The 576,716-nt window shown below is 40.6% G+C and overlaps 10 protein-coding genes and 2 pseudogenes across 33 annotated transcripts; 5 read left to right on the top strand and 7 right to left on the bottom strand.

Moving 5' to 3' along the window:
- Window positions 1–38,128: 38,128 nt before the first annotated feature.
- On the bottom strand, window positions 38,129–45,735 carry ADCYAP1 (adenylate cyclase activating polypeptide 1). Of its 9 annotated transcripts, none has more exons than XM_081148652.1 (7): window positions 45,042–45,669; window positions 44,613–44,723; window positions 42,364–42,492; window positions 41,825–41,923; window positions 40,656–40,796; window positions 40,084–40,196; window positions 38,129–38,630 (listed from the first exon to the last, which is right to left on the bottom strand). In XM_081148652.1, exons 2-6 carry the CDS (start codon window positions 44,714–44,716, stop codon window positions 40,112–40,114), a joined length of 558 nt encoding a protein of 185 aa, XP_081004778.1. In that variant the 5' UTR covers window positions 44,717–44,723; window positions 45,042–45,669; the 3' UTR covers window positions 38,129–38,630; window positions 40,084–40,111. The 9 variants fall into 9 exon arrangements, with proteins under 9 accessions (XP_081004778.1, XP_081004781.1, XP_081004782.1 ...); XM_081148655.1 differs by lacking the exon at window positions 45,042–45,669 and adding an exon at window positions 44,929–45,024; XM_081148656.1 differs by lacking the exon at window positions 45,042–45,669 and adding an exon at window positions 44,929–45,001 and having other exon boundaries at window positions 38,130–39,030.
- A 34,016-nt stretch (window positions 45,736–79,751) lies between these two features.
- LOC308562516 (calmodulin pseudogene) lies at window positions 79,752–80,069 on the bottom strand (annotated as a pseudogene). The gene has a single exon. The product of its transcript is annotated as a calmodulin pseudogene (transcript).
- A 19,862-nt stretch (window positions 80,070–99,931) lies between these two features.
- LOC308562853 (zinc finger and SCAN domain-containing protein 4 pseudogene) lies at window positions 99,932–101,340 on the top strand (annotated as a pseudogene). The gene is made up of 2 exons: window positions 99,932–100,762; window positions 100,997–101,340. The product of its transcript is annotated as a zinc finger and SCAN domain-containing protein 4 pseudogene (transcript).
- Window positions 101,341–108,123: 6,783 nt separating this feature from the next.
- On the top strand, window positions 108,124–170,717 carry YES1 (YES proto-oncogene 1, Src family tyrosine kinase). Of its 2 annotated transcripts, none has more exons than XM_081150084.1 (12): window positions 108,124–108,187; window positions 148,632–148,904; window positions 152,368–152,467; window positions 155,134–155,232; window positions 156,695–156,798; window positions 156,906–157,055; window positions 158,669–158,824; window positions 158,987–159,166; window positions 163,719–163,795; window positions 164,798–164,951; window positions 166,584–166,715; window positions 167,777–170,717. In XM_081150084.1, the coding sequence occupies exons 2-12, from the start codon at window positions 148,640–148,642 to the stop codon at window positions 167,983–167,985; spliced, it is 1,626 nt and encodes a 541-aa protein (XP_081006210.1). In that variant the 5' UTR covers window positions 108,124–108,187; window positions 148,632–148,639; the 3' UTR covers window positions 167,986–170,717. The 2 variants fall into 2 exon arrangements, with proteins under 2 accessions (XP_081006210.1, XP_081006209.1); XM_081150083.1 differs by lacking the exon at window positions 108,124–108,187 and adding an exon at window positions 108,240–108,487.
- Window positions 170,718–180,532: 9,815 nt separating this feature from the next.
- Window positions 180,533–201,284, top strand: ENOSF1 (enolase superfamily member 1; the record flags this gene model as incomplete). The annotated part of the gene is given in 17 exon segments (XM_081149195.1): window positions 180,533–180,595; window positions 185,128–185,194; window positions 185,197–185,213; window positions 185,544–185,570; window positions 187,320–187,392; window positions 187,511–187,549; window positions 187,957–187,982; window positions 187,984–188,040; window positions 188,551–188,585; window positions 191,064–191,112; window positions 191,116–191,151; window positions 193,269–193,403; window positions 196,678–196,719; window positions 197,509–197,629; window positions 197,898–197,997; window positions 199,929–200,040; window positions 200,858–201,284. Coding segments are annotated over 17 exon segments (1,203 nt in total). The 3' UTR covers window positions 201,062–201,284.
- Window positions 201,285–201,904: 620 nt separating this feature from the next.
- On the bottom strand, window positions 201,905–211,565 carry TYMS (thymidylate synthetase). Of its 2 annotated transcripts, none has more exons than XM_081149196.1 (7): window positions 211,192–211,565; window positions 208,993–209,066; window positions 207,887–208,061; window positions 205,545–205,646; window positions 204,596–204,771; window positions 203,636–203,707; window positions 201,905–202,503 (listed from the first exon to the last, which is right to left on the bottom strand). In XM_081149196.1, exons 1-7 carry the CDS (start codon window positions 211,391–211,393, stop codon window positions 202,366–202,368), a joined length of 939 nt encoding a protein of 312 aa, XP_081005322.1. In that variant the 5' UTR covers window positions 211,394–211,565; the 3' UTR covers window positions 201,905–202,365. The 2 variants fall into 2 exon arrangements, with proteins under 2 accessions (XP_081005322.1, XP_081005323.1); XM_081149197.1 differs by lacking the exon at window positions 211,192–211,565 and adding an exon at window positions 209,659–210,463.
- A 6,740-nt stretch (window positions 211,566–218,305) lies between these two features.
- Window positions 218,306–236,773, bottom strand: CLUL1 (clusterin like 1). Its single transcript, XM_081149274.1, has 7 exons — window positions 236,207–236,773; window positions 234,861–235,009; window positions 230,543–230,710; window positions 227,541–227,973; window positions 222,616–222,753; window positions 220,214–220,389; window positions 218,306–218,556 (listed from the first exon to the last, which is right to left on the bottom strand). The coding sequence occupies exons 1-7, from the start codon at window positions 236,310–236,312 to the stop codon at window positions 218,368–218,370; spliced, it is 1,359 nt and encodes a 452-aa protein (XP_081005400.1). The 5' UTR covers window positions 236,313–236,773; the 3' UTR covers window positions 218,306–218,367.
- A 21,108-nt stretch (window positions 236,774–257,881) lies between these two features.
- Window positions 257,882–258,400, bottom strand: CETN1 (centrin 1; the record flags this gene model as incomplete). The annotated part of the gene is made up of 1 exon (XM_081148829.1): window positions 257,882–258,400. One exon carries the CDS (start codon window positions 258,398–258,400, stop codon window positions 257,882–257,884), a length of 519 nt encoding a protein of 172 aa, XP_081004955.1.
- A 44,437-nt stretch (window positions 258,401–302,837) lies between these two features.
- On the top strand, window positions 302,838–472,947 carry COLEC12 (collectin subfamily member 12). 2 transcript variants are annotated; one of them, XM_081150065.1, is made up of 10 exons: window positions 302,838–303,020; window positions 322,740–322,790; window positions 436,923–437,045; window positions 444,132–444,230; window positions 445,025–446,071; window positions 457,329–457,817; window positions 458,770–458,906; window positions 460,148–460,257; window positions 467,981–468,126; window positions 471,494–472,947. In XM_081150065.1, exons 1-10 carry the CDS (start codon window positions 303,014–303,016, stop codon window positions 471,511–471,513), a joined length of 2,229 nt encoding a protein of 742 aa, XP_081006191.1. In that variant the 5' UTR covers window positions 302,838–303,013; the 3' UTR covers window positions 471,514–472,947. The 2 variants fall into 2 exon arrangements, with proteins under 2 accessions (XP_081006191.1, XP_081006192.1); XM_081150066.1 differs by having other exon boundaries at window positions 302,852–303,020; window positions 457,329–457,445.
- On the bottom strand, window positions 459,468–503,169 carry LOC308563228 (uncharacterized protein). 11 transcript variants are annotated; one of them, XR_013999755.1, is made up of 6 exons: window positions 502,608–502,719; window positions 482,274–482,369; window positions 465,523–465,595; window positions 463,477–463,627; window positions 460,999–461,323; window positions 459,468–459,909 (listed from the first exon to the last, which is right to left on the bottom strand). XR_013999755.1 is itself a non-coding variant. In XM_081150081.1 (6 exons), the coding sequence occupies exons 3-6, from the start codon at window positions 465,526–465,528 to the stop codon at window positions 459,889–459,891; spliced, it is 414 nt and encodes a 137-aa protein (XP_081006207.1). In that variant the 5' UTR covers window positions 465,529–465,595; window positions 482,274–482,369; window positions 502,608–502,713; the 3' UTR covers window positions 459,468–459,888. The 11 variants fall into 11 exon arrangements, 8 of the variants coding, with proteins under 8 accessions (XP_081006207.1, XP_081006204.1, XP_081006205.1 ...); XM_081150081.1 differs by having other exon boundaries at window positions 460,999–461,234; window positions 502,608–502,713; XM_081150078.1 differs by having other exon boundaries at window positions 460,999–461,115; window positions 502,608–502,674.
- On the top strand, window positions 502,713–541,045 carry THOC1 (THO complex subunit 1). Its single transcript, XM_081150067.1, has 21 exons — window positions 502,713–502,819; window positions 504,771–504,844; window positions 504,938–504,998; window positions 506,423–506,489; window positions 506,936–507,054; window positions 507,503–507,551; window positions 507,954–508,049; window positions 515,825–515,907; window positions 518,033–518,106; window positions 524,175–524,283; window positions 525,520–525,651; window positions 528,032–528,132; window positions 529,576–529,642; window positions 529,841–529,891; window positions 529,979–530,049; window positions 530,415–530,510; window positions 531,019–531,084; window positions 534,115–534,198; window positions 537,614–537,761; window positions 538,518–538,593; window positions 538,959–541,045. Exons 1-21 carry the CDS (start codon window positions 502,766–502,768, stop codon window positions 539,252–539,254), a joined length of 1,974 nt encoding a protein of 657 aa, XP_081006193.1. The 5' UTR covers window positions 502,713–502,765; the 3' UTR covers window positions 539,255–541,045.
- Window positions 541,009–575,907, bottom strand: USP14 (ubiquitin specific peptidase 14). The gene is made up of 16 exons (XM_081150068.1): window positions 575,542–575,907; window positions 570,958–571,103; window positions 568,232–568,264; window positions 565,257–565,361; window positions 564,402–564,505; window positions 560,481–560,539; window positions 556,812–556,942; window positions 555,816–555,896; window positions 555,373–555,458; window positions 554,579–554,693; window positions 551,711–551,776; window positions 551,244–551,336; window positions 549,812–549,940; window positions 543,520–543,580; window positions 542,958–543,065; window positions 541,009–542,309 (listed from the first exon to the last, which is right to left on the bottom strand). Exons 1-16 carry the CDS (start codon window positions 575,555–575,557, stop codon window positions 542,158–542,160), a joined length of 1,485 nt encoding a protein of 494 aa, XP_081006194.1. The 5' UTR covers window positions 575,558–575,907; the 3' UTR covers window positions 541,009–542,157.
- Between the last annotated feature and the right edge of the window lie 809 nt (window positions 575,908–576,716).

Here is a 576,716-nt window from a genome sequence, read left to right as displayed (position 1 = left end):
AGAACAAGCAAAGAGTACTATCGATGGAATCTTCTCCACAACAGAAATGTTTGATCTAAGAGCTCTCCTGCCAGGATTCTGCATAACAAGCTAAAGGTACAACCTCCCCCAGGACGGAGGAGAAAGCACGTGGTGATATAATCCTAATGGGGAACCAAAGGGCTTAGTAGCACTCATCAATTTACAGTCATTTACTTCCTTTTCAAGGGCTACCACCAGGGCTCTTACGTAGTCATTTGCCCTAGGCCACAAAATAAAATACACATCTAAATCAGTTGAAATAATTTTAAATCTCTTAAAATAAATGAATATGCTTAAAAGAGATAATGATTATTAAATCAGAGTTATTGTTGTTATTCTCACTTTTGAATGGCTTGGAGGCTATCATTTAAGGAAAAGCTTCCTAATAGTTCCCAGTTCCTTACAGCCTCTTACACACACACTCAGTTATCTCCAGTCTCTGCCAGGACATTGCTATTCCTCTCAAAGAAAAAAAGAAAAACAAAAACAAAAAAACAACAAAGACTTTTGGATTTTTCCTTTTGCAACATTTTCATTTTTAACATTTAACCTCACCTCCTGGCGGATTTTGCCCAACAGAAATTCTTATTTTGATAAAGTCATTTCCGTCTTCTTTCCTAACATAATGACAGCCCCGCACATTACCCCTGAAGGTCTCATTTTCACAGCTAACCACTTGGTCTTCATCTCTAAACTTGGGCTCATTCTTGGCCAATTCTTTTACTATTCAAAGGGAATTTAGAGATCCATAGGCTAAGGTTTGAAGCTGGAATAATGTTCAGTTCCCCTATTATTTGTGCTCCCCTGCCTTTTGAGGCTTCCTGAGAACTAAAGTCTAGTCCCAGAATCACAGGTTAAGGATAAGCTCAGCTTTTGGCTCCTCTACCCTCCCAGATGCCACCCACTGTCTTCGTGTATTTACATCACCTGTCATCCACCACTTCTGTCCCTGTGCTCCGTCAGATCACCCAGATAACTTCCCATCACCAGCCGCCTGGCATGTCCCTCAAAGACGCGGGCACCCTGAATGCCACGTCTGTTCTCCAGTACCTTCCTCAGCCACCTGAGCAGTCAAAGTACTAAGTTACAAGCACTTAAGTATAAGCATCTAGAATGTTCAATTGTTCCAAAGACAATGAGAGTTTGGAAGGACCAGACTCTGAAAGTTTCACTAGCCAAACAGTAGACACCCACAGTGCCAAGTATAGAGAAGATGCTCAATACATCCATACTGAAAGAACAAGTGAGTGCCAGTCACTACACTAATACCTTCCACTCCAACCTCTGTCCCCTCCCTGTGAAACTGACCACCAGGTACCAATAAAGAAAAGCTGAATGATCAGCTTCTATGGGCTCACAGCACAGGCTCTGGATTCAGATTTCCTTGGTTCCATCCCACATCCATTACTTACTAGCTATATAATATTTAGAAAGCTACTTGGCCTTCCTATTTTCCATGTTCACATTGGTAAAATGGGGAGATAATTTCTTTCCTCATTAGGTTTCTGTAAGGATTAAATAAGATGATCCATATAATGCACTGAACAAGTACCTAAGCTAGAGCAGACAGGAGATAAAGCCCTTTCCCATCAGTTACATCCAAAAAGGGAAATAAGAAATCAAATAAAACACCAACCAGTGCCTGACAATGTCTGAGTAGACAGACTGTGCCTAACTGTTATATTTTTTCCTAACTTTTACTTTTACTCCTCATTTTCATCATATTTGCTAGTGCCAACCACCCAACACCAGGACAACCAGCAAGTCAACACTGCAGCATTTCTCAGTGATCGAGCGCACCCTGGCTGACTTCACAGGCCGCTCGAGTACTCCTCGATGTCCTGCCAAATGATGAAAGATGTGTTTCTGTACGAGGAACTATTAAAAATACAAGATTACTTTTGTTCTTGAATACACTTGAAGAACTCTTGCCCCAAGCTAGTCAGGATTTTAAGCCTTTATTCATTGACTGGCTGGAGTTTGTGCTGTGCTGGGTATTATCCTGCTGGGGTCCAGCATCTAAGGTGGAGTTCTCAGTTTCAAAGGAAGTTAGATTTATGGCCTTGATCTCTTTCAGAAAGAGAACGCCACCTTCTTCGGGGTCCTCTAACACCAATTTCACCTTGGTTGTTCCTCTAGAGGATTTGAAAAATCCTCTAAAACGTATAAAGCCATGCATTATATTTCTAAGGAATAGCAAAAGTCATCCAGCCAAAAGACTGGTTTTCAAAAATGTAGGCTCTGACCCATTAGTGAGAAGTAAAATTTTGTTGACCTCAAAGGGCTCGTTCTTAGTAAAATAGAACAGAGGAATGGAATGGAATGGAATGGAATGGAATGGAATGGAATGGAATGGAATGGAATGGAATGGAATGGAATGGAATGGAATGGAATGGAATGGCATGGCATGGCATGGAATGGAACGGAATAGACAATATCAGAATATGTCTCACATAATAAAGGTATTGTGTCATGTTTTAATTACATATATATGTATGTGTACTGGATCATATGTAAAAATATAATTTTTACTATGGATCAAGATGAAATATTTTTAATATCGCATGTCTAATAGAATGGCTGGATCAGTATTAACCCATTCTTTTGCACATATCAATAACATTTCAGTCTAGGGGGGCTGAATGTTAAAAAACCAAGACTGCAGTAAAATTTAGCTGCATGTCTAAAAGTTACTCAAACAACTGTAGAGAAAATTAAGTCAAGACTCGGCTTACATCAAACAGCTGGAAACTTAAGTAGTAGTTAGAGAATGTAGGCTTGACATCAGATTTCCAGGGCTCAAATCTTTGTCCCTCGCTGGCTATGTGATCATGAGTTGATTACTTAACCTCTCCAAGCCTAAGGTTCCTCATCTGTGACATGGAGATAAAAGAAGTTACTAGGAAACATAAAGGAATTGTTAAAACAGATTGGATTACACACCACTAAGCACGATGCCTGGCACAAAATAAGCTCTATTAGCTATTATATTTCCATTGAAACTGGTAGTTATTGTTGTTTATGACATGCAAAAATACATTGTTGTCTAAAAATCTTTATCTTAGAAGATAACACTGAGCACACCAAGAAGACCAAATAGCTATTTTCCGCATTAAACTACGCAGACTATTAAAACTCCTGGTGACTCAAAACACTGAATCTGCCTGAACAATCAGGAGTAGCCCAGGGCTCCGTTTTCAGCCAGCACTACCCAAACATCGGGTGTGGGTTTAGGGGTATGGGCTTAATACCATATTTTATTCTGTGCTGTAATGGCCAGTGTGGGTTCAAAAATAAACACAAATACGTTATCTAAGTGGTCACCTATAAGGAAAATTTTCCCTTTTAATCATTTTTTCATAAAATACCAAAAGGAATTTCAAAGAGCTTTCAATTCATTATTTCACACACCCTTAAAAAATCTTTAAAAGTTGACCTACAGCTATTTTTTTTCTTTTAAATAAATAAATGAGTTCTCTTACCTACATGCTTTAGCATTTTCAGGATTTTTTCTGCAGCTCAGCAAAAACACAGAGTGAAGGAGGGTGCGGAGCAGGCGGGGGCAGGGGAAGGTGTCTGGGCAGGTGGCAGAGCTGGGATGCAGAAACCTAAGTGTGCCTTTACATCGATAAGAACAGCATTTTCCTGCTCTGATTTTCTTCAATCTAGTCGCACTCAATGCTGTGTGCCACTTCATAGCAACAAGGACAAGTAATGCAGAACTCTCCTGCAGCTTTAGGGAGGGTGGAACATGGAAATCTCTTGTAAAGAGGGGGTTTCTACAAGCCCCAGATTGCTCAAGTGGTCCATCTGTGAAATTCGGGTGATTTAGATGTGGACCTTTTTACACCCCCATCTTCCTGCTGGACCATCTCCATTCTAGGCTGCAATGCCACTGGTCCTCAGGTTCTCTTAGTGGCAGGGCCACAAAGAGCCAGCTAATCACGTTCTTCAGGCTAGCACTGAGCGGAAGGTTAGCTTAACCATGTGAAAGAACAAATTTCTTACAGCAGTGATTCTATTTCTAGCTAGACGCCAGATTATAGAAATAAGGAGATGTGAAAAAGAAACCATGTGCCGAGCACTATAATAGGTGCTTATATACATTATCTCACCTAATCTTCATCCTAGCAAGTATATATGTTTATTCCCATTTTATAGGTGATGAAACTATAAATGTAAATGAGGCTAAGAGCAGCTAAGTAATTTGTGATTTTCTAACTATCTCCCATGCACAAACACACCCACAGATCAGGGTCTATGGTGACATCAATGGAGACTGGGTTCACATCCCAGCTCTGGGAAAATGTGCCCAAGAATAGTTTAGCACTAAGCAAAGTGAGGACAACAGAGGGTAGAACCAGACTTCTCTTGGGAGTCGTGTGACATAGGAGGAGACAGCCTGGGCATTCTTAGCAGACAGGAAGCCTCACTAGATTTTAGAGAAATAACACTGCAAATGACAGATCACATTTTAAAAATACTGTCAATTTGTCAGTGTCTCAGTAAACAACACTTTTATTTGAAATAACAGGCTGAAGATACCATAATATCTAGTTAATTTTTCTAATGCCAAATAATAGTATTACTATGTTCTAGCTATGTTTGTGCTAGAGAACAGTGCAATAGAATTTTAATGGAAAAAATTCTTTAAAGCCACATGAAACTTCCTCAGTGAAAAATGAATCCACTATATTCCCAAAGGAACACACAGGATGCAGACCATGGTTATTGTTTTAAGAAGAAGATAATCCATATTAATATGTTGTCTTAAGAATCCTTTTTTCAGTTAAATATTTGCCATAACTCAGGAAAATATTTGCATAACAGCATCGTTCAAAATCAAAACGCTTATACAACCCAATCGGAGATCATTTTCAAAGCCCTGCTCCTATCAGATGCTCTGGCAGATGAAGAAATTGCATAAAAAGCCTCTATTCTTTTTTTTTTTTTTAAGCCTCTATTCTTAATGGAAATCCATCTCTCCTTCATTCCTCACCTCTGGCTGATCATGACAAAAAGGAGCTTTCCCTAAAGAAATTGGGTTGAGTGGGAATGTGCAAAGGGAGACATAATGTGTATTCACCCCTCTGCCTGCTGCCAGCTCTTAGGATTTAGCTGGCTTTGGAATATGTATAAACTAGGGTGATTGCTAAATTATTCATTGAAGATTTATCTGACCTTTAAACTCAGTTACCCATGGTGGCCATGGGACACTTTAAAATAACAATAATAAAAACAAAATGTGCAATAACATAGATCTTTTTTTAAAGTGCTCTCTAGAAAAAGAAAAAAGCAGAGAAGAGTTTCTTAAAGTTAGTATCTAGGCCTTTAATTAAAAATTGTAGCAACGTTTCTTATACCCCAACACTTAGTTTTTAAATTAACAACTCAGTCTGCAAGAATCTCTTTCCTACCTGGGGCCAATAAGAAGTAGAATTTACCTATGAAGAATCAACACCTTCATTCAGGAGATAAAACATTGCAATTAGCCTCTGAAAAAGCCATCAAGGCCCCAGAAGTTGAATTATCTTTAAAAAAAAAAAAAAAAGGAAAGGAACAGAAAACACTCTACTATTTCTTTCCAATCCTAGCTTTTGTTTTTTGTTTGTTTAAGTGGAAGGGAACTTGGCAGGAATCTAATGTGACTTTCCAATTGTACAGATCATATAGTTGGGATTAAACAGATCTAATTGTACAGATCTGAGCCCCAGCAATGCTGTGACTTGGCTGACGTTATAGCCAGATAATCATATTAATCATATTCATTATTTTATTCAACAAATATTTATTGAGTCCCTAATATGCACTAAGCATTGTATTAAGGACCAAGTATAGTGACAGAACTGGCCTGGACACTGCCCCTGTGGCTCTCAGTGCCCATGAGGACCACAAGGGTGTGCACCTCCAGTGATGGTTCACTCCTGGCCCAAGGCCAGGCTCTGTCCAGGTTTGTACTTACCGGAAGCAAGAGGTTAAAAAACAAACAAAACAAAACAAAAAAACAGAGTATAGGGTTCCAGCAAGCTGAATGTACTCAACTTTAAAGTGTCCTTTATACGAAGATTATGTTCCTGGTTTTGTTCTGTTAAAATGCCCTTCCTTTTAATGAAATGATGGTGACAAAAGACAGAAGGGGCTCTTTTGTGTCCTCACTTAGAAAATTACTCTTTCTTTTTAAAAATTTACTGGTTTATGAAACCCAAGCCTAGGAGAGTGTGCTTCGTACAATATCCTCTCTCACAAGATTAGCAGATAAAGAAGTCTAGGAATGTCCCAAAAGCAAAAGCAGGAAGCCCTCAACTGGGGGGTCAGTTGGAGCGGGCAGGGTTGGCAGCTGTTTCTTACTACATCTGGAATTCCAGCTTCGAAAAGTGTGTTAATATAGTTAATAAAGTGTGTCCCCCGGCTCTGTGACTAACTGTTATTGAAACTAGAGGCTTGGGCTGCCAAGGCTGAGCCAAGAGAACTATTCTTTTATGAAATAAACTAATTAGTTAATATTTGTGGAGTGGTTGAAAGTGGTAAAGGGTTATGTTCATGCCACATACCATCAAGATTACAGAAATGTGATTAGAAAAGGAGGGGATGTCTGCGTAGAAAACATTTCCAGAAATCTCTAAGGGATTCATCATTAACCTAGACATAAGTGAGCAAGCCTCTTGTCATTTCCTGGGAGCATTTCCTCCTGAGCAAAAGGATCCAGAGCTGACAGAGTAGCTTCTCTTCCCTCTGAATCCAGAAACAGCAGTGGCCTTGTTCCTATTGGCCTTTCCAACTTCTCTTATCCCAATTCTGGGCCCTTCTGCCAAAGCAAGGGGAAGACTAGGAGCAATGAAAGGCCTCGGCTCTGAGCAGTGAAGCACAGCTCTTGTTCGTACTCTACTGAGAAAACCTGTCACAACTCTACAGTGCTCCCAGTGGGAAATTCTTATACCCAAAGTTGTGTTTTATAAAACTCCTAGAATCGTAACAATAGCCACCATTTATTGTTTACCGAGCGTCAGGCCTTAGTGCTTTCACACACCATGCTATTCCACTCCCACAGTTACCTTTACAAATAGGTAGCATTATTGTCAATTTCTAGTCAAAGAAATTGAGACCTAAGGAAAATAGGTAACTCGCCCAAGGTCACTGAGCACAGGATTTGAACCAACTCCAAAGCCGTGCTTTTAACCATGATTTTGTTCTGCCTTCCACAAAAGCCATAAAACTAAAGGAAAGCAGACAGGTTTCCTTTCCAATCAAAACTAAAATCTACTGCAATGGATGCCGTGTGATGCCGCCGAGGTGCCCATTTCCCTGGCTGCTAGGACTGAGGTCTGCTGGGAGCTTAAAGCTTTGTCCCTCACCCACAGTGGGGGATGCAACCAGCACACAGTGACAGGTTGATGATCCAAAAGATCATCAATTCGGGACAACTTTGAAAAGCCATCCCAGCTTCAGAGCACACCATGGGAACAGCTGAGGCCAATGCAGCAACTGCATCCCAGTTCACCTTCCCCTTTGTCCAGTCCTGTTTGTGTAATCCCTTGTGAGTGTTGCTAACCTTTGAAAAGACCATTGGCTGGTGTGTAGAAACTTGAATTTCGGGAAGAGTCCCACCATTCCCAGAACTGATAAGAGAGGCTTACTGTGCCTAAATTGTTTATACAAACAAAATGCTTTATGCTGAACACCTGCTTTCCTTCTGGAGTCTGCAATTTTGGTATGTGACAAGCAGAGGTTGCCTACATGACCCAATAAAAACCCTGGGTGCTGAGTCTCTAATGAGCTTCCCTGGCTGGCATTTTTCACATGTGTTGTCACAACTCATTACTGGGGGAATTAAGACATCCTGTGTGATTCCACTGCAGAGGACCCTGAAAAGCTTGCACCTGGTTTCCCCAGGACTCTGCCCCACCCAACTTTTCTCTTTGCTGATTCGGTTTTGTTTCCTTTCACTATGATAAATGTTAAACAAAAACCCTCATGGCTGAAAACCTATCTGGAAGAAGGTTTATTGAGCCTTATGCTAGTCAGAAAAGGACCAGGTCCTGGGGCATGCAGTCTGAACCACCAGCAGCATGGCTAGGTGGAAAAGACAAGCATGCCCACTGTCCTGGAGTTGATGGGCTCTTTTATACATTATGTTTGGGGGAAGAAATATGGAAGCTGTTTTGAAAGAATTTACACTTCCTACAGATAAGGGAGTTGGTGCAGGAAAAGTTGTAGCAGGGGCAATTCTAGAAAAGGTGCATAATCTGTAAGAAAGAAATATTTCCTGCTTTTGATTGGTTGTGGGGAACAGTCCTGAAAGTTCATGCATAAGCAGGATGTAGTGGTGTCTGGTGGTCACTACAGAAGTTGATTCAAAGCTCCAACATATATTCAGGAATGTGAGCAATCTATTGCTAGTCAGCCCACAGCTATTAAATGGTTAAACACTCTTGTCTATCTCTCTCACTTCCTGGCCAGCTGTAATTTAATTTAGAACATCTTGAAATCTTTTCTTGTCATAAATGATCACCATAAGTACTATGATACTGAGTCCTCTGCACCCTCCTAGTTAATCACTGAACCTGGGGGTCTTGGTGACCTCAACACAGATATTGTATCTCAGAGACAAATCTAATCAACTCCATCTGGGCCCAGATGTTAATAATTTTGCTTACACCAACAGAACTAGGGGAGCAGAGCAAGGCATGTGTGATTTGCCACTCACTGTATAAAGTAACAAAATGTTTCTAGCTTTATCAAGTCTACTGTTTGTTTGCCAATGCCTAGGATAAGACCTGACGTCCAAATTCTTTCTGGCCTCCAATGCATTCTTGTAGTAATTTTTTCAAACTGGCTCTGAGCTTTACAACTTTATCCCCTCCGGGTTCATAATGTACTCCACTTATTTTACCAATTTATGTTCACAACTCTACCCTTATCTCTGAATTACAGGTGGACAACTAAAACTCAGGACTATAGTTAAGATTATCCAGAGCCAGAAAGTAAATTCCAGATGGGCTGGAGTACTCCAAAGGCTCTCTCCTCTAAGTGGTTACACAACTCTTTAGTGTGTAAGTGTATGTGTATACATATTTCGCTTGCTATTTCTTCAGGGATCATTTTCACAGTCAGGGTTGCTATCTCAATAGCATCTTGTTCCAGACCCAATTCTCTAGAGTTCAAGATGTATCCAGCACAATCTGAGCTAATTGCCAGAGGGGAGCATAATGGTGTCATTTGATAAGGCAGCAATTAGTATATGGTAAAATAGGTTTTTAAATTAAAAATAAAACACCTCAAGCTCAGACAATGTAGCAGAATATCTAAATATCAGAGATGCCCTCAAACCTAGAATATGTTTACATATATCTACAGATGTATTTTAAAGACATCCACATGTTTATATATTCAACATCATCAGTAAAACCATTATTGAAGCAAGTCTGTGCTCGTAGTTTCAGCTTAACAAATACCTGGCAGCCTGGCTGGCGTGGCTTGGTGTTCGAGCGTCAGCCTATGAACCAGGAGGTCACAGTTCAGTTCCCGGTCAGGGCACATGCTGGGTTTCGGGCTCGATCCCCTGTAGGGGGCGTGCAGGAGGCAGCCGATCAATGACTCTTATCACTGATGTTTCTGTCTCTCTCCCTTTCCCTTCCTCTCTCTGAAATCAATAAAAAAACATTTTTAAAAATACCTGACAACTGAGAGGTTTATGCAGCTATAGACTTGAAAATACACAAAGCTATCAAAGAGACTAAAAATTCAAGGAGCTGAAAAGACTAATTATTACATATCCAAGTAACACTGTCATCATCTAGGCATAAAGGAAAATGCCATGTATTTGTTAAGAATTTACTAGGAAAACTGACATTTACGGAAAACCTCCTATATGCCTGAAAGTAGATTAAGTGCTGTGCATAAATCATTCCACTTATTCTCAATAAGAACTTTTCAAGGTAAATATTGCTACTGCCACTTGGCAAATGAGGAAACTGAGATTGAGAGGGGTTGAGTAACTTGCCCAAGAACACACAGCTATTAAGTGCCTCTTGAATAAAATACACAAATAAAGAAAGAAGGAAATTAACACAACTCCCACTGGAAGGAGCTCCAAAGGCTTCCCTACTATTTCTTTATAGTAAAATTGCATTTCATTATGCTGGCGGAAGGCATATTTCTAGCCTACTAGACCTGAAGATAAAACAGAATTGACACCCAATTTTACTTTAGCATGTAATCAAGTAAATCAAATTATATATTTAGAGTCCAGTAGGGGCTATTCCTTTCCTCCGAGCCTATCTTTTGGGGATAGTTATAGTTAGGTGGGAAAGTATAAGTTGGGGAGCATAAAGGGATGTAAGAATTACGGAGAATCTACTATTTGATGGAAAAATTGAAATAATAATAGTATAAGTTGTAATCATTATGACAAATGTTATTATTATTATTTAGCACTATTTTAAGCACTTTATATAAGGGGACTTATTTAATTCTCCTAACCATATGAAGATATTATGATCATACCATTTTACAAGTGAAGAAATTGAGACACAAAGAATTAAATAACCTGCCCAAGGTCACACTGAGCAAATGGAAGAACCAACATTTGCGCTCCAGAGTCTGTGCTTGTTTTTTTTCTTTAAATATTACAAATGTCCGTTTTTCTCCCCAATGACCCATTCCACCCTATCCCCTCCTCCTCCCCAGTCCCTCTCCCCACTATTATCCGTGTCCTTGGGTTGTGCATATATGCATATAAATTCTTTGGTTACAGAGTCTGTGCTTTTAACCACTAAGAACTACGAGGGATTCAGGTCCTTCGGGCTTTTCTTCTCACCCCCTCTCCAGCACAGCACAAGGGCTCTTAACGCGCTCCTCTCTTAAGTGATGGCCCAGCAAACATGTATTTAACAAACATTTGCTCTTCTATCTTCATGTGAATTGCCTTCTACCCTTCAAAGTCCCAAATCACAGCACACATACCCTTCTCCTTAGCTCCGCAATAAAATAGGAACCTTACTGTCCGATGTGTCCAGGAGCATCATATCCTTACGGCACCCCCACATGTACATATGTATTAAATTTGGTTTTATTTTCTCCTGTTCACTTGCCTCATGTTAATTTGATAATTGGCCCTGCCAGAAGAACATAGAAAGGTGGAAGGAAAGTTATTTTATGACCCCCACAGAAACCAGACACAAATGAGCTCATTCTGTGATTCTAGTTATTTAAAAAAAATTTAAAAAAAGACAGAATAGTCTATCTTGTTAGGAGTCAGATAGTGCTACCTTTGCAAAAAAGGTAGTGTGAGAAGGCCTCTGGGGCGTCGGTAATTTCTTCACCTTGGAACTGGCTAAATGAGTGTAAATACTTGGTGACAATTCACTGACTTGTACACTTATAATTTGTACACTTTTCCGCACATATGTCATGCCTCATTAAAAAGTTGTTTTAAAAAATGTACAGTGGTTCAAATGCGGTGCTTTCTCAAATTCATAAAGTAATTGCAAACTCTCCCTTTTACTTTGTGCTGCATCCGCCTGGGAAAGAGAGGAAAGGGAGGAAAGAGGGTGAACACTTGTTGAGCATTTACTATGTGCCAGGCACTTTGCAATGCAAGTTATATCTGTTGGTCAGCTCGAGCTGCTATGACAAAGTACCATACACTGGTGGGTTGCATGCAACAGAAATTTATTTCTCACAGTTCTAGAGGCTGGAAGTCCAATATCAGGGTGCCTTTATGGTAGGGGTCAGTGAGCCCTCTTCCAGGTTGCAGACTGCCAACCTCTCATTGTATCCTCACAAGGAAGAAAGAGGGGCAGAGAGCCTTCTAGGGTCATTTTCATAAGGACACTAATCCATTGAAGAGGGTTCCACCCTCACCAGTGGCCTAATTATCTCCCAAAGACACCACCTTCTGATACCGAGGCAGGAAAGTAGAGAACAAAGGTTTCAAGCTCTACCCCTCCCCTTTTCCACCTAGCTGGAAAATCACAGATGCAACCTTCACCGACCACCTATTCCCCCGCTTTCCCCTCTCCAATATCCTACAATTGAGAGGACCAAAAATAAAGAAATAGCTGTCTGGAGAGGAGAGACAAGGACGAGCCTCGTCGGCAGTCACTCCACCAGTGTCAGAAGCCAAAGACCACCCTATCCCCCCACCCCTTGCCCACGGTTAATAAAAACTTTCCATCCAGACCCCATCAAGGCGTTGCATTCTCCTAGTTCAGCTGCTCTCATTTCTCGAGTGCATACTATCGCTTTAATCAATTTACTGTGCTTTACTAAATCTTTCAGTAATGCTCTTGAATCCTTTCTTGGGTCATGACAATAACCTGGAGCACTGTATAAGGTTGAGGCCTCCCTTGGCCTTCCCCCGGTGCCCCACCCCCACCATGGCATCAATACCATCACATTGCTTAGGATTTCAACATATAAATTTAGGGGGACTCAAATACAGTCCATTACATATACCTCATCTCTATTCATATAACAAGGCTGTGAGATAGCAATGAGGAAGCTGAAGCTCAGCGAGTGTAAGAGACTCGCCTAAGTTCATACAGCAAGTAAGAGACGGATCCCAGCACTATAATGCTCCTTCCATTATGTCTCGTGAATCACTGAACTGGAGATTTACATAAAACTTTTAATCCTGAGGTCTTACGTAACAAAAATAGTTTAGAAAAGCTAGGAAATTATTTTCCTAAAGTTCAAAACCTTGGTCAAGGCAAAACATTTGCAGCAGTTCCTGGGAGTTACTCATTGAGAAGGAGCTACATGGAGGCACAAGGCCCATCTTGGCTCATCACATGATGTGCTTGAAGATAAAATCTATCTTTATGAACCATTCCCTCTATAAGACTTCAAATAACTCTCAGCATCTGAATGATCCTCTTCAACCATAAGAGAGTACATTAGCAACTGCTTTATACACACATGTAAGACTCAAACCCTGTCCTTGTTCATTCTAGGAAACCCATATAAATGGCAAAGAAAGACTCAATCAACAAAATAAAAAGGAAACCTACAGAATGGAAGAAAATGTTTGCAAACTACCTATCTGATAAGGGGTTAATATCCAAAACATGTAAGAAACTCATATAACTCAATAGCAAATAAATCAATCTAATTTAAAATGGGCAGAAGACCGCCCGGCCGGTCAGCAGTTGAGCGTCGACCTAGGATCCCGGCGATCAGGGTTCGATTCCCGGTCAGGGCACATGCCCGGGTTGCTGGCTCGATCAGTGACTCTCTCATCATTGATGTTTCTATCTCTCCCTCTCTCCCTCTCCTTTCCTCTCTCTGAAATCAATAAAGATATATTTAAAAAGTAAATAAATAAATAAAATAAATAAATAAAAATAAAATAAAATGGGAAGAAGACCTGAATAGATGTTTTTCCAAAAACTATGTACAAATGGCCAACAGGTATATGAAAAGATGCTCAACGTTAGTAATCATCAGAAAAATGCAAATCAAAACCACAGTGAGATATCATCTCACACCTGTCAGAATGGCTATTATCAAAAAACAAAATATAACAAGTGCTGGCAAGGATGTGGAGAAAGGGAACCCTTATACACTGTTGGTGGGATTGTAAATTGATGCAGCCGCTGTGGAAAACAGTATGGAGCATCCTCAAAAAATTGATAAAAGAATTACTATATATGATCCAGCAGTTCCACTTCTGGGTGTATGTCCAAAGGAAATAAAAATAGGATATCAAAAGATATCTGCACTCCCATGTACATTGTAGCATTAACCAAGATATAGAAACAACTTAGTAGTCCATTGATGAATGAATAGCTAAAAATGTGGTATATATAGATAAAGAAATGTTATTCAGCCTCGAGAAAGAAAGAAATCCTCCCATTTGTGTCAACACAGATGGACCTTGAGGGCATTATTTAAGTGAAATAAGCCAGTCAGGGAAAGACAAGTACTGTAGGATCTCATTTATATGTGGAATCTAAAATAGCTGAACTTAAATAAAGAGAGCAAAATAGTGGTTGCCTAAGGCTGAGGATTGGGAGAAATGGGGAGATGTTGGTCAAAGGGTACAGACTTACAGATATAAGTACTCAGGATCGAATGTGCAGCATGGTGACTACAGTTAAAATACTCAGCCATAAGAAAAGATGAAATACTGTCATTTTCGACAGCATGGATGGACCTTGAGAATATTATGCTAAGCAAAATAAGTCAGTCAGAAAAAGCTAAGAACCATACAATTTCATCCATATGTAGAATATAAAACTGATACTCATACATGCATACAACAGTATGGTGGTTACCAGAGGGAAGAGGAGTGGGGGGATTGTAAAGTGTAAAGGGGGCCAAATATATTGTGACAGAAGATGATTTGACTTTGGGTGATGGGAACACAATGCAATATGCAGATGATGTATCAGAAATGTACACTTGAAACCTATATAATCTTATTAACCAATGTCACCCCAATAACTTTAATTTAAAAAGAAAAGAATTTATTTTAAATAAAGAAGATACTGTATTATACGTTAGAAAGTTGCTAAGAGAATAGATCTTAGATGTTCTCACCACAAAAAAGATGGTAATTGCATGAGGTGATGAAGGTGTTAATTAACCCTATTGCAATCATTTCACAATACATATGTGTATCAAATCGTCAGGTTGTACTCCTTAAACCTTTTTTAATATATCTTTATTGATTTCAGAGAGAGGAAGGGAGCAGAAGAGAGAAACATCAATGATGAGCATCATTGATTGGCTGCCTCCTGCATGCCCCCTTCTAGGGATCGAGCCTGCAACTTGGGCATGTGCCCTGACATCAATCATGGGGATCATAAGTCAATGCTCAACCTCCGAGCCACACCACTGGGCTGTATACCTTAAACTTAAATGATGTTGTATGTCAATTATAATGTAATAAAGCTGGAAAATAAATAAATAAATAAATAAATAAATAAATAAATAATAAATTTATATATTAAACCACTGCAACTTACAGTCAGAAAAAGTTAAACACACACATACACACACTCAGTTGTCTGATCACTTCAGACAGTATATAACATTCTTCTATTTAATTCATATGCTTCCTCTACCAGGAATAAAAGAATTAAATGGACTTAAACCCTTTTAGAAAATTCAGTTTGAGACAAAATGAAATTTTTTCCTGCCCTCTTCCCTCCCTTTTTTCTACCTTCTCTCCCTCTATTCTCTCTCCCTTCTCCATGAAGTCATCCTGGTCCCTCCCAGGAGCCTCCTCTCAGGACCTTCCAAGGCCTGCTCTCTTCTCACCAAGAGGTCCCACATTCCCCTCTTCCTCCCACCAAACTCAGTGTGGCTGACTTCAGTGAGGTAATAGAAAGAAGGCAATAGGACTAGAAACATTCGTTCCAAGATCACTTTTCCAAGGTAGTCATATTTTAAAAGTAGAGCTATTTTCTAATCAAATTCCTACTAGATGAAATATGGATTTCAGCCTGTGTGCCCAAAAAAATTAAAGAATTCTAGTACTGTGAGGAAAGAGGGACACTATTATCACTTCTTGAAGATGGCTACTGCCCACAGTGCAAGGGGCATTGTGGTTTGGCTGCTCACATCTAGAAGATGCTGGAAGGATGACGGCTAAGACATGCTCCTTGATCCCCTGAGTGGTTTGATCATTGATTTTTTCCTTTATTTCTAGATTGACAAGATTTCAATAAATTATAGGCATATATTATGCAGGTAATATTTCAAATGTCACACAAAAACGCTGCCCAGAAACAGGTAAGTAAAGAGTGAAAGAATCCTAACTTAGCTAGAATATTCAGCCGTGTGTCTAAATGAGAGTCTGTTATTCAGTCTCCCAGCTCTTCTTTTTAAGACCACTCCTTGCTTTCCATTTCCATTGCTCCGTAGTTACATCTGCAACCACAAAGTAAAAAGAAAGCAGGAACTAGATTTATGGTCATTAGAACATCAGCAGTCTGGTGCCACTGTTAATAGAGGTCTAAACCTTGATGATCGAATCTCGGGCACAGTGTGGGATTACAATACCCAACCAACTTTCATTAAGCATCTATTAAGTATCAATTATTGAGATTCACCCTCAGAATTACTGCAGTATCCCAATTCTTTTATCACTGGAAGGAGATGCTGGCATTCACCTAAATGCCTCTGATCAGGCCACGATTACACACCCTCCTTTGGGCCTCGGCATCATGCGGCCTGGTCATGGAACAAATGAGGGTCAACCCATGTCCATATGTTTAGAACATAAATCCAAAACATAAGGTAAGTGAAGATGGGCAGGATAAGTGAACCATTAAAGATGGTTCACAGAGAAGAACCATTTTTAAGAGAAATACTTCTAAATTCCGTAATCCACATCTTTTAAGCAAGTGGGAATGGAGTAGTGGTGTTGGAAAAACGACAGCATATTATGAATCAAAAAGTATTTTCTGCACATGCCCGGGTTGCAGGCTCAATCCCCAGTCGGGGGCGTGCAGGAGGCAGCCAGTCAACGACGACTCTCTCATCACTGATGTTTCTATCTCTGTCCCTCTCCTTTCCTCTCTCTGAAATCAATAAATCAATATATTTTAAAATATATATATATTTTTTTTTCCCTAACCAAAGTGTTTCAAAAAACTCCTAGAGTTTTCCCTCTGAACCTGGATCTCCAATTTACTGCCTTTTGTCAATTGTTTACAAAATGCCGCTTCAATTAATTATTAATAGTATTAATAATTATTCTTCATTTAATTATTTATAGTATCTAGAGTGCCTAGTACAGTACCTGGCAAGTTTCTACTGAGTAGGCACTCGATGAATATTTTTACATGAATGAAGAACTGCTGAAATCTGTGACACATTTTAGTTAGCAAAAATACGAATGGTGTTTTTAATTAATTCAGCAACATATGGTACTGATTCTAAGTGTGTTCTATTAAACTATAAGCAAGCACTGAGACAGTGATACTACAAAGGTAATTCTGCTACTAGAATAGAATTATAGTAATGCATTACTAGATTTATTTGTTAAATACAGACTATTAATATGTCTTAATCAGCCCTTCATTAAGTTGCGTGGGAACTTTTAAATGTTTAAATTACCAGATTTCTCTTTCCTCAGCAGCAGTGAGGAAGTCCTTCCCTTAGGCCCAGGCAGGAGGGGTCTTATCCTGGATCCCCTCTATGGCACTTATCCATCTGCAACCTCCACCCGTGCCCATGGGGGACCCTGTAAGGCCAAAGGGACATAAGCACCCGGAGCACGCATCTCCTCTCCTAGACCACACTCTGAGCATAGGGCCTGCATGCATCGAAATCCAATAAGACATGAACAGGAGCTTGCAACAAGAAATTATGGGTTTATTAATTGAGGAAGTGGCTTCACACTTAGTCACCGGTGAGCTAATGCTCAAAGACCTGCCCTCCACCCTCCACCCCGTGGCTTCTAAGGGATGGGTTATAAGGGGATTAAGGAAGTTAGGGCGATGGTCAGAGTTGTGATCTCTACTGACTGGGGTAGCTGTTCCGTGCATCTGGTCCTGATGCAGCTTTGGCATCGATTCATCCGGTTTTGTCACTGTTCTGGGTCTGGAACTAAAAGGCCAACTGAGGCCTAAGTGTTATCTTCAGTTTGATTGAAAGTCTGTCTCTGTGATCAATAGACCCAAGGCTTTGTTCCTAAGATTATTTGTTGCAGACCAGAACCTCATTGACCTAAGGGCTTAATGACCAAGGGAATGGATGTACAAGGGAGAGGGTGGTGGGTGAGTCAGAGCGGGGGTAAGGCCAGTTTGAATTAAAAGGAAAGAAAAGAGAAAAGGTCGTATTAAAAAAATGAGGTTTCTGTGTGGTTACACCAGAGTTCCCAGGCCAAACAACCTCAAGCCTACTTCCAGAACCTGTGAAACACAGCCTCCCAGGGTCCCTCCAACAGAGGCTGGACCACACCTAGAGTGCTCACCCCTCAGCCTTGGGGTGGGGGGGTACACAGCAGGAAGGGAGGCCCACACAAGTGCTTGCAGGATAGAGCCAGGGATGGGGAGAGAGGGGCTGGCCTCAGGCAAGGACCAGGGCTTTTTTTTCCTGTGCCATCATATTCCAGCACAGACCACCAAGGAAGCCAAGAATTCTAAATTCAAAGCTGTCTTCCAAAATTACTGGAAAAACATACATCAGTATGTTGATTAAATTTGGAGGGTAGAATTGTGGGTGATTTTTTTCTATGTGTTTTATTATTATTTTTGCTTCAGTTTTCATGTCTATAAAATGGAGATAATGATGAGACCTGCCTCATCAAATTGTTATAAAGACTAAATGAGAGAATACATGTAAAGCTTTAATCTCACTACCTGACATAGAATAAATGCTCATTAAAATAATTGTGACTACAATTATTATTATGCACATGTATTAACTTTGTAACTAGGAACATGGGCAATAAATGTTATTTTTAAATCCTGTGGTATTTTGTGTGTTTAAAAAAAACAAACTGCCTTCCAAGTTGCCAGGAAGGTGTGTCAAGATGGAAAGTAACAACAGTTAGTGTTTAGTAGCTTGAAGTACAACTTTTCAGAATTTAAATGTGGTCTGTGAACCTCTATTTATTCTCATGCCCCTGGCTTTGCAAATGTTAAGAGTGCTTTCTTCAAATTCTTTTCTTGAACTTCAAGTATCCAAATACAATGAATACACTTAATGAAATATCACAAGTGAAAACCTGCCCATTTAAACCTTTGAGATTCTGTATGTTCTCAAACTTACCAACAGAGGTGCTTGGTCCAGATGAATAGGTCCTCTCGAGATGAACAACAAAGTTCATCTCTGGTGGTAATAATATTCACAAATAATAATAAAGTTTATTGAGCACTTAGCATATCCCAGTATAGCAGCAAGGAATTCACATAAAATATCCCAGTCAATGCTCAAAATTCTAAAGTAGGTACTAATATTATTTTATCTTACTGATGAGGAAACTAAGATGGAGAGAAGTTCTCTAACTTGTCCAAGTTTGCACAGCCAGAAAGGACAACATCCTGGGCCAGCTGGACTCAGCAGCCTGCAGAGTGCCCTCTCTCTGCCACTTACCCCACTGCCCCCAGAGTCATAATCCTCTCTCAGTTCATGTCTCCTCTCTTCCTTACATCCTCAACTTTGCCCCGCCAGGCCTCAGCCTCCAACCTCAGGCTTCTATTTATAATTACTTATTGGGTTGAACATAAAGATTATTTTGAGGGGCTGATGCCTTTCAACACACACACAGAAAACAAAAGATACTGTGGAGTTAGGGTACCCTGGAATCAGGAAGGCTATAGCTGCCCCATGAAGCAGTGAGGAACTAGAGCTGAGACATGCGGATTCCCAAGGGAGCGGTGGGAAATCAGAGCATGGGGCATGCACGGTGCACCCTGGTGCCAAGAGTGTGCTGTGAGTGAGCACCTGCTGCACCTTGAAAAGAAAGGGACAGAAAAGAACAGAAGTGGGAAAGCATAAGACATGAGCGTCAGGGCTGAAGCAGAGGAAAAGGGCATCCAAACTGAAGGAGAGTCTTGGGGTAGGGAGCACAGTGTGGGTCAGACAGAAAAATTAGTAAAATTCACTCTTCCTCACTAAACTCCAAACCAAATTCACTCTTGTTTCTTTGTTTGTTTAATTAAATGAAATCGATGTTGAAAACACTAGAACCTAACCTATGTATTTTTGAAATATAGAGGTGGGGAGGGAGTTATAAATTTCCTCAAAACTGATATGTGTTCGGGTTACAGTTTGTGAACCCAATAAAGAGGCAAAATATTCCCAGAAGCATGTCTTGAACATTAGCAAAGTCAGGGGCATGTCCCTGAACCTGAATTGATGCCCCCTGGGGACAGCCTGACCCCATGAAGGACCAACAGGTGCAGATGATAAAACCCAACTTTTCTGCACCCTGATAGGAGACAACATAAATGAGTTTTCCCCTTCGTAGGACTTTTTTTCAAACTACAGATGAAATTATTTGGAAAGGAGCAAGGGGACAAGAGGAGAACCTCTTTTCTCTCTACCTCCCTTTATATCTTTTCTTTCATATTCAAATGCTGCCTAAATATGCTTACTTTTGGGGAATAGATTGAGGCACAATTGTAAGATGTCCCCTCTACAGAGAGAGGTGAAAATGACATTTCCTGGTAAGTCCACATTTCAGTTCAATCTCACCCTTCTTCCTGTACAAAAGCATCTTGGGTACTCAAAAACTCTTACTTGCTCTTGTTTCTGTTACCACGACAACAGGCATCTGCTCTGAGTGGACTGGAAGGATAGAGAAACAAATATGTTTCAATCTACTTGAGAAATACTTTCCTGTTGATAGCACTATGCTTCCAGTGTTACTGGCTCCTAAGCATATTAAGTGGTTAATGAAAGTGCCTTCAGGAACCTGATTCTTTCCAGGATCTAAGCAAAAGGACTACACATTCAATACAATCCTTCTACCTGATAGAAGGCAGCAAGTAGGGCTCACAGGGAGCCCTCTGTCAACTCTCAACGGCAGCCAGGGCACACAAGGCCTGTGGTTCTGCATGGGCTCAGATATGTACACGGCCACAGTCAGGGCTTGTCAGAGACAAAGCCAAGAACCCTTAATAGAGCCTGAATCCCTGGTTATAACTCAAAAAGAAAATAACAAAGCTCCTTTCCCAGCCACCCTCACAGCTGTTGTATTTTGCACCAGATCCCATTTAATGCTTTTGAGTCCTGTTATATGCTAGTTCCTCTTAATTATTGGATCTAGTCATCTCAACATCTTTTGGAAGTAGGTGTAATTATCCCCACTTTTCACCAGAGGAAAAAAAAAACAATACTCAAAGAGGTTAAATGATGTGTCCAGGTTCACATAGCCATTAAGAAAAATCTAACATTCAATTCACTTAGGGAAAAAGAGGAGTCCACCATGGTTCAGGAAGTGGGGGATGCTGAGCAGGCCACTCATTGAGTCACAACCCACTAATCATCGTTGAACCAACAGCTTGGTCCTTGCTCCAGTGTAGCTTACACTGAGGCATTCAGACATGGACAAGTAAAAATACATATAATTACTAGTCATGATAAGTGTTAAGAAAATGGTGCCCTAAGAAAGAATTGTATTTTCATAAAAAAATTCTGCCCTCTGGAGCTCTCTTCTTTGCAAAGCAAAGTCAGAGCCTTGATCCACAGGCCTGAGATGACTTGCTGAGCTTTGCACAGTGACCAAGAACATGAACTTGCTCTCAGCCCAGCTCTGCTACGACCTAATTGTGTGACCTGGGACAAGCAACTTAAAATTCTGTGGGCCACATCAAATGCAGAAATACCTGTAAAGCATATAGCTGAACCTGGCGCATAATATAAATCTGAGTTTTCTCAACTATGCTAGTATTGTCATTTTTCTCCCACCTACACCCGAAAGTCTTCCCGGATGTTGCCTGCAATGGCAAGGAGAAGTGGTGGCCTCTAGAGATTATGGAACTAAAGCCATGGAGTGTCAGCTCAACTGGATGAAAATGTCTTCCTCCTCTGCCTACATGGACCCAGCTCCTTTCCCGAGCCTATTTTCTAGGGGGTGCTGTCAACGATGCACTCACCTCGAATCCCCTCACCATTTTCATGCTCACTGGCTCCCACTGCATATTCACTCCCAACTGCAAGTACCTGTGTCTCTCTTCTGGCTTCTGAATGAATGTTGAACAATGTATTATTCAGATCATCGGCTCCTCCCTTTTGTGCTCCAGCTGCCTAAACCTGAATTGATGCCCCCTGGGGACAGCCCAAACCCATGCATGAGCAACAGATGCCGAGGATAAAACCCTGCTTCTCTGCAACCTGATGGGAGACAACTCAAAGGCGTGCTCCCCTTCATAGGACTTTGCTTCCTACTATGCCCTCGCTTGGCCTCTTCCCTGTGCAAGTCATACTTCCAAACCCCCTACCAGGGGATGCTTCCTAATAAATAAATCTATTTCCAAGAATCCTCTTCTCAGAGCCTGCTCCTGGGGAACCAACCTAAGAGCCTAGAGTTAACTGGCCCAAGTACTTGCTTTAAATCCATGGTTAGAAATCAAACACTTGGATGAGAAACGTTTCCATCTTAGCAAGGCTTGGAACACAAGCTTTAGTATTCTCTGAGAATTTGAGAGAGTAGGATGGGCATTTTTCCATCATTATAAAAGATGGAAGCCTATTAGAGCTGAGAAGTGAAATCACAGTGACATATTTTGGAACAAGATGTACCTCCTAGGCAGCAATCACTCTTGAGTTAGAGTCATCAGACTTTCCATTGTTGCTTGTTCTCAAATAAAATATTTCCTAAACAAAATTCAGAATTGGCTTAACTTGGAATCACCTGGAGAGCTTTAAAAATGCTGATGTCTGGGTTCTCCCCAACCCTGATATTTTGATTAATTGGTCTAAATCACAGTCTGGGAATTATGACTTATAAAATTCAGTCAAGATCTCGAACCATTGCCCTACACCATGGTGCATGAGGCATGTGAAAAGGTGTGCAGGCCTCCCAGCTCTCAGACTTCTGAGTCCCTCCTCCCTGTTCCCCATGGTAATGCTTTTAACTACACTTTAGTTATGTCTCTCTCCCTGTATCACAATTACTTGTTTATATTTCTATCTTCCTCCCTTTATAATGGAGCTCCTTGGAGATAACTTATCTCCCTTACCGCCCTAGTACCTAACTGTTACTAAATGAAAGGTTTTTGAATGAATGTTGAAGAACGTTTTATTCAGATTATTGACTCCTCCCTTTTGGGCAAAAGAATTTCTTACTCTTCCCAGTTGACCTTCCATTTCCACCTCCATTTCCACCTAATTGCTGGAATTTAAAGGTAAAAAGCAACTTAGTAAAATTTCATACCATAAATTTCAAAACAACCAAACTAAGCCCAGACTATTTGAATTGCTTCCCAAAGTAGAGCCTAAAACAGAGAGCTGTAGTAAATGAACTAATTAAATAAGGAAAATTAGAATTTTGCCATTGCATTACAAGTTACTGGTTTTACCTAAATGAATTATTTTTTAAAAAACACACAAAAACAAAAACTGTGGAAGAGCAAAATAGCTTCATGGTAAAACTCTGAGACCTAGAAGATCCTAGCATCCCTTCTATTCTAAACTTAGCTCAGCCACTGGCCCACCATGTGAATGAGTCACTGCTCTTCCTTGAGTTAAATCATCCCTCTTATAAAACTTGTTAAAGAAAGACGTCACTGCAAATTAGATGTTGTAGCTAAGTTTAGCTATCCTTAGGACATAGATATTGTAACTTATGTGAGTTCAATCATTTTTGTTTCATGACTTATATTGGGGCAGGTGCTTGAATATGTGTTTTTATACATACTGTAGCTAAAGATATACCATCAGCATACACATAGATTATATATATTAATATATATGCAAATATCCACAGAAAGCACCTTGCACAGAAACATCCTGGAGCTATTTTAAGAGGCAGCATTATTTTACTGACAAATGCTCAGAATTTAGCTCTTCTGCTTGCCCCCAGCTTAATCTCTATGAATTAACTGTTCCCCTCAGAGAGACTGCATATGAGTATGTAGGTGTGTATATTGGAGGAAAGAGGAGGAAACCTGTCCTCCCCCACCCCTGGCTTCTCCTCAGATAGTGCAATTCATACTAAGCCACATGGCAGATGCTACATGGTATCATCTGGGGACTACTGGGGTCTCTCTTCCAGAAGAACTCCCCCACAGGCTTCTCAGGGAAGCCTGTGGTTCCAGTCATCACCAGCATTACCTTCATTTTTAAGAGCCTTCTTAAAGACATCATGCATTTTACCCGGATCAGGAGCCTGTGTTTCTGGCAAATGTTGCCCTTTTAAAATCTGAGTGATAAGAGATTATCTGATCAACCCACCACCACCCACTTATTGTCACTTCTTTGGGATTAGGTTACTGAAAGAATGAGGGAAAGGAAGGCTACATACAGAGAGACTTGAGAAGCCCTGAATCTTGCTTGGGAGGAGGAAATTAGAAACCTGGACAGTCCAGCAGCCCCATGAGGGTCTAAGCACAAGGGAACAAGTAGCAGAGAAGAGCACCAGGGACACCAGAAGCCAGGGAATTATGAGCAAAAGGCTAACTCTGGCCAGTGACCAAGACTGACCTCTGCTAGGGAATTTACAGTTTAAAGAGAACTCTCTCAGCTCATTTGAATCTCATACAATCGCAGTGAATTAGGTATTGTTATCTTCATCTTCATTTTTTAGAGGAAAAATATGAGATTCAGGAAAACTGAGTGGCTCACCCAAGGTCACTCAGCTAGTAAATGCAGACCTGGGCTACAAACCATTGTCATCAAAAAGCAGCAAGTCTTCTTGTTACACCTTTTTGCCTAAGTGTGTCAGGCCGTACAGTGGCTATGCCAAATGATTCTGTCCCTTCCAAAACACACAGATGTGGTTATGCTCCACTACTGGGCTTCCACTTACTGTGGCCAGAACTGACCCACGCTCCCAACAGTAGTCAACAGGCTGCTCATATCAGTACACACACCCTAAAACATGGGGCAAATAACTAAAAGAGAAACTTAAGAGGGAGGTAAATAATAAGATAGGTAAGGGAGCCTGGCCAGCGTGGCTCAGGGGTTGAGCATCTACCTATGATCCAGGAGATCAAGATTCATTCCCTGGTCAGGGCACATGCCAGTGGGGGGGGTGCAGGAGGCAGCTGATCAATGACTCTCATCATTGATGTTTCTATCTCTCTCCTTCTCCCTTCCTCTCTCTGAAATCAATAAAGACATATTTAAAAAAAAAAAAAAAAAAAAAAAGATAGGTAAAGGAGATATCCCAACCCCTGTAATCCAGGAGAGTATGATGTTAACACCATCTTGTGGGTGAAAGGAAGATCTGAGATCACAGAATGTAGGGTTCAGAAGAGGCCTCGAGGGTGTAGACCCACACCTCTACTATCAAACCCATTTGGTCATCTAGCCTGTCCATAAATGGTGAAGAAGAAACATTCTCCAATTTCCTTCAGAGACCCATTCCCACATCCAGTCATCCTTCTTATGGAAAAGGTACTCTTTTTTATCTAATTTAAATGTTTTCTATTCATTAGCTTCCTTAGGTCTGTTGAAGAAGAGATAATCAGTGTCATTTAAATAATATGTTTAATATTTTAAAGCCTACTAAACATCCTTTCAGTATTTCTTGCCTAGTAAAACAGCCTCATCTCCTTTGAGATCTCATAAGTCCTATTTTTCATGCCTTTAATCAATTCCATTGCTCATCTGTGGTCCCTTTCCAATTTTACCACATGCACCTTAAGATGTGAAGACCAAAACACAGTACCCTGGAGGCAATACTCTAAGGAGCAGACCAATAAAAGGCTAGTTTCCTAGGTTCTGAAAAAAGATCACACAATAAAACCCAGGGTCACGTTCATGCCCAAATATTACTAATAAATCACAGCACCACCTTGCTGATTCACTGAACATGCGCTCCGTTTGCTGTCACTCCCCTGGTGCCCTGCCCGCCCTCCTCAGCTGTATCCCTGTGGTCCATGTTGAATGATCCTGCAATAACCCTATCCTGACCCTTCCTGAGCAGCATCTCTAGAGAGGAAAGAGCCACAGCAGCTCACACATTTAAAATATAAGAGGAGCCACTTATTATCACAGATAACGGGAGAGCCACAAAATTTTAGAACAAAAGGAATGTTTAATCTAGCACCACAATGAGGAAAAAAGAATTCACAATATGCATAAGTGCTCAATGAAGTCTCTATAGGTACAAATACCCTGTATTTATACACTCAGGTCTGTGTTTATCACGGGAAGCATTATCATTCACCAGCTCACAGGTTTGATTAGCAAAGCAAGAGGAACTGAGAAAACCAGAAGTACCTGGAGCTTGTTAGAAAACGTACCGTGGCAGGGCCAGCAATCACTTCGCCGTTTTCTCTCATTTTCCCTTTCCACCTGCATATTAAACCAAGCTATTTGCTCCTCACAAAGGGAAACTGCTGCAACCTGAACTTCCCCATTTTTCTCCCTGAAGCAAAACAAGATTGTGTAAGTAAAAGCACCAGAAATGTTCTAATGGAGAATGCAAACTAAACCCCCAACAACTAAGACTTAGGCAAACAGAGAATACATTCCAGAATCAGCGGAGCCTGCCGATGTCGCCAGCAGCATTGCTAGCACATGAAACTCAACCCTTAGCTCTTAACAGAGACATCCTCACAGCTCACTGCCCCAGGGCTCTCTACCTGGAGGGGCAGAGGCCTTGCTGGCAAATATTTACTCAGCCTCAGAGCATCCTTTCCAGAGTGGTATTTTTCTTTACTCTACTAATGGAATGCAGCCCTTCAGAAGCCAATAAAGTAGTACCATGTGCCACTGACCCTCCCATAGCATCCAGCCTGGAGCCTAGGGCACCTCACATTCTTCTAGAATTAGTTTAGTTCTCCTAAATGTTAGCTTGTTGCCGGCATTGCCAGCTGGGTAACCTAAGGTGGTTATTTCAATAGAGAAGCGCCTGCAAAACCAGTAAAATTATTCTATTGTATTCATTTTACAGTTGAATCGTGTCTATTTCCAAAAGAATCTACAGTTATTTATTAGCAATACTTGACTGATTAAAACACAATTAATATAAAAGATATTTGTACTCCCATGTTCAGTGCAGCATTTTTCAAAATAGCCAAGAGGAGGAAGCTACCTAAATGTACACTGACAGATAAACACGTAAAGAAAATATGGTATAGCCCTAGCCGGTGTGGCTCGGTGATGAGAGCATCAGCCTGTGTACCAAAGGGTTGCAGGTTCAATTCCTGATCAAGGGCACGTGCCTGGGTTGCAGGTTTGATCCCCAGCCCCAGTCGGGGTCCATGCAGGAGGCAACCAATCGATGTATCTCCTCAGATCCATGTTTCTCTCTTTTTCTCTCTCCTTCTCCCTCTTTCCCTCCCTTCCACTCTCTCTGAAAAATCAATGGGGAAAAAATTCTCAAGTAGGGATTAACAAACAAAAAAAAAAGAAAAGAAAATGTGGACTATACATACAATGGAATATTATTCGGCCACAAAAAAAGGAAATCCTGTCACATGCTACAACAGAGATGAACCTTGAGGACATTATACTAAGTTAATAACACAGTCACAAAAGGTCAAATACTGTATGATTCCACTCACATGAGGTATCTAAAGCGGTCAAACTCACGGAAGCAGAGAGTAGAATGGGGGTTGCCAGGGGCTGGCAGAAGGGGCAAATGAAGAGTCTCTGTTCAGTGAGTATAAAGTTTCAGTCATGCAAGATGAAAAAGTTCTGAAGACCTGCTGTGCGGCCTTGTGCTTATAGTAAGCTGTACTGTACCGTACACTTAGAACGTGAGATCTACCCTAAAATTTTTGTCTTTTTTAACACGATAAGTCTATTCTCTCTCTGGCCAGTGTGGCTCAGTTGGTTGGACGATTCCAACACACTGAAGGGTTGCAGGTTTGATTCCCAGTCAGGGTGTGTACAGGAAGGCGACTGATTGGTCAATGATGTTTCTCTCTCTCTCTCTTCCCCCTTCCCCTCTCTCTAAAGTCAATAAGCGTGTCCTCGGGTAAGGATTAAAAAAAAAATCTATTCTCCTGTACTTGACTGTAAATGGCAAGCTGAATAAACAATAAAATTAATGTTCCTGTCAAAACACACATACACTAAAGATAGAGCATTTAAGGACAAATAAAGACAGTGTAAGGGGTAGGCTCTGGTCAACCCTGCTACACTCAGCATTCTTAGATCTAGAACCAGGGCCAGCTTCGTGGCCATACAAGCTGTATAGTCGCATTGAGCCTGAAGCTCAGAACAGGCCTGAACTTGATTTAATACTTTATTGTTGTTGTCTAGAAATTCTTAATAATTTTTAAGGGTCTTGCATTTTCATTTTGTGCTGGGTGCCACAAATTATGTAGCTAATTCTGTTTGTGCCTGTTCACAGACTAGTCATCCTTACATAGCTCATTCTATGTAACTACACATTGGTGGTGTCTGATCACTATTATATAATCTATGCAAAATGAGGCAAAGGTTGTAAAATAAGAAAATAAGCCAGCATATTAAACATAGGCAGCTTACTAAAAGCAGTTATTTTAACCATATAAAGTAGCTAAGCTAGGGGTTGGGGCATTTTAGTTTGAGATAAAAGAGATTTGGAAATCTCTTACTTTGGGCTTCCCTCTACCTGATTGGACCTACCCTTGGGCAGGCAAATTACCATTGCCACCCTCCCAAGCATATCTCCCCCCAGGAACTGGGGAGACCTGGGATGCCATGCTTATCAAACCTCCTTAAGCCTGATATCCTCCCATATCCTTTGCTAAAAATAAAAATAAAAAAAAATCCACTGTGCTTATGATAATAATGGGAACTTCTAGAATATGTAAGTTTCCAATTGCTCATTTTCACCAACCCTCAAGCTCGGTTCTGTGAAGAATTTCTTCAGGGTCATCTAAAGGAACCGAAAAAAAAAAGGTATTTTCAGAGACTTGAGTATCCTTGCAGCAATCAGGTGATTAAGTTGCCTATAGTTTTTAAATAACATGAATGAAAAACAAAACTAATTCTAAAGTCTAAATGACTTTAGTCTACACAGAGATAATTTATTAAAAATGACTAAAAATTAGTTATTTCAAGGTTTGATCAGACAAACCCTTACTCCATGAATTTGTTGACTTTTTCCCCTCCTCTTGTAGGATACTTTTCATAGTAATGTCAGGGGTATAAGCTACTCATCAAGATAGACTAATTGTTAACTTTAAACTGTTAAAAAAACAAACAAACAGTTCTCCCTTACTATGTCTCAAACAAATATCCCAGTAAGAGCAGACAGGATCCCCTCTCCACTGCTGATGATAATAGAAGGAAGCATGTACTGATTAGATTTATGGGAAACCTAGAGGACTTGCTTTGGCAGTTTCAATATCCTTTTTTACCAGCCTTTCCACCAGGATGTCTAGCAATCAGCAAATTGAACTGGTTCACATTTTTATTTCTTTTTCCTTCCCACTCTCTAATTGAAGCACAATAAATAATCAGAAGACGGAATCTGCAAGTGGGGTCATCAGCTCCTTACATAATTATAAAAGTTATATGAGCAAGATGTGCCCCCTGCAAAATCACAATCCCAAGAAAGCTTCCATCTAATTAATACTAAGAGCATCAATTATTTCCCCAGTTCACTGATGGACTGAGCATCTGGTTTCCACAGGCAAAAGAGTACATGACAGTAAAGAAGTCAGACTGCCTTTCTCTGATGATCCCTGTTTTCACTCATAGTGGAATAGCCAGAAGGAATCTTAAGAGGGGCTCATCCAAGAACATCTGCATCTACAAGTGAGATGGAAAATTCCCAACCACTCAAGAAAGTCTCATGTCAGTTGTTCAAATACCCTCTTTTTTCCCCACTTCTCATCAAAGTTTACATTTTAAAAGCACACAAGTCTATGCACAAAGTCAAATATTCTTGGGGCATTTGAGCAACACCAAGGAATTTGGGCTCTAAATTGGTGGCCTAGTCCTAGCTGATTTGGCTCAGTGATTAGAGCATCGGACTGCTGACTGAAGGGTCCTGGGTTGATTCTGGCCAAGGACACATACCTCCGTTACAGGCTTGATCCCCTGCCTGGTCCCTGGCCCTGGTCAGGGTGCGTACAGGAGGCAGCCAATCAATGTGTCTCTCTCACATCAATGTTTCTCTCTCTCTCTGCCCTTTCCACTCTCTGAAAAGCAATGGAAAAAATATCCTTGGGTAAGGATTAAAAAAATAAATAAATAATAAAAATAAATAAATTGGCAGCCTATCTTTTCTTAGAAAACAAATTCATTTGGTCAGTCTACAACTTTTAATGAATGCCCACTATATGCAAGTTCTATGTTACTGTTCCCATCTGTCACCTGAAAGCATAAGATTTATCACCTGCTTAGATCAGAAGAGAGTAAGAAAACAGAGAGAAGGAATCCTGCAGCACTCACTCAACCTCAGCACACAAACACTTTAGGTATTTTAAGAAGTAAGCTTTGACTCAGTCACTCAAAAGGTATTTGCTGCTGCCCAAATCCTTCCTACTATCTAACCAAAATCCTTCATGTTAAACTTTAAATTATTTTTTTTCTAGTATCTATGTGGAGAGTGATTGTTCACCAACTTCCATGGAATTAATCTCAATTCAACAAACAGTGATTGAATGCCCAATATATGCCAGAAACTACAGGCCTTAAGGATTGGAAGTTGAATAATTATGGCCCCTAGGTTCTAAACCTATTAACAAAAGCATATATACAACTAAATACTGAACTAGCAGTGTGAAGAAATTCAGCAGGAAAACAAAGAAAGAAGCTGATCCTTCCCTGAAAGATTAATGGCATTTCACCAGGCGGGGGTGGGGAGAGTGGGTTATAGGAGAGCATTCTAGAAAAAGGGAGCCACAAATAGAAGGTGATAGATGAGAAGAGAAAGGTATATTGGAGGGAAATTAGTAAAGACATGCTAAAGACTTTAGACTCCATCCAATGGGCCACAGGAATTCATAAAAATTCTTCAAGCCAGCCTGGGGAGGTAACATGACCAGAGAAGCAGAGGAGAATGACTAGGAGGGAATAACTAGAGCCAAAGTGTTAGGAAGCTACTGTAAAATCAGCAAACAACTATATAAATGTAGAGTGTTGCAGAAAATAGGATTAGAAAAACCGTAAGACTTAGTGGCCAATAAAATCAATAAAGAGGAAGAAAGGGAAGAATACTCCAAAGTATTTAAATTGGGTAGCATGGTGGATAGCAATGCCAAAAACAGAAAGAAAAAATGTGAATAATGATTTTATTTGGGAACACGCTGAGCTGAGGTGCTTGAGGGTCATGGACATCCAAGTGAATATGTTGACTGGACATTTGAACTCTGTCACAAGGACTGTAGATTGGGAGTCATCAGATCTTCATAGATGAAATCACACAAGGTAAAAGTATAGCCTTAGTAGAAAAAAGGGAAGTACAGAACTTGAGGCCTTCCACATTTAAAAGTGGAAAAGGAGCAATGTAAGTGATTGGAAAAGAAGCAGAAAAATAGGGGGGAAGAGGAAAATAGCAGAGTTGAGTACCTGGAACCAAGTGAAAAGAAAGTTTTAGGAATGAAGGAGATGCTATAAAGAGATACCATAGGATGGAGACTTGGAAGCTATTGGTTTTGGGAAATATGGCACAATTGCATAAAGTTTTAGAGGAAATACAGACAGCAAAGAATTTATGGGAATTTGAAGTGAAAAAACATGTGAAGGTAGAAGGAAAGAAACTGGGGAGGTTTTGTTTTGGTTTTGTTTTCAAAGTGGAAGGCAAAGTGAACAATGAAGTACAAGGGCAGGGTGGGCTGAGGGTCTTGAAGAGTGAAGGGAACAAGTTTAGGAAACAGAAAGAGCACTGATTACAAGTGCATTATTAGAAGTGAATGCATCTTAGAGCAACAGACATAGGTAATCACAAATTTTTACTAGAGCTGGATCCAAGATTTCCCCAGCAGCCCTCAGCAACCAGGAGAAAACACACGATCGGCTTGATCCAAATTTGATAAGCGTTAAGGTGAATGTGGCAAAAAGTGGTCATGAAATGAAAGCATTCAGGGGCCTAGGGGCATCACTAAACTGATCCAGAGCAAACAGTAAAGGTGGAAAGACGGGGTAGCCTGGAAAAATGGAAGACAGAACATCAGAATGAAACCCACCCCCCATTCTTCTAATAGTGTTCCCATTAAAGTGTTTTGTTTTGTTTTTATCAAAGATGAATTGTTAACTAATATGTAACCCATAGATAAACAGCATGTTTGTGTAAGAGTTTCAGGAACTAACTTCAAAGGAAGCTGGCTCCAGCAACTGGACGTTCTGGCTCCAGGAGACTTGCTGACTTTCAACCATAAAAACCAGACCTTCACTTAACCAGTCTTGAGATAATCATCAGAATAGACTGTGCTGACTTACACACAGAGACCTTTCAGCCCCCGCTCCCCATGATTCAGCTTTTCCTCTGCCTCCTAGCAAAAACCCCTGCCTGCCCTGAGATGTTAAGATGGTCTTTAGGACGGGAGTCAGCCGTTGTTTCAGGCTGCCAGCGCTTGAATAAACTGCCTTTCCTTACATCAGCACCTGTCTTTCAAGTATTGGCTTTTGAAGCAGCAGGCAGCCAAAGCAGACATCGGTATCAAGAGGACTGGAGTGAGTCTCTATTGAGTTTTGTCTCTTTTTTTTTTTAAAGATTTTTCAGAGCAATTTTAGGGTGTGTTTTTTTGTTTTGGTTTTTTTATTGATTTTTTTTTATTGAGAGGGAGGAAGGGAGAGAGAGATCGATTTTGTCATTCCACTTATTTATGCATTTGTTTGTTGATTCTTATATGTGCCCTGATTGTGGATCGAACCACAATCTTGGTATGTGGGGACAATGCTCTAACCAACTGAGCTATCTGGACAGGGCACAGCAGTTTTAGGTTTATAACTATTTAGAGGAATTTACAGAGATTTCCCATATACCTCCTACTACCACACATGCATAACCTCCCCCATTATCAACATCACTCACCAGAATGGTACTTTTTTTTTTTTTTACCAAGGATGAACCTACATTGATGCATCATAATCTCCCAAAGTTCATAGTTAACCTTAGGGTTCACGCTTGGTATTGTACAAGTTGGCCCTTGAAAAACAGGTTTGGCGGGCTGTGAGTGGTGTCGACCTGACATAGATGAAAATCCCATATAACTTTTGACTCTACAATCAACCCTTTGCATCCAGAGATTCAACCAACCACAGATCAAAAACCGTGTTTTAGTCCTCGGTTGGCAATTTAGGGTTGTGAAATTGCAGTTGGGAATGCAAAACAACTGTTTTCAGTCAGAGGTTAGTTGACTCTGTGAATGCAATTCCAGCCTATACAAAAGGCTGACTGGATTTATTGAAAAAAATCTACATATATGTGAACCCATGCAGTTCAAACCTGTGTTATTCAAGAGTCAAGTATATATGGGTTTGGACAAAAAGTATAATAATATATCCATTATTGTAATATAGAGTATTTTCATTGCCCTAAAAATCCCCTCCACTCTGCCTATTCAACCATTCCTTTTTCCCCTCCCCACTCCTGACAACCACTGATCTTTTCACTGTCCCCATAGTTTTGTCTTTTCCAGAATATCATACAATGGGAATCATACAGCGTATGGCTTTTTTGGATTGGCTTCTTCCACTTAGTGATATGCATTAAGTGTCCTCCATGGTTTTTCATGGCTTGATAGCTCATTTCTTTTTAATGCTGCCTAATATTCCATTGTCTGGATATATCACAGTTTATTTATCCATTCATATATTGAAGGACATGTTGGTTGCTCCCAAATTTTGGAAATTATAAATAAAACATCCGTGTGCAGGTTTTTGTGTCAATATAGGTTTTCAACTCCTTTGGATAAATTCCAAGGAGCCTGATTGCTTGATCTTATGGTAAGAGTATGCTTAGTTTTGCAACAACAACCAAACTGTCTTCCAGAGTGGCTCTTCGTTGAGTTTCATCACAAATTTCATTGGTGTAGGGAATAGCAAAAATTTTTTTTAAAAATTCAGAGCAGAGTAGTTAGTTCTAAGCCACTAGTGGTTCAAAGAAGTAGCATAGTTGATGGCAAAGATAGTCAAGGCTCCTCAAAGGATATTTCTTACCATAGTTAAAAGTAGTTACTAGGGCTCCCTTCTAGATGTTTTGTAATATTTAAATATTGAAATATTAAAATAAAATTTTAGTAGAGGATGTGAAGTCTTTGGAACGCTGGGGCACTGGAACTTGTAGCACTTCCTGTTCACTGGAACCTCTGCAAACCAGTCTTAACACTCCCTTCTGTGTTCTGAAGATACTAAACCAGCTTAAGTTGGGTTTTCCATTATTTGCAACACAGGTCCTAACTGATATAACAAACAACAAACACAAAAACTGGCTTAAGCAATAAAGGGGATGTATTAGCTTATTTAATAGGGAAGTCCAGCTGTAGTTCAGACTTCAGGGTTGGTTTGATTCAAGGGCCCAGTGATGTTGTCAAGAACATATTTCTTTCTGTTCATCCTGTCATCTCTTATGGTGTCAGTTCCACTGTGGGGCTGGCTTCTTATATGATGTATTACATTATACATTCAGAAGGAAAGAAAGAACTTCTTTCCCAGAAGCTTCCAGAAAAAAAAAAAAAACACCAAAAAAGTCTCTAATCCCACTATCTTAAAATGGGTCACATGTCAAGTCCTGAACTGTGGCCAGGGAGTGCAATTATCCTGATTAGTTATACCTAGAAGTGGAGTTAGTGTCTCATGAAAGCCATGTCCTGGCTGAGAGACATGTGCCCAAGAGAGCAAAAAATCAGGTTAACAAGAGAAGGGGAAATGTGCACAGGTACGCATCATACTGCCTATTTTCTTTTAGGTTTATAGGTAATATTCCTCCCTGAACTAGGGTTCTGTAATATATTTCAAAGATATAGCTAAGAAGAAAATAAACTTAGACCAGATGATATCACCTACATATAATGTTCCATTGTTGTTAAAAAACATTTTTCATTATATCCATTTTCCTGTCTATGAACTCACATTTCAACTTACATTTCTGTTGATGAGAGAAGTTTCGTCAGCAGCTGCAGATAACTGCTCTGTAAATTATCGCTTTAAGGGCAGTCCAGTTCCCAGTCTGCACCTCAAGAAAACCCTTTTCCTTTATTCTAGGAAAAGGTATTACTGTCTTGAAGCATGAGGTGAATTCTTTTCAGTTTGAAAATACAATCCTTCTTTATCAGAATGAAAAAATAAAGGCCTAGTGGCTGTTGCAGCCTTTTGCCTGTATGTGAATTTAAAGTTCATTTTATCTATGGCAGAAACACGCCTAATTAATTTGGCATTGTTTTCTATGTACCTTTTCTTGGAAGGAGATCTAGTTTCATACATGAACACCTAATTAGTAAGTTAATTTCACTCCCTATGTATGCTTTGTAGTTGTCCTATTAGAATTAGGGGGAAATGTCATAGTGAATTCTGCAATTCCTCTGGTTATTTCAATCACTCAAAAGAGATATTTATTATGTTCTCAGAAATGTGTTGCACATTAAGTGCAATGTATCATCTATGCCCTTCAGGAGGTTGTCTGGCTGGAGAGATGAGCCATACACTTTCAAAATAGTTAAGGACAGAGCAGAGCAGTGTAGAATTAAAGATCACAAGTAGTGTCCTGGCCAGAGTTGCTCAGTAGTTAGAGCATCCTCCTGTATACCAAAGAGTCTCGGGTTCAATTCCCAGTCGAGGGCATGTATCTGGGTTGCAGGTCCGATCCCCTCCCCTGGTCAGGGTTGGTGTGGGAGGCAACCAACCCATGTGCCTCTGTCACATCGATGTTTCTCTCTCCCCTTCCCCGATCCTTACCCCTCCCCCCTCCCTATCCTTTCCCCTCCTTTCCACTCTCTGTAGAATCAATGGGGTTGGGGGGGAGATCACAAGTAGCACTACAGAGAGTAAAGGTCACAGGAAAACAGTGTAAGGATGGTGGCGGGGAATGAAGATAAGGTCACTCTAGAAGGCTGAGGAGGATCCCTAGAAAAGGAGGGCTTGAGTTGGACCTTACAGAATGGTTAGGTTGGGTAGATAGGGAAAGGACATTCTGGGCATGTAAGAATTGTTGATGGACCAAAGATGAAAAGAAGCATTTGAGTTTCAAAGACTGAGAAGAACCTCTCCTCCTAAAGGAGGCGGATACATGTTGGAGAATAGTAGGCGGTAAGGCTGGCTACAAACTAGGTCAGATGCATGAAGAACTTTGAGCCCTGTGCCAGTGGAAGCTCCCCTTCAACATCTGATGAGAGGGTGATGATAAGAAAAAGCTCAAACTGCCTGGTTGAAGGGAGAATAGCCAAGGGCAGGCTGACCAGTTACAAACCAGGGTAGGAAGCCAGTGGTGAGACCATGGGCAGCAGCAAGAGGAACGAGCATCTTCCTTCTTCAAAGGGTTGCACTGGAAGAGGAGAACTCAGACTGGATCTTGGTTCCCAATCTTGTAACAGTGTGAGCAGTGGGGCTGAATTTAAGGTCACAGTGGGGCACCAAGTGAAATCATCTTGCAAACAGTTATGGGGGTGAGACACACTCAAGTCAAATTTGGATATAATGCATTTGGAAGTGGACTTCTGGATCTGAAGAATTACTGCCAGCTAGCTGCACAATTTCTCTCCATTATTTCAGTAGTTTCTCAGTCACCTGATTGAATTTTCTGGATGCTACTTATAGGATCACTCTCCTTCCAGGAGCTTCTTTAACAGACAGAGCCAACCAGAACATTTAAGCAAATAATGCTAACTATGGCCTTAGTGACCTAAAGGAAATATTGCAACTTTCAAAGAACCTGATATCCATCCAAGGAGAGTACGGCTCTTTGATGTATTTATTACTGTGTAAGTGTAGCATGACCTGTTACTTATTTAATATGGAAAAAACACCCAGTCCAAGCACACATATGTGCCTACATGTCACCAAATTCTAGATCTATGTGGTCTCAAACTTCAGTGCCTATTAATCTAGGAGTTTTATTTAAAATGCAGATCACTGTTTCTGCTAGAGCCCTGAAATATGCATCACTAACAAGTCCCCCAGGAAATATTTTGCAAAAAAAATATTCTTTGGAAAAGTACTACCTTAACTCCCAGGTGTTAAGCTCTCTCAGCCAGTGTGCCTCGCCCATCTTAGGTGTCCAATAAACTGTATTGAATCAATGTATTCTCAGTCCTTACAGCCTTAAGTCACATATTATAATTTCTTGGATACCTAAACATATCAAGCCTTCCAAGGAGAAGCCATCATTTGAGTTATCCCACATAAGAGACTAGCCAATTGCTATATACATGAACTTGACTTGAAGTCAGCCAAGTCTGGGGCTTAGCTCTACTTTCTGGACAAGTCATTAGCCTCAACCAAAACAATTATCTTTCTTCATTTTTCCCATTTACCACACTAGCACACTATATACAGTATGTCTCCATTAGGGGTGAGGAGGGGTGTTAAAAGATGACAAAAAACTCAGTATCTCATAAAACCCAATGTAAATATGAATTATAATGTATACATTTCTTCTAATTTACTACAAATGGGATCTCTAGATCATAAGTTCCTCCCTATATGATACCGGGCCTTAAATACTGAGCTAAGCTCTGAAGACAGTTTTTGAATCCTTGCTGGTATTTTTATTTTTGCTGGTCCTTTAGTACTATTGTGACATATTTATTGACTTATTAATTTACTGCATTAATTTAAAATAAAAATCTGGCAATTTAAATTAAATAATACGACATTATGTGACTTTCAATACAAATTTTTTTAACCCAGAAATCATCAAAGGCTTCAAAAGTATATTTTACCAGTGAGAAATTTATAAAAATTTCATATGAAGGCTTTGCTTTAAAGTCTGCTAAGATGAATTAATAAAACAAATAATTCACAAAGGACTTTTCATATTTCTCCTAGGCTTCAAAGTACATTTTCTTTTAAAGGTATTTAATTAACTCTTTGCTTATTCATGTTTTTTGTTCCTTCTTTCCAAAGCATTTTAATCAGAGATAGTTGTCTGTAGGTCTCTAAACATATTTTAAAACCTCCAAAACTGATTATGTAAATCATTTTTATACAGAATTTTATAGAGTCCAATTTAGTCTGCAGAGTGACTTGCAAGAAAACAATGTTGGATTGATATTTTATAAGCATAACTGATACCCATGATTTTACTCTCCCACCACTGGATATAACTTTCTTAAATACTGAACAATGTAATATAAACACTAGGGGATAGAAATTCATCTAAATTGTGCATCCTATAAATGTCCCAACATTTGTGCCCATTTATAAGCTTAATATCTTCTCAGGCATCTTCTCTGAGTAGCTACTTCATATTTTTAGTTGAATCCATAACCCATCAAGCAGATATTCAAGTACATTTATGAAAATACATAGATGCTTAGATAGATAGATATCCCAGACATGAAAATTCTTGTGGTGGGTAAAGAAAATATAATACTTTAAGAGATTTTAAAAGTAGTTATTTCCTGATGTCTTTTTTCTCCAAACATTAGACGAAGTTGCATTGTTTACAAAAATTTATTCATACAAATTTTACACACTTCATATAACAGTTATCAAAGTCCTAGTTATAGATATCATGTGTGTAATAATACTTGGTTATGATGTTTTTATAATCATTTGCACACAAAATAAGAGCTTTAAGACTAACATCTACCTAAATTATCACTATATCATAAGTCTGCTTAGTAAGGCTCTTGGCATTTCTAAAAAGTATACAAAAGATTAAACTGGATGATCACTGTAAATGCTTGCAACTAGCCACGGAAACACTAAATTAGACTTCATAAATGAAAGGTTAACTAGAGCCCTATTTCACCACTAACAGCTGACACAAATACAGAAAATTCTGCCCATTGTCCAAGAAACAAATAATTAAGACTAAAATGCAAGCCGATGTGTTGCAGCATTGTAGGGCCACTAAATAGCCATCTGTGATTCGTGGCGATTTAAAAGGCGAAGAAAGGCACTACAGCTGCAAACTGCGTCCCGGGTCACATTGCCTGAGGAGACAGCAGAATTAAAGAAAGATTGATCCCGTACACAGGACTCAGGCATAGATCGAATGCCTCTGTGCTTTCACTGTTTGCAATGTGATCTCCTGGCAGCATCCATCCCGCCTGGGAATGCAAATTCAATTCTGTTTTCTTTGATTTATGACTTCGTACTGATCAAATCCGTAAAGGAAAAGGAAAGGTCCTTTAAACTTTACAAGCTAATGTTTAATCTTTTCTTGTTCTTCTTTTTATTTTTTATTTTTTCAAAAGAATTTGTGCCTGAAATCTGGGAGTTTGTCTGGTTTGCGTGTTGTTGCTTGATCTGGTTGTTGGGTGAAGGTTCTTTTGTTTATAGAGATTATTCAGTATGTTCCAAAAATTGATAGGAAACAGACAGACATGCTTTCTGTAGCCAAGAAAGGATACAAAGGGAAGTTCTCAGGGTCTGTTGGAGCTTGCTTACCTTACTCTTGACCACAAATATAAGATAGTACTCATACATAAGATGAGGTTTAAATGATTTATCAGTTAGTAAAACTGAGCAACATGTGAACACTACACATTCTAATATGACAAAGGTTGGTTTTATGAAATAAATTTTACTAAGCAATAAGCCATAATGTAGAAAAATACATTTTTACCTACAAACTCAATAAACAAGAAACAAAAGGTTCATATTTAGTGCATCATTACTTAGTGATAACTACATAGGGTTTCCTAAACTTTACAATAAGTGCTTGCATCAAACAACAAAAAAGTAAGACACGTTCACAAGTTTAAGAGAAGTGAATGAAAATGGTAAACAGTACTTAAACAGTGCTAGAGGGTAGGGAGGCGGAGTCTTCAGAAAAACCACAAAAGAGAAGGGTGGCTCCTACAGAGCAGGGTTCAAAGGGGAGGATCCTGGCCATTTCACAAGATGAGAAGCGTGGACAGCACTGGAGAAAAACACATTGTACTTTGCATCCATTTCAAACACCCAGCACCCAGTCAGTCAGTCAGGCTGGGGACCTAAGGTGGGGACTCAGCTTACCCCCAGCATCCCAGAGCTGGGGCAGCCCCAAAACAGTCCCTCTCCAGGGTCCTCCTCCTACTGCCTTATGCTCTGCCTCTTCCAGTTTACCTGCATTTCTTTTACTTTGTTCCAATTGTCCTAACCTTGGGATATTGGGTTTCCTGGAAGTACAGAAAAGGGAGCTTCCTACCGAAGTCTCCCGTCTCTGTACAATCTCCCAACTCTTGCCCCAGGGAGTAGTGTGAATTCTGGGGAGAAGCACAATTTAGATAGAGCTGTTGTTTAGTCGGGAGAATTTCCTTCTGGGCTGAGAGTCTAAAGAGAGACAAATACACGTAAAAGTAGAATCAAAGAAAGCAGAAGTATTAGAATTGTCCCCCAGGGAGGGGGACAGTGCTTAGTTGAGTTGGGCTGGGATTGAAGCAGCCTGCCCCAGAGACTCACCGGGGGAGAATGTCATACAGCACTTCTCTCAAATTATTTCCTCAGAATCTCCCTGAAGCGGGGCGTCATTGTTTATGTACGGTAACAAATGATCAGTATTAAAATCTTCAGGCCTGTCGTGGATAAAAATACTATCCTTTTAATTCCAGTTTACAAAAATAGGAGTAATATTCAAAACAATGATTGTCTATTTTTCTATTTTATATAAATACATAAACAGCTCAGGTGAATTTCAATCCTTGTGCACATTTTTATGAACTGCTCTCTATTATACTTATATATATTCTTAAATATATATATTTATAATATATATCAATAATTGGTCCACAAAGTATATCTGTGCATTCTCTAGTGCTTTGTAAAAAGAAAAACAATATTATTATCAAAATATTCATTTAATGGCTTTACTTCATACATAAATACATGTTTGGATAGAACACACGAGCGATGACTTCCAGTTTGTTGGAAAAATGACTTTTCATTGCGTCAGGGTTGTATACACAAGGTAGCCGGTAACTCATCGCTACAAATACGCTATTCGGCGTCCTTTGTTTTTAACCCTTTGTTTATACCTTTTCCCTAGGACCGCAGCCAAGTATTTCCTGACAGCCATTTGTTTCCTGTAGCGGCTGTAGCTGTCGGTGAAGATCCCGTCCGAGTGGCGCTTGGAGAGCGGGTCTGAGTCATCCTTCGCGCCGCCGCCGCGAAAGCCACTGCAAGGACAAGGGTGGGAGGGGGGCGGGGCGGAGGCGCGGGCTCAGCGGCTGCGGGCGCAGGCGGGCCCACCCCACGCGGGAGCCCGGAGGGAAGGCCGGAGCTCGCACCGCCCCGCTCGGCCCCCTCTAGCTGGGAGGGCTGGAGGCAGAGCTGCGAGGGGAGCCTCTCGCTCCTGCCTCCCCACCGAGCCTTTCCTGGCGCCGCGTCCTGACGAAAGGGGCCCTGGCAGAGGCCGGGGCCAAGGGCACGCGATTTCAGCCTAACCTCTGTCCATCAGATAGGACCGTCCAGTCCGTGAGTTCGCGCTGAACCGTCCTAATAGAAAATAACGAAAGAGCCCTAACGGCCAGGCCGGCTGCTGCCGTGGGCTTCGCATCGATCGTGCCCCTGCTACCTAGTCAGACGCAAGCACTCTCCTTCGGCATGCTAAGTTGAAAAACGTGATAATAATACAAGTCGACAGACTGTAGGCAATATTTTTCATCACATGAATTATTCATTACGAAAAATGCAATCTGTTTCCCCACGGGCTTTATTAAAATACTGCCTGCTGCTGAGAGATGCTCCACGCAAGCCCGGTGCTCTGGGAAGGTCTAGCGCGAGCAAAAACTGTTTGTCCCCCTAAGTGTCCAAATTTGAAGGTTTGTTGGTTTCCATCTGAACTTACAAAAAAATAATTTTTTTAAGTCGAACTTAGAGGAAGTTCTGGCAAATCGTCCCGCGAAGCTTGAAGGTTTCTGAATAACGGAGGGGGCTATTTGGTTTCTCTTTTTTTCATTCAAAACGGATCAAAGTCCGCGGTTTTCCTGCCCTCTCCTTTTTCCTCTCGGATCCCCGAGCTCCCTCTCCAAATTTCAGGTACCAGAGTGGAATCTCCGCCCCGCGGACCCTGGGACCCCGCGGCGCAGGCTCGCCCGCAGCCCCACGTGCGCGCAGGACGCAGGAGCCGCCCCGCGCGCTCCAGGCCGACGCCCACCCCGGCGCGCGCGCGCCACCACGCGCCCGTCAGCTCGCCGACTCTTACCCCAGGCCGCTGGCCACGAGCTTCTGCAGAAATTTCTTGCGGGACAGCCGGTCCAGCACTTTGCGGTAGGCCTTGTCAAGGATCAGGTTCAAGACGTCTCTAAGGGGGAGGCGAAGTGCGCGCCCAGGGTCACCGTCTCCGTCCCCGCGGCTGCCCAGGCCCCCCGCAGGCGAGCCCGCAGCTCGGGGCTCCAGGGGTTAACGGGAAACCCCCAGAGGCCCAGACCCCGCGAATAACTCTCTTGGGAGTTTCCCTAGAGTGACCGCCAGGGACGGAAGTTCCTCCTGCCCTCCTGGGGAGCAGGTGTCTGGGCTCCCCACCGGCCGGCGCATCCCCTGGCCCCCTCCCCCCCACGACCACAGACCTTGCGGTCACCGCTCGGCCCTCCAGTCCCCACAGGCCGGCCCGCGACCAACTTTCTGTCGCCGTCGTGGGGACCAGGGAGAAGGCTGTCTGGAGGACTTTTATGAGAAAGAACCCACGGGGTGCGCAACACCCGGCCCCTCCCACAACCTCAGTCCCGGGCGCCGCGTCCGCACCTCATCTCCCTGGGGTGGCGGAGCGCGTCGGCCTCGCGGTACGCGGGGGCGGGGCTGTCCGTGCCCGGCGGCTCCGTGTAGTACTTTTGCAGCAGGTTTCCGTCTTCGTCGTACGCCTCCTCCTCCGACCTGCCAGGGTAGCGGGGGCAGAAGGCGTGGTCAGGACAGGTGCCTCCCCGGCTGTGCCGGGACCACCCCCCCCCCCCCAAAAAATGGGCTCCCTCTGATTTTTCTGCCTCCTAACGGTCTCCCACGGAGACCTGCCTCTTCTTCCCGGACAGGGGTCGGGGTAGACCTGGGGCGGAGGAAACTACATCCGAATGAAATTCCCACCCGCGAGGCGACTCTCCCAACCCTCGAGTCGCGGGTGAAGGGTCGGCGCCTCCGCGGGCACTGGGGAGCCCACGCGTCTCCGCGAAGGGTCGCCCCGCTGCCCGCCGGCTCCCGAGCCTCCCCGGACCGCAGCAGCGGGCGAGTGCGAGCGAGGTCCGAGGAGCCGGGCGCTGGCCCACGCGAAGGCCCGATGGACCGGCCGGGCGCAAAACACCGAGGGCGGGTGGATGCGGGTGCGCGGCGGCCAACTCCGGCAGCCGCCCCCACCCAGCCTCTGAGCCCAGGGGAGCCCTTTCCCGCACGGATGTAGGTCACGGAGAACCTCCGGCTTCTATTTTGGGCCGGAGAGGATCTGGCAGGAACACGAATAATAGATGTCTCTAAACTTAGTCGATTTGGCGGCGGCTGGTTCTGTGGCATCTCCGTGCCTTCCGTGCCTCTCGCCCGGGGAAATGGCTGGGGGTGAAAGTGGGGCTTTATTAAGTCCCCTAAAAAATTGTTCTCGCTAATCTGTTAGCGATGGCAAGGCGACGGGACCGCATCTCAACCTTGGGGATCAGGAAAATGGGCAGCAGTGGCCCGAGAGCCACAGAGAGCGCAGCGGCCGCGCAGTCGCCCTCGCCTCCCGCCTCTAACCTAGATACCGGACGGGGCGAGGTGGGTTAAAGCACAAAAACTCCTCGCTTTCGGCCGCTGGAGAGACTCGGAAATCGGCCGGGCACTTCGCTCTCTCTAGGAGGGGTTAAAGTCACACTTCGTTATTCCGCACTCCTTCCCTTCATCCCTGGAGAGCTAAGGGCAAAGCAAGCCCATCCTTGCGCCTGCCTCGTGCCCAGGCTTCCCCGGGCCACCCGCCTCTGCCCTGACCCGCTGGCCGAAGCCCCCGGGTCTCCCTGGCCACCTCCCCCCTCCCTGTGCCCAGATGTTGGAGGGTTAACACTACAGTCAGAACCCGTCTCTCGGGCCAAATCAATGGTCAGTGGCCCCTAAGGCACGGTTTTGGGGACCGGCTCGGAGAAACAGCTTTGCAGGCGCAAGTCGCGCTCCTCGCCGCCAGGAGACCGGTGCACGCGGGGCGCGGGCGCGGAGCTGCAACGCCGGGTTTCACTCACCCGCTGACCCGTGGGGCGCTCTGGGGCCGAGCCCCGGAACCCGACTGGTTAGAAGCCAGGCTTAAGAGAAAAGCCAGGCTTACTCCGCCCCAGGCGGGCAGGGCCGGCCACATACCGCCCGCCCGCCGGCTTTCCCCCGGCTGTGCCCGCCGCCGCTGCACCTGTTTCTCCCTCCCCCTCCCCCCAGGCTCCTTCTCGTCCTTCCTTCTCTCAAATCGCTTCTCCTCACCCTTTCCCGGCCAACACCCCCCTTCCTCATGGCAGCCTGGGGCTCAAAATGCAGTTGGAAAACGTATCACTTGAAAGAAAGCTCTTCCAGGAGAAAGAATTGGAATTGAGGTGAGCGAGACCCCTCCGCGACCGTGCGGAACAAGCGGTAACAAAGCAAAATCGCCGGGAGCTTCGCGCTCAGCCCCCACCCGGCTCCGGGCGCCCAGGTCCTCCTAACTCCGGCTGAGACCAGGGCGAAGAAGTCCAGCTCCGGGCCAGGCCCTGCCCCGCTCCCGCGGGCGGGGCTGGAGGTGGGTCGGCTGCTCCAGCCCCCGGGAGCGCGCTCCTTCCCCCGGCCCCTCGGCGGCCGCGGGCTGGGGGAGGGGCGCCAGCCGGAGCGGCGTCCGCCGGGCCCTGGAGCTCGGCCCGGGCCGGGGCGCGCGGCCCGCCCGACCCAGGCTGCCGGCGGCTGCGCCCCGGGGCGCGTGGGGCGACGGTCGTGGCGGGGACGGAGGCACTGCGGGAGGACGCCCGCGAGGAGGTTTCGAGGGGAGAGAAGCCCAGCCTCGGTTCGCCCGGGCAGCCAGCACCTACCTGAACCCAGGAAACGGGAGCCCGGTGGCGTCAGGTGAGCAGTACACGCTGCTGTGCATTATTATCCCGTAGACCAGCAGGGCCAGCCTGGCTCCGCTACACATGGTCGTTCTGTGCAGGACGGGAGAGAGGGCGCGCGGCCGTCAGAATGCCCCCGGCCTTCCGCCCTGCAACCCCCAGAACTCGGGGCGCTGGGGGAGGGGCGGAGCGACAGCCCGAGCTTGTCCCGCCGCTTCCTCTCCCTATACGGACTTAGAGATATAAATATATATATACATGTATACATACATACATACGTATATATATAGCGCCAGACCTGATGCGAAGGAAATCTAAGTGGGACCCTCATGCCGGCGAAAGCTCCGGCGGGGAAGTGAGCCGCCCGCGTCGGCGAGACGCCCTCCCCACCCCCTACCATTCAGTGCTTACCGCCGCCGGGAGAGGGTTTGCTGCCAAGTAGGACGGCGAGCTAAGGGTTCCTCCAAGTTTCCGCGCGGGAGTCACAGCCCCGCAGGCACCGCCGTCTGGCGTCGGGGTCCGAGGAGAAGCCGCAGGGACGCCCGGGGGCCGCGGGGGCAGCGGGGGGACTTGTTCGCCGCGGCCGGTGTTCTGTTCAAAAGTTTGGAGACGCGCAGAACTGGGAGGGCGCGTGACGCCGAGGGAAGGGGCGAGGAGAGGGGTGTAGGAGAAAGGCAGGAGAGGGGACGGGCCGCAGGGGGGTGGACAGAGTGGCCGAAGTCCACCGGGGAGAGAAGTGAGCGGTTAAGGGGGAAAGGGCAAGTCGAGGAAGGAGAGGAAGGCAAAGAAGGAGGCCGAGGCGAGGCCGGCGTCCGGGGAGCCGCCGGTCGGGCCGCCGCGCCAGCCGGCAGAGCCTTCCCCGCGCCGAGGTCCCTCCGGCGGTGTCTGAAGCTGCGGCTGCTTCTGCTAACCGCCGGTGGTTACGGAGGTGACCGGCCCTCTGCTCCTATTTATACATGCAGTGGGCAGAAATCTATCGGAATATGTTTTTAGAAGAGGCTTCTTTGTCAACATCTGCCTGCCTATGGCCTTTAAGTACAGAATATTTTGTTGCACTGTTGCGCTCATGAAATGACTTCCTCTTTTTTTTTTTCAGTCACGCAATGATCGGTATCAGAAAAAGACGTCAGCATCCTAGTCCCTCAAGGAACATATTAACTATTCTGTGCTGTCCTCTTGGATGATAAGATCCGAGTCATCCACTTCTCATAAACACCTTTCACGCACACTGTAATCCAATTTTTAAGAAGTCCGATTATTTTTTGGTTTTTCAATTTTAGCCATTTCTCGAAGATGGGCAGAGAATTCATAGAATTTAGAGCATGGTAAAAGTCATGTTTTTAATGATGTCCCTACTATTTCTCTTTACTATTTCTCTTTCATCAAGCCCCAGCAATCAAAGCTCTGGTCCCTGGAATTAAGCACCATCAAGCTCTCCTATTAATAAATTTAATTTAGATCTCCTAATTTCTTGCGTATGTTCTTTCACATAGACAATTAAATGTGGAAGTCGTTTTGTTTGTAAAGGGAAGTCTTGCAGGATTTTCAGTAAATTGCTAATGAGTCTGGCTGTCGTTGACAGTCTGGCCATGAGTAGATTGATTAGAGTAAAGCTGCATCCAGGGTATGGCTCTGAGTGCTGAACCTGTTTGGTCTCAGATGCTATAAACAGTGAAAATTGCCCCTGATTCAGTTTTTCACCACAGCCTCTAAATCTGAAGATTTGGCCGTGGTGCCATTAATTCATTGCCCAAGTATCCCACTGTTCAGAACAACCTCCCCCCCTTCCCTTGCAGTGTCCATAAATGTCCTTAAAGCTGAGAGCTGAGAATGGTGCAATCCTTCTAGATTTGGGTAAAGAGCAGGCTATGTCTCCCTTTAGTCCTGGCTTTTGGAGCTCTAAGTGACCTATTTGAACACTTTCACACTTTCTGTGGCTCTTACTGATTTGGAGAATTGAAACTCTGAGATTGTGCTTTCCTCAAAAATTCAAATTTTAAGAAATTTGGAGCGAGAAATGTTTCCCCCCTTTATTTACAACTTGAGTTGTAAACTGGGAAAGCATGAGGATTTCCAGCCCAAGTTCACTTGCTGAGGGTTTCTAACAGGAATCCCTCTGTTGGGAATGGTAAAAAATTTAAAAATAAATAAATAAATAAATAAATAAATAAATAAATAAATAAATAAATAAATAAATAAATAAATAAATAAATAAATAAATAATAAATAAATATAAATAATAAATAAATTTAACCAAAAATGAAATGAAGAGGAAAGCAATAAGGAAAGGCCACAACAGGGGAGACCTCAAAGTCCCTGGGTGATTTAAGATTTGTAAATTTCTACCCCAGTGAAAGAACTCGGGCCTATTTCTTTCAAAAAGGAAGTAGAGCCATCGATAACCATTAGCGTGTGCATGTTAATTATTTGGATCTTAAAAATTCTAGGAAATGGCAATCTAGTGGGAGTGTTTCCTGTTACTGCGGTTTGGCCCTAACCTTTAAGTGAGCTAGAGCAGCTCCGCATGCTTCGTCTAAGACAAAGCTTTATCGCTTGGGTTGGATGCCTGCCCCGCTCTCTTATTTGAGGTTTAATTCTTCCTCCGAGAAGACAAAGTTTTGCCCACTCCTTCCCGTTATCGGCCGGAAGCTGCCCACTGCCTCCTAGTCCATTCCTGGGGATGCCCCGCGCCGCCCGACGGCAGCCGAGCCTCCAACCCCGTCTCCGCGGGGATGGGTCGCTCTGCCTCCGCTGGTTTGTTGGCGGGTGTACACGCGCGTGTTCCGCGTGGGGCTCTGCCCCGGGAGCGAGCTCACACACGACGGGCGGGAGGTGAGCGCCGCGCGTGGCTGAGCCGAGACGTCTGTCTTTCCCACGCGCCCAAGGCTGTCAGGGCCTCTGGCTGTCCTGTCCTCGCCTTGCTTCGCGTCAGAGATGAACTGCATTAAAATTCTCTCTCTCCTCCCACGCGAGTTCGGAAATGAGTTCAATCTGTAGACATACTTGAAAATTTCCAAGACTCCTTGTACGAATTCACTACCCAACCTGAGTAAAGGGAGCCACCATGCGGGGAGTTTGCTGACTTCATGGTCCGTGGAAGCGGGAAACCCACAGACACCATTCGCTGGGTGGGGGAGACGCGCACCTGCGGGCGCCCCGGGCTGCGGCGCCCCGGCCGCGCCTCGGGCTCGCAGAGGCTGCGCCACCTCCGCTCTTCTCACCCGAGCTCCCTCAGTGCGGGGCCTCGGGGCGCACCCCGCCCGGGCCCCCAACCCGCTCGGTGAAGTGAAAAACTAAGCAGAGAATTTAATGAGATTTTTTTTGGTCATTGAACTCCAAAAACATGTAGCTTCGGAGACCCATTCATTTCTCAGCACAATCTGAAGACCCGCCCCCCCCGCCGCCCCCCAGCAGCCTGTTGGTGGGACTCAACCCCCCGACAGGACCGCGCCGACCGTTCGCGTCCCTGATGCCTCTGATTAGACGAGTTTGGGGCCAGTGGGCAAGGAAGCTCTCCTGCTCTGGAAAGTCCTGGCCGGGTTCCCAGGGCGGGGGAGGTGGGGGGCTGAGGGAGGGAACTAGACGCGGAGGGCCAGTGGGAGGCCGCGGGGTCTGGGGCCGCGCCCCGGCCTCGCCAAATCTCCAGGGCTGAGCGCGGGCCCTTTGACTTTCTATTCAGAGGAGGCGCTTACCGGGCCATCGAAGCCTCAGTGACTAAAGCTACCCCAAGTACGCCCTTTCTCCCCCCCTCCGGCCCCCCAAGGTGGGAGAGCTCTAACTGCCCCGAGGCAGGGCCCGGAAGCACCAGACCCTGCGCCAGCGCAGTGCCAGCCTTTTCATTACCAACGCAGGCGCCAGGCTGGCTCACCGGGAGGGTGGGGCTGGGGCTGGGGCTGGGACCTCCACTAGGGTGCCCTGAGCGCGGGAGAAGGGAGAGGGGAGAGTGAGACCAGATAAGTGGGAGGGGTGGGGGAAGGGGGGAGAGCCTCCCAGTTTTACCCTCTCCTTACCGGGGTTCCCTTCCAAAGGGATTTCTACATCCTACTAAGGTGACTACGGTTAGGAGGGAGAGGGAAACCTTTAGATCTATATGCGATTGAAAATGGCAAGGGGGAGAGAGGGAGAAGGCGAGGAAGGGACCAAGGAGTCAGAACTTCCTATTTATGGGTCAGGCAAAGGGCCTCGCCCACAGCCGCACCCCCTCCCCAGCCTTCCACGGAGGAAGGGCAATCCCCCGGCAGGAACGCTTCCTTCCAGGCCGTGGAGGCAGAGAATGGCACCTAAGTGGGATCCTGCGTCCAGTTAGAAGAGTGAGCGGGCCCACGGAACTCCCCAGCCTGGGAGGGTCCACCCATGTCCTCTGTAAGGCCAAGGGGCCTGTTGGAGGTGGCAGTCTCCCGCTAAGGAGTGACCCACCCAAACACTGCTTGGAAATACTTGTTGGAAATGATAAAGACCCTGAATTCCAAGCCCCTAATGTATCGACCCCTTTTTAGCCGGTTTGTCCTGAAGATGTGAAAACAACATTTGGTCGGAAGTGGTGAACGCTGGCTAAACGTCTAGCATTGTTTTGTTTTCTCTTGTCAAGCCTTTCGGATCAACATTTGATTTAAAAAACTCTTTAGCCCTTGAAAAAGTGGGTTTTTGTATTCAAACAGAAGAATGTGTCTAACATATTCACTGGGTGTTTGAACTTGCAGATGGCTCACAACCTTAGCGAATACCTGGCACAGACAGGAATCAGTTCCCTAGGATAAGGAGATTTCTACTACTTCCCTTCTGGCCTAGCTACCCATCCATCCTACACAGTTTCCATGCAGGCACTTTTTTTCTTTCTTTCTTTGGCTATGCAGCAGCTCTCCCCAATGCCTATACCTACACCTCCGCCACCACCATGTCCTACTCCAATACATAGAAAAGGTCATCCTATATGAGTATGCACACGGCATATTCATACATTCCCAGCATAAATAATACTGAACCAGGCTGGGAAAGTCTTATACTCTCCTATTAACTTCTCACTAGTGCGTAGCATGGCGTAGCATAAGAATCAGCTATGCTTTTTCAAGTTTGATGCCAAACAGCATCCTCTCATATGAGTGACAAAAGGAAACTGCAGCACTGTTTTCAATTTCACTCTAAACTTTTTCCCTTCTGATTCTTCCAGAAAATGTGATGACTAATGACTCACTTCATACTGATCACACCTGTAGGGAAACCCAAATGTTCTGCCTCAGAACATCATGACCGTCACTTACTACACTGCCTGCATCACGCCCTTCTGAACTCACTATGAAGTAAGGAGCTGATGAGCTTACCCACAATGTGTCATGACTTACTTCCCTGACCTTCAGAACTTAGTGTTTCATACACTCTAAAAACAACCAGCAACCGAAGCCTCCCCAAACCACACAAGCAAAAGCATCTCTCTCTAATTCAAGCACCGAATTGCATGTTCACAGGGTCAAGAGATTTTTGCCAGTTGTTTTATGACAAAGCAGACGCTCAAGAATCAAAAACTAGGATCTAACCTTTGCTGCAGGTTTGGGTGATTTCAACTACCTTACAAATATGGCTCTTCGAAGGCTGTGTTCCCTGAAATATTTTGGGAGCCAAAAGTATATACCCCAGTCTTCACTCTGCAGAATCTGTCAAATTCTCCCGAGATTTCCAGAACACTTAAAAGCCAAGTGGAAGAAAGTCTTTTCTCTAATTCACTCTAAATCCTCTGCTCATACGAGGCTTAAATGCAGGAAGAAAAGATTGGAGAGGATCCAGAAAACTCAATATCCTAAATGAGTTTTTGTGGCTTCTGAAAATGTTGGAAGAAAGATCTGTGTGTACAATAAAATAAGGTTTTAATATGTAAATCAAAAAAAGAAGGATATTGCTCTGTATAGCATTCCAGACCTCTGTCCTCTGGGTTCAGACTCAGTCTTATCATCTGTGAATACAAGTCTTTTTGTAACTATTTTGGTGCCTTTGTATTTTATTATCCTTATCACAAGCACATTGTGGTAATAATAATAACTGCAAATAGGCATGATTTTGAAAAAAGCTATCATCTGCTTGGAATACAATTATATTTGCCATAAGTTTACTATTTGAAAACTTCAATTATTATTTATTTACATTCTCTTAAATTCTTCCTTCCAGTGGGGCTGCATGATTTTGCTACTTCCCAGTTAATAACAGCAATCACAGCAGCAATAATAACTATTTACTAAACCTCTACTAGCTATATGCTTGACTAGGGTTATTTCCTTTACCCTCGAACTATCCTCTGCCTAGACACTATTAATATTCCATTTCACAGAGGAGAAATCGAGGCTCAAAGTCCTTAGGCATCTTACCCAAAGTCACATAGCTGCTACATTGTAATGCAGAGATTTGAATTCAAGTCCCAGTGATCCCAGGCAGTCTTAATAACCATAGTATATTATACTGGTGTATATATTTATTTTCTTTAGAGTTGTTATAAACACAAATTGCTAATTTAATATGAGCTCTAATCTGTGACTTGGCTCAACTCAGAAGAAAATAGGTTTATTTTCTTCTAATTTTCAAATTAAAAATTACGTGTAATGTAATAAGAATTAAATGCTATTAATACAGTAGAAACTGGTTAAGTTAGACTACAAACATATCACATACTTATGGGCTTTGTTTGATAAATAGATATGCTTCTAAAAATATGTGCATTCATAGTGCACACATTCTTATTTACATATATCAAATTGTTGAAAGGGTAAAAAAAAATTGCCATCCTAAGGCATTATTTAAAATGACTTCATACCTAAAACTGTAGCAAAAGTTTCAGTGATGTGCTTAAGTTAAAACGAAAAAACAAAAAAACAAACCTCATTATTTTCTAAGATCACCATTTAATAGTCATTATATCATCCTATTTTATTAAATCATCACGTAATTCAATACCAAAGAAACCATATGATTGCCAATGAGTCAAGACTTCTGTGAGTCAAAGAGATGATGTATATAAAACCATCGTATAAGCAATAGATTCTAGACCGGTATAAGGGAGGGGAGATTAGCGTTTCCTGAGCTCCTTCTTTGACATCAGTGGCAGGCCCTGTGTTAGCAAACAATGCCCATTAATACTCTTATTGCTCTGGGAGATAGATATGGTACTATTATTCCTATTTCTACTGATGGATAAGCTGAGACTCTTAAAGGTGAATTAACTTGCCTAAGACACACAACTAACAAATGACAGAGTCAGGTTTCAAACCCAGGACTGGCTATTTCCAAAGTTACTGTGCTTTTTCCTACCATTTGACCTCCTTGTTATTGCTGTATAATTACCCTTCTTATTAAAGGGAAAAGGAACACCAGCTTTCATAAAAGCACATGATTATTTAACAAAACATGAGGTTTTTTTCCCCAGTTTTATTGAAATATAATTGATATACAGTATAAATTTAAGGTGTACAGCGTAATGATTTGACTTACATGAATTATCAAACGATTACCACAAATTTAGTTAACACTCATCATCTCATTAAACACAGAAAAAAAAGGAGAAAAGTATTTTTTCCTTGTGATGAGAACTCTTAGGATCCACTCTCTTAACAATTTTCATATATACCATACAGCTGTGTTAACTATAGTCATGTTGTGTATTACATCCCTGGTGCTTATTTATTTTTTAACTGGAAGTTTGTGTTTTGACCAGCCTTACCCAATTTCCCCTCTTCCCAGCCCACCACTGGTGACCACAAATTAGATCTCTTTTTATGAGTTTGAAAACATGAGTTAAAGGCAATAATATGAACAATTCTTCTTGCTTTTTCTTGACATTTTTAAATAAGTGAAGGGGTTATATGTTAGCATAATTTTAAAGAACATTTTAAAAGCACTAAGTAATGAGTAAGACTGCACTCACAGGTATTTAAAATGTTATAAAGTTGCAGCAATTAAAACAGTGTGGTGCTGATGAAATAATAAATCAAAGGAATAAATATCAAGTATATAAATGTAAAGAAATAAACACTATTATGTAATTTCCAATGGACAGTGTAGAATAGTGGGATAACTGACTATCTATTTGGGGAAAAAACAAAAAATTAGATCAGTATTTTATACCCTACAACAACATCAAACATATTTGAGTGAATTAAAATTTTTAATGTAAAAGAAAATCACAAAAATACTAAAAGAATATATAAAGGATTTTAAGGTTGGAAAGGAAAATTTAAGACTAATGATTTAAAAGAAACCAAAAAAAAAAAAAAAAAAGACTAATAAATTGACTAAAGTATTTTTTAATTTCTCTGTATTAAAAGAAAATCCACAAATAACGTTAAATGACACATGAAAACTTGCGGGAAATGTTGCCCTCGTTAATGAAAAATAAAAATTCACATTTTCAAAATATAAAGAACACTTACAAATTCATAAAGAATAGACATCATACCTAAATGCAAAGTTGGTAAAGGACAATAGGCAATTCATAAAATTAGAAATAGGAGTGGCCAATAAATTTGCACAAAGATTTTTTTGTCCAAATGGATAATAAGTTGTCCTACTATGCTGTTTTTTCCATTGGAAATTGCATAATAGTGTTTATTTCCTCATATTTATGTATTTTGTATTTATTTTTTTGTTCTATACTATGTAGCATAAATGGTCATACAAATGCAAATTAAAATGTTGTGTTGTTTTAATTTACCAAGTTGGAATAATTGTTTTATATTCTACTATGTTGTATTGTCAAACATGCCAAGAAATGTGTGCTCTCAAGCACTGCTGGCAGGAGTGCAAATTGATCCAAGTTTTCCAGAGAGCAGTTTGTCAATTATGCATTAATTTGACCCACTGATTTTACTCCTATGAATTTATGCTGAAGAGATAAGCATGGATCTATCTAAAGATTAACTACAACCCCTATTCATTGATTATTATGAGGAACATCTGAAAACAACTATTAAATGACCCATAGTAGGGGACTGGTTAAATTTCTTTTAATATATCCCTACAGTGGAATATCATTTCTATTGTGGAATGATGAAATGAAATGATGCTGTAAAAGAAAAAAATCTTTCATGACATGAAAAGATGCTTCCAATATGTTGTTTAAAAGAGAGAAAACAGATTATAACCCCTCGCATACAACACAGTAACATTTTTGTAAAACCAAAACATTTATACATGTGCATCTGGACAGTATATATCAAAACATTAACACTGCCCATTGCCAGTGTTGAAACTATAAAGGAGATATGGATTCTTTTTTTAAAAAATATAATACATGACTTTTCTTATCACATTTCCAATAAATATGTACTTCTTCTTTGTTAACATTTATTTTGTCTTAAACCAAGCTAAGCATCTATATGACTCTCATCATGCTGACCTATGACCTTCACTTGGAAGGAAAGCTAAAGGCAAACCAGGACAGAAGAAAGAATAGAACTAAGGCCACCCACTCATGAAGCAAGTTTAGCAAAGGCAGGTGTCAGAAGAAACACAACAGGGGAGAGCCAAGCAACGCAGCCATCAAGAGTGGCCGGCTATTTCCGCCCTGGTCAGTGTGGCTCAGTTGGTTGTGTTTTGTCCCTTGCACCAAAAGGTTGCCAGTTCGATCCCCAGTCAGGGCACATGCCCAGGTTGCAGACTCAATCCCTGGTATGGGGCATGCAGGAGGCAGCCAATCATATGCATGTTTCTCTCTCTTTCTCCCTCTCCCAAAAAAAAATCATTTTTAAAAAATCTTTTTTTTTTTTTTAAAGAGTGGCTATTTCCAATGTATATATTGAGTCCTCTTATAAGTTGATACTGATAAGATTAACTGGATATGTTAAATCAAATATGTGCTGAATGAGATTGCACTATACCTTGGAAATATACTTTATCCTACATTATTCAGAGGTAGACATCTAACTTGTACTCCTTCTGGATCCTTTTTTGGGCTCCTTTTTGATCCAAGTCTGTTGTCACATTTTGTGGGACCAAGAAGGTCCAGACATGATTAGTGTCTCCTAACCCCCACCTCTCCTCCATGAAGTATATCCTTCCCATGCCAGGCCTTGAGGATCGTTGTTATCAGGGCTGGACAATATCTAGCAAGCAGGCTTGGTCAGGTGCCATGTTTGAGGCCATTAGAAAGAACTTCCAAGAGGTGGTATTATGGGTTGAATTGTGTCCTCCAAAAAACAGGTGTTGAGGTCCTAACCCCCAGTACCTTAGAATGTGACCTTATTTGTAAATAAGGTCTTTGCAAATATAGCCAAGTTAAGATGAGGTCATTGGGGTGGAACCTAATCTAACATAGCTGGTGTCCTTATAATAGGAGGAAATTGGGGCACAGATACAGATATGCACAAAGGGAATTTTATGTGAAGAAACAGGGGCGAGCACTATGTGAAGATTGGAGTGATACTGTCACAAGCCAAGAAATGTCTGGGGCTACCAGACACTGGGAGAGATAAGGAGGGCTCCTTCCCCTACAGGTTTCTGCAGAAGATGGCCCTACCAACACCGTGACTCAAGCTCCTAGCTCTAGAATTGTGAGACAATAAATTTCTGTTGTTGTTATGAGCCACTCAATTTATCAGCAGCCCTAGGAAACCAAAGGAGGTGGTATAATCGCCCTCTCCAAAAAAACAGGGCAGGTAATTCCCAAGGGATGCTGAGAAATACTGAAGAGCCCTGCTGCAAAGCTAATTATAAAGAATTGAGGATCGGCTTCTACCTGCATGTGCAGGCAAAACCTCTGCCTGTTTTATACATATACCCTTACCCACACCTTTTTATTTTGCTATCATTTTTCATCTTTAAATTGAGATCAAAGTCTGGTCTCCCTCACAGGATTACTGCAGAGCATTAATATCTTAAAGCATATTGGGAAGCACTTGGAAAGGGAAGGGAGTACATAAATATAGCGCAGAGCCAGGTAAAGTGACAGCCGTAATAAACACGCTGAACAGAAGTGGCTATGTGGCTAATAGAGTAAGGCAATTGTTAACTCCATCTAATGCTTTTTAAATGGCTTGCAATCTTATGATGCTTCACTAGTGTGTTAAAATAACACACTGCACCAGCTGATTGTGTGGTGTGCAGACAGAGTGATCTTGTAGAGCTGTCTGCATGGTTTACACACCCTGGGGCAACCGTGTGTGACGGCCATTCCCTAGAGGTCCACACAACAGACAACTCGTAAATAAGTCCGTCCTAGGAAGGCAAATGTTTCACTAAATAAATAAAATCTCTTTAGGAAAACTGCATGACTCAGAGTAATGGGCAGAGAACAAAAAAAGGAGGCCACAGGACCTTTTAGATGGAGCACCATGGTGCCTTGAGACATGGGGTCTGGATTCAGTGAAAGACAGCACTCTCTGACGTCAGCTCATTCTTTTATTCCAGATGTCTCTGCTATAAGGAAAAACACATGTTTTAGAGTGGGGAAAATTTCTTACCTGTTCTATTATACTATAGGAAAGTGGAGCAAACTTTTACATTTAGGAGCAAGTTCCCCACCTCGATATGTAAAGCAAACATCCCAACTCTTGAGCTAAAGGAACCCAGAATTATATAAAAAAGCTAAACATAGTAATACTACATACCACTGCACATAAAGATTTGAGGTCCACAGTGTAGCACTATATGACTGATACAGATTTTGGTACCAAGAGTGGTTCTAGAGGTTCTGATTAGAGACAGAGATGGAGCAAGAGAGATGTCAAGGGATGAGTTTACAAAACTGGGGAGGCTGGCAGTCCTTAAGTAAGCTGGTAGGCTGGGAACTCTCAGGCAAGAACTGTTGCTACTGTCTAGAGTCAGAATTTTTTCTTTCACGGGGAAACCAGCTTTATTCTTAAGGCCCATCAACTTACTGACTAAGGCCCACCCACATTACCAGCATAGTCTCCTTTACTTAAAGTCAACTAATTGTAGACATTAACCATATTTACAAAATATCTTCACAGAAAGACACTGTTTGAATAACTGGATACCATAGCCTAGCCAAGATGACACATAAAACTAACCATCACAATCTCCAATAGTGATTTCTGTTTCCATTATAATTAACAAATAACACAATCCCTTTGGTGATCCCACCATAACAAGACATCACAAGTTCTGTCTAAATTGTATTCTTTGTTCTCAGTCCTTCCAAAATCATGAAGAAACTATCATTTAAATTTAATTTACATTAATAGTATTTTTCATGGTTAAACACTACTTAAAGAGTCAACAGTTCCACACATAACAGCTCTACCGCTAGGGAAAAATCCTTAGTGGTTTGCAGATAATGTTTTGAAAACACTTATTTATAGCCAGGAATTGCCAGAAATAACGGTCAAATTAATAATTAAATAGAAAGCTTTTATTGTAAAATGAATAAAGCTAAAATAAATAGAAACTATCTGAAATTTTTCAGTATACAAATTTATAGAGCTTTTATTTAACTGAACGGTTATTACAATAATAACTAACAACCTGACATCTCCCAAGTCCCCTGGAGCTCCTGGCCTCTAAATCCGAGAAAGCTGATGGGGATAGCCTAGCAAGTCAGCCTGTGTGGGAGGAAATAAGAGAGAAAGCAATGAAAAACAATGAAAAACCATGGGGGCAGGTGGGAAATACTCTGATTTGTTCTGTATTATTACATAGAGGGGAATCGATTTTTATAGTCATAAACTCAAATATGCAAAACTATATTTTATTTTTCTATAATTTAATTTAATTTCTGCCCTGAGCTTCCATTACTGCCTAATAGCAGAAAGTTTAATCTAATAATTTCCAGGTAAACTCAGTCAAATCAATGATTACTCAATCACTCCGTGTTTTTAGTCAATTCAGGAATTTTTTCTACCAGTAAAATCCAGGGACCTCCTGTTCCATGTTTATCCAGGGACATAAGTGTCAGAGAACTTGTGGAAGTGCCTGTGCTTGAGTGGATGAGGTGTCTAGCTCTTGATGGTTCTGTCTTCCGTGGGTATCCGCAGTGATATAACTCATCTTGCTGGATCTTTAATGGTGGCATCTTTTCCAGCTGTGGGTTTCTCATTCAAATGGTTCCTGCAGCATCTGCTGACTCCTTCCTTCATTGTGATTTCCTTTTGTTCACAACTGGAGGCCACTTCTAACCCATCAGCCTTCTATCAGCCTATCCTACCCCTCTCGTGAGAGCATGGGAACTTTCTAATGCTCTGGGTCCACAGGTGACTCGTGGGGCAGCCTCAGGCACTCTCTGACCAGACTTGCCACTGCCAAATCATATTTTGGGAGGGGGCTTCTCTGCAAAGCTTGGATTTCTACCCAGGCCTACCTTGGGAAGGGAAGCACTCACACACCCTTAGCCTACCTGGAGAATAGTCATTCTGCATTAATTCTCAGACACACACACGTAGCCCAGGAGGGCAGGCAGAACATTAGGGCTGCTTTCACCAGAGATTAACTCTATTCTCAGCTATCACTGAAAACTTCTTTTTCCCACTAGTTCACCCTCTTGGTTGGGGCATTAGTATATGCACAGACCCTTGCCTCAGTATTCAGAGACTTTTCTTGCCAACCCATTTCACTGTAAGGGAAACCCTAAGAATATTTTTTATGAAGAGTCTTTTTATTTTGGCTGTATCACCCTTTGCCAAAAGTAACAAAGTTACACCGATATAAATAAGTTGAGAATTTTGGCAAAAAAGAAAAGAAAATGGAGGGAAACTTGATTTAGCCTTTCATGCCACTGTAATTGCAATATTCTAACAGAAAAACCACTGTTGTTCTACCTGGACCATGGTACATTAGTACTAAAGATTCCTTGTTTAGGAGTGTGTGATGGGTTTATATTTGAGCCCCAGGTCCATTAAATTCTCTCTTATTGGTCTTGGAGAAGTTATTTAACCTTTCTGAAACTCATTTCCTCATTCTCCATACCCATCTCTTGGAGTTATTGTGAGAGTGAAATGGGATAACAAGGGATCATGTTGATGCCCTAATCCAATTTAGGGAAAATATGAAAGTCCCAGTTGGTACAATCTAAACATAAACTATTGTATAAAAGCTAAATTTATTTGTAGATTAGATAGTGGTAAGATTTTCATGATAGGTGATTAACTATCCAGGATGATTTTGAAGATATTTTAATATCTAAGTATTTTTCCCCATTAACCCTTCCACCCTCCACCCACTCCCCACCCCAGGCCTTCACCACACTATTGTCTGTGTCCATGGGTCATGCATATGTGCACATAAATTCTTTGGTTAACCTCTCCCCCACTAACCCACCCACCCCCACCTCCCCTCAGTATGTTCCATGCTTCTATGTCACTGAATCTATTTTGTTCATCAGTTTATTATGTTCTTTAGATTCCACATGTGAGATTATGTGATATTTGTCTTTCTCTGCCTGGCTTATTTCACTTAGCATAATACTCTCCAGGTCCATCCATACTGCCCCAAAGGATAAGAGATCCTTCTTCTTTACAGCTGAATAGTATTCCATGGTGTAAATGTCCCACAGATTTTTTATCCACTCATCTTTTTATTTTTATTTTTTAATAAATGAGGGATTTTACTGGAAGAGGAGTGCAAAGCCTATGCATTGTATTGTATTGTATTGTATTGTATTGTATTGTATTGTATTGTATTGTATTGTTCTTTCTTCTCACAGAAGAGCGAATCACATTGAATATATTCTGGATTATCAAAAAGTTGGGTTCTAGAAGAGAATGTTAGAGCCAGAAGATGCTTTAGAAATCAGTCATCTTGCCCGGCTGGGCGTGGCTCAGTGGTTGAGCCTCGACCTAGGATCCAGGCGATCAGGGTTCGATTCACGCTCAGGGCACATGCCTTGGTTGCAGGCTAGGCAGTCGATCAATGACTCTCTCATCATTGATGTTTCTGTCTCTCTCTCTCCCTCTCCTTTCCTTTCTCTGAAATCAATAAAGATATATTTTTAAAAAAAAAAGAAAGAAAGAAATCCGTCATCTAGTCTGACCTCCTTATGTCATCCTTGAAGATACTAACCCAGGAAGATTAAATGATGGGACCAAGTTCATACAGCTACCCCATGGCAAAGGTGAGACTAGAACCAGCCTAGGCTTTCCCACTGTGTCTCATTGTCTCTTGAGTCATACACTGACTTGCCTGTCACTTCTAGGACTTTGAGTAAGACCACCTTCCTCTAGGTGGATGAAGAAGTCACACACTTATATGTATATTTTTCTCCAGATCTTCTTTCACATGGCTATGCCTAAGTCCTAAAAATTAAAGTTTTATAAATTCTATCCAACAAGGCAGCTTTCCACCTCTTCTTTCAGAGCTCTTTCAAGACCCTACAGCCAAACTGAAACCCCTTTCTGATAATCACCCCATACTCCAGCCTCCAACCTTTATCCCCCCACTCTATTTCTACCCTTTCAACTAGCTGACTTTAGCTAATAACATTCTCAGTTAGTCCTCACAAACTTTCAGTATTTATAGTCTAAATGTCCTCTCACCATAATTGCTTCTCCACATGTTTCATTAACCCTTAGAGATTTGCCTTGTTTTATCCCCTCAGCAGTTGAGCTAATGAGTGCTTATCCATGACAATTGAAGAGATGATGACATCCTGACACAGCTTACTTCACTCTTTTATCAAAACAACTTCATTTTTGCATATACAAGTGAATTTGAAATCATATCAAACCAATACTCAACAGAAGCTCTGGTCTACCTAGATTGTATGATAACATTGGGGAACTGAAAAGAGGTAGAATGGAGCTATGAAGGAAGACCGAATCCTGAAATGACACTGGAGATGAATTTCATTTCATGTATTCATCTAGAGCTGGCTTGGCAATCTCTAGAGATTCTGTTCGCTCCATGGTTTCTGTGGTTCCTTGGTGCTTTGTACTTATCCATTACCTAAACATACTAAACAAATATCCCATGTTTGAACTTTTGTGGTGATTTGTAGCACAACATTGGGGTTCAAGTGTTGGAAAATATCCCTGGTAATACTTTTACTCCTACTTGTTATGAAGAGAAAATATTACCTACAGACAAATTTAATACAATTGCTCTTCAGTTGTTTCTTTTGGGTCTAAAATAATTGGATATTTGTTTTTCTGTTTGAATGCCCAAATATGCAAATCATAAGATTTCTTTAAACTTTTTTGTAAGAGGATATATGTTTAAAGGGCAAATTTTCCATTGTAAGAACTGCTTACAGATGTCAAGGAAATGTTATGTAAATAATAGAAAATCTCTGACAACCTTGTCATATTTAAGATCAGGAACCATATCTCTACTCTACCACATAGTATTTTTTAATGTGTTTCACCAACCTTTCTGGTTCTTTCAGAATTACTACAGAGACCTTTTTCTACTGTAGAGACCTTCAGGTGTTCATTTGACATAACTGCATAAATTTATTGCCAATTTTTATACTGAATCTTTATAAAAAATATTTAATTAATGACAACAAAATAGTAAATCCTTAACTGTGCTAGCCAAAAATAAAACACCTCAGAACCCAACAGTTGGGTAAAATTTCACAATAGTCTATTTAGTCCATATTTATTACATCTAACCAATACAACACTTTGAACAAGACAGATGGTCATCTATTCAGTAAATAACCAGTCCAATGTCTAACTACCTAACCAAAAGAAGTTCTTCTTATGTCTACCTGCACTCTTCTGCAATGCAATTTAGATGTTAACTATCCAACTACCCAAAGTTAGCACAGACTTCACAGGTTGAGAGGGCAGTCCTCTACGAGACTCCCCTCACTTCAGACACCAGCCAGAAGCTTTAGAATTCCCAGGCCACCCCCAGTTCCGTTCAGCTTGTTAAAACTCTGGAGGTCCTCACTACTCCCTCCAGGTCTGATAATAGACTTGTAGGACTCAGGAAAGTGTTATATTTATGATTATGGTTTTATTATAAAGGGTGCAAATCAAAACCAGTCAAAAGGAGAAACCTGTAAGGTTAGATCTAGGAAGTTCACAAACATGGAACTTCCATTTCCTCTCCCTGTGGAATCAGGACATGTCCCCAACTGGGAAGTTCAACTTGGTGTTCAGAGCTTTTATTGGGGTTTCATTAAGTAGGCATGACTGATGGAGTTATTGGCCATGTGATTGAATTCAGTCTCCAGCCCCTCTCCCCTCCCTAAAGGTTGGGCTGATAATACCTGGCTCAAAGTTGCAGCCATCTAATCACGTAGTTAGTCTTTCCAGCATGGCCAGCCCATATCCTGAAACTAGGGGCTGGTCCAGTGAGTCACCTTCTTAGCATAGGTGTGGTCTGAGGGGCCTCCATAAATAATAGTCACTTCTATCACTGGGAAATACTAAGGAATGAAAATCTCCATTCCAGGAATCTAAGGGGAAAACCAAATAAATTCTTTTTTTTTTTTTTTTTGGTAAAACAAAAGCATTTTATGGTCATTTTCAAACAAGCACCAAAGCAGACAAAACAATATAATGTATGCACATGTACCCATCACCCAGATTCTTTATTATACTTACTGCAACTTAAGATAGATAAGTAGATAGAGACTCTTGAAATGTGTTTTATGAAACCCTTGGAGGTCACCTTGCCTTATTCCCTCTCGGTATGATTTTACCAGTGGAATTATTTCTAATTCATGGTCCCAAGGCAGGTGTTAGTCAGCAGTAAGTTATCAAATTACTTCTTATTAAAATTTTAAGAAAAGTGTCATTATTCCATCCTATGACTTTTATTTCTCGTTTGAACTATTCAGAAAACTTTGCAATAACTTGAAGGTAAAACCTCCCTTTTGACAATCATGTTTCTCCACCTCCACTCAGAACCAAAAAGAACTAGATTTTCTGATGTGATCCACACTCTTAGAAACAAATAAAAAGAGTTCATAACTTGACTAGTTGTAGAGAAAAATCATTAGTCTTAATAATAAATACTAGACAATTGTCCTGGCATTTATGATAAAGTCCTACCTGTATCATTCTAAATCGATCTGATTTTACAATACATTATAGGTGAGGACCCCACCAGTAGAGTTGATTAAAGAAAAAGTAGTCCTCTCAATTAGCATGTGTAGCTATCAAAGATGCACAATTGGACCAAGTGTGTCATGACCAATTTAAGGAGAACATATAGTGTTCATTTCTTTTACTATGATTTCTAAGGCAGAGATATCTCACTCAAGGTTCATGAACCAGCATCTATAGATGTGCTCTAGGGTTTCTGTTAAGCTCCTAAAGTGATATATATATATAGTGTTGTACATTTTATGGAGAGAGAATACACATTTTCATCAGATTCCCAAAATTTATGGCCATGACTCTTAAAAGCCCAAAAGAATGTGTTTTGTAAGGGAGCCCTTCTGTAGGAGCAGACTAGCCCTGAAACTACTCTCCTAAAGCCTCCAGAATTTATCACTCCTACCTTCACAGCCCAAGGGCCTGCCATTGGGTCTTTCCAACTCCTCCAGCCTTCTGGAAGCATTTCTTTTTCAAATCAGTTGGCTTGAGCCTCCATCCCACATGACGTTTGTTCACAGCCCTCCTCAGTATTTCTGAGAATTCTTAGTAGAAAGAACTTATATTTCTCCTGGTCGCCTCTTACTCTTATTTCCTACTCTATTCACTTTCTGTAGCAACATCTATAACATGGAAAGTTATAGATGCCATTTCCTTTATTTCACAAGTTACTATTAACATAGAACAGTTGCATATAACAGAATTTTACCGAAGGTTTAGAAAAATGGAGGACCATGTAGTAACTATGTTTATAGCTCCTTAAACTCAGCGCTTTAATATCTGCCCTACATGCATATGCTGGACATGCCTTTCCCTGGACAACCGGTTATCATGCTTGAGTTGCCTTGGCTTGACCTCCTGCCCCCGCCATCGCCCTGCCCTCTCGAGAGGAGCCCTCCTCTTGGACACATACTTTTCTAATGCAAACCGGCCAATAGAGTCCACACCCCCAGCCACCTTTTTCTAGGGCTCTATACTCTGCCATTATCCACCTGCCCTAATCCCCCCGGATAACTAGAGACAGCCCCTTTGTCCACGAGCCTGCTAAACTTATTCAAACTAGCAATCGAAGCTTGTTTACCCACCTTGACTGTTACGTCCTAGAAAAAAAAAACACACACAGTAGACTTTTGCCCACATCTCCTCCCCTTTCCTCTACTTCATGACCAACCCTGATGCTTCCTCATGTGGCTCCAGGTGACAGAACATATCCACTTTCCTTGGGAACTTGAGTAACAAACTATCTTTTCAATGGCAACCATTTGCTGTTGGCCTCACTATATCTCGAATGTTCTGTCAATACACTCTATTCCGGAACAGATGATAACAGGACACACAGAGCAAGAATCAACTTACCAGGTATGACTGAGCATCACTCTTCCCTAGCCACCCCCTTACAAGGAATTTCTTAGCAGCTATAGTTTCGTGGATTAATCTCCCACTGAGGCCATTGCTCCCCATGGCTTCTTTCCTTATCATCCCTGGGGCTCCCCACACCCTTCCTCTTTAGATGGCAGAGGAATTTAGGAATATTCCTCTTATTTTACCAGGCAAAACAGCTTTTTTTCCCTTTTTTCAATTTTCACCCGTTTAGGACTTCCACGAGCAAAGTATCCACTCAGACTTTTCCTAAAGGAAAGAGCTGCCTTCCTTTATGATAAATGTTGTCATTCCCTATAATATGGATATGGAGCAACAAGTTCATCTTTTAAAGCAAAATTTCTTCCTGTTAAATATTTATATAATAAATACAAAAGCAATCCAGGCAGAGAGGATCCCAAGCATACTGTCAATTTAAAATATTCACTAAAAGTTTAAAGTTTCTCATAAAAACATTATTCAAGTTTGCACCTGGTAACAGAAATTAATATACAAGAATTAACAGCTTTCCTTTGTACCAACAATAAGCAGTAGAAAATAAAATGGAAAATATTCCACTAAAAATAACCATAAAAATCATAAAAAACCTAAGAATAATCTTAACAAAAACAGGGAGGACCTATACTGATAAGCTCAAAACTCTACTGAGGCGTAGTTATTTCAACCTAAATAACAGAGAAGCAAGCCATAATACTTGGATGGAAAATCTAAATATTGCAACAATGCCCGGTCGGGCGTGGCTCCGCAGTTGAGCTTCGCCCTAGGATCCAGGCGATCAGGGTTTGATTCCCGGTCAGGGCACATGCCCGGGTTGCGGGCTCGATCCCCAGCAGGGGGCGTGCAGGAGGCAGCCAATCAATGACTCTCATCATTGATGTTTCTCTCTCTCTCTCCCCCTCTCCCTTCCTCTCTCTGAAATCAATAAAGATATATTTTAAAAAAACAAAACAACAAAACAAAAAAAATATTGCAACAAGCCCTGGCCAGGCCACTGTTCAAACTAGGACAGAAAAATCACTAGAGAAAGCCATGTGAAAGCAAGACCATGAGCTTTCAGAGAAATTAGTCAAAGGGCGGCATCTGTCCTCATTCCACCAACTGGTCCAGCCTCTCCCCCCAGTTGGCTCTCCAAGAGGTTGGTACTTGGTTAGCTAAGCCTCTGCAGGGACCACGTTCATGGAAAATTGCTCGCCTCTGCTTTTACATCACGATGTAATGCAAAAGATTTGTCATGTCCTTAACAGCCCTCATCAGTGTAGTTTTACATCTTTTTGTGTGATTGTTTAATTGATGTCTATCTCTAAAGCTAAACCATAAACAACTTACGGTCGCAGTCCACCGGCGCTTACACACCTTTGTATCCCCAGCACAGTGCCTGACACAGCCTCTCAACAGATGTTTTTTTAATGAGTGAGTGGATGAGTTGAGTGGGTGAGAGTGAAAAGCCAGCACACTCAGATTTGGACCGGTATCCCTTACTTTTCTAGCCTTAAAGGCTAAAATTAAATAAGGTGTGTTCCATGGTTGTTGCAGTAAATTCTCTCAGACTTTCTCCTCGGAGTTCTTGCTGGAGCTCCACACCTATGATCCGTGTAACTAAACTCAGTCTAATCTTTCATATGTAAAATAAGTGATTAGATGCCCTTTAACATTCTCCAATTCAATCTACACACCCTGAAAATTGTCCCCGGAAGAAGGGGCCACAATACATTCTGGTGGTGGGCATTGGAGGTGGCACTTAGACAGAGCCCAGGTTGTGGAGGGAGTACAGACACTAATAAAGAACAAGATCAAACGTCAATCAAACATCAAGCGTTCTGTTTGGGCAACGGGGGGGGGGCTGTTAGTTGTCAGACCCTATGTATCTCACACAAAGGATCATGCCTAAAATCAGATTACTCATCAACAAGAGGAGGGTTTTATAAATGGAATGTTTCAATTGCATCAAAACTGGCCTTGTGAAAAAACCTTTCTCTTCCCCGGGGGGCAGTCGGCTATGAGTGTAGCTGTGTCATCCCATGCCCTGTGGCATTTGTTCAGTGAACCATTGTCCTTCTCAAAAGATTGTTTTTCACCCAAACAAAAATAACTCTGAATCACTGGTTCTCTGAGTATTTTCCCTTTGTTCTGTTCACAGTATGAATGACAGATTTCCATGTGTTTATTTCTTTCATAAGCAAAAGTTGCCATTAACCTAAAATGCTCTGTATTGCAAATGCAAACTGTTGCTTCTCAATTTCAAATGTTGGGTAACTGTGCAGTTCTAATTAGGGGTTCATCATTCTCCTAAAGGAAGGATATGAGTAACAGGGAAAAATAAAAGAAATTTCACAGAGAATAGGAAAACTACTGATATTTAAAGGTTTTTTCATATGCAACTAAAAAAAATTCCCTTAGTTATTATTTCTATAGCTTTCTATAAGCATCTAGGATCAAGGCATTGAAAGAATTTTATGAATGTTTCCAGGTTTCATAAAGAAAAAATATTTAACACAGACACACAATGCTTTTTCCTGTTTCCTCTGTTAAAGGGTTATTTTTTCTATAAACATCCCTGTATAATCAAACCTAACATCTAGTTTTTTCTTGTGAGTTTGCTACAGATAGTAATTTTCATCTCTACTACTATATTCTCTCAGAAAATCTCTCCGTTCAGATCACTTAATATACATTCTTGTAATTGCTTGTCCAATTAATTGACCAGAAAAATGTAATCTCCTTGAAGGCAGAGTCCATTAGTTATTCCTTTAATAAATGAATAAATTATTTAAAAGAAAATTGATAAGTTAATTCAAAGGGAATATATATTACATATGCAAATCATATCATGTCCCTAAGAGAAAATTTTATATTTCTTTAATGTCAGATTTATGATTCAAAAATTCTAATGTAATTTTCATTTTTTCAGCTTCATTGAGATATTAATGATGTGTAAGTTTAAGGTGTACAAGGTGATGATCTGATGCATGTATATAGTTTCAAATGATTACTTCAGTAAGGTTAGTTAACACCTCCATCCATCCCCTCATATAATTACCTTTTTCGTATGTGTGGTGATAACCTTTAAGATCTCTCTTAACTTCCAAGTGTATAAGACAATATTATTAACCATTCTGGTAACCATCATTCTACTATCTATTCCTTTGAGTTTGGCTTTTTTATATTCCACATATGGGTGAGAACCTACAGTATTTGTCTTTCTCTGTTCTTCTAATGTAATTTTAAATGTAGCGAACAGAATGCCAGTGGTTTCCAAACATTTCAAAAGCAAAGATAAAGCACTAAGATAATATCCTAATGGACAATTCCATTATCTCTTTAACAAAATGTCAAAGTTTTCATTCTTTATCTCGGAATTCCAGAAGTGGACAAGACATGATCTTCTCTGACATTAAGCAAGAGCAGCATTTCAGATGCCCTCGCAGTAGTAAACTGGGACCAAATGGCTTTGTAACTGCTTAACATCAGATAATCACAGACTGTTAGAATTAGAAGGGACCTCAGTAGTCTCCAGTCTAAATCTTTCACATTGCAGTTGAGAACAGGCCCAGTAAATAGGTGACCTTCCAGCTCCTCTTCAGAACCTATGGCTCCTGCCACCTGATGCCACTCAAAACTCCTCAGTCACAGGAAAATTTTAATCACCCAATAGGAAACAATGTAAAAAATAAAATCTTACTTATAAATCTCAACAAATTCTGAATTTTGCCTTTAAGTTTCTTTCCAATTAAAAATATATATAAAAGCTATGATGGCCTTCAGACAAACAATGGTTTGTTGACTTAATGAATCCCGGCCTCAACAAAAGCTTAACAGAAAATTCGGTTACCAATGTATAACATATAAAGACCACCTCTGTGTGGGCCACCTTAATTGCTCCTGGATACAAACATCAGTGATCAAGTTCTCTGCACAGAAAGATTCCCAGCTGGCAATGTCCTGGCATTTGCGGTGCAGTACCGCCACCTAGTGGCCCTTGTGAAGACTTTCTCCCTACCAAAACCACAACCTTTGGCCTTTCCCAGTCGGCAATCCTGAAACTCCTTCTGTCTTACTACAGGACATCCTTTGATTCACAGATTGCAATCCATCTACCAAATAGGAATCATCTATCATGAAGCCAACTGAGACCAGAAAAAATTTATATTGGTGAGCAAGAACCTCAATCTTCATATCTTTCATTTTAAATAAATTTCTCAATTATTTAAGTTGGACTTTTTTTTCCAGCTGCTGCCTAAGTAAAGGAGGCAAAAAACTGAAATTGACAGCAACAATTTGAAGTGCACCACTTCACAAAAACCTTCAATGGGACAGAAAAGAGAACACAAAAATGAAATAGGAATATATAGCGTTTACGTATTTACCAAAGTTAGTACCTTGAACCACAAGGAAGCACTAGATTATCTCTAAAGACACAGTAATTTAAAAAATGAGAGCCTGGCCGGGCATGGCTCAGCGGTTGAGCATCGACCTACGATCCAGGAGATCTCAGTTCAATTCCTGGTCAGGGCACATGCCCGGGTTGAGGGCTCGATCCCCAGTCCCAGGCATGCAGGAGGCAGCCAATCGATGACTCTCTCATCACTGATGTTTCTATCTCTCTCCCTCTCCCTTCCCCTCTCTGAAGTCAATAAAGATATTAAATAAATAAATAAAATAAAAATTTAAAAAGAGAAAAAAATCAGAATTTTTCCAGGTTTACTTGGCTGTTAAGGGCATACTGATATTAAAATTGAGATCCCTTGCTCTTGGGCTGTCTATTTTCTTGGGTTCATATTTTTTGACGCAAAGCAAAATAACATTTTAACAAAGTGAATCCCCTTACCCTTAAGGACTGATTGTTCAGAGATCAAGCCTGAAGGAGCCTTCATTGGATGGTAGATCCCAAATCGACAGCCAAGCTTCTTTACTTTACACACTTTATCTTCTGGGTAGTGCCTGCATTCTATTCCAAATAAAAGAAGTTCACCATGCTCTAAGGGGTAATTTCCACGTGAGATAAAAACATGAAGGTAACTTGTAACAATCTTTTACTTGGTTAATGTAAGAGTGAATTTGGTCATTTCAGACAGAAAAATAATAGAACTGTTTGAGTTAGTACCTAGGGGAGTTCATTAATAAGAAAGAAATCCAGCGAGTGTTGTCTAGGTTTAAAAACCAAAACCCACGGGTGCAGACAAAGCTGCTGCAGTCAGGGCATCTCCTGCTTTCCCTGTGTAGATGTCTCCTTCTGACGATTGTTCATGATTATTTGAGCATGTCTACGTGACTCCTGTTAAAAGTCACCTGGGGTTTTCAGAAACTGGGAGATTATGAAACCATATCTGAATTGTACAAGAGAAGTTCTGAGAAGGTTTCTTACACACCCTGGGCTAATTCTTTATTTCTACATTTCGTGAAGGGACAGCGTGCTCCCTGAGAGCTGGGGCAGCCAATTCCCCAAGCTGCTGGTCCTTCCCCCACCTGGAGAGTGGAAGGTCAGAAACACAAAGCATTGCCTGAACTGCACCTTTCATTTCATGGTCACCAGCCAAGAAAAGGTGAAAACAATCTTAAGTAACTTGTTAGTGCCAAGGTTTCTAACGGAAGTGTGAACGACCAATTCTAGGGAAAATTTCTGCAGTTAAACAGAAGCTAAAGAGAACCAAACCAGAGGAGGAAAACAGCTGCCCAAAATAAAGGACCAGAGGAAGGGGTGTGATTTTTATCATGAGCTCCCTTTCACACTTTTCTTATTCACAAAATCAGTGGATAGTCCCAGCCTGTGGGGAACTGACTGGCCTCAGAGCTGCCTGCGGGCACAAAGGCCGCGTTTCTTTCATGTTCTCAGACTGAGACATTTGCTGCAGTTTCCACGGGAAGAAAAGGGGAAGGGAATTTTTTTTTATCTCAACAGACTTTCAAAAATAATAGCCTCTTTCTGGAAAGTTCCCCAACCTAGTTTACGAAAAAAGAACCGCCATAGAAGCAGGGAACGCCCTTTGATTGAAGAAATCACCAATTTCAGAATGAAAATTGGGAAACAGCCTCCATGTTATTTCTTCTCGAGTACACCCAAATATCACCGTCCTCAGGGCTCATCATTCTTTCCTCATTTTCATTCTTTTTTTCAATAATGACAGTTTGTGAGAATATACATTTTTCTTTCAAGTAGAACTCGATATGACTATTTTATTTTGAATTTCTCTATGTAGTGGGAGCATTTTTATTTTCCCTGGCACCATAGTGAAATGCCAGCCTTCCTTTTGTGGAGCAGCCTTGCTAGGAGACTCTGTTGAAGGACAAGAAGGGTGTAGAGAAGGGGAGGCCACCATGCACAGGGCCCAGAGCACATCCCACTTTTTATTATTCAAACGCGGTGGCCTGCGTGCTCTGGCTGTCGGGCCATTGCCATCTGTGCGCGGATCACCACTGGGAACGAAAAGCAAATCCAGCTTCGAGCAGTTGAATCTTTAGATGTTAAAAGACCTGTCTGGGGTCTCTTTTATATAACAAGCCAACGATCTTGGTTGCTAAGGATACCTTTTCACAACAAATGCGTAGAGTAGAGAGACCTTGACAAAAGATTAAGGATGCTGAATAGAATTTTACAATGAGGCTGCCTGTTATTGTCTCTCTCACACCTGAGTGTTATTGCTTTTAAATGGTATAAGGCGCTTTTTTTTTTTAATGTTTTTCTTGATTTTTTTAGAGAAAGAGAGAGGAAGGGAGAGGGAGAGATAGAAACATTGACGATGGGCTGCCTCCTGCACGCCCCCTGCTGCAGATCGAGCCTGCAAGCCCGGCATGTGCCCTGACCGGGAATCGAACCGGTGACCTCTTGGTTCATGGGTGGATGCTCGGCCCCTGAGCCACACCGCCCGGGTGATGGTATAAGGCTTTTAGACAGCATAACAAGCCCAGATTGTTGGAAAATAATTCCGGGATTCTAGGAATCTATTTCCCCTTCCCCCACCCCCTGCCTCTGGGAACCACAAATCTGTGGTTCTGAATGGAAGCTGGAGTTAGAAGATAAAAGGCTCCCCAAAGGAGCCAGGCAGGTGGGGAGCACAGCAGCCCTGAAATTCTATTTCACATCAGTATCAATGCCCCACGCAGATCTCTCCCCAGTGGGCTACACACAGGTTTCCTTTAGGTCCAATGGTACTTTTTATTAAAGCTGAGCAAACATTTCAAAAATGGGAAGATCTCAGACAAAATAGACCCCACATTTCCTACTTCTATTAAAAATGAGAAGATCCGAGAAGACATCCAAATGGCCAACAGCTACATGAAAAGATGCTCAGCATCACTGATCATCGGGAAATGCAGATCAAAACCACGATGAGATATCACATCACACCTGTTAGAACTGGTATTGCCAAAGACGGGGGAAAGGTGCTCAAAGGGTGTGGAGGAAGGGAACCCTGGGCACTGCTGGTGGTACAGTTACTATGGGAAACAGTATGGGGGTTCCTCAAAGAATTAAAATAGAGCTACCCTATGACGCAGCAATCCCTCTTCTGGGTATATATGCGAAAGAAACAAAATCATTATCTTGAAAAGACATACACACTCCCAAGTTTACTGCAGTATTATTTACAATAGCAAGCCATGAAGGCAACCTAAGTGGCCTTCCACAGGTGCATGGATAAGAAGTTGTGTATATACACAATGCAAAAATATTCAGCCATAAAAAGGAAGGAAATTCTGTCATCTGCAACAACATAGATGGACCTCGATAGCATTATACTAAATTAAATAAGTCAGACGGAGAGAGACAAATATAATATGATCACGCTTGTATGAGGAATCTTTAAAAAACAAAACAAAACAGAAAACAGATTGGTGGTTGCCAGAGGCAGTGGGAAAGGTGGGGGGAGAAATGGGTCAAGGTGGTTAAAAGATACAAACTTCCAAGCATAAGATAAATAAGTCCTGGGGTGTAAAATATAGCTTGGCAACTTTAATTAGCAATACTGTACTGAATATTTGAAAGCTGCTTAGACAGTAGATCTTAAAATTTCTCATCACAAGAAAAAAATGTGTTACTGTGTAAGGTGATTGATGTTAACTGAACTTATTGTGGCAATCAATTTACAACACATACGTATATCAAATCATTTTTAAAATGAGAAGATCTGGTAGCAATGAGCAGCAACCTGACCACTGTGGCTACCAAGAACTAGAACAAACTTAGCTTTCAAAGTTTTTCAACAAAGTCATTCCACCTGGGAGTATCCACATATGATTGTCATGTTGAGGTAAACGTTGTTTAAATTATGCTTAATTTCCCCAGAAATGGATCCTCTATGATTTGTCTTAAAGATGGAATGGTATTTTAAAACATTTTTTTTATTATTTATCTTTATTGTTGAAAGTATTACAGATGTCCTCTTACCCGTTTTTATTAAATTTATTGGGGTAACATTGGTTAATAGGATCATATAGGTTTCAAGTGTATATTACCATGATACATGATCTGTATATTGCATTGTGTGTCCACCACCCAAAGTCAAATCACCTTCTGCCACCAAATATTTGGCCCCTTTACCCCCGACCACCCCCGACCACCTTCTCCCTGATAACCACTGTACTGCAACTTCATTTTTAACACAAGCATTGAGTAACATTATTATATCACAGGATCCAATGTTGAACATGTTTTCTTTCTTCTAAAGTTTATTATGAACTTTATTTTTCATAAATTCCAGCAATTCATGGGTTCATGGTGGCCTAGGTACTTTTTTTTACTTATAGATACTTAGAATAAAAGATAGAACATAGGTTTATTATTTCATGTATACCATATAGATCATCCAAACTGGCTTCTAAGTTCTTAATTACACTAGTGCATGTTGTTTCATATTGAGAAATAATTTTTATAACCATTTTTTCATTTCCATAGTTAGGTCATTTATAAATTCTTAGCAGCATGGAACCAATTCAGTTCCTAAAAGTTTCCTGAGGTTTTATTCTAAATTGCTCCTTTCAGCCAAAACGTCTTTTAACAAATCATCCTGATAAGCTCTCTGGGCAAATATGGCAAGCATAGCATTTATTTCAGTCTCTCTTTTATAAAAAGGATAATTCTCTGTTATGAAAATAAAAGTGTTCCCACTTAACCCAGGATGGATAGGCCAGCCTCATCCTTACTACCACTACTTTACTCACAATATTAAACCTCCTTTTGAAAAATTGTGTTCATTACATTAATAAGTGAGAAAATGAATCACCAAAAAGTGTTAATCTAATTTATGGTATTACAAATACATTGAACATTCCCTGTGCCTCATGTGCATGAATCTTAAACACCAATATCAGCAAATTTTTCTTCTCTTAACTCAGTTCATATTTGAAGTAATAATCATGAGAACTCTATGGGTAACATGCTCAAAGTGCTTTCCCAAAAGAATACTGAAATTACTTTTCCCTTTTAAAATTCTCCAGTAATTTCTCTTCCTTCTTCCAGTCATCATTAAAAATAACTAATATAAATTTTTGTAAGATAACTCAGAAATCTAATTTTCCAAAGATCCTAAAGAGAATAAAAGCATATTCAACTTTGAATGAGGAAACCTAATAAAAAGTTATTCATCTGTGTAATTAATAGGCAGCCAAATGTCTGACACAAGCTGTGTCATCTGTTCAGCTGTCAGTCCCACCCAGAAAACAAGGCCCAGAGTTCCTCGGCTTTATCCAGACCATCCTGACTTCCCTGGGAGGTCCTTCCCAAATATTCTTTCTCCATTCTGTCCAATTCTGCACTTTCCCAAAGGGCCCAGACGATAACAGTTAAGAAAGTCTGATGAATTCCTCAATTTTAAATACAAATGTGCTTATGGAGTAGACAGAAAATTTGTTGTGGGTTAACCAGTGAGAAGAAATTTTTTATAAGGAGAATTCTACAATAGCCCCCAAGATTCTTGCTATACAGGCTCTGTACAATCTCCTCCACTTGAGTGTGGGTGTGACGTGTGACTACGATGGGATTATTCCTGTGGCTGTATCTCATCAAGTAGCAGAAGGCATTTTGAAGATGTGATTAAGGTCCCTCATCAGTTGGCTTTGAGTTCATCAAAAGGGAAACCATTTTAGGTGGCCCTGACCTAATCCTATGAGAACTCAAAAGTCTCTGGATCCTTCCTGAAAAAAATACAGAGGATGAGAGAGACTCTCCTACTGGCCTCACCGGGGCACACGGCCATTCTAGGGATAGGGCCATGTGGCAGGGCAGGCAGATGGCATCTAGAATATGAGAAGCGCCCCCAGTTGGCCAACAGCAAGAAAGTGAGAACCTCCATCCTAGAACTGTAAGGAGCTGAATTCTGCCAACAGTCAATGAGCTTAGGAGAGGTCCCCAGTCTCCAGAGGACATTGAAACCCTTGAAAAAACCTTGATTTCAGTCTTGTGAGACCTTAAGCAACTGATCCAGCAAAAACATGCCTGGACTCCTGTGTGATCATAGAAAATATATATGTTGGTCTCTGTCCTTGTTTTCTGGCACAGAGCTCCTAAAACCTTTGTGATTTTTTAAGTGATAAGAGCACTGGGAGTATATTTTGTTCTAGTATTTGGTTTTCCACCTCAGTTTCTGACACAGAGTTCCTTAAGCCTGTGTTTTATTTCTTTTAAATAACCTGTTTTTATCTGCATGGGCTTTGCAGTATTTCTTCCCTGTCCATGTTGAAAGTGTAAAATCACTGTGAACCAATGGCCATGACGGGGTGCTGTGTGTCTGTCAGGTGGTGTACACAGGTCCTCAGACCAGAGTGGAAGCAGTTCCTGTTCCTTCAGTTTTAGGCTCTCCTCGACCACAGGTCCTGGCGCCCTGAGAAGGTACACTTCCACAAAGGGACAAAGCAAGAGTTCCACTGAACCTAAACCTGTGACTGCCATTTGGGGCTTCCATGCTAGTGGATCAGAAAGCAGAGTTGAGCTACTATACTTGTGGGGGCAAGTGACCCAGATGTCATGGGGAAATAAAATTGCTGCTACCAAATAGAGACAGGGAAGAATATGTCTGGAACTTAAGGATTCATCAGGTCACCACTTGTCATTTTGTTCACTACTGAATCCCCAGTGCATTTATCAGTGCCGAGCACATAGTAGATGCTAATAATCTTTGTTGAACAAATAAATAAGTGAGCCCCAAATGAACCAAGCTCTGTCCTGTTTCTATCTGTGTCTGTTCTTTCCTCTGATTAGAATACCTTCTGCTCTCCCTTCAGGGAGTACTCACAAAGGTCCTATCTCAAATATTCAAGAATGGTACAGGTGAAAGTGCAGACATGAATTTAGGGAAAGATGCACAGCCACCCCAAGTGCCTCCTTTCCTCTCCAGGTCTGATTTTTCCTATGTGCCTTTTTTAACTTTCATTTAAAATTTTTCAAACATACAGGAAATAGAAATAGCACAATAAATAATCATATATCCACCACTTAAATACAACTGTTAACTTTTTACCATATCACATCACCAATAGGTATTTTTATTTAATTATATATCATTTTTAGTAGTGTAAGCCAACTCATTGCGTCTCACAATTAGTGAGCCGGCTGGGTGTTTCTCCTGCTGGCCTCGCTGAGCTCACTGTGTGGCTGCAGTCACCTACAAGGTCAACTGTGCGCCAGGTTCAAGATGGGCTCGCTCCCAGGCGCCACGGTTCGTGCTGGCTGATGCCCGGTGCCTCAGTTCCCCTCCACGCAGCCTCGGGGCAGATTTCTGTTGGGAGAAGGTGAAAGCTGGAAGGTCTTGAGGCCTAGGCTCACACAACACCACTTCTGCTACATTCTTTTTGAAATCAGTTTTATTGGGGTATAATTTACATACTACAAAATTTACTAATTTTAAGTGTACAACTCAATGATTTTTAGTAAATTTACAGAGTTGTGCAACTATCACCATAATCCAGTGTTAGAACATTTTTTTGCCCCAAAAAGATTCCTCATGACATTTGTAGTAAATCTCCATTTCTACCCCCAGCCCCTGACAACCATTAATCTGCTTACCATCTCTGCAGATTTGCTATTTCTGAACACTTCATGTCAATGGAATCATACAATAAGCAGTCTTCTGCATCTGCTTTTTTCACTTAGCATAATACTTTTATGTTCATCCATGTTGTAACATGTATCAGTAGTTTCTCCCTTTTTACTGCTGAGCGACATTCCGTTGTTCAGATAGATCACATTTTGTGTATCCGTTCACCAGCTGATGGACATTTGGATTGTTTCCTGTTTGGGGCCATCATGAATAATGCTGCTATAAACATTCACCTAGGAGTCCTTGGGTAGATACCTAGGAGTGGAATTGCTGGATCACACAGTAAATTTACATTTCACTTGTTAACTGTTTTCCGAAGTGGCTGCACTATGGTACATGCCCACCGTTAATGACTGCTGATCTAGTTTCTGTGCATCCTCCCCATTGACTCTACCTCCCCCATTATTTTCATGAAATTTAGTTTTATAAGAGGCCTGGCCAGCTGTATTTCACAATCTCCCACATCCTAAATCTGAGTTTGTTTCTTCATGATATTGTTTAACTTGTTTCTCTATCCACTATATTTCTAGGAACTGGAAGTAAGAGCTAACGATTTGATTACATTCAGGTTAATATTTTGGCAAGTGGTAATACGTACATCATATTGCATAGATCAGAAAGTATATAGTGTCTGATTGTCCTACTATTAGTAATTTTAAAAACTGATCAATGTGTTGGGGTGGTTGGTGAAAGTCAAAGCTATTCACTTTTTAAAGGTTTTTTGTTTGTTTTGTTTGTTTGCCCTTGGCAGTTAGCAAGTAATCATGGGGTAATTCTATGCCTATTTCCAAAAAAATTAAGTGGGAGGGGATGTTTTAGTTAACTTAAAAAATATTAAAACACAAGGTGACAATTAAAAAATTAAACGTAATATTTTAAAGAACAACATGTGTACTTAACATCTAAAATGAATTAAGCAGTCAAATTGAACACTCATTTGGCCATGAGCTTTCCTGTAGCCAAAACAATAAAGCAAAGAGGTTTAGTAAGAGTTCTCACTTCCAAATAGAAAAGGGCACATAAATTCTTTTGCAAAGGTAAACTGGCTCCAGCAGGAATTTCTCACAGGGGTGCGTATATAAATACACTGAACAATGTAGGATGAAAGCCCAGACATTGCTATACCTTGACTGAAGAAGCAGCCTTTTATATCTAAATAGAAAGACAAAGTCTTCCATCAAAATCCAATTATTTGAGACAGACACTTAATAGTGAGAAGGAAAAAGGGACATCTGTCATTTCTGCAAGCTTAATTAATTAGTAAAATGCTCTAGAAATTAGTAAAATGACAGGTTAGTCCAACAGTATTGTTTTGTTACTCTTATAAAGGTATTTCTAAGGGAACTATGAACACACACACACACACAGAGTCAAGAACATTATTTACTGATCACTTAATATGATAGAGTCAAATAACTTAGAAACATTAGAACAGATCAATATAATTCCCACAAATCTTTTACATTTTTCCTTTCTCTCTCTCTCCCTTATCAGATTTTGCAAGCAAACTTCTGGCAAATGCTGAATTGCAATCAAATCACACTGACAAATGACTAAAATGCCAGGCTTCTGTGTTGTTGAGGGGAGGAAAATACATATGTTTTAGATCTCAGACATGCAGATGGTACATTTGAAAGTGTTGGGAAATTTTAAGAATTTCATTTTTATTCTTGCCAAAGACAGAGCATATCCTACTTCCTCAGGGAAGCTACTAGAGCCATATTATTATTTCTCAAAAAACAGCTTTAGATCTACTCATAAACTAAAAAAGAAAAAAAAAAGTGCTTTGTGGATAAAACATGGAAGAAAATGCTTTGTCTTTTGAAATGTTTAAAGTGTCCTCTTTGCAATGGTGCAGTGAAGGCCTTGGCAAGGAGGGAGGAAATGGGGGAAAAGGGGGGACATCTGTAACATGTTCAACAATAAAGTTAAATTTTTAAAAATAAAATAAAGTGTCATCTTTAGAGTCCAGAAAACTATTTTAATTCCAACTCTAGTACCTACTAATTAAATAGCCCTGGTCAAGTTACTGTGTCAGAGTTTCTGCTTCCACATCATGACTGATACTCTCAGAGTTGTTTTGAATAAACAAAATAATGTAAATAAAGGGCTCAGCATAGTGTAAGCACTTCATAGGTGGCAGCTACTGCTGCTACGGAATGAGCTCAAGGTTCAGCCCCCACCCCCTAACTTGCACCCCCCCACCCCACCCCTGCTCTAGCCGCCCCACTTCAGCCCCTCTTCTCTGCAGCCCCTCCAGCTCCTTTGGGCCTGCTGACTGACAGAACACGCGCAGTGGGAAGAAACACAGAAGGAAAGGCCGTGGCTCTTCTTTGTTAATAAGCTGAACAAGCCCTTAACATAAATTCTGTTAAAAGTGGGGCTGGAAAGCCCTGGCCAGTAGGCGTCCTTTCCATACACCAAGTTGCGGGTTTAATCTCTGGTCAGGGCACATTCAAGAAGCAACCAATGAAAAATAAATAACTGAAACAACAAATCAATGCCTTCTCTCTCTCTGTCTCTGTCTCTCTGTCTCTCCCTCTCTCTCAAATTAAATAATTAAATAGATAAATAATAAATGGTGCTGAAGAAAACCTTAGTCCTGAAGGTAGAGTGGAGCTTCTGCCCGTTTCATCTCTAATTCCAATTCCAAGGGTAGATGGAACTATTGTTTCCCAAGAAAAAATGAAGCCAAACTGCATCCGGTAGTGCCAACAAAAAAGGGGCCATAGTCCCAACAAAAAAGGGGCCATAGTGCCAACAACCAAGGAGCGTGCAAGGGCCCGTCACCTCCTGCAGGCGGAGGCCCGCTCCTAGGAGACTCCTGCTTTGGCCTGTGGCTGGGGCAAGAACTTCTACAGTAGAAGTGAAATGAAAGGGGGGAATTTAGACACCATAACCTTGTCCATAGTAAAACCTGCCTCCGTGAATATTAGAAACTCACAACCAGACTAGTCACACGTCTTCTCAGGAGAGGGGGGAGAGGCTGCACTAGCGTGAAATTCCAGGTATCGGGGGGAAGGGCACCATCCTGGCAGTACCTTTGACCATTAAAGAATTTCTGATCGCCCCAAAGCTCCTGGGCTTTCAGTATATGTGTCCTAGTGGGTTTATCAGAATGATTTAGTGACCGAATGTGTTCAGTCTTTGGGGTGGGAATAATTAGTACTGTTCTTTTCAAGGTTGAAGCTTGTTTCACAAATACAAAAATTGTGGCAAGTTCCCTGTTCCTCAGGAAGGGTGCCAATGGCCATTTGCGGAGGGATGGTATTTGGTTGTGCTGGGATCCCATGCTTGCCAGGACATTTAGCATCTCTGGTCTCAAGATGCTAAATGCCAGTAATACCCCCATTTTCAATAGTGCAGCTTTTAAGTACATATCATTGACCGTCCATAGTCCAGCAGTTACAACACCACGTGCTGACAGTTCCTAAAGAAAACTAGTTTTAAGAAGGCATAACCCAGATGTTCCCTCATTTGACCAACTTTGTCTAAGTTTGGATGTGCAAAGGGCTTAGATGTATCCAGAGTAAGCCACATGCAACACGCTACTTGATCAACTTTCTAAAATAAGTTTTCAGGACAATGACCGTTGGATACGGGAGGAAAACGTGGAGGAATGAAGTCCTAATGACTATACATGCATATTTTTTTGATAGTAGGGGAAACCTTTTACAGATGTTACAAAGAAAAGGCACATAATCTTGTACAAGAAATTTAACAGATTCTGTGCACTGTCTTCACTTTGCTGTCCTCATTTGGACAAACTCTTCATAGTTTGCTTGGCCGTGACCATCAATATCTGCTTCCCTGATCACTTCATCAACCTCTTCACGTGTTAACCTCTCTCCAAGGTGTTGCCCTACGTGGCCATTGGGGTCCCTATCAGACACATGGAATGCTTCTCTCATTTCTTCTTCACTGTCTGTGTCTTTCATTTTTCTTGCCAGCATTGTCAGAAATTCCGAGAAATCAATTGTGCCATGACTGTCAGCAACCACTTCACTTATCAGATCCTGTAACTCTGCTTCTGTGGGATTCCACCCAAGACACCTCATGACAGTTCCCAATTCCTTTGTTGTTATAATTTTATCACCACCCTTGTCAAACAGTGAAAAAGCTTCTTTGAATTCTGCAGTCAGCTCTTCAGTCAGTCCGTCAGCCCCGCTGCAAGCGCTACTGGTCTCCATGCAACCTCTCTGCTCGTTCACTCCACTCAGACTCCAATCACTACCTCTCAGTCCCTTCACCTTTTTCACCCAGTCCCCCAAGCCCCCTCCCCTCTGTCAACTGTCAGTTTGTTCTCTGTCTCTATGAGTCTATTTCTATTTTGTTTATTTATTTTGTTCTTCAGATTCCACATATACGTGAAATCACATGGTGTTTGTCTTTCTCTGTCTGACTTATTTCATTTAGCATAATACCCTCTAGGTCCATCCCTGCTGTCGCAAAATGTATGATTTCATTCCTTTTTATGGCCCAGTAGTATTCCATTGTGTAAATGCACCAAAACTTTTTTATCCACTCATCTTGGGCTCTTGGGCTGTTTCCATATCTTAGCTATTGTAAATAATGCTGCAAGGAACATAGAGCTGCATATATTCTTTCAAATTAGTGTCTTGCATTTCTTTGGATATATTCCCAGAAGTAGAATCTCTGGGTAATAAGGCAATTCCACTTTTAATTCTTTGAGGAACCCAGAACACTTTTCAATGTTAAGGACTCATGGGTTATTTTCTAGGATAAGCCTGTTCTGCAGGGACACAACTCCCTTCCATTTATTGAATGAATATTTTATGAGAGTCTAATAAGTACCATTCACTGTATAGGCTCTGAACAATATAGACAAAGTCATGTCCATTCCCAGGTTGGGTGATATCTTGGGACAATTTTTTTTAAAGACAGCCCTTCTGGTGGGTAAGTAAAGGGTGACTAGATTTTAGAGCATCCATCCACCTCAGCTAGGCACCCATGTATTAATGTTCATGATGGCCCTGGACAAGCGAATTGACCTCCAGGGGCTTAGGATTCCTTAAAGAAAACCTAATGCAAGAAGGACTTTTATAGATAGGATGATCAGGAAAGTTTTCTGAGGAGATGGCAATTAAACCGAGACATGAAGTTCAAGAAGGAGCCAGCCGTGAAACAAGCCGTGGTAAGAGCACTGCGGTGAAACAGAGCGGCATGTGCAATGGCCTCGAAGCAGAAACGAGTTTGACATATTTGAAGAACAGAAAGTAGGTTGGTGTGGCTGGGGTGCTGTGAGCAAGCAGAAGAGCAGGGGGCACTGAGGCTGGGAGTGGCAGTGTCCCCCCCATAGGACTTGTGGCTTTGATAAGACTTTGACTATAGTCAACAACATTGTACACTTGAATTGGTTTTTAATCATCCATCCATTTATTCAGTCATCTATCCAATAAATATTTATTGAGCATCTACTATGTGCCAGGCACTGCAGTAGGTACTAGAAATACATACATATATATATATACATATATATATGTGTATATATATATATATATGGGGGGAAGACATTTCTCTTTTCCCCCCAATTTTATTGTATAATTGATGTATAAAATCAAAATTTTGTTGAGGGTAAGTCTCATGTTAAGTGTTCTTTCCACAATTTAAAAAAAAAAATACTTTGAACAAGTTGAGATTGAGGGTCCTGTGGGAAATGGATTTAGATGTGCCCATGGGGCAGTCATTTGTGTGGAGTGACAATGCACAAAGTGACTTCACATGTGTGAGCATGGAAATAGTCACCGAATCCCAGGTGGAAATGATGCCCCCTAGGGAAAGTAAGAGAGCTGTGGGCAGAGCCTTGGGCGTGTTCCACTCTGAGGCACATGATGAAGCAGCAGCACTGTAACAGCAGCGGTAAGAGCTTGACCTCTGAAGACAGGTGCCCCTGGGAGTGAATCTGTTACTCAGAGACTTATTAGACTCTCTCGGTTTTGGGTTCCTCACATAAAATGAGGATGTAAAACACCTACATCATAAGGTTGTTCTAAGGATTAAATGAGATAATGTGTGCAAACCATTACAGTGGCACTTAGTAAGGACTCAGTAAATGTCAAGTGCTCACACACACATCCCTAAGAAGGGAACTGAGAAGGAATTTCTCAAGTGGAAAGGGAAGAGTCTGGGAGAGGGGTGTCAGTTGAGGAGACAGTTAAAAGATGAAGGTAGTCAGTGGTGTTAAATGCCACAGAGAGGTTTTTGTGGAGTTGTTCCTTTTTAAGCTAAATTCTACATTTTGATATCTAGCACGGTAATTAACATTTGACCTTCTGACCTCCATTAATGTGATGTCATTAGAGATATCAGATCACCCCTTTGAGACATGCAATCAGTAGAGAGAATGATTACAGTGGTGCTCAGACAAGGAAATCACAACATGAGGGTCTGGTTGTTCCAGCATCATTACACTCAATAGGAAAGAGGGGCCCGAAAAGCACCCATTGAACCTGGAAGCGGTAACTTTGGAGGAGGAGTTTCAGTAGCATGATTGAGGTGGAAGCCTTATTACTATCATTTGAGGAATTATGAGATGTGGGAATGGAGATACAGAACATATCTACCCTGTTAGAGGGTTGGCTCAGACCAAAAGAGGGCACTCAAAACAGAAACCAAAGTGGAAAATAGGATTAAGTTTCCTTCTTTGTTTAAAAATGTAAAACACACATTCATTATATGCTCGAGAGGAAAAGTTGGAAATCTAAAAGAGACTGATAGTTGGTGTATAAGGTAAGAGGTTATAGGATGGAGGGTGCACACCTTTTGCTGTAAAATGAGAAGGAAATATGAATGAGCATAAATGTCATAAACTTTTAAGAATGGGAGTGGTGGAAAGCTTAAATTTCTCATGGTGTACTGTACTACATTTGCTCTGAGCAGTTAGATCTGAGATTGAGGGGCAAGAAGTTCAAGGGAAGGAGTATAAGGTTGACCTATAGAAATAGAAAAGTGGGTGGTTGGTTTGATTTCAGCCTATAATAAATTTTGGATACTATAGCCAAAATTAAATCCACAAATTTCTCTGTAGAGTCCCATAGACTGAGATGTCACCAGTTGAATTGCAGGCTCAACCCCAAGTAGGGGGTGTGCAGGAGACAGCCACTAGGTGTTTCTCTCTCATAGATGTTTCTCTCTCTCTCCCTCTCCCTTCCTCTCTCTGAAATCAATAAAGACATATTTTTAAAAAACTGGAGTCATGGCTCTCATTCCTTAAGGGTTCAAGGATTAGCACAACAATAGAAAAGCTTCCTCTGACTTCTGCTCTATTGTCATTTTATTGTATTTGCTTCCTGGCAGCCTTTTTGCAGACACCCTCTCTGCCCATGGATAGAAAATTCATAATCCAAGGCCATTCCCAGAAACTTCTGTTCCAATAACCTTCTGAATTGTACCTGGATCTCCAATATTACTAATCAGTCATATGAAAAAGTACTTTAGGAACAAAGAAGCTGTTGTGGCTCATTGTAGAATGACCCTGACTTTCTTTCAGCTCAAAAGTGCAGTGACATAAACAGCAGACACACAGAGCAATTTTACCGCTACACTGGGAAACTCGTGTGATAAGCCTGAATATGAAGATGGAGTCAGTCTCAAGGTCACTCTTTCAATAATAATAATAAAAAAATCTAAATGAACTAAGCAGATTCCAAGTCAGTTTTGGCTGATGTTATTGGCCTCTCTCCAGCAGGCTGAGTATGTTATAAATTATTCACATGTGTTGATGAGTTACTCTGGTTGCCATGATGAGATGCTGGCTACTGCTCCATGTTCAGCTCATCCTTAATTTATTCTAACAAAAGAGCACTCTCACACTGAATAGGGCCCCCTGTCCCTGGAGAGATTTTTCTGTATGTAAATAAAAGCCCGCCGAGGAAGCGGCCTGGGTCCCCGGGTCTTCAGTTTCGCGGAGCCTATTGACAGCACTATCCGTTTCCACCACCAGGTGGCGCGCGCAAACCCCCAAAGCCGCGGCGCTGCAGGGTCCCGGCGCTCACAGGCTGGGAGGCAGGGGGTTGGACCAGAAAAGACCTAGTGCCGCCCACTTGTTCCACAAATGAGAAAACTGAGACCCAAAGGAAACGGGCCACCCAGCTCGAACCCCAAGGCTGCTTTGGGTGGAGCAGGGTCAAAGCCCGTGTCTCCACCTTGTCGATCCCAAATTCATTCCACCAAGGGCAGTGCTTTTCAATCCAAAACAGACAAACAGGCAGACAACAGAAACACCTTTTATTTCCCAATGAAATTTTACAAATAACACATACTTCTTCCACAACGTCCACACCCCTCTCCCCCCAACCCTTCCTTGTGTAAACAAATGGAAATGGAGTCTCTCGGTTTGAAAGAATCGTCCCTTTTGCATCTTTGAAGAACCACCAGGCTCCTCAGAGGAGTTTGAAAGTGATTGATGGGGTGGAAGGAACTTTGAAGCGGATGCCCTGAAACGTGATCGTCCTACTGAATTTCTCTCTCAAACCATGCCTCTCTCTCCTGCTGCATTTCCCCTTCCTCAGGGCACTAGGCCTCCTGCACCTTCACCTTGCTGACGCCCTACCTTTGCCTCTTCCTGCTGCTGAATTCGGCCAAGGACCCCAGAACCCATCAGCAACCCCTTTCGCTCCAGTTGGCATCTGTTTCCATTGCCCTCAGAGGGGGCCCCATCCTGGCCTCCGTGACCGTTAGCAAACCTGAGTCCTTACTGCGTGCCAGGTGCTGGCTTAAGAACATTACCGCACTAACTCCCTTTAACTGTCACAACAGTCCTACGGAGCAGAAAATAGTATTTAAAGATCCCCATTGACAGATGAGAAATCTGAAGCATAAAGAGCACAGAGCCGGGAAACGGCAGAGCTGGAATTTGAGCCTCGGGGGTCTGGCCCCAAAGCTTGTGTTCTTAATCCCCAAAGCTGTGGCCTCTCCTGAGTGTGCCGGCAGCTTTGCTTAGAAAATTGCAGCTAGCGGGCAGGCCAGTCTCTCCGTTTGCATCCCTTCCATCTAATAATTTCTCTGCATCTCCACTCATCCTCAAATCCTTTCCCTTTCCACCCATAATTTCGATCCCGATTCTCCAGTGTCCCAAAGGACTTGCTCCACCAATTACTCTTCTTTATCCCTCTGCTGAAACTGCTCCATCAAAGCTGCTGATGAAAACTTGGTTGACAGACCCAGAGGCTGCCCCGGAGTCCTCTACCTCCCAGGCCTCTCCCGAGGCACTTTCTCCCTGCTGGCCTCTCCCCTGGCCTTCAGCCGGTGTTACCTCACAGGACACCATCCTCCTCTGGTCTTCTCCTTCCACAGCAGGTACTCACACTTGGGTTTTTCAATGCAGAAGTTTGACCCCTGCCTCAGACCACGTAACTCAGCATCTCACTCCGGGGCCCCGACATCTGTACTTTTTCAAAGCCCCCCGGGTGCTTTGGCTGCACAGCCAGGGTAAGAACCACTGCTCTTAATAAGCCAGGCACGGGAGGTGAGTCTGCATGATTCCACCCACGTGAGGCACCCAGATGGTGAAACCCATGGACATGGGAAGTAGAACAGGGGTTACCAGGGCCCATGCCGGCTCCATGCCATCGCTGTCTCCTTCACCTGACGTGTCTTTTCCCGCCTCCCTGCCTGCTTCATCGCCGCTCCTTCCTCAGGCCCCGCTCAGGGCTGGTGCTGGGCTAAGTAGGCATTGCATGCTCCCTCTCCCTCACCAGTCTCATTTGTTCTACAGCTGCAGCCCTTCCAGACATCGTTTTCAGTCTTAATCAACCGCCAGCCTTGGCAGTGTCCGTGACTTGTGAGTCAGATTATTTCCCACCAGCTATTCTCCATGAGACACCCTCTTTCCTCTGGCAGCTCAAACCCAACATGTCCAAAACTTGAGCTACCATTTTCTTTCTTTCTAGCCTGCCTTTTCTCCTGTGTTTTCTCTTTCAAAAACTAGCATCATCATGTATTGTGCATATCAAATACTTAGAAGGGTGCCTATAGCTATCGTTGTTATATGAAGGTTAATAATATTATTAGTGTCAGAATTATAATCACAGAAATATGGTAAAGACTTTTAGAAACATGGTAAAACTGGTGATGAAGTGCCTGCCACGGCACAGCATCTCCATATGTAAAATAACTTTAAAAAAATTTTTTTTTAATTGATTTCAGAGAGAGGAAGGGAGAGACAGAGAGAGATAGAAACATCAATGATGAGAGAAAGTCATTGATCGGCTGCCTCCTGCACGCCCCTGCTGGGGATGGAGCCTGAAACCTGGGCATGTGCCCCGATTGGGAATCGAAACATGATCTCCTGGATCATAGGTCAATGCTCAACTACTGAGCCATGCCAGCAGGACTTAAAATAACTTTTAAAAAATCATTCTCTTAGAATATCAACGTAGAAAAGGAAGATCTTAGTGATGTAACTGGAAGCCAAATACTGTAATTTATTATTCCCAGAGCACCACTAGGTACAGTGAAGAAAACTTTCCTTGAAAAGTGGAGCTTTGCCAGAAAGTGCAATGAGAAGTAGAAATAGTAAGATACTGTATATCAGATATAGACACTAAGAAGACACAGATGACCGGGGCTTCAACAACACGATGTCTCTCTAATCAAGATGTGCTATGGACTATAGAAGACTTTCAAAATATGTATTAAGATTAACTGACTAAACAAAGTAAGTGTAATATTGTCCCAAAGGTGAGCCAATATGAATAAATAAACAAAATGTGGTATGTACATACAATGGAATATTATTCAACCCCAAAAAGGAATGAAATTCGGGCACATGTTACAACATGGGTGAGCCTTGAAATCATTATGCTAAATGAAATTAGCCAGTCACAAAGGGACAAATGCTGTATGATTTCACCTCTATGAGGTACTTAAAGTAGTCACATTCATAGAGACAGAAAGTAGAATGGTGGTTCTCAGGGTCTAGGGGGAAGAATGAGAGTTAGATTTAACGGATAGAGTTTCAGTTCAGGAAGATAAAAAAATTTCACAGTAGGATAATGGCAATGATTGCAAAATGGTGTGAATGTGTTTAATGCCACGGAACTGCACGCTTACAAATGGTTAAGGTGGTAAATTTTATGTTATGTATGTTTTACCACAATAAAAAAAAAATTAAAATAAGATCCATTAAGCTCAATAGTTAATAGATAACTATAAAGTTTCCTTAAGTATATACAGGGTGGGGCAAAAGTAGCTTTACAATAGCAAAACACAGTTTATTTTTGTATTATTTATTGCCCCACCCTGTATTTCCCTACTAATAGATATAATTTATAAACTTTCATATATATGTGTAATATACTTCTCAAGGATGGAATATCAGTAAGGAGAACAGTTTAGGAAACAACTTTCAAGTATATCCCAATTAAAGTTGGAAAGAAATAATTAAAAATAAAACTATAATTTGCATCTAAGGAATAGAGGCAGGGAAAGGAGGACAGTTCTCTTACAAAACAGGGAAATAAGAGACACTTTACTTTAATACAAAAATCAATCAGCAGAAATTCTAATATACATATCTGTCCCTATACTTCTGCCATATACAAATGGGATATTTAATCTTCAGTGTCACATGGAAAAATGAAGAATTATGAATGTTAAAATTGCTATTATATTCTCTTTTTTATTGAATACTCTCCTAGTGGAAACCATTAAATCAAAAATATTACCCAAAATAATAAAGTTAGAATGTCCAATGTGTTCTTCCCTGGCTGCTCTTACAGAAGCTCTAGCAGAGGCAGTTAGTGCTCCCAGAACATCCATGTGCTTCTCCACATGCCCCAGGTTCCCTTGGCGGGGGGCACGTGACTAGTTCTGGCCAGTAGGAAGTAGCAGGGTGAAATGTGTCACCTCCTGGCTGAAGCAGTTAAAAGCCAGTGAGCCTCATCCGTCTTCCTATTTCCCTGTCCTGGTGGCTTTGGAGGTGAGAAGGTGATAGAGATCACAAGATACAGGAAGTCTAGATCCCCAAGACGTTGCTTGTACACAGGCCCAGCCAGCCTGCCCTGGACTTCCTGAGAAATGAAATTGCATTCCTTAAGCCACTGAGATTTGGGAGTGTATTTGTTACCATAACATAGCGACACATTTATACTGGCATACAGGGGGTAGCCTACAGATGACAAAGTGGGAATCATTATTAGCTTCCCCACTCATTGGAAGAGCGGTTTTTAACTCGAGTATTCTTCACTAAATACTAAGAACGCTAGAGGGCACGATTGTGCTGTGGGAAACCTTGGCCTATGTTGTAAATTCTTTGTAAATCTGTTAGCTGTATTTCAACATATGAGATCATTAAAATAAAAAGGAATTTACAATAATTTTAACACAAAGCCAGTAAATTCCAAAGACACATAAAGCATGTGTGTAAATTTACAAATATGAATACTTACATCATAAAACTAGCAGGAGTGTTCTCGGTGTAAGAGAGGAGTTTGTTTCCATCTGTATCTTTTTTCTTTCTTCAGATAGCCCTGTCTACTGGCAATGCAATCCTTACATATTCTAACCTGATCACTTGAGAAAGCTGAAGTTTCTAAGGTCGCATTATAAAAGGTGACCAGATGTTCCAAACATCAAGCTGTGACAGGAAGCTCCCCACCCATTGCAAATGTCCTGCTGAGTCCTGAGCAGACTTCCTTTTCCCGTTTCCTTTTTCCCCTCTCTCCAGTTTTTTTCTTCAAAGTCTATTCAAAAGCTGCTGCCAAAACTGTCTTCCTCTATTGTTGTTCTGATGACATCATTCCCTTCCCTAGCTGGCCCTTGTCTTATGGTCGAAGTCGGCCTGCCCTTCCTTGCACTGCCTCTGTGCCTGCCTCTGTGTCGTTCCCCCCTTATACCTGCTTGTCTCACCAATTGCTACACAGGATTGTCATTTTTGATGTCTCAGAATTGAGGTATCTATTCATCTGTACTTTGAACAAAGAGAGTATTCCCGTTTCTCTGTCCCAGATTTTCCCAGGTCTCTTCCTAACCAACTTCATTGCTCTAGAACATACTGAGCTCCTTCTACAAGCATGGTGTTGTTCTGGGTACTGTAAAGGGGGTTATGAAAGAAGTGAAAGGCGTCCTTAAACTCAAAATTACCAGGAAGCCATTCAAGTTGGGGCTTTGGGAAATCAACTGGAATTTACTCTTCTTCAGAGACTGAAGAAATAGGAGAAAATTATTCAATGATATTAAATAACTACACCGTCAGAGTGGCAGACTTGGCATAATTCTAATTATTTCATCATCTTATCAAAATGATAACTTCAATAAAAAAATATTTGAGGCTTAAATTGGTGTTAAGGATATAAATCCTACACCAACTTATGAAAATTATTATTTCCACTGCATACCACACTCCTTTAAAAATATTTTTTGAGTGAGTTTAAGACAATACAGTAAACAGTATCATATCAACAGGGAACATTTTTTATAGTACCACAGAAAAAGGCAGATGAGTTAAACCCAAGACTCTAACTTTAATATGAGAAAAGCTATCATCTAAGTATATGATATTACTTAGTGAACCAAACTTAAGAGCATAAAATTTGTTACTGTGGTTATAACCTCCCAGTATTGATGTGATATATATACAAAGTCCATTTTGCATTCTTATTAATGTAAAATTTTGAGATTTTAACATGGGATAAATACTGTTTAAGAATCATACGTATTGAAAAAAAATCACTACTTGACTGAAGACCTTGCTGATATTTTTTACTTAGGAGTTTGGAATTTAATCTAATTAGGTTTAACTTAGAAAGTGTACGAGTTAAAAGTTTCTAACTTAGTCATTAATTTGATGCTTGGCGCTTGGTGTACTAGTTTGAATCTCTCATTCCTCAGTTTCCTCCCCTGTAAAATGGGGATAGTGATATCTACTTACCCACTCTTCAAGACTGTTGTCAGAATCAGATGTGACAGTATACTCAAACAATTTGAAAAGTATAAAGTATTATCCAAAGTAATGCATTATTATCATTATATTTATGCCACTCAGATTTAAAGATGTTGTGAAGCAAATAAATTATACACTTTATTGATTGGATCAACTAAAAGTTCATGTCATCTTTAATTGTTTATGGAAACTGTTTGAGACTCACAGGCTTACATGACAACATAATTAACAAATATTAAGTAATGAAATGATCTGCCTCTGCTATTATAACTTCTCCAAATGTTTCATTTCAAATCAAGTTGATATTTGGGCATAAGAAAAAACTATTTATTCTCAAAATTTGTACAGTTTTAGGGTTACAGAATTCAAATACCCTAAGTTACATTTTTTTCCTGACACAATAGTAAGTATTCTTAAATTTTTTATCATGTGCTTACTATGAATCAGGCATTAAACTAGGAATGAAAAGTAGAAATATAAATAAAATGAAAGGCACCTGCCATGGATGAGTATTATTATTCTACTTGAGTGTTTAAAATTAAAAACATAATTTGATATTTTAAATGAATATTTATGTGATAGAGTCAAAGAAATAGTAGTGGCATGCCACATTTATTAAATTTTTATTAATATTCCTTATTAGATATGATAACCTGAACATAACCCAAAGTGAGAAGCAACAGGCATTTCTTGAGATTTAAAAAAAAAAAAAGAATAGCTATTCAAGAAGCACTGATGCACCAGAATCTCAAGTGTTCTGATTAGGAGTCAAAAGCAAGGGGTATTTATAAGAAAGGGAAGGGGAACAATTATATCATTAGAAGGAAGGCATTTTTATTGGTGCAGGTAAGTTAACATAGTGGCAATTCTAAACAATGTTTTTAATTTTCAGCCCCATAGTCATTAGTTCTGTAGTCATAATATCTGCTTTCCTGTTATCCTTTCAAAAACAGTTCTTTGGGACACAGTGTTGCTTTGGGCCCAGACCAAAGTTTATTTTGCCCCATTTTAACATTCCAAAGGTTAGAGACATAAGGTGTTCAAGTCAGTTCTTCTGGGATGGCAGCTTTGACTTCGTTGTAAAGTGGCTCCATTATATTATTTTTTTACAAATAGTAGCCAATTTTGATTCCCAATTTACAGATAAAGAAACTAACACTAAGAGAAAAAAATTGTCAGGCTCATACACCTGGTAGCTGGAAGTTGAACCGGAGCAGAGGTGTTCTTCACCACGGTGCTGCACTACCTCAACAAAAGGAACTTGTGTAAGTACCTGTTTAGAACTGGTGTATAGACCCCGAGTCTGTGAGGACGTTTCTGGATGAGATTAACACTTAAGTGAGTAGACTGAGTAAAGAAGCTTACCTTCCCTAATGGGGTGGGCCCCATTCAATCAGGTGAAGGCCTGAACAGAACGCAAAAGTTGACCCTCCCCCCAGGTAAAGAATTCCTCCTGCCTGACTTCCTTCCAACTGGGACACTGACTTTCTTCTGTCTTTGAACTAGAACTGAAACATTATTTCTTCCTGGTTTTCAGGTCTTCCAACTCAGACTGGAGCTACACCATTGGCCCTTCCAAGCTTCCAGTTCACTCACTCACCTGCAGATCTTGGGACTTGTCAGCCTCCATAATTGCATGAGCCAATTTCTTGTCATCAATCTCTCTCTCTCAGTCTCTCTCTTCCTCTCTCTCTCCACACACACACACACACACACACACACACACACACCCTGTTGATTCTGTCTCTCTGGAGAACGCTGACTAATGCAGACGCCTGAAGGCCCACCTAAGGAGGGTGGGAAATAATGGCTCTGTAATATTTTATAGTTCATGCCTGGTAGGGGAAAAACAGTGGTTTGTTCCAGTCATAACTCTAACATTTCCTAGTTGTTTGATCTTGAGTAATTCACTTAATGAGAGAATGAGACTCATTCATTCATTCAACAGATACTGATTCGGGCATTTGGGAGGTCTGGGGACCAGGAGATCTGCAACCCACTGTGAGTTCTTAGCTTGGCGCAGGAAATAATTCAAATACCAGCCAGCACAGAGTTTAAAGTGAAAGGGAGTTTATTAGTTGAAGCAGTGAGACAGAGAGTGGCTACTCCACAGACAGAGCAGCCCCTCCCTAGTGGGATTTACTTCTTTATTGAGGCTGATTTAATTGAGGGCTAGGTCATTCAATAAGGGGGAGGGATATTCAGGATTTTCTGGGAGAGGGGTAGAGACTTCTCCAAAGAGCTCAGCCTACCACGTTGTGTTCTTACATGGGCTTTCCTTTTCAGATCTTGGCAGAGGTGGAGTGTGTTGTTTCCTATGCAAATGTATTACAATGAGAGTATAATGAAGCTAGGGGTTGGATCAAGCTGGCCTTCGAGTTCTAAAGCATAAATCTTATTGGTTGCCGCCGATTGGCCACATACCCTACCTCAGCACAGTGTGAGGCACTAAAAATATCAGAGTAGATAAGATAAAGGCCTCACCCTTAAAAGCTCAGTAGTAGAATGAGAGCTGGAAGTATTAGAAAAATTCCTGTTCTCAAGAGTTGTAAATGTTGAATCATCAGGCACCTTTATCTCCTACTCTTTCCCGGCACAAACCCTCTACTTCTGGCATTGTTTAGCAGGCCTTCTTCAAGGATATTCTGGGCTCTGGAACTCCAAGTCATCACTTTCCCTTTGAGGAATGGCTTTATGAAATCGTCTTTCCCAGTTGTGTTCCACTAAGTCCCAGTTTTTAAATCCTCACCTGCAATCATGCTTTTATTGATTTTAGAGAGAGAGGGAGGAGAGAGAGGGAGAGAGAAACATCCATCGGTTGCCTCCAGAATGCACCCGGACCAGGGATCAAACCCACAACCTGGGTATGTGCCCCGACTAGGAGTCAAACACACGCCTTTCGGTGTGTGGGACTATGCTCCAACTGAGTCACAATGGCTAGGGCTACCCCACTTACTTTTCCAAGCTCTTTTCAACCACATCAGCCTACTAAGACCTCCCTTTAGTCTTAATTCCCAAAGATTTTACTTTCTATGCTCTTTATTAGCATGTACCAAAGATGAGCCCTTGTTCATCTTTACATCTAATATTCCAGCTGTTAAGCTTCTAAAAGTAGGATATATTCTTTTTTTCTGAGAATATTTTTTTCCATTGCTTTTCAGAGACAGTGTAAGGAAGAGAGAGGAAGACAGAAACATCGATGTGAGAGAGACACACCCATTGGTTGCTTCTTGCACACACACCCCGAGCCAGGGCCCGGATGGAGCCTGCAACCAAGGTAGGTACCCTTGACTGGAATTGAACCTGGGACCCTTCAGTCCACAGGCTGACACTCAAACCACTGAGCCAAACTGGCTAGGGCTGTAGGGTATATTCTTAAATATCTTTGTTTCACTCAGTACAGTAAACATTGCTTGAGTAACAGTATGATTTACTATTGTTGACTCAGTAAGAGAAACTGGAAAATCACTTCATTTTGTGGACCATGAGTAAATCAATCAGGAGGCTTCCCTAGAATTAAATGACAGTTTTATTCAAGGGTCTTAAGACTTGCAAGTCTGTCAATACTACCAAGTAACACTCAGAGTGTCCCAAAGAAAAAAGTTGAGAGTTCTTACAGTAAAAAGTATATTCTTGAGAAGAGTCAATCCTGCATTCTTAGCTTTTGGAATTGTAGTAGGCAGTTAGACAGACGAGCAGAGCAAGGACGATGGGACAGGTATGAAGGTCATTAGGACAGAAAGCCCTGGGTGCCTAGCAAAGGGCAATTGTAGGGTGGGACTTGCCCCCACAGTGACCTTTCCTTCCCTAGCATATCGCTGGTCATGGGGTTTGGACCCCCTGACCTTTCCTCCCTAGAGATAACATCTAGGCCTCAGTTGTATTTCAGCTCCAGGCCCAGAAAAGTGACAAAACCAGACAAGCCAGGCCAAGGCTGACCTCAGAACCAGCTGCATTGAATAATGACCCTGCCCTGGAGCCAACCCATTAATCAGTAGAGACCTAGACCCCGAAAGAACACACCTAGAAAGCTGATGAATATTCTACTAAGATTTTCCCCTGGGTCCTCCCTAAATTCTCCACCCATAAAACCCTTAGGACAGGACCCAGTGGGCATTCTCTCTCCCAGGAGCACCACCATGTCTCTCTCTTTCCCTTCCCCTTCCCCTTCCCCCCTACCCCCGGGCACATTACCATTAGCTTCCTCACTCCCAAGCTCCAAGGGCCCTTCTTTTACCTCTAAAATTTGTTTCCTAATCCCATTTTCCTAAGTCCATTTCTTCTACAAATTACTTCTTCTGCCTCTGATTTTATAAATAAATGTTCTCTTATAGTTTGAGTCTTGGCTTTGAATTCTTTCCTAGCCAGAACTCAAGTACCAAGGTTTCTGAACGCAGGTCTAGTCTGACCCCACCGTTTAACACCCATGCCTGCCGTGCCCACTGCCTACAGTGGAATGGCCTGAGATGCTGATCTTCCAGATGCCAGGGGCTCTGCATATGCGGACATCCTCTCTGAAGTTCTTCAGTGGGTTATCCGTAATATTTATAAATATCTCCAGGCATTAGTGCACAACTGGAAAGTTCAAAAGTTTAACTCCTCAGGCTAGTTAAGGTAAAATAAAATCTATTCTTATGTTTCAGCTCATTCTGATTTAAGTAATTTTGTTAGCTCAGCTATGGCACCTCCATTTTGTTTCTTCATTCTTTTTTCAGTTTAATTGTTCTGATTTTTCATAAACTACACAACAAAGAAAATATTTCATAATGGATATTTTGTATAAAATATTTTCAGTTTCCAAGTAGTAGACAAAGACCAAATAAGTTACAAATACAATAATTTGTTTATAATGTTATTATAAGAGAGATTGAGTATGCTACAGAGTTACAGTAACTATATTACAGAGTTACAGTAATCAAAACAGTGTGGTATTGGCATAAAAACAGACACATAAACCAATGGCTAGAATAGAGAGCTCAGAAACAAACTCACGCAGCCCTAGATAATTTTGCTCACTGGTTAGATCATCAGCCCACTGATTGGAGGGTCCTGGGTTCAGTTCTAGCCAAGGGCATGTACCTTGGTTGCAGGCTCAATCCCGGGCCTGGTCAGGACACGTGCGGGAGGCAATCAATCGATGTGTCTCTCTGATATCGATGTTTTTCTCTCTCTCTCTCTCTCTCCCTCTCTTCCATTCTCTCTGAAAAGCAATGGAAAAAATATCCTCAGGTGAGGATTAAAAAAGAAAAAAGGAAAAAAAAAGAAAGAAACTCATGCAAATACAATCTCCTAATATTTGAGCCAAGAATACTCAGTGGGGAAAAGATAGTTTTTTCAATAAATGGTGTTCGGAAAACTAGATATTTACATGCAGAAGAATGAAATTGGACTCCTATCTTACACCACTCAAAAGTTAACTTGCAGTGCAATTTATAATAGCTAAGATCTGGAAACAGCTAAAGTGCCCATCAGCAGATGAGTGGGTAAAAAATTGGGACATTTACACCATGGAGTCCTATGCAGCTGTAAAGAAGGATCTTATACCCTTTGGGACAGCATGGATGGCGTTAGGGGGATTTGCCAAGGGACAGACATATGAGGTTTGTTGAGAGTTAAAGACAGATTTATTGAAAACCACTTGGGTGCAGGTGGAGTGAGGCTCAATGGGCAGTCACCACCCCGAGGGGGCAGAGACTGTTTTTTATAGGGCTTAGTTGGACAGGAGGGGGCGTGGGGAGTGGGGATTGGGGAGCTGGGTAAGGAATCAATCTTGTTTTCTTCTTTCCGTGTTCTTTCTGTCGTTCCTGGAGTCAGGTACAGGTGTTCTCACTGGTCATTTGTGGTTTGGCAGGGGCTTGTGGTCACTTTGTGGTTGCTAAGTTCCCGCATCCACGTCGGTTGCCACGTTCCTGCGCTCCTGTGTCTATGTAGGTTTTCACGCTCCTGCTTCTGTGACTGCTTGTACCAAGGTTGGAGTTTTGGACTCGGGTTGCCAGGGACCTTATAGATGGACCCGGAGAGTATTATGCTAAGTGAAATAAACCAGGCAGAGAAAGACAAATATCACATGATCTCGCTTATATGTGGAATGTAAAGAACAAAATAAACTGGTGAACACAATAGATCCAGTGACATAGAAGCATGGAACGACTGAGGAATCTCAGGGGGAAGGGGGGTGGGGGGAGAGATTAATTAAAGGACTTATATGAATAAATGCATAACCCATGGACACAGACAATAGTGTGGTGAAGGCCTGGGCGGGGGTGGGCGCAGGGTGGAAAGGGTCAATGGGGGAAAAGGGGCACATCTGTAATTCTTTCAACAATAAAGATAAATTTTTTTAAAAAGTTAACTTGAAATGAATTAAAGACTTAAATGTAAGACCTGAAACCATAAAAGTCCTAGAGAAAAACATAGGGAAAAAGCCCTTTGACACTGGTCTTGGTGATGATTTCTGACTATGACACCAAGGCAAAGGCAACAAAAAGCAAAAAAAAAAAAAAAAAAGATGAAATCAAACTAAACATCTTCTGTACAACAAAACAGTCAAAAAAATGAAGCGGCGCCCCGCTGGGTGTGGCTCAGCGGTTGAGCATCGGCCTAGGATCCAGGCGATCGGGGTTCGATTCCCGGTCAAGGCACAGGCCCCGGCTGCGGGCTGCAGCAGATCAATGACTCTCTCATCATTGATGTTTCTATCTCTCTCTCTCCCTCTCTCTGAAATCAATAAAGATATATAAAAAAAAAAAAAAATGAAGCGGCAACCTATGGAACAGGAGACCATATGTCATGTAAGGGGTTAATATCCAAACTATAAAAAGAACTCATACAACTCAATAGCCAAATAGTAACAACTAGAATTATAATAATAATTTAATTTTAAAATAGGCAGAGGAAATGAAAAGATATATTTCCAAAGAAGATATACAGATGACAACAGGTACCTATAAAGATGCTCAACACCAGTAATAATCAGAGAAATGAAAACCAGAGCCCCAGCGAGACAGGGCCTCCCACCTATTGGAGTAACTGTCATCAAGAGGAGATAACGACGCTGGCAGTGCTGTGGAGAAAAGGAAACTCCTGCGCACTGTTAGGGGGAACGTAAGTTGGGGTAGCCATTGTGGACAACAGTACAGAGGCGCCTCAAAAAATTAAAAACAGAGCTATCATATGATCCAGCAATTTCACTGGGTCCATATCTGAAGGAAATGAAATTACTCCCTTGAAGGAGTATCTGTGCCTTCACAGTCATTGCATCATTACTCACAATGGTCAAAACACTGAAACTACCCAAGCGTCCACTCACAGATGAACGGATAAAGGAAATGTGATGCGCAAGTATAGACATAAAGTTTTCAACCATAACCAGAAGGAAATCCTGTCATTTGCAACAATATGGATGGACCTCGAGGGCATTATGCTAAGTGAAAAAAGTCAAGCAGAGAAAGCAATTACTGTATGATCTCCCTTATTATGGGAGATCTAAAAAAAAAAAAAAAAAAAGCCAAACTCAGAAATAGAGGATAGGATGGTGATAGCCGGAGGCTGGAGGGTGGGAAAAATGAGGAGATGTTAGTCACAGGGTACAAAGCTCCAGTCACAAGATGAATATGTTCTCGGGATCTACTATCCAGTGTAGTTAACGATAGTGTATTATATACTTGAAAGTAGCCAAGAGAGTGGATCTTAAATGTTCTCACTACATACACAAAAAAATTGCAATTATGTGAGGTGATGGGTTTGCTAACCTTATTGTGTTAATCATATCACAACATAAACATATATCAAATCACCTTTTGCCCGGCCGGGCATGGCTCAGCAGTTGAGCGTTGACCTAGGATCCAGGGGATTGGGGTTCGATTCCCGGTCAGGGCACATGCCCGGGTTGTGGGCTCAGTCCCCAGTCGGGGGCATGCAGGAGGCAGCCGATCAATGACGATTCTGTCATCACTGATGTTTCTATCTCTCCCTCTTTCTTCCTCTCTCTGAAATCAATAAAGATATATTTTTTAAAAATCACCTTTAACTTAGACAATGTTATATGTCAATTATCTCTCAATGAAGCTAGAAAGAAAAAGACTGCAGAGCTACATAAAGGCATAAAATGGTGTGACCAGAATTTTCGTTTAATCGAGTTATAATCTACATAACAAAAAATTCACCCTTTAACATGTACAATTGAGTGTCTTTTAGTATACTCACAAAGTCATGCAACTATGCCACTAATGAAAGAATCATTTCATCATCCTAAAAAGAAACCCAATACCTACTAGCAGTAGGATCAGAACGAATATTTATTCCCAAGCCAAAGGTCTTTCCACTTCAGAGTTTTATATGAATTTTCAATCTGATTATCTTAAGGTAAGTTTACTAAGTGTTTATATGTCCAAATGATCAAATACTTGCTAGGACTTTGCATAATTCCGTGCTGTTAACCATCCCAAGATTTTATACAAATTTCTGTATCCTTTGTTTTTTGATATCTACCAGATTCTTGAAGGTACACGGCAAACACTTAGGGACAGAGCTTATGTCCTCTAAACAGACTCAGGAAATATTCTGTTCTCTGATGTATAGCTCACATCTCAAAGGAAGTGACACTGGTAATTTTTACAGAGAATATGTGGGACTTTAGAGAAACGTTTAAAGAGGTTATTTATTCTGGAGCCTTTTACAAAAGGAAACTTTTTTTTCTATTTCAGGGTTTTCAAATAAAATTCACAACTAGACAATAGGTCCTTAAGAGACCTAAGGAGAGATCTAAGGAGAACCTAAACCTAACGAGAGAGTTCAAATACATTTTAAAAATTTGTCACCAGAGCATAAACCGAATTTCCCAGTCTGTAGTTTTCAAAACATCCATCTCCTGGTTTCTAGCTTTGTTTTGATTTGAACTTGTTGGAATTAATTTTATATCAAATGAACATGAGTGCCAAGTTTTTATTTTATGCCAAAGTTACCAGGTCTCCAAAAGAAAAATCTCTAAGGTTAGTCACATTTGGAGTATTGAAATAACATCCCCTAAAGTGTGAATCGTGTGTACACTCTGACACTTCAGTGAGTGGTTGTTGGTTCTTTAGGAAACATGGTTGCAAGTATTCATAAGGATGCAGGTCAATGCAAATTAATGACCAGAACTCAGGGTTCAAATCACTTCAAATGGTTGTAGACTAGTCAACCAATGAAAGAAATGAAAATGATGGTAATGACAATAAAGCTGAAAGATAATTTTTTAAGTGGCTAGTTCTGTTAAGCAAAACAAAACAGGAATAAACTGTAAACATTGATTATATTAGTCTCTAATTAAAATGTCCAAAAGAAAACCATATATGGGGTGGGGCAAAAGTAGGTTTTTAGTTGTTCATATGGAAAATAACACAATAACAAATAATAATACAAGAATAAACTCTGTTTCACATACTCACAACCGTAAACCTACTTTTGCCCAACGCTGTATTTTAACATTAATTTGGTAGGATATTAATTCCTTTTCCTCTGAAAAAAAAATTCCAATAAAATCTCTGAAAATCTATTAATATTGACATTCCTGGATTTTAATACCAAAAGAAAGTGTCCCTGCCATTAATTTCCAGTTCTTTAGTTAATAAAGTCATGAAATCCCTTTTAATACAACATAAAGTAAAATATACAGAATTTATAAGAAGATCATCTATAAATGTTTTATGAATGAATAAATAAGCTGATTCTAAAAATATTTAAAAACCATCAGATGAACCCAGTACAGATGACAGTCACACAGCAGCTCAGTGTCTGGCCCAGGATTACCCAGTTTGAAGTTCATTCTTCTCGAGGAGCTCACAGTCTTTTAAGTGTCCACCAGTATCAACAAAAGAGTTAAAGGATTGAATCCTGGAAGCTGAGTCTCTGAGGAATATTGTTTAGAATGGATTTAGACCTCAGAACCTCATTTCTGTCTGAACCATGCAGGGTGACTATGGATCAGGAAATACGGACTTTAAACCTAGCCAAAGACCTGCTCTACAAAAGGCGGGGATGGGGGGTGGGGAGCAGAACACTCAGCTCGGCTTATTTCAAAACAGCAATAACTCATGTGCAAGGCAGGGACTGCAAAGACGCTGTAAGTCATTCCACTCATGGCTGCAGCCAGAAAAACACAGCAAGGATGAAATTATTTTTCAAGTGGTCCTGAGCAGTTTGTGATCAACAGGCACTGCAGTGACAGGTCCATGTTGAAGGAGAAATGGGAGTCAAGTGGCAGAAACGTGGAGACATTCACGGAAGACTGAGCAGTGGCTGCTTGGAGCCCCTTGGCTCGGCCCACCTCGGCAGGCAGGGACGGGAGGGCCTCTTCTCTGAGAGCACGCCCTTAAGAGAAGTCGTCGTTCCTCTAACAAAACAGTTGTCAATAGGACCCCAACAGAGGCAAACGTGGGGCACCCTCCTGTACTCCCCAAGATGATCCTCTGCAAACGGGACAAGGGGGTGAAGATAAAGAAAATGGTGGCAACATTTCTCTGAAATTTACTGAAGTGAATGATGGAATTACTAGTCAAGGCAGTCAGACCCCTTCCCTCCTCATTACCCAGGGAGCGGCCTGAGGAGGGAGGTGCTTCTTTAGAGACTCGACTCAGATCCAGAAGAGCAAATCTAGGCCCCTCCAGGCCCCAGGAAGGGTCACTGAAAAGGACCCTCTTAGCAAGGTCTCCTTAGGAAGGTGGGGCCGGCATTTCTCCCCAGGCTGGACCACGTCACCCCGAGCCTGTTCCTACCCACCAGAGCAATGCGGGAAACTCCACATGTGGGGGACACCAAGAAAGAGTCCACGGAGCCCAAAAGTCATACCAATGTGAGAAGCGCCCCAAGATCCTTAGATGTTTTTTTTTCTTTTTTCTTTTCATTTATTGATATGAGAGAGAGAGAGAGAGAGAGAGAGGGAGGGAGAGAGAGAGGGAGGGAGAGAGAGGGAGAGAAAGAGACTTCTTGTTCCAATTATTTATGTTTTCATTGGTTGATTCTTGAATGTGCCCTGACCGGGGATTGAACCCTCAACCTTGGCATATCAGGATGATGCTCTAACTAACTGAGCTACCTAGCCAGAGTTTTAGGTATTTCTTTCAGCTAAAAGTCCATCAGGAAAAACAAACAAACACAATAATGAGAGGACATTTATTTGTGGCAAAGACTTCTTTCAGGCCTTAGACTTGCACATTCATCAGGAGATTCATGCGGGAGAGAAACCTTTCAGGTGCAGCCCATGTGTCAAGTCCTTCACCACAGAACCAACCTTCTAGCTCATGAGAGAATCATGAGAGAGAAGTCCTATGTGTTCCGTGTGCCAGAGACACTACCACCAGTCATCCACCTACCACCACCATCTGAGGGTGCACCAGAGGACTGCCTTCAGACGTGCTTCCTCCACACCAGAGGCTTCCTCGATGTAATGCATATAAATATGTCTGTATGTATAGCTCCATAGTATTTATTTAGAACATACTTTATAACTTCTGGATTATATTTTCCATTCATTGTCTCTCCCACTGAAATGTAAATTTAAGGAGGTTGGCAGGTCAGGGAATTTCTGTTTTATTCTCCAAAGTAACTCAGATGCCTGGAAAGTGGCTGACACATTTTAAATGACCAATAAAATTGTATCAAGCATCTTCTTAGAACTTTACACCATGGAATAATATGCAGCTGTAAAAAAGGATCCTTTAGCATGGTGGGACCTAGAGAGTATTATGCTAAGCGAAATAAGCCAGTCAGAGAAAGACAAGTATCACATTATCTCACTCATATGTGGAGTCTAATGAACAAAATAAACAGATGAACAAAATAGACCCAGAGACATAGAAACATGGAACAGACTGAGGGATCTCAGAAGGAAGGCAGGGGTGGTAGGTGGGGAGTGACCAGCCTAGGAACTTATATGCGTGTATGCATGACCCATGAACACAGACGGTAAGTGTGGTGAAGGCCTGAGGGGAGGGGTGCAGGGAGGAGGGGATCAATGGGGCAAAAAAAGGGGACATTTGATTTGTAATACTTAAAACAATAAAGATAAATTTAAAAAATAAAATAAAATGACCAATAAATATTTGCTGAATATTAATTAATTAATTAATTAATTAAACCACCTTACCCAGTGTTGGGTTATTAACTGTTTACTGAATCTAACCACTGATTTATAGTTACCATGGAAGGCTGAATTATGATTACCTGACTTAATCTTGATATTTTTTATTTGGCAATAACCTTGATATTTTTTATTTATGTTGTACATATGTATAGTCATTTCTCAGATATTTGGTTGTCTAAAGACCATGCTTTAGGGAAGGTGTCATTGAAAGACTGACTTGATAGATGACAAATTCTAATCCTCAGAGTGTTATATTTAATACTTGCTGTTTTTTCTGAATTGAATTCATTCTTTTTAGTCTAGTCTAGTTTCTGTAGAGTCAGTCGGAGCGCTGGGGAGTCTCCCCCATTGGCCAAGGTGGCACAGGGGGAGGTTCTTACACTGAGTGTGTCAAAAGCTAGAAAGGTGCATGGATAGGATTGGAGTGTGCCCAAAGTTAGAAAGATGAATGGACAGGGCCTAAGTGCTCCAAAAGCTAGAAAGATAAATGGACAGGATCCCAAAGGGCAAAAAGGTAACAAGACAATGGACTGAAAAAAAGCCCTCCTCTCCCTATCCCTATGAAAACCTCAGGCTTGGGCAGGAAGGGGGGATGGGATGGATGGTCTTTGAGACAGGAGTCCACCATTCTCCCAGGCTGCGCACCTCTTTCCTTTTGCACTAGCATCTGTCTCACAAGTTCGGCTTTTGTTGGGACAAGCAGCCAAACCTGCATTTTCGGTTACGGTCTCATACATCTTTTTAAGTTTGCTGCAACTCTTTTTCAGGAATATAGATTTTAAAATAAATAATTTTCTATAAATGTTTAGAATTTCACATTTCTGAATTATAGAGTCCTGATTATTAAGGTAATTTATTAATTTTAATTATTCCATAATTTGTACAAATAAATGCTGTTTTATATGACCATTGAAATAACATTTAAAAATAATTTCTTTTCTGTAATCACAATGACTTTTAGTACTTAACCTCTCCAAGCCTTGAGGAATTCAGTCTATAAACAGGGAGATAGTCCTACCAACCCCGGGATTATTATAAGGATTTACTAAATGATGTAGGTAAAGACCTGGGATGTGGTAAGGGCTCAAGAAAAGATAGTCATTGTTACTGTTATCAATTCTAGTTCTGTATTGCCAATCTCATTAATTCATTCAGATGACCTAAAACATTTCGTCAAAACATGGATCTTACGCTAAATATCTGTTGCTATGTTATTCCCTTAGAATGAAGTTAGGTAGCTATTTTAAGTAATCAAAAGACCTGTTCTCATACAAGTCAAAGAAACATAAATACACAGTGTTAAAGAATGAAATGTATTATGGTTTACACCACCTAATAAAATCTGGCCAGATTTTAATTTGCTTAGACACAAATGTGATCTATACCACTGAGTATTAAAAATAAAATAATGATCTATATAAAAATAATGATCTATACCACTGAAAATACAAAAAGGTCTAGCTTGAAAGAATAAAATGGGTTTTCAAAAGTATAGTTTTATCCTAAACACATATCTTTCAACCCCAGCCACAATGTTAGCTTGTAAAATATAATAAAAAGTCCTTTAATACCAACCGTTTATATTTCATGATCTGGCATCAGTTATCTTAAAAGATAAGAGCAGGACTGATTTATAGTTTCTTTTCTAAACCTTTGATGTAGGTAAACATTCTAACTTTAACTTCTTGCCTTCAAGCAAAGTTATGTTCTACTTTTCATAACCCAGTTGTAAAGATTTCCAGGAAGTAGCAATCTGGTAGCAATTTTAATGGTGTTTAAACTCAATGTCAGAGACACTGACGTATTATGACCATATATCAGTTTAATATATCAGAAAAGTGAAGGCCAAACGCTTGGCAATGGCTACAGGAATTGCAAATACGTGTCTTGGACAGAAATACAAAGCTATAGGGCAGAGATATCAAATGGGTTTCAACATATAAGACCAATTTTAGGTGTTTGCTGCCTGAATTGTTGTATTGAGAATTTTGAAGATTAAGTTAGTGCTCTGGGAGAAAGGGTGTGTGCTATGCTGTGATCTAAAAGCAATGACTACCCTGGGGAGGCAGGAGGTGTTAGGTAAGACAAGGGTCTCCAGGTATAGACAGTTCTTACTAAATGCTATTTTTGCTAAATGTTAAAATGTAGCACAGTGTTTTGCAGACGAGTCTGTAAACAGAATAAGCTTGACAGAAACTCAACAGGTTGAGTGTAGCCAACTGCAAAGAAAAAAATCAAAGTGTAATTAGCCAAATAGTATATGTAAGCAATGGCTAAACCTCCATTCTGACAGACATAGCTTTGGCTGTGAATCCCGTCTCCTTTACTCACTGCAAGTAAATAAAACATGTCTCGTTCTTGAATAGAACACCCCAAGCAGCAAACCCTTTGAATTCAGTAACAGGGGGACTGGCTTGCCAGCTCTTTTCTAGTTGTGGGGTCTTACATGTGGCTCAAGGCAACTGGAGTCTCAGCACAAGGGTCCTACCATCTCATATCCTTGCCTCTTGCTGTGCATGTTTCATTCTCTCTATGAAAACTGGTCCCCCATCCCGTATTTACCCCTACTCTGTGCACAAGGCAGGAGATGCTGCCCTCCCATCACCTGAGTTTACTGTCAGCAATACAAGTAAGAAGCAGGAACTATGGAGTAGTTCTCATCTGTAAAGAGATAGCCTCTACTAAATTCAAACTGAAAAAGAGAGAGTTCAGAGAACTGACAGGAAGGTTGGTGGAGCAGGCTCAGGCAGGAACCAAGGAAGGCGAAGCAGAGTCCAGGTTATGCCACAGGGATCAGCTGCTGAGACCCAGGACCACCAACACAGAACACTTGTGGCCTGCTGCTACTGACTCCCCTAGCCTGAACACTCACCTTCTGCCACTGGCCTCTCAACTCTACCCTACCACCATGAATAATCTGTGTCACTCCCTCAAATTTGAAGTTCCTGAAAGTAGCAGTACTCAGATCACAGGGCGACAATCCAGCTATTGCAGAGGATCAATTCTCAGAGAGGAACTTGGGTTATACAGACACCCTCAAAAGGTGTCCATTGCATGCTGTAGTCTGCTAGGCAGAGGGCATGTGAGAAGATGCCAAGCACCATCCAGCTTAGAAACTGCTGTCCCAGAACAGAGTAAGGAACCAAGTGGAGAGTTTGAAAGTTTGAATTGATGGCTAAGATACCTAGGAATAGGCAAATAGGTACCAAGAGGAGCTAGAACTGAAATCAAGGATTTGGCTAGATATAACAGGCCTGGGACCAAATTGAAGAACCAGAAGGAACTGAAGAGATGGCCCCAAAGTAGATTCCAATAGCAAAAACTAGACTTCCAAAAAATAGTCCTGGAGCTAGGGAGGCACACCAAGCACAGGTGGAATTCTAAGATTATAGACCAGATGGTCATGAAGTTAGAAACTAGAGTGCAACAAAGCAGAGAAAAAGATGGGCTGGAGTTGCTAAAGCTCATGTAAGATTGCCCTTTGTTACACGTACTCATTATAGGGTGTGTCCTCATACATCCAATGAATTGCCAGTTGAGGGGGAAGTAAAAACTTCAGTACACAAGCACCCGCCCTTGAGGCAATGGAGGCATCAGGAAATTCTGAAATTGATGGGTTACTGCTCCTCTCCACTAAGCCTGGCACAATGAGCCTAACATCTAAGGATGGATACTTCCTTTTGCCCGATCCTCCAAATCTTTGCTTAGCGGGGTCCTCACAATCTTCCTAACTGGGTTTACCAGCAGTTTTGGCGAGATGGAGAAGGCAAGGTTACAATGATGTAAATAACTTGAGACACTGAGTGGAGTGAGGCGATCCGGGCTTTGAGTGGTTAGCACAACTTGGGTGGAAGCATGTTGGGGGTGGCATGTGGTAGTGGGATGGTTATTAGGGAGCAAAGGCCAGAGCATCCCCCTGTGTAGGACTGCATGCAGGCTTTCTACCAGCAGAGAAAATCATCATCACAGCCTCAGTGATGAAAGCAGATTACTGACAACAGATAGGTTTATCCTAAACACAAACGTTTCCTGGCAAAATCATATGCTTCAGGATTAGAGCAAGCATACCCCAGCTAAACTCCAATTTTTAAAAACTTTCCAAGAATTTTAAGCATTAAAATGATGCTTTTCACTTTTGTACGAACAAAATATTTCATTCATTTTGTTTGAAGCTGTTCCCTGGCTTTTTCATCCAGCTGATTCTGTCAGGGATTCCAAGACTTAGGTCCCTTATCACTCTTTAACATGTACCCCCCAGACCTCTATGTTGTGTGGGACACATACAAATGTGCTGCTTTTGTCCATTTCATGAATGAGCAGATTTTCACTTAAAAGCAATTTCTATTCTCCCAAACTCAGAAAGACTTTAAAAGATTTTTCTCTAGTTTTGTTTTCTTTTGTGGTTTTGTGTGTGTGTGTGTGTGTTTTAAATATCCCTGGAAGTGAGCTATTGAGTCTAAGATTAAAAAGACTCCAGGTTATTTACAGACTGAAGATGGGGATTGCACAATGAATATTCCCAAAAAGAAACAAACAAAAAAAAGAAAGTAGGGAATGAGGTAATAAAAAGACTCAAAATGAGGGCGGAGAGAAGTTCATGATGAATTAATATAACCAATAAAATGTAGGAGAGATTTTGACACCCTCTCTCATCTTTAAAACTACATGCAGAACATCTACAAAGCCACTTCACCCCTTCAACTGGGGTAGACTAGGGTTAACTAGTATTTTAGAGTTGATTTTTTGAGGCTGAGGTCAAGAACAACAAAAATATTATCTCTATTTTATTTATTGGTTTAGAAAAAAACAGCCCAAGGAATTTATTTTCTAGGTTAAAAAAAAACACACAAACCCGAATATAAACCTACATAAAAATTTTAATGCCGCAACAGTCAATGGCAAATGAGGTTTTAGGAGCTAAATCAAATAAAGCACTGTTTCATGTTACGTGTACCTTTTTATTAATGTGAAAGCCTATGCCTACCTTTGGTTCGTTTAGTGGGCTGAAGAAAAAGAATTTCAAACCCTTCTATGCATTTCCTGAGTTTCTAGAATACCAGAATACGGACACATGATTGCACTATTTCTTATCTGTTGAAGATGATTGAATTTCGCTAAGAAAACCACAAAGGAAGCCAACGATCCCGCAGTACTAGTTCTGATAACCCCACGAAAGAGGAAATAGAAAGAGGAAGTTAATCTGAGAGTGACAGAGCAGAAGTGATTTCATCAGAAAAGCCTCAATATTCAGCCTATTCCGACCTTGACTAACCCTCATCTTTATCCCATTTCCTTCTGGATCCTCTCCCTTCTCCAGAGACTGGATACAGGCAAAAAGAAAAAAAAAGAAAAAAAAAAAGTCCTTGGATTCAGATGAGCAGGATTCTAGTTCTCCGGCCGCACTCCCAGGGCCCCAGCCTCAGTTTCCACAGCTGTCAAACAGGATAACACGTGCCCCGGTCCCCCCGGCCCCCCATTGGGATGTTGCCAAGACCGTGTGAAAATAAACTGCCCCAGGCTAAGCCAGAGCTACCATCACTGGGAGAGTCGCCAACAAAACTCGGCTCCGGCTCCCTCTGGAGACAACGCCGGTCCGACCTACAGTCAACAGGAAGCTCCTGGGTCGGGACAGGCTCGGAAGGCGGCCAGACGCGAGTGGCTTTGGACGGCGACCAGGCTGAGGATGAGGGTGTCAGCAACGCCCCCACAGCCCAGGGTTCACTATCAGCCGCCCAAGGTGCGGAAGCGCAGTGCTGAGAAGCAAACTGCCGACCCCAAAGCCTCAACCCTGTCCTCCCCCGCAAAAACAAACAAAGCCCTCCGCACTACAGAAAGCCGGGGGGAAGGAGAAAGGCGGGGGGGGATCTGCGCCCCCAGCTCCAGCGCCCGCGGCAGCCGAGTCTGCGGCCGCAGGGTCCCCGGGGGAGCGGCTCTGCGGCTCGGCTCTCCGGGTGCAGAAGAGGCTCCTCTGCTCGACCCCGCGCCGCCTTCGGAACCCGCCCGGGACCCCGCCGCCATGTTGGGTCGGGAATAAGCGACCCGGACTCGCCACCTAGGAGGACGGCGGCGGGGAGGCCGGCAGCCCGGGGCGGCGCGCGCCAGCGCCGGAAGGCTCCGGCCGGCGGAGCCCGGGCGCCGCGGCGCGAGTTCCGGTGAGCAGGCCGGTAGCGCGCGCAGGTAGCGGCAGCCCCGCCCCCGCGCGGAGGGGCGGGGCCAGGAGCGAGGGCGGGCGCGAGGCGGCCAGGAGGTGGAGAGTGAGGGCTAGGGGTGGGGAGCCCGGGAATTCCCTCCTACTGAAGTAACAAGTCTGGGGTCGACCGTGCCGTCGTCGCGGCCGCCGGGCGCCCGGGACGAGGGGGTGGAAGGAAGGAGAGGGCCCCGCGGGCCTCGCCTCCGCCCGCCGCGCCCGAGCCCCAGCAGCAGCAATCCATGTGAGCGCGACTGGAGAGCAGGTAAGGACCCGACGAGGCCCCGCGGGCGGAGGCGGTCGACCCCGGCCCGGCGCTGCTAGGCCCCGGCGCCCGCCCGCGCCCGGAGGCGCCGCCGCTCCCCGCCCCCGCCGCCTCGGAGTCGGGAAGTTGAGGAGAAACTTCTCCCCTCCCCCGAGCCGGCTCGTCGGGCGGGCGTGTCTCCTTCCCGGAGCTACCTGCTAGCCCCCTGACTCGGTCTCCGCCCAGTCCTGCCCTCCCCGGTCCCACCCAAGTCCCGCTTAAGGTCGGGGGAGCGTGGGGAACCCCCACCCCCAGCGCCCTTCAGGTCGGGTGGGCCACCGGGCGAGGCGGGGGCGAGGTTTACTTTGGCCGGCACCTCGGAGGAAGCGGCGAGGGTAGCGGCCCTTCTCTGCCCCGGGGATCGGGGGTCTGAGCGCTGACTTTCGCCGGCTGGCAGCTGTGCCGTTCGCGCGGACGAGGGTGTGTGTGTGTCGGGAGAGTGGGTGAGCCTCTCGCTTCACTTGGTTTGATTGAAAACCACAACATGTTAAAGTTTTCCTTTGTTATGTGTTGGGGGTTGGGAAATATGCCATTCAGCATCCACTTTTACAGGATTATGCCACTCCGTCTCCACTGTTCACGTGCTACAGAAAATTTTGTTTTAAAGTGTGTTTTTCTGCTTGATAATTGCTTCCAGCTTTTGCTTTATTGGGCATGGAGCAGCGTTGTTTTAAGAAGCTCTTCGAAAATCAAGTCCGATGTGGGGACTGCTTTAATTTTGTTTGTAGTGAGTGCGACACAGCATAGTTCGGATTTGGCTGAATTATTTTATGCGTAATTAATCGAAACAGGCTTGGAATAATACACTAACAATCTATAAATTATTAAAGAAGTGAAAAGTAGTGGAATCACAACTTTATGTTCATGCCGTTTATTGTGTATATATGTTCCACTGGCGTGTTTTCACATACAGTAGATGCTTTCACATGTGCGTATGTATATTTATAATATGTTTGTGCATTTTAACTGTAGGATTTCAGTGCTGAAGTTATCTTGATAATTCTAAATGTATTTAAACCATCTTGTTAAATTTCTAATGTTAAATTACACACTAAAGAAAATATTACTAAATGTATACACTTGATTATACATTTAAGGCAAGTATGTGGTAAATCTATTATCCTTTTTTTGATCCTTACCCGAGGACATATTTTCCATTGACTTTTTAGAGAGAGTGGAAGGGAGGAGGAAGGGAGAGGGAGAGAGAAAGAGAGAGACATCTACCTGAGAGAGACGTAGACACATCCATGGGTTGCCTCCTGCTAGAGGCCCACCAGGGCTGGGGATTGAACCTGCAACCCAGATACATGCCCTTGACCTGGAATCGACCCGCGACCCCTTGGTTCCAAGGTCGAGGCTCTGACCACTGAGCCAGACAGGCCAGGGCTAAATCAAATATCTTAACTAGCTGCAGTGCTTAGCACACAGTGGACAGGAAACATTTTGAATGGACAGGTAATGAAGGAGTGCCTTGTATTAGAAGCCAAGGATCTTGTATATATCATATATGATTTTCATATATTGTTCTGTAAGAAAGTTGTTTTTCATTAAACCATACATTTGTTTTGTTTTACTAATATACGAGACCCCTGCCATAGTTGACATTTAAGAAAAAGAAGTTTAATTATATTTTAACTTTTGGATATTAGCTAAACCTCAGTGGAGATTTTGAATGCTGGTTGGCAATTCATAGGGTCCTAAATTTGAAAACAAATAAAACAATTGCCTTTGAGCTGAATCTGAATACAAGACAGTTCATATCCATGTTTCCAGAATAAAAGGTAAAATGGCTCTTAAAATATGTACTCTGCTATAACCACCATAATGTTACATTAGCTTTAATTTTGCAGTATGTTTTTGCTGACTTCATAAACCACAAAATTGAATCCTTTCTGTTCAACCGAAAGTGAAATTACAGCTTTGACCTATCATCCTGGGATAGGTGGAATTTGTCTTATGGCTGACGTTTACAATTAATACATGGTTTAAGTTTTAGTTGTTTTTTTTAATTCAGGAAATTCTTAAGCTGCAAAATCAATGTCCATGCATCCTTGGTTCGTTCCCAGGTTTCATCACCAAAACCAACCAAACCAAACAAAAAAATCAGTGTCCATGCAAATAGATCTTCTTTGTGATATGTAATGTTAGAAAAAGAAATATTCTAAAAGAGTAGCAATGACCCAGGATAGGAGAAATATTACCAGCCCATGGTGTAAGACTTGTTTAAACAAAGTCTAATGTTGCATCTTTTTAGGCAGTAAGTAATTTATTAATGTGAGTAATTTTTCTTTATAAATGTATTTAACTCTCAACGTCGTGTTCAGTGTAGTCATCATTAATTAAGTTCCTGTTAGCATTATACTAAAAAGAAGCCTAATGTAAAAAAATTTAAAAGAGCAGTACTAAACTCTGTCTAGGAATACAAACTTGGGTGATAACTCTATATTTTTTAAAAACCTGCAAGGAAGTGATTTCTACAACAGTAAAGATATGAGGAGAGGGAGGAAGTTGTGATTGGGACTCAGCTTCTTAAGTGGTGGCAAAGTTCTTTTAACCTGGTGTGGTTGCAAGGTGTGTTGGTCTTAGCATAAATCATTAAGCCATACGTTTGTTCTCTGTGCTTTTCTCTATCTGTGTTGTAGTTTACATAAAACTTTTTTTTCTTTTTTAAAGAAGCCTGTGTGTAATGTACTACATATAAGGTACTTAAATAAATAATGTAATATTTGGTGACTGACTTTAGAATACTGCTTTCATTGTCCTTTGCAAAGAGGGTTAGACTTACTAAATAATTATCATATTCAGCTAGTGCATGCAACTACTTGGACATGTAAATAATATGTTAATATTTTGAAGGAAGACACCAGGTTTTTACTAACTTTAAATTCTCTTCAACTTTTATATTGTGACAATTAGGTAATCAAAATATGTTTATTAAAATAATGGGTACTGTTCGGTCATTAAATATAAAATACACTTTAGTTTACAAAAAGTTTATGTGACATGACAGTTAAAACTCAGAACTAACTATGGCATCAAGGTAAAGTCTTCACTTTTACCCATTTTCTGTTTTCTGGAACAGTAATTGTCTAGATCAGTTTTGATATTTTTAGTTTTGATATTCTTAAGGATGTCATGAAATTGTGAGCATAAAATATATTTTTGTTTACTTAAGTTAAATGAAGATGTGTCGTATAACACCTAAAGGAAGGGTATGTTTCGTTTCAAAAGAAAGCAAATTACAGTACGGCATTGGAGTTTTGAAAATGCTGAGAAACATTATATTATGCTACTTTTCTTGCTTTATATGAGGCTTATTTTAGTTGTTGGTAGCTTTTTAGTTGGCATTTTGTAATGAGTGGAAGAAGAGATCACATCTGTGCCAAATTCTTATATCGCAGGAACTTTCAGTCATGTTATAAAGGTGATGTTTGTGGTGCTAGCTTTGTTACATGAATATTTACAGGAAGTTTTAGTTAAGATCTTCCATTGTTCAGAACCCTACGTGGCTTAGGTCACCTTCAGTTAACATTTAAATAGGTCTATAATACAAATATAAGTTCCTCTAGCAAGGTACAAATGCCTTTCTTTAAAGGAAATAATCCATTCCTGTTAAAGTATCTTGGTATCTTATTGGTAGTGGGTATGGCAGTTTGTGTGTGTCTATGGCAGGGTATGTATTATCTCTTTTCTTCCTCTCAGCTGCTTCAGCGCCACAATTAGCCTGAGTATTGCTCAGCTGCAGCTGCTGGGTGATTATGAACCATCCAGCTCCTGTCTAAACTCAGAGGCAGATTTAGCAAAAGGAGCTATAGTAACAGCAGAGGGTGAGCGAGAAGAGCCGGTGCTGCTGCCAGTATAATTTTAACATGTCTGTGTGCCAAGGGATCATTGGCTGCAGCAGCACTACTACCGTTATCTTGGAACTAGCTGACTTGATGGCAACACATCCTGGTCTGGATTGGGTTTACCTGGTGTTACTTTTTAAGATCTTGAAGCTCACTCCAGGAAAGAGTAATTTCAGAGTACAGGATGGTGTACCGGTGAGGTACACCAGAACTGAGTTATAAGCCTCTGTGCCTGGGATAGCATTGCCCTTCAGTTTCCCTTGTTTGAGTGTATATATGAAGCATATATCGTATTTTTACTCCATTGCTGCTTTTAAGCTGTGTCTCTTAGAAGTGCTACTGCTACTACTGTTGTTTGGGGGTGGTAGGAGAGCTTATAAAGCAGGTTCTTTGGATTCCCCACTGAAATGGAAGACCTTCAAGAGATCTAGAACTAGCTACACATGACATATCCCCTGTAGCTGTCTGAATTTTGCAAGTAGGAACCCTAGATTCTTTTTCCTGTTCTTCCTTTATTCCTGGGGTATGAGAAGATGGGCATCAATAAACACAGATACAATAGCATCTAAATATGGCAAGCCCCCGACTGGAAGATGCAATTTTTGCTGCTTCTGAAATGTTGCTAAGTTTATAAACATGCCAAGAAAGAGCCATAGCATCCTGTCTTTTTTACCACTACTGCCGGAAAATCTATGAAGACAACTCATATTAATCCTGGCTTAGAAACTTGGTGGCTCCGGTTTTGGCTAATTTTGGATGGGGAATAGAGAATATTGGGAGAAGCAGCACTCATTCTTGTTTGTATAACCACAAGGAAGGAAAAGGCACAGAATACTACACTCATGAACATTAACAGGTGTACATTGTTATATTAGCACATACTTAGCAATACATTGGTATATTGACCCCCTTCTTTATGCTCCCACAAAACACCAATGTAAAAGCACATTTCTTTCCATGACTGATATACTTGATCTAGTGCTCACTTCATTGAGCACTATGGCAAGGAATTCTTTTATATGAATCTTTGAGAAGAGTCCCTAGTAGAATAAATACTTAATGAATTTTTAATTGTTTACAGGGATGTGGTTGGGCTATATGACTTTATATATACAGGCTTCCACACACAACACCTCTACTAAAATTTTCCAAAACTAGCTTGGTGCTTTTTTGTAAGCTAATGTTAAATTCTTTTTTTTCCCTTTTTTTTAACCCTCAAAGTTTTGTTCTAGAAAATGATTTTACAGAATTGTTTAAACACTTGCAAATTGAATTTAAAGGTTATTTTAATAAAGTTTATTTTGGAATGTTTTTACTATTTTAGTGACTATAGAAAGCCCAAGCTATGCAAAGAATATATATATCATAGATTTTTCTAAAATACATTTGATATCCTGTCATGTTACTAGTGGCAATCAATGTTATGACTTATGTTCATATCTTTCAAGAACCAAAAAAAAAGTTCTTTTTGATTTTCTTGACATAATGTGTGTAAAAGAATGCATAGTTTATAGAATATGTCTGCTGGTTATTGGTAGTAGGGGACAGAGACAGGAAAGGCCTGACTACTCAAACTTAAAGATTGTCTGATTTCAGCCTCCTAGCAGTATGTAAACTCTAGGTTTTCTTAACCTAATTATGGAGACTAGTCACTTAATTTTTTAATATAACTTTCAGATTTTTAGCGTAAGTAGAAATTGGGGTGGGTTGGAGAAAGTTGGCATTTAAAAATTTTATTTTATTTTATTGATTTTAGAGAGAGAGGGAGGGAGAGAAAGGGGGACATTGATTTGTTGTTCCACTTATTTATGCATTGGTTGATTCTTATATGTGCCCTGGCCAGGGATTGAACCTTCAACCTTAGTGTATCAGGACAATGCTAACCAACTGAGCTACCCAGCCAGGGCTAGTTGGCGCCTTTTGCTGCATAAACTAATACTATAATTGTTCCATGGGAAGTTTATGGATTTCTAAATTTTCTTTTGATGTAATTAGTATTTTACAGATAAGGATACTTTAAAAATAATAAGCATTGGAAAAGGAGCATAGAAGACAACTGTAGTGTAATAAGGAAAAGACTAAAAGGTATAAGATCTGTAATTTAGTTTCATTTCTGACAATGAAGAGTTATGTGGCCTTCATCAATTCAGTAAACTCGATAGGCCTCAGTTTCACCATTTGAAACAGGATGTAGTTGGGCCAGATGGTTTCTAGTATCTTTTCAGCCTTATATAAATGTGTGGTTGAAGTTTTTGTATTGATAAAAAAAATTTAAGAAAATTTTTAGAATCTAGAATTTGAAATAAAATTAGATAACAGGTAAGTAAAAGTTATAATGAAAACCTGACACAGACTTGGCTGTGGACTTTCTCAGGCAAATGTAGTGTTATTCCAGTGCAGTGTTATTCCATTTATTAAGTGGATATTTATTAAACATGTGGTGTGACAAACACTATGCTAGTTTTGATATTATGAAAATAATTGCAGCATGACGGCTGCATTTTAGGAATTCATAGTTGGACGGAACTATGATTATTAGGCTGTTATAAATTTTGTAGATTGGTAGATCTTTTTAGTGTGACAGTCCCTTGCAATACTTCTCTGGTTTTGTTTTGTTTTTTAATGTTTTGATTTTCTTTTAGAGAGAGAGGAAGGAAGAGGGATAGAGAGATGGAAACATCGATGAGAGATCGGCTGCCTCTTGCACATCCCCACACTGGAGATTGAGGCCGCAACCCAGGAATGTGTCCTGACCGGGATTCGAACTGGTGACCTCTTGGTTCCTGGGTTGACACTCAGCCACTGAGCTTCTGGCCAGCCACTTCTCTGGTTTTTTATATTAGTTGGTGATACCTCTGAAACTTTAATAAATCCCTTTGCACTAGATAGGTGTAACCTCAAGTAAATGGATTTAATTCTCTAGGCAGGAAGACTTGATCTTTTTTTAATTGATTTTTTAGAGAGAGAGAGAAAGGAAAAGAGCGAAACATTGATTTGTTGCTCCACCCATTTATACATTCATTGGTTGGTTTTTCTGTGCCCTGACCAGGGATCAAACCTTCAACCTTGGTGTATCTGGATGATGGTCCAACCAACTGAGCTACCCAGCCAGGGCAGGAAGGCTTGATTTGATGTTTTTCTAGATACAGTGGTACCTGGATTTGACGAACATTTCGGTTTTCGCATGCCGTAAACCTGGAAGTAAATGCTTTGGTTTTCCAACACGCCTCGGAAGTCGAACATGCCACACGGCTTCCTCTGAGGGGCAAGATCCTGAGGCCTAGCTGTCGGCTGTTGACCCCTCGGTTTCCGAACGTTTCAGAACTCGAACGGTCTTCCCGAATGGATTACATTTGAAAACCGAGGTACCAGTGTATTAGTTCATTACAGGTATTTGTGGCTCACATAACCAGGCTCCACAACACCTATATAGAAGTTTTACTATAAAAAGACACATTTGAAAGCAAGGCTTTTAAAAAATAATTTCATTAAAGCAGGTAGCTGAGATGTGATTTAACAGTAATTGTGACTATTTGGATGACAGCTTTGCCACATTGTATCAGGAAAATAGCTACATTAAAACTTTTATTTTTTTTAATTGACAAAAGGGCAGAGTAATTGTGGATATTTTTCTGTAACATATGTGGTTAATATTTAGAACAAAATAAGCATGAGCACTTGAAAATGATTAGCTTCTTTAAGATTTGCAAAATAATTTTGTAAACACAAACTAACTAAAATTATAAGTCGATTGTGTTCCCAAACTTTGTCAGTCATTTATTTGAAAATCAAAATCTTTTCCCAGAAAAAGTGTTTTCTGTAAGGTTAACCCTTTGGGTTAGATTTCCAGGCAGCTCATTAGCGTTTACTTATAAAAACCTAACAGGTATAACAGTGTTTCAGTGGTAAATGTGCTCTAATTGATTTTCAGGTTTTATTTTGTTTGTTTTTTAAAACCTGCTGAGCTCTTGAACAGATGAAATATTTGGCCTACTAAATAGATCCTGTGGTTATACAGTGGGTGATAGCCTTTCCAATCTCCATACCACCCCACCTTCCTAGCTCCTCACCCTAAAAACCACTCTGTTATGAGTTCCATATTGGGATACTAGAGCTCTCCCAGTGATGCCTTACTGTTAAGCTGAATTTAAGTACAGAAGCTTCCCTAGATTATCCCACCTGCTTGGTAGGCACTATGAAGCCTGCCTCTTACTCTAGAAAGCTTCAAAAGATTAGGAATGAGAAACAAAAATGAGGAAAGGAGAGGAGGGCTTGGGGGAAAAGAGGAAAGGACATAATGTGGAGTTTGTAATTTTTCCTTTTGTGTTCTTTTTTCTGTTTCTCACCCAATTCACTCCTTTTCTTAGGCATTGGTTAAGGAAGAAAGCCTGTTCTGTGACAGGTGCTGTGGTACACATTCATATGCATTATCAAGTTAACGTAAATCTTTGAAATGCCTTTTCAAAATACACAAAAATCGTGGATGAGGTAGGTATTTATTATATATGAAGAGACTGAGGATCAGAAAGTATATGTAATTTGCCAACATCATATGACTAAATGATTTGGTAGAACTGAATTTGATCTACGGTTAACTGACAGCAAACCTATGCCCTATAAGACAATTCCTTAGGAATCGGGAGCAGTGATGGAAGAGGGCATTTCTTATCTTTTTCCTTCTCCCTTATACTGTACATTTGTATTGGGGCTGAGAATTTTCTGCCACTTACACTTTCCTTTTTAGTGGAAGTAGCTTTCTGGTGCATATTTAATAGGTGCCAAAGTCAGATATTATATGAACTGAAAAAGATGGGTTATTACACTAACTGAACTGTAGCTGATGCTTTCCTTTTGTAGGTTTGGGTTTGTAATGGAAAATTGATATACTAATTCCAAAGCATTCTTTATCTTTTTATAAAGTAAGATGTTAATCCTAGATTAACAGAGACAGTGTTCAGATGTATTTCCCATCAGGTTTCTTTTTTGGTCCAAATTTAATTCGTCAAAAGAATAAAGGAGCATGCAAAATATGGATTATTACACTAAACTGTAGCAAATGCTGTCCTTTTGTAAGTTTGGGTTTGTAAAGTGTATATATAGTCTCTTTGTATATAGTCAACTCCCCAAACCCCTTCTCAGATCTGAGTCTTGTGACTCAAAGGCTGACTCAAACTTCTACTGTACAATATTGTTTTAATTTCTACTAATTACATCATTTATTCCTAGATGAGTTAGTAGAAATAGATGGAAGGTTTGCATTGGCTAAATGGTCCTCAGTCACATTTTAGATACATGCTGCAAGAAGAGAGCACATTTTCTAATTTGCCCTGTCAGTGGGATGGAATTTCCTACACCTTGGTACAGACTCACCAGCCTTCACTTCCTTCTGGAGGAAACAGTAGGATTCTTCCGTACTGGCGTGTTCCTATAAATCTTATTGTTACATGAAATTCTCACTCTCTGGATGAAGAGCCTCACCTAAGGCTCCAAATGGAAATTTTGTTTGCTACTCTTGTCACTCTGTGACATTCTATTACAGTGATTTCCTTCACCACCTTAGAAGCTTTTTCTTCTTGGCTTCCTTTTATTTTTTTTTCAGTTGTATCTAAGAATGTACCCATTGTCCTCTCTAATAAGCTGGAACATTGTTTTCTAGCGGGGATATTAGCTTGATTTTGTAGCGTTGTTATCCCACATGGAATGTCTACAGTATAATTCCTTTACACATCACTCCAGCAGTTCTTCATTGCTCATGTTTATTGAGTCTTTAAAAGGGTTGGCAGATACTTTTAAAACTGTGGTGCAAAGTCTAAATGATGGGAGTGGCGACTGCTTGAATGTAGATTCCATGAGAGCAGAGATCTTTGTTTTGGTTGTGGAAGTTACTCCAAGCACCTAGGATCGTAACACATAGTAGGCACTTGTTAAATATAGCAAAATGCAACAGTCTGTTGGTAGTGTTTGCCTACCACGGGCATGAAAGAAAGGAATGTCAACATATAGCTAGCTCCTCACTAAAAATTCATGCAGTAACCACAGGTGCTTTTTTTTATTCAAGACTCCTTGGAGTGGAAGGCCTAGTGCTAAACTAGTGACATTAACACTCAGAATGAATTTACGTAAACTTTCTACTTTAATGTGATAGAGATTCTGAGGTTTGATTGTCAGTGACTTGTAAATGTTAGAGAGCAGTAAGAAAAGTATGTACTTTCAGTAAGAGGAGTCCTTTTTTTATGTATTATTCTCTAAATATATTTCTAGCAACCATGCTTCTTAAAAACTCTGGCACACATCAGTTCTCCTTACATTGCTTTGCGGTAACAAGTCATATGAATATATGTTTGTAAGTAGAGCTGGGAAATAGTACTTGACCGGGCAGCTGCCTTCCAGTGACAACCATAGAAGGGGACGAAGACTTTGTTGGAAAAGTAGCTGTGTCTGCCAAAAAAGGGGAGAGGAAGTAACCTAATAGTTAAACAATTCAGACATCTATATGGAAATATACTATTTGGTTGTATAAATGTGGTTAGACTATTTATTTGAACGGTGTGGACATAGATGGTATCTTTTGAATTTATGGCAACAATATGTGTATATAAGCAAACCAGATATGATGGAAAATGTCAGATATCCCAACATCTTCTGAAAGTTATTTTTTTATAAGCATATATCTGGAAAAATTTAATTTCATGTTTTAAGCAGTAAAGGAAGCTATAGAGATATTTGCTATTTTACATAAGTAGACATTTCTCCAAAGAAGACATACAAATGGCCAACAAACACATGAAAAGATGTTCAACATCATTAATCATCAGGGAAATGTAAATCAAAACCACAATGAGATACCACCTTACACTTGTTAGAATGGCTGTTATCAAAAAGACAAGAAATAAACTTAAGTGCTGGTGAGGATGTGGAGTAAAGGGGACTGTCATACATTGTTGGTAAGATTATAAATTGGTGCAGCTACTATGGAAAACAGTATGGAGGTTCCTCAAAAAAATTTAAAATAGAACTATACAGCCCAGCAATTGCACTTCTGGGTATTTATCCATGGAAATAATAAATGCTAATTCAAAAAGATATATGCCCCCCCCAATGTTCATCGCAGCATTATTTACAATAGCCAAGATATGAAAGCAACCTAGGTGTCCATTGACAGATGAATGGGTTAAGAAGATGTGGTATATGCATATACAATGGAATATTATTCAGCCATAAGAAAGAATGAAACTTTGTCGTTTGTGACAATGTGGATATATTTAGAGGGTATTATGCTAAGTGAAATAACTCAGACAGAAAAGGACAAATGCTGTGTGTGGTTTTACTTATATGTGGAATCTGAAGGACAAAGCAAACAAGCAAAACAAAACAAACAGATTAATAGAAACAGAACAAACTGATGGTTGCCAGAGAGGAGGGGTTTGGGGGGATTGGGCAAAAAAGGTGAAGGGGATTAAGAGGTTCAAATTTCCAGTTATAAAATAAGTCACAGGGATGTAATATACAGTATAGGGAATACAGTCAATAATGTAGTAATAACTTTGTACGGTGACAGAATGTTATTAGACTTGTGATCACTTTGTAAAGTGTATAGATGTTGAAGTACTCTCTTGTATACCTGAAACTAATCTAATATTGTATGTCAACTATAATTTTAAAGAGAACACCACCAACAACAAAATATTTGCTATTTTGAACTTAATTAGGATGAATAGAAAAGGGGAGATAGTGATATGTAAATTCTAGAAAGAACATTTACAGATAAGGACCTTGTTTTCTTGGGTTTATATTAAAACGTAGCAAGAAAGGGAATTCTGGATTTTAAGGAGTTGTATGTCCTAGACTTTAGGAAACATATTAGAAAACTGGTAAGAATCTAATGGCTTAAAACTGGTAAGATTCTAATTGACAGTATGCCACCTAAAGAAATAAAAAGCCTAAAAATGCCTTAGAACTTTTTGTTACGAAAAGCTTGGGAAGCCCTCTTTAGGGGAGGAGGCTAGGGTAGAATGGGGATTGTAGTATCGGTATTTACATAGCACTTTTAGTGATTGAGAAGACAGTAATTGGCCATATGAAAGAATTTGGTGGGGGTAGTGGCAGGTGGAAATTATGATGGCACTAAAGCTCCCCCTTCCATCTCATCTCACACCTCCCTTTCCAACCACACTTCCACATGCCCTTAGCTATTCCTACTGGGGCTTAGTTTTTGGTTTTTACTTTTTGTTTGTTTGTTTTTTGTTAATGAATAGAACTTAAGTCAGAAGGAGAAATACGTAGTAAGGGTCAAGTAGAAAAGAGCGTCAAAAACCTCTTTGGATATTGTCAGAGGATGAGTAGGATCTTTAGAATGATTGATGCTTAGAAGTAGGAAAACTAATGATAACGTAGATGATTCTGAGAGATAAATTCACATCTAGAAGAAAGAAGCCACAGATCCACAGCTTAGGAAAGTTGAAATAATAATTAATGGGGAACACGTAGCATGTCTTCTTTTTATCTCCTAACTTCTATACAAGAGGATGTTCTTTAAGTTAAAAGACCCCTAAAAAGGAATAAGAAAGTAGATAATAGGTAGTAAGAGGGTATCTAGCTTTCACTGATTTTAAACTTCTGGGCCTAGAAGAATTCTATCTAAAGGTTCTGGAAGACATAGCTGCTATTCCTGGGCCCCACCAATAATAGAGAAATCATGGAGACAGGTAGACATCTCAAAAAAAGAAAATTGATTAAATGATGCCTTAGAACAGTGATTTTCAATGGGTGTGTCACTAGAATTTTTAAAACATGCACTACCTGACTGTTTAGTCAGGGGCACTGACCTCTTTTCCCTTAGATTGTCAAATAAAAATGACAACAGCCAACACAATAGCTGTACAGTGTGAATGAATCAAAATTACACCTATTTTTTGTCAGATTGGCAAAAAATATCTTTTATTTTTGGTGTGCTGCAGAATTTTAGTATGTGTGTGCCATGAGATGAAAAAGGTTGAAAATCACTGCCTATGAAGATGAATTTTAATAAATGCAGACACTGAAAGTTGCCTTTGATCTCCCATCTATATGTCATGTGAAAATTAATACCCTGTTAATTTTAAAATGCTTTTAACCAAGATTTGTTTACAATTAAATTAACAAGTTATTTTTGTTATTAATTTACTGTTATTTTTAACAGATTTTAACCAATAAGCCATATGTTGGAAAAACACTGTAGTAATTTTGCTGATGTAAATAAATATTACATATCTACAACTATATCTACATATTTAAATCCAAGAGTTACTGCTCCTAAACAATGTTCTGGTAATGATTAGCACGTGATCCCTCAGCATCTTGAGGTAATTGGTTCTTTTGTCCAGTGACAAGACTTTCTGCAGCAGTTTTAAGGCGCTTCGGGGGAAGTGCCCACAGGCGCTCAGCCGTGCCCTAGCTGTGTGCTTTTGTTTACTTGCAGTGACTGGTAAATGCAGGCATTTACTAGATCTATTCAGTATAAATCTAAAATCATAGTAATACATATAGAAAACTTTTCTGTGAAATTAGACTTTTCATACATAATTTTAATTACACAAACGAGTCTACCTACTTTATTGTATAACGGCCTTTTGGCTTTAACAGACACCCCCCTCACCTGAATTAGTCCGTTATATCAAGGTTTTACTGTATAGCATATATTCTGTTGTCAATACTCAGTAAAAGATAAACAACATGAGAAAATTCTCTGAAGTCAGAAGTAATTTATGCATGTATATAGGTAACTTGCTTCATGGAATTTTAAATATCTATTTTCCAGATAGATGCTATTATAAATTGTGGGCCTTAATGTGACAAAGATTGATATAATTGACTTCAACAAACTTTTTTTCTACATTTGGTTTTGAGTAAGCAAACTGCTAATAGTGCTGTAACATTCTGTCTGGTAAGAGCACAAAATAGTGTCAGGATTACAAAATTCTTAACCTGTTGAATTTTAATACAATTTTCCACAATATTTGTGGCTCCACTCCTTTACATGATAAACCTTAATAAAGTTTGTTCTTTTAATTTTTAATAAGACTTAAAAAATTTTTACTTATGTATACATAGTTATTATATATGTGTTTTAAAAAATTATTTTAGGATTGAAATAATATAGGACAGAAATAAGGAACAGTTCAGAAGTATTATACCAAGATTCTGGCTTTAATTCTTAGGACATGCTAAGGAACTAGAGACTAAGTCTATGTAAGTCTCCTCGTAATATGAAGGTAGAAAGAAAGAAAGAAAACATCACCTTTGATTAAAAACATTATCTTCTGTTAATATAGCTTCATTGGACTAGAATAAAATCATTCACACAATTTCCACATTAATTTTTTTACTCCAAAAAACCAAAACAGGCAAATTCATATTTTTCAGAGATTCATATTATAAATGGAATGAAATCCTTCAGAACATATATCTTGTAGAACCTACTTGATTTTATGATATAGATACGGTCCTTGCAACTCAACCATATAAAAATTTGATATGTACCAAATCTGATAAATTTTTATTTATTTGAGTGTTTATAAGGTTCCTACCTTTTTCTAAGTGGAACTATAGCAGTTAATAAGTAGTGGTAATGCATAAAACTGATAGTACCAATTTTTGTTGCCACCCTAAGTTGATAAGATGGCGTCAGAATGGTCAATATGCATTTTGCCATTATTATATAGCTGCTGTTTTCTTGTCACTTACCTTATATGGACATTTTAAGACTAGAGCAATTGTTGAAATCATAAGCATTATCAAGTCTTCACAGTTTAAAGGAGATGTAGATAACTAGTAAATTAATCTGATGTGTTAATTTACTATGGATTAAATTTATTTTTATTTTTATTTTTTAAATATATCTTTATTGATTTCAGAGAGAGGAAGGGAGAGGGAGAGAGAGAGATAGAAACATCAGTGATGAGAGAGTTGTCATTGATCGGCTGCCTCCTGCATGCCCCCAACTGGGGATCGAGCCCGCAACCCAGGCATGTGCCCTGACCGGGAATCGAACTGCTATCTCCTGGATCCTAGGTCCATGTTCAATGGCTGAGCCACGCCCAGCCGGGCTTACTTTGTCTTTTAAAAAATTTTTTAATTGATTTTAGAGATGGGGAGAGAGAGAAACATCAGTGTGAGAGAGAAACATCGATTGGTTGCTTCCTGCATGCACCCTGCCTGGGATTGAACCCAAAACCTGGGTATGTGCCCTGACCAAGACGGAACAACGCTTCAACCAACTGAGCCACACCAGCCAGGGCTACTTAGACTTTTTTTAAATGAAGATATTATTGAGATTATTTTCCTGATTTTGAAAGAACTACATGTTCATTTTAGGAAACTTGGAATAGATAGTAAAGCTATATAGAAGAAAATAAAATCACCTACAGTACTACCAATTCTGATAACCATTGTCAGTATTAACTTGTATAGAGTAGTCATTGTATTTTTTCTGATTTTTTTCTTCCTTCCACATGTTGAGGCATCAGTCACCCCAGATGGTGCATCAGTTGGAAGGGTTATAATAACATGCTTCTTGGCCTTCCACACTTGTGTGTATTTTTTCTTTTTTTTACTGAATTTATTGGGGTGACATGGATTAATAAAATTGTATAGGTTTCAAGGGTACAGTTCTGTAATATATCATCTGGATATTGTATTGTGTGTTCACCACTCCAAGCTACCACCATTTATTCCCCCCCCCTTACCCTCTCCTTATTTTTACTTAGTTTTTTATTTCCACTCAGTTCAGTTCAAGAAACCAGATTTATACATTACTTTGTTGACTAATATTTATCTTTTGGGTCAGCTCCTAAACATTGATGGGTAAGAGGATTCATAATTCAATTCTTTAATTCAACCTTTTAAAAAAAATTAAATCTACTCTAAGCTTTTTAGGAGATAAAAAGGAAACTGTCCTCTCCTGCTTATCAGTTAAATATAATACTTTAGATAACCTGAGATAAATATTATATTGGAAATTTAAAATTCAATGACAGATCAAGAGAAGAGAGAAATGCACCTTTGGGAAAGGCTTGGTGAGGGTGGTATTTGATTACAATTTGAAGAACAAATAAAATGGGCATTCCAGAGTAGCTGATAATATGAACAAAGACATGGAGAAGGCAAGATGCTTTCTGGTTGTAGCCAGTAGGTGTGTGTGGAGCATAGGAGTAAGGGGTGAGTCATATACTTAAAAGTGGTGGCTCTCAAACTTCACTGTGGCTGCTCATCACCTGAGATGTCTGTTAACATATAGGTCCTTAAGTTCTACCTCCAGAAATTCTAATTCCATAAACTTGGACTGAGAACCCAGGTACCTTCATTTTAAATAAATACCTCAGGCTATTAGAGAGACGTATTTCTATAACTTGAAGCTTTAAAGTTGTTCAGTTTGACACAGTGGTAAACCAATGGAGCTCTGAAGTCTTAACTGCCTCACTCGTATGACCTTAGACGAGTTAACCCTCTGTATCAATCAGGTCTTGCTTCTGTAAGTGAGGAAAGTAACAGTAGTTGCTTTTCAGAGTATTTTGAAAATTAAATGAGATTGTCCATTTAAGTGCTAAACAAAGTGGCTATCCCATTCTAACTCTTCAGTAAGTGTTACCTGTTGGTTTTGTAGTTATCATTGTCATATAATGAAAAGAAGTGTAATTTTACTAGTTTATAATTCAGCTCATTAGTTATTTTATCCTACATGCTTAATTAGACTACTACTTGGTGTATTACCGTGTGTTTAGTTACTTTTTTTGTTTGTTAATCCTCACCCTAGGGTATTTTTTCCTTTTTTTTTTTTTTTTAAGAGAAAGTGGAAGGGAGGGAAGGGGGGGCGGAGAGAGAGACAGAGAGACATCAATGTGAGACAGATGCATCAATTGGTTGCCTCCCCTCACAGGCCCCAACCAGGGCTGGAGATCAAACCTGCAACCCAGGTGTGTACCCTTGACCAGGAATCAAACCCGTGACCCTTTGGTGTGCAGGTTGATGCTGTAACCACCGAGCCACACTGGCAAGGGTTTTAGGTACTTCTTTTACTCATTTATTCATCAGAAGTTTTGAGATGTAGTGAATGTGCATAATATTAGATATATAAAATAAGAGTGTCATAACTACTAGTTCTCATTTGCTCACATTATTGATTTTTGTTTTAGTAATCAGTAACTAAATATATGGTTAGCAAATTCAGTACTTTTCTATTTGGGGCAAAAAAATATATAACAATTTATTTGAATGAATTTTAATTCACTTAAAAATGCAAAAGTGGTATAGAAATTGTCAGGGGCTTTATTAATTTTTTTTTTAAATCCTCACTCAAGAATATTTTTTCCATTGCTCTTCAGAGAGAGTGGAAGGGAGAGAGAAAGAGAGAGAAACATCAATGTGAGAGAGATGAGGGCTGGGGATCGAGCCTGCAACCGAGGTATGTGCCCTTGGCCGGAAGTGAACCCGGGACCCTTCAGTACACAGGCTGATGCTCTGCCACTGAGCCAAACTGGCTAGGGCTTAATTTATTAAAGATATAATTTTAAAATAGAACAAAAAGCTATACTTTTCCCCGGCCGGGCGTGGCTCAACCATTGAGCATCGACCTAGGATCCAGGAGATCAAGGTTCAATTCCTGGTCAGGGCACACGCCCAGGTTGCAGGCTCGATCCCCCAGTAGGGGGCATGCAGAAGGCAGCCGATCAAATGACTCTCTCATCATTGATGATTCTATCTCTCTCTCTCCCTCTCCCTTCCTCTCTCTCAAATCAATAAAGATATATATATATTTAAAAGCTATACTTTTGAAAACATTTAAAATACATTTTAGACATTTTTTTCTTTAAAAATTTATTATTAGTGGGGAATTTGACAGTATGTAAATCATAATTTTCAGAAAGCAAACTTTGACTTCACTTAAAGAAATCTTTTATATCAAAATATTCATATATAGTCAGTTCTCATTGTTTGTGGTAGTTATGTTAGCAAGTCACTATGAACACAGAATTAGTGAATACCGAACGATCACTCCTTGAGAAAATACAAGGTCAGGTTCCTGTGAGCCTCTGTATGTAACAGTTTCATCAGTTGACCAATACATAATGTTGTTTATTTGTGCTTCTGTTTAAAGACACCTTATTTAATACATTGTTGATTAAGTAACACTGAACTCACAAATAGCACTATAACTCATGTCTGAATTAAGCTTATCTAACATATTTTCTCTAAGACACACCACGGCATTCTTGGTGTAGGAACACTAGACAGTATTTCAGCACTAACACCTGGGGACCATTTGAAACAGTAATATCACCAACAAAAAGCACAAAAATGCAAAAGAAAAAAAAATGATATTAGATAGATTGTGGGAAGGACACTGGTTTAGAGTATGAGAGCCTTGTTTGACTTGAGCTGGGAATGTGGATCTAGCAACTCAGATTTTTCACAGCTTTGTACAAATGACCATAAAAGTGCCATGAGCCTTGATTTGTGGGCGGGGGGAGGGGGGGTGGTTTACAAATAAATCTTAGTAAGCATGCTGATTTGCAAATACGGAATCATGATGATGATGATTTATTAATGATCTGATATAGTGAATGTTGCAGAATATCCTCTGGGCTAACTATAAAAAGAACATGGTGCATATGAAGATCTCAGATTCAGTATGCAAGGAGCATAGCATGCAAGAAGATGAATGGAAAGAGACGAGCCAAGAGAGGAAAATTAAGTAAATCATGCAGGGCCTTCTATTTCATATTAAAGAGTTTAGTTTTCATATTGGGAGCAAGAGGGAGCTGGGACATTGAAAGCTCCTAATCAGATCTTTTAAAAAACACAAACACTCTTCACACTACAGCCAGAAAAGACTGGAGAAACTGTAACACTGGAGGCATAGAGATCAGTTACGAAAGCCTTTTCAATAATCCAGACAATAAATGATTAGTAGTCAAGAGAAGTAGTAATTAGTTGAGTGAAGTGGAAGAATTTTGGAATTACAGGGTAGTATGATCAGGTCTTGGTGACTGACTGGATATATGGGGCATGGGAGAGGGATGAGTTCAGAATGACTCTCAGGTTCCTGACTAAGGCAGCAAGGTGGATAGGAACACTGTATTTACCGTCCACTGAGACCTGGATGACAGAGAAGGCAGAGTGGATTTTGGTAGGAGAGATGGCATGTCCCTTTTTGGACATGGTAAATTTGAGGTTCCTAGAAGGTGTTCCAGTGGATGACCAGTAGATAGCTGTACCAGCTAAAAGAGCTCCCTGTAGTGACAAAATAGAACACTCATCATCAACCTTTTATGTTTCTGGAAGAGAATGCCTGTGGTTATCTAATAAGATGAGATTTTAAAAGGTCTGAGAGACTTTTCCCATCAATTGGAAAAGTAAAATCAAGCTCTTTTCCAACAAATTGCTATAAAGTATTGCTTGTCTTTGCCATTTTATTGTGTAATTGCCATTCTGTAGGCTTTTATTTTTAGAAGACAAACAGGCCTGTTTAAAGGCAAAATTGGTATCTCATATATCCTTTTTTTTTTTTTAAAGGAGAACCAAGATTTATTATTATTATTTCTTTTAATATATCTTTATTGATTTCAGAGAGAGGAAAGGAGAGGGAGAGAGAGAGATAGAAACATCAATGATGAGAGAATCATTGATCGGCTGCAACCCGCAACCCGGGCATGTGCCCTGACCAGGAATCAAACCCCGATCGCCTGGATCCCAGGTCGACGCTCAACCACTGAGCCATGCCTGGCCGGGCTCATATATCTTTTTACATAGTAGATATCCAGGGAGTTATATTAACACTGATTTTAAATGAATCGAAAACTAAGAAAATTGGATAATAAACATTTAAGTACCTAGGTATGTCAAAACCATAGCTTTTTTTTTATTATAACAGGATAAAATTTTTTTTTAAACATTTTTTTTTTAATTTAATTTAATTTAATTTTATATCTTTATTGCTTTCAGAGAGAGGAAAGGAGAGGGAGAGAGAGAGATAGAAACATCAATGATGAGAGAGTCATTGATCAAGCCCAGAACCCGGGCATGTGCCCTGGCCAGGAATCGAACCCTGATCGCCTGGATCCCAGGTCGACGCTCAACCGCTGAGCCACGCCTGGCCGGGCCAAAATTTTCTTAATCAAAGTTAAAAATTAAAATAAAGACAGCCCGGCCGGGCGTGGCTCAGCGGTTCATTGTCGACCTAGGCTCCAGGCGATCAGGGTTCAGTTCCCAGTCAGGGCACATGCCTGGGTTGTGGGCTCGATCCCCAGTTGGGGGCATGCAGGAGGCAGCCAATAGATGTCTCTCTCATCATTGATGTTTCTATCTCTCTCCCTCTCCTTTCCTCTCTCTGAAATCAATAAAGATATATTTAAAATAAAATAAAGACACCTTTTAACATACTTGAAATAAAAAATTTGAAGCATGCATTTTAAAACTTTGTATTAAACTCTAACAAAATTGAAATAAACTATTTATTTCATGTAGTAATATAACATCTTACTTGAGAAAGGATATTAGCAAAATAAGCTCAAAAGGAGAGTGCTTTAAAAGAGTTCATAACTTTTGTACATCTAAAATTTTTTCAAAACTACGTTTTTTATAACGGAAAAGGTTTTAAACACATATGTATAAGTTACAATTAAATTCTTGGCTACCAATAAAAACTTACTTAAAAATTTTTTTTCTTATTCCTATTATTAGAAATATTAGCTTAAGTACAAGAGATCAGGATACAACTTCTGCTAATTCCTGAGAAAAGGCTAGTGGTTTAACAGAATACATTACCTGCACCAAGGGGTATCAAAAGTCAGAAAGGTTCCTAGTCTCCGAGCACTGTAACAGATTAAACTGATTTACTCCTTGCCTTCCTTCCCTAAACTCGTCTCCAGCCGTGCTCTCGATCCTGTGACTTATTAGGTTTTTGAAACACACTTGATTATTCCTTGTTTGTTGCTCCTATTGCCAAAAGCTCCCTCTCTCTAGATATTCTGCATTAATTTCATGTTTAGAGTTGTGCATTTGATTTATATAACAATTAAACTTTTAAATCTATTGACTAAAACTTACATTGAAACTCAAGATATTGAGCAAAAGTATGATGGAAATAAAGTAAATACCACAGGAATTTGGGAAAAATCAAAGCTTTGGGTCAGTTTTATAAATTGATATTTCTAAAAATGTGTGTATCTTATTTCTTCCACTCTTTAGTCTTAAAGACATTAAAAAAAAAAACACAGAAGGGATATATGCATTATTATAGAAATAGTTGCATGGTATGTTTTTAAGGTTTAAAACTCCAACTAAAGAAGAATCCATACAGTGTCAGAGGAGCATTTAATTGACATAAGGACTTGAAAGTATATCTGATTGTTTACTGTCATTTGCAAGTCAAAACCCTTGATAAAGGAAAGTAGGTAAGGTGTGAAAAATGTAAGAGGATAAAAAATCTTAAGTAGGTATAAAATCAGTTTATTTTTTCAAGAGTTGACTGTAGAGGAAATGATGCTTAATACAAGTGCCTTTCTACAAACAGTTTTTAATAATTGCCTGTAGTGGCTAAAGATAATTAACTTTTACCTGAGATCTTCATAATTGACCTGTTCTACGTTGAATTTAATAATTTCCTTAAAATCTTGGGCTTTATGTAATTTGTGATTTTTTTTTTTACTATAATTTTTTAAAAAAATATATTTTTTTATTGAATTCAGAGAGAGAAAAGAAGAGGTAGAGAGAGAGAGAGATAGAAACATCAATGATGAGAGAGCCATTGATTGGCTGCCTTCTGCACACCCCCTGCTGGGGATCAAGCCCGAAACCATGTGCCCTGGCAGGGAGTCGAACTTCGGTCTCCCAGATCCTAGGTCCGATGCTCAACCGCTGAGCCACGCCCAGCCAGGCAATTTTTTTTTTTTTTACTATAATTCTAACAATAAGTTTTAAGTGTTCTTTACAATTTTTCACATATTTACATTAGGTCCTTCGTATGGCTGATCCTATGCCAGATTCCATTGAAGAAATTATGAGGAACCAGCAGGAATTTAGAATGAGTTGGCTTGCTTTTCTTTTAGGGTCAATTGTTTGTATATCTAATATGCCAAAAAAAAAAAAAAACCCCACCAGGGAAAAAGATGGTAGAAAATTACTATCAGTGAGCTCTACAAGCTCAGTTTTCCATTGCTCACATTTTCTGTTCTCCTTTGACTCTTGGAAAATTAAGTTCTTTGTTTGCTTTTATAAGACAAAGTGCACGCCCTTTAGTAGTCTGCTGTTTCCTCCTCTCTGCTCTGTTTTCTATTCCTTCATGGCTCTGCCTGTCCTTTGTGCTTTATGCTAAAAGGGGATTTAAAACTGAAAGTTAGAGAAAAAATCATTGGCTGCATTTATGGCCTGTAGAGCACTTGACCTGTGGAGAGTGATCATTTTGTATCTTAGGAAATTAAATCTGTAAATTTATTTCTCTAGAATTTTTTAAAGATTTAAAACTTAGTTGTAAATTGGAGCCATTTGGGCAAAATGCCAAACTCTAGAGCCTTTTCTCTCCTGCTGGATACAGCATATAAAGTCATAATTAGTTAGCTTGCTAGAATTAGTTCATAGAAATAATGTACATTTAAATGTTTTTTAAGAGTTCAGAGTATATTTAATCATCTGAGAATTTTTTTTATCTCTGTTACTACTGTTAAGGCAACATGGTCAGGGTGGAGAGTTGCAGGGTGTTGTTTTCAGTTAGATTTCTGTTGTAGGTGGAGCAGTGAAGTCCACTGCCAGTAATGTTATCATGTTGTAACATTTTCTGAAGGCTAATATTTAGTAACTTATCAAAGAACAGAAAATGTTATTATATGCAAGGCTTCCCTAAAGGCTGTATGGGAATAGTGTGGCATAGAACTCAGAAAACCAAGCTCCTTAGTTGTGCTCACTTTTTACTGTCATCTCTTTGAGCAAGTGACTGAACCTCTCCAGGCTTTAGGTTCTTTATTAAATATAATATGTAGAGATGACCTCTGTTCTTTTCCTTCTGATAAATTAAGATTATTATGGAGTCAAATATTAAAGCACTTTGGAAATAAAGCACTATCAAAATGTAAAATATTTTTGAAGCAAATTACCTTTAACACGCTTTACGTTGTAAAATGCTATCAGCTAATGATTGAGCCAGATGCATTTAAAAAATTATTTCAAATTTGTCCCAGATTTACTAGTTATACTGTTACAAAGTATCCTATACTGATAACATCATGGGAAATTCTAATATGACTACGTGATAGAAAGTTGAAAAACTTTTGATTTACGGTATTGATAACTTAAGAAATGGTTAGAATATCTGCAAGTAGTTCTTGAACTCTTGCTATGCTTGGCCCTTTGGGGAAAAACAAATGTTAGGCAGGTTGTTGGAAAGAATTAGAATGAAGTTACAATTCAGTGATTTAGTCTTTCAACAAAAATTATATAAATGCCCGTGTATCTAAAACAGTTAGTGTTAAGTAGAAGGGATTATAAGATCCTTGTGACATAGGCTCTGTTCCCTGTTGCTATCTATGTATTCTGGCCTCATCTTTTCCCCCTCTTATTTTTTCATGTTGTATTTGAATACTGAACTACTTAGGGTTTAAAAGCCCACTCTGTTTTCTCTTGTCTGGGCTTTTGAACATCCTCTTATTTCTGCTTAAAAGACAATCTTGGTAGGTAAATGAGGTACTTCCCACAGCCACATCGAAATTACAACTAAATTACAGAACAGCTATCATTCAGAATTGTCTGAAATCTGGCTGAACGAAAGTCCTACAACTAGGGAATTAAATAAGAAGCCACATCGAGATGGGTAGGAGGGGTAGGGAGACAACAGGCTGGTCCCAAACCCACATTTGGCAGATAAAAATTGGGAGGAATATCTTGGCTGCAGAGGTCCCCCATGAAGAGTGAAGGGTCTCAGCCCCATACCAAGCCCCCCAGCCCAGGGTTCCACTGCCAGGAAGAGAAGTCCCCATAACTTCTGGCTGTAGAAACTGGCGGGGGTTGAGGCTAAGTGAGACAGAGTGCTGCTGGAGTCCCAGACAGTTCCTCTTAAAGGGCCCATGCACAGACTTACTCAGACTCACTCTCTCTGAACTCCAGTGCTCGGGCAGCAGCTTGAAGGGTGCCAGAGACATACGGGAAGAAACGGAATTATCCATCATCAGAGTGAGAACTTGGAGGAGCAGCTTTCTTCCAGACAGAGATGTTGGCCGAGGCCATTTCTCCTTTTCTGAGCCCTTCCCCCACAGAGCTTTGAGGCAGGCTCCATATCTTAGCCTCCATCAACCTGGCTTACAATGTTTGCCCCACCCTGGTGATTCCCTGAGGCCCTGTCTACCCAACTTTTGGGCCCACCCACGCTGTTTCCAGTGGCTTTTCCACATGAATAGTCTGTCTTGGCTCATGCCTCAGATTTTCCTAAAATCTCTCAAACAAGCAGCATCTGTCCCCAGACCTGGCACTGGCAGGAGCTGGCCTTGGTTCCCAGTTTGGCCTCACCTGGGCACCTTGAAGCCCAGTACAAGTAGCAGCCATCTGCAGATCACTTTGTAGCTCATACCAGGTGTTCCTGGCAGAACACAGGTGGTGGCTGACCTTGGCCTGTACCTCCCAGGAGGCCCCAGAGTCAGCACACCCAGTGGACAGCTTCAGACCATGTTGAAGCACCACCCAACCACCTCCACAAGTGACATACTTAGGGACCAGATTCAGCAGGCAGCAGAATCCCACTAAAGTAGGTCTTGCACTGTGGGGTGGGCCCCTGCACTGCTGACCCACCGTGGTGGTCAGTGGTCGTAGCCAGTCCTTGAAGCTAATTGGCCTTAGGGGTAAGTCCCTCCCATTGATGTGCCAACAGCAATTAAGGCTCAATTACCAGAGGAAGGTGTACACAGCTCACATATGTGGTTCACTTCAAGTGCCCAGGTTGTATGATTGGTGAGGCTGTGCCACTGGACCCTACAGAACAACTACATTAGGCCACTCTACCAAGCCTGGGAGATGTAGCAGCTCTACCTAATACCTAGAAACAAACACAGGGAGGCCGTCAAAGTGAGGAGACAAAGAAATGTGTCCCAAATAGAAGAACAGGACAAAACTCCAGAAAAAGAACTAAACAAAAGGGAGACAAGCCATCTACTAGATGCAGAGTTCAAAACACTGGTTATAAGGATGTTCAGTGAACTTAGTGAGAACCTCAACAGTATAAAAAAGGACAGTCAGAAGTAAGGATACAATAAGGGAAATGAATATTTTGTAGGGAATCAGCAGAATAGATGAAGCTGAGAATCAAATCAGCAATTTGGAGTATATAAGGAAGCAAAAAAACACCCAGTCAGAACAGGAAAAAAGAATCCAAAAATATGAAGATAATGTAAGGAGCCTCTGGGACAACTTCAGGCATACCAACATTTGTATCATGGGGGTCCTGAAAGAAGAGCAAGAAATTGAAAACCTATTTGAAAAAAATGACAGAAAACGTCCCTAACATGGTGAAGGAAATAGACATAGAAGTTGAGGGAGAACAAAGTCCCAAAAAAGATGAACCCAAAGAGGCCCACACTAAGGCATATCATAATTAAAATGAAAAGGTTAAAGACAGAGAGAATCTTAAAAGCAGCAAGAAAAAAGCAGTTAGTTACCTATCAGGGGAGCTACCCTGAGACTGTGAGCTGATTTCTCAACAGAAACTTTGCAGGCCAGAAGTAACAGGCAAGAAATATTCAAAGTGAAGAAAAGCAAGAACCTACAACTAAGATTACTCTACCCAGCAAAGCTATCGTTTAGAATCAAAGGACATATAAAGAGCTTCCCAGACAAGAAAAATCTAGAGGAATTCTTCACCGCCAAGTCAGTGTTAATGTGAAATGTTAATCTTTAACAGCAAGGGGGAAAAAGATTAAAAATATGAACAATAAAATGGCAACAAATACATATCTATCAACAGTTGAATCTAAAATAAATAAATAAATGAACAAGCAGAACAGAAATAAACTTACAGATACGGAGAACATTTTGACAGTTGCCAGATGGGAGGTTGGGGATGTGGGTGAAAAAGGTGAAGGGATTAATAAGCACAAAATGATTGTTACAGAATAGTCATGGGGATGTAAAGTACAGCATAGAGAATATAGTCAATAATATTCTAATAGCTATGTATGGTGTCAGATGGGTGCAAGACTTATCAATATGAACAGTGGCTTCTGCCAACACCTCTGTGTGGGAGAAAGCTGCTCCCCCAAGTTATGTCTAATCACTGGGTATACACCTGAAACTAATATAATAATGTATGTCAAATGTAATTGAAAAATAAAAAATCATTCAAAACAAAACAAAAAATCTCTGATACAGATCTTGTAACATAGAAACCCACACCTGAAACCTATATGTTCATATTAACCATTGTCATCCCAGTAGACTTAATAAAGTGTTATAAAAAAATTCTCTGCCCTCTGATTTGTATAGTTAATGTCTAATTCGCATTTTTGTCTTCCTCAACCCCAAATCTGTCTTTGGAAGATTAGCAGGTAATAGGGAAAGTAAGTTGGTGAGCAAGGAGTTGGGATTTTTTTCTGTAGGTAGCTGGAAGCTGTTGAAAGATTTATCTTGGAGAGTGTTATAGACAGAGTTCTACTTTATAAAGATTGTTAGGCAGTCGACATGTTAGAATCTCCTTGGATTGGATTAGAGGTTGAGAATCACTATATTGGCAGATTATGAGGCAGAGTTGTAGAAATGGAGATGATTAGGGTCTGAAGAAAAACACATCAAACATTCATTTTAAAAATATTTCTTGGTGCTTATTATGTTCCAAGCTCTGTTCTAGGTTCTGTGAATACAGGAGTGAAGGGGATAAAAATCCTACTACTCTGATATTTATAAAGTATGGGGAGAGTGCCTTATAGAATCATTAGGAAAAACACACACAACTTTCTGAAAAGTGAATGTGTCTTCAACATTTTACAAAAGAGAATGGCCAATAACATATGTAAAAGTGCTTACTTCATTAATAATTATGAACATAAAATTAAAATCACAATGAGGAAACAGCCACACATTGACCAGAACCAATAAATTTAAAAGATTGAAAATGCCAAGTATTGGTGAAGATGGGAAACAGTGGTAACTCTCATATTCTGCTGATGGAAATATAAACTGCACAGTCTCCCTAGAAAACTCTTTAGCTATGTATACTGTATGAGCCAGCGATCAATAGCAAGGTACGTTTCCAGTGGAATGATTGCTGGCAGTAGTATGTGTCTTGATCTGGGTGGTGAGTACAGTGGTATTCATTGAGCTGTACATTTGTTTTGTTTACTTTTCTGCCTATATGTTACACTTTAATAAAATTGAAAAATAAAATTTGCCCATTCTTACATTCTGCAAAAGAGAGCCATCATTATCATCAAAGTCATCACCATCATTGCAAACATTAGTGATTAGTATATGTCAGGCACCGTTTTAGAGGCATTACATATATTAACACATTTAACCTTCATAACTCTTGAGTTTTACTTTTATTACCATTACACAGTTGAGGAAACGGGACAAAAAAGTTAAGTAAGCCAAGAAAAGCTCACACAACTAAGTGGTAGACTCAGACTGAATGCAGACATTGTCTCTAAAATCTGTGTTCTTAACCTCTATTCTGTACATCTAATAAATGAATAACAAAAATAGTCTGTGCTCTCAACCCATATGTTTTATATAGTGATAAATGTATCAAGAAAAATAAAGCAGATTAAACGGGAATAGGCAGTGCTCTAGGAATGTGATATGCTGCTTTATATAGGGTGGTGAGAGAAAATCTCATTGAGAAGGTGATAGCGCAAAAACCTAAAGAAGCTGTGGGAATGAGCCATGCAGGTATCCGGCAGAAGAGCTTTCCAGGCAGAGAAAAGAAGGTGCAGTGGCCTGAGATGTGAGCATGCTTGGCCTGTCTGAAGGTTAGTAAGAAGGCCATGTGGCAGAAGTGGGGCAAGTAAGAACACAGTAGTAGGAGATGAGGTTAGAGAAGTAATGATTGCCACATACTAGGATCTTGAAGGCCATTGTAAGAACTGTGGCTTTTTTACTGTAGGCACAATGGAAAATCCTTGGGCAGATTATGGCAAAGGAGTGATATGAAGTGATTTCATCTTTTAGAAGGATAACTCTGATACTTTGAGGAGCCTATAAGGGGGTGCAAAGGCAGGAACAGGGAGACCACTTAGGCTAATTGCAGTAATTCAGTATTATTGAATTAGTGAGAGATGATGTGGCTTAGACCAGGGTAGCAGTGGAGGTGGAGAGTTTTCAGATTCTGGATATATGTTGAAAATAGAGCCAAGGGATTTGCTGAGGAAATGGATGTAGGATGTGAAATAAAGAGTCATAATAAGGATGACTTCAGTGTTTTCTGCCTGACCAACTGGAAGAATGGCATTAGCATTTACTGAGATGGGAAAGGTTGCAGGAGCTGGTTTGGGGAGAAAGATTAGTAATCTTGGAAATGTTAAATTTGAGATGCTATTAGACATCCAAGTGGGGATATTGAGTAGATGTTTTTAAAACTAATCTGGAGTTTAAATGAGAAGACCAGAAGTCCTTAAAAATATAAATTTGGTAATCATCAATGTATGAATGATATTTAAAAATATAAGAGTGTGTGATATCACCAATGGAATGAGATAGAGAAGTGCTTCCTACAGCACTCTGTGTTTTGATGTCAGGGAGGTGAGGAGGAACCAGCAAAAGAGACTAAGGGAGAAAACTAAGAGTGTGTGTGTCCTAGAAACCAGGTGGAGAAAACATTTTAAGGAAAGGGGCATGATGATTCCTATTTCAAATGTGGCTAACAGGTCAAGTAAGATGAGGGCTGAAAATTGACTATTGGATTTAGCAATGTGGAATTAATTGGGGATTATAATGGGCACTGCTGATGTAGTGGAAACAGGGAAGCAAGGCGAGAAATCAAGAAAATTCAAATTATATTTTAAGCAAATATAAGAAATAAAAGAAAGTTGGAATAAATTTTTCTTTTTTTTTTTTTTTTAAACATATCTTTATTGATTTCAGAGAGAGGAAAGGAGGGGGAGAGAGAGAGATAGAAACATCGATGAGAGAGTCATTGATCGGCTGCCTAGCCCGCAACCCTGGCATGTGCCCTGACCGGGAATCGAACCTGCTATCTCCTGGATCCTAGGTCAATGCTCAATAGCTGAACCACAACTGGCCGGGCCCTGACAATATTAAATACCTGGTAGTGTTTCTCTTTCTTGTTGCTACCTTATTAATCCTTTATTTCCTACAGGATTTTGAAAGAAAAGCAAACATAATAGTCGAGGTTTTCTTTTCTCTGAATTTTGTTTTTCAGTTATAGTTTACATTCAGTATTGTGTTTGTATTAGTTTCAGGTTTACAGCTGAGTGGTTAGGCAATCATGTACTTTACAGGTGTTCCCCCAGATATTTCCAGTACCCACTTGACACACACATACTTATGAACAATATTATTGACTGTAATGGTCCAGGTTTTCAAGTATAATAATTTACACTCTCTTGGGGGGTGACAAGACAGCCATGTAAGAAATAGGAAAGGGGCCATTTTATTTCTTGCTTCTGAGAACTTGCCTGATAGCAAAGCTCTGTTGATATTTTTAATTCCACTTTACCTTCTCTTGCTCATTATCCAGGGAAGATGATAAAGTAGTTCAGGCGTGTTGACGGATCAAGGGTAAAACCTTGCATGTGCCCTGCCCCAGAGTTGAACCAGGAATCAAACTGGTGACCTTTCAGTGCACAGGATGGCACTCAACCAACTGAGCCACACCAGCCAGGGCTGTTGCTTTTACTCTTGTTCATGCCAGTGCAAACTCTGAAAAAGGCAAATCAGACAGTGGCTGTGGGAGATTGAGGGAACCTGAATTTGACCCACAAATAAGTCAAAATTATAAGTAAGTAGAAGTTATGAGGATGAGGAAGTACTTGGTTAAAGCATCAGGAGTACTGAAATAGAGATACTGAATCCACGTTACGGTAGGAGAGCAATAAGCTCCTAACAGTAAAGCAATACCTGCATTCAAACTTAATCACCAACGTTTAGGGATTAATTCGTATGATCAGATTATTCTGTAGTTTCTGATTTTTTTTATTCTCGCCTTTTCTTTATTACCAGTTTTATCTTTAGAATAAAATTTCTCGAGTCCACAAGAGCCTAACCAACATTAAGCTGAGTATAAATTTTAGACTTACCAAACAGGTACATAGAGAAATGATACTTAATTTAGTTTTTATTTATTTTTATTCCTATTTGCCCCACACCCCTCCCCTTTGGCAACCATCAGCTTGTTCTCTATATCTATAGGTCTGTCTTCTGTTTTGTTTTGTTTATTCATTTTTTTTAATTTGTCAATTACAGTTGGCATTCAGAATTATTTTATATTAGTTTCAGGTATATACCACAGTGGTTAGACATTTATATAATTTACAACACATGGTTCCCTTGATAAGTCTGGTACCCACCTGGCACCATGCGTAGTTATTACAGTATTATTGACTATATTTCCTATTCTATACTTTAAATCTCTGTGACTATATTGTAACTACCAATTTGTACTTCTTAATACCTTTACCTTTTTTACCCAGTCCCCCAGCCTCCCTCCCATCTGGCAACCATCAGCCTGTCTCTGTGTCTGTGAGTCTGTTTCTGTTTTTTTGTTCATTTATTTTGTTCTTTAGATTACACATATAAGTGAAATCATATATTTGTCTCTGTCTGACTTATTTCATATAGCGTAATACCCTATAGGTCCATTCATGTTGTCGTAAATGCTAAGATTTCACTTCGTTATAATGGCCCAGTGATATTCCATTGTGTATATATACCACATCATCTTTACCCAGTTGTCTGTTGATGGGAACTTTGGCTGCTTCCATATTTGAGCTAATATAAATAACGCTGCAGTGAACATAGAGGGTGTGTATATCTTTTTGACATGGTGTTTTGGATTTCTTCAGATAAATACCCAGGAGTAGAATTGTTGGGTCATAAACTAGTTCTATTTTTAATTTTTTGAGGAGCTGTCATACTATTTTTCATAGTTTCTGTACCAATTTGCAGTCTCATCAACATTACACAAGGGTTCCCTTTTATCTACATCTTCACCAATGTATGTTTTTTTGTTTTATTGATGTTAGCCATTTTCACAGGTGTGAGGTGAAATATCATTGTGGTTTTAATTTGCGTTTCTGTGCTGATTAATGATGTTGAGCATCTTTCCATCTGTTTATTGGCCATCTCTATGTCCTCTTTGGAGAATTGTCTGTTCTGGTCCTTTGCTCATTAATTGGATTGTTTGTTTTTTCGGTGTTGAGTTTTATAAGTTCTTTATAAATTTTGGACATTAACCTCTTATCAGATGTATGTATGTATGTATGTATGTATGTATGTATGTATTTGCATTCAGTGGGCTATCTTTTCATTTTGTTGCTGGTTTCTTTTGCTGTGCAAAAACTTTAGTTTGATGTACTCCCATTTGTTCATTTTTTTTCTTGTGTCTCTTGATTGAGGAGATATATCAGAAAAAATACTGCTATGAGAAATGTCTGAGGTTTTACTGCCTATGTTTTCTTCTAGAATTTTTATGGTTTTAAGCCTAACATTTAAGTCTTTAATCTGTTTTGAGTTTTCTTTTATGTATACGGTAAGAAGGTGGTCTAGTTTCAACTTTTTTTGCACCTATCTGTCCAATAATCCCAACACCATTTATTGAATAAACTATCTTTACCCCATTGTATGATTTTTTTCTTCTTTGTTAAATATTGACTATAAAGGCATAGGTTTATTTCTGGGCTCTCCTATTTCATTGATCTGTATGTCTGTTTTTATGCCTGTCTCATGCTGTTTTGATTATTATGGCCTTGTAGTATAGTTTGATATCAGGTAGCGTGATTCCTCCAACTTTATTCTTCTTTCTCAATATTGCTCTTGCTCTTCAGGGTCTTTTGTGGTTCCATATAAACTTTTGGAATATTTGTTGTAATTCTGTGAAATACGCCATTGGTATCTTGATGGGAATTGTGTTGAATCTATAGATTGCTTTCAGTAGTGTGGACATTTTAATGATGCTAATTCTTCCTATCTATGAGCATGCTATATGCTTCCACTGTTTGTACCTTCTTCAGTTTTTTTCTTCAGTGTCTTACAATTTTCCGAGTACAGGTCTTTTACATCCTTGGTTAAATTTATTCCTAGGTATTTTATTCTCTTTGAAGCAATTGTGAATGGGATTTTTTTCTTAGTTTCTCTTTCTGATACGTCATTATTGGTGTATAAAAATGCAACTAGTTTGTGGATATTTATTTTGTATCCTGCCACTTTACTGAATTCATTTATCAGTTCTAATAGTTTTTTTGTGAAATCTTTAGGGTTTTCTATATATAGTATCATGTCATCTGAGAATAATGACAGTTTTACTTCTTCCTTTCCAATTTGGTTGCTTTTTATATCTTCTTGTGTGATTGCTGTGGCTACAACTTCCAGTACTGTGTTGAATAAGAGTGGTGAAAGTGGACATCCCCATCTTGTTCCTAATCTTAAGGGAAACACTTTTAGTTTTTGCCCATTGAGTTTGATGTTGGCTCTGGGTTTGACATTTATAGCCTTTATTATATTGAGGTATGTTCCCTCTATTCTCACTTGGCTGAGAGTTTTTATCATAAATGGGTGCTTTTATCAAATGCTTTTTCTGCATCTATTGATATGATCGTATAGTTTTTATCCTTCATTTTGTTTATGTGGTGTATCACATTTATTGATTTGCAGATATTGTATCAATCTTGCATCCCCAGAATAAATCCCACTTGATCATGGTGTATGATCTTTTTTTTTTAACCCTCACCCGAGGATATTTTTTCCATTGATTTTTAGAAGAGTGGAACTTGTGTGACTTTTTCTTTCACCAGGTTAGGGAAGTTTTCAGTCAATATTTCTTCAAATAGGCTCTTAATTCCTTGCCTCTCTCTCTCCTCCTTCTGGTACCCCTTTGATGTAGTTGTTGTTACACTTCATGTTGTCCCAAAGTTCCCTCAAACTATACTCATTTTTAAAATTCTTTTTTCTTTTTGCTGCTCTGATTGGGTGTTTTTTCTACCTTGTCTTCTAAATCACTGATTCGATACTCTGCTTCATCCAACCCAGTTTATTCTTTCCAGTGTATTTTTTATTTCAGACATTGTATTCATTTGTGACTGTTTTTAATAGTTTCTGTGTCCTTTATCATGCTGTTGAACATCCTTATAACCCTTACTTTGAACTCTATATCTGATAAATTGCTTGCCTCCATTTCATTTAGCTCTTTTTCTGGAGATTTGTCCTGTTCTTCATTTGGGACCTGTTTCTTTGCCCATTTTGGCTGCCTCTGTGTGTTTCTATGTAGTAGATGGATCTGCTATGATTCCTAGTCTTTGTGCAGTGACTTATGTAGGTGTCCTGCAGGGTCCAATGGTGCAGTCTCCTTTGTCATCTGAGCTGGGTGCTCCAGGAATGTCCTTTATGTCAGTTATGATTGCTGTTGGCCCATTCATGCATGGTAATGACCCTCGAGCTGGCTGACTGTGAGTCTCAACCCCAAACATGGTGTGGGAGCTGCTGTGCAGGTGCTGACCACAAAAAGCAGAATTCTCCTCAGCAAGGTTTGGTGACTGCCAATATCTCCCTTTGGATATGCCGCTTGTGAAGCTTATTGGATCCTGCTCTGATATTATCTGAAGCTGGCCATGGGGTGTGTTGATTCTGGGCATCTTGGGAGGGACTCTGGTGCGTGCCAATGTAAGACTCTGCCTATGACTGGCCCTTGCAACCTGTTTGGAGCTACAAGTGAGCCATAGTTTATGGCTACCTCTACTGAGCCTGGGTGTGCATGGGAAGAATCAAGCTGTCCACAAAGGCCAGCTTTTATCAGCAGCGAGTTCTGGGGGCAGGTCAGTAAAAGTCCCAAGGCACCCCAAGATCTGCCTCTGCCTGCGTCTACCTGCCAGCCGCCTGTTAGAATCAGTCACTGAAAGAGCCTCTGGCTATACTCCTTAGCAGGGCTTAAGCTCCACAGTGTGTGGCTATTGCTTTCCCCCAGGCTGATGTAGCATGGAGGAGAGTGCTCCACCCAAGAAAGTGGCATCTGTGGTGGGAGAGGGACTCAGCACAGGGATCTTGGTGGCTGTCCCTTCAGTTCCCCAGAGCCACAAACCCTAACTCTCCTCACATGACTCTAGTTCTCTCCACCCTCCCCCTGCCAGAGGCCAGGGTGAGTGGCTGCAAACCAAACTTTGAGCATTGGCCCTTTGAGAGGGTACCTGGGTCTCTAGTTGATTCCTGTCTTTCCCAGCAGACAGAAACCCGCTGTTTTCAAACCCAGATGATATGCAGCACCTCTTCCCTGCTCCCCAGTGTTCTGGGGAACCTGGCTCTGGATTTGGACTTCACGCTTCTCAGGGGGAACCTATGCATGAGATATCCCTCCTGAACCTTAGACACTGCCCGTGGGAGCAGGGCCAGCCATTTTTGCATCTCCTTCCTTCCTACCAGTCTCAATGTGGGTTCTTCTGTAAATCCTTGGTTATAAGGCTTCCACTAGTCTACAGTTGGTTATTCAGAATGATCATTCTCTAATTTAGTTGTAATTCCAATTTGGTCCTTGGAGGAGGTGAGCGTATCTTCCACCTATTCTGCCACCATCTTGGATCTGATTGATAAAAGGTAAATGTTTCCAGCTTATGAAGATGATTCATTCTAAAAATTCTCCATATTTTCATGGCCTGTCATTAATTTATTATTCAAGTAAATGTGGTCTAGTTTTTATCTTCAGAACGCTAAGAAATGGCCTTGCCAAAATTACCACTGAGCTCCTGATTACTGGTCAGCTGGCTTTTTATTTTTTTATTGACTTTAAGGAGAGGAAAGAAGAGAGAGAGAGAAACATTGATCTGAGAGAAGCAGTGATCAGTTGCCTCTTGTATGCACCCTGACTGGGGATCGAACCCACAGCCTGAGTATGTGCCTGGCTGGGAATTGAACCTACCACCTCTCAGTGCACGGGACAATGCTTTAACCAACAGCCTCACCAGCCAGGGCTCAGCTTGCTTTTCAAAATCAGTTTAAATGCCACTTGACTTTGTTTTAGTATTCAGTATTATTAGCCATTTTCCTCCTGAAAGTCTCTCTTTATTCTTGCTATACTATTCTAAAAATGTATTGTTATAAAATACTTCTAACAAACAAACAAAAGAATTATGTCATTACCCAAATTTAACACATTAATATTTTTGTCTATTCGCTTTATGTTTTTTGTGTGTGTTTTTTAAGAAAAGATGCCACAGCCTGGCCGGGCGTGGCTCAGTGGTTAAGCGTCGACCTAGGATCCAGGCGATCAGGGTTCGATTCCCGGTCAGGGCACATGCCTGGGTTGTGGGCTGCAGCCGATCAATGATTCTCTCATCACTGATGTTTCTGTCTCTCTCTCTCCCTCTCTTTTCCTCTCTCTGAAATCAATAAAGATATATTTAAAAAAAAGAAAAGAAAAGATGCCACAGATACAGTTGGTCCTCTTCCCCAACCCATTCCACTGTCTTTAAATTGATGATTATCTTTTCCAGCCATGTTTTTATATTTACAAAACTCCCAACTCAAATTGCTATGTCCTAATTTCTTTGCCTGTCTATTCTTTATATGTAGGTTTGTCCTACAGGTTCACACACCTCTGAATCTGTACCTTGGGTGAGTTTTATTATCTACAAAAGATGTGGGTAAGCTGTGAAAATATTTTTGTTAAATCTTCCTCTGGTTTGTACCTTTTTTGAGCTTTAGACTTATTATCAGTGCCTTAGTGGACTTCTCAACAAGATGCCCCATGGGCATCTAAAACTACCATCTGAAACTGAACTCATTGGTCCAGAAAAACCTGTTTCTCTCTCTTCCTCAGTTATGGTGTTTCTTCCCTTTCACTTCAAACTAGAAACTTTGGGGTTATCTTGCCCTTAACATACACAGTAACTATTTTTAAAGTTTTCAATAAAATGCTGAGGAGTGCTCTAGCCGGTTTGGCTCAGTGGTTAGAGCACTGGCCTGCAGACTGAAGGGTCCCAGGTTCGATTTGGGCCAAGGGCGTCTACCTTGGTTGCAGGCTCGATCCCTGGCCCTGGTCGGGACACGTGCGGGGGGCAACCAGTCAGTGTGTCTCTCTCACATCGATGTTTCTCTCTCCCTCCCCCTTCCACACTCTCTGAAAAGCAATGCAAAACTATCCGTTGGTGAGGATTAAAAAAAAAGACTGAAGAGTGATTAAATACTTTTTATTCTTCATATCTGTTCTACCCATATCCAACTGATCATCTAAACTTGGTTATTCTACTTATTATATACTTCTCATTTCCTCCTTATCTTTGGCCCCACAGTGTTCCTACTTTTTTCCTTTCCCACATAGGTCATTGCGGTAGTTTTATAACTTAACTGCTACCATTATTTCTTTTTTCCCAGTATATAATTTATACTTCTGCCATAGTTATTCTAAAGCTTGTATCTTATGCTATTTACCTTTAAAAAAAATCTTAACTGCCCAGTGCTATCTGGATGAGTTCTAAAAGTTATTGCACAGCAAACAATCCTCTTGATGTGGAAATTGTCCTCTCCCTGTAGCCTTTGTCCCACCATTCTCAAAAACACCCCCTTATACTCCTGTCACAGAGAAATTTTCTGTTCCCCCAAACAGCATGCTTTTTTAAGTATCTGAGAGCCATTCTGCATACTTTTCATTCTTCCTGGAATATCCTATTTCCTCTTCCCTAAATCTCCATGTTTTCAAGACCTAGCTAAGATGCCACTTTTTTTGCAAAATTTCTTTCCCAAGCACTCAAGGCAGGGCCAGTAACTTCTGTTGTATTCCCATGGTGTTCTGTGCATACCTCCATTTTGGCTTTTTTTACTCTAGCATTTTCCACATTTTGCAATACTGTATTTGTTTCCTATACTTATTTCTAACCTTATTTAAAGAAAAGGAATCATTTCTTGTGATCCCACTCCCTTTATAGTGCCTAATAAATGTATGTTATTTTGTGTGTGTGTGTGTGTGTTGTGTGTGTGTGTGTGTGTGTGTGTGTGTGTAGTAGATTGGAACTTTCCCATATAAATGTCTTAAATGAGGTTACATTTCTAAGACAATCCATTAAAATCTATTTAACTCACTGCACCTGAAGTTTACTTTAAAATGTAAATTACGTTCTACATTTATAAAATGTTTTTAAAGGACATAGGCAACAGTGATGGCTTCTGTGTGTTGATATTGGGGTGCTAGTGAAACTGGACTGAAAATGATGGCCTATCCTGGAGCTATTAGAAAGGGTAAGTGGGTGGATGTGGAAAGTTAGACTAAAAACTCTAGATTAGGGAAAAGAGGCTAGAGGACAGAGTAAGAGTAGTAATGGAAAACTGATAGGGTCAGAAAAAAAGAAGTGTGACTTATGAAGGAAGAGAAGTTAGGAATGATGTCTTGCAGAGAGAAAGGCCTAAGCAAGGATCCTGAGTGGACAAAAAGGTGAAAAGGAGGAGGGAATGGAAATGTGGGTTGGGTGAATAATTATAGTAACCTCTGTTATAAATTGATGTATTTTAGTTCTGTTATCAAAAAATACTGGTTTTCATAATTTTTTCCTCCATACAATTGCTATTCTTTCAAAGGCTAATTTATGTAATTGTTGGTAATGTTCTATTAATAATTAGACTTTGCATATAGGTAATTTTGAAAATTCTTTGTATGGGCTTTTAAACATTTTTACACTTAACATGTTTTATAGATACATATTGATTGTTGTTTAAAATTCACCCTTCAAACTTTGAGTATTGAGTCAAAAGTTGTCAATCTGGTACCTTAATTTTAAAGTCTGCATTTATTAGAAAACTTTGAAGGTTGGCCATATCTTCATATGCTAACTGGCTTTTTGTATTTCATTTGTGAATTGCCTCTTGATAGGCTTTCCTATTTTTCTGAGGAGTTATCTTTTTTTTTATGTGTAAGAAGAGTTGTCTATATTAAGAATGTCAACCAGTTTTCATATATATATGTATATACATATACATATATGTGTTTGTGTGTGTGTTGAGAGAACAAGTAAGAGCATGAGAAAGTACAAAGATAGTTGCCCTGTTTCTCATATCTTTAGCTTTGCTTAAGAGTGTTTGTGTCTCCCTGCCCCCCGCCAGCTTCCCACACAGAAGTTAAATAATTATATGTCTATTAAATAGTCTTTTTTCCCTAAGGTTTCTACTTTTACATTATGCTTTAATAGACTTTTCCAATATAGGTTATTAAATGAATTACTTTTTGTTTCTAATAACATTTATAGAAGCATTTCCCTTTATATGTTTAGCTTATAATTCTCTCATAGTGTTTTCAGTAGATATTTAGATTTCCAGTGCCAGTCATGTTTCAATGCTGTGCTTAACTTTCACATCCTCAGAATATACCCATTAAGTTAGTGAGCTAAAAACCTTCCAACTCAGATTCTGAGACTGTTTCTACTTTAATATTTATAGCTACCTTTTAAATTAATGTTGTACAGCTGAGGTTGTCTTTCAGAATTTAGGAGGCAGTCATCACTCACCTACTTCGTTTTGAATGCCATATAAGAAAAATTGTAAAATAAGAATGACTTTTAAAAGTGAGTTAATGAAATCTCCACTAGTGCCTCTTCAGAAAGTAAAAAAAAATGCAAATTTTGTGATATGAGTAAACCTACTACTATATGCATGTCACGTTGGTAGGCTGTATAGTGTGTAAGAGATGAGTAATTCTTTTAAGAAATGTATTGCCAGTAACTTGGGGGCAGGGTAGTATTAGGCCACAGCCCAAAGAAAAAGAAATAAGGTGAGAGTTCATACAAAAATCTTCCCACACCCTGGCCAATGTGGTTCAGTTGGTTGGAGCATCATCCTGTACAATGAGGGTGGTGGTTTCAATTGTCAGGGCATGTACTCAGGTTGTAGATTCAATCCCCAGTCTGGGCAAGTATGGGAAGCAGCCAGTTGATGTCTTTCTGTCTCTGTCTCTCTCAAATCAATTTTTTAAAAAATCTTCCCAAAAGTACATTATATTTTACCAATTATGGGAGAGCTTAAGTGGAAAAGTAACATTTGTGATGCTCATCAAAGAATGGATAAATTTTAGCAGGTAGAGATGTGAGGAGAGTATTATGGACAGAGGAGGCACTTTTAGGATGGAAAAATGCACAAAAATGGGAAAACACAGGACATAAGTATTGGGAAAATATGATTTTTTTTCTTGTGTGCATAAGTATGAGGAAAAAATAGGAGATGAAGTTGGAAGGATAGATTGAGGTCAAATTTGGTAAGCATTGGGGCAGCGTCTATCGATAAAGAAGGGGAAAGATGTGGATATAAACTGTTCTATATGGTAGCCACTAGCTGCATACAGCTATTGAGCACTTGAAATGTTCCTGTTCCAAATTGAGGTGTACTGCAAGTTTAAAATACATACCAGATTCTAAGATTTAGTCCAAAAAAAAGAAAAAAAATCTCATTAAAAATGTGTATATTGATATGCTGAAATAATTATATTTTAGATGTATTGGATTAAATAAAACATTAAAATTAATTTTACCTGTTTCTTTTTACTTTTTTTAACGTGGCTCCTAGAAAATTTTAAATTGTGGCTCAGATTATATTTCTATTACATACTTGTATAAGTAGAAGGAGTATAACCAGTATTTGTAGTACCTATTATGTGCCAGCTATTATCTAGAACTTTTGTGATAAACTTGAGTTAATCCTCAGGAAACCTTATGAAGTAGGTGATACTGTTATCCTTCTTTTTCAAGTAACTGAAGTCCAGGTTGTTTAAGCAACATACCTAAATCACTCCGCTAGTAAGTAGAAAGCCAGGATTCAAACTTAGGTCTCTCTGGCTTCAGAGCCCATGATTTTCCTTATACACTGTGGCATGTTTTCATTGGACCATTAAAAGTGGTTGAGCTGGAGAATGACATAATTGGAATGATGCTTTAGCAGATGAGAAGAGACTTCATTTTCATTTGTCTGGGTTTTATTTTTGTGGTTTTTTTAATGTTACTTTTTGCAGGAGAAAAATGCCTTGTTTAAAGTTAACTTTTGAATTGCATTTTTTTAAAGTATCCTTTATGTTATGTTAACTGCTTCTCAAAGTATTTACCTTATTACTTTTGTAGATTTTATAATGGGCTGCATTAAAAGTAAAGAGAACAAAAGTCCAGCAATTAAATATAGAACAGAAAACACTCCAGAACCTGTCAGTACAAGTGCAAGCCATTATGGAGCAGAACACACTGCGGCAACACCATCATCTTCTGCAAAGGGAACATCTGTTAATTTTAGCAGTCTTTCCATGACACCATTTGGAGGATCCTCGGGGGTGACACCTTTTGGAGGAGCATCTTCTTCATTCTCAGTGGTGCCAAGTTCATATCCTGCTGGTTTAACAGGTGAGATTTAAATGGACAATTCTGTTGTAAGTTTGAGAATGTGACCTTGGGCAATACATGCATAAGGTTTGCCTGCTGTAAGAAAAATAACTTACTGGGAGACTTGTTAAATATGTGAAAATTAAAGTCTAACATAAAAATTAAAGTTTTATTGTTTATATGGATGTCTTTCTGGGAGATCTGGAAATAATCTGATAGTGATTATGTACTGTGTTATACCATTAAGAATTTCATTAATTCATTTTTCAAATAATTATTGGGTGCCTACTGTGTGGCTGTCACTGGGGATATAAAGATTTAAAACATAATGTAAAGTACAGCATAGGGAATATAGTCATAATTATGTATGATGTCAGATGCATATTAGACTTAACTTCGTGAGGTATATAAATGTCTAATCACTATGTTGTACACTTAAACTAATGTACTATTATATGTCAACTATAATTGAGAAATAAATTTAAAAAAACATACCTCTCAAGAATGTTGTAATTTGTCAGGATTGTAAAGTGCCATCTACTATTAGTAATTACTTAATAAATGTTAATTAAGTGGCAAATTGGTGATGATAATACAGTTTTTCTATTAGGTACTAGTGATTTAAAAGAGAGAAATTCTGAGGCTCAGAGTTTAAATGATTTTCTTTTTTTAAAAAAAAATATATCTTTATTGATTTCAGAGAGAGGAAAGGAGAGGGAGAGAGACAGATAGAAACATCAATGATGAGAGAGTCATTGATCAGCTCCAGCCCGCAGCCTGGGCATGTGCCCTGACCGGGAATCAAACTCTGATCTCCTGGATTCTCCGTCGATGCTCAACCACTGAGTCACTCCCGGCCGGGCTAAGTGATTTTCTTTAGAGTCACAAATAATAAGCAGGAGAGCCCAGATTTCATGTCCTATTCCAGAACTCCATTTATTGTTTATTATTTATATCATAATACCCCTTCAGAGAACAGCAAAAAGATTTGACAATCTCTAATGGAGCCAGAAATGCTCTAAAAAAAGTAGTCAGAAACTTTAAAAAGAGAGGGAGCTCTTTTATGAAGGGTCCCATATTAGGATTCGTTTTCCCTTGAGTAACAAAACACAGCTGGCTTAAAAGGTAGGATGAGCTCCTGGATTCCTTGATTCAGCGGTTCCTTGATGTCATCAGCAACTCACATTTCTTTGATCTCTCCCCTGCAGTCCTTGGAGTGTCCATTTTATCTTTAGACTTTTGACAAAAACAGTTGCTAACATCAAATTGAGTAACATGTGTCCTTACTAACAACCAATGGGGACAAAAGAGGACTCTCTTCTACAAGCTTGGACTACATAAATTTGTTCCTTCAGTCTGCTTGCTTCTGGACCAATAATAGGCGCCAGATACTAATTCTGTTAGACTGTTCATGTGGGGAGTTATGGACCTCAAAAAGTCAGTTACAGTCTAATTCCAACCCCCTAACTCTAAATACTTCAGTAATAGATGGCCATGATGATATTTCTCGTCATCAGCAAAAATTTAAATTATCTTCAGGATTATATGTTTGGGAAAGATAGTAATTCAAAATGATTACCTAAAGTAGTTTATTTATGTGAGATAGTTTGTTCATCGATATTAATTTATTAATAAATACGGAGTGTCTGTGTGAGTAGAGAGAGTTGTAAGCGAGAGAAAGCAGTTCTCAAATGCTATGAAAGAACTAACCAGAACATTGGTGAAGGCCTTTTAGATGATCAAGGAAAGGCATCTTGAGAAGAAATTAGTTGAGCTGAGTTTTAATTAATGAGAATGACCTAAACATATGCAGAACTGGGAAAAGAACTTTCTGGGAGAGAGGATAGCAAATGCAAAATTTAGGAAGTGCATGTGGACTTGGCAGTTTTTGAGGAATAGTAAGGAGGCCCCTATGGACAGAGGGTAGAATTGTATGATTTGGGATTAAAGAGTCAGGATTACGCAGGACCTCATAAATGGGTAAGAAGTTTGGGTTTTGTTCAAAGCTAGAAAGAAGCTCTTGAAGACATTTCAGTTAAGGATTTTCATGATTAAATTTCCTTTTTAAAAAATATATATGTATTTTTTTAAAATGATTTCAGAGAGAGGAAAGGAGAGGGGGAGAGATAGAAACATCAATGATGTGAGAGTCATTGATTGGCTGCCTAGCCCGCAACGCGGGCATGTGCCCTGACCGGGAATTGAACCTCGATCACCTGGATCCTAGGTCGATGCTCAACCTCTGAGCCACGCCCGGCCAGGCTAAATTTCTTTTTTAAAGAAACTCATTCTGGTGGCTATGCGGTTGGGCATCGATCTAGGATCCAGGAGATTGGGGTTTGATTCCCAGTCGGGGCCTAGCCCAGGTTGTGGGCTCAGTCCCCAGTGGGGGCCATGCAGGAGGCAGCCAATCAATGAATCTCTCATCATTGATGTTTCTATGTATCTGTTTACCTCTCCCTTCCTCTCTCTGAAATCAATAAAGATATATTTTTAAAAAACAGAAAAAGAAACTCATTCTGGCAACTTTGTGGAGAATGGATGTAGGGAAGCAGATACAAAAATGGGGTAGGAGGCTACTACTATCAATAGTCCCAGAAGAGAGATAACAGGGACTTAGATTAGGGTGGCAGCAGTAGAAATGGAAAAGAAAGTATATATTTTAGAGGTAGAACTGACAGTCTGGTAATGGGCTTGTCTTGAGTACCTGATTGGTTAGTAATGCCTTTTGCTTAGGTAGGAAAGACTCGGGTAACAGGTTAGAGGAGAAAAATCAACACCTTTGTTTTATAACTAATAAGTTTTCAATGCTTGTTAGACATTTAGATAGAGATGTCAAAAAAGGTAGTAATGTATGATTGGAAGCCAGATAAATGAGATAATCTGTTTTATTCTTTTGTTTGCAGATAATAGTTTGGCTGTTTAAGTGTGCTAATCTCTTAAGCATCTGCACACAATGCTATATATGACGTTATTTTTCGAATTTATAATTCATATCAGCCATACCATTTAATTGCTAAGGAAAACATGCCATTTTTATATTTGAATGTTAAATATAATAAATTATCTTACTAAACCCTAGTTATTACTGTTAAAGATTAGTTTTAAGGATCAAAATGTTCATTCATTGTTTTTAAGAAATTTAGACAATCAATACCAGTAGTTTATAGTACTTGTTAATACTTTTTCAAAGAAGTGATTTAAACTTTGTCTTTTAAGCCAGAGATGTTGCTACTATGAATCAAAATTAAATTTGTTTCTCTGGGTCTGTAGAATTTTAGAATTTGTAGAGTATAATTACTTTCATAGAAGGTCTTAAGAGAGCATCTTAATAATTCGAAAAAGCCTGCTTCCCAAATCTCTAAATTTTAAAAATAGATTCTGGAGACCAGGAAAAAACTTTGCTTAAGCATTTTTGCTGGCAGTGGCTTTTTCTCTTCTGTCAATTTATCTATATAATTTACCTTGTCTTTTCCTCCAATAGGTGGTGTTACTATATTTGTGGCCTTATACGATTATGAAGCTCGAACTACAGAAGACCTTTCATTTAAGAAGGGTGAAAGATTTCAAATAATTAACAATACGTAAGTGTTGTGAATGAGAAATATTGACAGGAAACTAGTCTTTACATTGAAACCACTGAACTAGTTGATGATTCAGAGATGAGAGTGGTGGGGTGTGGGTCTGCCCATCCGGTTGGACAATGCATTTGTTTTCTTTAGACACGTGGCAGAATACTACTGATGTAGCCAGAAGTTATTACTTCTACAAATTGTGCTGCTGTGGTTCTGCCATAAACAGTAGAGATTTAAGAATGAAGAGTGAGGGAGTATATATAAGTAAGTACATTACTTTAAAAAAATCTTTATAAAGAGAATTATATATTCCTATTTGTCTAAGTACTAGATGATTTAAAGATCTTATCTGTTTCTCTTTAAAAAAAAAAAAGGAAAAGGGCCAGGTACGGAACCCCTGCAATCCCAAACTGACCAAATTAAGTTGCCTTTTTCTTATGTGACTCTTAAACTTTTTGTCATTTAGTGGCCCACCATAGAAAATCCAGTGCTAGTTATGGAAAATAGATTCCATAATTTCATTAGTAAGCATAACAGCCACTTTGTAACTTCTTAAAATATATACTTATGGTCTTTTTGCTTCTAGTCATGTTTCCTTCCATCCTTATTCCTTTTTGCTACCAGTTGTTATTCCAGAACATAAAATATGTTCATGTCTCTCTGCTTTAAAATATTTTAATAGCTACCAGTTGCCATCAAGATAAAAGAAAAATTACAATATTAGGCATTATTCGTTGAGCTTCTTCCTCACCCCACTGCCTAACCATGTTGAATTCCTTGCAGTTACCTGAATATACTGTAGTTTCTCACCTTCTCCATGCCTTCACATGATTCCCCCCCCCCCCGGAATGTGATTTCTTGTATCCATTTTTTCCACCTTTATCTGGCCAACCCAGCTCATCCTTCAAAATGTGTATTCCTGTGTCCTTTCTCAAGGAAGCCGTTCCTGACATTCTTCCTCCTTCCTGGCCCAGTCCCTGCCTCCTGCTGGATTAAGTGTCTTTCTTACACGGTCACATAGCATCCTATGCAAACCTCAATCATAGCTACCATTGCAATTTTGAATTATAAGTTATCACTTGCTTAGCATTCTTTTAGAGCAGTGGTTGTCAACCTGCAGCAAAATCACCCAGGGCACATTTGGCAACGTCTGGAGACATTTTTGTTGTTACATTCAGGTTGCTGCTACTACTGTCAACTAGTGGGTAGAGGCCAGGGATATTGCACAGCATCCTGGCATTCTGCAATGCACAGGATGTGCCCCCACAGCAAAGAATTATCTAGCCCAAAGTGTCAATATTGCTGAGGTTGAGAAATTCTACTTTAGACTGAGTTTCTTGAGGGTAAGGATTATCTTTTTACTCCTGTTTTCAGCACACTCTATTATAAAGTCTGTCACTTAAAAGGTATTCAGTAAATATTTGAATGAATCAATGAGTGGTCAGCAGGATCAAATACAAAGTTTTCAGTTTGTTTATCTGAAAATACTTACAATACTGGGAAACTACAAACCAAGTATATGAATTTATAAATATTTGAATTGCCAAAGGATTTTCCATTTTAGTTTCTAGAAAGCAATTGCACCTCAAGCATTTATAAAATTTCAATTTAGATAAAATGTTTTCAGTTCTTCTCTGGTAAAGCAAAACATGCATTTAATTTTTAGTAATGGAAACCATATATGTGTCTTCCTCATTAGAGACTGATAATATTTGCTCCTTTCACATTAATTTTGGAAAAGTCAAGGCTTATGTATTGCAAATTACATATAGTTCTTGTGTTCTGAATTGCTTTTAGTCTTATTTGGATATTTATGGATAATATTTTTGTATACTAAGAATTAAATTTTTTGTTGTTATTGCCCATTAATAATATTTTGGCTATAGGAGTTCTAGGGTATCCTAATATTTTTTTCCTAAAATGATTAAAAAGGAAGATCATAATTTTATACACTGTTTAAAAGAAATAAAAAAGAATGAGCTATTAATGCATGATGTAATATAGATGAACCTTGAAAAGATTTTGCTGCATGAAAGAAACCAGTCAAAAAGACCACATATTATATGATTGCATTTATGTGAAAAGCCCACAATAGATATATCCATAGAAACAAAGCAGATCAGTGGTTGGCATTGGTGGGGGTGTGAGAAAAGGGGGACAGGGAATGACTCTTAACTGGTATGGGGTTTCTTTTGGGGGTAATCAGAATGTTCTAAAATTGATTGTGGTATGGTTGCACAACTCTGTGAATATATTAAAACCCATTAAATTGTACATCTCAAATGGGGGAAATTTTATGGTATGCAAATTATATCTCAATAAAGTATTTTTAGAAATTTAATCAAAACTGAGTAATTTGAAAGATTTACCTTCTAAATTGTTTTATTCGGTATAGTTTATTTTCTTAGGTTGAAAGAGTTATGTAAAAAGGTGATCTTTAACTAAAAGTATAATATTTTCTGTTTTGGTTTGGAGCAGAAACGTAATTGTGCTTTTTCTTAGCTTTATTCCCTTAATTCATATAACCTATTTTTAAATATTATTCTTTGAGTTGATTCTTGATCAAATGAAGGCATAAATTAAAAAATGTATCCTTCAGATACAAGACAACACTGCAGTAGATCTGTTTTAAGTAGTAGCCTACCTTGTAGTAACTGTTGTTTTATGTGTTGCAGGGAAGGAGACTGGTGGGAAGCAAGATCAATTGCTACAGGAAAGAATGGCTATATCCCTAGCAATTACGTAGCCCCTGCAGATTCCATTCAGGCAGAAGAGTATGGCTCTACTTCATATTTTATTAATTGTTTTGATTTTAAAAATGTTTTAATGCATATTCTACTTTGCCACAACTTTACACACACACAATTACATATCAGTCTTAATACAGCTAATGTATCATATTAATAGGGGATGTTACTTAAAAATTAATAATTAATGCCATAGTACTTGCTTAGAGTAAGATTATAAATGAATCTGTATTAATAATACTGCATTGTTATGCCTTTATCTTTTCACTTAAAAATTATATTAACCTTTTTTTTGTATTATGAGCATTCTTTCACTTTAAAAATTTACCCTCAGTTGGTAGTATTATTGACTTAGGGGTGGGCGGGGAGAGATTAACCAAAGAATTTATATGCGTATATGCTTAACCTATGGACACAGACCATAGTGTGGTGAAGGCCTGGGGCAGGGGCTGGTTGCAGGGTAGAAGCGGTGAATGGGAGGAAAAAGGGGGCATCTGTAATATTTTAAACAATAAAGATAAATTAAAAAAACTGTTGACTTAGGCGCTTGCTCCTTGTTATGTAGGAGAATATCCTTGTCTTTTAGAAAGAACACAGTGAAGGATTTAGGGTAATGATTCAACATGTTTGCAACTTACTCTCAGTAAGTTCAGAAAAAAATGTGCACACACAGGGAAAGAGAACATACAAAGCAGAATGGTAGCAGTTGGGAAGCCTGGTGGAGGATTTATGGGAGTTCTTTCTACCATTCTTGCAACTTTTAAAAAGTTCACCTTCAATGATATTACTTTTAGGACAAACCAAGTTTATCTGGCATCCATAAATGCTGCTTCATTTTTATATCACAACACTTAACACAGTGCCTTGCACATAGTAGGTATTGTATCAGTGTTTGTTTGCTTTTATTAATATGTAATTTGTCTCCATAACTCTGTTCTGCTTTGGCACTTGTTACTTTGTTTTGTTCTTTTGTCTTTTTCTTCACTATTCTGAGATCTTCCAGGGCAGAGACTATCATTTTTAATCACAAAACTATATTCAATTAAACCTACACTAATTTAGAGTTCCTAATTTGGATGTGATACACTTGCATTTACTGAATACAAATGATCACATGGTTGCCAGAGAAACACTTTTATTCTTCTTACTATATAGTCTTAGTATTTCCACCTATCACTGCTTGAAAGGCTCTTTCTGCCATTGTGTCTTTCCTTCTCCATTTACTGTTCCTGTGATTACCAGGCTGAGTTTAAGAGACATGTTGAATAGTCAGTACATGGAAATGCTGTGAACAGTATATTCTGAGAATAATATTTGTAATAGTTCTATTTAATAGTAAAGGTCTTTTATTGTGTTTTACTATATTTTTAAGCTGTGTTCTATAGCTGGTTTTTGTCACCCACCCTATCTCATTCCATTCTTATTAACACATATGTATAATTTTTCTTACCCTTACACCATTCTAACTTGGAACACTATTTTTTTCCAGATGGTATTTTGGCAAAATGGGGAGAAAAGATGCTGAAAGATTACTTCTGAATCCTGGGAATCAACGAGGTATTTTCTTAGTAAGAGAGAGTGAAACTACTAAAGGTATGAATATTGTTATTTTAATATAAGTATAAAAATCTTTTTAGGCAGTATTTTGAGAAAGATATAGTAAAAGCTTTCATTTCTTTCATTTCTCCCTGCCCCACCAGGTGCTTATTCCCTCTCTATTCGTGATTGGGATGAAGTAAAGGGTGACAATGTGAAACACTACAAAATTAGGAAACTTGACAATGGTGGATACTATATCACAACTAGAGCACAATTTGATACCCTGCAGAAATTGGTTAAACACTACACAGGTATGTAATATTTTAAAGGTGAAAATTATTTCTTCATGTTGTATTTTATGAGGACAGGATCTGTATCTTCACGTCCCTTAAGGTTTGGCATGCCACTTTACACATAGTATGTGCTCACTGGATGTCTGCTGTATTCTAGTTTTAAAATGAGGAACAGGTTATACTTATCACCTGAATTGGGTTCTTTGATGATGTACAAAAATCAGATTATGATTCTTTGAGTTTATATCTTACTGGTATAGTGTTTACATTGGAGTTCCATTTCATGACAGCTAAATACAAAAATAGATTGTGACGATAAATAAAAAGGCAAAAACAAATACTTTATTTAGAGACACTTACTAAAGAAGTAAAGCATCCCTGGCCAGTGTGGCTCAATTGGATGAGTGTTATCCCGTGCTTCCAGAGGTTACTGTTTTAATTCCTGGTCAGAGCACATGCCTGGGTTGCTGGCTCAGTCCCTAGTAGGGATTGCGCGGGAGGCAGTTGATTGATGTTCCTCTATCTTCCTCTCCCTTCCTCTCTGTAAAACCAATAAAAACATATTATTCTTAAAAAAGAAGGTAAAGCTAAAAACTTATATAAAAAGCTGTATCAGATGTCCCTTTGGTTTACCTTCCTCTTCATGAGCTGGACTACATAAGACTTCCCGAAAGTATAAACGCATTGAGATTTATTTATTAAATAAAATAAATCCAGTGAAGATGCATTTTTCTTTTCCTGGAAAATTAACCTATAGCATTCTTCAGTTTTTCAAGGACCTTAGAAAGGTATTTAATATTAAGGTCTTCTGTCAAAAGTTTTCATTGTCAGTTTGATACTTGAATGCATCTGAAAGTTTAAGTGATTAATACTAGGGGAGGGGAAGTTTCCATGGTAATTTTTTCTTCAGTAACAACTGTAAACTGAGTCTATCAAGTCAACCTCCAGTGTTGACATTAATCAAACATGTTGCCAAGCAGTGGCATCGGTTGTAATTGTACTTGTTAGCGTATGGGTTTGCATGGTTACTTGTTGAGAATGGGAGGGAACATGCTTTATTTACAATAAGAAAGTCACAAGTCAAGCCATTATGAATTGAAATACCCTGTTTTTGTGCCTCCCTTATTTAAAAATCAGTTTCCTAAAAGAAGTTTTTCCTTGATTTTTGGTGTGCCTCTTATATTTGTGGTTATTAGAAATAACAATTAATGGTAGCATTCTTTTTGGAAAAATAAAGCAGAGTAGTCGAAAGCAGAGCTTTGGAGGCAGCCATACCCTGGGTTTGAATGCTATTTCCATCACTTACTAACTGAGTGACTTTGAGAAAGTTGCTGAATTTTCCAAGACTCATTTATATGAGATCCCTGTAAGGTGATGGATGAGCGCAATAGCTGGGACACAAGTTCATTAAATAATAACTTTTTAAATGTAATTAACAAAATGTTTCATTTCTTGTGTGTTTTACTTTTTACATACAATTCCCTTTTTGTGTTTGTGCTTTTATTTAAAAACTGATGAACATTATATTTTTATTTGCTATAATTTAAACTTTTTAAAACATTTGATACACTACATGTACCTTAATTTTTGTAAGTAACTCATTTTACAGTATAATTTCTTCATTTATTTAGAACATGCTGATGGCTTATGCCATAAGTTAACAACTGTATGTCCAACTGTGAAACCCCAGACTCAAGGTCTAGCAAAAGATGCTTGGGAAATCCCTCGAGAATCTTTGCGACTAGAAGTTAAACTAGGACAAGGATGTTTTGGTGAAGTATGGATGGGTAAGAAGCCTGAACTTTTGTGTTTTTTTGGCCATTGTTTAGCCATAGATCAAAATACCACAATTTATGATATGTTGAAATATCTGAGGTAACTTGCTCATTGAAGTTTGCTATGAATTTTTTTCAAACATAGATAAAATAGTACAAGTGTTGTTTCTCTAGGAACATGGAATGGAACCACAAAAGTAGCAATCAAAACACTAAAACCAGGTACAATGATGCCAGAAGCTTTTCTTCAGGAGGCTCAGATAATGAAAAAATTACGACATGATAAACTTGTTCCGCTATATGCTGTTGTTTCTGAAGAGCCAATTTACATTGTTACTGAATTTATGTCAAAAGGTATGTGTATATTAGTATCTCTTAGGATATTCATGTTAATAACTTTTTAAAAACAAGTCTTCAATTTTTTATGCATACAAATTTTTATTGTATAGTGTTTTCTAGTTTAAGATTTTTATGTAGACATTTGAAAAGAAAAAATCTGACATTTGTGTATGTAATTATTAGCTCTGGTTATTCCAAAGGATAGTACAAAGTTTAAAAGGAAAATACACAGGCTGAATTTATTTTAGAAGTAAATAGTCCTTTATTCCATGTTACCAAAGGAACTGGAATAGCTAGGAAAGTGAAAAAGAAAGTATTTGTAAAAGTTGAATTTAAAAATAATTCAGTCAGAAAGATATTTATCTTTGGTACTAAAGCAAAGAAATTAGGTAAAGTTAAAGAAATTAATTTTTTTCATTTTAATATAAACATAATCTTCATACCCAAGACTTTTAGAAAATTGCTTTTTTTACTACTGTCAACTGAAATGTCTCCATTTTCCCAAACCCTAAACCCCAAGGTGGGATCTTTAGTTACAGAGTTGGTTAGGGCCAGGATAAAGGCAAGGGAAAGTTGTTGCTCTTCCCTCTTTTTCCCTTTGCCTAATGTGCTGTAGAAGAAGAACCAGTCACAAAATAAGCTAATAGGCTTGCTTTTTACCCTTTTGAATTTTATCTATATTTTTTTACTCTTTAACAAGTCACTCATCCATATTAACACTGATTATTTTGTCATCCCTCTCCAGTAGTCCATCCTGGCCAGCAATATAGTTCCATCTAGTGGTGACAGGGTCAACTATAAGCTACATGTTTGCTATAGGAAATGTTCCCCCCTTAAAAGGGATAGAAAAACCAAAAGGTTAAAATAACTGACATAGTCTACTAAGTGATAGCCAAAACATACCTAAAGCCCCAAAGCACATGGCATTTTTTGGAAGGAAGCTCTCCTGCAAACTACTGCCAAATATCCCATTTCAGAGTGCATTAGATGAACTAGAAAGGGAAGGAAAAAAAGAGACAACAAAGAGGAAGTTTAAATCAAGATATTGATAGCAAGAATATAATGGAGGTAAAGCTAATGGTCCATTAGCTTTGTATATTGATTTCAAGAATTATTTAATTGGGGAGAGCATGGTAGAAGTCTGTGTATTAGGTTTCTGGGTTAGGATTATTTCTAGATGGGAGATTTAGAATGTAAGATCACAACTGTCCCTTTTAGTTTTTAAAACTCTAATTCCCTATCTTGCTATTCCGGTACTTAGCAGTTGGCCCTCTATAATACATCCTAACTCATGCCTCAAGTGCTCCCACAGAATCCACTTTTCTGGCCAGATGGGACTTCTTGCTGCTGCTTGTTTCCATGAGTTTGTTCATGTTATTTCCTTCACCTGGAATTTGGTTTCCTTATCTCTTGACCAGTCCATCAACTGTACTTCCTTCAGAATGTACTTAAATCAGGTGTTAGAAGCCTTCCACTAATATTCCAATGTGCTGTGATCATTATATCCTCTGAAATCTTTACAGTCAGACTACTCTAGAAATTAATAACCAAAAAGTATTGAATGCTTCTGATATATAAGACACTCTGCTGTTTATTATAAGGTTTCAAAGAAATAAAGATACCCAAATAATTTAGATTCAATTTAAAGAGAAAAGACCTAAACCTCTGAAGAGTTAATTTTCAGCATAAAAGTAAATAACAGTTTACTATAAACAAGCAAAGCTACAGGCCAAAGCATAATGAATTTCAGTAAGTATAATAGAAATTGAGGAAGAGATTACATAGTCTGGAATAAATTGAGAAAAATTTAGTAGAAAAGACAAATCTTGACCTACCTTTTATGGTTATGAAGGATATGGATGTGTAAAGGGCAGAGCTAAGAGGATTTGAGGAAATGAGAATCAGAACCATAGCTAGTGAAAAGTATAGAAGTAGTAGAAGAAGCTAGTTGGAAGTAAGGCTAGAGGGGTATATGAGACAAGCTTAAGGATTGCTTTGAATTGATTTCACTGTTACTGAGTACTTACTCACTGGTCATGAATGAGCTTCATAGGTCCATGAACTTCCTCTGAAGTTATTATGTATCAATTTTTGCATATTTATCTATGTTTTCTGGACAGAGTTCATAGTTTTCATCAGATTCTCAAAATAACTTATGAACCAGAAAAGGTTAAGGACCACTTTTAAGATCCAAAACATTCTATGATAAAGGATATAAAAAACATTTGAAGGAGGTCGGGTATTTTTGTGATTAGTTAAAGATCAGAGAAGAATTGTCAAAATAATACAAATTCCAATCCTGGATTTCTGTGCTCTGCAGCTTTTGCACTATTTTAGCACTTATCTATTGTTACACTGAAGGATGTTTTACTTAGTGGATTGATCAAAGAACTGTATCTTCTGCTGCTTTCTGTACACTCTGTGTTCTGACTCTTTCCTTTTTCAGTCTCATTCTCACCTTTGGGCCCTGTGCTCTTGCATAGCAAGGACTGTTTTCAGTCTCCTGAACCTACTGTGCTGTTCTATGTGTTACAGACTTTGTACTTGTTATTCCCTCTTGGAATTCCTTTGCCTCCATTCTTCTTTTATTATTATTATTATTATTATTATTATTATTATTTTAAATATATCTATTGATTTCAGAGAGAGGAAAGGAGAGGGAGAGAGAGAGATAGAAACATCAATGATGAGAGAGTTATTGATCGACTGTCTCCTACACACCCCTGACTTGGGATCGAGCCTGCAACCCGGGGATGTGCCCTGACCAGGAATCGAACCGTGATCTCCTGGATCCTAGCTCGACTCTCAACCGCTGAGCCACGCCCAGCCAGGCTCCATTCTTCTTTTAAGATGCATCTTCTCTGTGAAGCACTTTCTGACTTGTCTGTAGAATTAACTATATCCATTGTGTCTCCAGTGTAGTATTTATAACATTTATAACTCATATACAGCATTTATTTGTTTGTGTATATTTTATAGATCTATATACTGTACTTTCATACTAGATCAAGATCTTTTCAAGGGCAGAGACCACGACTTATTTATCATTATATCCTCTATACCCTTTTGCAGTGCCTCACATGTACTAGACTCTTGGTAAATAATTTGAATGGGTAGATAAATGGACAAACACAGTAACATGTTCTCCTTATAGTAAGTAGACAGACTAGACGAAATATAGATATTCTTTGATTTTGGTTCTTTATAAATCAGACTAAGTCAGGATTTCCCTTTTTTTTTTAATCCTGTCACATAGAAAGGGCCTTGTCTTGTTTAATTTTGCTTTCATTTTGAAATACTTTTAAACTTATAGAAGAGTTGCAAAAATAATACAAAGAATTCCTGTTTATATTTCAGCCAGATTTGTCAATTATTAACTAGATATATCATCAATATATAAAATATAAAATTTTCTTCTGAACCATTTGAGAGTACTTTGCAGACATTATGTTCCCTTTACTTCTAAGTATGTCAGTGTTTTTCTCCTACAGACAAGAACATTGTCTTGCATAACCACGGTATAATGATAAAATTCAGGAACTATAACACGGATACAATTCTATTATCTCATACCAGTCTATATTCTCATTTCACCAGTCATCCCAATGGTGTCCTTAATTACAGCAATTTTTCCCCTATCCATTGTCCAGTCCATGGTCAGGAATTTCTTTTAGTTGTAATTTTTTTTTTTTGGTTTCTTAATCTGGAGCAGTATCTCATCCTTTCTTGTCTTTTATAACATTTTTTTAAAAAATACATCTTTATTGATTTCAGAGAGGAGGAAGGGAGAGGGAGAGAGAGATAGAAACATCAATGATGAGAGAGTCACTGATTGGCTTCCTCCTGCAGGCCCCAAACTGGGGATTGAGCCTGCAACCCAGGCATATGCCCTGACCGGGAATCGAACCGCCATTTACTGGATCCTAGGCTGATGCTCAACCGCTGAGCCACGTCCGGCCAGGCAACATTGTTATTTTTTAAGAGAATGGTACCATTGTTTTGTGAAATGTGTATTAATTTGGGCTTATCTGATATTTTCTCCTGATTAAATTAAGGTACATGGTAAATTTGTAACCAGTAATAAAGGAATAACAGCTAGACTTTTCCTTTCTAGCCTTTGTCTCTGCTGTTATTCGTAATACTTTGCTGTTCCATATCTTATGAAATTGAGAGTAGTTGGACTAACACTTCCATGTCAACTCAGCCACCTAGATGTAGTTTTAAGTACCCCAAGATATTCCTAGTTGCCTGAGTTCTTGATTCAGATTGACTTAAAAATATATAAGTATCTATACTACTTTTTCAATCAAAATCGGAACTGTTGATCTTGATCAAAGCAAGGAAGGAGTGCCTATAATCTAATGAGGTTATTGCATTTTCCCTTTCTTCACATGTTATCAAGAGAAGTTTATAAAATTTCAGTTTAGAGACCTCTTCTAGAGTCTTAAAGATAGTTATTCAGAAATCCTAAGCTGCAAAAAAATGTTAAAGAATGAAATGCTGAAGTTTTGTATTGTGATGTGATTTGTTTGCTTATTTTCCATGAATGTTTTGCTGTCTCTTATAGGTAGCTTATTAGATTTCCTGAAGGAGGGAGATGGAAAGTATTTGAAGCTCCCACAATTGGTTGATATGGCTGCTCAGGTACTTGTATATCTATAATGTATCATCAATTTGATTTGAAAGTGTGCATAAAAATGTAAAATAATTTTAGAGTACTATTGTTTTTATAATGAAATCATGGAATTTTAGAACTGGAAGAGATAATCCAGTCTGATTTTCCTTGTTCTAGATAATGTAGTTATAGATAACGTAGTATCTGAAGACCAGAGGTATCTAAAATTCAGGTAGCATTAGACGAGGTATATAATACCCTTACACTTCTGTCCTGAATCATATGGCCTTTCAGAAATAATGCATCCACAAATATAAAATCTGTGTGTATTTTTTAATCCTCACCCAAAGATGTGGGTTTTTTTTATTGATTTGAGAGAGAGAGAAACATTGATATGAGAGAGAAACATTAACGGTTGCCTCCCATACGCGCCCCAACCGGAGATCAAACACGAAACCTTTTGGTGTATGGGACAATGCTCCAACCAGTTGAGTCACTCGGCCAGGGCTATATGTGTTTATATTTTAACAGATAAATTTTAAGACAGTGAATGATTGCTTTTCCAAAGGAAATAGTACTTTTGGAAATCTCAAGTATATGATGAAGCTTAGAGAGACTTTATAGTAAGAAACTGTCTTATGAGACTGTAGGATATGCCAAGCTTAATCCACACTCCTGAGTTCCAGGCTCATAGACATTCTACAATGGAGGTTGGCAAACTGTTTTTGTAAAGGGCCATATAAATGTTTTAGGCTTTGTGGGCCACAGACATCTCTTGTTTCTCCTTCCCTTCCTCCTCTCCTGTCCTCCTTCCCTTTCCCTCCTCTCCCACTCCTGATTCTCCCTCCCTATCTTCCTTCTTCTCAATTATAGTGTTTTCTATTTTTCCTGTTATCTGAAAGATTATGCCCTATTACCATCATCTCCTTTCTAGATACATGATTTTTCAGTGATCCGACTTAACATTAACCAAAATTGTTTTGTCCCTTCTTCACTTTGTGTCATGTGTCTTTTTTTTTCTTCTTTCCAAGATTGCCGATGGCATGGCATATATTGAAAGAATGAACTATATTCACCGAGATCTTCGGGCTGCTAATATTCTTGTAGGGGAAAATCTTGTTTGCAAAATAGCAGATTTTGGCTTAGCAAGGTTAATTGAAGACAATGAATATACCGCAAGACAAGGTAAAATCGTTGTTACTAAATTTGTTTGTTAATCCTCACCCAAGGATATTTTTTTCCATTGAGTTTTAGAAGATTGGAAGGGAGGGAGGGAGGGAGGGATGGGGGGGAGAGAAACATTCATGTGAGCCCGGCCAGTGTGGCTCAGCGGTTGAGCATCAACCTATGAACCAAGAGGTCACGGTTTGATTCCTGGTCAGGGCACATGTCTGGGTTGCGGGCTAGATCCCCAGTAGGGGGCGTGCAGGAGGCAGCCGATCAGTGACTCACTCTCATCATTCATGTTTCTATCTCTCTCTCCCTCTCCCCTTTTCCCTCTCCCTTTCTCTCTCTGAAATCAATAAAGATATTTTTAAAAATAGAAATAAATAATTTTTTTAAAAATCCACGTGAGAGATACATCGATTGGTTGCCTCCAGCATGAGCCCCGACCAGGGCTGGGGATTGAACCTGCAACCCAGGTATGTGCCCTTGACTGGGAATCAAACCCGTGACCCTTTGGTGCCTGGGCTGGCACTCTAACCATTGAGCCACACCAGCCAGGGCATTTGGCCCCTTTCTGATAAAACCTTTTGTGATTGTACTAGTGTAAATTGATCTTCTGTTTGAACATCTAAAGAATTATCTTACAACACTATATCATACATATAGAAATAACCGGAAGTATGTAAGACACCTGTAGTGACCACTGTAAGTATATAAGCTGCACAAAGGCTATGTTTTTCTCTCTCATAACAATTATCATAATGCCTTGTGCATAAAAAGCATACAGTAAGTATTTGAATACATTAATATAGGCTTTTAAGAATGATAGTACAAAAAAATTTTCCAGAGAGATACCATAAAATGAAAAAGAGCTTATGGTAGAAAACCAGTAGACATTAGAACCCAACAGAATATGCCTTCTTCAGCCAATGGCTAGCTATAGCTACTTAGGTGATAGACTTACTTAAAAGTTACAGGTCCTATAATACATATGTTCTTGTTTAATCTTCATCTGAGGATGTGTTTTCATTGATTCCAGAGAGAGGAAGGTAGAGGGAGGGAAAGAAAGAGAGGGAAAGAAATGTGAGAGAGAAACATCAGTCAACTGCCTCCCATACGCAAACCCTCTACCTGGATATGTGCCCTGACCGGAAATCGAACCCATGACCTTTCAGTGTATGGGACGATGTTCCAACCAACTGAGCCACACTGATCAGGGCTATAATACACATTTTGTTGTTGTTGTTTAATTTATCTTTATTGTTGAAAATATTACAGATGTCCCCCTTTTCCCCTCATTGACCCCCCTCCATCCCACTCCTGCCCCTCCCTAGGCCTTCACCGAACTATTGTCTGTCCATGGGTTATGCATATAAGTTCTTTGGTTAATTCCACCTCACCCCCCACCAGCGGTCTGTTGCAATGTCTTTGGATCCACTTTGTCTGTCAGTTTATTTTGTTCATTACATTCCACGTTTTAAATTTATAAAAAAAAGTTTCCCATGTATCTTTCACTTTTTGAAGAATTTAACACTGATGACATACACAGTAAGGATATTGACAGAAAATTTGCCTACCTTATGCCATTATTTACACAAATAGATTTTTTAAAAACAATTTACTTAAGCAAGATTGTCAATATTGTTTTAGGTGCAAAATTTCCAATCAAATGGACAGCTCCTGAGGCTGCACTATATGGTCGATTTACAATAAAGTCTGATGTGTGGTCATTTGGAATCCTACAGACAGAATTGGTAACAAAGGGCAGAGTGCCATATCCAGGTAAGCTTGCATTTTTTTAGCTCTTGCTTATCCCATTAGTGACTTCAGTTGGAGTTTATAGGACCAGAAATGTAAGGGCAAAGGCCTTTTCTTCTCTTCTTTTGTCTCGTTCTCTTTTCTTCCCTCCCTCCCTTCCTCTTTTTATTTTGGCATTGGATGGACAGCAACCTGTGAGAGTCACAATCCTTGAGAACAGGGCAAGCACATGAGGTGTGCCCCTTACCTCAGCTTTCCCCTTAGGGCATTTTCGGAAAGGGCCACTTATCTCTGCTGTTCTCTCAGGTAATAAACATACCTTAAATATTCTGGGTCATCTTGCCCATACCCACAACCCCCCTCTCCCAAGGCCTCGCTTACAAGTTGTGGTAACACAGGGTGAGCTGTGGATGCAGGTAGGGGGACTATAAAGCAATACCAGAAGGGAACTGTGTAATAACTTGAAGAAAGTCAAACAGGTAATATTAGATGAGGAAACTGTTTCAGGAAAGTGACTTGATATAAAGCTACATAGTGAGTATATTTGGCAAAACCAGGATTAGAATGCTTTCTTCTGAATTTCTATCTGGAAGTTCTTTTAAACACTATCTTGCCACTCACTGTTCCTCATTAGCCCAAGTTTGATAATTAATAGCTTAATATCAAAACCTCAAAGTAGCACCCTAAATTTTCATTAATCAATTGGGGGTTGGCTTTTGAAGACCTTAGTGTTGAAAATAAGGTTTTAGGTGAAATGAAGAAAATTAGACATTCTAAAACAGTCTAGCATTTTCTAAGCTCTTCTTGATATACTTTGACATTGAAAATTTATTTCTTTGTTAAAATAATCATTTCAGTAAGTAAACTCACTATACTTTGAATCAGTTTGGGGCTGAGGATTTGTTCTGTCCTTTCCCCTTAGTTTCATTGAGAAATGATTGACATACAGCACTATATAAATTTAAGGCATACAGCATAATGGTTTGATCCGCATTTATATTATGAAATGATTAACACAGTAGGTTCATTGTATGCTAGTGGTGTTTGGCGTCATTGGTTTTTAATGTTTGGACCTTGTGTGTTAGGAATGGTGAACCGGGAAGTGCTGGAGCAGGTGGAGCGAGGATATAGGATGCCTTGCCCTCAGGGCTGTCCAGAATCCCTCCATGAATTGATGAATCTTTGCTGGAAGAAGGACCCTGATGAAAGACCAACATTTGAGTATATCCAGTCCTTCCTGGAAGACTACTTCACTGCTACCGAGCCACAGTACCAGCCAGGAGAAAATTTATAATCCAAGTAGCCTATTTTATATGTGCAAACCTGCCAGAATGTAAAGAACTTACGTAGACTTCCTCACTTACATACAGGAACCAAAAGAAGAAAATCTTCTTCACCCTGCATGTTTTCATGGTAAACTGGAATTCCAGATATGGTTGCACAAAACCACTTTTTTTTGTTCCAAGCGTTAAACTCTGAAGTACCAATGATGAATTTTCCACCTTATTTCAGGGTCCAAAGAAAGTACAGCTAAAATATTGATGACAGTGTGAGTAATAGCATGACAATGAAAAGCAACAAGGCTACTATTCATAAGTCACTTCCTTTTATTCCCCAAATTCAGAATTGTTAAGAGAAAATTATTTATCATTATAGACAAAATGTGGGAGATATGAACAGTTATACCGTAATAAAATAAAAAATCAAGGAACTTCATGGGACCAAATGATTCCATTCCATTTTTTAAATTGCTTGCATTTATTATTCTCAAAAGTTTTTTCTAAGTTGAAGTTAATATGCAGTTTTAATATATGCTTCCCTTGCATGGAAAGGAGCAAGGTTTTTAGAAGCAAAAAGGAATATAAACAACATCTAGAACTTGGTTAAATGTTAGATGACAGCAATGGGATTTGAAAGTATAGTGCACTATGCTAATATTCAAACTCATAGAACTGGAAAGTAGAACTTTCTCACTTTAATCATTTTCTGAAAAGCTCAGTTTAGAATAATGAAGTTAACTAGGAGGTGAGTTAATCTTATGTAAGGTTGCATTGATTTTTTTTAAGTCAATATATAATTGAAATTGTACAATCCAAGAGGAAATCCTTTAATCTTTAGAATAGCATGATAAAAGTCCCAGCATTTAAATAGGTATTGTGAGATATTGCTAAATATGTACTTTTGGTGATGGGTGCCGCAAATGTAAAATATCACTAGATCAGGGACTTGAATGCACTTTTGCTCTTATTACATATAGACTAACAGGAAATGTATTTAAAAGAAATATGAGAAAAGAAAAATGTGAAAGTTTTACAGAGAGAGGGATGGAATGTTATGTTTAATGTTGATTTATGGAGTGGCAAAATGGCTTTGCTGGCACTCAAAGCTTCTCACTTATCTATTTTTTGAGATTTTAAGTTAAAGGTATGACTGTAAGACAAATCTGACCACAAACACTAAATGACTGTTATAGCCTCAAAAATAACTAGGTTAAGGCTTCCCACTAATTCCAATGATAGTTTTTCTGCAAAACATTTTTAAAACTCCAGTTTTCAAATCCGTGTTTAAATATACATTCACTTTTAAAATATACCTAATGGTGATGAATTTTTTCCTTTTTAGAATTTAGTTGACTTAGAATGGAAAACTTATTTAGAATAATAAGACTGATTTTTATGACTAATTCAGAAATTCCAAAATATGAATTTGCACAGCAGCATTACTGGCTTAAGGATCTAGCAAAGGAACTGAATCTGACGAAATAAAAGTTTGGTATTTATGTTTTAAAATACTCTTTTATAGTCACACTCTAAATAAAGCAATATACTAGGTCCCATATTTTAGGACTATAATTTTTAACTACCATCACTTACCCGATCATTAAATTTAGCATTCTGTGCCATGATATCTATGTGGAAATTCAAAGCATTTTAAAATGTGATAGGTGAACTTCATGCAAGCTGGCAACAGTTCTGGTACTAAAAATTGTGGTGGTTTCTTATGTTTACGTAACCTGCTTAGTATTGAATCCCTCTTTCAAGAGGATCTTCCTGTGAAGACTGCCGTCATCTTTTACCTTTAATGGCTGCAATCTGTGACATCAGATTTTTAAAGGGCTTCATGTGAACTATGGTATAATTTTTCTAACATTTAAAAAAGGATAACAAAATTATATGTTTATGTACTAATTCTGTTCAGAAAAATAAGCCAGGAAAAGTTGATGGTATTCATTTGGTTTTAACTGAATGGAGCTGTTCCTTATAATATCAGTTGTATAGTAAGGAAATAACACTAACTTAATGTGTATTTGGTTTAAATGGTTATCTATTTTTAATTGCCAAGAAAAATAAACAGCTTTGTACATTTGAAGGTTTTTTTCCAACACCTTTCATCTTCAATATCTTAATGTGGAACTTAACCTTTACCAAAAAAAAAAAAAAAAGAGTTAGTAAAAACAACCTAGCACAAACACTTTTTAAAATGAATAATGGTAGCCTAAAACTTAATATTTTTATAAAGTATTATAATACTGTTTTGTGGATAATTGAAATAAAAATTCTCATTGAATGTACCCGTTTATCTTTTTTGCCACTATTCATACTTTCTCATCAGATTTTTTAAATTGGTATTTAATGCAAAGTATATTCTGAATTTGTTCTTCCATTAGAAAAAAAAGTGTTCCGTTATATCTCTTGAGCAGAGTTAAATCAGTTCTTTATTAAGTTCAGAACATTATTGAGCTCATTTTATGTGGTTAATTTTCCATGTCAGGCGAGTGACATCATTTTTACAAGTTTTTTTTTTAAAGTTATACCAGCAACTACAGGTAATGTATTGTACAGAGAAACCTAAATGATTTGAGTTAAGCTATTCATAGAGAATCTGTGTTGAAGGATATAAAATAAAATAACCACTTTTGATCATAAAGGGTTTAATTTTCTAAAAATGAAAAATACATGAGCCTATTTCTGTGTGTATTTTAACTTCTATAAGTATAATGAAAATAAAGTTATACTAAATTATGAATGGACAATCAAAAGCATGTTATTTTCAATAAGATATTAGTATTACCTTTTACTATTATTTACTAAAATTATTAGCTTTGTTTTTCCCTAATGGTTTCAGAAGAGTAACATTTAATTAAACATGTAATTTAGTAAACATTTATTAAATATTTTTTACAGTATAGTAATACTGTCTCAATATTTCCCCACTTTGCTAGTTGCCTTTTAATTTTGCATGTAACTTTTTTGACATTTCAGTTGTACATTTGAATGTTGTCAAGTCTCCTTTTTTATGCATAAAAAGTCCTTTGCATTCGAAGATTAAATACTCATGTTAAATTTTACGCTTTTCTCTTTTTACATTTTTCTTTAATTCATTTGGAAGTTATTTGGGTATAAAATGTGACTTAAGGGTCTAGCATGATTTTTCCCCCCACATATAGTTAATTTTTCCAATACCACTTACTGGTTAATTCATTCCCATCCACAGTTTTGGGTTCTTTCCTTTATTTGTGCATCTATCTCCACACATCTATTTTGTCCAATTTGCCATTCTTCCAACAACACAGCACTTTTTAATTACTAATCACTTGGGTAATGCATTTTAATAATTAAGAAGCAAGTTGCCTTTGATATTCCTTTTTCTTTAAAAATCTTGTTATTCCCGCAGATTCTTGAAGTTTAGACTTTATTTTTCATATTTCCAAAAATATCAAGTGAGATTTTGGTTAGGATTGAATGCATTTTACTTATAAATTAAGTTGGTAAGAATTAACATTTTTCAAATCAGCCTCTCTATCCAATTTATGCAAATCTTCATTTACACCTCCAAGGCTTTTCTCTTTGGAGTTGGAAGATGAGCCTTATCTCTTTTCTGATGATACTGTTATTGGTGGGGTGCCCTTTGTGTCCCCACCTGTTGCTGGTGGAAGTGGAGCTCTTGGGGTGCCAGAGGAATGAGAGTTTCCTCAGGCCCCCACAGGAGGATGAGGTATCATGGAAAGCTTTATTGATAGGGTAGTATTAAGGGAGTTCCCCTTCAAGGCCCCATCTCCATCTTGCTGTGGAAAAAGTCCCATTTTGTCTTCAGCAGAGCTAGAGTCAAAGCCATTGCCCAGTGTTTCTGCTCCAGGTTAAGGCCCAGTCCAGTCCAGGATCTGGCTAGGTTAGCTTGTGTTACCAGAGGCAGTCCATTGTGTGTGGGGTCCACATGGCCATGGGCCATGTGACTGCTTCTAGGGCCACATGGAGCAAGCGAGAAACAGGAGTGCAAGCAGTTAAGAGAATTATTTGGGGGATTTTACCCTTCCAAGATTTTGCCTGCTTATGGTGGCTCCTCCTAACTAATTTTCCTTTTTCCCAGGTTAGACTTACAGGCAAGCACCTTCCCTACCTCACCCCGGCTTCACTGTGCATGCGTCCATCTTCCCCTTTGTTGTACCCCTTCCGCCAGTGATTTGCAGGTAATGAATTGGTGGTTCCCTGGGGAATGTGAAGCTTTGCAGCTTCCTCATAAAGCTGCCCAGATGACCATGCTTATGATGACTGGCCTTCCTTTTGCTTTCTTCCTATTACTAATATTAATAGCTAGCTAGTTACTATGGTAACAGCACTGCTCTAAAGATGCCATCTCAGTGCTCCTGGAGACCAAGTCCCCACTTTGTTGCTAAAGAAACCAACATGCCTCTAGAGATGAGGAAGAGTGTGTGCCCCAATAAATAGCACTTATTTCCTTAAAATCAACTCCTCCCCTATCCTTCCTCCAGTTTTTCCTTTGTTTAAATGACACCAAGTTGAGTTTCTGTCACCACAACCAGAGTCCTAATTAGCACTCAAATTGTCAATACCAGAAGGAATACTTCTGATTAAAATAAGCAGCACACACTGTTATCCTTTTGCTCCCCCCCCCCCCAATCCATACTCTGCTGGAAGGCCGACCAGTACTTGCCTGTGAGTTCCCTGCCCTCTGGATTTCCATTAGGTTAACCCAATGAGAAGCCCTAGCATAAAAACAGACGAACCTGAAAAGGAGATCATGGCATTTATCCCCCAAGTTCCCTCCCTGTGAGGTTGAGCTGTCCTTTACCCAAAGGTTCCTTTCAGTGTGGCTTCCTCTCTCCTTTTGGGTCTGATAACAGCTCTCAGCCCTTATCTCTTCTGTCTTAAGGATGCTTCTACTCACTGGTTACTGCATTAATTCTTGTGGCTTCCCTATCCTGCCAGCCCCTTTGTAAATATCTGATTTATCTTAACTTGAGTGTGCCATCTGTGTCCAGTTGGGACCCTGACTGATATTTGTCATACTTCCTACCAATAGCTGTATCAGTAGAAAATAGGAAACTTACATCATTACATCAAAGTGACAGTTTGTACAGAACAGTACAATTTTTGGTGTATCAACATACTGTTACCGGAGAATTGCACGGATGGAGTTTCTCCGTCGCTAGTGGGAGTGAGTTTCTTGGGGCACTGCTGAAATAAGCATTTCTGAAGGCCCCCATCGGGGGATGAGATGTGGTGAAAACCTTTGTTTTCGTGGAGTTATATCCCTCAGTTTCTAAAGTCCCATTTCCCTTAAACCAGTCCTGGAAATTATGCAGCTGTGGATAGAGCAAAGCCAGTGTAGTTTCCTTTCCATGGTGGAGTTAAGTCCGGCATAGCATCAGGCTAATCACGGTCCATTAGTCCATTGTGTGGGGGGTCCACATGGCTGTGGGCCATGTGGGCGAGTGCAGAGCATGAGAACAAACCCCCTGCAACAAGAGTCCCAAGACAGCAAGAGAGAGGAATTTCTTTGTTTAGGAGGTGAAATAGCAAATCTTCCTGTGCTTGCAGTGTCCATGCCTATTCTGGCCAAGGGCTTGTTCCCAGGCGTGATTGACAAGCAGTCACCTTCCCACATCACCCAGACCTTACTGGGCATGGGTCTATTGTCCATTCCCTTCCCCCAGGATCTTCGGGGAACAGAGCTGGAGCGTGTTAAACCAGCTTCCTGGCAAAGCTGTACAAATGGCATGCCTATATACATGCCTATATACATGGCCTTCCCCTTGTCCTTCCGTTAGTTAATAACTGGGTTATTTATAACAATATCAATACAATATTGTATTGAATGTCAGATTATTATAAAAAATCATTCACTGTGGAGAGAACAGCAAATTTTAAGAATATTCAAAACTCCAGTTTCAAAACTGGAATTTTAAACTTTTTCAATTAAATTTCTATTTTCCAAGAATTGGTTAACCACATGTGGTAAAAATCCTTTAAACAGAATGATCATTTGTAACACCCAAATTCAAAAATTTAATAAACCACCCAGTTCATGAATTGGATTTTTAAAAAAGGATAGGAATGAGGGGGGTGGGAGTGCTGAGCTAAGAAAAAGAGGAAATGGAAATATCCAGAAAATTAGTAAAATAATGGCAGCTAAGTTGTGTGAAAATTTTCTAGTAGCAGGAATGGCCCACAGACCTTTAAGAAACATGTCTGATACTCAATTGTAAGATGCTTGCTCAGCTCTCTGTTACCACCAGCCTTTCTTCAAATCTGCTACACACAGGCTTGTGTCAGTGGCATTTAGGGCGGTAAAGGGATTAGGGTAATGTCCAGAAGGGTTGACAAGATACAAAAAGAAAATGGTGGATTTCACTCATAACAGTTGGAATGCAGTGAGGAGATAACTCAAATACAGAAATTGAATTGGTAAAAGGAAGAAAAAGAGTCTTCCAGAGATACTGGGAGGGACCCCAGACTTCCCACATACAAGAGGCAGGGATTCAGTCAAGCTTCGCTGACATCTTAAAGGTCAAGTTAACATGAGCAAGCTGGAGGACTTGGAGAATACCAAGTGAAAAATTGCCTCCAGCCTAAGTGGTAATAGGGATGAATGAAATAAAAAGCAAAACTTCGCAGTTGACCAAAAGGATTGACAGTGATCCTAATAGGAAACTGAATTATTTAAAGTGGTGTGTCCCTTCAAGGTTATCAAATTCCTACTCACAATTGCACTATTTTCAAGGAAAGCCTTTAGTCTCCTAAAACATTGAGAGAATATAATGTAGAATTAGCAAACCGCATGCTTTTATGTCTCCTATCCCAATGCCCCTGAAAGAATCAAAAGATCTGGGTTGTTGATTTGTCTGTTTGTTTTTGTAATCTTTACCATTGCTAGAAAGTTAGAAAGTGGCATCAATCTAACAGAAATTCCTAGACGAAACCCAGTCCAAAACAAATACAAAAGAGAGTTCTTGGAGAGTTTTTAGTGCAATTTCAGAGAATTCAAACTCAAGTACAAAGAAAAGGAGGGAAGCCACATTTTTGTTTATGTGTTATTTACATACAATAAAGTTCATTAAGTGAACAATTAGATGAGTTTTGACAGATGTATACAGTCGTGAAACTACTACCAAAATCATGATGTACGACTAACGAGAAAAAATTCTGTGATGTCCTAAATTATATTTCAGTAGGCAGGAGGTTGTGAGGAAGAGACAAGGGAAGTTAATCAGCTAGTAGCCATGGGCTGAAGCCAACAAGAGATTGCCCACATTCCTGAAATGTATGTTGAAACTTTGAATTAATTTGCAGGCAACTATTTCAGCAATTATCTAGAAAGAACAGCTGGCCGTCAGATGCCACTGCATCCTTATGCATGAACTTCCTGAACTTGCCCACAACCACTCCAGCAGCAAGTACTTCTTCCTTACAGACTTTACACATCCCAGAACTTCCCCTAATCACCTTCTCCCCACCTTATCTATAGCTAATATAATTTTTTTCGAAACAACTTACATCCCCCCCTCCCCCAATTCATTGTATGAAAGAGCCCTGTTAACCCCAGGATGGTCGACATGTTTGTCTTCATCTAGCCCTGCTGCTGGTTTAGACTGCATGCCCCAAGACCTGCTCGCTTCTCTGGCTAGCATATGGCTCAATAAACCTTTCCTTTCAGGGCAACCTTTCGGTCTCAAAGGTTTTTATTTAACAGAACTATTAGACATGAGCAGAGCAAGGATGTTGGGCCAGGTACAGGAACTCACCAGGGCAGAAAGCCCCAGATACCTAGCAAGGGGCAAAACTGGGAAAACAACCACCTTGTCCCCCTGGTAACCTATTCTCCCCTAGCATGTCCTGGTGTTTCTTCCCTAAAGATAACATCTAGGCCTCAGATGTATTTCAGCTCCAGGCCTAGAAAAGTAGCAAAACCAGATAAGTGATGCCATGGCTGCCTCAGGACCAGCTACATTGACTAAAGATCCCCTGCCCTGGAACCAACCAATCAGTGGAGACCAAGACCCTGAAAAAGCACACCTGGAAAGCTGATGAATATTCTATTGAGACCCTCCCCTGAGACCCTCCCCTAAGATTTCCACCTGCAAGAAAGAGATAAATATGCTCAGGACAAAGGACCCAGTGCTCACTTTCCATTGAGGGAGGACGCCAGTGCCATCTCCCCGCTGCTTCCCTCCGAGGGGACCACACGGGACTTGCAACCAGGGGAGCAGTAGGCAGTGACAATTCATCCCAGGCTTACCCCCGAACCTGTCCATCCATGTCATGGCAAGTGGCAAGGTTGTATTCCTTTTTATGGCTGAGTAATATTCCATTGTAGATATGTACCACAACTTCATTCATCCATCAATGGACACTTCGGTTGTTTCTGTATCTTGGCTATTGTAAATAATGCTACAGTGAACATTGGGGTGCATATGTCTTTTCAAATTAGTGTTATTTTCTTCTGATAAATACCCAGAAGTAGAATTGCTGGATCATATGGTAGTTTTATTTTAATTTTGAAGAGGAACCTCCATACTGTTTTCAGTAGTGGCTGCACCAATTTACATTCCCACAAACAGTGACAAGGGTTCCCTTTTCTCCACATCCTCACCAACACTTGTGGGTGGTTGTTTTTTGTCTTTTTGAAAATAGACATTCTGACAGGTATAAGGTGATATCTCATTGTGATTCTGATTTGCATTTCCCTGATGCTTAGGGATGTTAAACCCTTTCCTCTCATTCCTGTGTATATCAGTACTCACTCAAAGATTAGGAGAGATCCTTCTGTTCTCTACTCACAAACTATAGCCCCATTGAACTTCTCTAATATATATAAACATTAAAATATTTGTCTCCTCAACTCAGCAAAACTGCTGGGCTCTGTTTGGATCCCCCCCTTTTGTTTGTTTGTTAATCCTCACTTGAGGATATTTTTCCCATTGATTTTTAGAATGAAGGGAGGGATAGAGAGAGAGAGAAACGTCGATGTGAGACAGACACATTGATTGGTTGCCTCCCTCGACCGGGCTGGGGATCGAACCTGCAACCCAGGTTCGTGCCCTTGACTGGGAATCAAACCTGACCCTTCGGTGCTTGGGCTGACACTCCAGCCACCGAGCCACACAGGCCAGGGCCTGGCTACCCCTTTTGAAGAGCACAGCCTTAGCCACAGTCGCAGTTGCCTGTTGCCTCACTCCTTTGCTTCCTAGTGCCTGCCCAGCTTCTGTAGGCATTTGAGTTGAGACCATTTCAGCCTTCAACCAAAGGAATTCATCCAACAGGATTATCATATCCATCCCGGAGCAGCGGAGGTGACCCGGGTGTCCCTAAAAATATCCTTGCCATACCCACAGGAGCATATATTCATAGAATAATACAACTTCTATAGCATTATTTCCTATTTCATTTAATCTTCAAAGCATTCCCCAGAGGCTGGAACTGAAAGGCCACGTGTAAGGCAAAGAATCAGTGAACCCTCTAAGATGGTATAAAAACTTAAGAGTGTGTGCAAACTTGGGGTGGGGGGCGTGGGTGGGCAGAAGGGACTGGGGAAGAGTGTCCATGCCTTTCACCATGTTCTCAGGGGGTCCTTTAGCTCTGAAAGTAAGAGCCCTGCAATCCAGAGGACAGAGCCCAGGGTCTGCCGCCAGGACACTTTGCCACATAGTTGTGTGGCCTCCAGCAAGTCATTTAAGTCACTTAATCTCTGAATCCGCATTTCTTCACCAAAAAATGAAAATGACCTACCCACCTTGCAGGGTTGGACAGATAAAGGGCAATGTATTTAAACCACTTTGCATTAGCAGGAGTGTAATAAATGATGGCCCGCCCCTTAATGTACCAGGTGGCAAACCGAGGCTGCAGTCACTTACAGACGCCTAGCATTCTGCAGCCCACGGTTCCCCGGCTGCGCCCACCGCGACCTGCGGACTCGGGAGGGGGGTCCCGCCAAATTCACTTGCACTGCCCCGCCCCCGCCAGCTCAGCCAATCGGCGCCCGCCGCGCGCTCTGTCCCCTCCCCGCTCTTCCGCTGCGCACGCGGGGTCCCGGGGACGCCGCGGCTCCGGGCGCGTGGCAGGGTCTCCGCTCGGTCCGCCAGGCCGCCGGGGCCACGGCTCGGACGCGACGGTAAGCGCTGGCCGACCGCTGGGAGCCCTCCCGCCTCGCCGCGCCCGGGCCCGCTTAGGCGCGGGGGGACCCCCGCAAGTCCCCGGGAGGCTCCTAACTTTGCAAGAGTTTTGTAAAAGGGAAGCCGGGGATCAAAGTAAACAGAAACTTTCCACCCTCCTGGGGTTTTTCTTTTTCTCTTTGCTGGCGTTTAGTATTTCCTGGTTTTACATTTATGATGAACATTGTGCTGGAAGTGGTAGAATGCGTAAGAAGCAACAAAACGCTAGAGTACAGCGCCGCTGCTGCTTCCCTGAGAGCGTGGCGGGCTCTTGGTGACGGAGCCCAGGCGCCGGGCGTCCGGTGGCGGCCCTGCCTGGGCCACTGCCCTGTGTGGCCTGGGAAGGCCCTAACCTCGCTGGGCCTCTCGCCCATCTGCGAAATAAGAGAGTCACCGTCTGGCTGAAAGCTTCAAGTCACTCTCAGCCCATCCCCTCCTTTGACCCTCACAGAAGGCTTCAGTGAAGGGTTTCTTTTTTCCATTACTTCCTCTCCACATAGGCCAGAAACTTTCACGGGTCTTTCATTCTTGGAGTCTCCCTCTGAGGCTTATGTCCCAACTTTCCTCCCAGGAACCCAATGGCTAGGCCAAACCAGGGTGGTCGTCAACCCTTAGACTCCAGTCTTTCCCTTTTCTGTCCCTTCACTGTTTGCACCTGACCTAAGATACTCTTTCCTCCCAGATCCTTCATGCCCCCTCCCACTGCTGCAAAGCTCGCTGTCCTCCACCGCCCAGCTCAGATTCTGCTTTCATCATAACGCTCTTCTGGCTTCCAGTGCATTCAGCTAATAGTGCTCCCCGCCTGGCTTTCGTCATTCACATCTCTCCCAGAGACGTACCATTCTCTGCCTTGTAGCAGAGTTTCTGTAACCTTGGCTTCTAAACCAGAACTTCCTCAAGGGCAGAAATGTCTGTGCCCCCCAGCAACCTGCACAATCTCTGGTCTGCAGCTGGTGCTCAGAAACACATGACACCAGATGCCCTCCACCGGGCCTCTACATGCCAACCGCAGGCCTCCTGTCCACCACATGCACCTCCTCTCCCTCCCTGAACATGGGGATTTAAATTCCACCTCTTTAAACTCAGTTTCCTCATCTGTAAGATAGGGATGATAGCACCTACTTTATGATATTGTTGTGAGAATTAAATTAAATCATGTAAAGCTCTTAGGGTAGTGTGCCTAGAATAATAAATATTATATAAAAACAACAACAATAGTAATAAGTTGTCATATCCCAATGCAAAATTCTTTAATAACTGCATCCTACATTCCTTATTAACACATTCAGATCTTCTGCCTGGCTTTTGGGGGCCTCCATTATCTGCCGCAATAGCACCCATCCCATCTTGTCTCCATTCACTGGCAAACCAGTGCCCTCACGGGCCTTTTACTTCTCTGTCTCACACGACCTCTGAGCTTCCTATTGCTCCCTTCCCTGCATGCCTTCAGCTGTTCCTTGGCCTATCCAAATGTCTTGGTCCCCTGCTTCCTCTTTGCTCTTCTTCCTTCAGCACCTTCGGTACTTCTACCCGACCACTCATCAGCACATGACCTTGTACCGTCTTAGCAGTTGTTCTCACCTGGTGCTTGTGTGTTAGCTTTTTCTCCTCACTGTATGAGAAATTTCTAGATATAGATTTGTGGTTTTTTTACTTCTGCATTCCCCTTATCGACAAGTAGTGTCGAGTTACATAATCGTTGGTTAGTAAATGCTTATTATCCAAATACTTTGTGATGGAAAGTTTTAAAAAAAGAACAGAATACAAAATGGGTTAATTTGTCTTGAAGTTTTATTTGTTTAATTTTTTTCTTTTTTTTTCTTGAAGCTTTTAATTCTTCATTTTTCCTCAGTGATCTCCTCTAAATTTATGCTGTTGCCTTTTCAGCCCTGCTCTAAATGGCTGCAATGAAGAGAAATCCAATATTATGTGGGAACTCTCTAAAATCTTGGCTTGTGCAGTTTGAAGCTGCTTGTGAATGTAGCTCTGTTCAAAGAGCTGACCGATAGCTGTGGGTGAAGCTCCTGGGTTTAACATTGAGCTGACTCCTGGGTTCAACATTGAGCTGATGTTAAACTCCTGGGTTTAACATCAAAGGAGACACAACTGCAAACTGGCGTTAAAAATGTACACATTGCACTTGTTAAAATAATTTGACTCCTCCAGGAGAACATCCCTTTTGTCCATTCAGAGCGCCTACATTTTCTTTGGGGTACATCCAGGGTTCCATCAGGTCAGAGCTTTCCGTACATATCTCCCATTGCATTTTCTATTTGTGGTAATGTCATTGTCAGGTGTCAGATTTCTCATGTGTGTGTGGTGTGGGTAGGGGGCATTTTCCGTGCAGCACAGGACCCTGACTACTCGGCTGCCTAGGTCCTCTTAGAGACTGATGCGGAAGATGGAGTCAAAGAATCTGGAATTACTTTCACTCTGGGAAAAGGCACTGAAGTTGTTGAGCTGAACACTCTCTTAAGGTTCCATAATGCTTAATGTCACTTAGATTCCAGTTCTTACCTTCTTTTTCTTTGTATTTATTGTGCAAAGTGAGTAAAAACAATCTTTCACCGTTTATTTATTCCATTGGGAGAAATGAAAAGGTGTCAGAATTTGGCCCCTCCCCTTGTAGTCATGGGGATTCAAGGATCTCATTCCATTGCTCTGCAGAGCTTTGGGGACCTGAACTAGGCGAGTGACTGAGGGACCTGAGAGGGTAAGTGTGCACTCACATAGCAAGGCTTATTGTGATGTGCGCAGTGAGTCTGCTGACTTTTCAAAATACTTCACACTCACTGAGTTGGTTTCAAATTCATTGCTCTTCATGCCGAAAAGGCCTTTGGCCCTGCCCAACTTCAGAGCTCTCCTCTGGGAAGAGCAGACTGTGTAGGATACGCATTGAGCCATGAGTTAGTCTTTCTTTTCTCAGAGCTGGACCAGAGCTCAGGGGTAACCTGGAGCTCCTCATTTTCCAGAGATAAGGAAATTGAGGCCCAAGCAGGTGCTCAACTAGTCACACAAATGCCCCTGATTTTCTAAAGCACTTTCTCTCCTGAACATTTAAATACAAATTATTGGTGTGTGTTTTTCAATGCATAATTCATGCACAGGGTACAAAATTAAAGAAGCACAAAAAAATGACCTTTGCTAGATCAATTTCAATGGATTATTGGGACTGAAGCCAAATTATGACCTGCTGAAGAGTCAGGGCCTGGGAAGGAAGGATGCAGATTCTCTAACTGGTGGTGCTTCTCCTGTGGATATTTGTGCTGTCAGGTCTCTTAGCTGTAGAATCAGTCTTGCCCCAGTAAGAGATTTTAATATTGTTGAGCAGATAAAAGGGGAAAGAGAGAGAAAGAGAGAGAGAGAGAGAACGAGAGTGCCAAGGGAAACTTTCTTAAATTTTAAGTGAATACCACCAAGGTGGCCGCTGTTGCAGCTTTCCATAGGCTGGCATTCTGTCACTCCATCAGCCAGTCCTTCTACAAACTTCTCTTGAGTGCTCCTGTGTATCAAGAACTTTCCCAGGCACTGGAGATAAGAATTTTAAAAAGAGGGAGAAAAGAGACAGAGATCTACATTTAAGGAGAAGGAATGTACAAACTTCTCAGGGTGGCACACATGAAAGAAGTAACAGTGCAGTGTGAGAAGAACTAATTTTTAAAGTGGGTACATGTTACATGGAGAGAGTGTTGATTCATTTCCAAGAGGGTCAGGGATGGCTTAGGAGCAGAGGTGAAGCTTTGAGATGAGTCCCGAAGGGTGACCAGGAATTCACCAGGCAGAAGGGGGTGACTCAGCAGTAATTCTGTCTCCCTCTTCATTAAGTCAACGGTGTACTGGTCACGTTTTCCCCATGCAGTGACCGTTGACCATGACAGGTTTGTGAGCTGTGTTTTAGCTTCTCCTGTGACTTTACTTGTCTCTGGTCTAGTTGAGACTTTATGAAGCTGCTTTCTCCATAACTGCACACTATACGGGCGGCCCCCAAAGGTTGCATAAAACTCAGCAAGGTTACAAAATATGTAATGGGACAGGCCATTGTAACCACTCTCTGTTAACAGCCAAGACTTTGACCTTGGCTGACACACACGGTGGAGGGACCCTGGGCACATTGTATATTCCCGACACAGATTTGAGGCTCTTCTGGGCCGATGGCTGCGTTCAGCACTTTAGGGCCTTCACCATCCCTCCCCTCCTCCTTTCCCATCCCTCCCGGCTGTCTGATAGACATCTCAGGCAGGGGTAAATCAATTTCCATCTCTTTATGACTTTACTAAGTGGCTCTTTTGTGGTGATGTTGTTAGCTTCTGCCTTTTTCAGACCACAACATGACAGAATCCATTTTAACTTTAACCTTGCTACATAAATCAGGTGACTCACTGCAGTCTCGCTGAATGTTACAGGGCATTCACATTAAAGATGGAAAAAAATCCCATTAGCTCATCACTTTTTTCCTGCAGCCTTTATCAGATTACTTACCTAATCATTCTTTTATGATCCCCCCAAAAAGAGAAAGAAAATAGTCTTTCCTCATTACCATGAAGAGAGTGCTTGTGTGCGTGTGTGCGTGTGTGCGTGTGCGTGTGCGTGTGTGTGTTTGTGGAGAGAGGGAAAGAGAGAGAGGAAGCAGACTTTCTCTCCACACTGGAATCAGACCACCGCAACCCAAATTTCTATTGAATGCACCAAACTTAGTTAACTTCTTGCCGTGGCCTCAGTTTGAGCAAGGAAAATCCACATTCTATGTATAGATCAGTGATTTTCAACCAGTGCGTTGCAAGAATTTTTAAAACATGCAATACCTGACTTCTTTTCCCTTAGATTGTCAAATAAAAAAATGACAACAGCCAACACAACAATAGCTGTCCAGTGTCAATGAATCAAAGTTATATCCATTTTGGGGGGTCCAGATCAGCAAAATATATATTTTGGTGTGCCGCAGAATTTTAGTAATTAGTTTACATGTGCCATGAGATGAAAAAGGTTGACAATTGCTGCTATAGATGAAAATACTAGTGTTGCTTCTGCATCTCTTAAAGCTGTAAAAGATGAGATCAGCCTTAACTTTAGTTAAATGCATTTGCTCTTGTGACACAAACCAGAGCCGTGTCAGTCAGTGATTTCTAGTGACCATCTCATCAGTGAGACGAAGGTTTGATGTAGGTCCTGGTAAACCTCTCTCTGAGTTGCCGACATACCTACCGATGGCTTTAATCCAAGAGCACCAACCACCAAGGACTGAAGGATTCTGTCTTCTCACAACTCTAGGGTGTGAATATCTGAAGTATAATGATTCTGTATCCCATTAACAAAAGCGCTAGAGAGCACAGGATGGTTGGTTCAGCCCTAAATGCTCCATAGGAGAGCAAGTACAATATCGTCTGAGAGCTATTCCACCCAGAGGCCACGCATGTTCTAAGAGCATGTTTCAAATACTTTCATATCCTTCTCCCAGGGTATGATTCATAGTAAAACTGCACCTCAACAACTATCCTATTAAATGACCTGAGAATTTTAATATTGAAGCAATGGCAACACCAAACAATAAGTTCATCAAAATTTTTCCTAATAAATTAATTGCTTTGGGGATACGTTGAGGATTTCATTATTTTGCCCATTTATACATAGATGAAGTGTTTTATAGACTGAACAAAGGATAGAAGGAGTGGAAATTCCCATTCAATTTGTTAATTTACTTACTTTTCATCTGAAATAACAAAATAAAGCCTTTTTAAGTAAAACGCCAAAAATAATGGATGGTAATGCTGACCTAAATTAAGTTTAACCTTCAAATTACTCACGAAAAATGTCTATAAGTAAGTTCAATAGTAAGCAACTTAATGCTTATGACTAACGTTTTCATGGACTTTAACATTGTACATGTATTAGACTAACTGCAAAGTCATTTTATTTCATCTTTAATAGTGTATTATGTTGTGAATTCAAGATATTTTCTTGATAATAATGTAAAGGCATTTAAAAAAAATTCTGTAAGTTAGTCTTCCTATTCCTTTGGAACAATGAACTAACAAGGTTTGGTTTTGAATCTGACTATCTGAACACTTTACAAAGTGAACAAGAAAATAATTTGGGAACACTATTTAAATTTTCAGATCTACAGTCTATTTTTTCACATGGCAACCAATCAAATGTGTTTTCTCCACTCAGAAATTAAGGTCAGGATACAGATTAACAGCTGTTCGACTTGTGTGATATTACTGTGCTAACCACAGAAGCCATATGTGTGGCAATTTTTAAAAACATATACCTTTTGTATTTAAAATTATTTTCATAAAATGCCGACATCGGTTTGTTTGCGGTGCTTGCATGTCTTAGTTTGTTGATTTCATGCCAAAACATACACGAGAATTGCACCCGCTTTTACAGTTGTCTGTGCCGTGGATGCCCTGGCCCACCGTGTGCTTAACAGAGACCCTGGGGACACTGCCAGTGACTTCAGAGGCTTCTACAGGCAGCTCCCAAGTGACAGGCAGCTCAGGTGGGTGAGGGGGCTATTGTGTAAAATGCTTCTATAAATAGTGTAACTAATATATTATAAATATATGTATTATATTTTATAAACATGTAATATACAGGGTAGGCAAAAGTATGTTGACAGTTATGAGTACGTGAAACAGTTTATTGCATTATTATTTATTGTATTATTTTCCATTATGAACAATTGTAAACCTACTTTTGCCCCACTCTGTGTGTGTATGTAGACATACATATATACATACATACACACACACACACACACACACAGAGAGAGAGAGAGGGAAGAAATACACATACAGGAGATGTTTTGCACTATTCATGCAACTCTTCTGTAGATTAGTCACTATTAAAAAAATTTAAAAACTTAGCATTTTAAGTGAGTTTCCAGTGCTCATTGCTCTTTTAATTCTTGAAATGTGACCGTGGTCAGGGGACCTAAATATCTTTTCCATTTCTAAGGCGTGCTGGTGTGTTTTGCTTCCTAACCAGATCGGTCCTGAGAAAAGTGTTGCGCATCTGGCCGTGGCGGCCGTTCTCAGTGCTGTGTGGGACCTGTGGCGAAGCGGGAGGGACAGGTGAGTCACTGAGGAGCACTTCTTTGGAGCAACACGGCAGGTACAGAGGAGTAAATACTTCCTCTGCAAGCAGCCTGAAAGGCCAATCCACAGCAGGCCCCAAAGGAAACAGGCAATTGTTTGATCATATTTCTCCCTTAGAGATGTTGGCAGCAGTGAGGAGATGATGGTGGAAGTAGTTAAAAGGGCTGAGGAAGAAGGGGGGAAGCAAAGGTGAGGGGTTAGGAGGCAGCATTAGAAACCGATGGGCAGGGGGGTGATAGGGGGAGTTTGCATTTACTTTCATACTTGACACATATATTTTACAAATCTTTTCTTTTTTTCTTCTAGCCTCTGTGGAAGTTACTTGTTGACATGGTAAGTAAATTCTTTCACATTATAATTGTTTCTGTAAATGAAATGGATTACTTGCCTTTTGATAATCAGTAAATATACTCAGGACTGTCAGTGGATCACTGCAGTGATGATAAAGCATAAAACCAGTAAAATCTGATATTTCAGTAACAGCAGTGCCCCCTGCAGGCAGGGTGGCCCCATGGGAAGCACCAAGTTAGGTTCCCCCTCCCCCACATGGTGTTTTCACATGTAATACAAATTCTTGGGATGATCATAACTTCTCTGGGAACCTGATAGAGTTGGTTCAAAGACCCAATGAGAAAAGTGCTTTACAAACCCTGAAGAGCAAGATATTATTAAGATATTATTCAGTCACTTTGACTTCAAAAGAAAGTGACAGTTGAGATGGTTGTGTCTCTGCTGTATGATTCCAGCAGGGCAGGAGACAAATACTGAATTAGAAAGACACACACCTCTCTCTCCATTCTCCTCCACCTGTTTATAGTGGGGATGAGCATCTTCAGCACCAGACAGACCTGGCTTTGAATCCGGGCTCTACTACTTACTGGCTGGGTGACCTTGGGCATGTCAGTTAACTTCTCTGACCATCAGCTATCCTGGGGTGATGCCTCAGATGGTCGCTAAAATTCTAGTGGTGAACAAATGAAGGCCTTGTTATTATTTGGCATCACAATTGAGGAGAAAAGAGAACACCATGGCCTTGAAGACTGTTGGGCCAGCGGACGTCCCTTCTCTGGAGGAAAGTAAATACAGGAAGATATCACACCATCTTGCTGACATAGTGGTGGGTGGCATGGGGGCACCCTCTGAAGGGGAAGGACCTGGGCCTCTTGAGCCACCTTCAGGCTCAAGGTTAGGGATACAGGAGGAGGCCCCTAAAACTGAATGACCTTAGATGCCTGAAATCTTACCTGTGGACGTCTCATTCTTTTGGATCCTGCTCCTTGTTTCCCTGCTAGAACTCTTAAAAGAAGCAGAATCTCAGCATTGAAAGAGCTTTTATGATTTTTCACGGTTATAGTGGAGTATTATTGGTCACAGTCAAACCTGAGTGGGGAAGCTACCAATTGCTTCCCAAGCGACTGTTAGTTGGGGTGGCAGGAGGTCACAGCCAGAGCCCTAGCTGAATGTCTGCCTCCCAGTGTGGCCAGAGCCCTGAGCGGCCAGAGCCCTGAGCCTGGGCAGGAAGGAGTGGGGAGAGGAAGTCAGCATGCTGGGCGCTCGCACGGTTAATCCACTCTGTGCCTGTCAGTGAAGTGAACTGTCCCTATTTGACAGGAGAGAAAATTGCCCAAGGTTATGCTGCTCATAAATGGTGGGCACAAGGTGGACCCTGAGCGGCCTGCCTCTTTCCTCTCCCTGTAAGCTGCCCCAGTTGCACAGTCAGCCCTGAAGTGAAGAGCAGTGATGTATAGAGTGACATGTGCTCACCTATCCATTTAATGTGTGCTGAGTGCTTGCCTCACACCCTGTCCTCTTTCCAGAAGCCTGGAATGGGACACCTAGGTTTCGAGGGAAAGGAGAGATGAAGAGGGAGTGAGGGGTCCTTTGGAGTGTGAGGGCCTAAGGACTTCATCAGGAGGCGGCCGTGACCCTCTGGAGGACTCTACACCAAGGGATGATGGAATCAAACATAACACAAATCCCAAAGGCCCTTTCCCAGAAAGCATACGTCCCATGTAAGCAGATTCTTAGAAACACAATCCACTTGTGAATTGATTCGGGCTTTCCCCCCCGCCACGCTGCCAGGATCCCAGGACACCGCTATCCTGCATTGATTTCAGGTACATCACCGACATCCTGACTGAGGAGGAAGCCTACGGTGAGTCATAGTCTAGTGATAGAACTGGAAGCTTTCTGGCACTTGCTGATGTGTAAGCAACATAGCTTGTGCAACAATTGTTTTCTGAGAGAGTGACCATGCCTTTTATTTTTACCAGAAATACTACAGAAAGGTCAAGTTGGTAAAAAAGAAAGAAGTGGGTTGTGGGGAAATTTCTTATATTATTTTTGTTATCATTGTTTACTTTTGAGTGCTCCTCTCCTTTGGGGGTTCATATTGTCCTCCCAAATGCCTCGTGCCCAGCAGCCAGGTCCTGCACAGCCAGTTGAGTCTGGATGAAGAAACCTCCCGAGTGTGACTGTGCAGGAAGGCCCTTGGCTACTGGGCCATCCTAGAGAGTATCCTGGCACCCCCTAGTTCCCCCACCTACCCACCCCATTTGACATCTTCAGAATGTGCATGATCCTGAATGTGACTTGGGACCGGACTAAGGGCTGGTGCAGAATCAGAAAGAGATCCTCTGGGGGAAGCATCTTAGCTACAGGCAATCTAATCCTGAAGGTCTCTGGAAAGAGCAAAGTGTTGACAAGTGTGTTTCCACAGAAGAGCAAATGCTAACGCATGGCTACCCCCTCCTACACCATGCTGTGTGCCTCACTGGGGTCTTCAGACAACACACTGAAGCAGGTAGGCATTGCAACCTGGTTTGATGGGCAGGTTTTATATTCCTGGCTTTCTGGAAGAATGTGTAGTGCCCACAGCACAGTGGCTGGCACATGGTGCGCAGTCATCGTATGGCTGACTTATTACTCTTTCCCATCAGACTCTGTTCTTCTGCAACTGAGAGAGAGAGAAACTAGATTACATTTCTTACTCTTACATCCATTAGTTCTGTGGATGCCACAGAATATCATAGCTTTAAAAAGAGGAATATAAATGCTCCATCCCCCCTCCAGGAGTGTTGTGACAGATAAAGAAATGGTTGCCATAGAGACGAGGAAAGAAGTCACCCTACAAGTACAAAGATTTATGCTTGTTGGCTAAGCTGTTTCTGCTCTGAATTTAAACAACACATGGCTGTTCTGGTTCTTGCTACAACCACAGCATCTGTGAAACCAGATCAGAAATGACTGAGGTGCTCATTAGACCAAGAGAGCCTGTTCGTATATGGTGATGGCTGTGCTCCTCTCCCCGAAGCTCCGCACTGAGGCACTGAAGGGCGGCTGGACCAGGTAACTTATTTGTGGGATAATGAACTTGACTTTTCCACTTGCAGCATGAGAGGCTCGGCAATGGAAAGGGGCCAGGATCAAAAGGCACTAAGAGGGACAGGATTCTTCTAGGAGCAGTCTGGTGTCTAGAGATAAGTAAGAGATGTTTCAGCCTAGGCCAGGCTCTCTTTCCAAAGATAAGACATAAGTCTTAATTAGAATCATAGAACATCAGAGTTAAAAGAAACCTTGGAGATCACTGGTTTTAAGCACCAAGCAGTGTAAGCAGAGTCTTAGAAATTCACTAGAGCCCGGCCAGCCGTGGCTCAGCGGTTGAGCGTCAACCTAGGATCCAGGCGATCAGGGTTCGATTCCCAGTCAGGGCACATGCCCCGGTTGCGGGCTCAATCAATGACTCTCTCATCATTGATGTTTCTATCTCTCTCTCTCTCTCTCCCTTCCTCTCTCTGAAATCAATAAAGATATATTTTTAAAAAAAGAAAGAAATTCACTAGAAATCCACTCTTTACTAGCAGTAACAAGCACTGATTCAGCTTTTACTTGAAAACCTCCAGAAGCAACGAGCTTAATTTTATAAGGCACTTTTGCATGGTTGGAGGGCTTCAAGTGTTAGAAAGAGCTTCAGTGTCCTGAGCCCTTTGTTTCCATATAACTTCCAGTCACTGGTCCCAAATCTCCACAGAGTTCCCAAAAGCCAGGCCTCTGAGACAGCCCTTCTCTTCCCCGGGCCGTGTCCTCTCCCGACTAGCCATCTACACTTATCTCCTGTCTCCCTCCTGCGTGGTTATGGAGCCCTGAGCATCCTAGGGTCTTCCTCTGGCTGAACTGGTGGTCAGTGGCCATGGATCCTGACACAGTGCAGGACATAGGAGGGCCATCATCTCTTGATCTAGTCACTGTGAGTCTGTCAGTCCAGCTTAAGGAGGCTCATTTGCTGGGATAAGTCACTAGGCTTTACATAACTCTCTGTCAGTCTGACTGCTTGGCCTCTTGCTGCTCAAACTGTGGTTTGTGGAGCTGGTGCACCAGCACCCCCAGGAGCTGGTCAGGAATGCAGACTCCCAGGCCTCTCCGCAGACCTGCTATGTCAGAATCTTCATTTTAACAAGACCCTTGGGTGAAGTGTATGTTTGAGAGGGCTGAATTCTTGTGAACGCCTCAGCTGAATACAGGGTGCGGGAGTGAGAACTTGAAGGAGCCAGCATGATGTAGTGGAAAAAGGCTTAGAGATGTGATGGATTTGAAATCAAATCGCCTGCAGGTACTTTCTGTGCGATCATGGGAATGTTGCTCAGCCTCCCTGAGCCTCATGTTCTCCCTGTAAATAGGCAATAATATTAACTTGTGGTTCTCCTCAAAGTTGCTGTATCTGAAAAAGATCAGCACAGTCAGGATTGATAGCAGGTGCTCAATAAATGCTGGCACGTTCTCTCTCTGCTCATATCCAGGAAAGGCTGGAGCAGTCGTAGCCGGTGAGTCAGAGAAGGCTGAGGACAGATTGCATAGATCTCCCATCCCAGGAAGCCCGCGCCTAGAAGCTGGCCCTCCCACCTGGGATAGAAAGTGTTTAGTGCTGAGGGGAGGGAAGGGGAGAGGAAAGCAGCAGATGCCTGAGTGTGTGTTGTTCTGCTAGCGGCCTTTTGCCATGGGAAGTAGAGGGAGGACCTCAGGTTCTGTCCGGAGCACTGGCCTGGATGTTGAGTGTGCAGGGTGCAGAGGCTGGTGAGCAAGGGAGAGGATGCCGGCCTTCCCTGTGGTGGTGGCACCTTTTCCACAGGGCAGTGTCACACTCAGGCCGACCATGCCTCCCCTGACAGACGAAACAACAGCTTCAGCAGTCATGGGGGACAGTGTGGGGCCCAGGTCCGGAGAGTAGTTGGGTGTCAAAACAGATTAAGGGGGCTCCTGAAGTGACCAGATGTGATATGAAGGAGACCTCTGCTGCTCCCTGATTATGTGACTAAGTCACTTCAATCCCCAAACCTCAGGCCCCTGCACCACAGGGTCGACCTCTCACTGAGTTGATCTAGGACGAAGCCCCCTTGTAAGGGACCAGCAGATAGGATATTTTATCAACCGTACTCTTTCCATTTGGGATGTGACAGGATGGCTCACTCAGTTCCCCTTCCCAGTCCCCCACTCTCCTCTTCAAGTCTGTGGCTTTTATGTTCTTAATTCTCTTTCATGGCACAGCAGATACTCAGTTAATGTTATTAAAGATCTAACTGCCCTCTCAAGTTCCTTAACTTTAGGTCAGCAGGTAAATGATGGTCATTGATTGCCCTGACAGTGAGTAAAGAGATACTATTCGCAGGGTTATTTTCAAGCGATTTGTCTGAAGATTGATTGGGAAAGAGCAAGAAGTTACTAGAGAATGTGACCTGTGAATTATTGACAGAGGTGATTGTGTCCAGATAAAATCCAGGTATCTTTGCTAAGTCAGGGGACATAAACTCTCAAACCAAATTGATTTTACAGGTTTAAGGTGAAAGTTGGTGCTGATCTCCAGGATGACAGCCGCCGATGCTGACTCATCAGAAACATGATTGGACCTGAGAAGACTGTGGTAAATATCCTCTCCTACCACTGAGAAATTAGCAGCCTTACAGGAAGCCTTTGTCCAGGCCGAACTGCAACTCATTTCAAGTGAGGGTGAAAAAGCATTGGGAATTTTAACACTGAATGCCAGAGGAAATACAGCTTTGTGGTCTTGTTTCTGTAGGTGAACTCTTTAAAAAAAACAACAACTGAGGAGGCTGATAGTAAAAAATTTTCTTATTGTGCAGAACTAGTTAAGATCAGGATTAGGGACAGTTCCTTCTTGCTCATATGAATGCACCTGAGCAAACAGGGCTCCCATTGGTGCTCAGTGTGTCAGTCATTTAATCTCCCTTCTTAACAAGTCTGATCAACACCTAGCTCATCAGGTGAGCGCGTCTCAGGGAGCCACTGTTGAAGAAATGCTGGAACTTTGACTGAAATAAATGAAAGGACCACTATTCCTAACTGTGTAGTTTTAAAAACATTTTTTTTATTATGTGTAAAACATTTTCATAAGAGGAAGTCACAATAAGATGTTTTTATGAAGATTTAGAAACTTGTTTTCTAAGTTAAAATAGAAGTTTGGAGTCCTTGACCTAGGATCAGATGTCCCATTATTTATAAAAGAATTAGTGTTACTTTTGTCTTATGAGGTCATCTTCATCCAAATTATTTATAGTTATTGATTCTGTGTGTGCTGTCATCTGGTTCTCATAGTGTTCCATCAGGGCACTCTGACCACATGGCACATTCCACTAGAGCAGCGATTTTTAACCAGTGTGCTGCAAAAACCTTTAAAACTTGCAATACTTGACTACTGAGTCAGAGAACTGACTTCTTTTCCCTTAGATTGTCAAATAAAAAAGTGACAACAGGCAACACAACAAGATCCATTCCATGTGAATGTCCTGTCTCTAACCATAAACATATAGGTCATATAATAAAGTTGCATCTTCTTGGTTAATTCTTGGTACCAGAAATCCTTTTATATAAGTATAGGCACCTCATTTTTTAAAAAGTCACTTTGGAGCAGAAAGGGTAAATAATTACTCCTATTATTTTTTCTGTAAATCAATCAAAATTATACCTATTTTTTGTCAGATTGCCAAAAGATGTACTATATTTTTTGGTGTGCCACAGAATTTTAGTAATTAGTTTATGTGTGCCGTGAGGTGAAAATGGTTGAAAAACGTTGTACTAGAAATAGCTGTCTCTGTGTCTCTCTTCTCGAAGCTTGATAATGTCGGGGATGGAGGAGCTCTTTGCTAGTTTCTGCATACCCAGCACCTGACTTCCAGGCAGGATCTCTGCACACGGAGAGCTAGGGCCTTGGAGTAAGACGTCTAGACTTGAACTCACCGTTTACTTGATTTATTATCTGTGGGCAAGGTACTTAACTTCTCTGCATGTCAGTTTTCTTATCTGTAAAATGGGTTAATATGAACTGCCTCGTAGAGTTATTATAAACATTAAATGGGACAAAATGCTTAGTTGCATAGGTGCCACATTAACAGTGGAGTTCGGGTTATTTATTATTGTGCCAGACACCTAGTAGGCAACAGTTACTAAATGACCATTGAACACACTCAGTATTGGCTGTGTATGATTCAGAATGTGATAAAACGGTTTCTACAAACAATGAACATTGCAATGTAAATGTATTCTGGTGGCATCTAAATGCAGATCAGGTCAGAGCTCCAGGGCCAGTGAGCACTTGTCATGGGCCCAGCCCAGGGCACTGCTGGACATCTCCTCCAGAGACAGTACAGTAAGTTCTCAGTTAATGTTGTTGATAGGTTCTGTGACTTTAAGTGAAACGATGTATCACAAAACCAATTTTACGTTAGGCTAATTGATATAAACAAAAGTTAAATTCCTACAGAATCTCATCAACATTATAACACATTGATGTTATTCGAGGACTTGTAGTATCTAGAGCCAAAATTCTGGTCTCTGTGGCTGCTCTTTAGCTCCTTTTGTTATGGTTGCGTGCTGGTCCTCCAAGAAAAAATGTCAGGCTCCCCAGGGGAGCCTTGCTCAGCAGTTGGTGGCACTGAGTGACAACGTTTCCTCCCCAGGAGCCACAGCCTCGTAGCAAGGTCAGCCTCAGCAGACCTCACCTCGAAGGGTCTCTCCTTACAGATGATGGATGCCAACCAGCACTGGGATGTGCCCGAGGCCGTGGAGTGGATGTCCAAGCTGGCTGAGTTTAAGCCACTGTGGATTGAGGAACCAGCCTCCCCGGATGACATTCTGGGGCACACCACCATCTCTAAGGTAGAGAAATTGCAGCTGCTGGTATCTTGTCACTGCCATATATTTTTTGTTTGGTTTTCCAGAGTGGTTGCAACAGATCCTAAAATTCCTTTGCCTGTTCTCTTTTACTTTTCCTGATGAAGTAGCTGCAATAATTGTAACTTGTAACAAGTACTGGAATTGCAGCCCTGACATCCTTTTGTTTACTTCAGTTTATCCACTGCCCTTTATTTCTGTTTATTTTAGAGAAAGTAAATGGCTAAAAACTGAAAGGCTACCAACCATCCTGTTGATGTAAATAGACATGGTTCTCATGCTTTGTAAATATAGAAATCTGACATATTAAAATATTTTACCCAGAATAAAACAAAATATGTAGATTCCTCTAGATGACTCAAAAAAAGAGGCTTGCTTAGCTATGTCAAGGTCAGGCCTCCCCAAGAGAAGGCTGTTTCCTTCGCACCAGGGCTCCTTTTCCGAAAATCCACCCTAATTAGGGGCCAGCCTTTCAGGTTTAGGAAGAACCTGATTTGTCAGAACACCTGAGAAACATCCCATCTCTCAGGGAAAGTTTCCTATTAGCCCAGCTTACAGCAATGATTAATTAGCCAGCTGGTTAATTCAGAAGGAAAACTGACTTGTGGGAGCTCTCGATTTTGGTGTCCTCTGACCAGAGCAAGCTCCGTGAGTAGCCCTGTTCAACCAAAGGCTGCAGGATGAGTGAGGAATCTGGCAGGATTTGGTTATGGGATTGAAATATGTGGCAACGTCAGACCAAGATGGCCCAACACATCCATCTTTGCAGTGCAGATTTCCTGCTTCTGGCCCCAGGCAGCGCTTGTACCCGCTTGGCCCACACATGCCTCGGACCCCTTTTATGTTTTCATCTGATAACCTTTCCCACCTCACTGTGCCATCGGGTTAGTGTGTTCATTTGGCTTAGAGGCCAGTCCCGCCTGCCTAGGCTCCTCGTAACAGTTTTCTCTCCTTAAGATGACTTCTCATTGCTTTACTCTCCCCCTTTATGCGTTGCTCTTAAAATTTCCCCTCTGAGGACAGTCTTAGTCCCACGTTCCAGGGAGAACACCTCATTATGTATCTGCACGAAGTCACAGGTCCTACTGGGGTGTGGGGTCCACTTCTCTCAGTAAGTCAACATATGATCTCCATATGTCAGACACTCTATAAAAGCCTGTGCCTGAGGAATGCCCTCCACTTTCCCCGCTTGACAGCCTGGCTGGAGAGACAAAAATAAGATCCATGAAACAGACGGGTGGAACCCGGGGCGGGGGCCCTGAGTGCCGAGGACAGTAGAAAGAAGGCCACAGAAGGGAGACGTGGCTGTGGGCTGGGCGGCAGGAGCCAGCCTCGTGGAGCTAAGACAGCTGGCTGTAAGGAAAGCTGCACTGCAGCTGAGGGGCACCCGAGCAGGAGCCATAGGGGGCCCACAGCCTTTGATTTAAACACAGCAGAAACCCTCTGAGGAATCGTCCCAAAATGAGAACCTGGTGAGGGTTCATGGGTGATTAAGACTTTTTGTCTTGGGGTTCTTGCGGCGTAGCCGTGTCCTAGTGGCTGCCAACTTGTCCAAACAGCGACCAGAACCTCTGCCACCTGGAGAATCTCCTCGGAAGCTCTTCTGGGCTTCTGCCCTCCGAGGTTTTGTTCACATGGGGGAGGCCATCCCCTCAGGAGGCATCTGAAGAAGGGGGGCAAGAGGAACCAAGGCAGGGGGGTGCTGAGAGAGCCAGCACAGTGGGGCCGTGGGGGGCTCAATGGAATGAGGGTACAGGGTGGGGCTGTGGGGAAGGCAGGCACGTGGGGCCAGGTTATGGGGTCTGCCTGCTCAGAAGATGCAGCTGAACACAGTGAGGCCCCGTGGGTTCTTGAATGAGAGAATGGGAATAAAGATGATTTGACTGGCAGCAACGTGTAGGTGGCACGGGTATAGGAGAGGTGAGGAGTGGGCAGGAGAAAAGGGGAGGCGGGGCTAGGGGCTAGGAGGCTTTTGCATTAAGCGGGGTAGAGGGCAGCTAGAATAGGGCAGATTCAGGAAATATTTAAAGGAGGAAATAAAATTTGGTCCCTATTCAGAGTCAGAAACATATATGCTTTAAAGATGGTAGAATGAAGAAGTTAAATGGCTTTTCCCTGCTACCATGGCTCTTCCCTGCCCATCCCCGTTTTCTTTTGAGATGTAGAGCCAAGCCTACTTAAATCAGGAGTTTCAGGAACTGTAAGCTGTGCTAGATGGCACCTCAGTGACCAGCCTCTCTAATTTCTGACCAGCAGGTAGTCTGTGACTCGCCCAAGTCCCCACATCTGTTAGAGGCAGGCCGGGTAGTGGAACTGGGGATGCCTGGCTACTAAAGTAAGGAATTTCTGCAGGGAAGTCAGCATATCTAGTGATTCAGATGCCTCCTCTGGCTCTGGAGTCAGCCGAGATTCCCAACCCTGGCTCCACAACTTTGTAAGCTTTGTGATCCAGGATGGTCACTCAACCTATGTGCCTTTTCTTATGCGTGAAATGGGGATCATGATGGCTCCCATCCCAGGGGGTTCTGATGAGGAATCTTTTGGTTTTGGTTTTGCACAAGGCCGGGTAGTAAGAGCCCAGAAAGTGTTAGCCATTAGCGTCATTGATACTGTTCCCTAAACAATGGAAGGGCCAAGCCAGGAAGAAACCAAAGATGCCTGAGGGGAGTGTGCGGCTCTGCAGTCCCAGTGGGGGCTAGAGCCCAGGTGGTGGGGAGTGAGGTAGCTTCAGGGGGAAGAGCACAAAGAGTAGCCTGGCCAGAAGATTCCAGCACCTCCCCAGCTGAGCCCAACCTGTAAAGTAGAATCTGTGGGCACCCACTGAGCTTGAAGTGCCAGGCTTCTAGAATAACTACTGAAAGGGGCTCATCAGGGAGACAATAAGATGGGAATAAAGGGAGTGATGACCTATAAGAAGGAGTCAGCCAGAGGCTGAACCCCTCAAGGCTGTGACGAGCTGAGCTGAGCGCCTGTGTCTTCTCCCAGTTCCACACCACTGCCCGGGGCCCCAGACAGAGTTCAGAGCGTAGCCAGGATGGGAGCTAATGGCAGCACGTGGGCAAGCAATCCCCCCCCCCCCTGCAGACACACGCAGCCCCTCCCACGTGCACACATTTCCCCTTGACTGCCTTGTGCCATTCCACAGCAGTCAGCTCTGAATAGTTAAACATCCAACAGTTAAATAGCTCTAAACTTCTAAACATGAATTTTCAGTTCAATACCTTAGGAAAATAACACTAGGTTGCCTTATATTTTATAGGCATTGGTCCCATTAGGAATTGGCGTTGCTGTGGGAGAACAGGTAAGTGACGTCTCTCTGGGGTCACACTGGCCACCTAATGAGGATGTCGTCCTATGTTAGGCTACATCACTTGTATTTTGAGCGGGAAAATCTTCACAATCTTAGAAACTGGGTTATTTTACAGCACTCCATTAGAGTCAAGAGTCAGATATAGTCAAGAGTTTCTGGATTGTTCTCTGAACTCATATGACTAAGGTTATTTATCTTTTTCAAAGTGTCTAATGGAAATTTATAAGGCAGCAATTTAAACTTGCAACTGCAAGGGCGGAAGATGCACTGTGTGGTCTAAGAAAGCCAGCTTCCAAATTGAGTAAACATGACTGCGTTCCCGCGCTGTGCTTACAAACGCGGCACACGCGCCTGCCAAAACCTGCGGCGCCGGCCCACGAGCAGGCGGGGAGAGGGAACAGATTCTCCGTCTCCCCGCAAAAGGAGCAATGCTGCTCTGCCGTGCTTCTGTCTGGCTGCCTGTCCCATCTGCTCGTCACCGTCACCGCGTTTCATCCTGATGCCTCATTTCGCTGTGACAGTTATTCCTTAAGAGATGGCGAGCGGTGTGACTTTACGTGACTCACACTGTTCCACCTGCAGATTTGTAAAGAAGTGAGTGGGAGGCCCCCTCCTGGACTCTCAGGGCTTGCCTCCCGCCAAGGGGGAGCAAAGAACAAATACAGACCAGGCTTCCCGAAGGTCACTGATGAGTGACTTGGAATTGCGTGTTGCCAGGTTTGCAGATCCTGAAGGCCAAGGCTGACTCTTCTGCTAGTTTTATTGTAATTCTATTTCCAGTGCCACGATAGAGTGATATTAAAACTGCAGGCGAAAGCTGTGCAGTTTCTCATTGACAGCTGCAGGCTGGGAAGTGTCACTGAGAACCTCTCAGTGCTGCTGACGGCCAAAAGGTTTGAAAGTAAGGGCGCAGCAGCCTGCAGACCGAACCTCCATTTCCCTGCCCACGAGACACCTGCGGCTCCCTCCATAGTTTGCCATTTTGATTTTTTTCTGACTCTTTTAGGCTTAATCAGGGAATCTTTGATGATTTTCATCCTGGAATTTTATCCCTAAACATTAACGAATGATTTAATCACTTTCAGGCAATAAGAAAATCCGCAGGTTCTCCCCTCTCCCCTCTCTCTGCCCTACTCTTGGCATTCAGCAGAAATCTGCCTTCACTTTAGGTCCTGTTTGCCCGCATGCTGGTGGAGTTGGCCTCTGTGACCTGGTACAGCACCTGATTCTATTTGACTTCATATCAGTCTCTGCAAGCCTTACAGACAGGTGAGTGATGTGGCATTACTTCCATAGTGCCCCTCAGTCCAGGCCAGATCTTTTAACCCTGCTCTGGTGACCAGAGGCACTAAGAACCCTGTCCATGGGCACATCCTGTGGCTCAAAGGCCAGGTTGGTTTTGCTTCCACTTTTCCATATGGGGCAGTAACAAGGAGACCCAGCAGTGGATAGTCATTTTTCTTCCAGGGGAGTGGGTTCTTGGTAGTCGAATCACTTTATTTTGTAAGTACATGGAGGTGGGGGTGAAGGTGTTTCCAACCCGGTGGAAACCAGAACTCCTTCCTCAACCAGCACCTGTTTCTGACTTTCTAAAGCCCCACTTCATCATATGTATATTCTCTGCTCTGTCCAACCCCCTCTTCCTAACACTGGAGTCCTTCCTGATCTGGTTACATCATTACTGTTTCAGTCCATCTAATTTCTGAACATGCCCCAGGTGAGCTTTAAATTAAGACAGTTTCCATCTAGTCATCTGCACACATACAGATTTATTATGCTATCGTTCGTCCTGGGATTATCGCAGGAAGATCACCAGAAGTATATAGGGAAAGCATAAAAACATGCATGGGAAAGGTAAACGCCAAATTCAGGATTGTGAGAGAGAAATGAGACCTGTAAACGTATATAGGGACTTCAATTATAAATACTGATTCCTTTCTTAAGCTGGGTAGTGAGTAGGCACATGCTGCCTTTTAATATGTCTGAAGTATTTTTTTTTTTTCAGACTTGTATTTCTTTTTATTAAGGAATATTTAGGAAGTGTTAATATTTATGTTTTTATATTACCTTCTAATTAATAACTGTCCAGAAAGCACTCCATGTATAGTATTGGAAATATACTAGAACTACTGGACAGTCTGTGACTTCTGTGTATTGAATTTTAATCAGGATTCTTAGGGAGAGAAAGCGTATAGAGTTACCTAATCTCGCTCTCCCTCTCTGAAGTATTTTAAACTATAAAAGATAAAAATTCCTAGGATATTCTGCTTTTGCCCCTCTCATTTCAGTTCCTGAAGGAAGGACCAAGGGGGCTCCAACCAATCTTGGAAGGTTTTGCAGGCCTTGAGGTCTGAGAAAAAGTGGGTCAGCCCTGAGCCACTGTGCATTGTGACCACGCAGGAGTGGGTGAAAGTGCCTCATGACACTCTCCTGAACGCGACCTCACTGCTCAGGAATGTCACTGTGCAAGTAGAAAGCCACCAAACAGACACTGTGTGCCGTCTCCTCTCACTACCTCTGCTTTGTAATTCTCTGTGGAACACTGTCCTCTGTTCATTCAAGGCCCAACTCTCTCCAAAGTGCTGGTTCTTCATGTGTTCTTTGTAGATTATAGGAAGCAAACAGTGTCGTCGATGACTTAGTATTTCTGTCCACTGAAAGCATGAGGCCCTCTCGCCAGTTCCTTTGTGCATCCCCCGCACAGGGTATTGCCTCTCCCTCACAGCAGCTGTCCATTAGTCAGTGACTAAAGTTAAGCAGCAGCTAGGCCACTTGCCCCAGGTCACAAAACTAGAAAGTGGCTGACTCCAAATTTGAACTGATTGGTCTGATCCTAAAACCTGTGCTCTTCTAAATCATGTGTATAGCTGGAAGGGGCCCCATTTAGTGATTTTAACCTATTCATTAATTTTTGGCTAACGGCACCCAAATAATCCCAGATCCTTCTGGAGCCTAAATTGAGTCCTTTTGGGGTGGCAAAACCTTTAGTTAAGAGACATTGGTTCATTTCATCTGAGCCTCCACATTGCTTTGTTTTATAGATGAGAACTGGAGGCACAGAGGTTGAGAGAATAATGGTTCTCAGCCAAGCCTTGACCAAGTCCTCCCTTTCTTCATGTGGCACTGCCCCTCCAGCAGTTGCCACCAAGTGAATTATCTAACTTAAGGCATTAATACCCGACCTGATTCCTTCCTCCTAGGATGTACAACTATGTCGACCACCTGCACAAACATTTCAAGTATCCTGTTATCAAGAATGCCTTCTGCCCGGCCGGGCGTGGCTCAGCGGTTGAGCATCGACCTACGATCCAGGTGATCGGGGTTTGATTCCCCGTCAGGGCATGTGCCCAGGTTGCCGGCTCGATCCCCAGTTGGGGGCGTGCAGGAGGCGGCCGATCAATGACTCTCTCATCATTGATGTTTCTATCTCTCTCTCTCCCTCTCCCTTCCTCTCTGTGAAATCAATAAAGATATATTTTAAAAATATATAATTTTAAAAAAAGAAAAAAAAGAATGCCTCCTACGGTGAGCTTGGGCAGGAAGACCTCCATGAGCAGGCCACTACTATACTGGTTCTCATGAGCTAGGACCTAGAGCACAAAGCTTTGACTCCTTAGAGATTATTTTCACATCTAGAAACAAATGGCTGTTTAATTAGCATCAAATTCCCAAGGCCTGCGGGTCAGGGTTTGGGGGTAACATTGCCCCTGACAAGGCCTCTCTAATGCCAGCTTTTCCTCACCAGCTGAGACTTTAACATGTGCACTCCTTGTGAAAAAACAAAACAAAAACAAACCTGGCACCAACTAGCAGGTTAGTCAACTGACAAGTTTTTACCGCCAATTGTGTTATCTGGGCCATTTTTCCTTAACATGTTTGAGATCAGGCTTCATTTTCAGAGGTTGAGTTATCAGAGAGTTGATTAGTTCACTAATCCTGTGTGCCAATAGTGTGTCCCTCTTCTCCATTGCAAACAACCAGAAAATTTATTTTTAAAATACTAATTCAGTTGCTTCTGGCTTAGACTTAAGAGCATTTTTAGGGTCCGAAGAAATACATAAAATAAATGTTTTTTGTTCTAGGTAGTTATTAACACTGCTCCTTTTTTTTTTTTTTTTTGGTCTGATAGGAAGCTGGATATTCCACGGAAATGAAGGAGGAATCTGTAAAGAAACACCAATATCCAGATGGTGAAGTCTGGAAGAAACTCCTTGCTGCTCAAGGGAATCAAGTGTTTAGCCCTCACCCATTTCTTTTTCAAGTGAAAAGGCTTAAAATTTCTTGGGTATGGTTTTACAAAAATAGGGGAGAAAAAAAATCATCCTACCAATGAAAACAAATTCAGCACAGTCACATTAACCTCAGGAATCAGCTCAGTAATTATTGTTAAATTGTTTTAGCAAATAAACATACTCGCCTACTTAATCCTTAAATAAATTTAACTATCTCAAAGTATAAGATGTTCTTATAAGATTTCTATCAAGTGCTGGTACCCAGACATTAAACTGTACTTTGAAAATAAGCAGCATGTTGCATAATTTGTTGGAACAATTCCTTATTCTATTTAACATTTGTCACAAATTAGCAGAATAAAAATAGTTCTGCAGCACTGTGGAGTATCTGGTATGCAACAAACATAAAAAGATTCCACTGATTAGCCCTGAAGTGGTTTAGCATCTTTCCCAGCTTAGCCTAAGCATATTACAGAATTCACACTGTACTGAAACTACGGGTGAAATGATGTTTCATAGACTTTTTTAATAACCCTAAATAATTTTTTAAAAAATGTTTTTATTGATTTTTTTAGAGAAAGAAGGAGAGGGAGAGAAACATTGATGTGAGAAATACTGATCAATTGCCTCCTGCACCCACCCCAATGGGGATGGAACCTGCAACCTGGGTATGTGCCCTGACCAGAAACAAACTGGTAACCTTTTGGTCCACAGGATGATGCCCAACTGAACCACAATAGCCAGGGCTATCCTAAATAATTTTAATAATAAAATACAGCTAGAATTAGATAAATCATAGACAAATGGAAAAATAGTTTAGTCAGCATTTCTAACACCGGCAGCATCCAAACAAGAATATAGCATGTTTAAGAGGGTTCAGTTCATCTATTTTAGGCAGGAACTATGCAGAATGGCAACAGAGATTTAAAGACAAAAGACCCAGATGAATGCAGAACACTTTATTATGAAAATATATAAAACAAATAAAGCCTTAAATGTTCATACCACACCAACTACACATCATCATGACTAATGTTATTCCACTTGCTGCAATGTGAGGGAATAGCTTATAATTCTTGAAATTATTGATCTTTATACAAACGTGGGATTGAAATGCACGTACATGTTTTTGCTAAGAGTAAATACATTTTTACTCTCCTCACCTGATTCATAATCTCAGCATTTTCATACATCCTCACTCAGTTAAGGCCTTTTATTACTAAGAGAACCAGTAAAGTAATATTTGTCAGTGGCAACAGCATTAAGTTAGTGAATAATAATAGGTTACTAACTGATTTTTTACCTAGTTCCTTCTTCCTTTTGAGCACGAAGAACTTCAACCTAAACATCCAGCCCCACCCTTAAAGATTGACAGTATCCTTTAAACAACTCCTTTAAAAGCAGTCTAAACAGCCATTTCCATTTTAATAGTTGGATGAGGATTGTACCCTTCAATCTGAAAGTCTTCAGCCTTGAAGTCATCAATTGTCTCAACTTTTCGAAGGATTTTGAGCTTCGGGAAAGGCCTTGGTTCTCGCTGAAGCTAAAAACATAAGACCATTATTTTGCTATATCTGTACTACTTTAATTCTGCTCCCCATGTCCCTTCCTGAAACAAGTACACAGTATTTTATCAACAAGCATTATTTTCCAGGGCTGTAATACTATAGATACCTGTCCCCTTGTTATGCAATCCTGTTGGAGCGCAGCAGTGTCTCCACACGCGGAGAGTGGAGGGTATTTTGTGGAATCATTCAGTGTAAGGAACCTGGTGGCTCACCAAGGGTAAGTTCTTATGACTGATTGTTCCAGGTAAATTTATTAAGGACGGGACACAGTTTCTTACTTTTGTATCTGTAACTCACAGTAGGCACTCAGAATGGTTACGTGAGTCCCACAATCCCCATTCCAACCATCCCTGGCAGAAAGCGCAAGGACAGATGACATCTGTTGACAATTAACAGAAAGGGATGCCAGCCAGGATTCCTGGGGCTATGAGGATGTGACACGGGTCATGACCTCACATTATTCAGTTGCGCATGACAGGGGCAGTCAGCCAGAGAGAAGCACCTGGTTAAGCCTTGAAGTCACCCTCTAAGTCAAAGCAGACAAGTTTCCTCAAAGGAGAAACTTCCAAAACCTGAATCTAATTTGGAAGGGCCTAAAAGGTTTTTGGTTTGAAATTTTTATTCTTGGGGCTCATTATGCACAGACACTCTTATATTTTTATTGCCATTTCAAATTGTTTGTTGGCTGCTATAATTTATGGACTTGAACAGATTTTTGAAAGTTCAGACATAAGTACTGTATTTAGCATAAACTTAAGGGAAAACATTTGCATTTAACTTCTTCAAGTAAAAATACAAGTTGAAATGCTACCTCTGGGAAGGTCCCAAATTCCCTGGTCTGAATGTTGCTCTTCCTCTCTGATACTGGTACGTAGCCCCCAAAGCACCTGTCACATTAGGTGCCTATGGTTGCTGAGGCATGTGTCTGCCTTGTCTCCGGCCACCTGCCCACGACCTGTCCCTAAACTGAAGCCCTGCAGTTGGAAGAGGTCACCTTCCCTCTGTCACAGCACTGAGAAGAATGCCTATTACAGGAGGGATGTTCTATAAATCAACCTTTTATCAAGAAAAGGGACCAATCTTCAAAGTGCAAGATAGGATTCTTACCTGCATTTTCAACGGCTCAACATGATTCAAGTAAACGTGTGCATCTCCCAAAGTGTGTACAAAGTCACCTGGCTGAATTGAACAGCAGGAAACAAAACAGTATTTTAGTTTTAACCTTTAAAAGACAGCATTTAAAAGACAGCATCATACAAACTCCATATATTTTCCAGGATCAACTGTACAAATAATGGTTTCTTTCCTTTTGCCTGTAAAAAAGAATGTATATGCTTAGGTTAATCCCTCTGCAACAAATCATTTAAAAACACATTATGTAGAGTATGCAGACATCTCAAAGCTTTTCAGAAAATAAAGAATTTAGCCTGGCCAGCATGGCTCAGCGGTTGAGCACCGGCCTAGGATCCAGGAGATCTCGGTTCAATTCCCAGTCAGGGCACATGCCCGGGTTGTGGGTTTGATCCCTGGCAAGGGGCTTGCAGGAGGCAGCTGATCAATGACTCTCATTATTGATGTTTCTATCTCTCTCCCCCTCTCCCTTCTTCTTTCTGAAATTAATAAAAATATATTTTAAAAAAAAGAAAATAAAGAATTTAACCACTATGCTTTTAAGAAGTTAATTCATAAAAGTTATCTTGTAGTATAAACAACCTATATAAACCTGTTCCTACAGACCACAAGACCACAAGGACAGGCAAGTACCATGGAAAGTTACAAAGTGAGCCAATTCACTTCTTTTTATATTTTTGGTGTTTTTTTTCCATTCTTTTCCTTTTGTTTTTTTCCTATTTTTTTTTTAATTTTGCTTTTTCTTGTTTTTCGTTTAAGGAAAAAATTTTGCTCTAGTTCATTTTCTTTTGTCTTCTTTCACATTGTTTTTTTATTTTTTAAGTTCACATTTGAAGCCAGTTCATGTCTTATTTAAAATTAACCAGAATTCTGTGCAATTAGTTTTTTTTATGTTACAGAATCTAAGAGTTCAAGCGTTCCTTCCCGAGAGCCCACCTTCAGGCCGGTGATGTGTGCGATCATGTAGGTGAGCAGGGAGTAGCTGGCGATGTTGAAGGGCACGCCTAGTCCCATGTCTGCTGACCTCTGGTACAGCTGGCAGGACAGCTCGCCATTCACCACATAGAACTGGCAAAGGGCATGGCATGGAGGTAGGGCCATGAAAGGAAGATCTGAGGGGCCACACAGAGGAAAATAAGGAGGGGTGATGGCTTTAAACACAGCTATAGACAAAGTAAAACAGGAGCAAACACAAGCCAACTCATAAGATGGAGGTCATGAGAAAGAACCATTGGGCCACAGTGACCCCCACAACCCACACCTTCCCTTCATGGCAAAAGCAGGCCATTCCAATCCCCGGGATGGCACAAACTCTAGAGACCTGTCCACTAACAGGAGCCTTTGGTGATGAATGCTTACAACTGAAGCAAGGCTCCATCGTAGCTGAAATCAACTACTCGTGCTACGTTCACAGGAAGAATGCGGCCACTTGCAGGGGCCACAGGAAACTAGTGTCTCAGGCACACCCTCCTGTATTCCAAGTCTCTATTCTAAATGTAAATATTCCACTGTGTCTTTATTACACCTTGAAGTTTAATTTTTAATACTGCTGATAAAAATGTTATTAAGATCAAAGTGGAAGGGACCTGAACTTCATCTGCCCCAATTTAAAATGTTAAAATCTTACATGCATTTTTATAGGCAATTTAAAACACTTTCTGGAGTAAAAAGAAGTATAAATATACAAATTAAGGTGATCTGGGTCCAATCCCATCCTCTGATGGTGAAAATGGGGCCAAGTGTGACTTGCCCAGGGTCTCCCAAGTGACCATGGGGCTGAGGGCAGTTCCCAGGGCCCACTGCCCACTGGAGGCCCCTCCACATTTCTTCCCTTTGTGCTAATCATACAGTTAGGACATGAGAGGATGACTGAGATGCTTTCAACCTTTTGGATTCCAAGCACACAGGACGATTCTTCTATCATCAGGGTTGGTTTTGATCGTGTCAATCACCTTTTGCAGTTGGTCTACTCCTTGACCTGAATAATCTGTAGAATTATCAAAAAGAAAAGATGTGCACACGTTAATCACGGCATCTTGTGATGGCCTTACAGGTCATCTGTCACACTGTCCTTCCACATCCCCACTAGGCTCATGGTTACAGGTTATCCAATGCACTCTAAACTTCTCAGATTTCGTTGGGTTATGTTGAGTTCAATGCCTGGTCTGGGCTTCTAGGTCTGTCCTCTGGAGCCATAACCAAGTCTATTTCCTTTTCTATGTAAAAGCCCTTTAAATATTTGGTTGGTCATGATGTCACCTCCTCCCCTTCCTCAATTTCAAGTTACTTCCAGTGGTCTCCAAAGGTCTTAAGTCTCTATACCCACCAACTATTCTTGTCACGCTTCAGTGACATGATCTAGTTTATCCATGTCCACAGAAAGTACAAGGTCTTAGAATATAAAATTCCATACACGTTAACAACTAACAGAGGACTGTGGATCCCTTTCTATGACCTTGACAGTATTCTTCCAACACTTCCACCTAAAATTACAATTTGACAGGTAAACGCCTATTCATCTGTAAATATCAGGAAATCTCTAAATTATTCTACCACTTTGTACTTTTCTCCGCTTCTGGTCTCTGGACTTTAATTCCTTGCTTTCATTCTGAAATGGAACTGGAAGCTGAGAAGTACAAAATTTCACATTCTCCTCTAGTTAAGCTTCCACTTATTGGTGTCATACTATGTTTTAGTCCAGTAGCTCTTAATCTTTTTGGAGGAGAGCCTTGTCACAATCAGTTCCAAAAAAGGTAGTGTCAAAGATTTTAAAACAGATGAACTGTGATGGGACAGTTCTGCATCTTGATTGTGGTGGTGGTTACATACATCTACACACACACTAAAATTGCATAGACACATGTGCTAATGAATACATGTAAAACTGGAGAAATCTGGTAAGCTCTGCGGATTTTGCTGAGGTCAATTTATACAAGATGTTACCTTTGGGGGAAGATGGGTAAAGGATACAAGAACCTCTCTGTACTTGACCCTATAATTGTTTAAAGATTAAAATTTAAAAATAAACAAAAAAGTAAAAAATTTAAAATAAATAAATAAATAAACAAAAAAGAACAAACACTCCTATTGAAGTCCAACAGCTGAGCATTCACACAACTTTAAACTAAGGACGTGATTTTACTTGGCCTCTTAAGCAAGAATAAATAATTGAACACCAGGCAGGATTTAAGGCATGATTAAGGCAGGGGAGTAGCCTCACATCCTGAGGATATCCCAGGACAGAGGTTGTATACTAACAACCAACAGACCATTTACTACAGAAATAGTTTGGCCCACAAAGCACTTTTTAAAAAATTGTGGTAAAGTTTACATAACATTAAATTTACCATTTTAACCATCTTTAAGCTTGCAATCGGCAGCATTAAGTACATTCCAAATGCTGTACAACCACCACCAGCATCCATCTCCAGATCTTCTCATCTTCCTAAACTCTACACATATTAAACAGTACCTCCCCACTCCCCCTCTCTGGCCACCACTCTCTCTCTGAATTTTATTCCAGGTCTGCACAGCACTTTTATTGTCAGAAGAATTCTGACAATATCAGGCCCACATTTCTCTAGATGAGATATGACTGTCCCCTGTAGATGAGACTCATGCCCTCCAGGTGGCGGGTCTCTGCCCAGCCAGCAAACTGTTACTTCCTGTACGCACCATGTACACGCACACAGGGACACATCAGTTTTTATAACCTTTGACTTAAGGGTAAGTGAGACAGACGGGCAAAGGATCAGGGCTGGACTCAGCAAGTGGTGCCACCAAGTGACAGAGGACGGTGGATATCCAGGAACAAGATGTTTCATCTTCCTCCACCCAGCAGGATGAGGACAGAGTGGCCAGGAAATGAGTTGTAACATCGGTGTCACCTACAGTGAAGGGTGGCTTGGTCTTGAAAAGAAAAGGGAGATCAAAGCCTCAGCAAGGTAAGCTCTGATGAACTTCCACTCCCCAACACAAAGATCAACTGTGTCACTATTTGCTAGTGAAACAAGGTATGGAAAGTGCCAAGCACCCAGTAACGCTAATCACTGAGTGTGATCTGACCTCCATGAGGTGTAGTTGCGGCTCCTGAACCTGAAACAGCCTCTCACAAGGTTAAAGTTATGCATTAGCTCCCCAAACACTGGCTTCGTATCCCCCACACTTCACTTGAAACCACAGAGCTATGACGGTACTCAGGAATCTGAGGCAGCACTGTCCCCTCACCTGAATCCATATCTTTGTATTCTGCCCCAAAATGCCTCCACTGAAAGCCATAAACTGGGCCTAAGTCTCCTTCTTTTCTGTTAGAGAATCCCAGGCCATCCAGGAATTCACGGGACCCATTGGCGTCCCAGATTTTCACTCCCTTGGACGACAGTTCTTTAGCATTTGTGGATCCCTGGAAGAGAGAGGAGAGCAGAGCAGGTAAATGCAGTCACCCAGGAGCCTTCGGAGCCATCGGGGTTCATCTCACCAAGCAGGGGACAGGCACTCAACACATCCCTGCACAGCCTGTCCTATCTTTAAGTAGGTTGATCCCAGCCCAAACTTTGGAGGGACTCCAAGTCAGTCAGATCCTTTTTCTGGAATCACCCTCTCAAATCTTTTTTCCTGTTCCCCTCAACTAAATTTTCTAGACTGAACACCTCCAAGTCCTTTAACTATTCTCACCCTATCTTCAACAAATGTGTTCTGTGTCCAAGTGTGATACCAAGAATGAATTTAATGCCTCACATGCAATCTGTTGGGAGTACCTTAGATCTGGTATATAGAATATCTGTACTGATTGGCCTAATCAGCACTAGCTTTTCTAACAAATGGATCTGTCACATACATGTGCCACTATCAAGTTATGTTTACCCCAACCTATACTTGCAGTTAAGGTATTGTTGGTTTTTGTTTCTGCCAAGTACAAGTCTTATGTTTATTTCTCTTATATTTTGTCTTATTAGATTTGGCCCTTGTCATCCTAACCTGTATCCTGATGTGTGTCCAGGTCAAGGACAGAACCCTATTGGCCTCTGGCATCTTCAGGTATGATGTGCCATAATGATTACAAGCAAGTCTATGGTGCCACACAACCTGGGCTCTGTGCCTGTCCTCTAACTTCCCCGTTGTTTTTTTTTTAAATATATCTTTATTGATTTCAGAGAGAGGAAAGGAGATGGGGAGAGAGAGCTAGAAACATCAATGATGAGAGAGTAATTGATCAGCTGCAGCCCACAACCCAGGCATGTGCCCTGACCGGGAATCGAACCCTGATCGCCTGGATCCTAGGTCGATGCTTAACAGCTGAGCCATGCCCGGCCGGGCTAACTTCCCTTCTTTACCTTGATAAACCACAGCAACTCCTCCAAAACACCCTTCCAGAATACACGTTTGGTTGTCAGCAGAGGAAATTCATCTGAAAAACAGTTTGTCTTATAACTTCAAGATGGGAACACAGCACATGCCATCCAACTGCCTCTAAGAAAGAAAACTGCCCCAGGACATCAGGCCCTGGAATGACTTGGAAAAGTGTGACTCCTGGCAAGTGGGCACCCGGGATCAGGGTGGAGCTCCCAAGCTGCAGTGCAAGTCAGTGACACAATTCAGATTGAGACTACCCTCCTAGCCCTGCATCCACCAGACACAGGAGTTCCACACAGTGAGATGAGGCAGGGGCAAGGGTAGGGACCAGGCAGGGATGCCTGTGGGACAGGGAAAGAGCAACCAACCACTACCATTAGTGAGACTCCTTTACAGAAGTGTGACTACAACCGGACAAAGCCTGAAAGCTTCCAGGGCTTTTCCACAATTATCCTGCCAAGGAAAGCTTGCTCAGGACCCAGGGATAATAGATATCACACTGACCAAAACTGAAGAATTGTTTTTAAAGATTTGCAAAGCAAATCAACCTCTGTTTTAAGTGTACCAAAAATAGTTAACTGTTTGCCCTGGCTGGTGTTGCTCGGTGGTTAGAGCACTGGGTTCGATTTCCAGTCAAGGGCACGTACCTGGGTTGCAGGTTGATCTCTGGCCCCCATCACTGTGTGTGTGGGAGGCAACCAATCGATCACACCGATGTTTCTCTCTCTCTCTCCCTCCCTCCTTCTCTCCCTTCCACTCTCTATAAATCAATGGGAAAAAATATATCCCCGGGCGAGGATTGACAATGAAAAAATAGTAACTGTTGAAACACTTTATACACATGATCCTATTTAATCTTCAAAACAACCCTCTTTAAGGCAGCTTTATAATCTCCATTTTACAGGCACCAGGAGGGAATACAGAAGTTTGCATCAAGAAACAGAAAAATAAAAATGTAAAAGCTTCTCTATTCTAGTTGTATGGTTGATATTCCTGTAACAAGGATAAAATTTTCAAGCATTATTGCCTGAACATTATTTCTTCCATTTCAAGTACATGGGAAGCTGAAGACCAGAGAGGTTAAGTAACTTGCCCACGGTGCAAGAGGAGCTGGAGTAAAAACTAGATCTTTGCCATAGTGTAGAGAAGGCCAGGGTATGTGTGTGGGGGGGGCAGGTGCAGGGTGGAGGGAATCAATGTGGGAGGGGACATCTGTAATCCTTCCAACAATAAAGATTAAAAAAACTAGTCTGTGCCTCACTGGAGGCCATTGCTCCTGGAGCTGCAGGAAGGTGGATCCCTTTGCTCAACAAAAGCAAAGCCGTGCAAGGCAGATCAGATATTTTCCACGCAGGGGGGTATTTCCCAGTTTGTAGAATGGGTGCGGGGTGCAGAGTTTCACATGTAACCACAGGGAATCTGCTTTACTAATAGTGGGTCTTCCCCTCCAAACCGCCCTCCACCCCAGTGTCAAGGATGTGTTGTGCCCACCCCGACCCCACCCCTTTGTCTCCTGAAAGCCTGACCCTAGCAACCCCCAAGAGACACTTTCCCAGGAGCCCCCCCGTTTTAAAGGAAAAGACGAACAGGAACTTCTACTCGGCCCATCGAGTTCGTTTCAAGGTTTAAGAGGAAAGAAAACTGGTTCGTGGGACTGGGGGTGAAAAGCTGTCGGGAGCCGCAAGTTTCCGCCCGTGCCCGTCAGTTCACTGGCTTCCAGCCGTTGTCGCCCCGCCCACGAAATATTGGCTCCCATTTTGAAAAACGTAGCGAAGCGGGAGGCCAGCGCGGGGCGGGGCGGGGCGGGGGACACCCGGGGGACCGTGCCAAGCCGCTGGTCGGGCGCGGTCCCACGCTAGCTCGGGGCAAACACGACTGGGTCGTGCGCGCACTGGGGGAGACGACATAACGAGGGGTTCGGAGCGCAGGCCGCGGAGCCAGAAGCGCCCCCGTGGTTTCACTCCCCAGCTCAGTCACCCCTGTCCCTGGGACCCGACGCGGATCTGCCCTCTGTCCAGGCCTCAGTTTCGGCGCCTGCAAAGCGAGACCAAGGACACCTCTCCCGTCCCAGGGGCTGAGGCCAGGACTAGAGGAAGCCCGCGGGCCGCGCCTGGCCGGAGCGCCCCCGCAGCGGAAGCTCCAAGCCCACGCCGGCGCCCGCCCCCGGCGCGCCCCGTCACCTCTCAGGCTGTAGCGCGCCTGCATGCCGAACACCGACAGGGTGCCGGTGCCGGTGCGGTCGTCCTTACGGAAGCCACAGCGGAGGATGTGTCGGATCTGCCCCAGGTACTGCTGCTCCCCGTGGGGCCGCGGCTCGGCGCTCAGCTCCTGCGCGGCGGGCGGCGGAGGAAGGAGCTGCAGGTTGGAGTCGGTGGCAGGCATGGTGCAGACGCGGCTGCGATCACCAGGGCAAGGGTGGGCAAGGCTGCACACCTCTTCCGCGCGCCTTTTTTCCCCGCCACCATCGCCGGCTCCGCCTCTTCCTTCTGGTGGACCCCGGGCCCGCCTGGCGCCGGAGGGCTGTCGCTCCTCCGTGCGCCCCTCCGTGCGCCCCCCGTGCGCCCTCCGTGCGTCCCCCGTGCGCCCCTCCGTGCGCCCCTCCGTGCGTCCCCCGTGCGCCTGGAGCCGCGGGCGCGCAGCGGGGACGCACGAGCCGGGGAGGAAAGCGCGCGGGCCTCCCGGGTGGGTCGCATTTAGCCCATTTTACAAGTTAAGAACGTTAGTCCTGGAAAGCAATCCTAAAGCCTGTATCTTGGTCCATTGGCTGCGAAAGGCCTCTCTAGTTGGAAAGTTTCGGGGTCGACCGCTTCATTCACTGGTCAAGGGGAGCTTGGAGCCTTCTCCCCGTAGTGGTAAAATGTACAAGCAAATCCTTGTTATTTGAGCTGTTTTCTTACATGTGAGGGGGGATGCTAACAGGTGATTTCCATTTCCATTTCTCCCCATCCTCACTGAAGGCCGGCAGCTGGAGCAAGTGGCATAAGGCAGCTTTTTAACATGACAAGCAGACATTTTCAAGTTTTTAATACCAAAAATTTCAGTTTCAGTGAAATGTTTATAATATAAACACTGGTGGCTGGGAACTATTTGATAATGAGTTTTAAATGTACTAATACATGTATTGTACACACAACAAGCAGTCTTTTGACTCAACAAGTGTTTATTGAGCACATAGTAGATGCTCAGTAATTTGTTGCTACGTCTGGGGTTATGAAGAGTAAGGTTTGGGCTCTCTCTGAAACATATTAGACTCTATTTCATCATGAATATTGATTTTATTCATGCCATTCAATAAAGTCAATGGTTTTTGGGGGGGGGGTTGTAATTTCAAGTTTATTGTCTGTGCAAGTGTTACTGGACCTTGAATTCCAGGTTCTGGAGTCTCAATGTCATAGAAATGAGCACTGAACTCAGTACAAGATCAAGCAGATAGAGTTTATTGAAAAGAGCTTGTGCACAAGGAAGTCCCCCAGAAAAAAGGTTGAGCTTCGCCAGGGGCCCTTGTGGATGACTAATACAGGGGCCTTTGGTGGGTGTAGGGCCTAGGAATGAGGAGGAGGTCAGTGGGCCCATGATCGTCCTTGGGCAGCTGCTGATCTTCCGGTAGTCACGAGATGTTTTCTATGGTCAGTGGACCTCCCAAAAGGCCTGTAAATAATGCTTGCGTAAACATTCTGGTTATCATTTAATTGACAGCACAACTATTTTGCAGAACATGATGTTAAGAAATGTTATATTCTTTCCTTTGAGGATGTGGTTAGGTTAATTTTCACTACGGAATTTTATTGGAAGCAAGGAGTCATAGTCAGGCCTCTGAGATGGAGCTCTTTGGCCAAAATGGAGTCCAGAGAGTGTTACCCCCATACTGGCTCACAAGTTTCTGGATTCTTTCTGCTAAAGTGCACCTCTCAAATTCAAGGTTAACATTTTTGTAACAGGAAAACAGATTCAGGGAGGAGGAAATATCTTTCATCTGCAGCTGTGACTGATCTGTTCAGCAAAAACAATGCTGCAAGCCTTTATGTGGCACAAAGCCTATACAACATAGACCAAATCACAAAGACAATTTACAAAATACCTGCCACTTAGGTTAATTGGAGAGGAAAAAAGAAAAAACCTAAGAATAGTTCATAAACCTCATAGTTGGAAAACCCATGTTTTGCTGTTTGGTTGTAAGAGTGCTCACAAAGGCAACAGGGTTACAGGACAGCAGATATTTTCAATCTACTTAACCCATCACAACACTAGGTTGCCCTTTCCTAGGTCAATGTAGATGCATTCTACCCCTCCCCTGGCACAGTCTCCAACCCACCCACATAATAGTTTTAAAAAGTCACCTGTATCTCCTTTGGGAATGATGGCCCTCCTGTGTTGTGTTGTGCTGTTTGGATAAGGTGAGTGGCAGTGGGGTGTCTCCAGGTGTGTAGGCATTCTTTTTAATGGTCATTTGGGAAGAGACATGCTTGGCACTTTCTCTATATAAGCAGGTCTCCCCTTTATGTCTGAGGAGTACACTTTCAGTTTCCACCTGGGACTGGATGTCTCTCGTTCAAAAACTGTTCACCTGAATAAAGTTTCTCCTTTTACTGCACCTCAGATTGGGGGCTCCTGTTGGCAGTGAATTGGTGGCAGTGACCTTTTGTTGGCATGACCTTTATTCAGTGAGTCTTTTAAGTGTGCCTTTCACGATGACCATGTAAATAGCCAATCAACAAATGCCTATTGAATGCTGTGGATGTGCAAGACATTCTGTTACAGTCTATAACTGTTGATTCCAGCACTGGCAGCTGTGATAATTTGGAATATGGAAATAAAACACTTCTGCAAGCCAATCAGGGAAGTCAAGCCCTCAGGAAGCTAGATTACTTGATGAGAATTCCAAAAGAGGGTTCTAGAAGTATATTTCACCCTATAAAATTAGAACTCATGTTTTAGCAAGCTACCTACGTGCAGCTAGGACACCTAACAAATATTTACATGATTGGAAATGACTGGGTAGTTGTTTTCCCCCATCTTTCTAGTTATTTTCCTTAGTATTTTTCTCTCTCACTGTTGGCAGGTTTGAGACTCTGATGCGCTGATCTAATCCGAACACTGGCAAATCCTATAAAATTAGAACTCATGTTTTAGCAAGCTACCTGCGTGCAGCTAGGACACCTAACAAATATTTACATGATTGGAAATGACTGGGTAGTTGTTTTCCCCCATCTTTCTAGTTATTTTCCTTAGTATTTTTCTCTCTCACTGTTGGCAGGTTTGAGACTCTGATGCGCTGATCTAATCCGAACACTGGCAAATCTTATCCGCTATATTAAATAAAATGCACAAAAAAGAAATTCAGTTAGTAAGCAAACTTGGAAAAATGTTCATGCTCTCCAATAATAAAAAACATACAAGTTATAACAGTAAGATAAATTTTTTTATTTATTAGTAAAGTTTTTAAAATTGAAATGCTAGTTAGGATATGAGAAACTGATACTTCAGACATTACTGCTATCAGATTTGGCAGTATATATATATATATATATATATATATATATATATATATATATATCAAGAAAAAGAAAATGTTAACCTTTAAATAATTCCATTTCTTGGACTTTATCTAAGAAAAATCAGCAGAAAAAGGTGAATAAGAAAAAATAGTAAGATGATAATAGTGGTTTTGTTAAAATGGTGAAATTATAGATAATTTTTATCTTCTAAATTTTTGGAATTTGTGATGTTTTTACTTTTAGAATTTAAAAACTATAAATTAAAAAGAAAGCTTAAGACTGCCTTTGTGAAAGATCACCTTGTGAGAGTTATTGGTAAATAATATGCTCAGTATCTCAATTTCTCAGTATCTTATTTTCCATCGTCATTGCACAACATCACAAAATTTGTGAACAGATTATTTTATTGAAAATATTTTTATTTGGATATAAATACATAGTCCATACCTATTTGAGCACTAGCACATTGTTTCTTCTCAAAAACCTATACTGTGGTCTATAGAGTTTGAGCCTCAGGAAGGTTGTCTGGCTTCCCCTTTGATTCTCTGAGTGAGACAATATTCTTCCATTTCTTTTAGCTGAGCTGGTCTTCGTTACTACAGCTACAGAAAGAACCCAAACTCATCTAGGCGGGAGGTTCCTAGACATAGACGAAGGCCCCTACTGGGTGAGATGGGCTTAATAGGACTTCTCAATATCTTTAGTACTGAAACTCTCCACTCCTTCTTGCCCTATTTGCTCACACTTTCCTCTTTTTTGGAATATTTTCTGTAATGTTCTCCCCCCTCCACATTTTTATTATTACATATATATATATATATATATATATATATATATATATAAAATTTTGTTTAAAGAAGGGAGAAGGAAGGGTGACAGGGAGGGAGGGAAGGAAAAGAGCAAAGGAGAGGAGACAGAAGGCCAGTGGGAAAGGAAGAGAGAAAAGGAAATATATCCAATTGAGAAGTTTCTCCCCTTCTGGAAAGTGAATAGAGTTTCTCCCCTCAACTTTGAGAAGCCCCCACCCCCGGGCACTCACGGAATGCTTTGCATTACTGGTCCCTGCATGTGTCTGTTACAACCCTACACCCCTCGCTGGATAGAAAGTTCATTTGGGGAAGGATGTTGTTGAATTCATTATTTTCCCCTCACAGTGCCTGTGTCCTGTGTCTTCCCTTACTGGATGCTAAAAAGATACTGATTGGTTGACTGATATACATTGGAAAAATTGTTTAAAATTCAGAGGTAACGGTGGAGGTGTGGCCTGCAGTTACAGGCCAGGTACAGAAGGTCACCAGGGTGGAAAACCCCAGGTGACTAGCAAGGGGCAAAACTGGGAAAACGAGGACCTCGTCCCTGGAGTAACCTTTTCTCCCCAAGAATATTGCTAGGCATGCAGGTTAGGCCCCCTTAGAGGGGGAACAAACAAAGGGGCCGAAGAATAGCCCTTAAGCACTAAGCCCCCAGGTCAATGAGGTTCTGACCGTCATCAAGTACATCTAGGCCTCAGTTGTGTTTCAGCTCTAGGCCCAGAAGTGCAGCAAAACCAGACAAGAGACACCTTGGCTGACCTCAGGACCAGCTGCATAGACTAATGACCCCCTGCCCTGGTGCCCACTAATCAGTGGAGCCCACGACCATGAAAGGACACACCTGGAAAGCTGATGAATATTCTGTTGGGATCCTCCCTTGAGACCTCCAGATAAATATCCTCAAGACCAGAACCCAGCACACTCTCCCTCCTGGAAGCATACCAGCATCTTTCCCAATCCCCCCCTCCGCCCCCCCAGGGGTTACCTTTACCCTTCTCTCTCCCAAGCTCCAATGCCCTTCTTTTGTCTCTGTAACTTGTTTCCTGAGCCAATTTCTTCTACCACTCACTTCTTCTACCTCAGTGACTTTCTAAATAAACTTTCTCTTATAGTTTGTCTTGGCTCTGAAGTCTTTCCTAGCCAGAACTCAAGTACTGGTGTTGCTGAACCAAGGTCCTGTCACCCCACCAGTCTAGCGCCTGGTGCCGTTCTCACTGCAGCCAACAGAGTCAGCAAATCCAGGAATATCTAGCTTAATTATACATTGATGGTGACCTACTAACAAGGTCCCTTATGAAAAATAACTGAGAATTAAAATTTAATTATTCTTTAAGTTTGGTCATATTACCAAAGGAGAGTATTATATACAGTTTTAATTGTGCCACAAATTTAGAAGATATTTAGCCATAACCTACTTAACCATTCTCTTGTTTTTAGACATTCAGATTGTTTTCAGTATTTTACTATCTTAAATAATTTTGCAAATATAGACCTTGGGGTGGGGGAGACTTTTAATCCTTACCTGAAGATATGTTGGGTTTTTTTTAAATTGATTTGAGAGGGGAAGGGGAAGAGAGAGAGACATTGATGTGAGAGAAAAGCATCGATTCGTTGCCTCCTCTAGGGATCAAACCTGCAACCTAGGCATGTGCCCCGACCAGGAATCAAACCCACGACCTTTTGGTATATGGGACGATGATTAGGAGTGATTTTAAAAGTGGAATTATTGTTTCAAAAAGAAATTTTATGGTTCTTGACATGCATGATCATGTAGCTTTTTTTTCTTTTTTCATTTTATTATTGTTTAAAATATTACAGATGTCCCTTTTTCTCCCCAATGACCCGCTCCACCCCGTCCCATCCCCCTCCCCAGTCCCTCTCCCCACCATTGTCCATGTCCTTGGGTTGTGCATATATGCATATAAATTCTTTGGTTACTCTCTCCCCTCCCCCCACCCGCCTTCCTCCATCCCTCTGACATTCATCAGTCTCATCCATGCTTCCATGTCATTGAATCCATTCTGTTCATCAGTTTATTAAGTTCTTTAGATTCCACGTATAAGCGGGATCATGTGATGTTTGTCTTTCTCTGCATGGCTTATTTCACTTAGCATAATATTCTCTAGGTCCATCCATACTGTCCCAAAGGGTATGAGCTGCTGCTTCTTTACAGCTGCCTAGTATTCCATGGTGTAAATGCCCCACAGCTTTTTTATCCACTCATCTGCTGATGTTGTACTTGGGCTGTTTCCAGATCTTAGCTATTATAAACTGTGCTGCTATGAACATCGGGGTACATATATCCTTTCTGATGAATGTTTCAGGATTCTTAGGATACATTCCTAGGAGTGGAATCACTGGGTCGAACGGCAGCTCCATTTTTAATTTTTTGAGGAACCTCCATACTGTTTTCCATAGTGGCTGCCCCAGTCTGCATTCCCACCAGCAGTGCACTAGGGCTCCCCTTTCTCCACACCCTCGCCAGCACATGTCGTTGGTTGATTTGTTGATGGAGCCATTCTGACAGGTGTGAAGTGATACCTCATTGTGGTTTTAATGTGCATCTCTCTGATGATTAGCGACATCGAGCATTTTCTCATGTGTCTCTTGGCCAACCGTATGTCCTCTTTGGAGAAGTGTCTATTTAAGTCCTTTGCCCATTTCTTAATTGGGTTGTTTGTCTTCCTCTTGCTGAGTGCTATGAGTTCTTTGTACACTTTGGAAATTAGCCCCTTATCAGATTCATCCTTGGCAAATATGTTTTCCCAAACTGTGGAATCATGTAGCTTTTTAAAAAGGCAAAACCAGTTTATATTTCTACCAATAATATATAAGAATTCCCATTTCATCACATTCCTATCAGAATTCAGTATTTTTTCTAATTTGCAAATTTGATAGGCAAAAATGCTACTTTGTCTTAGTTTTCCTGTATTTGATTATTAATGAGGTCGAACATATTTTCCAGGTATTGTAAAACTAGTTTCTTATTTTTTTCCTTTTATGAGTCATCTGTGTCTGTCAACAAAGCATTCCTACTTAGGCACTCTGCTTACCAACTTTTAAAATGTTCCTTAAAATGCTGCACAGCTTTTTCCAGCATGTAGCTAACGAAGTCAGGACTCTCAGAGCCCTCTTCAGGAGGAATTGGGAGTGTGAACTCGGGGGGAGGCAGAATGCTTACGTCTGTCCTCGTTTCATCTTGTTTGGAAGCATTTCCTTGGTGAACACCTGGAACTACCTGAGAAGGATTGGACAGTGAAAGATCACTAAATCCCAGTGCACATTCGGGGTTAATTTAATGCCACATTAGTCTTGAAGAATAAAAATTTAAGAGAAGATTTAGCAGTGCATTCAATCTTCAAGACAAAACTTTTTTCTCATTAAAAGTCCATATTTGTGAGGATGATTAAATATATTGAATTACTTTGCCCTCCTAGGGTATAATCTAATGGAGTGATAGAATCACAGAGTAAACAGGGATTGAACAGTGGCTTTCACAACCTTTTGACTGTGTTCTACGGTAACAAAAACATTTTACATCATGACCCAAAGCGTGCATATGTATGCACACATAAACTCACGTAATGGAAATGAAAATTCCATGACATATGCATATGACATTAAATGTAATGAACTCTAATATATTCTCTTGTAGTCTATTCTGTTTGTTGTTGTTGTTTTAATGTGCTGTTTGTGACTTTCTAAACTTATTTGTTAAACCACACATGAGCCATAACCTTGCAGTTTGAAAGAGGGTGAAACACTAGATTACAGAAAGTTGATAGGCCAGAATCCCTGGAAGGAGAGCCTGAGACTCTAACTCAAGTGATTTATTAAGGGTGCCTTCAGGTGAAACTTTTAAGGGGATGAGGCAAGCGAGATTGAGAAGAGGGAGAGGCCAGTTGAGGGTGTGGCCTCAGGTGACCTCTAGCCTCAGCCTGATCCTGCAGGGAGCTCTGGAGCATAAGCAGCCCGAAGGACAAAGCTTTGGAGAAGGTTGCAGCGCTGAGCAGTTAGCAGCAGCACCAGCTGGAGATGATAGCTCGATCCCCAGGGATTGGGAGAGGCCACCAATGTTACATGCCCAAAATACTGCATCTTCAACTGCTCTGTCCAGTGGTTTTCGTATCCAAGCCTTCTAGGAACCCTGTCAATACTGACCTCATCAGGAATCGCTGGCCTGGCTCATTTGTTTATTAATGTAACGTGTGGTGAGGCGGGAGTTCAGGAAAGAAATTCAGTCACTGTTATATGTTATACAAAAGGAGTTATTGATTGAATGTGAGAAACATGGCGTAAATCCATGGCAAAATGTTTTTATGTGAAGGTTAGTATGTAAATATGTTTAATTTCCAAAGTGAGTCAGAAGCTTACTGTGTCAAAAACTAATAAGAGCTATGATTTTCACTGTTCTTGCTTTGTATAAGGAACCCATACTAATTGCTTTACAAATATACATTTTAAAGTAGCTATTATTAGTCCCATTTAACAGGGAGAAAAACTGAGGCCTAGGGAGGTTGAGGAACTTTCCCAAACTTACTCAGCTGGCAAGTTTCACAGTTAGCTTTTGAACTCAAACTGCTTAACCCAAAAGTCTTCTTTCTTAAAGTCTATATTGGCCAAGTTTCTTCAGGTTACCTGTATCAGTTATAGCACCATAGCTCTAAGCAGAATTAGCCATCTCTAGATTAGAAAGTATTTTATGTTTTAAATTGGTTTTCTTTATAGTTTTTTGTTTTCTAAAAACCATGCACTACATTATATCAAGTCAGCCTGAATACAATCACAATGGAAACATGAATATCCTCCTATAGCTCTTTTCAAATACATAAATTAACAGAAAAATCACTCTATGCACATGGAATCTCTGTATCTGTTCTTGGGTCCCCCATTACCTTTGCCAGCTCAGTCACCCAGCCAAACTCCTCTCTCATCTTCTCCATCAGATATGTAGTGTCCTCCAAATGATGCTGAGTCACCTGCAGAATCTGGACGTACTGCTGATCGGATATGTTGACCAGTTTACGGGCCTCACCTACTTTAGTGTGTAGTTCAGGTACGTCGGGACAGTCTAGCCAAGAAGAAAGCAACATGGTAAAGGGACAGGCCCATGAAATTGGCAGTTGGGCGATGTGGTTAGTTTAAATCCTAGCCCTTTCGCTTTCTATTCCAACCTTTTGACCTCAAGTGAGTTGTCAACAGAGTAAAATGGTGGGAATGAAATAATGTAAAGTGCCTGATCACATGGCGCACGTTACAGATTTAACAAATGTTACTCTCCCTTTCCTTCTTTCTGTGCTGTCTGAAGGTCATTAGGGCTACTTACTGATGTTCTATCAGGACACATGGGGGAACGCACTTTCCTGCCACCTTGAAGTCGAGCACAGCCTTCTTCAAAGTGGTGTGTCTCACTTCTGGAGGAAGCCTCTGAGGACAGTTCGGGACTCACTGCGCTCCCTTCCCTCTGGCAGTGGAACGAGCTTTGCTCCGTGTGGTGGAGGCCATCACCCTGAGTGAGGACGTGTGTAGCGGAGCCCTCGCTCAAGCTCTAACTGACACGCTGCAGAGTGAGAAATAAACCTTTGTGTTTGCAAGCCACTAGGATTCTCCAGTGCTGTTGTTATTGCCCAGCAGCTCACCTGAACTGTAACAGGGTTATAGGAACTTACATAGGTGTGCTGATGAACGGCTTAATATTGCGTCAAGATCATCTATAGACTGTGGAGGTGCCTTTGTGTTAGGCATTTATGTGTTACCTTTGCAGCAGTCAGTTTACATTGATTGCCCTTATACTGTGTTACCTGCTGTACTGTGTCTGATGCATTATCTGTATATACTGATGTTTATACTGTATCATCTAATTTCTTCTGTATTATCTCTCACTTTTATTAAGAAATGATTGACATATGTCACTGTATAAGTTTAAGGTGAACAGCCTGATGGTTTGATTTATATATATTGTGAAATGATTCCTGCATTAGGTTTATTTAATATCCATCATCTCACATAGATACAATATAAAGAAAAGAAAATTCTCCTTGGGCTGAGAAATCTTAGAATCTACTCTTAACAACATTCATATAGACCAGTCATTGTGCTGTGCATTACATCCCACTGCTTATTTAGGGTATACTCCGGAGTTTGTGCCTTTTGACTACCTTCCTCCAATCCCCCCCTCTTAGGACAATCAGTGAGAGATTATTCATTAAAGCTTCTAACCGGGTGAAAGGAAGTTAATGAGATGCTCGAGCGGGACTATTTGTGTAAGTGATTAGTAGATTCGTGTATATTTTTCTCTTATGAAAACTTCTGTTTCTGTGTGCAACCTCACAACTGTGATTTAAAAAACAAGCACTTGAATAATGGGCATCATTAGTACTTCAGGCATTTTATTTAATCCTCAAAACACCGGTAGGAAGTAACTATATTAATCCCATTTTCCAAACGACGAAGCGCAGATGCAGCATCACCCAGATAGCAACTGAGCACAAACAAGACCTTCCTGGCTCTAACAATAAGGCCCAGTTTCCAGGCAGCCTCCTACTCCAAGCCCTTAGCCAGGCTTTTTTGCATTTCCTTCCATCGGGGCTTTGGTGAGGTTAAGAAGCAGAAGCGCCGGAATCAAAAGCAGCTCTTCTCGGCTTTTGGAAGAAATTCTGCGTTCAGGCCCTAGCACGTGGGAGCAGCAACTTACTTACCGGAAGTGACGGGAAGGGAGGGAAGGGAGAGGGACCGGGGTGGGCGCCCGGTGGAGGAAGGATTTCTCTCCTGGGGATGGAACAAAGGCTGTGGTCAGATCTGGGAGGGCAAAGCCTGCTTGGGGCTTTCGAGGAGCAGCCACTTTCCATTTTTTAAATACCAGTTAGTAATGAACCCACCAACTGGAAAAAGTTCATGCCACTTCTAAAAAGAAAAGAAATTCACTTGACTAAAAATTTGCTTACTTGAGGGGAAGACTGCCTTCGTTGGTGGGTTTTTTTCTTTGCGGCAAGAAGGAAGGAGTTGTCCCAATTTGTTCAGAGTTCTCTTTTGCACACGTTTGTGTGTGTTTGGTCTTCAACCATAAAAGCTTTCACAGGAACAAGGAGGGAATTTTAAATGGGGAAAAAGTTATTTTACCTACTTTTGAATAATAACAGTTTATAAACTACACTGAGCACCTCCAGCTGGAAATGAGCTTGCTAAAGAAGTGCTTGAAGGGAAGCAAATAAATCCACAACATTTGTAGAAGTCAGATTTTTTTTTTACCTCTGACCAGAATACTATTGAAACCCTGAGAAAAATATTAATCATTTACCTTCCCGTAGGTAATCCTGACACTTCTGGCATCTTGCGTGAAACTGGTAACATTCTGACAAATTCTGGCCTAGTTCTCCACACAGTCCTCTGCCCTGCATAGGCATTGTCTTTGAACTCAGGCTTCCAAGGTCAGCATCTGCAGGTGACACAGCATTTTATACATCAGTGTCATTAGAGTCTGCACTTTAAGGGAGTGGATACGATGCCATTTCTTTTTCTTACCCATGTTTTCAAAATCTTCCTGTATTTAATCATAGGAATGCATATTGGTGCAAACATATGCTGAGACAATTTGACATTTATTGAAAGTTGCATATATCCTTTACTTCAGTAATCTCATTACTATTATTATTACTCTTCATTACTCCCTTTGCCCTACCCCCAGAAAGAGTTTTATTTTCTGGAAGGAATCATGAGGATTATTAATGGTAACTATCTTTCAGAGGGAGACATGATGGGGTAGGAGAGGGCAGCTTTCATTAATTTTGTTCCCTTCTATATATGAATTATTTTAAATTTAGTGTGTCTTATTTTTATCATGATTATTTCTGATGACAATAGGGTTAACTAAATAGGGGGTTGTAAACCACTTTTCTCTTTAAATTTGTATTAAAAATTCTAATAATTATTTAACTTTTTAAAGCTATAACTGGGAAATACATTGAAGTTTCAAAGATATTAAAATGTCTGTTTCTGAAACTAAGTGGTAGATTTACTTTATTACTATTTTTTTGCATTTTATATATATAGTGTTATGAACAGTGAGTTGAAGATTTAGGAAACCATCTAAAGCAGATCAACTTTTGAGAAAACTTTTCTGGAAGAATTAATTATTCATATAAAAATGATGATGTAATAGAGAAGTCTGCCCAACAGAACACTGACAGTTCCCAACTGAATGTTTTACATTAGAAAAATTTATTGCTAATTTATAACCTGATAATTTTCTGTTATATTTAATCCTCAACATTTAAAAATGAAACATTTCATTTTGAGATAAATTGTTCAGTCCATTGCTTAACCTGCAAGGCATTCGTTAGATCATACGGTGTGTAAGCCAACCGTCTCCTTCGCTGGCTAGAAAGTCACTTCCTCCCGGCTCCCAGCTCCCGGCTCTAGATTTAGTGGCCTCACATCTTGCCCGCCCCTCCCCCAGGACCTCTCTGAGGAGGTCCCCCACAGGCACTGTGTACTTTCTTATCTTCTCTGTTAGACTCTGACCCTCTTGAGAGAAGGGATTTGGTCTTTCATTTTAATCTTTTTGTTCTTCCATACTTCTGTCATTTCACTTATGATATGGTAATATAATTGTCCACTGATCTGTCTGTTTTCTTTTCTCTGGACTGAGTTCCTAAAAGTCAGGGACTATGTCATAATCATTGTCTTATTTCCAGCATCTGGATTAATACCTGATATATACATCAGGGATGGCAGACCTCAGGTCCCTGTGACACCTAGTCCTCATTCTGTACCCACAGCAGCAACCCATCACCTCACTTCAGCCATGCCGTGACAGAGCCTCAGGACCCTTCTAGGCAACTACTTCTGTCCAGCGCCATCTCTGATAGAAATCATCTACTATCCTACCTGCCTCTGCTTTCCCCCACAAGGGAAAATTGTCAGCAAACACTCTCCAAGGTAGGATTGGAACCCAGATCTCCCAGCGCCCAGCACCGTGTCAAGCTTCGTTACAACATCAGTTTTATTGACCAGAAAAATCTCATCTCTTCTATCCAGAGATTTATAAGACAAGTGAGAGTAATTGAAAAAGCTGTTTTATTCTCTTTCAACACATTCAGAAATTGAGGCCTTGAAAGACCAAAGTAGAAAAGAAATTCTTCTGTATGGAGACTGAAATGAAACAACACTCAATAAAATAAAATAAAGCATTAAACAAAATATTTCATGTGCTTATTATGGCCTCTCTCCTTTTAATAGTATACATTATTCAATTTTAGCTATTTTTGTAGTTTTGGCTTTTAGGATGATTATGATAAATAAAGCCGTACATGAAGGTTGCCAGATACACGGTACTCAGTAAATGTTGGCCATTGTACTTAATAGGAGCTATGTAATAGTTTCCTGTTACTATTGTAACAAATTACCACAAATTTAGTGGCTCGAAGCAACCTGTTACAGTTCTGTAGGTCAGAAGCCTGAAATGGGCCTCACTGGGCTATACTTGAGGTGTTGGCAAGGCTGTTCCTTCCTAGAGACGCGAGGAGAGTCAGGTGCGTGCCTTTCCAGTTTCTGGGGGCCGCCTGCGTCATTCCTTGGCGTATAGCCTGTTCCTCTGTCTTCAAAGCCAGCCAAGCAGGGCCAAGTCCTTCTCAGGCTGCATCTCTACTGATTCTCCTCGGCCTCCTTTTCCCACTTTCAAGAACCCTTGGGGCCCCTTGGGTAATCCAGAATAATCTCTCTATTTTAAGGTCAGCTGATCAGCAACTCCAGTCCATCTGCAGCCTTCCTTTCCCCTTGCCGTGTAACCTGTTACAGTCACAGGCCGTAGGGATCGGTGGGACAGGGACATCTCTGGGAAGCTGTTACTCTGCCGACCACAAGGAGCAAAGTTCAAAATGTCTTCTCATTAGATGAATTTTTCTAGGGGCAATAGGTTTACTTTTCTCTCACCATCTGCCCAGAAAAGTGATGGAAACCGCATGTAAATGCCCTCTAGCCCCTGCCCGCCTGTTTTTGATAAAGACGCCCGTGTGTTCATCTGGGAAGAGAACGTCTCCTCTGTTGAGCTTGCTGCGTACTGTCCGGTTGGGGGAGGGGCACTGGAGAAAGAAGAGCGGAAAGGTGCAACGCAGGCTCTTTTTGTTTGCTATTTTGGTTTTGGTTTTACTTTTTGCATTTATAGGGGACCCTGGATCTCCAAGTTATCACCGAGGTGAAGGTGGTAGGAGGGGCGGGGGGCGGGACCGTGAGCCAGCTGAGAGTAGGGGCTGGTCCCACAGTGTGAATGGAGAGGAACCTCTGGCAGACTGGCGGGCACCCACATTCTGACTTGCTGGGCGGGGGAGGAGTTGCAGTGGTTGGGAAATTGTTTAGGGTTCAACTGTAGGAGTTACTAGTCCTCCTGTGCACATTTGAATGTAGCAACTCATGTGTCAGATTGCTACACAATGTAAAATATAGGCCAGGAGAGGGGCATAGTTTTGCTTTAATGAACATGTTCTTTATTGGAATATTATTCCAAGACAATTGATATCTATTTAAAAAGTCAGGCAAAAATTATCCAGTATCACCTCCGCATTGATATATTTACTCTACTGTCCTCAGGCTTTTCCTGAATATTTGGTGAACTTGGAATCTTAGAATGGTATACCAGACACAACACCTGACTTACCAGAAAAGTCCACCAGCCCCTGAAATAGAGCCTAACAACAATTCCAGTAACTGGCTGTTCTGCTCACGGAACAATGGGACCGGAAGGATGTAATGCTTTTTTCCTGGCTTCGGTTTCTGACAGTGTGAGGTAAGCCCCTCCTGTGTAAAGGCCTGTTATGCAATGTCATGGCAGTTTTCAGAATTTGATTCAAATGTTGCCAACTACAGCTGACATCATTAGAAAATAGTCAGCTGTAAGGAGGCCTTTTTCCCCCCACATACAAAAATCTGTATGTAATTAATATGTACAACTTGATGAGTTTGGAAATAAGTATACATCCATGCAATCATCCTCACAATCTATGCCATAAAACTATCCGTAACCTTCAAAAATGTCCTCCTGCCCTCTTATTTATTATTACTGTTGTTATTATTACTAGTGCTAAGAACTCTTAATATAAGATCTACCCTCTCGGGAATTTTTTTTTAGTATCCAATAGAGTGTTGTTAACTATGAGCACTATGCAATGCAATAGATCTCTAGGACTTATTCATCTTACATAACTGAAACTTTGTCCCCTTGGACTAACACCTCCCCATTTCCCATTCCCTTCTGCACCTGGCAACCACCATTTCACTCTCTATGAGTTTGACTAGTTTAGATTCTTCATATGAGTGAGAGCATGTAGTATCCTCCTGTGTTTGGCTTAGTTCACTGAGCATAATGTCCTCCAGGTTCATCCATGTTGTCACAAATGACAGGATTTTAGAAGGAGCCCATTTTATTTTTCATGTCAGAGGGGAGCAGCCTTTTACTTGGCCTAGTGGTCAATAGGAAACAAGTCCAAGGAAACGCAGATCCTACAGTTGGCCCACACGGCCACTCTCATTTCTGACATGCCATGTTCCAGCCACTCTACTGGAATCAAAAGAAGTTTTCTACTTCTGCCTTGATACACCAAGTAGAATTGCCTTTCCAACATGAAACACTGAGACATGGGTATAAGCGATATTAGTAGAAGGCAATTCTTACCTTTTATAGAAATCCCTATTTCTGTAGTTATGGGTTTGTCTATGAGCATTTTCGTGGTTTTGTGCATACGTGTTATGACTTAAGGAATTACAATAGTGATGCAGAGGAGGCCGTGACAGGCACTGAATGTGACCTGGTTTTACATGGCACTAAGCTGCTTCCCAAACTGGGAGTTGAGGAGCCTAGGCTGATTTTAAAGAAACTCCATGATGTTCCAGCAGAATAGAGCTGAGCATCTACATGAGTTTTAATGAAGGAGGAAATCTTTTTTTTTTTCCCTCCAAAAGTTCTCACCCTTACTAGCATGTGTTTTTTTCCCCAGCTTTAATACTTTGCTTTAGTGACAGAAGAGCCCCCCAGAGCTCTCGACGATGATGAAGAGGTATGGTGTCTGGCAGACTTCAGAGCTTCTAAGCGCCTCTGAAACTTTGATTCTCCAGAAATCGCCACTCTCAGAAACATTGTACGATGACTTAAAAATGTCTACCGTCCCCAAAGCCAAATAAAACTTGACTTTAGTAGGGACATCTAAGTAAAAATAACGCTTTAATACTTGCCTTGGTGTTGTTCTGGTGAGTCTTCCATTGCATTCAGCATCTCAGTGATTGCTGTGCTGACACTTTGATAAATGGAGAGACTGAAATTACAAAACAGCTGGAAGAAGCTGGGAATGTCCCAGTTCCGCACAAGATCTGCCTCTTTTGTTGGCTCTTTGAAAAAAGATGGAAAAAAGTAAGGCTCGATTACGTCTGTATCTGACATGAAATATGACTGAAAAGCCTGGTCAAATTCCTGCTGCATCTGTCTGAAGATGTTAACACTCCTGTTAAAGAGAAATCTCACGTCCACGGTCAGTTGGCTGAACACATGCTCTAGCTGGGTCACCTGTGCATCTTCCTCCGTGGCCTTTTCACCGACAGGGAGGTCTTTTTCATTATCTTCATGGAAAGGAAACAGAAATTGATATATCTTCCTAAAAAACTGTTCAATCTGTGGGGGTGGGGGGACAGAAATGGAATAAAAACTTATTTTCTTTCTGGACTATTTTTTATTGTAAATTTTAAAGTAAACTTACAGTAGTCGTTCCAAATCAAGAACAATTCTGGGCAAACTAGGAAAAGGTAATTCGATGTAAGATAATGGCTTTGACTTTGACTGTGGAAGTAGGATCTGAAATTCCTTTTGGTTTATGTTTGCCTATCAAAGGCCTAAAAAGGCCAAGTTTTCAATATCGTTGACCTGCCACAGGCTGATGTACTGGTGGTGGTTGGCCTGTCATGGTCCAAAGGGCACGGTGTAAATTGCCTGAAAACTCTAAAGAAGGCCTCTTAGTCTCTGAGCTCTCTTTTTGCCCTGCAGTGGAATATCATTAGTGTCTTTATGTTCTCCTCTTTCTCATCTCATTAAAATATTCACACTGAACTATAGATGCCTAATACAGCTAAATCGGTTACTTGGGATGGTTACTCATTTGCAGTGATCAAAGCCCTTCTTGGCTGAGTGAAAGGAATGAAGCTCTAATTATAGAATTCCCTACTCACTGGGAGAAGATTTTCCAGCAGTCACACTGTGTTCTACTTTATCTATGTGACACCTAAGTTTGTGCCAGAGCATAGCTGCCCTTATATGATAGTGATATAGCTACGCTGCGTGTTGTGGAACACATCAACTACTGAACATCCCTGCTGTAGCACCCCAGTGCTGTTCAAAGAATTCTCCAGAAATTCTTTTTTTTTAATATAATTTTTTTTTTAAATCCTCACCTGAGGATATTTTTTTCCATTGCTTTTCAGAGAGAGTGGAAGTGGGGTAGAGAGAGAGGGAAACAGACAGATAGATGCTGACCGGGGCAGGGGATTGAGGACCAGGCCGAGGATTGAGCCTGCAACTGAGGTACTTGCCCTAGGCCGGAATCAAACCCAGGACCCTTCAATCCGTGGGCTGACACTCTAACCCCTGAGCCAAACCGGCTAAGGCTCTCCAGAAATTCTTAGAGGACTCATGCCTTTCTCAAAAAGTAATATGAGTGATCGTCTGCCTCTCCCTCTGCCAGTTTCTGGTTGCCTGAGTCCATTTACAAAAACAGAACTTTAAAGCACCAAGAAATTTTCACAAGGCCACACAAGTGGCACAGATAGGAATGGTCCCCAAACCTCCTGACTTCCAGCCAGTGCTTATTCCACCATATTCTGCTGTATTAGAGAGTGGCAATAAAAATAAAGCAGATGCAATTAACAGTGGAGGCAAATTAACTTGGCATATGAATCATCCTAAGGGTGCTCCCTCTATAATTGGGTAAGGTACTGCCAAGCCAGGAGCACACTCTAATTAGTGCGTGCTCTATTATGGAGAGGGAGATTTCACTCCATTTCATATTCAGCTCCCTTCTTGAAGGGGAAGGGAAATTCAGGCCAATAGAGTAGGAGACTTTTGTGGGGCAGAGCTCATCCTATTCAGGTCACCTCCCTCTGTGATTCCCTCTGCCCAGAAGATAGCCAAAGGGGACAAAAAAGAAAACACACCAGTCTTATAAGACATGCACAGATAGGCCTAAAGGGGGCGTGAGTCTGTGTGTGTACACATGCACGTGCATGCTGCCATAGAGGGCCAGCCCACTGAAGGAGAGATTCAGGAGGCAGAGAGTGTCTTCAAATGTTTGGCCTCCAGGGAAAAAAATGAAGACAGGTTGAAGTCAGAGATTATAATACTATTATTCAGAATGCAATGCAGTAAACATTTATTGGATAGCTATAATGCTTTAATGAAGATAAATGACATATGGTCCCTGCTTTTAAAGAGCTTACACTCTAGTGGGAATGTGTTCACAAATAATAAATACAAGGCAGAAAGCGTCAGGGTTTTTATAGGAGACATTAATACAGTGTCATTAAAGAGAGGGACAAATACTGAATGGCTATTCTAACTTATAGATCGTATATACCAGGAGAATCATATATAAGCATGAATGTTAAATTCTAGATTGCAAAAGGCCAATATCAGATCGGGCATCTCTATTCTAAATATTAATATCAATTTTTAAAATATGGGTTTTTAAAATTGCTTTTGGAGAGAGAGGAAGGGAAAGGGAGTGACAGATAGAAACACTGATGAGAGAGAAACATCAACATCGATCGGCTGTCTCCTGTATGCCCCCCATCGGGCATCCAGCCCAACACCCGGCATGTGCCCCAACCGGGAATTGAATGGGTGACCTCCTGGTGCATGGGTGGACACTCAACCACTGAGCAACACTGTCCAAGCAATATAAATTAATTTTTAAAAAGTAAGCTGAAGTAGGTACCTTTAAAACTTTGAAATCCTGCCCAGCTGGGCGTGGCTCAGCGGTTGAGCGTCCACCTAGGATCCAGGTTATCGGTGTTCAATTCCCGGTCAGGGCACATGCCCGGGTTGTGGGCTTGATCAATGACTCTCTCATCATTGATGTTTCTATCTCTCTCTCTCACCCTCTCCTTTCCTATCTCTGAAATCAATAAACATATATTTTTTAAAAAAACAAACAAAAAAACCTTTGAAATCCTAAGTTCTGTTATTCCCTTACCATATTTTCCATAGAGGACCCACTAGGTTGGCAGGTTGTATAAAATCTCATGCAGTCACTTTCCAGGCAAAACTTGCATTCGTCCCAGGAATCTGTAAAAGACTCCTGGCATAGCCTTTCTTCCTCTTCCAGATGTTCTTGAACTTCATTCATAAGTTTTATAGCCTCCTAATTTAAAAGTAGAAGCAAACATTCCATTTGCATTTCATGATTCTATATATACCTTAGTTGATTTCACTCTTTAAAAATATGCATATTCTAAACTACATCTTCATTCCTCCTTCAGGCCCCTAGCAGCTGACCCATCTACCCCAAAGAAAGCTTTCTCTTTGATTAAGAAAAGAGCACTGATTGATTCCTATGGAAGACCGTGAAAATTGTGTCCATCTGCTCATTTAGTCATTCACTAAGTATTTACTGAGTGCTTGCCATGGGACAGACATTTTGGATGTGGGTGAACCAACAATGAAGACACAGCCCCTACTCTGGGGACCGACTGTAAATAACCTGTTTACTTGTCTGTCTGCACATCTAACCCTTGAGGGATGTAGAAAGTAGTTTTAAGGTTTAAGAAACTGACACATTAATTTATTTCAGTTATGCTGCCTTTGATTTGTGTATGTTTTAACATTGCAAGAAAGTGCAGTTCTTGTATATCAAGTCAAAGCTTCCTGTTGATAATTCGGATGGACGAGATGCTTGCACCCTGCGCAGCTTCAGTCTTATTGTCCATATTCCACGCGCTCCCCCTTGTGGTGACTTGCTGTACTTGGCCAGGGCCCACTGGGTGGTAAGGAGCCCTGCAGAAGTGCCACTGTCCCTAAGAACCTCAGCCCTGTCCCCTGAGCTCCTCTCAGGCTGGCACTCCTGCCTAGACCCCTGGCCTCCCTGCCGGTGAGGATTCTGAAGACAGGCTCCCTCCAGGCCCGAGATGTAGTTCAGGGGATTTATGGGATACAATGGACCCACCCATGAGAAGATAGCCTTGGAGCTAATGGCCACTCCCGTCAGTGAGAACTACACAAGAAAGCAGTTTCTGTACTTAAAACCAATCTGGTGTGTGTCTTCACCTAGTGAAAAAAATATATAATTCACTCTTTTCTGGCATAATAAGCCCAAAGAAACACCTGGGCGCTGACGGACGATTTCTGCATCTCCTTTGCTGGGCTCGCATTGTTCGTCTGCCCTCGTGGCAGAATCCTGAGGCTAGGCCAGGTGGCATTTGCTGTCCCACGTAAGAAAACTGGCAGGGTCCCAGCCTACTAAATGTACCTTGTGGCCCAGGATTTTCTTGTCTCCTTGGGCTTTGCAGAACAGTTCTGGGACCCCACATCTTCTCAAGAAGGGCTGCCTCACCTTGGCAGGCAACAACATATTACCCAGATTTTCTCAAGTCCCAGTTTTAAATATTCTGTTCTTTGTCATCATAAACTTAGATCCCAACATTTCCAATTCCAAACTACACTCACTGTGTACCCTTGGGCAAATAGGAATAAAAATAGGATCTACCTCTTAAGGTTTTGTATTAAGTGAAATAAGCAAGCAAGGCATCTAGCAAGTTATTTGTAGTATTTCCCGAGTTTCTGCCACTCACCTCGGAGAGCATAACAGAAACCAACACCAAGTCCCAGGTCCCAGGCCCCAGGTTTTGGTAGTGAAATGTGGCCATGGAGGGTGTAGATCTCTGGTTTAGGGATGCCCTGCCCATTCCTTCCATTTCCCCCTAAATGTCTCACCCATGGGCAGAGTCCATATCAATTCCTGGAGAGTACAGCTTATCAAAGTCCCACATAAACCTGGAGTGGGGCAAATTAAGCTACTCTAGGGTTTTCCAGTTTAGTAAGTTTTGGGTGCTCTCACTAAATATTACTAGGAAGGGACCGAAGAGGGTGGCACAGTCACGCTGGATCCACTGAGGATGGGTGGTGCTCCATACTGGGAGACCAGGAGCACCAACCCCAAATTTGCCAATTCATAGTTTGTCTAAAGTATCCCTTATTCGAGGCTTAAAGTGATTTTAGCAAAACTTTGGGTTAAAGAGGTTTTTCTTTTTAAAAATTAACTTTTTGAGTGTCCAGATCTTAAGAGTGTGATTTAGTGAATTTTTATACAATAAGTAAGATTGTAAGAAAAATTAAAATTCTATGAGCCTTAGGATTCTTTAAAGCCAGAACTGAAACCAGTGCTTGCTTCACCCACCCCTCAGTGGAGCATTCTTTCCATAGTACTACACCCTTGGCCTGCAGAAAGTCACTGGGTCCCACAGGCAAAGCACCCCCTGACCTTCTCCCAGGTCATTCATGACAGTGTTGGGTTAACCTGTTAATTAACATCGAGAGCCTCAGTTTCCTTATCTGTAAGTGAAAGTAATGGTTTACCCAGGTGTTGGAAGGATTGCATGTGATAATGTTTTATAAACGGCCTGTACATGATATCTGGGTCATTAGTCCCGGTGGCCAGGCTCACAAGCCCACCAGGGAAGAACAGAGTTCGAGAGGCTTCCACATTTTCCTGAGGAGGAGTTATTTTTAATTTCCTAAAAATCTTTCGGTTGCTGCCAAAAGGAAGGAGTGCTTTCAGCTGTTGGCCAAGCAATCTCCTTTCCGTGCTAGGGACCCTGCAGGATGTGGGGGGTGTAGGTGTGGCCAAAACATCAATCAGTGTGGTGACAGGCTACCCAGGGCTCTGCGGTCAGCCTGTCACACAGCCCTGCTCCAGTGGCTCACCGGACGCCTGGAGGCCACAGCGCTCGCGAGTGAAGGGAATTCCAGCAGCTGTCTGAAACTCGGTAGTCTCTAACTTTATAGGGGTAGGGAGGAAATATTAGAACTCCTATTTGTATTTTTGAATTTAAAAATTGACTCTGTGGAGGGCCTAGAGTTTCAGTTTTGCAAGATGGAGAGAATTCTGGAGATTGGCTGCCCAGCCATGTGGGCGTACTGAACACTACGGAATGGTACACTAAAAAGTAATTAAGATGGTGAATTTTATATTATGTGTATTTGATCACAATTTTAAAATTAATTAAAACAAATTTAAAAAGTAATTTACTCTCAATGTTAAAATTTAAAATATTTTCCAAGTTCTGTTTGTTAAAGTTTTGATTTCCTCTTCGATTCAAGGGTAATATTGGAAAATAATTTTTAAAAAGTTTTAAATTGTTTTGAGTGTTATGTTAATAATGCTACTAAACTATGAGCCATACAATGTCAATGATTTAGAAATGTATTGAGGTTTATAATTGTAATATATGAACAATTTTTGTCATCTTCCATGGACATTTGAATTTTTGGGTATGCTCTGTTGGTAAGATGCATGGTTTGAACCACAGCTGTCAGGTAAAGGTATTCGAATTAAAAAAACAGTTAGGTTGATACTATTTCTTGTACACTGGCACTCTATTGTGCTGCATATGTCAGACCATTGCGTGAGGCCAAAGAGATGTGGGGACCCTGGGGAAGAGGGGCCCCCACATTCCAGACGCACGGACACTGGCTTCCTCTCTCTCTGTTCACTTGCAGCCAATAGCAATGAATTGTGCTTCAGACTCAGTTAAATGATGGTTTTTATTGTCTAGTTTTAACTAAACTAGCTTTCACTAAATGGACAGGGGGGTAAAAAAAATAACACAAAACCCCAGCAGATTATGAATAATTTCAACTCCAAAAGACAAAAAGCAAATGGCAGTGCTGACCCTGCTCCATTCTGAGCTCTTTATTGGCCAGGTGTCAGAGTGAAAATACGATGATCTAATCAGATCTAACACACAGGTTGAAATATTTCACAATATCTAGATTATTTAAAATATGGACTTACATCTACCCTAGCTAACCACAAGCCTCATCCAAAGTGTATTTTGTGCCTTGAGCTACTAGTGGTAGTAATTCATGTTTTTACTTTATAAGTAAATGAATATGCATATGTTTAGGAGTGAATGCTAACAAATATTTTAGCAATAGGGATAGGAGATCAAAAAAACTTTGCAGGCCACTGATCTAGCCAAAAACTCCCTGAACACTTCTGACTCAATATCCTAACTCAGAAGGAACTAAGGATAAAGCATTTTTAAGAAAGCAGCATTCCCAAACAGAGATGAATCCCCAAAATCCCTGGGTTCGGAGCCCAGCAAGGGCCTGTTCTACAAGAAATATGTTCTTTAAAGAAATTTAAAATTTCCTTCAAACTTTTCCTTCAATGAGGGCTGATCTCCAAAAAATATGTTACTAGGGAAAATAAATAATTCATCCATTGCCTTTATAAGTGCAATATTTATGGTTTAGATACATTTAAGAACAGACATTATTTTCAAATACTGTACCTGTTTATCGTCTCTGCATTTCTTCAGGGTTTTCATTAGATGGGTATGTTCCTCCTCTCTCCTTTCCATCATGATTTTCATCTGCTTCATGCCAATCAAAGCCTTCTTCACCTCTACATCAACATCGAGGTCCCCAGCCTCGGAAACACCTACAAGATTCGTAGTAGTTTTTTCCTTTGAGATCTGATCAGATTACCATGTACCTGTATCTGCATCAAAATACAATGAATTCACCAGTAGTTTTTTCGTGTCTCCTAAATAGAGGCTTAACTGTTCTTTTCTAGCGCCAAGCTGTAAGCAGATCCTAATGAATTAGCTGTCAGCTGCCTCACGGATAACACCTTCTGTTCCTTACTCTGAGCTCCCAGGCAAGTCCGAGTTCATTTAACCTCATTCTTGCCATTTTCCTCGGGGCCTGTTTTCATTTATCCATTTTTTTTTCTTTCACTTAAAGCTCAAGTGTGTTTGTATTATAGAAATTTTCGAATTTCCTTCACAATTTATGTTACATACCCAACTGGGAACCTCAAACCCAGTGAACAATTTCCTTTTCTCTCAGCTTCAATTAACTTCCCAGGAGGCATCAAACCTAGAGAGTATCTCGCATAATGCAAGAGCCTTTAATGACCTACCACGCATCTCTTTTTTTTTTTATTTATTTTTATTGCTGAAAGTATTACAGATGCCCCCCCCCCCAGGCATCTCTTACACACCTGTAATAGCCTCTTAGTGAGTATAAAATTCATTGCCATTCTCTCCACAATAGCTAATGTGGCTTTCTAAGGAGTTTATTCTTGCCTCTGAATTCAACTATAGACCTCTCCACCCCCAAAGCAACATTTTAACTTACTTATTTTTCTAAGTGTTAAGCACCCAAAGCATATATTATCAAGCAAAGGTCAGAAGTTAATGAGCCCAGACCAACCAGATTCAATGTCATTATAACCCATTCTCTCACTATCTCAAGAATAACTGCACAGATTACTCTAATTGTTTAAATTTTTCAGATGCTAGAAAAGAATTTCGCTGTTCATTAAAACTGTGCTTAGAGGACACCAAACATCTGGACGATACCAAGAAATGCAGTAAAAATTTGGCAAGTTTTATCTGTGTGATAGCAAACATCTGGATCTAGGAATGTTCTCAGATACTAAATTGGAATTTTCTATTTTTATCCAGATGTTTGGCTTCACGTCTACACGGTTTAAGTGCCTAGAGAACCTCTCACCGGGAATCTAGAGGGCTGTGATGAATGCGCTATCTCCCCGCTGCACATCACTGTAAGTGCCAGCGGGACACGCAAACATGCGAACAGGACGTGGCACAGATAAAGAAACTAAACATACCCTTCAGGTTTCCGTGGATAGCAGTTTCAGCCTTCCAAGTAGGTGCACAGTGACAACCTTTCAACCACAGCAGATACACAATAAACACCAAGAGTGGCAGCTTCATGTTCCCGCTGTTGCTGCAAAGGAAAAATAAACCTGCATCAAATGCCTGCCATTCGGTTAGTTTCTGTTGGCATCAGTTGAAAACACATGGTGACTGAAAGCATTTTTCTGTCAATTTTTCTTTACGACTTTAGACAATTCATAGGCCTGAGACATAGGAAACCTGGAAAATAAATAAGAATAATAAAAAAGACAATCCAAGTCTCTAGTTTGTTTACATTCTTTATGATAGTTAAATAAGGTAATCATCTGAAGTACCTGAAATTTAAGGTAATGGATAGATAGTAGGGCTCACAGCCCCATAGAATCCAAATTTCATTTTATTTCCATGTCAACAGTAAACATCCCCAAACACAAAATTAGTAAAAATATATCAAAGGGATTTTCCTCCCTCCAATGCTGAATCCTCAAGTGAGTTTTCATGTAGATGGTTAAATATTTTTTTAATTTTTTTTCATGGAAGAAAAGTAGACTCACACATTTTCTCATACTTATAAAACCTATCAATATATATCAATAGTTTACAGTTAAATGTTTTTCTTCTCAGATCATGACTTTCCTTTTAGATTTAATTTTATATACATTAATTATAAACATTTAAAATGCAAATGTTTAAAACTTCACAAAGAAACCTTAAATAAATTAAAACAACTGTATGTTTTAATAAAGTTAAATCTATAAAATGTTAGATTATCTTAACTCGTCCTAAGGAGATATTTGTTTGCTTTCTGTATATTTGCTATTTTGGAAAAACACACACAAACCCTTCCATTATGTAATCAACATTTGGAATTTTAATCAACATTTGGAATGTCTATTTAATATAATAATAAAATAACATCAGTACTAGTAATTACAAAGTTATCACATTTTACATACATCTGCATCTATTACTCGAGCTAACTTTTCTATTATGACCCTATTTAGCAAATGAAACTTTTAAATATATTTACCACTAACTTTGCAGTATCTCTCCAGTAAGGTTACTGCCAGCTCCTGGAAGGACCGTCACTCTTCTCTTATTTAATTTTCATCGGTGTCAGGGATTTAGCCTTGTTCTATTAATTTGATGACACAGTTCTTAATCCTATTAACCTAACAGTTTGAGATTAAGAGTGGTTTAAAATTTGGTAAGATTTAGAAAGAAACGCTAGAGGGCGGGCTGTGCACATGATCAGGAACAATGACCTTGAGTTACTTTATTTTACACAAATGTTTTGATAGGACTCATTAAAGCCTTAAAAATATTTTTTAATTTGAAATTTATGATATGTATATTTCTATGAAGACAAATTTAGTTTATTAGAAGCATAAGCAACGTGAAAGAGAGTATGTAAACTCTTAGATAAGACACTTTGAAGATTATTTAAAAAGTTGTTTGGCATTTTTCGACTATATGCAAACACACTTTTAACTAGATAAAGTGATAAAATTTAGCACATAAAAGTGCAACAGATAAGTATTTAGGGCTCACAACAATGTGGTAATTGATTAGCTGAGCTGATAATGTGGCCCCTTAGTACTTCATTTAAAAACAACTTAGTTGTTAATCATCACAACCAGGTATAGGGTCTACAGCCATGGGTCTCTCGCTGCTGAAATCTGAAGATTGTCTTGGGCCTGCCCCCTTTGAAGGTTTTCAGGGATTAGCCAATCCACACTTATTATGTGCTCAGTACCTCCTAAGCGGGTGAGATTCACATTTCTGAACTGGTCTGCCTGCTTCTCTGGGGCCCTCAGAAGCTGGTCCTTATGTTTGAGCAGCCTGTAGTCTGGAGTTTATGTCCGCTCCACTTGGGCGCTGGGATGGGCAGTTACAGGACACACTCCAAGCCCAGCTCACACCCTATTTCAGCTGTCTTGATTACCCACTAAGTCTCTGTTTTAGTTGGAAGCCTCTTGACACTGTTAGAAAACAGATCAGCTCATAGCAAAACATGAACTATTATTTTAAGTAGTCTATTGTCAGTTTTGAGCAACTACAATTCACACCTATAAACAGATGTGTCCTGTCCTGAGAGGTGGCCCGATGACCAATGGAGGAAGCAGCGCTGTAGGCATTTTTCTCAGGAAGGGAGAACACTGTTCTGAAAAAGCCAGTCAGGAAATTATCCAGCGCTACTCTGACCCTGAGAACTCCTGCTCAGTAGTTTCCCCGTGTCCAAGTTCGGGCCAGTTTGAGGTCATTCATGGCAGGCATCTGCACACCCTTTTTCAAATTTTGTTGAAAATGGGACCAGTTATTTAGGCAGTTCAGCGGCCTATCCTCTGTGGCAGGCAGACTTGTTCTGCAATCCATGCTCCCCCTTTGAGTGTAATTTCTGAGAACAGAACTTCATTGCTAACTGGTACTAATTGCTTTTTAAAATATCTTGAAGCTTCCAAAGAGAAATAATTTCTTCCCCTAGTTATTTCATCTGTTTTCACAGCTGCCATTTTGTTCTTAAGATTAAGCAATACTTCATACAAATCCAGTTACTTTCACAATTATGACATCATTACGTTCAAGGTTTAAGTGGATTATAAAATATTATAAATATCTAGTTGGTAACTAAGGCAATCTAGAAGCAAGGTCATGTGGTAACAACCGAGAAATAGAGGAGTCAGACAGATGGACCTCAAAGTGTCAGGCTAAGCTGCAAGGTTCAGGCTTGATCAGAGTTTCTCAGGTGTATGGCATAATGGACTTGCTAATAAGTCACCCCTGATTAGGTCTGCACCTCCCTACCCTTTGCCACAGGCCCAACCTCTGGGCTTCGCACTGGGACACTTCCTTGGCAGAGAGCAGACCGGGAAGCTTGGACCATTCGTGCTGTTTCTTACTTGGAGCCTAACTCCAGCTCACAGTGACACAGTGTCAGTGGTCCCCTGAAACTGGGCAGCCTGGGAACCCTGCATGTGCCTTGTAGACAAGCTGGGATTTGCCGTCTTGCACCAGTAAGGTTGGAAAGGGAAGGGAAGAGAGTGAATCTCAAAAGAATTCTCCACAATAAATGAGAATCCAAAGGATTTTCCCAGGAGTCGAATAACTTACTACTGCTTGGGAGGGTGAAAGGAGTGTTATTGTGTGACTGCAATAACACACAAAAATGAAGGAGGGAACACATAAGAGAAGTAAAGTAAAAGACAAAAGTTTAAAGATTCAAATAAGTTAGTTATGTAGATTTTAATAGTAATTAATTTCACTACATCTATTTCCTCCCTCCCTCCCTCCCTCCCTCCCTCCCTCCCTCCCTCCCTCCCTCCCTCCCTCCCTCCCTCCCTTCCTTCCTTTTTCTCATTCAGCCATTTATTTAAAAACTTAAAGGACATGATTCCTATTAAAAGCAAAATTTTAGAAGTGGAGTGTCAATTCTCTTATAAAAATTGTTCTCTTTGCAAGCAAAAGTTGTCTAACTCACTGACAGAAAGAGGGCCAATGGTGAAATATGAAGATCGCTGATTTAAGAGACCAGGTTCCATCAAAATCCCTGCCATGCTGTGCACTCTGGTACTTGTGTTCTCACCTAAAAATGAGAAATAACTGGAAGAAATAATCTCAGCTGTTACTCCCAGCTCTGAAGTTCTGTGGTTATCATTTGCTTAATTCTCACCAAGCTGCATCCTGGTTTGAGTGTAATAAATGAATCTAATCGATCTGTAAAATAACACGTTACAGCTATCCTACCTCTTGTATAGAGTTGCTGAACAAATCAATATAGTTACAACAAATGAAAGTGTTTTACTAAGCCACAGAGCACGATGTAATTGGAAGGTAGATCAGCACCTCTTTTAAAAATTCAGACTAAACTAAGATTATTATTATAGGCTCATATAACAGAGGCAGCAAAAGTGAACATCAAATCCAGACCTCAAAATCTTTCATGAAAAAGATGAAGCTTCAATACAATATGAGGAAGTTATATCCCACCTAACCTCATCATGAAATCAGAATTTATCTGTACAGACAAGCATCACATAAATTTAATTATTGATCACAATGCATATAAATAGCAAATAAGTTCTAAAATTTCCATGACACCCAACACACTACCTCTCTTGCTTCCAATAGCTTATTCAGCAAATGCATGTTGGGCACCTGTTATGCTCCACACACTGAGGATAAGGCAGGAACAGGACAGGCTCTCTGCTCCCTGGGGGCTCTTGTTGCATTCCAGTGGAGGAAAGTAATTTGGAAGGAGAGGTACCATTTTGGAAGGTTGGGAAGGTCATGCAGTATAGCGGGGTTAAGGAATTAACCATTTTTTTAAAAGTGAGATGGGATAATTGTGAAGGATTTTCCAAAGGGCAATGACATGATCTGACTGGTTTTGAAAGGCCGCTGTGTGAACAACGGATTATAGGACAGTAAGGCAGGAGGGACCCTGTTTTTACCACCGGAACAGGGTGAGATGTGGTCAGATTGGGGGTTTCTTTTGGAAGCAAGACTGAACTGTGAAGTAAAGAGCAGAATTAAGGATGACTGCTAGGTTTTCGCCTGAGCTACAGGCAGATGGTGATGATATTTTCCAAGATGAGAAAGGCTAGGGCACGTTGCCCTCACTCACGCCCCCACGGACTCCCCGCCCAGTGCAGCCTGGGTTTCACTCTCACTGCCAAGGGGATTTTTTGTTGCTAAAGGCATCAAGGAGCTACTAGATCCGAAATCCACGGCTTACATTTAATCCCCTCTCTCACTTGACCTCCATGTGGCATTTGGCACAGTTGACCAGCGACTGTCCTTAAAGGCAGCTAGTCTTTTGGTATTGATGAGGCCATTCTCTCGGGGTTCTCCTGCCACCTCTCAGGCTGCACCTTTTATTTGTAGCAGGACAGGTTGCCTTCCCTTCACCCATTTAGTTCCAACCCATTCTCACTGGGGTTCTCAATCCTCTAAATCTCCTTTGTCTTATCCGGCCCAAAGCCTCTGCTGGAAGAGGGACTTTTAGGACAATAACAAACTACAAATATGCCTTAAGAGTCCATCTGCACTGCTAACCAGGAGGTTTATCCTGTAGGTGCTCCACTCTGAGGAGGGTGATGGTGCAGGTAGGTGGGAAGAGATCACCGAGGTGAGCTGAGACAGGACCCTGGAGAACTGAAGAGGAAAGTGTGAGGAAGATCGAGGAGAAGGGAACAAGCCATGAGACTTGGACTCAGCACCAACTGGAAGGTGATCTGAGGAGAGACGGCAAGGAGCCTCTGGGTTCCAGGCACATTTCTGATTAGCTACCGGTAAGAATGGGCTGAGCGTGTTTGCCCACCCATCTTGCTGCAGGCCCTGATGGCTGGGCCATATGTTCATTTCTTTAACAGTATTTGCTGAGGGCCTGCTATGTGCCAGGCACTTACCAGATAGTGGACAGCTGCTCAGTCCTTGTCATGATCTTTCTTCCCCTGCCCCACCCTCAGATGTTTATATTCTCTAGGGTTTTGTTCTTGGGGACAATGCCAAGGCACCCTCTTTGGGTGATGTGACACATAGCCACCCTCTACTGGCTGTCTCTCTGACCGCATGGCCCACAGGGACTTCATTCAACAGTTCCTAATCCAGCTTTTTCTCCTCAAGCTCACCCTGCCATGGTCTCCCTGTCACAAGATCCAGGCTTTTGGGAATCATCCCAGACCTTGCTCTTTCAATCCAGTGGCCAACCCAAGCAGACTGCCAAACGATGTATTATATCTGGGTCCGTGGAATGTAAAGGCCCATGAGAGTTAATGGGTTTAGAAATGCTGAGCTTTGTTATTGAGCAAGCTAAAGCATGGAGAAATTGGTAGGCCGTAAGAGCAAACAACATCATTAAAAATAAAGTTTTTCTTTAAATTCTGGCTACATTATTATGACCCTGGCAAATGTCTTAATTTGGCTCTTGATCTCCATGACAACAGGATGGGAAAAATACCATAAATATTTGATGATAACTGTAGCCTATCCCAGTGACCCACAGAGGAATAAATCATTCTACCAATTGTACAGTAACATTTTAGTCTCACTTTCTGATCCATATTGGTTAAGTAGAAGCAATTCCAGAATATATCACTTGACTTGCTGAGTTTATCTAAGCAAATCAGACTTTCTATATGGAAAAAGTGTACTGACTCTACAAATTTTTGGAATAAGAGACAACACACCTAGAATATTATAATGGGAAAAGAAATTATGCACATATCTTATAGATAGGTCAAGTGCCCTTACAAAAGCTCTTTGGCTCATTGATGAATTGTTATCTGAAAGTAGGTAAGAGATTTGTCAGGATCAGTGAAGGCAGAGCAGTGCCATGCTCCGTAAAACTGATGTTGGGCCACTTGTTAGCCAAAAAGTCACAGAAGTGTCATTTAAAAAATATCGTAATTGTAAATTAATATGAATATTAAAGGTGAAAGTGAATAGTTTTAAAAATGATGTGTCTATGTTAAAAAACCCCAAAACGAAAACCTCCTTGATCACCAACATCAGATAATACCTAATAGGTTTTTGGACCACCTGTTTTGGCCTATGTGTCTGTCAGGGTCCTGGAATAAAACAGAATTAATCTCATATGATTGAGATGAAGAGGCTCTAAGGACAGGTACTTACCAGCTACAGCAGAAATCCTTTACCACTATAAGGCTGAAGGGGCAAGGGGAGGTGACAGTGGTTCTGGAGCCCCATGACAACTGAGGTGGGAGAGTGGCTGCCTGGGGTGAGTGGTGGGGACCCGCAGGGATCCAGTGTGCAAGGGACCTGGTGATGCCAACAGCAGAACTCAACCTTCTTGAGGGGACCATTTCTCTTTCATCCTTGCAGCCCCAGAACCTAGCTCAGGACTTGGCCCAGAGTAATTATTCAATAATTTTTTGTGGATGTGAACTACAATGTTAGGCCATATACTATATTTAACTTAACATTTGTAGAAAGATAGGCAGGAAGGCAAACAAGCTGTTTACTATCTTTGGCCCTTTTTTATTCACTTTCACACAATTTTAAAAATACATTTCTTGATATCATATATAACTCCGATGAGAACAGTACAACTAGGCAGAATCCACTGTAAAGGTTAATTTGGGTCATCTTGCTTTGCTGAGTTCGGTCTCATAGCTCCAAAGGCAATATGAACCTGAAAACAGCGGGTCCATCTAAGGCTCTCAGCATAAGATACAAAGCATGAGAACCACAAAATATTTTCATTATATTTTTTAAAAATATCTTTATTGATTTCAGAGAGAGGAATGGGGAGGGTGAGAGAGAGATAGAAACATCAATGATGAGAGAGTCATTGATCGGCTGCCTCCTGCATGCCCCCCACTGGGGATCGAGCCCACAACACAGGCATGTGCCCTGACCGGGAATCGAACCACAATCTCCTGCATCACAGGTCGATGCCCAACCACTGAGCCACGGCAGGCAGGCCAAAATACTTCCATTCTTGACACTTGTCTACCAATTGTACAATATCATCTCTAGATCCTGGCACCCAGAAGGCAATGTATAATAGCTCGTTGACTGTCTAGAGTCAGGCAAGCCAGGTAGATTTCTGAGGCATGAAGTAATCCAGGTACTCTATCTAATGACACAGATGAGGTTGACCAATTGTCCTACTTTGCCTGGCATTGTCCTGGTTTTAGCACTGGAAGTCCTTCAGCCTGAGAAACCCTCAGTCCCAGGTAAACAGTTGGTTACTTTACAACATACCTCATGATATAGCTTCATTAAGAGGTATTATTTGAAGATGATTGAGTTATTATAGCTTTTTGACAGTTATCTTGAATTTTGTAAAATTTAGAATATATCTAATTGGAAACTGGTAACTTCACTGTTTAAACAGTTAAGAAATCCTAAGAAAAACCCTTTACTGTCAGCGTTCTCTTAACCCCAATCCTTATAAAACAATTCAATCTAATTAATTCCTCAGGTGTAAAATCAAAATGTACTCTATATCTATCGAAATAACCTTTTCTTTCCACTGATTTCTCCAGGTTTCTAGATACTTTATATTTCCACACACTTTGCCAGCCATCTCCTCTGCAAACTGCAAGTCCCTTCTTCTAATATTCTACGAGAGAAGTATGCACACACATTGCTGTCCCCGTGGCCATTTCTAATCTTTGTAGAGTAGTCCCTCACCTCTTAGCCACAGTTTTGCTTTCCAAGATTTCAGTTACCTGCAGTCAACTATAGTCCAAATATATTAAATGAAAAATTCCAGAAATAAACAATTTATAAGTTCTAAATCGTGTGTGATTCTGAGCAGCGTGATGAAATCTCGCTTCATCCTGCCCATGACGGGAATCATTCCTTTGTCCAGAGTCTCCATGCTGTGTGCACTCCCGCAACTGTTAGACACTTAGTGGCTGCCATCTGGGTTATCAGATCAACTGTCACAGTATCGAGTAACCTTTATTTTACTTAATAATGGCTCCAAAGCACAAGAGTAGTGATGCTGGCAATTCAGATATGCCAAAGAGAAGCTGTAAAGTGCTTTAAGTGAAAAGGTGAAAGTTCTTGATTTAATAAGGAAAGAAAAAAATCGTACGCTGAGGTTGCTAACATCTACGGTAAAAAGGATTCTTCTATCCATGAAATTGCAAAGGGAAAAAAAGGAATCCATGCTAGTTTTGCTGTCATACCTCAAACTGCAAAAGTTATGGCCACAGTGCATGGTAAATGCTTAGTCAAGATGGAAAAGGCATCAAATTTGTGGGCAGAAGACATGAACAGAAAACGTGTTTCAACTGACAGCACTGAGTTGTGCCAGAAAGCATTGCGCCTATAGGAAGACTTCAGCAGAGATGCCCTGAAAAGAGTGACACCAAGATATCTACTGCAAGTTCAGGAATAGGTTTGGACCAAAAAATAGAAAAATTACCAGAAAAGCTATGTCTGCCACATTTCAGCAGAGTTGAAAAAACTGATTAAGGAGAAAGGATACCATCCAAAGCAAGTCTTCAATTACGATGCAACCAGGCTCAAGATGCCCAGTAGAACTTACATTCATAAAAGCGCGAAGGAGGCACCAGGGCATAAAACATGGAAGGAGTATTAACTCTGGTACTATGTGGCAATGCTACAGGGTATGATAAAGCCAGGAACCCAGGCGCTGTCAAAGCAAAAGCAAAAATTATCGGCCCAGGTTCTGGCAACATAGTCAGAAAGCGTGGGTGACAGCCATCTCTTTATGGAATGCATTACAAGGAGAAGGGCAAGTAGAATAGTAAGACATCTTGAGAGAGAGGCCACACTCACATACTTTGTTGTTGTTGTTAATCCTTACTCAAGGATATTTTTTCCATTGATATTTAGAGACAATGGAAAAAAGAGAGGGAGGAAGGGAGGGGGAGAGAGAGAGAAACATCGATGTGAGAGACACATTGATTGGTTGCCTCCTGCGAGCACGGAGACTGGGACTGGTGGTCCAACCTGCAACCCAGGTACGTGCCCTTAACCAGGAATCGAACCTGAGACCCTTAGTGTTCGGGCCAATGCCCTAACCACTGAACCACGCTGGCCAGGGCCACATAACTTTCATTACAGTATATTGTTATGATTGTTCTACTTTATTGGTTATTGTTAATCTTTTACTGTGCTTAATTTATAAATTAAACTTTATCATAGGTAGGTATGTATAGGAAAAACCATAGCATATATAGATAGGGTTCAGGTATCCACTGAGGATCTTGGAATGTATTCCCCATGGATAAGTGAGGACTACTGTACATGCTAAGTGAGAAAATGGTTGAGAACAATTTAAGACCGTTTGCAGCAAGTCTTTCTCTGCAAACTTTTGGCTGAACTATAGAAACTTGATATGCAATAAAAATGCCTGGTTCTTGAACCAGATAAACTTTTTTTATTAGTGAGAAGCATCATATAGATACTGATTTATGTGTCCTTTGTGTAAGTACAGGAAATATTTATCCAGTACATAATATTTATAATTTACGAGAGATTTTAGAAAAAAAAAATTGGCAAATGGATTGCTTTGAATCTTGGTAGGAAACGCTAATGCTACTGAAGCAAATTTTTTAAAAAAATCCAACTGCTGAGTATAGTAACAACATGCAAGTGATAATAGGCCAAACAACAGTTTGAATATAAGAAAAATGGATAAACCAGTCACCAAAAGGAAGATTTGCCTGTGTGATATAATATTAATAGAAATAATTTAATTAATACTTATAATCAAAATTGTTAATTTCTTTAATTTTTTTTTAAAATTTCAATTACCTTCAACATACAATAAAGATTAGACATTTATATAACTTATGAAGTTATCACTCCCACAAGTCTGGTACCCTCTGACACCATACATAATTATTACAATATTATTGACTATATTCCCTACGCTGTAGTTTACATCTCTGTGACTGTTTTTGTAACTGGCAACTTGTCATCTTAATCCCTTCCCATTTTTCACCCTTCCCCCTCCCCCCTCCCATCTGGCAACCATCAATTTGTTCTCTATATCTATGAGAAATCATTCTTAATTTCTATGATTATGGCAGTCATTGACATTTTTGGTGTTAAAAATAAATCATTTAAATAATTTGAAATACCAACTATTTTTAAAGTTTTAAAAAATTTACCTAAGCATCTTACGTCAACATCACCTGAGAAAACTACAAATAATGAGAGCAACCTTTACTGAGCATCTTATATCATGCCAGGCACCCTGTTAGACATTTTACATAGAATCTCACTGAATCTTTTCAACCCTGTGATACAAGTATTACCAGCCTCATTTTATAGATAAATAAAACGAGGGTCAGAGAAGTTAAGTAATTTGCTCAATGTCACAAAACATTTCTTTTCTTTATTGAAGAGAACTAGAGTTCTTTCTAACCCAGGTCTCTTTGTTCTTTCCACTATATCACACAATTGCCTTAAAAAAACACACACCAAAATTACTTAAAGACATGTAAAAATATTATTCTGGTAACTGTATTATTTTGCTTCTCTATATAAATTTGTTATATTTTGCTAATTAAGAGTGAGGTTAAATAAGAAACCTTATATAGCGTCATAAGATCCATAATGATGCTTTTTGTGTGTTGTAGAGATCTTTGCACTGTTAGTACTTGCTGAACGGTACTTGCTAATGTTACTCGTTTTGCTAATTTGGTCCTATATTTCAGTTTCTGAAAAAGTTTCCAAAAGCTGTTAAAAGGAAACAATGGGCATATTTTTAAAGTTTAGTAAATCAAAACAACATGGGCACATGCTAAAGATTAATTTGGGATCATTTACATACATGGCACCCTAAAAAAAAGAAGGTGCTTTTTTCTAAGTGTAGAAAAGGAATGCAACCTATTTCTTGCAAGGGCATATGAGTGGATCTCATATCCTCACACATGGCTTTGTTTTCAAATTCTTGAAAGTGCAGAAATTCTTTTAATTTAAAGGTGAGGCCATGGAAAATCTGGAACAGCTGTAGAAAACCGTAGAGGAACGCAGTGCCACAGCCACTTTTTCAGTTTGCGACACCACCCCAGGGAGATCTGACCCTCTGCTCACCGCTGTTCTAAATTTTCAAAGAGAGGCACCCCGTCCCTGTTGCTACAAACGAGATGCTTCCATGAAATTAATTGTCTCATTAGTTGATCCTGCCTAAAAGATGTTCAGGGTAGAGCGGAACTCGGGCAACTCTTCAGACTCAGGCGAGCCTCCAGGCTGCCCAAGGAGGAAGGCTCAGAGAGGGTCTAAACTCAGCTCACTGGATAGCATGACTTGGGACACAGCCGTGTCTCAACAGGCTATCTGAGGGGCCTGGCAGGACGTACCACCAGGACTTTCTTCAAGGTCACGCCAAGTTTAAGTGATTTTTTTACTATCCCACATTCCAACGTGTCCGTCTCTATCGATTCATTTCCCCTGGTAGTTCATCATTCTATATTTATGGCATTTTTATTAGGTAACAACATCTCATCTCTTCTCAGTAATTGTGCTGCTGCGTATTTTTGGAAACTTCCACCGGTCACTGTCAGGCACCGAGGGTTTCATCAGTGTTGAGGAAGGAGTTTGAAAATCCTGTTCTCAAATGAGCCAGGTTTTAAAAAATTGTCTTGTTAGGATTTCTGTTTTCAACGTCCAGAGACCAGTTCCAGGGGGAGAGAAGCAGGTAACAGAGCACTGCGTTGTCCACTGGGAAGCCCTGAGCGGCGAAAGCAGGCTCACCTCGAGTAACCAGCTTGATCTCGCCCTGAACAGCGGACGCGGCTCCTTGTTCCACCAGCATCAGTTTCATCAACACCAGGGCCCATCGGGGCTGTGGACTGATGAATTTAGCAAGTGGGGCTAAGAACACCGGGAGCTACCCCAGCACTGATACTTGCATCAGAGTGGTTCTTTTCACGCCATTTGTTTATTTGTTTATTGACTGCCAGTGGTTTCATAGGCCACTGCGCCTACCTCTTCCTCCTGGCTGTTTTGATAAAGAGACGTTTGGAAGGGCCCTGGAGGTCCCCTGAGTCTCGCTGGCAGCCGCTAAGGCAGCCGCCAGTGTTTCCAAGGTCCCCAGCAGGAAAGGGGCGCGTGCGGGGCGGGCGGGGTGGGGGTCGCTGTATCCGCGGTGGAGAGGCCGCGCGCCCGCGGAGCCCGCCCCGCGCGCCCCGGAGCCGCTGTCTCCGGCGTCCTCCCCCGAGGGCCCGCCTCCCTCGCCGGGTCCTCGCGCGCGCTCGCGTGCTGCCCCCTGCAGGCGCCGGCGCACCCACTGGAAACAGACCCCTCAGCGCGGCGCGTGACCCGCACCCGAGGCGGGAAACCCGACGGGCTGTCCGGCGCCTGCGGGGAGCCGGCGGGTCCAGGTCTGCAGGGGGCCGCGGGCATCCGGCTCCGGCTGAGAGCGGATTATTCCCAAGAAGGAACGCGGCCCTCCTGTGGCAAAACATCCAGTTTTCTAAAAGAAGCGAGAAATATTGACTCCCGCGTGAAATTCCCGGCTTTTCGCGTTCGGCAACCTAAGGCAGTGGAAACGGGAGAAACAAACGGAAAGCCGGGCGGTGGGAGGCCGCGCGGAGCACAGACACTCCGCGTGCAAATGAGAAAGGAGCGCCCCCGGGGGGCGGAGGGCGCGGGGAGCCAGTGCCCGTGCGCCCCGGAGCGCGCACTGGGGAGGAGAGGGGGCATCTGTGATATATGGAACAAAAATAATAAGATAAATAAAATGCACGCCTGAGCAGCTGCTCCCCGTGACGGCCGCCGGGATGCACGAGCGAGTCCCGGCTGCGTTTCGGCCTCCGCGCGCTCGCTGGCCGGCTGCGCGCTCCCGCAGGGACGCCCCGCGCGGCGGCGGGAGGCAGGGCGCCGCGGGTCTGCGCGGCGCGTGCTGCCCGGGCCTGGGGCTCACAAACCCTGCTGATGGAAGAGGCCGCGAAGAGCGCGGAAAAGCCAACACGCGCGGCGAGTCTACCCTTGCTACCGGGCCCGACGCTTAAAAATATTCCCGGCCTCCCGTCCCAAACCTCCTCGCAGTCCTGGACGGTGAGCACTGGAGCAGAAGGCAAGTTTTAGACCGTATTTTTCACTTTATATGCGAGAAGGATTTACTTATTTACTTTTATCTTTTTTGAGGTATGCTTCATGTACTTTTAAAAAAGCTTACCTTTACTGGTCTGCTATGCGTCAGATCACTTTATATAAGTTATTTCTAATTCTGCCCTGGCAGGGTGGCTAAGTTGGGTGGAATGTCGTCCTGTACACCAAAAGGTTGCGGGTTCAATTCCCAGTCAGGGCGCATACCTAAGTTGCGGGTTTGATTCCCTGGTTGGGGCATGTGCAGGAGGCAACCTGTTGATGTTTCTCCCCCCCCTTCCTCTCTCTCTCAAATCAATAAAAAATATATCCTCGAGCCTGGCTGGTGTGGCTCAGTGGTTGAGCGTTCACCCAGGAACCAAGAGGTCACGGGTTTAATTCCCAGTAGGGACATGCCAGGGTTGTGGGCTCCATCCCCAGTAGGGGGCGTGCAGGAGGCAACCGATCAATGGTCCTCTCTCATCATTGATGTTTCTATCCCTCTCCCTTCCCCTCTCTCTAAAATCAATAAAAACATATTATATATATCCTCATGTGAAGAGTAAAAAAATTATTTCTAATTCTGACAACATACTGACTAGGTAATATAATTCCCCTTATTTTTCAGATAAAGATTCTAAGGCTTGGAGAAGTAACTTCCCCCCCCACACCAGCTAGAAAATGGCTCTATGCTGGGCTTCAAACCTAAGTCCGTCTCACTAGGAAGCTGCTGCTGCCCTAAGATGATATGATGACTCTGTTACTTCTACCTGAGATGGCAAAGCTTTGTCTTTTCTCCCTAATACATGGAAATATCCTATTTGGTGCTTTCTTCCCCCTTTTTATTTCTGAGTAAATGCAAGAACAGTTCTTTTACAAGGCAAAGGATGCATCTGTGCCGTTGTAACTTTGAAAATAACACCACCAGATGTACATATCCCAATGAGTGTTGTTCCTTCATAACACTCAGTTGCCTTGGTGATTAGAGACTTCTTCCAACAGTGCTCACTGAAAGGTTGTCCGTCATTACCTTCCCGGTGCTTCTCTTTTGGAGGTGACTTCATAAGCCATTCAAAGAAATTAGGCTCATTATTTCAGTGGCATTTACTGTTTGAAACCTCGAATGATAATATCCAGCTTTTCCAGCCACTCTATTCATAAGCGTTGAGGCTATTAAACCCACTCTCAACAAAATTAGATTTGCCTCCTGAAGAATATGCTGGAGGTTTTTAGATTGTCTACAAAAAAGGAGTTCCAAAAATATTCTGAGTCCGGAAGCACCATTGGTTAAGTATGTGACCTTTGAAGGGGACACATGTATTGTACTGGGGAGGCCCTGACAAGTTGATTAAACTAAATAAAGAGTTAGGGGGTGGATAGTGTTTAATTTTGAGTCTAGACTCAAGAGACAAAGAGATTGGTTTCAAATCTTCCCTTTACCACTTACTAGCTATGTAGCCAATGCACAAATTACTTAATCTGGCCATGCATCAGTTTTCTCCTTTATAAAATAAAAATAATAATCGAATATGTAGAAGCTCCTAGAACAGTGGGTGGTATGGAGTAAGTGCTATTTAAGTGTTGGCTATGCATTAAAATCACACATATCACAACCCATATGAAAATAGAGAAGCCTGGTATGGCATCCCAACATCAAAAGCCTGAAATACATGTGGCATCTTGGAAAAATATTCACCCAGCCCATACCCAAGCACAGTTATGACAGGAACATAATCCTTAGGCCACGCAGTTCATCGCTGGGCAGGTCTGGTTGTTGAAAAGTGTTCCTGATGCTGAACTGAAATCTCTTTCCCTTATTACCCCTCTCACTGAAACCCCTCGGAGCCCTATGGAACAAGTCCTATTACTATGGAGGTCATATGACTCCAGAGTATTTTCTTTTCAGGAGAAATAGCCTTAGTTCTTTTAAACCATTTGTCTTAGGGTGTGGATTTGTATCCCCTCACCCTACGTATCTCCATTTTGGTTTCTCTGGTTCCTTTTAGGATGTAATACCCAGAAGTGAGCACAGTTCCCCAAATCGTAGGAACAAGTCTCCATCCTCATTCCGTGAATTTTGCTTTTAGGATGTAGCTGGGAGCACATTTATTTTCATTCTAGGTTAGGTCTTTTTTTTGACAGCACACTGAACACTCCTTAAAGCTCCAAAAGAAAAGAACTGTTAACCCAGATTCCTATATCCAATGAAGATATCCTTCAGGACTGAAGGGGGAAATTAAGTCACTCTCAAAGGGGGGGAAAAAAAAAATGAAGAAAATTTGTTAATAGTATATCTACACTAAAAAAAAAAAAAAAAAAAATCCAGGTAGGGAGGTTCTCAAACAAAGAAGGAACCATGGAGCATCAAGAACAAACAAAGACTATGGTAAACAAAAATATGAGTAAATAAAATAAGCTTTCCTTCTTTTCTGAGTTTTATAAATTTTTGATGACTAAAGCAAGAATTATAACACTGATCTGATTCTAAATGTACGTAGAAGAAATACTCAAGACAATTTTATGTAAATGGGATAAAGTAAAGAGATGTAAAGGAAGAAAAGGTTTCTAACGTCACTTGAACTTGTAAAATGATGACACCAGTACACTGTAATGAGTTATGAATACATAATACAACACCTAAAACAACCATTAAAAAAGCTACACAAAAAATATACTTTAAAACACTATAGATAAAGTGGAATGATAAAAATGTTCATGTAGCCCAGCTGGCGTGGCTCAGCGGTTGAGAGAGATCATGGTCCAGGAGATCATGGTTCGATTCCTGGTCAGGGCACATGCCTGGGTTGTGGGCTTGATCCCTGGTAGGGGGTGTGCAGGAGGCAGCCAATCAATGACTCTCTCATCATTGATGTTTCCATCTTTCTCTTTCCCTCTCCCTTCCTCTCTCTGAAATCAATAAAGATATGTTTTAAAAAAAAAAAGTTCATATAGCTAATATGAAAACTGGAAAAAGAAAACAGATACAAAAAAGGAGAGAACAAAGAAAAAACAAAAAATAAAATAGTGGATTTATGCTTTTATATATCAATATTTATATTAAATACAAATGGTCTAAATACACTAAAGACAGATATTGACAGAGTGGACTCCAAACATGACCAACTACATGCTGTCTATGAGAGATTCGATGTGACTGTAACAATATAAGCAAGTTGAAAGTGAAAGGATGGAAAATGATGTATCATGCAAACATTAATCAAAGGAAGCAGAAGTGCTATATTTATATCAGATAATATAGACTCAGAGCAAATAAAATGACCAGAGACCAAGAGAAATGTTATAGAATAATAAAAGGGTCACTCCATGAAGACACAGCAATCCTACATGTCTATGCAACGAACAACAGAACTGCAGAATATGTGAGGCAAAAACTAATAGAACTGAAATGAGAAAATTTGCATAGACAAATCCACACTTATAATCTGAGACTTCAGCATCTCTCAACAATTGACAGAATAACTTGACAAAAATCATCAGGGTTATAGGAAAAACTCAGCATCACCAACAACCAAAAAAATCTAATCATTTAAATAATAGATATGCTAAGGGTGTTAAAGGAAAAGGTGGATAATATGAAAGAACAGATGTGTATGTAAGTGGAGAGATGTAAACTCTAGGAAAGAATCTAGAGGAAATGCTATAATAAAAAACACTGGAACAGAATTGATGGATGCCTTTGATGGGCTCATTCATAGACTGGGCATAGCCAAAGAAACAATCAATGAGCTTGAAGATATGCCAATAGAAATTTCCAAAACTGAAATGTAAAGAGAGAGAAAAATGACAAATATAAAACAGAATTGTGGAAAATTTACAAAAGGTATAACATGCACACAGGGGAATATCAGAAGGGAAAGAAAGGAACAGAATATTAAAAGTAATAATGGCTGAGAATTTTCCAAAATTAATGACAGACACAAGTCACAGATCCAGGAAGCTCAGACAACACCAAAAACCTACATGTTATTATATTCAAACTGCAGAAAAGTCAAAGACAAAGAGAAATTCCTGAAAGAAGCCAGAGTGGGGGGAAAACACCTTACTTGTAGAGAAACAAGGATAAGAATCACACTGACTTCTCTTGCAGAAACCATGCAAACAACAAGAAAGTGGAGTGAAATACTTAAAGTGTTGAAAGAAAAAAAACTGACATAGATTTCTGGATTCAGTGAAAGTATCCTTCAGCATTTGAAGAGAAATAAAGACTTTCTCAGATTAGCAAGATTTGAGGCAATCAGTACACATGCCACCAGTATACCTGTCTTGTAAGAAAGAAATTCTTCAAGAGAGAAGGAAAATAATTTAGGTCAGAAACTCAGAGCCACATAAAGAAAAGAAGAGTATTAAAGAAAGAATAAATAAAGCTAGAATACAAATTTTTATTTTTCTTATTCTTAATTGATCTAACAGGTAATAATTTATTGAGAATAATAATAGCAACAATGTATTTAGTGACTATAGCTTATGGATAAGTGAAATGTTATAAGGGAAGTAAGAAATGATTTGGGAATAAAGCACTATGTGGGAAGCAGTATAATGTTATTTGAAAGTAGTCTTGAATTAGTTGTATATGTATATTGCAAAGTCTAGGGCAATAACTAAAAAATTTTTAGTAAGTATAATTGATATGCTGGGAGAGAAGAGAAAATGGAATTATATAAAATTCTCAAAATCAGAGAAGGCAGAAAAATAATAGAAGAAATAACAAGAGCAATGAAGAGAAAACAGTAATGATATGGCAGATATTAATCCAACTATTATCAATAATTACTTCAAAAGTGAGTGGTCTAAATATACCAATTAAAAGACAGAGACTGACAGCATGGATAGAAAAACAATACCCAACTATATGTTGTCTATAATAAAACCCACTTTAAATATAAAGACACAGATGGGTTAATAGTAAAAGAACACAGAAAGATAAACCATGCTAACACTACAAAAGAAAGTTGATGTAGTTATGTTCATTTCGGACCAGGCAGACTTCAGAGCAAGGAAAATTATCAGGGATAAAGAGAGGTATTACATAATGATAAAAGGGTCAATTCTCCAAAAAAAAATATAGTCCTAATGTGTATGAACCTAAACACAACTTCAAAATACATGAGGCAGAAACTGATACGACTGCAAGGAAAAATAGATGAATTTACTATTATAGTTGGAGACTTCAACACCCCTCTATCAGAAACAGACAGATCCAGCAGACAAAAAATCAGCAAGGACATAGAGAACTCAATAGCTCCAGCAATCTACTGGATATAACTGACATCTATTATACTTTATCTGACAGCAGTGGATTACACATTCTTCTCAAGCTCATGCAGAGCATTCACCAAGATAGACTAGATTATGGGCCTTAACTCACACCTTAACACACTTAAAAGATCTCATATAAAATATATTCTCAGACCACAGGGAATTAAATTAGAAAAGATAACAGAAGAATAGCTGGAAAATTGCAAATATTTGAGATTAAACAATATACTTCTAAATAGCTCACAGGTCAAAGGAGTCTCAAGAAAAATTAAAACATATTTGGAACTAACTAAAAATGCAAACACAACCTATCAAAATGTAAGGGATACAACAAAAGCAGTGCTTAGAAGAAACTTTATAGTATTAAATGCATATAGTAGAAAAGAAGAAAGATCTAAAATAAATAATGTAATCTGCCACCTTAGAAAACTAGGAAAAGGAGTGATATATCTGGGATCAGACACAAGCATGGCCAGTGGGTCCAAGTAAGTTGCATGAAGAGGAGGTCCCCAGTGTCATCCACCAAGTTGCACCAGAGTTTCTCCCTCAGCTCATACATAGGACCACATGTGGATAGTGGGTCCCATATGAGCAGCTATTGGAGGAGTGAAAAAGCTGAACTTGATTCAAGGATAGGTCAGCTTGGTATATAATGGACTACAGAGGTGGACCAGAGAGAGAGCAGTGAAAAGGGAAATCTTTCCAGTGCGCAGAATTTCTGGTAGTGCACTTGGTTATCCACTTTGTGTGGAAAGAGTAGTGGCCTGGGATTAGAATATGTGTGGACTCACAGAGTGGTGACCAACCAGCTGGCTGATTGTTCAGGACCATAGAAAAGGAAATATCGAGGATAAAAAGGCCTGCAGAAAAGGCACATAGATGAATTTATGGCAGTGGGTAGGAAGTGTAATTTATCTTTGTAATTTATATTAACACCTATCAGAGAGTGTCTTTCACAGAAGAGACATCAAATGACCAAGAAGACAGAATGTCTTGGCCAGTTGACGTCTGTCTGCCTCTGCCATTGGCCACCCCAGTGGCACAATAAGCACATAAATAAGTAGTCAGTGTGGCAGAGCTGGAGGCTATGCATGGGCCCAACAGCTTAGGCTCCCAGTCACTAGGATGATACAGCTACTGCTGCTGCCAAATACAGAAAAGCTCTGTCATCCAAGGAGATGAACAAGTCTCTTGGTGTCAAGTAGTCCAACTGGATTCCTTCTATTTTGGAAAGACAAATGACTCACCTTGGACTTGACACATATTTTGGTCATAGGTTTGCTTTTCCTGCTTGCCGAGCATCAGCCAGTACCCATATCTGAGTATTTACTCTACTGACAGAGGATCCCATATAATATTGGAGCAAGAGACCCAGTTTACAGGAAAGGAGATACAGCACTGGGCATATGGTCACAAAATCTACTAGTCCTATAACATGCAGGAGTTTTCAACCCAATGAAGCAATGGAAAATTCTCCTAAAGATGCCTCCGAGGGGGCAGCTTGGGAGTGTTGGGAGTGTTGACAGCCCAGGTTCCTGATTTTCACTTCTGTGCTCTGATGGACCAGTCCAGTCCAGTCCTGCCCGGTTGGCTGAGGCTGACCCTTTCTCTTAGTTTCTGCAAACTTTCTTTGTGGTATTTCTACCTTGATCCATATGTATATTTTTGGGCCAAAACTGGTCAACAGGATGCCAGAGACTCTCTGCTTCCCAGAATGCCATACTCCCCTTGCCCTCAGATCAGGCCCTTCACACTGATGCTTGCCCAAGTTGCCCCTAAATTCTCTACAACTGCACCTGAGTTCACAGTAAAACCTTGAACCTGAACTGTTAGCATTTGCAGCTTGAGTGAATTACCTGCCAGGTGCCAGCCACCTCAGCAAACTCCTTTCTCACAGTGAATGTCCACATACCCATCACTTCAGCTAGTCCTGTCAGCTAGGGACAAATTAGTCCCTGCTAATGAGAATTCAGTCCAGAGTACCAGTTCCCTGATTAGACCCACCACCCTCTGAAGGGTAAAATTGCTGGCAAAGCTGACAAATTTTCCAGAATTTCAGCATTTATCTTAATGGGACTTTAAAAATTTAATTTAGGCTTAGTCGTGACAAAAATATCTTGCCTTTTTAATAGTTTTGTTGTGCATTATAAAAAATTAGTCTAGGCCTCCATCTTAACATACATGGGGTGTCCCCCCCCAAATGTATAACACACTTTGAATAATTATAAAGGCAGTGTTGCTTGAAATACATTTTATTTTCAAAATGGAGCTATTAAAGTATGTATACATTTTTGGGGAAATCTTGCATATATATAATCCTCCCATAATATATTATTTAAAATTTTCCCTAACTTCAGATTTATAGATATTCAAAAAGGTAGGTATCTTTTTTCAAAGCAAGAAAGGCTTAATTATTAACAGAAAACAAATAGTATTAACAGGTACACAGACAGCAGTGAAATATTTTCCTGGGATTATAACATAGAGAGTTATTTATATGCCAGACAATCTGACATCAACTATATACCAAAGAGGGAAAACTACCCAGTGTAAAGAACCAAGGTGCCCTATCTAATAATTAGCAGGTAGGTAAGGGTTTGGAATAGCAGTAATTAACCGACTACAGTACTCCGGGCCTGCTCTTGAGAATTAAAGGACACAACTCACATTAAAAACATCTTTAAAATTCTATACTGGAGCCAAAGATTTGGAAATAGAAGCATCTGGACAAGTTGGGGGTGAGAGGAGAAGGGCTGTCCTCTCACCCAGGGTTTCGCCAGCAGAAGCGGGAGCCCCCGAGCCGCCCACACGGGGGGGGGCCTGCCGCTCTAATACAGGTTGGTCTTTTGCATGATCCGCAGAAACTCCTCCTCGTTGACCTCGCCGTCGCCGTCGCGGTCCGCCTCGTCGATCATCTCCTGCAGCTCCTCGTCGTTGAGGTTTTCCCCCAGCTCGGTGGCCACGCGCTTCAGGTTTTTGAAGGAGATCTTGCCGGTTTCATCGTCGTCGAAGAGCCTGAAAGCCTTGAGAATTTCTTCCTTGGTGTCCTTCTCGGCCATCTTCTGAGTCATCACGGCCAAGAAGTCGTTGAAGCTGATCTTGCCGGTGCCTTCCTTGTCCACCTCGGAGATCATCTTCTTCATCTCGTCCTTCCTGGGCTCGAAGCCCAGCGCCCGCATGGCCACCTTCAGCTCCTTCACGTCGATGGTGCCGCTGCCGTCGGCGTCGAAGAGGTCGAAGGCCTCGCGCACCTCCTGCTTCTGCCCTTCAGTGAGCTCAGGCTTAGGACTCGTCTTTCTTTTCTGGCTGGTAGAGGCCACGCTCGGCCTCTTAAAGCTGGAGGCCATCCTCCGGCGGCGGTTACCTTTCCAACGGTGCGGGGGTCGCGGCGCTCGCGCCAGGGCGCCCCCTCCTGGAGCGGGCGCGGGTCTCCCTCGGCGGTCCCCGCCCCTGCCCTGGAGCTCTCCCAGGGAGGCCCAGGGAGGCGAGCCTCCCAGGCGGCGAGGTCTTATTCCTTACCGCCCGCAGCTCCCCGAGAGGTTACCCCGTTTCCAGGAGCCGGGACCTGCTCTGGCAAGGGGGCCGCCTGTAGCCACAGTTGCTTTCCGTAGCGCGCTGGCGCTGGCCAGGCTTTCCAGGCCATGTGTCAGAATACGCAGAACCAGGTTTACAGGGTTACTTAGAGGTTCTTCCTCTCTCCTTTTCCATACTAATTAAAAAAAAACAAAAAAACCCCAAAGCCCTCTTGGTCTGAGGTTACTCGAGGGTAAATTTAGGATAATCAAGATTGGGGTTGATCCCTTGGCATTAAATGTGGGGAAGAAGGAGAAGAGAATATTAAAAGTCACACCATGTGTTCAAATTGACATAAATGGAAAACAGATAAAATGGAAAAAAGTTATGTATAAAATGTATAGAAGTTTGTCTCCTGACATTACACTCAACAATAATAAAAACGTCACTAGCGTATTTGGCATACACTGGGATATGAAATGTAATATCCAAATGTATGATTTACTTTCAGTGTTTCAATTTTATATACTCAGTATAATTGCACTCGAATAACAGTCATAATTTCATTCACTAGGCTTTTGATTTGGAGAGAGGAAGGTTGGAATACTGCATTCTGGTATTTTGGCATTTAAAAAAAACCAAAACTCTAACAGCACGTTACTCTCACTGTTCATCATCCAATCAGGCCGTGCTGAGATCCACACTCTGATTGCCCTGCTTTGGCAGTGGACAGGGACAGATGATGCAGAGCATTTTGGACTCGAAATTGTCTCCTGAGAATGGAGAGGCAAGAGGAAAACGGAAGCTTTTCAGATGAAGGGAAAGGAAAAAAGTAAGCCCATAAAGAAAATAAAGAATTGCTCTATATTTTATTAAATTTTTTTAAAAAACAGTTTTGAAAAAAGGAAGCCAGCATTTTTCGCATTATTAAAAAAAAAAAATCTCAATTTATCACTTCTCAATCAGTTACAAGAGAGGGCATTTTCAAGGGTTTTTGTTGTTTTTGTTTTGTTTTTTTAACAGTTTTTGCATTCCCAGCATCTGGAAGAGTGCTTGTCATATAGTAGGCAAATTTACAAATATTTTTGAATACATGAATGACAATTAATGTTGGTCTAAACTACTTCTGAATTGTCAAAATAAAACAAACAAAACCCCAAAAAGATTTAATTATGTTAGGAGTATTTTACAAATTTTGTGGTTTTATTTTAAATTACATGACATGTTCAATTAGCTAGATCTCACTACCTGCCCTAGTTCATATGTGACATAATGGACAGAGGGCCTGGGCACAGAGTTTCTAAAAGTCAAGGAAACTTACTTGGGACCTCCCCACCCAAGCACTTGTCACAGAGTGTTAATGCAAAGTGGACTTGGGCAAGTAGATACTCTAGCTGCCAATCTTCCAAACACTGCAAATTTTGCGGCTTTCTTCACCAGGCTGAAAAACTTGGGATCTTATCCCAAGCCCATGCTTTATTATCTCCATGCCCTTGAGAAAGTCATTTAACCTCCCAGGCTCAGTTGAAGCTTCTGCAAAGTAGGCGTAATAATACGGCTTCCCAATACGACTCCTGTGCATGTGCAAGGACCTACTCCAGGGGCAGTTCTCTAGTGAGGTCATAAAGGGTTGGGAAACTGTTAGTTGAAGCTGAATTCCTCCTAGACATTGTTCATTTCTTTTGACACTGCTCCTCTGCCCAAATTCAAGCCAAGCTATGCTGTGTTGGGAAAAGCTGAAGGACAGAGGCTGCCTTATACAAAGCTACATTTGGGCCAAGCTATGAGCTCAAAGCACAATGGTTGCCATAGTTTCCAGATGTGTGCAATCAACAGTCACAACTAAGGGCCACCAAGAGCTCTCTTCATAGAAAACAGGGCCCTCAGAGTGAGCTCTTGGTGGGAAGTTACTTTATGTTAATAATCTGTAATCTGATTTAAAAAGGAAGGAAAATTTACATTGATTATGTGCCTAGCATTGAACTTGCTCCTCACATTTGCTGTCCTTTTTAATCCTTGCCATCTTTTCCCATTTTGCAGATGAAAAAAAAAGAGGCCCAGGAGAGGTTTGTAACATAGCCAAAGGTACACAGCCAGTAAATTGTGGCTCTGGGATTTAAACGCTGGCCTGTCTGAGTCCAATGCTGAGGCTTTGTTTACACAACGCTGCCTTCTCCAAAAGTTGATACTATTTCCAAAATGTAATATAGCTGGGAAGATATGATACTGATTTTCTTCCCTAAACCTAAAAATAAATAAATATCTTGTCTAGAAATGTTTAACAAGATTTTGTGGGATCTTTGACAGGGTCCCTTTCTGGGGCAATTCACTGAGAGAAAGAACAATATGTTTGGTATTTACATTCATTCTTCTTTAAATCTGCTTCACTTCATTCCTTGCTTTCAGCTCTATGTATAAGTTTAGTGAGAAGCAGTCTAGGCAAAGTTTAATTGGCATAAGTGAGAGTCTGCATAGTGCTGTGAAAATCAGTTTCATTGCTTTAATCATTAATGTCACTTTTCAAGTTCTAATAAGACTGACATAAAGTAAATGAGATGTCCTGGAAAATCGATGGATATGAACAATTTTGTTTTGTCTTGTTTTTGCACTTAAAATTCTTTGTACAAGAATGTCCTAGGTAATATGCTAAATCGGTAGTTGATTATCTGAGAGGGGGAAAAGAGATGGTTGTTTAAATCTGGTCACGGAAGCTTAACAGCTGGAAGGGGGGGAAAAGAGGTGCTGGAATTTCACCACAGGGTCTGGGGTCAGCTGAGACCAAGAGAAAGGACCCATGCAGCTCGCTTATTCTAATTATTTGGTTTTCCATTCGACTTGCATGGCATGAAAAAGGTGAGCCTCGGGAGCCTTTTAAAATTTAAGTTGCACTCAGCAAATTCAGCAAATTCCAGGTACCACCCAAGGCAGAAAACATGCATAATAAAGTTTCTTTATTGCTACCTATTTACTTTCCGACACATGTAGAACAGAGAAAATACAAATGCTTGACACTTCTACTAAGCAGGACAACTGTGCCAGGGTAGTGGAGGGGTGACCCCCAAACCAACAATAACAAAACTAAACTATATATTCTTGAATATGTGGAGCCATTTACAAGAAATAGACTGAGCAGCAAGAGTTTTACAATCCCGGTGGTCTCTGAATGAGATTATGAAGTTCAGTACAGTGACTCAGCCCAGGACTTTTTGGCAAGCCTGGGAACAGACATAAGTGTCCAGCCAAGGGCTACATAATTTCTCATTCCATGAACCCCAGAAATAAAGAAATACTCCTCTCAGATATAAAAGCAGACTGTGTTTTAGAAAAGAACTTACCAGAATCTCACTCTGCTTCCCAAACTTTCACCCAAATACTCCTAATAGGAAAGGAGATGTAAAACACTCCCTTGGGACTCAGAGAAACATTTGGAAAAAGCCTCTACCAGCATGAAATGTCTTTATAATCCTGTGTTTTATTTTTTAAAAATGAGTCGTTCTGCTCCATAGCACATTTGCTGGTTTTATTATGGTTTTGAATGACTGACCATTGAGCAAATTTTATTCCCTCCCCCAAAATGCACTGTGCATATGTTGTGACTTTAAATGTACCCTGAGGACATGGCCAGGGGCTAGTAGAACCTTATATGCTTTAGCAAACTCGGATGTGGGATCTAATGTGGAGCTTGAAGTGAAAAAAAATAAAGATCAGTGATGTTCTCCTCCCCACCCAACCAAGTTCCACTCCACTTATACATCATTTGGATTTGGCAGTCAAAGAAGAGGGAGGAAGGACCTGTGAGGAACAGAGAAAGGAAGACGAATGGATCTCCAGAGCATTTTGAACCTAAGAGGTGGAGTAAAAAGAAATGCATCCCACAAAAGAATGACTGCTCGCTCTTCCCAGAGCCCAAATCAGCCCAACTTAAGCATTGCTTTGATGGAAACAAGCTGAGAAAAGACACCATCTCTGTTGATACAAACTCAAAGCAGAACCTCACAGGATTTATGACCCAGCAGTTTGCCACCCTGTAAGAAATCTGCAGAGGGCCCACCAAGTGCAGGCATGCAACAGAAAATGCAGAACCAAGAGGCCTGGGAGTGGCTTACTCGGATTTCTAAAATATCTCAGAGACTAAGCTATTGGTTTACTCTTTGATTCACCTTATTTCATTCTCCAAGACACTTCAGCTTCCAAAGCTGACTATTCTGTTAGCTGAGGAAAGTTTTCCGCTCACTGAAGGTGGAAAGGTCAAAAACTCACAGGGGTGTTAGTAAAACAGAATGAGCCAAGTAAACTGCATGTTAAGGGTGTATTTAAGGATTAGCAGAAACCTGGAGAGTTTGTGCCCTTTTAAAATACATTGAAATTCAAATTAAAAAACAAAACAAACACAATAAATGTGCAGGCCCAAGAAAACAGGTCTTGTGGAAAACAGGTCAGGCAGAACTTGACCTATGGGCTTCATGTTTTTCCTTCAGCCCTGTGTTGGCCACTTCTTCTGCTGGGGTTCAAGTAGTAAGGATTCTTCTGAGAGAAAATGACAGAGCCAGAGGGAAAATTGAGTTCTAGTCCAAAGTCCTTTCATGCCTAGTTCCTTTAGCACCGCATAAATATCTTATTGAAGGATAGATCATGCTATAGGAACAGCCCATGGGGGTAAGTGAACTCCTGCAGATACAGCAGTTAATTTATTTGGTTTGCTCCCCTGAACCAGCCTGGAAGGAGAGGAACCCACTCTGCTCACCATGTCTCTGTGTCTTTTTCACCAGCACCCCTTTGAGCTTAGGGAACCCCTGTGCTTGGCAGTGAGGATACAGTCTTGGAGGCTACATTTGAGGTCCTGTGCATGGCACAGCGAGGGATCCAAATAGCTGGGGACTGTGACCTTCTCCCACATATGCCACAACAGCCCAGTTTTTAGAAGTCTACTCCACAACTCACTGGGAATTGGGGAAACCAAATGAAAGTGACGGTAACGTATGCCTTTTATGGAGAGGACTTGCATTAACAAAAAATTCTGAGAAGTACATTTCAAATAAAAATCAGTTCCAAGACTGCAATGTACATTTAAAAATAAGCTCCTGAACTAAATTATAGTTCTACTGCATTTCAAAGTTTAGCAGTTGTGTCAGCAAACAAAATATCAAAAGAAACCAATAGGTCACGTTAGTCTCCTCTGAAGCGGCAACTAGAAATCCCTTCCTCAATGAGTAATCTTATTACAGCTCCCTCCTGCTCAGCCTCCAAATAAGAAGGGGGTGCAATTAGGGCAGGAGGAGCTGATACCTCCCGCATCCTTTCCAACTGGCAACTGACTGTCCCCATTGAGGCTTTTCATTTAGATGTTAGTTTAACATCTTCTGAAACTCAGTGGGTTCAGCACCCGGAATTGCCAGCCTTCCTATTTTCCATCATGTTCTGCATTTGCTATTCTGCATCTACAAAGTCCTTTCCAAATTCCTTTGGTTTCTGGATCATCCTTATCTGAAATCCATGTTCTTTTGTTTTTGTTTTTTTTTCCTTTGGCACCAGTCAGGATTCCTTTTGCCTTGAAAGCTGCGCATGAGACAAACCTTAGAATGGGAAACTGGGTCATTTCTTGTGGTATTGTTTTTAATTACACCCCATACAAAGTGTTGGCCTGCCAGGGTGATTTCAGGCCCCACTGCATTGGTGTGAGCCCATAGTTTGTTAATTTTAAGGCTCCCCACATCCTCTAAGGACAGATTTCATACAGGCGCTTTGAAAAATAATATTTTAAGGATAACTGATGGGAATGAGGTAAGGGGAGAAAGAGGAAACAAGTGAGCTCTAAGACATAAACTCACACTTCAAACTCATCTGCCAGCTTCAGTTGAAAAAGGCAGGAGGCTGTTTACGTCACCACAGACCTGTCTCTGTGAACTTATCAAAACTGTATTTAGTGAAGCCTAAGGAAGTGATAGACAGTATATAGCCTCTGTTTCTGCTTTAAAACTGAACATCCTAACTTCCCAACACAGTCGAATTTAATTTAATTTTTTTTTTAATTTGTCTTTATTGTTGAAAGTATTATAGAGGTCCTTTTATCCCCCCCACTTCCCCCCTCCAGCCCCACCTCCTGCCCCCATGCCTTCACACGGACTGTGGACACAGTCGAATTTTAGAAACTAAAGCATAAACAATATATTTTATGCTTACATATTATTTTAAATAAAGGAAAGGATGCCTTAGGAGTCCTGATTCATTAAGAATTAATCTAGAATATACAAGAACAGTAGATTTGAATTTAGTATGAGGGCACTCCAGAAATTCAAGGCTAGGATTAACACCTAGATAAGTGGAATAAGACTAAGCATTTTCAGGAATTATACTCATTATCTGGGTGAAAAGCAGCTGTGGGGGTTCAGAATAAGTCTCCCCAAAAGGTGCCACTCTGGCGTGCGGATAATTTCTGTCTGTAATAATCTGACCTTCCCTCTTACTCCCTAAAAGAATGTAAGACAGAGGACCTGCTCTGGGAAGGGAGATATCGTCATAGATAACTATGGCTTAATCTGAAACCGTTAGGGCAGGCAAGAAGGAACATAGCAGAGCCCATTTGATCAAAGTCCTCGCTGTGGCCCAGCTTTTCAAGATGGCCCAGCAAACATTTATTTGCTAAACATTAACGTTTTTCATCCCCCTGTAAGTTCGCCTTACTTCCTTGAAGTCCTGGACCCCTGCCTCCCCCTTCTTGGTCCAGAATGACACAGATACCTCCTTTTGCCTTACTGTCTTTGGAATTTTCATGCTTATGTGAATTTTCTGTACTTACATATTAAAACTTGATTTTCCCCCCTGTTCATCTGCCTATGTCATTTTAATAACGATACCATCCAGAAGAACTAAGAGGAAAAGGGGCAAGTTTCCCCATCCCCAACACAGCTCACCGTTTTCCCTCTGACTGTGGTCATCCCGCCTCTGCCAGGGTCTATGGCAGCCCAGCGAGGAGAAGCTGTAGATATTGCAGCTATACAAAACATTTTAATCTGAGATGAGTTGTCTAGTTATGTCGGTGGTATGAAAATAGATAGGTTTGTGGCCATATGACCCATATGCACAGAGCACCAGTGTGATGAGACCTTGAGAGTGGGCCCCGAGCCTTTGAACGTCAGCCCCACCCACTACTCAGGCAAGCTAAGCCTCAAATTCCTGTACAGTGGGGTGGAAAAGCAATTTTAGCTCATAGGATTGCAGTGACTTTTAATGAGATAATCCATGTAAAGTGTTTAATACTGCACCTGGCCCTCCAGAAATGCTCAGTAAATTTAATTCTTTATGGTTTACAAAGCACTTCCGTAAACACATATTATCTGTTGCACATCTCAAAAAGCCTACAATGTATGTTTCATTATTACCATTTTATCAGTGAAGCAACAGGAGGTCAGACACTCAGCCATTTTTCTATTCACACAGCAAAAGGCAGGGCAGAGCAATGACTCAACCCATCTTCTTTTTTTATATATATAATATATTTTTATTAATTTCAGAAAGAGGAAGGGAGAGTGAGGGAGAGATAGAAACATCAATGATGAGAGAGTCATTGATCGGCTGCCTCCTGCAAGCCCCCTGCAAGCCCCCTGCAAGCCCCCTGCTTGGGATGGAGCAGCATCCCGGGCACTTGTCCTGACAGGAATTGAACCTCAATCTCCTGGATCCTAGGTAGATGCTCAACCTCTGAGCCATGCTGGCGGGGCATCAACCCATCGTCTGATCTCCACTCCCTGATGGTCCCCCCCTTTTAAACATAAAGCAGGGGAACTTATTTTAGACCTCTTAATCTCAGAGAATATAAAAGTTTAAAGCTTTATTTAATTAGATTTAGCTTAATAGGTAAAGCCTGGGCTTTTGAGCCAAATCAACCTGGGTTCAAATCCCAGCTCTGGCACTTGCAGGTTGTGCAACTTCGGTCAAGTTGCCCCACTTCTCTGTTCCTATCTCCTCTTTCATGATGGGGCACAATCTTCCTGTTAGCCACTATATGCATTTTGAAGGAGCGTCCTATTAAGGCTCTGGCAAGTTAGTCACATATTAGCTATTAGCTATAAAGTCTAATTATTTCACTAGTGTATTTTATATATAGGCTATTGAAATTCTCCTTAAGAATTTGTGTGATACATTGATATGAAAAAATCATACTTGTATTAAAGTACTATCTTTGCCTTGCTTAAGCTTAAAATACACTTTTCCAATGCCAGAATATGTATATTTAATAAAGTATTTAGAGGGGCTGTGTTTCAGTGGCAATACCACCCAGTTAATTCAATAATTCAGTACCAAATTGCTGGACCTTTCTTTGGTGTCATGGACTGAGCCACATGGTGGTGTGATTTTCAAAGTGATTGTCATGTAGACCATGGCTGTCAACTGTTTCCTGACACCTAAAATTTTTATTCACCACCTGAACAAATCTCTTCAGTTTGATGTTTCCAAAGTTGTAATTATTAGACTTACCTTTTATTAGTTTTTAAAAACAGTTGGTTAAATAAAAGAGATTTATTTTTCTCTCTTGTACAGTCCAAACTCACCTGGCTACTCAGATAGTCCCAGGGTACCAAGCTCCTTTGATATTATTGCTCCAGTCCTCCTCGGCCGTTTGCTCTTGTGATGTGGTCTGAGACAGCTCCCTACTACAGGCATCTTAGCCAGCAGGAAGGGAGATGTATCATGTCGCTCATAAGTACCACTTCAAATCCTCTCAGCCCTACCTAACCACTTCTATGATGCCCAGAGTCCTGCAGGTTTTGCCAGTTTGTACAGCTGCAACGTGGTAGTACCTCACCTTGGCCCAGGCTCCAAGCTTCTCACTTTCTCTTGTGGGGCTTCTTGGACATCACAAGTACAACCCAATAGTGTAGGAGAGTTTTGACCAATGACTTTGACCAGTGGCAGATGAATATCAATGAATATTCCCCCCTCATGCCTCCCGTTCAGAAAATCCTATGAAATTGAGCACCAGTCACCTATAATAGTGGCCAACTCAGTAACTCATTCTTGCATTGGTTTTCCTTCCTTCCTTGTGACGCTCTTCCATGCCACCCTCACTCCAGCTCCCTGGAATCACTTTCCAAACAAACACACAGTCAAGCTTTAGCTTCAGATTCTACTCCCAGGGGAGCCCAAGCTGAGAGTGGAGAGCAGACAAGAGTTCCATGAACCAGAAGTTGTCCACATCCCTTCTGCTCACACTCCATTAACCACATATAGCTGCAAGGGAGGCTGAGAAGTGAATTCTTTATTCTGGGTGGCCAAACTCCCAGTTAAAAAATTTATTACTGTGGATGTAGTCTCTGCACATGATTCATGTGCATAGTCCTCTTAGTTACACAAATGCAAGTTTGCACAAATATAATATGGATAGACCGGAGGTTATGACCACTGAACTAAGAGACCTCAGTTTTTGTCCACATTCTTTAACTTATTTTCTGTGTGAACCTAGGCAAGTTGCTTACATCTTCTGCACCTAAATTTCCTCATTTGTACAATGGCGATAGTAATAATTCCTTTCTCTGGGTGGTTGTGAGAAAAATGAGATTGCAGACAGGAAAGCACTGTAAAACATAAAAGATGTAAATATAGGTTAGATTTGGTTGCTGTATAAATGTAAGCAATATGGCAGTGACAGAATATTTCATTTTGTTCTGTTACTATATTACCAGACAGATATACCTACCTATGATGTAATCCAGTTCACCCCATAGGTGGATGAATTCACCCAGCCACCATCCTAGGAAACAGTCATCAGTGTCAGGTAAACATTTGCTGCTTAAAAGGTTGTGCTGAAGTGTGTTCTCGCAGATAATCTCTTTTGATTTCATCATTATTTCTTTCTCTTCCAAAGTTCATCTACTTCTGGAATTTATCCTTTTAAAAATAATTATAAAGAGAAGAAAGAAGTGGGAAAAGTTACTCATGATTCTTGTTATATGAGCCTGGGGGACAAAACTGCATTCTCTCTCCCCATCAATAACCTAAACTTTCAAACATGTAGGGATAGTTAAGGATTCCTTCTGGACTATTTTAAGGAGCAAATTTATTAGTTCTATAGCATCTCATAATCCTGAGGTATTTAGGAAAACTACATTCTTTGGATTCTGAAACCCTGGCTGTTTCCTTGAGCTACTTCAAACAACGCAGCTTGTGCTGACAGGGCACTCTGTGGGCCAGCAGTGTTGTTGAATTGTAAGTAAATAATCTTGAAACAAATCTGTGGTTGACACACTGTCATATTATGTTTACTGCTCCAGAGGAGGGATTTATTCTGAGGATATTGAAAAATTCCATTGCTGTTTGGGGGAAGTGACAATCGGGATCACCCATAAATTAAAGTGACTGCCCTCTGTACCATAGACATGGTCCAAACATTGCACATGCACTAAAATGTCATATGCGAAATAGAACAGTGCTGGATAAAAATATATAACGTTACTAAATAAAAACAGATACTGTGGATCTGACAGATGTTTAAATTGCCAAGTTTGGCTTCAGCTAGCGTTGTACTTCTCCCAGGATTAATAAACATGGGAGTCCTGAAGTAGAGCAGAAAAGTAACTTCAGTGCAACTGCATTCTGCTTTGTTTTAGCGTAGATTTCATGATGTAATTTAGGTTGCTTTTTAAAAGTGGTTTACTATTTAATGAGCCAGATTTTTTTTTTTTTGGTAAGAAGAGCATTAATATTGTAACTTTCTAAACAACGGTACCTTCTTTGCCATCTCCATCTCCCCCACGCCTGCTTCACTCAGGAGTTGGCCTGGCTTTGCAGATGGTGGGTGTTGCTGAGAGAGGTTTTTTATGAAATAAAGACAAACACTCAGGTGAGGTAGCATCCTTTATTTCAGCAGAAACTTCTCTAGGCTAACTCATCTAATCACAGCAACATGGCCCTGGCCAGCGTGCCTCAGTGGTTAGAGCATCAGCCTGCACACTGAAGGGTCTCAGCTTCAATTCAGGTCAAGGCATGTACCTGGGTTTCAGGTTTGCTCCGAGCCCTGGGCTGGTGCAGGAGGCAACCAGTCAATGTGTTTCTCTCACATTGATCTTTCTCTCTCTCCCCCCTTCCCTCCCTCCCTTACACTCTCTCTGAAAAAGCAATGAAGAAAATATCTTCAGGTGGGGATTAACAAAAAAAAATAAAAATAAATCATATCAGCATGTAATTACAGAAAATCAAGAACAAAACTAAGATTAAACTACAATATCCCCTTGTGTACATAACAGCTTTCTTCTGATGCCTTCTACAATCTTTTAAGTAGGAAGCATGTTCTTTATTTGTGATGATTTTCCTATGCATGATGATGGCATAGAGATATGAAGAAAAAGTTCTTCCACAATTGTGTGACTCTCAGCAGAGGGACCGTTCAGCAGGGTGGAATGAGCCAGAGTGCTGCAAATAATCACCGCACTGAGGATGAGGCTATCAACAGTGAGGGAAGGGCTCACCTCGGCCTGCGGGTCTGGGAGGGACTCCTGGAGGAGGCCCCTCTCCAGCCCATCAGACAGGGTGATTGTGAATCATCTAGGAGGACAGAAGAGCAGCAAACTTGCAGGTAGAGGGAATAACAGGTACAAAGGAGTAGAAGCAAGAAAGTGAACACCAAGTCCGAGCTGCCAGCGGCCTGTCTGGTTGAATATAAAAGGTGAGAGGTGGGGCGTTGTGGTGGGGAGTTGGATATGGCCTGGGTCCTGCTGGATACTCATGTGAGGAAGGCACTAAAGTTGCAGGCACAAGCCTTGGAATTCCTGGGAAGTTAGAGTCATGCAGTGGGGTGGTCTGTTGGAGAGGTGGGTTTCCTGGTTATAGACCACCCAGGTCAGGTGGCTGATGGCTGGTGGAGCGCACCAGGATTACCACAGTGCCCTATTTGTGTGCCAGCCTAAAAGCTCAGGTCCACTGCAGGACCATGAAGGCCCTCAACAGCAGCAGGAGAGGGGCAAGGCCTCATTTCCTACACGCACATCTTATGTATGCGCATTTATCTTCACTAGATAATGCAAAATAATTTTCTAAAAGAGTGTATCATTTTATATCCTTACTAGCTCTTTACAATAGTTCCTACCAACATTATGTCTTGTCTGACTTTTAAATTTTTGTCCTTTGGTAGATTTAATGTTTTTCCCTGATTAATAATGACAGTAAGCATCTTCTTATATGATTATGGGCCATTGTGTTTTCTCTTCTTTGAATACTTGTGTTTTTACATATTATTATTATTTTTTGGTCTTTTTCTTGATGATTCATAGGAATTCTTTACATATTTTGGGTACTGAAGCTTTGTTGGTATATAGAATGTCTGCAAAGAAGGCTGCCAGCAGTTTCTCCCATCCCTGCAGGCACACCCTACCTTCATCAAGAGCTGGGGTCTACTTATCTTCCGATTGGATCGGAGCTGACCCCGTGTCTTGCCTTAATCAGAAGAATACAGCAGCAGTGATGTCAGGTGACCTTGGGCTTAGGCCTTCTAGAGACCTTGCTGCTTCCATTTCCCCCTCTTGGGAGCCAGCTGCCATGTGAAAAATCCTATTCTTCTGGAGAGGGGGCCACGTGGAGAGAGAGGCCCTACAAGAGACTGTGGAGGGAAAGAGGCCCAGGCAAGCCTCAGCCATTCCAACCACCTCAATTCATACGCTATACATATGAGGGAAGTTGTCTTGGAAGTTCCAGCCCCAGCCAAGCTCCCAGCTGGATGCACGTGTGACTTCAGCTGATGCCTCTGGAAGCAGAAGAACTGCCCATCTGAGCTCCGCCCAAATTCCTGACCCGCAGAGTCATGGGCAATAAAATAATTGTTTCCAGCCAGCAAGTTTTGGAGTAGCTTATTACACAATAGATAATAGAAACAATTTATTGTTTTTGTTTCTAAAAACCTTTCCCCAGTTCCTGGTTTTTTAAACTCTCTTTATAATATCCTTTGATTATCAAAAGTTTTAACTTATACTATAGTTGAGTTTTTCAACATTTTCTTTTATTGTTTGTGCTTTTTATGTCTCCTTTGAGAAATTGGTTCCTACTTTAAGTTATTATTTTCTACTAAAAGTTCTAAAGTTCTATCTTTCACATTTAAGTTCCTTAATCTATGTTGAATGGGGTAAAGTAGGGGTTCACTTTCATTTTTATCCCTTATTGATAACTGTTTTAGCATCATCAATTGAATGGGTTTATCAGTTTCCCGTGTATGACGGTCTGTGGCTGACCCCTTGATTTTATTTTGTCTGTTGTTACACCAGTGTCTCACTGTTTTAATTACTATAGCTTTATAATAAGTCTTGATCTCTGATAGGGAAAATTCCTTTCATTTTTCATGCATGTATTAGCTGTATTCTTTTCTTTTTTTTTAAACATGGACACATTTTTACTGCACTTAATCTGGTTATTGAAAATAAATCCTTTCTTTTCTTTGCTCTTTCATTTATTTATTAATTTATTCATCCAGTAACAGTTTATTGAATTCATTGCTCCTTCCGTTGGCTATGCTCTTGTCCATTTGGTCCTATAAATTTTAGTATCATCTTGTTAAATTCCATAATAAATCCTCTTTGGGATTTTGATTGGATTTTCATTGACTCCATAAATCATTTGGGAGGGGGGATTAGTCTTTAAATATTGAGTCTTTTTTATCTATAACATCTTATTTCTTCATTTTAAAAAGTATTATTTAATGTATTTTTTAAGTTGTATGGTTTTTCACATGTAAGTCTTCCACATCTTTTGTTGGACTTATTCCTAGGTCTCTTATACTTTTGTGCTAATGGTACTTTTTGCTTTTATTTGAATATTCTATTAGTAGCTGGCTTAGTATATTGATTTAGTGTTTGGGAATCTTGCAAATCTTATTTTAATTCTAATAATGTATAAATTACTTCAGATCTTTGTATGTAGACAATGATGTCATCTCTGAATGAGAGCTTTATTTTTTCCTTTCTAATCCTCATGGTTTAAAAAAAAAAAAAAAGTGTAATGTGTTGGCTAGGACCTTCAAGTGTTGCTAAGGAGAAGTCTTATCTTTTATTTTAATGTTTCATGATTGATTATCATGTTTTCCTCTGTATGTGTGAGTGTGTATGTGTTTAGATACCATAATCAGATTAAAGATGTTGGTATTTCTAGTTGGTTAGGTATTTGTTTTATAATTCTGATTGGTAATTGAATTTCTGGAATTCCTTTTCTGCATATTCTAAGAAAATGTGTTTTCTCCTTTTAAACTGAGTTTTAATATTACCTGACTTTTTAATATTGAGCTAACCTTACATTCTTAGAATACACTTAACTTGATCAAATTATATTTTTCATACATTACTGGATACACTTTGCTAATATTTTGTTTAGGATTTTTGCATCTATGTTCATGAGTGAGATTAGCCAATATACTCTTTCTTTCTTCTATTGTCCTGGTCAAGTTTTGATACTAAGGTTAAGCTAGCATCATAATATGAGTTTGGGATTAGTCCCTTTTTTCTATAACCTGAAAATATTGTAAAGCTTGGAATTTTTCAATCCTTGAATGTTCAGTAGAACTCAACAGTAAAACAATAGGTCTGGTATTTTCTTTAAGGAAAGATTTTGAATTATTTCAGTTCCTTTTATGAACTTAATTTCTTTAATAACTAATTTTATTATTCAATTTCTTTAGTGTATATAGGACTATTATGTTTCTATTTCTTCTTGAGCCAATTTTGATCATTAAAATTTTTCTTGTAATTTGCATAGTTCACCTATGATTTTGAAATTTATTGACACAAAATTGTACCTAATATTATTATATAGTATTTTAAATCTCTTCTGCAACTATAGTTATGTCTCCTTTTCTATTCCAAACATTATTTATGAGTGCCTTATCTTTATTTTTTAGTCACTCTTCCCAGAGATTTAATGTTCATTTTAATCTTTTCTAAAGACCAATTTTGGTTTGTTGTTCTCTTTAGTATAGTTCCCCCCCCCCCATTAATTTCTGCTATCTTTATTACTTTCTTCCTTCCACTTTTTTTCCTCTGCAACTTTTTTTTTTTAAAATATATCTTTATTGATTTCAGAGAGAGGAAAGGAGAGGGAGAGAGAGACAGAAACATCAATGATGAGTCATTGATTGGCTGCCTCCTGTACGCCCCCTACTGGGAGTCAAGCCTGCAACCTGGGCATATGCCCTGATCAGGATTCGAACCGCGATCTCCTGGATCCTAGGTCGATGCTCAACAGCTGAACCATGCCAGCTGGGCTGCAACTCCTTTTTAACTTTTTAAGCAGCATGCTTAGTTCACAAATTTTCAGCCTTCGTTCTTTATTACTATAAGCATTTAAGGCTAAAAATTTAATCTATACCCCTTTAGAATATTTTAGTGCTTAATAATTAATAGTATTAATATTTTAAATAGTTATTAATGTTAAACAATATTTGCTTTCACTTTACTGAGACATTAAATACACTTCATCATATTTAATTTTTTTTAATAGCTTATGATACAACTACTTGAAAATCTGGTTCTAAGTTCAGCTCATTTCTATACTTGATTTAAATGACATTTGAAGCTGAAAAAGATACTTCATAAAAATATATAAATACAAAAATGAATGATGCGTATTGCTAGATGCACTTAGAAATGATGATGTTTTTGTTTGTTTTGTCTTGTTTCACTTTGCTTTAGTTCCAAGCACCAGTTATGCAAGAGTTTTGTTAATATTTGGTTAGAAAATTTCCATCTTTCCTGATCTAAGAATGTTGCCTTTTTATACTTTTGACAAATGGTTCAAAAACCATTGACATTCTTTATTTGGAAGAGTTAAGAAATAATCTTTTCCCCAAGTCTAAGTAGGCAGATAAAAGAGTTCTAAGAGGTGAAACACATTTTTTAGACATAATAATGGAAAGATTTCTAAACATAGTCTGCAGAGACTATCTCATGTTATTTTTTGTCTTTGACATAAAACATTTTACTAAGTTTCAGTTCAGCTGAAGCCTCTTGCTACCTTATGATATTTTATTAAATTTAATCTTAATCTTAATTTTTTATGTCAAAGATCTAGATAGTGGATCATTTAAAAATATGTATTTTTATTTATTATTATTATATATTTCAAACACACAGGCAGGTAAAAAAAAATTGAGAAGATGAATATCCACCAGCTCTTTATTTTTGACCCAGGTGGTTACATCCCTAAGTAACCAAGCATTTTTTTTTTGGTCACTGCAATGAAGGGCACATGTAATAGGCACTTGACAGGTAATAGATGGTTGGGTGACTGCAGGAAGGAAGGAAGGAAGGGAGGGAGGAAGGGAGGAAGGTCCTAATTGTTTGGCTTCTTCTATAGACTGTGATCTGAAGGGAGTGTTCACTTCTTATCTCTGTATCCCAAGTACCTAGCATAATGCCTGCACATAGTAGGTGCTAAATATTTTTTTGGAAAGAAAGGAAGAAAGGAAATGAAGGAAAAGGAGAAGAGTAGAGGGGAAGAATTGTGCATGTTCTTATCTGGATGTCTCAGTTAAAAGGAAGGCTTAGCCCTGGCCAGTTTGCTCAGTGGTTAGAGCATCAGCCCACGGACTGAAGGGTCCTGGGTTTGATTCCGGCCAAGGGCATGGACCTCGGTTTGCAGGCTCACCCCCAGCCTGGCAGGGGCGCCTGAGGGAGGCAGCCAATCCATGTGTCTCTCTCACATGGACGCTTCTCTCTCGGGCTCTCTTCCCCTGCCACTCTCTGAAAAGCAATGTAAAAAAATATCCTCGGGTAAGGAGAAAAAATAAAAATTAAATTAAATTAAAAAAGGAATGCTTAGTAGGTTTGGCCAGTTGAACTTTGACCTTATTTAAAGCCTTTTCAGAGCTTATTTTTAATGAGAGCAGTCAAAAAAGATTCCCAGGGTAGCAATTACCTCCCTATATGTGAAAACGTTTTCCCAAGGGATAGAGGAACCAGTGAGTTTTATTTTCATAGAGTCTCAAGGCTACTCCTGATTGCCTATGGATTGGAAAATATTTGTCTTTGATGTTATTCTTTTACTGTCTTTTAAAAGATAAAAAGCCAGCAGAGGTTGGTGGCTGGGTTTTGCTCCTCCCACCTCAACCCGGGAAGCCTGTGGTGGGAGAGATGCTGCAGTAGAACCACCAGCCATTCAGGAGTGAGGGTGGGAGAAGCCGAGCAATAAGGGGCTCCCCCTTGGCGCCCAGTTTCCGTGGGGTGCGGCCTCGCACCACCCTTCACCTCGGCCAGGCCGGTGAATCAGGGCCTCTGATGGAGTTTCATGGTTGCCTGCAGGGAGACCCTGTAATACTTTTAGGAACCAACCCACCGTGAACCCTTGCTGTGAAAGTATTCAAATAATTAAAAACATTCCTTTATCAAAGGAGTCTCCTTCTGACAGTGGAATCCATAACTTCAGCAGCTTTTCTTTTCAAAACACTTAGATGAAAGACATGGCTGTGTTTTACACAGCACCGACAACTTTTTTTTTTTTTTTAATGAGGCCAAATATTGTTCAAAACCTTACGTGATGAGAATCTTAATAATCATAGATTGGGGCACCCAGCTTCTTATTGGGATAAGACGTAAAGTAAAGTCTTTCTCCAAGAGGAAGGAATGGTATAACTGTGCTCCATAGGAGATGTTTGTAGTTTTTGTTTGGAGCTTGACGAGCTGTTTTTGTTTACACAGGAAGTCCCTGGGCAGGAAGTCTCAGCAGCAGATTTGGGGCTCAAATCTCAGAAGATCAGGGAGAAGGGAAACAGAAGTGCCCGAGTGTGCACGCACGTCTTATTCACTGTGGAGGAAGCACAAACAGCCTTGGGAGGCCCTAAGATTTAAGACGGGACACATCTGGAGGGTGTCACATCCAAAAAGAGGATGTGACGAAGCTCAAGGGGGGGAAATACCACCCTCTGAGCACCTTTTTTTTTTCTTTTTTAATCACAACCATTACAACAGCAATAGGTTCTAAGACAGAGGCTATTGAAATTCACCCAGACAGGCCCAGATGGTCTGAAGGTCTCTCAGAATGGAAGGGCCCTGCTGTGGGTTCAGAGATGTTACTGGTGAGATTAACATGCTTCTGCAGATAGCAGAAAGAGGGGGCGCCATCCCTGTAATGTTTTGCCCCTGGACTGTGACCCGCAGTGAAAACTGGATGCTATGGAGAAGGAATGTTGTAGTGGCAACAGAAAGAGCTGGTCATCAGAGAACTTGGAAAAGGAAGCTTCTGTTTAGCACACCGAGGAGTTCTGGTCTGTGTGGCAAGTTGTTCCTGCAGCGGAGCAGAATATCCAGCTAGATGAAGACCTCACTCTGCGTTATCACCCTCCACCCTCCAAACAAACTTACAAAGAAAGGCGGCCCCTGGTCAGTGGGGCACCGTCCATGGCAAACACATCTGCTATCACAATTGAGAGATGAGTTTGTGGTTCATAAATCAATTTTCTCAAGTTTGGCTACTGGAGACATTCATTTCCCAGGCTCCAACATTCCTGAATGAACTGATTAGAGCAAGGTTTTGAACCAAAAGATAAAATCTGAGGCCCAGCCTCCAGGCCTCAGTGACCTCATGACCTCAGCTGCTAAGACCCCTAACAGTGCCAGGCACAGCTATGATTCCAGCCACCTCCAGTGCCCAGGAAGGACTAAGGGACCATATTTTAAAGCCAGATAGATTATTCAGTTCAAATCAGTTTTCTACTTTGCATCTTTTCTAACCTTGGGGTTCAGTATTCAGCATTGGTACCAGCATCATCAGCATTGGTACCAGTATTCAGCGTCATCTGTTAGTATGATGTACCACTCACTTTATTGGGCACTTTACTGTTTATAAAGCCTTTCACATTCACGACTGTATTTGGCCAACACAACCCCAAAAGTAGGTAGTATCATTATACCCATTTCATGGGTGAGAAAAACGAGGCTCAGAGAAGCAAGGTAACTTGGTCATGATCACTCAGCTAGTGGACAGTAGAACCAGAACCTGAAACCAGACATTCTGGTTTGATTTCTATTATGATATGTTGCATATATCCTTAAACCACTGATAGACAAACCTGTTAGACAGACATGAGCAGAGCAAGGACAATGGGCCGGGTACAGAACTCACCAGGGCAGGAAGCCCCAGATGCCTAGCAAGGGGCGAAATTGGGAAAACAAGAACCTTGTTCCCAGGGTGATCTATCTTCCCCTAGCATATTGCTGGTCATGTGGTTTAGGTCCCCTGAGCGTTTCCTCCCTAAAGATAACATCTAGGCCTCAGTTGTATTTCAGCTCCAGGCAAGCAGACAAGTAGCTCCGTGGCTGCCTCAGGACCAGATACATTGACTAATGACCTCCTGCCCTCACACCAACCAATCAGTGGAGACCATGACCCTGAAAGAGCACACCTGGAAAGCTGATGAATATTCTATTGAGACCCTCCCTGAGACCTCCCCTCAGATTCCCACCTGCAAACAAGAGATAAATATGCTCAGGGCTCAGGACAAAGGACCCACCAGGGGAATATGCCAGTGCCTTCTCCTTCTCCCTTTTTCCCTCCGAGGGGACCCCATGAGACTTGCAACCAGGGGAGCAATGGGCAGCAACAGCTCATCCCAGGCTTATACCCCCTGAACCTGTCTCCAAGGCCCCCTTCTCTCTCTGACTTCTCAGGGAGCCAAAGCAGCCCAGCCTAGGTTTTCCAGTTGCTTCTTTTATGCTCTTCCTTGTTTCACTGTCCCAAGTATATTTTACTGCCATTATGGTCCCAATACCCATTGACTCAGTGCTGAGTAGTCCTTCCTTCTGGATATCCCCATCTCCCACTTCCTTTTCCTTAAATAAATTCAATTTTTCTTTATCCACCATCTGAGATGGCTATTTAGCCTGCCCACACACCACAGACTTTAACCTTTCAAAACCTTTTTTAGCTTCATATTTCTGTGAAAATATTTGAATATATACTTCAAATATATATATGCTATCTCATGTAGAAATTATAAAATGTATGACAATATTAATATATTAAGTACATTATAGAACATACAAAAACACATTTCTTAGAATAAAAATTGAAATAAATGATGTTTTTTAAAAGAATTTATTTTATTTCTTAATTAAGCAAAAAATGAATTTTGTTCTAACTCTATTAATAATGTTAATTTGTAGGGAGCTGTGATAATCAAAGCTTCAGTATTTATAAAAATCTTGGTTTAATACTTAGTGATATATTTGTTTTCAAGTCTGGCCCTCAAGTCAATATATTTTGACACTCTAAAAATAAACTCTTTATTTTGGAATAATTTTAGATTTACAAAATTTGTTTAGATAGTACAGAGTTTTGTATACCCTTCCCCCATTCCCCTACTAACATCTTACATTATTGTGATACATTTGTCAAAACTTAGAAACTGACATGGATGTGTTACTGTTTAGTAAACTCCAGACTTATTTAGAATTCACCACTTTGATGTTATCTTTTTGCTGCAGGATCCAATCCAGGGTCCCACATCGCATTCAGTTGTGTCTCCAGTCTCCTCTGGTCTGTGACAGTTTCTCAGTCTTTTCTTACTTTTCATGACCTTGACAGCCTCCAGAAGTGTCAGCCAAGTAGCCTGTAGAATGGCCCCTCAGTCTGTGTTTGTCTGATGCCTTTCTCATGATTAGACTGGAGTGATTTTGGGGGGGAACAAATACTCTAAAGGTAAATTGCCCTTCTCATTATGTCAACCCCGGCAGATAATTTTTGCTTTTATTTTGACAGCGCCTGGGTTCCTTGCTCTGTACACTACCCCTGGCTTTATCATATGCCCTGTAGCATTGCCACATAGTACCAGAGTTAATACTCCTTCCATGTTTTATGCCCTGGTCCCTTCTTTGCACTTTTATGGATATAAGTTTTACTGGGCATCTTGAGCCTGGTTCTTTTAAATCCCTGGTTGTAGGACTTCCATTCAGCTAGATTTCAGGCATGTCTGAATGATGGTTGTTCTGCAGTTTAGTTATAATCTTGATGTCTTAACAATTCTTTTAAATACTTTTCCCCAAGACAATCAGTGGTATGGAAGATTTTCTTGGTCACTTTCCATTTCAGTACAATTTCATTTTTATAAAGTCAATCTGAATAAAGACACTTTTAAAACCTTGAAGTATATAGAAAGTGAACATAAAATGAGGGCCCCATTTTTTCTTAGTAACAGAGTGTGTGTGAATCTAACAAACTGTTGGAATACATGTTCCAGTGGCAGTTTATATTAAATATTAGGAAATATTAATTTTTCTTATTTTTAAAACAGAATTTAATATAGTCAGAGAGCTTTTTTTTTTTTTCTTCTCACACACGAAAAGACTGCTAAGAGAATAGGGGTGGGTGATGGCCCGAGTCCTTTTGGTTTGCCTGTCCTGCCCTCTCCACCTTGAGCAGTTGTCACTAAAGGCAGTGGGGAATGGGGAGATGGGCCCCAGGCCTCCCTCCCCTGAGTGTTCTGCTGACCTCCCAGTTGGCACTACAACCAGTCCCATTAATCACTCAGGTCCCGTTAACCCTTTAGAATCCCAAATCCTCAGCCCAAAACAGCTTGTTGAGAGTTTGTCTATTTTCTTAAATTTCCCAGGAGCAATTATAGCAGAAGGCTCTGAGTTCCTGGGGCATCTGTCAGGATTTACAGTAGGAATTTGTTCAGTGAAATTGCCCCTGAGATTGGTGTTTCCTGTCAGTGTTGATAAGCGTTCAAAAATGGCTAGAAGTTTTTGATTAATTTATGTAAGTAGAAAAGCTCCTGCTGGCACCTAGGTATAGGATCTTGGCTGTCTATATATGTGACAAAAGAGTGACAAGCCTTCTTATAGCAATAAGCCCATGCAGAAAACTGCGCAGTCAGGATGTCGACTACTTATACGTGTACTGCTATGTATATGTGTTCAACTAAATTTTAGAATCTGAGCAGGCTTGGAATTATTCTATTGTCCTGCATCTAGACCTGCTTATGCTTCGTGTGAAAGGACAGCCGGTTTTAGACAGTTTAGTATAAGCACACTTATTTAAGCTGTCAGACAATCCATGGATTTTCCTCAAACTCTTGGTGCTTTTCTTATTATAGGTCTGCCAGGGCACATATCAACATCCTCCCCCTCCCACCCCCCCGGAACAACGCTGACACTCTTCTGGCTGAAAACAATAAATTTTCTCATTTTGACTTACTTGGTTGGCAGATCCACTGCATCTACCTGCCAATTCAAATAAGAAAGAGAAAAGGGGGCACATGGAAAGGAGAAGGGGAGAAGAACTGTTTTCTAGTTAATCAAGATATGCTTATCAACACTTCAGATTTTACCCCTAAAATAGCACCGTACTCCACAAACTGACATTTGGGGCTCCAACCAAGTATGTAAGCCTTTCTATAACAGCAAAGAAAAAGATGCTGATGTAAAAGAAAGTGCAAAATACGTTGAGATCTTAATTATTGCTCTCTACTATGAATGCGCTCCTGTGGATTAAATACTACACTGATTCACGAAAATCTATTTTCAAAGCTGTTATTACTTACGTGGAGATAATTTTCCCATGTGTTTTCTGATAAACGTCACGTTTGGTAATACAAGGGAGATATCTCGAGCACAGGCACTTCCGTTTCATACACCTAGCCCTGGACACATGATACACGCAAGCAGCAAGGTAGAGGCCGGATCCTTCAGGCTCCGGAATAAGGCACAATTTGGGGAAGGAGGGAACATGGGGGTGGGACTTAAAAGAAAGGATAGTGGAAGGAGGGCATTAAAGGCTGAAGAAATGGTTTGGGCAGCCTGAGGGGAACAGGCAAAGAGGTACAGAAGGTTGAGAACAACTCCCATGTCTGTCCGGGCTGCCTGGAACGTGCGGTGTATAAAAGAGCCTGAGAAGGACCCTTGGAACCAGAGTCCAGCTGCCCTTCATTGCAGATTTTTGAGTAAGGGAGTGAAATGTATTTCTACGGTTAGGACAAAGGGTCCTAGTATTACGGCTCCTCTGAGGCTAAGGAGAGAAGACCAGTCTGACATGAAGAACCTCAGGGAACTATACTGGTTTTGTGGAGTTAGGCAGAGGTAAGGCAACCTTCCAAGTTTAACTCTGAGAAGTGCGTTTTGACAGGGCATCGTATAGAATGTCATCTTATTTTCTAAAGTACATTTTATGATCTGCTCTCAGTTTATCTTCTCATCATCGTGAAAAGTCATAGCATTATCGAAAGAAATCAGAGAGGCAAGCCTGTCAGCATGGCCCTTCCCCCAGTTAGGAGGCGCTTGTCTTTGTAGGTGTTATTGAGTAACGATGAATTCTTGGGGACACTTGTTTTCCCATTTTCACTACCTGATCATTGCCAAATCCAGTTTGAAACCAGGTACCCCTAACATCTTGGCACCAATGCCGATGCTTGGATCCATACCTGTTTCCCCCAATTTCAGCTCTAGTAGATCAGAACCCAAGCAAAATTGCATAAATATGCCATATTGAATAGGGAAATATGAAAGCAACAGCATTCTAAGACAAAATTGATCATGCATCAACACCTGCTAGCTCTATCTGCTGATTGTCTGGACATTGTGGCATCTTCTCAAGTCCATTCCCCCTGCTCTTGGTAACCATTCCAATTTTATTTCAATAGCCACCCAAACACAGGAGTGTGCTTTAGAAGAAAAGATTATACCCTTGCACTGAAGAAATGAGTGTGCTGCTCATCGTATCACATCATCTCAGTCCCTGGCCATCACTCCTGATCAGGGGTTGTCACACAGGCCTATTTTGGGTAATAGAAAGTGAAGTAAGTTTTGCTCGGGTCTTCAGAAGGCATTCCTGGAAAAATTAGATAGCAGCAATGATGGGAAAGCCAGGAGGAAACCGAACTTTATGGGAAAAGATAGTTTTAGATACGATGATTTTTTTATTCATTCAACAAAAATTGCATGACCATCGTGTACTGGGAGTCATGTTTCTGCCTTTACTACACAGAGCAGCCGGAACCTGACACATAAGTAGATCATGGCAATTCCAAGTGGTGAGGGAAATTCACCACGATGTGCACAGTGTATTGTGAGAGGCCCATGATTGAAGGGATCGGGAAGGTTTCTGCCACTAGAATGAGCCTGAAAGTGGGGGTGGGTGGGAAGAACAGAATGGGCACTGCAGGTATGTGGGGCTACATGAGACGATGCATGAGGTACTCACCTGAGGCATCAGGAGTTCAGATGCTGAGAAGCAGACTCTTAGCTGAGCCTTCCTCTGCAGGCACTTGTAAGTGATCATCCTTGATGATGTTACCAATGTAACTATCTCTAGACGAATAATTCAGACCTTCAAAATCACATGCTTCTCTCCTCTAGGGGAGAGAGAGTTGTAGGTGGGGGGGGAAACAGTTCCTACTGTGTGTCAAAAAGTGTTAGATGATTTACATATTTTGTCTCATTTAATAATCGTAACAATCCCCATTATAAAAAAGATGCATTTGAGATTCTGAGAGGTTAAATCACTTTCCTAAGGTCACACAGCTAGCAAGTGGTGGGTCAGGGATCCGAAGCTAGGTCGTTCTGGCTTCAAAGCTCAACTCTACACTTAGTTTTGTTTGTGGAGAATCAGCTTGAAACCTCAGTTTGAATGAAACCACTTGGTATTAATTATAAGAAGGAGAAATTGGCAAATGCTATTTTAAATGCTTTGAACAATTCTCTGGAGAGCACATTTAATACCCAAAGGCAAAGCAAAAATGTATATTAATAAGAACACAACCATTCAAAAGGCAATTGTTCACCATCAGTTCCAAAAAGAATAAAATGAGGGGAGTTCAATTTCCCCAATTTTTCATGCCAAGTGCTCAGCTCCAAGTTTCCCTCACTGCTCTTTCTCCACCTCTTCTCCTTACACGTTACACATCCACGTTATACGTTACAGCTTCATTCCGCAAGATGTAAGCGGTATTTATAGGAAATGCCGATCACTGCCAACAAGCGAGTACTCACATTAAACACGATTTAAAACAACCTTCTCTCCAGTTGTTTATAATAACCTCTTGGAAGTTTGAAATTAAAATCTGTATCCCATCCAGCCTTTTTCCCGCCTCGTATGTTACACAAAGCCAAGAACTTACCCTTGAACATACTTCATCTCCCTGGCCCACCATCCTGACATGCTCTGTAGCTAATTATCTCAATCCCTAAATATTAGTCCTTTCTCTTGTCTTCTCTGGTTTCCTGGACATGATTCACCCTCCCTGGGTATTTCATTGTTTATGTCAATGAACAAACTCTTTGTTCCTTGGACAGACTCTTTTCTCTTTCCCTGCCCTATTTTCCCTCGACACCTTTTCAGCAAAATGTGCATAGAATCTCTCTTCTTTTACAAGAAGAGATGCAAAAGTTGAGAGATTATAACCTCCTCATGAAAGAGACAAAGTCGTGGAGACCGAGAGACATGACGAGATTCACCTCAATTCCCACAACCAGAAAGAAGCTGAATGAAATCAAGAAGGTAGGGCCTTGGATCCTAGTTCAAGGCCCATTCACCACCCTGCACCACCCACCACTGATTCACATCCAACCACCTGTCAATTTGGTATCAGAATATGTCTGCCCAAAGCAGGGGGTATGCTCCGTTTTCATTTTTCAAGCGACACATAGCATAGTGGAGGCCCGTGGTGGTTTGTGTCATGGCCCAAACGCTGCATGCTCCTTGCTCTGCGACAAGGGCTTCTAAACCAAGCTATCTTCCCAGAGCTGTCCTTGCAGAGCTGTTCACCAGTGTGTGCCATCGCTCTTCCCAGGACAATTTGAAGGGACAACGTTTTAGCCTAAACATTTCAGAGAAAGAACTGTAAAGGCACTGTTTGTGAGGGTGGGTGGGCTGGGTGGGACTTCTAAGGCAGGGCCCAGAATTGCTCCTCTATGGGAACATTTTACTGTGGAGAATCTGGGAGGGATGTGGCAAAAAAAAGAAAGAAAAAAAAAGTATTGTTTTATTCCAGTTGCCTTAAGATTCTCTGAGACTATTGCTATTCTAATTAACACAGCAAACTACTCAGGAAAAGGAACCATAAGAAGCAGGCTTTTCTTTAACGTGACACTACACAAAGCTACCTTCATGGCACTTTGGGGCATTTATGTCCTGACTTCTGCCCTGTGTGGATATAGTCTCTAATGGGCCTTTTAAAGCCTGAAATACTTATATGTACTGGGAAAGAGAGGGTGAGCTTATTGGCAACCAAGGAAGTGGCATTGGTGTAGAAGGAAAAGCCCCAGCATCTGTATTTGGTAGAACAGGCTGGCTTCATGGGCTTGCAGATGGTGCTTGATTTAATGCTTTGCTGTCACTGTCTTGAAATTCTTAATAACTTTTAAAACACGACTCACATTTTATTAGACCCTGCAAATCATGTAGCTAGCCCTTTTGATGCCCCTCCCTCACCCCGTTAACATCCAAGTATAATTCCTTCTCTACGCTAGACTGAACTTGCCTATCAAATTGTGTATTGATCATCATTAGATCACAATTTTTCCCTCCCTTATCAATATTTTATTAGTGCTCAGAACTTTACTACAAAGAAAAGCTACATGGGTGCTTTTAATCTTGTTTTTAAGCTTTTCTTAGCTCTAAGAGTCTATGATTCTAATTTTCTTCTTGATTGCTTGCTAATTAATTTGTAACCAGTTTATTTAAACAACTTCTCGACATTACTTTCAGAAAGCCTCAGAGATGGGTTTCTTTCACTATAAATGAAAACAAAAGTGTCATATAGGATTGCTTCAGAATACAAGATTGTTCAAAACTTTTTTCTAAAAGATGAGTAAAAACCATACAAATTTTATTCTAAGAATTAGGTTCAGGCAATAGTCATGGATAAAAGAATATTGGGAACAGAATAGATAAATTATCTATTATTAATAATGTCCAATTAGTACCTTGTCATTTAATATTTATTAATATTGGCATTAATTACATTTAATTTTAACAGTGTTTAGTAACAAGGAACTGGGTAACTAGTAACTAACATCGTGAGTGGATTCGATGCAAAACAAAGGACAAAGGTCGAAAAGCAAGGCAACACAAAAATTAAGATGCTCCTATGCCATCCCCCCCTAACCTCAAATTCAGTCTCTTCTACTGCAGGAAAGAAACTGAGTTGCCTTCCTTTCCCATAACCTTGGGTTCTTTCCTCATTTTTGGAAAGTACAGTGGCTCTAAGCATTCACTTTAGGTCAAATGTGCTCAGGCCCTTAGCAAATGTGTACAGTGAACTTTTAGGCACAAATCACCGAGTAGGTGCCACACGGGCAGAGAAGGGATCAACTTCATTCTTGCCTTCAAAAAGCTCATTCTCTAGGTGAGAAGACTGATACATACACTAACACTTCATGCCACTGGACTGTGAGTTTTGACCAAGATGTGGGTATTTTACATCATCTTAGCCTAGCACGTGTCTAGCACAATGCATAGTATATCTGTGTGCAATAAATATTTCATAACTGCCTCACTGGCTGAATGAGTGAGTGACTACTCATCAGGTTCTCTTTTTTTTATAAATACCAATTCTTTTTATATTTTAGCAACCAAACCACTGAACACCATTCAGCAAAAACGTACTGGTTTGTGTGTCAGGCTACATCATCCTGACCTTCTATATTCTAACTTTTAAATATTGTCTTCAAATAGGAAAGGCTTAATAACAAATGACTTAGATTTTTTTAAAGTTAGATTTTGATGATTCTTTTAGTTAGTAACATGAAAAATCAGAGACAACCTTAATTCAACAACCCAGATTGGTTAGACAAAATATTGTGCATACATAAAGTAAAATTCTGTGCAGCTATTATAAATCCTGTTACAAAAATGTATTTGTGAACATGGAAACTATTCATGATATAACACTAAGTGAAAAAAAACAAGCTAAAACATAGGCCTCCAAACATAGGCCTCCAAATAGTATCATTTGAGTGTCACACGATTATGGATCTACAGGGAGGGGCCTAAAGGTGGGTTCTCTGGGCCCGACACTAGGAACAGTTGGCTCTGACTTGTATTTTTCATGTATTTATTATTGTTCCTGCCCTAGAATGTACCTGTACTCCTTCTATCCTCTGATAAAACAGATGAGGCCTTAAATCTAGAGTATTACATTTAAGAGAAGACTTTGAGTGAATGTATCCGGGTTGGCCATGGTGCTTACCAGGAAGCACCTTCTGAGCAAATAAAATTTCCCCCAATCATTATATAGTACTAATATCACACTTAAGAGCTTATCATTAGAACCTGATAATTTCTGTTAAATATATACATATATAAACTGGTATATGCAAAATTGACTCTAAGATACAAGTGTGAGGGGGCGTAGGAAAACAATATGGAAAGCTGATGGTTTAAGACTCCAGAGTTCAAGCCCCACCTCTGCCAGGTGACCCAATGTAGGATACTTTAGCTTTGTTGTTTGTATAAATAATAATAGAGGTTATAACTAGCTACCTGGTTTAATTCCTAGGCTGATTTCCATATGGGAAAGTGCTTTTCAAAGTGCAGAACTTTATGTCTAAAGTGTTACTGTAATCAGATGATAGCAAGGAACATATGGGTGTTGGAGACTTGGGCTTTAATTCTTGCTCTAGTTGTATAAAAACAGGAGACAGCATTTAAGCTCCCAAGGCTTGTTGACTCATAGTAAAAAGCAGAGTTTGCCCAGGTCCTTTTAAAGACACTTCCAACGTGAAAATTCTATTATGTTAGGAAATAACCTTTATTTTTACTCTTGTTTTTAGTTTTTCTCATATAATTAAAGACAGAGTCTTGAATTTGACTTTATGGGCTATATGTGAGAGAAAGTGTGTCTCAGTGGGAGGGGGTGTTGGGGAGCATGAGGCAGAAAAAGAGGAGAGTATGGGGGGAAGGGGAGAGGAAATTGAAAAGGGGAAGAGTGATGATACAACAGAATCATAGATTGGAAAAAAAGACCACCCAGAATTGGAGACCCTTGATTACATGTTCTGAGGAGACAAGGAATCCCACATATCCAGTGGATATTGATGCCTTGACAAGCTCTGCTCTGGCTGTGGGTGAATCCTCAGATTACCTCCCCTACCCTCAGCTCTACCAAGAGCTTTTTCTGCCATGCCAAGACCTGATTTTGGTGTGGTCTTTGCTTTTTCAACTTGAGGGGAAAAAATGACTTGTATCTATTTTAGATACAGTGGCTTTGATGAGTGAAGAACTTGTTGGGCATAATTACAGACAAATCCACATTGAACTATGAACAATTTTCTACTGAAATAGATTTCTCTGTACTGTTCCTAATTAAAATTCTGTCTTCTGGGATTTAGCTTCAAAGTTTGTATTTTCTCCTTGTGGATGCCGGAAACATCGTGTTATGATTAGTATCTGGACAGTAAGAGACCTGATGCATCTAGCTGGGTCCTCACAGGCAATGGACAGCAGGACATCGGAGACGGCACTATTTGGTTAGGGAGTTCAGACAAACCAGTGCATTTAGGCAAATGCACTTATTTTTTGGCCTGAATTATTCTGGATGGTTAACTCAGTACTTTATTTCATCCTGCCTTTCTAGTCACATGTTCCAAGAAGAAAAATAAAGTGCCAAAGTGAAATTCACAAAACATGTTACTGTATAAGGGCCTTTTTAAGTTTGACAATGGAGAGAGCTAGAGATCCTGAAAGAATAGCTTCCAGGACCCCAGAATATAGGGGTTAAAGAGGACTCTTACTTTACGAACTAGGAAGTACAGAAGGGATGAGTGACTTACAGCCCTCAACTCACTCAAGGTGGGGCCAACAAGAGTCATGATCCCTAGTCCATTCATTTTTTTTCTACCATATCACAAGGCCTGTTGAGTTAAAAAGAATTTTGAACTTGAAACATAACATGTCAAAAGTAATGTTATAGAGAGACATCATCAGGCATACTTGACTGGCATCTAAACAGCCCTTGTTGTGAAATTTGAAGAAATAAGAGCAAAAAGAGATCATCTAAAAGATATGTTTCAGGAGAATGCAACTTTTAAGCACAGGCTGCTTATAATTTCTCTCTAAAGGGATATCTATTGGAAAGACTGCAAAATTGAGTGGCTAACAGCATGAACTCCAGAGTCAGACCAATGGGATTTGAGTTCCGATCCTTTGTAGTGCTACCTTTGGACAAGTTTCCTAAGCCCTCAAGTCTCAGTGTCTACATCTATATAATGAGGTGAATCATAGTATCTACTTCACAGGGCTGTTTTGAAGATAAAATGAAAGTAAATACATGTGAAGTGCTTAACATAGTGTCTGATACATTACCCATGCCTAATAGATATTCACTATTACTATAATTCTAGTTATTTATTTATATAGTGATCAAATTCTTTCATTTACTTCACAAATATTTTTTTGAGCTTCTCTGTGCCAGGCAGAGGATAAGAGATTGCACATGATGCAGTGTTTATCTTTAAAAATAGAAACAGCTCATTACAAGTCAGTGAAAAGACTTGAGTTGGAGCCCCAAGGAGAAGTACTTGGCTCGTTCTGGGAGGGTTTAAGGATATCTTTCCAGGAAAAGATGAGGTCTAAATAAATAGCAGTTAGCTAGTTAAAGGTGGTAGGATGGGAGGTGGTAAGGGGAGTGGATTGGAAAATGGTGGAAAGGGGTCAGAGCTGGAGGGTGACAAGTAAGTGTGAAGACTGTAGGCTGGGCTAAGTACTGAGCCCATCTGCTTTTTTGATGGTGCGTTCAATAATGTATTTTGAAAAATTACAGCTTCAAGGAATTATGTTTAATAGTTTTAGTAAATGTGCAGATTAAAGCAGTTGCCAGGTTAAAAATGTGTCCTGTAAGTGATGCATTCCTATTTTCAACTGACCATGTGGTTCAAGAGTGACCTAGGGAGAACAATAAAAATGAAGTACAAAAATAAAAGGGTGATCCACAGAGAAGCGCAATTGGTTCATTTCAAGTATCAAAGCTATACCAAGAAAAATAAGTGTTCACCAAAAAGAGAGAGAGAAGTGAAGAGGTAGGGGAGAAAAGAAGGAAGGAAGGAAGGAAGGAAGGAAGGAAGGAAGGAAGGAAGGAAGGAAGGAAGGAAGGGAGGGAGGGAGGGAGAGAGGGAGGGAGGGAGGGAGGGAGGGAGGAAAAAGAGAAAAGAAAAGAAAAAAGAAAGAAAAGGAAAAGAAAAGAAAAGAAAAGAAAAGAAAAGAAAAGAAAAGAAAAGAAAAGAAAAGAAAAGAAAAGAAAAGAAAAGAAAAGAAAGGAAAAAGGTACCTTGGTTGCAGGCTTGATCCCACACCATGTGCAGAAGGCAGCCAATCCCTGTGTCTCTCTCACATCAATGTTTCTCTCTCTCTCTCTCTCTCTCTTCCTCCCTCTCTCTCTCTCCCTTCCACTCTCTCTGAAAAGCAATGGAAAAAATATCCTCAGGTGAGGATTTAACAACAACAACAAAAAATGGCTGGCACTTATCAAGAGCTCACTATGTTGTAAACACTTTACAGATATCATCTCATTTAATCTTCACAACAGTTCTGTAAGGGAGATATATTTGCCCAATTTTACACTTGAAGAATATGAGATTCAGAGAGGTTGAGCAGCTTGCCCAGTGCCACTCAGCTGATCAAGGGCATAACTGGGATTCAGATTCAAGTGTGCATGACTCTAAGGCTCATGCTGTGACCCCTGGCTAGTGATGCCGAGTAGCTCCCTTCCACTAAGGTGGCTGACGTTTGATGCATGTGTAATTTATTGTTTTATACAGCTATTTTATTCAAGTAACAACTTTGTTGAAGATAGCCAACAGGATATCGAGACACTAGTAGTTGTACCTGAATCATTTTGAATGTACCACCCCAAAATTTATACTTATAAGTGCTCAGCAAACACACAAAACACCTCTGTGTGCTGCAAACAAACAAATAACTCAAGTTGCCATAATGGAAGATCCAGAAACTGCATAAATAATTGCCAAAGAGGATTTCAACTAAATGAATCTCCATTATTTTAAGGAGGTAAGAAAATAAGATTATTTACACATTCTTGAGGTAGTCCTGCTTGGTGTGTTCCTTAAGAACTAATGCAATTTCACTTTATCAAGAAGAGTATAAAATACTGTTAAAGTGGCTGAAAAAACATTTCAAATGATTTTAGCAGCAACAAAGTTTACTAGTTTATAAAAAAATATGAATAAGAAAAAAGAGAGAGGAAGGGCTGTTTGTGCTCAAAAAAATTCAGAAAAATTTCCAGACTTAAACACATTTCAGTGAGAAAAATCTCCCTCTCTCTCTAACATACACACACACACACACACACACACACACACACACACATTCTTTGAAACATTCTCATATTTTTGGATATGAGTTAAAGTTGGAAATAATGTACATTTAGGGAAAATTACATGACTATCCTCTAGTGATCTTGTAGTTTTATAGCCAGCAGAACTAAAATTGTATTCAAGGTTAAAGGTAAAAGCCAGCAGAATTTAAACTTTATTTTTAGAAGAAACTCAGTGAACATATAAAGACCAATAAAACACTCCTAATGAGCACTGGAGTTTTCTATATCACAGAGTATTCACCGTCAAGAATCAAACAGATCTCAACCACCTTTGAGAGCAATGGAGGGAAAACAGTCAAAACTACCCATTCTGGCAGTTCACACCAGCTGCCTGGAATTCTCCAGTTCTCCTCATTTCCCCTGCTCAGCAAGGAAACTGGAGCACTGCTGTCTATGGTCACTGCACCTGCTTCCAAAAAACCCCCACATGAGTCCTGCCTCTCAGACAATGTAGACAGATGTAAAAGCAAACACTCCAAAGTCAGACAGCCATGAGTTTGAGTTTAAAAAAAACTGAGTTGTGGTTCTGACTCTAATAACCTGTGACCTTGAATAAGCTACTTAACTTCTCAGAGTCTCAATTTTTTCATCTGTAAAATAGGACTAAAAGCCCTGGCCAGTGTGGCTCAGTTGGTTGAGAGTCCCATGCACCAAGAGGTCACTGGTGTGGGCTCAATCCCCAGTAGGGAGTGTGCAGAAGGCAGCTAATAGATGTTTCTCTCTCCCCCCATCTCCCCTCCTCTCTCTCTCTCTCAAAAAAAAAAATCATAAAAACATATTTTAAATGAGAATAATAATCATAATCATACAAAGCCATCAGCAGATTGTTTGCTTAATTATGTGATCAATTAACGTTAGATAGCCATCCTATTTCTAGAAGGTAAGAACCTAGAAGGGTGTATGTTTTTTATTTTCCATACTTAACAGAGTGTTTTGCCCAGAGAAGCGGCTGAGTGCAGGTTAACCAAATGAATTCTGGCCGTAACTGCAGATGCTGTTTAGGTTGGATCTGAGTTTGGGAAAGAAAGGGGTGGTGAAGGCCAGTTTGTCCTCACTGGCCTACCTTATCAATGGGTTGGGGTTTGCTTTTTCCATGGAAGATGCCTCATTTCCTTGCTATGGATTTGCTCTGTGGTTGCTTAGCACTTCTCCGGCTCACGACTACTAAACCTTGTGTTCTCCATCAACGCTTACATGTGGTATTTTTCTTGCTTATTTAATTTCTTCTTCCCTGCCATTCCCCAAATAGTAAGATCCCTTAGGGCAGAACTCACTCCGTCTTGTCACTATGTGTGTTTCATTTCTAATAGATGCTGAATTAATGGCAAATTTTGGTGGAGCATGAGTGACTTCAACCAAACTTTCAGTTTGTTCAGATTTCATGCTATTTACAGGTGCTTGAAATCTCCAATATGAACCTGAAAAGTCTGGGGCAGCCAAACCAGGGAGAGATTGAAATGAAATTTCTGATTTCTAAAATAGTTCAACTGCACCACATTAGCTAAGGTCTCCATTGGTTAGGTTTTAAAATCTTTAAAACAATAATATAAAATCTAAAAAACTGCAAGTAAAAGATTCCCATTGGAATCAAACTATAATCAGGTACTTTAAATAAAAATATAAATACTACATTAAAGTATTAAAAGTAATTATGTACAATACATACTTGAAGTAAGGTACTTTTTACCTGATAGTCTTCTTTTACCTTTTGTTTTTAGTCTGAAACAACAGCAACAAAACAAAAACCCAGAATAAACTAGAAACATTTATTAAAGCAACCATCAATTATACTGCCATTATATTTTCAGGCCTCAAACATTTAAAGATTTACTGATGTTATCTATAAATAGTAATTTATGTGTGAACTATAGTTAAAATACACATTCAAGGCATAACAATGGCAGAACGTTGAACCTGAAAGAACTCTCACAGGTCATCCAGTCTGACTCCTTTATTTATCAATGAGAAAACAGAAGACCTAATATAAAAAGGATTTACCTGCATTTAATTTTAAAAAAATCAACAAGCATTCTTCGGGTGCATACTCTATGTCACATTTGGTGTTAGATAAAGAAAAATAAAATGTTATCTGCTCTAAGGAGGTTACAGCCTAGTTGGGAAAACAAATGTATGCAAACAATGGCCAGTTAGAGGCAAAGAGGTACACTCCACATACCATGAGGCCAGAGTAAAGGTGTGAGCATGTGATTCTATTCTGGGAAGTGAAGAATCTACACAGGCAACAAATAAGATCACCTCTCAGAACAAGAATTCATTCCAGATGAAATTAAATGAATGGGATCGTCTTTTTAAAAGCATCTTAAACTAAGGATCTTAGGATGTTCACAAAACTAAATGAAGGAATCAGAGCTATACTAACAGTATGAGCTATTATAACAAAAACAGAGAGAAATGAAAATGGGTAAATATGAAGAAGAAAATTAGAAATCTTGAAACTGAACAATGTATTCATTAAAATTTGTAAAATTCACTAGAAGAGGCAAACTCTAGATGGACACAAGAAACTAAAGATAGTAGTGAGGAATTCACCCAGAATCCAATGCAGAGAGACAAAAATATAAATAATATGAAAAAACACTTAGAGTCCGGCCGGTGTTGCTCAACGGTTGAGAATCAACCTAAAATCCGGGAGAAGGAGCTTGGATTCCCTGTCGGGACACATGCAAGGGCTGCGGGCTGCATCCCCAGTAGGGGGCGTGCAGGAGGCGGTGGGTCGATGATTCTCTCATCATTGATGTTTCTATCTCTCTCTCTCCCGCTCTCTGAAATCAATAAAGACATATTTAAAAAATAAATAAACTTAAAAAAACACCACTTAGAAATATGCAGATATAGAGACTTCAATATAAATGAGTAGATATTCCAAAAGAACAAATTTGATAGAATTTGACAGAAAGCAATATTCAAAGAGGTAAATGGCTGAGAATTTTCCAAAAGAGAATTTTCCAAAAGACATGAGTTCTTACTTTGAAAGTACACTGCTGGTACCAAGCAGATAAATACAAATAATTTTGTCCCTAAACACTCTATAACTGAAACCACAGTATCTCAAGGACAAAGAGAAAACCTTAAGAACCTCTCAGAAAATGCAGAGCAAAGGCGGAGAAGTAACAATTAGACTGATATCAAACTTCTTTTCTGCAACAATATATGTCAGAAGCTAAATTGTTGAGAGATAATATACTACATAGCAACTTAAAATTCTATACCTTGATAAGTGGAGACAGCAAACATGTGGCCTTTTGCTTCTATAGTGGGAAGAAGCCTTTGCCCTTCCTTCAACACTCGTGTGGTGCGAAATTATCCCAATGTAGTAGGAAATACATAAATATAGTGGGTACTAGGCGCCCCCCAAAGAATAGCAAATATCTACCACCATCCTTAACTTCATCAATGGCAAAAAATAAGAAAATTACAGATCAGTTAGTATTCAACTCACAAGGATGGAAAAACAACAGAGTTAAATCAAAGAAAGGAAAGAAGAAAATAATAAAAGTAAGAGCAGAACAGAGAAAGAAAACAAAATAAAAAGACATAGATGAGCAACGCCAAAGCTATTTCTCTGAAATAGGCAAACTTCTAGCAGGTGGAAGGTACAAATAATACCAGGAACAGGAAGAGATATAAATTCAGAGATGAGATTTTAAAAAATCATAAGCGACTGCTATGAACTTCATGCCAGTCCATTTGAAATTCTACATGAAAGGGAAAGGTTTTGAAATGTCTATTAAGCAATTGGATGTTTGTGTCTTGAGCTTAAAAAAGCACAGGTAGAAAACGGAGGCCATCAGAACCAGACAGGTTGTTAAAGCCTCGGAAGCAGAATTGGTGGCAGAATCCTTAGGAGCATCATTATTTTGAAACAAGGCAGATGAGTGCGAGGAGTCTAAATGAAGGCCAAGAGTAAAGAGCGGTGGAGTTAGTGGGGAACCTGATGACACCTATCGGGGGGAGGAGAGAGGTTGAAGAAGTTGAGTGATCTACAGGAGAGAAGTGAGATGAAATCAAGGAGTGCAAAGTACCCATTGGATTTAGCACTTTGAATGGCTGGAATGACCTTTGTCATAGCAGGGCCAGCGCCACTTTATGGCCCCAGACCTGTAGCTGATGCTTAAAGAGGAAACAGGTCCTAGACACTGCAAGTGCAGAGGACTCAGGAGCTTGGCTCTGATGAAGAGCTAGGAAGTAAAAGAGGAATCCACAAAGAGAGAGAGAGGAGAGCGAGAGAAGCAATCATAATAGATGGGGGCGGGGTGACAGTGGGGAGAGGTGGGGCTTGAGAACAGGTGGGAGGGTAGCCCTGACCCGCAGATAAGATAGCTCGCCCTTCCCCAGCCAGGGGAAGTGGGGAGGCCAGGTGCTGAGACAGATAAGCCGCAGGGCACAGGAACAGGCGAGCGTGCAGGAACTTGGAGGGATTCCTGCCAGATAACCTCTGTTTTTCTGTAGAAGAGGAGATAAGGTCATCTGCTGAGGGGAAGAGGGTGGGTGTCAAGCTGGGTCCTTGAGAAAAAGGTCAGAAGTAGCTGCTAGGAAAAAAATGTATAGGGAAATGGGCTGCCCAGAGCATATACAATGTTCTTGAGGGACTTGTTAGGTCCCAGCAGAGCTACATGATCTGTGCTGGGCCCAAGACCTTGGTTTCTCACTTGTGGGCATTTCCTTACAGCACATTAAAATATAGGATTCTAATATTTTGTAAAGTCTTCATTAGCCATACTTTCTTCATAGAAGAGATTAAATAGAATTTAGTTATATAATTCAGTCTCAAGTTTTTCATTCAGCCAAACAGCAATTATTAGAAAATCATATTCAGTTTCAGACGTGCTTGTTTTGAATACATTCAACAGTAAGCGTAATGGAAACATACTCTTTTTTTTTTTTAAATATATCTTTATTGATTTCAGAGAGAGGAAAGGAGAGGGAGAGAGAGAGACAGAAACATCAATGATGAGAGAGTCATTGATCGAGCCCGCAACCTGGGCATGTGCCCTGACCGGGAATGGAACCCTGACCGCCTGGATCCCAGGTTGACACTCAACCACTGAAGCCACGCCCGGCCGGGTGGAAACTTAGTCTTGATTGTCTTGGGCTTTAAAAGTTGTGGAACTTTTCCTGTGCTTTAGCTTTCATTATATGGGATATACTAAATATTTTAATTGTGTGTGATTGGAAATCCACGACTTTTAAAATTTATAGAGCCCATCAACTTAATGGGCCATGTGAGAATTCACTACAGCATAGGAGCAATCCACAAAAGAACACCTTTTAAATTCATCCAAAAGTCTTTGAAAATAAAAGATCTTATTTAATAAAGTATTCGAAGTTCTGGTGCTCTTTATTTTATTTATTTAGTTTTGAATCCTCATTTGATGATATGTTTATTGATTTTAGAGAGAGGAAGGGAGAGAAACATTGATTAGTTGCCTCCTATATATGCCCCCGACTGGAAATTGAACCCACAACCTTTTTGGTGTATGGCACGATGCTCCAACCAGCTGAGCCACCCAGCCTGGTGCTCTTTACTTATAAGTAAATGTTTTAGGATATTGATGTACACTATTCTTATGTGCTAAGAAAGCACATTCAAGGTAAAGAAAAATTTAAGCTCAAGAATAATGTATTGCCTCAAAGAAAGATATAACTAACTAAAGTGGAAAGAATTACTGGATCTTAACCCTGAATAAAAATGTAGTGTAAGTTATTTATAGGACTCAAAAACTCCAGTGAAAATGGCTAGTTATTTATAAGATGTAGGGAGTAAAATTAAATTCTGCCAGTCTTGAAAGACTATAATATCAACAGATAATACCACAGAGAAATAAAACTGTACCATGAAACCTCACCAATCTTGATCCACTTATTTGGAATTTGTAACAATTTTGACAAAAGTTTAACAGCAGTTTACCTTTTCACCATTATTAATCAAATTGTAGTATAAACAACATTTATAAAGTTAATGTTTAAATTACTTTAGAGAACAAATTATGTTCAAGCACCATACTTAGTAACAATGTACATGTGAATTACAAACATTTTAATCTATCCTTAAAGTAGTTCTTTTTAGGATATCTACGATTTTTGTTCTTCTTTGCTTTTAAAAATAAAACCGTCTCCTTAAATTAATTTTACTACTCTTCCTTACCCAGCCAAATTGTTATATCATATAAAATAATTGAAAAAATTATTTTATCTATGTTCAATTTTGTCTTCTATTTTACTTTACAAAGCAAAATGCAAGATAATAAATTAACTAATGAGGAGGAAAATTAGTGCAATTTACTGAGGGACAGGTGATGCGTGAGATATTTTAAACTATTATATCTAACCTCTCCCAAAATATTGTGAGATAGATATTTTTGCCCTGATTCCTCAGGTGAGAAATTGATACTCAAAGTTATGTGATTTTTCTGAAGTCTCAAGTATTTTCTGAACCTGAAAAATAAGATAATGGTATCAAAGGCTAAGCATAGCGTCTAGACCATAGAAAACAATAAATGTTGGCTATGGCTATTGTTATTACTATAAAGAGGCTCATTTTAAAGGTAGGTGAGAATTGATGGACAGATAAAACAGCTCCTCTACCTTTCGGATCAGTTTCAATTGCATTTGAATATTCGTTCATTTATTCATTCAACAAACATTTACTGAATGCTTACTTTGTACCAGGAATACCAGCGTGAAACATGGACAGAGAGATACCTCTGAGGTAGTCCAATATTTTTAAAAGTGATCAGCCACAAATAAATATATATGTCTGAATTTCCAGCTTTCACAGTGATCAGCTACAAATACATACATAAAATATATGTATAATATACAAAAAAATATATTTGTAGCTGATTACTGATTTGTATATATATTTATATACATACATGTATATTGGTAGCTGATCACTGTGAAAGTTGAGAATTCAGATATATTTTGGATAGAGATATAATATGTGTGTGTATCTCTATCCAAAATACGTCTGAATTTCCAACATTCACATTTTCTATGTGTTTATTCTCTACTCAGATAGTATTTACATGCATTTCCTATTAGAGCTTTTGAGCTGAAAAAGACCTTGGAAATGATCTAGTCTAAAAACCTTTCATTTTACAGCGAGAATACTTAGGTCTAGTGATGTTAGAGGCTGGCCCTAAATCAGACAGGTACCTAGTAACAGAGTCAAATTCTACTGATCACCAGACTGTGGCTTTGCTCACATCCACACACTTCATTTCCATCAGAACACATGAATGAAAAAGACCAAGTGAAAGATGGACAGATAAAACAGTTCCTCTATCTTACACCAAAGTAAATCTCTCTCATCTGTGTTACTGCAAGAGACACACATTGAGGGCAAAAATAAAGTATAACAACATTTTTAATACAGGTCACTAGTGTGAAATGTTCAGATGTAATACATCTGAAGCCCAACAGGAAGACAGTTGTGGACATTTTGGAGTTGGAACAGAATGACTGGTCATCTTCCCAGGTTATGATCACAAAATTTTGGCTTACCCATCGACTTGCCCAGGTCCCCAAGCTGAGACCCACGGGCCACATTGACATTTTTCTTGGCCCTTGCCTTTTCACTGAACTTAAGAAGAGGCTCTAGAAATAGTCCTGAGGCTGATGGCCTTGTAGTGGGTGAAGGGAAAGCAGAGTTTGGCACCCCAAAATAGGCCTTTGGGGATATTGATTAGTTTAAGCTGGTTATTTTTAAGAAAAGACTCAGGAAAAGACTTTGACCTTCCCCATAACTGCCTAAAAGGAATTTAGGAGGTCCTGTTCCCAGAAGGGAGCTATCATCATAGATAACTATAGAGTAATATGAAGTAGTGTGTGATAGACAGGGAGGAACCTAGCAAGGCCCATTTGATTAAAGTTCTCTCTGTCCCACTGTTCAAGATGTCCCAGAAAACATTAATTTACCAAACATTTGCTCTTCTATCTCCTTGTGACTTGCCTTCCTGCCCTTTGAAATTCCAAACCACAATTTCCACCCCCCACCCCCTCTTAGCCCAAGAAGGCAACTAAGCCTTAACTGCCCAATTTGTCGTCAGGTCTCCTGTTCTTATGGAACCCCTGCATGTACATATGTATTAAATTTTGGTCATTTTCTCCTGCTAATCTGTCTCATACCGATTTGATTTTTAGTCCAGCCAGAAAAACTTAGAAAGGTAGGAGGGAAATTTATTTTTTCTCCCCCACATGGGCTAGAGGAAAAATTTCAGACTGATGCTCTGAATTATGAAATATTAACTATTAAATAAAATACTGACTTTTTGGATAAACAAGGAAAGCAGCTCTCAATCAGGGACCTCTTTCAAAAAGTTTGCTTAAAAACTGAAGAAATAGAAACATTAACATGACCTATAAGCTTTTAAAGACCTAAAAGCTATACCTTTATCCCCCCCAAAAACAAACTTTTCATGCACATCTCAAGCATAATTACAGCTCAGAGAATGGAGACATAGCACCTGGTGTCCACTACAAAACCATTAGTCTCGTTATGGAATCATCACATTTTAGTGGACTTGCTCAACAGCAATGGCTACTCTGGCAAACCAGGTTTATTCTTTGTCAAGTGTGGAAGAGAATATGAAGTGACTCAGATGACCAAGCTGTAGAAGCCAATATCCTTCTCAAAAAACAAGCTCACTCTCCTGACATACCCAAAGGTCTGGGTTTCAGAGCGTGGGCATCACCTGTGGATGGCTAGCCTGAGGGAGCGTTCTATGCATTTGCATTCCCTGCTCTGCATTTAGGCACTGCCTCCCATTGTTAACCCTTTCCATTTATTCAGTCTTTCATTGAGTGTTAATTGCTAGGAGCTGTGCTTACAAAGACGGCCCCTTTCTTAAGAAGCTCATAGTCTCCTATGATAATTTCCAAGTTCAGTGAGCAAAAAAATCAGCTGAGGAAGTATCCCTGGCCTCTCCCTGAAAGATTCTGACTCAGACCTCTGAGGCAAAGCCCAACAATCTTCATGTTCTGGAGACACCCATGAGTGATTCTAATATAAAGGGCTCTCAGACCTCCTTGTTCTGTTGTAGGCGGTGGAACGGCACCAGGTGTTAGTGGGGGGTGGGGGGGGATCAGACCGGACCTGGGTTCAGCAACCTCGGTGCTTGGGTTCTGGCTAGGAAAGAATTCAGAGCCAGGTCCCAAACTATAAGAGAACATTTATTTTATTAATCACACAGGTAGAGTAAGTAATTTCTAGAAGACATGGGCTTAGGTAACAAGTCATAAAGGCAAAGGAAGGGCCCTTGGAGCTTGAGAGTGAGGATGCTAATGCTAAGGTGCCTGAGGGCAGGCGTATGGGGGTGGAAGGAAAGGAGGGAAGGGGGAGGGAATGGGAGAGGGAAAGGCACAGGTGTGGTCCCAGGAGGGAGAGCGCTCTGGGTCCTCAGTCCTAGGGGGTTTTTTGTGTTTTTTTTAAAATGTATCTTTAAAAAGATGTACATTTCAGAGAGAGGAAGGGAGAGGGAGAGAGAAACATCAATAATGAGAGAGTCATTGATCCCCTGCCTCCTGCAGTCCCCCCCCCCACTAGGGATGGAGGTCACAACCGGGCATGTACCCTGAGCAGGAATTGAACCTCAGTCTCCTGGATCATAGGTCGATGCTCAACCGCTGAGCCACACCAGCTGGGCACCATTCTAATTATTTTTACGTGTCCAGTTCAGTGGCATTAAGTACCTTCACATTTATTGTGCAAACACCACTGCCATCCAGAACTCTCCTCATCTTGCAAACATGAAATTCGGTACCCATTAAACACTCACTCCCCATTCTCTCCTCGCCTCAGCCCCTGGCAACCATCACTGTACTGTCTATCTTTACAAATTTGACTACTCTAGGTAACTCAAATAAGTGGAATCATACAGTATTGGTCTTTTTGTGATTGGCTTATTTCACTACGAATAATGCCTTCAAGGTCTCTCTATGTTGTAGCATGTGTCAGAATTCCTTTTTTAAGGCTAAACAATATTGCATTGTTAGTATATATAATATTTTGTTTATTCAACCATCCATGGATGGACCCTTGGTTGTTTTCACCTTTTAGCTATTGTGAATAATGATGCTATGAACATGGGTATACAAACATCTATTCAAGTCCCTGTTTTGATTATTTTGGGCATATATCCAGAAGCAGTATTGCTGGATCCTATGGTAAGCCTATGTTTAATTTTTGGAGAAACCACCCTACTGTTTTCCATAGTGGCTGCATCATTTTGCATTTCTAACCAGCAATGCACAAAGGTTCTAATTTCTTCACATCTTCGCCAACGCTTGTTATTTTCTGTGGTTTAAATTTTTTAAAATTTTTTATTAAAAAAATATATTTTTATTGATTTCAGAGAGAGGAAGGGAGAGGGAGAGAGAGACAGAAACATCAATGAGAATCACTGATTGGCTGCCTCTGCACGCCCCCTACTGGGGATGGAGCTGCAACCACAGCATGTGCCCTGACCGGGAATCCAACCTGACCAAAGTTTTCCAATTTTTTTTAATAGTCATTCTAGTGGGTGTGAAGTGGTATCTCATTGTAGTTTCGATTTGCATTTCTCTAATGATTAGTGATGTTGAGCATTTTCTATATGCTTATTGGCCATTTGTGTATCCTCTTCGGAGAAAGGAAGCTGATGGACCTATTCCATCCCAATATTGGTTAGTAAGCTCTGGGCTGAGAATCCATATCCTGGGCTCCCTTCAGGAATTCTGCAAGGCAAAGCAGGTATCTTGGTCAAAGCTGGAGCAAGTCCCCAGAATAACCTTTAGGGACTCTGTAGTTTCATCAATTGCTAAAGTGAAAGAAAAAAAAGTGCCAGTTTTTGTATTTTTCTTTGCCAGTCATGTACAAGTTTTCCCTCAATGTTTAAAAAAGAGAGCTTCTGGAATGGACAGTCTGTGAAATATTTTAGTTGTATTCATTTCTGGGCACTGCCTTTTACTAGAGCAAAGAGTTCTCTGTTTAGAAATGAATCAATGGGTTGGTTACACTGCATTACCAAGTCCTCAGGAGAGGAAACCTGTAAAACTGTACCCATTGCAAAGTCAGAATTGTAGTGCTTTTGATGAGCTTAGTAGTACGTGGTAATCTTTCATTTATTTCATAGTTGTTGAAGAAAGTGCCTCTGCACGTCGCTCCTCACAGCTCCACTCCCCACTTAGTTTATGTTTTAAAGCAATGTGTCTGCATAGGGGGTTTCTAAAAGGGAAGGTAACACAGTGGGGCAACGTGGTGGGCCACAAGGAAAGGAATTTAGTATGAAGCCCGTCCCCCTTTCATAGTAAAACAGGGTCGACGTGATCACACAGTGGGTGTCAGGGTGAATTTTTCAACCAAGGGGAGTGTGGTGCATTTTTGGTCTCTGCCTCTCTCCTGGAAGGTCCCAAAGTTGTAATTCTGCTCGAAGTTTTGCAGGCACAGCGTTTAATGGAGACTTCGGATTGAGCGGCCGCTCTCCCTGGGTGACAGTGAGCACGCTCCCTAGCTGCCCCGTTTTCTGGGGGCAAAGCGCACTCGCAAACTTTGAACCCCGGAGGACGTTCCTCCCCAGTTTAACCCTCTATGCCCCAGAGCCTTTTGGGGAAGGGACAACCACCCCCTGCCACCCCCGCGCCAGTGCTGCTCCCCAGCTCTCTCCCTGCACCCTCTAGGTAGCTCGGGGTCTAGAAATAAGCTCAGAAGCAGCACCGACGCGCACACCCAGGGGGAACACTAGACCGCCCAGGAGCCTTCGTTCCGCCGCTGGTGCAAAGGGAAAAGAGCTGCGGAGAGCGAGGGCGAGGAAAGGCGCTGCGAGCAAGTGACGGGGCAGGGACGGCCGCCGGGACGAGGGCGGGGCGGGCGCAGGAGGGCGCGAGAGGGGCGCGGGCGCGGCGGCCGGCGCGCCCCGGCGGGCCAGGGGGAGGGGCGCTGGCGGGCGCGGCGCCTCCCGCCCCGGGTGAGCGGCGCGCGCGGCAGCCCCGCGGCACAGAGCGCGGAGCAGGGAGCGCGGGCGGCGGAGAGGGAGGGCTGGGGCGCAGGCGGCGGACGCGCGGCGCGGCTGCCATGGGCGCGCAGTGACCGCTGCTCAGCGCGAACTTCCCTGGCGGCGCGGAGCTCCCAAGCTGGCAGTGCGTCCCCTCCGTCACCATGAAAGGTAGGGCGGTGGCGGCGAAGAGGCCGGGCGGGCTTCGGGGCGCGCAGGAAGGGGTGAAGGTGCGTCCCTGTGCGAACTTTCTCGGGGTGGGGGGGGGCGGGGAGGAGCGAGCGCCGGTTTCGTGGGTGCACACTTGGGGCGTTTCGGCCTCCGGGGTTGGGATTTGGAAGCGTTCAAGTACTCCCCTTCCCATCGTGTCTCTGCGAATTAGTTTGAAGCCCTAAGTCGTTGTTTATGGATTCCAGTTTCCAACTTTTTAATTGAAAAAAGATGCCGAGGAGAGTGGGAGCATCATCACTGCCTGGAGCCTGCTTTCCGCTCTGCGGAGCTTCCCACTCTCCGGCGCCCGTTTTCCTCCCGGAGCTGCCGTCTCTCCATCCTCGAAGTCGCTGTGCGGCGGGCCGGGTGTTTTCTCCGTGACTCGGGGATGTGCTCGGTGCGCCCTCCCCACATCTGGCAGTGATTAGGTGCCCGCGGAGTTCAGCTGGCTCGGGAAGTACGTTTGGCATCTTTCCCCATCGGACCCGCTGATTGGAAAATCACTGCCCTCGGTCCCGCGTCCCTCCATGTGCCCACTTGTGGAGTTGGTGTGCCCACGTGTGTTCAGGGGTGACCAAACCACCCGTTCATCGTCCCCTGGGCGGTGTCCCCTGCAGGCCGGTTTAGGGAAGTGTCAGATGTGATGGACCTTTAAACGGAATCACGGGGGGGAGGGCTTTGCAGGGCAGCCTTCAGTTTAGTAGAAAGATTTGTAGGCAGGACCCTGATTTCTATGTGAGATAAATAATTACAGCGGAGCCATCAAAGAGAATCGTTTGGGGCCAGGCCGGCGTGGTTGTATGCACAGGACGCGGGTTCCTGGTTCCGTGCTGGGATCACACGTCTCTGCCCCGGCGTGGGCCCGACTGGTGCCAGGGGCGGGTGCGAAACGCCGTCCGACCGAGTGGCCGCGCCACGCGAAAGCTTTGACTTGCCGGGGTTGCCGTCTGCGGGAGGCGCCCCGTGAGCCCCACACGCTCCAAAAGTAACTTTTGGTTCGAAGTTTCTCTGAAAGACAGTTCTTGCTAAACACCCCATAGCGATCTGTTACCTCCCCTGCGGAGGCGTTACGTCTCCACATTAGGAGACCCCGGAAAGGATGGGGGTGGCCGGGGGAGAGGGGGTAAAGAGTGGGGGAGACTGAACACCGGGTAACGAGTGGCTCCCGGGAGATGAAAAACAAAAGATATGATACAACTCTCTGGCTAGAGAATTTCAAAACGCAGTGTGTGTTCCCCCTCACTCTCCATCTGTTTCACTTCTCCCATTTACATTTTAGGAAACACACAGTTTCCTCAGCTAGCACTGATTAAAGGAGCCTTCCAGAAAGGAAAGAGTACACATGACTGAAAGTTACTCTGGGGCTCAGTTACCCTCTTTTAGCCAGTGGTTAGTCTTCTCATTGCTGGTCCCTGAAGCCAGGAGTTTTTGAACTCTTGGAAAGATAAACCAGCCACTCATTCCATCAACTCCCATGTGGACTCCTAAACCCTGAAGATCCTGTTATGCTTTTGACTGGGCAAATGACTTTTTGCTCTTTGAATACTTTTCAGTGTACTTTCAAATCTGCAATAGAAAACACCTAAACATTCTAAACATATTTTTTTGTGAGATTTATACTGCATTCTGGATCAGCTTGAGACCCTCTGGAGAAGGCTCATTGTTTACCCCCTGTGGTCTGGGCAGGGCCTAGGAGGCCCAACTTACTGGCTGCCCCAGTGGGGGAGGGGGATCAGGAACTGGTGAATCCCTAGGTAGACTTGTCACTTTGAAACCCTCTTTTAAAATTAAGCGTTCTGGCCCAATGATCCAGGAGATCTCGGTTTGATTCGCAGTCAGGTCAGGGCATATGCCTGGATTGCAGGCTGGATCCCCAGCAGGGGGTGTGCAGGAAGGAGTCAGCCAATCAATGACTCTCTCTCACCATTGATGTTTCTCTCTCTCCCTCTCCCTTCCAGTCTCTGAAATCAATAAAAAAAAAAAAAAATATTTAAAAAAATTAAATTTTCTCTAAGAGTTTTGCTTACCAACTATTGCCATATAGTTTACATTCATCTATTTGTTGAGATGGGGAGTAGAGGGGACTGTAATAGTTTAGTACCTACTTAAGTGCCCTCTACAAACACTCTTTCAACCAATCCTCTCAACAACCCTATGAGGTAGGTATTTTAACTCCTACATTTTAGATGTGGAAACTGAGTCTAGAAGAAATAGGAACTGGCAATGAGAAGGATGGTAGTAGGCACCTAAAGACAAGCTTTGCCAATTTCCCTGTAATGTTTGGAAAGACCTAGGACACCAGATGTGATAACCTCTGGTGTAGACTAGAAGAGAATCTCAGAAAACTAAACAGCCAAGTAACCCGAAGTTGGTGCAGTAGCCAGGAAGGAAGGGGTGGAGACAAGAAATTGGACACAAGCCTCTGAAGCCAAGGGCAGAGTGCCTTTCTATCCAAAAGGGAAAGCCACCTTTACCAAGTGAAATTATTTTGACAGTTTGCCATAGGTAAACAACCAAAAAATTTCCTTGGGTTTGTGATTAATGTCCCCTAGCTATTTAATTCATTATGTTTCAGAAAGGTAGTGTTTCCCTAGACCTTGATTTTCCTAAATGATAAATGTCAATGACAAGTCTTGCAAATTCTTTTTTTAATTTTAAGTATATCTTTATTGATTTCAGAGAGAGGAAGGGAGAGGGAGAGAGAGATAGAAACATCAGTGATGAGAGAGTCATTGTTCGGCTGCCTCCTGCCCGCCCCCAACTGGGGATCGAGCCCGCCACCCCAGCATGTGCCCTGACCTGGAATCGAACCCCGATCGCCTGGATCCGAGGTCGACGCTCAACCGCTGAGCCACGCCCTGCCGGGCTGACTTTCTAATTCTGATGTTTAGACCTTAGACATAACCCAGCCTTCTGGAATGTAATTCCGTATCTGCTGTGAGCCATAGTGCCACCTATCTGTTGCATTCAACAAGTATGTGTCTCTTCTATTTCCTTCATCCCTGGAGTCACAAGTACCAAAATAATGACATCATTATATATTTTCCAAAAGAAAATTACTTACCCGGTTGCTGCAATACTTGAAGTCTTCCAAACTGATTAAAACATGTAGTTGGTTTTAATTTACTTCCAATTTCATTTTCAATTAGCTGTACTGCACCATAAATCTCATAGTTTTGGATAAATATTCACATATTTTATGAAGGAATCGGATTCCTCTAGAATTAGGTGTGTCATTACTAAAACACATTTTTGGTTCTGAAAGTTGGGAATATTGCTGAGTTTCAATGTAGCAGCACTTGTTGCCTAAGAGACAGCTGAAAACAACCACCAGCACACTGGACCACAGAGGTCCAAGCCACTGTCATAATTTAACACAGGGAGGAGGTTGGTGCTATCAAAACACAGTGTTCAGCTGCTTATTTTTGTGCTTTTTATATAAAAATTTCTGAAATACTGTTTGGCAGTAATACTTTTTAAATGCACTAATAAGCAGTAGACTTCTACTTCCTGTTGTCTTTCTGGACTCAATAGTCTCCTTGCTTAAAAAGAAATTTTTTTTGAAATTACAGTTTATGTTCAGTATTATTTTGTATTAGTTTCATGTGTACAGAATAATGGTTAAACAATCAAAAACTTTACAAAGTGATCCCCTCAATATTTCCAATACCGACCTGGCACCACACTTAGTTATTACAATATTATTGACTATATTCCCTATGCTGTACTTTACATCCCCAAGACGATTCTGTAACTACCAATTAGTACTTCTTAATCCCATCACCTTTTCACCCAGTCCCCTAACCTCCCTCCCTTCCCAGTGTCTCTTTAAGATTTCTTGTCCTTAATTGGGATAGGCAAACAAATGTGTAAGGGCTGACTACATTTAACATGGAAAGATTCATGTTTTCTGAAGGGCAATGAAAACAAAATGAGGCCTTTTCCCCTTCACTGATTGGAAATTGGGGCTGCCCTTCCTCTGGATGTCAAATTTACAATCTAATTATACTTTTGACTTTTCATTAGTTTGGGGATGCTTGACATTCTTAATCTGAAGTTTAATTATTGCTAAGTATAGATTCTTTTCTGTGGTCTCCTATGCAGTTTCTCGAGATTGTTCCCATGCCCCCCTTCACCATGTGGCTCATCCACTGATAATGGTGTGAATGGGGAAAGCTGGCAGATGATCGCTTTCAAGCTATATCATAACTAGGTGTCAAATTTTCTGATTTATGCTTATTCTCATTAAAATATTATTTCAGCCCTAGCCAGTTTGGCTCAGTGGTTAGAGCGCTGGCCTGCAGGTTCAAGGGTCCTGGGTTCGATTCCAGCCAAGGGCACGTGCCTCGGTTACAGGCTTGATCCCCGACTGCGGAAGGCAACCAATCTGATGTGTCTCTCTCACATCGATGTTTCTCTCTCTCTCCCCCCCTTCTACTCTCTCTGAAAAGCAATGGGGAAAAAATATCCTCAGGTGAGGATTAAAATAAATTAACTAATTAAAGCACTGAAGGTGAAATTATTAAAAAGAAATTATTTCAGAACAGTTGATGCAACTACTACCAAAGTAAGTTAAATGGCCCCTGAGTATTAGTTTTCAGTTGGGAAAATAGACATTTAAGTTTTGTGATAGAAAAAGTATGTTTTGCCTTGGGTCAACCCAGCATGTGGGTAATCTCTCAGGGTGGCAAATCTGACACACAGGGCTCCCCATGGTGGGAAGAAGGGGTGGAGCTCCAGGAGAGGAAGCCCAGAGTGGTAGCAGAGCCCAGCCTTCCTGCTGGCAATATATGGCGAGGATGCTTGGAGCTTCGGCTGGCGAATCAGAGTGAAAATAATCAGGCAGTTTGGGGGTGGAGTGCAGCATTCTTGGTCTTTGAAGTAATCATCCGTGAAGAGCATCTACCCCCACCGTGGGGTTGGCTCCACCAGGCTGGTCCTGCCCGTTCTGTCTTTTTTTTAAATCCTCACCTGAGGATATGTTTATTGATTTTAGAGAGGAAGGGGGAGAAAGAGAGAGAAACATCAATGTGAGAGAGAAACATCTATCGGTTGCCTCCTGTACACGCCCTGACTGGGGATTGAACCTATAGCCTAGGTATCTGCCCTGTCCGGGAATCGAACCTGCAACCTTTTTGGTGTACAGGACAATGCTCCAACCAATTGAGCCACCTGGCCAAAGCTGCCTTTTCTGTCTTTTTACTATTCTGCCACTCCAAAGGCACAGCCTCTCTCAACTTCTGTAGTTCTTGTCTATGGCCTTTGAGGCAGAGAACAGGGTCATGTGTTGGAAGGTAAAGCCAGGGATGAGGTTGATCTGTGTCGTGGTTTGTGCCTACAAACAACTTTTTAGGTATCACTGATGGACCACTTACTATCTGCACTTATTTTTCCCTTTAATAATAGCTAACATTATTGAGTACTTGCCATGCCAGGCTTTATTTCCTCTGTTTTACAGATAGGAAAACTTAGGTTCAGAGAGGTTGAGTTACCTGTCTCAGGGCACCCAGCTAGTCAGTAAGGAAATTGGTATTCACTCTCAGCCTGAGTCCAGAATCCACGTTACACCTCTAGCCTAGCCACACCCTAATAATTCACTCAATCAACACATCAGTAAGTATCTGCTGTGTGCCACACTCTCCTAGATACTGAATGAGCAAGATAAGAAGCTCCTACTGTCTGGACCCAGACCTATAATAACCTGGCATCAAAGTCTGAAGAAATTGATGTGCTCTTCCAACAGTCACTAAAGGAGACTCTCTAGATGGGAGCTCTTGCAAAGATAAAGCAGATTCCAGGGTTGCTGCTGGCTGTAGTGTTCATCTTCTGGGAGGCTTTGCTTACGGCTGACTGAATGAATGGGGATGGCCCACTGAAGCCATCAGCTCTAAAAACAGCCCCTGCAGGACCCTTGCTGACAGGTTTACAGTGAGACAAGAAACATTGTCAGAAGTGCCATTTTCAAGAACAGACTATAACCACCAGTAGGTGATCTGTAAAATAAAATAAAGTAAAATAAAATAATAAATAAAATAATAAATATAATAAAATAATAAACATCTTAAATAAGGGATAGGGAGGTAGAGACATTCTTGACAGACAGTATTTCTTTACTGCTGACAACAGTTTTTAAGCACAACCACCATTCAAACCTTGAGGGAGGTAACTTTTTATTAAGCAGTTATTTGATTTCTTTAAGAGAGTGATATTTGCAGAGCCCAAACCAATATAGTACCTTGAAAAGGTCTTGCCAATTGCTTAAGGGACCCTCGTAATTATATAGCAGTGAAAGCCAAAAGCAGAAACTAGTAATCCCAAATTAAGATTCCAAAGAGATCCTAGGAGCTCTTTTTAACCCCTGAATTTACCATAAATATTCAATCAACACTGTTAAAAATATAAAAGAAATATGTTTTTCAACATGGGAGATTTAAAAATTTAATAAATTTATTGGACTTGGATATATTAAATATGACTCCCTGTGCTTCCTGAGTGGCTTGGGAGTATAACTCAATATCACATGAAGTCATATTCAGTAGCCTGAGAAATTGGACTTTTGACTTTCTGTGTGAAAAGTTAACTTTCGTTGGTTCTGTGGAAGTAGCCAAACTTCTCTGGGCCTCAGTCACTTCCTTGTGACATAGAAATGTTAGGGAACTAGTTGATATTAATATAACAATTTATTAGTCCAACTTTGTAGTTGAAAATGTTACTTTAAAATATAACCATTTCATAAAATGTAATTATATGTACTGATCCCAGAAGTTGAATCTGATTATTTTAGTGTGATGGCAAGAAGTGTGGACTCTGAAACCAGAGGGCCTGGTGGCCACATGTAAATTACTTAACCACGGGGGTGGGAGGTGGGGAGCAGTGTCCTCATCTGTCAAATGGAAGATAATGGCATGTACCAGATAGAGTTGTTTTGAGGATTAAATAGGTTAGTGGAGGTCAATTGTTTAGAATGGTATCTAGCACTTAATGAGAACTCAAGACGTTTTAGTTGTTGTAATACTGTTATTATAACCTGCTGCTTCCTTCAGGCAGTAATATAATTGCCAATTATGAACCATTTATGGTAAGTTAACCAAGTGATATAGTTTATACCATGAAGGCAAAAGTTCAGTTTTGAAAGAAAGTAATTTTCAAAGTACAAATGTGCTAAAACTGACCTCAGGGATAGGAGGGAGCTGTGCTCTTCGTGGGGAACAGAGTTAACTTGGTCCGTCTCCAGCTGCCATCGCTGGTGTTATTGTCATTTTTGTAATATAGTCAAAAGTCAGCCCTACTGAAAATGCAGGGGCCCTATTTATAGTGAGGTATATAATTCTAGTGAAATGGAACAATTTTCTCATTTGTTCTGATAGTGGTATAAAATTGGTAAATATATATAGATACATTTAATATATCTAGGAGCATTAATTTTCCAGGAGCACTATTATTCAGGTGCCTACTAATAATGACATAATATTTTTAAAGGTTTTATCTCATGTCCAGTGTCCAGTTTTATCCAGTCAGGATATGACATCAAGGGATTAAAACACAAAACAAATTTGTCTCTGAATAAGTATTAGGACAGATTTATGTATATGTATTTTTAACCCCTTGACATCATGTCTATTTAGTTGGTAGTGTGAATTTTCCATTAAGCTGTCACATTTCTATTTTATTTATCAGTTACAATTGGACCACCAAGCCCTAACTAGCTTTTATTTATTTTTTATCTAGTATATTATTTAAATATTTTCAAATGTACAGTATGTGTATAGCCTCTGTCCTGAAGGAGCTTGTAGGCTGCTAGGCAGGATAAGATTTATACATCAACAACTGGAATCCAAAGTAAAGGTCAAATGTGTCCCATCTGAGGTTCAGACAAGTGTGGCTGGACGAACCAGGAGGAGAGGGCAACCTGGCTAAAGATGGGAATATTTTCATTTGGAGGGAAGATTTGAGCAGATTCATTAACTTGAACTGTATTTCATATTTCAGGTTACATTACTTTAATAGTAATTTAATAGTCATTAAAGAGGCAAATGGTGCATCAGATGCACACGGAAACGGTCAAGTATGACATTTCAGCATGAGAAATGAGAGAAAATGCAATTCAAAGTTTTCTCAAACTTTGTCTCCTAAGCTCTATTTTGGTCCATCATTTGTAATGAATTACAGTATATTGCTTTGGCATATTTGTTTGGATAAACTAAATGTAAAGTTAAGTGATTTCAAAACAAAACAGATGTGTAAGTTTTGTGTGTGTGTTTTTAAACAAAGACCAACTTATTTTTTCTGTGCCTCCAGAGAAATGGATGGCATTAGTTTTTCTTGCCAAATGACCCACATATTTGAGCCCCTTCCAGAGCCCTCATAACACGTGGGGTGGGTATTTAAGTCCTCCCCGTGACTCTCTTGTTATTAACTGACCGACATGATTGGAGGAGAAGGCCCTTCATTGAAGAAAAGGAGGCACATCGCTTCCCCTGTAGTTAAGCATGAGTGATGGATGTGGGGGTCATGGTTTTGAGTGTCATATTTGTTTCTTTTTAAGTTGTTGAAGTTGGCTGCTTGGGGGGAAATCTGGTTTAGCCCTATTGTCAATTTAGGAGTAAAAGTAACAAAAATTATCCTCAATTTTGATGGACTGTAACAGAAGGAAAAAAGTAATATATCTCTCTTTGTCCTAAAAGCAAGAATCTACTATTTTTACAAGCATTGGAATGATAAATTGTGCCAAAATATGTAGTCATTTTATGTCTTTTTAATTTTGACTTAGGAAAAAAACACCTATATCATTGAACCAAAAAGTAATCCTATTGCAAAACATGAAACTCAGAAAGAAGCTGAGTAATCAAAATAAGTCTGGTATAATATTTGGAATAATTTACAAGTATTTAAATTGCTATAAATTCCTTTTTCCATTTGGGGTGGGGTAGGGGGAAGACCTGGAGCTGTTGAATGGAAGACAGATCTAAGTTCCCTATCAAAAATATCCTGAACCTCAGATATTTTATTACATGCACTGAGCACATTCACTGGCAGAATACTTAACTGTGGCCCAGAGATGCCAGTGGGGCAGCATGAGATTTTATATTTGAAAAGCTGTAAAATCAGGTCAGGCATTATCAATACTGCTTTTAGGGTTAAATCAAGGTTGAAGTATGTCTGTCTTCCGTTTCTGCAGCCCCAAATACATTGAGATAAGTTTTCTTCAATATTAAATAGATATTTCAGTGTCAATTAGTTATGGCCCAAATTGAACCCTACATATTTTTCTTCCCTGCTGTTGCCCTTCCCCAAATGCTAATTTCAGACTGGAGCTTTGTGTCTTTTGAAACTAGATGACTACAGTAGTCCCTACGCAAACCTGAAGCTATCCTGTATTTCATGAACATTCAAGCCCTGGGATATATATTTTGGACCTTAAAGCACAGTAGCTGCTATCACTACCTCTGCCCCCTTAGTTCAGATAAACCCCCTCATATTTATAGTCAGTATATGTCAGATGCTTTCCGTTTACCAGTTTACTTTTCCCTCCCAAGAATGTGTGATAAGAATTATTGGTCCCACCTTATAGGAGACTGAGAGGCAGATGTGAGCTTATGTTTTCCGTACAAGGTAGAGCCAGTCTTCAAACCCAGGTCTTTCAATTCCAAAGCCCAAGCTTTATCATTACTTCAGCCTCTGGCCTTAGGAGGAAAGTCCTCCAAAATAGCACAGCAGCATCTAAAGCGATACCTGAAATGCTTAGCAACCTGTGGACACAGTTCCCACAGACAACCACCCGAAAGCGATTCAGTGGGGCACTGGCCAAGGGAGGGTGGCTGTAGACTCGGGGGTCCAGATTGCACTGGGCATTTGGCCCCAGGGGTGCCAGGGGCACCTTCTCACCCACAGGCCTGCCACAGTAGGTAGTCGTGGTGGGGACACACGGGGGCAGCTTGTAGGAATGCCCACAGCAGAGGATGTTCACTGGTTGGTTGGAAGCAATTATATATTTGAACAGTGGATGGGACCATACTGCTTTGTTTTGTTCTAAGTGACGACTATACAAGAGCTGGACCTGCATCAAGGCAGAAGCAGTTACAGAGTGGCTGAGCGATTTGCTCACATGGATGGCAGTACTGAGCTCAGCTTAGAAGAGAAGTCTAAATTCCGTCTAACTTCTGTCCAGGGTCCTTCAGCCTAGCTCCTGAAAACGTCTGAACCTGTTCCATTCAGTTCAGCATTTGTTGGAACCTGCTTTGTGCCCCGTATTTAAGGCTGCATGTCCCGACTTTTTATTCTGTTGCCTCAGGTTGAAATCTGCACACTGGCTGGCCCTTGGGAGAGCGGGGAACCTTTTCTGGTCATCAGCATGTATTTGAACTGGGTGCTTTTCTTTGTCTACCTGACTTTATCTTCCATTCTCATTCCCTTATTTTGTTTGCTTTACTTTATTTTTTATCAAAGTTAGAGATGCACATAGTTTAAAGAGTCAAACAATATCACAGATTTATTATGAAAAAACATCAGTTTCCTGCCCATCCCACCATCATTTCAACATTTTCCATTCCCCAGAGACAGTCTCTTGAGAACATTTTTAGCCTTTTTTTTGGCATTTACTTTTCTTCCCGTTAAATACTGATGCCTAATAAACTATCCCCAAACCCTGTGGCTTGAAACGATAGCTGTTTATTTTTCCATGATTTTGTGATTGGGGTCAGGCTGGGTAAGACAGCTAGATGGCCTCTGCTTCCTAGGTGTTGGCTGTGCTGGACAGCCTCGCTCTCGTGGCTGGAGCAACAGCGGAGTGGGCAGATGGCTGAGGCTCCCTAGTCTTTCCTTCCTTTAATAGCTCTTCACCCTCCAGGGATCCCCTTTCCAGATGGCCTCTAGTCCAGCAGGATAGTCTAGCATGGCTGCCTGCCAAGGGGGTGAAAACAGAAGCTGAAAGGCCACTAAGGCGTAGGCTCCAAGGCCACCCACTTCTGGAACATTCTGTCAGCCCAAGCAAGTCACAGGGCCCTTCAAGATTGAAGAGGAGTGGAAATGGACTTGCAGGGAGAGGGATGGAAAGAATTGTTGGTAGCCCTTTATGCTGGCAGCCCTTTATGCAGACGTTCGCTCATGACCCATATTGTGACATGCTTATAGTACTCTCCCATATTATTATTGTTTTGGCTTTAGACATTATATATTGACTTCCCTTTAGAGCAGATGAGAATTCAGTCCTTTCACCTTCCATGTTACAACCCTCATGGACACCTGTTGCCCTCCCTCCATCGTCCCAATATAGTTGTGTCACAATCTTGATTAGATCAATATTTAGTGTTTGCATTATTACAATGGTGTAAATGCTATTCACAGCTGACTCATATTTCTTGTGTAACTTTGCTTCTCCTGGAGTTAATAATGCTCTTATTTTGTTTGTTTAGCTTCCTATGTATGTGTACATTATAATTCATCCCCAAACTCTCATTCACTTTCCTAAATCTCTGCGCAATGTGTTCAGACATATTCTCTCATTTTCATCTTCTTGAAGAAATCTTTCCTGGAGCCTTCTGACCTACTCAGAATTAGGGCTAAGGTTAGGATAGAGTGTACACATGTCCACACACATATCTTTCTGGGTTTGTTCCTATTTTAATGGAATGCATTCTCCAACAGCTTCCTGAAAACAATGTGCATGAGAGGTATATTTTTAAATAATCTATAAGTCTGAAAAGGTCTTTCTGTTACCTACTCATTTAATTGAGAGATTTCTATGTTGGCCTTGGAATTTTGAAAACACTGATCTATTTTCGTTTATCTCCAATTTGCTGTTGAGAAGCGTGAAGTCATTCTTTTTATTTATTTATTTTTATTCTTGTAATTTTTTTGTCTGGAAGCTTTTAGACTTCAGTATTGTGAAACATTACAATGATGTGCCTTGGAGTAGACCTCTTTCCTTTCTTTGTGCTGGAAGGGGATGGGCCTTTTCATTCTGGAGACTCATGTCCTTCTATACTGGAAGATGTTCAGTTATTCCAGCAATGGTTTTCTCCCTCTGTTTTTTTTCCTGTTACTTAAATATAGGACTCCCCTGAGTTGATTCTCTAATTTTTAATCCTGAGAGAGAGAAACATTGATTGGTTGCCTCCCACACATGCCCCAACCAGGGCAGGAGGAATAAAACTGCAACCCAGGTATATGTCCTTGACCAGGATTGGAACCCGAGACCCTGGTCCACAGGCCACTGCTCTAACCACTGAGCAATGCTGGCCAGGGCTCTATTCTTTTTTTAAAAATATGTTTTTATTGATTTCAGAGAGAGGAAAGGAGAGGGAAAGAGAGATAGAAACATCAATGATGAGAGTCATTGATCAGCTGCCTGCTGGGGATCAAGCCTGCAAGCTGGGCATGTGCCCTGATTGGGAATCGAACCGTGATCTTTTGGATCATAGGTTGATGCTCAACTGCTGAGCCATGCTGGCCGGGCTCCATTCATTTTTAATTGCTGAATAATATTTTATTGTATGGATATACCACAATTTATCCATTCATTAGTTCATGAGCATTTAGATTGTTTCCACGTTTTTTTAATGTCTTTTTTAATTTTTTAAAATTTTTGTTCAAAATATTACAGATGTCCCTTTTTCTCCCCATGTTTCTATTTTTTTACAATTATGAATAATGCTGCTATAAATATTCATGTACAAGTTGGTGTGGACACATGTTTTCATTTCTCTTGGATGTATACCCATGAGTGGAATTTCTGGGTCATATGGTATCTCTGTTTAACCTTTTTGAGGAACTGCCAGACTGTTTTCCAAAGTGGCTACACCATTTTGCATTCCCACAAACAATGTTTGAGGGTTCTAATTTTTCATATCTTCACCAACACTTATTATCTTTTTTATTATAGGCAATTCCTTCTTAAATATATGTTCAACCAGTCCATCTATTTTGGCCTCACTTTTATTCTTCTTTCAGAGTTACTTGGGTCCCAAATTCCTAAGCCTTTTCAGAATTCTGTGGTATAAATCATTGCTTCTTAGCTTTCTCCGTTGCTAGCCAGGGGATCAGTTTCTTGGATCTCTGTGGTCAGTCACCATCACCGTGTGGAGGGGCCCACAGGCTGGGTTTCAGTCTTGGCCTGGCTACTCACAAGCTGCAAGACCTTGGGTCATATTATATCCCTTCTCTGAGCCTCAGTTTTCTCATCTGTAAAACAGAGAAACATAACCAATGGGAAGTACCTGACATTCAGTAGTTGTTGACTAAATATTAGTTCTCTTATCTTACTCAAACATGATGGACATTCAAAAAGAGAAAGAGTTCATCTCTTTCCATCAAGAATTCTTCAGTTAACACCTGGAGGGAAACCAGAAGGCAGTGTAGGTAACTGCTGTACCCACCGCCTCCCGCAACCACATCAAAATTACAACTAAAATACAAAACCGCCATCACTCAGAATCTCCTGAGATCTGGCTGAACAGAAGCACTACAACCAGGGAACTGAAGGAGCATCGAGACCGGTAGGGGGGGCGGAAACGCGGGCGGATCGGGGCTGAATTGTGGAGTTGCGGGAGGGACATCTCAGGATGGAGGTTTCCTGGAGGAGTGAGGGGTCCCAGCCCCACATCAGGCCCCCAGCCCAGGGCTCCAGGGCCGAGAAGAGATGTCCCCACAACTCCGGGCTGTGAAACCAGTGGGGACTGTCGCTGAGGGTTGTGGAGGCTGCGGGAGCCCAGGCAGCTCCTCTTAAAGGGCCCACACACGGACTCACTCAGACGTGCTCCCTCTGAGCCCAGCACCGGGCAGCAGCTTGAAAGGACCTGGGACACTCGGGGAGGAACTAACCTGCCGGAAATTGGGCCGAGAGGGGGAGGGGCAGCTTTCTCCCAGGCAGAAGGGCTGGCAGAGGCCATGGCTCCTTTGGCCAGTCCTCCCCGCACACAGCCGGCAGGCAGGCGCCATATTTAAATTTCCTGCACCTGACTCCCACCTTTGGCCCCACCCTGTGATTCCCGGAGGCCCCGCCCCTTCCCACCTGCAAGCTCATCCAGGCCTTTTCCAGTGGCTTTTCTATGCAAGTGCCTCTCGAGCCTCATGCTTAGGACTTTCCTAAAATCTCTCAAACAAGCAGCAGCATGCCCCATAGGGCTTGATAAGTGGCCCCAGGCCTGGCACTAATAGCAGCCTGCATTGGTTCATAGCTTGGCCTCTCCTGGACAGCTCCAAGCCCAGCACAAGTAGCAGCCAACTACAGTTTGCTGTGTAGCTCATGCTGGGTGGCTCTGGGCAAGGCACTGACAGAGACTGACTTTGCACCTCCTGGGAGGCCCCAGAGACAGTGCACCTGGTGGGCAGACTCGACCATGCCGGATTACAACCCTACCACATCCACAGGTGACACACTCAAGGGGCGCACTTGGTGAATACCAAAGCTCCACTAAAGTAAATCCTGCTCCATAGGGGTGTCTCCAGCACAGCAGCTCTCTGGCCGTAGCTGCAGCTGGTCCTCACAGCTGATTGGCTGCGGGGGGGGGGGGGGGTCAGTTCCTCCCAGTGACGCCAACAGCAAACAAGGCTCAACTACAACAGGACAGTGCACACAGCCCACACAGGGGAGCACCTAGAAGGCCCAGCTCGGGTGACTGGGGAGGCTGGGCCACTGGACCCTACAGAACACCTACTACACAAAGCCACTCTACAAATTCCAGGAGACATAGCAACTCTACCTAATACATAGAAACAAACACCTGGAAGCAGCCAAAATGTGGAGGCAAAGAAACATGTCACAAAGTAAAGAATAGAAGAAATCTCTAGAAGAGGAACTAAATGAAATAGATCCAAGCAAGCTAACAGATATAGAATTTTGTTTATAAGGATGCTAGAGCATATTATTGCAAAAACAACTGAGAAAATCGATAACATAATAAAGTACCAATTTGAAATGAAGGCTACAGGAACTGAAATGAAGAATAATTTACAGGGACTCAACAGTAGAGTAGAGGACGCTGAGAATCAAATCAGCAGTTTGGAACATAAGGAAACAAAAAACACCCAACCAGAAGAGCAAAGAGAAAAAAAAAATCCAGAAATATGAAGATAGTATAAGGAGCCTCTGGGACAACTTCAAGAGGCCTAATATTCGTATTATTGGGGTAACAGAAGGAGAAAAAAGAGAGCAAGAAATTGAAAACCCATTTGAAAAAATAATGACAGAAAACTTCCCCTACCTTGGGAAAGAAATAGACTTACAAGTCCAGCAAGCACAGAGGGTCCCAAAGAAGAGGAACCCAAAGAGGCCCACAGCAAGACATATCATAATTAAAATGCCAAAGGTTAAAGAAAAAGAGAGAATCTTAAAAGCCCCAAGAGAAAAGCAGTTAGTTACCTACAAGGGAGCCCCCATACGACTGTCAGCTGATTTCTCAACAGAAACTTTGCAGGCCAGAAGGGAGTGGCGAGAAATATGCAAAGTGATGAAAAACATGGAACTACAACCAAGATTGCTCTACCCAGCAAAGCTATCATTTAAAACTGAAGGTCAGATAAAGAGCTTTACAGATAAGAAAAAGCTAAAGGAGTTCACCACCAGACCAGCACTACAGGAAAAGCTGAAGTGTCTTCTTTAAGAAGAAGCTAATGAACAAAAGAATCTGACGAACTAAATAGATCCAGAGACATTGACACATGCAACCGACGATCATATTTCAGAGGAAAGAGGGAAGGGGGTGGAGGGTGGGAAGAGATTAACCAAAGAAGTTATATGCATATATGCATAACCCATGGACACAGTCAATAACGGGATGAAGGCCTGGGGAGGGGGTGGGAGCGAAGTGGAGGGGGTCAATTGGGGGGAAAAATGGGACACCTGTAATACTTTCAACAATAAAGATAAATTAAAAAAAAATTCCTCAGTGGGAGAGATAGACTCGTGCATAATTCTAATCTGCTTAATTTTCAACAACTATTGAGTGTCTATAATGTCCCGTTATACTAGTTGTTGAGGGTTCCTGTGGTTCAAATGGCTAGCCATCTGGTGGAGTCAAAGCCAGAACTGGAATATAAGGCAAACAGTTAAGTGCTGTCACACTGATAGAAAGGAAGTGGAGGGGAAGGAGAGGTAATTTCTAACCATAGGGATATCGCATGGCGTGGTCCACAGATTGATTAGAACATTTTAATATGTATGACTCTCAACTCTCTAAGTCCTCTAAACTAAACTTCACTTGAACTCAGGCTACTCTGAAAAAGCAATGCTCAAAGAATAAATCAGCAACAGAATTCCACTCAACATTCTCTATCACAAAACCTGGTGGATGTGGCTTTGTGCCAGTTACCAAGGAAAGTAAAAAATAAAATAAAAATCACATTTTGAAATGGGCAAGCAAAAGACATTGTAGTTCATATGTATTAAATTGAAAATGCTGAAGTTCAGCTGTGGAAGCCAAGAAAGTCCGTGCTTGTAGATATAACTCAAATTTAACACATTTTGTTATTTAATATCTGAAGGTTTCCTCTTCCCTGCAGACAAACTGCTGTCAGAGCAGGGATCAAGTTCTGGCCCTTGCAGATCTTGGAGGCCTTAAATCTTAACCCAATCCTTGCTCATGTAGGAGTGTAGCAGTTATGTGGCAGAGACAGTGTCAGAGACATTTTGGAAACTGACAAGTTGCTAAAATGACTGCATATTCTCTAAGGACTGAATATCCTTATTTGAGTATATCACCTTTGCAGGCCCCTGATTCTATAAAGTCAACCTGGGACACATTTACTTGGGTCCACACAGTATGAAGAAAAGGTTTCGAGAACAAAAAATAACATTGCTCCTAACGTCAGGTTATTTGTCTCCCTTAAACCTGTTAGTCAGCCATTGTGAGCCCTGTCATTGCTTTTGGCCTTCTAAAATGTCCAGGTGTTAGGAACACCTGACCTCTCATTCTCCCTCCTGTGGCTCCTGTAGCCTGATGTGGGTTCTCCGCACAGTCACAGGCCCCATCGGCTCTTGCCGCTTCCTCATTCTCAGTTCCCTAAGTACCCAACTCCATCACCAGCCTGACCTGGATGTTTATCAGCTGAACAGCTGGGAAAACTTGGCAGCAGGGCTCTGGGGTACACCTATGCTAATGAACTGTTATCCTAAGCGTTAGCTGCCCAACTCTACAGCTTCTAAGGATATTAAAAAGGATTCTAAGGCCAGTATTTGAAAGCATTGAATACAACAAAGTTAAACAAGTTTGTTTTCTCTCTCTCTTAGCACTTCTCAGAGTCTCTAGTAGTTCAAAATCCATTATGAATTTCTAAGAAAGGGATAGAGTATGCAGTGTTTCCCAAATTCTTTTTTTCAGTCCAAAGAAAAAAATTAAGAATGACTGAGTTAAGACACTTTTCCATGAGACCTTCCCAATAATCCCAGTCAGACATTATTTGTGATGCTTTTACCCCTTATGTCTCGTAAAATTTTCTGTGTAGCTTTAGAGTTGGATGAGATAGAAATTTGTATTCTTTTAGCAGCTGCTGTAAGAATTCCTGATTCTTTTTGGATGAAGTTTAAGACAAGAAGCAGAAGATCCTCCTTGCATTCTATTAGGGGGTCGCCTTAAGGCCTTTGTTTTCTTGAACCCCCTAATGAGTTTGGGCATGTTAATTTGGAAGGCAGAGCTGGAATGCTTTAATAACAAAAATATGAGACATTTGAAGTTCCCAGGGAAATTTCAGGAAGGAGAGAGGAGTCAGTCAGACTAAATTCTTCATGGGAGAAAGATCAGAGAGGAAAAAGGAAACAAACAAACAAACAAGCAAACTAATGGTGGGCCTGCTGAAAAGAAGCTTTCTGGGAGAACAGAAATGTCTAATGGGAAATTTTAAGCTGTTTTTATTGGGAATGCAGCATAAACTGCTCTTTTGTTCCCACTGTGATGCCTCCTTGGCCCACACCGGTGGCGTGTGAGTAGGTTCCTTTGCAGACTGGGCACAGCGGTGGATGGGCTGGAGCTGGCAGGGGAAGCTGACGTCTGGGTGGCATCGTTACTTATGTTCGTGTCTCATCAACTCCCCTAGACTGTAAGCAGTGATTGAATGAATGAATGAATGAATGAGTAAATGCATCGCTTTTTAAGCAGAAGCAGCAGGTGAGGATTTCTACTTAACTGGGACTAGACCCAGCCGCTCAGCCATTAATAGGATAGAATTACTTAGTAAAGTAGGGGATTAAATTGGTATTTGTTGAACTAACTCATTTCTGAGTCAGTGAGAAAGGTGCTGTTCTCTTGGTTGGAAGCATGCTCTTCCACGTAGAAAGAACTAGAGCTTTAATCTTTAACATCAGAAGACTACTTTAATTATGAACACCTGGCCTTCTAGATTCCAAACAACATCTCTGCTCTGTTCTATGGATAAGGAACCAATGGTAAAACACAAAGATATCACACGTCTCCATTCTCTGTTAGAAGGTAATTGCTCCCTTACATGTGTTTCCATAGCATTTTATAACAAACTAGGGTTCTGAGGTTCACCACATTGTATTACAGATATCATACATCTTTGGTTTCTCCATAACACTTCAAGGTTCAGATGTAGCCAGGTCCTGTGTCCTCTTGGGGGGCTGAAAAGATGACCACAGAGGCTTTATTTTCTCGCTACTTGCCTCTCTTCCTTGAAAGCCTGTTGGTATCTTGATGGAAGGGACCATGCTTCACTCACTTCTGAAGCCCCACTGCCTTGCAGTCTCTGGGCCATAGCAAGTGCCAATCAATGCTTTCAAACTGAATGGCATGTGGGGAGAAAGCTGGGTGCTGGTGCAGTAATGGTGACCAACTCAAGAATAATTCGTTAGGGTTCCCTGGAACGGCCTGGTCTTGACACCTTTACTTGTCATCAAAAATGTCCTTTAATTGCACAATTAATTGCCAGAACCCACATCTGGTAGAACTGTGAAATGAGATATTCTATATTGATGTGAGAAGGAATCGCATCGTGTTCACATGAGAAAGGAGATTTAGGCTTCTTTGGTAGAAAGCTTGGCTGACATAACCTCTCTTGTTTCCACAGTGGCTCTAAATTTAGGAATTTCCACAGCAAGTTTGTCTTTTGAAATGCATTTACTGGGAAACCATTTGTCAGTCCCAGTTATCCACTGGGAGGAGAGTGGGGAAGGATTTGGTTGTCATTTCAGGAGTCATGCTGGGCTCCTGAGATGCCACAGTTGGTGGAAGAGATGACCACAGAGCCCAACATCTGAAAGGGAGGGCTGTGGACTCAGTCATGTGCAGATCATTTAACTCTTTGGATAGTTAATTACTTATTCATTCGACAAACTTTATTAAGCCCCTGCTCTGTGATAGGCACCATTTTAAGAAAGGGAATTCATTCTTGAAGCAAGACAGAAAAAGTTTCTGCTTACAGGACTCATGATGACACACACATAAATGAGGATATCAGGTGGTGTGACAGGGAATGGCTGGGCGGTGGTTTGGAAAGGCATCTCAAAAGTGTCATTGTTTAGTTGAGACCTGAATTAGAAGGAGTCACATAAAGAACAGGAGGAAGACCCTGCGGCCTTTCTCAGAAAGTGTGGTGTGTTCCAGGAACAGAAGGAAAGCCACTGTGATGAAGGGGAGGTGCAGCAGGTGGAGATCGCAAGTTGAGTCCTGCACTGACCCTGAACTTCTGGGCCTCACCAGGGTTAACACTGTGTCTTTTCTTCTCTTGCAGACGACTTTGCAGAGGAGGAGGAGATGCAATCCTTCGGTTACAAGAGGTTTGGTGAGTTCCAACAAAGCTCTTTCCTTCTCCGTGCTCAATCTGGGTTACAGTAACAAGACCTTTGGCGGACCTTAAACACACATGGACGTGTGTGGCTCTGAGGCCCAATCTTGGTTGGAAATTGAGTTTCTGTAAACAGGTGGATGATTTCTCACAATGCTGATGGCAGTGGAGCAGGAGTTGTGCTCAAGCACAGGATGCTTATGGGGTTTGCTGGGTACAAACTAGATGGTGTAATAGGCAAAACATGGTGGGAAAGATAAACCTATGACAAGACAGGGGCAAAAATACCTGGAATGTCTCTGTTTTTATATTTAGAAAACATCTTTCCTTTTTCCTCAGGCCCCATGCTTATAACTCAGTCAATGCTAGTAGACAGTGAGAAGACTTTTTCTAGAAGCCCAGCTAGACACAAGTGCTCTGTGGTAGGCTGGATAATGAATGGCTCCAAAAAATGTCTACACCCTGATCCCTAGAACCTGAATGTAACCTTGTATGGCAACAAGTGCTTTGCAGATGTGATAAAGTTAAAGAACTTGAGATGCAGAGATTATCCTGGGTCATCTGGGTGGGCTCTAAATGCAATCACAAGTGTCCTTATAAGAGAGATGGAGAAGGAGATTTGACACCTGGAGGAGAAGGCAGTATGATGGTGAAAGCAGGCACTGGAGTGATATACTCTGAAGGTGGAGGATGGTGCCATATGCCAAGAAACACGGGTGGCCACTAGAAACTGAAAAGGGCAAGGAAATGGATTTCCTGTTCAGAGCCTCTGGAGAGAGCACAGTCCTGCCAACATCTTCATTTCGGCCAACGGAAGCTGATTTCAGCCTTGTGGCCTCTAAAATTGTAAGAGAAAAAATTTGTGTTGTTTTCAGCACCACATTTGTGGTAATCTGTTGAAGCAGCTATGGCGAGCTAATGCCCTCTCCTCTGCCTCCTGATCGGCTGCACACGGGCCCTTCTCTCTTTGACCACGCTTCTCACGCTCGGCAGTTTGGCTTTGCACTGCCAGTGAACATTACTGCAGAGTTCCAGAGGTGGTTCAAGGGAACTGAGGTTTTCCGCCCAGCTTGTTTCTGTGCTTTGGCCCGAGGAAATGAAAAAGGGTAAAGGAGAAAAGAATGAGAGAGAGAGAGAGAGAGTGTGTGTGTGTGTGTGTGTGTGTGTGTGAGAGAGAGAGAGAGAGAGAGAGAGAGAAAGAGAGAGAGAGAATGACAGAGAATATGAAAGAGAATGAATCTACTTCCTGGCTGGCCCAGCCGGGCGAGGCTCAGCGGTTGAGCACTGACCTAGGATCCAGGAGATCGCGGTTCGATTCCTGGTCAGGGCACATGCCCGGGTTGCGGGCTTGATCCCTTGTAGGAGGCCTGCAGGAGGCAGCTAATCAATGACTCTCATCATTCATGTTTCTATCTCTCTCTCTCCCTCTCCCTTCCTCTCTCTGAAATCAATGAAGATATATATACTTTTTAAAAAAAACAAAAAACATCCTGGCTGCACTTTGGTTAAAGTTGACAACCCCCAGCTGCTCTGGCTTCCTCATTCTTTAGCATTTTTCCTTCTGGACATACACTTCTGTGTATCTTCGTGGGGAAAAATAGGGCTTTGAAATGGGAGTGCAGTGGTGCCAAGCCCGTAGCTCCTCCATTCATGTGCTGGCAGAGTGGCTTGTGTTCAGTTCTTCTTCCCTTCCTCCATAATACTGTCCCGTATCTACACAATTACATATTTCTGGATGAGTACCCTGTGTTCTGCTTTCTGATGGTGGGTTCACTGATGGTGGTAGCAGGAGTGAAAATGAAATCAAGAATTATAGTGCAAAGGAAAACAAAACAAAAATGAAAGGCAGAAATAAAGAGGAAGATCAGACTTGTCAAAATAAGGCAAAATAAATGTTGACATGCCTACATATTTTGGAAATCAGTAGATTTCAGATCTGCAGTTGGAAATCAGTAGAAGTATGAAGAACCGAGAGAAAAAAAATTTGCTTTAAAAAGAGTGACCTTTAGAGAAATGTTATTTAAAATTTGATGACTATGTAACTAGCTAGATGGGTGGGGATTTGGTGGAAAACAACCACCACGAAAAATAGTAAGTTGCTGAAAGGATTTAATGTGTTGTGGTTAGATTATGTGTGGAGATCATGAACTGATGACTCAGAGGAAATGTGATAATAATTTACAAATACTGGACAGCACAAACGGAGGAGTGAAGAGAATGATACCAAGTGACACAAGTAGGAAAAAGGGATGAAATTAAAATGGGAAACTTTGGAATAGGCTGTGAAAGAGACGTTCTGATGTTAAAAATTCTTAGATTCAGCTTTTAGGCAAAATGATGGATATTCAGCTCAGGAGTCGAGTAGAATTTTGGAGATGGAAGAGCCTTTGAGATGATTTAAATCAGCCTTTAATTTTACAGATAAGGAAGGTGAGGCCCAGATTAAGTTCTTCTTGAGCAAGTTAGCTGGAGCTGGGTGGGGTTGGAGTAGTTTTGGGGAAGGGTCCAGCAGTGAGGTTGAAGTGACCTCTCAACCTCTGTGTCCTAGAAGGGTCCCTATAGTTCCAGAACTCTTAACATGGGCTGAACATTCCAACCTGGCCCCACCAGGGAGGCCTCATCACTTTTGCAGGACCTAGGACACTGGACTTGGTTTTATAGAAGATAAGTGGGCTTTCAGTTCCTAAGAAGTGGGCAGAGCTGGTCATTGAAAGCAACAGAACCGAAGAGCCCATTCCTTCAGGTATTAAAGAAGGACAGAGTTAGGCGGGGGGGGGGGGGGGGGGGGGGGGCGGGGGGAGGCATTCAGGGACTGGACAGCCCTGTAGGCCCTGCTCCTACTCACTCTGTGACTTGAAACCAGTCACTTCAACTCTGTGGGCCTCAGATCCTGCATCTGCCCAGGTAGGTAAGTCTACCTCACAGGCCTTTGGTGAGACTAAGAGAGATACCAGATGGACAAGTACTTTGAAGGCGCAGCACTATAAAAAGAAAGGTGGCATGATCACTCTCCTGAGAGTCAGGGCTGTCATTACTCTGCACATGTTGGTACAGCTACTGCTGAACATCGGAGTGTGACAGGCCTGACACCTCATTCCTGAAGACATGTAAAGGTGTGATTTACCTCCGAATGTGGGAATATTCTTTGCTTTTATTTTTGCAATAGTAGACTGGATAACATAGAGGGTTTAGTTATTGTCTCATTTCCAGCATGTCTTATTTATGCAAATACGATGATGACAACCTGAATTTAGGCTCCAGATGAGCCAGAGGTTAATTATCCACAGGACAAAGGGGCCATTGTTTTAGCAAATTGTTACCTGGTGGCTTGTTTTCAGTTATTTATATATAGTTATTCAGAAACATTTGCTAGGTAAAGTCAAGGCTGTTTACATAATATTGTGCTTTTGCCCTGGCCAGTTGGCTCAATTGGTTGGAGCATCTTCCCATACACCAAAAGGATGTGGGTTCGTTTCCCAGTCAGGGCACATACCTAGGTTGCAGGGTCGATCTCCGGTCAAGGTGTGTATGGGAGGCAAGTGATGGATATTTCTCTCTCACATCGATGTTTCTCTCTCTCTCTCCCTCTAAAATCAATAAAATAATAATAATAATGTGATTTTTCAAATTCAATACAATATTACAATGAAGAGCAAAATGGGTGGTCTTTTCCAGTGATCTAGTATGGTGTGGTATTATTTTAGGACAGTCATCCCTTGCCTATTCCAGGATTCATTATTGCACTTTGGTCTCAGCCAGGTCTCTTTTTCTTCAGCTTTTTTGTATGTCATGCTTGTTAACCCCTTTCCCAAAGTTCTGGGCATGTGTCTGAAGAAGAGATAGAGTTAAATCTGATGGGTTTGCCATTTATTTTCTTCTCTGACCAATGCTTTGATGAGGGGAGATTTTGAAAGGTTAATGAAGTGAGCATTTTCAACATTTAATCAGGCTCTGAGGGTCAGCGTTTCTGGCCTCAGTATGCAGAGCTAATTAATTTGGGATGTAGCTATAGTTACAGTGTGGCTGAGTTCATCCTCCGGAACATGAGTTGCCAGTATATTAATTTTTATTTTCTATAGATAGAATATTATATATACTACAATGATATCCTTCTGCTTATTTCCCACTTACTGTTTTCTTCAAAAATAGCACACATAGCTCTGGAAGCCTTTATTGTTATAGTTAGCAGGAGGAGAAAGAGAATTAGTCCATATTCTAAGGGATAAATATACATTTATAAAATTGGAATTTGCGATAAATTGATACATGTCTTCTGAAACCTTCTGATTAGTCCTATGATTACCCTGAATGCATTCAAATTAAAAAATTTTGTTTTTTCATGAAAGTGATAGGGAATAGGAGGTAAGAAAATGACATTTCAGTTCCAAGGGATAAGTGCATCAGCATTCCACAGGAGAAGGGGAGAAGTGTGGGAAGAGGGGTGAGTTCCAGACCCTACCCTTTAACCCACGTGGAAGTGATTATAACAAATCCAGCTCACATTTTTTGTTGTTGTTGTTTAAAATATATCTTTATTGATTTCAGAGAGAGGAAGGGAGAGGGAGAGAGAGAGAGAAACATCAATGATGAGAGAGTCACTGATCGGCTGCCTCCTGCACATCCCCCACTGGGGATCAAGCCACAACCTAGACATGTGCCCTGACCAGGAATCAAAGCTCGATCTTCTGGATCATAGGTCAGTGCTCAACCGCTGAACCACACTAGCCAGGCCAGCTCACATTTGTGTGTGTCACTTTTATCTTCCCAAAGGACTTACAAATGTTTTCTTCCTTCACAACAACTGCATGAGGCCAGCAGGCCAGGTGTCATCTTTCCCACTCGATGGCTGCTTTTCATCTTTTCTGGGGACAATGGGGTGCAGTGGTGGGCAGTGGTTAAGTGAGTGGACGCTGGAACCTGGTGTGTGTTTTGGATCTGAGTTCCAATACTCACCAAGTCTGTGCCTTGGGTACATTGTTGTTTAAAATTGTAAAGTCTCAGTTTCCTCACTTGTAAAATCTGGGTCATAATAGGCCTACTCCATGGGGATGTTGAGGAATTAAGTGTGATCCTGGGTTAGCACAGTGCCTGACACATGTGAACATCCCCTAAGTGTTGCCCATTATTCCGATATTAGGTTCTTTCTTCTTCAACTATTTGGTCCTGCTGCTTGAACATGGTGTCTAGGATTTAGTAGGTCCCTGAAACCTTTTGGTTTTCAGCAGCCTCGTGGATTCACACCCCCTGCTTTATTGCTGAGAACTGAGAGAGGCAAGAAGGCCTGGGGACAGTGGCTGTCTGCCCCAGCCCCATGGCAGGCAGTGTTGGGTATAATGACTTGCACCACTCTGAATGTCGTGGGCCCTCCCTCTGGAGTCTGCTTGCCCCTTTCTGTGCTGAGGGGGTGGGGGCAGACCGCATTTGTTTCACTGGTTGCATTGGGGTCTCTTGTGCTATCTTTGGAAAATAATAGGGTGTCCAGAGTTGGAATGACTGAGGAGCAGGAGATACATGGTTCCACAGGTCAGATTTAAGGGTCGACAGTGAGCAACTGGGGCAGCTGGAAACATTTGTTGTTTGTGTTTGGCAAAGTTGCTTCCTTGGGTCTCAGCTATAGGCAGTATTTATAGCTATGAGAGAAAAAAAATCTGAAAAATTGCAAACTGTGGAACAGCAACAAAAAGTAAAAGGAAGCATTCTCTATGGAGTAGAATTTGTCTTTTGTAAAAACTAAGTGGAAAAGTTGTAAGAGAAATACCGAAAAATTATTTAGGGGTTACAGCCAAAAATAGGGGTTTCCAATGCCTTTTCCTAAGTGAGTCCTTGAATAGTTTTGTTTACTCACAACTTCACAGACTTCCCTGAACCAATAGTCTTAAATAAGCTGGGCTTTTTCTTTTCCCTTGGATAATAATTTCAGATGAGTAAGAATATGTTTTAACAGTTTAACCTGCACAATGTTGGGCATGTGGAAGCAGCCTGAGAAATCTGTATTGAGTAGAGCTCAGCCCTGTTCCAGAACTCCCCCTCCCACCCCAGTCCCAACACACACACACTCCTTACCTTCCATTCTCCCAAACCCATCCTCCAAACCAGTGACTAAAGTAAAATCATTGAACTGTTTCTTGCCAAAAGGTTCAGAGGAACTGGATGTCTAACAGTGTAGAGAACCACTTGGGCTTCTGAAAAGTAGCAGCACCAAGATGCCTAGCCAAATAGCCAGAGAGAAAGGCTCTTTGTGAGGCACATGATGAGTTTCTGCTTTCAGTGCAGAGAGGACTGAAGAGTTTACCAAGAGGATGCTGAACTGTCTTTGGGAAGCTGCTCAAGATAAACACTTTGATGCCTCGACTTGTGGTTGTTTGGGCTTGGGGACCAGGCTGCCTGTCTCTCCTCTCCTGGGACCCTTCCCAGAAGGCTGGCTTCATCTCTGGGTTTGGAGAAGGCGCCGCTTTGAAGTTATCCACCTCCAACTACAAAGGAGGGCTGCACACATTCCTCTCACCACAGCCCTTCAAGACTGACACCAGCAGAGTTCACCCCTTTCTCTGATAAGAATGCCTGGAATTTCCATCATTTCCTGTAGGGAATGACTAAATAAGCTCAGCATGAGACTGTCCTTTCAGCAGCACCTTTTCCAAACATCTCTGGATGGAAGGGGTATAACATCAGGCAGAGGACTGACCCAGGGCAGAGAGATAAGTTAGAGGCAGGGAATGAGAGTCTGACTTGGTCCAACTGGATTTCTATGAAACGTCCAAAGCCATTTGCATCATTTCGTGAGAGGGTTTTGTTTATGTTGCTTTGCAAATCCTAATGGAATTGATATTTCTGATTGTATAAGAATGTCCTGTCAAATAGCATGCAGAGAAGTAGATGCAAAAGAGATTCTTAGGGAGAATCACCTCTCAGGGGCTTTGCAGAAAAGCTCATCTGGCCCTTCTACCCTCTGCTTCCAGTCAAGCAGGCAGGATTCCTGAGATCTGAGGAGAGTTCTCTGGCCATCACTTTCTTTTTAAATAACTTGAGGAATAACTAATTTTTATCATTATAAATGCTAAAGTGATATTTACAACCTCCCTTGACAACAGTGTTTGTTTAGGTTTCATTCCCCCCCCCCATCAAGAATGTCTTGCTGGCCCAGCCGGTGTGGCTCAGTGGTTGAGCATCGACCCATGATCCAGGAGATCACACTTTGATTCCGGGTCAGGGCACTTGCCTGGGTTTTGGGCTCAATCCCCAGTAGGGGACGTGCAGGAGGTAGCCGATCAATGACTCTCTCATCATTGATGTTTCTCCCTCTCTGAAATCAATAAAAACATATTATTTAAAAAAAGTCTCACTGGTTAGGTCAGATGCTCCCTACCTAGTCTTTCTTGCTCATCAGTAAAAATTTGTTCAACACCACATTCCCATGTGATTATGATTTTTAAAAAAATCATTTTCATATGGAAGAAACCATTAAGCATCTTTTCTGTCCCAGAAATCCTTTGAGATGAGAATTACCTGCAGTTTGCAAGGGGAGGGCCTGAAGCTGACCAGGCCAAGTGGCATGGCCAACATTTGATTCGACATCACTTCAGTCCCCATTGTTCTTTCCACTCTACCCATGACTGAGGGACACACAGATATGTCCTTCCTCAAAGCACCTCAAATTTTTGATGGGAAAATTAATGACTGTGTTTGTGGACTAACTCACCAGTTGCTTATACATGCATGGTCTTATATTTCATTATTTTAAAATATGTATAGTTTTTCTGAAAAGCAATAAAAAAATATCCCTGGGGAGGATTAGAATATGTATAGGTTGAATACTTGAGCCCTGAATTTTCAACCATTTCAAATATAACCCCCACCCCCACCCCTTCCTTCCATGGTTTTCATTCACTTATAATTCCTGGTAAGAGTGTGGGGAAGGAGCAGAAGGGCAGTAATTTGTTTTTCCTACAATTGGGTTAAAGCGGAATGTGGTGTGTTTTTATTTTTTGGAAAAATTAAAGAAAAACAATCTCAGCCATTTTCTTCCTACGACATCATGAAGACATTAGGTTGTTTCCAGTGTTTGGTTGCTGGGGGCAGGGTGGGAAAGAGTTATTCCTTTTTCTAGCAACTTAAAGCAGATGACCTTGGAAACTTTCCTTGAAAGATCTGAGCCTTTCATTTGGAGGCCCCTGGGAATGGGGAAGATGTCCTAGAGCCGTGGGCTTTGAGGGAAGACCAGGGACCTCAGCACAGTCCTGAACTAGAGTCTCTTCTTCTCTCTCACCTTGCCTGCTGGTGCCCTTGATGTTCAGAATGGTGGCTGGTTAGGAAGCAAGGCTTTAGAACTGGGCAGTCCTCGTTCACATGCCGGCGTAGCCCTTTACCAGCAAGGTATCCAATGTCTCTAAGCCTCACTTTGCTCATCTATGAAATGGGAATGGCAAGAATACCATCTTTACGGGGTTCATGGGTTATAAAACCTATAAATAATATATATGAGGGGCCAGGTATATAGTAGGTCTGCACTAAACTGTGGCTGTCGTTAAACTGCTGACTACTCTTGCTCTTCTCTTCCCTTCCCCAGGCCTCAGCATCCTGTCCTTTGTGAAGCCCACTAGGCCTCATGCTCTCTGATCCTTCCCACCCGCTATCCTACCTTCATCAGAATCTTACTGCCCTCACTCCTGTATTCTCTGTCCTGCATCCAGGCCATAATTTGCTCAGGGAATATCCAAGGAGTCTTTTTTCCTGCAGGGTCTTTCCTAAGGAAGGTAGCACATACTGGGGGCTCAGAGCAGCTTTCGTGGAGAAGTGGTATAGCATCCTCATGGCTAAGAGAATGTGCGCTGGAGCTGGGCTGCCTGGGTTCAGCTTCCAGCTTTGCCACTTACTGGCAAGATAGCCTTAAACCTCTGGGTGCCTCAGTGTCCTCACCTAAAGGATGAGGTAATTACCTACCTATATGGATGGAGTGAGAACTGAATGAGTTCATACTTAGAGCAGTTCCTTGTACATAAAAAGAACCAAATAAATGTATGCATTATGAAACGTGACATAAGTGGTCACAAGGTGGCTACAGAAGTTCCAGGTGTGTGAAAGACATTCTTTGTTTTAGTGTCTTTTTGGGAGTAAGAAACTTTCCCAGAAGGCCTTCAGTATACTTTACCTCACCTGTCACTGGCCAACATTGAGCCACAGTCTTTGCTTAAATCAGTTATGGACAAAGGGAATGGGCTGGCTCTGGTTGGCTTGGGCTAGTTGTTTGGGGTAGAATACATGGTGAGGAATTAAGCACCCTGATGACTATTATTATATATAATTTAATATCCCTAATATATCATATAATATTATAAGTATATATTATATATAACATTATAAAATATAATATATTTATAAGTTAATGTTAAATTAGACAGTGATCATTAATTATTAAATAACAATATAATTTAATTATAATCAGATCTATTATATTTATAATTTGTTCCACTTATAAAATTATCATGTTTTATATAACACATTGAAAAATTCAGTTTATTTACACAATAATTACAAGTTTACATTTAAATGATTTGTAATTTTGTTACAAATGGAGCTATAAGGTATTGAACTCTCAAGAACCCTGAGTGCTTAGTTTTTGACAGTTTATAAAAAGAGAAAACTGCAAAAATAAGAAATCAGTATGATAGTGAAGGGAATGAGTAAATGAATGAACAGAAGTTATTTTGCTTTCTTGGAACTTAGTATTCTCAATAGTGTTAAGCAGATTTGAAGAAACAACTTTTTTCAGAAGAGGAATTTAGAAAAAAGTGGAGAAAGTCCCAAATCCTAGTAAATACAACTCTTGCTACAGGAAATATTGCAAAATTGGCCTCCTGTTCTGAGTCATAACTATGAAGACTTTCTGCTTCTTGGGAATTTTGTTTTATCTTTTATAAGTTTTTGGAAACTGAAATTGGGCCCTGATTAAAGCAAGCCTCTCTTTTTATCCACTGGGGCAGTATTTGGGGGGGGGGGGGGTGCATGAATATTTCCACATAGGTCGGTTTCCTCCACGCACTGCAGAAGGTGAAGGCCTTTAGACTTGCCAGGAAAGCAGGAGAATGGAACTAGAAGTCTGCCAGAGTCCTGTCAGAAATCCAGACTGCATTCTTATTCTAAATGCCTAAAGATGCCTCCTATTCTCTAATATATGAAATAACCTTTGCAACACATCCTTCTTGTTCTGTGAATCAGGAAAATGCTTAAAATCGTTGCTGATGTTTTAGAGTTTGAGTCTTCAATCTCAGCTCAAGCATTCAAAGAAGTATCAGTGAGAGAGAGTCATACGCTTCCCCTTTGGGTTTTATTTTATTTTGTACTTGTATGAGAAAGTCCTCATGATATCTCATATTTAGTACTTCACCAGGGCCATTTGATAAGGAATATCCTGATGTCATGACTGCTCTACCTCACATGTTGCATAGCAGTCTTACTGTTGAATCGCTTTTGGAAATAATTGAGGGGAAATAGGAACACTTATTCTGATCGGGATGCACTGACTGCCTTCCATGTGCCGTGAACTGGGGTACGAAGATGGATAAAACAAGATCCCTGCTCTTGACTATTTTATTGATTATCCTTTTTATTTTCTAATTCATTTTTTAAAAATTTCTCAGAAAACAAAAGGTATAAAAATCCTTATGAAAACAGAAATTTTCTCCTAAAAATGTCCATACTAGGAATAGCTAAGTTCTTAAGCCTTGTCAAAGGCTTCCCCAGAAGTGTCATAAAGTGTACGTAGAGCAGAGGGCTTCCATTTTGGGGTTGGAAGTGATATGAAATAGGGTGTCAGAGTCCATGTAGATTCTGCAGGTGGGAGTGGGGAAGTAGAGTGAAAGAGATGGGGGGCCGGGGGAAGTCCACTGGCCCAGGGAAAAGGTGAATGAAGCATTAATGGGAATTTAGGGAAGAGATTCAAGCAAGGAACACCAACCTCACTTTGTGAGATTTGTTGAGAAATTGAAGCAAACATGGCTCATGGGAAAATGTCAGTCTTAGTCAATTCGGTATGAAAATGACGTGACAGTTATTAACCATCCATAATGTGTTGGGCATCATGCACAATAAAGAAGGGAGGTGTGGCCTTTTGCCTTTGGGAATTTCAAATTTAATGAGAAGCAGACGGAGTATTCCAACAGCGGTGCATTTGCATAAAAGAAAAATATCAACCAACCCTACAAATTGCTTTCCCTCCCACCCGCAGAATTTCAAAAGGCACAATAGAGGGCACCACATGCCAGATGGAATGCGAGCCGCCTCGTTCTGTCTCCAGTGGCATTGTTAAGTTCAGCATTGGCAAAACTTCAATGGTTTTGGATAAGGCTGAGACTCTCCTTTGCACCCTGCTCTCCCTGTCTGTGTGAATGAAGAGGGCAGAGACGCAGTCCCTTTCCTTGGCCCCACAGAAGAGGTTCAGGACGAGGTGTGAGAATCTGTTTGATATAAGCCCGTGGAAGAGGGTTGGAAGGTAATTTCCTTCTCCATATGCTGCATACAGCATCAACCACAGCTGTTATTAAACTGCAGCCATCTGATTCTGCTCTACTTATTAACAGCAGCGATGTTCATTTCAAACACAATTCAGAAAGTGTGTAATAAAGTAATTTGGTTCAGAAGCCTTCACTCTTTGTTCCACTTTTGATCGAACAAAATGCACCTCCTGTAAATAGTGAAGCCTGTGAGTGAGGCTCTCAAGGGCAGCCCGAGTGCCCTTAAACACGTGCATTGCACCACCAAGCCTTCATTGGCTGGTCGTGGAAGGAGGGATAAGAGTGCCTGTTAGAGGGGCACTGTGAGGATGAATTAACGTAAGTGAAGTGCTGAGCACAATGCCTGGCACTTACAAGTACTCCATAAATGCTCATCATTAATCAAGAGAAAAAGAGGAAGAAAGAGAACTATTTTTTTAAATTGAGTTCAGTATTTCATTTGAGCTCTTTCCCTCCATCTTTAACTATATAGACACAAACACATATCTGTGTGTGTGAATACTCTGTATGTGTGGGCATACCTGTGCATTTGAAGAGGTCTGAATTGGAAGCGTGAAGATCAGAGGTGTAGTCTTTCTTTTGCTACATACTTACTAATTAGCAATGTTAAATGATATAAACTCTGTGAGTCTCAACACAGCTCTTCTGCAAAATAAAGGGGCTGGAATAGATGATTTCAGGGACATCTTTAGGCCATGCCGTGTTACGGGTTTGCATCTATAATGTGATCCAAGGTTCTATTCTGCTACTACATTCAGTTTATATATATATATATATTTATATATTTACTTTCTCTTACCTGAACAATTCAGAATAAATATTTTAGTACCTTCATTCCAGACATACTTTCCAGGTATCTGATACAAAGTTTAGCTGCAAAAATTGGCAGAATAGAAAACTCATCCCAGTTTTGTTCAAGATATTAGTGATCTCATGGTTATTGGTTTTCATTTTGTTCTGTTCCTTCTTTCATGTAACTTTAGGGGTATTGAAGCATTTTCTAGGCTTAATGTGTTTTGAACTCTCTTTATTCTAGATTTCTACACTCAAATATGGAAGATTTTATTCCCTCCACACTTTATAAAATCAGTGGGCAATTATTCAAATACGTGGGTCTGTAAATGAAATAAAAAGCATAATGTTTCCATTAATAATCCCAAGAAAATTTGGCAGTTTCTCTCAGTTCAGTGATCTGTTTATATTTATCAGATTATGAAATTTTCCTTTGTGCTTCTCTTGTTGATGCAGGACATATTGAATGAAAACAAATCTACTAGCTATCAGCAAAGGAAAAAATCACTTTAGCCGCACCCCTTATTCAGAAGAAGGCTCATTGGGGGCTGTGATTTTCTCACCCTGAGTTATTTGCCAAGTATTAGAATCTACAAAAAATAAAATAAAATAATAAAAGAGTAGCCAGTGGTCTGTGTCTTAGGGCTTTTTTCCTTCCTCCAAGATTGTGGTTATGCAAAGTGGGAACACTTTTAAAAAGCTTGTGAGCTTGTCCTAGTCCCAGCTGGGAAATTATTAGGTGAACTCCCTCCCTCCCTTTTTGTAAATAGTTAGCCTCACTTTGAAAATTGTGAATGAGACAGCAATAGAACGAAGGGAAGACCAAAGGAAGAGTATTATTATTATTTTTCATATTTATAAATGCAAACACCCAGAAAAGATGGATTGTGGTCAATTGAAAGTGTATTTTTATTTCCTTGCTGAGCACTTGGGTGGATTTAGGTACTCCCACAGTTGGAGAGAGCTGAAAATTTCGAGTTCCTGGGGTGCTAAAGGAAGGAAGAAGAAAGAGAAGAAATAGGGGAGGGAAAGGGAGAGAAGACAAGAGGTAGCAGAAAGTTTCGCAGGCTTTGGGGTTGGGAGTATGAGGCAATCGAATTTCGTTTTCTGGGGACAGGGGTTACAGGAAGAAGGCATGTGCAAATGCTTGCATCTTTGTAACAACTCACTTTTTAAAAATATTTTCCCTGCCATGGTGTAAGTTCAATGCGGACAGAGATAGTGTCTGTTTTGTTCACCATTGTACCTAGGACAGTTCCTCGGCTCAACAAATATTTGAGAAAGAACAATGTGTTTTGTGTGCTTCTACTATGCATTGTCCTTGGGGTGTTTCCTTAAATCGTACCAAAGCTCAGGACCTGGTAGGCCTCTCCCCGAAGGCGCCTGTGTTCGGTTAAAGAGCTCTCTGAAGTTGAATTCAGGGAAGGCAGGGGACCAGGTTCCAAATCAAACAGTTAATCAAAGCACAGACTGGAATCCAGGAAAAGTAAAAAAGGCAGGGGGTAGTCCTGAGAAGGAGGAAGATAAACCGGAGCCAACGTTGGGGAGGGGGCAGTCCAGTATTCTCTGGGATCCTTAGAGGGAGAGGGCTGAGGGAACCAAGGAGCTGCTCTGAAGCACCGGAAAATCTCCAGCTAAGGTAGGGCCAGGTGTCTGCCTGCTTCTTCAGAAAGACACTGGGAAGGTTTTTTCTGCTTCAGCTGAATTTACCTTATTTTGTGCTTAATTAAAATAATAGGGCTCCTGTGATGTGCAGATACACTGGGGAAGTTTTAGGAAGGATGGTGGTTACTAGTAGTCACCTGCACTTCAAGGTGATCTATTTAACCAGAGTGCCCCGCTCCTGAGATCTAGCTGCTGTCAGTGACGGTGTTTTTAAGAGATTTGTCTTTCAGAGATATGAAAGGTTGCAGGAACTTTGGATCTAAGGTTCCTGAGATTGGGGAAGAAACGTTTCTAGATGTGGGCCAGGAGCTCAGATGGGAGAGTGTGAAACACAAACTTTCCATAATTATCAGTTTTGTTTAGGTCTGTTTCTGTCTCCCCTCTTCCCAGAAAGCAGGTAGGAAGGAGGGAGCTGGCTTCAAAGGGCTAGAGGGAGAATGTGGATCTCAGGGGAAACTGCCTTTAAATGTAGCCCCCCCCCCCCCCCCCCAGTAACAGGAGTCTCCAGAATCCTACTTTGCAAAGCCAGAGGCTGGATGGGTTCCCCTGGGCTAAGCCCCTTCCCCCCACACCTGCTGGGAAGAAGGACTTCTCAACCACCTTCTGTGGCTAGAGTTAACTTTCGCTAGGAATAAAATGTGAGTTCTTAAAATTTGTGTGAGTCTTGGGCCTTAGATGAGAGCTCATTGAGTAAAACACAACAGTATCTGTTCCGTACCTGTTATATCGTGCCCCTCTGCTACCTGGGATTGGACCATGGCACCGGTATTTATGGTTCTCACAGGTCTGGTGGGGGAGGAGAGAAATCAACATAACCATACTGTAGTTTAAAAGATACTTGAAGGGAAATAGAGGGAAATAGAGGACCAGATCCTGAAGTTAATTCTGCAGAGGGGAGGGACCTGTGATCAGAGAAAACAATAGAGAAGGATGATTGCTTAAGGGAGAGCCATTAAAATGAAGAGTCCCCCGCAGTCAGCAGGAGAGAGCCAGCGGGCAGGAAAGGAAGGGAAGACGGAGCCATAGGTGAGGAGCATGAAGTACCTGTCTTCCTGGGGAAACAGGCTGAGGTCTGTACCTGGGAGGAAAACGCATGCACACCCACAAGGGAGGTGACACCCCAGCTCTGGGTTCCAATATCCAGGGGTAGTCATTAAATGCTGTGTCCGTTAGGCACCTAATATGTGCTGGGTGCTGTAGAGGATTCAGAATAGTAACTCTGGTCCTTACTGTCAGGATGTTACAACCAAGTGAAAATGACAGAAGTTACTCATGTGAAACAACAGCAGACAATGGACGTCAGTAAAGATCTGTGGTGAAGACAAGAAGGAATCTGGGGGGGAAAAAGGGAAACCATTGCAGTGGTCTGGGGCTCTGGGTGAGGAGAGGTAGAAAAAGCTCAGAGTGCATGGGAGGTGTGGGGAGCTAAGGCCTCAGAGAGGGAACCAGAAACCCTTCCAACCTGGAGCTGGGGGTTTACGTTAAGTAGTGGGGGGTGAGGCCAGGTTAGGAAGCTGAAAGCTAGACCAAAGAATTTAGACGTGATGGGATTAAAATAACCGGTCTTTGAAAGTGTTTTAACAGAGCAGTCTGTGGGGCAGCAGCCGTATTGAGAGCACCTTATGTGGGGGCACAGAACAGTATTATAGAGAAAGTAGAAGTTAGGGAACAGGAGGAGAGAGCTGTAGCTGTCACAGTGAATAAGCCGATAATGGACTTGTGACAACGGGAATGAAGTGAGAGAGATACTGTAATCTGTGACTCCAAGATGTCTCTGACTCTTACTGGGGTCACTGATAGCATCTGCCTCTGAGATGCAAAGGTCAGCGAGGGAAGCAGCAGAGCCACAGCCCGGCCCCTGACAGTTCCAGGCACCGCCAGGAGGAATCCAGGCGCAGGCAGTGTTTACGATGCTTGCCGCCAACTTTAATTGCATTGAGACTATTAGGCAACTAATTATTTTTCTGTGTGTGTGCTTAATTACTTTCTTAATTTTAATAGATCTTTTGGTGGTTGGTTATTGCCAGATGTCTTACGTGCCACCATGTATATAGTGAGGTACAAAAAATAAGCACTTTTTACTAAGAGGTTGTCACTTCACGGGTGTGACAGTGTGGCGCTGGAAACATTTTTGACTTGGTGGAAAATAAAACAACAACAAACCAAGCCTAAAACAAAACATTGTAAAAGAAGTATGAACCAAAAAAGTGGATGAGGATGATATCCTGCCAAGGGAAAGCGAGTTGCTTTCTGGAAGAGCCGATGCTGAAAGCCAGCTCTGAAGCTCATTTGGGGAACCGGGGAGGAGGAAGTGGTGAGCAGAGCAGTGGGGCTGCAGGAGCAAGAGAGGCTCTCAGTTTGAGCCTGTGCTTCTGCAGACCCTGCCGCCCTCTCCCCAGACCAACCCGCTACCACCCATCCTCCTGAAAGCACAGCTATGGAAAGAGCTGGCTCTTCCACTGTTTGGGGGAGGGCTTAAATCTGAGATATTGCACTTTACTTTTCTTAATAAACTGGCTGGGGAGGAATTAACTTGGGGCTGATCTACTCTGCCTTTTTCAAATAGAAGAAAAATACAGGCTTCAACATTTCAACCATTGTTTGTTTATATCGGTTGAGTACTTGTATATTCATGTATATGTGGTCACATGCTCAGTCTCATATGTTCATTGGCTAAAATGTGTGTGGCATGCAGGGGCCTCACATGCCAGGCAGCACTCCTCTGTTATTTTTTTTAATAACAGCTTTATCGAGGTATAATTCACATATCATACAATTCACCGATTTAAAATATACAATTTGATTAGTTTTAGTGTGTTCAGAGTTGTGCAGCCATCACCACAATTGATTTTAGGATATTTTCACCGCCCAAGAAAGAAACCTTGTATCCCGTAGCCGTCACTCTCTCTTTTTCCCTCCTGCTCCCACTCCCCACCCCCCTCAGCAGTCACTAAGTTGACTTATGTGTCTATGGATTTCCTTGTCCTGGACATTGCATATAAATGGAATCATATAATATGTAGTCTTTTGTACCTGGCTTGTTTCACTTAGCGTAATGCCCTCAAGGTTCATCCATGTTGCCGTGTGTGTCAATACTTCATTCCTTTTTATTGCCAAACAATATTACATTGTATGGATAGACCACATTTTATTTATCTATTCATCAACTGATAGGCATTTGGGTTGTTTCTACTTTTTGGCTATTATGCATAATGCTGCTGTGAATGTTTATATACCAGTGTTTGTGTGGATGTATATAGGGGGTCCCCCCAAAAATGTATGCACACATTAACAGCTGATAACTCAATTTTCACTCCTTCCCAGGTTTAACTGATTTGAAATAATGGGCGAAGACAGACTAAGCTTTGAACAAAGAAAATTTATCCTAAAGTGCCACTGAACTTTTTTTTATGGGGATACCTAAAAGATAAAGTTTATGGTACAAAACCAGCAACAGTCAACAAATTGAGGGTGCACAAATACTGAATGAAATGATTTTTGATGTTTGTGATTTCATTGCTTCATGTTATCAGCAGTGCCTGGACCAAAACGGTCATCAGTTTAAAAACAGGCATTGACCAAAAAAATTATTAATTTCTGTAGATTCTTTTAAATTTTGAATATGAACTATATGTTAATATTAGTTAATAAACCAATATAGTTAATAAACACTGACTTTATAATCATTCAAAGTGTGTGTACATTTTTTGGGGACATGCTGTATTTTCACTGCTGTATTTTCACATGCTGAGTTTTCACTGGCTTGGAGTTGCTAGTCATGAGGCAACTCCCTGTTTAAGCTTCTGTGGTATTGCCAGACTATATTCCAAAGTCTGCACCTCTCCTTCATTATTGAGTATCCCTGTTTCCTTTATTCTAAAAGGGAAAAAATCAGCTTGAATTATTTTGCTATTATCATACAAGGGTGATGTGTATTAACTAAAAAGGAATAGTATTGAAATGACCTGAGAGTGTTTTTAGATATGTTGTCGTTTATTTACATCTCGATATCTATACATTTCACTTCACTTCAGTGCTACCATGTGGAAAAGAAGTCCTGGTTAACATTTCTGTTCTCCCCTTTTCCCTGAATTCCCAATTAAGTCAGTGAGTGTGTAGGGCAATGCTACACCTGAGCTTGCCAGTGCGGCAGCTTCCACCTCTATGTGGCTTCTGAGCCCTTGACCATGTGGCTAGTTCAGACTGAGATAAGCTAGAAGTCTAAACTCCACCCAAATCTGGAAGACATAATATGAAAAAAAGACTGTAAAATATCTCCTAATAATTTTTATATTGGTTGCATGTTGAGATGACAGTATTTGGGGCCTATTGGGTTAAATAAAATATACTGTTAAAAACAACTTCTTGTTTTTAATGTGGCTGCTAGAAAATTTAAAATTTATATATGTGGCTTATATTTCTATTGGACAGTGCTGTTATATACTGTCTTCAAGGGTTGTTTTTTGAACTACTGGGAAAGAAAACAATTTAAATATCCTTTGGGTAAACTCAGATGATTATTAGAAAATATTTTTATAACTGAAAAAAGACACCTTATTGAGAACAGTGAGTCAAGTGAATGCCAATCAACTTTCAGTAGTAGGGCTTTGACTGGCCAACTAATCCATAGTCCTTCAAAGTTAATTCATCACCTACCCAGCAAAATAAGACAAAGCCTTAACAGAAACATGACTGCAAAGACATTAAAGCAAAGCTCAGTGATAATTGGGTACAGTTCCTTCACTGACCCTCCCAGTAATGGGCTGGCCTGAGACAATGCCCCTCTCTGCTGTGTAAGCAGGAGAGTGGTCAGCGAACACTGCAGACTGAAAAAGAAAAGACGATGGGACATTTGTAGCAAACTACCTGGGAGATGTTGGGGAAGGTTAGTCACTGGGTTGTCCTTCAACTCATATGTGAATACCATTTAATCATAAATAGAGAGAGGTGGCCCTGGACATCTCGCCTGCCCTTTACGTTGAAGGTCAATGTTCAGATTACCAGGAAAGCTAGGTTGAAGGCATAACGTATTTGGCAAGCCTCTTTTGTAAAACACACATTATATGCTGGTGTTTTTCATCTCAAATATCTGGAAATAAGGTTACCACTAGTGGTTTCATGATTCAAAACAGAACAGACCTGTATTTTGGCAGCATCCCCAGGTAACATAATTTAGCTTGACTCTGGACCTTAAGAAAGATAAATTCCTGAATTCCACTCCAATGGGAAGAAAACTTCTTTCCCTTTGGCTGAGGCTTTCGCTGATGCATAAGATGAAATTTGGGGCAACAGTGGGGGGGGGGCGGGATTCAAAAGGTGAGACAAAGTCCATAAAACCTTAGGGCATGTAGCGAATAAAGAATCCTCCTCTCTCTTGTGGCCCATCCCAAGTGACCATGGAAGAAGAAGAATAAAAATAAGTAGGAGACAGCCAGGATTTTATTCTCGGACGACAGCGGAGGGACTCCACATGTGTTTAAATGACATCTCCTGTCAAAAGCATTTCCACTGTTTTACGGATATTGCTTACTTCAGCTCACTGCCAAATCAAAATAGCCGAGTCTAGTTTCTTCTTTCTCCTGACGAGTTCTTAAGTGAAAGAGTCGGCAGGCTAATCAGTCATCACTCATCACTTGTCCATTTTAAAGGAAGAACCTCAGGGCAGTGCTTCTGGGAAATACTGAGAGGTCATTATGGTTTACTGAACAACAGGATAATTAAGAGAGGACAATCCAACAAGCCGATTCGTGAGTTGAACACATGTTTTGTTGGATTTCCAGGTTGATTTCAGGGCCAACCTTACAAGAAATGATTCTCTTCTGAGAAGGTCCTCACATCATTTTTTCCTTCTATACCCTCCTACCTCGTGGCTGAGAAACGTGGGAGAGTCCGGGAATTGTATCCTGGCCCTTGCTCCACTTCCACCATGAAGCTTCCAGAAGGTGGAGAAAGGAGTAGACAAACTCCAGCACATAGAGGACACTTGCTGCCCTGGGTGCTCAGACAAAGCTGGTCTGGGGTTTCCTGGCCTGGAACTGACAGTAGCAGAGTTTTAAGGTAGACAGATTGATCTTAAACACCCTTCATGTCTCCACTCAGGTTTTACATACTGTGCCCCATCTGTCTCTTCCAGGCATCCAAGCCCCTTAACCCCTTTAAGCTCTCCTAGTGAGAAAAGCTGTTTGATTTATGATTTCACTTATAAATTCACTCAGCACATATGTACCAGGCACTGTGCCTGCTCCCTCTTCCAGGTGATCGTTCCTTCAAAAGTAGAACTTTGAGAAAGGGTGCTGCTAGTGACGTTCTAGACTTAATGCAGAGTGACAGAGTCAGTTTTGTTGGCATCCTTCAAATCTCAAGATAGGAAGGATTTTTCTGCCCATACCTGAGAGCCATCCTGTACCTAATAAATCCAAGTTCCTCATTAGAGTAGGGGTGACCCAACGCTATCCACCAGCCATGTAGGTGGCAAGTAAGAACTCTCTGAGTACCCATTGTGCAAAGTGAGAACTTCAGGTGCAGTGGTGCAGCAGAGAGGAAACTGGGAGAAATGGACTCATCTGGAAAAGACAAGTCTTGGGGAGTTGATCATATGGGAAGAGAATCCTGGATCATAACTTCTGCTGGGCAGGAATTTAGATGGAAAAGGTCCAAAATAAGAAAGGGCATTTTAACAGGTGGAACTGTCCAACAGTGGTCCAGGCTGCCCCATAAGTGGGTTATCATCAGCTCCTAGGTCCTGAACTGCCACCCATTCATGGAAGTGAGGGCCTGCCTTCAAAAAGTCAGTCTGCACAGTCAAGGAATGGGTGGTGCCTGTGGCTACAAGAGAGGCCCAGCCTGGATACTTCCCCTCCAGTCTCCTTCCCCGGCCCACACTCACATCTTCTCAGTTGTTTGGATAAATCTGCAAGCTCAGGTGGAGACAAGAGAATTGCTCTAAATTACTAGACATCTGTGTCCATTCAAACAGAAGACTTGATTCAGTAGCAGTTAAAATGATCATTGCTTTCTTAACATGAAAAATAAAAAATATGTCCTCAGGGGGATATTTCAAGGATAAGTTGGGAAACCGATGATAGGGTTTTGGGCCCTGACAAGGTCATCTGAGAGCTTTCTTAAAAATTATTCATTTTATAGCTAAGGAAACTTAGAACAGTAAAATAACTGGAAATGGGACCCCCCACAAAAAGATCACAAGTGGGCTCAACATTTTTCTCCTCTTTTGACTCTTGGGCTTGATGTTTATCTGACACCCATAGTCGTCCTCTTGTCTGAACTCTCTTCTGGCAGGGTCCAGTTGGTCCCTTCACCACAGAGAGAATGCGGTGCCTCTGGCAAACCACATATTTATGTAGCCTTAGACGTATTTACGTAACTCTGTCAGAAGAACTTTGAAAGATAAATGTCCAATTCTGCAAACTTTACTGTAACTTTTGAGAAACAGCCTATATCCTGCCAGTAAGATATGCCATCCCCTTAATCATAAGCTCTTCTAAACAGTCAAGGATTCCATGTTTGTTGGCAGGGATGTTTCAAAATGCTGAATGAGGAAGGCTTGTTTTCATTCTACTCCACTTGTGCTGAGAACAGCAAAAAGTAGGAAACAGCTGAGAAAGCCCACAACTGTAGGCACCAGCAAGGTCTTTGTGGAAGAGCCCAGTTGACTTCATTTGCACCTTATTTTAAGTAAACAAACACCCGGCTTTGCAGGCATCCATTTCCCCACAGCAAACGCCACCAAAGGATTTTACGGATTCTCACAGTTGCCCCAACTTAATTTCAGAGATGAGGACCTCTAAGCAACATCATTTTAGTCAGCGTTCTGAATGTGTATGCCTCAATTAAATACTGTATTCGGCTCTGTCAGTGTGAGCATGTGACATGGACATTCTTCAAGGCAGGGTTTAAAACATCTGCAGCCTAGAAATCAGCAGAGTTCCCCTGGGGGGGTGTTAAATCCAGAGTGTGCTGATCTGTTTCCTGTCTTTGTTATGATTTCTTCACTGTAACTGAATATCCGTTGGCGCTGCAGTGACTGGGTACTCTGGTGCAGCTGTGTCAGCAGGCCAAGGACTGTTGGCTTAGGGGGCTCCGTTTGCGTTTACACAGCTAGCTTCCATAATCCCAGTCAGGCCTATTAATTTACAGGCTAAGCCACTCCTTGTCTGCAGATCAGCGGGCCTCTGTGCAGTCCATGCTGTTAAATATAATCTAATTAAGGCTCATTAAGAGGAAGAGCAGTCACCTAGTTGCTCTGATCCTTGCCAAGAGAGCTCTCGAGGATACTAGCAAACCACCATCCTAACAAAATGCCCATGGAAACGCTGCTGAAAGCCGTGAAATATTTAAGAAGTTAGAGGCGTTTCCAGGCTCATCCTGGGAGAAGCAGAATGACTAACCACTTGGCTGGAGAGAGGGGAGCTGCAGTCTTGGGTTGAGCAGCATGTGGGCACGCCTGCGTTGTTCTTCTCTGCCACCTGCATTTTATTTTTACTTTCTGCTGGAAAGCTGATCTGGCCGTCCCAGCAGCCTTTGATCCTCATGTGTGATCTCTCCAGAAGCAAAATAGTGAGCGGCCGAGGGGTGACCACTGCCCACAGCCCACAGCTCAATCCGAATCTGCTCTTTGTTGGAAGAGAAAATGTGCCTTTTGGAAATCTTGAAGATTACATAGTTTATTCTCAAAACACTACATAAGCCGCCAGTGGGTTTCCAGGAAGCTGTGAGAGCATTTAGCCTGGAGTGGGTTTGTGACCTTCTTGAGCTGAGGTGTGGGAAGGCTCCAGTGAAGTGTGGAGAACAGATCATTGGTAACTCAGAAGTCATTCTGCTGTTTCCGGCACTGAAGGGAGAGCCCGGGCAATATTGAGTATTTCTCCAGAGGGGATTTTTGGGCAGCTTTCTCCTTGTGCAAAGCTGTGTTATGGGCCTGGCTTATGAGCACAAGTTGCTCACCATTGGTTCAAACTCCCTAGTGCTTTTTGGCACTCTTAAACCAGCAAGGGGTTTGTGTTTTGTCTGACGGATGTAGAACTAAGCCGTGTGCACTATAGAAATCAATAACGCTTTATTTCATTAAGACTTGAACACAATATAACACAATGTTGTAGTTCTGCATAGAGAATTAGAACTGAGCACAGCTGCAGTGTGCCTACTGGTTTTTAATTCTGTCATGCCCACCTCTATGAGACGGGGTAAAGGTGAAAATCAGATGGTTTTCCTGAGGTCTGTGGCTAGTTCAATTCAGAAAAGTAGTAAAATGCTCCATATAATGTATTGCAAGTCCCCTCTTAACCCAGTCAGCCTTCAGCCACGTGCTTTGTAATCCCACCTGAGGGCTGACATATGGTCTCATTTCACACCCTGCTCAGTGTGCCTTAGACACTTAAGTATTGTGTCATTTAAAATAGGCTGCACTATTTTTATAACATTATAGCATCACAGCGCCTTTCATTTCTACTTATCTTCCGTTGTAGCTACCACACAATCATGGAATGGGAACCAATGATTTTCAACATTGTTTCTGCCTGGCTCATAGCACCATCTTAAGGATGTGTGGTCTGTGATCATAAAAGGTGGCCCCGCTGGTGGGAGAGGGAGGATGCTTGGTCACCAGTAAGATCAGGAACATTAGTGGTCTTCAAGTATGATTCTAGTCAACATGTATCCTTCATCTCTTTGAAAATAAAAATCAAAATTCTGATTATAGGAAGCCCATTCTGGCCTACCTCAATGGCTTAACATCCACTTTTGTTTTAGGCTCTGGGAATACAGTGGAGAACAAGATAAAAATGACCTGTCCTCAGGCAGGTGGGGGAGATAGATAATAAACTAAAAACATTCAAATAGTAATAGGTACTATGGAGAAAAACCAGGACAGGGGACTAGGGAGTGATGGAAGTGCATGGCTGTTTTAGATAGGATGGTTAGGAAATGTGTCTGGGACAAGGGGACTTTGGAACAGAGACAGGAATAAAGTGATGGATGCTGTGATTTGGGGGAAATATTATAGCCTGAGGGTATGATAAGTAAAAAGTCCCTGAGTTGGAAACAGCCTGGAGTTTTCTAGGAACAGGACTAAGCCCAGTGTTACTAGAATAGAGTGCAGGGGAAATGGAGAAAATGAGATCAGGAATGGAAGGGGCTAGAACATGTTCAGACCTGGGGTCCATGAGGAGGCCTTTGGAGTCTACGGAAAGCCTTTGTAGGGTTCAGGTAGAGAAGGAGCATGCCCTGGCTGACATCTCACGGTGACTCCTCTATGGGAAGGTGATTATGGGGTATGGAGGGTGGGGAGGCAAGTGTGGAAGCAGGGGACCTGTAGGAGGCTGTGTCAGTGGACTAGGTGGGAGGCGATGGTGTCTTTGGCTGGAATGGTAGCCCTGGAGGTGATGAGAAGTAATGGGAGTTGGGGTGTGTGTTAGAGGCAGAGCTGACTGGGCCTGCTGACGTGGGTGTGAGGGAAACAGTAAGTATCAAGGATGTTTAAGTCTTTGGTCTAAACGTCTTGGTGAACAGTGGGTACATTTATTGACATTGGGAAACCTTCGGGGGGAGCATATTTGGAATCTTGTATTAAACATGTCAATTTTTAGATGCTTATTGTACATCCAGGGGGATATAGTTTGCCTGAGTCAGTGGGGAGGCTGTGACTGCAGGTAAAAATTGGGAGCCTTCAGCATAAAGCCAAGTGATAAGACGCAATTATGTAAGAGTGTAGTGTAGACGGAGAAGATGAAGGCTAAGGACTGAACCCTGGAGATTGTTTAGAGGTTGAGAAGCTGACGAAGAAATAAGCATTCTATTGTACAAAGTTCAGCACTGACAGTCCTCATACATACCCATTTCCTCACTACCAGCAGACAGCTCTGTGCTCTTCCGGTGTGCCAGCGGGCAGGGGAGACAGGGCCTGGTAATTCCCCTCCTCCTCCTTCCTGATCTTTCCCTGTTCTCCCTCCCCCTTCCTTTTCCTTCCCCCTCCTCTTTCCCAAATTCTAGAGCTCCCCAACCTGGCCAGGAGTGGATCTTGTTCTAATGTCTCCTAGCACATTCCTGCTTTTGCTGATCTCTAGGTCAAGTGACTTGATCATATGACAGTAATTCAGAATTCCTGCTTGCTCCATTCCCTGTCACTTCTTAGTAAGGGAAGTTGGACTGGTTGGGGGTGGGGTAGGAGAAAAATAAACCACCAAACCCCAGAAACCTCTTTGTTGTTCAAAAGTTCTTTATCAGAAGATGGAATTGGCAGAGTATAATAAAAAAGAATTCTAGTTTCCTGCTGGTTTTCAGGATGATGTCTTTTGCTTACATTCTTTCAACTTGTTGAATATTAATTTCAAATTCCCATGGGTTGGGACTTCTGACATTGCGTCCCCGCGTGGCTCTGTTTGGTAGGATACAGGCGGCATCCTTACCTCCCTCTGCAGCAGCCCCATTCTCTGGTTGGAAGTGTGAGTTGCTAAAGCCCTTAGGAGCTCGTGTGGCAGGAGGAATAGATGTAAAGTTCAGTAGAAGAGAAACCCAAGGCAAAAAAAGATATTAGCAGAACACAGTAATTTAAAAAACAAGCAAATCTGCAAGTCAGTCCTGGCGATCCAATCTTTGGGTCCTGGCTTGGGTTGGGGAAATTTTGGGTTTTGTCAGGGGTGATATCAGCTGGTCCTCTGTACTCCCACAGAATTCTGCCAGAGCCCAACACTTGGAAACGCAAGGTTTCCTCCAAGATTCTTAAGAAATGCTCTTTGATGGTGGTGGTTGTGAGGAGGAGGAGCATGCTGAACAGAAGCAGTAACCAAAGCTTTAAAGGAATAAAAAATGATAATGATGATGATAATGACCACCACTTAGTGAGCGCTTACGTATACCAGGTACTGTGCTATACTTTACCTGCCTATCTCAACAAACCCTTACTATGGTTCATTAAAGGATGAACTAAAGGGAGGGATCCGATTTTATTGATGGGGAAGCTGAGGTTGTATAAATTGCCCAGCGTTACAGGCTAGTAGGTGGGAGAAATTTGAAACCGAGTCTGTCTGATTTACCCACGCTCCTAAGTTAAATCATATATATTAGAAATAATAGTGTGCAATTCAAGTTTATTTTTTCTAACAGTCTCTGTGAGTATTGATGCCAGTGAAATTTGTTCACTCCGCAGTATTTAACGGTAGACCATGCATAGTGGGGGCAGTCAAAGATATGCAACTTTATTCTTTTTCTCAAGCAACGTACAATGTAGGTGAGAGAAGACATAATCTTAAAAAATAAAATACAGCCCGGCTGGGCGTGGCTTAATGGTGGAACGTCAGCCTAGGATCCAGGAGATCGTGGTTTGATTCCCGGTCAGGGCACATGCCCTGGTTGAGGGCTCAGTCCCCAGTTGGGGGCATGCAGGAGGCAGCTGATCAATGACTCTCTCATCATTGATGTTTCTATCTCTCTCTCTCCCTCTCCCTCTCCCTTCCTCTCTCTAGGATCAATAAAGATACATATTTTTTAAAAATAAAATAAAATAAAATAAATAAAATACAGAAGAGTGTAAGGCAGTATGTAATGAAGTGCCTAATCAGAGATATAGACAGATATTAGAGATGCTCCAGGGAGAGAGTAAGACACTGTGTTGCCAAGGTCAAGGTGATATCTTTCTTCTATAATATAACTATCTTTTAAACTAATGGTGTATAAAACATTATCTTAAGTAACATTTAAGATGTACCCTCTACTATAATGAAAACTTTGTTGGTAAAATCCCATTCTCAGAAATATCCTTATAACATTTGTTTTAATAGGGAATGTATTTCTAAATCCCATGGAAGACCTCAAATGATATTGTTTTGCTGTTGTGTATATAATGCAATTTCTTGACTGAGTTCAATGGTTAACATTTGCTAAGTCAATGTCTTCTACATGACAAGCTCTGTGTGAGGCTAATGGGATTCCAACATGAATGAGAAGCAGTTCCTGTAGTTCAGGAGCTCGGAAGATAGGAGCACATATATGAGAAGGACAAGACTGGATGGTGGGAGACCAGTGAGGAGTCCATTGTAATAACCCAGAGAATGAGGGCCTACACTCTTAACCTAAAGACTTTAGCTGGAGAAAGGGAAAGATGCTGTTAAGATCAATAAGTACTAAGGAAGTAAAATAAACAGGGTTGAATGTTGATGGAGTTCAGAGGAAAGCAAAGCATCAAAGGTAACTCCCAAACTTCTGACTGGATCATTGGTGGTGGTTTCACCAGCTCACAACTTTTTTTTGGAGGGTGGGGAATTATGTTAGATACATGTTGAATTTTGAGGTACTTGTTATGGGTTGATTATGTTACATACATGTTGAATTTGAGGTCCTTGTTATGGGTTGAATTGTGTCCCCCCAAAAGATGTTGAATTCTTAACCCCCAGTACCCGTGGATATGATCTTATTTGGAAATAAGATCTTTGCAGATGATCACATTAAGTGAGGTTATTAGGGTGGGCCCTAATCTAATATATGAATGTTGTCCTTATAAAGAGGGGAAATTTGGACACACAGAGAGAACGTCAGGTGAAGATGAAGGCAGAGATTGGGGTGATGCATCAGAAGCCAAGGAATATCAAAGATGGCCAGAAAAACACAGAAGCCAGGGGATGCAAGGAGGATATTCTCTATTGCAGCCTGCTGAAGGAACCAGCCTTGCAGACACTTTGACCGTGGACTTCTGGCTTCCAGAACTGTGAGAGAATAAGTTTCTGTTGCTGAAGTTACTCAGGGTTTGGTACTTTGTTACAGCAGCAGCCCTGCTAATACAGATTTTAGTACCCAGAAGTGTGGTGTGCAGTAACCAATACCTAAAAATGTGGCAGTTGCTTTGGAACTGGGTAATGGGTAGAGGCTGGAGAAGTTTGGAGGTACATGCTAGAGAACACCTAGATTGCCTTGAGAAGACTGTTGGTAGAAATGTGGACATTAAAGGTGATCTTGGTGAGAGCTCAGAAAAAAGGAGAGAGCAGTAGAGAAAGCTCTAAGAGAGAATGCGTTTATCATGGGCAGAATGTTGCTAGACATATGAATGCTAAAGGCCGTTCTGATGAGGTCTCAGACAGAGATGAGGAACATGGTATTTGAACTGGTGGAAAGGCGATCCTTGTAATGAAGTGGCAGAATTGGCTGATTGTGTTTTGTTGAATGGAAAGTAGAACTTGTAAGTGATGAACTTGGATATTTAGCTGATGAAATTTCTAAGAAAATGTTGAAAGAATAGCCTAGTTTCTCTTTGCTGCTTACAGTCAAATGTAAGAGGACAGAAATAAATTGAAGAAATAATTGTTATGCAAAAAAGAAACAGAACTTGAAGATTTGGGAAATTCTCAGCCTATCTCTATTGCAAGAAAAGAGAAACTGTATTCTGGAGAGAACCCCAAGGGTGTGGCTGAACTGCTATTTGCCAAGCACAGGCCTGGGGACAGGGCTACCTCCTCAATTCCAGAAGTCTTGGCCACTGCCCTGGGCTCAGGAAGTGGGCTGTCATCCTAGTCGGCCTGGAAGACAGAACATCAAGCCAAAGATGATCCTTCCCAAGCCTTAAAATCTAATGGAATTTGCCCTGCTTGTTTTCTGATTTGCTGGGACACATAGTCCTCCCCCTACCCCCTGATTACTCCCTTTAGATACAGTATACCTAGATTTCAATTAGGTATTTAAAAAACCTTTTAAACTCATTAAAAATGGGATTTGTACTTGTATAATATGGAAACAGAATTTGTTAAAAAAGTTTCTTCCCACAAATTTCTTTTGATTATTTTTATTTATTTAATTGTTGTAATTTATGCTTATTTTTTGGCCACTAACAACCTAATTGGCCTCACAGACATCTCAGTTTATTCAAAGTTCACCAGTAGTTGAATATTATCTGCCATTTGGATTCCACAGGAATTTGGACAATAATTGTGAAGTTTTGGGCAGGGGGATGGGGGTTGTTTGGCTGACCATATATTATGAAAAACATAATTATATTTCAAGTTAATTTGGTTTTACATAGCAGAGTCTGCATGTAAGCATTCATTCACCACATACCCACTGAGGGTTTTAGGAAGTCAGTTTGTTTACACTGTATCTTAAGTCAAGGGTCCTGTTTTTACACAAGGTTATATGACAGGTTATACTATAGCATTGTTCTGCCAATGCAAAGATTACAGGATCAGGCCCTTTGTGAGCACTCATTTGCCAAACAAAGTCAGTGGTGTTTTATCTAGACAACCCCAAGCTCCTCAATTCATTTTGGAAACACCATTGTGTTTATCCCATGATGATGATAAAGTAATTCACAAAAAGAGAAGCAAGGCATTGATATAGAGAGGCCAGAGAAAGACAAACTCTGTGGCCACTGCTTGGGTATTTGGAAGTGGCAGAGTTAGTGTTTTCAGTAACAGCAGTGCTGCATTCCACATTGAATTTTTTATTTTTTTATTTTGTATTTTTAAAAATTTATTTTTATTGTTGAAAGTATTACAGATTTCCCCCTTTTTTCCCCCATTGATCCCTTCAACCCCGCATCCACCTCACCCTTAGGCCTTCCCCATTCTATTGTCTGTGTCCATGGGTTATGCATTTATGCATATAAATTCTTTGGTTAATCTCCCCCCACCCCTCCCCCACCCGCTCTGAGATTCCTCAGTCTGTTCTATGCTTCCACGTCTCTGGATCTATTTTGTTCATCACTTTATTTTGTTCATTATATTCCACATATGAGTGAGATCATGTGATACTTGTCTTTCTCTAACTGGCTTATTTCGCTTAGCATAAAACTCTCCAGTTCCATCTATGCTGTCCCAAAGAGTAAGAGGTCTTCTTTTTGATAGCTGCGTAGTATCCCATGGTGTAAATGTACCACAACTTTTTTATCCACTCATCTACTGATGGGCACTCGGGCTGTTTCCAGATCTTAGCTATTGTAAATTATGCTGCTATGAACATAGGGGTGCATAAGTTCTTTCTGATTGGTGTTTTGGGTTTCTTAGGATATGTTCCTAGAAGTGGGATCGCTAGGTGAAATGGCAGTTCCAGATTTACTTTTTTGAGGCAACTCCAAACTGTTTTCCATAGTGGCTGCACCAGTCTGCATCCCACCAGCAGTATGCTAGGGTTCCCTTTTTTCCACATCCTTTCCAGCTTTGAGCTCTTTAGATACATATTTTCATGCGCATTATTTCTAAAAGTCAGATTCTCCCTGCTACAGCCCCCCGCCCCCCCCCCCCCACCAAATTACAGTTTATCTTGACTACTGGCTATTTTTGAAAAGAGTTCTAAAAATACTTGATAATTATCAATAATGAAGGTTGGAGTTTTCCTTCCTACATGACTACATTATTGATATCTTTTGCTAGAGGGGGAAAAAGTGATCTGTAGCTTTATAGTTAGTAAAAATCAGAGAGGACAGGACCTGCATTTACAGTTTTACCTGTATGTTTACTGTATATTAGTAAAAGATGCAAACACTGGAAGCTGATTCTTTGTACTGTTGTCAGGTGTATGTGGAGGGGTGAATTTCACAAAAGAAGAGACTGGGCTGAGCCCCTTCCACTTTTGACAGCTGCTTATGAAAAGCAGTATACCAGATTTTCAGCATGCGGAGGTTATGGTCTGCTATTTTTCCTGGAGTGCCTCTATGGTGGGTGGATCTGGTCTGGCGAAGTCATCAAATTCTATTCAAGAAGCCAGACCGGGTGGCCTCCATTCAGCACGCCAGGCAAGAACTGTCAGTGAATTTCCAGAATGGTAGGTTACTCGGCTCTGCTTCTACCTCCATGAGAAATGGAGAAGGTTCATGCTGCCCCAGGGGAAGTTGAAGGAATATCCGATTGCTTTATGATGAGGTCAGATACTGCTCCAAGACAAGGTCTCACCCCATGTTTGAAGGTGCCACAGATACAAGTGTCTCTTAGATGGTACAACCATGACAGACCCTGAATTATGTGTAGAACAAGAATATTTACTAAAAGATACCCTTTGTGTTGGTTAACAAAGGCTCCAGCCAAGGAGAAAACCTGAATGCATATGTCTTCTGCTCAGAGTGAACAGTTTTTCATAGGGAGGGAGTCAATATGCGACTTATGACTTAAAGGCCATGTAATGCCCAGGAGAATCTCACTCTCTTCAATCACATGAGCCAGAGGAACCATAAATAATCAGCATTTTGAACATAGGAATATAAACCAGTGCAAATGATCAAGAATAACTATGAAGGTAAATTTTCAAAGACTGACAGCTGTCAGAGGGGAAGGGAGTTGGGGGGCTGGATGAAAGAAGGTGAAAGGATTAAGCAAAAAGAACCCCCATATGTATATATGACACATAGACGCAGACAACAGTGTGGTGATAGCCAAAGGGAAAGGTGGGGGGGGGTAGGTGGAGGTGGGCAAAGGGGGAGGGAATGGGAATGGAAAGAGACTTTGCTTGGGGTGATGGGCGCACGATGCAGTGTGCAGATGGTGTTTTATTGAATTGTACACTCGAAACCTGTATGGTTTTGTGAACCAATGTCACCCCAATGAATTCAATTTTTAAAAAAGGTAAAAAAATAACTATGAAGATAAACTTTGAGAATGAATGCATAATTTTTTCAGAAGCTTGTTGATGTGCTTATGTGCCCTAGGGCACTTATATTCTGAAGATAAATAAGTAAAATAATTCAGAATTATTAGGGAGACATCAAAGAATATGTGAATGAAATAAATGCTGTTTTGATTGTTTTTAGGGTTGCTCAGTAACACAAATGAGTGGCTGACAATGTTGCAGCATATATTAAGATCAACTGGACTTGCTCTAAGAAGACAGAATAATTTGCAATGAACAGTAAATAGTTTCTGCAAATAGTGCTAAAATTTTGAAAAGTTTGGAAGTTTTTGGAAAAGAGGTGAATGTTTTACTTTTTGCATTTGACATTTTAATTTTTTTCACAAAACTTGTTTACATAGATAAAAAAATAAATGTCAGAACATTCTGGCAGTTCCTCAAAAGGTTGAGCATAGAATTTTCATATGACCCAGCAATCAGTATGAAATGAAAATGTGTCCACATAAAACTTGCACATGAAATGTCCATAGCAGCATTATTCATAATAGCCAAAAAAGTGGAAACAGCCCACATGTTATCAATTGATGAAACAGAGAAGTAAAATGTAATATAATCATAAAAAAGAATATTATTCAGGTATAGAAAGAAAGTACTGGTGCATGCTTCAAGAGGGATGAACCTTGAAAGCATGCTAAATGGAAGAAACCAAACACAAAATGATTCTATTTATACAAAATGTCAGAACAGGCAAATCTATAGATACAGAAAGTAGATGTGGTTGCTAGGTGCTGGGAGGTACAGCAGCTAGAGGACTGCTAAGGGGTATTTGGTTTCTTTCTGGGGTGGTGAAAATGTTCTCAAACTGATTATAGTGATGGTTGCACCACTGTGATTACACTAAAAACCATTGACTTGAACACTTTAAATGAGTGAATTGTATGGTATGTGAATATATCTCCATAAAGCTGTGCTGTTAAAAAAGATAACTGTCAGCCCATCCCCATCAGAATTTTCATAAATGTGAATAATTGGCATTCAGATGAATAATATTGTACAATACCATGCAGGTAGCATCTGCAAGTTAAAAGGAACACGGTTGAGAAATGGTAGCTATCACCCAGGAGAGACCGATAATGTTTTTTCCAGGGCGCTCTGGAATCCGCACTAAATGGAACCTGCTGGCGCATGCTTTGCGCCACATTGAAGAACAAGTGCGTGTTATTGCGCTCTCTGGCATGCCTGTCACCCTGCTCGCCACGTGAAAATTATTGCCCTGCTCATGTCTGATTGCTTTATTATACGTTCATCTCCGAGTGCAAACATCACGTGGGAAAACCATTTCCAACTGGAAGAAACAAACTGTGAATGTTGTCAGAAGAGGGCAATGAGTCAGATTTGGCCTCCCTTTTAAAATAGTATGTAAGAACAAAGATCTTAATAAACAAAAGCAGCTTAAACTGACACCGTGAAAACAAAACATAACAAATCTAGGAGGAGGCGTTTTCCTAGACGTGGAGAAGCCATGCACGACCCCCTTTGTCAAATCGTGCACGCCACTCAGAGAACTGCCGTCACCGTGGGTTTGAGACCCAGGGATGTGATTTCAGGATATTGCTTCTGACAACCTAAATTTCTTGCTTAAGGTAATGTGGAAATATTATGTGTCAATCTCATTTATATAGAGATAAGTATTTTTTCAAATAAAAGTTGTTTCTGCATTGGGGAAAGATCGTTTTCTTGTCTTTCATGCCTATGCTTCTATTTTAACCTTTCTTTCCCCTTTGGACCCCATTCCCCACTCCCCCTTCCCAAAAACAAAACAAAAAACAAAAATATTGCTCCAACGAAAGTTCATCTCAAAAATAAATTAATGCATATCAAAACTGCTTCTTACGTGCTACACGAAATGTAAATATGGCCTTAGATTTTCTATCTGCATGGCTCTATTAACCATACAGATGGTATATTATTTTAGGTTTGGCTTCAATTATGTCAGCACATTCACCTGCCACAGCTTTTACACTGCGCCAGACCCTGGCTCTAGATTCTAGACTCTACCCCAGTGATCTCCAAAGTGCGATATAAACATGTTTGCTTGGATTATATCTGAAAAAGTGAAAGACATTTCAGATGTAATACTTTTTAACATATGGATAAACATGATGTGTATACATAATTTAGAAATAAAATACATATACTGAAGGATACTTGTTTATGACTTTTTTTCTGATAAGGGTATGATTTGATGAGCACTCTCCTTTTTACTTTAAAAAGAAATTTTTTTTCCTATTGTTGACAGCATTAAAGATGTCCCCCTTACCCCGGTTGCCCCCCTCCACCCAGCCCCTACTCCACCCCAGGCCTTCACCACACTATTGTCTGTGGACGACTGTCGTTTTTTCTTTGTCTTTTCTTTCCCATCATAGCCCTTATCCTTGTGCTCGAGCTCCATGATTCATTTTTACTGGCTCCCCTTCCCCTCGCCCTGCATCATTAGGCCGAGAGAATACAGGCACATATCTGGAGCCAAGGATACCTTAGGGTTCACAAACAAACACACATTCCCATGAAAACCTGCAAGGACGGCCACAACTTCCAGAGCCAACTGCTCTTAACCACTATTTCAATAGAAGGCCCAAGAGAATATTTGAACAAAAAGCTAGAGTGGTTTCACTTTACTAACCAAAAGACGTGAAAATGAGATACAAGGTAATTGAGTTTCTTTTGGTTTGACCTTTGGTTTCTTTCAGCCAGGAGAAAATTGATGTATCCATTTTTCCGGATTTGAGATTTTAATCAATAATTTAACTTCAATCTGAAGATACCCAAAGTCAGTTATATACTCATCAAGTTACATATATGTTTTAGGTGCTGTGGGGGAAAAAAATCAGAATGGTATTTGTTCTTCAAGGGCTTACAGGTCAGTGATGAGAACTCATTAAAAAAAGAGCTTACAAAGCAGTTGGGATGAGCATATGCATATGCGGAATATATAAAACACTTATACATGCAGGAGTGGGCAAAAGTAGGCTTACAGCTGTGAGTACATGGAACACAGGGTATATTCTTGTATTATTATTTATTGATATTACAACTATAAACTGACTTTTGCCCACCCCTGCACACACACACACACACACACACACACAGAAAATTACTGAACAATCAGGATTGTATATGAGACAACCTTGATTCATCAGTAAAAAGAGATGACTCTTCTGCTAGCAGGTAAGGACAAAATAAACTCTTTCAGTGACTTGCAGCTGTCAGAGAGATGGCTCCAGGATTGTGTAGAGGAGCTGGTAGTAAAGGTCCTAGGAGCTTGGAGAGAGCAGTGGTCCCCCTGGGCTGGAGGGCTCAGGAAAGTGTCATAAGCAAGATGGAACTTGAACTCACTTAGGAGAAGCAGTATATGAAGAGCAAAGGACAGGAACGCACAAACAGGAACTGAGCCTTCCTTACCGAAGGAGGCTGAGTGTGGATCTGTGCTCAGCACTGGCGTAGGTTTTCTCACTCAGAGCTTCTTCCAGGCCTAGTTATTTGCCCAAGGTCACGCCTATCCATTCTGTCAGGATCCCATCCGTGGTGAGGACAGGGGAGTTGTTGGACATCAGCCTAGATCAGCCTGGATGCTGTCACATAATGAAGGCGTACTACAACCTCTGTTTTAAGAGCATTAGCTCTGTTGCAGTTGATAAAATGGATTCCTGATTCAAATCTTTTGCTTTTGTTTAGTCTGTTTTGTTTTGAAAGAGAGGAAAGATTCAAAACAGGAATACTTGTGAGATGATCTATTGCTATTACTACCCAGGTTGAGGTAAGCAGGGAGAGGTGATGATAAGATTTCCAAGTAGAAGTATCAACCAAGAGTCGGACTCATCCATAAGGAATTCAGGAGAGAAGTCAGGACTGAAGATAAAGACTCAGATGCCTTTTGCATAGACATCATAATTAAATACATGAATTTATAACCCATCTCGGATGGAAATATGCGGAGATAGAAAACCAGAGAGCCACAGTGTGACTACAGAGGAAAGAAATTGGCAGCCTGCGTTTCACTTTGTCATCTCTTCTTCCCTTTCTGTCTCAGCCTCTGACTTACTCCACAGAGATACCCAGCACTGAAGAATACATTGGCACACAGGCTCAGAATCCCTTTTCATTCCCCAATGATGGCCATCAGAAGCAATATTTTTTTAGTAGATTGTAGAACTTCATTTTAAGAGAGTGACGTGGTAGAAGAAATTAGAATGCTAATGCTGGAAGAGACTTTAGACATTTAACCACTACTCATCGTTCAGGACTCTATTTAAGCATTACATTTCTCTGCCGCTTTACCCCTTTTCCCCCACCTCCAGCAGATTTGGGTGCCTCCTTTTTGGTGATCCAGTATCACTCATCCCATCCTTTTATCATGGCCTTCATTGTATCCCGTTATAACATTTGTTTTACTTGTCTGTTCTGTAGACTCTGTACAACTTGAGGGGAGAGATTTTGGTCTCATTTTTCTTCATCTTCAGTCCCTGACACAGAGTAGATGTTTAGTAAATGTTTGTTAACTAATTGTTCTTTCAAACCCCTAATGCATTTTATTTTTCTTACAAACCTGGGTAAGGAACATCCCTAGTTTTCAAACCTATTGACTAAAATTGCTCTTCTGACTCTGATATGGTTTTTTAGAGCATCTGACCAATTACATTAGACCAAGAGATATTGTTGGACATTTTCCTGTTAAATTGGGTACAGCTACAACTATATAAAGAAAAATATTCTTATTATTTGTACCAAAGTGAGTTTTTTAAAAATTTGCTTTGTTAACCCTCACCCAAGGATATTTTTCCATTTATTTTATTTTACTTTATTTTATTATTTTATTTTATTTTTTTTAGAGAGAGAGTAGAAGGAAGGAAGGGATGGAGAGAGAGAAAGAGAGATGGAGAGGGAGAGGGAGAGAGAAACATTGATGCGAGAGAGAAACATTGATTGGTCGCCTCCTACACGCACCCCAACCAGGGCTGGGGATCGAACCTGCAACGCAGGTACATGCTTTTGACCAGAAATGGAACCAGGGACCCTTTGGTGCACAGGCCAATGCTCTAACCACTGTGCAACACCGGTCAGGGCCCAAAGTGAGTTTTTATCAGGGCACATTCACTGGCAAAAGGAAAATAAAAACATGAGGCAGAGTAGACACCACTTTGGTTGGTATAAGCATATGGACAGTGTCCTCCTATGTCCGTTCCAAGGAATGTCCTAAGCTACAGTGTGTACCCTGCAGGGGGCAAAGACTGTGTCTCCTTTGCTCACTATTATATATACAGAGTCATGTAGTATGACAAACACTTCCAAATGAGCACTGAATGATTAGTGTTTCCCAAAGTGTGTTCCTTCAAAATAGTCTCTGAAGGTGGTCCTTGAAAAAGTGCCCCTCTTATCATGTCAGTGCAGAAAAGGCTGCATAGCCTTCTATGGAGACGTATAGCACACGTTGCACATCAAAGTGTGTGTAGCGTTTTAAAGTGAAGCTCCACCGTAAAGAGCCTGTTTAACTTGGTCTAATCCAGCATTTCCCAGAATCATATGAAATTGTGAGCAGTTTAACCTTTCCAAAACTCAGGTACCTGATATGTACAATGGTGATGGTAAAGTCTATGGTATGTAACTCAAAGAAATGTTGGAAAGATCCAATGCATTAACATATGTGAAAATGCTTTTATGTAAAACTCTATTCAAATGATGGTATTACTAGTTTCCTAATTATTATGAGGAACCGCATGTGCTGTTCTCCAAATAGATGAATTTGTTGTATGTGATTTATATCTCAGTTAAGACAGATAGGTAGATGATAGATAAAATTGGAGAAGTGGAGAAAAAAAGAACTTATGCTTGTGGAGACCATGAGATTTAGAAAATTTGAATTGTGGCTATTAGAGTATGATTCTCTCTTCTCTGTGTTCTAGGTTTTCCCTCCCTTACTAGCCTTGATATCTCTTTCCACTCATTTGCTTATTTATTTACTCATTCATTTATTCAACAAGTGCTTGTTAAGTGTTGAAGATGCTGTGCCATTTTGACTAGTATATGAATGGTGAATATGAAAAAGACAAAAAGTCTCTGAAGTTCATGGTTTTGAGGAAGAGGCACACATGGAAACAAAGAATTATAACAGTGAAGGATGTTCTATTGTTGGAGTATGTGTAAAGGATGCTGGGGTGAGAGTTAATTTCTGAGAGTAAGGGAACTGTCAGAGGATGGTAGAGAAGTTTGAGTTGGGTCTTGGAAAAGTTTCCCAGATAGACAAGGCATGTTAAGGGCAGCCAGTTCCTATCCAAAATTATTATTCCTGCCTCCTTTATTATTCCTTCTTGCCAGTTACTCCTTAACTTGCCATAATTGTGGCTACTTCCCCTAACTTCACTCCTGTTCTTTTTTCTTCTGTGGCTGTTCAAAGAGATCCAATGAAAGTTTGTAGATGTGGGGTGATTGGGACTTCATGGAATGAGAACCTTTTTTTAAAAAAATATATTTTTATTGATTTCAGAGAGAAAGGAAGGGAGAGGGACAGAGAGAGAAACATCAATGATGAGAGAGTCATTGATCGGCTGCCTCCTGCATGTCCCCTACTGGGGATCGAGCCCGCAACCCGGGCATGTGCCCTGACCAGGAATCGAACCTGGATCCTAGGTCAATGCTCAACTGCTGAGCCACGCCCGGCTGGCCTGGAATGAGAACTTTTGATTTTCCATTGCATCTCCTTTTTTTCATAAAGTGCAGCTAAAATTGATATATAAATGTCTAAAGTATTGAAAGTAAAATGACAAATGCTCACTTAAGATTTTAATATGTTGCCTGGGTGGGCGTGGCTCAGCGGTTGAGCGTCGACCTAGGATCCAGGTGACTGGGGTTCAATTCCCGGCCAGGGCACATGCCCGGGTTGTGGGCTCGATCAATGACTCTGTCATCATTGATGTTTCTGTCTCTCTCTCTCTCCCTCTCCTTTCCTCTCTCTGAAATCAATAAAGTTATATTAAAGAAAAAAAATTTTTAATATGTTTAAACATATTAAATAATAACAAATAATAAATAGTTGACCAAAATGCAGAGTATATTAAAATTTGGGATGAATTTTAGCTCCATGATATAGTATCACTTTGTATTTAAGGCTAAGCTATCAAATTAGAAAAGTTAGGAAAAGTAAATTATTAATTCATCTATCAGCCCCGGTTGTAATAGCATGAGGTTTACGCTGGCACTCCAACTTTACAACATCTGAAACCACTCATGAACACTTTTTTATATCCAATAGTATCTCTATGACCAAATTAATTCCTCTTTTACATTTATTTAAGAATATGGCTTTTATATTACAATCTAGCACATATGTCATCTTATCCTTTTTATAATTGTTTTAAACGTTAAACTCAAAATATATCCAAGAGTTCAAAGCTAAAGTATAATTGACTATATACATGTAACATATGTATGCAGAGTGTATTTCTTCAGAAATATGTGTACTATGGGATGACAGCTCAAGCTTTAAATTCTGATTTCCTTAGTCTATTTTATTAGTCGCCAGAGAAATATTAGGGATTTTTTAAAAACCCAATTTGTATCTCTAACAGTCGGTTAGATGAGTTAATAAATGCAAAAGATCTTAGAAAAGTGTCTGGCATCTGGTAAGGGCTCAGTAAATGCAAGCTATTGTCATTACTATTATTTTTCCAAAGACTTTTCTTTTAACTCAAATACTGTCACATGAAGTATCACCATCTGGGTTGACTCAAGCCACTTATCCAAATCAGAATAAAACTTTCAGCCCTGGAGTCATTTCCTGTCCTTTCTAATTGTACTTTGGAATATACCAAAGAGAGATAACTCAACCAGCTATCAACCGAGCAAATGATTGCAAGTTCCTCATTCCATGTGTGCGTATACATATACCACCATCGCAATGAAAACCAACTTGGGAGTATGAGAGAAAAGAGACTATGGAAACAGACTTGAAAAAAGAATCCAGTTTAAGTGGAGAGTCATGGGACAGGTCAAAATGGGCAGGGAAAAGAATTTTAGAGAAATGAAAATGCTGTGCAGGTGGCCACCCTGAAGCTAATTTAACTTGGGTCATCACTGATCTCTTCCAGCTGTGAACATGTGCATTGTAGCCCAGTGGCCCAGATGTTCTTCCCTGGTCTTTATATTGCATGGCACAATAAATTGAAACAGGATTAGAATTTAGTTCTAGGCCTTTCACAGTCCTATCATCAATATTTAATGGAGCTGTTCTCTGAAAATATAGTCCTGATAAGAGAGGCCCTGGTTTGGGCCAAGACCGCCTTCCATACCCTGTAATTTCTCCACAGTGACTGCTGTCTCCCTTCTCCCACTGCCTCCTCACCCCCATCTCCAATTTTATTCTCCTCAGAGAATTGCTTCTCATTCTAGAAGCTCCTAGGTGATTTCAAGTTGTGGTTATTTCAAGTTGTGAACTAGAAATCTCTGAAAAACACAAATGTTGTTTTGCTTACCTTTTTATGGCAAAATTAATTAACTGACAGATATTTATTGAGTAATGTGGTAGGCATTTCAACATTGGTGACTCTGTCAGCCATTTGAAGGATATAAATAAAATATAAAACAACCTTGGCCTCAAGAAACTTGCAGTCAGATTGTGGAGGAAAGGTGAACACATGTAAGAGCATCAGCAAACAGTACAAAATTCTTCCATAGCTGTTTAGAGGAAAACAACTTGCCTCCTTGTAATATCTACCCCTGGTTATAACTTTTTGTTCAGGTGACTCCCTGATAGTCTAAAAGTTAGGACTGAAAATCCCAGCTGAACACAGAGGAGACCTATGTAAATGTCTAGAACAAAACTATATTTATAGTGTAGGATCCCAAATCTTGTAAATCACTCTTTTTTCCTTTATTACCTGTAACATAAACATATCTAGTTGAGAAAGACCCCTTTCTCTAGCTAGTCCTTGGCAGAACAGAATTATAATCACTAAGTAGAGCTCATTCATGCAGTCAAGTAACTTAACCAAGAAGCAATGTTCCGACAAAGAGCTGATAGCTAGCTGGAGGTTACTTGTTTTGTAGCAATAGTCTGGATGGCATACTATACACATTAGTCATGGATTCTGACTTAAATTCCCTCCAGAGATAACACAGACACATAGAAGACCAAAGGGGAAAGGTGAACAGTTATTAAGAATATCTGACTTCCAGAAACCCAGTCAGAGTCTTTTGCAGACATTTGCTGTAAGTAGCAAATGAAGAGTCTAGATTTAAGTCCAAATTTCTGTTGTGTGTTATCAGAAATAAGAGTGCAAAGTTCCAGGAAGTTCTTCAGGCTGACCTATCAAAATAATAGTCATTATATTTCAACATTTTTTGCATTTTGAAAACAAATGAGTTTCTTCAACTTATGTTTAGAAGGTTACTCAAAATATGGAATGTCCAGATTTTGGATAGTCAGAAGGATTTTTTTAAGTAGACAAAATTCCTTATATATAATTTATACATATAAAATAAATGAATTTAACTTATCATCCTTTCTCTAATTAGAAGTTCAATGCAATTTCATTTTAGTGAGCATTAATAGAGTGTTCATTAGATGTGAGAGTGTGTGCCAGCTGCTAAAATCTTTTAGAAGCTCAGAATCCAGCTAGAGAAGTATAAGTAAAGAGAATGATAATATCAGGAATAAATGCTAAGCCAGCATCAAAAAGCTGCTAGTTAAATCAAAACTACAATGAGATAGCATCTCACACCTGTTAGAATGGCTATTATTCACAAGACAAGTAATAACAAGTGTTGGAGAGGTTGTGGGAAAAAAAGGAACCTTCATTCACTGCTGGTGGGAATGTAAACAGGTACAGCCAGTATGGAAAACAGTATGGAGAATCAAAAAATTAAGAATAGAGTTACCATATGACCCAGAAACTCCTCTACTGGGTATCTACCCCCCAAAATTGAAAACATTTATTCACGAAGACCATATTTATTCATATGCACCACTATGTTCATGGCGGCATTATTCATGGTGGCCAAGACATGGAAACAACCAAAGTGTCCTTCAGTATATACAACGGAATACCACTCAGTCATAAGAAAAAATGAAATACTGCCATTTGCAAAAGCATTGATGGATATTGAGAATATCATGCTAAGCTAAATGAGTCAGACAGAAAAAGTTAAGAACCATATGATTTCACTTATATGTGGGATGCAAAACTGAAAGCAACAAATAAACAAAGAAGACAAACAAAAACTCATAGACACAGACAACAGTCTGATGGTTACCAGGGGGAAACAGGGGAGTAGTAAAGGTTAAAGGGGGTCAAATACATGGTAACAGATGATGATTTGACTTTGGGTGGTGGGCACATAATGCAATATGAAGATCATGTATCATAGAAATGCACACTTGAAACCTATATAATCTTATTAACCAATGTCACCCCAATAAATTTAATAAAGAGAAAAAAGCCGCTAGTCAAGATTGGGAAAGTCAATGAGACAATAGGCAATGAGGGGACTGACATTCCAAGCTGAGCAAATTATATGAGCATTGGCCTTGGAGGAACCAGATAGGGCACTTCTTCTAGGAATGGCAAATGGTTTGGCTCATCTGGGGGATGTCTAGATGGCTAATTTGAGAGATGAAGCAGGAAAAGATGGCTTAGGCCAAATCAATAGGGAGCATTGGGGATGATGTTTGCATTAAAAGACATCTGAAGGAGTCTGTAGGGAAAAGGTAGCCACTGTGTGATTGTGGGGGAGAGTGATCTTTGGATAGATACCTCTGTTGGCAATATGAGTAGGGAAGTGATTAGAAAGAGGAGGTGTCTGAAATAGGAATTCGAATTTGACAACACATTGCATCATACTTGGCAGGAGATGGTGGCAGCTTGAGTTGATCAGGGCAGTGACCAAGACCTGCCTCATGGTAGATGGCCAAAAGAGGCCTTGTGGAGGAAGAATGGGCCATGTGTGGCTGCTCAGATATATAGAAACATGGGTGATAGAAACACAGACAGCAAGCCAGATCTAAGTCATAGTTGATTATAGAGGTTTGTCATGAAAATACTGTGTACTGCATTTATATTTCTGGATCAGTATTACCCATTATTGGCTCATATTTTTTTAAATGTCTGCAGTTTTAAATGTTGGATATGTTCTTTGTTTCTTGCATTTTCTGATTCATGGATCGAGGCTCAACCAGCAAGTCACGCCGGCCAGGCAATGTTTCTTGCATTTTCAAGTGATACTTTGAACCACTTTTCAGCTTTTGGCCTATTTCACAGTAGTTTATTATCAGTAGAAAACATATATTCTAATAATTTCTATTCTTTTTCCCCAGCCAATGAGTATAGCTTAATAATTTATGGATAATATTTCAGTAGTGCTCTATTATTAGTAATAATAACGATGGCCTCATATTTGTGTAATGACTCCTCCTGGGGTGTGAGTTTGATTTTTGTAGTAGACTTTGCAGGGTACTTAGCCCTCCTCTTCTCCTTTTTCCCTCTCTCTCTTAATTATGTCTAGAAGATTATCAGCTGTCACAAGCAAATCTCTTCTTCAGCATTTTAGTAAGCAGGATAGACCCAGATTCAGGATGTGGTGATCAGACCATGCCGTAAAGTCTTTTGTTGTCTTCTGTAAATGGTGACTCCTAGAGCTGATTGGCTTCTGGGCTGAGCAAAAACTTGATTTCAGGGCCTCCTGGGGATGCCAGAATCTTCTAGAAAGCCAGTTGTTTAGTTACTACAGGAGTCTCAGAGGAGAAACTGGCAGAAGTCCTCAAATAGCCTTCAGATCATATTAAGCGTCTTGGGCCCAGATCAGTCCTGCCTTAAATGAAGCCCCAAGCATCCTTGGTTGGGTAGGAAACCAAAGGACAGCCTTTCTAAAATGCTGAATTTCCAAGTGCAAGGAAGAAGGTGCTCTTCCTTGGAATTGAATGTTGAATTAAAAAATGATCTGCGTGCAGTCAGCTCTGCTGTCATGCAACAAACAGCCTTCCTAAAAACCACCACACTGCAAAATCATGCGATGAAAACCACAGGCTTATGGGAAAAGGGGCACAAAATTCGAAAACAGTAACATATGTTTAGAAAGATAAGGTCTTAAAAAACACAGTTTTACAGCACAGTTTTACACGTGCTAAATGGTTAAGCAATATATAAATCCTACAATAAACATGGCACTTTACCTTGAAAAGTTTACTTAAGGAGGGAGGCACTGGAAGGGTTGCAACTTGTGAGTTTTTGTGACGGGATGGAAGGAAGCTTATATCTGAAAGCAGATGGGAAGTTCTAAAACCAGAGTAGATGGGTGTGGCTCACAGCACACAGTGAACTGAGGTAGCTGGTTGATGTCTAGAGTGTGTGTGTGTGTGTGTGTGTTGTGTATTCCAGCGTGACTCAGTTCAGATGGATGAAGTTTTTTGCATTCACTGTTTGTTACGGAAGAAATGGTGTATAAGCAAAAAGTGAGATTCATGTTATGCTCAAATTGTTCCCTAATATATCAAATAGGTTGAAAAGAACTTATATTTTCAAAATAAGCAATATAGCAGAACTGACTGTCATCTTACCATTTATTTATTTAACCCTCTATTTTTTTGTTTAAGGGCATTGAGACCCAGGCTAAATGAAGCTTGTTGCCAGGATAGTAGCTGAGCTGAGCGTGGATTCCTGGACACCAGTCTCCTTTTAATTTTTTTCTCACCCGAGGATATTTTTTCCATTGCTTTTCAGAGAGTGGAAGGAAATGAGAGAGAAACACCAATGTGAGAGAGACACATTGATTGGTTGCCTGCCACACGCACCCCGAATGGGGCCGGGGATCGAGCCTGCAACCAAGGTACATGCCCTTGGCCAGAACTGAACCCGAGACCCTTCAGTCCACGGGCCGATGCTCTAACCGCTGAGCCAAACCGCCCAGGACACCAGTCTCCTTTTGCAGTAGGAATATCCATCATACTCTGTTGCCTCTTTCACTATATTTTATAAATCCCTCCTATTATTATTGTTATTGCTGATAATATTATTTTAGTACTTAATTTAAAAAAGCTTTTTTGATTGATTTGAGAGAAGCATCGATTTGTTGTTCCACTTATTTATGCATTCATTGATTGTTCCTTGTATGTGCCCTGACCAGGGATTGAACCTGCAGCCTTGGCATATCGGGATAATGCTCTAACCAACTGAGCTATCCTGTAGGGCTGAGTACTTAATTGTTTTAATGTAGATTTCAGAACTAGCTCTTTAATGTAGATGCCAGCATTTAACATAGTATCTGGAACTGAATAAGTGTTTGTTAGTAACTGAATGAATAAATTAATGAGGTTAGTGAATATACATAATCAAGTCCAGGTTCGCATGGATCCAGTTCCAGATATGAGTGTAGAAGGACACATAGAAAAGATATGTATTTAATATTACCCTTTCCTGATGCTCCTCAGGTCTTTTTGGGTTGGTTTGGATTTTAGTAAAATGATTATGAGCATGGGCTTGTGACAGACCACAGGCAAGTTATCTAACCTTATATAATTCTGGTATCTCATTGGGTTTTTGTAAGAATTAGATGCCACTGTATGTATGTATGTGTATATATATATGTATGTATGTGTACATATATATATATCTATATCCCCTTAGCACAGTGTCTGGCATATGGCAATGGTTCAATAAATGTTAGTACATCATCGTCACCATCCCTATGACCACCATCATCATCACCACCACCACTACTGCTGTTGCTGCCTTTTCCAACATACCCCTCTGTGTATTGGAACCACAGACCAGTGAATGTGAGAGGAGCCCTGGTATTTCCCCTGAGTTCTGGCTCAGTTTTCGTAACTACTTATTGGACACATCCACCAAAATATGTGATAAGACTTCAAACTCAACTTGTCCAAAATCAAACTCATTGTCTTTCTCACAATGTGCTCCTCCTCCTGAATCCCCACTGTCATCAGCTCCATTATTATTTACCCAAGCTGCAAACCTCAGTTGTTCTTTACTTTGCTCTCTCCTTCTTCTTTCACATTCCATGGGTCATTTATTTATTCAACTGTGATTTTTATTGAGAGCCAACTATGTGCCAGGTACTCTCCAAAGTGCTTCAAGAAATAAACAGACCTGGCTGGGTGGCTCAGTAGATTGGAGCGCTGTCCCATACACCAAAAGGTTGAGGTTTTGATTCCCGGTCAGGGCACATACCTAGGTTGTGGGTTCAACACCTGGTTGGGCATGTACATATACCGATGGATATTTCTCTCTCACATTAATGATCTCTCTCTCTCTCTCTCTCTCTCTCTCTCTCTCTCTCTCTCTCTCTCTCTCATCAATAAAACATATCCTCGGGCAAGGATTAAAAAAAGAAGAAATAAACATTAAATAAGACATGATCCTTGTCCTGAATAATCTTCAGTATATTATCTTCAGTGTATTATAAGACAGATGCAAACTGTGAAGTGAGTGATCCAAATCTCAAATCAGTAGGCCAGTCACACTAACATATGTTGGTCAGCTATAAGAGGCCATATGGTATGGCCGTAGTTCCTATTTGATTCCACTCACTTAAATTCAAAGTGGACGGCTATTTACATGCACAAAGTTGATGAAGGTTATAATCAAGGAGTTGTTGTATATTTAAAAAAATTTGGCCCCTTGGGTTAACAAAATGTATTTGTCTGGGAAACTAGTTTTATTACTCATTGTATTCTTCATGTTGGGTTCTAAAAATGTTCTTTCACATGATAATGACTTTACAGTAAAAGTGTTTCTGCTTTTTTAAAATAGTCCTTCAGTTGGACTATGTGTGTATGATGATTTTTTGTAGTGCTGTAAAGGTAGGTTGAAATAATTTAAAATTGACTTTTCAGTTAAAAATTCTACTTTTTATATGTTAGCTTGAATTTATAAATTTAGCTTAGTCCATTTATATTTATATTCTTAAATGTTTGTGCAAATAAAACCTTAGAGATTTTTCATTCACTTAAGTTTCAAATTTACCATATAAGAGAGAGCTCTTTTCCGAAATATACTATTAATAATGAATTAGAATAAATAAAATTTTAATTTAAATAAATTCATAATTAATTATAATAAATAAATTTATAGTTAATAAAGTAGGAAAGAGCACTGGAAAATATTATTTTTCAAAATAGAGATAGTCAGTCCTAGCAATGTGGCTCAGTTGGTTGAGTGTCATCCCATGCACCAGAAGGTCACCGGTTCAATTCCCAGTCAGGGCACATGCCCCAGTTTTGGGCTCAAACCCCAGTAGGGGGCATGCAGGAGGGAGCTGATTGATGTTTCTCTTTCACATTGATGTTTTTCTCTCTCTCACTCTCCCTCTCTCTCTAAAAAAAATCAATTAAAACAATAGAGATAATTAATGGGCAAAGTTATCTTTGTGCAGAATCTGCAGTTCTCCAAAGAATTTATTTATTCTTTCACCAAATATTTATTGAGCAACTTCCATGTGCCAGGCCCTGTTCTAGAAGCTGGGGATGCAGCAGTGAGCAAAAAAGAGTGCTACACTGAGTCAGTTTACATTCTATTGGGAGAGACAGAAAATAGAGGAATAAACAATAAACCTGTAATGTCAGGCAATCATAAGAAATTTGAACTAAAGTTAGGGCAATAAGGATTAGAGAGGAACGTGTACTAGATTAGATAGACGAGGTGGTGGGGAATCTCACATAGATTGTACAGCTTCTGCCTTCTTGGTTCTTCATTGAGATGTCATTAATTCACATAGGCCTGGAATTAGACATTCAAATCCACATCTACCATCATGCAGTCTCACCTTCCCTTACACTCTGGTACATATTCTTTGCTGGTTGGTGTTGGTAATGAATTACATGATGAAATAGCTTGCCTTGTTTATCATCAAATCAGCCAAGTATAGAAATGGTCTAGTATGGTACACATTGTTCTAACAATAGTTTAAATACTTTGACATCTGCATCATGACAATGGGGAAGGCAAAATGCTTTTGCTAAGAAAACACACACAAACACATACAGAGCATATGGTTAACTAACAGCATCTTGACATGAGCAAATTTTTAGTCTCAAATTCTGTGGCTTCACAGTCTCAGAGGGATTTTCCTCCTTACTGTTTAGGAAAAATTACTCCCCACTGCATTTTAAAGAATTAAAACTTTCACTTGTATGTTGAGAATATTCACTCTGGCCTCTTAAAAAAATTATGATTACCTCCAAAAAGGGAGCTTTAATGACCTTTTACATTTTTAAAGTAAAGCTTTCCATCTGGTTAAAAAATATCTTTTAAAAAAATGCTTTATTGTGTTTGTGTTCCCTAGTAATAAATGTTACATTCATTCCTTAGAGAATCTGCTCTAGGGCGAGTTCATTTTGGCCTGATGTAACCTAATCCAAAGGGAGAAAATCATTAAGTTAATGAAATCTTAATGGAAAGCCATTATATTGTATTTGGTGTCTTTATTATTCTCTCAAATTATATTTTAAGTTTCAAAAAAGATACATTTTTTTAGTTATTTAATTAAATGCAATGCTTCATTTGGGGAATAATACTTTATTTAAAGTCATTTTTTAAAATGACTTCCATCAGATGTGTTTACACATACGTGCATGGGTTTATTTCTTGGCTCTCTATTCTGTTCCATTGATCTGTGTGTCTGTTTTTATGCCAGTACCATACTGATTTGATTACTATAGCTTTGTAATATAGTTTGAAATCAGGAAGTATAATGCCTTCAGTTTTGCTCTTCTTTTGCAAGAGCTTTGGTTATTCGGGGACATCTGTGATTTCATATATATTTTAGGATTCTTCATTCTATTTTTATGAAAAATGCCATTGGAATTTTGGTAGGGATTGCACTGAATCTGTAGATTGTTTTGGGTAGTACTAACATTTTAACAATATTAATTCTTCTGATCCATGAACATGGAATATCTTTCCATTGTCAATTTCTTTCATCAACATCTTATAGTTCCCAGGTCTTTCACCTCCTTGATTAAATTTATTCCTAAGTATTGTATTCTTTTTGGTGCTATTGTAAGTGAGATTGTTTTCTTAATTTCTTTCTGCTAGTTCATTATTAGTGGATAGAAATACAACAGATATTTGCATATTGATTTGTATCCTGCAACTTTACTGAATGCTTATTAGTTTTAACAGTTTTTTGGTGGAGTCTTTAGGGTTTTCTTTAAATAATATGTCATCTACAAATACAGAAAATTTTACTCTTTCCAATTTGGTTGCCTTTTTAAAAAGTTCTTTTAGTTTCATCTGTCTTCTCCCACCACCCTATCTCACTGTAAAATGTAAATAAATTATATAGGAGCAAAGACTTTCTCTGTTTTAATCCAGTGCATAGAACAAGGCATAACCCATGGTAAACATTCAATTTATATTTGTTGGAAAAATCTCTTTAAGTAGGATCTCCAGGGTGGCAAATAGCAGTGTGTGTTGAATTGCATGTTTTTCAAAGATGATAGTTAAACACCAAAGACAGCTTTTCAAGGGGAAGAGAATGCCTCTCAAAGGCAGCCAGAGAAGAGAGTGGAATCCGGGGAGCATGTCTCACGGGACCATGAGCACTGGGGGGCAGGCTTTCAGGGGTTTTCCTCCTCTGGAATAATGCTGAGTATATGGTAGATGCCCAATAAATGTTGGTTGCATTAGTTATTTAACTAGTTAATGGGCTTTTAGTAATTTTAATTCAGTACACTTTTTTAAAAAATCCTCACCCCAGGATATTTTTTCCATTGCTTTTCAGAAAGAGTGGAAGGGAGAGAGAGGGAGAGAGAGAGAGACGTTGATGTGAGAGAGACACACTGACTGGTTGCCTCCTGCACACACCCGACCAGGGCTGGGGACTGAGCCTGCAACCTAGGTATGTGCCCTTGGTCAGACAGAGTCGAACCCAGGACCCTTCAGTCCCCAGGCCGATGCTCGACCACTGAGCCAAACCAGCCAAGGCTAATTCAGTACAATTTTGAGGACTAGGTATGAGCTGTGCGAGTCACTGGAGAGACACAAAGATGAGTAAGACAAAGTCTCCTCTGGGAATTAATAATTACATAGATACGCTTGGCATCCTTTTAGTCCCAGCCATAGAGTTTCACTTTTCTTCCAAGAAGGCTGCTCAGGGATCCTTTGACGAATCCTCTAAAAGGCTGGGCCTGAGAAAACAGGACAGCCCTGCCCAGCTGGGCAAGATGTAGAACACTTCCACCTACATGTAGTGCATTCTTGCTTCTTTACTGGTTTTAAAATGGGATCCTCCCCATCACCACCACCACCACTGCCCTTCAAGGCCCAGGTTTAATGACAAGGGGCAGGGACCCGTATGTGATGCTTACCTGTCTCATGCACATTGTCTTCGTTAGCATGTGGGCACAGCCGAATTTGTCCTAGTCACCCTTCTGTCCTCCCAGTCTTCCTCACTTTACAGACAAGAACCAGAAAGGTTAAGTGCCTAGGGCCACACTGCTTGTCAGTTGCTGAGCCAGGGCAGGAATGCACATCTGGGGCCAGTGCTGTTTTCAGAACACCACCTTCCCTTGCCTTGCACTGTGTGGGAGACAGAAAATATCAAGTGCACCCCAAATTGTCTCTCAGTGAGATGTTGATCAACATCAGAAACAAGAATGATTGGAACATCACAGGGCGTAAACTGCAGGCTGCCATCCACAGCTGCTAGAGAGGGGCTCACATGTCCACCTCTGTCAGGGACCTTGCTGCCCTAGTGAATTATTTAGTTCCAGATAGTACAGACCCCAAGAAAAAATCAGTAGCAATGGCCTCAGAGAGAAGCAAGAGAGAAGTGTTCTTTTCCTTGCAGACTGTGGGAACTTGAGCAAGTTATTTAAACTTTCTGAAATCTCTGTCTTCTCATCTAGAAAATGGAGATAATTAGAGTGTCTACCTTATCGTTGTGAGAATTAAATGTATGAAAAGCCTTTAGTCAAGGCTTATAGTTAAGTGCCCCAAAAATGTTAGCTGTTGTTAAAGGATTATTATTTAAAAAGGTAAAATCATGACTGTCATACAAATATCAAATGAACACGTGTCAAAGATTTATTTAACTCATTAATTAATGAAAGAATCAGTAAGCTGTTACAGCCATTTCAAAGAGAATCCAAAGGGCAGGCATATTCATAGGAAATCAGGAATGATGACTGAATTGGCTTAGTAGATGCAAAACTGGCTCCTTCTACAGGGAGGAGATAATCAATTGCACTTCCAGTGGACAAAATTCATTTGCATTTCTATGGGCAAGAATCATTTACATTGCTCTCATATCCACAAATTACAAGTTGCAAAGTAGTTCAAAGATCATAAAACTGCAAGAACTCATAGAATCAGATAACCTTGAACAGGTGTGCTAGGCAACAACTTGTTTTTCATTGATAACTCCCATTAATCATTCTGATCCATTTCAAAAAAATTTCACAATTATTTCCTACACAGTTTTTATTATTGATAATTCCTTATTTGCATCTAGGAATGTTTTGAGGAATAAAATAATGCGTATGATAAATTGCTATCTGAGCTATGATATATTTTGCAGATAGTAGATATAATATAAAAGAGAGAGGTTAGGCCTTTGTGTCCTACCTCTGATGCTTTCTATGTGACCTTGAACTAGTCACTTAACACTTTTTTGCATCCATTTTCTTAGCTGTAAACCTGTGTATTTAAAATTCACTGCACAAGGTTATTGTGAGAATTAGATGAGGTGTTATATAGGTAAGTACTTGGGAAAAGAAAAAATGCTATACCAAGATGAGATATAATTATATTATTGCTCTCGGCTTAGATTTTGGTTCATTTTTCTTTAAGAAGAAATCATAGAACAGGATAGAGTGGTGAGTTCTTTAACTCACCAGGTCCTTATTACTCCAAGTTGTAAATCACATAGAGAAGTCTTTAACTGAGTAACAGTGATTTATGGTATTACTGTTAATCCAAAAGCACTTCCTCAATATTCACCCACATGTCCTGATGGCTCTGGGGAGAAGTAAGTGGTGTCAGGAATGGTAATGTTGATGACCCGGGGGCCATGTGTCCCTAATTAAACCTGTAAGGACTGTATTTTACTCTCCTCAATCTCATCCCCCAGTGCTGTCATCCCATGGTCTCCCTCCAGTTATCACGTAAAAAGAGACTCATTTAACCAGCCTATGGAGACTCTAAGGAATTTGCAGGAATTGGGAAGGAAAGTCTTTGGCCCAGCACACTCCTTTCCTGGCCCAGTTCTGGGTTTTGTAATTGAGAAGGGATAAGGAGGGTTTGGAGTGAGTCCAGGACATGACACGGAAAGCACTGGAGGCGATGAAGGAGCCCTGCGTGGGAGGGGCTGGGGCCGCTGCTCTGGAAATGAGAAAGCAGGGGCATGGCTCTAAGTATGGACAGATGCTTCCACAGAGGCCTGATTCCCCCCACGGCTGGTACAGGAGAAAGTAACTTCAGCGACAGCTCAAGGATCATGGTTATGGACACTGACGAGCTTTCTGCCTAAGGTGGTGAATATTACCACACATTGATGAAGGTTGCACCAAGTTCTTCTCTAGAGATTTTGAAGAACACGAAAGGTCTCTCTTAATCTGAAATATTACAGATTTTTCCACTCAGTTGGCAGAGGCCTGATTCTGATTTGAAGAAGGAAAAAAAATTGAGACGAGAGAACTACCGCTTGATTGCCCTGCCTTGTTTGTTACGAGTAAGGGCGCTTGAGTAACTGAGCCGGCCTCCCTGTTCACTTCCTCTCCTTCCCTGTGCCCTGTGAGGGGACCCCAACATACATACCCTGCTTATCTGTGACAGCATTTGCTATGCTGTCTGCTAGTTGGTGGTCGATTTACTGCCTCTCCTTAGACCGAGCTTCTCAAAGACAGAGCCCTGGTTTTCATCTCCGTGTCCCCAGCCCCTAGCACAAGACCTGACACACAGTAGGGCTCAACAGGTATATGTTGAATGAGTACATTGACGAATGACTCCTTCACAGGCTGAGGTCAGGTCAACAGAAACCTCAATGCCAGAGACACTGACAGGAACCCCATTTAAAAGCAGGGTGAGCAGGCCAAACTATGGGTTTGAGCGCTGTTGAACAGTTCACCATAAAATAGTAAAGGAAGCCTGAGCCCAAATTTCAGCATTCATAGTGAAACTATTTTCAGCTTTCTCAGAGACAGCATCTGTAAATAATCAGGCAGAAGCCTTTTATAAAACAACATAGAAAAACCTCAAAGACTATTCTAAGGCTGCAACATTTAAACAAGATTTTTAACCCATGGGAAGGCCAAGATCAACATGGAGCTTCCTGCACATAAAAGCCTGGAATTTCATAGCAGTGTGGGGGCAAAAGCTATGATCGCATTTCCCCCTTTCTGAATTATATACTGCTTAATGTTAATTTGAGCAGAGGGCCGGGATGGAGACGGGCCTGTGGGTTACGTAAGTCTTGCTACAACCTTCATTCCTTCTGTAATACAGTATCCATGGTGACACTGGTGAGGGGGAGTCACCAGGCTGGCTGGACTGATGGAAGGCAAAAGGTCACTTGTAGGTCATGCCATGATTTAAGTATTCAGTGTAATTTACAACTGGGCTTTCACTCTACATAGAAAAATGATCAGGGACATTTGTCGTATAATTTTTCTCTCACCAGAAGATGCTGTTCTTAAAACTGAGTTAGTGGCAGCTGTAAAAGCCCATCTGTAGCACATTCCAAAGTCACTTTCTTTTTCTTCCCAAATTGGAAAACGGAGCAAGAGAATGTCTTCTACTAATATGAGTGGGAAAGGATGGTGTTAATGCTTGTGATCAAGTGAACTCCTCAGCTCTCTCAACCTGCATAATGACCTCCTGGGGAGGAGAGACTGGCCTCTAGATCACTTCTTCCCCTGCTCCTGAACCAGGGGCCACATCAGCACATTCTGATGAGCCAACCTCAATTATAAACAAGTGAAAAACAGAATGCTCCCAGACTATTCTTACATCAGGCCGGCCCTGTGTGTGTGTGGCCAGTATGCTGTGAAAGCTGCCCAAAGCTTCTCAAGTTACTTGAGAAGTCACTTGAACCTTCTTAAGGTTCTCTTGGGGAGACATGCACTGATACTGAGTTGCCTGGGAAGGCTAGTATTTGAAATGATTATTATAGCACCTGATAGTTTATACAACTAAAAAAACTGTTTATAACCAAGAGGATTTTAGAAGTTATTTTCTAAAATAGAAAAATTTCATTTGGAAAAATAGCACATATGCTTATTTTAATCCTGTGTATTTTGGACTCGAGGGTAAGGCTGCATCTTCATTTTTGTACTCCTAGTTAGCACAGTGTCTGGAAGATGGTCTAAGCCCAATAAATATTATTTGAATGAATGAGAAGAATATTTACAAAGCAAAAGCCTCTGGGATGGCTGGCTGTGAGTGCAGCAGTGGTGTCCTGTTTCTGCAAACTCTCATAAATTTGTATAAACAAAAAGATCAGAGTGAGAATTTAAAAAGAACATTTAGTATAATTTTCAATAATTTATACTTCTTAACCTCATGAGTTCCCTATCTAGAATAGTACATGAACACCCCCCAACATCTCCAAGTGTACATGCTTAGAATATAATGCATAGGCTGCATGTGTATATGTGCGCACATATATATGCATTTTTGTTTTTTTAAAGCTATGGGAAATATGGATTATTAACAGTAGTTCTTTTTAGAGAGGGAAGTAAAATTGGAATAGAAAAGGAACTTTCACATTTACCTTATGTATTTCTCATTTTTTGAAACTTTCTTACAGCGAGTATGCATTGTAGATCTCTAGTTCTTAACACATTGCCTGGCACTTAGTGAGCATTAAGTCAATGTTAAACACATAAGTGAATCAGTCAATAGAGTGACATAAAAATTATACTCAAACATTTGGCTTTGAGAGAGTTAGAAGTGGGATGCTGATAAGGAAATTGAAGATTTAGGAAAAAGAGAATATCATCTGGGTCTGTCCCTAGAAGAGCCCATCAGAAATAAAGGAGTAGCTTTGGGTTGCTATTGCCAAACTGCATATTTCTCATTTTTAAAAACAAAACTGTACCAAATTAGCTGCCTAACTGCCATTGGCAAATAACATAGTCCTAATTGTAGGTGTTCCTGTGGGTTTGTCTATTGCTTGAAAAAAGGCCAATGGCCCGGCAAAAAGGCTACTAACCCTGGTGACCTGCTCACCTGACAGGGCTGGACAGGCATATGGGCTGAAAGGCCTTTGTACTCACAGCTGTATTCAGGCACCTGGTTTGCTAGATCATCTGAAGAACTAATGAGACCATTCTGGGAAAGAGACAGCAGTCTGATGGTTCAACCACCAGTCAATTGCCTGGGTTGACCAGATAGACATTTCCTGTAGCTTAGTGTCCAAAAATTGACATCATGAGGGAGAACTCTAACCTCAATCCAGCTGGTATGACCCAAATGCATGAAGCCCTTTCTTGGCCCCTTATTTAGGATTTGAGTTGGCAATATTTAAAAATGCTTGAATGGCAGCTTGGAGTCTATTAGAAGAAGCCAGTAGAAAGATCCCAATGGCCAGAATGTCCACCAGTAGGCAGTCATAGGAATAACTTCAGTATTTTGATCAAGTGAAGAAAGTGCCACTCAGCTTCAGTCTGGGTGGCAGAGTCCTTTTAAATGTGGCCACAGCAGAGACTTTCTGTGCATTACTCATGCTGTGAAGTAGGTGATTTAAGCCACTGACTTCCTAAATTAAAGGCACCAAAAGGCAGACATGTAATTCTTTTAATTACACCTCCAAATTTCTCCTACATTCCATTGAGTCATTCGTGTTTGCCTCCTGCTTTATCAGCCTACGAGCAGGAGACGAACAGAAGATCTGTAAAGGGGCGAAAGACCTCAGTTCTTTTGTTTTCACTCTAGCCTTGCAGGTTTAGAAGACAGGAAATCTGACTTCTGCTCATGGTAGAGGTAAAGCATTTCAAGATAGAAGTGAGTCAAACCTTTGTAAATTTTTTACCATCCGTTTTCTACTATCATGGGTGATTAATAAACCATATTTGGTTTATATCACCAGGCAAGAAGGTTGAATCTCATCTTGTATTTTCATTAAAGTATATGCTTATCACCTTAATTAATGTAGTTTTCCTAACTCAGCAGTAGAGACAGGCTTTCTTTTTAGAAGCTATGTAGCCCTTTACAATTTAAAAGCTGTTTATGCTTTATAAAACTACACAACCATTTAGATATTTTACTTATAAGAACTAATTGAAGTGGGTACTTAAAAGGCCACACAACTTTCCTTCTGCTAGACTATATGAGAAACTGAATTTTGTCATTAAGTAGCTGAGATTCTCTTTTCCTGCCCTTCCTCGCCTCTTTTCCTTTATAAGGAAGATGACATCATTTATCTTCCCTTCACAGTACAGGTTTCTGGGTTGGTTTTCTAACCATGATGGGAGACACTCTGACCCCTCTGCACTTCCAAACCAGGCCTCCAGACATGAGTGCACCAGTTAGGAAGTTGCTAGCTCTCGGAGCAGAGAAAGCCCTTTCCCTAATTTCATGGTCATCGTTGTTAAACCGGCCTCACCTCACCCACCCCAAATCCCCACCAGCTACTCTTGATTTCAGCTAAGTCTTTAAACATATAACTCTTTGAATGATATTCTAAGAATGTCCATGTTGGATATGGTATGGTAAAATAATGCCACAGCCTTTATTGGGATTCCTGCAGGGAAAGGCTAGGCAGGACAGAATAGTTTAGGATTGATTAGTTTGAATACTTTCAGAGGGCTTTGAGCTATAGAGGTGATCTCTAGTTGCCTGGTACCTGGTCCTGGGATGATAAAGGTAAAGAAATATTGCCTCCTGGAGTGTAAGGGCCAGATAGAGGAGGTCAGTCCTGGGATGATAAAGGCAAAGAAATATTGCCTCCTGGAGTGTAAGGGCCAGATAGAGGAGGTTTGCTCTGGATTGGTTAGTTTGCATATTAAAGGCATGCTCCCAGCAGAACCCTGTGCTATCTAAGAATTGGCTAGTCTCAGGGGGGGCAGTCTCTCCAGCTAGAAAGGTTTTTTTAAGATGTCAAAACATCATAATATACAGAATATTAAAATTATATACAATACAAATGAGTTTAACATATTTGTTTGTCTGAATCTTTTTAAATTACCTCTTTTGGAGTTGCACAATTATTTGCCAAACGTGTTCTAGAAGTAATTTGTCTTTAGTGGTCAACATGATTTTGAATGGATCATACAGTATTTATACAATCTTTAAGTTATCATCTAACAATGAGTTTAACCTTGACCTTGGGGGAAATCTAGACTCTCTTTCCCTCACCCCAAAACTTTTTGAGGTCCTTTATTAGACTTTTTGAGGTCTTTTAGACTTTTTCTGTTGTATTTCTGCATAAGAGATTTAGCCTACATAGATTTTGTTGCTTTACAAAATTAACGAAGTTTTTCCCTATTTCATTGTACTTGGAAATACTGAGAATCATTTCAGTTTGCCATAAGACATCCCTGAGCAGCTAGCCATAGGAAAATGTTTTCCTGTTCTAAGACTGAAAGCAACTTTTGAACTGAAATTTTATTTCAGTGACACATTCTTATAAATTGCCATAAAATATTTTCTCATTTTATGTTTGGGTGATTTTCCAGTTATTTATTGCTGTGAAACCAACCACTCTAAAATGTAGGGGCTTAAAGCAATTTATTTTTCTTATAGCTCTGAACCTGTGGGTCAAGGATTCGGACAGTAAGTACAGCAGGTACAGCTCACCTCTTCACTACCATGGTGACAGGGTGACAGGAGTGTCTGAGAACTAGAAGACCCTGGGGGTAGATAGGCAACTCTCTCTCCTATGGTCTCTCCAAACGACCAGCTTGGGCTTCTTCACAGACTGGCAGCCTCAGGGTAGTCAGACTTCTTACATGGTGGCACAGGGTTCCAAGAACAAGTCATCAAGAGTCAGGAGGTAGAAGCTGATAGTCTCTTAAGACTTAGCTTGGAAGTTGACATGGCTTCCTTTCTGCCATATTCTATTGATAATGTTTTCAGAGACACCCTTGCCCTGACCCTGCAGATTCAAGGGAAGGGACTATAGACTTTACCTTTCAATGGGAGGAATGCAGAGAATCTGTGGTCATCTTTAATCTACCGCAGATGATAAGTCAGTAATCCTTGGAATTTAGCATATCTACAAAAAGGAGATTATTTTTATCTCACTCTGCACCTTCCTTAAAAAAAGGTAGATATTCAACTGAAGTTCATTTCAGAGTTCTTTTGATATAAAGGTTGTTGATGACAAACTTTTAATGGAAAAATTTTGACCTCAAACTCAAATTATGACTCCATGGTCATCTAAAATATATACATATGTGCATGAGGATATTCAAATGTATATCCCTACATTTATTGGATATTTTTCCAAAGAATTTTAGGATACATGCATCCCTTGCTTTATTGGATTTCACCTTGTTATGCTTTACAAATGTTGCGATTTTTATAAATTGAAGGCATGACCCTCCACCAACAGAGATTACGACTGGCTTTATTGCAATACTCTCATTATTGCAGTGCTGTGGAACCAAATCCTCCATATCTCTGGGTTATGCCTGTATATTATCTGATCCCTACATCAAGTCTTGGATATTATTATCTTTGTTTTGTCATAAGAAGCTGAGGCTCTGAATGGTTAAGTGTCCCAGATTGCATGACTACTAATGGTGGCAGAGGTCAGACCAAAATTAGATTAGCTGTATATTTTCACCGATGGCCTCCATGAATTCCTTAATATAAGGTAGAGTAAGTCAAAGACCATGATAAAGACTTTTAATAAATATCACCATTTGGGATGTTTATCTCCTAAAATAAAGAAAAGGCCCTTTTCTTCAGGCAAATACTTGATGTTTGTGTGGCTCTTTTACTTACAAGGTATTTTCACACCTATTACTTACTTTGTTCCACATGCTGATTTCATGAGAGAGAGGTATTGTTAATAGCACTGTTTTTCAGATGGGAAAACAGAAGTACGGAGAAGTTAAGTTGCTTAAGGATCACATGGTTAACTGGTATTGCTGGTGCCCAAGCCCAGAACTTAAAACTCTGAACCCAGTGATTCTTGCTGTCTGACACCCCCCCCCCATTTCTTCACCCCCAGCCCCTAGTTTCTTGGCCGTTGAAGGCTCAGAACAGCATATATAGGGTGGAGCCATCCTCTTCAGGGACAAAAATGGGAGGCCTCAGAAGACTAAATAAGCCAGAGTGGTTAGAGAAAAGAAAAGATCAGGACAGTGCCGCCGGCATCATTAGAGGAAATGGGCAACTCTAATTGCAGGCAGTTTAGCTCTGTCTCCAGGGAGAACTAATATACTGTTATGATTTCTCCTGATGCATGTGAAATCAGTTGCTACAGCAATGACCAGTGTTTCTTGGAACTTGCTGACAGCGACAGGCCTTAGAAATGACATTTCTCCTTTTTTAATCATGCTTCTGATGCTGATAGTGATGAACTTGGCTCCAGCATTTCAGCACCTCTACCATGTTTGTTTTCCATCATCATTTCTTCCTGGCCAGAAGGTAGGCAGGAGAGGTCTCTGCTCACGTCACTAGATAGACTTGTTGACAGCGGTCTTGGGAACATGGCTGATCTGTGGCCGTGTTCTGGGGAAGGGGAGCCAGGCTGATAGTGAGGCGGACAGGCAGGAGTTTGGAACCTGGATTTAAACCTATATTAGTGAATATTTGGGTAGATGGATATCTCACATCTATAGATGTCACAAAAAGACCAGGAAAAATTATTTGGAGTTTTGTTCAAGCTGAAGCCACGTTAAGGAATGCTTCCATTTTCCCATTTAGATGTAAGCAGTGTTTCTGAATGTTGGCTGTAGCTACAGGACACGTTTCCTAGCTCCACATTCCTTTCCCACAGCCACGCTGGCCCCCTTTCTCGTCTCAAGCTCCTTCTTGCATTAGAACCTTTGCTCTAGTTACTCTCTGTCCCCAGTGTTCTTGGTGTGACTGACTCCTTGTCACTCAGATCTTCATTTAATAATCCCCTCCTGACTTCCTTGAGGACCCGAACTAAAAGCAGCCACTTTGATTCTTTGCACAGTCCTGATCACTGCCTGATATTGTCATGTTAATTTAGTTGTTTAGTGTATGTTTCCTCTTCACCCCTTTATGCCCATCTCAGAGGTAGGTTCGCAGGGGTAGGGACCTTGTCTGGGTCGGGCACTATTACAACCCTTAGAACAACGCCTGGCCTAGGTGCTTAACAAATATATGTAAAATTAATGAACCATTCCTAGTTACTGCCATTCTTTAAATCTGGCATGCTTTCCCACACAGCCATGCCCTTGCACGTGCTGGACCCTCTGCCTGGAATGCCTTTCCCCCCCACCCCCATTTGCTTGCCAAACTTCTTGCGCTGCCCAGAATACATGGCAAGACTGGTCTTCTAACTTTAATAAATTTAAAAACCAACAACTTTTAAGTACAGAGACTTATCAGACCTCAGTATCCTTTAGAGCTGGTGCTTCCCCACGAACCCTCTAAGAGAAGCACATAAACAGTGTACCTGTCTTGTGAGGGAGCACAGTTGGGCCTGGAAGAGTCTCGGAGCCTCATCGTGTGGATGGAAACTTGAACTTACCTCCCTGCTCATAGTGGAAGAGATTGCTCACTGGAGAGGAGGCACAGAAGCCACTTTCAGTAAGTGGTGGAATTTTTCTATAATAACAAGACAGCCTAAATGTTGAGAGAACAATTAGGCAGACCTGTAACTCGTAGATGGCATGGCAGTGACTCTCCTATTACATCCCTTCTGACCTGACTTATCTTTCTTTTCTTTCTTCCACATCCGATAATCTCATAGAACCCAGTTCTGTTTAATGTTTCAACCACCTACAATAGTCAGTATGTAATGAGTATTTCACTAGATGTTCCTGGCTGGTCTTTGCTGTTTTCAGTTTGCTCTTGCTTTTTGATGGAACAATTCCCAAACTGAAATTTTTGTGGTTCAACACACGTAACATGTCAGGTTTGAATTTTGATCTGTTGGGCCTTTGGGTTTCTTTAAATATTAAGAAAATAGAAACTGGAGAATCCAGACAAAGAGGTTTAAAAGTCATCTTTCCATCCCACAAATAGTTCACCCCCATCTGCTAGCATGATGATAACTCATTTGAGGGCAGTAAAAATCAGTAGTCTGACCAGGAACTAGTGCTATTGATTATCATTTCTCATTTATTTTTCTTCAGTCCAACTTATTTTAAGCCTAACATATTCGACACCACAGTATTGAGTAACTGAAGAAAGACAGACATGACTTGCATTGTAATTAGGTTCATATGTCACTGTGACAGGCAACTGAATAAACCTCATGTTATTGCACATTTAGTCAGAAAAGCTGTACATTTATTCCATTCCTCTTAGCTCCCCAAGAGCCAACCCCTTTTCCCTGGTGACACAAAGCTTCTTACCAGTGCCTTATAGGAGCTTCTAGATGTCTAAATCCAGGAGCGTTTACGTTTCAAAGAACTCACCAGATAAGACAGCCCCAATGTACGTGCAGGACAAGACAGGCAACTTTTACAAATAAGTCACTTCCATGGTATCTGTTGTAGGGGATACAAAGATTAGTATGAGACAGTCCTACAAATAATTTTAATTCAGTTAGCCACAAAAAATAAGAGCATGTTGTACAAATGTTTAGTGGTGCAGAGAAGGTCTGGAGCAGGGGTGGTAGAGTTAGGCTTAACTTTGAGTCTAGAAAGTGGAATTCACACCGGGAATTGTAATGATTTAGCTACTCTCTCATCTCTAGGTCAATATCAGAATATCACAACTAGACGAGGAAAAGGCAACAGTACCTGAAGATAGGAAATCTAGGTAGGAGCAAGCCCTCGCTCTGCATTCTCTAGTTTTCTGACTTTGGGTTTGTCGTTTAGCATTCTTGAGCCTTAGGTGCCTTGTCCATAAAATGGAGATGGCAGTAATTCCCATGTCACACAGAACTGTTGCTATGATCAAGTGAAATAATGAGATATAAGTATTAATAGACTGTAAAGCTTCATGCTAATGTCTATTGCCCTCACCTTGTCTCTACAATATGTGTAATTCTAGAGAACTTATCGTAAGTAATCACTTCATTCCAAGACTGCACAAATGCATTTGAATTCAACCTTTGAAAGTTAAGTTTACTCTCTCATCTTTGTGACAGTAGCTTTATCCGGTGCAAAGCAGTGAAATAACCCAAGTGAAATATTCTGTGCTCAGATAAGGAAATAGTTCCTGCATTCCCTCCTAGGGAGCTATATAGGTTAGTGTATCTGTTTGCTGTGGCCTGCAGGCTGCGAGTCTGGGACCAAGACTGGAGATCAGAGTCCCAGGCCCCAAGTCTGTTCTTGGGCAAGTCACTCCACTTCTAGCTAGGCAATTCCCAAGTTCAGGTTAAGAAATAAAAGAAGTTGATAATTAAGCTCTTCTATCTTTAAAAGTTTGTGTTCCCATAAGAGTTTGGTTTCTGTTTTCTTGTTTTGTTTTGCTTACATTCTTTTACCAGTTTGAAAGTCACCTCTGAAGCATTAATTTTTTAAATTAAAATTTGTTTTGAAATCATTGTACGTTCACATGCAGTTGTGAGACATAATACAGAGTGATCCTGTGTGCCCTTTACCCAGTTCTCCCCAATGGTAGCATCTTGCAGAACTATAGTACAATGTCGCCACTAGGATATTGGCATTGATAGAGTCAAGATACAAAAACATGTTCATTATCACAAGGTTCCTGCATGTTTCCCTTGTATAGATAGCATCACTAATTTCCCTCCCCTCCATCTTCTCCTTAATCCCTGGCAACCACTCATCTCTTGCCCATTTCTATCATTTTGTCATTTAAGAATGTTATACAAATGAAATTATAACATGTGTAACCTTTCGTGGTTGTCTTTTCCCCCTACTGAATAAAATTGCCTGGAGCTTCATTAAGATTGTTGCATGTATCAGTACTTCATCCCTTCTCATTGGTGAGTAGTATTCCATGGGATGGATATACCACAATTTGTTTCACCATTCATCCATTAAAAGGCATCTGGGTTGTTTCCAGTTTGGGGCTATTATGAATAAAGCTACTGTAAACATTTGTATACAGATTTTTGTGTGCACATACATTTTCCTTTCTCTGGGATTAAATGCCCAGGACTGCGATTGCTGGGGTATATAATAGTTGTATGTTTAGTTGTTTAAGAAACTGCCAAACTATTTTCCAGAGAGGCTGTCCCATTTTACACTCCCACCAGCAATGTATAAGTGATCTAGTTTCTCCATATCTTCACCAGCATTTAGTGGTGTTACTATTTTTTTATCTTAGCTATTCTGATAGGTGTATAGTGGTTTTAAGTTATATTGCTCTAATGGTTGATGATGTTAGATATCTTTTCATTTGCTTATTTGCCATCTGTCTGTCTTCTTGGGTGACATGTCTCTTCATGTCTTTTGCCCATGTTCTAATCAGATCACTTGCTTTTTTGCTGTTGAGTTTTTGAAAGTTCTTTGTATATATTCTCATCACATGGTCTCACTTAATATGTGGAATCTAAAGAACAAAATAAACTGATGAACAAAATAGATCCACTGACACAAAAGCATGGAACAGACTGACGAATCTCAGAGGGAAGGCGGGGGTTGCGGGGGTGGAGGGGGGAGAGATTAACCAAAGAATTTATATGTATAAATGCATAACCCATGGACACAGACAATACTGTTCCTGACATTCCATGGTTTCTTTCTTTTCTCTTTTCTTTAATGTTTAGAGAACTTCCTTTAGTTTTTCTGTCAGAGTAGGTGTGCTAGTTACATCTTCCCTTAGTTTTCCTTCTTCTGAGAATGTCTTCATTTACCCCTTCATTCCTGAAGGATATTTTTGCTAGGTATAAGATTCTGGGTTACCAGTTGTTTTCTTTCAGCACTTGGAAAATATATTTCCATTTCCACATTTTCTGATGTGAAAGCCACTGTTGTTTGAATTGTTTTTCCCCATTAGGTAAAATGTTGTTCCTCTCTTGCTGCCTTCAAGGTGTTTTCTTTGGCTTTAGTTTTCAGAAGTTTAATTATGATATGTCTTGGCATGGATTTCTTTGGCTTTACCCTGCTTGGGGTTCATTCAGCTTCTCAATCTGTAGGTTTATGTCTTGCCAAATCTGGGAAGTTTTCACAGCCATTGTTTCATCAAATACTTTCCCAGCCCCTCCTTCTTTCTCTTCTATTTTCAGAATTCTGATGACATAAATGTTAGATTTTTTGTTTTGGTTCCATTTTCTTTTTTAAGCTATTTTCTTTCTGCTGTACAGATTGGGTAATTTACACTATTCTGTCTTCCAGTTCACTGATTATTTTCTCTGTTCCCCCCATTTTGCTGCTGAGTCCTTCCAATGAGCTTTTTATTTAGGTCATGGTATTTTTTTTAGTTCTAAATTTCCATTTGGTTCTTCTTTAGGTCATGTATTTCTTTGCTGAGACTTTCTATTTCTTTTCTGAGGTTTTCTAATTTTTTCTCACTCATTTGAAACATATTCATAATTTCTCATTGGAGCAATTTATCATTTTAAAATCCTTGTCAGATAATCCTAAATTCTCTGACATTACAGCATTAATACTTATTGATTATTGTTTTTCATTGAGTTTTGAGATACTTCTGTGTCTTGGTATGACAAGTGATTTCGATTAAAACTGTGATATTTTCATATTATTTTATGGGATTCCAGATAGTATTGAAACCTGTTCTAAGCTGCTTGCTCTGACAGGACTTTGGCAAAGGAGGGAAGGGCACTGCTTCATTACTGCTTAGGTGGAGGCAGAAGTCCAGATCCCCCACTTGGCCTCTACTGACACTTGAGAGGAGTCATTATGGCTCAATATCATCATGCTCATTATTAAGCATCACTGCTGGGCAGGGCTGCAAGTTCCAGCTCTCCACCTGGTCTCCTTTAACACCACAGTGGGGTTGGCCTTGTTATTGCTAGATTGTGGTGAAAGTCCTGACTCTCCACTAGGCGTTCTCTGACACCACCCCAGTAGGAGTGTTGAGTCACCTCATTACAGCTTTATGAGGGTAGACCTCTAGGCTCTCCACCTGGGCTTTGCTGGCATGGGCGGAAGTAGGTTCACAAATCTTTTGTGTGGTGTTTGGCTAGAGCACAGCATTTACTATTTAAAAGTTGACTATATTGTTAGGCTGTACCTTTCCTTGAGAGAGAGCATGCTTTAGCGGGGAGTTTTCAATCTGTGCCCTTTTGTCTGTACCCAGGTTGCTGGCTTCTTCAACTCTAAGTATGGGATATATGAGACAAAAAGAAATAAGAACAACTCACCACTGTGTTGTCCCATGGGCCCTGAGATCTCTAGCTAGTCTGCATTCTTATCCTCACCTTTCAGAGTCTTATTTTTGTTCTATATCCAATGTCCAGGGTTTTAGTTATACTTAGCAGAAGAAATGGGGCAAGTGTGTCCACTTCATCTTCCTGGAGATGGAAGTCCTGGAGCTTTAATTTTAATCAGCTTGGTTTCCCAAGCTCAATATTTTATGAACATGAGGCACCACTTAAACCAGGACACCAAACCACCTGCAGGAAACATTTGTTTCTAGGATTTATGTAAGAGGAAAAGTGTCTACCATGTGCTTGGCACTTTATGCATAATTTCACCTAATCCTCAGAATAACATTACAGAGAGGGTGTTATTAACCCTGATTTACAGAGGTGAGAACTGAAGTTCAGAGAAATTAAGTAACTTGTTCCAGATCACACAGCTTAGTAATTGGTAGGGCCAGATTTGAAGCCAGTTGTGCCCACATTTTATTCCTACCACATGCCTCAGTCATCTTGTGAGCTCAGTTAGCACAGAGATGATCTTTCCTGCTTCTTTGGCATGTTCATAACTAGGAAATCCCATGCCACCCCAAATCAATTTAGTGTCAGACAAAATTTATTCATATTTTTCTAGTTATATGTAGAAATGTAGTTATAACTACATAAAGAGGAGTCCTATACTTACAGTAGGAAATTAATAAATACCTATAGGAGTAAATTAGTGAATGAGCCCAGAATGTTAACATATTCAGTATTCCTGTATAAAGTCTGCCTATAATATAGTAGACTGATTCCATAAGTGAATAAATACATTTACTTATGATATGAAATCATAAGTAAAGGCAACTCATTGGTGCTCTTTGTAAGAACACTTGCATTTTGGAGGAAGGAGATATTTCTTTTAGAGCCTAAACATTTATCTGCAGGCATAATGTCCAGATAATATTCTTTCAGTTGTGAAAAACACTGATCCATTTAAGATTAATAAGCTGATAATAATTGTGGACCACATCCTTTTCTTTTTTTTTTTTTTACTTTTTAAATTTATCTTTATTGTTGAGAGTATTACAGGTATACCATTTTCCCCAGCAACTGACCCCTCCACTTCGCTCCCACCCCCTCCCCAGGCCTTCACCCTGTTATTGACTGTGTCCATGGGTTATGCATATATGCATATAACTTCTTTGGTTAATCTCTTCCCACCCTCCACCCCCCTTCCCTCTTTCCTCTGAAATATGATCGTCGGTTGCATGTGTCAATGTCTCTGGATCTATTTAGTTCATCAGATTCTTTTGTTCATTAGCTTCTTCTTAAAGAGGATCCTTCAACTTTTCCTGTAGTGCTGGTCTGGTGGTGATGAACTCCTTTAGCTTTTTCCTATCTGTGAAGCTCTTTATCTGACCTTCAATTCTAAATGATAGCTTTGATGGGTAGAGCAATCTTAGTTGTAGTTCCATGTTTTTCATCACTTGGAATATTTCTTGCCACTCCCTTCTGGCCTGCAAAGTTTCTGTTGAGAAATCAGCTGACAGTCGTATGGGTGCTCCCTTGTAGGTAACTAACTGCTTTTCTCTTGGGGCTTTTAAGATTCTCTCTTTGTCTTTAACCTTTGGCATTTTAATTATGATGTGTCTTGCTGTGGGCCTCTTTGGGTTCCTCTTCTTTGGGACCCTCTGTGCTTGCTGGACTTGTAAGTCTATTTCTTTCCCCAGGTAGGGGAAGTTTTCTGTAATTATTTTTTCAAATAGGTTTTCAGTTCCTTGGTCTCCTTCTGCCTCTTCTGGCACCCCAATGATATGAACGTTGGGCCTTTTGAAGTTGTCCCAGAGGCTCCTTATACTATTTTCATATTTCTGGATTCTTTTTTCTTTTTGCTCTTCTGGTTGGGTGTTTTTTGTTTCCTCATGTTCCAAATTGCTGATTTGATTCTCAGCGTCCTCTACTCTACTGTTGATTCCATATAAATTATTCCTCATTTCAGTTCCTGTAGCCTTCATTTCAAATTGGTACTTTATTATGTTATCAATTTTCTCAGTTATTTCCCTAACCATCTGTTTAAACATCCTTATAACCAAAATTCTGAACTCTGTATCTGTTAGCTTGCTTGGATCTATTTCATTTAGTTCCTCTTCTAGAGATTTCTCCTGTTCTTTCCTTTGTGACATGTTTCTTTGCCTCCACATTTTGGCTGCTTCCAGGTGTTTGTTTCTGTGTATTAGGTAGAGCTGCTATGTCTCCTGGAATATGTAGAGTGGCTTTGTGTAGTAGGTGTCTTGTAGGGTCCAGTGGCTCAGCCTCCCCTGTCACCTGAGCTGGGCCTTCCAGGTGCTCCCCTGTGTGGCCTGTGTGCACTGTCCTGTTGTAGTTGAGCCTTGGTTGCTGTTGGTGTCCCTGGGAGGAATTGACCCCCAGGCCAATCAGCTGTGAGGACCAGCTGCAACTATAGCCAAAGAGCTGCTGTGCTGGAGACACCCCTATGGAGCAGGATTTACTTCAGTGGGTCTTTGGTGTTCACCAAGTGCGCCCCTTGAGTGTGTCACTCGTGGATGTGGTAGGGTTGTAATCCAGCGTGGTTGAGTCTGACCACCAGGTGCACTGTCTCTGGGGCCTCCCAGGAGGTGTAAAGTCAGCCTCTGCCAGTGCCCTGCCCAGGGCCACCCAGCATGAGCTACGCAGCAAACCATAGTTGGCTGCTACTTGTGCTGGGTTTTGTGTTGTCCAAGAGAGGCCATGCTATCAGCCAATGCAGCTGCCGCTAGTGCCAGGCCTGGGGCCGCTTATCAAGCTGTATGGGGCCTGCTGCTGCTTGTTTGAGAGATTTTAGGAAAGTCCTAAGCATGAGGCTCGAGAGGCCACTTGCAGAGAAAAGCCCCTGGAAATGGCCTGGATGAGCTGCAGGTGGGGAGGGGCGGGGCCTCCGGGAATCACGGGGCGGGGCCAAAGGTGTGAGTCAGGTGCTGGCGATTCAAACATGGCACCTGCCTGCTGGCTGTGTGCGGGAGGACTCGCCAAAGGAGCCATGGCCTCTGCCGGCCCTTCTGCCTGGGAGGAAGCCGCCCCTCCACCTCTCGCCCGGATCTCAGGCAGGTTAGTTCCTCCCCGAGTGTCCCGGGTCCTTTCAGGCTGCTGCCCGGCGCTGGGCTCAGAGGGAGCGTCCGAGTGAGTCCGTGCCGGGCCCTTTAGAGGAGCTGCTGGGGCTCCCGCAGCCTCGCGACCCTCGGCCACAGTCCCCGCTGGTTTCACAGCCCGGAGTTGTGGGGACGTCTCTTCCGGACCTGGAGCCCTGGGCTGGGGGCCTGCTGTGGGGCTGGGACCCCTCACTCTTCCGGGAAACCTCCACCACCAAGATTCCCTCCCGGGTTTCACCCGCGGCACCAGGTGTGGGCCCGCAGCCGCGTCTCTGCGATTCGGCCCCGATCCGTCCGCGTCTCCGCCCCTCCTACCGTCTCGGTGCTTCTTCAGGTCCCTGGTTGTGGGGCTTCTGTTCAGCCAGATTTCAGGAGGCCCTGAGTGATGGTGGTTCTGTATTTTAGTTGTAATTTTGATGTGGTTGCGGGAGGCGGCGGGTGCAGCTGTTACCTACGCCCCCATCTTGTTTTTCCTCTCCACAGCATTTCTTGAGTCAGGCATTTCAACCCCTATTTTAGTGTGAAATAAGTTGTGGCAAAATTATTTCTTAAGGATCTCTATACACATAAATGAGTTTAGACCTATTTACTGTCTCTGAAATTCAGCTTAACCTTAAATCTCTTTCCTTCTTCCCTTTTACTTTCCCCATTTTTTCTTTTTATTGTTATCTGACAATACTTGAATTCCTTGGAGAGTTTCAACTTTAAGACAGCTTTGAATAATTCACATTTAATCCTGCATTCACTCCTTTCCATGTTCAAAATCTGACAGCTTTTTTTCTGTTCATGAACTACATGAATTTTTGGTATAAGATAGTGATTGGAAAGAAAGATGGCTAAAGGAAGTTCCATATGAGATGTATTATTTATTGAAAACATACATAGGGTTATATGTATAATGAGAATGTTTCTGATTCTCAAATTTTAATACTACTTGACTCCTTCAGAGTTTGGAGAAGAGACTGACATTTGCTGGTATCCCATCAGCGGTGCTGCACTGTACTGACCTTTTAATAATGTCTCCGTGATCATTATTCCGAATTTACCAATTAAAGAACGGGGGTTCTGAGAAGTTAAATAACTATGTGACAGAGTTGGGACTAAACTGAAGATCCTCATGCCTGTGCTCTTTCTAGAACATTTAACCCGCACCATGGTGAAAAGCCCTCAAACTGAAAACCAAAGAAATTGGCTTCACCTCTTGCGTTCTGAGGAAGGCTTATTAAAAATTCATTTCCTAGGTTAGCACCAGCAACTGACTCCTTCTATTCATCATTATTTGTCTGGACATCTGGACATTTATTGTATTCTTTCCTTCTAGTCCAGAGCTTCCCAGTTCTAACTACACATCAGAATCACCTGGGGAGCTTTTAAAAAATAAGTCAGGCTCCACCCCACAAAGATTCTGTTAATTGGCCTGGGATGGGGCCCAGGCAGCTATTTTTAAAGTCCCCAGCTGATTCGGCTGTGCAGCCAAGATTGATACATTGCAGTCTCATCGCTTCCTCTAATCTCTAATATCATTCTCTATGATTGTTAATTTTATGTGTCAGTTTGATTGGGCCATGGGGTCCCCAGACATTTGGTCAAACTTTATTCTTGGTGCTTTTGTGCGGGTGTTTCTGGATGAGATTAACATGTAAATCAGTAGACAGATTAAAGCAGATTGTCCTCCCTAATGTGGGTGGGTCTCCTAGAATTCATTGAAGACCTACATAGGACAAGAAGGCTGACCCTCCCTCAAGTAAGGCCTTCCTGCTCCTGCCTGTTTTAGCTGGGACTTTGGTCTTTTCCTGCCTGGAGACTTAACTGAAACATTGGCTCTCCTTGGATCTCAAGCCTGCTGACTTTTGGACTAAAACTAAACTTTTGGCTCTTCTGGGTCTCCAGCTTTCCAACTGCAGGTCTTGGGGCTCCTTAGTCTCCAAAATTGTGTGAGCCAATTCCTATACATCCTATTGGTTCTGTTTCTCTGGAGATCTCTAATATACTCCCTTTTAAATTAAGACTTCTAGAGACCATTTCTATCTTTGACATTTTTCATATTTTATGTCCCTAGACACATCATAAGGAAAGCTCTTTTGAAAGGGAGTCTGGATGGACATCTCTCTCAGATTGCACCTCAACATTAATGCAGGGTAGATGTGGCTCAACCACAAGGGCTCGCATTCCTGCCTCTAAGCTTCCCTCAGCCAGCTCGGGCCTGACTCTTGACCTTTATACCTGCGCCCATCCTGCAGAAGCAGCCGTGAGATCAAGGAACACACTACCTTGTTACCAAGCCATAGCCCTTACTGAAGTGGTCCTGTCACAGAAAGAGCAGCCTAGGGAGTAAAGGCTCCTTAATATTAAGTGCCCACTGGTAACTCACATTGTCCAGTCATCCCTCATGGTGGTCTGGGGTCTATCTGCTCAGGGTGCTGGCCAGATGGCCAAAGCTAAACTTGAGGTCTAGAGTGAGAGACAAGAGAAAGATGAACCAACGAGAGGTGCAAGCCAGTCCTAGAGAGCACTAAGGACCAGGCCAGTGTCCCATTCCAGTCTAAGGGGCGAGCAGAGAGCCAGAGAAGAGGGCAAAGCCAAAGGGTCAGAGGCCCAACCGAGGTAGCCAGAAGAGAGGGAGCAAAAGGGAGATGGAAAAATAAACCAGAAGTCCCCATTGTTGCATATCTGTGAATCATTTGTATTGGCGACCAACCATATGGTCATGAATGGATCAGCCTGGTTGAAAGGCCTGTGTAGGGGTGGCTAATTTTTCATTCAATTTATACAGCCCTATCCTTAGTCCCATTTTAATATGTGGCTCCATCCTGTCTTTTGAATATTTTGTTTTATTTGGTCACATAAGTTCATGACTTGGTCAAAAAAACCTCGGTTTACAACACCATAATCCAGTTCCCCATAAATTTCTATCACACTAGTAATATCTTTAAACATATGAAATGGTACTTTGGGATTCGGTATGGTTAGAGTAAATTTTAGTTCATTTTAGTGTCTTGTAAATAGCAGGCAAAGGAATAATATTTCTGTTTCATCATTTCTTGCTACATTTTTTCTAAATTTGAAAAACAATTGCTAATAAACAAACAAAGCCACAGGAATTATTCCCATTCAAGAGAATAAACAGATTTTGTGGGATCAAAAGAAGTCAGCAAAGTTCATCTAGCAGAGCCTTCGTCACTGTATTACCCTGATACACCGGAGCTGCCAGGTGTAACGATGAAGGCATCAGAGTTTCCATTTCACGTTTAATTTTCAGATGGTTTTGCTGTTCTCATTTTACCACAAATAAACAAACCAGGAATATATTTGGAAAAGAAAGGAAGATACCCTGGGTTGGATCTTGGAGTTCTTCCAATTCCAGAAGCCCAAAAAAACCCACCCACCTCTTCCACACCCCCTCCTCATTTAGTACCATAGGTGCCTGAGAACAAAATGGAAGACACCCTGCTCCAGGTTTACGCGGCTGCAGGTGAATCAGAAGGCTGCCCACCGACCTGGTGAACCTGGCTGTGGAGGCCAGGGTGGACGTTTTAGATTTGAAAGGATAACCGTTCTCTTACTTTTGCTCAAACTGGATAGTTTCCTCAGCTCTCCACTTTGGTTAGCTAATGGCTATGAATACAATTGTAATAATCAACTCCATTTCTTTTGGGTTGAAAGGAATCAGATTGATGTGTTTTCATTCAAAACTGTCTTTTCCGGAGGCTGGATGGTAAAGTGTCACTGCAAGTAAAACAATTGCCACCAACAAAGCACTGTTTGCTTGGGCTACCGTTCCTTTGTGTGTGCGAGTGGGTACTGATAGCGTTAGCACGCCCAGTGCCATCTGTATTCTGTGTATTGAAGGTTTAGCAAATGGGCGCTGCTGGCCTGGGTTTCCCATTCTGGTCACCACAGTCCTGTCTTCTATGACCACCTCCTGCTCACCCAATTCATATATCTCTTTATAACAAAACCCAGAAGGCTTGTTTTGTTTTGTTTTTAACCCAGGGTCAGTATGAAGACAACACAGGGATTTTATGAGTGTTAAAAAGACACCCTGTAAGGACCTTGTACAATTTGCCATTCCCGTGAACACCCAATAAGCCATAATGAAGATAAAGTGGGTTTGACTACTAGTTGCCAGTTCTGTCTCACTAAGGACTTGGTGCCCTTAGCCAGTGGAGCTCTGGTCCAGTCTGAGTCCTCTCTGTCACAGCTTGTCCCCCTTGGCCTGGTTTGCACTTCTTGCTTCAGGGTCTTTCAAAAGCTGGTTCTCGTTTCTTAAAGTCTAGTCAGTAAGAACCAAGTATTTAAGTCCTCTCAGTAGGATTAACATTCTTCTGAGAGCTAAGATGGGAAGCCAAAAACCCCCTTTGAAGGTCAGAGTAATTTAACCCTTGAAGGAGAAGTGAATATAGGTGGCTCAGTGTCAGGGAACATGGACACTATCAGACATGTCCTGTGAGACACGTTAGACCATTTCCCAAACTGCTAACTCAGGCCAGGGCTGCTTAACCAATTTGTGTCCAATTTATGTGCTACTTGCTTCTGTGCACACGCCTGACCCATGGAGAGGCTCCCGAACATACACCTGAAAACGAGGAACGGGCTTTCCCCACCGCCCAGGGCAGGTGTAGGATGGTTACACCAGCCATAGACACAGCCTGAATTCAGCTACTTCTAAGACTCTCTATTATGTGAAGGGTGCACATTTCCCAAGGCAAGACTTCTGGCTCTTTTAGATCTCTGCCAGAGTGCTTAACCGCAGTAGAAACGAGGGAGATCACCTCCTTCCCTCACTCCTGGTTAGCCTTTGTGCCACCTGCCACAGCGAACTGTCCTAAGTACCCTCTTCATACTGTTCTGTTGCAGCTGTGCTCTACCATGGTCTGCTGGGGTATGATTCTGAGTAGAATAGAATTGCAGAACCACACAAATGAGAACTGGAAGGGGTTCTGAAGGCTGCTGAATATACCCAAACACTCACTGTGCAGGTGAGGGCACTGTCAGCCGTGGTAATGCCGCAGTTTCACTCAAGACTGTTTTAATTGTGCCTGCGGGTGCACAGCTCTTTCTAATGTCTTAGAATGGGAGTCTTTGTCAGAGCCACATGTTAACTCCTCTACAAGCTGTATGTCCCCTTTGGGCCCTCTCGGATCCTCTGAGGTCCAGGTTATCCTGTAGCTGGTTTTTGGCCTTCCTGTCTGTCCCTGGACCCTGAAGAAATAGGGTTTGAAGCCTGCAATGAAGTCTGATATAACACAGTGTGACCCCTGCCATGTCCCTAAGAGTGATACTGAAGCAAGTGTTTGAGCATATTCCCTTGAGGTAGAGTAAGTCCTCACTTAACATTGTTGATAGGTTCTTGGAAACTGTGACTTTAAGCAAAACGATGTATAAAGAAACCAATTTTACCATAAGCTAATTGATAGAAACAAGAGTTCAGCAACTGTAGCATATTTCTGCTCACAAAAGCATCACCAAAATTCTAAATAAAGACCCCTAATGCTTCTAATATTAAACATTAAAATGCATGTGCTCTATACATACATTTAAGAAAGATTAATAAAAACAAGTAAGATAATTATTTTCCAACTTCCTTATTCCAGTTCAGGGTCACAGGTGGTGGGACCCTATCCTGGGAGCTCAGGGCACAAGAAGGAACCCACCCTGGACGGGACACCTGTCCATCACAGGGCCACTCACACATTCCCACACTCACTCAGACTGGGACGATATAGACACACAAGTTAGCCTCATGTGCACATCTTTAGGATGTAGGAGGAAATCGCTTTACCTGGAGAAAACCCATGCAGACATGGAGATAATATGTAAACTCTACACAGACAGTGGCCCTGGCTAGGAATTTTTTTTTTTTTCATCAACGTAACAAAAATGACATTGAACAAAGTGACCTTATTCGAGGACCTGCTATACTAGGTAGAATATCTCTAAGGGATAAAACAGCCCAACTCCATAGACAAGAATGTTGAGATGCCAAGAGGATGCATTGTGAATCTCAGGCCAGTGCTGGCACTGGCCCTGCCTATATAGCCAGAGATTTTTAGTCCAAGACAATCACAGAACACTGAGGACAAATCCTTGGTGACAACTAGAAAGTATCTTTTTGTTGGTAATAATTGTATTTTCATGAGCAACTGAGGAGCCAAGGACTGTTTGGGTTTTTGAAAACCTGGTTTGTTTCCCTTGGAATTAGGGTTGAATCCCTGTAAGGAAGCCAAGGTAACTGCTTTGCTTTGAGTAACAGTTGCTGGAGGTTTTACAGAGGAATTATTTAAAAGATCAACCAATATGATCAGTTACAGATCTGAGGCACTGTTATGCAAATAAAAATATTTTATTTCACTCATGAATAACTAATTTTGGGCACCTAAATACTAAGAAGATTGAAGCAAGCCTGAATGCAGATAGTATTGAAATAGCAGATGCTATTCGTAGGTAAGAATTGTTAGGCCATGATTAGAAGAGTTTCATGTGCAAGACAGTTACATTCCATTAGCCTTTCAGAGGCTCTAATGAGATTGATGTTCCCATGTAGATACGTCTCAAGGAAATAAAATTCCATGAACTAATCTAGTCTTGGTTTCACTAGGGGTAAAGAATGCATCTTAACAAAATAAGGAAGGAAAGTTTCTTTTTCAGGAAGCTCAAACCATATGTTCCCAGATGCTGGGTTGCTCCAAAACTAAGGGAAAAAAGTTTTGGGCTACTTCTTTAAGAAAAAAACCATACTCAAATTGTTATTTCTTAAAACAGAACAACAAACCCTCCAAAATAGTAAATGTCACCAGAACAATATTAAATAATGTCACAAGTGCCCATCGTTAGAAACACAGTCACTCATGTCTTACGTTGCACAACCGACAGCCATGTGCTAAGGCATTTCTGCGATGATTGAAGACACATTCCGACAGCTATAAGCATCCATCACAGATTCAAGTATGCATCTCAGGATTCCAGAACCGCAGCCTGCCAGTTGTTGACAATTAGTGACATACCAAGCATTACGGAGACCTCTGAGAGATCTCTGGGTTTGCACGATACAGCTGTAATACTACTCAGTGTAAGAGAGTACCTGGGGTGAAATAACCCTTCAGGAAGCCTAATAAAGAAGAAAGGAAATGTGCCATTTAAAGCCAAAATTGCTTTCCCGAAGCATGGTCAAATCATACATGAAATACAATGGCCTTTCCATGCCGGAGGAGTAACAGCTCACTTCCCCTGCACTCCCTGGACCCTCTTTCCCCTTAAGTTTTATTGCATGTTTAAGTATACATTACTGGTCATTCCAAGTGCATGAACTTATGACAGACAAAAAGGATCTATTTACCCTATAAACTGCTGAACACACAATTGGCATGATTTAGACTAAAAGTTGCTCCACTTTTAGAGGACACCAGTGCTTCTTTATCCAGTACCCAGAGGTTTTCCAGATCAGGATTTCCCTGGGCCTTTTCCATCTTCTAGATATCCACTGGCCATTGTTTGTTTGCAGTTTCATTACTAACTAGCACTACCGACAGACCTGCACTGGGACACAGAGGGAGATGAAAAGGGTGAGCTATTTATACTAAGAGAAAGCTGGGAGCCCTTGCTAAAGCTGTGTCCTGGGAATTTCTATAGGCTGAATAAATAGAGCCTCTCCAGTCATCGCTACAGGCACCCTTTAACAAGGTCTGTCTAAGGATTGAGCCAAGGATGGGGTTTGTTATAGGTTGGGCTAGTCCCAAGCAAACTGAAACAGATGGAAATTAATTTCCCAAGTGCTCCACCATGATCCTCACCACACGTCTGCCCTGGTCTAGCGTGGCTACCAAATCCTTCCAAGCACTCAGCATCAGCCTGAAGTTAAAAACTCTACTTAACTCACCACTGCTAACAGCACAAAGTACAGTTGTGCCCCACAGTATCTGCATTTTAACCAGAATTAAAACTCAAGCAAACAGCCTGCCAGAGATGAAATGCTTGGCATTATTTAGATTTATTCTGTTGTCTTAAATTGGTAACAAGATCAGAAGAATTTGGATATATTTAGGTTAGGATTTTCCTCTGGATACTACATATAGACTGGCTTTTAATTCCTTCTTTCCTTCTTGTATTTAAGTCCATGGGTACTTAGAATCAGTATATCAACACCTCTAAATAGCGCGAAAAGAGCCAGTTCATGGTACTTGAAGTCAAAGCTGTTGGTAAACATATTCCTCCCCAGGAAAACCTGGAGACTTCGTATGTCTCAATCCATACTTTCAGCTGGCTACATGTTCTTTATATAATTATTGACTTTGAACTTCATTATGGATGCCACTGAGTCAGACAGTTCAGTGTATAAGCTAACTTAGTTAATTTGTGGTTAACCAGCTCATCTAACTCTTCCACAGTTTGAATCTTCTTTTCCATCGTGAGATTTTCCTGTAACCGGCCTAGCTACAGCTGCCCACTCTTTCCCCAGACCCCCCTCCCAACATCAGGGCAACTGAATGTGCAGAGCTGTCTGCCCTTAAGAGAGGGGCTCACGCCCAGAGGGGAGACCTGGGCCAGAAGGACCAGTTGTTTCCAAGCATCAGAGAAAAGTCTTCACTGGCAACACCTGAGAAATCGCCGATGTTGTGTTCTTACCGTAGAAGTGGGTGGAAAGGAGAATTTGCTGCTAGTTCCTTTCATCTTGCTGGTGGTTGCTTGTCTTGGATAAAGTAGCAACATTCCTCTAAAACTGGAAATTGTGGCCCTTGAGATTGAAAATGTATGTAGCAGCTCTAATTTTCTCAAAACACCAGAATGGGGTGACAAAATCAATTGACTGAAGTGTTAAGACTGAAGGTACTGCTGACTGAGAGGCAGTTTGGGCTGAGGGCAGGAACAGCATAGCCCCCTCCCATGCTGGCATTCCCATGCTTCCTGCACTGCCTGTGGAGGAAAGAGGTGTGAAGACAGGCTCAGCATTTTTTTATTTTTTTTTTTAACCCTAAAATGTTAGGTCATATACCTTACTTGCTTCCCTCTAGAGGCATTTGAGACATTTGGACATATTTAGTATCTGCAACTTCCCTTGTTAGAAAGTGCTCTAAACCAGAAATGGTGTAGATGTGGAATCAGCTGTGCAACTATCATTTTCCTGGCAGCCCCGAAACCCTGTACATTTTTTCCCCCTGACTGGGTGATGTGGCATTTAACCCTAAATGAATGAATGGGTCAGTCTTTAGTCTTCTGTCTCCAAGGTCTCGAATTCAAATATGGAGAGTATTCTGTACCTGGTTTCTTATTCTGGTTAAGTGGTTTTACCAGTTGCATTATCTGGTTTTAACCTTCTTTACAAAATGGCCATGTGGCTTAAAAAGACTCCTATAAAGGAACCACGGATTAAAGAGAGCACTCTAACAACATAGTCCCCAAGAAAGCCACACGGACAAAAATGGAAGAGGTAGCACTTCGGCTACTCCTACGCAAAATGTTTGTCAACCACATCACAAGGTTACAGAGTTACAAGGTAGAAACGGTGACAGTCTAATTTGATTTGCCAAGCAGTTGGCCAAAAAACCCTTCAAAATTATTGAAATGTCACTGGGGATTATGGATGAAAATGTATATGTAAAATTGTTATGATAAATCTCACTCTATATTTTGTGCCTTGAAACTACTAAATAATAATAATATCCTGTGTAGATAATATGTATGTTAACAAATAATAATAAAATAAGGAAATTGGGGGATATATGTTCAAATGCCTGGAACTTCCTGCTCTAGGAAATGGTATCTACTAAGGTTGATGGTCAGAGGTTGGTGGCATGTTCAAAGGTCGGGGTTCAAAGGTGGCATGTTCCGAGGACAGGACTGCCTACGAACAAAGTCTGAAGGGTGATAGAGGCCAGTGATGTGAAGTGAAGAACTTAGAGGACACAATGTACAAACCGGCAGGAGGGTGGGGAGTCTCCCTGTCTTTTCAGAGATATGCGAACTTAGGAAGTGCCCCAGGAAAGTGGACACAAACTCACCAAAGGAACAAGTTTCATCTAGGAGCTGGTTCTAGAGCAGTCCGAGTATTACAAGGTCATCTGGCCAGAGGCCGTTGGGTGTAGAAAACTCATGCCAGCCTCTCCATCCAGCCCTCTGTGTGGTTCAGCCTTCAGAGAACACAGACGGAGGTGTAAGGCAGGTTTTGATTTCAACCTTTAGCATTTAATCATCCTAGCGTGGCCTTTTCCTGTTAAGGTTAACGAACTTTAGTTTCCATTGCTTTTTAAGGTTTATGGAAAGGAAGGCCTGTGAGCTCTTGCCAGGGCTGCAGCATCCAGTTGTGCAGGTTCTGCTCTGCAGAAAGGCTCCCAGAAGGGCTGATCCTACTGGAGGGGGCACCTTTTACTAACTCATGCAAACGCACCTACGTTGACCTGCCATGGCCATGGCCTGCTGTAAATTTTGGTAGAATAGAGCCAAAAGCAGAAAAAAGATTCAACAGACAAAATACCCAGTCTGATGAATGTTCACTTTCAATGGGGAGTGTGGCTGTGTGTAGACCCAGGTAAGGTAGGTTCATGTGCATTCATTCACCTTCAGTGTTGTCAGAGAAACCGCTTGAAATCAGATTTGGTGATGGAGAGAAGCCCAATGCGGAAAATGTGTTGTAATCACTAAGGCACATCCCAGAGACTGGCAGGGATTTATAAAAAGAAAGAGCACATCAATTTTATTTTGTGACGAAGACTTCTTGAGTTGTTGCTCAAGTGCCATTTGTTTCCAGAAATTAACAAGCTGTGTGTCTCTCATTCATTACCTGCCATGATCCTTCCCAAACACACTGGCTTTGAGGTTCTCACCCACCCTGGCTGAAGAAGGAGAAGTGTTAGTTGTGACTCAGGCTGAGAAGTGACAAGAGAGCTCACTGGAGGCTGAAGCGGGTGTCATTTCCCTTTACAGAGCTGGTAGCAAAGTAATCAAACCAAGCAGTGCCGAGAACCCAGGCCAGCTCCTTGGCATTTGGCAGTCCTCTCCATTGCAGTGTGCTCTGGGCTGCAGAGGGCCTGTAAATTGCACGGTAATGGCTGGTTCCTCAGCAGAAATAAACATGTGCTTTGAGTTTTCCAAATGAGTCAGACGCATGCTGCGAGATAAATGCTGATAGCAAGCAGATGTGACATGTGCTTTTCAAGAGGGACAGACAGGGGATCATGTACTGGCATCTTCCACACTCTTCGAGATGATAGACTGACACTTAATGGGGTCTGGTCCCTTAACAAGAAACATTGGGTGGTGGGTGATCCCCGTCCCCCCACCCTTCTTTCTTTCTGTAAGAGGAATCTACATTTTTAAGCCTTAAATGTAAACGTGTTCTGGCTCCAATTTGTCGGCTGACTCTAATCGCCTCGGAACTTATATAAACTCTAGGTGAGTAATTTCCCCAAGTACAGTGCCCCCTTGGAATGTGTGTGCTGTGAACTCAGATTAAACTTTTAACCTCACATTTTTCTGGGAAGGATTATTATCCGTGTTTTTATTGTTTAAAAAAGGCAATCAGAAACTGAAATATGTCTAGTGCTCTTTCCGCAGCTGAGTTGGTCCATGCTCCTGAGCCCTTCCCTTGTGCCGTACGTGCTCAGGGATTATGGACACACTTGGCCCCCTAACAATGGGATGGATGTTGTCCCAGAATTGAAACTGTAAGGCACCAACACCTTGCCTTCTTTGTGACACTGTCAACTGAATTGTGAACTGTTTGGAGGGCCTGTGTCCTCTCTGCTCAACTGCAGAAATCCTGAGTGTCTTTTTGCGGATGCATGCCATGTCCCAGTTGCCAAGTGACATACATAACATGTTTGTCAGCAGAGCAGGAGGTCTGAATCCTAAATTTCTGCTTCATTCTTCCACACTTGGCTTTCATTCACCTCATCTTCTTCCAGCAATTGGGTCAACAGATGCTAGGCTCTCTTGAGCCAATCCCAGAGGCCAAGCTTGAAGATATGACATCTCTTTGCAACCTTAGTCCCTGTGCCCATTAATCACTGGCTCAGACCTGTAACTGAGTCTGTTAGCCCTTCGGTATAAGGTGTTTTTGTTGTTCCATTGAGTTGGCATCAATGTGGAAACAAGTGGACTAGCTTATTGTCCCAGGAGCTTCTGGTTGTTTATACTTAGTTTGTGTTTGATGACGATGAAGAGGCAGCTGGCGTGGTCTCCTGGGAAGAACAGTGGGCTGGGAGTAAAGTATTGGTTCTGCTGCCAACTCATGGTGCAGCTTTGGGCAACTCAGTGTATTAGACAGGGCCTCAGATTGTGCCTTTGTAAAATGGAGGTTTGGACTCAATGGTCTTCCTATTGAAACAGTAATAGTCCCATCAGTTTTACTGTAAGGTTTCAAAGAAACACTAAAGCAAGAGAAAAAAACAGGAAACCTTCAAGGTAGAAAGTTACTGCTTACCATATTGAACATGCTCTACAATGTCCTTTTAATATGCTTTGGTGTGACATTCCGCTGTAAACACTGTGATACTACTTTCGTGTTCTATTTCATCATCCAATGGATATTTTGGATTCTTGGACAAATGAAAAACACACTGTTCTGGCAGTGAAAGAACGAGGGAGGCTCTGGCAGCATAATTTTCACCCCAGTGTTTGGGAAATTGATTGGACAATTGGTTTCTGGTGTTCACTTTCCTCAGCACTCACATGCCTGTTTACACGCTCCATGCCCCCCAGGACACCAGATGGCCTCCCACGCTCCACTTTCTGGGTCCCTCTCCTCTGTCCTATGGAATCACAAAACTGAATCAGGTGCACCTTTTTATGTTTCTGACTTCATTTGATTGCTTTTCTGGTATTAGCCTCATCTATGGCAAAGAGTTGGAATTGACTGCACACTGAATTCTATAGGCAACTGTTGGGGGTGGGGGGAAACACCTTGGTATTCCTGTCTCCAGAAGGAAGTCTGAGGATTGGGGTCTGCTCTGAGGAGGGACTGATGCTATCCCAGTATCCCAGATGCTGGAGGACACCATCATCTGCACCTGTGCCTCCAGCAACCACTACCAGGAGGCCCATGCAAATATTGAAATGCATTTTGTTTTCAACCTTGGTAACAACTATCCCAAGGGTCCCGTGTGCTAGTGCTAGAACAGAAGCATTCATTTACTCATTAATTTTATAGACATTTGTCAAGCATCTATTGAATACATATCTAGAACTGTTGTTAGGCACTGGAGATACAAAGATGAAATCAAGTGGCATTGCCTTCAAGGAATTTCTGATCTAGCAAAGGACACAGATGTGTACATAGTCTATTAGAATGCTACACTGGTGATATGGATGGGAGCTACAGAGAAACAGAGTCAGGAACTATTCTGCCAGGATTTCACTTGGCTAAGAGACAGGCAAAGGGTTTTCTGAGCAGAGGGACCTGCATCCACTAACACAGTGCGTGAACAACATGACAGTGCGTGGCAGAGTCAAGGCATGATGAGGGTCAGTGTGATTGGCTCACAGATCCATGGTAGAAACTGCCAAAAGACAAGCCTGGAAGGGTTGGGATCCAGAAGAGTCTTGTGCAGAGTTGATGAGTTAAATACACATTTGTTCTTAAAATTAGGGGAGTTTACAACAACACACGATACATAAAGAAAAAAATTAAAGTGTAGGAAATATAAGGGATGGAAATTAATATAAGACCATGACCAGTTTTTTGTTCATATGTAGTCAGTATTTAGAAGTGGGATGAAAAACTGACTCAGAGCTTACTAGATGCCAAAGCAAAAAGGGAAATGTGAACTTTGTTGTGAAAAAACAAGTTGCTCAGGAGAAACCAGCTTTTGCTGGATCTAAGAGCCAAGGGAAATTTCTCCGTTGAGTCTCATCAAAGGCTCAATGTGGGGATCCAGTGGAGATATCAACAATATCCCTACACTAGCAATTTTTATAGGACTGTTTCTTGTAATGTCCCTCAATGCAAGCCAATGGCATACTGCCAAGGTGTAATTCAGTAAAAGCAACTCTACACGGGGCCAGAGCAATTCAGCCTAAGCCTGCTGCTTTTTTGATTGTTTGGCCTGATGTGCAGATACAATTTAGGCTATCGAGAGGAATAGAAGTTTTTCATATCTTTTAGGCAGTCATCCATGAGTATTATTTCTTACAATGGGCTCTTAAGAAGTATTGGACAGCAGGCAGTGAACTTGAGCTTCTGTTCCTTGGCAGAGACCTCAAGAACAAAGGAGTTTGAACTTCGGGTTATGTAACAAAGGGAAAAAAAACTTTTCCAAACATGTTTAATCATGGGAGGAAAGTAACTGGTCATCCTGGACCAATAGTGCAGTCCCATGGCTCAGCTGAAACTGACCTGGAAATAGAGTTTCCTGACTTGACAGAACTCGTACCGTAAACTCTAGGTTGAAGGTGGGTGTATAAAGAGCCCTCGCATCATAAAAGTAAAGCTGTGGGCTGAGCGTCTTTTGAGATTTGGCCCTTTTTCTTAGCAGCTGAAGCTATTGTGTGAAGCACAAACCTAGGTCCAAAGGCTGGTGTGTGTGTGTGTGTGTTTTGTTTGGTTTTTGTCTCAGAAGACTCATGGTATTCAACAAATAGCAAGAGAAAAGAGAGTGTAAATTTCACCAAACATATTTATACAACATTGAATGATTTGTAAAATATATTCCTATCTAATATCTAATTTGAATTTTTAAAAGCTTTGAGCAGGACTGGTATGAATATTCCATATACAGATGAGAAAACTAAGGCTTGATCAAGTTGGCTTGGACATGGGGTGGGAGAACCAAGATCACAACCCAGGTCTTTTTATTTTAGTACAGTTATTTTTCTACATTTTCAGGCTCACCTGAGTTATCCAAAGGAATAGTGAATTGTAGGTCATGATAACCAGGCTCAGCAGCCACCAGGCTACAGTAGTGCCTATTGGGAAAAATTCCAAACACTGCGGGTATGGAAGGCTCCCTGCAGTTAATTCAGGAAAAAAATTAATTCCTTAGGCAGGAATGCTAAAATGATGCATCTGTGGGAAGGCAAGCCCTCTCTAGTTCCTGGACCCCATGGATGACCCAAGTATATACTAGCCAGAAACAATCCAAGGATTTGTTCATTCAACCTTCTGTTTACCAAACATATAAAGTGTGTTGCCACAAATGAGTGTGTGGGCATGCAAGATCAGTTTCGCAAACATTGTAGAAACTTCAAATAATCTTACCTGTTGATTTTTAATGACCAAATCTTCCCAAAGGTACTTACTCACTGTAAATATAAGGATACACTTGAACTCTGTTGTAATAATTGCTTTTCTGAGTACTCTACTTAAGTAAAAATAAATTATGGCTGCCTCCTGCCTACTTTTTCATGAATATCTAATGTGCTAATTCATATTTAGTTACTTTGGTGTGCATTGACGAATTTGTGGGTGTAGACTGTTTTTTCTTGGTTCCCCCTGAAAATGCAAAGATAGAAGGTAAAATTCAGACATCAATGCCACTGCTAGCACAATACGTGAAATTGTAAACTAGCGTTCCCAAAGACAGGACTCCTCCAGATCAACAAGAGTACTTAAACCAGAGAAACAGGCACTCAAAAGAGATCATCTCAACATAGCACCAATATCTCCAATTTATAGCCAGAGAGGAAATTCCCTGGTAACTCAATACATGTTATGTATTCACTGAAAAACCGAGATACTTTTGATGCAATTACTTGCCAAAGGTTCCTCAAAGCAACCTATCTCCAAATTGATCAGAGGAAAATGTTCCAGAATGTTCTCTCCTGTTCTTTTCTCTGGGCACACACATTAACACTCACCCCTTTCCATTTGGCACCTGCACACACTCCTAAAATAAGAGAACACATCATATTCAAAGTCTCTTCCACTTCAAAACATTGAGAGTTTACAGAGACTGGGTCTCTGAGATGAAAGTTGCTACACACCAAAGAGCCTTCTCTCCAACCTCCCCAGTTGTGAGAGTTCAGGTCAGGTCAGTGAGAACAAGACCCTCTGACATCCAAACCCAAGACTAGTTTGGGAAACCTGTTGTTTAGAAATGGCTTTGTAATAAAACTGGAAATTCAGGTCAAAAAAAGAAAGACAAAAAGAAAAGAGTGAACCAGTTCCCTGTCAACACATAACTGCCCACAGCCATCTGCAGTTACTTCCTGACAAAAACTGGTTTGCCTCTGTGGGGACGATGTATATCCCACCATCAGCAGGCACGGAGTGTCTCAGTGTCTTATGTGACCTGTTGCTAAACAGCGACAAGGGCATTAGGAAAATGGCCTTCTTAACTCGGGGATTACAGAGTGTGCACCAGAGGAGTCATTGCCTCTGTTATCTTTTTAATCTTTGAGCATAGAAAAGAGTCTGCTGAATGATTCTTAGTGCCTTGAAGTCCTCAATGGAACACCTTCAAAAACTCTCTCCCTTCCTCTCTCTCTCTAAAAATCAATAAAAACATATCCTTGGGTGAGGATTTAAAAAGAAATTCCATCAGGATCCTATCTTTGGTCTTTCACTTAGAACGAAAGCCACTTCTTAGAAAGCTGTGGATGAGGTTTGTGGATAATATGGCGGAAAATGAATTTGAATTTGTGGCCTGATCTGTGAGTGTGATTTTGACCACCAATGAGATTTCCACATCCATTGTTCAGACTCAGGGATTAGCAGTTAGTTTTTCAGAAGTGCTATGCCAAGTTTCCAGCTTCGTTCTTCAGGCTTGAGTCTGTGGGTGGCACTGAGTGAGCTTGATTCTCTCAGGGAGCAGGGTGAGGGGAGGGGATGGTTATTCTGAATTAGTGAAGGAAGACCAGTGTTTACCTTATTTGTGGCCTTGTGGTTGGATTTAAGAAGCCCAAAAGGGACTTGCTGTTACAGTATCTTAGAGAGTTTCCTTTTTAGTATATATAGCACTATCTCATTTTTTTAAAATTGCTGCCTACTACTCTATGGCATGGCTGGTGTATATGACAGAGAGATATGTATATATCTTGCCTTTCAAACATTCTTTCCTAATTTCCCTGAAATAACTTCCTTTCCAAAGTTACATTGGCAGAAAGTCTATCAATGATAAATTCAATATCAATAAGCTCATCTTTTCCATTGTTAATACCCTTGGGAGAGGTGGTAGTGAGTTGTCCCATCTTCACACTAAGTTGTGAATGGTACAGTCAGGTTGCTTTCTTTCTGACACTGGCTCACACACTCTCCAAGAGATGGATTGTTTATTGTAGGAGGAAGAGGTATTTGGGAGAATTGGGAAGGGGGATACCAAGTAAGGAGCTTCAATGAGCTGGCAGGCTTGTGAGCATAGCTGGAGCAGGGAAGGATGTTCAGGAGAAAAAAAAAGCAATGCAGAGATGGAGGCAGGAGGACTCCAAAGATATACTTCTTCCTATGTTGAAAATGTCTAGGGAGGGGAGGTGTATGCTCTCCCGTGGGTTCCTTGGCCTGAAAGAAAGGGAGTGATGGTAGGTGAGAATTTTATAAGAATAATCAGTTACTGCAATTGCTGATGCATCTACTCCTCTTTAAGTGTCCCTGGGAATCAGATTTTGTGGCAAAAGCTGGCTTTAATGTCACATTAATTCATTGGCAGGAATACCTTCCATTGCTTCCCCAACATGATCTCTGATCAGTCCTTGTCTGTGACATACTGCCTCTCAGACATGCATGGCCACAGGTAGTTAATGAAATGGCCTCCACGTGTTAAAACGGGGGTTTGCAAACTTCACTGGATATGCAGTTGACATTTGGGGAGACCCACAAACACAAAAACTTGGAGTGGATCTCCTAATAAAGACGTGGGTGGATGATGCCAGCCCCTACTTGGAAGCCACGCAAGCATGCGCAGTAATGATGGCGCCGTGCTAATTAAGACTAACGCTGGAGGAGCCAGTGCCGATGATCCAATTAGGCAGGTTTAGTCAGAGATTATACAGATAGTTCTGATTAAGACATCAATCTAGTTCAATTTTACAGACCTCTGCTTGAAATGAGGTGGTATTTGACTAGAATAAAATAGTATAATATGTAGTTTACTGTGTCATGCCATTGTGGAAGCTGAGGACTACTAACAGCCTTAAAAATGACCATTTACGTTTGACTCTTTTTCAAGGCCCAATTTTGTAAATGGTTATTACTAACGTCTTTTTGGCCCTTACTCCTCCTGTTGTTCAGCTGAGACTGCTTTATAGTTCTCTAACCCTTTGACTCTCACTGAGACAAGGTGAAGCCCGCATCTGCCTGCCTGGAAACAGTAAACTATTTTGTGAGGAAGATGCTGAAACTATTGGCTAAACCAGGCCTTTGTGTTCCCCGTGGATTAAATTTTCCTTTGATTTCCCTAGGTCCCCAATACTGGAAAGAGCTGAACCAAATACTTCTTGAGAGTGTAAAAAGTAAAGTCAGCAGGATCCTGCTTTATGTGACATGGCATTTGTCACATGTAAGGAAAAACACTGGTAAATCCAACAGGCTAGTGAGGCTTTTTAAAACTACACATGGCTTGTACAGTGATTACACTCACCAAAACGATTTTTATTTAACTGTAAATGCTGTAACAAAGATTCTGAATATTTCTAGAGCACATTGTTTTTTAAGAGCTATGAAAATACGGTCGTATAGGTTGTGTCTGGATTGATGAATGTACTATGAGAGACTGACCAGTTCTCGAATATTACACAGGAAAACATCACTGGGGGATTGCACTATGGCATGGAAGCCTTCAAACATTTCTTAAGTGGGGAGAAGGAAATCACCATATTTTACTGGTGGAAGTTTCATCGTGAGCCCTGGACTAGAGGCAGAAGTTTCTGTGCCTCTTGCCTTGAAGCATGGGCTGGGGGTGGGGGTGATGAGAAGGAGGGGGTGAAAGGATAAAGCAAAGCATGGTAAAGGCAAGTATAAGGGTGCTGTAGCCTCATCTAATTTTTTGCTTCTTCTAAGGCGCTCCTAGGCACTGCCATGGGACACATTCCTCAGTGTGTTCTTCGCTTTCTTGTCCTGATGCGCGAGAACACCAGCCTAAGGAAGGGCATACTTTATCCCCCTTGGAAAAAGAAATAACAAATAATTAAGGCCACGGCTCACAGGGACCCAAGTTTATTGGCAATAAAAGGCAGTTGTGCTGACAACTCTACCAATTAATCTGTCAAAAGTGAGCATGTCACAGTGTTAGAAAACAGGACTGGAAGCACCCAGGGATCTATATACAGCATAGACAGCAGGCTTAAAGAACATGGGCCACAACGTGGAACCACTCGTCAGCACATGAAGTAGCGTCTACATTCTTGGCCCAACAAAACTCCTTACTACATGGAGAACCCCCGGCCTGAGTCAGGTAGACACCTGGCCTCTGTTCTGCCTCCCTAGAAAATGCCAGTAAGAAAAGAAAAAATTGGGGAGGTTAAATATTTTGAGTACCTCAGGCACTTTCAGGTATGTCATTTCACTGAACCTTCACAAGTACACTACTAGGGAAGTATAACATCTTAGTTTGCACAGGTGAGGAAACAGAGGCATAGAGCTTCCAAATTCAGATCTCCCTGGTTCCCATACCCATTCTTTTCTCACAACAATGTGTATTTCCACATGAAGCATCAAGAAATATTTAGCCCTAGCCAGTTTTGCTCAGTGGTTAGAGCATTGGCATGCGGACTGAAGGGTCCCATGTTCGATTCCAGCCAAGGACACATACCTCAGTTGCAGGCTCAATCTCAGCCCTGATCAGGGCCCGTGCAGGAGGCAACCAATTGATGTGTCTCTCTCACATCAGTGTTTCTCCCCCCCACCCCCCACTCCCTCTGAAAAGCAATGGAAAAAATATCCTTGGGTGAGGGTTAAAAAAAAGAAAGAAAGAAAAAAGAAATATTTGTTCAAGACCTGGCTGTCATGAATTTATGGCTTGACTTTGGGCAAGTCATTTACCTTCTCTGTATACCTCAGCTTCGTATCTGAAAAATGAGAGGTTTTTCTTACAAAATTAAACATACTCTTACCATAACATCAGCAATTGTGCTCCTTGGTATTGACCCAAAGGAGCTGAAAATTTATGTCCACACAAAACCTGCACACGGATGTTCATAGCAGCTATATTCGTAACTGCTGAAACTTGGAAGGAACCAATATGTCCTTTAATAATTGAATAAATAAACTGTAGTACATCCAGACAATGGAATATTATTTAGCACTAGAAAGGAATTATCTATCAAGCCATAACAAGACATGGAGGAACCTTAAATGCACATTACTGAGTAAAGGAAGCCAATCAGCAAATGCTACATACTGTATGACTCCAACTATATTACATTCTGAAAAAGGCAAAACTATGGAGACAGAAAAAAGATCAGTGGTTGTCAGGGGTTATGGGGGAGGGAGGGATGAATAGAGCACAGAGGATTTTTAAGGCCCTGAAACTACTCTGTATGATACTATAATGATGGATATATATCATACGTTCATCTAAACCCACAGAATGTACAACACCAAGAATGAATTCTAATGGGAACTAGGGACTTTGGGTGATTAAGATGTGTCAATGCAGGTTCATCAGCTGTAAGAAATGTATCACTCTGGTGGGGCATTTTGATAATAGGGAGGCTATGCATGTGTGGGGTCAGGAAATACATGGGAAGTCTCTGTACCTTCCCCTCAATTTTGCTATGAACCTAAAACTTCTCTAAAACAAAATGTCTTAATTTAATTTAATTTTTTTTTTTTTTTTTTAAATAAGAGGGTAGAAACTCTAAGGTCTCTATCGAAGTGCTTCTCCAACTTTAGCAAGCATAGGAATCACCTAAGGATCTTGTTAAAAGGCAGATTCTGATTCAGTAGGTCTGGGGAGATTCCAGAGGTTCTGCACCTAACAAGCTCCAAGTGATGCCGATGTTGCTGGTGCACAGATAGCACTTTGCGTATAGAGGTCTTACAGCATTATCATTGTGGGATTCCAACATGACAGCCACCGCATCTGAGCCCTCCAGTCATCACTACATATCCACATTTGATGAGGTGCCTGGTACTCAATAGCGTTAGACACACTGGATCTAGTTAGTACGGAAAAAGTGGCTCAAAAGGACATGGTGGAAGGGAAGTTTGTAACTCTAGCTGCTCAGTGATTCTGCAATTTCCTGAAGGAATAGGCCTTCTCCCCCACCCCCACCCACAGCAGGTTCCCTGGTAATCTTGACTTTCTCCACTGATGGGCTTATCCACCCTCACTTTATCCCCAGCTCACTCTGACTGATGACCCAAAGTGAGAGCAGCCTTAAAGGATATCTGTTAAATACCATTAGGAAGTACGTTATTCTTCCAAAGATTTTATTTATTTTGTAGATTAAATCACATCCTCCCCATGTACATTATGACATATAAAGTTCCTTCCTCCACTCCGACACCCTTCTTTGTTCTAGTAACCAATACCAGCGCTTTATTAGCTGCCAGTGGTAGCTCCATGCATGTTTCCTTGCGCGGTGGAAGTCACTACTTTTAGGAATGGTTGCAGAGGCCAGAGGCCAGATTTTCATTATCTCTATGGGGAAACATATTCATAAACTCAAGATAAAAGTATGGCCTGAATTCAAAATTTCTTTTCTTTCTCTGTTGTTGTTTTTTTAATCCCATTTTAAACCCCTTGTTTAGAGTTGGATCTAATTAGAGTGTTTCAGAAATAAGGGCTTACTGTGTTGAACCTATAAAGAAGTGGATGCTATTTTTTTAACCTGATCTTTCTTATAATGCCCAACAGGACAACATTATGTATTTTTGTACAACTGTCGAGGGACAAAGGCAGCTCCAGATATTTGACCTAGATCAACAGATTACCATTCATTTCATCTGAAAATATAGGGATAATTAACTTGGACAACCATATAAACAGCAGGGGTCTCCTCCAGAGTGTCTGCCTTCTTAAATCCGCAGATAGCCTCCTAGAGAGCTGCCACAGCGAGGCCATTCAGTGTAGCTGCCTTTTATTGCTGTGTTTCGAATTGTTCTAATGAACTGTGTGGTACTGTGGAAAGAACTTTGGGGGCATTTCAGTCTTCTTGGGTTTACTCCTGTGTCCCAGCCCACTCATGTTTATCCATTTGGTAATGTTTATAATGGATTTGTTCTCCTGAGCTAAACAAAATTTTTTCTTTATTGTGCAAAGTTGGTAATTTAGTCCATTAGCCCCTGGAATCACAGAGTTACACGAGGCCTGAAAGGTCATCCAGCCTAATCCCCTGTCCATTCGTGATTTTCCTTTACACACTTTCTGCCCAGTGGGGCCTCACACTATCTGTGCTCACAGGTATTCAGCTAGACCACCTTGTAAAAAAGTTCTTCCTGAGATTGAGCGGAAATCTATTTCTCTCTGGTTCCCACCCTGTGATATCAATGCAGGGAAAACAATTTCCTCTTATACATGACAGAGCTTCAGGTACTTTAAGTACCATTTATACTCCCCTGAGCCACCTCCTCTCCATATCCTTTGCTAGCATCCTTATATCGGAGGCCAGACTCTTCATTATTTTGGTCACTCCTCTTTGAGCAGGCTCCTACCCCTCTGCAACCTTCCTCAGGTTTGTGGCCCAGAGTTTGTACCATTCTCCAGGGCGGCACAGGACTAGCCATCTGGAGCAGTCGTTCTCAACCTTGGCTGCACATTGGAATCGCCCGGATGATGCCTGGGCCCTGCATTCAGAGATTCTGATTTCATTGACCTGGGGTGTGGTCTGAGCATCTCAAGTTTTAAAATCTTCTGGAGCATATCAGATGAAGCTGAGGCTGAGAACCACTGTTCCTTCACCCATTGGAGGCATTGCTGGCTGCCCGGGCCGTAGAGAAGGAATGGAAATAAGGGGAGAAAGTACAACCTGCTGTTGAATTGATAGGTCTCTCCATAAGCTGGAACTCATACTTGCTTCTTGGTTTTTAGATTTTAATCTTGAATTTTTTTTACATTGATACAAAACCAGGAGAATCATAATTTAAGTTTCACAGCTGAGCTAGTCGAGTTCATGGTATGCTTCATGTTTTATCATATTTCTGGCAGATATTTTCTTTTGCTCTCTGGGGTGTTATGATGAGGCATTCGGGGAGTTGGGATGTGGGGGGATCCTGATCTCTCTCCTGAGCCCCATCACACTACATGTTACACACAGAGTTACAGATAACTAACTCAAATTGAATTTGCTACTTAAACTCCTACGTCTTTTTCCCTCATGCTACTACTAAGCCATCATTTCATTCATATACAGGGGTGGGCAAAAGTAGGTTTATAGTTGTTTGTATGGAAAATAATACAATAAATAATAAATAATAAAATAAGAATAAACTGTTTCACCTACTCACAACTGTAAATCTGCTTTTGCCCACTCCTGTATCCTGCCAATTGCTTTTTTTTTTTTTTAATTACAAAACTCACCTTTAATACCAATAAGGGCTGGTTGGAAGGATGTGGATTAGGTGTGCCACAGCAGTGAGCTTCCCAATTGACCCCAGAGTTAGCTGGCTATTCCCACAAGTTCACAGGCAGTACTAGAAAACCACAGTTCCCTTGTGGAGACTGTCTTATAAAACATACAGCATGGAGGTGCAGACCAGAAAGTGTACTCCGTGTCTGCAGGCTGACACCCCCAAAAAGAAGTTGCATTTTATAAGGAGAGAAGAGGGAACTACACTACATTGGCCCAGTATGTGCCACATTCATTGTATTCATTGTAAATGCATGATCTCATTTAACCTGTATAGTAATCCTGTGATGTGTGCATAATTATGCCCAAATTGCAGATGAGAAAACTGAGGTTCAGAGGGGCTAAGCACTAATAAGTGGAGTGTCAGGATGGAAATGTGGGTCATTCTTTTCCCACCACTCTGTACTGCTAAGGCAAGGATGGCCCTTCATCCCATTTGAATTTTATTGCAATGGGTTCGCTCCCAAGTTCCAGCTTTCCAAAGGTTTTCTGAATCCTATTTCTGCATGTCATGCATTTGCTAGGTTAGGAAAACCTCCTCCATTTTGATGAGATGCAGAACACTTAGGAGACTTAGAAGACACTCTTCCTTTCTTTGAGCAATTTGCTGTATAAAGTACTAAGTCAGACTATACACTTGTGAAACTGATCCTATATTCTCAACTCCGTGCATGAAAAGTAGAAAGAAAAAGGGATTTTCTTTTTGATCAGTGTGTCTAAATGATTTATATGTATAGTCCCCAACTTGGAACAGGAAAGGTGATTTGTAAGGCAGTTATTTGATCATTTAAAGATATATTTTGCCCTAGAAATAATTTCTCTTCTGGCCATCTGCGATGCCTATTTAACCCATCGTGTACGTGACATATGGTAATGAAAATACCATTCCAACTCCATTGTGAGTATGTTATAGACTATTATAGCAGTGCAGTCCTAATTCCTAGCAAGGCCCCTGTCTCCGCCGTGGTGGCAGTAGGTATTTTTAGATCTCTAGAAGATCACAGACCTGCTATGCTTGTTTAACATGCCCACATAATGAATTTTTGACATTTGTAAATCCAGCAGTTATTTTCCTGATGAGAGGTAAACTGTTTTAATGGAACACAAACTATACCACATTTCAGAACTGCACAGCATCTGAGATTTAGATATCCCTTTCTCCTCCTGTCAGTTCCTGCCAGAGTTACTGGGAGCAGAATCATGTCTCAATACAATGGGCCATTTCAAAAATTCTTTCATACAATGGGCCACTTCTGCACTTTTCCGCACACGATTTTAAATGCGAGGGGGCCCTCCTGCACTTACCTGACTTGCTCTGAGTCTGGTTTTGCTGGCTTTGACATTTATAAGAGTCTCAACTCTTTATCCCAGCACCTTTGACATTCTGCGGCTCTTTGGGAAAGGGTTAATTTAAAATGGAATTTAAATTGATGGAAATAATGTATGACTTTTTATATACAACCACGAGGCAGGGGCCATTTTCCTAGGAGGCTGGAAGGGGACCAGGTGTGAGACTGCGCACAAGCCCCTGAACCGTTCTCTCTCTGCTCTCGCTCACTTTGATCTGCTCTCCTCTGTCCTGCAAACATATATATGCTGTCTGAGTTGAAAGCCGAGGCCTGTGCATATGCAGTCTCTGAGCATTTGAAGCCATTCATTTCCAAGTTTCAAACTATGAAAGATAATTCATGCAATGGGAAGGCGTTCAAGTACAGCGGACATCTAAGAAAAGGAACCCCTTAGAAGTCAGGCTTCACAGAGGAGCTTGAGTTTTGAGATGGTTTATAGAAGACGAGTACATTTTGCGCAGGCAGGCAAGCAAGCAGGGAAGGTGCTCCAGGCAGAGGCAAAAGCACGTACGGGGGGGGGGGGGGTATGAAACAGCATGTGGTCTGGAAGATACAAGCGCTCTGAAGTCTGAGCTGAGGGATGCAGGAAGAAGACAAGCGGAGGGTCCCACCCTAAAGGTTCCACACTGTGGAGTTTTTGTTTTGTACTCTAGGCCGTGGGAAGCTACTGAAGAATTTCAGGCTGGGGAAAAGATATGGCCAGCCATGTTGGGCATCGAAGCTGAGTCATGGCTGTTAAAAATAATGCAAATCAGAGGGAAGTAGGATTCTTTCTTCATCACTGGAAAATAAATAAATAAAGCTCTTACCTCAGCTTTGGGTAGAAATCTTTGCTTTTTCCTCCGGAAATACAGCTCCATCTTCTCCTTTGTGGTTTCTGTGCTGGTGCTTTCTTAATCTGGTCTTGCAAGCGAAGCTGCCAGATGGCTCGCGTCCTGTCCTGGGCGCTGTCACAGGCATGCCCACCGTGGGGGCTGATGAATGAACTCCTCCCTTGTACGCCTGACCTCTGCACTGCCACCTTCCCACTGTGCGGCTCCAGACTCTCTGGATCGAACTGTCATGCATGGAGGCTCATGAGCCCCCTCCCGAGCCGGCCACTTCTCTTAAATCACTTGTCAGAGGCCCTGAGAAGCTGCTACTTAGTGGAACATTAGAAACAGTTTTAGTGTTTTGAACTTTGACCTGAGTGAGTTGCGATCACTCTGAAGTTGAGTCTTTCTCTTGAGCCCTTTGTTCTGTTTATTTCTTCCTCTTGCCCTCCTGTTTTTCTCTACTTTCTTCACTTTTCCAAAGTTTTTAGGTTGCATGGACCTGGTTAGGAGTAAGTGAACTTTTCTGCTGGTTACAACTTTTTCTGATGAAGATCGAGTGTTGTGATGAACAATCCACCCAGCTCTGTTTACCAAACAGAGTGGCCCCCTGGGTTGGGGAGTTTGCACCATGTCCCACTCAGTTGCCACCCAGGGGTTCTTTCTAGTGGCTTCGAGATAAAGTTCTCGAGGGCACTGGTGGAAAGAAAGAACTGAGAGGAAGAAGTAGAACCACCAAGAATGAAAAGGACAGCAAAGGAGAGTGGGCATGGGAGGGAAGAAGGGGAGGGGAGGGGAGGGGAGGGGAGGGGAGGGGAGGGGAGGGGAGGGGAGGGGAGGGGAGGGGAGGGGAGGGGAGGGGAGGGGAGGGGAGGGGAGGGGAAAGAGAGAGAGAGAGAGAGAGAGGGAAAGAAAGAAAGAAAGAAAGAAAGAAAGAAAGAAAGAAAGAAAGAAAGAAAGAAAGAAAGAAAGAAAGAAAGAAAGAAAGAAAGAAAGAAAATAAATCTAGGAGTGAAAAGAAAAAGGGAAAATCGGTTTAGAGGAAGTATGCAGTGTCAGAAGAGTCTTGAAAGAACAAGACAAAATATGGTTCTCTTAGTATATCCTTTGGGACTCAATTTCCCCATGGAGGACAGTGCCGACCGCTACCAGGAAGGAGCGAGTCATTTACAATTTCGGCAGTCATTGCAAAGACTTCAGCTGGAGGGCGGAACTGGGCGCCGTTCTCCCTGACACCCTTTGGGACTTGGTGTTGGTCATCTGGCTGAAGGACCAGTGGCAATTGCCTCTGAATGCTTTGGTTCACAAAGCAGGAATACACTTGGGGTTTGTTTTTACACAGCTTCACAGGGATGGAAGAATATTCTCCAAGCCCTGGCACTAGTCCCTGCAACTACTTTCCCTAAACAGTGGAGCAACTTAAAATAGCCATTCTACTTTTACAACAGTTTTGTTTTTAGTTCAGAACGGGCGTGTCGTCAGTCCATCTCCCAATGTCCCATTAGGTCTGTATGGCCAGGCTACCAGGAAGCAGGGTGCCCTCCAGGACATGCGCCAGGCAGTGAAGGCTCTGTGTCAAGTGGGAAGTGTGTTGGACATTCCACCCACAGGTAACTGCTGTGGTATTTTTAAATGTTTCTTTAGGGATATAAGCAGGGCCAATATTCAGCCGGGGAGCACCGTGGTATATCCATTCTGATTGATCAGTTCGCATACCAGAGCATTTATTAAATATTTGGAATATCACCCCTGGATGGGGTTTGGGCTGAAGTTGTACACGATCATATATTCTCTTTCTGGCTCAACTAGTATTTGGGATATGGAGTGTTTTCACATCTAAATTAAACTACAGCCTCTCAGCAGGGAAGGAGTACAGGCCCCACCCACTCACCCACTTTTCCCCAACCCCACTCCTTGCCAGGCTGGAGCATATTAGTGCGGGCTTACACATGCCCAACTTGGGGTGCCCCCTTGACTTCACACCCCCTGATGCTGCTCACTGGCTTCCCTTTGGAAGGCAAGTGCTCCAAGTTCAGGCTCTAACTAGACACAGGATTAAAGGCTTTTGAAATTAAAAAAATAGGTCTTCAAAGCAATGGCCAAGGATTCCCTCCACTACAGCATGAGTCCAAAAACTCAGCCCAGCACACATCTCCCAGATGCTCGGGGAAGCTCATTTCCTTTGTGTAACAAGGACTGTGCTGTCTGTGGATCTCAGACTTGGACGCTGAGGAGCAAGCTTTGCTGCAGGGGGGAGGAGGTGGCTTCCATGCCGAGGGAGACACTGCAGAACACAGGGGTACGCCTGTTACTGGAATACTGCAGCATGCACAGTCAGTCCAGCTAGGGCACTTGAGCTTGCTGGGGTCTGGTTCTAACTCATATGGGGCTCTTTTTGAGTTTAGGCCACCAGCCCGACTGATGGGCATCAGGCCCCCTGGGCTCACATGTGCCAAGTGCATCGTGTGCTGGTTGCTCTCCTGCCATCTGGAAGCCATTAGCACTGAAATGGTTTCAAGCACTTGTTGTGCACTCAGTGTTGCAGGAGGCCAGCCCAGAACAGCCCTGGTCCTAGGAGCCAGGAGCCTTTTGCTTCCTGTAGGATTTCCATTTTAAAACCCAATAAAGCCCTGCCTTCCAGGCTACCACTAGGTCCTCTTCTCTGCCTTCCCTTTCCTCCCCTTTTGGACCTCAAGAGCAATTATACTTGCAGGGAAATCCTGGCACCTCTCCTTGCTCCACTTTTTGCCCACTTTGTAGGTTTGAAGGGAAGGAGTTACAGATAAGTCACTTTTTAAAAAGCCCCAGGAATGGAGTTGCATTTTACATTCTCCACTGTGTGCATTTTCTAAAAGGGAATGTCTCGGGAGAGCCCTTAGAGGACGTGGGGACTCAATCCTCTAGCCCAGCGATTTTCAACCAGTGTGCCACAAGAATTTTAAAAACATGACTATTTAACCAGGGCACTGACCTCTTTTCCCTCATATTGTCAAATAAAAAAATGACAACAGCCAACACAACAATAGCTGTCTGGTGTGAATGAATCAAAATTATGCCTATTTTTTTGTCATATCGGCAAAAAACAACATATTTTTTGGTGTGCCGCAGAATTTTAGTAATTAGTTTATATGTGCCATGAGATGAAAAAGGTTGAAAATCGCTGCTCTAGCCATCTAAAGTCATGATAACTACACCATAATAGTAACTGCCAGTGGTACCTGGTAATGTGCTAGGAGCAGTATTGGCCTTACTCCAGTCCTTATAATAGCCCTGCAGACAAGGACACCAAGTCTTGGAGAGCTACGCAGCTGCTAAAGGAAGCACTGGATTCTATCTGAGGTCTTTCGAATTCCAAAGCCCGCACTCTTTCTGCTCTACAAGCTTGTGACCCAATTTAGGCCTAGGTAAGGTGGAAGCCCCAGAGGACAGAGGAGCAAAAGAGGAACAAACATCTGCAGTTCACACTAGATAGTCCAGTCATGGGTTTTTCTAAGGAAGCAAAATGATCTTTTGAAAGGAAACTCACGCAGTCTGTCAGCTTCTTGCCAACTCTACTGCAGTACAACCTGCCAAAAACAGCCAAACCTTGTTTTGGGTATGAAAGCAGCTGTTATAATAAACTCCTCTGCTCTACCTCTTTTTCCTGTTATGGTGGAATGACTATTTAAAATAAATGTCACCAATACACGGATTTTCTGGGGTCATGAAAACATTTTTAATTGGCAGGCTCTATTACATTTTTTGGTGCAGTTAGGAAGTAAACAGAATGCCACATGCCATTTCAGACTCATGCAGTATAAAGGTCTCTGGATTCTGGAGACTTTATTCCCCACCCCCCACCCCTTGGGCCCGAGCCTTCTTGGGCTTTGAGCTTGTTCCAGAATGAATGGATTTCTGCCTCTTCTACCCAAGGATTTCCAAAGTGAGGGGACTGAGTGCACAGAACATAGAGTCAGATCTGGGTTTGAATCCTGGTTCTTCCAACCACTAATGTTGTAACTGCAAGTAAGTTACTCTGAGCCTCAGTCTCCTGATCTATAAAATTGGTATAATAAGTACTCAATAGGTTTGTCATGAAGTTTAAAACAAAAATTTAAAAATAGCAAATATTTGCATAATTTTAATTACATGCCATGTGCTGTTAGGTGTTTTACATGTATCAACTCATTTAATTCTCTTGACAACCCTGTAAGGTAGGCACTATACGATCCATATCTAGCTCCTGGGGATATAGGAGTGAGTGCAACTGATAAAAATATCTGCCTGCATGAAACTTACATTCTTGTTGAGGGAGGCCAAAAGGTAAGTAAAATATATTAAATGCTGATAGTGCTATGGAGAAAAATAAAACAAGAAAGGGGGGTGGATAATGGGAGGGAGGTGTTACATTTTTCAAAAGAATGATGAGGGAAAGCCTCTTGACAAGGTGATATTTGAGAGTATAGACCTGGAAAAAAGTGAGGGAGGACTCCATGAGAGTATCTAGAGGAGAGAGCCCTAGGCAGAGGAAACAGCAAGTGCAAAGGACCTGTGGCTGCATGTCTGCTGTGTTCAAGGCACGGCAAGGAGGCTAGTGTGTCTGAAGCAGAAGGAGCAAAGGGAAGAGAAGAGGAGGTCAGGGTTGGAGGGCTCTTTGTCTCAGTGAGATAAGAAGCTACCAGAAGAGCTTGAGCAGAGGAGGGACATGATCAAAATGAAGCCAAATGTGTAGAAAGGACATTCTGATCTGTTCACTACAGCTGCTGTTCCTTCTGTTGGTTCCCACAAGGACAGTTGCCAACTTTTTGAGACTGTTTAAGTAGGACATTTCTTAACGGGACATCTGGGCCTTCATTGTCAACATTGTACTTGTTGATTTTAACAACAGATGAACTTTCCCCAACTTCCCCCTGTCTCTGCATCCAGCCTCCTCCCTTCTTCTGGATGAGTCTGTCCTTTGCTGCCTCTCTGAATTGGATTGTCTTGATGCTACTTCACTAGCTGCATAGATGACTGTGGTCTACACTCACGACTCATAACGTGTTGTTTTGTGGAATTAATTACTGAGGCTAAGGACAAACAGATAAATATTGCCTGGTCCAAGCAGCCAAGAGAACCAATGGAAAGGAGGAGTGATGGGTGAGATGTTTGTCAGTGGAATTGCTCCCTCAGCGTGACAGACAACCAGAGAACTTACTAGCACCTATAAATTCCTTTAGGAAAGAATTATGGTATCTTCATACTTCCTGTGAGAGGCCAGGCATCGTGAGTTCTGAGCCTCAGATCTATGAGTGGCTTCTGGGGCCCATGGATCTCCTGAAATCATGTCCAAATATATGTCAGTGTACATGTTTTTGGAGAGAGGTTATAGCTTTCATGTTGCTTGTTTCTTTAATGGCTTCATCACAGTTGCAGGCCATATTTACAACACTGGATAACCTATGTGCAAGCATGTGAAAATGTATACATTTCAAAAAGGGATTAAAGGGATCTTTTAATTTCCTAATACTAAGAATCTATAATATCTATATTTGACAAATATTACTTATTGTGTGCCCAAGATAGAAATACAAATTAAGGTCTTTTAGAAGGTGTAGGGTGTATTTTTTAGTACATCAAGGTGTACTATCATTCAAGGTCTGTTTTGCCTCCTTGCTCAGTGTCTGAATCACCAAGAATTCACCCGATGTATTAGGTCATTTATTCTCATATGCTCCTCATTGCCTTTGAAACACCTCCAATTCTAGCAATGCTTTACAGACATGTACATGAGCCAAGTGGTTTAAAACAACAACCTAGGCCATAGGTATTTGGAAGCCCCCTTCCCCTTCCCCTTGGATCCTTCATGGAACAGGGCCCACATACAACATGAGATCCAAGCTCAGAAGCGGAACAAAGAGAACTCAGCGGGGAAGTGTAGTAACCTCCCAGCAGTACAGTGATAGAAACGCATGTTCCTTAAAGTCCTGCTGGCACATACTGGCATCTTCTGGGCCTGGAGGCACGGCGAGCACCCGGCTTTCTGTTGGTTGCTGCTCACCTGCAGATGTACCCAGAAGCACACCAGGTAGAACTCAGTGGGGGCGCTGCCTCCCCTGGGCACTGGAGTTCTGCCACAGCAGTCCCTTCCACCCAGTTCAGAGAAGCCCTCAGGGGTTCTTAGCCGGGACTCAGAGAAGTCAACAAAAGGATTTGACGAGAATGACTGATCCCACGCCCTGGAATGCAAACCCTGCACAGTTTATGGTACATAATTATATACAATAAACTATAAAGTACATACAGTGGGTTTTGATATTAGGTTCCAGTTCCTCCTCACTAAGGAACTGGTGAAAACCCTTCATCAGTGCGGCTAAGGAAGCAGTTCTGGTCCTGTCTGAATCCCTTGCCATGTCCACACTGCCCTTTCCCCCACCGTGTGGGCTCACTGGAGATGTCTGCTTCTCAGGCAGGGTCAGAAGCATGAACATGCCCCCTTATTTATCACTGTGGAGGGGAAACGTGTCACCATCAGAAACATGGTGAAAGCTTGTATTTGATAACTAGTTAAGACCAGCAATGTAATTATGAAACAGAAGCCTGTCCATTTCTTCTCCAGTTGCATAGAAACTTCATGTTTGTCATCAAGATGGAAACTGAAAGTGAGGAAAACTATGAAAAGTGTCCTCGCTACCAATTCATTCTGTGCTCCTGTCCAGCCACCACTGCCAACACTTTGGTTTTGTCCGGGTCATAGGGGAGCCGTAGTCTGTGCTCCTCTCTAACTTGAATGTACTGTTAAACGTAAACTGAGGCATATTGAGAATTTTGAGTTTAGTTTGAGCAAAAATCTATTCCAGTCTGGGAGTGGCAAACTGGAAGTGGTTAGGAGCACTCCGCCGACAGGAGCCCCGGGAAAGATTTCTACAGAGAAAGTGTGGAAGCAAAGAAAGGAAGTACTGAGTGGCTATACCTTAAAGCCCAGTTAGCTGTTTCTAACAGGTTGTCCTTAGTGTCGATTTCGTAACCTTGAAGCATTTACAGGCTTAGGTTTTGGTTTGCTTATATAGGCTAGAGCCACCTGAGTCTAATGGACTCTTTGTTTGATTAATTTAACAATACCAGTCTCCAAGAGGGATTTGTTATCTTTTTCTACAGAGCTGTAAACTCTGTTTCCTTTAAAGATGGGAGGAGGTTTAACCCCTTTTGCCAGAGCCTTTTCCTGCTGGAAAATGAGACTAAAAAATGGATCCCCTATTCACGAGGCATCAAAACACTTTCTATGTCACAACATTAATTGTCCCCTGGCAGAAAGTAGTGTGAGGTGTACTCTTGAATCACTAACTACCCAACATCGTGTGAATGTATCACCCACTGTCAGGTGTACCCTACAAGATGATATAGGTAGGAAACTATTTTGTACCTCCTGCTGCACCAACTTAAGGGTTTGAATAGTCTGCTCCCAGCTGTGGCTCAGGGACTTCAGAGGAGTGGCACTTGACTTACTAGAAATGAGACAGTGCAGTAGAAATAAACAGAGTCAGTTTGGTATCTTCAACTTATTACCTATTTTTGTTTCATGAGGATGGGTGGAGGGAAGGGAGCTGAGATTGGGGAAGAACTCTGAAATACATCTACCAAAGAAAAAGTCTTTCATTGTTTAGCGAGTGCCCCAAGTGGCTGGGCGTCTGACAGCTGGGTGGAGCTGCAGTTTGGTTCCCAGTTTTGGTGCCATCCGAAGGACCTGCCTGTGGGGTGTGGGAAGGAAGACAGCAGCCAAAGTCCTGTCCTGCTCTGAGGGCCGAGTGTGTGGATATAAAACCTTAGCATTGGAAGCAGTTTGGCTGTTTGGGAAACAAGAATCACTGCATTTTACCAGTGGAGGTTAGATTGGTACCCATTTCTTTACCTGACATACTTGCTTGAGTTTGGCCCTACATGTCTAAGTAATTTTATATGACTGTGTGCTCCAGGTTGTTTCCCCTTTACTCTCTAAAACCTGCTCTTTAATACTAACAGAAATAATCCACATCCTCTGTGTCCCAGGGAGCAAAGCACAGACACCACTCCTCGCGTCTCTAGCTTGTTAGGACACAAATGACTCAATGGTAGGAACCTTCCTTATAGTCTGTTTCATGAGGCCTGTTGTTTATTTTCATTTCCCTGTTGCCACAGCTCTCCCCTTTCTCCCATTCTTTCTAGATAATCACAAATCTTTGCTGTTTTCCTTAAAAAATATAAATTTGTTTTTGTTTCTATCCCCTACTCTGTGATCCTTTCCATCCTACCTTGGCCTATACAGCAGAAGCCTTTGAAAGAAGGAGCCTCCCTGAGCCCCAGGGCCCACCCAGAGCCCTGACTTTTCCAGCTCCACTTAAATAAACATTTCTTGTAGATGATTTGTGCCCAGTTGTGATGTCTGTCTGGAAAGTAAGCAGGAGTGGAACCAGACAGCTCTTCCCACCAAGCTCAAAGCCAAGATTTCCTTCTATGCAATGGTCCTATAGATAAAATTTAGTAAATATATAATCATACAGTCATTTGGGGCTGTGCATACCCTAATAAATTAGTGCTTCTAATTTTATAAGCACTGTCATAACCACGGTTGTAAGTGGGATTTTTCCTTTCACTGTAGTATATGTTCCTTTGCTTTACTAGGTGTTGTTTATTAGGTGTTGTTTCCCCTAAGTGCTGTATAAAGTGACAGATTGTTTCAGGGCAACCAGTAGGTTGTATTCACAGGTGGTTGGTTGTCTTTACTAGTGTTGCTGCTGTAACACAACTGCTTTCTGGCAGGAAGGAACATTGCATAGTAACAAGTTATAAAGTCCAGAGCTCTTTTTATTCCTCATTTAGGAACGGACGCTTTGTGAATCACTGAATCCTTCTTTTTCAGTTCCTCTTTGGTGCAGGCATAATGGGAGGGTAAGGAAATAGCACTCTCTTTGTATCTGCAAGCGGAACTGCTGGCCTGTCGTCAGTAGGACCTGAGCTTCGAGTGGCTTTTCCAGCAGTAGGGTTGGGAAGTTTCCCTGCCCCAGGAAGGAAGAGCCCTCCTCAGGCTCCATTCTAGAAGGGGTGTTTGTCTTTGGTCTGTCGAGCCAACCAAGATCTGCTGGCACCCCATTGTGTAGTGGCCACTCAAGACAAGTACTTCTTAACTGGGAAGGATCACAGGATATTTTAAAGGAAAATAAGCAATGAACTCACAGTATATTCTAAACTATATACAGTATACTAGGAATTAATGTAAACAAATGTGTACTGCAAAATAGAAATAAAATATATGAGAGACTCCCATTGGGGTGATTCTGCTACTAGTTCCAAATTTTACATTCACTGGGGCAGTGTTGAAAACCCTGAGCAAGGTGTGGATTAGACAACATTGTTAAGGGCTTGTCCTAAACCCCTTCTTTCAGCCTCTTTAACCAGTTTATAATCCTAATTAGGAGTGTTAGGTCATTTGGGAAAATTCATTTTTCTGAGCATGAAATACAATTAAGTGGTTTTACCCTAAGAATTTCATATCAGGTGAAATTGTGTATATATTTTTCTGCATTTCTGATCTCCATTGAACAACAGGCCAGAGCTGATGTGGCCCCGACCAAACTTTGCAATTTTGTGCTATAAGAGGTGAAGGTCAAAAGATATTCTGACTCCACTGTTTGCAGCTCAGCTGGTGCATTTCTGATGTTCACCTGTGTCTATTTCTGGGTCTGATTGTAGCTCTCACGGACATTTGTGCATCTCCTAAACATATCGAGGTTTCTAACTCCTTTTGACTCTTGGATTTTATTCTGCCTCGAAGGTGTGGTTTTAATTCCTGCATGATTTTAGGAGGCAAAGAGTACCTTCCAGACTGAGGGAGGTCATTTGAAATCCTTTCCTCTATTGGCAGTTCCTCCATCTGAAGTCAAATGTGTCCTTCACGACTCCCTGTCCTTAAGCCAATTCACCTGCGCCCCACCTCTTACCTTTGCCAGGGTAACTTCTGGTGGATGACAGACTATGCCAGTCCTTCTATAAATTGCCTCTGCATAAGAAGAAAATTTCCTTTCCAGGTGGTTGGCCAGAGTTAAGTGAAACCTGTATCCATGGTACAAAGTTAACAGGCAGGTGTGAACTGAATCCTAAACATTGTCAGCTTCACTGGGAATCTAAGATTATCTCATCTCACAGAGATTATGAATATGAAATGTATGAAGCTTCCATGAAAGTTTTGAATTCAAACATCTAATGTGCACAAATATCACCAATAAGAATGCATATAAGATCTCTATAATCTTGATAGGGGAGAGAAGGAACAAAGGTCTGTATAATCGCCACCATGTCCTATGAGCCTGAACTTCTCAAGTGATTACTCCATATGGACAGAGCAGTTGTTTGATTTGTTTAAATGGCCTGGGTCAGTTGCACCAGATTGGTAAAGTCACTGAACATGGAGCTGTGGAGACATATAAACAATTGGCTCTCACCAGTCAGTGTAAGCTGGCTCCAGCACTCCCCTGAGAAATCTATCGGAAATTGGGAATTTGAATTTTGGCTTAGAAATCCTTTTTCAAAAAACATCTCTACTGTTTGAAGAAAGTCACTGTGTGTGTGTGTATATACAAATGTATGTACTTATCCATCTTTTTATCTAGTTATCTCAGTTGTAAGCAATTCTCTAAATTTAACTCTGTCATTTATGAACTGTTTACAGAGGCATGGGAAATTTAATATGCAAGCATTTTCTCATTTACTTTACATTCAGTTATAATTCATTGCATGCCTTCTGACTTTTTTGTGTAGTAGTACTCCATTTTTGTTTTCCAGTATAATTTCTTTGACGTTTACAACCATAGTTCTCTGTCCCATGAAGTGATTCCTCTCTGTCCTTTGTCCAGTTTTAATAACAAGTATGAATAACAAGCTTGTGAATGGACTGCTCTTCGCTGAATCTGGAGGCCATGCTCTCACTACTGGGCCAGTGGTCTGTAAAATAGATTCCAGCTCTTTCCCGTGTTATTTATTTGCCAACTTTTCCTCATTTGGGTCACTTGAAGTCGATTGACTCATTTCTTACCAAGATTCAGAACTGAGGCTACACTCAGTACAGAATAGATAATTCCTTTAAAACATCAACAGTAAAATCTGTCACTCTATCTTGGCTCACTTCTCCCTTCATTTAAGTGTCCTCAACTATAGTCTTCACTTGATGAAAGTAAAAAACACATACTTATAAAGGAGTGAGGAATGTCTGTCTGGCTGATTGGTATTTTCATTTACATTGAGGCACCCCTTTTTTTCATGAAAACACTAGTTCTGCTGGTTTTTAAGAATCAAGTAGGTATGTGAGAGATAGTGGATTTAGTCTTTTTGCTAGCACCTGCTCCTCAGCATAATTTCTACGTGTTCTGACAACTGTTTCAGTGATAAACAAATACACTATCATTAACTGAGACTTGCCCACCCTGCTCAGCTCAGTAGGGCTCCCATCATCATACTAGCTGCCCCCAAATGATACTTTTTAAAGCAACAAGACTCAAGGCAAAAGTTAGATAGTGGGTTTGCTTTTCTCATCTTTACCCTATTGGATTTAGCTTTTTGAGTGTTGAGGGACACAAAATGTAGAATGCTGTTGTGCTGCTTCAGATCTTGGGGGTTGGTTCAGTCTGAGTCCAAAGCACTGCATTGTGTTCCTTTGATTAGTAAATCCCACTGTACTCCCCACCTCCTGCGGTGAAAACTCTTCTTTCTGGCTCTAGGTTCCTGATTGTTTGGGAGGAAGGTGTTCCGAGTGTCTGTGATTTGACTGCCAGGCCACTGAGCTGAATGCCTCTCAGGACATCTGCACCCTGGCCTGCAGGACAGTGAGATCTGCACCTCACTTGCCACTTGGAACGCGGAACACAAAAGTGTGAGAAAAGGTTGTAAAGTCCCTGCACTTGAGAGATGGGGATGCTCACTGCTTCCAATTTATGTGAGGGAGATTCACTGGGGAGTGGCAGAGCCCGCTTTCCCCACTGCCAGGATCTGCACTCCAATCAGATATTTGTTAAACTACATGACGTGCAGAGTATTAGAGAGTACTGGTTTGTTTAGAGAAATGCAGAAGCAATACTGCAGAAAAATAAAATCCCCAGACCTATAAGAGGTAGCAGCCATGAGTATGGCATTTAAAGTATCAGAAAACACACAGCTGAGCATAATTTATGCAATGCAAACCACATAGGTGCTGAAGGGATTCAGACCCAGCTGGGCTTGGGATGAAGCCAGCTGATTCATTGAGGGGAAATTTGTAAGGTTTTGTTTTCTTTTAATTGAGGTAACACTGGCTAATAACATTATTTAAATTTCAGGTGTACAACATTATAATTTGATATCTGCACGCTCTATTACATGCTCACCACCGAAAGCCTAGTGTCCATCCATTACTGTATATTTGACCCCCTTTACCCATTCCATCTTCTCCCGACCAGTCCACTCTGGTAACCACCATTCTGTTGTCTGTATCTATGAGTTTGGTTTGGTTTGTATTTTTTAAATGATTTTTTAATTTTTCAATTACAGTTGGCATACATTATTATATTAGTTTCAGGTGTACACCCCAGTGATTAGACATTATATAACTTAAGTAATCATCCTGATACATTTCCCACCCATCTGACACCATACATAGTTATTAGAATATTGTTGACTATATGCCCTATGCTGTGCTTTACATCCCCGTGACTATTCTGTTACTACCAATTTGTACTTCTTAATACCTTCACTTTTTTCACCCAACTCCCCACCCCCTCTCCCATCTGGCAACTGTCAAAATGTTCTCTATATGAGTCTGTTTCTGTTCTGCTTGTTTGTTTATTTTGTTTGTTAGTTTCAATTGTTGATAGATATGTATTTATTGCCATTTTATTGTTCATATTCCCCCCTTTCTTCTAGACCCTTTAATATTTCATGTAATACCGGTCAGTGGTGATAAATTCCTTTAGTTTTTTCTTGTCTAGGAAGCTCTTTGCCTGTCCTTCAATTATAAATGATAACTTTGCTGGGTAGAGTAATCTTGGTTGTAGGTCCTTGCTTTTCACCACTTTGAATACTTTTTGCCACACCCTTCTGGCCTGCAAAGTTTCCGTTGAGATATCAGCTGGCAGTCTTATGGGAGCTCCCTTGTAAGAACTAACCACTTTTCTCTGGCTGCTTTTAAGATTCTCTCTTTGTCTCTAATCTTTTGCATTTTAAAATGCTATCAATATCTCCCATATGCCTTTTTCCCATTCCTTGCTTTATTTTCCTTCATAGCATTTATCACCTTCTAACATATTAAAGTAGACTCCCTCTGGAGTAAAAGTTCCATAAGGACAGAGATTTTTGTCTGTTTTGTTCACCATTATACCCAGTGCCTGGTACATAGTAAGTCCTACATACTTATTTTGTTGAATAAATGAATAAATGGGATATAGCAAGAAAGAAGCGTAGTGAAGTGGGCAGTGTTTGGGGTCTAAATAACTCTGGTGGAGAATCTAGAAACCTGAGTCTCCAAGCCCAGGCTGGCCCATGTGTGAACAGGTGGGCGATGGAGTTCATAGGGCTACAGTTTCCTCACTGGGAAGATGGATGTTGGCAGAGATGACAGTTGATATACCTCCTGGTCCTGAGGTTCTGAGAATCTGTATGGTCAGAGGAAGCTAGCTGTTGAGCATCTTGGAATCTACTTTGAGCCACCAAGAGTTATTACAATGATAGCGGAAAATTACTGTGGCTTCCCAAACTATGTAAAAAGAATTGGTTTTGCCAATGTACTCCAAGGAGGTCTTTTTTAAAAAGGGGGAGTTAAAAGGGTAGAGATAAATAAATTTTAATTACCATTTAATCAATCCTTCTTTCATGTTCTTCCTTTGCACTAACTTATCTCACCCAAATCCTACAGGCTTGAACCACCAGCAGTTGTTTGAGTCCACGGATTAATGAACCATTAGAAACTGGCTTTTGAGGCTCCTATTTCAGTGGACTAGAACTTTAGAAGAAAACTCAGTAGGGTCAACCAACTGGTTTTGGTTTCAAGCTTACAGTGAGCAGGGCCCCCCGTATGTCCCATAGTTGCCTTGAAATTATAAAGCTACCTTCTTTTCCCAGCCTATCCCATTCCAAAAATTCCATTACCATTGGGGGATGATGTCCCTGAGGGGCTCCAAGACCTTATGAACCAAACCTCCAAGCCAGTCCTGACTTTTCACAGAGATAATGAGAATTTCTTTAGGGTGGAACTAACTTGCTGCTCAAATATGTCATCATAGAATAGTAAGAGAGAAATTACAGCCTGTAGTAATAGTTAACTTACTAGGAACTGAATTTTACTGTTCTTTTTCTGTCAACATTTGAAATGATGTTTCTGTACCCTTTATTTTGACAGAACACTATCAGTCTGACCTGTTGGTTTTCTGTGGTTTATCTTGTTAGGCATCCTTAATCTTACTTCCTGTTTCTTTCCACTTAAAGTCAATAAACTTGGAGAAACAACGTGTGATAAATCTGAGTCCAGGTCCCAGTTCAGCCACTCACTGGCTTGAGCACTCAATCCCTTTAACCATCACTTTCCAACAGTCTATAAAATTAGGGCTAGTTCCTACTTTGCAGGATTATTAAAGGAATTGTAAGTAACCAGGAGAGGGTGCCTTACACATATCAGGTCCTCAGTAATGGCAGCCTTCCTCAGCAATTCCTCTTTGCTTTTGCAGTAATAGGAAACTCTCACCCACTAACCAAATGTCTATTGGCCTGCCTCCAAATACCTGCAAAGTACAAGTGTCCCGCTCAATTATACAGCAGACTCTGATGGCCCAAGCTGGAGCGGAAGGTTCATGAGTCCTTTTAATTAAAAGGTTCAGTGCCCAATCATAGAAGGACATTGTTTGGCAGTGCCAGATAATGAAGTGGCCAGGGTTGCGGAAATGTATCATCAGGCTTGTTGAGAGTTCCCTCTGTGCCCATGGAATAACATGAATAGGAAGAGAGCCAAGAGGAAGGGGCCAGCGAGGAGAGACAAATGTGAGAGATGTGATGGCTCAGCTCCCCAATGAGCAAGATTTTTTCCTCAGAATTGGAAGCGTTTGTGTACAGTCCATATAATAAAGGATTCATTATTATAAAAACCACAAAGAGAAAATAATAGCGTTCTTCTAAGTCAGTATATATGCTGGCAGACACTATTAATTCTGAGTGGCATCATTACATCTGGCTTTTGCCTACAACAATTATTTTTTAGTAGGCAGGGTATGAATTATAAATTTTAAACAAGTAATACAGGTGTGTTTTTTTACATTAAAACCAAACCAGAAATTTCTCTCTCTCTCTCTCTCTCTCTCTCTCTATATATATATATATATATATATGTATGAAATTCTTTAATAAAAAAACTCTATACCCTTAGTACATGTGCACCATATTACTATAAATTCAGAATGAATGCTAAAGATTTCAAACTCATAAAACTCTCTTCTAAATAATTTTTTGATTCAAGTATATCTTTCTGAATACAGAGATGCTTCATTTATTTTGCACAGAAAGTTATTTTATTAACAATTTTTGTCCTGCTTTTGTTTTTATGATTCTCCACATTGTTTGGGAAACTTGCATAATAAGGTGTCCAGGGCTGGAATTTGTTTTGGGGGAACTAAATCACTCATTAATAATAAAAAAATTTAATTAATTCTATATCCCATCATTTACTAAATGGCCTTTATATTAAGGACAAACTTAATAAAATGTTTTATGTATTTAACTTTTGTTCTAGTGCTATTGCATAACATCCAAATAACTAACCAGGATGTTAACTTTTACTGTTTTGTTGCTTTTGAGGGCATTCTAATTATAGGAATGTATTTGAATCATCAGCTTTACTGTTACAGCCAAGTCATTCTCATGGGCTTATGGGAATATATGCCACCAGGCAGTAGATTAATAACTATAAAAAAACCACATGAAAAGGTCACTGCAAATCTCAGATCAAAACCTGTGGTTTTCTGGATTTTGTAGTCTACCAGCATTTTGAAGCTTCTCTTTGGTAACATGATCTTTATGGCAACATCACTGAGCTCTACACACTTGTGATAATTAAGACAGCCCAGAAGTGCCTCACACTTGCCCATAGTGCCAGCCTTAACCTAACAAGCATGTGTCCATTTTAACAGATAAGCCTTCCTCTGGTGATGTACCTGGCAGAAAAATATGATAGTGGAGACTCTTTTGTTCTCCTGAAAGATTGGAAAAACAGACTGGATTGGAGCCTAGACCACAGCACTTGGGAGGGCTCTTTGTGGAGAACCACAGCAGTAAGGAATTCTCCTTACTGGTGAATTCTTCTGGCCGGCTGCAGTGTCATTCCTGCAGCGTTTCAATTTTTCTCTCCAACCAGCTAACCACCCCTGAACTGTGACCCCACCCAACCCCCATTCTTCTTACTTTAAAATGTGCTGGAAACAGGGCAACACAGGGAACTTGGAGTTTGGGCACTGGGGACCGTATTGTCAGCTATTCTGGATTTCCGTAGAACACTCAAGGAGTTAACCAGAGTGATTCCAGCTACACTTGGCCCCCGTACTCTTTTTGTGTAATAAAGACTTGGACACAGGAAAATACATTCAGAATGTGAGCCAAGAATTAAGTTCAATGGGAGGTAGTTCAAGAGGGCAAACCAGTGGAAAGGCATGGAACCTTCAGGCACGTTCTGTCTGTGGCCTGCTGAATTACAAATGTGCAGTTTGGGCCAGGATTTTTGATAAACTAGATCTCTTGGTGGTAAGGGGCAAAACTGCCTCACTTCCTGCAGTAAAATCTCTTATCCAAAGCACTCTGCAGATCCATTCCCTTGCCCTTCCTACCCCACCCCCTCCAATGGGAGCAGAGTCCCCAGTCTCTGGAAAGTAATGCTAAGAAAACAAACACTACAAAGCCTGCTAACAGGGGGATATCTCTCTTGACTGTTTTTTGTGACCATCTAGGTTCAAGGAGGAGGGGTCCCCCAGCTATGTGAGCCAGCAGGGTCTCTTTGTAGTAGGCATTCCTGTGTCCTCCCAGTGGAGGGCAGAGAGGGAAAGATAAAACAGAATTCTTATTAAAAGTAAGCCTGGGAGGGGGGAGAAAACACAAGACAGAAAAAGTGTGTCAAGTGGAAAGGGAGGTCAGATGGTGGCATCTGATATTGATTAAACGCTGATACAGTCAGCAATGAGAAACGCGCATCATGAGGAAGTGACTATTCTTCAGAATGTGAACCAGTGACAACTGTCTGGGAGTGGATCTGCACAAATGCCACATGTACGAGATGTCCAGTGGCAAACACAGAGCAGGCACACATGGCCAGGATGAGAGGAAGAGACCCCTACATCGGGAGTAAGGATGTGTGGCTTCTGATTCTGCTTTAACTCACCGGCCTCACTTTCCCCATCAATAACACAATGACGCTCGACCAGATGACCTCTAAGCAACCTTTTAGTCCCAGATTGTATTATCTACCATAATCTCTGCTCTGATCAAATCTTCTGAGCTTCTTCTAATAGAATGTAAGAAATAGCCCTGAAGAGGCCTAAGAGCCCACCATAGTTCTAAAATAAAAAAGGAATGAACCCCCGATCCCCCCCACCCCTCCATCAACCATAAAAGTATCACCCAGCCTTTCCACACACAGGAGATCGGTCAGCATCCCTTTGTCTGTTAGTTATCCTGTGTTTTACAGTTGCTACCAAAGCAAGTTTATTATTTCTGAACATGAAATGTGGTATGTTTGTGGGTCTACCTATACTTCTCCCTCTCCCAACTCCAAAAGTATTTTCACTCTAACTGGATGTGAGGAGTCTGTTTCATTTTAAACTGCCAGATTATGAAGAGCCTAAGAGCTAATGGGGGTGGTGGTTTGTCCATCCTTTATTTCAGGGTGAGCTGTTGAAAGTTTGTTTTGTTTGGTCTGGTTTTATTTGGCATTGTCATGCAGATAGCAGTATTTTAGTACTGGGTGAGGCTGGATTCCAGTGGGAATGAAAGAGGAAGCTTCTGCCGAGATTAGAGAATCTCACACTAGGATGGGGGCGGTGGAAATGGAGAGGAAAGAATAACCAGAGAGAGGCACCATAGTGTAGTGGAGAGATCATGGCTTTTGGAGTCAGACCCTGGTTTGAATCGTGGCTGTGATGTCTATGGAATGCCATTTCAGCTCTCACCACCATTCCTCCTTGAAGGGTTATTATATGGATTAAAGATGCTGTGTGTAAAGTACCTGGTGCAGTGTAAGCAGTAAGTGAACATCAGTAAGCTGTAGATGAGATGATCATGATAAAAATATCCCACAGAAAGATTAGCTGGGCCTAGTGACTGAGTGAATTAGAGATTAAGAGACTTCAGGGTGTCATTGAGTTTAAGCACCAAGGGGATTAGGAGAGTAGTAGTTTTTAGGTTGAATGGAAACAAGAAAGTAGGGTGAAAGTTTGAGACCTGGTTTGGCAGGGCTAGTACCAAGGACAGTTTTGGACATGAGAGCTGGTGCTGAGGTGGTGGCAAGGAGTAAAAAAATGGGAAAACTGTGATGCAAAGAAGCTGATATACTCTAGGACTGTTTGATCAATGAGTCTGATTTTGCAGCTTTTCCTTCAAGGAATTAGCTAGCCAAAGGTTGATCCAGCATGGTCATCTTGTAAACTAGACCTTTGTTCCTCAAAGTGTGTTTCTCTGACTAGGAATCACCTGGATCTTATGTAGAATCTTTCCTCCTACCTCAGATCTGCATTGGAACAACAGGATTTGTAAGCACTTCACTGTTTGATTGAGAAGCACTGTTCTAAAGCATGGGCCCCAGACTAGCAGTATCAGCTCGTGTTAGAAGTCTAGGTTCTCAGGTGCCTTCTTGGACTCCTGAATTAGAAGTGGTGTGTTTTAACGAATCCCTCAAGTGAGTCTAATGCACTCCTGAGTTTGAGAATCACTGCTCTGAGTCATGGGGCAGATTGAGCCCCCTCCTGTTGGGTCTCTGGCCCAGAACAGCAGAAGGATTGGTTAAACCCTGAAAGTTAAATTTAACTCACTGTTCTGTGCTGTTCCTCATCATTTTGCATTAAACACAGCTGAAGAACTCTTTTCACTGAAGCAGGGCACTGTGGGTAAAATAACAAACCCAAGGAGAGAAACTTCAGCTGTGACTTAATCCTTATGACCTATCCATCAAAAGTTACTGAGCACAGTTATGGAGGATGAGCCCTTTATGTGCTGTTGCTCCTGGGGGACGCCGTTAGTGAGACACATAGGGAAACAGGTCAGGGAAAGGACTCTCCCGGTACTCCTTACAATGTGATTTTCACATTAAAATGTCCATAGTCTTTGTCTTCTGTGTTTCTAATCAATCCCATGGACAGTTCCCTTTTATGGGTTAGCTTCTGGAGTCACTTGCAGAAGTGACAGTGGTTTATCATTTAGATTAGAATATTTTTCAAAAAGTTGAACTGTGAGAAGTCAAAATTTACCTCTGCTCATCAAAAAGATCTGATTTTTCTAGTTATTCCATAGTTCTTATTTAAATAACTGTGATAACTTGCCCCAGCCAGTGTGGCTCAGTGGTTGAGCATCGACCCATGAACCTAGAGGTTGCGGTTCGATTCCGGGTCAGGGCACATGCTCAGGTTGCGGGCTCGATCCCCAGTAGGGGGCATGCAGGAGGCAGCGATCGATGATTCTCTCTCATTATTGATGTTTCTTTTTTCCTCTCTCTCCTCCTTCCTCTCTCTGAAATCAATTTAAAAAAATATTTTAAAAATAATAATAAATAACTGTGATGACTTAAATAAGGGTCTGTATCTGTTTTCTGTATATATGTAATATATAAAAATGGTTATGTATTGAGCATTTTAATCCTAAAATTACCTATATTTTCTGCTGTAGGTAAATATAGTATACATTTACAGTCAGTGGCATGCTGGTACACCAGTTTGGGGGGGGGGGGGGGAGGTCCTAATTTGTAGTGCTTGCTATTTTCCATGGTGTAAATACTCCCTCCAGGATTGATTTCAAGCTATCAACAATTTAACAATCAGCTCCCAAAATTCCTAAAAATTTAACAATCGACTCTTGCAGTAGGAACTAGCTCTAGCTCACCACTGAAACCAACATCAAGGGACGAGTCACAGTTTTTTTGGTTAGTTGTGTTTGAATTGCTATAGGTTCAATAATGGCTGAAACAAGCAGATTTGGGTATTTTAAATCTTTGGTCATGTATAGATTTTTAGTGAAATTATAACTAATTACCAGAGGGGAATTTGGTTCAAAACTATTCTATGAGACAAAGTTATGTATTATTTTCAAGTTATATTAAATATAGTTACAACAATATGGTAATATTGAAAGTGCTTGTGTTGCTAAAGTGTTAAGTATATTTAATTTTAAAATACCACTCATCCTGTAATAAGGCATATGTAAAAAATTATTCTTAATCATAATATTTAAACCAAAATGCAAAAGGATACTTTTTTCAGTGATTGTTTTAGTCACTATTATTAAAATTTGACTTTTCTTACAGGTATTCAAGAAGGAACACAATGTACCAAATGTAAAAATAACTGGGCACTGAAGTTTTCTATTATATTATTATACATTTTGTGTGCCTTGCTAACAATCACAGTAGCCATTCTGGGATACAAAGGTAAGTACTCTTTCCTTTTTCCTTCCAAGTAGCAAGTTTCCCTTCATTTAACATGATAAAAACCCATGTTTACAAGTATGAAGTATTTCATGAATTCAACTCAGATGCAAAACTAAGCAACATCCTAAACTCCATCTTGGTGTCTTCAGCTTCTTTTAGCTGTGGGATCTGGAAGGCGAAAATAGCAATTCCTTTAGACTCATTTTAACAATAATAATAATGGCCCTCTCTGAGTTATAAAGATCTTTCCTCTTTGTTGTTTTTTCCTACCTATTTCCAGCTACTCCATCTTCCTCTTGTTTTCATCTTATCTCTAAGAGTCCTGTGGAAACCCTGGAGTCAGCACACAGGAAAACTATATTGAAGAGGAGAAGCCAAACACAAGACCTCCAGAGATATGACTTATTTCACCCAGGCACTGGCCAACTAATTCCCCTTTTTTCTCTTCAGCACATTTACTGTGGTCACTGTTGTTTATATAGCTCCATAAAAATATTACCCTGTAGAAATGAAACACAGAACAGCACCACCACCCCAATTACACTTTATGGAACGTCAGACATTCTTTCAATGTGCCTGATTTAAGGTCAGTGGAGGATTTTTGCCTGAATCCTCCAGACTTGCAGACAAAGTGGGTTCCCCCCTCCCCAAGCCCCATCCCTGGTTCAGACACCACAGGTAGAAGGTGTCATGATGCAGAACCACGAACTACATGAACCCTTTTATAGAAAACGGCCATGGAAGCCTTCCTGTCAAAGACACGTGAGGCAGATGTGTCAGCTGGTTTCAGCAAGAGGCAGGCATGGGGTCTGCTGATCTTCAAAATGCTCACTCAGCCACCGTCTCAGCTGCCTTCCCTCAGAAGTGACAGGTTAACAGTGGAGAATCCACACGTTCCCTCTCCCTTCCTTGGCCTGTAGACTTGGCCTAGGAAGAGAAAGATTCAGTGTGAGTTCCCTCCCACGTGTGACTCCTCCCACCTCTCTCCCAGTGTTCAGTGGTTTCCTGAGGAAACAGTGTACTGGAATGAGAATGGGTTTTGGAGCCAGAAGGTCCTGGATCAATTATGGATTCTGCCATTTGTAGTATAATTGTGTTTATTAAGTGCTTGCTGGAATGCCAAGCACCTTGCTAAATCCTTTGCATGGCTGTGTAACCTCAGTATGAATCATAACCTCTTAGTGTTTCCAATTTCTTATCTGTAAAACGGCAATTACAATGCCACTTTTCAAGGTGATTGGGATGAGCAAATATGATGTAACTGGACCACTGGTCCTATAGTTGGTTCCAATAGATAAGTGGCTATTCTCTGTCCCTTCCTTCTTTATAACTTCATTTATACAGCTATATCCATTAGAATGGTAAAAATGTGTTAAAAATTACTTCGTATAGTTGAGGCTTGTTAAGTCCCACTTCTAGCAACATATACATGGAAAAGTTAGGTGCTTCCTGTAGTATGCTGACTGATGAATTTGAGCAATGGCAATTTGGAAAATTACCAGGTCAGTTTATCCATTTGTGATGAGTTAATCTAACCTAGGATTAACAAAGTGATTAAAAAAGGCTGCTTCATCAGTACAAGGGCTGGACAGAGGTGGGGGAGGGAACTTAGTGGGGGGAAAGGAGGGTTTTTATGTCCTAGGTAATTTAGACTGTCCACCTTTACTAGTTTATTTAGGTCATTACTCACTTCTCCATGACTTTTCCTAGAAAACCCAGATAAAGGAGAAACTTGGATTCAAACAGCCATTTAATAAATATCTTTAGGGCTCAGTACTGTGTGATATCATGAAAGTAAACATTTCCTACTAAAAGAGAGATGAGAAAGGTTTGAAGACCACACCACCATATGGTATTTTGTAATTTTTACTTCTGCAAGGAAATGAGGTCTAGGATCTTTATACAGAAAGATCCAAAGGAGAGTTTTTTTATTTTCTCCGTTATAACATTGGAAAGCCCTTCTCAGCTCTGGCTTTGTGTGTGCTGGTTCATTTGTCTGGAAAACCTTTTCTCTGCTCTCCACCTAAATGATTCCTTCTTCCCTTATGTCTCACATGTCCTGCAAGGAACCCCTAACGGCTGAGTTAGGCGCCCTCCTGTTTGTTCCCACAGCACCTTTTATTTACTTCTAGACACTGTCACACTGTATCATGGCCAGTGGGCTTGTTTGTCTTACCATCCAAACTATAAATCCCATGAAGACAAGATACTGTCTTTTATTTGGTATATCTCCCACTAGCACTTAGCCTCATGGTATTTAATAGCTACCCAATAAATGAGAGGATGGATGGGTGGATGAATTGTGGATTAGGGCTGACTTCTGCAAGGCAATCAGTCAATGCCCAGGGACCTCTAAGCCAGTCTGCTCTTAAGGAATTGTGGCAACTTAAAGCCCTACCTAGAAACCTGAAATCCTAGAGATCGGCTTGGCCTGCTCTGGAGGGTGTGATCTGACCAGGGGGAAGGGGGGAAGGGACTGAGGGAGCAAGACAAGTGCAGGCACGATGACCCTCTTGCCTGTCTTTTTTCTCCTTCAAGGCGCCCATCCCTCAGGCCTCTACTGACAAAAATAAGATAATACAACATGCAATTTTGGTTTCCAAGCACAGCCTTACTGAACTAAAATGTTGATATTTTCCAGATGTGTTTTCTCTTGTACAGTGGGTCCTCTTTCTTGCTGATAAGATGCTGGTGACTCCACATTGTAAGAGACAGAAAGATAAGACTCGGTTTTCCTTTCACAAGTCTCCTTTCAAGTCTAGAGAAACTGCATTAAAAAAACAAGAAGAAAAAAATATTCAGTGAAAGAAGATATTTCTCTTTAGGAGAATTTGAAAGGAAATAAAATAGAAACTCCTTTTTAACCGGAGTTAGCAAAGGCAACTCCATATGTTTTCGTCAAAACATTCTTTACTTCTGTTATGTCACTCACACAGCTACCAGTTAGGACATCACTTAAGTTCCTTCTAGAGAATCTGCTGAGCCAGTCAGAGGACTGCTGAGTCACCCAGACAGGTCCGTACAGTGACTGTGACCAGGAGGCTCCTCAGCTGCTTTCCAGAAAGCATGTTCTTGGACACCTGCAGCTTGGTGTGTCCTCTGCCCTGGGCTCTCTATCATCTGTCAACGGAGCTTCTGTGGCAGAAGCCATCTCTTCGGTTCAGTAGGTCGTGTTTCCTCCAGAACATTCCCTGAATCCTACCCACTTGTCCTACCTAGAAGGCATCCATCGTAAGGTAACTACGATGAAGAAGGACAGAAATCTGGATCTTTCTCAGGAAGGCTCTCCTTTAACTCAGCATTCCTGGTCTTAGGAAGTCCACCTTGCTTCTGAGCTCTGCCAAAGTAGAAATGACAAAGCAGACTTTCAAAATGTGCATCAAATATGCACAAACCGTACACAGTAATACCCTACAACCAGATCTTCTGTATTTTTGTAATGAAATCTGAGTGTTCAAAGTGGAGATGTCTTTATTGCATTCCAGGGGAGTATAGTTGGAGTTACTGGGAAGTCCCAGGTACCAGTGAGGGGATGTGTTTCCCCTCAGTATCACAGTCAGTCTGGCGTAGACACTCGTGAGCACCAGGCAGGAGTTGTGCTCTGCTCTTCTTCTCTGTCCTCAAAGACTGGGCCGTGAGGTTGTGCTCTCACTGTCTCCACTATGTCACATACATGAAGGATGCTTAGTGAACATCTGAACATGATGACTGTAAAGAGAAGAAAACAAAACATAATCCTTCCCCTCAAGGGATTTTTATTGGAGAAAGCCAGATTTAGGAAGAAGAAACACTAAGTGAGAGGCAATGTGGACTTATAGAGAGAGCATGGATTGTGGAGTTAGATGTCCTGGCCACTTAGTCACTTACAAGCTGTGTGACTCTGAGCAAGTTACTGAACATCTTTGAGCCTCAATTTCTTCATCTGTAAAACAGGAGTTGTGAGGATTAACTGCAGAAATGGTGCAGTGCATGTTGCAAAGAGTAGGCACTCAATAAATGGAGGTTGTTATTGTTGCCATTCAGATGAAAGTTCAGTGGTGTGGTATGGAATCAAATTACCAGGGAAGGCTTAGCACAATGGGATGGCTAGATGTGGAGTAGACCTTAAAAGATAGGTGAAATCAAGACGAGGAGGAGGTCAGTGGTCCAGGCCAAGGGATGATACTGAAATCCTTTTGTAGAAAAGGTATTGTCAGGTTATCCTAGTGAATTTGGCTTCGGGTACTTGAGGAGTGACATCCTTTCAGGTGTAACACCTAAGGCACTGATGATCTGAAGAAAAATTCTCTGTCAAGAAACAATCTCCAATAAAGGGGAGCCCATGAAAAATCAGACTGCCGGTAACCCTTCTGAGTTTCATGTTTGTTTTCCTCATATGAGAACGATCTACAAACTGAGGTCTACTTCTACAGATTGGGGGTTTCTAGGGTAAGAAAGGATGGCTCTGCCATTCTTAGAATTTGTATTAGTAAGTTAAAGAGTAAAAACCAGTGAAAATGTTGTGTGCTATTACAGCAAGCGTTGGCTCTGGACCTCCGTCAGCATAGTATTTTTATGCAAAAGCAAGTTGCCAGCTTTGCAACTCTAAAGTTTGTAGTAGCTTTATACGCAGATCCTGTTTTTAAGCACAGACACACGCCCCAGGCCCCAGTGCATGGAACCAGTTCATTAGCACTTGTGGGCAGGTTAAATCACTTTCTTGCTGCACTGAAGAGAAAATTCGCAGGGCTGGGTGTTTTTTTTTATGAATATGTATTTTTTAATTCTACAGAAACCTAAATTATCTGTCTGTGACAGTTCTGTGTCTTTTAAAACTAAAATGGAAGAAAAATTGGAAAGGATAGAAAATGACTACTGCCTGTCAGCATATTTAGAGGTTTCTTTGGCTTCCAGGAAAAAAAGGCAGGACTTAAGATCCTGTGTGTGGTTTGAGGACAGACGGAGGCATATGTTTTGATTTGAGGATCAGAACTGAACCTAAACTTATAAACATTCCCTATTTTATTTTTTAAAAGTTTAGCTTTGCTAAAATGCAGATGAAACAGTTTGTTCTTCAGAGTTTCCAGGGATTAGGAGCATGCATGCCCATCAAACAGCCCTAAGGTGCAGATTACCATAACTATACCTCTCTGGCTGTATAGTCATTTTAAAAAAACAATAATTATTCAACTAGATGTCATACTCATTGCCAGTGCTGAGGCTTCCCGGACTTGGGTGGTTTGTACATTTGTTTGCATGACCTCCAGCTCAGCGGATTTTTCATGGGCCTTAGCAGCCAGCAGGCAGACTCTCATTTATTTAAATAAATGGCATAAGGAAATATGTGTTAAACACCTAGCTGTAAGTACCACTCATTGAGCTAAGAGCTGGAGATAAAACTGAATACAAATATTCCTGCCTTAAAGGATCTTGCAGTAAACAGGCCATGACAACACAGTCAAGTAAGTTCTGTAACAGAGAAGGGACTACTTGCCAAGAGAATTCTGAAAGGTGTATTTCACAGGAAAAGATGAGCTGAGTCTTGAAGAGTAAGTAGGTCTTAGCTTGGTGAAGAGACCAGGGAAGAACATTCTAGGTGGAAAGAAGAATGTGTGGGAAGGCTAGGGTGAGGAAGAGCATTTGGTGCAATGCACATGTGTCATTATGGACACACTGTAGAAGCTTAAGGGAGAGTCTGACAGGCCTCTCCAGGGAAGGTGCCAGGAGCCAGGGAGCTGGTTTACTTTAGGTCATTCAGACACATGAGACTATATTTCTACTTCCTGATAGACACCAGGAGAATCTTCTCACACAATCATGGTTGAGCAGAACACTTGATGAATAAAGTGAACTGGACCCATTGGGTCACAATTAATATACAAAGGAAAGTCATGCTTAAAAAAATAAAGTTGTTATTTTAAACAGCTGTTGAGAGCAAGGACAGTCAGACTTCATCCCAAGTTGCTAGACGTTGGATCTCACAGGAGTCACTTTCAGAGAAATACTCTCTTATTAGACATTTTAGAAAGATAAACTTTTATTCATAACTGTAGAGCATTACTGCCTCCCGAGAATAAATAATAACAAGCTTTTGTTTAACACTACATCACTAACTTTCCCTATCATGTGTCATCGAGAGAATGCTTTTTAAATTCTTCTTTGTAAATACGGGCTTCTAACTGGGAGCTGATAAAGTACACATTTACTCATCACTAAGGAGAGCAGATTTTCAGGCCTCAGTGGTGGAACTCAACACAGAAAGTGGCAAACACTCTTGATTTTGCATCCCTTCTGTGAAGACTTTGTGTATAGATGACCTAGGTGTTCTTTGCCATAAAATTTCCTGCTGGATGAGTCCTAACTGCCAGGGATGGTTGGGAGTGTGATGAGTAATGAAATTTTGTAAACGATCCCGGTGCTATGACTCCATCTTTGGAAATTAATACAAATGCTGCTCAATTTATGATGATCAGGTTACATCCCAATAACCCCGTCAAAAGTCGGAAATGCATTTAATACACCTAACCTACTTTAAACATGCTCAGAGCACTTACATCAGCCTACAATTGGGCAGCATCAACTAACACAATGAATACACTGTGGACTACTGGTTGTTCACCCTGGTGTTTGCATGGCTGACTGGGAGCTGCAGAGGCATCACGAGAGAGTATCTTACCACATATTGCTAGCCCAGGAAAGATCAAAATTCAAAGTATAGTTTCTACTGAATGTGTAACACTTTTGCACCATCATAGAGTTGGAGACCATCTGTATAGGAAACGATACAGATTGAGGACTTCTATAATACAAAAAACTTACAAATCAGTTTCAAACAATTTCTAAAGCATCCCAGGCAATACCGAATCATGAGAATGATTAAAATCACCCAATTCTCAAGCTTACAAGTAAACTGCCACTGGGTTTTGAGACAAGTAACTCATTTTTTTTTTCTGAAAGAATTGCTTTTCCCCATACAGTATTTGATTTCATTTATACCTTTTGTTTCAATCTGTTTTCTTTATTCTGCAATGAAATGATCTCTTGTTGAAACTGAGAAATAAAATTTGAGCAGGTATGTGTATTAATGAATTGATTTCCAAATCTTAGTTGTAGAGAAAATGGACAATGTTACAGGTGGCATGGAGACATCTCGCCAAACCTATGATGACAAGCTCACAGCAGTGGAAAGCGACCTGAAAAAATTAGGTAATCTGTTTGAGAGTGAACCACAAAGTTGAATCCCCTGACTCTACTTTATATAAATGACCACAGATTTCTAGAATGATGTTGCTATAAACTCACATTCACCCAAAAGGACATGACATTTTTGTGTTGTATGTTAAGTGATTTAATTCAAAGACTTTCAATTTTAAAAATAAGGGGCAATTTTGGAGTTGAATCCCCCTCAAGAATACCATTAGGTGCTCAAAATATCTGAAGACCAATTCTGATAAAAAACAACCACAAATAATCTTTATTAAAAGCTCATTTATAAAATGTTCAGTAAATTCCTATTTGAATTATAGAAGAATCTCTGCATAGACTAATTATAGAGATTAATTTTAAAAATAAATGATTCTAGCCTGTTCTATCCTTTGATTTTTGTTTTCATTTTTAAAAAAGGAATTTTGGTGAATTTAACAAAGAATAGGTTATTCTCATCTTGACACCCTGCCTGGCGCTCTAGAATCAGGTACTCATTCTCTCTTTGAGAAGAGAAGTTAGTCCCAATACTCAGCACTCCTTCCAGTTTCCCAGGGCCCATTTTTAATATATATGTGGTTACACTTGAAACAATATAAGTTTATTAACTAGTGTCACCCCAATAAATTTAATTTAAAAAATAGATGTGTATTTTACTAATGCAGAGCAATCTGCATATACCACAGATTTTATATCTTAAACACGGGGCATACTAGTTAAGTCTCTTTGGGATCTTTGACCTCACCTGAACACTTCTCCATATCATCAATCCAAGTAACAAACATATCTTATTCCAGGGGACCAAACTGGGAAGAAAGCTATAAGCACCAATTCAGAACTCTCCACCTTCAGATCAGACATTCTAGATCTTCAACAACAACTTCGTGAGATTACAGAAAAGACCAGCAAGAACAAGGATACTCTGGAGAAGTTACAGGCGAGTGGGGATGCTCTAGTGGACAGGCAGAGTCAACTGAAAGAAACTCTGGAGAATAACTCTTTCTTCATCACCACTGTCAACAAAACCCTCCAGGCATATAATGGCTATGTCACAAATCTGCAACAAGATACCAGTGTGCTGCAGGGCAATCTGCAGAGCCAAATGTATTCTCATAATGTGGTCATCATGAACCTCAACAACCTGAACCTGACCCAGGTGCAGCAGAGGAACCTCATCACTAACCTGCAGCGGTCTGTCGATGACACGAGCCAGGCTATCCAGCGAATCAAGAACGACTTCCAAAATTTGCAGCAGGTTTTCCTTCAAGCCAAGAAGGACACCGATTGGCTGAAGGAGAAAGTCCAGAGCTTGCAGACGCTGGCCGCCAATAACTCTGCCTTGGCCAAAGCCAACAATGACACCCTGGAGGATATGAACAGCCAGCTCAGCTCATTCACAGGTCAGATGGACAACATCACCACGGCCTCACAAGCCAACGAGCAGAACCTGAAAGACCTGCAGGACATACACAAGGATGCAGAGAACAGAACGGCCATCAAGTTCAGCCAGCTGGAGGAACGCTTCCAGCTCTTTGAGACAGATATTGTAAACATCATTAGCAACATCAGTTACACAGCCCACCACCTGCGGACGCTGACCAGCAATCTGAATGAAGTCAGGACCACTTGCACAGATACCCTGACCAAACACACGGATGATCTGACCTCCTTGAATAACACGCTGGCCAATATCCGTTTGGATTCAGTTTCTCTCAGGATGCAGCAAGATATGATGAGATCAAGATTAGACACTGAAGTAGCGAACTTATCAGTGATTATGGAAGAAATGAAGCTAGTGGACTCCAAGCATGGTCAGCTCATCAAGAATTTTACAATACTACAAGGTGAGTGAAAATTCTGAATTTATTTTTGTATTAGTTGTCTATTGGTGTATAACAAATTACTCGAAAACTTGGCAATTTAAAACAATGAACATTTATTTTCTCATAGTTTCTGAGGATCAGGAATTCAGGAGCAGCTTAGCTGATGGTTCTGGCTTGGTATCTCTCGTAAGGTTGTAGTCAAGGTATTGGCCAGGGCTGCAGTTGTCTGAAGCCTTAGCTGGGCCTGGAGGACCTACTTCCAGGGTGCCTCATTCACATGACCCTTGGCGGAGGCCTCAGTTCCTCATCATGTGAAATTGCTTGAGTGTCCTCACAACATGGTAGCTGGCTGCCTCCAGAGAAAGAGATCCAAGAGAAAGAGCAAGAAAAAAGCCACAGTGCTTTTTATGATCTAGCCTCAGAAGTCACATACCGTCACCTCTCCCACATTTTGTCCTTTAGAAATGAGTGACTCAGTCCCACCCACACTCAAGGGGGAGGGGAATTAAGTTCCATGTCTTGAGAAGAGGTGTAACTAAGAACTTGTGGACAGTGCTCAAAGGCGCTCCATTAAATATTTGTTGAACAGAAGACTGGTTAATTTGGATTTTCTCAGTGCCTAGCTATTTCAACACCATTATAAATTGGACTTCTGTGGAAGCAAGATTAATTCTTTTAGGTCATGGAATTACCATTAAGAGATTCATATTTCCAAGTGTCAGGAACATGGATGGATGGCCATCCCAAGGAAGATTTGAGATGAGATTATTAAAAGGATAATTTGTGAGCTTTCAGGGAAGCAGCAATCATCAGAATGCGATCACTAAGAAGAAGGCAGGTGAACCTAACATTTCTTCACATTAACAGACTTAATAGATTAAATTAGTAGGATGGTAAATAGCATGTCTGGATTTCACTGAGGCATTTGACAGTGAACAAGATGGAGGCGCGGCTCTGTTCGCAAAGCACCCTTCCCCATACCCTTCCTCCCGGCACCTTTTCCTGCTTCTCTCTTTCCTAAGCTCCAAGGGCCTTCTTTTGCCTCTGTAACTTATTTCCTGAGCCCATTTCTTCTACAGCTCACTTCTACCTCTCAAAAAAAAAAAAAAGAACAAGATGGAGAAATAGGTGCTGGATTATAGCAGTTAGGTGGATTTATTGGCTGTATTAGTTTTCTGAGCTGCATAGCAAATTGCTACAAACTTGGCAGCTATAACACCCATTTCTTGTCTCAGTTTCTGTGGGTAGGTGTCTGGTTAGGTGGGTCCTTTGCTTAGGGTCTCAGCAGGCTGCAGTCTCATTGAGGGGCTACAGTTTCATCCGAGGCTTGACTGGGGAAAGATCCATTTCCATACTCCCTCAGGTTCTTGGCAGAATTTATCTCCTTGGGACTGTAAGATTGAGGTTCCTGGGGTTTTTTGGGCAGTCAGCCAGAGACCACTCTCAGCTCCTAGAGGCCATTCACATTCCATGTGACCACCTCAAAACATTATAGTTCCTTCAAAGCTAGCAACAGAGTGTCTCCTTCCAGTCTGCTCAGATGGAGTCTTATATAATGAAACCTGGTCAAGGGAGTGACATCCCATCACCTTTGCCATATTCTGTCAATTAGAAGCAAGTCATAGGTCCCATATTCAAGGGGGAGGGATTACACAAGGGCATGCATCACTGGGGGTTGCCCTAGGGTGTGTCTACCACCCTGGTTGAATGAGTATAAAAAGTGGTAGTTAATGAGCCCCTATGCATCTGGAGGCAGGTGTGGGTGGCAGATAGCAGGGTCCTGTTCAACAGCTTCGTCAGTGACTAGAGTGAAGATATGGATGACCTGGTAATCCAATACTTGTGTGACATGAAACTGCATACTAACTAATGGGTGATAGAATCATAATTCAAAATCATCTGGAGAGGCTGGAACAGTAAAACAATGCCAGCAACATGAAATAGATAGGGAACACATGTAAAGTCCTGCTTGTAGATAAAAAAGACCAAACACAAATATTAATAGGTGGCATGGCTCAGAGCAGGGGTGGGGAACCTTTTTTCTGCCAAGGGCCATTTGGGTATTTATAACATCATTCACAGGCCATACAAAATTATCAACTTAAAAAGTGGCTATGAAAAAAACTCCTACATTTATTGAATTTTGAGTTCTGCCTGCGTTTGCCTTGGCAGGGCCAAACCAAATCATTTCACTGGCCATAAATGGCCCATAGGCCAGACATTCCTCACCCCTGGCTTAGAGGAAGTATGCATGAAAAGCATGGGGATTTTATTGACAGTAAGAAACTAAATGTATCAACCAGGGAAGCTAATGGGATCTTCGACTCTGTTAATGAAAATGTAATATCCAGAGTGAGGGAGGTGAAACTCTGTTCAGTATAGCAAGACCACCCCTAGAGGATGGTGTACACTTTGGAGAGCCCCTTTCAAAAGGGACATTCATAGACCAGCATGCTTAGAAAAGGAACCATGTGTTGTGGGGAAGGATTGAAGGGCCTGGGAACTTTAGCCTATAGGAGAGGCTGCTTAATGGGGAACAAGGCAGCTGTCTGCACAATTTAAAAGGCTATCACCCCCTGGCTGATAGCCTTGTTCAGTGGTTAGAGCCTCGGCCCACACACTGAAGGGTTGCGGGTTCGATTGCCAGTCAAGGGCACATACCAGGGTTGTGGGTTCACTCCCCTACCCCGGTCGGGGCAAGTGCGGGAGGCACCCAATCGATGTGTCTCTTTCACATCGAAGTTTTTCCCTCCTTTCCTTCCTCCCTCCTTTGCACTCTCTCTCTGAAAAACAATGGAAAAAATGTCCTCTGGTGAGAATTAACAAAAAATAAATAAAAGGTTATCATGAGGAAGAAATTTTAAATGACATCTGAGGAGCTTCAGAGCGTGAAACAAACACTATTGGGTATTCACTAAAGGAAGGAAAGTGTTGGTTTTATATGCTGTTCCTTACAAAAACTGGCATTGCCTGAAAATGCAGTGGTTCCCCTGAGCAACGGGGGTGCCTCACCTCTAGAGGGGCTGGACAGCTGCAAGTCAGGGATATTATAGGTGGGAGTCATATTGAATAGGGGTGGGCTTGCAAATGATAGGAAGTTCTTCAGTGCTTGGTCTGTTTGTTTTTCTCTTCTTTCTCAACCTAAATTCAGAATGAGGGCAGATCTCAGCAGACATGCAACCTCATGAAATAAGAGCTCTCTAAGTGTCTCTTGGAATTGTAATACCTTAGACAGTCCTATCATGGTATTTTGGATAATTTCTAACTATAAATTCATAGTTGCATTATTCCATTAGTTAACTGTAGCTTGTTCTCTACAAGGAAACTTCTGACATATTTAATAACATGACTTATCAGCTAAGGAAGTGCAGAAAACTCACAGTTGCAGATTCTGACCCTAGCTTTAAATTAGTTCATGTTTCCATTATTCTGATTATTGTTATCAGCGACTATTGAGTATGAGTGTGCTGAGTGCTTTATAGAAACCATCCCAGTGAGTCCTGACAACAACTCTATGAGGCAGGTACATACAAAATCGCTGCCAGTTTATAGATGAGGAAACTATAAGGCTTAGAGAGGTTCAGGGAACTTGCTCGAATGTATAGAAATAATAAGTAGATAAACAGGATCTGAGCCCAGGCTGTCTGGTGCCAAAGCCCATGCTGCTAACCCCACTGATAGGCTGTGAAAATGCACGTTCCTCTTCCCTGTTCCGGCTGCCCCCCAGGAGTCTGTGAGGGGGAAGTTGAGGTTTCATTCTAGGCGTGAGGAGGTTTTAAGCAAGGTGGTGACATGACCCGATTTATAGTTTTAAAAGGTTGTTGGGGGGCTAACGGGAAAGTAGATTATAGGGGAGCGATATGGAGACGGGTCCAGTGACAGGCTATGCACCAAGTATGGGTGACCTGGAATGGGACGGCAGACGTGGAGATGAAAGACACTGGCATCCTCACTCAGGAGGAGACTCAGACTCAGAGTCAGAGTCAAGGGCAGCCCTGCCCTCCCCTGGACAACAGCGCCCTGCTGTGGAAGCCCTAACTGGCTCAAGGGGCTGGGTATTCAGAGCCTACTTCAACCCGTTCCTGTCCCTCTTTGGTGCCTAGGACCCTGGAATTCCCTACCTAAAGTGTCCCAGCCCAAAGGAAAAGCCAAGAGGCACGTATGTATTGTAGAGGTGGGGAGCCATGTGGACAGAAATTGAACACAGGTGTCAGAGTCTGATATATGGCTCGACAAGGCTGGCTTGGCTATTAAGTTGGAGATGTCGGTTAGAATGAGCTTTCTGACTCAGTAATTCTGCAATACCTCAGAGCTTGGTTTCTGAATATTTTCTTTTTCACATATGCTTTCCCATATTACATGCATCCTTGGTTTTATCATCACTTGCCCTTTCTGTGAGTTGACCTGAGAAACATCTCAAGCCAGCCAAGCAACCCCCTTTCTATTCAATCTTCTCGACTTCCCCCAGAACAGAAATGCCCACCAGGATTTCCAAGAGAACAAGACTGGGGAAAGAACTCCATTTCTGAGTGCAAGTATGTCCTTCCACACCTCATTTCTAGCACCTTTCCTCTTTCTTTCTTAGCACATCTGGTCCCTGAGAATGAGGGAAAGGGGATAAGGCAGGATGGATGGAGCAGGATTGGATTAACACTGGCTTATGTTGGGCTTGCCTCTGCAAGATTCAAAATACTCTGATGCTTTCTGGGAAATTCTTGGTGGCTTGCACTTGAGGAATCCTCATGCTCCCGGTACAGTTCAGCCACAGGAGACGTTTGCCTCATTAAGAAGTGGAAGCTGAAGCTGACTGATTACACGAAAGCTAAACGATAACGTAGAGACAGATATTAAATCACATGTTGAATCTTGACAACTATTTCTAAATCTGTGAACCAAAAACCTTGTTAAGAAAGTCTTACTTTTTTGTTATAAATAATGTAAAGACTTTTACCCTAATTATGGACACAGAGGACTTCATCCCTCAGAATGCACACTCTTGGGTGGAAAGTTCACCTCACATCCTGAGCTATTCCTCGGTAAGCTATGAAGGGTCAGCTGCATCCTCCTAGGACAACCAGAGGGCTCCTTTCATCTGCTCTTCCCAGAGAGGCATGAGAGTTAGTGAGTAAGAACAAGAGCTGGAATCAGAGAGACCTGGATCCACGTACCAAGTTCCTCTTCCTCTCTGTGCCTCTATTTCCCCATCTGTGTCTACCTTTTAGAGTCATGAGGACTTCATGCAATAATGTAAATAAAGCACCTAGTGCAGTGCCTGGCAGAGGGTTAGCTAATATTCATACCCAATTCAGTTCCTATCCAAGATTCCCCTTCTGCTGTAGCACCAGCCAACACACCACAGTAGAAAACAGTAGCTTTATGTGCACAAGGAATAAAATTGTACAGACAGGGTTAAGGTTGATTTGGGTCCAGAGTACTTACTGCTTGCTTCCTGGTGCCCAGCCCTGGAGTTGGTCTCAGGTGTCACCAACAGCTGGCTTTCACTAATTTTTAAGTCCATGTTTATTGAGTGTCTGTGATATGCCAGTCACGATGCTGAGCGCTTGGATAAATTGTCTGCCTTCATTGTTACATCTCTTTAAGGTAAGAATTATCAGCACTCCCCATTGCAGGGGAGAGAATGGAGACTCAGAGAGCCTGTGTAACTTACCCAAGGTCAAGCAGCTAATAAATGGCAGACTGGACTAACCGGGGGTCTGTCTAGTTCCCAAACCAGGGCTCTAGTGGCACCCTGCTGCCCTGTGATGACGCGGAACAGATGACATATTCAGGGAGGCTGAGATGCAAGAGAGTTTATTTTCAGGAGAGCAACTGGTTAAGGCTGCAATAAGGGATTGACATTTGGGCTCAACCTGGAAAGATGCATAGGAAGGCTGAAAGAACTGGGGAAAGCAGGACGGGACAGAACAAAGTGGATCAGGCAGGAGGCCTCTGTTCCTCTCTTTGCCGATCCCATCTCCTCTTGATACTGCTTGTCTGGGATCCTCAAGAAAAGGCATTTGAAGGCATAGAAGCAGACTGGCCAGGTGGTGAGAAAGAGTGGTTTAAATATCCCTCCTCTGCAGACAGGGAGCTTCCACAGCTCTCCAGAAGCCTGTCTTAAACATGAGGTCGAGAATCAAATTATTCTGCAGAATGATTGCCAAATAATATCTATTAAATGTTCTTTTAATTTGTACATTCCTTTTTACCTCAGTGAAGCAGAATGACTTTTTCATGTTGTAGGTGTTTAATAAATGTTTGATTAATTGCAAAGTAGATTTTTAAATGAGAAGAAAGATACATCAGTTCACATTACTATTTTCCTCTGTTCTTCCAACCTTACCACTCATGGTTCTAAAATTGAGTCTCCAAGGTTTTGGATGGCACTGAGAACTAAAGTTGTTTCTCTACCTTATGTTAAGCACCAGCAGTCTTGCTGGAAAGCCAAGTGGAAAGGACAGGGGCTGGGCCCTTCTCAAGGTCTGCAGTTTGGTTGCCAAAGTGGAAACAGAACAGTGATTTAAAGCCTTTCGTCCTCTTTGAACTGCTTGGTTGGAGGATTCAGGTGTTCTGGGCTCCCAGCTCTTGGGTCTGGGGAATATGAGGAGGTTTTGCTGGCAGAGCAAACACAGGCTGCTCAGAGTTCATATTCGGGCATTTCTGGAGCTTGCAATGGCTTTACCAGCAACATGGGTATCCTGGCATTTTAGATCCTGAGCCAGGGAGCCACCCACTTTGCCTTGAAAGCAAATCTCAGATTTGCTTCTGTATGGGACATCACATGTGCCTCCACATGTAGCGTAACCATTCTCTCGACTAAACTCAAGTTGTTACTGCACAAGCTCATAAATACTCCCACATCATTTATCCCAGTGTTCTCAGTTTTGAGGCACTAAAGGTAGCTTATATTTTATTTCCTTTTATTTTCACTTCAACAGCCACCCAATAAAAGTTTCAAGTAAGACCTAAAAGCCTGGGATCATCCAGATGCTAATAAAATGATACTAGCGTCCCAGGTCCTGGAGGAAGATATACCCCTGGCATTAATAATCTACTTTTAATGGGAAACCAGGGCTGACTTTTAACATGATTTTGGCTCTTTTTCTTAGTGTTTTTAAAAAGAAACATAAAATTTTTACATTTTAATGAGCAAAGTATGCTCTTAATGAGCAAAGTATATGAATGATTGAATCCCCTTATGTATGGGACACCTACAGTACCTTTTCACAAAGCCCAGTCTCAGGCGGCAGAGAGCCAGCTTTCTGCTCTAGGTCCATGATGGGTTTCCCAAGGCTGGGGCAGCTGTGGATGGAGACATTGGTAACCGTTTGCATGCTAGGATTTTATCCGCAGCCATAAATATTAAACTTAGACAGGTAACCTATTTGTGATGGATATAGTGCCTCATATGAAAAAATCAGTTTTTATGAAAGGCAAAAACTTGCGTCTTCTCCCAATATCTATTCTCTTCCTTCACAAGATCTAGAAATTAGCATCTACTGACTGTGGGATCCATGTTTTATGCCATTCTTAAAATAAGCCACAACTTCAGTGTGGAGTGAGTGGAGACATTCAAGGAGTACTTCCAGTCTAGAGGGAAGTAGCTGACCACCACAAACTACCCGTGCCCAGAAACAAAGAGAAATGAATGAAAAGCCACAGTCTTGGCTTCATGTCAGGAGAGGAAGTGTGTTGTGTGTCCTTGGAATTCTGTCAGAAACCAGAGGAAGGTGTCCTGGAGGAAATACTGCTCCCTGCCACATGGGTCTGTCAGATCAGGGGCACACGCCTCTGAACAGTCACTATTTCATAGACGCAGGTAAACTCATTTCCCATAACTTGCGAGTGTAGCACCAACCCCAGATGTAAGTGAATGAGAAACACTGATTATTGTCCAAACTCATCGATTAAGGATAACAAATTTCTAAAGCACTTGAGTTTGCCAACAGACCCTCTTCACTATTTGGATTTCTTAAGGCTAAACAGAGAACACAAACAAGACAGAAATAGTTGAGAAAGAAAAGTTACTTTTATTTTTGCTGTTACTCCAATTAGAATTTTGTTTTGTTTTGACTGACTGTCCATATTGTTTCACCAGACCCTTCCATAATGCTGCATCCATTACGGGGAACACACATGCCACCTTCCCCACTGTTAAACTCTAGGACACTATTTTCTTAATTACACAAAGGAACTAAGTTACTTTTTTATTTTTATTTTTTAAATATATCTTTATTGATTTCAGAGAGAGGAAAGGAGAGAGAGAGAGAGAGAGAGAGATAGAAACATCAATGATGAGAGAGTCATTGATCGAACCCACAACCTGGGCATGTGCCCTGACCAGGAATCGCCTGGATCCCAGGTCGACGTTCAACCACTGAGCCACGCCTGGCCGGGCTAAGTTACTTTTTTAAAGGAGATAGATCTAGCAATGAAAACCCACCTTCTCAATCTTCACTAAATGCCCTAAGCTATTTAAATGAGCCTCCTCGTGTTAAACAGAAAAAAGAAAAAGAAAAAAGATTGCAGATAAGATCACTGGATCAATTTTTAAGTGTGAGTAGAATCAAGAAAGACAGATGTCCCCATGATCATTCATTCCACAGTGGCATCCAGGATCAACCTGACATGTAGACTGAGTGGAGCTGTATTTCTTAGAAAAAGGTGAGGGACACCAGGCAGGTCACTGTTCCCCCCAAATCTCTCCCTTCTGGTCTCTCCTGAGGCCCAACATGTTGGCATTAGTGCACTAGGCCTTTTGACAGGTGGTGCATGTTGATTTGATAAACACTTACTGAATAATGACCCTGTGCCAGACACTGCTGGCTGCTGGATGGGGCAGTGTCCTCAAAGAACAAACAAGGACTGAAAGATTAGAGAAGGGAAAACTTCCATCTGCAGTGGCCTGGGAGGATTACATGGTGGGTGAATATGAATTTTCCAGATGCCTATAGGCAAAGGAAATTCTAAGAGAAGAGATTTGCAAAAGTCCAGAGCTAGGATGGAATCAACAGTGAGGCCAGGTCATGAAAGCCTTTGATACCAAATGGTTAAATGGGGGCTGAATATTCTAGACCAAGTGGAGATCAGAATTGTGTGTAAGGAGGACAAATGTGGGAAAATGCAGAGTGGAATGAATGAATGGGCAGGAATCAGAGATAGGAAGAGCATAAAAATCTACCAGAAAGACAGAGAGAGGGACAGGAGTGAGGGAAAGAGACAACACCCACACTAGGGTTGTGACAAGTAACGGAAAGGAAGACGGTTATGATGATGTGGTGGGATAAGAAATGATGGAAGGACTTAAACAACAGAGATGATAAGGTCACTTGTAGACATGGCAAGTTGGAGGTGCTGGCCAGACATCCTGGAGAAAATGGACCATCTGCCTATAAGACGGAAATAAGGACCCAGAGCCTAGGAGAGCTGATAATGAGGAGGAGCTATTGGGAGCTGGTGGGCAGAAGCCAATGAGTCAGGTTCAAGGAGAGTCCTTCATCTCAAAGTCTCCTAAAGTCTCCCCCTATGGAGCAGAAAACCCTAAAAGGAATGCATGAAGCTCGTCCTAGCCACTAGCATAAACTCTCTTACAGCTCTGCAGAGGGTCCTGCCAGTAAATCCGTGAGTGACATCATGGTAACCTTAAATAAAAAAAGCTGAGTCCCGGGCCCAGGTGCCTGCTAAGGGAGAGCAGTGATGGATGGGTTGGACTTGGGGCCATGGATAGCTTGAGAGTACAGTGATATCCGTCAGGGCCTAGGGTGGGAGGAGGGCAGAGCGTGTCCTACAAAGGTGGGAAGGGCTGCTTCACAGTTCTGTCTGACCAGCTGGTGAGGGAGTGGTGGTGTAGGGAATAGAGAAAACTTAGGGCAGGAGGCCTACTCACCCTTCATCTCCCCGTCACCTCCACCTTCCAGCCTGAAAAGTGGAATGAGTGTGGGCCTCTCTTACTCCTTCATGTAGAATAGTGAGATCTCAGCAACTCTAACATTCTGGGGAGAACATCTGAAAACAGTGTCCTCTGAGTCACATTCATTTCAACGTAAGAAGACCTGAATTCCTGTCCCAGCTCCACTGCTTGATTGGGGTTGCCTGTGTCATATCCTGCTAGGTGAACAGCTTAGCACTCAGGTATATCTGTCCTGAGGAGCTAAGTAACCTTGATTTGAACAAAGAGCTTGGCGGCTCTGGCCCTGAGTGTCCTCAAATGTGCTGTGGGAGTAATGTCATAGACAAAGGTCAGGTGACATAACAGATGTGAAAGTCCCTCGAAAACTGTCCTTCACTATACAGAATTATGGTGTATTTGTGTGAAGCTCCCTTTCAGCCCCGAGAACTTAAAGAAAACAGTCCTATGTTAAGTGACCTGCTTTATGGGATGAGCAGGTATTTGCCTCCCCACCCTGGCCCCTGCCTTTTTCAAGAACTGCTGTTTCCTTTTCTGGTAGAAAACAGTGGGTTTTTTCTTTCTTCCTTCCCTGCCAATTCAACGGTCCACCTATTTTTTCCCTCTAGCCCACCTTCCCTATTTGCATTATTAGACTAACAAGCTGGAAAAAGTGAAACTGATCCTCCTCAGCCTGGCCTGGAGAGCACTTTCCCACCAAGACCTCCTGACCCTCTGAGCTGGCCCATGATGAGCGAGGCTCAGCTCTAAGGACAATAGTGTCCCCACAGCACTGGTGGAGGGGACAGGAATGCCAGGTGGAATGCAACAGGGAGGAAGAGGCCTCTCCGGAGTGGTTAACAGGACAGTGCCTCTCAACACTTGATAGCATTTTTATTTTTATTTTTTGTCTAATTCAACTCTTCAGGTATCCTAACACCTTATATGGTGCTTGTCATATAACAGGTCATTAATAAATATTTGTCAAATAAGGGGGGAAAAAGCATAAGTAGGAGGGAATCTTGATCCCAACTCGCAGGTTTTGCTGGTGATAAATAGTCCCAGTTGACTAAAGAGCCTAGGTAAATGGTGTGAATCATGTTGATACTGGAAGCTGTCTTCCCCTAAAACATCAGTGGGTACTGGGAAGTTGTGTGCTGTTAAGATCTATTCTAAATGCTTGGAGTGGGAGGGGTGAGCTTAGTAAAGAAACATCTCTGTTAAAGAAAGAAAAAGACTGTCAACAATAACATGGTAAAACAGTAAGCAATCCTTAATGTATATATTTTGTATGTCTAAGTTTTTTTTTAATTGGAAGTTTTATAAGAAGATAAATGCTTCACTATCACGTACAATGGATTTCATGTTGTTCCATTTATATTTTTGTTTTAGGTCCTCCTGGCCCCAGGGGTCCGAAAGGTGACAGAGGACAGCAGGGCCCCCCTGGTCCCACTGGCAACAAGGGACAGAAAGGAGAGAAGGGGGAGCCTGGTCCACCTGGCCCTGCTGGTGAGAGGGGCCCAATTGGGCCAGTCGGCCCCCCTGGAGAGCGAGGCAGCAAAGGCTCCAAAGGCTCTCAGGGTGCCAAAGGCTCCCGCGGGTCCCCAGGGAAGCCTGGCCCTCAGGGACCCAATGGGGACCCCGGCCCTCCAGGCCCTCCAGGCAAGGATGGACTCCCCGGCCCCCAGGGCCCTCCTGGCTTCCAGGGACTACAGGGCACTGTGGGGGAGCCCGGGGTGCCTGGACCGCGGGGGCTGCCAGGCTTGCCTGGGGTGCCAGGCATGCCAGGCCCCAGGGGTCCTCCAGGCCCCCCAGGCACATCAGGAGCAGCAGTGCCCCTGGCCCTCCAGAATGAGCCAACAACAGCACCTGAGGCCAATGGTAAATCTGAACCCTCCCTGGCACCAGGGGACAGGGGCAGTGTGTGTGCTTGTGGCTGGGCTGGTGCCCAGTGTGCTGCTCCATGCTTCCCCCACACCCTATTTTATCTGATAGCGAGGTTTCATGTGGGGGAGGCACAGTGCCCCTGCTGCTCTCACAGGCTGCGTCACTCAGGCACATGTTTCTCTCTAAACACGATCAGGTTCTCTAGCACTTGTTTATTTAGCTGAGTCAGGCCCTCAGGGAAAAACATGTCCCCAGACATTTCCTTCATGAAAGTCCAAGGCTGGCCACCCTCGACCCATCCTGTCCATCCTGTCTTCACTTTTTGCCCTTCACCTGGGGACACACGTCCCTCACTTAACATGCAGGTGGAACTTTCTGCTACTGAAGCCTAGATTTCACTTCTTTTGAGGAGATACTATGGTGACTTCTACTCCTTCCATAATTAAACCTTTGGTAAAATCCTAAATGCTGGGTTTGCAACCAAGCCTATTTTTCTCTCCTTTGATCCACACCCAATTCTACTGGATTTCCTTCAGTACAACTCAGGTCATCTTTACAGTCCTGTGAGCCCAACTGGGTTCTGGGTTGTCCCACGTAGTTATCTGTAGGTTCCATCTGATTCCAGGTGGCCTACACTGCCTTTGGTTGTTGATTCCGTTTTTCTGTTGTCGTAAAGATTAATCCAGATGCACAGGAGCAGAGACCTAGCACAGATACTTTCCAAATTATGTAGTTTTAACTACTGTGTGCTCTGCCGTTCCCTGTACTTGCCCTTGCTCCCAGGATGTCCGTGAGCGTCGGTCACGGGCTCCCCGCACGGATGCAGGGCTACTCCTGGTCTGGGAGGGAAGCAGGGCGGTGGCTGTGCCTCTTACACACAGCTGAAGAAGGATGGTGCTTTCCATGTTTTGTTTTTAATCAGTGTTGTAAACCTTTACATTCCTAGGCTGCCCTCCTCACTGGAAGAATTTCACAGACAAATGCTACTATTTTTCGGTTGAGAAAGAAATTTTTGAGGATGCAAAACTTTTCTGTGAAGACAAGTCTTCACATCTCGTTTTCATAAACACAAGAGAGGAACAGGTATGTTTGTAGCATACTTTGAGTTGGGGAAAACTATAATTTAGGGATAGTTTACATCTGGAAATTGCATGCTTACTGGGGAGTCAATGATATCAAGAATTCCTGGTCACATAAACACAGGAGGCTGCATTATGGAGATTTGGGCTTTGTCCAGTGACAAGAAGCATTCCTGGCATGGGAATTATATCCTCTTGCTTCCACCTGGAAGATTGCTCGTGCAGCCTGGGAGACGTGTGGCTCCTCCCAGTGGCTGTCAAGAGCAGTAACGCAGAAGAGAAGCCTATGGACTGGCCCCAGGCACCTGAGGAGAGAGAGGCAAAGAGGCATGAGCCCCTTGAGGTGGAGTGAGGTTTAAGGGACCAGACATGTGGCCCCAGCAGGGTCAGGAAGAGCAGAAAAGGCCATAGGGACAGAGCCCACACAGGATAACGATGGTGACCACTCACAAGGCCCTTACTGTGTGCCAGGCACCATACAAGGCGTTTTCTCCTTTAAGCCTTACAACAACCCTAGTGGGGGTATTATTATCCCCACCAAACAGATAAGAACACTGAGGCCTCACAAGGTTTAAATGATTTATTCACGGGTTGACAAATAAATGCAGAGCTGAGCCCAAAAGTGAGGTCCATCTAGCAACAATGTCGATGCTCTTTCTTCTGTGCCACGCTGTTCCAGTGGCCTCCTTCCTTTTCTCTAAGTATCTCCAGCAAACACAACCCTGGGAACAGATGCTTCCCACAGTGACTGACTGGGAACGAACATACAGTCAGGTGCCCGGGCTTTAGGATATACAGAGCTGGGCCCAATCCCAGCCCAGCCGCTTGTCTTTATTACATAGGTTGTTAGGCTTAAAGATGCGTTGCAGGCGACGGCACTGGACGTGGCACCTGGCCCAGAGGAGGAGCTCGATGACGCCTGGCTGTTGCCATTGTAGACGAGCACAGGAGGGATGTATGGTCGAAGGGGATGGAGCTGGCTGAATTCACAAAGTAGTCTGGGTGATCTAGAGGAGGAAGGGCATCACTGAAATATCACTTATGAGTCTATAAGAGAAAAACTGTCAAAGCCCCCAAAACAGTGCAAAACAAAACAAGTACAATAAAAAGGACAGCAAAAGCAGGCCAAGGTGCGGACACATCCTCTTTTAAACTGTCCTTTTTTTCTAAATGCTAGGGGAGGGGAAGCCCCCCAGACATCTGTTCTAAGAAATACTAATGCACCATCTCTGGTTTATTGTTCAGCAATGGATCAAAAAGCAGATGGTAGGGAGAGAAAGCCACTGGATCGGCCTCACGGACTTGGAGCATGAGAGCGAATGGAAGTGGCTGGACGGGACATCTCCGGAGTATAAGTGAGTGCTCAGGAACTTTCAGATGGGTGGTCAGACTCTCCCTGTTCTGTGTTTCACCTCTTGCCTGACTCCCTACAGTTTCCTCCTTAACGACCTAATGTCCTAGACACTCCTCACACTGAGGTTCCTGGTACCAGTTGTGTATTTCTATGAAGGGAAATCGTAGTTGGGACTCTATATGCTATAAAATAGGGTTTTTCTTTTTGGGGAGTGAGTTTGTTTCGTTTCTGTGAGGAAAAAAAAAAATCAGACTCATAAAAACCACACTTGTGGCCAAAACATTCTCTTTAAATGTTGCTATGAAGGAGAAGGGAGCCCAGACGACCTCAGGCACATTCAGAGTTCACCCTAACCCGGCTGGGCTTCTGTCCAGAGCATAATTACAAACTGCAAGTTTACACGGGAAGTTCAAGTGCACCACGAACAAAGGTGTTTGTAAGATAACCTTCTTCTAAAGGCTTGAAGATTCCCTTGTGTGGTCCGATGTGACCTGAGTTCTCTAAAGGCAGCGGCAAAGGATGGAAGCGTGTCACAGCACCTTGTCTGAGCTCCTAGGGGCCCAGAGGTCTCCACAAGCCTCCTCCTACCCCAGGTGTCCACCATCCCTAATTCTGCCCAAAGGTCTGAAGATGACTAAATTGTGCCAATTTAAATTTCACTTCGTCCTAGTCCTGCTTTGCCTGTAATGGATGTGGAAATATGCAATAAACTCTACCAAATGGAGAATTTATAAAAACCCACTTCTGAATCCTTCTGGAGACAGAGGAGGCAGGCTCTGCAGAGGTGCCCGCAGGTGTGAGCGCATCTCAGCTTTGGGAGCATGTCCCAAGCAGGGAGGAGGCTGCAGCATCCATGGCACTGAGAGTGGAGAAAGCAAGGACGTATCAGGTCCCAGACAGTGTCACGGCCTTTGAGGCCGATCCTGTAGAAGTCAAGGAGCAGGAGAGGATCCAAGGTGGTGGAGGGGCCACAGGTACCTGGGTAGATAGAGGCTTCTCTGTACTTTTAAATTCTCCACGTGAAAAGCGTGGTTAGAAGAAATAGATGGACCAGAATGAGGCCCTGTCTTTAAAAAAAAAAAAAGAAAAAAGAGTGATCGCAAGTAGAGATGGAACATTTGAAGATTTTCGATCTGCTGAGGGGAGCCTCAGCCTGGTCCCAGGGCATATGGGTGTCAGCCTGCCGGCCATCGGACAGATATCCTGTCTGCTCCCCTCTGCGCCTGTCCTGGGGGAGAGGAAGTGACACTATACCCTGATCCCCAGGAACTTGGCTGTCAGCCGGAGGAGAGCACCGGGCACGACAGACTTGCACTTCAGGAGACTCGAACAGTTGAGAGTTGGCACCAAAAATCGGAGCAGCGGAGGGCTGGAGGTGGTGTGGGAGGCAGAGATGATTAAAGGAAAGGATAAATCTGTGACTTTGACAGTTAAGAGTGCCAAAGCGCCAAAGCCTTTTTGTAAGCGAGTCAGAGGGGAGCTGGGGAAAAAAAAAATCAGTCTCCTCTACTTTTCTCACAGCCATAAATGCAGAAAAGGTCTGGGTTAGACTCACTAAGAAATTCAATCTTAAGCCTTCCTCCAAGAAAAAAATGGACTGGCCCATATGGAAGGGATTGAGGAGAAACATCACTGTCTACGCCAGCTCTCCCAAGGTGGGACTTTCCTCTTCTTCCCCAGGCTCCAGCAAGAATTATATGATTTGGAAGGAGAGTACCAGCATTGGTCCCTAGGACCTGAGAAGGATTACATCACCAGACACCTTCCCAGGGACTCTGTCCCCAGCCACAGCACAGCCTGCGCTTCTCATTTTCCACCCACAGGAATACACATACATGTAAAAACCCCCCAGGATCAAATTTTAAACACAGGAATAAAGTAGGTAGACATATTATGAGGCCTCAATAACTGAAGGCTAATTTAACTTGACATAGAATAATAAACATTGCACAAACTAGAAAGAGAGCCAGTGCAGCGAGGGGAGAGAGCACATGCCCTGGAGCCAATGGTCTGGGCTCCAGGCCTTGACCCAGCACTCAACAGCTGTGTGACCTTGTGTGAGCTACTCAACCATGGGAAATCTCCATGTCCTCGTATAGAAATGAGTATCACGAAAGGACCGACACCGGTATTGTGACTATTTAATGAGATAATATGTATAAAGCATTTAGTACAGTACTTGGTCATGGGAAGTGCTCAAGAAATGTCACCTGCTAATATTGGTATTATTGTCATAATCCTAAGTATTTTCATACTAGTCAGTAACTGCAGAACAATACTACCTAGCATTTATATATTATACATTATCCTGATTGAGATGCCACACACAGTATCCCAGATATCATACTAAGTTTGTAAAGAAGACAAGAAGAATGTTCTCTGCTATGCCTTGGCACAGGGACTGGGTGTCAGGCTCTCAGGGGTCTCCCATCAGGGTGAGTCTCCCCAAACACTTCTCCGTGTGTCAGATTCACCATTACCCTCCTCCTCGTTGCTCCTGTGGCCTCTAGGCACTGGCTCGTGGGCTTCCCTTTCCCTTGCCACAGATTGCCTCTTGCCCTTTTTACACACACTCACATTTACATGCCCTTTTGAAATTGTCTCAGGGTTTTATGGTTACTGTTAAAAAGGAACTAGACAAGGGATAAAAGGCTCTCTCCTCTGCCTCTTGCAACATCTCCATGTTTTATGCTGGTATCTGATTGAGAAAGACAGCGCTGGAATAAACAGACAGAAAGCAAGTCACATGGAATGGATGCCAAAGGCTGTGGGCACATGCAGATCTGAGCTCAGGTTTATTTCCCATAAAGTATATGACCTGACTCACTGACTGTTAGGACCCACTACTGAGGAAAGGAAAGGCATGAGAAACTGTCTGAGAGGTCTCAGAACAGTGCCCAAGACAGGGTCCCGGACGCTTCGAGTCCACACACCAGTAAAATACCAAAAGACTGGAAGGCTGACACACATCGCCAAGATTTTATTTGCCAACTGTGGGCATGGGTTTTAAAAATCACCTGTCAACAAGTTTCAGCACTAAAACAAACAAAAATAAAATCTACAATCCTTTTCAAGAAAAGACAACTGACCATCATACACACATACACACTGTCCTTATGTTTCTCTTTTCACCACAGACCTGTGAAAACTTCATTCCAGGCCTCCTGACTAGAGACTGGGATCCGCTGGCCCCAGCCTGTGGTAACAGTGGGTGACTTACCCTGCAGCGCCCTCTGTAAGCCAGCCTCCATGCTGGCCAGGGGCATCTTTCCTAGCCGGTGCGGCAGCATATGAGCGAGAGGTGGTGGTCTTCCACTCATGTAAGGAAATCTGATTTCAGGGACACAATCCAGAAGACGTATGCACCAGCCCTAAATGTGGACACAGCAAAGAGCAGGGCTTCAAAGGAGAGTTCAACATTCTCCTCTCAGAACAAGTAGAAAAACCAGAAGGGATATAGTAGACACCACCAACTAAGTCAGCTTCATGTACATTATGGAACATTTCACCCAACAACTACAAATACACACTCTTTTCAAGTGCATATGGTACTTTCACCAAGATAAACTATATGCTGGACCCTCAAACAAGTCTCGATAAATTTAAAAGCAATGGAATTATACAGAGTATAATATGTTCTCTGACCAAAACAAAATTATATTAGAAACCAAGAACAGGAAAATAGCTATAAAATCCCCAAATATTTAGAAATTAAAGGACACACTTCTAAATAACCCATGGGTCAAAGAAGAAATCACAAAGGAAATTTGCAAATGTTTCAAACAAAATTAAAACACAACATATCAAGTTTTTTGGGATGCAGCTAACAGTGTTTAGAAGGGCATTTATAGATTTAAAACACTTAGAAAAAATTTTAAGTTGAAAATCAATGATCTTAGCCTCTACTTTCGGAAGGTAAAAGAAGAACACATTAATCCCACAGTATGTAGAAGGAAGGAAACAATAAAGACTGGGAAGAATGAAACAGAAAACAGACAAACCAGAGAGGATCTGTGAGCCAAGACCATGTCAAAGCTAATCTTTCTACTCTTGATGGAATAAATGCAGGTACATCCTTTGACAGAGGTCGTCACTGTTACAGAGGCTGTGTTAGCACAGGGAATCAGACACACATGGGATATGTAGATCCTGCCCACTTGGTCAGAGCAGAGCTGAGGTAGCCTTTTAAGGCCTGGCCTGCCCACCCAGCTTGTAGTTGCCCACTTTAGATATTCTTCCTGAGTGTTTCCTGAAGCACACTGTATCTCCTTTATTCTTGCCTACTTCTTGGTCCCTTGCACAGGACATTACTTGGTGGAAGTGTGCTGTCAAGTATGAGTGACAGCTTTTATCTCTACATTGCAAAGATAAAACCTGGGTCGGCTTGCTGTCCATGCAGACTGCTCCATATAATATTATATACTGTGACTTTAGAATAGAGGGCCATAGAATGGTAGGGACCAGAAGGGAACCCTCAGTGTCCTCTAACTCAGTAATAACTCACTCTGGGGTCCATGCTTCATGCACCTATCAGAGTGGCACTGGCTCATACCACTAGAGAGAAGTCTTCCACTGTACAGACCCCTATAGCAGGAGAAAATTCCACAGCAAAGAAATACTCACTAGTAAGATTTTCCTATTTTGAAGCCAGGATCTTACCAGCAGAAGTTTTTTGGCCATGAAGCCTCAGTCAATCTTGTGGTCGATGAGAAAGTTACTAAGCTGTGAAGTTGGAAGGGGAGATTCCCAAGATTGGGGCTTTGTGTTCTGTCTCCATTAGGGTCAGCCCAGAATCCTGGGGGGAGGGTGACAACCACAGCTAATGTGCTTGTGTGTTTCCAGCTCACTGGAACAGTGAGTCTAAGTGCTTAGGTCCCTGATGTACTTACAATATGTTATCCAACTACATACGTATGTTGCTACCCAACCACTTCTGTGATGTATTTTTATAATAGATTCTGGGATTTTCAGCCTAGGCTTCTTCTATTCTTGTCCCAAAATCTATCCATGAATGAAGTTGTGCTATTTAAGCTGAATTTTATCTCTAAAATATATATATTCTCTTTATTTAACATGTTCTATCCTGTTTTATTACAAGCATGCAGACTGGGGTTTGCCACAAATCACTCCATGTGCTTTTAGCTTTTCCAAAGAGATGCTTTGAGACTTTTGTTGCTCAGTCTACAGGAGAGAATGCCCCTGCAGCCTGGCTTCAGGCTACTCCACCAGCCAACCACAGTGGTCCCACCTCAGCCACTCTACTCACCTCCATTGAACTGCATTCTATCTTTAGTCTTGAAGGAAAGCCTTGACCCCTCTATGTGAAGAATTCCAATGACCTGGGGGGAAAATGGAGAATGGTGATAAAAAGTATCTCTCTTATCAGTTATCTTTTTGTCTAGTCTGCAAATCCCTTTTATCTACATAAAATGACAGGGAAATCAAGGGGAAAATATTAATCAGGTCTTCTATCAGAAATCATATTTATACAACTTCCCAATTAACTGAGAAATAAAGAATATCAAATGCCCCAGCATTATACATTCAGGAATCACAGATCTCAAATTCAGTAAACAAAATTAGAATGAAACCCCCTCACATTACTGACAGAAATAAACAAAATGTACATCAACGAGAGCAATCTACTCAGGCATCACTGACATTTCCAGAAGAGTTCTGCAAGGTGGACAGAAATACACAAAAAAGCATCCACGTGCGCAGCAGGAGTGGCTCAGTCCGTTGAGCGTCATCCTGGGCACCAAAAGGTTGCCGTTTGATTTCCAGTCAGGGCACAGGCCTGGGTTGCATGTTCGGTCTCTGGTCAGGGTGAGTATGGAAAGCAACTGATCAGTGTTTCTCATATCGATGTTTCGCTCTCTCTCTCTCCCTTCCTCTCTCTAAGCATGTCCTTCAGTGAGGATTTTTTTAAAAAAGCATTCATGTGAAAATAAACTATTTTTCCTTCCAACTTTCTCTCTGGCATCACTGTGGCAGTCTGAGATTTTTAATTCATTTGTTTCTTGCCTGCTGTGTGAGTTCTGTGAGGGCTAGGGCTCTGTCTATTCTCTGCTCTGCTGTGTTGCCATCACCTGGAATTATCCCTGAACCATAGTAGGTACTCTGTGGATATCTGTGCTGTGAAAGTATGAATTAGTATTTTTAACTCTCCCTCCTGTTACCCTGTTTTTACTCTCATCAGTTGACAGTATCATCTAAATTACCTTTTCATCACTAATTTAAGTAAGGTCACTCATTTTTTTTTTTTTTTTAAATCCCAAAACATACATTTGGTGTGGGAGAGTCTATTCTACTTTGTTGCCCCACCCTTTAACTGTAAATTTCAACTGTCCTTTCCCACTGCCCTCTGATTTTCCTGGTTTTATTGTCAAAAGATGTAAGACAATTGGTCTCTATCCTCGGGTGGCCCTAGGATACTATGGCTGATGGAATAATGAGTCATAGTTTATGGGAAGTGCCTCCTGCTGCAAATGTTCTTTCGGACCCTCCATGTGAGGCAAGCTTGTCTTCTCAGGCAGTGACCACAGGCTTCTGTGTAAGACCTGCTTCTTAGAGAAAATTTAGCCTTCCGGTTTTGAGTCTTGAAAGTACATCTAACTTACTGCATGAAAATAGAATCCAGAACAGCAAACCCTGGCAAAGTGGTAATTTGAGCAGTGGCATCTAAGTTAACAAGCCCCAAGTGAACTCACCCTAAAGAAAACTTGTTTTTAAGAATCTCTCTTCCAAAAAAGGCAGTGAAATGTATGAGTCATTTTCAATAAGATTAAATTACTATTTCTTTCTAAAGCAATCAGCCATCTACAACTTAGCAGACAACCATAACCAAGTGTTTGTAATTGTAGGTTCTTGTAAATGTGTACCAAGGGTCTCTCACTTTCACTGCCTAACTCGGATTTGTTAGAGAAGCAAGGTATCGAAATGTACAAGGATTCCTCTAGGTTCTCACAAGAGAGAGTGTGTGTATCATATCCTCAGAGTGCATATAAATTCACACACAAATATTTACACACATGCCCACAAGTCAGCCTTGCAGTACACACTGGAATGTTTTCATTCATCTGACTGTGTTGAAGAAGGATTTACTGTAGGGAGATGCTGTGGTGCACACTATAGGCACACCTCTGTTCCAGACCACCGCGATAAAGTGAGCCATGATATTTTGCTGGTGGAGGGTCTGACCTTCAATTTGTATAAAACAATGCACAAATAAGGTATAGCCGTACTCTGCAAAACAGTTGATTCTTATTCTGAATAAGACTGTGCATGGGCCCTGGCCAGGTGGCCCAGTTGGTTGGAGCATTATCTTATGTACCAAAAAGGCTGTGGGTTCAGTTCCCAGTCAGGGCACATACCTAGGCTGTAGGTTTGATCCCCGGTTGGAGCATGTATGGGAGGCAACTGATCAATGTATCTCTCTTTCCCCCTTCACCCCTCTCTCTCTCTCTCCCTCTCTCTCCCTCTCTAGATGATAGACATAGACAGATAGATATAGCTGTATACATCTATATCTATATATAGATATGTATTAATAAACATCCTTGGGTAAAGATTAAAAAAAAAAGTAGGAATGGGTTTTTAAACAATGCATTTTCATTCTAGAACAAATGACATGCTTCAGTTTTGGTTTTTTATATTTCCCTGATGCTTCTGGATAAAGAAAACTTCTATATGACTTTAACACTCAATTTCTGTTTTGTTAAAAGAAATTGGAAAGCCGGACAGCCAGATGACTGGGGCCATGGCCATGGGCCAGGAGAAGACTGTGCTGGGCTGATTTACGCTGGGCAGTGGAACGATTTCCAGTGTGAAGACATTAATAACTTCATATGCGAAAAAGACAGGGAGACAGGTAAGCAGTAGAGGGGATTTAAGAGGGAGCTGCAGAGCCTGTATTCCATTAAAGGATAAAAGGGCTCTGAATCCAGTCCTGGTTCTGCCACTTACTAGCTGGGCAGGTTATTAACCTCAGGGGAATAATAATAGCATCCTCTTAATGATGTTGCTCTGAGGACACAATAGTAAATGCGCCTAATGTGTAAGAAGTGCTCAATAGATGTCAGACTAACTGGCTTAAGTTATGATAATGTCAGTCAATTGTTCTGTAACATATGGCACCAATGTTATATCTTTTTCATAGAGTTCCATACACAGACAGTTCAGGTAGCCACGCACATAATTCCACATGTATTTATTGAGCATTTACTATGTGCCAGATGCTGTGCTAGATAATGGAGGGAAGTTTGTAGGGAGAAGGAATGAATGCTAATTCAGTAAAGTTGTAGGATATAAAATCAACAAACAAAAATCTATTGTGTTTCTATACACTATAATTACCTATGAGAAAGAGAAATTAGGAAAATACTCTCATTTATGATTACATCAAAAATAATAAAATACTTAGGAATAAATTTAACAAGAAGGTAAAAGACCTGTACACTGAAAACTCTAAGATATTGATTAAAGAAACTGAAGAAGAAACAAATAAATGGCAAGATATTCCATGATTATGGATTGGAAGAATTAATATTGTTAAAATGTCCACACAACCCAAAGAAATCTACAGATTCAGTGCAATTCTCATCAAAATCCCAATGTCATTTTTCACAAAAAAAACAGCAAAAAAATCCTAAAATTTGTATAAAACCACAAAAGACCCCAAGTAGCCAAAAGAATCTTGTGAAAGATGAAAAAGCTGGTGGCATCATGCTTCCTGATTTCAAACTATATTACAAACCTGTAGTACAGTACCGTGTTGGCATAAAAACAGACTATAGATCAATGGAACAGAATAGAGAGCTCAGAAATAAACCCATGCATATATGGCCAATTAATTTATGAGAAAGGAGCCAAGAATATACAATGTGGAAAGGACCATCTCTTCAATAGCAAAGTAAACCATCAACAAAATGAAAATGCAACCTACTGAATGAGAGAAAAAGACTAATATCCAAAATATATAAAGAAATCATACAATTCTAGCAAAAAAGAAATCCAATTTAAAAATGGGAAGATGGTCTGAAGAGATATTTTTCCAAAGACACACAGATGGCCAACAGGTACATTAAAAGATGCTCAACATCAGTAAATCATCAGGGAAATGCAAATCAAAACCACAATAACACCTCACACCTATTAGAATGGTCATTATCAAAAGAAATGTGTCGGCGAGTATGTGGACAAAAGGGAATCCTTGTGCACTGCTGGGAGACTATAAATTGCTTCAGTCACTATGGAAAACAGTAAATAGATTCCTAAAGAAGTTAAAAATAAAACTACCATCTGATCCTACAATTCCACTTCTGGGTATTCATCTGAAGAAAATGAAACACTAACTCAAAAAGATATATGCACGCCCATGTTCATTGCAGTATTATTTACAATAGCCAAGACATGGAAGCAACCCAAGTGCCCATCGATGGCTGGATGAATGAATAAAGAAAATGTGGTATATATGTACGTATGTAAACACACACACACACACTTATAAACATACACATACACACGATGGAATAAAAAAAGAAGAAAAATCTTGCCATTTGTGAGAACATGAATGGACCTTAAAGGTATTATGCTAGGTGAAATAAGTCAGACAGCGAAGGGCAAATATGGTATGATTTCATATGTGGAATCTAAAGAAAAAACAAAGAAAATGGAACTCACAGAGAACAGATAGATGTTTGCCAGAGGCAGGGGTAGGAGGTGGGCAAAATGGGTGAAAGGGGTGAAAAGGTACAAACTTCCAGTTATAAAATAAATAAGTCATGGGGATATAATGGATAGTGTGATGACTGTACATTACAACTGATAATACAGTTAATAACACTGTATTATATATCTGAAAGTCGCTAAAAGCATCTTCGTTTACTCAAGAATTATTTCTTCTTTAGTACATTGTTTTGTTCCCTTTAAATTACTTTTATAGATTTTTTAAGGTATAATTAACAAATAAAAATTATATATACTTAAGATATACAATGTGATGTTCTGATATACAAATACATTGTGAAATAATTATCACAATCAAGCTAATTAACATACCCATCACTTCACATAGTTACCATGTCCTTTTTTTATGGTAAGAAAATTTAAGTTTTACCCTCTTAGCAAATTTCTAGTATACAATATTATTAATTATACAATACTATTAACTATAGTCACATTACTATACATTTTATCTCAGAAAAAATATTTTTAACTGTACTAACGGATGTTAATTAGACTTATTGTGGTGATCACTTTACAATACAGTTTACCCTTGAACAACATAGGTTTGAACTGCAAGGGTCCACTTTATACACAGACTTCTTTTCAATAAATATATAGTCAGTCCTCTATCTCCCGGGTTCACATCCTCAGAATCAACTAACCATGGATAGAAAACAGTATTTGTATGGAAAACTATTATCGATACGCAGTTGGGAATCCACAGATGTAGGAGGCTGACCATATACATTGTTCTATACCATTTTATATCAGGGACCTCAGCATCCGTGGATTTTGGTATCCGCAGGGGGTCCTGGAACCAATCCCCCACAGATACAGAGGGACAACTTAAGTTTTTGGGTAGTCAAAGTTATATGCTGATTTTTTATGACATGGGGGGGGGTCAGCACCCTTATGTTGTTCAAGGGTCAGCTATTTATGCATATACCATCAACTCATTGTTTTGTACACCTGAAAGTAATACAATGTTACTGTTAATTATATATCAGTTTTTTTGTTGGTGGTAAACAGAAACCTCAAATGTATTTTGTTCAAATTATTTTTGGTAGTAACTGGAGCACATTATCCATATATCCACTCCACACACATATATTGAATACCTTTGGTATATCAGGCACCAGTCCAAGTATAGGGGTCTCAAGAGCCATGAGGAGCTCCCAGTGTGGCCAGGTGCAGGGAAGGAACACAAATATCTAAACAAGAGGTTACAGTAAAGAGTGACAAGTTACCCAGATTTGTCATATGTTTCCCTTGTTTGGTTATTTGGGACTTGAGTTGGGACTAGGTTTCCCCAGAATAGGCTCCTTCAAAATGAAAATTACCTTTTACTTTATCTGAATAAGAACTTCTAGGCATTTCTTTGAAAAAAACATTGAATGATGTATTTTGGAATCTTTCTATAAAAAACACATGTTCCTTTTTTTTTTTTAACTGTACATTAACATTATTCTTTTTTTAAAAAACTAACAGCCATCCTTTTTCCTCTCTTTTAGTACTATCATCTTCATTATAATGGACTGTGATGTAATCACATGATCAAATTTTCGGACAGTTCTCAAAGGCAAAGGATACTCCCTTCTGATTGCATCACCTGCTCTCCAGATTGGAAAAAAAGCACTGAAAACCAATTACAAAAAAAATTGACAGCTAATGTTCTTTACCATCTGCCATCACTCAAGGACTTTGGAACAAAAATGTTCCCCGGTATGAGATATTGATTTTCAGTATGCAAATGGACTGAATTACAGATTTTTCAGCCACTAGCCGTACAGTTATGCAAATCATATCTTCCAAAGTATGGAATGCTCCGATCATAAAAAGATTATCATCGGTTGCTGAGCTTTAGGAAGAACTTACACATATACTGTGTAAACAGTACCTTACATTTCTAAAATCCCAAATGTAGGAAAAATATGCAGACATAGAGATATATAGGCCAACTCTTAATAATATGAAATATACTTAAAGAGCTTTTAAAACTGTATTTTTGTACAAAATATTTGCCTTTTTACAATTTTTTTTCATTCCCCTCCCCCCCCTTTTTTGGTCACTTTACCAATATAATACATGGAGCCAAAGAAAACAATATGGTACTAATAAAAACTCATAGGGTTTCTTGTCAGATTTAATCTTACCCAATGGCAAAGAATTCTTTTTAGTTGTGGATCAAAAAAATAATTAAGTATGTGTGTGTACATATATATTTTTAAATGTATCATTTCCTCAGAGGAGTCAATCATGTGAAATGTCTAGAAATACCCTTAGAGATTTTGCCAGTGTAGGTCAAGCCTGAGCATATACATGGCTCAGTCAAGTGGGCTGTGCATTAAGCTCATCACCAACCAGCACCCTTGCTGTGTGCCTGGCCAGGCCCAGAGTTTAACTCAGGATGTGTGTCTTCTAATTTTGGTGGAGCCAGGGGTGGTGGAGAGGCATCTGTTGGGGAGAGTAGAGCGCCTGAATCTAGTTATCTAGAAGGTCCTGTTTTATGGCTGAGGTATAAATATACTTGGTTTTAGACCCATACCAGAGCTGATACTGTCAAGAAAGTGTGGCATTACATCAGCCAAAGGCAGAGATGCTAGAAAGATGGGGATAGCTATGTGCTACCTGGAAAGTTTGTTTTCTTAAGTCAGGTTCTTAAAAAAAAAAAAAAAAAATTTAAAAAATGCCAAGGCACATGCATGCTGAAATGCAAGAATAAACTTTTGGCCACTTTGTGGAACTTTTGCAAAGAACCTTTCCTCTGAGCCCATCTTCCTTGTCCTTGATTTGCCATTGAAAAGTCTAACAAGAACTGTGCTGAAAATAAGCACTAGATATAACTGATGCTCAAAGGTAAGATTTCCATCCAACAGATCCCTCTCCTCCCCTCCCCTCCCCAGCTCCCCAGTGCTGCTACCCATTCCAGATACAGTGGTAAAATAAAGACAGTTTGATTTTCACACCTGCAGCTGTGTGGACTGTTGCCTTGCCCCCAGTCACCACTCATGCCATCTCTGCAGCATAGAAACCACCACCTCCTCAGCACCTTTATGCCCTGCTGACTTGTCCATGTGGTCAGGCTGGCAGGACCAACACAAAGCAGGCACTGGGCTTTGGCACCTCTTCAGGTTCAAGATCTTCTCTAGGCTGATCTCAACCCTCTTTTTCATCGTCTCCCTGTTTTTCAAGTGTAAATTAAGACTCATAGGCATCTTTTAATAGTGTTAACAATTTAAAAAAAAAGATTCATGTTCAGAAGCAACTTGAAATTAAATGTCTGATGCCATCATCAGGAAAGAACAGTGCTCACTCCCAAAGCCGAGATGGTTCCTCTCCCAGCCCTAATAATAATTTATGGAGAACTTATCATTTGTCAGGTACTGTATGGAGGGCTTCAATCAGATGATCTCAGGTCATCCTCCCAGCAGCCCTATGACATAAGACTTACTACATTCCCCATTTTACAGAGAAAGGAGGGGCTCGGAGGGGCTCAGAGAGGTGAAGTGATTTGCTGGGTCACACCATTACCAAGGATGATGCAGCGTTCAGACTTGAGCTTTGAAAATGTCCTGATTTTCTTTTAAGTACCAGGGTCCTTCTTAATAACACACTGAATAAAATCAGATAAATATCATATTATAAGATGCCTCATGTGCTCCTTTGGATATTTAGTTATTTACACATCAGGTTCTACTCACCTACTCACAACTCATGCTCTTTTGGGAGGAGAGTTTTAGTAAATATGATGAGGTCTTCAGGCACTTGACTTGCTATGTGCTATAAGCAGATGGAAAAGGCTTTTCTTTTGAAATGGCTCTTGAAAGAAAATGCACAATGGGGTGGGACACACACCTTTTCCCCCCCTCTTCGATAATCAGTGTTCATCAACTCTCCCCCTATCCTTCCAATTTGTAGTAGAGTTTAAGCTAAAGTGGATAAATAGTAATAGCCACTCCCACTAAAACATGCACACGCACAAAAACAGATGTTTAAGGAAGCGGAAAGCCACGCACCAGAATCAGGTAATAATACCAAGCACATGTATTTTGCCTCCGATCACAAAGCTGACTTCATAAAAGTAAGCATATTAACCCATTTCTGACTCACACAAAAATAATACTAGTTTAAATATATTTAGCACTTTTGTATACATTATCTCTTCTCATCTTGGTGCAAAACCTACATAGTCCTTACTCTACAAAAAGAGGAAACAGGCTGATTTGAAGACGCCTGTTGCCCACATTGCTGTCACAGTCCTTTTCAAAAATTCACATTCGATCAGGTTCCTCATTCTTACATCCCTAAATCCAAGTCCATCCTACTCCCTTACCCCCAGTTTACAATCTTCCAAAGGATCTGAGTTGCCTGTAGGACATACATGCAGAGGCCATAAGGCCCTTGGTGACCAGGTTCCCAGCCACACCTCCCACCTTTCCCTCAGCTGCAACCCCACCTGCCCTCGCTGCGCACCAGAACAGCTGTACAGACCACCTTCACTTGCCTCATTCTCTTTCTTACCTCATACTCCACCTGGATTTCCTTTCCTACCATTTTTACCTGGAAAGTACCTCCTTTAAGACTGAGTTCAAGCATCACGCCTTGTCTGAATCCTTTCCCAACAAACCCACCCTGAAGGTAGAGCTGGTTCCTCCTACCAGGCCAAATGCTATGCACAAGTGCGCTGGGTAACTGGGAAGCAAACTCTTCACTGCATTAGGTAATCAACAGGTTAGTTGAGAAGCCAAAAATATTACTGAATTAAGGAGAGAGAAAGGTGAATGTAGCCAGTAAATTATAAAATCTTAAAAGAAACTGAGAATGAGAAAAGCCAACAGGAGATATGAAGGAATTCATTATAATAGTTGGTTATTATGTATCCAACATATTGAATGTACGTATAATATGTACATTACTCCATCATATAATATGTACATTACTCCATCAAAATGCATGGAAAAGAATCAGGTGGTAAAACAGATTCATTCTATTTACCAACATACGGCCAAGTCAGGGAAAAGCTCTAGATGCCGTTTCTAAGTGGCAGTGGGATAGAATACCTCTTTTCTCACTGTTATACTCAATGGTTTTAGAAATATAGGCGAACTTTACAATCTTTTTAACAGGACATTTCTTTGTATGATAGCAACGTTTTCCTGGGAAGAATCCCTTAATGGCATGCTATCATATTTCTTTTATAAATCATGAAGCAGATATTGAGAAGTTTTCTACCTGTTCATCTTTTTTCTTCTCCCAGACATTCTTGTTCAAATAAGTACACAGCATGCCTGGGTTACACCACATAGGCAAAAGTCCAGGGAAAGACAGGCTTTGGAAAACCAGTGTTAATTTGCCAAAAGCAGAGCCCTTGGTTTTCAAATTTTTCAATGAATGAACTATCTCAGTCCAGCCAGGCCTGCCATGGCCAGGATTGTGTCCCAGTCTCACGCCTTCCTCCTAGGACTTATTAGCCCTGAATTTGCAAAGCAGGGATAACCCATGCAACTTAGGCAGGAGTCAGCTGCCAGGGAGGAGAATCCTGCCAACAGCTCACCCAGAGAGGTCATTAAGTGGGCTTAGCCAGAGGGTCTCCATTTAGTCCTCTTGGCCAGAAATGGAGATTTGTCCTTTGGCCAGTCTTCCAAACTCTCCTGCCAGAGTTTGCTGTATTCTTTAATCATTGCTCATTGCCATGACCCACCAAATCACGCCTGGAAGCTGCAGGGAATTATAATATTCTTAAAATCAATTACTATGCCATGGAGCAAAGGCGAGGCCCTGCGTAAACAAGCACAAAGTGCTGACTGTGTAGTAGCTATGAGAGCACCTACTATGGGTTAGGAATATGACATATACCATCTCCAATTCCTATATAAAGAAACTGAAAAACAGACAGGTTAAATAATTTTCCCAAGAGCTGAGACTTGAACCCATGGCCACCTAGCTCCCACCCCACCATGTTGTCTCCTACACTCCAACAGTAACCTTCCTGTCAGCCTAGGCTTTTTGCATTGTATTTTGTTCTTTGCCACAAGAAATCAGTCGAGCCACAAGATTACCTCTCTCCTAACAGAATCAGGGAGATAATGGAGGAATTTCCCCCCCCCCCAATTTGCACACTTTAGATAAAATTACTAGACTGACTCAACCCTTTGTTGTCAATGAGCAAAGAAGCCAAAGTCAACTTGGCCCCCAATGCCATGAAAGTCCAAAGAGATCTAGTCTGCAGAAACCCCCATAGATTCTAAGAAGCTGGACCTCTCAGAGTTCTCTGATATAATTAGTGATGAATAAAAGGGGCTTGGGAGCCAAACCAGCTCAGGTTAGAATCCTATTATTTGCTTTCACATTACCTAGGTTTTTGATGGTATAAATAATTGTTTCTAAATAACTATTTGCTATGCATCCCTTTAGAATAGATAATGCCATGTGAAAAGCAGCTGTTTTTTCTCCAAAGGTATAATTTGGGGCCCATTTTATAAAATAGTCTGGGTTTGAGGTGCTATAAGATGCCACTTAATTGATCCTCTGCAAAGAGATAACCATTTTATATTGGAACTTCACCTATTTCAACCTTATACCTATAACTTCACTGGGTGAAGTGTTTCAAGAGCCCTGAATCAATAGGCACAAGGAATAATGACCAGCACCTTCATACAGACCCTTCCATTTCTCAAAAAGGAAAAAAAAGGCCTAGAAAAATTGGTTGATAGATGTATAGGAAGGAAGGAAGGAAGGGAGGGAGGCAGGGAGGGGGGGAGGGAGGGGGGAGGGGGGAGGGGGGAGGACATAGACGGGCACATAGATACATAGAATGGAAGAGAGGGAGGGATTGCAGATCAGCTAGGAAAAAGCTATTACTTCTTTTCTTTCTTTTAACCCAGAGTCAATTTGAAGGAGTTTTTTCCCCATGGAAAAAGCACTGCCCTTGCCCAGCCAGTGTTGCTCAGTGGTTGAGTATCGACCTATGAACCATGAGGTCACGGTTCAATTCCTGGTCAGGGCACATGCCTGGTTTGTGGGCTTGATCCCCAGCAGGGGCGTGCAGGAGGCAGCTGATCAATGACTCTCATCATGGATGTTTCTATCTCTCCCTCTCCCTTCCTCTCTCTGAAATGAATAAAAACATTAAAAAAAAAAAGCACTGCCCTTAAAAGTCCACCGAAGTCCTCCACCCACCCGACAATCACTTTTCAACCCTGTAGCTATAATGTTTAGAAACTATAGAGCCCCAGAAATTACCTTTTCCTGTCTTCATTTTCCATTGCAGGCAACTGGGGCACACCCATTGCATTTTTCACAGTCTGCAGTAAGAACTGCATTTTGGTCAGTTGGCCCTGGCATTTGGGATTGCTGCTTTCCTCCTACTGTGGGGACAATTTCCCTCTCTCTGTAATTCAGCTCACTGACCATACACCCTGGAACACTGGCACCTAGTGAGAACAGAGCTGGGGAAGCCAGGAACCCAGCATATTATCCAAATACAGGTTGGAAATGAACCTCCCCAGGAGCAGATCTTCCAGGGGCAGGCTGGTCCAGACACCCTGATACCCCCACAGAAAGACACCTGGCACCCATGAAAAGCAGACAAGTTGATCTTTTATTTGAACATTTGAATGAACTCTGGAGTCTCAGCCTTTCTGGTCTAGGCCCTTGTTATTTCTGAGAAATAATCTCATACTTAGTGTTAGAGAATATGTTAAGAAAATACCACTTCTCATAAGAAAATAAACCAATCCCCAAGATTAGCACTTGAAGGATAATGTCCTGGACCACACACAGCCTGGTATGTCCCCTAAGCCGCATATTCTCCTAGGGCCCCCACTGATCCCTGCTGTCATCACAGTGGGGAGGGGAGCACTGCTCCTTCAACACACACCCAAGTATGGACCAGATTCCTTCCTTTCATTCTCCATGTGAGGAGGTCTGAAGAATGCTTTACACTGAAGATTAGGACACAAGGAAATACAAATAGTCACAGAAAATATCCAGTTCCTACACAAGCATGGAATATTCCAGGGAAAAGAGGTCTCACCTGGCCTCCTTCCTGGCTCCAGGATGCCACCAGATCACCTTTAAAACCCTCAGTCCAGGAGCACCTCTTGGCATCCAGCTCCCTGAAGTACCCCTCTCCTGCCTACAGAGATCCATGGGTCCATCCTGAGACACACCTGTCTCAGGTCATTAACACAAAGACCTCAGCCTTCAGGCAAGATTCCAGTCTCTCCCTACAGGGGTCTGCACCTTAATAACTAAATCTCAATAAAACCCTCAAGGCCATTAATATAAGAGACAGAGGCAGGGGTATGGGGGAGACAGCAAACCTCAGTAAAAAGACTGGGAAGGTGATATTTTACCCAAAGAAGCACGTCCCCGAAGGTGGACTCAGTTATTGTGGGGAGGAATCTGAAAGAAAGTAAAAAGGGCATAACATTCTATATGGACCATGATATTTTCCCCCTTATCTTTACTGATGTTACTTTTTTCAGAGCAGTTTTAGATTTATGGAAAAATTGATCAGAAAGTACAGCAAGTTCCCACATATCGCCTCTCCCTCCTCCACACAATTTCCTCTATTATTTACATCTTGTATTGATGTGGTACCTTTGTTACAGTTGATGAGCCAATATAGATACATTACTAAGACCCACACCAGAAATAATTTTTAAACTCTCACGTGTCCCTTTTCCCCCCCCTTAAGGCAGTCTCACACACACACACACACACACACACACACACACACACACACACACCGCATTAGAGTTACCTGAATATTTGTCTATCCCAACCTCTATAAGGCGGCAGGGGTTGGAACTTCTCATTTCACATTTCTATTGCCACCTGCTGCAGTGCCTTGTACATAGAAATTACTCAATACACAGGATTTAAAATGAATTAAGATACAAACATGGGAGGAGGGGGAAGTGGGAGTCACTACTTAAAGGGCATAAAGTCTCAGTTAGGCAAGACGGAGAAATTTCTAGAGATCTGCTGAATAAGATCGCACCGATAGTCAACAATACTGTACTGTGTATTTTTAAAATGTTATAAAGTGTGGTGCTGGGCCAGCTGGTCAACCTCTTAGGGCCTCAGTTTCCTCATAGGTGAGGATACATAGATGATACTTTAGAGATGCTATCCAAGGTTTCTCCTTCTGATTCCTTGTGCCCTTTCCCTTGCCTTCATCATTTAGGCAAAGTAACAAACAGAATCCTAAACTGGTCTGTATTGAATCTGATCTTAAGCTTTTCATAATGTTTATCTCTACGGGGGGGGGGGGGGGGGATGAACAAACAAAACAAAAGCAGTTCTCCATACATACTGTTCTTAGGGGGAAGGCAAATATGAGGAAATCAAAGAAATAACTGCTGACCTGTGAGTTTTAAAATTAGACTTTTTTTGGAGTCCAGAGCAGAGACAATATATTGAAAACAAAGCATTTTTTGCTGCAGCAGGCAGGGGTTTTGAGAGAGAAATATGTTTGAGAGAGACGATGATGAACTCCTAGGAGACCAGAATCCTGGAGGATTCTGCAGAGTTTATACTGTGAACTAAAAAAAAAAAAAACAGGAAAAAATGTAGGATGACATAAACAGATTTTTCTCTGCTTAAAAAAGACAAAGATGAATTCAATGACTATGGGAAGAAGGGACAGCAGGGTCCCAAAGAAGTGCCCCCTCCATGGATCAAAAACCTTGGACAGAAGAGGAGAGAAACCCCAGATAATTTTACAGGGTCTCCAGAGCCAAAGAGAACATTGCCTGGCTTCCCAAGGAGCAGCTCAGAGAATTCAAGTCTCATGTCCAACATGGTCCCAGAGGAGCAGCCTAACGATGGCTGCGGGAACTTCCTGGTCAGGTGACCTTCAGAGCAGCCTCATAGAACCATAAGCAAAAGGTCCCTGCGAGCCCCTGGACAAATAGGAAAGTGACTGGAAAAGACAAACTTCTGCTCAGGAAAACACAGCAAGGACAGAAGCCAGCAACCACCTCTCGCCTCTGGACAGTATATAAGTCAGTGCCCCAGAAACTTAGCTTACCTCCAGAGATAAGGGGTGAAGGAGAGGAGTGGGGGTAAACTTGCATTAATTGAGTTTAAAACTGTACTAGCTATATTTAAATCCAGAAGAAATTGAGTTACCTTGAACTGACAAAATTAAACTTTCTGCTCTCTGTGGAAATTGGGATGTCCTGACTTCGGAAGAAATGTACATATATGGAAAGCTAAATTTCTAACTACAAAATTTAAACCTGCCGGATGTAAAATGGGTATACTAATACCTATCTCACAGAATTACTGCTAGTTTTAAGTGAGTTCAACACGAAAAGCACCTAGCACAGGGTCTGGCTCATAAGATGCAGGGCAAGATCTTAGGTCCTTTTACTTCCTGTGGTTCTCTGTTTCATGTCTCTTGTTCCGCTAAGGAAATAACAGGGTTTTGGTTATCCCAGACACTTAATCATATGGCCCAGGAGAGTGGATGAGCAGTAATATGGATAGACAAAAGTGGCAGTTCCTACAGAAGCAGGGTTGGCTCCACCCATGGAGAAGATGGGACCCCATGTCGAAAACAGGGAAGTAGTTGTGTGTTTTTAAAAGCTGAGCTGATAAGTAACTCAACTCACCTAGGGACTTTGTAGTCTGTGAGTCAAGACTGACTCTCAGTAAATTACTGAATGTCCTCTCCAGCACTGTATTTGAAAGAGATTTCAGGAGGAAAGGAGCAGCGAGTGGTTTATGTTTTTCCATGCTTATACTAGACAAGAGAGGGCCCACTGTCTGTTTTTATAAAGTTTTATTGGAACACAGCTGTGCTCATTGGTTTATGTGCTGTCTGGGGCTGCTTTTGAACTTCAAGGGCAGAGTTGAATAGCTGCAACAGAGACCACACAGCCCACAAAGCTGAAAATATTTACTATCTGTTCCTTTACAGAAGAAATCTGCCAACCACTGTACTAGACAGTAACAACTTATCTTTCTATGGTGCTTAGAAAGCATTTCATACATATAATTTCATTTATTTCAGACAAACATCTCAATGGATGAGGACATTTTATCAGTCATAGTATCATTGCGTTGCTATAATGTTTCCTACTTTACAAAATGAAGAAGCTGAGGCTCAAGGTGTTAAAGGACTTGGCACTGAGTAGCAGATAGGTCCTCAAACCCATCCCATTCTCTCACCACTTTCCCTACAATAACAATGTCCTTAAGGTGACCTGATCGAAGTCTTAAGGGCACACAGAATCACCCTGAGTAGCTTTAAATGCAAAGTAGGACTTTGAACAACCTCTCTTGTAAGAGGTCTCCAACAATAGCACCACTCATCAGAATTGTTCCCTTGGGGCTACCCTTAGAAGTTCTCACCCAATTGAAGGCCACATCAAGGTCCATGCCTATGGAAATAAGGTTGGTTGGTAGCCATAACCTTGAGGTCATGCAACATGTTTCCCAAGCCACAAAAGAAAATACATTACTTACATCACCCCAGAGACATGTTATAAAAACAGCATGTCAAGGTATGGTTGTCAAAAGGTTAAAAACATAATTCTCATAGAAATATATAGTGGGCACATGTTGTTAATGAAGAAACTAGCAGGATGGAAAAACTGGTTCAAAGAAGTACACAAGTCATGAATGTATATATAGTCAGTTAAAAATTACATGAATATTTATAGCAGCTTTATACATAATTCCAAAAACTGGAAGCAACCAAGATGTCCCTCAGCAAGTAAATGGTAGTTACATGACATTACACATTTGTCAAAACCCATAGAACTTTACAGCACAGAGTGAATCTAAATGTGTGCAAAATTTTAAAAAATCATTTAGGAGGTTGGCTGACCCCAGGAAGGAAGGCAGACTATGATGTGAGAGTCTGTATTCAAATGCCTGGAAGAACCTCACTGAAGAGGGAAGGGAAGGGTGCTGACCTAAGTAGCTTTGGAAATGAGTGGTCGGTCTATCACTGAAGGCAAAAGGAATCGGACGTAAGTACTGCGCTCTAGCAGATAATGTGGTTTCCCATCAGGGCACAGATTAACAATTTTGATACTGCTCTCCATGTGTCCTGGAACTGAACAATTAAGTGGCTGGTGGCTTGTGGGAGACAGGCTTCTCACTCCTGACGTGAGAACTTACAGGTAAGTAAGGGGAGGAGGCCAGAGTGACCCACGCGGTTAGAGCTGGAGACATCAGTAAGAGCTCATGCTTATCTCAATATAGGTACAGAGGGTTACATACAGAACTATTCACAGACATGTGCACACATGCAGGGGTTAACATACTCACATATATTTCTGTGCTGTCTGCTGCGAGGGCCTGAGAGAAACGACACCCAGCCAGAAACAAGGATGCTCAGCACCCAGTACCCGTGAGTCCATATGGCTGTTACAAATAAATGACTGAATTAATAAGTGGGGAGAAGAGGCAAATCGCCCATGAAGATCCCAAATAATTTATGTGGATCCTCCGCCCCAAGGAGGGGAGTCAAACTCCTCGGGAATGGACTGCACACGGCGACTTCCTCTCCAAGAGAGCAGAGCGGAAAGGCAGAAGAAAAAAGTGATTTACAATGGAGGAACCTGGCAAATTCCGCCCTAGCCAGGTGACCGAGGCCAACATTAACAGTCATAAATCACGCTGACAGCATGTATCCTCTTGATATGATGTAATGGAAATAGGACTTCACTTCTGTGGTCTTTCTCCCAAAAGCCCATAAAGCCGGTCTAATCGTGCAGAAAATGTCGGAGCACTCCCTTAGAGGGACATCCTAAAATATCTGACCAGTGCTCCTCAAAACTGTCAAGGTCATCAAAACCAAAGAAAAACTCTCACGGCCAATAGGAGCGTAGGAGACCTGACCATTACATACAACGTAGTATTATTCTGGATGGAATCCTGGGACAGAAAAAGAACATTAGGACAAAACTAAGGGAATCTGAGTAAAATATGGGCTTTGCGTAATAATAATGTATGAATATTGGTTACTAACTATAAAACATGTACCATATTCATGTAAAATGTTAAAAATAAGGGAAACTGGGTGAGGGGTATAAGGGAATCAATCCTCTGTACTATCTTCTCAATTTTTCTGTAAATTTAAAGCTCTTCTAAAAAGAAAAGTATTAAAAATAACAGTTTCTAAATTAGATATAAAACTATACTACAGAACAATAGGGCCATAACCTTTGGAGTTATCTCTTCAGCCATAATCAACATAAGCTGTCAAAGTTTCATTCCACTAGAGGTTGGACTTAGATGGGCTTGTTGGCTTCAATGTGACAGGATGACAGGATGACATTTGCATGGATACACAGTCATCCTTTTATCTGGTTTCTGTGTTTTGGATCATTTTATCTTAACAGACAGGACCTGTAACTCTTATACTACTTTCTTCACAAAAATCATCACTACTGGATAGATTCATGATTCTTAGGTCACATATAAGGTGGCATCTTATAAACTCATTACTGACAAGCCACCAAATATTGATCAAGTTATAAATTTCATTTTTGGTACAACTAGAATATTTACAATTACAGAGATGTTCAAAAGATGAAACACAAGAGGTGAGAAGGTCGTAATAACAATGTAGAGCTGTGTACAACTTACTGTAAGGGAGTAAAATGTCTATTTTTATCGGGCCAATACCAAAGGCAATTTCTATGCTAATTTAAACATGTGAGTGAAAGGCCAGGGCAGTGATAAAGTCTTCCCAAACAAAGTAGAGACCTGAAAAGCTATTGGGTAAATGAGGCAATTACCATACATGCTTTCATAGATATCACGAAAAAGTTTTAAACTCTAGCAGCAATCACATGATAATTTACTGCTTTATTATAACTGTTGTTGTGAATATTTCAATCTCTTCAAGTATGCTACAAAAATTCTAATATACAAGAATGGGCTAGAAACCTAAATGTTGAAAGTCACTGAGCCAGACTGTCAAAATGACAAAACTAAGAGAAAGCAAAAATGATAGGATGAAAATAAAAGGCTGATAGCCCAGCCGGCGTGGTTCAGGGGTTGAGCATCAACTTAGGATCCAGGAGGTCACAGTTTGATTCCCGGTCAGGGCACATGCCCCCGTTGTGGGCTCGATCCCCAGTCGGGGGCGTGCAGGAGGCAGCCAATCAATGACTCTCTCATCATTGATGTTTCTATCTCTCTCCCTCTTCCTTCCTCTCTCTCTGAAATCAATAAAACATATTTTAAAAATAAATAAAAAGACTGATAGATCTCTGACTCTATCTACAAAGCTTCTGCTTTCACGATTAGGCACTAGGCAAAAAAACCCCCAAAACACAAAAACAAAAACACTTCCAGGCCCATCCAGGCCTGTGATTACATTTCGAGAAGATAGCTCATATGTTGGAGAATTCATCTCAACACCAACTGATCCCAGGAGAGAGAGAAGAAGGGGTGGAGGAGCCTTGGCCAGTGTGGCTCAGTTGGTTGGAGCATTGTACTGTACACCAGAAGGTGGCAGGTTTGAATCCTGGGAGGAGCACATGCCCAGGTTGTGGGTTTGATTCCCGGTCAGGTGTGGGAAGCAACCCACTGATGTTCCTCTCTTACACTGATGTTTCTCTCTCTCTCCCCCCTCTCTCCCTTCCTCTCTCTATAAATCAACTTTTTAAAATATTTTTTAAAAAGAAGGAGTGGAGGAAAAGCCTTTTTTTCCCCCCCTAGTTGGGCTTTAGACCACTGTCAACGCTGTAATTATATTACCCTTGCTGTTTATTTTGGTAATTTACCGGGTTAAGGTACATGGGATAATTTAAAAACTAAATTCATTCAGTCACTTACAAAAACAGTCAACTGGCTTATGTGTAGAGCAATAAAGTGTGAAAGTCACACGGCATCCAAATTGTAGCCATGTGTGACTTGGCTTTTTTTATTTGGGGAACCAAAAATGGTTAAGGCTTAAGCGATTGTATTTCTCTCTGTCGCTCTCACTCTGAGGGAATAATGAGTTCCTGCTGGTGACACAGTGGCTTGGGGAGGCAAGCAAAGAGGTGGTTTGGTGCACTTCCAAAGCTGTCAGTGTGCCTTTACCACAAGACCCTGGTTCTGTGTGAGGGACAGTTAGTGAAGTTGCTGAAACAGAGGCTGGGAGTGCCACATGTTAACATGCAGACTTCTTCCTGGGATCCCTAAGCCCTTCTCAAACATGAATTAACTCGAGCACCTTTACTACAGAGCACAGGGCACAGCTCTACATTCATATATTCATTAACAATTCATATAGTAACCATATAGGGCCTTCCTACTATGTTCCAGATCCTGTGTCAGATGCTGGGGTTCTTTCTTGAGTCCCTTGAAAAGCAGATCCCAAGATAAAGGTTTCATTTCCCTCCTCCATCACTCATTCTAGATTTCACTCACCCTTGGCCAGTACTCCAGGCAGCTGAGGCTGCCTGCCTGATGGGCTGACCCAGAACCTCAGCCCTGAGTCCTTAGCTGCCTTGGCTTCATCAAGCCAAAGCTGTTCAAGTTGCCCATTTACCATTATTCCTGGTATGGAAGCACCATGAGATACCAGGAGACATTCAAGTGAGTCCTCTGGGTTCCAGGCAACTCCCCCATGCTTTCATTATGTAGAGCAACCCTACTCTTCATGGTAATTATGGTCAACTTTGTCCACCAATGTAGTAATTCTTTTCTTTGCCAGTTCTTCCACTGACATGAGAAGCCTAAAATGACCTGGTAGTAGTCACAGCTTCAAGTTCAGTGACTCCTTGGTGTTTCCATTGTAGGAACCAGGACCTTTAATATGACAGAGCCTAAAGCTGCAAGCTTGAGAAGCAGTGATTGTGAGAGGGTTCACACCGACTTCTATCCCTCGGTTCCTATACCTGTGAATTCAAGTTATTGGGAATATAGCAACACAGCCACCGATTCAGTGCATATACTGCACACTGGAGGACAGCACCCTAACACTAAAGGTTATTGCCCCAAGGCTAGCACCCTAGCTGAGCCTCCACTGTCCCATTAGACTAGCTACTTCTGGTTGAGCAGGTATCTGGTGAGACCAGTGGATCTTGTGGTTTTGTGCCCACTGCCACAATGTTTTATAGGATGTCTCTCCAATAGATAAGGAATTCTGTGAGCCCCTGGGTGGTGGTACTAACAGAGACATGTGGGCAGGTATCCATTTTGGTAAGGACAAGTTGAAATTGAAATCACTCTGCCACCAAGTAGGTGGTCTGGTTTCCTCAAGGCTCATCATTAGCTGTCCACGTCCACAAGATTTGGCATCTTATCTACCTCATTGTTGAGAGCTTCCTTTGCAGTGGGAGTTCTCTGGTGGGCACTAATATAAGCTACACAAACTTTGTGCCCACAACCACAGGTTCATCATCGTGCCACTTTCCTGGGCTACCTTATCAGAGACCTTCCAATCTGGTTCCTTGTGAGTCCTGACCAAGCAGCCAAGCCACTCACCCTTGTCCCAGAGTTCAATCTCTAACTCAGGCTACTTTTCTCTCTTTATAAAGTTAGCCACCAATTATGCTGTTTGCATCTCTGTCCACTGGAAGAATTACCTCACTCTGTCAAGGCCACCCTGAGAGGGACTATAACATGGCAGCTGTTTCCAGCCAGCACCAAGATTCTGTGATCTTTCCCTCCCACTGTGCTGGTAAATGGATGGTAGGTGACTGGTTAACTTTCCTGCTCTGGTAAGTTCAGGGCAAAGATGTGATATGAGTGAGGATCTTTAGCACTTAAGTCTGTGTTTTTCCTTGACGACCCACCCTGCCAAACCAGAGGGTAGTGCTGGGCTGGGGAAGGCATAGTTTCTCCCCTAAGCTCTTTGCCCAGTGGGTGGTCATTACTACTGTAGCAACTGGCCAGAACCTGAACACCTTCTGCAGAACAGGTCAGAAAAATATCTGTGTGCCAGACACCCCTCTGCCCACTACTGGGGGGGCACACTTTAGGCTGTGGCTATTATTTCCAGTTTGAGTGCCACTGCTACAGAAAAATGAAAAACCACAATTTGGTTTGGGCCAATCCTGGCTCACAAATTGTGTTCCAGCCCTCTGAGAGATTGGCATTCCTAGGAGAATAGAAATGTTAAGAAATCTGCAAGAGGTCTGCCTTGTGTTGATTTTTTTCAGGGATTTAGAAGTTGCTGGATACTTTAACGTATTGAGTAACTAATTTCCCTTCCTTTCTTCTAAAAGCTCACATGGTAAGCATTTATTTCCTGAAAACATGCCAAAAGGGTAATTTTTTTTTCAGAGTTGGAGTATTATTTTAAAATGTAAAATAAAGTCCTGATAGCAAATATTATCAATGTAGGCGCTTGAATCTACATACAGCAACTGAAGAAGTATTGCCTTCTTTTGGTTTCAGGGTTTGGGAGTTAAAATGAAAGAGAACTTCCAAATGTTTCTGAAGTGCTTATTTTTCTCTGAGATTCAGGTTTGCTTACTGGATGAAAACGGTCAATCCAGGACAGCTGGCAACTCCAGGTAAAAATGTGCCTACGATTTGTTTTTAGTTGTGTTATTATACCTTTCGAGCCAAGGTTGCAGACTGGCAGTGCCCTGAAGAAGGGAGAGAGCTGGATACCACCCATACCTCCCCTTTAGGGCGGCCTCCACCTGAGCCTGGAGCAGGGCCACACTGGAACTGACCCAAGCTAGGCCTCCCTGTCTCCCCTGAGTCAGAGCAGCAGTTGAGCCCACTCTGGATAGGCCTGTCTAGGGGCAGATACAGATTTGTTAAATGGATGTTTGTGTCCTAAGAAGTGTCTTTGTCAAATCCATAATTTAGGTTGTAGGGTGGTGATAAAACAGTATGGGAAACACTACCTGTTTTGCCATTTAGTGAAAGTACAGGTCTTTTATTCCAGAAAAGTGCTGATGGAAAGTAAGGTATTCTGTCTCAAAAAGTAGGTGTGTAGTTAACCTGGTATTTGAAAAATATTTTCCAAAAGTAACGATAAACAGTATTTTAAGAGAAACAGTTGAAGTGCCTTGTGTATTATGAAATTCCTTTGATTAGTAAGTCACATTATTTATGGACTGCTGGAAGACCAGTCTCTCACTGTACAAATTGCCAATTGATCATTTGGGAAAGAAACCAAAGGGTCAAGAAGAGCTTTTTATCATACTAATGCATAAAGACACACAAAGCATGACCTAGATATAAAAAGGGGCCAGCACTTTTAGCAGATGCCATTCATGGCTGAGCTGAGAAGGCCGCTGCTTGGGAGCTCTAAAAACAAAGAGCATAATGGAGAAGGGGTCGGGGAAACACTGCCCAGGGTGAAACACAATGGGAGACGAGGAGGATTTGGAAGAAGTCTGGCTCCAGGAAAATATATATATATGTAGGATGCATAAAGATTCCATTTTTCTAGTTTCTTCCCCACCCTCCGCCTCCTGAAAATTTGAATCCAACTAGACAACATATTTGATTGTAAAAATCCATTCTTTCCATGTCTTCCATTATGGTTATAGTTATAAGAGTATATTAATTTGGATAATACTAGCTGCTATAATAAACAGCCCCTCAAAAAAGTATATAATGTCTCAAAGACCATAGAAGTTTATCTCTTCCCCACAATGCAGTGTTAGGCTCTCTTCCACATGGCAAGTCAGGAACCCTGACTCCATCTGTTTTGTAGCTGTGCCATTTCCTAGGGCCTTGTCATTTTCGGCATCAAAACACTGAAAGGGAGACAAGTATAAAGAAGGCACAACTGCCTCTTATAAACTCTCGCTCAGAAGCGACATGCAAAATTCTACTCACAAATCACTGGCTAGAACAAATCATAGGCATAGTTTTAGTACGGGTGCAGAAAAGGTAGTCTACCTGTATGCCCAAGAAAAAGGAGAAATGGATTTTTTGGTAAATGGCTAGCCATCTGCTTTAAAAGCTTTACTTTTCTTTGCATGAGCGCCCTCTGATGTGCATGGCAGGGTTTGTGGTAAGTAAACATTAGTTAAGTGAATGCTTGAGTAACTACTGAAATCATAGTAATAATAATAATAATAATAACTTATTGGGAGCTTACTATGTGCGCCTTTCTAAGTTACTTACACATAATATCTTATTTAATCCTCAAAGTTTTGTGTACTTTTACAGATGAGGAAACAAGCACAGAGAGTAAGCAATTTACTGAAAGTTATATGGTTGTTAAGTGGCAAAGCTGGATTGAGAATTCAGATTCCTCATTCTTACCACTATGTTTTGCTACCTCCCAGGGTGTAACTTTTAATTCAAACTTTTATTCATGCACAGAGGAAACCAGCTTTTAGAATTTTACAACCCAAAGTTTAGCATGCCATAGTATAGTATATCTCAAATTGGGTTCCTGGATGGAGTTCATTAAGATCACTATAACAATTTTAAAGTTTTAAGTTTCCACTTTAATGATAACCTTTAAAAAAAATGCCATACCACAGAGGGCATGCAAATTTATGTATGGAAAAAATATATTACTCAATTCTCTATAATAAAACTTAATTTCTAACTTTGAGTCTACCAGTCTACCAGAAGGACAATCTCAGATCTCCTAGCTCCCTTATCCCACATCTCCAGGGTCCAAACACCAAAGCATGGTGGGCTTTGTGGGAGGAAGGCCATCTGTCCAAACAAGCAGCCATAGAGATGTGCTCCCTCCCGTCTCATGCCACTGCCTCCCACTGGCCAAATCCAAGCAGAAACCAAAAGGTGAGAGGCCGCATGATGCAATTCATATGATCATCCCCCGAGGGCACAGATCAGGATTAGAATGAAGGGTAGATCTGGAGGTATAAATGGAAGATAAGCTGCACACTGAGGAAAAGTATACTCAGAAATGGCTTTCATCTGGAGGCTCAGGAAACACAAATAAAGAAAGTTTGCAAGCAAGCAATCTCTGCTTTTCTGACCAACCAGATCTCTACTATAAGGTAACAGGCCTAGAGCCCAAGAACCTGCTTGAATGGTCTGGGTAGAAAGAAAGGGTAGGGCTGGAGAGGACCAACACAGGGAGGTATCAATAAATAATATCTTGAAATACTATCTCAGCAACATACGCACATTTTGAATCATCTGGATGACTACCTTACAATCTATTATTGCCACAAAATTTCAGGGCCTGCATTTACATTAAAAAATGCATTAACCCCAAGTATTTCTTTGTTTATTAACTCCTACATTCAATAAACATTTATTAAGCACTTACTATGTGCTAGGCAGTGTTCTAGATACCAAGAATACAATAGTGAAAAGGGCAAAGGGCCACTCTCAAGGAGGAGATATTCCAGTAATACAGTTCTTTTTTACTTTCATGGGCTAATGAACAGAGGTGGATTTCATAACAAAATAATCACTTGGACCAAGAAAAGTCTAAATTGTATCAAAATGTGCTGTACAAATCTAGGATTTCCACAGTAGTTCAAAGAGAAAACAAATAATGTGGAAATGAAATCATCACATAGCAGTTAAAAATACCATAAGAATCAATATTGTATTTACATTGCAAGCCTCAATTTTATTTCAACAAAGTCATACTAATTGTCCATTATTAATGTTACTTGAGGTTTTCTTTCTATTTAATTTGTGTATTTGCTTTTAGTTTTATAGTTATATATCATAAAGCATGCTTATGTCATAAACATAAAATAATTTTAGTCAACACAAGGGGCCTGTGGGAATGTTTACCTTTAAAAAGGTATGGGGGCATATTCTTCATTCAAATTTGGGAGACCGTAGGGTAGTGGAATCGGATTTGACGCTATTCAAATCTCAGCTTCCCTACTTACTAGCAGGTTATTTAATCTCTATCATTCTCTATCTCTGCCTCTATTAAAGTGAAAATACTAACACACCATAGATACTGTGTTGGGAATTAAATAAGTGAAAGATTGTCTGGCACTTAGTAAATGCTATGCTTAGTAAATGCTAAGTCCCTTCCCTTTCTCATAATATTTTGAGAATGGGTGATAAAAAGAAAACACTTGAAATGGGAAACTAAGAAGGCCATATCTTTAAAGAACTCCTTCCTGTCAAGAAAATGGAGCCATAATTTAGCCTGGAAATTTCCAGAGTCTCAACTAAAAAAACTGTTCAAAATGCAAATAAAAAAGCGGAAGAAGCCATAGCTAAATAAGAAGGCAATGCCCGCCCTGGTAGGGTGGCTCAGTTCGTTGGAACACTGTCCCATATATCAAAAGGTTGTGGATTGGATTCCCGGTCAGGGCACATACCTGGGTTGTGGGTTCAATCCCTAGTCAGGGCGCATGTGGAAGGCAACCAATGGATGTTTCTCTCCCACATCAATGTCTCTCTATCTCTCTTTCCCTCTCTCTCTCCCCCTTCCTCTCTCTAAAATCAATAAAAACATGTCATTGGGTGAGGATTGAAAAAAAAAAAAAAGCAATGCTCATGCTACAAATCTAAGTGAAGAGTCTAGCTCCCAATTTTTTAAAAAGAAATGAAATGTTGGAGATATAATCCCTCAAAATTTGTTCCCATATAGCATGTTCAAACAGCATTAAGCTACCTTAAGAATCTTAAGAAAGGAAAGTTGCTTCTCTGTTATTTACCCCTGCTGAGTACCCAAATCCTTCCTATAGTGGCTAGGGCATGGGCTGTTGCTCCTTACTTCCAAGGCCCCTGTGGTCTTTACATTTGCAAAGACTCCAAGTTCATTTCAAGTCTCACCTTCAACTCCAGCTGCCTATTGGCCTGTTAACCCAGGTAATGGTTTTCTGCTCTTGGCCCTGCAACTCCTTCTAACTTGGGAGCTCTGTTCTGAAATTTTAGTTACTGCTTCAATCAGTTCTCTCTCTCTGACCCTCTCTCCCCTTCTCTTTCTCTCTCTATCGCTCTCTCTGTTAGTGACTCATCCTGGAGTCAAAGGAGATGGTCTAAATTTTGTTCCCAGTGGAAGGAAGAATCACTTCCTTGTTGGGGCTCAAGCTAAAAATGGATTTCCACCCTTCACAGAACAATGGTTCTTCTAGTATAACATTAGCAATCACCTCTTCAATCTTCTGCTGCACTACCACACACACATTCTAAGGAAGACTACTCAGGACTATGACCCTGTAACTCCGAGCAAGGGCAAGAACACAACTGAACGGGTCAGGGAGGGTCAACCACACACACCAGGTGATGACTAAGTTGAGTCTTAAACACAAGGAGGATTTGACCAGTTAGAGCACGTGAGAAACACATTTCAGAAGAAGCAAAAATGTATGCAAAAGTTATGACATAAACGGAACTGAGAGTAGCTTAGTGTGACTGCAGAGTGTGTGCTTGTGAGAGACAAGATGAGAGAAGTGTAGTGTATAGCTATGACTTTGGAGTCAAATGCACTCAAGTTCAAATCCCAGTTATATAAAGATTTTTTTAAGTTCTCTGAGTTTTGGTCTCCTCATTTGCACACAATATTTCAAAAAGGAATAAATGACATCATGTATATAAAGTATGAAAGACAATAATGACATATAATGTGTGCTTAGCATATAGTAGCTGTTTTTAATATGAATATATTAATGTACAAGGCTGGCAGGTTAGGCAGGGCCACATCATTAATATTTTAGAACATGGAGCTAATTCAATTAGGTCTTGAAAGCTACTTGGAGCCACTGAAGGATTTTTAGCTGGGAATAGATTGATCAGGTTTCTGTTTTCATTAAGGCAGACATTCAAATACAATCACTGTGGGGACAGGGTCTGAATAAAAATGCTATCTTAGTCTCCCAGCCTACTATTCATTGCCATCAACACTGACAATTTAGTGTAGGTCTGGTGCTGACTTCAAAACAGGAAACTCTTCACTATTTTCCATTTACAAAGTGGGTGGAGGGAAGCTGGAGTTGGGTAAAGAAACATTGTAGTGGAAAGTCTAACCAGAACCAAGTGGCAGAGCCTTCTTCTAGCCCTGAGGGCAAAGTGCTTCATTTTCCTCTAAGTGTATTAAAAATAACACGTTAAGTGAGGGTCACAAAAACTCATGAAATAATCATAACTTAGCAATCCCCTCTGATGTAAGTATATCACATTTGTTAACGTGATATAAACAGCCATTAGAAGAACTTGAAAAACACCGTCAAAGTCAAGATGTGCATTCTTGCCTTCTGCAGCACAGAGCTGAGTTGTTAAGAACTAAGGAATATGAAGTATTCTAACACAGCACTATACGTACCATTTTCTGTAATAACTTACTTAAAATTTGCTTTGACTAAGGCAGTTGAAGGTCAGTACCGGAATCCGAATCAGATAGGAACACATTCAAACAGAAAAAGCTTGCTTTTTGTCTGTTTTCCCACTGTGCTACTTTCCAGAAAAAATCCCCATGCAAATGCTGCCCTCCTGTGGTAAGAACCAATTACTTCAAGAAGCTATCATATCAATGGAATTTAAGGTAATTTTGTGTTATGGATAGAAAGAAACTTAAGGATCATATTTTAGTAAAATTTCTTTTTAAAAACACTTCATTATTCAAAAAATGTTTTTTTCCTTGGCAATCCCCAGAACCTTCTCTTTCCTCCACAAGATTTTATATTCCTTTTGGAAATTATAAATCATGTTCACTTCCACCAGTGATCCATTCCCACTTAGAAAAGTACAACTAGTTCTTTAATTTTCACTGCCTTACATACTCATCAATTGAATATTTAAAACTATATTCACCAATTCACTGGCTGACACTTGGCATTTCTAATTCTGTGGCATTACCAACAGTACTGAAATAAACATTCTTGAACATGTCCCTATATACATGTGTTAAGAACTCTTGTGTTTATACCTAGAGTAGAATTGTTGGACTGAAGATTATTATACATCTTCAACCTTACTAGAATGCTAAATTCTTTTCCCAAATGATTGTACTAGATTACATTTCCATCAGCTGAGTATACAAGCTTCACCTCCTCACCCACATTCATTCGTCAGGCTTTTTAACTCATGCCAATCTGATAGATGAGAAACAATATCTCAGTATTGTTTAATGCATTTCCCTGATTAGTTGAAATTAGGCATTTTTGTTTCCTCTTCTGCATGAATTTCCTGTTTATGTCTTTTGCCATTGTTATTTTATGGGTTTTCTTGCCACTTTTAACTGATTTATAAATGTGTTTAATATATTCTAGATGCTAATCACTGGTTATATGAGTTGCAAATGCCTTCTACCACTCTAAATCCCACTTTTCATTTTTATTATGTCTTTTGATGAGATAAAGTTAATTTTAATATAGCCAAAATTATCAATATTTTCTTTTGTTTCTTTAAAGATTTTTTATTGATTTCTTTTAGAGAGAGGGAGAGAAATATCGATGTGAGAAGGAAACATCGATCAGGCATGTGACCTGACCTGGAATGGAACCAGCAAACCTTCAGTACACAGGATGACGCCCAACCAACTGAGCCACACCAGCCAGTGCTCCTTTATGCTTTAAAAAAATATTTTTTGTTTGTTTCAGAAATCTCTCCCTATTGCAAAGTAATTAAGATATATTCCAAATAATTTAGTTTTGCATTTCATACTTTGTCTTTATTCCTCCTGGAATTTTTTTATATGAAGGATCCTTTTTTTCCCCACATGTGGGATAATCAATTGTCCCAGGATGATAATATCACTCTCCCATTTTCCTACTGACTGTGAGTCACAATGTCTTATGTGATACAATGAAATACAAAGTTTCTACATAGTGTGTGCATCTTTTGGGGGGCTCCCTATTCTCTTTCATTAGTTTATTTATCTTTCCCTAAATCTTAACTATAGTATCTTAAATGCTATTGTTTATATCTGGTAGGGCAAATTTTTCCCAGTGTTGAGGTATAACTGACAAAAACTGTACATATTTAAGGTGTATGACATGATGTTTTGGTATACATATACATTGTGAAATTATTACCACAAACTAATGAACATAACACCTCACACGGTTACTTTATTTGCATGTGATGAGAACACTTAAGGGGTCTTCTCTATTAGCAAATTTCAAGTCCACAATACAGTATTATTAACTATAGTCACCATGCTGTATAAGTTCTGATCCTCAGAATTTACTCATCTTATAACTAAGTTTGTAGCCTTTGACTAATATCTCCCCATTTCCCCCACCCCTTACCCCCTAGCAACCACCAACCTACTCTGCTCTTATGAATTCAACTCTTCAGATTCTGTATATACATGAGATCATGCAGTATTTGTCTTTCTGTGTCTGGTTTATTTTACTTAGCATAATGCCCTCCAGTTTCATTCATGTTGCAAAATAGCAGAATTTCCTTCTTTTTAAGGCTGTGTGTGCATATATTTACATCTTTATAGTGTGTGTATATACACATATACATACATACATATATATATATCTCACATTACTTCATTCATTCATCCATCAGTGGACACTTAGGTGGTTTCCATATCTTGGCTATCATGAATAGTGCTACAATGCTACAGTATCATTTGAGATACTGATTTCATTTTCTTTGGATATATGCATATATACACAGAGGTAGGGTTGCTGGATCATATGGCAGTTCTATTTTTAATTTTTTGAGGAACCTCCATATTGTTTTTCATAGTCGCTGGACCATTTTGCATTCCCCGCAACAGTATACAAGGGATCCCTTTCTCCACATCCTCACAAACATTTGCTATCTTCTCTTTTTGATAACAGCCATTCTAACAGCTGTGAGCTGACAGTCCATTGTGGTTTTGATTTGAATTTACCTGATGACTAGTGTTGAACACCTTTTCAGATATATACCTGTTGGCCATTGTACGTCTTCTTAATTCTTTTGTTTCCTTTGCTGTGCAGAAGTTTTTTAGGCTGATGGACTCCCACTTGTCTATTTTTGCTTTCATTGCCTGTTTCCTAACTCTTGTTCTATGAACTTTATGTTTTTCTTATTTTCTCCAGTGATCTTGGAGGTATACATATTATTTTAGGTTCTACAAATGGTTATTATTTCTGTTTTTAAAATCTATATACTTGAATCTATTAATTACTAAGACACAACTAAACAATTTATTTTAGCTCCTGTTATATAAGATTAAGAATTCAGCACATTTCCCCCCTTATGTGAGACATCTCTTGGCCCTGCTTCCCATCCTTCGGACGCACTTTTACTCTAGCCACTGCTGTGACAGCCAAGTCCACCCAGGTGACACTGAAAGCATTTCACCTCAGCTGCACCATGCACCTTTTGTTTTTCTGCCCAGAGCTTCTCTAATATTGTATGACTGCACAGAACCCCTGTGGAAGCCCTCTACCTATTCACACATGCACAACAGCAATGTCCCATAAGTCAGCCTTAGATTAATAGGGATCAGATGTTAATGGATAAATGCTTTCCCCCTTTCTTTGAGCAGGCAAATTTGAGACCCGTTATATACAGCTTCTCAAGATTGCAGCAAAACTGAATTCCAGTCAACCCATAGCAGTGACCAATACCATAATGTACTTTTGCAATGACTTTTCCTCCTCTGTTTCTTTCTCCCTAGTTCCACTGCTTCCTTGGATCACTTTTCAAATAAATTACCTAGACAAAGTCTTTGACTCTATTTTGGGAGGTTACCCAGACAACAACACTTCTTCTTTTCCATCCCTTTCTAAAACTTCCCAAGCTCTGTTGACATAATTTGGGGTCTTAGAGTCATCATTAGTACAGAAAAGAAATCCTACTTACCAGGCTCTTCCAATCATATAACGATAGGCTCATATTAACGTCTACAGCCACTCAAGTCACCCCTCACCTAAGAGGAGGCATGCCTGCTACTTTCCTGTGCATCCAAAAAAAAGATCCACCACTGCTCAGAGGTAAAATCCAACTACAGACTTCCTGGCTCATGGGAGGTAATAGAGGTATGCAAAACTGCTAGACCATAATCTCTAGTACAATGGATCATTTGAAAGTCAACCTACTCCATTCAGAACTTCATAGGAGTGGCGCAGCTCCTCTTTCTGGCACTGAAAAATGAAAGGGAAACTAAACAGTAACTCACAAAACTGTAGATGAAACCCACCTCAATTCTTGCATTAATTGGGATCCTTTGATGGCAAATGAATGAAATCTAACAACAAAGTTCATTAACCTACCAAAAAGGGATTTAATGGTTCTTAAATGTCACTTAGAAGATAACAGAGCTGTCATCTGACATGAAAAAGCCCAGAGCTCAAAAAAGTCTGTAGTTAATCCCTCTTCCCACCACTTTCTCATCTCTCTCCCCCCTACCCCACCTACATCTCTCCTCTCTACCAAACATCTTCCTCTTCCTCTCTTTTCTTTGCCTGTAGCCCATCTTTCAGCTGTTTCTGTGGGTTGGTCTCATTTTCTCTTTCTGTAGATTGGCTTTCTCCTAGTGATAGAAAAGATGGCAACATCAGCTCAATGTTCACCACAGCCCCTGAGGTAATAGAAAATTGTATGGAACAACCAATAGATGCTATCCTGCTGGCTGCTCAGCACCCAAATACCCTTTTTCCAGTAGGAGGGAACTCTCAAAATAGGGCTCTGCAGCTCACTGCAGAAGCTTAAAGAGGAATAACAGGCATAAATTTCTCTGTTCTCTGGACGCCAGGGCACAAGCATAAGACCTGGGTGTAGCCACTCAGATTCTCCCAGCCAAGACCTTGAATCTAGAGGAAATAATGCAAAGGTATGAAAGCTGGAAATGACGCAGGATAGCTGCAGCAACATGGTGTGGTGGTGAGTGTTCAGTGACATGGTGGCAAGTGTCTAGGGGCCACAGAATCCAGGAGCAGAGCCAAACCATTAGAGGTGGTGTTAGCAGGGACATCTTAAGACTGAAACTGTCTTGCTTCCAATGAGCCCAAGCTTAATCTCCAGCCTTCCACTTGGTTGTATAAACTCCCTGATACCCTCCCAATAACTTACTTCTCAAAATACTAACCAAAGTAGGTTTCTATTGTTTATAAAAATGAATTCTGGCGAGTACAGCAGCCACATTTTCCAGCTGCAGAAAAAAGTTTCATAGGCTTATTGCTGGCCTGGTCTGATCATATGCCCACAACTGTTTTGTCTATTATGAGAATGAGGTGAAAGGGGGTGGGAATGGCAAGTGAGGAGTGGGAAATGTGCTGAGCAGCCCCTGCAACAACTATTAGGACTGAACAATCTTAACCTTCCTTTATAAACATGAACATGTAATGAAAAATCACCAGTCATGTGAAGGAAATCAGATGCTCCACAGAGTGGAGGCAAGGTGACCAATGAAAGCAAATGACTCTCCTCTGAAACAGTTTATGCAAAAAGTACAGAACTTAAAAACAAACATTGTGTTCCATGAGATTCCAAAAGACTGTAGTATGCAGAAGAGACTAAAACTCCAGAGAGGTCCAAGGTTCTGAAGATTCTAGACCTGTCCTTTTCTCTTTCTTTCTCTCTCTTTTTTTTTTTAATTGACTTTTTTTTAGAGAGAGGGGAAGGGAGGAGAGATAGAAACATTGATGAAAGAGAAACATGGATCCATTGTCCCGTACTGGGGATCAAGCCTGCAACCCGGGCATGTGCCCTGACCTGGAATCAAACTGGTGACCTCTTGGTGTATGGAAATGCTCCAATCAGATCTTTAGCTGTGGAGAGCACAACTGACAGCCCAGCTACTGCCCTCTGGATCAATCACATTTGCACAGAGGCCAGGCTTTCTAAGGCTGCTTCTAGTCAATGACCGAGCATGGCAGAGGGAGCACACCCATTCTGGCAAACTGCAGTATTCTTTCAGCTAGGAAGTTTGACCTGAGGACTCCCCACTGGCAAAATCAAACCTTTCTTGGAGCTGCATTTCAAACTTCCTACCTGACCCTCCTTCCTTTCAGAGGTGTCAGCTGCATTGTGGTCTGCAAGCTCCCCCTGCCTGCCCCTGCTCCCTCCATAATAAACTGCTTGCACATCTAATATTGTGTTGGTGTCTGCTTCTTGGTATACCCAAATTAACAGAATCAGGACCTCCAGAAACAAACCTTGAGGTGAGAATTTGTGAGCAAATGACTTAGAAAGGTGATCTCAAAAGAAACCAGTAAGGGGAAGAGAGAAACAGGACAGGATATGGGAATAAGCCAAGCAATGGTACAATTTCAGGCAAAATCTCTGCCTCCTCCTATAAGGAAGCTAGACTTACCAGGGAAAGGAGGCATCCACTATTCTATTTCTCATCTTGAATTATGCTCATCCATTTTCCAACCAAGCTCACCAAACAGGATTTTACCATGTATACTAGATAATGATATACACAGTACTTAAAATGTAATAAAATAATAATACTGCATATTTAATCCAAATTGTACCTGTGCCCAGCAGATAATAGGCACTCAATAAATATGTCGAATGAATAGTACATTAATACAAAATGCTTTAAAATTGCCACCATTCTATAAAAATACAGCACCTACAGTTTTCATGTATTTCCTCTTTTTCCACAAAAATATTCACAAAGTGCCATCCCTCTCCCATTATATTTCTTCCCAGTTGCATTCCTTTCCCAAATAAGGAGTCTCATTCTTTTTGCTCAGCTTTTCCTCTCAAACATCAGTTCCCTGTCAATATAATTCTTTCAATCCATTCAAATCACAAAGAGAGAGAAAGGAAAAGATGGCAAAGGCCCAGAACCTGAACCAACAAAAGCTGCAATCCAGCATCCTAGTGGTTAACTGGTGAGTTTGGAGCAAAGTTTCCTTTTGCCTAGGCTAGAGCATCAATACGAGAAAAGCAGATTACGCTGCCCCTGGTCCTTTTCGCCTAGATCTCACCACTGCCATGGTGAGATCCAACTGGACTCACACAGAGGAAAAGAAGAGGAATAACAGCGTGAATGCTCAGAGCTGGTCAAAACCACTCAGCCTAGAATTTGCCGTGGAGGATATTTCCTAACAGGGAGGCAATGCCTTGTTCATCTTACCTTCATTGGCATAAGAGAAAAAACAAGTGCACAATAAATCTCAGGGAAGAGGTTACTTTTTACTAGATGTCTGCCCTTTTTATTATTACATACTTTAAAAAAACTCATAATGTGTTTCTGATGATACTATGACCCTTAACATTACCCACCTGTAAGGAAATAACTTATGAGACATTAACTAGGCCAATGTGTTACTAAAGATTCAAGAGTTAAGAACAAATACAGGCTTTGGGATTAAAGGCACGCTCAAATCCCAAACTAGCTTTCTCTAGCCATGTGACCTAGGAAAAAGCAGCCTATTTCTTCACCGACATATAACTATGTACAATGTTGTTGTAAGGAGTAGAAATAGTACAAGAAAAGTGTCTGGTTCATAGAAGGTGCTCAATAAAACTTATTACTACAGTATAACCTAGTGTAAAGAGCATGAAATTTGGAATCAAAAGCCCTGGGTAATCTCATTTCACCAGTTATGTCCATCAAGAGCCCCATCTCTTTGAGCTTGCTTCCTCATGTGTAAAATGGACCTAACAGTTGTATTATCCACCTCAAAATATCACTTAGAGGGTAAAATGAGGTATCATATGTTAAGTCCATTGGGAATTATAAAGCATTTATTAAAGCGATCTAAACGCTAAAGTATTTTTACTGTACTGATTTTGATGGACATCTTTTTAAAATGCATTACCTACTACTTCCTGGCTTTTTAAAATATAATCTTATCTTGAGGTCTCAAATCACACTGATATCTGTGATATCTTTGCCCTTTTTAAGCTATCTGGATCAGACTGATGTTTTTAAGGATTGTGGGGGTTTTTTTACTTTGTACATAAAATCTAGCATTTTAACCATTTTAAGTGTACAATTCAGTGGCATTAAGTACATTCACATTGTTGTGTAACCATCACCTCTATCCATCTCCAGAACTCTTTCATCACACCAAGCCAAAACCTGTACCCATTAAACAGTAACGCCTCATTATCCCCTGAAGATTGCTGCTTTTTTCCCTACTGTTTATCTGGTGTTTCACTTGGCAGCAAAATCGTTCATTTCTCTCCATTCCCCCAAATATACTGCCAGCTATAACTTGGTAGGAAGCGTAAAAGCCATTTTTAAACCTATAGCATTCTTTGACCTCAAACATTAATACAATCTGGTTCCAACTTGGTTGTTCAGGCTTCTTTCTGTTCAGAACCCAGTGTTAAAGTAGACAGCTATCTCTCACTATGCTTTCTCTTCTCTACACCTTTGCTCGTACCACTCTCTCCATGAGGAATGTCCTTCCCACTACCTATGTCCATTGGAATTCTTCTGGGTCCAGCTCATATTCTATCTTCTCCATGAAGGCTCCTTGACCACCTCATCCGGTAGCGATTTCTTTCTCCTTTGAACTCTTACAACAGCTATTATCTAAATTACTTATGATAGAAATTGTATGCATACTATAATTGTTTCTTTTATGTCAACCAAACTAAGAGCTTCTCAAAACAGGTTAAGATTTATTATTTTGTTCATTCGTTTATATTTATTATTCTTTCAACAAATACTGTCCATTGTGTACAATATACCCAACATATGTTTGCTAAATAATAGAATTCTAAGCGGCTGGGCTTTGATAGATGCGTCAGTAAACTTCAGCTCTTATGTTTGGATTTTTGTAAAAATATATATATATTATTTTTCTCAGGTCTCAGTTGTGCTCTAGATAATCATCTGTAATATGATTATTACAGCTGCCTATTAAATCAGTTAATACCAGTTTATTTTGCCAATTTTGAGATTTGTTACACAATCAAACCTGAATGATTCTGTTGACTCTAAAAAAGACTGCAGTGCTCCAGGTGGCCATCGTTGTTCACAATTCCCACTTACAGGCGACACTACGCAAAGTTATCTTTTTGTTGACTTCCCGCCTTCTCTTCCCGTATTCTCAGCGGATGCCAATGAAGCTCAGGGAAAGCATACTTAACTTTCTTCTTTTAGGGACACGTGGAAGGGAACAAGAACCGACAGAAATTTCTTCGCACTTAGGTCAATACATAATTTCTCTCCCCACCGCATAACTCCAACTAAGAAAGTTCCTGCTACTTGGCTTCTGCTTAGCCCTGCCTCTCCGGGGCGAGGAGACAAGGGGGGAAACTGGTAAGGAGACGGGTTTTTGCAGGGGTGCCTCTACCCCGCACGCGGAGCCCCCCACTTTCCTATCAGCGCAGAGTGCGGCGTTCCTCCTCCGTCTTTCTTTCTGTAGAGGCCTATATATGCCAGCAGAGTTAACTCATTCCAAGATATTAACAATAGCCCTTATATTGCTTTACAAGCCACACCTGCATTATTTCATTAGCGCTTTTCAACAGCGCTGTGACACAGGCATTATTTCTATTTCAAGGAGGAGTGAACTGCGGCTGCCGAGCTACAGGGCTGATGCGTACACCCGGATCTGAGACGACTCCTTGGGCGAGAATGACTGCGGCCCCGCAGCCCACGGCCACGGCCTCCCCCGCCCGGAGCTTGCCCAGATAACGCGCCGGCGCTGGGCTCCCGGGCGGCGGTTACCCTCCCGCGCGGGGCGCTGAGCCGTCACTAGCCCGGCGGCCCCAAACCAGGAAAACCCGCCGCCGCGCGCGTCAGGCCCAGTCCCCGCCCCGCGGCGCAGAGCTTACAGGGCGCGGCCGCCCAGAGGCCGTCACCCCAGTGGTTACCCCCGAACCCGGACTCGGCATGGTGCGGTTGGCTCAGCTCCCAACGCCCACCTGCATTCGGTCACCACGGAAGCTCCCAATGGCCAGCCGTCCCGCCCCTCGGCTCGCAGGCCGCTCTAGCCGCACACCGAGCCGGTGATCTCGTTGCTCCCGGCCTGACGTCACCGGTCTGCGCCGCAGCGCGGTGGCGGGCACGCGCAGCCGAGAAGATGTCTCCGACGCCGCCGCTCTTCAGTTTACCCGAAGCGCGGACGCGGTTCACGGTGAGTGGGGGGCGGGAGGGTGCGAGCTGGCCCCGGCGCTACTCTTTGCCCCCCTCTCCCTGAAATTATTGGGATTTTGCCCTGGGGTAAAGAGGCGACAGAAGTGTGTACGCCGCAGCGTTGGCGCTGCCCCCGTCGGGGCTGGGAGGGGGAAAGGCGATTTACCTGCCTCTCCCGCGCCTTTGCCGTCCGCTTCCGCCACCCCGCCGGCGGGATCCGGGACCCCACGTTCTGGGCGCCCTGCTTGAAGGGCTCGTCCGCGGATTGTGACTCGTGTGGTCCAGCTCTTCTGCTGAGCTCGCTTAGCCGGGCAGGTGTTTCCAGAACTGGGAGGGCGCTGCTGAAAAGGGGAGGGTCGAAGTGGTTTTAGCCCAAAAAACTGGCTCCCGCCCCGCCTCCTAATTTCCAGGTGGTGGTTCTGCGGCTTATTCACACCTTTAACCCTCCGTATCTCACTCCTAAGAGGTCGATTAAGAGGTCGTAAGTGGAAAAGGCGAACAGATCAGCTTGGGAAGGGTTGCCAGATGTCATCTTATTCTTAGACACTGGGGAAGAGTAGTTTTAGCATTTGAGAAACACCTTATGTTAGCTTACTTAACTCTTAGCACTGTTTTTACCAGATTATATGTTGTTTATGTCACCAGAATTACTTCTGTGCATTTTGCTGTAATCTCTGGTGCTTTGAAATTCTGCTAAGAGTAATTGTTAGGAATATCCAAGATCATATTAGCCCTGGGAAGGACCACTTAATTGGAGATCATCTAGTATAGTGCTTCTTCAGCTTCAGTGTGTGGTGGGATCTCCTGGAGATATGTATTGAAAAATATAAATTCTGATTCAGTAGGTTTGGAGTGGGGTGTGAATTTTTGCCTTTCTAACAAGTTCCCAGGTGATGCCACTTCTGCTGCAGGTGGTAAGGATCTACAACAACCCTCTTGTGTAACTGGTGAGGAAAATGAAGCATTAAGGCAGAGATGGGAGAAGTATAAACACCTGCAAAATCATTTGGTCTGGCCCTGCCAAGGCAGCCGCAGGCAGGACTTGAAATTCAATCCATCTGGGGGCTTTTTTCATAGCTAACCTAAGTTGATAATATTGCATGGCCCAAGAATGATGTTATAAATATCCAAGTGGTCCTTGGCAGAAAAAAGGTTCTCCGCCCGTGCATGTTAAGGGATTTGCCCAAGATGACAGCCTATTCTTGACAGAGTCAGGAATGGACATTTCCAGTATAAATCTAACTCCTTGAGGTAATAAGATGACTTTTTAACTGTAAGTGAATTTTCACAGAAGGAACGACTGCCACATTTTTGTCTTTCAATTATGACTACTATAAGATAATCAGCAGGTATTTATTCAGTGTTTACTGTGTGTGAGGCACTGTGCTGAGCAAGCTACCTAGAGGAGGTAGGACTTGAGATGGGTCCTGAAGAATGGACAGTTTGTATGAACAGGTGGAAATAAGAACATGAATGTATGACTACACTAGAGTGAGCTTGGTAGAAAATCATGGGAGGAAATGGCTAGACCTCACTGAAGAGTCTGTGTCTGTGGGGGGGTAGGAAATTAGATTGGATAGATTAGGATATTATCATCAAGGACCTTGAGAGGAGATATGAAAACTCAAAACCAAAATCTGTAAATAAGAAGCCATTGGAGACTTTTTTTTAAAAAAAAAGCAAAATATTCTCATGAATGTAGTGTTTAAAGAGACGGTAGGAGGGAAAAACTGGAATGAGAAAGTCAAGCCAGAAAACTCTTGCTAGGTTTAAAGCAATGAGAGTGTGTATCAGTAAGTGGCCTTTGAATAAGAACTACTGATAAAATGACTGGTAAGTAATTTTTCCCAGTTACAAACTTTTTTTTAGTTGGACATAATATTAAAAAATGACATTTTTCAGTAAATAATAAGCAAAAATCTTTCCATTTATTTACTGTTTTTATCTTCTAGAAGTCTACCAGAGAGGCCCTGAACAACAAAAATATCAAGCCATTGTTGAATACCTTCAGCCAGTTACCTGGCAGGTAAGGCATTGATATCTCTGAAATATGCTTGCCTGAATCTTTATGCTTACCTGTACTGTTTTAAAACATCAAAGTGTCTTTTGTTTTTAATAGTGAAAATGAAAAAAAATGTACCCTTGACCAAGCTTTCAGAGGTGTTCTAGAAGAAGAAATTGTAAGTATATTTTTATTTATTGTTAAGATTTTGCTGGCAGATTAATAAACTATGCCATTTTTAAAATTGTCTTTATTCTTAGAATGAATAAGTATGATTACTTCTTCTAGAGTGAGCTCGCTACTTTTTAAAAGCTGACTTGATTATAGTATAGGAGTTATGTAATAATTAAGGATTTTGACAGCACAAGTGCAATTTAAGGGTTTGGTTTAATAAATGAAGAGAGCTCTCTCTAAGTGAATAGTATGAGAAAAGTGTCTTTCTGAGTAAGAACTAGAATTTGAAGTTGGACCTTCTCCCTTTGCTGTATGAACAGTGTGACACATCCTGAAGTTGCACGAAAAGTCCAGTCCAAGAATGTTCAGCATGGGAACTGGGGTTCCATGCTCTCATTTTTTTATGACATCCCTCTCATCAACATAAAAAAATAGCACCTATCAAGCTTCAGTTGATAAATTTACTCTAAAAATGAAAAATCTGAATTTATTTAACATTAGTGGAGCACCCAGATGAAAGGGAAAGTTTCAAAAGTTTATTCTTGGTTAAGTGAAGGCTGAATCCCAAGAAGGTAGATCTTTTTCTTGTGATAAAACTGTGTCACATTCTTTGGGGCAATTCTGCATCAAAATTCATTCTTTCCTCTTCTTCAGGCCTACATACTGACCTTTGTGAGGCATTGGGCAAGTTACTTTGCTTTCCTGGTCCTCTGTTTCGTTTGTAAGAAGGCAAATACCATTCTTTCAAGGTGGTTGTGTAAAACAACAGTTAATGAACTGGTTTTTATGATGTTAACCGAACCTAGGTACTACTTCACTTCTATTAAAACCCTCCCTCATGCCCAGCTGGGCGTGGCTCAGCAGTGGAGCATTGACCTAGGATCCAGGCCATCAGGGTTCGATTCCCGGTCAGGGCCCAGGTTGCAGGCTCCATCCCCAGTCAGGGGCGTGCAGAAGGCAGCCAATCAATGACTCTCGTCATTGATGTTTCTATCTCTTGCTCCCTCTCCCTTCCTCTCTCTGAAATCAATAAAGATATATTTAAAACCCTCCGTCAGACATATTGATGCACAAGTACAATTCATTCTCCAGGCCCTGCCTTTGCCCTGTGCCATTCATTGAGTTATGGCATCAGTACTTCTGTCCTTGATTAGCTTACAGCCTTAATCATGCTAATGTAACCATTTTTGTAAGACCATTGGAATTTAAGTGAATTGCCTGCTTCTTATTCACTTGATATACTTCTACGATTAGTAAACTATTACTATTCATTGTTTGTATTTTCATCTTAAAAATAAGTTTATCTTCTGTGAGAAATATCTTTATCCCATATTTGTGATAATCAGTTGTCAGAGTATGTTTTTATTGTTAATCAAATTAGTCTGAACTCTGGCTCCTAAATTAAATTGTTTTCTCCTCTGTTGGTAGATAAATCATTCATCGTGTGAAAATGTTTTAGCTATTATTTCCCTTGCTATTGGGGGAGTAACTGAAGGTAAGTATGGGTTTTATTTTTTAAGTAATCTTGGACATGATATGCTTTATTTAAAACTTTTTCTCAGCCCTGGCCGGGTGGCTCTCTAATCTTGGGCAAGTTATTTAACTTCTCTGTGTCTCAGTTTTCCCATTCTGTAAACTAGAGATAATATTATCAACCTCATAGGGTTAAATGTGTTAGTATATGTGTGCCTGACATATAGTAAATGCTCTAGAAGTGTTATCAAGAATAATTATAATTCTAATGAGTGCACATTACCAAAGCTTGAGTATGTCCTGTTTGGGGACTTTTAGGTTCCTCTCATTTCTTGTCTGTTAAAAGCTTATTAGGATTGACAAATTGTACCTTAAAGATATTCTTTAGAATGATTTTGCGTGGGCTATTTTACTTGACAGTATTTTAAACTTTTTTCCCCTTCATTTTTGCTTGTGCTCCACTTAAAGGTATTTGTACCGCATCTACACCTTTTGTATTGTTGGGAGATGTTTTGGATTGTCTTCCTTTGGATCAGTGTGACACGATATTCACTTTTGTGGAAAAAAATGTTGCTACTTGGAAATCAGTAAGTTCCTTAGATTCTTTTTCTACTAACATTATCTCTCTATTATCCAGAATTATGAGGGTAGATTTTATTTTGCTTGTATTTTTAATATTGCTGATTGCCAAAAAGTTGGTCCCTATGAAAGAATTACATATTCTGCTCTCTTGGGGGAGGCAAGTAAGAGTCATTTATGGAGAAAAAGTTAACGTACAAAGTTTTACTTATTAGTAATAATAGTTAACTAGAAAATGTACACTTTCACATATTTAAAACAGTTTCTTAGTATTATGTCTTATATATCTGAAAATATTTTTATTTCATTAAAAATGTTATTTGCCCAGAAAAAGTGGAAGTGGCATAGCAGATTCTCAGTGCATGTTAGTATTCTCTGGTATTTTACTTCCTGTGACTTATTGAGGACTATGCAACAACTTCTGAACTGTAGTAATTATTTCTGTCTTAATTTCAGAATACATTTTATTCTGCTGGGAAAAATTATTTACTACGTATGTGCAATGGTAGGTAATTCAATGGTAAATGATTGTTTTCTAAAATGTAAATACTGTATGGTTAGAAAAACAGTTGGTTAAATTAACCACGAGTAATAAATTTTTAAAAATAGATTAACATCTTCATTTTTAAATAAATCTGACTTATTAAAACTGATCATTGACTTTGAACTGTTCCTTTTCTGTATTGAAACGTAGTGAAAACCCCAAAAATGATAAAACTTATCTTACCCATGTTAAACTTATTTTATTTCTAATTTTTTAGTGCTTTTTTTGACAATAGTTTCTACCTCCATCTTGAGAACTACTGCTTTAGGAAAATACTCTTAACAAACTGGTTAAAAAACTTGGGTATGAATGTAAAAGAAGATTGATCTCTTCTGTATAACCTTCATTTCCATATATTGTTAGATCTCTTAAGAAGATTATCAAAATCCCAGAATACAGTCTTCTGTGGGCGAATTCAACTCTTTTTGGCCAGGCTTTTCCCTTTATCTGAGAAATCAGGTAAGCTTTTTTTTTACATTAAACAAGTGCTTTGCTGGAAAATCTTTCCCAGTTTTTAATGGATTAGAATCTGTCGGGATGACAACAAGAAATGGTTCTAAAATGTTAAAAGATAGCATAGAAAATTGTCACTTTATTATTTTTTTGTTTTACTTGTAAATACTTATACTAGTTCTAGTATATGATATAGATAACCCTAAAAAGAAGGTCATTGATTCTTTAAGTTCAAAGCTTAATACGAATGTGCAGTTGAATCATGCTGAAATATGTAGATATGAACCATCATGTTTTTATTTCATTTCATAATGTATGCCTATTTTTCTGCTTCCTTTTTCTCCCTAAATCACTACTATTTAGTCACATGTATCTCCCTTCAATTTCTTTTGCCTTTTTTCCACTGTGAAATATATAGAAATATAAACATATAGAAAAGTGCTTAAAGTAAATATATAGAATAATTATGAAGCAAATACTGTGTAACCGCTATCCAGGTCCGGAAATGGAACACTGCCAGTTCTTCAGAGTCCTCCACAGCCTGTTTAAATATGCCAGATTTTAATATCTTTTTGCTTCAGGCTTCCCTTCTTTAATATCAGGCTAATATAGCGCCTACTTTATATGTTATAAGGATTAAGTGAATTAAAATATGTGAAGAGCTTGCAACAGCATGCGTGTGGTAAGACCTATAGTATATGTTAGCACTGGTTTTTTGTGCTTTTTGTCGTGCTAGATCTGTATTGGGTTTTTTTCTTTCCTACTTATTTAATGTGATCAGGATTAATCTAGATTTACCAGTGTATTTACTACTTGTATTTCTGACCTTCTGTTTGTGGTCATTTTCTCCTTTCACTTTTCTTTAGTGCAAGTCTGTGTTATGTCTGAAAATCTTTATATCTTTATTTTTGAATGGTTCAGTAAAGACAAGTTTTAGGTTGGCACTAGGTACAGGATTTTATTTCATGGAAGATAATCATTACTTTCCTTTTATCTTGCATTATTGTGTAGACAAGGCAAATGTCAGTCGAACTCCTTTGAAGATAATTTTGTTTCTCTGTTTGCTCTTTAAGATTGGGGGGGGGTTCAGTTTTACTATAGTATATAGTAAGCATAGATTTCTTTTTACTTATGCTTCATATTTGTAGGTATCTTGAATCTGGATTGATATCCTTAAGTTTGTAAAAATTTTAGCCATGATTTCTTGAAATACTGTGTATGCCTCTTTTTCTAGAACTTCAATAAACATCCTTATACCTTCTCACTATGTCCTCAGTTTTGTATGCTTTCTATATTTTCATCTCTTTGTCTATCACATTCTAAATAATTTCTTCAGAACTGGTTTCCAGTTCACTACTTCTCTCTTTAGCTATGAATAATCTGTTGAATGAGTTCTTAATTTCAGTTATTGTATTTTCCATTTCTAGAAGGTCTTTTTAAAATCTACTATGTCTCTTTTTAGTTTCTTCTTCCCTGTTGATATTTTCAAATTTATTTTTTAGTTTTTAACCAAGGTAAGCATTGTTATTGTTATTTTCTGTGTCTGATGATTCCAGTACTTTAAGTCTTTGTGAGTCTACCTCTAGTGTCTGTTTCTACTGTTTCTCACTCTTTATGTCTTATCTCTTTGTGTGTCTGGTTAGTGTTGGATGTTATATTTGAGAATATATTTGAGGAAATAATTTTGAGACTTAAGATAGATACCTTTCTCCAGATACAGTTTTCATTACTTCTGTAGTAAAGGCACCTTTAGAAGGGGGCTACTACTAGTCCAAGATTGACTTAATCCAGCCCAGCTCAAGGTCTGCAGTTCCTTAGATCGTCAAAAGAGTTAGTGCTAGACTGCAGATTGTTTTTTCCATACCTGATGATGTAGCCTACAAGTTCCCAGCCTTGAAGATGGTTGTGGTGGGAAATACTAGGTTCCCCACTTTCCTTGGGCCTGGAAGTTCTCTTTTATATCCTTGCTTCAGGAAGCTGCTAGTTCAGTTTTGCAACTCATTCCTCCTATTTGGTGGATGTCCTCAAGACAAGTGGCTTTCAGGGCTAAATGATGCATTGCCTATCTTTTTTGCCTTCTGGATTTTTGACAGATATTCCTTACTACCTTGCCAGGTATTTACTATTTTTTTTTTTTTTTTAAATATATCTTTATTGGTTTCAGAGAGAGGACAGGAGAGGGAGAGAGAGAGATAGAAACATCAATGATGAGAGAGTCATTGATCAAGCCCGCAGCCCGGGCATGTGCCCTGACCGGGAATCGAACCCTGATTGCCTGGATCCTAGGTCAACGTTCAACCGCTGAGCCACGCCCAGCTGGGCGATATTTACTATTTTTAAGGAAATCATTTTTCTATTTTATTGCCCAGAACAGTGATATGAACATGGTTTATGATCTGTAAATATTTATAGAATTAATGTAATTTATCCAGGTTTTTAGTTGTCTTTTAGTTGTCATGGAGGGTTAATCTGAATTAATTGATTAGCCTTCCATTACTGGAAATTTACCTTTTTTTAAATTACATATTTGGGGCTACTTTATTGAGATGTGAATTAACATACCTTAAAATTCACTATTTAAAGTGTACAATTCATTGTTCTTTAGGATATTCACAAGGTTGTGCAGCTGTCACATATTTATCTGATTCTAATTTTAGAACATTTTTTCTTCTAAGAGGAACCTGTATTCATTAACTGTCAATCCCACTTACCACCATCCTTACCTTTCCCCCAAGCCTTAAACAACCATTAATCTAATTCTCTGTCTCCATAGATTTTCCTATTTTGGACATTTAAAAAATAGAATAATACAATATGTGGTCTTTTGTGACTGGCTTCCCCCCCTTCCATTGAATTTATTGGGGTGACACTAGTTAACAAAATTGTAGAAGTTTCGAGTGCACAGTTCTATAATACATCATCTATACACTGTATTGTGTGTTCACCACCCCAAGTCAAGTCTCTGTCCATCACCATTTTGGCTCTTTTAACTTAGCATAATATTTTCAAGATTCATCTGCCTTGAATGTATCACTAATCCATTTCTTTTTGTGGCCAAATATTCTCTCTAAAGATATACTACATTTTAGCCCGGCCAGGCGTGGCTCAGCGGTTGAACGTCGACCTAGGATCCAGGCGATCGGGGTTCGATTCCCGGTCAGGGCACATGCCCAGGTTGTGGGCTCGATCAATGACTCTCTCATCATTGATGTTTTTATCTCTCTCTCCCTCTCCTCTCTCTGAAATCAATAAAGATATATTTAAATATATATATATACACACACTACATTTTGTTTATCTGTTCATCGATTGGTGGACATTTGGGTTGTTTCCAGTTTTTGGCTATTATGAATAATGCTGCTGTGAACATTTGTGTACAGGTTTTTGCGTGAGCATGTTTTCATTTCTCTTGGGAATGTACTTAGAGTGAAATTGCTGGGTCGTATGGTAACTCTCTAAATTCTTGAGGAACAACCAAACTGTTTTCCAACTAGGCTGTACCATTTCACAATCCTATCATCAGCGCATGTGGGTTTCAGTTTCTTTACATCCTCACTAACACTTGTCTCTTTTTTATTATAGTCATCCTAAGGGGGATAAAGTGATATTTCATTATGGTTTTGATTTGCATTTTCCTAATGACTAGAGATTTAAAGTTATTTGTATGTCTTCTTTAAAGAATTGTCTATTCAAATTATTTGCCCATTTTTAAAATTGGGTTGTCTTTGAGCACCTAATCTAAACCTGCCACTCTATTCACACATTATCATCACTTGATTACAAATCTCTTAGCATTTAATACCATCTGGCATTTTTAGTGTATTTGTGGTGTTTACCTCTGTATTCTGTTCCTAGAAGAGTGCCAGCTACCTAGTCACTGTTTCAGTATTTGGCGAATGAAGGCCCTATCTCTTCGTGAAATGAAGTACGCCCCCTCATAAGTACTAAGGTTTCAATTCCTAGCCATTCTTTTGTCCTTCTTGGTTATCTCCAACCTCCACTCACATCATTTTTTTAGAAAATACTTTAGATCTCTTTTTTAATACTGCATTTCCAAATTGACAAGACATAGAGAAACCACTTTTTTCTTCCTCTTACTAACTATTTGAAAGGTTAACAATATATTGCTAAAGACACCTTGAAACTATATATATATATATATATATATATATATATATATATATATATATATATATATCTTTTTTTTAATCCTCACCCAAGGATATGTTTTGATTGATTTTAGAGAGGGGAAGGGAGAGAGAAAACACTGATGTGAGAGAGAAACAGCAATTGATTGCCTTCCGTACACACCCTGACCGGGGATTGAACCGGAAACCTGGGTTTGTGCCCTGACCAGGAATTGAACTAGCAGCCTTTTGGTGTACAGGACAGTGCTCCAACTAACTGAGCCACCTAGCCAGGGTTATATATGTCTTTTAATAAATTATATTTTTAAATTTTTTTAACTTATAAAAGGAAACAACCTCATTTCAGAAAATTGGAAAGTGAAGGAAAAAACTATCCATAATCCTACCACCCTAACATAAACTAGGGTGGCATTTTGGGATATTTTCTTATAGTATTTTTTTCTATTTTTTTTCCTTTCTTTTTGACATTTACATATGCTTGACCTAGAGTATATTCCAGGACTTTCAAAAGGCCATTTTAGCATGTAATTTACCGATTAAATATAATAAAGGATGACTGAAATTTTTTACTTAAAGAGAATTATGGCATTTGCTATATATTAAGTAATAAATAGAGAATAGACAAAAGTATTTAAGTAATCAAAGCTGCATGATCAGCCAGGTTGATTCACTAGCTCAATGACTTGATCTAGCATACTAGCTTTTTTTAAACTTTTTGTTTTTAAATAACTTTAAACTTGAAGACTTGCAAAGATAGTATAGAGAGTATCTCAGTCACCTTCACCTAATGTTATCCTCTTATATAACTATGGTACTATTATCAAAAATGAAAAATCAACATTGGTACAGGACTGTTAACTACAGAGTTTATTTGGATTTTACCAATTTTATCACTACTTTCTTTTTTCTCTTTAAAGATCTAATCCAGGATCCCACATTGCGTTTATTTGTCTTGTTGCTTCAATCTCCCCAGTCAGTGAGAGTTGTTCAGTCTTTGCTCATGACTGTGACACTTTTATTTATTTTTTATTTACTTATTTTAAATATATCTTTATTGATTTCAGAGAGAGGAAGGGAGGAGAGAGAGAGATAGAAACATCAATGATGAAAGAGTCATTGATCGGCTGCCTCCTGCACGCCCCCGACTGGGGATCGAGCCTGCAACGTGGGCAAGTGCCCTGACTAGGAATCGAACTGCAATCTCCTGTATCCTAGGTCAGTGCTCAACCAATGAGCCACGCCTGGCCGCACAGGACCGTGACACTTTTAAAGACCACTGCTCACATATTTTGTTGAATGCCCTTCAATTTATGTTTTCTGTTTTTTCATAATTAGATTAAGGTTATGGATTTGTTGGAAGAAGACCACTGAGATGATGTGCCCTTCAAAGTGTATCATTTCAACATGACGTTGATATGCTTATTACTGATGATATTACCCTTGATCACCATATTTCTCTGCTGCAAAGTTACTGTTTTTCCCTTTGTAGTTAATATTTGGAAGGAGATACTTCGAGACTATGCAAATACCCTTTTTCTCCTTAGACCTTTGCCCATTTGTTTTAGTAGTACATATTCATCAGTGGATCTTGCCTACAGTGATTGCTATTAGGTTGTCCTGTTGGTGATTATCTATTTCTTGCATTCCTTCTACATTTACTAACTGGGATTCTTCTATAAGGAAGAGTTGTCTCCTCTTTCTCATTTACTTATTAATTCAGTCATCTTTTTCAGTATGAACTCATGGGTATTTATTTTATTCTCTGGGTTATAATCCCATAGTATCATTATTTACTTTGTACTCAAGTTGTTCTAGTTTTGCCCAGTGGGATTTCTTTCAAGTTTTCCTGATAGGAGGAGATAGTCCAGGCTCATCTTGTATTTTTCCTGCCCCAGCTCTAGAATCACCCACTTCTCCAAAGAGTCTGATTTCTTGTGTTTAAGAATGGTATACTTAGCCTGGTCGGGCGTGGCTCAGCGATTGAGCATTGGCCTAGGATCCAGGAGATCGGGGTTCAATTCTTGGTCAGGGCACATGCCTGGGTTGCGGGCTCGATCCCCAGTCGGGGGCGTGCAGGAGGCAGCCAGTCAATGATTCTCTCATCATTGATGTTTCTCTCTCTCTCTCTCTCTCCTTCCCTCTCTCTGAAATCAATAAAGATGAAAAAAAAGAATGGTACGCTTAGAAGCCAAATATGCTAATTGCTACTCGAGTGTCTTTCTAGGTCCTCTCAGTGGACAGCTAGGAAAGATATGTATGTATACAAACTTGTGTATATATACACATCTATATTTCTGTATCTATCAGAAAGAGGTTCCTGGACCCAATTTCAACATGGGGGACAGGGGTTGCCCCGCTCAACAAGCAGTTGAATTCAACTAAATTCTGACACTGTGTACTCAGAGCATCAGATTCCACAGGTTAAAGGCTCAGTCCCACAGGATTGCCCTCTACTTCAGATGCCAGTCACAAGCCCAGGTTTTTAGCTGTGCTTCTGAACTGGCTATAAATCAGAGGTTCCCACGCACCCCTGGTTGGGTTCAGTTAATTTGCTATAATGGCTCACAGAACTCAGGAAAACGTGTTTACTTACTAGATTACTGATTTATTACAGAGGATGTTAAAGAATATGAATCAGCAGTCAGAGGAAGAGATACATAGGGCAAGGTCCCAAACAAAGGAGCTTCTGTCCTCGTGGAGCTGGGACCCAGCATGGTGGCACATAGAAGCATTCTGCTTCCCCAACTTGGAAGCTCTGCGAAAAAGAGGGCAGTGAACTGCCCTTTTGGATTTTTATGGAGGCTTCATTACATAGTCATGACGGACTGTCACTGGCCACTGCTGATTGGTTCAATGTCAAGCCTTTCCCTCCCCAGAAATCAGGGTAGGACTGAAAGTTCAATCCTCTAATCATCTGTTTGGCTCTACTGGCAAACAACACCCACCTTTGGGTCCAAAATGTACTCCTTTAACATAAAAGAGACACCATTGTCGCTCTCTCATTGCTTAGGAAATTCCAAGTGGTTTGGAAGCTGTGAGCCAGGAACTCTGGATGAAGACCAGATATATCAAAAATATATTTTGATCATCTGAATGACCAAATATATATGTTTCTTATAAATCACAGTATCACACTGTCTCTCTGTATATTTTAAAATAACCCAGAGCAAAAACCATGAGATTATACTAATATTCTGAGTTTATCCAGCACCAGTAGACCTGCTTATTTATAACTTCTTTCTCTGACACTGAGAAACTTGGGTCTCATTAACTACAATGTATTTCCCATAGATATTGTTATACTCTCACCTTTTGATTAATACAGTTTTTATCTGTGATTTAGCAGTATTATAAGTTACTATACATTGCATTGTATAAAATTGTCCTTAAATATTCATGAATAATAAGGAACAACTATGTTGCATGTAGAATTTTGTGTGCTCTAGAGGCGCCTCTGAGAAATGAATTTTAGAAAGGATTTGAAAATCCAGGTGTGGTGTTATTTCTAATTTGATCTTTTGCTTAATTATGGATTTATTATTTTATATGTTTTGGTTATATGACAGCAAAGTTCTGTTGTTTAACAAGTTTCAGTAGATTGCTTTGAAATCTTTATTCTTTTTTTTTTAATAGGTCTTAACTTGCAGAGTCAGTTTAATCTGGAAAATGTCACTGTTTTCAATACCAATGAGCAGGAAAGCACCCTGGGTCAGAAGGTGAGACTGATACAAATCTAACAGAACATGTTTATAAGTTTGTTATTGAGATCACATGAATGGGTCTTCTAAGTCATCAAAATATTTAAAACCTTTTTTTCCAATTTATAGAAATAATATGTATTCTGTGTTAAAAATGCAAACAAAATAGAAATATTTAAAATAGTATAGCTACCCCATAATAAGGCCCCAGGACAACCACTCTTAACATTCTCCATCTTTCCTTACAAGACTTTTTGTGTATATGTAGTTTTATTCCAAAAATGAGGTCATACAATACATACTGTTCTGAAATTCACTTTCTTCTTTTAGTAGTAAAAAATGGATACACTTTTACATCAGTATGTTTAGATGTATCTCAGTGTTCATGGGTCATGATAAATCTTGATATATTGCAGTGCCATCAGTGGGTGTTGAGATAATGTCTAATAGTGAAAAATCAACAGCATTGTAACGAATAATGTTGTGTATGTCATTGCTACATTAGGTGGCAATAGGATGTCTGTAGGATAAAACTTAAGTGAAATTGCTATGTCAAAGTAACGCATATACTGTATAGCTCATCTTTAAGGCAATGGGAATTCTATGCTTAGAAGTCGAACATGCCACACGGCTTCTGCTGAGGGCAAGTCCTGAGGCCCAGCTGTCAGCTGTGGATCCCTCAGTTTTCGAATGTTTCGGAACTTGAACCCGCTTCCAGAACGGATTACATTCGAAAACCGAGGTACCACTGTATTCTGTGGCTCTCTTCCATAATCACTGTAGGTGGCTCCCCTCCTGCCATTCCTTCCCTTGATTTTTTCACACCACTGATACCTGGTTCAGACTCACTGGATCTTTTCCTCACTAAAATTTTTTCAGTTGACATTTGCTTCCTCCAGTGTTTTAAAATTTGTCTAAAGTGAGACATAGCATTATCATTGAAAATGTCAGTGGCATGACTTACAGCAGCTTTATCAGGGTGATATTTTTCAATAAAAGTTTGCATTTCAACCCATTTTGTACACTTTTCTTTGATGAGTGCAGTAGAAACGCTTTCTCTTCCCTCCTCCTCCGAGGACAGTTCCTCGGTTGCCACATGTTGCTGCTCCGTCAGAATGTTTGGAAGTTCTTCTGTGGTGAGTCCAGGCTTGTGGTCCTCCACTGACCCCTTCACATCATCACTACTCACTTCCAAGCCCATGGACTTTCTCAGAGACACAATGTCCTCAACAATAGGAGCATCCTCTTCAACATACGCAAATACACATTCAGGGAGAGCTGGCCACAGTTTCTTCCATGCTGACTTCATTGTTCTGTGAGAGATATCCCTCCGTGCTTTGTCTATGATATGTAAGCAATGTAGGATATTGAAATGATTCTTCCAGAACTCTCTGAGGGTTAGCTCTGTGTCCGTGGTCACCTCAAAGCACCTTTGGAACAGTGCTTTGGTGTAAAGCTTCTTAAAATTAGATAATGACCTTCTGATCCATGAGCTGGATAAGTAGAGTCGTGTTGGGGGCAAAAACTTTACATTGATAAAACTGAACTCTTCCATCAACTCATCCTCGAAGCCTGGAGGGTGAGCTGGAGCATTATCCATAACAATTTCCTTCTTCACCTCTTTGTCATTCTGTTAATGATTCTCTTAGCTTTGCAGCTTTTATCCATTTCTCACAGCAAGGGGTGATTGGCAGAGGGCTCCTGAGATGACATGAACTCAGATTGATTGCACACAGTCACAAAAACAAATTGGTTGCAAAAGTGCTCCTGAGATGAGATGAGCACAGATTGATTGCACACAATCACCAAATAAGACCAAATATCACCTCCCTGTTGCGCAGGTACTCAGGAGTCAACAGCCAACAGCTAGGCCTCAGGATCTTGCACTCAGCGGAAGCTGCATGGCATGTTCGACTTCCGAGACATGTTTGCAAACTGAAGCATTTCTAGGTTTATGGCATTTGTAAACCGAAATGTTCGTCAGTAGAGACATTCAAAAATCGAGGTACCACTGTACGTCTAGATAGGTACTATGACTAGACTTCTCTACTAATGATTGTCTAGCAGTGTGTGAATGGCATCATTCCAGCATTTACCTTCTGCCTGACAACTTCATGACAGGCTGTACTTTTTTTAAATTTAGCACACCGAAGATAGAGAGGAAGGAATGGATGTCGAAGAAGGAGAAATGGGAGATGATGAAGCTCCAACAACTTGGTGAGTTTTAGAAGTTCAGATTTCTTGATTTACAAAGATAATACCTTAATGACTTAATTGAGTTCTAGAGTGAGCATGTAGACAAAGAGGAAGGAAATCATGCTTACAGATTTCTTTTATTTGTAACTTTCATGTATATTATTTCAGATTATAAATTCCAAATTACTAATGGGCTGTATCAGTTGGTTTCTAAATTGCATGCACCGACAGTTCATTGTTTACACAGCCTATTTTATACATGTTCATAACATTTAAAAGACGAAGCACAGGCAACCTAGGTACCCCTCCCCCCTCCCTTCCGTTTAGCTTTGTGCACTCAATGCCCGTGGCTATTGAGCTATTTAATGAAATAGGAGGAATAAGAAACATCCTTTTTCTCTTCTCTCCTCCTGCCACTGTCTCTTATCTCATCCTCTATAACCCTATGCTTTCTCTCCAAATAATTTCTTTTTAATGCTGGTTAGAAGCAGTGAGGAAGAGAAAAGTGAAGGTATAAAGGAACACTTTCACTAGCATTCTTCCAGGTGACTGAAGTGATAAAAATTATCATCTGTTACAATTGAAAGATTTCCTCAAGGTCAAGAAGAGGTTTCTGTATATGCACAGGGAGATGTATTCCTTTCATCCCAAATTTCAAATTCAAACACAGCCCCAAGAAACGTTGACAGTAGTATAGCTCCAGGCATAATTCCAATATTTCCTAGCCATATAACCTTGAACAAACTATATAACCTCCCACAACTCAGTTTCAGAGTCATTAAAATGTAGTAATGCCACCTACCTGCTTCAGTTATTGAGAAGATTAAATGAGATTTTTTTCGGAAGTGGTGTGTTAAGGCACTTGGTAGTTATCTTTATTATGACTGTATTTGTTGATGTTACATAGAGCGATAGATGTAAAGCGCTTAGAACATATCTATTTAGTGTCCAGTAGCTATTATCTATTGCTTTTTTGTTTTTTGGATTTTTTTAGAGACTTGTTTGTCCATGTACATTATGGATAGAGTTTTTATAGAGTCTGGCCTGGGTAACGTAAGGGCACTGGGCCAAGGTATTAGGCTCCAAGATAACAAGGTCACCTGAGACAAACAGAGCCCCAAAGACAAACTCTGACCATTGCAGTTTTTTCTAGCTAGACTCTGCCTGAGCCTGCGTAGACAATTAAGCTCCATTGGTTATGTTCATAAACTAGTCCCAGGAAAATCAGTACGCAGTTGCCTCTCAATCTGTCATGATCACTATTTTCTTTAATGGAGGAAGAAATTGTATGAGGAATTACTTTGTGACCAACTGTATCACCAGACTTTCTTAGGCACTACAATTTATCAAGAACATAACTCATGTATCTACAATATGAAGTTCATTTCAGATTTGGGTGAAATACACTAATAAAAATTTTTGTTTTAAAAAGAAAAGTATTAGCCCCTGGCCTAATCTGTCAGTTGGTTAGAGCCTTGTCCCGATGTGCTAAGGCTGCAGGTTCAATCCCCAGTAAGCACACATACAAGAATCAATGAATGAATGAATGAGTGGCACAACAAAGTGATATTTCTCTCTCGCTCTCCTCTCTAAAATTCAGTTTAAAAAAATTTTTTAATTAGTTTTTTAAAAGTTTATTATATAAAATCATCAGCTTAACATTTTAAAAATACAGTAGTCCCCATTATCCGTGGGGAATACTTTCTAAGACCCCCAGTGGATGCCAGATACTGTAGATAGTACCGGAACATGCTCAGTTGGTTTTTTATACATATATACCTATGATAAAAATTTATAAATTAGGCAGTAAGAGATTAACAACAATAATAAAATAGAACAATTATAACTACTTAATAAAGTTTATGTAAATATGGTCGCTCTCAAAATATCTTACTGTACTGTACTCACCCTTCTTGTGATGATGTAAAGTGATACAATGCCTACATGATGAGATGAAGTGACTTGAATGTCATAGGCATTGTGACATAGGTTAGGCTACCGTTGACCTTCTGACAGAGTTATTTGAATGTAAGCACTTTCATTCCACAACAGTTGATCTGATAATCAAGATAGCTACTAAATGACTAATGGGCAGGTAGTGTAAACAGCCTGGATGCACTGGACAAAGGGATGACTTGTGTCCTTGGCGGGACGGAGGGTGATGGTACAAGATTTCATTGCACTACCATTCGATCAACTCAACGTTTAAAACTTATGAGTTGTTTATCTCTGGAATTTTTCATTTAATATTTTCAAACCATGGTTGATCTCTGGTAACTAAAACCATGGAAAGCAAAACCACAAACTACTATGTGTTGTTTTATGTAGCACCTTTGTTAAATAGTTATGAAACATTCTACTTTGTGTTTTTTAATCCTCACCCGAGGATATTTTTTCCATTGCTCTTCAGAGAGGGTGGAAGGGAGGGAGGGAGAAACATCAATGTGAGAGACACATCGATTGGTTGCCTCCCACATGTGCCCTGTCCTTGGCTGAAGATCGAGCCTGCAACTGAGGTACATGCCCTTGGCCAGAATCGAACCTGTAACCATTGAGCCAAACCAGCTAGGGCAAAACAGTCTCCTTTGTGTTTTGTTTGTTTTTGGGGGTTTGTTTGTTTTTTTAAATATATCTTTATTGATTTCAGAGAGAGGGAAGGAGAGGGAGAGAGAGATAGAAACATCAATGATGAGAGAGTCGTTGATCGAGCCCACAACCCGGGCATGTGCCCTGACCGGGAATCGAACCCCGATCGCCTGGATCCTAGCTCGACGCTCAACCGCTGAGCCACGCCCGGCCAGGCAAAAACAGTCTCCTTTGGATAGTAAAACTCCTCTAACCTGTTATTGTTTGTATGTACAATAAGTAGTTACATTTATTTTGTGTGGATAAATATAAAATCCAAAAGTATCTGTGGAGTGGTGAAGGTGGAAGGCAAAAATGCAGTGGGTTGAAATATGAAAAGGTGAACGTTGAATGCAGACAACTCTTTCAGGTTTAGCCATGAAGGAAAAGAGAGACAGCCCTCTAGTGGAAAGGTGAAGAATTTTTTTAAAATATATGTCCTCAACTCTAAATAAATTTACTAGCAGTAATATATTAATACTTTAAAATGTATCGTGTGAGGCACCTCAAACACAAACGAAGCCAACTAAATATAAAAGGAGAGAGATGAGATGCCCTTACAGGTAGGCGATGGTAAGTAGCAACTTGGAATAGGTTGTTAGTGGTATCCAACATTAAATTAGATGTGAGCTTCCTGGCAACTGAGACATGTAATGGCTACATAATTCTCATTCTCTGATTAGGAGGTAACTTTCTAGCTTTCTTAAGAAGCAAACTTTCCTGGTATTTCAAGAGATGGTTATTTTTCTATGTGGTAACTGAGTAACATTTTGTATATATGTGTATGATGTATATATACACTTAAATACATATGCACAGAAATATATACTCTAAAAAGTTTTGTTTCAAAAACGTATTTTTGCTAAGCCTGGCCGGGCATGGCTCAGTGGTTGAGCGTCGACCTAGGATCCAGGCAATCTGGGTTCGATTCCCAGTCAGGGCACATGCCCGGGTTGTGGGCTTGATCCCCAGTGGGGGGTGTGCAGGAGGCGGCTGATCAATGACTCTCTCATCGTTGATGTTTCTATCTCTCTCTCTCCCTCTCCTTTCCTCTCTCTGAAATCAATAAAGATATATTTAAAAACATATTTTTGCTAAGTTTATGGAACTATACAAATGTTGAATATTGTATTGTTTCATGAATACAAATAATATATGGCTGTTTCTTTTTCCATTTTACTTTCACATTTTGGGAAATGTTCTTTCTGTGGCTTTTTTTTAATCCAGAGAAAACACAGACCTATAATCTTATTTTCATAAGTCACTAACATTGCTTTTATTATAGAAAGAGGTTGATGTTCAATAATTGTTTTCCCGTTTTCAGGGTTGTTTAGTACTAGGAAAGAGTTTAGAAAGAGCAAAAGTTAACATGCCCATTAGATTCTTTTGAATATTGCTTGTTCTTGACAAAACTTTTGGCAGAAGCTAGATTTTTGCCAATTAAAAGTTGTCAGTATTATTCATTGTTGATTTGAAACAAGAGCCACATGCTTGAGATACTAGCAGTTACTCTAGCAGAGTTAGCATTTTTATCAAAATTAGCTAGACTTGCTAAATTATTTACCAGACTTATACATAATTCAAAGCCATTGTGATCTGGGTGAGTACATAACATAATTTCAAGCATCTTTTTTAAAATAAAATGCATGAACTTCATGACTGCTATTTCCTTGCAGACCAAGGGCTTTATCAATTATTTCCAAGTTCACAGCATTATTCTAGGCAGTTGTCAGAAATGTGAAAGATAAGTGATGTGTTATGTGATTCAATGTGTGCATGTTTTTTTTTTAATTGATAATGCCAGTTGATGTCAATTCAAACTAAAATTATTCTTTAAATGGGTATTTTATGATACTGACCTGTAGTTTGTCGTCTTAACCATAAGTTAAATTCCTGTGGTGAGCTTCATTAGATGTGCCTCTGTATGTTTTACTAAAATACTTTCCCTGTGTTTTCTTAGATCATTAATGTACCTTTTCAGACTTCATAAACTGAATTTTACACCACCAAATTACCTTATACTTTTTTACTCTTTCTTATTTTATATACAAAGAAACTAAGGCATTTTTCAGTCTTTTAAACGTTAGTTCCCCACTCAAAAAAAAACTTTTAAAAAGTACATGGTAAAAATGATACTTTATTTTACTATAATCCTTTAAAAAAGCATTATAATATAGTCCCTGATGCTCCCTAGTCATCAGAAAAACTAATTTTCAGTATATTCATTCTAATGATGAAGACTGGGAAGATTAACTGCCTGTTATTGGTCAGAATAGAGATGGCAGGACTCTTAAGATCATGGTACTGTGTGGATCACTAGCCCTACTTCCTGTTTCCCGTATAAAAGTGCAGTCTTACTTAGAATATTTATATGGGCATGAAGCTTAGAGAAAATGCTAACTATAATCCATAGGTTCAACTTATTAAGGTTTATTTAGAAAGAATGAAGTCATGTAGTACACAATTGTGATTACAGACAAAATTAATTTTACAGCAATAATGTTGATAATTTTTGTGGCTATTTGAGGATATGAAATATTCAGTACCTCAAGCATTTTTTACATGGATAATACTAAAAGACTTCACTGGCTGTTTTGAATGATGTAGAGGATTTTGTTAAAAATAATCTTATGGATTTAAAAGTCTGAAATGCTTGTTTTAACATTAAAATTAAAACATAGTATAACGATTGCTTATAAATCTAAAATTTATAAGAATGTACTGACACTAGATTCATAACATAGCCAAATTAGAAGCTGAATTAGGAATGCCATATTAAGACACTAAAGAAAGGGCTTATTTTTGTAACACTAAATTGTTTTGTACCTAATGTGTTTGTCTTATAGGACTTCTTAACTTAGTGTATTGGTTAGGATATAATGCCTATGACTTTTAACAGAGATTAAATTAACATTAGACTAAACAGCTTAGAAACCGATTTCTTTCTCATGTAAAAGTATGGAGACGGGCAGGCTAGGGACCCATGTTCCTTCCAGTTTTTGTTCCACCATACCTTGGTGTTTGCTCTTTTGCCTTTAGTCTAGGATGTCTGGTCATCTTACCTATATTCTAGCCAACAGAAAGGGGAAAAAAGAAAATGGTAAAACGTGGCCCAAATAAGTCACATGTGACTTCCACTCTCAGCTGATTGGCCAGAATTTAATCATCTAGGTGCAAGAGAGGTTGGGAAACGGTCTTTAATTCTGAATAATCTTGTATCCAGCCAAAGTTCAGGGGTTCCATCACTATAGATAAAGGGGGTGTGTCTATTTTTTTTTATTAATTTCCCCTGAAATTATTTATAAAATTTTATAAATATTTATGATTGTGTTCTTTTCTGGGGAAAGAGACTGTAGCTTTCATCAACTTCTTAAAAGGGTTTGTGACCCAAGAAAAGTTAAGCGTACTTAGATAGTTCTAAGAGAACTTAAATGATTTATTTCATATATTATTTATTTTATTAGCTCCATTCCAATCGATTACAACCTGTATCGAAAATTCTGGTCACTTCAGGATTATTTCAGGAACCCTGTGCAATGCTATGAGAAGATTTCATGGAAAACTTTTCTCAAGGTGAGTTGCCAATCCCAAACTACCAAAAGCCCAATATTTTTTAGCTAATGGCAGAGCCACATCTTCACTCTTGTCCAGAATACTTTTCACTATATAATTCTATCTCTTTTTCTTTTTAAAAAAATTATTGATTGATTTTAGAGAGAGACACTGATTTGTTGTTCCGCTTATTCATGCATTCATTGATCGCTTCTTATATGTACTGTCACCCGGAATCAAACCCACAACCTTGGCATATCGGGACAACACTAACCAACTGAACTACCCAGCCAGTGCTACCTCTTATGTTTTTATATCTGTTTCACAATATACAGAAGCTAAATTGTAAATACTTAAACTGATTATAAATGACTTGAGAATTTAAAAGTTAGTAATTACAGCCTATTTTTTTAACATAGTATTATCAACATGAACTGATGAATATTTGCAGAATACTTTCTGTCTTGTCTTTACGCAAAGTTATTTCATCTTTTTTTGTTAGAACAGGTGTGTGCAAATTATGGCCTTGGACTAGATCCAGACTACTGCCTGTTTTTGTAAACAAACTTTTATTGGCACACAACCACACCCATTTGTTTACATATTACCTGTGGCTGTTTTTGAGCTATGATAGCAGACAAGTACTTGTAACTGAGACCATAGAGCCATATAACCTAAAATACTTTACTCTCTGACCCTTTACAGAGAATGTTTAAGCCCTATTTTATAAAAATTCTCTGTATTTCTTTTTTCTTGGCTACCTAAAGATCAGTTGTCCTTTTTGTTGTAATCAAAATCCAAGGTTAATAGCTCTTAAAAGTAGGATAGTATATGCTCTGTGTTATTTTTAACCGTTTTTATTTTATATGCTTTGGAGGGGGGCACCATTTAAATTCAGGTTAAGTGGTGAGAAATCACCTGGAAATGGTTGAGTCTCCACAGCTGGTTAAATAGTTTAATTGCACTGGTAAATTTCTGTATACTCTCAAAGCATTCCTTTCTCTGCCCCTTACACAAACTGCATAAGCAATCGCATTTCATCGGGAGTAAAGAGTTTATCCCTACTTTTACAATACCATGAGATCTCCTACAAAATAGTTTTATCCTCATTTTGCTATCACAATTTTCTTAATTTGCCTTACAACACACATGTATGGTAACTGGGAATAAATTCTAGATATTCTAATACAGAAATGCACTAAACAAATTATTGGGCAATAATGCCAAGTAAAACTAATTGATATTTTTACTTTGCAGTATTCAGAAGAAGTACTAGCTGTTTTCAAGAGTTACAAATTAGATGATACTCAGGCCTCAAGAAAAAAGATGGAAGAATTAAAAACAGGAGGAGAACATGTGTATTTTGCAAAATTTTTAACAAGTGAAAAGGTATAAATCTCTCTTTTTCACTAAGCATAATAAAAATGTTCTTTCTATTGATATACTTTTTAAGTTCAATAGAAATGTTTCTTTCTTTACGTTTGGATAAAGCTGATAAAAGTTAGTTTTAGAGTCCTATTTGGTTTCAGTAGTTAAAGAGGTTTTCCTACATTAAGTCTGTTGTATAGACTTACTTTAAAATAAATGCATGTATACATATTTTGAACCTCAATTTGGGGTATAATTTGCATTTATGAAAATATTTTGCAGTTTGCCATTTAGGTACAAATAAGGGGTTTAAAAGTTCCCTGTTAATCTTATTTATATAGTTAAATAAGTAAATTTTGTTCAAATTTAAGGGATTTTGTAAGTTTCTAGTCAACATGGCATACTGACGATGTTTAAACTCACTCCCTTTGCTCCAAATACATAGCAGTGGCAGGTAAATATAAAAAGAGAAAACAAAAAAGACAAAGCTGGGCTTCCAGAAACAAGATAAATATCTTGACCAGAAATGCCAAATAGCAAAACTGAAGCCCCAGGCCTGCTGGACTCTCTATTTAAGCAGGTGGTAGCATCAGGAGTTTGAAAGTCAGACCAGATGTGTTCCTTGTGGAACCAGGGGCCAGAGTCAGATTCACTACTTGAAGCCAGACACTGGGATAGAACTTAACCCACTTTTGGAAAGAAGCTAAGAAAAATATTACCCATTTTCTGCCAAGGGCTACGGTTGCATAGAAAATTTCAAAGACAACTTTTTGTTCATCTCTTTGAATATTTCATCACTTTGAGTATTTCTTGCCAATGCCTTCTGGCCGGCAAAGTTTCTGTTGAGGTATCAGCTGACAATCTTATGGGACTCCCTTGTAGGTAACTAACTGCTTTTCTGTTGCTGCTTTACAATTCTTTCTCTGTCTTTAATCTTTGGCTTTTTAAAAATTATGTGTCTTGATGTGGGCCTCTTTGAGTCCATCTTGTTTGGAACTTTCTGCAGTTCCTGGACTTGTATGTTTCCTTCACCAAGTTAGGAAAGTTTTCCATCATTTTTTTCAAATAGGTTTTCCCTTTCTGCCCTGGCCAGTGTTGTTCAGTGGTCAGAGCATCAGCCCATGCACCACAGGGCCGAGCATTCAATTCCCAGTCAAGGGCACGTACCTGGGTTGCAGGTTCCATCCCCGGCCTGGTCGGGGTGAGTGCAGGAGGCAACCAACGGATGTCTCTCTCACATCGATGTTTCCCTCTCTCTTCCTTCCACTCTCTCTGAAAAGCAATGGAAAAAATATCCTCGGGTGAGGATTTAAAAAAAACACCCATGGGGTTTACTTAAAGAGCCAGCTGTGTGGAAGAAACGGCTAGTGAATAAAATGTCTAGTGAATGTTAGGTTGCATTAGTAGGCGGAAGCAGAGTGTGTGAAACACAGCCAAAGGAAACCAATTTCTAGGGCTTTCAGGTATCTTACTGGTGGTTTGTGTAGAAGATGCTGCCTCTCATTTTTGCTCTAGGTCTGGAAGGCAGATCCAGCACAAACTGGTAGATATAGACTTCAGCTCTCCTTCAGCACTCTAGAGACATAATAGAAAGATTGCCTTCATCACTGGAAGTGGTTCTTACAGGAAGAACAGCTAAGGAACTGGGTTGTTAAACTTCCTCATAAGTGACCTAGTCCTTTCCTATCTGTGATAATACAATGATACAGTTTTCTCTAAATTGTAAAAATATGAAAAGTCCATTTACTTCACAGATGACTCCCCACCAACTCGGCTGCAGGCACTTTGGAGGGCTACAAAAATGAGCAACACCCCTTTTTGTATTTATCTGTATGGACCTGTTGCCATTATTTCTTCTTTTTTTAACTCCTCACCTAAGTACATGCTTAGAGAGAGAAACATCAGTGTCAGAGAGAAACACCGACTGGTTGCCTTCTGTACACTCCCTGACTAGGGATCAAACCCGCAACCCACGTAAGTGCCCTGACCAGGAAGCAAACCGTCAGCCTTTCGATACATGGGACAGCTCTCAACCGAGACATTGTGGTTGAACTGTTTTGCCATTATTTGTATGTGAAAAAGTAGCTGCCTTTTTCTTTTTTATATTTTTGCCTTTATCCGGACTTGAGGACCACAAAGATAATATTACCATCCACCGACACAAACATGACATGATATAAATTGGTTAAGAAATCTAAATGAAGTCTTTGCCACTCTGCCCTGGGGCTTATGCAGTAATGCCTCCAGTGCAGTGATGCCTCACATGCAGTGAGCTTTCAGCAAATGTGTTTTGTTCTGTTTTTTAATTTAAATCTTTCATTTCTGTAATAGCATAACCTGTATCTTTAGGCAAAACTTGAATTTAATGTGTTGTTTTGGTATATGCTTGTTTTTTGAATAGTTGATGGATTTACAACTGAGCGACAGTAACTTTCGACGACATATCCTACTGCAATATCTCATTTTATTCCAGTATCTCAAGGGACAGGTGAAATTCAAAAGGTAAGTATAAATTAATAAATGAGTAGTAAATAGTTTATAAACCACAAAGAGAAGGATGTGCCAATTGATATATTTTTCTTATGTATTGGGCTCACTTTATGTGTAAGGGTCACATCCCTGAAACATTTCTTTTGCAGCATTAGATAATCGAGCTTTTGTTAGAGAGACTAGATGTTAGGAGATTTGTTTTAGAGAAAAGGTGTTGACCTTATTTATCCATTTTCCATGAGTCTTTCCTGCTGAGCACCAGGGCTTCTTGGGAGTTCTCTGTTGTATTGGTGGGGGCGGTCTTACTTGAGACTTCGATCATCCCCTTCTCACCTCACTCAGACTTTCTCCAAACCTGATTTGCAAAGTAAGCCAGTAATACTTCTTTCACAAAGTATGAAACTGTCTCAAAAAACGAAAGTAAATCTTTGAAGCACCGAGGAGTTCCAGTTTCTTTGGGGTTTCATAAAACCTAATCAGGACCTCTACTGTCTACCTAAATACCTCCACCTGTAGTGTAAATCATTTCCCCTTGTCATATCCATAATTAAAGTAGAGGCCACTGTTACTTGATGGTATTTTTGTTAAGTTTGCAAAGAAGTGTTGTATTAGTTGTGTAAAGAACACGGCTTTGCTACCTGCTGGTTTTAGATCCCACTTTCATTACTAGCAAGCAGTTCAGCTCCTTCAAACTTGTAATTTTAAGATAACACACAGCAAGCACTCAGAAATATTTTCTTATCTGTCTCTTTGTTGTAGAAGTTTGCTATACCTAGGGGCTTTGGAACCAGGCCTAGGTTTGAATTCAAGCTTTATGGCCTTGGGCAGATCATTGAAACTCTGTAGTCTCTGTTTACCATGCACACGTACTCATTCTGAGAATTAAATGAGTGATGCATGTAAAGTGCTCAGATCTTGGTACATGGTAGCCTATTAGTATTTATTGGATAGCTGTAAAGCACCTAATACATAGAGCTGTATTAATGCCAGCTATTAACAGTTTGGGTCTGCTTTCAGCCTTCTCTAGGGCTTTGGGTTTTTGTTCACTATATTTTGAATGCATTTTAAGGAAATGCAGCAAGCTCTATCTAAATGTGCATCATGCAGAGGAATATGTTAATACCATCTCAGGTTTTCATCCCATATTAAACTCATTACTTTAGGAAACATTCAGGGCTCTGTTTATATTTAACCAGATTAACTGAATGTTTTCTTCTCCTTTATACACTTTCATGTCTTCAGTTCTAACCATCTAATCTTGAGGATGAAGGGCAAATTTCTCTTATAATCCTCTCATTTGTGACTGTTGTTGTCTTGGTAATTTTTGACACTTTTTATATTATGGTTAGCTTATCTGTTACATGTCTCGTGTTTTTCAAAACAGTATATATAAACCTTAAAATTGAATATACACTGCTGTTAACTCAAGCATGCTTTTATTGCTTTGTTCCGTAGTTCAAACTATGTTTTAACTGATGAGCAATCACTCTGGATTGAAGATACCACAAAATCAGTTTATCAAGTAAGTTCAACACGCAACAAACCCATGATTGAGCAAAATGGAAATTTAGAATTTTCTTTGTTTCAGCCCCAAATAGGAAAATAAGGATAAAGTTAAGCTCAGGTACAAGACCACAAATGCTTCCTGGTTCTCTGCCTACAAACCACTCCTATGATGCAGAAAGTTATTGAAAGCTTAGTATATTCTTTCTAATCACAGCTACTATCTGAAAACCCACCTGATGGAGAAAGATTTTCAAAGATGGTAGAGGTACGTGTTTTGTATTTACATAGTATTCTTAGCACCAAATAGAATTTCAGATGCCCCCATTATGCAAATATAATTTGTTTTTCCCAGCATATATTAAATACTGAAGAAAACTGGAACTCCTGGAAAAATGAAGGCTGCCCAAGTTTTGTGAAAGAAAGGTAAATATATATTCATCTCAAGCAATATGAGAAATATTAAAATATAATTTGACATGATTCTGTTATGTGGAGATAAGTATATGTGCATTTCATATAAAAAATGTAAGTTGAGCTCAGTAATAACACAACCACTTTGAAATTTTTATCTCAAATTTGTCGTAATTAAGCTCCCAAATTATTGAAAAAAAATGTTGTATACCCACTTATTGTCATTTGTAACTTGGTGTGGCATTTTTGTCTTTTATCTGATGAGTGTTCTATAAATGAAGCTTTCATCTTTTTAGGAAGAAAACAATTTTCTTTCACATTAAACACTTCCATTTCCGCTGTCCATTTCTAATTCCAGTATGTTTTGTTCACCACAGAACGTCAGACACCAAACCGACAAGAGCAGTACGGAAGAGAGCAGCACCGGAGGACTTCCTGGGGAAAGGGCCCAACAAAAAGATTCTGATGGGAAAGTAGGTTAACCTGTCTTGATATGTGGAATGTTATTAATTTTTTTTATTTTGAAGGTGTTACTCTAAGAACTCTCCAGTTGTGTTTTCCTAGTTTTTTGTGTATTTGGTATGTGCATAGATGACTAAAGCAAAACACCCCTGTCAATCTATAGGGCCCATTATTATCTCTCCTGCTTCCAAATTCCATGGCTCTAGGCTTTGCCATTTTTACCACATCACAAACAGTACAATTGCTGTTAGAATGACCCAGTTCATTTCTAGTTGTTGCAAGATTCCACAATCCTTTCTATTACCTTCTAGTTAATGGTTCATTGCTTTATATTGTGCTTGAATATTTTTAGAAAAAAGTAATGATTATCATTCAGAATATGTTCATATAGAAAATTTGCTAACTACCAAAAATTGAGAATTAAAACTCCACAAATTAACCTGAAGTATTTTTAAAGCTTTAAGGCATATGAGGATGGTGTCCATTAAAAATGTGTTTGTTTATGTGTCTATTTTGTAGTGAGGAGTTAACAAGACTTTGGAATCTCTGCCCTGATAATATGGAAGCTTGTAAATCAGACACAAGGCAAGTTTCAAATGTTTCACATCAAGTATTGCTTTTCTCAAATGTTAAGTAGAGTAGAATGGCCCTTTGTGAACAATCAGGAGAGTTCAAAAGAAATTTAAAAGTTTACTGTGGTTGACTTTGGTACAGCAAAATATGGCTTCCCACGATAAAGCACCTAGTGGTGCTAATAAAATAATTTTAGAAATCACAACAAAGTAAGAATTCACAAAAAAGAGGAACTAAAACCCAAGGTATGAACTAATGTTGTGGTTGCCTCTAGCTAGGGAGCAGTACAGATGATTCCCACTTTTGGGAACCAGAGGACTTGGGTTTTAATAGCCACAAAAGGACAGAAGGTAAGGGTTAGGCCGGTATGAATTTGTAACTGAATTTCCCCTGAATAAAGCTGAGCCCCTTGACACTACATTACCTGTAAAAAGGGCAGAGTGGGAGATGGAGGGACTTGCCCACTGGTACAGGAAACACGAAAGCTTGTGCATTACTACCTGGGCTGTGGGCCAAAAGGAAGAAGTATTCCTGAGAAATTATAACCACAGTCTGCTGCCATGTGGTCTTACAGTTTAAATAGATACTACCAGCAGTGTAAAGGAATCCCCAAGCTAAAGGGGCGAACTATAAAGTCCCAGGCTTTCTGAAGGTTACATTTTCAACCTAAGCCACACAAGCATCCAGCAGATAAAAATCTGAAGATAAGTTTACCACCCAGACTTAACAAAACATTCAAGACCATCCACCACAAGTAAGAGTCAGCAGACAGAACAAGCAATGTAAATTAGCCCCTTGGGAAAATAAAACCATCGGATAAAGGCTTAAAATATGTATATTTAAGATAGTTGAAGACATAAAAGAAGGAAATGAAAATAAAAGGAACAGGACATGCTCAAAAAGCACCAGGTGAATTTGAAAAAACAAATAATACTTCTAGCAATGAAAAAAATGTAGTCATTGAAATTACAAAATAAGCAGGTAAAACAGCAGGCTTGACACAGGTGAAATAGAATTAAGGATTTAAAAAAAATCACCCAGCCCAGCCAGTATGGTTCAGTGGTTGGGCATCGACCCATGAACTAGTAGGTCCCTGGTTCCATTCCTGGTCAGGGCACATGCCCGGGTTGCAGGCTCGATCCCCAGTAGGAGGCGTGCAGGAGGCAGCCGATCAATGACTCTCATCATTGTTTCCGTCCCTCTCCCTCTCCCTCTCACTAAAATCAGTAACATTTTAAAAAATCACCCAGTACAGAGGGATGAAGAATTAGAAAATACGAAAGTCAAAAACCACAGAATGAGAAGGTCCAACAGACATCTAATAGGAGGAAATAATAGAGAATGGAAAACAGGCAGTAATCAAGGACACAATGACAGAATTTTTCTTTCAGAACCGAGAATTAGCATAAATTCTCAGGTTCACCAGGTGCAGACTTAAGTCGGATAAACGGAATAAATCCTTATCTCTACACATTGTAATAAAGTCACCAGAGAGAAAAACCAGACTTCCTTCAAAGGAGCAAAATCAGGCTGTCGGCAGACTTCAAGAACAAAAGGAGCCAAAGACAGTGGAATGATAGCTTCAAAGTGTTGAAAGTATCAACTCCAAATTCTGTGACAAGTTAAACAGTGAGAAATAAAGTTACTTTCCAGCTAAAACTATGAGAATCTGTCATCAGCAATCTTACTTTAAAAAGCAGAAGTTGAACCCCAAAACAATGTGTAAGTTGCAAGGATTGCTATGCAAAGACATTAGTAAATACAAATAAATCTCATCAAGGATTCACTGTATAAAACAGTAATATTACTAATTGGGGGTTATTTGAAAAGGTGGAACACACTTGATAAAAAGTGACCTAATATAAGGATTAGAATTTTAAAATGTTACAGTTGCAGAGAGAGAGAGAATAACTAGACTCCAAGTAAAGCATGCTTGTAAGTATGTAAAAGAAACAAGTTGAGGAAAAAAGAAATTATAGAAAATGCAAATAAAAGGTAAATCGGGTGTAGATAGGTACAAGCAGAATTCCATTAATTGAAAATTTGAAAAGATTCAAAACAATATATACTTTCTTAAAAAGCACATGAATGATAAACACCAAATTCTAAAGATTGGCTGCCTCTGGGGAGAGAAGAGAATGAGATTAGGAAGCGGTGCATGGGCACTTTCATCTGTACTTAGTGTTTGAAAGTCTGAAGCAGGTAGGGCAAAAGCCTAGGGTGTTCATTACAAAACCAGCAGATGGTTCCAAACATTTATGAATGGTAGTCTGGTTGGGATTTTCATGTGAACCCTGTTTTTTCTAGTGTGATGTGTAGAAAAGAGTGATGGTAATCTCACAAGCAACTTTACAGGCCTGTAATACCAGTTACAGAGCATGTGACTGTAATGAGTGTCATAAGGTTTGATGAATACATTTTAAATAAGATGTGATGCTTGATTTTTCTTGAGAGAGCTCATTTTTCTTGTTTTAGTCAAAAATGTCTTTTCATAAGGTCCTTAGATCTTATTTATTTGACTCTGTCTCAAAATTTATTTCTAAAAACAAGTTCAAGAAGATGCAATTAAAAACCAACCGTGCTACCTTGGCAACAATCTGAAACAAGCTCAAAGTTAAACTCTTGAAATCTCAGTACGGGGTTATTAGTTTTGGTTTAATTCAGGCTTTAAAGGAAAAAACCCGTGAACGTGGACATATGAAATTTTCCTGCTTACTGGAGAAATTCAAATGCTAGTAAACCCCTGGCTACCCTCTGTGACTAGTAACCTCATCTTTTATTACAGGGTATGATACAGTGTTACGTTACATAGTACATATGGCACGTTACATTACAGTGTATAGTAGTGTTACATATTGAGTGCATAGTGGGTAGTGTGGCGGAGTGCCACACTGCCCTCTCTGTTGTCCCCTTTGAGAAGTTTGTCTTGAGTCATTTACCTCCTTAAAAATTTGAGTTCCTAAGTAATCTATGAGTCAAGTGTGAGTAACATTATGAGTATTAAGAACTTAGGATCCTCACTAGTTATTTTTTAACATCCAGGGAATATATGCCAACTTTGGAGGAATTCTTTGAAGAAGCCATTGAACAGGCAGACCCTGAAAGCATGGTTGAAAATGAATATAAGTAAGTAAGGTTTCTCATGACCTAATTTTCTCCAATACTTTTTCTTAGGAATTTATGTGTACTAGAATGCTTATTAAAAGACACAGTTGAGGGAGGGACTGGGGAGGGGGGTGAGACAGGGTGGAACTGGTCATTGGGGAGAAAAAGGGACATCTGTAATATTTTAAACAAAAATTAAATAAGTAATTTTAAAAAAAGATTTCAACAATAAAAGAGAGACAGTTGATAGAGGGGTACTTTTCCTCTTAGGTGAGTTTATGTCCGAAGTTCACATTATTACACATCTGATTTCAGTGAACATTCCCACAGACTTAACAAGCATGACTTACAATCAGGCTTGTTTCAAAAAATAAACCCTCCCCCCTTAAGCCCACATCTCTCTCCATCACCTATTTTCTCTGTTCCCCTTTAAATCACAGTAGGCATACCTCGTTTTATTGCACTTCTATTACACTTTACAAATATCAGGTTTTTTACAAATTGAAGGCAAAACCCTATACCAGCAAAAAAATTACAACTCACTTTATTGCAATACTCACTTTATTGCAGTGGCCTGGGACCAAACCCACAGTATCTTCGAGGTGTGCCTATATCTCCCAACAGTTGAGAATTGCTGCCTTCATTTCCTCACCTCCCGTTGTCCTCAGCCCATTACTGCAGGGCTGTCTCTGTCAAATAGCTCTTATCAAGGTCACTTTTTTTTAACCTCTCAGCAGCATTTCCCAGTTAATCTCTCCCTCATTAGATAACATTTTCTTTTCTTGACATCCATCAAACTACAGCTCCCACTGTTGCCCCTTTCGTCTGCTTCTCAGTCTCCATTACTGGCACCCGAGTCCTCTGCCTAACTAAAATTTTAGAGTAACTTCAGGACCCAGTCTCAGGTTCTTCAACTAAATCTTTAGGTGAGACCACACAGCACCATGGTTTTGAATAGGCCTTATGGTATTAAGGGCGAGGGCCCTCTTGTCAGACTGCTTAGGGTCCAGTCCCAGACTCTGCCACTTAACTGGCTAGGCTAACTAGGACTAATTTAACCCCTCTGCTTGTTTCCTCATTTATTAAATAGGAATAGTACCCATTTCACAGGGCTGTTCTGAGGATTAAAATGATTTACTTTGAACCATGCATGACATGTGAAAAGAGTGCTGTGACCAGTTCTGGTCAATTTTCCATGCATTAGCCAGTGATCTTTAAATTCACAAGTCAGATCTCTTGTTTAAAATCTCCATCACTGCCTATTAAGATGAAATCCTACCCCCTTACTGAGGTCTGATGGGCATCTACCTACCTCTCCAATTACATCTCTTTATTTTCTCTGCTCTAGCCATACCAGCCCTGTTTCTTTTCCTCTCAAAAGGTACTTCCACCTCAGGACCTTTGTACTTGCTGTTCCTTTGCTTGAAACTTCCCTCATGGCAATCCCAGGGCTTGCCCTCTCACTTCAGCTCTCATCTTAAATACTGAGCAGTTTTCCTTGACCAGGCTCCTCCCCTTTCCCTTTGTAAGGCAGCCCTGTTGTATTTATTTCATAGCCACATACCACCATCTGAAACTCTCATTTCTCATGTTTTTCTCATCCTTACCACTATCTGAAATTGTCTTATACCTTGTGTTTGTCAATAATGATGCTTCCCAACAGAGTCTACATTTACTATGTCATTACTTCCTAAGCACTTACCTTTTGTAACTGTAAGGTAGAAACTGTTCTTGTCTCAGCTAGTAAATGGCAGAGCCAGGAAAATCACATTGGCCTCAGGGGCCCTGAACTGCAGTGTTGTAGTGCCTCGAGTGCTCAGGGTGAACTTACGATCTCCACAACTCCTGAGTGCCCAGCTCAACAAGTACTTGTTGAATGAATGTTTATTTACTATTGTTAGGTTAAGACTAGGTAGATTTTTCTTTGAAGTGATAGCCCTGTAAGATTAGTTTAAAAACTTGGATGGTATGGATCTCTGGAGAATAAGAAAATTTTTGTAACTGACAGGGAATAAAATGCGTAAAAGATTCAAATTTGTTTAAACAGAAATGTGTCAGAAAGGCTTGTAACTATTTCAGCAAAGCCTCATGGCCTGGTGTTTACTTGGTAAGGGTCCCCACAGTCTAGGGGTAGTTTTGCAGGTGCCAGCATGTCTCAAAAGGTAATGGAGGTTCCAAGTAAACCAGGTTGCTACTCTAACAACTTGGGGAAAGGAGGTATTTCCAAATGACTTGCAAAAACTCATCAATGGGGAAAAAAAAAAAAAGTGCTCTGGATGCTTCTGCAGCTTGCCCGTTTCAGGAACAGTGTCTTTCCAATTTCCCTGAGGTTTCCATTTCTCATCTTACTGGGAACCACCTATTATCGCTTTGCTTCCTTAGGGAACAGTGCATGGGTTCTATTCTTGGCATCACTGCTTACTCTGTTGGCTATTGGATATTTCCCTTTTAGTTTTGGAGCCATTTTTTATTCCTTCAGGTTGGTACTGAGCAAATTAAAATTTAGGCATTAGGTAAATAGGAAGCCAAATATTGATTAAATTAGCATGATTGGAACTCAGTGTTGAACTTATGTATTCTGGAACTCGCACCTGTTAGTGACATTGCCAGTATGGATATCAACTCACTAAAACATGGTGAACCTATTATGAATTCTTTTTTTTTTCTCCCCCTAAATAAGATTATTTGTCCTGCATATCCAACATCTAGGCAGTACTGGACACATACTAATTGACTTTTTAAAATTAAGTAAAATGCATATAAACTTTTAAAATGTGCTTGCTGCAGCCCGGCTGATGTGGCTTAGTGGTTGAGCGTCAGCCTGTGCACCAAGAGATCACCCATTTGATTCTGGTCAGGGCACATGCCCAGGTTGTGGGCTCGATCTCCAGGTTGTGGGTGGTGTGCAGGAAGCAGCCAATTGCTGTTCATATTTCTCCCTCATCGGTGTTTCTCTCTTCCTCTCCCCTCCTCTCTTATATATATATATACACACATATACACATACATATACGTGTGTGTGTGTGTTTTTATTGAAGTATATCTTTATTGATTTCAGAGAGAGAGGTAGAAACATCAGTGATGAGAGGGTCATTATTGATCGGCTGCCTCCTGCACACCCCGACTGGGGATCGAGCCCAAAACCCAGGCATGTACCCTGACTGGGAATCGAACCACAATCTCCTGAATTCTAGGTCGTTGCTCAACCGCTGAGCCACGCCTGCTGGGCAATAAAAACATGTAAACCTGCCTCTTCAGGCTCTGTTGGTTCCTGTTATAAGTGAACTGTACACTGAGGTTCTTTGGGAATATAACCAGAATGAGAAGAACGGTGCCTCCAGCTACTTGAGAGTATAGAATTCCATATGGTAAGTTACATTAACTAGAAGGGAACATAGAAATAAAGAACTTGTAAGACTGGCATCTCTTTTTACAGGGCTGTGAACAATTCCAATTACGGCTGGAGAGCCCTGAGACTCTTGGCTCGGAGAAGCCCTCACTTCTTCCAGCCAACCAACCAGCAGTTCAAAAGTCTGCCAGAGTATCTTGAAAACATGGTAATAAAGCTAGCCAAGGAATTACCAGTAAGTATTATAGATCAATTTTTTCATTTCCTTTAGTTGATGTTATCTTCTTTAAAGCTGCTATCATTATTTGAGCAGAGCTGAATTTAGAGTTTATCAGGTGAAAAACAACAGAAATTCCCATGTTTAAGAATGTGGAAAAATGCTTTTGACAATACATTTCATAGGAAGTACATAAACTGATAAGCTAAATTTAATAATTTTTACACCATGTAATTTAATGTAACTCTATAAATACTTCTAGATGAACTATTACCGTTTTTCCTGTTTATTGGTGCATTATATTGTCTTTTATCCAAGACAGGGTTAGCAGTAGGCAGTTTGGCCTTTCTACTCTGCTCTCTTTTCCAGTACAATTTTCTCATTGTATTACTGCAATACGGTACTAACTGTGTGCATAAAACCTAATAAAATCACTCAAAAAATTTTAAGGACACAGTTGCCCAACCTGTCTTCCCTAGACCATTGTTGCTATTGTTACTATTTGCTAGGTACTTGAAAATCATCTTAACATCCTTTTTACTGGCTCCCTTCTTCCCAGGTTGGAGGGCCAAGGGGAGTCTTTCCAACTTTCAGGTCTCCCCGCCCACTCCTGCTCCAGGTTAACACTGTCCTATCTGTCACTTACCTGGCATTCACATTTAACAGTCTTGGGGTTAAAGTTGTGGGCCCTGTACTTGGAATGTCACAATCACATGAATCCCCAGTTATTTTAGAAGTTGGCATTCTTTTAAACATTCTTCTTACTCACTTTAGCCTCCTTCTGAAGAAATAAAAACAGGTGAGGATGAAGATGAGGAAGATAATGATGCTTTACTGAAGGAAAATGAAAGTAAGAATTGAATTTTCTTGGCTATTTTACAAAATTGGAAAAGATTGTGGTTCTTTGTTGAGAGGTATGTTATTTAATTTGATCTACTTCTCAACGTCTACCATGTATCTCAGCTGTTTCTTTTAGTGAAGAATTTGAGGTATTGCTTGACAGCAACTTAAAATTGATTTCCTAATGATCGTGACCGTAAGAACAGTATTCAATCCATGGAAAAATATAAAAAGGAATTGTTTTACTTTTAAAATAAAGCTTATTAAAGGGGATTAATATCGCAGTGGCTGCCTAGCTTCTCATTTCTGTTATATACTTAGAATTGTATGTGTCTTTGTACTTTGTACATAATTTACATTTCCTGTGTTTTCTAGGCCCTGATGTTCGGCGAGACAAACCTGTAACAGGGGAACAAATAGAGATATTTGCCAACAAATTGGGTGAACAATGGAAGACTCTGGCTCCCTACTTGGAAATGAAAGAGTCGGAAATTAGACAGATTGAATGTGACAGTGAAGACATGAAAATGAGAGCTAGGCAGCTACTAGTTGCCTGGCAAGATCAAGAGGGAGTACATGCAACGCCCGAGAATCTGATTAATGCACTGAATAAGTCTGGATTAAGTGACCTTGCAGAAAGTCTAACTAATGACAATGAGACAAATAGTTAGCTTATTTTTTTTTTTTTTTATTAAAACTGTGATAAAATTTTGTTACCAAGCAGCATTTGATAAGAGGTCCACTGGTTTTGGTAAACAATAAACATTTTTATAACAGTTGTACAGTTGGCTGGTATTCCAAGAACAGAACACATATTGGCTCTTGATAACTGACCTCAGAGTTTGGGAGGAGTAGGTTGGGAAAATGGTCAAAGTAAAGTGACCTCAAAGTCACAATATATTCTTATTAAATTAAATGTATTCATAATGAAGTCAATAAGTGATATTTAGGGGCATGGTGTTTCCTAAAACACACTATGCCAAATTAGTTTCTGCATGCTGTTAGTAGTTATAAAATTTAACTTGCTATTCTGAAAATCCCAGAACAAGACTTTCTGAATCCATATGACTGCTCTAGTCTCATTCGTGCTTTAAAGCAGAGGAACAGCAAATAATGGTCCATTCACCACTTGGTTTTATAAGTAAAATTTAATTGGCACATAGCCATGCTGATTTTTTTAGGTATTGTCTATGGCTTCTTTCCTGCTACAGCAGCAAAGTTAAAGAGTTGCAACAAAGATGTTATGGTCTGCAAAGCTTAAAATATTTACTATCTGGCCCACTACAGAAAATGTTTGCTGAACCCCAACTTTTAAAGAGATGGAATGAAGCCTAAAACCTGGTTCTTTTAGCCTTACAAAAATTATTTCCCCTCTCAAGTTGTTAAAATAGGGATGCATATCTCAGAGATTATTGTGAAGTTCAAATGAGATGTCTGTGAAAAAAACCCTATAAAACAGCAAAGCACTAGGCAGTAATGGTTGGAGATAGAACCATCCCACTAAGCACTACCCTTCAGGAGTCTAGGTTATCATTGTTTTGAATCTTGAAGAACAGCTACTAAATGAGTATTACACCATAAATGCTCTTGCTTGTGCTTAACTTCACTAGCTAGTCCAGCTGTATACAGCACAGCTCTGATGTCGAAAGGGCCTCAGTGCTAGTAGCACAGCACAGAAGGCACACCCAGGAGTCCAGACATTTTCTTGCCTACTCAAAGACCTTATATGCAAGGCTGAATTCTAAAATAACCTTATTAGTTTAAAACAACACTGGTATAAGTCCAATTTCTTAAAATATCTTTGGAATAATGCTTTTTTGGGTCAAATAAAATGAAATCAAATTTTTTATAATGATGACAAGGAATTACAATTTTAAAATTCTAATTTCATACAAGGCTTATTATATACTTTGTTCTAAACCTACCTCACTTGATCTCCAGTAGCTACAGCACCCTGCAAATCAGAAAATCTAAATTTTAATTGCTAAATTATGTCCTCAAAATTGTTCAGGACAAGTAAGACAGTGAATAAAAAAAATTAAAACCTGCAGAATTACAAGCATCATACCAATATATAAAAGAAACATCACAATTCTTACAGTCTCATTTTCCCCACTCTATTCTGCACCCTCCTTCAAAGCAAAGGGAGTACCGATTGCCAATAATTAAAGATTAGCTGAAGAAGCTATTTACAAATAAGTTTCCCTGAAATACTTATTTTATATCCCCTAGTGTTCTCAGATTGTATCACATTGCTCAAACTCAAAAATGGCCATTATTCTCTGGAATCTGTTAACCAGTGCTGTGCTCTGCAGAGCATTAAAACAAGCATAAGCAAAGACCAGATTTCATGATATTACCCAAAACTTAATTATAAATACCCAACTCAAAATCAGAGACAAATTAGATAATATTCTGTCCTTTCTCTAACAATCAAGTCTCAAAAAAAAAAAAAAACAAAACGGAACTAATTAGAATACATATTAAACCTACCATACTGAAATACCTGATACTCTTGGTATTTCTACCACCACTTGAAAAATCATTTATCTTAAACTGAAATAGACAAAGATTTTTGGGACTTGACAGGAGTGTAAAAACAAAGAACTGAGCCACGGAACAGATCTGACTGATAACCACTGCATTTGGCATCCGAAGAATTCCATTGCTCTTACAACTTTGTATTTCTTTTTAAACAATATAATGCTAGCAGGCAAAGAAGATAAATGTTTTTAAATGGATGCTTAACAGCAGAGTAAAACTAACCAGCAGAATTAACATTGGAACTTCAGCCAACTCAACAGACAAAAGACTTGAGGTCAAAAACTGTTAATCCCTCTTTTTCTTTTTTTATTAAATATTCCCATCTTCTAAAAATAAGCAACCAGAGCCTATCAACATCTTTTTTAGGTTGATTACTATAAAACCATTGCAAAGTTAAACGTACAAACCATAGTACATCAGAGACACAGTAATAAATGTATATTCGAATGTACTATTGATCACAATTTATTTTAGTCATGAAAAGCCAGCAACAATCAGGCTGGACAAATACTTGATTGTATCCATGTTTCCATGGTGTATGGACAGCAGCACTGAGAGCACAATGAGAGCAACACTCACTTCCTTTCCACCTTCCTGGCAAAATTCGTTAGATAAGGCAAAGGATGAACAGCTACTGAATTACCTGTGGTTTGAACCATGCAATAACAACAAATAACAGAGTAATAGGTGTGCAATAAACATTTCATTGCTGAATCTGAAAAAGGCAGGGAAAATTATCACAGAAGTTAATGGTTGAAAGGCATTTCAACTCAGAATTTTTAAAAATTAAAGCAAGAAACAAGCTTTTAAAAAATGTCTTCCTGCCACCTTTAAACAGGGCAGCACAGTCCAAAGGCAATTTTCTCTTTTCTGTAATTTTTTAGGTTGATAGAGTGGTCTGCTTTTGCCCTTTGTTCCATATGAGGGGAAACAAAACCACTTATGTATCTTCCTCTAAAGCTCTGGATTATAGAAATGATCAACAAATAACATTTATTTCACACCTAAGCATAAATAGCTAAAATGAAGATTACTGTTCACTTTCCTCTTCCATTATTTCAACTCTGCGAGGCCCATAGAGTAAAACATAAGCTATGTGCCAGTCTCCACCACCAGAAAGCCGCAAGATATCTTCTGGTGTCACAATGCTGACCTTATCATCATCAAACTTAATCCATTCATCTAAAGTGAGAAAAGAAAATGAAATTAAAATCGTACATGATTTTTTCAGAGTTTCATTTCAAAAAAGGTACTAATTTTATGCACAGCAGTATTCCATCTACCATATCAACAGTTCTCAAAGCATGATCCAGGGACTTCTCCAGGTTCAAGACCATTTCATGAATTCCAAGAGGTTACAAATGTTCTCATAACACCACTAAAGCATTAAATACCTTTCCCTCTCATTCTCAAGTGTGCTTTGGAATTTTTCCAGTGGCTACATGATGTGTAATAAAGCAACAGACAAAATGGAGAAACAACTAGGAGAATCTAGCTGTCTCCGATTAAGCTGGACTTATAAAAATGTAAATGCCATTTCTTGCTAATTTTTTTTGTTTTTGGAAAATATTTATTTTTAAAATGTTATTTAATCGGTTTATTACTGTCAGTTTTGAATAAATTAATTTACTTCTCAGTTTTAATTTCTATTATAGTAAATAAGAAATATCTTCATAAACAAAAGCTCTTTGGGAAGGTCCTCAATAATTAAGAGTGTAAAGGGGTTCTGAGACTGAAAAGTTTGAGAACCACTATGCAATTAAATTTATATTAAACAAACTGTTAAAATAGTATGTGACAACTGGGGAAGGAAAAAAAAAGAGTCTTTACCTTGTTTCCTTTTCACCCATGATACATAATGACCTGAAGAGCTAGACCTTCCCTGATGTGTTAACACTGCTTGTAAATCATAGTATCCACAATTATTGGAGCCAATGTCTAAGGAAAGATATAAAACCAATAATATTAGACAAATAAACAGACATGTGCTTTTTAAAACCAAGTAACAAGAACAATGTTTTTGAAGTTTGGCCTAGACACACACTATATTATTAGAGTCCAGCAAGATCCTACTGTCTAATCAAAGTTAAGACTTCATGAAAGATGTTTTAAGAAGTATGGTATAATTCATAGAACTCTATGCGAAAAAGTGATTTTTACTGTACATCATATTGAGATAAATTATACTTCAAGAAACCTGATCTTTATTTAAAACATCGTATCTAAAAAACAGGTGTGTGGCAAGACTAATGTTAACACACACACACACACACACACACACACACACACACACACACACACACACACACACACACACACACACACACACACACACACACCCCACCCCCCCCCCACCCCCCCCCCCCCCAATTGAAATGAAGCTTTCACTTACCATCAGCAAAAGAAAAGGGTTCATACTTAACATCTTTTTGGGGACTACTCTTTTTGTCACTCTGAAAGGAAAAAATGTTTTATTTTAAACCATATCAGAAATAAAACTTGCATTCTCAAAGAGTACATGTTTCCCCAGTATCTGAAAGTAGCATTCCTATGAAAACTTTCATAAGCCAAACTGGCATAAAGAAAGTGAAGAATATCCTGCTTCCAGAAAGTTCACATTCCGCCACTTTACTTTTACAAAAAGCAAAAGACATACATTAGCATGGTAATGACTTTTTTCATAAAAGCAAAATTCCTCTTCAAATTTCTTTCAGTTAGCTAAAATAGGAAGTCTTTCATAAAAGCGTGGCGTAAGGAGAACTTTTGGAAAGAGGTGGATACCTGTATTCATTTCCACAAATATTTACTGTCTACAATGCAAAGCGCTGAGGCAAAACAAAGACAAAATCTGGTCTGCCTTACAAATTACTAAAATGATGTAACTACAGTTAACATAAAACTGGAAACTCGAAGGCCCTACATTTTAACAATATACAATCTTATATGTATTATAACAGACCCTCTGATTATAGGATCAATGTTAAACCACTAAAGCTAGTGAATACCAGTGAATATAGTAGTACAGATACACAGTGCGCTAGGGTAGTAAAGGAAAACCCAATTCTGTAATTTTATTTTACCAAAATACTATAAAACCACATAAATTAAAAAAAAGAAAAAGAACTGCCTCAAAAAAACAAAAGTTAAATTACTGCAACTAATATTAAATCTATTAAGCCATGGCCACCTTCCACTTTGGCCCAAATAAACTGAAATATTTAATTCAGTAAATATTTACCTATATTAAAAAAAGCATGGTTTACTACTTTAGACAAGGATCTTTAGTGGGAACTCCCTGCATCAAACCATTTCTATGTGCAATACAAAAAAATTAACTTATCTAGGTATATGGGCACAAAGTGCTTGAAAACTATAATGGTAATGAAAACAATGCAAGCAGTTTAAATATAGCTAGAGTAATAACAAGTCAAAGGATCCTACAACAAAAAAGTAAAATTAGGCCAACCATTCCTTTTTATATACAGGTGACCCTTGAACAACATAGACCTGAACTGTGCAGGTCCACTTACAAGTGGTGGTTTTATTTTCAATTGATCTGCACAGTTCAAACCAGCACTGTTCACTGTCAGCTGGTGGTTGGGAATGTATGTGCAGAGGACCAACTTAAGTTATACATGCATTTTTTTACTGTGTGGGTGGTCGACATCCCTAACCGCCACATTGTTCAAGGGTCAACTATATATAATGTAATACGTACAACCACAAAAAAAGTTATACAAAGAAATATTCAAATGCATTATACATAAATCAATCTAGAATTCTAAAAAAATGTTCAAGCCCTAGCTGGTGTGGCTCAGTTGGTTGGGCATCATCCCATGTACCGAAAGGTTGCTGGTTCGATTCCCAGTCAAGGCACATGCCCGGGTTGTGAGCTCCATCCTGGATTGGGGGCATGCAGGAGGCCAGCAGGTTGCTATTTCTCTCTCTCTCTCCTTCCCCCTTCCTCTCTCTAAAAATCAATTTAAAAATCTTTTTGAAGACAAAGAAAAACAAAAAAAATGTTCAAGTAACCCACAAGAAGGTAAAAACAAAATACAAAAATATAAAGTAGATTTAAACAACATCAATAATTACATAAGTGTAAATTATTGTGTATAAAAGAGATTAACAGAGTGGATTAAAAACATGATCCAACTATATACTGTCTATAAGAAACTCTCTTCAAATATAACAGTATAGGAAATTTTAAAGTAAAAGAATTGAAAAAGATATTATGAAAAAAGTAACAAAAAGGAAAGCAGCAGTAGCAATATTAATCTGATAAAGTAGACTTCAGGGCAAAAAAAACTACCAGGGACAGAGAGGAATATTGCATAACGAAAGGTTCACTCCACCAAGATGACAAAGCAATCAATCCTAAATGTGCATGCACCAAATAACAGAGCTATAAAATATGCAAAGCAAAAGCTGATAGAATTGAATGGGGAAACACACAAATGCACAATTTTAGTTGAGAACTTCACACTCTTTTCTCAACAACTGATAGAACTAGACAGAAAAACAGCAAGATTATAGAAAAATGCAACACCACCATTAACCAACTGGATCTCATCAATATCTATAGAACACTCCACTCAACAACAGAATACACATTCTCCTCAAGTGTCCATGGAACATATACCAAGAGGGATCACATCCTGAGACGTCTAAGGCAAACCTCAACAAATTTTTAAAAATTTAAATAACATGAGAATGTTCTTTCACTACAATGGAATTAAACTATAATCAATAACAGAAAGATAACAGAAAATTTTCCTAACACCTGGAAACTAAACAAGATCCTTCTAAATAATTCAAGAGCAAGAGAATTCTCAAGGGAACTATATGAAAAAAAAAATACAAGGAACAGAATGAAAATGAAAGTACAATATAATGAAATTTGTAGGACATAGTGAAAGCACCGCTAAGAGAGAAATTTATAGCCCTAAATGTATACGTTAGAAAATAGAGAAAAGTCTGAAATAAAAACTAAGCTCCCCTACCTTAAGAACCTAGAATAAGAGCAAAATAAACCCAAAGCAAGCAGAAAAAGGGAGAGTAGGAATTCATTAAATTAGACACAGAAGAAAATAACAGAAAATCAATGAAATGAAGAGCTAGTTCTCAGTAAGATTAATAAAATTGACAATCCTCTAGCAAGACTGACAAAGGAAATAAAAGGACACAAATTACCAACATCAGGAATGAAACAGAACAGGTATCACTACACATACTACAGACAACAAAAGAATAAAATGAATACTAAGGACAACCCCACACACAAAACTGACAGGCTAGATAAACAGACCAAGTCCACAAACAAACTATAAAATAGACTGCTTCAGTACCCATAACCATGAAGAAAGTTGAATCTGTAATTTTAAAACTCCTGAAAAATAAATCTCCAGGCCCACATTGTTCCATCACGGTTCTACCAAACACTTGAAGAAAATTAACACCAATTCTACCCAATCTCTTTCAAAAAAAAGGAAAAGCTAACAAACAGTTCAGCAAAGTAGAAAATACAAGATCAACAATGAATAACCCAAAAATGAAATTAAGAAAGCAATGCCATTTACGAAACATCAAAAAGAACAAGCTGCCCGGCTGGGCGTGGCTCAGCCGTTGAGCGTCAACCTAGGATCCAGGCAATCGGGGTTCGATTCCCGGTCAGGGCACATGCCCGGGGTGCGAGCTGCAGCTGATCAATGACTCTCTCATCACTGATGTTTCTATCTCTCTCTCTCCCTCTCCTTTCCTCTCTCTGAAATCAATAAAGATATATTAAAAAAAAAAAAGAACAAGCTGCTTAGGAATAAATCTAACGGAAGTTTAAGACTTGTACACTAAAAACTTATATATAAGACAATGCTGAAAAAAATGAAAGACCTAAGTAAATAGACCTGGATTGCAAAACAATTTCATATTATTAAAATAGCAAGACCCGGCAACTGATCTACGGATTCAACGCAATTGTTTTTTTAATCCTCACCAGAGGATATTTTTTCTATTGCTTTCCAGAGAGAGTGGAAAGGAAAGGGAAAGAGAGAGAAAGAGAAAGAAACACCATTAGCCTCCCGCAGGTGCCCCAACCAGGGCCAGGGATTGAGCCTGCCACCAAGGTACGTGCCCGTGGCCAGATTCGAACCCAGGAACTTCAGTCCGCAGGCTAATGTTCTAACCACTGAGCAAAATCAGCTAGGGCTCCAATTGTTTTTTTGAAGAAATGAACAAGCTGATCCTAAAATAAATATGGGAATACAAGGGCCTCAGAAGAGACAAAACAATCTAAAGTTGGAAGGCTAATACTTTGCTATAGTCCCTACTACAAAACTGTATTAACCAAGATTGTGGTACTAGCAGAAGGACAGACGTATAGACCAATGCAATAAAACTAGGAATCCAGAAATACACAGCTATGATCAAATGACTCTCTACAAGGGTGCCAAGCCCATTCAATAGGCAAAGAATAGTCTTTTCAACAAATGGTGCTGAAACAACTGGATATTCATATGTAATAGAATGAATCTGAACCTGTGCCTCATTCCATATACAAAAATTAATCCAAAATAGATCAAAAACCTAAATGGAAGACCTAAACTATAAAAATCTTAGAAGAAACACTGGCATAATTCTTCATGGCCTTTGACTAGGCAATGGTTTCTTAGGCTATAACTCAAAAAGCAAGAACCACCAAAGAAAAACATAAACTGAATTACATAAAAATTAAAAACTTTCCCTCTGCAGCCCGGCCGGGCGTGGCTCAGTGGTTGAGCGTCGACCTGTGATCCAGGTGATCGGGGTTCGATTCCCGGTCAGGGCACATGCCTGGGTTGCGGGCTCCACCCCCAGTGGGGGTTGTGCAGGGGGCAGCCGATCAATGACTCTCTCATCATTGATGTTTCCATACCTCTCTCTCCCTCTCCTTTCCTCTCTCTGAAATCAATAAAGATATATTTAAAAAAAAACAAAAAACTTTCCCTCTGCAAAATACACAGTTAAGAGGATGGAAAGACAAAGCTACGGGCTGGGAGAAAATATTTAGCAACCACATATCCAACAGAAGACTAGTATTTAGAATATAAAGTACTCTCAAAATTTAAGAGAAAAAAAGCAGCATAATTAGAAAATGGGTCAAAGACATGAAGAGACATTTCACCAAAGAGGGCATACAGATGGTAAATAAACATATGAAGACATGTTCAACTTCATTAGCCATTAGAGAAATGCAAATTAAAATTATGAGATATTACTGCAAACTGATTCAAATCGCTAAAGTAAAAAATAGTGATACCACCAAATTATGGTAAGAACACAAGAAAAAGGGGATTGGTCATATACTGCTGATGAAAACCTAAAATGGTACAGCCACTACAGAAAACATCTGACAGTTTCTTTAAAAACTAAATACACATCTACCATGCATTCTAGCAATTACATTCCTGGGTATTTATTCCAGTTAAATGAAAATTTATGGTTATAGTATAACTAGTACATCAATGCTATAGCAGATTTATTCATAATAGGCAAAACTGCAAACAATCCAGTCCTTCAATGGGTAAATGGTTAACCAAACTGTGGTATATCCATATGGAATATTATTCGGCAATAAAAAAGAAGGAACTGCTGCTATATGAAACAACATGGATTAATCTCCAAAGAATTATGCTGAGAAAAGTCAACCAAAAGGTTACATAATGTATGATTCCACTCATATATCTTTTCTTGAAATGACAAAATTATAGAAATGGAGAACAGATTAATGGTGGTTAGAAATTAAAGAGAGGGTAGGGGCAAAAGGGAAGTGGGTGTGGCTACAAAAGGGTAATATGAGGGGTGTTTGTGGTGATAGAAATGGACTGTATCTAGACTGCATCAATGTTAATATCCTCATTGTGATACTGTATTATAGTTTTGCAAGATGTTACCACTACGGGAAACTGGGTAAAAGGATCTCTTTGTTATTTCTTATAACAGATGATATTACAATTATCTCGAAATAAAGTTTAAATGTTAAAAAATTGCTTTAAAAACACACACACTCATGGTAATCTGCAGAAGAATTTAAAATTTGATAATTTTATAGTATCACAATGAAAATCTTTCTTGTTACCAAGAAATTTCTTTTTCATTTTGGAAAAAAAAATCTGACATGTAACAACTCAGCTGTACTTTATATGAACCCAAAATAATATTATCTGTTAAATATAAAGTTGATATGGTTATGATTTTAGCAGTTACAGACATATCAGCAACATTTAGTTGTCTCACTGAGTATAAGGGAATCAATTAATCTTCTATACTACCACTTCCATCTAAAAAATAGAGATAATTCAATGTCTTCCGAGGAAAATAATAAAATACACTGAAAATACTATGCAAGATTTTATGTGAGGTGCTTTGAGGAGATAAACATAAAAGGAATATAAGCTGCACATTACAGGAGAAAAGAAATTAAGCTTATTCTACTATAAAGAACCCTTACCATAACTAGAATTCTTTTCCTTATGCTAAAATACACCTTAAAGCTTTAAAGGCTTGCACCAATATATGTGGGGTTTGTATACGAGCTAAATAAAATGTAAGTTCATCCATTTTTACAATAAAATAACAATACAACAAAGTAATTACTGAAGATTGATGTTTAAAATACTAAGATTAAAAAATCAGCAATAAAAACCTACTGTCTTTGTCTGCTGATTCACTTTTTTATCTTCTAGATCCTTGAATTTTGATCGAAAAGAGACCATTTTCTCTTGAAGTTCTGGTGTACATAGTTCATACACATCCAACATAAGAGGAAATTTAACATCCTATATACAAATCAAAAAGAAAACAAATGTGTAGAGAGACTTACCAAGGTAGTTATTTAAAATATTTATCACGCTTTTAAAGTAGTGCTTTCATAATTCAAATAAAGTTGAAAATAAAATCTGTAAAAATCACTTGGAAATCTATGCAGCTGAAAACATCACAGCGCTTATATTCAACCTGGTTCTACCTTTAAGGTAAGAAAAATTTTTAGCTTTTTTTCCATTAAACATTTTAACCCATGAAACTGACCACAGAGGAATTACCAAAATTTGTATGACGAAGCATTTTAGAAATATTAGACCAATTGCTGTGAAAATAATGGAGACCTTAAACCAGAGAGGAGTCAATTTACAAATAAGGTCGCTTTTGACTCTAATTTTAAATACAATTTCACATAGAAACAATAGTGATATACTTTAGTAATTACTATTAACATATGAAGTTAACACTAGTAAATATTTCAACTATAGTTAACCTTCTAATATAATACTAAGTATATTTGAAAATGTATTATGAATTTCAGCTCAACAGGCTAGAATTATATATACCTCTCCCAAAGATCAGAGCTACAGTTCAATAAAACAGCTACATCATAGGGCTGGATTACAATTTAAGTACTCTTTGGGCGCCAATAATTTAACATGCCCTTGACCTGGAAGAAAGGAACTGCTCAGAACAGAGTACAGTGTGTTATACTGCACTTCTGCCCTAAAACATAAGGATCAGTACCTCCTGGAGTTGAGGATCTGATCTAGCACACTGTTTCTGGGGAATGGAGAGCATCCATCAGAATTATCTGGGAATCTTTTTTTAAAATGTATTTAATCAGCTTCGCTGGCATGGCTCAGTGATTGAGAATCGACCAATGATCCAGGAGGTAGAGGTTCGATTCCCGGTCAGGGCACATGCCCGGGTTTCTGGCTCGATCCCCAGTAGGGGGCATGCAGGAGGCAGCCAATCAATGACTCTCATCACTGATGTTTCTCCCTCCCTCCCTCTCCTTTCCTCTCGCTGAAATCTATAAAGTCATATTTTAAAAAAATAAAAATAAAAAATAAAATAAAATGTACTTAATCAGAATCTGGGGGTGGGAAGAAGCCAGGCAATGTATATGATTTAAAATAAAAAGGACAATAGATTAATTCCAATACATATCTTGGTTAAGAACCACTTATCTAATGTTAATAACTTCCCTATTTATATTTCAAAGAAAATTTATCCCTAAAGGATTAAAGAAACCTACTATAAGTTAGGGATTGCCTTCAAAGAATAATTTATTACACTGAAAAGTTCATTACTAACCTTAAGAACTTTAGCATTCACAGATTCCTTCTCTTTATAAAAAAATCGAACCATCTGAATAGTCAAGTAAGCGGGTAGCCGGCTGATCTTGGACTAAAAGAAAAAACAGAATCATATTACATGAAAATACCACATGAGCCCGGCTAGGCATGGCTCAGTGGTTGAGCATCGAGGTTTGATTCCCGGTCAGGGCACATGCCCGGGTTGCAGGCTCAATCCCCAGTCGGGGGCGTGAGGGAGGCAGCTGATCCATGATGACTCTCTCGTCTTTGATGTTTCTATTTCTTCCTCTCCCTCTCCCTCTCTGAAATTAATAAAGATATATTAAAAATAAAAATTAAAAAAAAAAGAAAATACCATACAAGTTTTTAATTCCTTGGTTTGGTAAAAACAAAGACTGGGCAACAGTAATTAACTGGAAAACTTTTAACAATAGAATTCAATTTCAAAAGGAACACACAACTTACAGATTTGATATACAAAGCATTCCTTTGCAGTGTTGGAGACTGTTTCGTGATTTCTTCCTGAAGTCGCTAAAAAAAGAACATAACAGAAGAACAAACATTAGTTTAAATTTTTTTCTCCACAATATAGCATCACACCTTTAAATTCTTTAAAAATTAGCACTACTGAATAGATAATGGATTTACACCACTGAGAACCTGAATGAAGACAATGCAGGAAGACTTTTCTTTTTAGATATGGTTCAGTTCTTAAAAGGCATCAAAAAATTTACACAGGTGTGAAGTCAATGGAATGTAAAAATTTATACTGGTGTGAATTTGTTGGAATAGAAAACATAATGTTTAAAGTTTTAAAATTATGATCCAAATGTTACTCAGATTCTGAGAGCCTATACTGAATTTTATAGAACATAATAAAGCCTTTTATGACATCGTTCTACTTATGATTTATTAGAATATTCACATTAGAGAAAAATTAAGAGAATGTAGGAAATCCTTGTTCTTTATGATGTATAAAAGCTTTCCAGAACCAATCAAATACTATTAAATTTGAGCAAAGTCATAACAAAGAAACCCTCTGTTAATCTAGCCAATGTGGGAAAGCCCTCGGCCATTATACATATCTTAATGATCATGTCTGTCTTTCTACTCCTTAAAGCCTGTGTGACACTGGGCAAGGTAGTTATCCCCTCTGGGCATTATCTGTAAATGGTGATAATAGTACCTATGTTATAGGGTTGTTGTTAGAATTACATGAATTAGTACATGTAGAAAACTTGGAAAACTATTTAGTATGTATTCTATGTTCAATAAACATTAGCAATAAAAGGGAATAAATTGTGAAGGAAGGAGACTTGACTTGGGGTGGTGAACAAACAATACAATATACAGATGATGTATTATAGAATTGTACATCTAAAACCTATATAATTTTAGCCCGGCTGGCGTGGCTCAACGGTTGAGCACTGAACTATGATCCAGGTGATTGTGGTTCGATTCCCGGTCAGGGCACATGCCAGGGTTTCGGGTTCAATCCCCAGTAGGGGGCGGCAGGAGGCAGCCAATCAAAGACTCGTCATTGATGTTTCTCTCTCTCTCTTCCTCTCTCTGAAATCAATAAAGACATATTTAAAAATAAATAAAATAAAACCTATATCACTTTATTAACCAACGTCACCCCAATAAGTTCAATAAAAATAAAACTGGAGGGAAAAATAACACTAATGTGTTCTGCTTTGAGAATATAAACATATAAGAAATCAGAGTTAAAACAATTTACTGTTAATGTTTACTCTAAGCATGTTACAATTGTTCAAAAAAATTTTTTTAAGTTTGATTTTTAAAAATTACTAATCACATTACAAAAGGAATCACTGTAGCTTTTTAACATTTAATCAAGTTTATTCAGCAGCAAAGAGGTAAAGAAATTAAAGTCAAATTACTCAAGATAACAAGAACAAATGATTAAAATAATCTAACAGATTAAAATGATCTAATAACCAGAACAAATTATCTAAAAATTACCAAGACAATACAAAATCTCATTTTTTTTCAAGAAACCATATCTGTTTCGATGTTATTCATCAAGTAATAAGCTATACCTATTATCACCAATCCACTATCCTTTAGAAGTTCCAAGTATATTTAGTTTTCCTGGAATTTTATAAAATTATGAAAAAGATCATCTGGAGAGTCCTAGACAAACATTTCATTCTATACTCTCCAATTAACACTTATACTCCATGTTTTAAAGCCCTGAAACTTGCACATCGTTAGGAGTCTTGGTGGTTAGCTAGTATCTGTAATGCTTTTAAAATAAACTTCTCTCAAAAGCCATTATGCCTCACAACTCTCCTTTCAATATCACAGAGCAAAGAATGTCACTATTTATCTACCTGCTTAAGTTTAAATTTAGTAACCCTTCCTATAATACCTTTTACCCCAAACTATAGAGGGGAGCTCCCTGACAACAAATTATCTTGTTTATCAATGTAATGCCTGCCCCAATTCAGTAACCATCCTTCAAAAAGATGTGCATATTCCCCAAATCACATCGAATTAATAAACTGGCACACAAGCCATTACATTTTATCCATTGGCTCACTACAGTGCATTCCTTAGTATGGCACTGGGCAAAGAGCACTAACTGAATAGTGAGATAAACAAGTTCTAGATCTGGCTCTGCCACAAACCAAATTAAGTCACTTAAATTCTAGGATCTCAACTATAATACGAGTACAATGGCAAAATGACTATAGAGCCTGATCTGCACAGTATAATCCTGGTTTATGCCTCATAATTATTAATATATCCTCATTATTATACCCTCAGAGCTCTCCTTTAAGCCTCTGGTCACATTTTTATCAACCAAACAATACACAACCTTGTTCTATGTTTCTGTACACTGTTGATCATTAACACTGAACTCACACGCAACTACACTAAAACTCATCTCTGAATGAAACTTATCTAAAACAATTTTCTCTTTAAGATATGTCACAGTCCTCTTGCACTTAAAACATTAGATAGCACTTCAGCACTATGCCTGAGGTCATTTTAAATAGCAAAATCAACAAGCACAAAAATGCAAAAAACAGGGCGCTAAAAAACCACTGCAAAAGAACCCTTGTTTAAAGTATGAGCTGAAACAAGAAGTCAGACCATCACTTTTCTGGACCTCAGGTGGTACACTGTGTGTCAGGCAGCTCAAACTTTTTGCCACACTAAGCACATCTTCAAATGACCATGAAAACACCAAAAGTATTGATGTTGGGTTACAAATAAATTTTTATCAAGTAGGTGCATTCGCAAATACGAAATCTGCAAATATAAAATCCACAAATAATGAGGATCAACTCTGATCATTCTTACCAATTTAAGTCCTGTAAAAAGATACTTGACTTCTTGATTGATAAAACAGCTAAGTTGAAGCTGATTTTCCTTTCCTTTAGTGACTTCTTCTTCTTCAGATTCTGTACATTTCATGCTTTGCAAAGTAAGATAAGGAATATGCTAATAGGTATTCAATTTACTATATAATCATGAATAAGCTATCCTAATATGATTAAAATTAACAGTATCATTCCTTAGTATTTAAAACATTTTGGTCTCCCAAAAGAGATTTCAACATATTTTAAAATGCTAATTCGCTCACCAGCAATACTGAGTAAAAGAATGTGTGAAAAGAACCAACATTAAACAAATTTAAGTTGCTATTTATACGGTGTTAAAATGGTCCTAATAACAAAAGATACATAAAAAGAAATCTTTTCTAAGTTTCTACCCATCACCTAGAAAATAATACTTCCCTAAATTCATGTTTTATGAACTGGGTCAATTTCATGTATCTAACTGATACACTCCATACAATTAAAAATTAGTTCTCTTTGAGGCAAATTAATGAAGTGGACTCTGTTAAAGATGTTCATAAGAAAAAATAATGAGTATCCTTAAAGTATACACTTACCTAAACTTCAAGATCACTCCAATGGGTATATTTTTTTAAATTTCTAATTTCCATGATATTTTTTAGACATAAAAACCTCTGAAGAATTTTCCTTCCTACCCCACCCACCACTCCAATCACCCAACATATTTATAGCAATCCACTTCATGCGCTTCTAATAAGTTATGAGTAGTTTATACATCTTGGCTCATAAGGATACGTAGTTTCAAACTCAACGCCAAAGAATTGATCAATTAAACTTTTCTTTTTAGAAGGTGTCACTGATGATGCAGATGAAGAATCTGTCTGCAAAAGAAAATGAAATAAAAATTCCCATTTTACTTTATGCAGTTTATATTACCTCCCACACAATCCAGTTTAGTAATACATACTTTTAAAAAATTTAATCCCTTTCTGCAAAATCCTTCTACTGCTCAAAGAACATTGCCAAAAAACTACAGATGCCCAATAATTATCAATTAAGTTTAATAAAAATACACTGAATTCAAGTGTCAAATGCAACCTTTCAAATTCCAACTATAGATTGAACACCTAAAGTATTCAAGTACATGTCTATCTATTAAGATGAATTTATTTCAAGCCTTTGGGGTGGGAATGAATCAAGGTATAATGAAGATCTATAATCACAAATATTTCAATTACCTCTTTTACAGAATCATCCTCTATGGCTTCCAATTTCTGTTGCAATACTCGCATCATTTGTATCCAACATTCATTAGCATCCTGTAATTTTTAAAATGACACAGTAAGTAATCCTGGTTGTGACAGTGTTTGGTCTCTAGAATCCTTCCAAAATAATTAGTGTCCTTAGGGAAGGAGAAGAAAGCTACTTTTTTTCTTTAAAAATATTAAGCCAAAGTCGATATTTTATGATCTTCAAAACAATGAAAAATTCCAAAGTAGTTTTTTTCATTCAAGACATGTTTACTGAGCTCCTGATTATGCTAAACACTGCTCTGGACACTAGGAATACATAGCAGTAAATGCAATAGGAAAAGTCCAAATGGGAAACATAAAAAAAATATAACATAAATTCAAGTTAAGAGAAAGGTTATAAAGGGGGGGAGCAATACAGGAGCAAAAAGTGATTGGGGCAAGGAAGGTGTGCTATTTTAATAGGACAGTCAAGGAAAGCCTCTCTGATGCCTTCACATTTGAACCAGGAGACCTAAAGGTAAGGAGGAAAGTCATGTACTGAGACCCAAAGAAACAAGTGCAAAGGCCCTGCAGGATACTTGGAGGGTTTAAAAGGTAGCACGGAAGCCAGTACCTGGAGAGAAGTGGGCAAGGAGGACAGTGGCACATAATAAATTCAGAAAGGTAGCTAGAGGCTGGATTATTTAGGATTTAGATTATTTAGGGATAGAAAACCACTAGGAAGCACTGAACAAGGGACCAACACAATCTTATTTACATTTTAAAAGGGTTCTGGGGGCTGTATGGAGAAACACTGCAAAGAAACAAAAGCAGAGCAAGATGATCAGTTAACAGACTAACCACACCAACCAAGACATAACAGTAGAGTGAACTAGAGGACTAATACTTGCATTTCCAAATATACTCCAATAAGTATGGTAAGTGTAGGAAACCTAATATTTACATTTACAAAATGAAAACCAAGGAACATGCCCTGATTACCTGTTGAAGATACTGTCCTTGTTCACCCTTCTCTGCAAACTGTGGAAAAGCCATGTGCAAAAACTGCAGTAGAATAATAGGTGGAATACTAGAAGAAGTTTTATCCATGGAATCAAACAAATCTCTAAGGGCTTAAAAATAAAGCAAATAGTACTTTAGTAAAAGAGTGGCATATTTTATACATGCTACTGTAAATGAAACTCAATTACAACAAACAAAAACCTGCTTAACTATTTTTATGTATATCTATTCCTTTTACAATTGTTGGATTCCTAATAAGAAAAAGATTTGTTTTTAAATCTCAATGAACACACCAGAATTTATAATGCAAGCACTAGCTATAAACAACTTCTGAGCCCTGCCCCTCTCCCCCCCTGCCAGTCACTGTTTTCCCAAACAAAGCAGGGTATGTATTCATTCAACACAAATACATATAACTTCTGTCTAGAGATCAAACAGGTATGTTACTGTTCTGCCACAATGCCCTTAACAAGCCATCAGATCTTCACACCTAACTCACTTGGTTCCCATCTACTGAACTCCTGAATATTGAAATCTGACTCTTTAAACATACTTCTTGATTCTACTGAATAGCTAAAAACCAAAGCTAATTTGCCGTCTTCAAAAATCTTTCCTGTTTATCCCCTCTCAACATCATGAATCCCATGGTCATAGACTCAGCCCTGGCTTCTGGAGGTCAGAATACTTTTCCTTTTCTAATGTCCTAGCTGTCACACCTTGCCCTTATTTATGTACAACAAAACTGTAATGTAGCTTATCTTGACTTGTTTTGTTAACTAAAATGTGAAATGTTATCTGTTATTGTTATATAGGCTGAAATCCAGTAAAAACTACATCTCAGCACACAGCAGTGCTCAATAAAATGTTCCTGATTAAATCAACCTAACACAATGTTTAAAATATATTTTTAAAGGGAGAGCTGAAATTTAAGCATCACTACCAAGCTAATTATTTTTAAAATTAAAAAAGCCTAAATTGTAATAACACTTTAAAGTGCACATTGCTAAAAAAAAAAAAAAAAAAGAAAAGATCGTTTAAGCTTACTTACTATATACCAGTAACATCAAAATATTTCATTTATTTGGGAAAAAAGGTGAAAAACACACTATACATTAAAAGAAACCAATGAGATATGACATATAAATGCAGTGTGTGATCCTAAACTGGCTCCTGAAGCAAAAAAGAAAAAATTTACAATGGGGAATGGTGGGTCAATTGGCAAAATTGAAATAAAGTCTACATTTTAGAATACGGTTTTGAAAACTGTCCTGTGGTTATGAATGTCTTTATTCTGAGGAAATATTTACTGAAGTATTCAGGGATAAAGGACATGATATATGCAACTTACTCTCAAACGGTTCAGAAAAAAAGAATACACATTATATAGAATGATGAACCAGACGCAACAAAAAAAATAGTAATTGGTGAATTCTTACAACTTTTCTATAAATTTAAATTTAGTTCAAAATAAAAAAGTTCAAAAAGTCAAGAAGCTAAAAGTAAAGAACAGTATTTTTTATCCCATCAATACTATCAGCCTCCTATATATGATACTGGACAAGATGTTGAAATTCTGAGTTACTCTTAGAAACATAAGTAATCCAATGAACTAGATATAAGTGATCACATTTTCCCATTAAAAACTTCATTTCAAAAAATCTACTTTTAGGAAAAAAGGTTAGAGGAAATCTGTCTATCTCCAAGTGACACAAAAAAACTTACTGTTTATAGTATTAAAAATTAAGGGTTGACCACAATGATATACTGCTTCACACGCCTAGAATGGCTATAATCAAAGACAAAAATATCAAGCATTATCAAGACAGCAAGAGTATCAAGAATAAAGAGAAACTGGAACCCTCATACATGCTGAAAGGAATGTAAAATGCTGCTGCTGTTTTGGAGAAGTCTGGCAGTTCCTCAAAAGGTTAAATATAGTTACCATTTAACCCAGCAATTCCACTCCTAGAGGTTTACCCAAAATGACAACATATGTCCACAAAAAGACTTACGCACAGAAAGTTCCACAATATTCATAATAGTCAAAAAGTGAAACCACCCAAATATCTTTCAGTGATGAAAGGATAAATTCCATTGATATATCCAATCAATGGAATCTTATTTAGCAATAAAAAGGGATGAAGTACTGATACATCCTATAATGTGGGTGAACCTTGAAAACATTCTACGTGAAAGAAGCCAGCCAAAAAAGATCGTATGTTGTATAATTCCATTTATATCAAAAGTCCACAATACACAAATCTATAGAGGCTAAGACCCGATTAGTGGTTGCACAGGGCTGGGAGTGGTGAAGGGAAAACAGGGTGACTGCTAAAAGTTAGAATTTCTTTTTGGAGTGATGAAAATGTTCCAAAATTGATTTTGGTGATGACTGCACAATTCTGTGAATATACTAAAAAACAATAAATTGTACACTTTAAATGAGTGAATTGTATGGTATATGAGTATTTCAATAAAGCTGTTACCCCCCCCCCCCAAAAAAGCACGCCTGGTTAGGGGGTGTGCAGGAGGCAGCTGGTCTTCTCTCACATGAATATTTCTCTCTCGCTTGCTCTCCCCTCTCCCTTACTCTAAGATCAATTTTTTAAAAAAGGAGGGTACTCATTTTGTCCAATTGTCCCAAAATGAGACAGGGGCACACATGGTCTCATGTAATGAAGAAATATTTCTATACTTTAAGAATTTCATGTCTTCTCATTCCTCATACACTACTTCCTCACACTAATACCCACCAAGACTCTCTATTATAATGATCACATCAACTACAATAAAACCTCTCTCTGGATATCCCTAAAGATACACAGTGGTACCTCAGTTTTCAAATGTAATCCGTTCCGGAAGACCATCTGAGTTCTGAAACGTTCGAAAACCAAGGGATTGACAGCAGAGAGCTAGGCCTCAAGATCTTGCCCTCAGCAGAAGTGTGTGGCATGTTCGACTTCCGAGGCGTGTTCGAAAACCAGAGCATTTACTTCCGGGTTTACGGTGATAGTAAACCGAAATGTTTGTCAATGAGGACATTCGAAAACCTAGGTACCACTGTATTTTACTAACAGAACCTAAGCGAAAATTATAATTTTGTTGTTGTTGTTAATCCTCACCTGAGGATATTTTTTCCATCGCTTTTTCAAAGAGAATAGGAGGGAGGAAGTAGGAGAGAGGAAGGAAGGGGGGAGAAAGAGAGAGAAAGGAGAGAGAGAGAGAGAGAGAGAGAGAGAGAGAGAAACATCGGTCGATGTGAAAGAGACACACCAATTGTTCCTCTTGCATGTGCCCTGACTGAGGGCGGGCAGCAAACCCTCAACTGAGGTACATGCCCTTGACTGGGAATCAAACCCTCGACCCATCAGTGTGCAGGCTGACGCTCTAACCAATGAGCCACGCCAGGCCAGGGCCCAAAATTATAATTTAATCCAAAGACTGTTCTTCAAAACGGAGCCACATCACTGGTTTATAATTTGGATAACAAAATAAGTTCCAAGTTGTTTACAGTTAGTCCAATTTTAATGAGGTAATGTTTTACAAAACACATTTTGTAAATCGAAAGGTAGCAAACAAACTGAGTTAAAAATAACACTTACTGAATACAATACTCTCTCTTGAAAAGTATGTATTTTTAAGACTGACCTGCAGTAATATATTGTGCTGAAGCCATTTCCCCTGAAGCTCTCAAGGCACCAGCATACCTAGGGACATTAAGGCAGAATTAAAAAACAGGATTCAATTCATTCTGAAACTCAAGTAGGAAGAAACCAGTTAAAAGAACTTATTATGACACCCTCAACTGCAAGTTTCTCAGGGTTGCTCCCACCTTTCTATTTTCGTCTCTCTGGTCTTGTTCCTTTGAGCATTATATGGGCAAAAAAGGAGCACTAAGGAAAAAGAGAATTTAAATGAATGAAGCCACTTTAAATTCTTTTCCCTTGTCTAACTCATCTATACCAAACATTTTCTGAAAACAGTGTAAAACAAAAAGTGCAGATTACTATTACAAATAAAACACAACTTCAAAAATAATGAAGAAGGCATTAGATTGAAAACATTAAATCAAAATCAATTCACCATTCTACTCACTGCCTCTTCAGCCAATACAGTCTACTTCTCTTGAATGCACTTTCTTTCTACCTTTCATCATTATACATCCCTCTCTCTAGAACCTGCCAAATAAAAACTCTATTTGAAAATTATCTTCAGCATCTCCAGTTGTAAAACATCTTTCATGTAATTTTCCTCACCTTTCATTCCTATTTTATCAGTTAGTGCCATTTTTCCAATGACATACAACCCCATCCATGCCATCTTGTATTGATTAAATTAATAAGTACAAGGACTTCCACAACCTTATGAAAACTTAAAATTCAAAAAAAAAAAAGGCATTTGGTTTCAAGAAAACAGAATCAACAGGATGAAATCTCTGCTTATACAAACTCAGAGAAATAACTCCAAGACATGCAAGAGAACTCTCCTTGAAATGGAGGCTATAAGGTATTCGGAAGAAAGAAGAGTCTTGGAAGTACATAAGGCAAGTCTGTCCCAACTAGTCACACTCTAGGGCAGAGCGCTGCTCCAGCAAGTTACTCATTCAGATAACTTGCAATCAGAACATAAGAGAATATGGTTGAATAAGTACACAATCTTCAAACAAATGAGGGAAGATCATATCATACCTTACATCCAAAAAGAACAGAGTTAAAGGAAAAGAAAAACTTTAAATAATATTTTAAAGCCTCAAGAAATAAGAGCAGGAATCATATCCAAAAATTATTAACAGGAGGTTATAAAACAGAACAAAGGTTGTGAAAAATAAGCAGTTGTAAAACAAAGCTAATGTACAAATCAATGAAATATAAGTAAAACGAATCTTAGGGATTCTCCTAGAATACAGCACATAAAAAATTTAAAGTGCAGAGGGAAAAAATGACATGAAAACTAGATCCAGAAATTCTAATGTTCAAAATGTAAGATGAAGCCAGATAAAATAGAAGAGTAGCAATATCTGAAGAAATAATGGCCAAAAATGTCCCAGAGTTTAGGACAAGAGTCCTCAGACTTAGTGCCCAGTGAGCACTAAAATAAGATAAAGAAAACCCACACTTATACTGATAGAAAACTTTGAAAAATAAAAGTTATTAACAGAAAAGAGTAAGAATTAAGATTGATGTCAGACTTCTCATCAGTAACCACGGACACACTAAAACAATGAAGAAATAACTAGGCCTCTGAGGAAAAATAACTAACATTTCCCATTAAGATAGTTCTGAAACAGTACCTGTTGACCTGATCATCTTTCTCAATTAGATTGAAAGTGCCTAAAGATAGGTACTGTGTCTTGTTCACTGATAATACATCAGCTGCACTCTAGGCAATTTCACGTAAATACCTGACAAGTATTCAGAGAAATATAGAAAACCTTCAGTTACTCTCAGGTTTCTGCATAGTTCTCCTCTCTCCTTTCTAATGCTCAGTTCTATCAAAGCATTTCACAAGCCACTAAGGAAATAAAAAGGTCAACATTCATGAAGCTAGGAATCCAAATTGCAGTTTAGAATTATATCATACATTAAGAACTGCAATGTATAAATCAAGACAGATGTAATAAATTTATATGTATATACTTTTAATCCTCACATAAGGATATGTTCCTTACTAATTTTTTGAGAGAGAGAAACATCAATTGGTTGCCTCCCATACATGCCCGACGGGGGATCGAACCCACACCTTTTGATGTACAGGATGACATTACAACCAACTGTGCAACCTGGCCAGGGTCATATTTTAAGTTAAACATTTATACTCGTTGAAGAGAAGGGACCCTCATTTATAGACTATTTCAAAGTTTCTCTAAATGTGAATAGTTGTTTACTCTTTTTTCTTTTGTATAGTGATATTACCTTTTAAAACCATTACTCACTGGCACAGACTTACAAATCAGTGAATTTATTTCTAAACTAGAACTGAAAGTCCAGAACTAAATCTTAGTTATTACATCCATTATGGTTAATTGATTTTCAACAAAGCATGCTAAGAAAATTCAATGGGGACATATTCATCTTTTCCCCAAATGGTACTAGAAGAACAGGATGGGATGGAACACCTACCTCCCACCATACATAAAAGTTAAGTAAACATGGATCACAAACCTAAATGTAAGGGCTAAAACTATGTAACTCTTAAAAAAACAAAATCTTTGTGACCATGATTAGGCAATGGTTTCTTACATGACACCAAAAAAGACACACAAAAGCAAGCAACAAAACAAAAAAATATTAAACTACATCAAAATTTAAAACTTTTAACCAATGTTATCCCAATAAATTTGATTTTTTAAAAAAGGAAAATAACCAAAACTTTTGTGCTCTAAGCAATACCATCAAGAGAGTGAAAAAACTCGCAAAATGGAAAAAAAGATTTGCAATTTATCTATTTGAAGAAGTATTTGTATCATAAAAACAAACCACTTAAAACATAGGCAAATAGCCCAGCTGGTGTGGTTCAGTGGTTGAGCATCAACCCATGAACCAAGAGGTCACTGGTCCCATTCCCAGTCAGAGTACATGCCTGAGTTTCAGGCTCAATCCTCAGGAGGTGTTTCTCTCTCATTAATGTTTCTATCTCTCTACCCCTCTCCCTTCCTCTCTCTCTAAAATTCAATAAAAACACATTTAAAAACATAGGTAACTAATTTGATGAGACATTTCTCCAGAGAAGAAATATAAACAGCCAATAAGCACATACAATGTTACTACTCATTAGGTAAACGCAAATGAGAACCACAATGATATCATTTCACCCACAGGATGGCTATAATCAAAGACATAAAATAACAAGATTGGCATGGAGGTGGAGAAACTGGAACTCTGTTACACTGCTGGTGAGGTTGTAAAGTGGTGAAGCCACTTTGGAAAACAGTCTGGCAGTTCCTCAACATGTTGCCAAGCAATATACTCATAACCAAGAGAAATGAAAACAACTCATCTGCACAACTTGTGACTGAATATTCACAGCTGCATTATTCATAACAGCTAAAAAATGGAAACAATCCAAAGCAAATGTCCATCAACTGAAATGGATAAACCAATGTGGTATATCCATTCAACTGAATATTATTCAGCCATTCCAAGGGATAAAGTAAATACATAACATGAATAAACCTAGAAAATAAGTAAAAGAAGCCAGTCACAGAAAGAGCACATATTATGATTCCAGTTACATGAAATGTCCAGAACAGACAAATGTATAAGACAAAAAGTAGACTGATGATTGCCTAGCGTTGCAGGTGGGAAGGGTATAACAAGTGACTGCTACTGAGTATGAGGTTTCTTTGGGGTGGGGTAGGTGGGGAATATTCTGAAATTAGATGTGGTGATTGTTGCACAACCTTGTGAATATGATAAAGACCATTTAACTGGAATCCTTTAAAATAATGAATTATATCTCAATAAAGCTGCTAAATATATACACACACACACACACACAAAAACCACACTACTCATCCAAATGTGAACCTCCATTACCCAAAGACGACTTAAAACATTTCTCTTGTCTTACCTTTTAAGGGCATCTTTGAGTTCAGGAACAGAACGAATACACTGAACTGTAGCATTCATGTAACAAGTGTTACCGAGGTTTGTCAATCCACATGGTAACTCCATCTTATAAGGAAAAGAATTAAGTCATTTTTATAAAATGACATAGCATATATAAATCACTAAAGTTCACCTTTTGAAGGAACTATAATTTACCAACTCATACCAATCTATAGTCCACCTTTATCCTAAAGTAACATGTTTTATTTCCCCAACAAAAATTGTTCCATGTGCCATACTAACGATCATTCTGTGTTTTTATTCCTTTCTTGAAAATAATAAAAGGACAGTCATATCAATCCTGCCTTCTTTGTAGGCTTATCATTAAAACACAGTGACAAAATATACATAGAAACACTTCTTAAAAAAAAAAAGGAATGGTACAATATAAACACTGGGTGGTAAAAATAACAACATTTGACAAGTATAAGTTGGCCAGTTTCTAAACCAACATTGCATTTAAAATGAGAATAAATTGTATGCATTTTCAACATGGAAGGTTTTAAGAATTTAAATATCCCAGCATTTAACTACTTAACCTCTTTGAGCCTGTTTCCCCATAAAAATAATAGTAAACACTTAAATAGTGCTGACTACCTGCCAAACTTATATTTATTATAGATATCAATTGACATTATAATCAATTATCCGCTTATAGGAGGACTCAAATCAATTTCAAAAATAAATAAATAAATAAACCATACATCCTGATATTAACTATTAAATCTTCAAAACATTCATATGCTACTTTCTGAAAGGCACCTCAGTAACTGTACTTCTGAAAAGTAGGGATCATATAAAATGTGGTTTGTCTTACAGCAGATGCTAACTGTTCTTCTGTCATATCTTCTACGAAGACAGTTTTAGCTGAGGGTTCCTCAGGAAGGGCATCTGCTGATCCCATCATTAGTAGAGTTATCCCCTGTTTTTTAAAAAAATTAATTTCATAAAATGCTCAAAAATTAATCATTTTTATGTTCAATAAAAGAAGACACATAGCAAAACACATATTGCATGCTTCTATTTGCATGTTCCCTGACTGGGAATCGAACTGCAATCTCCTTCATCATAGGTCGATGCTCAACCGCTGAGCAACGCTGGCCAGGCAAGACACTAAATTTTTAATTAAACGTCTTTCCACAACACAACCTACTGTATGGAAAAATATATTCCCCAATGACACAACCGATAAGGGTTTAATTTCCAAAATATACAAGGAACTCATACACCTCAACACCAGGAAGACAAACAATCCAATTAAAAAACGGGCAAAAGACCTGAATAGACACTTCTCCAAACAGGACATACTAATGGCCTACAGACACATGAAACCATGCTCAAAGTCACTAATCATCAGAGAGATGCAAATTAAAACTACAATGAGGTATCACCTCACACCTGCCAGAATGGCTACCATCAACAAATCAACAAACAAGAAGTGCTGGCAAAGATGCAGAGAAAAGGAAACACTAGCACACTGCTGGTGGGAATGCAGACTGGTACAGCCACTGTGTAAAACAGTATGGAGGTTCCTCAAAAATTAAAAATGAACTACCTTTTGATCCAGAGATCCCACTTCTGGTAATATATCCTAAGAATCCCGAAACACCAATCAGAAAGAATATATGCGTCCCTATGTTCATAGCAGCATTACTTACAATAGCTAAGATCTGGAAACAGCCCAAGTGCCCATCAGTAGATGAGTGGATAAAAAAGCTGTGGTACATTTATAATGAAATACTATAATACAGCTGTAAAAAAGCAGTCTCTCTTACCCTTTGAGACAGTATGGATGGACGTGGAGACTATTGTGCTAAGCGAAATAGGCCAGTTAGAGAAAGACAAATATCTCATCTCACGTATAAGTGGAATCTAAAGAACAAAATAAACTGACCAACAAAATAGATTTAGAGGTAATTATGCATGAAACAGAATAACAGATCTCAGTGGAGGAGGCATGGGGGGGGAGAGGACAGGAAGAGATTAACCAAAGAACATTTATGCATATATGCATAATCCATGGACACAGACAATAGCATGGGGAAGGCCTGGGGTGGGGCAGGAGCTGAGTGGAGGGGGGCAAAAGGGGAGATAATGGGAGACATCTGTAATACTGTCAACAATAAAATTTAAGAAAAAAATTCACTTAAAACTTCTGACTCCACAAAAACTTAACTACTGTTAGTTAAAAACTTAACTACTAATTGCCTACTATTGACCAGAACCTTACTGATAAGTCAATTATGACACATATTTTGTATGTTATATGTATTATATGCTGGATTCTTACAATAAAGTAAGCTAGAGAAAAAATTTTATTAAGGAGAAGAAAAAGAAAAGTGCTCCCACAAAGAAAGCCTGGAAGGCTTCACTGGAAAATTTTACAAACATTTTAAGAAAAAACAATACAAACTCTCTCTCATGAAAAGACATAAAAATCCTTAACAAAATACTACCAAATAGAATCTGGCAATATATAAAAAGAACCAACTGAGGCTTATCAAGAATATAAAGTTGGTTTACTATTCAAGAAAGTTGGTGTAACAGATTAAAGGATAAAAAAATAAATGATCATTTCAACAGATACAAAAAAAGTATTCAACCAAATTCAACTCCAATTCATGCTAAAACTGTCAGCAAACCAGAAACAGAACTTCCTCAACCTATGGTGAACATCTGTCAAAAAAAAAAAAAAATCTCCAGCTAAGACTGGAGACTTTCCTCATAAGATCAGAAAAAAGCAATGATGTACACTATCAACCACTTCCACTCAACACTGTGCTGAAATCCTAACCAGTGGAATAAAACAAGAAAAAGAGAGAAATAAAAAGCATAGAATTGAAAAAAATAAATAAAACCTTCTTCAGTGTTAATTACATGATTATAATGATTATATACCTACATTATCCTAAGACACTAATACATAAAATCAGTCAAGTCACAGGATACTTGGTCAATATATAATTAATTAACTTGTATGTGCAGTGAAGTAAGGCAATAAAAAGAAATAGAGGTCATAAAGATTGGAAAGGGGGCAGTAAAGCTGTCTCTATTTGTAGATAACATACTATGTACATAGAAAACCCAAAGGAATCTAAAAAAAAACTATTAGAGCTAGTAAGTGAATTTAGTAAGGTCACAGGGTGAAAATATACTGTACTTTTACAATCTAGCCATGAACATTGGGAAACAAATTTTTTTAAGTATCATTTTCAACAGCTAAGAAACATTAAATTCCATGAATCTAACAAAAACCATGCTAAAATAAAAAACTACAAAGCTCTGCCAAGAGAATATAAAGCCCTACACAAATGAAGCAGTACACCATATTTAAGGATTTTAATACTCAATACCGTTATGATGTTCATTCTCCTCAAACTGAACTACAAATTCAATGCAATCTCAAACAAAATACCAGGAGTCCATATGCAGAAATTGACAGACTTCTCTAAAATTATACAGAAGTGTCAAGGAGCTAAAATAGTCTCAAAGAAAAAGAAGTTGGAGAACTTACAATATCTTCTATCCAGACTTAGAAAGCTTTAGAAATCAAGACCATGTGGTAGTGGTATAAGTTTAATCTAATATATAAATGAAACAAGAGTCCAAAAATAGACCTACAACTGATTTTCAAGAAAGTCTCCAACACAAGTCAATGCGAAAAGGAATGTATTGTCAGCAGATGTTGCTGGAACAACTCAATCAACACATGGAAAAAAAGGCATTTGGAATATACTTTGATATAATAATTAGGAAACTGCATTATAATAGTGTTCATAGGATAATACTTACATTTTTAATTTTGATGTTCCCCCAATCATCATCCTGTTTTAAAGACAAGTAAAAGAACATTCAATCACCCCTGTATAATAATCAACTAATTTTAAACTACTTCAAAATAAAATTTATCAGATATTATTTAAATTACTGTAATCAAAGTATTTTTTAAAAAACAAGTGCAGTCCTAAAGACAGTAATTCTATCAATTGCTTAAACCACATACGACAATCAAAAGACAGCAAACCTGGTAGCACCAGAGGTACTAAAAAACACCTGATTGATGACAAATGAAAGATGATAATTTTTACATGTTCACTGCATGTTAGGAACCAGCATAGCTCATAACTACCTTAGGTGACAAGAATGAAGAGTAACATGAAATAAGGTCTACATAATTAGGGTAATTACAGAATTTATTATCCAAATCAGGAGACTCTTGAGAAAGTGCTTTAGTCCAATGTTTCTCAAGTACTAAATTTCACATGAAACAATTAACCAATACTTTTACTTCAGTATTTTCAATTAAACCAATACTTTTCCCTTAATGCCATGACTGGTTCACAGATATTTTGGCCTACTGAAGCCCTTCTCTTCACAGAATAAAGTCAGTTCTATATTACTCCTTTCTTTTTGCTGAAGGTACCAGGCAGTCTATCTGCTTCCCTTTGGTGGTATAACTAATGATCTCTCTGAACACCTGCTTCAAAGTGGCACAGTAACTTCCTAAAGACTCTTCTCAGTTTAAGAGTTACTACTGCTAATCATATGTAATAATAACTATATACGCCCCCTCAGAGCACTTGCTTATCTGAGGTCACAAGAGCTGGGAAATGAACCCAGATCTACTTGACTCATAAATCACATGCTCTTTTGGTATGTTACTATATCTTACTTAAGCCCTCTGACGCTGCTACCTCACATTTACTTTCATCATTTTCTAAATATATACAGTTGAGAATTTAAAAATAAATAAAAGCCTGGCAAAAAGTAAGTAATTAAGTGATTGCTATTAGTCAGCTTCATTTCCTTAGCATTTTCTATAATTATCTACTGTATACCACCACTTCAGGCATACCTTGTTTTACTGTGCTTTGCTTTACTGAGTTTTTTTACAAGACCTTCCACCAGCAAAAACTTTAAGTCTCAGAAAATGAATATCATTTTTTAGCTATAAAGTATTTTTTTAAAAATATACCTTTATTGATTTCAGACAGAGGAAAGGAGAGGGAGAGAGACAGAAACATCAATGATGAGAGAGTCATTGATCGGCTGCCTCCTGCACGTCCCCGACGGGATTGAGCCCGCAACCTGCGCATGTGCCCTGACCGGGAATCGAACCCCAATTGCCTGGATCCTAGGTCAACGCTCAACTGCTGAGCCACACCCAGCCGGGCTAAAGTATTTTTAAATTAAGGTATATTCATTGTTTTTTTAGACATAATGCTACTGCACACTTAACAGACTACAGTATAGCATAAACGTAACTTTTATATACACTGGGAAACCAAAATATTTGTGACATTCTTCACTGTGATATTTGCTTTATTGAGTGCGTTGGAACCAAACCTGCAATATCTCTGAGGTATGCCTGTACACAGTTCAGCAGAAATTAGGTTATCAATGACCAAAAGTTCATACTGCAATCTGGGAGGGGAAACAATGTTTCTTCACCAACATCTGTTTTACTGCCCAGCTGACAGAGGTAGCCAGCCCTTATTTCTAAAGTTAACTATAGCTCTTTAGCATTTCATATCAAACTCTTGAAGAAAGTACTTTAAAAAAATATACTTATATAGTATTACAAATAACAACGAAGAAAATACTTCTGCATCTTTTTTTGTGGCCCTTCATCAATGATGCTAGTAAGCTTCGACTCTTAACTGTAGTCAAAGTGATCATTCCAAGGGAACTTGGAAAAATTAAATTCCCTCTTTTTTAAACATTTTTTTTCCTCCCATCTCCAGATAAGTGTTAGCTAGCAATTACCCTTAAGAGAAGGAAGCTCTTTTTTAATGGGTAGGAGGCAAGAAAGGCCACAGGAAAAAATAAAGTTTTCCAGTATTTCAGAGCCAAAGCTTTGGTAAAGACACTGAACTATTTCTTTTTATTAAAAAAATACATATCTACTATACTGTACCATATATTTTTTAATATGTTTTTATTTCAGAGGGAGGGAGAGGGAAAAAGAGATAGAAACATCAATGATGAGAGAGAATCACCAACTGGCTGCCTCCTACAGGCCCCCTACTGGGGATCAAGCCTGTAACCTGGGCATGTGCCCAGGAATTGAACCATGACCTCCAGGTTCATGGGGGCAATGCTCAACCACTGAGGCACACCAGCTGGGCTTGTTCCATATTTTTAACAGAAATAAAATTTTCCACCCTATAACAGAAAATTACTAATACAAATAGATTTCATAATAGTCTAAAAACAAAAGTAATACTTTTAACGCACCCTCCTTGGAAAAACAACAAACAATACAAACAAATGGAAGTACCCCACTCCCATGACCCACAGATGTATTCATTAATACAGTGCATCTGAAAATAAAAAATTTAATGATATTTTATAACATAATGTTTGAAATGGCTACAATGCTCCTCCTTACACTAACATGAATAAAATAGGTGTAATCCATAACTATATACTCTCACCAAATAAAAGAAACTTCAAATGTTACATTTCACTAATTATATAATAATAGTATATAATGAAAATAATGGACTAAGTTTTACCTTCAACGTTCCTCCTTTCACCATAACTTTCTGTCTGGCCGGCTGTACTCCAGTCAGTGCAAAAAGCTGAGCCTTGAACACCATTGGAGGTTCATCAGTATTCAATTCTACACCTTCAAATTTCTCCTTTCCCCACTTCACGGTAACTGCAAACAAAACCATAATTTTTTTTTTTTTCATTTTCAAAATAACAAGACTTCAGATTTAGAAGAAGGCTAGTTCTTGAAAGCCATACTATGTCATTCATCTTTTTAAGTTTATAATGCCTACACTAAATCAGGAGTGACCTGAATGCAGCACGTCCTGAGTAAAATTTAACTGGATCTAATCCAACTTCTCATTTCATAAATAAGAAAACCAACAGTTAAGAGAAGTTGGTTGACTTAACTAATGTCAAAAAAAACTAGTTAGTAAATATTCAAGTCTTCTGAATCCTCATCAATAATTCTGCAGCCCGGCTGGGTGTGGCGCAGCAGTTGAGCATGGACCTTTGATCCAGGAGATCGCAGTTCAATTCCCGGTCAGGGCACAAGCCTGGGTTGCGGGCTTGATCCCTGGTCAGGGGTGTGCAGGAGGCAGCCAATCAATGACTCTCTCATCACTGATGTTTCAACTCTCTCCCTCTCCTTTCCTCTCTCTGAAATCAAAATTAAAAAATAATAATAATAATTTTTGCAAAATATGATCACCCTGAAGTAGTTCCCAGAATAAGGTTCACAGACTTCAAAATGTATTTAACTGAGGAGTCATTAAAATCTACATACTGTTGGAAAAGAGAGGAGAAAGGTTTTTGAAAGGTAATTGGGAGAAAAAAACATATTTAAAACAAGGAATACAGATTCTGCATTCTAAGAATTGAAATGTGTGGTTCCTGAGCACAAGATGGTCAAATATTAAGAATTCAAAGATATAACTAAATTACTAAAAAATATTAAAATCCTACTTCACAGCCATTCAAATGGCTATTTAATAAAAATTTTAAAAAAAGAAGCAGGAAATAAATAAGGATGTGGTAAAACTGGAACCCTTGTGCATTGCTAATGGGACTATAAAATGGTGCAGCCATTGTGGAATAAGGTATGACAGTGCCTAACAAAATTAAACATAGAATTACCATATGATCCAGCAATTCTACTTTTAGGTATACACCCAAAAGTATGTAAAGCAGGGACTCAAATTTATATTTTATACCCATGTTCATAGCAGCATTATTCACAACAGCCAAAAAATGGGAGCAACCCAAGTGTCCATCAATAGATGAATGCGTGAACAAAATGTGGCATATATACACAATGAATAATATTCAGCCCTAAAAAGGAATGAAATTCTTACACATGGTAAAACATGGATGAACCTTGGAGACATTATGCTAAGTGAAATAAGGCAGACACAAAAGGGAAAATATTGTATGACTACACTTATGTGAGGTACCTAGGGTAGTAAAATTCAGAGGTAGAAAGTAGAATGGGGGAAATGGAAATGGGGAGAATATTGTTCAATGAAACAGTTTCAGTTTAGAAATATGAAAAAGTTGGGAGGAGGATAGTGATAATGACTGCACAACATTGTGAATGTACTGAATGCCAAAAACTACACTTAAAAATGGTTAAAACAGTTCATTTTATGTTACATATACTTTACCATAATAAAAAAATTTCAGCCAATAACAAATTTTCAATTAGCCTCATAAAATAGCATTTTTGAAATATGTAAAAATAAATAAACTCAAGGATAAAGTTTGTTTCCACTGAAAACTTTATACCTATTCAAAACAAGAATCTCACAACAAATGATTTTCAACTACTAAAATCAGAATATGAAAAACTGACCCTGACACCAAATACCAATTCTTTCATCAGTTCAATTAATATATTCAGCATTCATTCAACGATAAACCCAGTAACAAGCATTAGGGAGACTCTATGAACTTACAGTCTAATAAGGGAGAAATGGAGGGAAAAGGTTAAAATAAATAATACAATATTAATATTATAAATGCTACTGGAGTACAGAAGAATGCTTCATTAGTAAGGAAGAATTCCCTGGAGGAAGTGATAACTCTGTGTTATCACTATCAACTTTTTTTAATAATGTTTTTATTGATTTCAGAGAGTGGGAGGGAGGGAGAGAGAGAAACATCAATGATGAGAGTCATCAGACTGGCTGTCTCCTGCACGCCCCCTGCTGGGGATCCAGCTGCAACCACCACATATGCCCTGACCAGGAATCTCCTGCAACCTAGGTTGATGCTCAACTGCTGAGCCATGCCAGCAGGGCTACTATCAACTTTTTATCACTATCAAGTTGAGACTCAAAGATAAATTAGGTGTTAGCCAGAGAAAAAGAAAGAATAAAAGCATTCCTGGAAAAGACAAGAAAAACATTCAAAAAAATAAAGCAGCATGGAGTGCTCTAAGATATAATTCCCAGGGTGACAGGGAAGCAGCTGAAACTGTAAGCTGGCAAAGGATCAAGTCAAGAAAGGTAACATAAGTTATGCTAAAACATACAGGCTTTATGTTACAGAAAATGTGCAATCTCTGAAAGGTTTTCTTAAAGGCCACTTGGTCTGGTCTGAACATTAGACTGCTCTAGCAGCAGCAGGGGAAATGGGATTAAAGAGGGTACGACTGTAACTACTGAAGTAAACTAAAAACATAGCAATAGTACAAGCAAAAAATAGGACTAAATGAAAACAGTATCAGAATCTGAAATGTACTTAGCTGTGTCACACGGGCAAGTTACTTAAACCTTTTGCTTACCCATAAAGGAGAATTATACCAGTATCACAGGATTATGTTGAAGATTAAAACAAAGCAACATGTGTAAAAACACTAGCTTTGTGTCAGGTGTTCATTAAATTTTGTGGCACTTACCTTACCCATATAAGAATCTGGATATTTAATTTTCTACCAAAACTTATGAAACAGTACTTAAAATGTTCTCATTTAATGGAGGGCTTTTTGCAGAACCTGAAAACACAGATTCTCAATACAGAGATGTGAAAGGAGGAAACCTTAGAAATCTACTTCAATTCCCCAACTTGGGAAATGAGGGAAAGTTTGATTACATATTTAAGAAGCTACTCAATTATTACCATCGACAGTATGGTGAATATAGGCACTTTTTGAGGGGAACAAGAAAGGGGTTGGTTTTGTTGTATGTGTGTCACCTGTGTATTTAAGTATTATATTAGCCTACAGTGGGATTTATCGCTGTTAATGCTCCCTCAATTCTATATTGCATAAATGGAGTATTTCAAGTACCATTCTCCTGTTAATTATTGTGTAATTATTCTACCAATAATAATTCTAGAAAGAGATTGAGCAATCTTTTTTTTTTTTTAAATCCTCACCGGAGGATATTCTTTCCATTGCTTTTCAGAGAGAGAGACAGACAGACAGAGACAGAGAGAGAAACATCAATGTGAGAAAGACACATGGATTGGTTGCCTCCCATACGAGCCCTGACCAGGGCTGGGGATGGAGCCTGAAACCCAGGTACGTGCCCTTGGCCGGAATGGAACGTGGTACCCTTCAGTCCGCGGGCCCACGCTCTAACCACTGAGCAAAACCGGCTAGGGCTGAGCAATCATTATTAAAGCATTCGATTCAACATTCTAGAATATCAAGAATCCACTTCAAGATTAAACATTACTTTTGTTTCATACTCTTTGAATAGGCTGAATCTTCAATAAAGGAATTGTGTTAAGTCAGGTATGGCCAATGAATCACACATCCATAGCCAACTGAAGCCACCACATACATCTTACTAGGTGCCATTTTGAATCAGACTAGGAAACGGGAAGGTTCATTAACTAAAAATGGGATCGCTGGCCAACCCCTTACACCAGCATCAGGCAAAAACCCGTGCAACGCCTCTCCAAAGGAAACGATGCCCGCGGATATGTGTATTAATCTACCTCACAAAGCTAACGCTATGCTTCGGACATAGAAACTCAATACAGTGTTTGATGAAATGAAAACGAAGTAAAAAAAATTAGTCGTAATCTGCCTTGGGATAAAACAGAAATTGGTACCAAAAAGGAGGTTGAGCAAAGGTAGGCAGGGGCAAGCGAAGGGAAGCTACTGAGGGAAACCCCATCAACGACGAAGGCTAACCTCACATCTCAGGTCCCTCCATCCCTCCCTTACCTCAGGATTCCCTCCTTGCCGCCCGCTCCCACGGCTCCACTGATGAGCACAAGGAAATCCCACTGCACCTCCAGCCTGGCCCGGGGACCCCGGGACACACCCTCACCTTTCCCTGCACACTAGGACAGCGACAGAAACTATTCTGCAGAGTCACCACTCCCAGAGGCCGCCGCTCGCGGTTCCCCATCTCCACTCCGGCTCCCACCCCACCCACCAGGCGGCCCAGGAGACAGCGTCCCCTCGGGTCGCAGGGCGCGGACTCGCCAGGAGAGAGAAAGGGGCCGGGCTCAACCCCTCGCTAGCCACCCCCGCCCACGCCTCCCGTCCCCTCCCCCGCCCGCGCTCAGCCCGGAGCCCGCCCGCAGGCCAGGCCTACTCAGAGGCCTAGCGCTGGGAGGGCTGCGCGACGCGAGGCGAGTGGGGAGCTCACCGGAGTAAAGCGGCATGGCGGGGCGAGAGGGGAGGCGGCGGCGCAGGAAGGCTGGGCCGGGCAAGGGCGGCGAAGGGAAAGGGACGCGAAGAAGCTGTGGCAGCAGCCGAGACGGCGGCGCGGTGTTGGCGGCAGCTCCGGTGCGACGAGAGACTCATTCAAACCGGCCACTAGCGATGACGCAGCAACACGCAGTTCCCCTGCAGAACTGGAGGAGGCGAGGAGCTGAGCGGCGAGGCGGGGCCTGGAGGGTGGAGAAGCCCGAGAGGTGGGAGGGAAGCCGGGAGAGGCGGAGGCGAGCGCGGCGGCGGGCGCGGCGCCTGGGCTCGCGGCCCCTGCGCCACTACAGGTGGGCGCCTGCGCACTGCACGACGCGCGCGGCGCCCGCGGGCCACGTGGGCCTGGCCCCGCCCAGCCTGGCCGCAGGTGGAGTGGGGACTTGGTATTATTGTGGCTTTTTAAAAAAAGTGTTTTCCCCTGTTCCGAAACGGTGGGTCCGTACCAGCCGGGGATTTTCGTTGTTAATATAGCCGGTAGTAGAGCTGAGAGAGCCCTTGCGCCACCCCTCAAATGGATCTGCCTACTTATTAATGAAAATGGCTAGCCCTCCCTTTAAGGACATTTGTGGCGAAAGTAAATAGACCAAGTTTGTTTTCAGCACACCCCTCCCCCTTTGGTGCAACTAACTTCTAGCCTCATTGGGGGGCTTGGGATCTGAATTTAGGACAAATGGGGCAAAGTGAGGATGTGGAGTGATGACGGTGACGGAAAGGAAGGGTAAAAGAAAATTTACATGGCTGGCCTGCCTTGATGTCAGCAAGAGTTGTGGATGATCGCAGCCTTGCCCCACGTACCATACGCCGCTAAGCCCTGATCTACGTGGGTCTGATGGATAGAATCTTCTGCTTAAGATTGACTTCTTTAAAAAATTAATATTTTGGTAATATATTAACCTGAATGTTTATAAGTAAAGTGTAAAAATGGCCAAATATCAGATAGTGAACTACCTACGGTTTGTTGCTTAGAATGCCCCCTCTTGCATGGTCAACAGAAATTGTATCCAACTTTAAAGTCTCCATTTAATGCTCTTTAATGTACACTTAAAGCCTACACCTGCAATTACCCTTTTCTATCACGTAGCATTACATTGTAGCTGTTTGCTCCTCTTATTTAAC

This window comes from Miniopterus schreibersii, assembly GCF_964146895.1.
Source record: "Miniopterus schreibersii genome assembly, chromosome: 10".
In the NCBI taxonomy this organism is placed as follows: domain Eukaryota; kingdom Metazoa; phylum Chordata; class Mammalia; order Chiroptera; family Miniopteridae; genus Miniopterus; species Miniopterus schreibersii.
This window is presented reverse-complemented; position numbering and strand designations above follow the sequence as displayed.

Bases quoted from the DNA above. Each gene is read 5' to 3' on its own strand.
- COLEC12 (XM_081150065.1), top strand. The intron at 444,231-445,024 runs GTAATCTGTTTG...ATCTTATTCCAG, and splicing joins AAGCGACCTGAAAAAATTAG to GGGACCAAACTGGGAAGAAA. The intron at 457,818-458,769 runs GTAAATCTGAAC...TTACATTCCTAG, and splicing joins AACAGCACCTGAGGCCAATG to GCTGCCCTCCTCACTGGAAG.
- CLUL1 (XM_081149274.1), bottom strand. From the start codon at position 236,312: ATGAAGCTGCCACTCTTGGTGTTTATTGTGTATCTGCTGTGGTTGAAA. The intron at 222,754-227,540 runs GCAAGTATTAAA...TGTCACCTGCAG, and splicing joins CTCACCAGAACAACACCAAG to ATGCTGACCTTGGAAGCCTG. The intron at 218,557-220,213 runs GTAATGGGGGAC...AATCCTTCTCAG, and splicing joins GGGTGACTGAGCTGGCAAAG to GTAGTTCCAGGTGTTCACCA.
- TYMS (XM_081149196.1), bottom strand. From the start codon at position 211,393: ATGCCTGCCACCGACTCCAACCTGCAGCTCCTTCCTCCGCCGCCCGCC. The intron at 208,062-208,992 runs GTAAAGAAGGGA...TCTCTCTTCCAG, and splicing joins AGTTGCTGTGGTTTATCAAG to GGATCCACAAATGCTAAAGA. The intron at 202,504-203,635 runs GTAAGAATCCTA...TTATGTTTTTAG, and splicing joins TTGAGCCGTTGAAAATGCAG to CTTCAGCGAGAACCAAGGCC.
- USP14 (XM_081150068.1), bottom strand. The intron at 564,506-565,256 runs GTAAGACAAACC...TTTCCTTATAAG, and splicing joins AAGAACAGTTAGCATCTGCT to ATGGAGTTACCATGTGGATT. The intron at 542,310-542,957 runs GTAAAGACTCTT...TTCTCACTTTAG, and splicing joins ATGGGTGAAAAGGAAACAAG to ATGAATGGATTAAGTTTGAT.
- ADCYAP1 (XM_081148652.1), bottom strand. From the start codon at position 44,716: ATGTGTAGCGGAGCCAGGCTGGCCCTGCTGGTCTACGGGATAATAATG. The intron at 42,493-44,612 runs GTAGGTGCTGGC...CTACCCTGGCAG, and splicing joins CTCCCGTTTCCTGGGTTCAG to GTCGGAGGAGGAGGCGTACG. The intron at 41,924-42,363 runs GTGCGGACGCGG...CCTCCCCCTTAG, and splicing joins CGCCACCCCAGGGAGATGAG to AGACGTCTTGAACCTGATCC.
- THOC1 (XM_081150067.1), top strand. From the start codon at position 502,766: ATGTCTCCGACGCCGCCGCTCTTCAGTTTACCCGAAGCGCGGACGCGG. The intron at 504,999-506,422 runs GTAAGTATATTT...CTCTGTTGGTAG, and splicing joins GTGTTCTAGAAGAAGAAATT to ATAAATCATTCATCGTGTGA. The intron at 531,085-534,114 runs GCAAGTTTCAAA...TTTAACATCCAG, and splicing joins GCTTGTAAATCAGACACAAG to GGAATATATGCCAACTTTGG.
- LOC308563228 (XM_081150076.1), bottom strand. The intron at 461,116-463,476 runs GTAAGTCACCCA...CTCCACTCTCAG, and splicing joins CTTACAGAGGGCGCTGCAGG to TGCCATGGATGCTGCAGCCT. The intron at 459,910-460,998 runs GTGGGTTTTTAT...TTCCTCCTCTAG, and splicing joins GTCTCCAGAAGGATTCAGAA to ATCACCCAGACTACTTTGTG.
- YES1 (XM_081150084.1), top strand. From the start codon at position 148,640: ATGGGCTGCATTAAAAGTAAAGAGAACAAAAGTCCAGCAATTAAATAT. The intron at 155,233-156,694 runs GTATGGCTCTAC...ATTTTTTTCCAG, and splicing joins GATTCCATTCAGGCAGAAGA to ATGGTATTTTGGCAAAATGG. The intron at 164,952-166,583 runs GTAAAATCGTTG...ATATTGTTTTAG, and splicing joins TGAATATACCGCAAGACAAG to GTGCAAAATTTCCAATCAAA.